General features: G+C 40.1%; 4 protein-coding genes and 1 pseudogene across 8 annotated transcripts in view; 2 read left to right on the forward strand and 3 right to left on the reverse strand.

Moving 5' to 3' along the window:
* The first annotated feature begins 32915 nt into the window (after positions 1–32915).
* On the forward strand, positions 32916–35166 carry LOC130830071 (uncharacterized). The gene is made up of 2 exons (XM_057697017.1): positions 32916–33717; positions 34013–35166. Exons 1-2 carry the CDS (start codon positions 32916–32918, stop codon positions 34147–34149), a joined length of 939 nt encoding a protein of 312 aa, XP_057553000.1. The 3' UTR covers positions 34150–35166.
* Positions 35167–50027: 14861 nt separating this feature from the next.
* Positions 50028–66575, reverse strand: LOC130830124 (NADH-cytochrome b5 reductase 3-like; annotated as a pseudogene).
* Positions 65988–201203, forward strand: JAK1 (Janus kinase 1). The gene is made up of 25 exons (XM_057717374.1): positions 65988–66220; positions 143267–143350; positions 145758–145956; positions 155758–155881; positions 161639–161792; positions 165104–165267; positions 167131–167473; positions 168996–169181; positions 172629–172786; positions 174774–174897; positions 176854–177040; positions 184477–184583; positions 187476–187619; positions 188282–188369; positions 188846–188973; positions 189577–189712; positions 190809–190960; positions 193420–193570; positions 193691–193785; positions 194911–195103; positions 196275–196399; positions 196776–196948; positions 198566–198683; positions 198942–199052; positions 199796–201203. Exons 2-25 carry the CDS (start codon positions 143345–143347, stop codon positions 199889–199891), a joined length of 3462 nt encoding a protein of 1153 aa, XP_057573357.1. The 5' UTR covers positions 65988–66220; positions 143267–143344; the 3' UTR covers positions 199892–201203.
* An 18-nt stretch (positions 201204–201221) lies between these two features.
* On the reverse strand, positions 201222–319042 carry RAVER2 (ribonucleoprotein, PTB binding 2). Of its 4 annotated transcripts, none has more exons than XM_057717391.1 (12): positions 318794–319042; positions 301179–301245; positions 279215–279684; positions 276275–276466; positions 269652–269778; positions 256788–256873; positions 255003–255068; positions 254737–254848; positions 252378–252646; positions 242045–242156; positions 240416–240552; positions 201222–203459 (listed from the first exon to the last, which is right to left on the reverse strand). In XM_057717391.1, the coding sequence occupies exons 1-12, from the start codon at positions 319040–319042 to the stop codon at positions 203313–203315; spliced, it is 2034 nt and encodes a 677-aa protein (XP_057573374.1). In that variant the 3' UTR covers positions 201222–203312. The 4 variants fall into 4 exon arrangements, with proteins under 4 accessions (XP_057573374.1, XP_057573367.1, XP_057573390.1 ...); XM_057717384.1 differs by having other exon boundaries at positions 255003–255107; XM_057717407.1 differs by lacking the exons at positions 301179–301245; positions 318794–319042 and adding an exon at positions 281702–281856 and having other exon boundaries at positions 255003–255107; positions 256788–256870.
* Positions 319043–369124: 50082 nt separating this feature from the next.
* The window catches only part of CACHD1 (cache domain containing 1), a 222680-nt gene continuing 15088 nt past the window's right edge, over positions 369125–576716 (reverse strand). The window contains exons 2-27 of one of the 2 annotated variants that reach the window (XM_057717419.1): positions 508219–508281; positions 479868–480016; positions 455833–455939; positions 433887–434013; positions 430957–431101; positions 429832–430048; positions 423246–423395; positions 417489–417722; positions 413353–413502; positions 412591–412714; positions 411667–411784; positions 407826–407994; positions 402556–402698; positions 401702–401883; positions 400708–400818; positions 387910–388032; positions 386657–386756; positions 386448–386564; positions 384232–384392; positions 383824–383910; positions 383154–383270; positions 381893–382044; positions 380461–380622; positions 379196–379273; positions 378463–378564; positions 369125–371141 (exon numbers count right to left, since the gene is read on the reverse strand). In XM_057717419.1, coding sequence (XP_057573402.1) covers positions 370903–371141; positions 378463–378564; positions 379196–379273; positions 380461–380622; positions 381893–382044; positions 383154–383270; positions 383824–383910; positions 384232–384392; positions 386448–386564; positions 386657–386756; positions 387910–388032; positions 400708–400818; positions 401702–401883; positions 402556–402698; positions 407826–407994; positions 411667–411784; positions 412591–412714; positions 413353–413502; positions 417489–417722; positions 423246–423395; positions 429832–430048; positions 430957–431101; positions 433887–434013; positions 455833–455939; positions 479868–480016; positions 508219–508281 — 3627 coding nt within the window. In that variant the 3' untranslated portion in view covers positions 369125–370902. The other variant, XM_057717428.1, reaches the window with a different exon arrangement.

Consider the following 576716-nt stretch of genomic DNA (forward strand, 5'->3'; position numbering starts at 1 on the left):
GTCTTAATAATACCACTGAAATTGACTTGGATTGCTGATTAAAGTAGCATCTGCCAGATTTCTCCACTGTAAAGATACTGTTTTTCTTCTGTAACTAATAAGTGATTTGTACAAGGTTTTGGGGAACTATGTAAATATTCTGTTCTTTATCCAACATTCATTTACTAGTTTTAACATCCACTGATTTGCAAATTCCATCATTCCTTCTGTTTTTATTAGTTGTCATTTTACTGTGAGAACAGGTTTCTCTCCTAAGAGTTTGATGCTGTGTGGCTATATGTTTCTTTTTTTTTCCCTTTAAGCCATTTTCTTTCTTTTTTCTTCCATTTTTTATTGAGATATAATTAACATACAGCACTGTATACATTTAAGGTATATAGAATATTGATTTTACTTACACACATCATGAAATAATTACCACAGTAACTTTAGTGAACATCCGTCATCTCCTATAGATACGAAATTAAAGAAATAGAAATAAATTTTTTTCCTTTGTGATGAGAACTCTCAGGATTTACTCTCTTAACAGCTCTCATTTATAATGTATTGGGATGGCAAAAAGTTCATTCAGCGTTTTCTGGAAGATGTTATGGAAAACCTCAAACCAACTTTTTGGCCAACCCAATACAGCAGTGTTAATTATACTTATCATGTTGTACATTACATGCCTACTACTTATTTATAACTGGAAGTTTGTACTTTTTGACTACTTTCATCCAATTCCTCCTCCCCCACCCTCCCACCTTGTTAACTGCAAACCTGATCTCTGTTTCTGTGAGTTTTTGGTCTGTTTGTTTTTTGAAGTATAATCAACCTATACGCAACATAGTGATTCGATATTTCTATACATTTCAAAATGATCACCGTGACAAGTCTTGTTTTCATCTGTTAATACCTAATTGTTGACTATAACCCCCATGCTGTACATTTCATACCCCTGACTCATTTACTTTGTAACTGAAAATTTGTAGCGCTTAACCTCCCTCACCTATTTCTCTCTCCGCCCCCCGCCCCTCTGGCAGCCACGTGAGTGTTCTCTTCATCTGTGGATCTGTTTCTGTTGTGTTACGTTTGTTCATGTGTTTTGTTTTTTAGATTCTGCATGTAAGTGAAATCATACAGTGTTTGTCTTTCTCTCTCTGACTTACTTCACTTAGCATAATGCCCTCTAGGTCCATGCATGTCACAAATGGCAAGATTTCATTCTTTTTTATTGTTAAGTAATATTCCACTGCATATATGTGCCACATCTTCTTTATCCATTCCTCTGTTGATGGGCACTCAGGTTGTTTCCATACCTTAGCTATTGTAAATAATGCTGTAATGAACATAGGGGTGCATATAGCTTTTCAAATTAGTGTTTTCATTTTCTTTGCATAAATACCCAGGAGTGGAATTGCTAGATCACATGGTAGTTCTAGTGGCTGTATGTTTCTGAGACTTTGTCTTGGTCTACTGGGGATGCTATAACACGATATCATAGACTGGGTGTCTTAAGCAACAAAAATTTATTTCTCACAGTTCTGAAGGCTGAGAAGTCCAAGATCAAGGTGCCAGCCGGTTCAGTTACTGATGAGAGCTCGTTTCCTGCTTGCAGACAGCCACCTTCTTGCTATAGCCTCACGTGGTGGAGAGAGTGCACTGATGTCTCTCCCTCCTTTTATGAGGGCATTAATCCCATCATGGGGTCTCCACCCTCATGATTTCATCTAAAACTTATTACCTTCCAAAGGTCCCAACTCCTAATACCATCACATTGCAGGGTTAGTGTGTCAACAAATAAATTTAGAGGGGACACAAACATTCAGTCCATAACAGACTTTAAAAAGTAAAAAAATACCCACCATTGTCAGAAAGTGGTGTCTCCCTTGGGCTGGGTAACTTTGATAGTGAGCGTTGAAGCCCATTCGTAGTAAAAGGGATTCCTTACTCTATCCTCTATAATATAACCTTATAATTCTATTCTTATTTTTACTATCAAATGCTTCGGGAATTTGGCCACTCTCTTCTTGTTTAGCACTAAAGTCTGTTTCTTTTTTGTTGCTATCAGACAAATCTGGATTTAAATTCCATACTTCCAGTTGTGTCTGTGACATTGAGTACCTCCTTTAGACTTTTGTCTTTTTGCCTGTAAAATAGGGATGACAAGACCTATTTCATAAAGTGTTATTGGGAGTGGGAGGAGTAAATGAGATAATATATGTGAGAGCTTGTAACATGGTGTCTGATATAAGAAAGCAGTTACTAAATAAGTTTCCTGTCTTTAATTTAAAATTCCAATTTTTAGTGACCCAATTTTGCAAGTTTCTTCACTTGCAGGAGGTTAGATGCTTGACTTGCATAGAGAAGTTAGATGATCTTCTTAGATGTGAAGTCTGCATCAGAAAGAGAAAGGTTTAGTGGTATCTACCAACTTTTAGATGATACATGCGGTTCTGTCAGTTTTATTCCTTCCTTTTTTCGTATCTTCTTCTTTCTTTCCTTTCATTTGACACGTATTTCCTGGCATTTGCTACGTGCAGTCACTACTGTAAGCACTAGGGACAGAGCAGCAAACATTTCCTGACCTACATCAGTTATATTGTAATCAAAGAAGATGGAGGATATATATAGAAACAAACTTTTTCAATTATGCATGGTAAATGCTACGGAAGAAAATAAAGCCAGGAAGGGGAATAAGGATTGTGAGGGGGTTGCTATTTTATTAGATGATCAGAGAAGAACTCACTGATAAGGGGACACGTGAGCAGAGACATGAAGGAGATGAGGGAGCCAGTCATTAGAGTGACCGAGGCAGAAGCATTCCAGGCAGAGGAAATCTTTCAAAGAGAAGACAGCTAAGGTAGAGAATGACTTACTGAGAGTTCAGCCAAGGGAATCATGAAAGAAGCCAAGGCAGTTCCGTGGAGCACAGCAACACGCCAGCTCCCTTCTGTGCACGTGCGTCCAGGCAAGAGCAGAATGGCCAGATGGAGGTCAGGGCTTGTGGCAGCTGTAGAGGCTGCAACTCAGCCCTCTCTTCAGGGAAGAATGTGCTTCACGGAGCACAGAGAGCTGACAGCCTCCAGCTGTAGCACCTTCTGGATCTACCCCAGCATCCGAGGTGCAGCACGTTCTCCCAGCCAGTCTTCAGCCAGTGACTGAGCCTGGTAGAGATACCAGGGCATGACCATGGCTGTGCAGTGTGGGATTCCTTGAAGGGCAGTCCTGGTGCCAGAGCTCCCTGCTAGGCTGCCTGTGACATTTCCAGAGCTATGCCACAGCCGGAGTTGAGGCTCTGCCTACCAAGTCACCCTTCCTTCCCCTTCTCCTTTCACAAGGATCAGCCCAGCATCATGGTTTAAAGGCTTTGCCTGCTCACTCCTCCTCCCTCCGCCTTTTACCTTCCACGGGTATTACTCGTACGTCTAAGCCCATCCTCACGTCGCTATGCTTTCTAGACAACCCAGACTGACAGGGGGCAGAACAAAAATGCCCACGAGGAAATCTTGCTGTGCCTGGACTCCCTATGTAAGTCAGGAACAGAGTCATGGAAACGGGAAGAGGCAGTCTGCGGTGGTGTCAGGGGATAATCAAAGTTTCCATATAATCGCCATCTGTCTACCTTTGGCCCTACCCAAAGCCATCTCAAATTGTATACAATCCAAGTGAAACCCACTTAGTAAAATTCAAACAGTTTCAAAAACAGCTTCTCTAGGTACTCTTTTCAGCCAGACCGCTCTCCCTGGGCGTTTCTAACACGGAAATTCTGGGGCTACCCACACAGCAATTCCCAGCTCTTAACCAGGTCGGGAGGAATGAGGCTCCCACTGCTTCGTTACCGAACTAGAGTCCAAAGGGGCAGCGTGCGTTGAGAGAAGGGGGAGGTTGGCACTCGTCTCCGTTGCTGGAAGTGAAACCATGGGAATGTGAGCTTTCCTAGGCCTCCGGCTAAGAAGATCATCTCTGTCTGCCACCCCAGGCTGCATTCAAAGGCCACCCTTTGGGTCTGGCTCATCATGTTCCAATGACATTCCAACCAGAAACCATTCTCAGAGTTGAGTGAATCACATTCTAATCATGGAGCTGAGTTTGCAGTTTAGGGCTCAATAAGGCAATGGATCCAAAGATTTTTCTGGGGACATCTTTAAAATCCCTCAGGAAAGCAAACGCTGGCTAGGAAAGAAGTGACCCTGGGGGCTGGATGGGGGGGAGCACATGCAGGGCAGGTAGAGAAGGTTATGACCCAGGATTTCAGAGTAAGGACTCTTTATGATCCAGGCACTTTCAGGTGTTTATATACCTAGAGCCACCTTGTGATGCCGAATCATACTTGACGCTTAGAAACATGTGGTGTAGAAGGTTAAGTGGTTTTCCCAAGGTCATAGTGCTAGCAGATATCAAAGTTAGGATTTCAAACCAGGTCTTCTGACTCCAAATGTTGTGACTTTTTTCCAATGATTTTACTATTCACTAACTGTTCTCGTGCCTTTATAAATATGCCTGCTTTAATATTAATAAAAACAAGAATAACAAGAATAATAACAGGGATTTTCCTGGTGGTCCTCTGGTTAGGACTCCATGCTTCCACTACAGGGGGCACAGGTTTGATCCCTGCTCAGGAAACTAAGATCCTGCAAGCTGCAAGGAGCGGCCTAATAATAATAATAGTGATGATGATGATAAGGCTGGTAATATGTTTATCCTGTAGCCACACCGCTTGGCTTAGTTGCATTGATCAAATCACGTCAACTTTCAGTCAGACCATGGTTGGGAAGCATTTGCTGGTTTTCGACATCTCAGCATCCATTTTCTGCTGATTTTGGTAAACATACTCTCATTTCTCTCTGGCGAACTTCCCCTCCCTCACTTGCAGTCCATGAGCTTTGGGTGGGCTCTAACTCTGGCTTCAGGAATGAGACGATGACTCCTCTTAAAACTGTGAGTGTGCCCGTTCCCCTGGCCACTGCAGCTGGGATTCGTCTGCAGTCAGTCAGGACCCACTAGTCTTTTGCCAGAGCTGCTGGGAGAAAAGCAAGTGCTCGTTCCCAGTTCATCAGAACCTGGGGGAATGTAGCCTGAAGCTGCTGGAGCTATATTGCTGCTATCATTGAAGAGTCTGTCCAAGGGCTGTTCTTACACAGCAAAAGCAGAACCAGGAGATGAATAGGGAGAAATGGGGTCCTGTTGTCATTTTTTTCCCCCACTGGATCAGGACATTCTTAAAGCCAAAACTATCCCCAAGAACTTTCAGTTCTGTGATACAACAAATTCCATTTATACTTAAGCTGGTGTAGGCTGTATTTTCTGTTAGTTTCAATTGAAAGAGGTTTCCTTGATACAACAGACTTCCTCATTTCAATTCAACCACTGTTAAAAGTCAATTAAGACAATAAAAATACAAATAGCCCAATTAAAAATGGGCAAAAAAAATTGAATAGATGCTACAGACTAAATATTTGTGTCCCTTTAAAATTCATATATTGAAAGCTACTCCCCCAATGTGGTGGTATTAGGAGGTGGGGTCTTTGGCAGGTGATTAGGTCATAAAAGAGCAGAGCCCTCATGCCTGGGATTAGTACCCTTGTAGAAAAGACCCCAGAGGGCTCCCTTGCCCTTTCTGTCAGGTAAGAACACGTGAAAAGACTGCCTTCTCTGAACCAGGAAGCATACTCTCATCAGACACCGAGTCTGCCAGTGCCTTGATCTTGAATTCCCCAATTTCCTGAATTATGAGAAATAAATTTCTCTTGTTTATAAACTCCTCAGTCTGTGGTGTTCTGTTGTAGCAGTCTGAACAGACTAAATCAATAGATATTTCTCCAAAGTAGATATACAAATAGTCAATAAGCTCTTAAAAAGATGTTCAACATCATTAGTCATTAGGGAAATGCAAACCGAAGTTACAACTTCATATCTCCTAGGATGGCTTCAATAAAATGAGTTACAACTTCATATCTCCTAGGATGGCTTCAATAAAAACTACAGACATGGACTCCTCTGGTGGTCCAGTGGTTAAGACTCCATGCTCCCAAATCCAGGGGGCCCAGGTTCAATCCCTGATCAGGGAACTAGATCCTGCATGCTGCAACTAAAGATCCCACATGCCACAACTAATGATCCCACATGCTGCAACTAAGACCCGGCACAACCAAATAAATAAATAAATATTTTTTAAAAAATACAGATGATAACGAGTTTTGACAAAGATATGGAGAAGTTGAAACCTGTGTATATTGCCAGTGGGAATATAAAATGATGCAGCTGCTTTGGAAAACAGTCTGGCAGTTTCTCAGATAATTAAACAAAGTTACCATGTGACCAGCAATTAGGCTCTTCAGTATATACCCCAGAGAAATGAAAGATATGTCTATAAAAAGCCTTCTATGAGAATGTTCACAGCAGTTGTGTTCATAATAGCTTAAAAAATGGAAAACAGCTCAAATATCCATCAACAGGAAATGGATAAACACATTGTGATATAATCATACAAAGTAATACTACTGAGCAATAAAAGGAATGAGCTACTGATACATGCAAGAACATGAATGAATCTAGAAACACATTGAGTGAAAGAAACCAGACCTAAAATAATATAGTACATGGTATGGACTCCATTTATATGAAATCCAAGAACAGGCAAAACTAATCTCTGGTGAAAGAAATCAGAAAGTGAGAAAGAAAGGTACTTAATTAGGAAGGAACAAAAGGGTATGGAAACTTTCCAGAACTTCAGGTGCTAGTTACATGGGTGTGTACGATTGTAAAACTTTTGGAACTGAACCTTCAGATCTGTGCACTTCACTTTTAAAAAATGAATACCATTTTTTAAAACGTTGTCTGCTTTTTCATTTCTGATGAAGAAAAAAAGCATCCACCAAACTTACGTGATCTGATACGTGTGAAAAACTCTCCTATCCAAAAACATCTTTCCCCACCAACTTAAGAATGGACTGCATCCCGCCCCACCCCCACATTAATCTCTCCTTTGATATAGAGCACTGGAGTGCTAAGTTAAATATTATATTAAATTTTACCCAATGAGTGTTTTAGCACAGGATTAATTCACAAGATTGGTTTTCCTTCCTCTTAGAAAGGCATCTCAACCCACTATTAACTAAGTGACCAAGTTACTCAAGGCCTCATCCCTCACCTTAGAATGGAGAACATTTATAAAACATTAATTTCCAACTTCCACTCCTTTTTTACGAAGTTTTGTGACAAAGTTCAAGAGAACAGGTGATTTCTATCTAAAAATTCAGAAATTAAAAAGATAATGAAAGAAATAAAATAGTGATTACCATCTTTAAATCACTAAGGTAAAGAGCCACCAACCCTTACAAACTAAGTTTCCATTTTGGGTAATTCATTCTCACGTTTTCATTTTTTTCTTTACATCATCCCACCTTCCAGCCTTATGCCTCATCACTTACTACCTACTGATCAGTTTAATAAACCCCAGAAAAATGATGGAAATCCTAAATTCCATAGTCATTTACAGTCTTCCCCATAGGGATTCCTGAAATCCCTGTGGGTTCACTGAAATATCCTATTTTTGATGGTGCTTTATGGATTAGAAAGAGTCCTATTGCTCCATTAGTATGGACTCTGTGGCTTAAAAAAAAGAAAAAGCAATGTGAATTCCTTTGGGGGAATGGAGAGGAGACAGTACAAAAGAAAAATAGTATTATTTTTCAATGCCAAGGAAATTCATTAGCAAACACATTAAAATGCACTTGGGTAGTCATCACACTGACCTGTTTTGGAAAAGGCCCTGCTTTGGAAAAACACAGGGCAAAAACATCTTCAATGCTGGAGCTTGGCACAATGAGACAGCAGGTTGACAAATGTCTTATTATTCCCTATGGTGCCTTAATACTTAGAGGACATCTGCTACTATGTGTTTCTCCCTCCCATGAATCACCTTTATTACAGTCTAACATTATGTTACTGCTATTTCCCATGTCCACCTGTTACAGTGATAAGACACAGATGTACTCTTGCAGTGTGTGGGAAACAAATTAATCTTAAGTCAGGAGGCTGAGCTTTTAGCCTCAGCTCTTGTACTAACTATGCAGTCTTGGGTAAATATCTCAAACTCTCTTGGCTTCAGTGTCTTCATATGAAAGATAGTAAGTAAAGAGGCATGGTTCCAGTGACATGGAAGCTGTCTTCCCCCTGATCATTAGGAGTTCCTCAGACCATAGAGCCAATATGTAGAGAAGGGCTGATGCAGCCTTATTAGCAGTAATTGGCTTGTTGCTACATGGTGGGGATGGCAGAGGGAAGGCTCTTTTTAAATTTATTTATTTATTTATTGGCTGTGCCATGTGGCATGTGGGATCTTAGTTCCCCGACCAGGGGTAGAACCCGTGCTCCCTGCATTGGGAGCGTGGAGTCTTAACCACTGAACCGCCAGGGAAGTCCCAGGGAAGGCTCTTTTTAGAACTCAGGGATGCAATGCATTCCTGGACATATATCCAGACAAAACTATAATTCAAAAAGATGCATGCACAAACTAATATTAAATATTTTTAAAAAGAATATGTGTATATGTATATAATATATATATGTATAGCCGAGTCACTTTGCTGTATAGCAGAGATTGGCACAACATTGTAAATCAACTATACTTCAAGAAAAAAGAAAAGTAAAAAGAAAAGTGAAATCTTTTTTTTTTTTTTTGAAAAGTGAAATCTTAACACAATATTTTATTTAACCTGATATACCCCAGATATTATCCTTTTGACATGTAATCAACATTAAAAAGTGTTAATGAGATATTCTACATTTCTTTTTTCATACTAAATGTTCAGAGTCCCGAGTATATTTTCATTTACAGCCCAGCTCATTTTGGACCAGCCACATATCATGTGCTCAGTAGCCACAAGCAAGTAGTGGACACCGGACAAGGTGGCTAAGAGTGCAGACCTTAAAAGTGCTCATCGCGAGAAAAGAAAAAAAAGTAACTGTGTGAGGTGATGATGGATGATATCTAGACTTATTGTAGTAATCCTTTCACAATATATACATACATCAAATCATTATGTTGTATACCTAAAACGAATACAATGTTACATGTCAATTATATCTCAGTTCAAAAAACAATTAAAAATAGAAAAAACAAAGATACATGCACCCCTATGTTCATAGCAGCACTATTCACAGTAGCCAAGACACAGGAACAACCTAAGTGTCCATCAGCAGATGAATGGATAAAGATGTGGTACACACATACAAGGGAATATTACTCAGCCATAAAAAGGATGAAATAATACCATTTGCAGCAACGTGGATGTAGTTAGAGATTATCATACTAACAGAAGTAAGTCAGAAAGAGAAAGACAAATACCATATGATATCACTTATATGTGGAATCTAAAATATGACACAAATGAACCTATCTATGAAACAGAAACAGAATCATGGACATAGAGAACAGACTGGTGGTTGCCAAGGGGGAGGGGGTTGGGGGAGGGATGGAGTAGAAGGTTGAGGTTAGGAGATGTAAGCTTTTATATATAGAATGGATAAACAACAGGGTCCTACTGTATAGCACAGGGAACTATATTCAATATGAGAAACTATAATGGAAAAGAATATTTAAAAAAAGAATGTACTGTTTATAGATGTATAACTGTATCACTTTGCTGTACTGCAGAAATTAACACAACATTGTAAATCAACTATACTTCAATTAAAAAATGATAAAAAAAAGAATTCAGGGATGCAGTGGACAACCTCTTAGCATTCTTTGGCTCAGGGCCAAGTCACTAGAAAAATGCATTCACCTAATGAAGAAAAGATTACAATGCCTCACATCCCATATGTATGAATTTTAGGTCTCTCCAAACCTGTTTTAGAAAAGCAGGTAAAAGCATCTTTATTCCTGCAGCTTGCAACAAGGAGATGGGTAAAAAACAGAACAAAACAATAACATTCAGCCAAAGTACTGATTGAAAATAACTAGAATATAAATGGGAGGGAAATTCCCTGGTGGTCCCATGGTTAGGACTCCATGCTCTCACTGCCCGGGCCTGGGTTTGATCTCTGGTCGGAGAACTAAGATCCCACAAGCCTGGCAGCGCAGCCAAAAAATAAAAATAATAGAAATGGGACATAGAAGGTAACCTTGAGTACCAGCTTAGGCCCTGTGACCTGCTGCAGAAGCAGGGATTGTACAAGCTCTGTTTTATGTCGCTTAGTCATGTTTCCCTTTCCCCCAGACCCCGTGCTTTAAAAGAAAAATAATGGAGATGGCTGACATTTTAGGTTCAGATGGACATGTGACCACCTCATTCTAGATCTACTCTCTACCCTTCTTCTTCCTGCTCCATTCCCTGGGAGGTTGACCTAAATGCACTGCATCTCTTCCTTCTGGTTTCTAGTCCGATTCAATGGCAAGGGAGCACAGAGAGAGGATCAGAGGAAGGAAGGGAAAAGAGTACTTCAGTGTATTTATGCTCTTTCTATAGTTACTGTACTGTGAGCAGGCTGCATCCTTCCACTAGAGGTCCTAGCTTCTGTCAAGCAGCTCTCTTCACACAGCTGTTTTCTGGTCCTTATACTGGCTTTCTCTCCTCTTTCAAGCCTATGTGTGGTAATAATACTACTAAGTTACTAATACCAGCGTATTTTATTGTCACTTTTGGGTTCCTTAAGCCCTGCCCGTGCTTTATTAAACTCTCCTCAAATTACCAAATTTGCACAAATAAATGATTTATTCTCTGGTGGGGCCCTGACTGACATAGACAGGTTTTTCACAGGAACCGCAAGGGATAATTGAAAGATCAAATGGCATTTTTTAAAATGTGTGTGAAAGTTCTTTGAAGAATATAATGACTTTGTAGAACTTTAAATGAAGCATATACGTAATCCCATTACTGGGCGTATACCCAGAGAAAACCATAATTCAAAAAGACACACACCCCAATGTTCACTGCAGCACTATTTACAATAGCCAGGACATGGAAGCAACCTAAATGCCCATCAACAGATGAGTGGATAAAGAAGATGTGGTACATATGTACAATAGAATATTACTCAGCCATAAAAAGGAACGAAATTGCGTCATTTGTAGAGACATGAATGGACCTAGAGACTGTCATACAGAGTGAAGTGAGTCAGAAAGAGAAAAACAAATATTGTATATTAATGCATATTTGTGGAATCTAGAAAAAAGGTACAGATGAACTGGTTTGCAAGACAGAAATAGAGACACAGCTGTAGTGAACAAAGGTATGGACACCAAGTGGGGAAAGGGGTGGTGGTGGGATGAACTGGGAGATTGGGATTAACATATACACGCTAAGCGATAAATAGATAGATAATGAGATAAATAATTAAATAGAATAAAATAGATAAATAATCAGAACCTGCTGTATAGCACAGGGAACTCCACTTTGCTGTACAGTAGAACTAACCCAGCATTGTAAAACAACTATACCCCAATAAAAAAAAAAATTAAAAACAATTTTATTAAATTTCAAGTACATTGTACATTAAGTACATTTTTTCTGATGAGATCTGTGGTGATATTAACAAATGTGAGATTTTTAATATTATATAAGGAAATATGTACTCACATTTGGAAAATCTGCATAACTCAGTTACTAATATTTTCCAAATGACCGATGTATGATGTTTAAAAACCTTGATTTATGTTAAAATTTACACTCAAAGTAAAAAGGGAGAGCAATGGATTTAATGTAACAGAATACATAGTGCACCGATGTGGTTTCAGATTCTACACTGCAGTTAACCTTTAAGAAACTACCAGTGTAATGTCAAACAGAAGAGATAAGAGTAGGCATCTTTCCATTTTTCCTCCTTTCAAAGAGAAAGCTTCCAGTGTTTCACTATTTAGTGTGATGTTTGCTGTAGATTTTCTGTATTAATTGACTTTAAGTTCGCTTTTATTTCAAGTTCGCTGAATTTTTTAAAACATTTTCTTCTTTTTTGATGTGGACCATTTTTAAAGTCTTTATGGAATTTGTTACAATATTTCTTCTGTTTTACATTCTGGTGTTTTGGCCCAGGGATAGAACCCGCACCCTCTGCAGTGGGAGGCAAAGTCTCAACCACTGGGCTGCCAGGGAAGTCCAAGTTTGCTGAATTTTAAAATTAAGAACCTATATTGATTTTTTAAAAACGATTTGCTTCTTCTAAATATATAGAGGTGGTCATATGGTTTTTCACCTTTAATCTATTATGGACAAATTACATTGATTCATTTTTAATGTTAAACCAACTTTATATTTCTAGGATAAATCCAACTTGGTTATATATATTAGCCTTTTGTATTGCTGGATTCAGTTTATTACTGTTTTGTATCAGATTTTTTAATTAATGTCCATAGATCAAATTAATCTATAATTATATTTTGTCATGTTGTCCATGATAACTTTTAGTATCTTATTATGAGTTTGGGAGTTGTTTCCTTTTTTATTTTATATTTACATGATATTAGAATACTTTGTTTCTTAAAAAAATTGATAGAACTCACATTAAAGTTTTCTTTGTGGATTTCCTATGAATGATTCAATTTATTTAATGGTTATAGGAATTTTCGAGTTTTTTATATTATTATGGGCTTTGCTAATTTTTCCTCTAGTTAGTTAGTCCGTACAGACTACATTTAGTTATCCTCTTGAGTAACATGCCCCTTTGCATTCCTAATAGTTGTGTGTGTGTGTGTTTCTCTCTCTTCCTCTCTTTCTCTCACCAGATATTTGACACTCTAATTAGTGTTCTCAAAGAACCAGCTATTGGCTTTATGGTTTCTCTCTACTATGTATTTTTTCTATTTCATGTATTTTTGTTCTTATTTATAATATCTTTTTTACTACTTTTTTCTATTTTACTAGAGGTAGATGACTGGCGTATTAATTGTTAGCCTTTTAAATTTTCTAATATAACATTTAAGGCTATAAATGAACCCTCTAGTACTTTTTAGCTGTATCCTACATGTTTTTGATAGGTAGGGTTCCTTTTTTAATCATTCAATTGAAAAAAAATTTTGTTTCCATTATGAGTAATTTTCCAAATATATGGGGATGTTCTGTTTACCTTTTCATTATTGATGTAGAGTTTGATCACATTGTGGTCAGAAAACCTTTTCTATGTTACCTTTAAAATTTATTGAGGTTTGCTTAAATGATCTAGTATGAGTCCATTTTTGAAATGTTCTGTGTGGACTTCAGAGTATTCTGCAGTTTTTGAATGTCATATATCTATAATCTCAATTAGGTCAACTTTATTAAACATCATTGTTTGAATTATCTACTAGTGATTTTTTTTTTGGTCTTATTCTATTATTAACAGGTGTATTTTTAAACTTTCCATATAATTGTGGATTTGTCTGTTTCTCCTTATAGTTCTGGTTTTCTCTTATAGAATTTGAGGCTATGTTATTAGGTGCATATAAATTTTATATTTTCCTGGTGAATTGAAATTGTATTGTTAAGAAGCAGTTACCAGGAGGACTTCCCTGGTGGTCCAGTGGTTAAGACTCCAAGCTCCTAATGCAGAGGGGAACTAGGATACCGCATGCCTCACAGTGGGCCCCCCCCAAAAAAAGAGGTCAGGGAATTCCCTTGCAGTCCAGTGGTTAGGACTCAGCACTTTTCACTGCCAGGCTCAAGGTCCATCCCTGGTTAGGGAACTAAGATCCCATATTTTGTGCAGCGCAGCCAAAAAAAAAAAAAAGCAATTATTTCTATCTTAGTCAATTTTTTATTTTGGTAAAATATATATAACAAAATTTTCCATTTTAATCATTTTTAAGTGTACAACTCAATGGCATTAATTAGCTTCACAATATTGTGCAACCATCACCACTATATAGTTCCAAAACATCTGCATTACCCAAAACAGAAACTCTGTAAACATTAAGCAAAAATTCCCCATGCTCCCTTCCTCCCAGTGCCTGATAAATCTATTTTCCATCTCTATGAATTTGCCTATTCTAGAAAATTCATATAAGTGAAATCATACAATATTTGTCATTTTGAGTCTGGCTTATTTCACTCATCGTATGTTTTCAAGATTCATCATGTTGTGGCATATATCAGAATTTCAATCCCTTTTATGGCTGAATAATACTCTATTGTATGTTTATGTTTTAGCATTTGTTTTTCCATTCATTGGTTGAATACTTGGGTTTTCTTTCTACCTTTTGGCTATCGGGAATAATGCTGCAATGAACATGACATACAACTCTCTGTTTTAGACTTTGCTTTCAGTTTTGGGGGGTATATACCTAGGAGAAGATTTGCTGGGTCATATAGTAATTCTGTGTTTAGCTTTTTGAGTAACTGCCAAGCTATTTTCAATAGTGCTTTTTGCCTTAAAATCTATGTAGAGTACTATTAATATAAGAAGTTTTTTTTTTAAGCTCTTTATTAGAATATAATTGCTTTACACTCTTGTACCAGCTTTTGAGGTACACCAAAGTGAATCAGCTGTATTTATACATATATCCCCATATCCGCTCCCTCCCGTGACTCCCTCCCACCCTCCCTGTCCTGGGCCTCTAAGGCATCACCCATCATCGAGTTGATCTCCCTTTGTTATACAGCAACTTCCCACTAGCTATCTATTTTACAGTTGGTAGTGTATATATGTCTGTGCTACTCTCTCACTTCGTCCCAGCTTCCCCTTTGCCCCCCCACCCCCACAACCCCATGTCCTCCAGTCTATTCTCTGCATCTGCATCCTTATTCTTGCCCTGTCACTGGGTTCATCAGTACCTTTTTTTTTTTTTTTTTGATTCCGTATGTGTGAGTTAGCATACAGTATTTGTTTTTCTCTTTCTGGCTTACTTCACTCTGCATGACAGACTCTAGGTCTATCTGCTTCATTATGTATAGCTCCATTTCATTCCTTTTTATGGCTGAGTAATATCTGAGTAATATCCCATGGTATATATGTGCCACATCTTCTTTATCCATTCATCTATTGATGGGCATTGAGGTTGCTTCCATGTTCTGGCTATTGTAAATAGTGTTACAATGAACATTATGGTACATGTTTCTTTTTGGATGATGGTTTTCTCTGGGTATATGCCCAGTAGTGGGATTACTGGATCATATGGTAGTACTATTTTAGTCTTTTAAGGAACTTCCAAACTGTTTTCCATCGTGGCTGTACCAACTTACATTCCCACCAACAGTGCAGGAGAGTTCCCTTTTCTCCACACCCTCTCCAACATTTATTATTTCTAGATTTTTTGATGATGGCCATTCTGACTGGTGTGAGGTGATATACCTCATTGTGGCTTTGACTTGCATTTCTCTAATGATTAGTGATGTTTAGCATCTTTTCATGTGTTTGTTGGCCATCTGCATGTCCTCTTTGGAGAAATGTCTATTTAGGTCTTCTGCCCATTTGTGGATTGGGTTATTTGCTTTTTTTGTATTAAGCTGCATGAGCTGTTTGTATATTTTGGAGATTAATCCTTTGTCCGTTGCTTCATTGGCAAGTATTTTCTCCCATTCTGAGGGTTGTTGTCTTGTTTATGGTTTCTTTCACTGTCAAAAGCTTTTAAGTTTCATTAGGTGCCATTTGTTTATTCTAGATTTTATTTCCATTATTGTAGCAGGTGGGTCAAAAAGGATCTTGCTTTGATGTACATCATAGAGTGTTCTGCCTGTGTTTTCCTCTGGGAGTTTTATAGTGTCTGGCCTTACATTTAAAATTTTAATCCATTTTGAGTTTATTTTTGTGTATGGTGTTAGGCAGTGTTCTAATTTCATTCTTTTACATGTAGCTGTCCAATTTTCCCAGCACCACTTATTGAAGAGGCTGTCTTTTTTCCATTGTATATTCGTGCATCCTTTGTCAAAGATAAGGTGCCCATATGTGCTTGGGTTTACCTCTGGGTTCTCTATTGTGTTCCATTGATCTTCCTTTCTGTTTTTGTGCCAGTACCATACTGTCTTGATCACTGTGGCCTTGTAGTATAGTTTGAAGTCAGGAAGCCTAATTCCACCAACTACATCTTTGCTTCTCAAGATTGCTTTGGCTTTTCGGGGTCTTTTGCATTTCCATACAAATCGTAAGATTTCTTGTTCTAGTTCTGTGAAAAATGCCGTTGGTAATTTGATAGGGATTGCATTGAATCTATAAATTGCTTTGGGTAGAATAGTCATTTTCACAATGTTGATTCTTCCAATCCAAGAACATGGTATGTCTCTCCATCTGTTTATATCGTCTTTGACTTCTTTCATCAGTGTCATAGTTTTCTGCATACAGGTCTTTTGCCTCCTTAGGCAGGTTTATTCCTAGGTATTTTATTCTTTTTGTTGCAATGGTAAATGGGAGATTTTCCTTAATTTCTCTTTCTGCTTTTTCGTTGTTAATGTATAGGAATGAAAGAGATTTCTGCACATTAATTTTGTATCCTGCTGCTTTACTAAATTCATCAATTAGTGCTAGCAGTTTTCTGGTAGAATCTTTAGGGTTGTCTATGTATAATATTATGTCATTTGCAACGAGTGACAATTTTACTTCTTCTTTTCCAACTTGGATTCCTTTTATTTCATTTTCTTCTCTGATTGCTGTAGCTAAAACTTCCAAAATGATGTTGAATAATAATGGTGAGAGTGGGCATCCTTGTCTTGTTCCTGTTCTTAGAGGGAATTCTTTCAGTTTTTCCCCATTTAGAACGATGTTGGCTTTTGGTTTCTCATGCATGGCTTTAATTATGTTGAGGTAATTTCCTTCTATGCCCATTTTCTGGAGAGTTTTTATCATAAATGGATGTTGAATTTTGCCAAAAGCTTTTTCTGCATCTATTGAGATGATCATATGGTTTTTATCCTTCAGTTTGTTAATATGATGTATCACATTAATTGATTTGCGTATATTGAAGAATCCTTGCATCCCAGGGATAAACCCCACTTGGTCATGGTGTATGATCTTTTTAATGTGCTGTTGGATTCTGTTGGCTAGTATTTTGTTGAGGATTTTTGCATCTATACTCATCAGTGATATTGGCCTGTAATTTTCTTTTTTTGTGACATCTTTGCCTGGTTTTGGTATCAGGGTGATGGCCTCGTAGAAAGTTTGGGAGTGTTCCTCCTTCTGCTGTATTTTGGAAGAGTGTGAGAAGGACAGGTGTCAGCTCTTCTCGAAATGTTTGATAGAATCCGCCTGTGAACCCATCTGGTCCTGGGCTTTTGTCTGTTGGGAGATTTTTAATCACAGTTTCAATTTCATTCCTTGTGATTGGTCTGTTCATAGTTTCTATTTCTTCCTGGTTCAGTCTTGGAAGATTGTACTTTTCTAAGAACGTATCCATTTCTTCCAGGTTATCCAATTGATTGGCATATAGTTGCTTGTAGTAGTCTCTCATGATGTTTTGTATTTCTGAGGTGTCCGTTGTTACTTCTCCTTTTTCATTTCTAATTCTGTTGATTTGCATCTTCTCCCTTTTTCTCCTGAGTCTGGCTAATGGTTTATCAATTTTGTTTATCCTCTCAAAGAACCAGCTTTTAGTTTCATTGATCTTTGCTATCTTTTTTGTTTGTTTGTTTGTTTATATTTGCAGGGTAAATATATTTCCATTTTTAAATGTCAATGTGTTTGAATATTTATATTATCCAGTCTGAAAAACCTTTGACTTTTAACTGATGCATTTAATCCATTGATATTGTATTTAATTAATATTAATAATGTGTTTTTAATCCATCACATGTGACATTATTTATCTTTGCCACTTCATTTTTCACCCTCTACTGATTTATCGGCTACGTTCTCTGTGTCTATTCTTTTAGAGGTTAGATAAAATTTATATATATATATATGCACACACATATATAATCTATCAAGTCAAAAGTTAGTCAGTAATGTTATTTCTGTGCTGGATACTACAAAGGCTTTAAACACTAAATTCATTTACTCTCTTCCTAACTTGAATGCTTTTACTTTTGTGTATTTAACTTATTCTGGAATTGCTAAGACATTATTAGTGTTGTATAATGCAGAATGCATTGATTAGATTTATTTTTTAATTTATTTATTGAGCACTTTCTTTGCTCTTCAGTTTTTTCTTGCATCTCGGAGCTTCACTAAGATTACATTCTTTCTTCTAGAATGACATCCTTCGGGATTCCCTTTTTCAAGGGTCTGGATAGTAGCAAATTCTGTGTTTCTATTTGTTTTCTTAATATCTATATTGTGCACTCAGTGTTGAAAGATATCTTCACTAGGAACAGAATAATAGGTGAACAGTTATTTTCTTTCACCTCATAAGGGATATCACTGTACTGTTGTCTTATCTACATTGCTGTAGAAGTCAGTTGTCAGTCTAAGTCTTGTTCCTTTGACAATGATATCCACCCACAACTACCCAATGATCTTTCTTTCCCTTCCTTTCTTCCTTTCTTTCTTTCTTTCTTTCTTTCTTTCTTCCTTCCTTCCTTCCTTCCTTCCTTCCTTCCTTCCTTCCTTTCTCTCTCTCTCTCTCTCTCTCTCTCTTTCTTTCTTTCTTTCTTTCTTTCTTTCTTTCTTTCTTTCTTTCTTTCTTTCTTTCTTTCCTTCCTTCTTTCTTTCTTTCTCTCTCTCTCTCTCTCTTTCTTTTTTTCTTTCGTGTTCATTAGTTTTATGATGAATCTGGTGTGAGGTTCGCTCATTAGTTAATTCTTCCCTCCCTTTCTCCCTTCTTTCTTGCTTTCTTGGTTTCTCTTTTCCTGTTTAGGATTTGTTAGGCTTTTTGAGTGTGTGAATTGATATCATTCATTGATTCTGCAAAAGTAGAGGCCATTATTTCTTCAAATATTATCTCTGTCATATCACGTCTCTCCTCTCTTTCTGGAACTGTAACTAAATGTTTGTTAGGCTTTCTCACTGTCTCTTCCATGAATCTTAATCTCTCTTTCATATAGTCATTTGAATCTCTGTGCTGTTTTCTGCAAAATCTTGTGACATAAACTTCCTGTTCTCTAATTCTCTTTTCGCTTATGTCTAATATGCTGTTAAACCACTAGTTTTTGTTTTGTTCTTAATATCAGTAAGTGTGATTTTCATTTCTAGAAGCTTTATTTGATTCTTCTTAAAAATTTCTTGATCACTTTTATAATTTCCAGTATCCTGAGAATGTTTTCAAGCTTCTCTGTGCTTTGTTGTCTTTTACTGTGTGCTGCTCATTGACCTTGAAAAATTATTTATGTAAATATACTGAGGCACAGGACAAAGATGACTTTTCAAAATGGACTTGTATTTGTCACTTTCAATCTCTAAGGGCTTTGCCAGTATGGTATCAATTTAAATTAAGTTTATGGCTTGAATGATTTTGGACCACCAAGTGTTTAGAACTTCAATAACACCAGCAAGTTGAATACAAATTTTCAAGGATGAAATTGTTTTCCCATTGTTGTTCAGTAGTTGTTCAGTAGTCTCCTGTGGGTGGAGATTTGGGGAAAATGTAGCCTTTGAATTCTCAATATCTATTGGTAGATTTCCATTAGTACTTTACTCTTTAAGAAGATAAAGGCTCAAATTGGCTGGATTAATAAATGCCCTCAGGGTAAAAGTGGCTTCATTACTCAGTAAATCTTAGATTTTATCCATCTCCTTAGTGTTTTGATACTTTAGTTTTATTTTTTTTTCCACATTAAAAAACACTTTATTGGTGTGTGATTAATATACAACTAGCTGTGCATATTTACTTAAGTATGCAATTTGATGAGTGTGGAGGTAAGTATACACCTGTGAAACCATCCCTACAATCAATGCCATAAACACACCTGTCACCTCCAAAAGTTTCTTCCCACCCTCTTTGTTCTTTCTCTGTATTTTTTTGTAGAATACAGTCTTTAATGATCTAATAAAGATGTATTTTTTTTAGATAACCCAACTATTATTCCTATTCTGAATGGTGACTGAGAAAGATCTTATGCTGTTCAGTTGCAGCAGAAAGTCTGTATAAGTGACCTTTGACCTCTGTCTTTCCTTCTCATAACATTCCATAGTAATGGGATGTAGGAAAATAGAGGTTTAAAAAATTTTATTTATTTATTTATTTATTTATTTATTTATGGCTGTGTTGGGTCTTTGTTGCTGTGCGTGAGGTTTCTGTAATTGTGGTGAGTGGGGGCTACTCTTCACTGTGGTGCTCGGGCTCCTCAGTGGAGCATAGGCTCTAGGCACGTGGGCTTCAGTAGTTGTGGCATTTAAGCTCAATAGTTGTGGCTCGTGGGCTCTAGAGCGCAGGCTCAGTAGCTGTGGCGCATGGGCCTAGTTGCTCCACGGCATGTGGAATCTTCCCGGACCAGGGCTTGAACCCATGCCCCCTGCATTGGCAGGCAGATTCCTAACCACTGCACCACCAGGGAAGTCCAGAAGATAGAGTTTTACGTACGTAAAATGAGACTAAGAATGAATCCTTTTATGGGAGCTGTGAGACGTCACTCTGTTATAGTAGGAATTATAACCCTTGCTGACTTTAGTGTTGTGCTTTTTTTTTTTTTCCATTTTTTAAAAAAATTATTTTGGGGGGGGTACACCAAGTTCAATCATCTGTTTTTATACACATATCCCCGTATTCCCTCCCTCCCTTGACTCCCCCCCACTCTCCCTCGAGTCCCCCCCCACCCTCCCCGTCCCAGTCCTCTAAGGCATCTTCCATCCTCGAGTTGAACTCCCTTTGTTATACAACAACTTCCCACTGGCTATCTACTTTACAGTTGGTAGTATATATATGTCTGTGCTACTCTCTCGCTTCGTCTCAGCTTCCCCTTCACCCCCGCCCCCTCCCAAACCTCGAGTTCTCCAGTCCATTCTCTGCACCTGCGTCCTTGTTCTTGTCACTGAGTTCATCAGTACCATTTTTAGATTCCGTATATGTGAGTTAGGATACAGTATTTGTCTTTCTCTTTCTGACTTACTTCACTTTGTATGACAGACTGTAGGTCTATCCACCTCATTACATATAGCTCCATCTCATCCCTTTTTATAGCTGAGTAATATTCCATTGTATATATATGCCACATCTTCTTTATCCATTCGTTTGTTGATGGGCATTTAGGTTGCTTCCATGTCCTAGCTATACTTTTAATGTTTGATACTTTTTATATTCAATCTAGCATTCTTAGTTGTCATTTTCTGTAGATAAGTGACTGGGGTGAGCTGCTCCGTGGACTGGCTCCTGGACTGGTGTCCACTGAGGTCTGGCAGGTGTTCTCTCTGATTTGCTGCTCTTATATGTTGCTCGTCTATAGCTGGCATATTTCATGGGATGGTCCTTGTTCAGGACTTGGTGGTATGCCTCGGCTGACACAGGCCCACCATCAATCTCCTCAGCTCTCCAGATTTCTTTGAATTGGCCCCACACTCTCTGTTCAGTGTCCTCATCTTTCCACTTTTGCTGTGGGGTTACTTTGTTCTCCTTATGGCAGGACTACTCTGTCTCAGCTGAGCCATGTTCTTTGTCCTCTACAGGAGATATGGGAAGATCTGAGTCCCTTCTTCACCACATAGGAGCTAATGGAAGCCGAGATTGGGCCCTCTTTTGCCTTCTATTCTACTCTGCTCTCTTCCCTCCTCTCTGCCTACTCCATTGTGCTGCTGGCTCACCTTACACACTGATTTCCTTCTGGAATCCCAAATGGGAAGTAGAGGAGAATCCCTCTGGCCTTAGCCTTTCCCTTGACCCTTCTAACACACCTTCCCTCTCTGAGACTTATTCCTGGGATCAAGAAAACTTCTCACTGACTGGCTTTCCTAAATCCAACTCCAACGTCTCCCCACAATCCCCTGGAACAGGAAGAAGGCTCAAACGTTCCACTGCTTCAACACTGTGTCCTTGCTGTATCCTGGGACAGAAGCTCAGTGGCCTGGTCATTGTAGGTGGATAAAGTTGTTTTCCTATACTATAAAAGAAACTCCATTATCTAGGCTACCAGGTTTAACCCTTGATACGTCAATGGTAGTAAAAGGAAAGTGGAAAAATGTCTTCTCTCTTGCCTTTTATTTTTTCTGCTTTCTAAATAACTATTTTGATCAAAAATCTTATTTTGGATGTCAAAAGCTGATTTTTAACCCTTTTAAAAATTAATTCCTGCTTTAACAGTCCTATCCCACCCTCACACACCATCCTTAGGCAAATGGATGCTTCAGGCCAACCAAAGCATAGGTCATATTCATGAAAATGCAAAAGAGAAAAGCATATTAAAATGTTCCATAAATATCCAAGTTACAGATATATACATGTAGTGTATATTATTTTTTAATCAAAAGCATTTGTATTAATTATCTGTTGCTGTGTAATAAATTACACCGATATTTAGTGGTTCAAAACAATGAATACTTACTATTTCACAGGTTCTATAGGTCATAAATTTTGGAAGCAGCTTAGCTTGGTGATTCTGGCTCAGGGCCTCTCAGAAGATTACAGACCAGATGAGAGCTGCAGTCATCTGACGGCTTGTCTGAGGCAGAGATCAACTTCCAAGTTCACTGACGTAGCTATTAGCAGGAGGCTCCTGTTGCTTGCTGGCTTTTGGCTGGAGGCCTCTGTTTCTCACTGCCTGGGCCTCTTCTCATGACAGGGCAACGGGCTTCCCTCAGAGCAAGTAATCAGAGAGAGAAAGAGAGCAAGAAGTCATCATGCCTGTTATGTCTTAGTCTCTGCTCACACACTGCCACTGTTGCTTTTTTCTATTCATTGGAAAAGAGTTGGTATGTCCAGCTCATACCCAAGGAAAGAGGAATTAGGCTTCTCTTAAAAGCAGTGACAAAGAATGTGTGGACATTGTAAAGCACCAAAGCATTAAAATCATTTATTGCACACTTTATGTACAGAGTGCAAAAATCAACAGCAAAACAAAGATATTTTTCATATATAATAGAGCTGAAAGTCTAGTGGGGACATGATCCTGAAAACAGGCAATTACCGTACACTGAGCTATGGGTCCAAGTTTTCTCCCATGTGACGTGGGGGTCAATAGGTGGTTGGGGGCGCATGAGTCAATACATGTGAAAATGCTTTTGCATAAGTGTAGTTCAGCAAAAGTGATCAGAGCTGAGATTCAAGAACCAGAAGGGCTACATTCAAATCCCAACTCTGCCACTTACTGGCCAGGTGACCGTGGGCCAGTAACTCATGTTCTCTGTGCCTCAGTTTCCCCATCAGTAAGATGGGAGAGTAGCAGTACTCAATTCATAGGATCTTTGTGAGGATTAAATGGGTTAACATTTGGAAAAGACTTAAAAGGTGCCTGGAACATAGCAAGATTTAGTTACCATGGTTGTAAGCTGCAGGTTGCTTCAGAAATGAAAGGGATTATTATTCTAATTTCTGAGATAGGTATATATCCTTATGCCTAACTGAAAATGAAATTAACTTTTAAAAAAGATTTAATTTATGATGATATATTTCTACTTTTTCTTTCACTTAAGCATACGATATATAGTAAAATGTGAATGTCACTCTTCACCTCCACCCTCACCCACGCATCAATCCCACTTCCTTCCCCAGAGGAAACCACTTTAACAGTTTCATGAATGTTCTTTCAGAAATTTTCTATTTAAAAGCTGTGTATTTTAAAAATAGTTTAATATAAGTGGAATCATACGTATGGGGTACTTTACTTGCTTTTCTCTGTTAATTTTACTGTTAATAATTTAATAGAACTTTTTATGTTTGTGACTGTAGCTTTATATCATTCATTAAAATGACTATATTAAAGTTTATAGGATAGATATACCATCAGTTCTTTAACCATTCCTCTATTAATGGGCATCCATGTCATTTCCAACTTTTTACTATTATAAACAATTGTACCATAAGCATACATTTTTTTTTCTCCCAGTTTTATTGAGATATAATTGACCTACAGCGCTGTATAAGTTTAAGGTGCACAGCATGATGACTTGACTTGCATATGGGATGAAATGGCTATAAGCATACATTTTAAATGGTCTTTCTAACCTGTTACGCTTATTGAACCTGTACAGCTTTGGTTGGCCAGTGGGTGGTCTGTCCATTGCATAGAGGTGGCTTCCTGGTTTCTTACCCTGATCACAATTGTTTGAACTGGGAATTGGCACCAGCCCCAGGTTGTGTCAATCCCAGTCTCTCCTGTGGGAACTTAGAATTGGGACTAAAGGCTAGGGTGACTCTCTCCAGGCAGCCAGATTTGGGTCACTATGGAGCTATGGGATGGTTATCTGATCTATGAGGGCCAGAAATGCAGCCAGAGTTGGCTGGCAGAGACAAAAGAATGAGACAGACCTACAGAGAGGAGACAAGAGAGAGTCCAGGTATTTAGCCAAGATAACACCTGGATCTTCTTCCTTTCTGGGACCCAGTTACACTCCTGCCTTGGATTCTGTCAGATACTGGGCTTGCTAAAGCTGATTTTTCCTATTTACATTCATGAAAGTGGGTCCCGGGACTTCCCTGGTGGAGCAGTGATTAGGAATCCGCCTGCCAATGCAGGGGACATGGGTTCAAGCCCTGGGCCGGGGGATCCCACATGCCGTGGAGCAGCTAAGCCTGTGCGCCACAACTACTGAAGCCCGCACACCTAGAGCCTGTGCTCATCAACAAGAGAAGCCACCGCACTGAGAAGCTCACACACCACAACAAAGAGCAGCCCCCACTCTCTGCAACTAGAGAAAGTCTGCATGCAGAAATGAAGACCCAACACAGCCAAAAATAAATAAATTTAACAAAAAAGTGAGAACCACTGTATCTTCCTTCAGTGTTAAGCCCTTCTGATACTTTGATATCAGAGCACTTCCTTGACCACCCCAGCCCTGGCCTGAACCTGTAGGCATTGGCACTTAGGTCCACTCCCTTGGAAATGATACCATTTATTTTGGCCACTTTGTTTCAAAGTCATGATTATGTAACATTACTGTGCAAAGACAAATTCTAGGTAAGGATGATAAACATCAATATTTTTCCTTTTTTAAACTTTTAATCATCTTAGATAATCTTTTTAAGGCAGATGACAAAAACTACCTAGCTTATTAAGTTGAGTGCATTACTGTTTCATCATTTCTGGATGATTGGAAGTAAACATTGTAAAGATCAAACATTTTATACACAGGTGTAATTCAGTGAGTCTGCGTGTTCAACTAACATAAAGAGGACCTGCTACTAAAACAGAATAAAAGAAGCCCCCTCTTTTAAAAGGAAAATATGATATCAGATGTGAGTCTCTCTTTTAAAATGGAAACTATTTTGATTAAAGAAAAGCTATAAAGCAAACCACCTAGGCCTAAAGATATTTTCAAATTCAGATGCTGTGCTGTAAAATATCTCAGTCTGTGTCAGTGAGAAAGCTAAGTTTATAACTCAGTGAACCATTCACAGAGCCTTCATGGTTTATCCGTTACGTTACCAAGTAAGATTTAGTTTTACCAAGCTCAACTCTCCATGGCAAGAAATAGATTTTTCTCAGTTGCTTCCTTACTCCTGTTTGAAGAGATTGTCTCTCTTGCTAGAAAGCCCATACTTACTGTTTACCTCTGCGTTAGTATGCACTTCAAGGTCGGTGAAACATTTAGTTGTGGGGTGTCCTAAAATGCGTATAGCTGGTGTCCAATCGAGAGAGTTTGTAAATAATATTTACTGTTAAATTTATGATGATCTTATTTTGTTTGTTTTGGTTTAGAGCTAAGCGCTTTGTTTCCACCTACAAAACCTCCAATGTGATATTTTTATTTGTTTTATTTTTAATTGAATAGTTTAAAAAAATTAATCATATGAGAACATATTCTACATTCTGAAGAATAAAAGTAAAGTGAACATTCTGTCTGACCTCCCCCAGGTTAAGAAAAGAGCTTTGACCTTGTGGAAGAAAACTCCCCTTATGGGCCTCTTCAGTTGCTCCTCCTTCCCTGCATCACCGGGGTAATCAAAGTCCTGATTTTAGGATAATCACCCCCTCGGTTTTCTTTAGTTTCCTTTGTGCGTCCCTAAATAAAATAGTATTTAGTTTTGTCTGTTTTGAACTTAGTATAAATAGAATCATATAGTATGTTTTCTTCTGGGGCTTGCTTCTTTCGACATTGTGTTTGTGTTATCAGTGTCCATGTGTGTAGCTGTTAGCTCATTGTTTTCATTGCTGTATGGTAGTTCCTTTTATGAATATACAATCATAATTTTATATTCTACCCTGCTGGATATTTGAATGGCTTCCAGTTTTTTATCATTATGAACAATGCTGCTATAAACACACATGTGCATGTCGCCTAGCACCGGAGTTTCTAGACTAGGGTAAATAACTGGGAGCAGAATTGCAGCATCATAGGATTGTACATGTTCAGTCTTATGAGGTAATGCCAAACTCTTTTTCAAAGTGCTTGTACAAATTTATGCTCTTATCTGCAGTGAATAAGAGTTCCCATTGTTCCACAGCGTTTCATTTGGAATGGTCAGACTTACTTTTTGTATCTAATCTGGTGGGTATGTAAAAATATTTCAGTGTGGTTTTACTTTGCATTTTCCTCCTTACTTATCAGGTTGAGCATCTTTTCATATGTTTTGTGGCTATTTGAGTTTCCCTGTTCATGAAGTATCTGTTTTAGTCTTTTGCCCATTCTCCTACTTTGTGTTTGTCTGTTGGTTACTAATTCATAAGTGTACTTTGTATGTTTTTTATGCTACTCTTTTTTTTCCTTTTTTTAAATGAAGTATAGTAGATTTACAATGTTATGTTAATTTCTGCTGTACAGCAAAGTGATTCAGTTATACATACATACCTTCTTTTTCATATCCTTTTCCGTTATGGTTTATCACAGGATATTGAATATAGTTCCCTGTGCTATACAGTAGGACTGTATTGTTTATTCATTCTATATATAATAGTTTGCATGTGCTAAACCCAAACTCCCACTCCATCCCTCCTCCAACCCGTTCCCCATTGGTAACCACAAGTCTGTTCTCTATGTCTGTGTGTCTGTTTATGTCTTGTAGATAAGTTCATTTGTGTCATATTTTAGATTCCATATATAAGTGATATCATATGGCATTTGTCTTCCTCTTTCTGATTTACTTCACTTAGTATGATAATCTCTAATTGCATCCATGTTGCTGCAAGTGGCATTATTTTGTTCTTTTTTATAGCTAAGTAGTATTGCATCATATATATGTATCATATCTTCTTTATCCATTCAGCTGTCGATGGACATTTAGGTTGTTTCCATGTCTTTGTTATAGTGAATAGTGCCACTAGGAACCTCGGAGTGCATATATCTTTTTGAATTATAGTTTTGTTGGGATATATGCCCAGGAGTGGGATTGCTGGATCATATGGCAACTCTATTTTTAGTTTTTTGAGGAACCTCCATATTGTATTCCATAGTGGCTGTACCAACTTACATTCTGACCAACAGTATAGGAGAGTTCCCTTTTCTCCACACCCTTTCCAGCATTTGTTATTTGTAGACTTTTTAATAATGGCCATTCTGACTGGTGTGATACTACTCTTTTATCACTTAAATGTGTTGCAAATGTGTTTCTCCTCCCAGTTGATGGTAGATATTTTATGAATTCTTTTGATGGATAAATGTTTGCAATTTTAATGCAGTCCAATTTACCAGTCTTTTCTTATATGGTTTGTACATTTTATGTCTTAAGAAAACTTTCCCTACCACAGGGCCATGAATATTTTCTCCTATATTATTTTTTAAATGTTTATAGTTTTGCCTTTTACAGTAGATTTTTAATTCACCTACAAATTATTTTTTTGTATGATATGAAGTGTCCAATTTCATTTTTGTAATAAATACCCAAACATTCCAGCACCATTTACCGAAAGGTCTATCATTTCTCCTTTATTCTACAGTGCCTCTTTGTCCATATGGATCCAGGTCTGGGCTCTCTCTACAAATTCATTGATGTATTCTTCTATCCTTCTATTTGTCTATTTTAATTATTATGACTTTATAAATTTTAATATCTGGATAGCAAGTCCTCTATCTTATTCTTCTTTGAGTGTCTTGGCTATTTTTGGCTTTTTGCACTTCCATGTAAATTTTTTTTTTTTAATAAATTTATCTATTTATTTAATTTATTGGCAGTGTTGGACCTTTGTTGCTGCACTCAGGCTTTCTCTAGTTGTGCAAACAGGGCCTACTCTTCGTTGTGGTGCAAGGGCTTCTCATTGTAGTGGCTTCTCTTGCTGTGGAGCCTGGGCTCTAGGCATTCAGGCTTCAGTAGATACAGCACGTGGGCTCAGTAGTTGTGGCTTGTGGGCTCTAGAGCCCAGGCTCAGTAGTTGTGGCTCATGGGCTCTAGAGCACAGGCTGGGTAGTTGTGGTACATGGGCTTAGTTGCTCCGCGGCATGTGGGATCTTCTTGGACCAGGGATTGAACCCGTGTCCCCTGCATTGGTAGGTGGATTCCAAACCACTGCACCACCAAAGAAGTGCCCCATATAAATTTTAGAAGTAAGTTGTCAAGTTCCGCTGACAAAAAGTCTGTTGGGATTTTGATTGGAATTGCAATTGAATCTATAAATCAATTTGGGAAGAATTCACATCTTTAAATGTTAAGGCTTCCAATTCGTGAACATAGTATATCTCCATTTATTTAGGTCCTCTTTAACAACATCAATAAAGTTTTACAATTTTCTTGCATATATTTTGTTAGATTTATTCCTGGATTTTTAAAATAAATTTGGATGCTACCACAAATGTCATAGATATTATCTTCTTAATTTTCATTTATGAGCTAGTATTTAGAAATCAATTGTTTTATAATTGTATTATTTTCTAAGGCTCCTGTAAAAAATTTCCACAAACTTAGTGGTGTAAAACAACAGAGGTTTATTATTTTACATTTTTGCAGTTCAGAAGACAGACATGGATCTCACAGGGCTAAAATCAAGGTGTTGGAAAGACTGTATTCCTTGCCGGAGGCTCTGGGGGGGATCTATCCCTTGCCCCGTCCAGTTTTTAGAGCTGCTCACATGCCTTGGCTTGTGGCCCCTTTCTCCATCTTCAAAGCCAGCAACAGCAGGTCAAGTTCTTCTCACAGTGCGTTACCCTGACTTTTCTGATGCCCTCTTTCACTTTTAAGGACACTTGTGATTACATTCTTATAATCCAGGATAATCTGCTCATCTCAAATCCCTAATTTAGTCATATCTGCAAAGTCACTTTTGCCATGTAAGGCAGCATATTCACAAATTTCAGGGATTAATATCTCGACATCTTTGTAGGGGGAGGGGGCATCATTCTGTCTACTACAGTATTATTGATTTTGAATCTTGCAATCTTACTAACATCTCTTATGAATTCTTTTAATTGATCTACAGGTTCTTTTAGATTTTCTACATATACAATCAAATCATTTGTAAATAGTGACAGTTTTGTTTTGTCCTTTCCAATGACTCTGTGTGTGTGTGTATTTTTCCCCCTAACTTTAAGGCCAAGGTACAACAAAAAGAACGGCTGGGGAAAAAAAAAAACTGACCAGGACCTCCAGTATAATTATCAATAGAATGGGTTATATCAGGCAATCCTATATGGTTTTTGCTCTCAGATGGAATACTTTCAGCATTTCACCATTATGCATAATATTTGCTGTAGACCTTTTTTCTTCTGAAATTGAGATGATCATGTGATTTTCTCCTTTAATCTCTTCACATCATTAATTACATTAATGATTTTCTAATGTTAAACCAACCTCCATTTCTGAGAAAAACCAAAGTTGGTTGTGCATATTAGTAGTTATGCTAATGAGGGATATGGGCCTCTTATTTTCCTTTTTTTGTATGTGTTGTCCTTATTAGGTTATAACACCTAGGTTACAACAGCCTCATAAAGTTAGTCACTGCTTTTTCTATTCTCTCAAATAGTTTGTGTAAGATTAGAACTATTTGTCAATGCAGTGGTTTTAATAAAATTGCTGAATTTTCTAAACCTAAAATGCATTCTGAAGTTTGTACATTCTTCAACTTCTGTGCCAAGTGTATTATCATCTTACTTAACATATTTAATTATCCAATCTAGGGAGATTGCAGGTATTACCTCTTTTTTTTCTGATAGGGAAAATGAAGCTAAACAACTTACGGATAAATCTAAAGATTATATAGCTACTAAATGGCAGACCAGAACTTGAGTCAAGACTTCCTGACTCCAAATCCATTGTATAGCACCACATTTTCATTGATGTTCTTAAGAAGTATTAATAATTGGCTGTGGTGGTTTTAAATTCTTTCAAAAAAAATTTATGTTGTTTCTGTGTCTTCTTTTGATGTTATTTCTTGCTATCACTTTTTTCCTTTCTTTCTCCTTGCCCCACTATTTATGTTATTTCTAATATGTTGTGCTCTCAGAGACAAAAATAGATTATTATTTTGTACCAGTAAATATGCTCTAAGTGTCTGAGGGACATTCCTAGAAGTAACTAGCATCAGTTTTATACCATCCATTTTCCATGCTAAGAAGCTTTTATTGTTGTTTCTCTGTGTTACAAAAATTTCAGGTTACTAGACTGTTAATTATCTTTCTATTTATATGTCCTACACCTTGCTACTCAAAGTGTGGCCTGTGAACCAGCAGAATTGGCATCTCCTTGGGGCATGTTAGTGGCAAAACTGAATCTCAGGCCCCATCCCAGGACCAATGAATCATAATCTGCATTTTAGAAAGATCTCTATATAATTCCTATGGATATTAAAGTTTGAGAAGAATTGGCCTACATCACCAATTAGATTATAAAAAATCTTTGAGAGCTTCTTATACTTTTTCATATCCCCAGTTCTAAGCACCATGCCTTACACATGGTATAAACCACACACTTATGAAATGAAGGCTATGGTGATGATTTTGTAAAACACAAGGCAAATCAGAATCCTCAGTTCTGTTTTTGACTGTGTCAGGAACCCCATATGTTGCTTAATTTCAATAGCCTTCGGTTTCTCATCTGTAAAAAGGAAGAATATAATTGCATTTTCTCTAATGACCAAACCAATTCCAAAATGCGGTACCATAACTGATAAATATCATCTTATAGTTAAACTAATTAATGTTAATAACAATTGAAATTGTTCTGAGATATTTTTTGTAAAAAAAATTCAACACCAGTTATGTAATAGGGTTGAATGAAATATGTAACATATTAAAAAGTATCATTTGCATCCAAATAAGTTGTTACTGGTAAGATCTAAGTTGGAAAAGATGTGGTTTTTGTTTGGTCAGATATCTTTTCTCAAGCAGCAGAACAGGGCAATAATAGGGGCCAAAAATTTGTGTTTCTAGAGTTCAGGTTTCATAGCCTGATAAAATTGCAAATTAGAAATTGCTGTGTGGGAAAAATATAAGACATGATTTTTTTTAAGGTTCAACATTTTTATTACTGAAGAATAGAATGGCTTATTAGAAGTTAGGAGATAATGCTTTGATTTCATGAACACTGTGTAGGATTATCAAACTGGAATTAATATATTCTGCCTAGCAGTCTAGAATTTCACATTTTTCTAGCAATTTGTATTTGTTACTATCTTCAAGATATCAGAGGTAGAGAAGGATAGATAAGACAGCAGAGTTAGAGAAGAGATTGCCCCATTTCAGAGTGTATCTGGCTGACCTTAAAAAATGAGGCATTTCACAATTTGATCTGCTGTTGTGTCCATCACTGGAAAACCCAGCATTTTCTTGGGTAAGAATTTGCACTCAAATTGTATTACTATAACAACATCATAATCATCATTGTGGAAACCATTTTTGACAACCCACAAAAGCATCAAGTTTTACTCACGATCATCCCTTATAGTTTTGAGTCATTTTATCTTCACCTCTACTTGTTTGCCAATTCTGGTCCCTAAATTAGACATTTGGTATACTCGGTCAGCCTTGAAACTTCAAAGACAACAAGCTGTCCAGCCATCTGCAGGACTGTCATTGAAGTCCCTTGCATTCTCACAGATTGCAGCTTGCCTGTTCTGAAAGATGAGCAACAAATCTATTCCAAGCCTGAGTAAACCAACTGACCAGTCTCAGAGCAACAATGATGGTCACTTATTGGTCTAGCAGTTCCCATTCCAAACACCAAAACACTGTACTTAGAAAAGTAAGGTTAGTGGAAGCCTGGCATCTTCCATAATACCATCTTGGAGAAGCACCGTTTTGTTTGTTTGTTGGCTATTTTGTGTGATTAAGAAGTGCTATTAGCTTATGGGAATAAGACAGAAATGCCTCTCAAATATCTTGCTCCAGCATTGTCACCTTTAGCCTTTTGCATGTATGTATTAGATTTGGGGATTGTTGTTTAGTTTTGCTTGTTTTAGTTGGGTAGTAAGAGGGCCTGAAGAAAGACTTCGCAGATATTATGGCAGAAGACATTGTATTTTCATAAAGAAGGAAAAATACAACCATCTCATAATTACAGGCATTGGAGTTGACATATTGAGACAGTTTCTATTCCTGCCTCCCACCACGAATTAGGTAGATGACCTTAGGTAAATCACTTAACCTCTAGAGTTCCTTATCTGCAAAACGAAAGCACTGGTTTACAGACAACCATTTAAACCCCTGCTCCAAATATTCATTCATTCTCAAATTTATTCAGGACCTACTGTGCACCATCAGCGCTAATTAACACTGTGATTCTTGGAAAGCTCAAATTGTCTCTAACTCCTTTAAGCATCACTCCCCGTCCTGCTTTAAAAGCAGCTCCCGAATTCTCCCCTAAAGAGATCGAAACACGTTTCCTGTCTGAAAATACACAGGCGGAAGTATCCATTGCATTCACCCGGCGCCAACCAAGAGCGGGTACGCCAGCTGGTTAGTGAGTTTTTCTTCCTTTGTAAAGGGCACTGTAAAGGGCAAGCCAATCTCTCGAAAAAACGCAATTGAAAGGGCGCCCGGGGTTAGAGCGGGACACCCAACCGCTCCTCTTTCGGCCGGGGAAACCTGGGAAACATTTTTTGGGCTCTGTCGGAGTCACGCGGCCATTCCACGGCAGGAGTTGTGCAATGGGGCGAGCCGGGCGGGCGTCCGGGGGTGGAAAGAGGTGGGGAGGGCTCCCACGGTGCCAGCGAAGCCCCACGAGGGACCCGCGAGGCACGACCGTGCGGCCAGGACAGCTGGGCTCCGGGTGGCCCCCCACGCGGGCCGAGGACGGAGAAGCGCGCGGGCGCCGTGCCCTCGCTCGGGCAGGGTCCGCCACCGCGCGCGTCCCGGGCCTCCGCGAGGGGCGGCGACGCGGGGGCACGCGGCCTCGCTGCCTCGATCGCGGCTGGGAACTCCGGGCTCGCACTTTCCGTAAGAGCGCCGGGGCTTCCAGCGGCGCCTCGCCCCCGCCCCCGCCGGCCCGGCTGCCCTTTCGGGTGGTGACGCAGCCGGCGGGGTACGCAGAAGTCTGCGCGGAAACCCGGAACCTCCCCGGCCGCCGGCGCCGCCTCCCCGCCCCCGCGCAGCCCCGGCCGCGCCGAGCTCCGCGGAGCCCCGCGCCGGCTGCCCGGCGACGCGCGACGACTGGGGACGCGCTGCGACAGTTGAACTTCCGAGCGGTCCTTGGGTGCGGGCTCGGTGATGAACGTTTGGTCACCTTCATTACTCATGCCACTGTCTTTGTGATGGGCATACTCTTATTAGCTTCACTTCGAGGTGGGGAAACAGGCTCAAAAAAATCAAGTTACTTTCTTGAAGTCGAGCAAGGCAGAGCTGCGACTCACATCCAGGGCTGGCCTGACACGGATATAGCATACTTCTCTTGGAGCAGCCGCTTCAAGGCTTTCATTCCAGTGAGCAGCGGACAGGTGACAGGTGGGACAGGTAAACTGAGAACCGGAGCCCCTCTTCCTGGGGTGACGGGGACAATTTGCTTCTGGTTGGTGCTCACACATTCGCCCAACTGTGCTGTAAAATAAATAAATAACAAATAAAAACTGTTTCCGGTGTATACCATGAAGTGGAAAAGGTTGGAAAGCGTTTCTCAGCCCTTGAGCCTCTATTTTCAAACTGTATATTGGGATCAGGGACACCTACCATATGGGATTGCTGGAGGATTAAATAAAACTGTATTTTACATGTTAATTCAGCACATGTTAATTCTCTCTTCCTTTTACAGCGCTCCCGGGGACGTCGGGACACTCACCCTCCTCAACACTGAAGAGGGGACGCAGTCATTCTAGGTCAATCCCTTTTCTGACAGATGAGAGATGTAATCCAGGCAAAGGAAGATCACTTAACCCCATCGCCATTTAATTAGCGACAGACACCAAGCTAGGGTCTCTGTCTCTTGGCCCCTACAAAGGCTCTTTCCACTTCACTTCACCCCCCCCCCCCCCCCCCCCCCGCCGCCAAGCTTTTCCTCTAGAAGCTTCAGAGCAGCTCTGAGGCCAGAACGTGACTTCCTCGGTGACCCGATGGCAGTGAAATGGGCGGAGACCTCCGGGAAGGCTAGAGGAGGAAGTAGAGTCATGGGGCCCATAGCCTGCCTGTCCCCCTGGAGAGCCCCCCACCCCGGCTTGGGGGGTGGGCCCTTTTTGGTAACTCGGGGAGTAGCTGTAGCCGGGTAAAAGAAGTGTGAGTGTGAGTGTGTGTGTGTGTGTGTGTGTGTGTGTGTGAGAGAGAGAGATAGAGAGAGAGAAAGAGAGTGTGTGTTTCCAGCTGTGGAATGTCCAAGCAAACGCAGATCAAAGTAGAAAGGAATATGCTAGCTTTAGGGTTCTATCCTGGATGGGGTAGAGTCCTTACATGGCAAATCATTTCAAGATCAGCACAGAATTTTCAGGGGAGTTTATCTTGAAAAGTGAAACAGGCTAATGGAAGTTTTCTAAAATCGTAAAATCTTGGGAATTGTCCATTCTGTTTGCTTGGGTTTTAAAATCACTACTCACTGGAGCAGCTGCTTTTCCCTTCCAAGCCTTCATTTTCTGAAATGAGGCTAAAATATCTGGACAGCCCTTTCCCTTGGGTACCCTGGAATGTTGGGAATATGAATGGCCTCTTAGTAGAGTTGGAGCTCCAAAGGGAAGTAGTAGGACCATGAAAGGTCCTTTAAAAACAAAACTCTCCTTTTAAAAAAGCATAAAAATAATTAGTACTCATTGTGGAAAAGTTAGATTTTTTTTTCAGAATCAGAAAGACGAAAAACAATTGGAATCCCACACTCAGAAAAGTGTTGACAATTTGATGTATAGCATTCTGTGTATCAGACTGAACACATTGCTTTTTTCCTTGAACAACCTTTTTTTCTTTCCTTGAATAAAACATCATGACATGCCACTAAATATTTTCCATACTTGTTTTAAAATAACTATTTAGTATTTCATTATGCATTCATTTAGCCAAAACCCAATTGAAGGACTTAAAATTGTGCCCAGGATTTTGCTATTGAAACAGCAGTGAAGTATGAGCCTTGTAGCTAGGTCTTTCAGTACCTTCTCAATTATTTACATAGGGAAATTTCCTACAAGTGATATTTCTGAGGCCAGGGATAAAGGTTGCCCTACAGTGACCTTTCAAGCTTGACTGCCTGCTCCCCCCCCCCCCCGCCCCCACAGTGTTTTCCTTGACTTTCTTTACCACCAGGAAAATATTCAGCACCCATCACATGCCAGACATCCCTGGATACAGAGAGGAACACTGAAGCACAAGGTGCCGTGGATGTTGTCAGAGAAAGCTTGGGTAGCTAGATGCCCAGTTTGAAGAGGGTCATGAAAGATCAGTAGACTTTCCTGAGACCAACAAATTTTCGGTGAGAGGAGCTTAGTGGAGATCCCTGAAAAAGGATGGGATGCACAATGAGAAGGTCATGGGGGAATTTCCTATACAAAAGCATGGTAGCCTAAAAGGCTGGTATGTTTTCATATATTTGGGGAAATTGTGAGTTGTGTGTGTATATTAGGAGTCGATCTGGGAAGGAGAGCAGGACAGAAGACAAAGAAATAGCCTCTTGTGTCATGCTAAGAAGTTTGGACCTTATTCTCAAACCAAACAGAGAAAGGGATTTATGGAGCCTCTAAGGTCATGATAAAATTGGATCCCAGCACTTAACCAACTCATTGACGGGCACTGTCTTCCGTGGATCCCCCAAATCATTCCTGGGGAGGGAAAACAAAAGATAGAAAAATTTACTAAGTAAATATCCCAAAAGAATGTTGGAATGAAAACTGCAGAGGATCAACCAAACTCGTTGATAGTATGTCCATCACACTTAAGGGCAGGCTGTAGTTATCATCAGTAAGTTGGATCATGACAAAATTTCTCTTCTCTACCTTAAGGAGAGTAGCTTTAATACTGGTGCACGCCCAGACATTACTTCAGTTTCCTGTCAGGAAAACAAATCCAAGACTTTCAGTAAGTCTAAAATCATGTTGTGTAGATGGTGTTTAAGAAAAACTTTTACTTATAGACAAAAACTCAAGTGCCTGCTGTGACCATGACTTTCACCAATTCAGGGTAGTTCTCAGCTATTATTTCTTTGAATAATAGCTTTGCCGCGTTTTTGCTATCTCCTTAGAGAATCTGATTACATGTGTATCAGACCTTATTTATTTATTGCCTGTGCCACACAGCTTGTGGGATCTTAGTTCACTGACCAGGGATCGAACCTGAGCAGTGAAAGCAAAGAGTCCTAACCACTGGACTGCCAGGAAATGCCCCTAGGCCTTCTAATTCTATTGTCCAAGTCTGGCAATCTCTCTTTCATATTTTGTATCTGCATTTGGATAATTTTTAAGAATCTGATTTCCAGCTTGCTAATTTTTCAGCTGTGTCAAATCTCCTTTTGAATTTGAGTTTTAAATTTCTATCATTTTTTCATTCCTAGAAGTTTCATTGGACATTTCTATATAGTGTCTTGCTCATTTCTGTTGTCTTTATTTTCTCAAAACAAAGTCAGTCTCTCCGCCTGACTTCTTTACCTCCATCAGCAGGAAGCAAGAGGGATGCGTAGAGTAACCTGTGCTTCAGAAAAGGACATTTCTTCCCTAACCCTCACATAAGCATTGTCAGGGGTGAAGAGAGAGGCCTAGAAGTCTGTGTGCTTTTGTGAAGAGTCTGCTCCCTCCACAGCAACCATACTCACAGTGGGGTTGCTCACCACTGTCTGCCTTGAGACCATCATAATTCCATTATGCCTCTGTCCCCTGTTTTATGTCAGTCACACAGGAAGCCCGAGACTCTCAAGTCATCTCTCACACTCAGAGCTAATCCCCATGCAGGCTCTAAGGACAATGAGGTAGCCTCTACTGCAGCACACCATATCTCTCCTAGGTTTTTTTCTTTTTCACCACCTGCCATGCTACATATTTTATTAAGTTGTTTGTCTTCCTTTCCTAAAATGTAACTGCCTTGAGAACCAGGGTATTTATTTTGTTAGCTGCTTTGTCCTTACAGCTTAGAACATTACACGGAAAATAGAAGGTATTCAAAAATATTTGTTGAGTGAGTTGCTATTAAACATCCTTATTGATATCCTGTGTCTCGACATTTCTGTAGCTGAGGATTTTTCAGGTCTGATTTGTGTTATCTGTTGCTGCTGCCTGTTACTCTCTGTACCTCATTTACTTCTGTGTTTTATGGATTTTGACTCTGAACTCATATTCTTTGAATTTTGTCTGTAGGAATTCTTCAAAATATAGATTGAAGTTGTATTCATTCAGAGAGCATTTGTGTTTACTTGCCTGGGGTGGGGTAACTACTTACCCAGGATCAAGTTAATATCTCCACTTGTTTTTAACTACAAAAGTAGGGTCAGCTGGGCTACAGACATATGCATTGGATTATTGGCTTGTGGATGTAAATTATCAGAAGATACACATGTGAAAATATATGTATGTATATTTATCTTTTGTTAATTTATAACCACATTCTCCTTGATACTTGGCTAATATATTTTCTCCCAAGTGCCAGGGTCCAGACAGCCAAGTTTCCTTGTTGTCCCTTTCTGTGAAGCAGGTTTTATCCTGTTTATCCTTACTCTGGAAGGGTAGTCCCCCTTTGGGTTTTCCAGCTTTATTAGGCGTCCCCATCTTGGGTGGACTTTAGCTTGAGCTGATTTCTAAAAACCCAGTCTTCTCAGATCTTCAGATTTCTCAAGCATGGCTTGATTTTTTATGTGAAGTCAGCAATTTTAAAGTGTTGGCAATCAATTCAAGTTTTTTTTTTTTAAGTACTGGACGAAAAAATTACCATGGGTCATAATTGAGCTTTGGTCTGCCGGTTTACAGTCTATGTTTTAAACAGATTGACCCATGTGTACTGTATGTATATGACGCAGAATGCATTTTGTTAGAATGCATTGATTAGATACAATAGCCACAGATTTGGAGAGAAAGGTCCAATTTTAGATTTATGCTTCTTTTTCTCTATAAATATTCTTGCCAGATCATGTGTTTTTAGCCTTTTCTGTTCAGGAAATGTGATCACTAAATCTACAATATAAGGAAATATAAGGCATAGTCCCTGCCCTCAAAGTTTTACATTCTATGCAAAGTGGAATGTGCAAGTTGGATTGAAGTATCATGAGTTTTCTTTTTTTAATTTATTTTATTTTATTTATTGGCTGCGTTGGGTCTTCGTTGCTGCGCTCGGGCTTTCTCTAGTTGCTGAGAGTGGGGGCTACTCTTCATTGTGGTGCATAGGTTCCTCATTGTAGTGGCTTCCTCTTGTTGTGGAGCACGGGCCCTAGGCGTGTGGGCTTCAATAGTTGCAGCACATGGGCTCAGTAGTTGTGGCTCACGGGCTCTAGAGCACAGGCTCAATAGTTGTGGTGCACAGGCTTAGTTGCTCCGTGGCATGTGGAATCTTCCCAGGGCAGGGCTCGAACCGTGTCCCCTGCAATGGCAGGCGGATTCTTTACCACTGCGCCACCTAGGAAGTCCAAGTATCATGAGTTTTAAAGAAGGAAGACTATCCAGGAAAGCACTGCCTCAGTCTGGGCCTGAATTAAAAGAGCCAGAGCGAGGGCATGATGGTACTAGATGGAAAGGAGCAGATGCCAGATATTTAAAGGAAGATGTGATAGGAGTTGATAACTGAATAAATGTGGGGTAAGAATAGGAAAGAAATTATATTTGTGCTTATGTCTTCAGTAAAATTCTAAAATTTCTTTCTGTTTGCTCATTTCTCATAAACCAAAGACAATATGAAAGATTTTATAATTTATAAAAGGCTCAACAAATGTAATCAGTTTTATATAATCAGAAGAAAAGGAAAAATCCAAGTATTGGGGAAAATATTTTGGCTGATGTATTTACTTATTTATTTATTAAGTTCTTTATTGGAATATAATTGCCTTACACTGTTGTGCCAGTTTTTTCCATACACCAAAGAGAATCAGCTGTATTTATACATATATCCTCATATGCCCTCCCTTCTGCAGCTCCCTCCCACCCTCCCTATCCCAGTCCTCTAAGTCATCACCCATCATCGAGTTGCTCTCCTTATATTATGTGGCAACTTCCCACTAGCTATCTATTTTACATTTGGTAGTGTATATATATATGTCAATGCTACTCTCTCACTTCGTCCCAGCTTCCCCTTCACCCCCCTGCCCATCCCGTGTCCTCATGTCTGTTCTCTACATCTCCATCTTTATTCTTGCCCTGTCACTGGATTCATCAAAACCATTTTTTTTAGATTCCATATATATATGAGTTAGCACATGGTATTTGTTTTTCTCTTTCTGGCTTTCTTCACTTTGTATGACAGTCTCTAGGTCCATCCACCTCACTACAAATAACTCAGTTTCATTCCTTCTTATGGCTGAGTAATATTCCATTGTATATATGTACCACATCTTCTTTATCCATTCATCTGTTGATGGGCATTTAGGTTGCTTCCATGTTCTAGCTATTGTAAATAGTGTTGCAGTGAACATTGTGGTACATGCTTGTTTTTGGATTATGGTTTTCTCTGGGTACATGCCCAGTAGTGGGATTGCTGGATCATATGGTAGTTTCATTTTTTAAGGAACCTCCATACTGTTTTCCATAGTGGCTGTACCAATTTACATTCCCACCAACAGTAAAGGAAGGTTCCCTTTTCTCCGGCTGATGTATTTATATATATTATCCCCTTCTAGTACCTTCTCAACATTAAAGGATTGTCTTTCTCCTTTAATAAACAAAAATAAATGTGCACAGGCACATTGAGATTTCAAACTATCTATAGGCTTCTCAGGTTGGCAAGCTTCATTGAAATAGACTGTCAATATTCTCCTAAATCAATGCTATTAGTTCCACTTATGGTGTTTCACTGGCGTCTGATTGTTTGAAGGGGCTATAGGGAAACTGATGACATTAAGTAAGATAGATTATGGATCACATTCAACTCTCAGTGGGCCTGGCAGGCATAACTCCCATTATTGCTAATGGGAGTTTTGAGTATAAGCCTTTGTGTACTTAAGAGTTTACCATTAAAAATCTGTCCATCTCCTCATCCTTTCAGTAGGTTGCAAATAGCTTTAACTTTAGGTATAATTGATTAATTGGTTGGGACAATGGCCTGATTGTAAATGATTAACACCCAGCAGATCCTCCCCCCACCCCTTTTTAGTTCCGCCCTGGAATAAAGAAAACAATTTAGAAATTACCAAGCACTTTCACATGCATGGTGTCACATTTGAATCTCTGTAATTCTGTCCTGAAAGTAGGTTAGTGTCTTAGTTCATGTGGCTATAACTAAGTACCAAAGACTGAGTGGCTTATAAACAATAGAAATTTATTTCTCACAGTTCTGGAGATGTCTGAGGTCAGGGTGTCAGCATGGTCAGGTTCTGGTGAGAACCTTCTTCCTGGTTGTGGACTACTGTCTTTTCATTGTCTCCTCCAATGGTAGAATGAGGATGAGAGGGCTCTCTGGAGTCTTTTACAAGGGCACTAAACCCATTCCCGAGGGCTCCACCCTCAAAACTAAAGTCTCCACCTCCTAATACCATCATATTTAAGATTAGGATTTCAGTGTATGAATTTGGGGAGACACAGACATTCAGTCCACTGCATCTGGGCTTACCTACTATATCAATTTGGAAACTGATTATTAGGTTGCCTTGAAGTTTCTTCTTCAGTGTCACAAAGCTCACACAGGTGAAAACAGGATTAGAACTGAACTCTCATGGCAACAAGTCCATTGCTTTCTCAGGGCCCCAAATTGGTTCTCGGCCATTCAGTTTAACAAGTGTTAAATTACATGTGTGGCTTCATCGGGTTTTCAGGGTGGCAAGAGTGCACAGGATTGCCACTACTCCCCAAGGACTTAGAGTTTATTTGATCAAAATTTGTGTACATATAAAATGGCTACAGCATGAATTGTGTTTTCATGACGTATTTTAGGAATGTAGTGAAATGAGAAATCATGGGCTGTTCACTGGGGAAACTTTCATGGAGGAGGCCTGTGGGTGTTCATGGCTGCTCGGTAATAGATTAGGTACTAAATTAGGTACAAAATTAGGTAACTCATCAAGAGGATGAATACCTACTCTGTGTGGGGCACTGTGCTGGGTGCTCTTTTACCTTCTCTTATTGAAGCCTACTCTCCACGTTACAGATGAGAACATCAGTGCTGGGAGAGGTGGAAGGCACACTTGTCCAAGGCACACAATAGGGGCAGAGCCAACGTGGAACATAGGACACCAAGCCCCCAACTCTTAACAACTGGTGTACATGATTTTATATTAAGTACATTTTAAAATCTGACCTTTAAAAATGTACACAAAATTGTGTCGTCCCCCAAAGCAAACAAAGTTCCCCTTTCCCTCAATGTGTGGGCAGACCTATGGGATAGAAGGCGGGGGGGGGGGGGGGGGAGGATCTACTGTGTTCATGGTATCACTTTTTAAAAAAAAAATCCTGGCCCACAAAAAAATACCCTTCAGCTCTGAGATAATTGTAAAAAAGGCCAAGTTATCCATCAAACATTTTGCCAAACTTAGGAAAACAAAACTGGAGAGAATATAAGTACAGAGGACATTAAAGGAGCAGCATCTTTTAAAGAGACCCATTCTTTGTGGCCTCATACTTGGGGGACCGTCCGCTTCAGGAGGTCAAGATGCTTTGTTCCCTGAACCATTAAGGAAGCTGATCTCTAAGAAAGCTCATCTCCCTGGACGAGTTTCTAAACCTATCAAATATGGTTTACGTATGCTTTCTAGAACTTTTATTCAGTGCACTTTTTGTACATACATATTTACAGTACCTACATATTTTTGTATTCATATTATTTAAAAGTTTTTTTGCTAATGCCCTGTGTTCCGTGACAACAGTTTTGTCAGCACTGTCATGCTTGGCCAGCATTGGTGCTGGTTGGTGCCATCTCCACAGCTGTTGCCAAGTGTACAACCTGTTCCCAAGGTGCCAAGTTTACAACACAGAGGAGAAAGGCTTCAAGCATTGGAAGAGAAGTGGGCAGCATCAAACATTAGGTCACAGGGCTCAAAGGAGGAGGAAAAGAAGATGCTGGAAAATTAGGTGAAGAGTTGACAACAGTTCAATTAGGGTATTTTTTTTATTGTGGTGAAATAAACGTAACACATAATATGCTATTTTAACCATTTTAAGTGCACAATTTAGTGGTATTAATTATTCACAGTGTTTGTGCTACTACTATCTATTTCCAAAACGTTTCCATTACCCCAAACAGAAACTCTGTACCCATCAAGCAAATAACTTCCCATTACTCCTCCCTGCAGCCCCTGATAAACACTAATCTACTTTCCGTCTCTATGTATTTCCTACAATGTTTGTCCTTTGTGTCTGGCTTATTTCAAGGTTCATCCATGTTGTAATATGTATCAGAACTTAATTCCTTTTAATGGCCAGATATTACTCTATTCTATGTATACGCCATGTTTTGTTCATTCATCTGTTGATGGACACTTGGATTGTGTCCACGTTTTGGCTGTTGTGAATAGTGCTGCAGTGAACACTGGAAAACATACCTCTTTGAGTCCCTCTTTTCAATTCTTTTAATTATATACTAGGAGTGGAATTGCTGGTAATTCTATGTTGAGCTTCTTGAGGGATTGCCAATCTGTTTTCCACAGGAACTGCACCATTTTACATTCCTACCAACAGTGTATGAGGGTTCCAATTTCTTCACACCCTTGCCACCACTTGTTATTTCCATTTTTGTTTTTTGTTTATTTGTTTAATAGCCATCTCCATAGATATGAAGTGGTATCCCATTGTGATTCTGAGTTACATTTTCCAATAACTAATGACGTTGAACATTAAAAAAAATTGGGTTGTCTTTTATTGAGTTGTAGGAATTCTTATATATTTTGTATATTAAACCCTTATCAGATATATGATTTGCAGATATTTTCTCCCATTCTGTGGGTTCTCTTTTCACTCACTTTTTTTTTTTAGTATTAGCAAAGTTTTACTTCAATTTTTTTCCTGCTTGTAAATAACTCTGAGAAAGTTTATATGCACAAGGCTAACATAGCTGTTACTTAAAGGCAATGTGGGGGTGGGGAGAAGAATCAAGATGGCAGAGTAGGAGGACGTGCTCTCACTCCCTCTTGCAAGAGCACTGGAATTACAACTAACTGCTGAACAACCATCGACAGAAAGACATTGGAACTCACCAAAAAAAACCACCCCACATCTAGAGACAAAGGAGAAGCCACAATGAGATGGTAGGAGGGGCGCAATCGCATTAAAATCAAATCCCATAAATGCTGGGTGGGTGACTCACAAGCTGGAGAACAGTTATACCACAGAAGTCGTGAGGGTTCTGAGCCACATGCCAGGCTTCCTAACCTGGGGGTCCAGCAACGGGAGGAGGAATCCCCAGAGAATCAGACTTTGAAAGCCAGCGGGATTTGATTGCAGGACCTCCACAGGACTGGGGGAAACCGAGACTCCACTCTTGGAGGGCACACAAAAAAGTGTGCTCACCAGAACCCAGGGAGAAGGAGCAGTGACCTCATAGGAGACTGAACCAGACCTACCTGCTAGTGTTGGAGGGTTGCCTGCAGAGGTGGGGGACAGCTGTGGCTCACCGAGGAGACAGGGGCACTAGCAGCAGGGGTTCTGAGAAGTGCTCATTGGCGTGAGCCCCCCCAGAGTCCACCATTAGCTCCACCAAAGAGCCTGTAAGCTCCAGTGCTGGGTTGCCTCAGGCCAAAGGACCACTAGGGTGGGAACACAGCCCCACCCATTGGAAGATAAGCAGATTAAAGTGTCACTGAGCTCCACTCACTCAGCCCAAGCCACCATCAGTCCCTCTCATCAGGAAGCACCCACGAGCCTCCTAGACAGCTTCCTCCACAAGAGGACAGACAGCAGAATCAAGCAGTATCAGCAGTATTTCAACTTGTGGAACTGAAAATCACAGCCACAGAAAGACAGAGAAAATGAAAAGGCAAAAGACTTTGTACCAGATGAAGGGACAAGATAAAACACCAGAAAAACAACTAAATGAAGAGGAGATAGGCACTCTTCTGGAAAAAGAATTCAGAATAATGATGGTGAAGATGATCCAGGACTTTGAAAAAAGATTGGATGCAAAGATCGAAAAGTTGCAAGAAAAGTTTACCAAAGACCTAGAAGAATTAAAGAACAAACAAAGATATGCAACACAATAAGTGAAATGAAAAATACACTAGAAGGAACCAAGAGCAGATTAACGGAGGCAGAAGGATGAATAAGTGACCTGGAAGACAGAATGGTGATCATCACTGATGCAGTAAAGAATAAAGAAAAAGAATGAAAAGAACTGAAGACAGCCTAAGAGACCTCTGGGGCAACATTAAACACACCAACATTCACATTATAGGGGTCCCAAAAGGAGAAGAGAGAGAGAAAGGACCTGAGAAAATACTGGAAGAGATTATAGTTGAAAACTTCCCTAACATGGGAAAGGAAATAGCTACCCAAGTGCAGGAAGCACAGAGAGTCCCAGGCAGGATAAACCCAAGGAGAAACATGCCAAGACATACAGTAGTCAAATTGATAAAAATTAAAGACAGAGAAAACTTATTAAAAGCAACAAGGGAAAAACGACAAATAACATACAAGGGAACTCCCATAAGGGTAACAGCTGATTTCTCAGCAGAAACTCTACAAGCCAGAAGGAATGGCACCATATATTTAAAGTGATGACAGGGAAGAACCTACAACCAAGAATACTCTACCCAGCAAGGATCTCATTCAGATTTGACGGAGAAATCAAAAGCTTTACAGACAAGCAACAGCTAAGAGAATTCAGCACCACCAAACCGGCCTTACAACAAATGCTAAAGGAACTCTCTAAGCGGGAAACATGAGAGAAGAAAAGGACCTACAGAATCAACAACAAAACAATTAAGAAAATGGTAATAGGAACATACATATCGATAATTACCTGGAATGTAAATGGACTAAATGCACCAACCAAAAGACACAGACTGGCTGAATGGATACAAAAACAAGGCCCATATATATGCTGTCTACAAGAGGCCCACTTCAGACCTAGGGACACATACAGACTGAAAGTGAGGGGATGGAAAAAGATTTTCCATGCAAATGGAAATCAAAAGAAAGCTGGAGTAGCAATACTCATATCAGATAAAATAGACTTTAAAATAAAAAATGTTACACGAGACAAGAAAGGACACTACTTAAAGACTGAGGGATCAATCCAAGAAGAAGACATAACAATTACAAATATATATGCACCCAATATAGGAGCACCTCAATACATAAGGCAAATGCTAACAACTATGAAAGAGGAAATCGACAGTAACACAATCATAGTGGGGGACTTTAACACCCCACTTACACCAATGGACAGATCATCCACACAGAAAATTAATAAGGAAACACAAGCTTTAAATGACACAGTAAATCAGCTTGATTTAATAGATATCTGTAGGACATTACATCCAAAAACAACAGATTACACATTCTTCTCAAGTGCACATGGAACATTCTCCAGGATAGATCACATTTTGGGTGATAAATCAAGCCTTGGTAAATTCAAGAAAATTGAAATCATATCATGCATCTTTTCTGACCACAACGCTATGAGATTAGAAATCAATTACAGGAAAAAAACTGTAAAAAACACAAACACATGGAGGCTAAACAAGATGCTACTAAATAACCAAGAGATCACTGAAGAAATCAAAGAGAAAATCAAAACATACCTAGAGACAAATGACAATAAAAACACAACGATCCAAAACCTATGGGATGCAGCAAAGGCAGTTCTAAGAGGGAAGTTTACAGCAATACAATCCTACCTCAAGAAACAAGAGAAATTCCAAATCAACAATCTAACCTTACACCTAAAGAAACGAGAGAAAGAAGAGCAAACAAAACCCAAAGTGAGTAGACGGAGAGAAATCGTAAAGATCAGAGCAGAAATAAATGAAATAGAGACAAAGAAAACAATAGCGAAGATCAATAAAACTAAAAGCTGGTTCTTTGAGAAGATAAATAAAATTGATAAACCTCTAGCAAGACTCATCAAGAAAAAGAGGGAGAGGACTCAAACCAATAAAATTAGAAACGAAACAGGAGAAGTTACAATGGACACCGCAGAAATAAAAAGCACCATAAGAGACTACTACAATCAACTATATGCCAATAAAATGGACATCCTGGATGAAATGGACAGATTCCTAGAAAGGTATAAGCTTCCAAGACTGAATCAGGAAGACATAGAAAATATGAACAGACCAATCACAAGGAATGAAATTGAAACTGTGATTAAAAATCTCCCAACAAACAAAAGTCCAGGACCAGATGGATTCACAGGTGAATTTTATCAAACATTTAGAGAAGAGCTAACACCCATCCTTCTCAAACTCTTCCAAAACATTGCAGAGGAAGGAACACTCCCAAACTCATTTTATGAAGCCACCATCACCCTGATACCAAAACCGGACAAAGGTACTACAAAAAAAGAAAACTACAGACCAATATCACAGATGAATTTAGATGCAAAAATCCTCAACCAAATACTAGCCAACAGAATCCAACAACACATTAAAAAGATCATCCACCATGATCAAGTGGAGTTTATCCCTGGAATGCAAGGATTCTTCAATATACGCAAATCAATCAATGTGATACACCATATTAACAAATGGAAGGATAAAAACCACATGATCATCTCAATAGATGCAGAAAAAGCTTTTGACAAAATTCAACATCGATTTATGATCAAAACTCTCCAGAAGGTGGGCATAGAGGGAACCTACCTCAACATAATAAAGGCCATGTATGACAAACCCACAGCAAACATCATTCTCAATGATGAAAAACTGGAAGCATTCCCTCTAAGATCAGGAATAAGACAAGGATGTCCACTCTCACCACTACTATTCAACATAGTTTTGGAAGTCCTTGCCACAGCAATCAGAGAAGAAAAAGAAATAAAAGGAATCCAAACTGGAAAAGAAGTCAAACTGTCACTGTTTGCAGATGACATGACACTATCCATAGAAAATCCTACAGATGCCACCAGAAAACTACTGGTGCTAATCCATGAATTTGGTAAAGTTGCACAATACAAAATGAACACACAGAAATCTCTTGCATTTCTATACACCAACAATGAAAGATCAGAAAGAGAAATGAAGGAAACAATCCCATTCACCATTGCAATGAAAAGAATAAAATACCTAGAAATAAACCTACCCAAGGAGGTAAAAGACCTGTACTCAGAAAACTGTAAGACACTAATGAAAGAAATCAAGGAAGACACAAACAGATGGAGGGACATACCATGTTCCTGGATTGGAAGAATCAACATTGTGAAAATGACTATGCAACACAAAGCAATTTATAGATTCAATGCAATCCTGATCAAATTACCAATGACATTTTTCACAGAATTAGAACAAGAAATTTTACCATTAGTATGGAAACGCAAAAGACCCCGAATTGCCAAAGCAATCTTGAGAAGGAAAGATGGAGTTGGTGGAATCAGGCTTCCTGACTTCAGGCTATACTACAAGGCTACAGTGATCAAGACAGTATGGTACTGGCACAAAAACAGAAATATAGATCAATGGAACAGGACAGAAAGTCCAGAGATAAACTACAGTCAAGTAATCTATGACAAAGGAGGCAAGGATACACAATGGAGAATAGACAGCCTCTTCAATAAGTGGTGCTGGGTAAACTGGACAGCTACATGTAAAAGAATGAAATTAGAACACTTCCTAACACCATACACAAAAATAAACTCCAAATGGATAAAAGACCTAAATGTAAGGCCAGACACTATAAAACTCCTAGAGGAAAACATAGGAAGAACACTCTGACGTAAATAACAGCAAGCTCTTTTCTGATCCACCCCGTAGAATAATGGAAATAAAAACAAAAATAAATAAGTGGGACCTAATGAAATTTGCAAACGAATCAACAAAGGACTAATCTCCAAAATATATAAACAGTTTATCCAGCTCAATATCAAAAAAACAAACAACCCAATCAAAAAATGGGCAGAAGACCTAAATAGGCATTTGTCCAAAGAAGACATACGGATGGCCAAGAGGCACATGAAAAGCTGCTCCACATCACTAATTATTAGAGACATGCAAATCAAAACTACAATGAGGTATCACCTCAGACCGGTTAGAATGGGCATCATCAGAAAATCTACAAACAGTAAATGCTGGAGAGGGTGTGGAGAAAAGGGAATGCTCTTGCACTGTTGGTGGGAATGTAAATTGATACAGCCACTATGGAGAACAGTATGGAGGTTCCTTGCAAAACTAAAAATACAGTTACCATATGACCCAGCAATCCTACTCCTGGGCATATACCCAGAGAACACCATAATTCAAAAAGACACATGCACTCCAATGTTCATTGCAGCACTATTCATAATAGCCAGCACATGGAAGCAACCTAAATGTCCATCAACAGATGAATGGATAAAGAAGCTGTGGTACATACATACAGAGGAATATTACTCAGCTGTAAAAAGCAATGAAACTGGGACATTTTTAGAGACATGGATGGACCTCGAGACTGTCATACAGAGTGAAGTGAGTCAGAAAGAGAAAAACAAATATTGTATATTAACACATATGTGTGGACTATAGAAAAATGGTACAAATCAACCGGTTTGCAAGGCAGAAATAGAGACCCAGATGTAGAGAACAAACATATGGACACCAAGTGGGGAAAGCGGGGCGGTTTGGGGGGGGGGGAATGAATTGGGATATTGGGATACCAAATTGTACACTCTAAATACATGCAGTTTATTGTAAAAATAAAAAAATAAAAAGTTAAATAAATAAAGGCAATGTGGGGGCCACTGAAAATGTCTCTCAGACAAGAAACACTGCTCAAAATATTCACCACGCTGGGGGTGAAGGCAAGAGGAGGGGGTACATCTCTGCCTTCAATCCCCTGCCTCAGTTCCCCTCCCTGGGGTGAATCAGACTCTGCTACGTTGACAGCTTGGAGCTCCTAAGGTTACCTGAATACTTGGGTGTGTCAGGGGAAAATTCCAGGGTTTCAAGATGGCCCACGTGCCAGCCTGATGGGCCCTCAGCCAGCAGCTTCTTCCCACTGCAGCCACAAAAAGAGCCATCCTGCTGGCTGGCTGGAGCCTGCTGAGACCCTAGGGTGGGAGGTAGCCTTTCACCCTCAGCACCCCTCCCCACTCCCTGCCTGGAATTTTCGGTGTCAGTCATCTCACATGGTGTCAGGTACTGCTGAGGCCTAGTCGCGGCTCTGAGGCAGACAGTAAGGAGGGGCAGGCCACGGTCCAGGGACCGTGGCTGGGGAAGTCCCGACACCTGCAGCTGTGGGCTGTCTCTACTTCTATGTTTATTTCCAGACTGTGGTCCCTTGCAAAGAGGGTTGGGTGGGGCATGGTGATGGCAGCCTCATCCCTGTGGTGGGAGAAGAGGGCAAGGAGGGAGAAACAAGGAGTCATGAGGACAGGGACAGGGCTGAGTGAGAACCAGACAGGAACTTGTCCTGAAGTTTGCCAGCTGTGGCCCACCTGAAACAGCTCTGCTTTTAAGGGGAACCCTCAGGTCAGCCCAGTTGGGTGACCACCCAGGGCATAGGCAGGCCAGGTTGAACCTGGGGACACAGCATTAAATAACATTGGCAGAGGAGGACTGGGTAAGAACAGGGCATGGTGAGTGTTCAGGGTGTGATGCTGCTAGTGCCCAGCCATCAGAAGGGGAAGCAGGGCTCCTTAGAGTGACCCACATGGTCCAGGTTGGGCAGGCAGGCATATTGGCTCAGTGCAGAAGTACCAGAGGCTGCTCCTCCAGGATGGTATGTGGTCCTGGATCATCTCCTTGTTCACAAAGCCCTAACTGGAGTCCCAGGCTTCAGGGGCTTTGTCTACTATGTACCAGAGTTTGAAGCAAGTGGAATGTTACTCAGTTTCTCCAGCTCTGGCTGCAGCAAAATCTCTTTCTTGGCCTGATTGGCAAAGAGCAATTGGCACATGGTGTGGTCATCGAAGTCCCTCATGATGGCACAGATCACCTGTAGCATCCAAGTGATACTTGTTCCTCCTGTGATCATGTGAACAGACTTCACTTCTTGATGATGTGGTTGGATTTCTTGTCTGGACAGATGGCATACTTTCCTCTGCGTCAGTAGACTAACAGCCATCTTGGACCCTGGCACTCAATGATGTTTCTAATCTTCATGTTTTCCAGGTATGGGGACATCTTTACTTCTAGTGGGAAACTTGGGTTGGGTGTCTTTGAAGTAAACCTTGATGACCTGGTCCACCAAGCCCTTTCATCATAGCTGGTGTAGGGCCAAATGATAAGGTTTTGGTGGACTTGAGCTGCAAAGTAGATGTGGTGGCTTATGAGGAAGGCCAAGATGTGATGGGGCCATAGTAGGTTGAAGTAGAACCACTGGTTGTTATGGCTGATGATCTCCTCGTCAGTAAACCACCGTGAGTACTTGGTGTCCAGGTTTTCAAAGGTAATGGCTGGGGATGGGTGCTGGATAGCGGGGCTATAGAGGAACCAGACTGGGGAGAGTACCGCATGGCCCAATGTGCTCAGCTGGGCCTTGTGGTGGTGGCTGCTGCCCCAGTCAAGAAAGTTGGGCTGCCTCTTTTCACTTTCTTAATAATAGCCTTTGATGCAAAAAAGTTTTCAATTTTGATGGCATGCAGTTTACCTTTTTTTTTTTTAAATTGCTCATGCTTTGATGTCATATCTAAGAATCCATTGCTAAACTAAAAGTCACCAAGATTTACCCCTATGCTTTCTTCCAAGAGTTTTATGGTTCCATTTTGAGTTAATTTTTGTATATGATGCAAGATAGGGCTCCAACTTCAATCTTTTGCCTGTGGAAATGCAATTGTGCCAGAACCATTTGTTGAAGAGACTAATCTTTCCCCATTGAACGAAAGTAGTACCCTTGTGGAAAATCAGTTGGCCATAGATGTATGGGTTTATTTCTGGATTCTCAATTCTGTTCCGTTGGTCTATATGTCTACCCTTATGCCAGTATCACACTGTTTAGATTACTGTAGCTTTGTAGTAAGTTTTGAAAGCAGGAGCTGTGAGTCCTCCAACTTTGATCTTCCTTTTTAAGATTGTTTTGGCTATTTTTGGGCCTCTTGCAATCCTATATCAATTTAAGGATAGGTTTTTTTCATTTCTGAACAAAAAAAAAAAGCTGTTAGAATGTTGATAGAGATTGTGTTGAATCTGTAAATCACTTTGGGTAGTATTGCCATCTTAATTATTTGAAGTCTTCCAATCCATTAATATGGATATTGTTCCATTTGGTTAGGTCTTCCTTAATTTCTTTTGAAGATGTTTTAGAGTTTTCAGTGTGCAATATTCCACCTTCGGTTAAATTTATTCTTAGGTATTTTATACTTTTTGATGCTATTTTAATATTAGTGGAATTGCTTTCTTTAATTCCTTTTTGAATTGTTCATTGCTGTTGTATTGATTTTTGTGTGCTGATCTTGTGACCTGCAACCCTGCTGAATTTTTTTTATTAGCTCTAGTAGCTTTCTTGTGGATTCTTTGGAATTGTCAATGTATAGAATCATGACATCTGTGAATAGAGATAGTTTTACTTCTTTCTCTCCAATTTCTTTCCCCTTTATTTATTTTTCTTATCTACTTCCTCTAGCTAGAACTTCTGGTGTTGAATAGCAGTGATGCAAGTAGGCATCCTTGTTTTGTTCCTGCTCTTAGGGGGAAATCTTTCAGCCTTTTAATATTATGATGTTAGCTATGGGTTTTTCATAAATGCCCTTTATCATGTTGGAGAAATTCCCTTTTAGTCCTAGTTTACTGAATCTTTGTATCATGAAAGCTTGTTGGATATTGTCAAATGCCTTTTCTGTGACAACTGAGGTGATAATTTTTTTCCATTTGTTCTATTAATGTGGCTTATTATATTGATTAATTTCCTTATGTTGAACCACTCTTGCATTCCTGACATAAATCCCACGGATCATGGTGTATAATCCTTTTAATATGCTGTTGGATTTGGTTTGCTAGTATTTTGTTTAGGATTTTTGCATCTAGAAAGGATATTGGCCTGTAATTTTCTTTTCTTGCGATGTCTTTATCTGCCTTTGATATCAGTGTAATGCTAGCCTTACAGAATGAGTTGGGAAGTGTACCTTCCATCATGGTTAACTGCATCCACTTTGGAGGCAGATGGTGTCAGTTTTAAGCCTGCCTTTGCCACCAAAAAGTTTGTACTAAGTTTTTCATTATTTAACCTCTCAAATTCAGTTTCCATCTGTAAAACAGGTGTGTTGGGAGGATGAATTGCGATCATTCATTGTAAAGCCAGTGGTGTGCTGGTAAAGGTTTAAGAATCAGCTCTTAGGAGACTTCCCTGGCAGTCCAGTGGTTAAGATTCCGGGCTCCCAATGCAGGGAGTATAGGTTCCATCCCTGGTCAGGGGAACTAAGATCTCACATGCTATGCAGCATGGCCAAAAAAAGAATCAGCTCTTAGAGGAAGTGGGAGTGGGAAACCCCAATTTGTAGAGCTTGCCTGTTTCTACTGTGTGAATTCTCCTGCCATGGCTGATTTTAAGATGCCATTGTGAAGTCATCTAAAGTGGAGATGAGAAGAAATGCACACAGTATGCTGTCATGAGACAATGGGAGCCGACTCCAGCATGTTACTTTTTAAAAAAAGTACGAAGTACATGGTAAATGATCAGTCATTAAATACTATCACTTCAGTTGCCTTTAACAAAAAGAATAAAATAAAATGAAAATAGAATGATTCCGGAAAAGTCAAGATATGAATCTCCCTTTCTATTGCCTTATGTTCTAAAATATATTATATCCTAGGTACTTGGAAATGGTATCTTCAGATGGTCTGTCCTCTGTGGGAATTACATTGCTTATCCCTTTACTCTCTCTAAATCTTGTATCATTGTTTACAGTGAACATAATCACAGGGATGGATGGTCTGTGTACACAAGTCTGTCTGCCCTGCTGGCAATTGACCACACCTCAAAAAACTTGTTAGTCCTAATTGCTTAACCTGTTAACCTTGAAGGCTGCTGGAAAACTTAGAGACATCATCCTGCCTTGGCTCCCTGGTTGCAGAGGTGTTCTGCATGATATTGGCCCTGATAGCAGTCACCACCCGCTCATGCTTTCCCTAGAAGGCACACATGGATTGCCCAACCACCTCATCAGGCAAACAATTCTGGAAATGTCATGTCCTCTAGACTTCTGCTCAGACCCAGACTTAGGAACATTTAGGAAGCAAAGACTGTCTTGCCCTGTCCCCTGGGTACCTAGTCCCAGTTCTTTTACCAAGTCACTGTTGTCCCATGTTCCTTATCCACCCATCTATTCACCCATCATCCATCTGACCAAGACTTACAGAGTGCCTAATGACTGCAGATGCAGAAATGGTATATGGTTTCCACTGTCCATAAACTCACAGCCTGGGATAGGGTAGAGTAGAGTGGAGATAGAAATGCAAACAAATAGTGAGAGTATATTACGATAAGGGAAAGTATAAACATATATGCAAGGTACTCTGGGAAACTAAAGGAGGAATTCTACTTGCCTCAGGGAGTTAAGGAGGTTTTTGCAGAGTGTGTGCAGGTAACCATAGTGTAAAGAAGAGGTTTGGGGCCAGATATGGTAGACTGTATGCTCAACTATGGCATTCAACTTGATCCTCCAGCAACAGGGAATCTTTCTTTTCTTTCCTTTTTTTTTTTTTTTATTGCCCTGCATCTTAGAACTTCAAGGCCATGGTCCTTGTTAATAATAAAAAAAATAACCAACTTTTTAAGGGCTTATAATGTGCCAGATATTGTACTAAGTGCTTTAAATTCATTATTTAACTTAATCTCATCCCATCTCCTCACACCAGCCCCCCCAAAACTTCCTCCCATTTTACAATGCTCATACATTAAACCCTCTTACCTCCTACCTGGGCCTATAGCAGTGATCTGAAAGCACCTGTTTAGGAGGCAGCAGTAGTTAATGTGAAGAAGGACTTTGAAGGGTGTTGACAGCAGTGGAAATTTACCTCCAAGAACTCTGGTTGCTGTCGGGTGGCATTGAGTTAATGATTAATATGCTCTTGTGTGATTCAGCTAATGCCCCTCCCAAATAATGTGTTAACCCAATTAAAAAAACACACATACAATTAAGCTGAATGTCAGACCTGTGTGTCAACTCCCATTTTACATTCTGTAAAAGGAAAAGCAGCCCCACTTAACACTGCTTACGAGGTATTTTATATATGTAATTAATTATATCATTAAGTATATATAATTAATTTTATAGCTATGTAAATTAATTTAGTGTTGACATAACTCTGTGAGATTGTGTGTGTGCAGTGAAGTAACCTGAAGCTCAGAAAGGTGAAACCACTTGCTCAAGTTCATAGAGTCAACACTATTACTCCAGGACCCTAACTATTGGGGTGGTCTTGTTTAGTTTGTATCATAGTGAATAACCTCTCTTCTTTTTAATACAGAAGCATTATTTATTTTTAGAGATGTCGGTAAAGAGGCGTTATTATTTTAGAGATGGGGGTAGTAGAAAGAATGTGCACTTTGAATCCAGATACTCCTGGGTTAAAATTCTAGTTCCTGTTCTGTAGTGTGTGACCTTCGGCAAATTCCCTAATCTCACCTCAAAAGATGATTGTGAGAATTGAAGCAGGTGGCTGGTCCCTAGGGGTGCTTCAGTCCCCGTTAGTCCTTTTCCGCTGCTGATTGGTGTAATGTGAATGGGCTCTCTCCAGACATCGCAAGCAAGTTGGTTAAATACTCAGTATATTCCTAGGGATAGTTTATTTTAATTAAAAAAAAAAAAAAACCCTCCTATCAGGTGGCCTTTTGGGGGGGAGTTTAGGGACGGTATTGTCAAACGAGGCAAATCATACAGCTCCCGCAGGCTGAGACTCCACAGACCCACTAGTGAGGCCCATTACACCCAGGAGAGTCCTGGGGAGGAATGGGAAAGGCTGCTGTGCGGCAGCTGCAAACATTCTGGTCCGGGAGACAAAACACACGGACAGATGGAAAGAGAAATAACCATAGAAGGCAGCAGAGCATGAGAGTCCAAGGAGTGATGCAAGCAGTCCATATTGTGTGAATGTGGAAGAGAGAGAGAGCGCTTCGAAGGGGCCAGGAAACCCTTCCCGACCTGTCTCCAGCACTCCCTCCTCCTTCTGTCCCTCCGCAGCTCTTCAGGTTTCTCTCAGAGTCACGCGTGCACTTTGCTCTTCGTAACAAGGTGGAGAAACTATCCCTCTCTCTTAATAGCTGGCGCCAGAATTCCTCTTGGGGATAGAAGCATCTAGGTTTGGAAAATTCAGTGTAAGGGAATAGGTGGGAGAGTGCTGGAGGCAGAAAGTTGAGACCCAAGGACCCGGATGTTGGAGGAGGGGCACCTTACTGTGTTAAGACAGGGAGAATGTGAGATTCTTGGGAGCCATCTGGGATGCAGTGAGTGAGCAAAAGAGGAGGGAGGGCAGAGGGAGAAGAAGAGAGCAACTAGCAGCGCAGCAGAGCTGTGATTCCTCCCCCAAATTATCTACATCTCCGGCCGTTGCTACTACAGCCAGGCAGCTTTGTGCGAGTGCCTTTGATGGGAAAACCAGGAAGAGGCCGAGTTTCATTTCAATATTGTGCAGGGCAGATTAGATGTGAAGGTGTGGAAGTTACCCAGCTCTTGAAAGGGCTCTATACTTCCACAGGCCAGGTAGAGGCTGGGGGTTCAAACCAAGTTTATCCAGATCTTTGAGAGGCAGACTTCTGAGTTCTCTCTCCAATTCCTTTCCCTTTTCTTGACTTTTTCTCCCCTCCAAACTTATAGTACCTGAGATATAGTTAGGCACTCCATAAATAACTGTTGTGCTTAATCAAATATAAATATGATACATGGTTTCTGCTGTCATGGTACCTAAAACTGAGTGAAGACAACACAAATGCATTTCACACATAAAAGTAAATCTAATTTTGGGATTTCCCTGGTGGCACAGTGGTTAACAATCTGCCTGCCAATGCAGGGAATACAGGTTCGATCCCTGGTCCAGGAAGATTCCACATGCTGTGGAGCAACTAAGCCCTTGTGCCACAAATACTGAGCCTGCACTCCAGAGTCCACGCAGCACAACTACTGAGCCCGAGTGCTGCAACTATTGAAACCCGCGTGCCTAGAGCCTGCGCTCTGCAACAAGAGAAGCCACCACAATGAGAAGTCTGTGCACCCCAACGAAGATTAGTCCCTGCTTGCCACAGCTAGAGAAAGCCCACGTGCAGCAATGAAGACCCAATGCAGCCAAAAATAAATTAAAAAAAAAAAATCTAATCTTAACAATTCTGAGAAGGCTACAGATGTGCACTAACAGAGAGTTAGATATATAGATATGCCTAACACTTCTCTCTCTCTCTGTTTTTCAATATCCTGCAAGATTTTGCTCGAATTTCATCCTCCAGGAAGTCTACCTGGATTTTCAGTGATGTGTCCTGTCTCTGAAATCTTATGACAGCAAATTTGACACTTGATCACTTATTTTTCAATGAATGTCTTGCCTTTTTCACTACATACAGTAGTCCCTGAGGGCAGGAAGCATGGCCACCCTTGCTAAGGACTGAGTACGTAATAGTGCCTTATACACATAGCTGTTCACTGATTGTTACTGATTATATGTGTCCTGCATCATATTCTCAGAAACTTGAGAACTTAGTATGTGGTTGGCAAATATTAGTGCTGAATAACTATTTGCTGAATTGAGTTGAATTGTAGCATAGACCTCTGAGAATATAAGATTCCTAGATATCATTCTTGTACCAGAAAAAAACAGAAAATTAGAAATTAGGAAGGAATCAAATCTAATTTTTGTTAAGCTATAATTTTTCTTCCTATTACTTTTGGGCATGTAATTTAGGCTTTCCACTTCAAATGCAAATCTGATTTCTTGGCCAATAAATTTTATGTGGATACTTTGAGGTTAAGAAATAAAGATGCATAGCATTTTGAAGCTGGCAGGCATCATTAGATCATGTGATCTAACCCAGGCAAAATGTGAGTTCAGAGAGGTTAAAGAGACTGCCTTATGCTTCTATAGTTTGTTGCAGAGCTTACTTAGCTTTCAGGTTTTCTGCTTTCTGGCCCAGTGGTCTTTCCAAGGCACTAAGCTTGGTTGTCAGAATAGCATTTCTTCAAAGTGTATTCCTTATTAATGCAGTATACTAAGTCCCTGGGGTAGAATAAGCCTCATTATTATAGCTAGTAAGTCAGTTTAAGGCAATCTGATATTCCTATAAAACTGAATAAATTTTGTAGTAAAGTATCCTTGGGCTCACTGCCTTCTGAGATGGCCATCATCTCATTTGTCCTATATTAAAAAAAAAAATCCACAAATGAGCCCTTCTGTGTGAACATTCATTATAACTTAGTTTTATTGATTCTGTTTTAGTGCTGTTAATTACAGGAACCACAAAAGCCTTCAATTAGGTTAAAGCCATAATAAATAAGTAATACTTATTCTACTCTGGATGTTGAGTGTTTTTATGATAAGCTGATGCTTATCTTTTCAGACATTACTACATTAACATCTTGTAAAGTAATTATATCAGATATTTTAATTTTTTTTAGGCAAAAACATTTGAGTATCTTCTAATCACTAATGATATTAACTATCATTATTAATCCTCATGACAGCCCTATGAAGTGGACATTATGATTATCTTCACTTACAGATGAAGAAATCAAAGTTTATAGAAATTCAGTATCTTTCCCAAGATCCCAAGATACTGGGGGAAACCAGGGGGAAACCAAGGGGAAACCAAGATTAAATGGGATGATATATATGCACCTAGCACATTGCTGAGCAGATAGTGTAGTGGAAAAATGCAAGTGAAAGAGTCAATGTGAAGTGAAAATAAGTGAAAGAAAAGATGAAGCTTTTGTGAGGAGAGCAGATAAAGCATGTTATAAGTTCCTTTATATAATATACCCACGATTAAAATTTGATGCTGAGCTTCCGAGCAATCAAAGGGAGAAATATAATCAGTTACATAAGTGATAAGTAAGCTTGCTTAAGAGAAGTATATACTCAGCCATAAAAAGGAACAAAGTTGTGTCATTTGCAGAGACATGGATGGACCTAGAGACTGTCATACAGAGTGAAGTAAGTCAGAAAGAGAAAAACAAATATTGTATATTAATGGATATATGTGGAATCTAGAAAAATGGTATAGATGATCTTATTTGCAAAGCAGAAATACAGACAGAGACATAGAGAACAAACGTTTGGATACCAAGGAGGGGGGCGGTTCGGATGAATTGGGAGATTGGGATTGACATACATACGCTACTATGTAGAAAACAGATAACTAACGAGAACCTGCTGTATAGCAGGGGGAACTCTATTTGGTGCTCTGTGGTGATCTAAATGGGAAAGAAACCCAAAAAAGAGGGGATATATGTATATGTGTAGCTGATTCACTTTGCTGTACAGCAGAAATTGACATGGCAGTGTAAAACAACTATACTCCAATTAAAAAAAAGAGAGAGAAGTATATATATTTTTGGAACTCAGACCTAAGGGCCCTTTTTCAAGACAAAAGATTTAATTTATCAGGGACTTTAGAGGTTGAGACAAAGTCAATATGGGATGCTGTTAAAAGCCTGGAGAAAGTGATGGCCAAACGTGAAGTGAAGAAGCCTGAGTTGTCCTGGCACAAGGCAGAGGAAGGATTAAGAAGTTGGAGAAAGGGGCATGCTAGAAGGGAAATATGGAAGACCCACCGGAGGATTATATTCCATGGGAGGCCTGAAGGACACAACATTCACTTAAACCATTAAGAATGGCTGAGTAATATTTCATTCATTCATCTTCTTTATTCATTCATCTGTTGATGGACACTTTCTTTTTTTAAAGAGAACTTTATTATTATTATTATTATTATTTTGGCTATGTTGGGTCTTTATTGCTGTGTGTGGGCTTTCTCTCTACTTGCAGTGAGCAGGGGCTACTCTTCGTTGCGGTGCTCGAACTTCTCATTGAGGTGGCTTCTCTTGTTGCAGGGCATGGGCTCTAGGCACATGGGCTTCAGTAGTTGTGGCACTCAGGTTCAGTAGTTGTAGCTCACGGGCTTAGTTGCTCCAAGGCATGTGGGATCTTTCTGGACCAAGGATCAAACCTTTGTCCCCTGCATTGGCAGGCACATTCTTAACCACTGAGCCACCAGGGAAGACTCTGTCTTACTTATTTCTTGATGGATCTATACCAATATATGCTTCCCAGCTAGTAACTAGCTAATTAAGTGCCATCCATGCCCTGTAATGTAGCTGGAATAGTGAGTTTGTATAGACCTTCTTACCTAATCTTCATAATCATTTATTGAGGTAAATGAGCTGGGTAGTATTATTCCAATTTTACACGTGAAGAAACTAAGGATTATTTTACGAACTTGCCTGAGGCACACAGCTAAGAAGCGGCAGAGCCAAGCTGAAGTTCAGACTTAGGTCCACATTTACTCCAAAGTCAAATTTATTACTAGGCCATGGGAGAGTCGGGCTGAGTGCAGAGTTAATGTCTTATGAGAGTCGAAGTATCTGAGGAAGAAGGATCTCATGTCTTACGGGAGTGAGCTGAGAGGTTGAAATCATATCAAAGTTCTTCTCAAGTAATAATTCGAGGGCAGAACCAATACTGTATTAAATATGTGTTACCTCGGAGGCATCAAAGTTTTATTCTGGGCAGCATCCCCTCAGTAATTTTAGTCTGAAAAGGTTTTAAAGTCTGCAGTCATAAGCATACATATATGATTCTTTTTTCTTTTATTGAATTATACTTTTAGCAAATATGTATTTGCTTTTACTACGTCATGCACAGTTCCTTCTAAAAAAATTATATACTTTCCTTTTCCTTCTTGTTACATTTAATCAGACTCTTTTTCTCCCTTTCAATCTGTCCTTGTGAGTAAGTATTTTCAATGATCTGCTGTATTCATGGTACTAAGCAGTGGGAAAGGATCTCATTCTTGTGAGTATAATCATTTTCCCATCATAGATGGAGCCTAATTCAGTGCAGCAGAAATCATATAGAAAAAGACCTATCCAGTTACCATTTAAGTTTAGTTTCGAGGTAAAAGATTTAACATTTAATTTACTTTTCCTTTTTTTTGGAGGGTGGGATGAAGGAGAGGGATTGTTAAATGAAGGGCAAACATTTACTGAATACTACATTTTCAACATAAATGACAGTCTTGATTGTAAAAAAAATAGCACTTTAGACACTTCAGAGAATCCACTGAATTTTAGATGGTTTAAATATTGGATATTTAAAGTATTTAGCTATATAAAAGCTAGGGGAATATGGAATGAACACATTCCATTTTCCCTCACTTTCTATCCTTTAAATCTCTTTTTTTTCTTAACATGTATCACTACTGACATTATTTTAATTATTCATTCATTTGCTTGTTTTCAACTATCCTCCTCAACTAGGAAACTTTTCTGTCTCATTTCACTGCTGTCTTTGTAGGACAGAATAGTGCCTGGTACACAGTGGTACTTACCAAATGTTTATCATATTCATTTATTTAACCTGAAAAGAGGGGATGATTTCGTAAAGAATCACAGATGAAATCACAATGCAAACAAGCAGACAGCAAACCAAAAACCCACAACAATTCAACATACTTAACTGCAAGAAAATGGAAAACTTACAAGCATAGTTTTTTAAAGAGCGAATAGTATGCTGGAAAAATACATCTCAAAAGCCTGACAGAAACCTATTGCTATTTTAATTGACGATTTTATTATTACAAATTGATAGAGGATACTAGGACCCCAGTAGACGGTGGACAAAAAACAAAAACAGACTGTATTTCCCCTACCCACCCCTGGCACACACGTTGGTAAATTAAAAGAAACACGAGAAAAGAAACTAGTGAGAAAGCATAGGGAAAGTTATTAGTCTCTTTAACAATCATGGAAATTCAAAATTAAAGCAACAAGGTATATTTTTAAAACAAAGTTATAAACCACTTAAAAAGTTAAAATGTCCATTGTTACAAACTCTAACATCATGTACATTTTTTAGGGCAGTGTAAATTTGTGGAAATTTCTTGGAAAGTGACTTGCCGATATGAATCTATGAATCAAGAATCTAAATCTGTGCAGTCCCATTTGACTCAGTGATTACATTTATGTGAATCTCTCCTAAGGTATAATCTAAATATTATATATTTAATTATTATTTAGGTTATTTGTGTGAAGAAATTCATTAGTTATGAAACTTCTGTAGTAAGCATAAGTAAAATGCTTATAAATTAAGTTTAAGGAAACACTTATGAAATTACATATACGCCACGATTATGCTTGTATTAAAAAATATCCCTAGTGATAAAATAATCAAGAAAATTACAGGGGATTTTGCCTCTTTTCTAGTTTCTAACTTTTTGGAATTGAATTTTATGATTTGTACAATGGTTTAGTTTTGTTTTAGTTTAGTTTTGTTCAGTATAAACTTTTAAAGGTAAACCTCACTGTTTGAATCTATTTTCTACTGTAATCTAGGTCACAGCTTTTGCAGAGAAAGACTGGTAAGCAAATGCTCTTTTGATGAAAATTTATATGTGAAATCTATGTATGTACAATTGCTGATTTTTTTTAAAAGAGAATTTCCTCATAAGAGGCTTCTACTTCATTACATTTGGTTTGGTTCAATTTGGATGAATATTTGTAGCAGGTTATAGGTTTCCTGTTACATATTACATGTCAGAAGGAAATAGGGTGAGTAAAAAATTACCTGCACTCTGGTTGTAGAATTTATTCTAATTAACTTTTAGAAAAGACAAATACATGATTTTTGGACATAATCTCCTTGCTTTTCAATACACTTTGTCCATCTGTCAAGAAGATTTTGCATTCCCTCATTAAAAAATGTTTTAGGCTGAGCTGTGAGCCACGAATACACTGCTGTCTTCATGTCTTCATCAGAAGTGAATCTTCGCTCTCATAGGTCTGCTTTCAGAGGACCAAACAGGTGAAAGTCTGATGGAGCAAGATTAGGACTATAGGGGGGATGCTTTAATACCTCAAAATGAAGTTTCTGCAGAGTGTGGACAGTGTGGGCAGAGGTGTGAGGATGTGCATTATCATGCAAGATCACAGTGCCCTTTGATAGCTGTCCTCTGAGTTTAATCTGAAGTTTAGGCTTCAGCAGAAACTTTTCGAAACCTGTCTGTCGTGGATTATTTCCTAGGCAGAGCCATGGCTGATTTGCAAATGATTTGCCATGTAATCCACTGTCACTCATCTATTCCACAGAATCACTTCTCGTGTACACTCAATGTTGTCATTAGCTGTGGATGTGGACTGGCGTCCAGCTCCTTGATGGCTAACACTTATGTGACCTACCTTGAACTTCTCTATCCATTCATACACACTTCTTTGGGACAAAACACTTTCTCCACACTGCACACAAAGTCTTCGATAAACAACGGCACCAGGTACACCCTCAGATCACAAAAAAATAAATAAGTGCACGCTGCTCTTCTTTCATGCAAATCACAAGTGGGGCATCCATTTTTGCTCACACCACAGTTACAAATGAACAGATGTAACGTATTCACACCTGCACAGCAGTGACTGGGGAGACAGTAGCCTTGAATGGAAAGCGCTGATAAGGCAGTGCGGCCAACAGAAGTTTTAATATAATCAGAGTGCGGATAATTTTTGACTCACCCTTGTATGTTTATTCCTCCTTTTACTCTGTTCTCTCTCTCCCTCTCCTGTATATTCCCTATAGAGTAACTTTTAAAAGCTTTTCTGTTGTCAAACATAAAATTGAATTCCTCACCCAATTTGGTTTGTGGCATCCTTGGTTGACTAGTCGACTAATTTAGAGAATTTGGGAATCAAGTGAGATTCCTTCCTCTGCCTCAGCACCCAGATCTAATCAGTGGCATCTAGTGGGTAGACGACAGAGATATTGCTAAACATCCTGCACTGCACAGGAAACACCCGCCCCCCCCCCCCCCCCCAAAGAATTTTCTGGCCCAAAATACCAGTAGTGCTGAGGTTGAGACACACTGCCCTGGAATGATTCTTCTCAAACAAAAATTGCTTACATGCCTCTAAAGCACTATTTTGGGCAAAAGTTTTTGCATAAGGCTCACCTTTTATTCCCCAGTCACACAGCATATACTTATAACTGCCAGAATGTGCCACTTTCTCCCTGGCTCCTGTGACGTATCTGCTACTTGTAGCTTCTTTTCTTTTTGATTTCTTCAAGCTGGGTTTCATGGTTCTGCTCTTGACCACTTTTAGAAGAGCATGAATCATACCTATTGTTACTTATCTATCTCCTGTTATACTGTGAGCATCCAGAGGTCAGGGAAACCATACCCCATAGGGTTAACAGAAACTGGTAACCAGCAAATTCTTGAGCTTGTCTTACAGCTTGTTAGAAAGCCCCTCTGCTTGTAGCCTGCCTTCACTGAGCAAGCCTTAATTATTTTCTTGCAAATTGCATACCTTCCAAGCTTCCCATAGCCTAAACTGAAAGAGCTTTGCCCAAGTTGTTTTCCAGGAACTTGGAGTCAGCTGGGTTTGGTTTGAGCTCCAGCGGCTAAGACTGGTTGGGACCACTGACCCTAAAACTGGGTCTGTGCAAGTGTCCTATAAATCACCTTTTGTCAGGGGGCCAACAACTCTACCCGCAGATCATGCCAAGGGCCTCCATTTTTGAACATGCGTTCCATGAAGAAGCATGTAATTCAGATTCTCCTGTGCAGAACCTGATTACCTCACCTTTTCCGGCCTCTAGTCACCTTTCTCCAAGCCTAAGACCACAGTGCTGCTTTACCCCTGATATATCTCAAGCTCCTCCCTTTCGGGGAGGCAGATTTGAGATTTGTTCAGCCATCTTCTTGCTTGGCTGCCTTGTGAGTAAACTCTCTGCTGTGAGTAAACTCTTTCACTCCTTGGTGCCTCAGCATTTGGCTTACTGAGCTTCCAACGAATGAACCTGGTTCAGTGGCATCAGGAACCGGGTCTTTTTTTTGGAATCCTCAGCTCCCAGTGCAATGCCTGGTATAGTGGAATGAAGCTGAACTCAATCAAGGTCCTCTCCTTATTCCGTTTCATGAGCCCCGCAGAGCAACCAGATTTGTTCTTGAGCTTTTGTGACTTTCCTTTTTCTGTACCCTTTGCCTTACCTGAAATACTGTTCTTTCATGTTTCTGGCTCCACTCATATCACTCCCACCTGTTCTTTATGGCCCAGCTTGATAAAAAAAAAATCAAGATTTACTAAGCCCATCACATGTGTCAGGCCTGGCGTTATCTTAGTTCACTCTCAGCATAATCTTTATGAGGAAGGTATTATCCCAGTTTAACAGGTGAAGAAAATGATGCAAACAGCCTCGAGTGGCAGGTGAGGCAAGACATTCACTCAAACACCAACAAGGGAGACAGCTGGCCTGACCTTCCCCACTTGATTCTCTTGTCTTATTTGCTATCTCTGCTATCTCCTGCCAGAAGGCATCCTGGAGATCGTTTCATCTGCCTCTCAACTCTCAGGAGTAAACTGTGAATTGTTTAGGATAACATGGGTGGTTAATGGCCGGAGCGCCTTAAAACCCTGAACTCCAGATTCAAATGCTCTTTTCACACACCACACCCAGCACTTGCTCAGTATGGAGTAAGCTGCAGTAACTCCTCAAGTCTCCAGGAATCCTCCAGCAGGGTTAGCGGAGTCAGGGCACATGGGGAAGCCTCAGTGAGCAGTGAACTGAGCTGCAGAAGTCTGATCGTGCATAGCTTGGGCAGATTCTCATCCCAGGATTTCTGGGGAGAAGGCGTTGGAGTTTATTAAGCATGGTAGTGAGTGGCACACATTTGAATTTTTAAAAGCTCACTGTGTAGAATTAATTGGAGACTGGATTGAATACAGAGTGACAACTTAAGAGATGCTTGTAGTCCTTCAGATGAGAGATGGTGGCAGCTAGGGTCATGTTGTTGGAACACTTGGAGAAACAAATGGATGGAGACATATTTAGGAAGTAAAATCACCATGATTTTGCCGTAGACTGTCTATGGGGTATGCATCCTGGCTATAGTGTGACCCTAAGATAATTAAGCTTTGATTTGTTTCCTAGTGTTTAAAAGGAAGATAAAAGCTACTCTGAGGGATTATTAGTAAAAAATGAAAATCGCTGGACACGCATTAGCTACCCGTCAACGTTGGAAGATTTATTTCTTAAATTCCTGTTAGTCTCATGCTTCACAAGCTCACCTCTTGCTTGGTGGGAACAAGGCGCAGAGGACTGTGAGAAATGCATCGCAGTGCACAAAGATGTGGTGAACGGCACTCCAAATTCGAGAGCGCTAAACCTATGGCCAAATCCTGACAACTTCACTTTCTGCACTCAGACCTCTCATTCCTGCATGGCTGTTTCTATAATACGTGAAAACAAGAAGCGAGCGACGCGCGGGGGCGTGAGCGAAGCCGGATGGGGGCGGGGCGGGAAGGCTGCAGGCGCTGGGTCCTGCGCGGTGGCTGTGCCGCCGCCTCCGCCTCCACCGCGGTCCCCGCCCCGCTTTCCGGGGCTGCCGCGCGTGACGTCACGAGAAGGCGGGACCGGCCGCGGGATGGTAGGCGGGGCCGTCCACGGGGCGGGGCGGGAGGCGGGAGCGTCGCCCAGCGCAGGCCGCGGCGGCCGCGGAGTAGCTAGCAGCCGCAGACGGCCCCGGCCAGCGCCCAGGACTTGGTAGCCCACCCCGCGCCCCCTCCTCAGCCCCCGGCGCTTGTACGCCGGGGCCCTGGGGGGCTGGCCGCTTAGGGAGCGGGCAGCCAGACCCTGACCCTCGCGGTGACCCGGAGCCCCACGGCCCAGGCGCACACGGAAGTGGTGAGTGTCACGGAGTGGAGGTGGAGAAGCCTGCGGCGGCCGCGGGCGTCAAGACGAGGGGCGCGGAGCCTGGCGCTGGCGGGGGACGCGGCCGCCGCTCTGGGGCCTCGCGCGCCGCGCGCCCCGGGCCGCTCCGCGAGCGCGGCGCTGGACCTGGGGGCCGGGCCGGGGCGGGGTGGGGGCCGGCGGGGGCGGGCGGGGAAGGCGGGGGATTTCCATCCGAGCGGAGCCGGTCGGCTGCCGGGAGGTCGGGGGCCGGCGGCCCCAGGCTCGAAGGGGAAAGGTGAAGGCTCGCTGCCCCCTCCCCCAGAGCGCACACCAAGTTTTCATAAACAAGCCTGGAGCGCGCTGACATCCTGTTTATACCACCCTGAGATACAGGCGCGGGCTTGAGGTTTGACGTTCCTCGCTGCTGCACCGAGAACTTGACCGCCAGCCCTCTGGCAGAATTGCCAGGGAGCGGATGGAGGATTTTTCAGGCCTCAGGACGGATGCCGAGGGTCTTAGCCATTTGACTTCTTTGCCATCTCAGCGAGGGAAAGTTTCTGGGATTTGGGGCCCTGTTTGGGAGCAGGTGGGCGTCTGGGGACTCAGGAGACGCCCCCTTCTCTTTTAGGTTCTATTGGGACCCTGGTCCCAGGCAGCCGGCGAAAAGTGTGAAAGACGCACCTCTGTGCGAGTGGGCCAGGGAAGAGGAACAGTGCGAGAGAGCCTCTCGGGGAATTGTGAATTCTGCTGTAACGGGACTGATTAACCGAAACTGGGGCTGGTCTCTGGCTCCTTGTCTAACTCCTCAGACAGACCGCATCTGCGTGCGGTCGCCGAGCATCAAAGGGAGACGTCGGTTTAGCAGGACTAGTAAACACCCCTCTCAAGTCACTCCCCAAGGTTCCAGGGATGTGGGTGCCTTGGTTGTGTGTTTACCGAGGAAATTCTCTAGGGGACTAGATAAAGGGTATGATTATTACCAGGTGTTTGTGCACATTTTTGGGGGAGGGGGGATTGTATATGCCTTGTGAATTCCTGTGTCCGTGGGAAAGAGGACCCCGTCCTCCGTCTCACTTCTCTTAATACGTGGCTGTGAGCTGTTTTCTCCCCGGTTGGATACATGCTTTTAACATTTTTTTTTTTTTAAAGAGTCCAGGGCTTTTCTCTCAGTGGCAGGAGTTTACAGCTGTGTAAAACTGTCATTACTTTTTTGGGGGGAGGAAAGCTTTAAGAACGGGACGTAGTTAAGTGATGAGTATAACGCAGAAACAGATATGATCATGGAGTGTTTGTTGGCCAGTTTTTTTTTTTTTATAAAAAGATTTGAGTTATGGGTAGACAATGGAAAAAAATTTAAGTTGAACATTTTATAGTAATTAAATCTTTGTTTCTCTCTTTCCAAAACCCCATTTTGTGTTGTTTCTGGCTTTTGCTTTGGGTGACTGATGTTTTTCAAGACCAGGCAGTCGTTTTTATTGAAGGATCAGTGTGTTCTTTTGTACTTTGTGGTGAAGGTTAATGGAGGCTACAAGGGTACCAGACACTTTGGGTACAATATGCATTGTAATAGGAAGAAAATGTCTCCTGTGTATAGATGCAGATCACATTTAAAGATGCAAGTACATCATACCTGCGTTATTGTGGACATTATGAATAGGAGTAATCACAAGCTCTTAACTCTGCATATCATATTAACTTAGCATTTATACAATATCTTAGCTTCTCTAAATAGCTACAAAAATGTATTTTTTTAATACTAGGATTGCAGTGTGACATTCCATGTTGAATAAAGCCAGTTTAGTTTCCCCATTCCATACTAATTGCTTATTATTATTGGGAAATGATAGAGGGTAAATAAATTATACATACATAGATAAAATAATTCAGACATTTTCCAAAATATAACTATTTTTCAATTCTTTGTAATTTAGTCAGTCTTAATATCAGTTTGGCTAACGCTCTACATGTACTTGTAATTATTTGAACAATTGGTCACTACCCTTCACAGATTTAAGGTGTTAAGGGGAATTAGCTTGCAAGATGTTTTCAATTCAGGCATTTGCTAAAAAGCAGGTGAAAGTAAGGAATTCTGAGGGCGGAGTTGCTTTTGCAGGAAGAGAGACTCAGGTTAAATGGCATGAAGAAATTTAAGCTGAGTGCTTCTAAATGGGATAGTGAGGTCTGCCAGTTTAGATTATGGGTTCACAAACATTAGTGGTTTCAACTGCAGACCACAAATTCTAATAATGTTTTGAAATTATCACTCAGTTTCTTCTGAGTAGCTTAAGGTAACACATATATTTGGACAGAAACCCAGCTGAAGCAAGAGAATGTGTAGGTTTATACCCATTTTAATAGAGGGGACACTAAGGTATAACTGCATTAATAAGGTTTATTAACAAAGACCAAGGTCTGTTTTCTGACTCCTCGTTAAGTGTTCTTCCCCACACACACATTATTTTATATATCTTTACTATGTGTATACTTATTATGTTCTAATGAGCTAATATGCATTTAGAAGATTTATCATCTGAGATGTATTTTTACTAGGAAAATTTTCTTATTTCCACATTAAAAAAATTGTCTTAAGTGGATAGGGAATTGATTAATTAACTGAATCTTGCTGAGGAAGCAGCATCTGATGGTCTGTGATTTATCATGGCCCAGTGTTGTGTGGAGGCTTATCATAGGATAAAGATGCCAGAAAGAACCTTGCAGATTCTTTTAGACCAGTGTTCCTCAGCTGGGTGTGATTGTGCACCCAAGGAGATAATTTGTTTGGTTGTGAGAACTGGTGGGGTGGGGTGAGAAGAGGCAGTGTTATTGGCATCCAGTGGGTAGAGGCCAAGGATGCTTTGGAGCATCCTACAATGCATGGTGCAGCCCCTGCAGCAGAGGATTATTTGGCTCAAAATGTCAATAGTGCTGGGCTTGAGAAGTCCTGTTTTGGAATGCCATGTGGTAACATGAAGGTCCTGGCTTCTGTCTTGGCAGGCTTCTTCGCTTCAGGCTCCTATTTTCTTCATCTGTAAGATGGAAGTAAAAATATCCATCTTGGCCATTTCACAGAGCTGTTTGGAAAAATTAGGTAAATGATGGATGGGAACTGAAGTGCTATGCAAATTACAACTATTGTGAAGATGTGATTTTTTTATTGAAGTATAGTTGATTTATGGTATTGTGCTAATCTCTGCTGTTCAGCAAAGTGACTCAGTTATACACATATAGACATTCTTTTTTATATTTTTTTCCATTATGGTTTATCACAGGATATTGAATATAGTTCCCTATGCTATACAGTAGAACCTTGTTGTTTATCCATTCTGTATATAATAGTTTGCATCTGCTAATCCACGCTCCCAGTCCTTCCCTCCCCCATCCCCCTCGGCAACCACAAGTCAGTTCTCTATAAGACATGATTTTTTAAAATAGATGAATTGTTAGATATACTGGTTGTTGAGGAGGAACGGGGTTAAGGCAGTATGTTGAGTGCCAGGATTGGATCGTTTAGTGTTATTGAGTTTATTTATTTATTGGCTGTGTTGGGTCTTCGTTGCTGCATATGGGCTTTGTCTAGTTGTGGGGGCTACTCTTCATTGTGGTGCGCGGGCTCCTCATTTCAGTGGCTTCTCGTTGCGGAGCATGGGCTCTAGGCACGTGGGCTTCAGTAGTTGCAGCACACGGGCTCAATAGTTGTGGCGCATGGGCTTAGTTGCTCCTCGGCATGTGGGGTCTTCTTGGAGCAGGGATTGAACCTGTGTCCCCTGCATTGGCAGGTGGATTCTTAACCACTGCGCCACCAAAGAAGTCCCCTGAGTTATTTGTTATTCATTTTTCTGGGTAGAGGATTTATTTAATGTAGTTTTATTATTATTAGAACATAAATTTTTTAGCTCTATTATTTCTTTAAGCATAAAGATTATTTTCTCATTACAGTGGGGAAACTCGTAAAAAAAATAGAATGTAGAGGAATGTAAAAAGTAGAGGAGAAAAGTCATTCATGGTCTACTCCCTTTCCTATTTAAGGACAATCAAGTTGTTAGCAATTTCTTTTCTATTAGGGTCATTATTGGAAGAAGAGTTAACGATGAAAACAGCAGCTAGTGACCAAGGAGGGTGCTGTTTGTTTCTATGCCCTTCATTTTCTCTTTTCTAATAAATATGATGTACAGGCAGTTACGCTATGGGAGACATTAGAGGAATTGGTTCACTGTTTTTATGCTTTGCGGGCTAACCTCCAAACTGTGTTCTTGTTTGGCATGTCGTTTCCTCTCTGCTTCTTGCTCTCCCCTGAACTCAGCTAGGTGTGCCACTATTGCTTCCTGTCTCGAAAACCCTATGGTAACATGGGGTTTTAAGCAGCTGCCATGTTGAAATGACCAGGTTTAGGGGCAGGAAACTACTTCCTATGAGTATTCTTTCCTCTGAGTGCACCAGCTTTTTTGGCAGTTTGAGGCAACAAAAAAGCATAAAACTTTAAGTTCATTTCCGTGGTATATTTACTTCTGAGGTTTTATGATCTGTGATTCTTAACAGCTGGCAGTGGGCACACATTTTTTCCTTGGTGCTCTGTGAGTAAACTTCTGAGTCCCGAGGCAAGACCTGCTTCAGAAGCAAAACGAAAACTTTAAGTCTACTCTAGGCAGAAGACAGAGCTGGTCTTTGTTGGGATATTTTTAATCTGTGGTAACTGAATTTACCTACCAGTAATTTTCACACACCACTTTGTTCACTCATTTATTCATTTGGTAAATACTTGTTGAGCTCCTGCTGTGAGTTTCAGGGAGTGAATGAACAGAACAAAACAGGCAAAAATCTTGCTTTTATAGAGTTTACAGTCTAGTGCAAGACCCTTGAGCCTGTTCAGAGTTTCTTAGTTGCAGGTTATACACGTACAAATAAGTAAGTCCTACTTTGTGATTATAGAATATTTCCTAGAAACTGTCCTGGCACTCCTTTAAAGTCTGAGCACCAAGAAGTAGCTTCCGTCTTGTTCCCCCTTATTTATATTACAAATTCATTAACTGGTTCTTTGTATATACAAACATCTCTTTAGTACCTGCTAAGTTCCTGGCAGATGGATAAGACAGTTCATGTGGAAAGCCTGCTGTATGTAGCTATAACACAGTGTGGCTGATGTTATAGTAGAGGTCAGAATTAAGAGCACTTTGACCCCTGAAGAGAGCTAGACCCTGCTTGGAGCCCTTGTCCAGTATTTTTTTTTTTGGCTTGTGCCACGCGGTGTGCGGAATCTCAGTTCCCTGACTAGGGATCAAACCTGCATCCCCTGTAGTGGAAGAGCAGAGTCTTAACCACTGGATTGCCAGTGAAATCCCTCCAGTGCTTTTTTTTTTTTTTTTTAAATATTTATTTGTTTATTTGGCTGCATTGGGTCTTTGGTGTAGCGCGCAGGCTCTTTGTTGTGTTGCGTGGGCTTCTTTCTAGTTGTGGCACGTGAGCTCTCTAGTTGCAGCATGTGGGTGGGCTCTAGAGTGCACAGGCTTAGTTGCCCCATGGCACGTGGGATCTTAGTTCCCTGACGAGGGATTGAACCCGCGTCCCCTGTGTTGGAAGGCGGACAACCAGGGAAGCCCCCCTCCAGTGCTTTTTTGAAGAGGTTTCATTTGAGTTGGGCCTTGAGGAGTGAGTAGGAGTTCTTTTGCTTAAGGGTGGATGGAAATTTAGGCAGAGATGGAGCATGAGCAAAGGCACAAAAGTGGGCCTATTCATGATGTGGGTGACCAATTTGGAGGCGGCCACTGTGACTAGAGCAGTGAGAGGCAGCAGAAGGAGGTAGGGCTGGACATGCAGGATGGGGCCAGGCTGTGAAGACTGCACAAGTCTGTGAGCAGTGTGAGGTCAGGGACTGTGTCCTGTGTTGAATGAATGAACAGGGAAGATGGGAAGCCATTCATAGTTTTTGAGCTCAAGAATAACATCAATATAAAATGCAACAGCTGTGAAGCACTGACAGTTCTGTAAAGGGGCAGCTTCGTTTGAGCATTGTGCAACTCTTCATCCTCCCCATCACAGACATTATTCCTTTCTTATCCACCTCTTACCAACTGTTCAGAAGACTGCTAGGAAATAGAAAATGCTTAGAGCCAAAATAGATGGCATGAAGTCCATATATACTTTCCTTATAGTAGAGTAAAACTTATTTTTGGTTTGCTTTTAATTTATAAAGTATTTGTAGACAATCTACCTAACTGGTTTTCAAGTCAATAGGCGATTAAATACAACAATTTCAAGAGATGGGGATTGTTAAGAGCATGAATACGGGAAGGCACATTCTCTGAGGCAGGCAGTGTTGATTTCTATATTGGAAGTGAGTGAGGAGAGGTTTATGAAAAGCAGAGCCGTAACTCAAAAAGTGAAGCAACCTGGGTGAGGCCGTTTAATGGAGGGGGCAAATGCCATTGCGAATACCCTAGCATATTGAAGGTGTCACTCTCTCAACACAGTACAGTCATTGGTGTTGATAATGACCAAGCCATTAAGAAGAGAAGAGGTCACGTTGTGGAGCATAATGGAAATGAGGCCAGATAGTTCTGGTCACTAGCAGAAGGGCAGCTTTAGGGGTTGGGAGATATGCAAGTGGCGGGCAGGGGTGGGGGTGGAGTAAGAAGCTGCTGTCAGGATTGCAACAGGACAGGCTTGAAGAAGAGGTTTTCTTCAGTGTGAAAACCCAGTGAGGGTTTTCCTTTGCTCCACAGAAGGAACTTTCACTCTTCAGGGAAAGTGATTTGAGTGATGTGCAAGATGAGGCCGCTCTGCAAAACCTAAAAAGGGGATCTCTGGCTGTCTGTGGAGAAGGCGATGATACCAGCTGGAACCTACCAGCTGGGCAGGGGGACTAAATCAGGTCAACTCACTTGCAGCTCTAGATAGTAAACAGACCGATTTACTGTATTTTAGTCTTGTTTTTCATAATCTGTGTTTTTTGGAGGCTCTGGAGCTGGATTGTTTGTTTTGATCCTAGCTGTAAGAAGCTGGGCAAGTTATGCCTGTTTTCTTACCCATGAAATGAAGATAAGATAGTCCCTACCTCTAAGATTATTTTGAGGATTGAGTGACTACCCCTAAAGGTATTGGAGTGGTGCCAGGTACATGTTATGAGCTAGACATTTGTTAGAGCGTGCTCTTTTTTCTCCTTCTGATTGGTGAATATGCTTTGTGTTAAAAACAAAGAGCTCAGATCATATTCAGAATGCTTTAAGATGGTAGGGAAGTGTGATGCACTAAATGCAAAACAGAGTAGCTGATACATTCTATATTAGAAAGGCTTCAGTTAGAAATGGATAAATCAGAAATGCTTAGGCACCTAAAGAAGGCAGTTTCTCAAATCTAGAAGAGTTTAGTATGTAGACAGTACCAAGGTGGTAAAGAAATTAAGTTTTGCTCTATTTTTAAGAAAAATGGGAAACAAAGGTGCTTTTAATTTAACTTTAAATGCCATCCAAGGTATATAATTTGGTAGGACTGTATTAGACTTTCTGGGAAAGTCAGTATAAACATACTGTGTTGCTCTCGATGATTCAGTTTACTTAGTAAGAGGTGAGCTGTTGACAGAGAGGCACAGGCATACCTGTTTGTAAAATGGTGTCTTTAGAGTCGTGTGGATATTTGAAATCTTATAAATGAGATAATGTGCTAGGGAGTTTTGCTGTTTAAGGAATTATAAAAGTGTGAGAGAACTCTTAAATATATGTTGTTTCCCTTGAATGCTGTTTTATCAGTTTCTTTTTCCATGTATATGTTGCATTTTCCTAAAGCAAGATTTACTCAAAACATAAAATTGTACAAAAAGTTGGCCCTTTCTCCTAATCATATTTTGAATATACCTGTAGTTCTTTCTCAGTACTGCTTACGTTGCATTTATTCATATTCTCAAGAACAGTAGCTGTCATGTAGTTGGAAAGGAGCTCTTGATGATGGTCTCATCCCATGTGCTTTGATAGCAGAGACGTTAGCGCTCTCTTTTCCTTGTCTTCCTATCTGAGAAGGAAAATGACAGTAAAACTCCTTAATTTTTATTGGGGGGGGGGGGGGGGCGTGCAGTAGGTAGGAAGGTCCAGCTCAAATGGTGAACAGGGTGACCTGTAGATATTTAAAAAAATTTAGGTCTGTTAATTTCAGGTACATTGAGTAATTCAAACAAGTTCGAATGTATAAAGTAGAAGTAGATAAGAACAATTTGTAATTAATGCAACTCTTGTTTTTAATGTTGTTTTAAAGGGCTTAAGGGTATTAGAACTGACAACAGTTCATTCAGTTAAACACAATTATATCTGCAGGCTTATTTGCGCAGTTGATTTGCTCAGACTGTAACAAGGCTGTAATGTTTAGCAATTTTTTTTCAGTTAGTAGAATTTAAAGTAACATTTTATGTTATGGTGAGAGAAAAGACAGAAGAAAAAAATCAGGGAGAAAACAATCTGCCAAATGTGTATTTTCCCAGTGAAAAATCTAAACTAGTTTAATGGGTCCCACACAGGCAGACAGATGTGATTCATATCATTCAGAGGTGCACTGTATATTTAGCCAGATACACCTGTAAACCCATTTTAGGCTAATTCACAAAGTACAGACTTAAAAAAGGTAGGTGTTTAATGCCTAAAGTTAATATTCTGAATGATTTTGTTCAGTTAAAGCCATCTGTAAAACTTTAGGCAGGTCTGTTAATCACTGTACATCAGTCATCTAATTGGGAAAATCATTTGATCTATGGTGGTATATCCAAAACACCCCATCTTTTTACTTGTTTAGAATGACTTTCACTCAGTTGGTCTGAAGTAGGAAGGGGAGGTCAGAGGAAGGCAGACTGGCCTGAACATAAATTGTAAGCCTACTTGATGTGGATTTGGGAGGTAGGCCACGTGTGATGCACAAACTGGCTGAGATAAAAATGCTCTCAGGTTTTCATGTTCATTCCATTGTTTAACAATTATCTGTAAATTGTGTATTATGTGAGAATAAGAGCTGATTCCTGCCCTCAGAAGCTTCCTTGCTAGTGGAAGATGCAGTAATGCAACATCTGTTTGTTACAGTTATGCTGAGTACCTAGGGAAATGTCTTAGTTTGTGGTATAAAGCAGAGGTGGGTGAGCAGTGAGAAGAGAGCTCTTTGTGATACTTTTTTTTTTTTTTTTTTTTTTTTTACACTGGAATCTGAAGGGTGAAAGAGCGAGGCTAAGAGGGTGAGGAGGTTTTCCAGCCAGAGGAAACAGCATGTGCAAAGGATCTGAGGTGGAACCAACACTGCTGCTGGAGCAGAGAGCACAGAGAGGCAGGCTAGTGAGGTCAGCAGCCACCTGATCAAGCAGGGCCTTATAACACAGCAGGGGGAATTGAAGGCTTTAAGATGCAGCAGCGACAGGATGGGACTTGAGTTATTGTATGAAGAACAGAACGATCCCCCCAACCCTGGGAGCACCTCTGCCCACTCTGCTGCCAAATGCCTTGAAAGCCTTACTTCCTCCCGCTCACTCATTCTTTAACCCTTTGCAACCCGACTGCTACCTCCACACTCTTGAGACTTACTCTTTGAGGTCACCAGTGACCTTTTTGCTGTCACACTTAGGTCTGCGCTTATTATCTAAAACATGTGATGCTGTTAAACAGCCGCTTCCTGAAAGGTGTCCCACACCCCACTGCTGTCTGGTTTCTGAGACACAATACTTTCTCTCCGTGTCATTGCTCTCTTCTCTTTGGTGTCTTCTCTTCCTCTCCTCTCTCCCCTGCCCCCAACGAAGACTTTCCTAAAGGTTCTGAGAATGGCGTATCTTATTTGTTCCTAGAACTGTGCACATGACTTGCTTTCACCTACGCTCCTGTTGTCCCTTCTATTCATATTTCTTCTCCACTCCCTACCTCCCCAGATACTGGCTGAGCAGCTTTAGGCCCTGGTCAGGGCACTGGGGAAACAGTGGGGAACAAGAGGCAGGGCCCTGTTCTTAAGGAGCCAACATTCAAAGATGTTAAACACGGCGATAAATGAGATAATTTCGGGTGCTGAGAAGTGTAATGAAGAAAGTTAGTATGGTAATGGTAGAGAATGCTTAGGTGTGTGGGGGAGAGGCTGCCTCTGAAGAAATGACCTTTGGGTTCAGATCTGAATGTGGATGATGAGCAGGAGCTGGGCCATGCCATGACCTGGAGGAGGAGTACCCGACAGGGACCAGCAGGTGCCTAGGCCCCACTGTGGGATGATTTTTCCATTTCATCCTGGGCTCCCTTACCTGCTCCAGAATTGATATCATCTCTTTTTCTGACCCAGCCGACCAGTGAATGATTTCTCTATTCCTCTTAGTGCTGCCTCTGCTCACCACCCTCAAAACCAGCGGTCAGAAGACTTTTCCTGTAGAGGGGAAGGCGGTAAATATTTCCAGCTTTGAGGATCATGCCACGCTGTGGCGACTCTGCAGTTCTGCCTCTGCAGAAGTAGAGCAGACACAGACGACATGTAAACCAATGAGTGTGGTACTCCGGGAGAACTTTGTGTACGGACACAGACGTTTGAGTTCCCACTTGTCACAATGTATTGCTTTTTTTCCAAACCATTTAAAAATGTAAAAGCTTGTACAGCTTCTTGGCTGTACAAAACAGGTAGGAGGCCAGACTCAGCCCGTGGGCGCAAGTTTGCTGACGCCGCCGTAGCTCATCTTGGTTTCTCGCCCTGCCTCATTCCCCTCCATCCAGCTATCTGCCAGGCCCTCTCAGTGCTCCCTCCCAGTGTGTGGCTCCTTTGTCTTCTCGCCATTCTCTGCCTCTGCCCTAGCTTTCCTTCATCTGGGTGATCACAGTAACCTCCAACCTGGTCTCCCTGCTTCCAGCCTTTCCCTCTGGTCTGTCCTCCGCACAGAGGTTGGATAATCTTGCTGCAGCTTGACTCAGGTCATAGAATTTCTCTGACCACAGCCTTTGGAAGCCCCACATTGCCTGCAGAAAACAGTCGGAATTCCACCTTAGTGTAGTATTCAAGGCTCCTTGTCATAAGATCTCAGCTTTTCAGCATATTCTCCCATTTCTCTCCTCCTGTGCCAAAATAGATTAACTATTTTGCATTTGTGCCTCAAACATTTCTCATATTTTTCTGCCTCCTCCTCCTCCATGGACGTTGCCCATGCCTCATGCTCTCCATCTGTCACAATTCTGTAACTTTCAAGGCCCCTTCAAATGTCCCTGTTCTCTCCGCCCCAACTCCCAACAAGAGGCATGCATATGCTTCATACTGCAGTCCTCTTTTTTAGGGCATTGTGTTCTGCCTTGTGCTTCAGTTCCTTTGTAGACTTCTCTCTACCCTGCAGTCCCAAGGTTCTTGAGGATAGGGACTTATTCATTGTAACATCCTCTTTCATAGAAGGTCCATGGGTTATTATTGAGTAAATGCTAAATCCTGTGTAGACAATTTGTAGAGGTTCAAAGTGGGAACATTTTTTCTAGAAGGAGTTTGGCCAAATTAAATCCTTGATTTTTATATAAAGTAGTACAGTTTTGTGAAAGATCACCAAGTATTTTGAAAGACTATGGTGGTATTCTTGGTCCTGTCACTGGCTTAAATAAATAAGTTTAGTCAAATTTTTGATGTTCCTCTTCAGGAATTCATATGTTTTCTTTTATAAAAAAGAAAATGAGAGAGACTGTTCTGTAAATCATAATGTTTCCTTGTCCGAAAACTCAAGGCCAAGTTATTTGCTTATTTTAGGTTGCCATTCATTTTTCTTATAATAATCTCCCTGCCTCAGTCTCCCACCCGATCACTTGTCACATGTATTAAGTCCTCTTTTCAATGAATGGTTGTGTCGTGTAAGGCTTATATATTTATATGAGCAGCCCCAACTTTTATTTTGGTGAGAAATAGAAATTTAAATAACTACCGAGGCCCTTGGTTTATCCAACCTGAGGTGATACCAAACTGCTGGATATCTTGGAAGAAGCAGGCAAAAAGGCTCTGGGGCAATTTGGGAATCATGATGTGGGTTTGGTGGAAATGAGAAAAGCACTCTCTAAGTGTCTTGTGCTTGGGGCAGCTCATGTCACCCAGGTTTGTGGGGTGTGTCTCACATCTTCTCAGATGGGAAGGAGAGGGAGCAAGAGGATGAGACCCAAGATTAGTCAGCTTTTACTGCGTGTCAGCTGTTTATGTGCTTTGCATGTGATATTTAATTTAATCTTTTAATAGCCAGAGTTGGATCTGAATGGCATCATCTTCCAGATGAACAAACAAAGCTAATAAATGGCAGAGCTGGAATTCAGATTTGCAGCGCTCTCATTAAAAAAACAAACACCAAAAACCTTCCTACTCTTCCACTGCACCCCCCCCCCGCCCCCGCCATTGGGAAACCCTTCAACTCTGAAAAAAGCCTTCTTTCTATTGTCTTGTCACTTGTCTCCCCCCCACCCCCAACTTTTATTTCTGACATTGGCATTTAAATGAGAACCCATGGAAAGTGTTCTTATCCTGTTTTCCAACCTAATGCTTCTGAAGCAGTTTTAGGCTTTTGGAGAAGTGCCTCTAGCCACCTATGTTGTATTTGGTATTGTTAGATGCTAAATAATAAAGAGAATCTGAAAGGATTAAAAAAAATAAGTTTATTTATTTATTGGCTGTGTTGGGTCTTTGCTACTGCACACGGGCTTTCTCTAGTTGTGGAGAGCGAGGGCTACTCTTTGTTGTGGTGTGCGGGCTTCTCAGTGCAGTGGCTTCTCTTGTTGCAGAGCACGGACTCTAGGCTTGCAGGCTTCAGTAGTTGCTGCACATGGGCTCAATAGTTGTGGTGCATGGGCCTTGTTGCTCCGTGGCATGTGGGATTTTTCTGGAGCAGGGGTTGAACCCTTGTCCCCTGCATTGGCAGGTGAATTCTTAACCACTGCACCACCTAGGAAGTCCCTGAAAGGATTTTTTTTCCCCCAAGGACAAGGGGGTGGGAGGTGAGCGGGCACTTGGCTTAATTTAGCTGTCCTAAAGATAATTTATTATTTTCCTATGAAAATTTTTGACATTTTAAAATCAAACTTGATTTACTGTTACTTTATATTACCTGGTTATTACATAACATGTCCCATGATTACCTGTGTGGATCTGAGTATACTAGATGTGTTAGCAGAAGCACTCTGGACTTAGAACCAGGAGGAGCCGGCCTTAGGCTTTCCTCTGACGTTTCCTAGCTCTATGACTTTGGGCTTATAATTGATCCTCAATTTTTCTCAACTGTAAAGTGAATTTAGTGGAACCTGTCACCAGGGTGGTTTTGTGAAGGTTAAATGAGGTAGAACACTGCTTCAGACAGTGCCTGGGATTCAGTAGCATTTAATCAATGTTGAGTACCCACTCCCACCCCAAATACTGAACAGAGCCAGAAGGTCTGTAGATGATTGTATAACATTTGTGTGTTTATAAGTGGGATATTTATAGATACATATTATTCAAGGTATGAACTTATGATGCAGGAAATCCCCTTATTCAAATAGCTGGGTTCCCACTACAAAAAGGAACCCGTTTTTAAACACTATCCGTTTAAGATAGTGATTCAGACTCCCAAATCTGGAACCAGCGTCTATAGGTTTGAATCCTGCTTTATTTTACAAGCTGAGTTTAATTTACCAGCAAGTTATTCAATCTCAGTTTTCTCAACTGCAAAATGAGGATAATACCACCTACCTTATAGGGTTGTAAGAATTAAATGAGCAAGTGTGTTTATTTGTATATCAACATCCTATAAGGGTTTGCCCCTGTTATTATTTATTACCCTGTCTTCTCATTGTATAGACAGCCCGTAAGTCATCTGGAAAGTCCCTGAGATTCCATCTCATATCTTCTCTGATCAGGAGAATCCTCTATACATCATATACCTATCTTTTCCCCTCTCTTCAGTCGCTTCCTGGTTACTTCATTTTAGTTCATGCTACCCTTTTCTCTTTCATCAATCCCCTTCCTTGTACATTTCTTGCCTAGACACTTAAAAAAAATCTGTTTTATGTGAAATCCCGAACATTTTGTAATAATGACTGATAATCCCAGCTATGTGTTCAGGATACTTTTATTCCAAGGAAGGTGAAGGTGGTATAATCTCAAGCAAATGAAAAAAATCTATATAAAACATTGTTTATGGAATGCTTATTCTGTGCCAGTCATTCAGATTAGTAAACTGAGGCTCAGAATGGTTGAATAACATGTTTAAAGGCGACCAGCTTTTAAATGGGGAAACTTGGATTTGAGTCAGGCTAGGCCTGCCTGGGTCTTGGTCTCAAAATCGCTGAGCTTTTTTGCCCTAAAACTATAGGCACCTCCTGCCACTCCATCTACACCACTCCATCTACACTCTGCTTTCCCTCAAATTCCAGCTTTCAGGTGAGAAGATCATTCATGGTTCTCTTTGGCTGCAATAATGTTTTCTGCTCATTCGGTAGGGCAGCTGTATAGTGTTTCAGATACTCTGTGTTAAATTGGCCTTTTGTGTGTTGGCTTAGAAACCTAACCACATTTATAGCAGTGTGTATTAGAGGAAAATGTGCTCCAAATTTCAAACAACTAACTGGGAATGAATTTTTAAAAAGGCCCAGCTGTTTATAGATTTGAGACTACCAGTGTACTTGTTGGTGTGTGTTACCTGCATTGATATACTTTAAAGGCTTATGTGTCGTGCTTGAACCAGACACATTCTGGAATGACATACACATTATTGCACTAATTTCATTAGTTGTCTTCATCTGTGGCTGACCTTCGTATCACCAACAGCTACCACTGTGTTTGCCACGTAGTAGGGACCCAGTGAGGAGACCTATTTAGTCCTCTTTAAAAAAATCAATGGTTTTTTATATTTTTCGGTAGCTAGATAAATTTCAGTAAAAAAAAAAATCAATGGAATGTCAGGCAACATTGAAAGAGGACTATTGCCATGCAGTTGCCAATCAGATGAAAATACTGCTTATGCTAGGCTGAACTGAGACATTTAAAGGTATTTGGGAGCCACTTATGAGAATATTGCTTTGATTATTGGGAGGCAAGGACAGTAGTCACGAGTTCCTTCCTGGCTTGTTTACTTTTCTCAGATTAGAACTGACAGCTCTAATGGTTTTAAGAGATCATGGAGACCGGTGTGCTATGAAATGCCAGCATATTTAGTTCTAAGTTTTAGACATTTTCTGGTAAGTGCTGTTTAAGGGTTTGTAGCTACACAATGACAATAACATAATTTAAGAGTTTGAAGAAAGCAAAGCCACCCAGGACACTTCCTTCCCCAGTTTTACAACAGAAAAAACTAAGAATTAGAGCGCTTAGTGACTCACCCAAGTCACTGTGGGCCAAGACCTCTGTGGGCCACCACTTTAGCCATCATACTCGATTTGTGATTGAATCATAAATGATACAGAAGGTAGTCAGATGTAGAACTTAGGTAACTATGTACTCATTTGTTCATATAGTTCTGAGAAGTCTAAGATGTATTTGTGGGTAGGAGATTTGGAGATTATCTGAGAGAAATTAGGATTATGTAGGGTCCAGTCATTACCTTGCATATTATGAAGGGCAGTATCTTGTGGGAGAAGGGATATCAAACTGTTGTTTTTGGCCCTTGCCGCACTGGAATTTGCAGAGGTTAGGGACCAAGTCCCTCTTAATTATCCTTCTAGTCCTAGTCAGCCTCGTGCCTGCTAGTAAACAGCTGGTCAGTAATAGAGTATTATTGATCACATGAATACCGCTCATAGAAGCTAACTATGGGTTTGTCCTGAGGAAGGCCTGTTTGATTGTTTGACTGGCATTTCTTTTTTGTGTTGTTCCTTTTGTCAAGAGAAAAGCCACTTTACAAAGTACCCCTAATCTAATTAGACCTTAATGGAGGTAACAGTTATATTAAGAACAGCAAAAATAAAGTGTTGGACTTCCCTGGTTGCACAGTGGTTAAGAATCCGCCTGCCAATGCAGGGGACACAGGTTCGATCCCTGGTCTGGGAAGATCCCACATGCTGTGGAGCAGTTAAGCCCGTGCGCCACAACTACTGAAGCCCGCTTGCCTAGAGCCCATGCTCTGCAACAAGAGAAGCCACTGCACTGAGAAGCCTGCGCACCACAACGAAGAGTAGCTCCCACCCTCCGCAACTAGAGAAAGCCCGTGCACAGCAACAAAGACCAAAAGCAGCCAAATAAAAACAGACAAACAGAAAACCAAAGTGTTGAGAAGTCATTACAGATAAAAAGGGTGCTCTCTTGTATAACGTTGAGACTAAGGCAGCTGAGATTCAGAGAGTGAAATGATTTTGAGTTAGCCCCAAGCCCTGCACTTGCCCACTGTGCCCCGTGGCTGCACTGATTTTGACCGGTTTTGGGGAAAAGCACAGCCTGTAAATGCCTCGCCTCTGAGTCTGCTTAAGTCCAGCTGCTCAAGGGTGCCTCTGCTGCCGCCTGGTTCCACAGAGCCTCCCGGAGGCCTGGTCTCCAGGCCTGCTGCTTCTGGTCACCGTCAAGGCCCTGCCCTCATACCAGAGTGAGAACTACCTGTCTTTGTCTTGTTCTTGCATCTTGTTCTTGCAGCGGAACCTGCTCTCAGCACATTCTCACTGTGGGAATGAAGCCTGGGAAGTAATTCATTCAAGGTATTTATGACTGAAACAGGGTGCCTCAAAGCAGACAGTCTGCTAACCCTGGCTCAAGCCTCTGAGGAGAGAAAAGTTTTTATTCTGTTCTTTTTACCTTTTTCTTCAGTTTTTAAAAAGGTTCAGGCTGTGAATTAAAACTAATTGTAACTTTTAAATTTTATACAAGAAAGATACGTATTTTATGGGATCTCCACTGATGTGTATTATGCTTCCTTTCTAGAGACGTTAGGTCCTTGCATTTTCAGTTGCTTCTCTGAAGAGTTATTTTTGAATTAATTTTAGATAATTTATCCAATCTATGTTCAAAAAGTAGTTACAGTTTCATATAGAATACTGTTAGCCACGCATTTACGTTTAGAGAAATCAGGATGTAAGCCTGATATTGGCCCTACCTTGGCAGTCATTAGAAATTTGCTATAGCTAATGCTGAATTCTTTAAAAAGTTATTTAGCATTTTAAAGAAATTAAATAACGTATTTGCATTTTATAAAAACTAAAAGTAAATAGTTCTAAGATGTCACTCATAAACATTTTTGTTAATATTTTAGTGTTTATTGTTTCAGACTTTGTTTCATGCATATATGGACCTATAGGTTAAAAAAAATTTCCAAGGAGATCATAGAACATAGTGCTGTAATCTGTTTTTTTCCACCAAGTGACTTCTCACAATTTTACCCCTGTGAGGTAATAATTTTTGATTAGGGTGACAGCTTTTTATGGTACATGGTATGGATGAACGAAAGCTTATCTACCTAACCCTTTAATATGTTGCATATATATTATATGTTTTTTGTACTGTAAATAATCCTGTTATAGACATCTTTGTGCCTCCATTTTTTTTTTTCTTTTTTTTTGCTTTCAGTTTTCTGATTTTTTCCATTAGGAGACTGTAAATGGTATTGTTGTCTGAAAGTTATGCACATTTTAAGATTTTGGGTATTATTTATGCCATGATTTAAAAAGCACATACTGTAACAGAAATGTCATAAATCTGCCCAGTTGGTTTTCTAAGACAGTAAGTTCTGTAGGTTTCTTGACAAATAAATGGTCCTGGGGACTGCGGGATGCCGAGCAGTGTTTCCAATGGTTAGATCTTCCCCCAGAGCACTGTAAACATTCTGGGTTGCCACATTCCAAGATATGCTCTGGAGGTGTGAGATGGAAGCCACCTTAAGTAGCTGGAAGAGAGTCCTGTGGGAGAGACAAACTTTCGTCATTTTTTGTGTTTACCAGGTGTGCTGCATTGAACCTTTAAAACCCTTCATAGTAAGATAGGGTCGTCTTTTTTTTTCCCCTTAGGATTGAAATGCTGGCTGCTAATCTTTCATGATAAAGAGAGCTCAAGGTAGTTTCGGAAGATGGATCATTTCCTGACTAGTGGTTATAAAGATTTCACATGGATAGTATTCCCAGTGTTGTGAAGTTATTTTATTGGTCAGGTCAAGCTTCAGTGAAATCAACATGGCTAGCTTATCTTTGCAAAGACTTGTGACAACAAGTTCATAACTACACTCTCTGGAGAGAGCAGTTTACTTTTAAGATCTTGCTTCAGGCATCTCTCTGCAGCCTTATGCTGTGAGCCTTTCAGATTTCAGGTATGAAACTGGTTTGACATTAATTCCCAGCATGACAGTTTTTTAGATATCCTCTTTGCCTGAGTCAGACCAAGTCTGCAGAGCTAGCACCATTCCTTCTTCCTTTATTTGTTCCTTTCTCCATGTCTCCTGGTTCACACAAGAAAGTCATTATACCTAGGCAGTCATAAAATTATTGATTCAATTTGTATTTATTAAAATTAAACCTCATCAATTATTAGTGAAAACCAAACCAAGGGAACCTATAGTTACGGAGCATTGAGTTGAACAACTTGGAAGGAATGAAGTTCTTTAAATAAGGCACAGATAAAAGATCTTATCTGTCTGTTCTTTGACTTAAGTATTAGAATGTTCCTCCAAAGCCTCAGTTTTCAGGGTGATGCTTAGGTGTTCTCTTTTATGTTATAGTTCAGGTAATTTAGGAACATTTATATTTCTAAATCTATTTCTATTTTGTGCATTTTATATTTCTCCCTCTCTATATAGTGTAAATTTAGACTGATAATTTTTTTAATTATTATTTTTTCTTCAGAAATGTAAAGGTATTCTGGCCTAACATGATGATGTATTTACCAACTGGAAAGATTGTGTTAAATTTGGAATTGTACTTACTAAATTATGAAATTGTGTACTATTGTTCTAGTATGTGATATTGCATATAAAATTTCTATAAGTTGCTATGGAGAGAAAATTCTTGTTCAGGGTTGTATTGCTCAGCAAAATTGCTTTTCTTTTGGATGTCCCTATTCTCTTTTGGTGTCTGAGGTGGGGCGGGGGAGGTTTGCACAGGAAAGGTGTTGGTATTTCTTGGCTCATGTAACTGGAGCCTCTTAAGGTGAGGGGAGGAGAATCCATGAGCTCCAGTGATGCCAGGGCTGATCTCTACGTTGAGTCCTACTGGTTTCTGCTTTTCTTTCATTGGTTTCATTTCTTGCCACAGTGAGCTTTTCTCCAAATGGCTCAAAAGAGAACAACTGGCTGCCCCAAGGTGGTAATCTTCTAGCTTCCATATGTCACATCTCTTCGAAGGACTGTTTCTTGGGTCACCCCTTGGTTGTGTAGGTGGACAGTGATTGGTTAGACCTGGGTCATTGGTAGGGGTCAGGGCAATATACTGTGATGTGTAGTTCCTAGCAGAACCACATGGGATGAGAGTTTTCTACACAGGTAAAGACAACAAATGTCTAACATAACGTCTTGAATTGGCAGTTAAATTTTTTTTTAATTGTGGTAAACTACACAACATAAAATTTACCATCTTGACCATTTTTAAGTTACAGTTCAGTAGTGTTAAGTATATTCACATCATTGTGCAATCTATGGCCAGAACACTTTTCATCTTGCAAAACTGCAACTCTCTACCATTAAACAACACCCCTCCACCCCATCCTACCCTCCCCCCAGCCCCTGGCAACCACCATTCTAACTTTCTGTCTCTATGAATTTGACTACTCTAGGTACCTCATTTAAGTGGAATCATATAGTATTTATCCTTTTGTGATTGACTTATTTCACCTAGTGTAATGTTTTCAAGGTTCATTCACATTGTAGTATATGTCAGAATTTCCTTCCTTCCTTTATTTATTTATTGGCTGCGTTGGGTCTTCATTGCTGCATACGGGCTTTCTCTAGTTGCGGCGAACGGGGGCTGCTCCTCATTGTGCTGGCTTCTCTTGTGGAGCACAGGCTCTAGGCATGCAGGCTTCAGTAGTTGTGGCACACGGGCTTAGTTGCTCTGTGGCATGTGGTATCTTCCTGGGGCAGGGATCGAACCCGTGTCCCCTTCATTGGCAGGCGGATTCTTAACCACTGCGCCACCTTCCTTCCTTTTTAAAAACTGAGTAATATTCTCTTCAATGTATATACCGCATTTTGTTTTATCTGTTCATCCATTGATGGACACTAGGGTTGCTTCCACCTTTTGGCTATTGTGAATAATGCTGCTGTGAACACAGATGTACAGATATCCCTTTGACACTGTGGTTTCAATTGTTTTGTGAATTGGCAATTTTTTACACGACTCTTAAACAAGTCTAGAACTAAGTTCATCTTTTTTCTATAAAAAGCTACTACCCTTTATCTTAACCTCCCTCTCATATCACCTTCACTGGTCACCTGAGCCATATCCTGGGGCTTATTTTGACTTATCTCTCCTGGACTGTTAGTCACCAAATTTGATAGATTTTTAACTCTTGAGTGTCCTTTTAGTCCAGTAGCTTCCCTGAGTATGGTTTGTTTTCAAGGTGCTCTGTGAGTAAGAATTTCATGGTCAGATAAGTTTGGGAATCGCTTGATGTTGCTTGGTTTATCCTTTTCTTGAAGAACCAAGATAAACTATTGAATGTTACTGTCTCCTGTTTTCCAGATATATGACCATGCAGCTACCTTTTCACTTAACACCTGCACATGAAGCTGAGAAAGAAACAGTTCTCACTGCTCCTTGCCTTTTCACCCCCACTCCTTACTGCCTTTCTGTAGGTTTCATCTCTGACTTGGACTGTAGCCCAAATCTCTGAAATCAGGGGGTTTAAATCTTTTTTGTCTTATCGATCCATTTGGCAGTCAGTTGAAGCCTCCTTTTCTTGGAATAAAAGAATTTACACAATTAAATACGTAAGATTACAAATCATTCACGGATTTTTTTAGAGAAGAGCTGCCCTCTGGTTCATCCTCAGTTGCTGCAGACTGGGAATATTGTATGGTGGGGAGTAGTGTGGGCAGTGGAGTTTGGACAGTCTGTGTGGACAAGTTAACTTTCTCTGTCTCAGTTTACTAATCTGTAAAACGAATATAATGATAGTTCCTACCTCACAGGGTGTTATGAGAATTAGGTGAGCCTGTATATTCAAAGCACTTAGAACAGTGACTGGTATATATAAGTGCCCAATAAATGTTAGTTGCTATTTCTTTCCTCCCTCCCTCCTTCCCTCTGTGGTAACATCATTTTTTATCATCTTATTGCAAAAGATGATTTATGGTTCCTGTCAAGTTTATTATTCAGAGATTTTGCATGCATTTCCATAGTTAACCTTCAACAAAGGAAAAAATAATGTTCCCCATAATTAAGTTTTTGGAGCTCGTTAATTGGAAAATATAGATCATTCTTTTATTGGTGTAGGGTGTTTGCTTTATTTAACAAACATTTATTCTCAAAACTTAGAAAACAGAGTTTTAGAGGATACACTGCACAAGGAAGTGTGGTTATGAGTGAGTGACTGATTTAGAGGATTTTTATTTTTACTGAGACTTAAACATTTTTTCTTTGAGAGTTTCAGCAGGTAAGAGCATGAGTTCCAGTCGTCGCCCTGTGCCTTTGGACACGTGACCTAATGCCTTGCCATTTACTGTGTACCACCATTTAGAGACTTATTTGAGAAATGAGGCTGGTTATACCTACTAGGATTAATTCAAATATTAATGAGGTAACATGTGCAGAAAACTTTCCTGTGGTGGGTGATCTGTAAATGGTTTCACCTCTTCTCTCTCCTTCCAGCGGAAGCAGAAGACAATCCTTGTGTAATCTGTTGCTCAGCTCTGATGCTTCTCACTCTGTGGTGGCAAATTTGCCTCTTACCAAGGCTTTATTGGCAAGCATTTTAAACTTTTCATTTTTATTATTGTTATTGGTGTGTTGATATTTTGTGTGACATGGGTATTATATTCACATGCTTTAGAAAGTAAACCAGTATAACTTAGTACAAATTGAAAAGGCTTGCTCCCATTTTTTTTGTCACTGTCCGCCTCCTCGCCCCCTTAAATAACCTTTTATTCATATTTTGTGTCCAGATACAATTAAACACAAGTATATATTCCTCTCTTTTTATGCAAAAGGTAGCATACTCTATATACTATTCTGCACTTTGCTTTTTTCATTTTACAGTATAGCCTCCTCTCTTTCTGTGTTAGGACATAGAATATTTCCTTACTTGTGTGTGTATGTGTATGTATGTACATATTTATTAGAGCTCCATTGTGTTCTGTACCATGCTTTACTTAACCAGTCTCTATATTCATGGATATATTTGTTTCCATGCTTTTAATACTACAAACAGTGCTTCTTTGAATGATCTTATATGTACAAAGTTGGATAAATTCCTGAGGTTGTTGGCTTAAAAGATAAGTGCATTTATAACTTCTTAAAAATAATTTTTATCAGAATTGTAAATTGCTCTCCGTTGGGTTGATACCATTTTGCGTACATTGGCGTGTAGGTTTTTGCATTGCAGACAACTCTCATCCCACCCTCCATACCTTTTTTGAGCTGCTGTCTTGTCAATGTTGCGAGAGTCATACAGGTGAAGGAGATTCTATCTCATGTTTCCTAAGTTGTAGTGGGCTGTTCAAGTCTAGAGTTTTTCCAGCCTGAGAAGTAGGACACAGAGTTACACTGTGGTGTGAGCGTAGGCATTCTGCCCATCCTTATCTACTCTTGTTCCTGTCTTGGATCTGAGGATAGAATGGCTGGTTGCACTGTATGCCTGATTCACCACATAGGTCTGGGGTTTAGTCAGTTGCTCTGTACATAAAGTATTATTGGCTGCTGTCTCCCTTTTTTGGAAGTTATTTTTTTTAAGAAGTTATGTTCACTGTTTTTTGCAAAAGTTATTCCTATTTATTGAACGTTTAAAATCCAGAGAAAAGAATAAAAACCACTTGGAATCCCATAACCATAATCAGTATTTTGATGACTGTCTTATGTGCACATGCCCAACATAAACTGTGTTTGTACACTGCAGGATGTTTTATAACCTTTCCTTCATTTATTTAGCGAATTGTAAATGTTCCATCTTCCAATAATTACACATGTAATACATATGTGTATATATACATAATTACGTATATATGTGTATATATATATATGATTTTCTTTTTCAGTGTAGAATTCTATTAGATGGCTTCACCATGATTCTGTGTTTCTGGACGAATATTTAAGATTGTTTATTAGTCATTTTAAACAACTTTGTGATGAAGATCCTTGTAGCTAAATCTTGTATATCATTGTTTGCTTAGAATAAATTGCTAGAAGTAGAACTTCTGGGTCAAAGGGCATTTACAAATTGCTCTTCAGAACTCATATGCTGTTTATATTTCTAAATGAGAGTATTTGCTTTGTCACATTTAATCAATATGTGGATATTATAATTTTAAAAAATTTGCAAATCTCAGTAAAAAAATGGTAAACCTCTATTTTACGTAGATATTTGGTTATTAGTGTATTTAAACTTTTTTTTTTTCCATTTTGAGAACTCATGCTTTCTTTGTGGATTGGCTTGTCAGGCCCTTTGTCCATTTTGTTTGTCCATGTGTTTGTGTTTTTCTTTTTGATTTTTTTAAAGCTATTTAGAATATTTTTTTGTGGTACATGGTGCATATGTTTTTCTTCAGATTGTTCGCTTATATATTTAGGGTCTTTTGATAAAGAAGTTTTATATTTTCATGCACTCAAGTCTGTCAAACATTTTATAAGATTTCTACTTTTGACATCATGTTGGAGAGACCTTTTGACTTCCTTACTTATAAATATTTATCTCTATTTAGACTTAGTACTTGGTATATTTGATGTTTTTAAGTGATGGAACATTTATTTTAGTATGTGGTGTAAGATGAATGCTAGCTTTCTTAATATTTTTTCTAACTGGCTATCCAGTTGTCCCATCATGAAAAAAGTGATCATTCTTCCCGCTGACTTGAAATCCACATCTTTAAAAATTGTTCTGTTTTCTTAAACATACTTGAAGATTTATACTAAAATTCTATAGAAGGGACATTAGAGCTCTGGATTGTTTCGAAGCTGTTGGTGCCAGGCAGGGTGATATTAAGGAGGTAGCTTAACCTTCTCTTTGACTTGATTTCTTCTGTGAAGTCACATCTGACCTTCAACTAGAGTTGTTAATGAGAAGATAATGGATATAAATGATGAAGTTCTATATAGAGAATGTGTTTATAATGCTACTAATTAGGATGGGGCCAGGTATTCCTGAGGCTCTATAGCCACACTTAAGCTAGCAAGGACAAAATAAATGGTTACATTTTATGTTTTGGGGGTATTAGAAAAACCAACAAAAGAGCTTCTCTGGCTTTTGAGTAATTTCCCATTAGTCAAATAGAACTCAATCACAGAAATAAAAAAAAATTTTATCTTGATAGGGATTAAATACAGTAGTTAATTTCCCTAATGATTAAACATAGAAAGCAAATGTAATGCTATACTTTTCACATTAAGATATTCTTCATTTGGTCTTTTTCTTTTTTTTTTAGTTAAGGCAACTACTTTACTTTGAACAAGGAAGTGATATAGCAACTATATAGGCTACATGATATATTCTTCTCCCATTCTGCTCCAACCTCAAGATAAAATTTTGGGAGAAAAAATGTATTATATTTGGTTAATTATGTTGTCTACTGTTACTTGTTCTAAGGCAGGCATGGCATTGACTGATATCTGGCTTAACGTCTAAGAATCATATTGACGTAGAGCATGCTAAATAGTTGTATTTTGGGAACTGAAACTTCCATTTGGGTTACTGTTGAATGTGTGTGCAAATGAAGAGTTACTGAACCACTATTCTTGATTAATTAAATAAGATGAATGTGATTTGTGTACATTTTCACAGTTCCTTCCATGTAAACATCAGTTTTGTTGTTCCTTTCACTGAAAAATATTCTGATGAAATAATCTTGCAAAGGAAAGATAGTCTAGCTTTGAGTGTACAATAAAAATGCATAAAGTAAACAATAGTCAATAATTAAATTTTCTGCTCAGTTATGTTTAGGACCTTTACAAGTAGTGTATTAGTCTCTAGAGAGTACCACTGTGCTGCCTGTGCCAAAAATTTCATGTACTCTCCTTGAGCATCAAAACAGTCCATCCTGGTTCTCCAGCAGACAGCTGGAAGAAAAGAACATAGTTCTTTTCATCCATTGTGAAGCGGTGATAAATTCCTGCAGGAAGTGTTAGCATGTCTTCTTTTCCCATGAAAGCCTGGGTCCACTGTCTTCTATCTCCCATACCCAAATATCTGCTTCCATCTAAGATATATCAGATTTTGTTATTCACATGTTCTTCATAAAACATCTTAATCTTTTCTTCTCATTTGGTAGTTTATTTGCATATAGTTATTCTGTTCATCCAGGAGTAAATTCTTTCTTTTTGGATTTTATCTAATTCTGGATCATTCTCATATTTGTTAACAACCTGTTTCCAGTAAAAGACACTAAGCTGATGCAGTGTCTCTAGGCTGACTAGACTTCAGTTGATTGAGTTTCCGCCGGTCCACATACCACACCTCCTCCATCTTCCCTGCCTCGACTGGAGAATTGCCGGCAGATCATGGGGTGGGGATATGTGCAGAGGCAGGCACTGATGGGACACGGCTCTTCATTTGGTCTTTAGATTCAGATATCTCCACTAAACTTACAGAGTCGGTACCTGGATTTATATTGAGGATTTGATAGTCACTGACTTTGAGACCATAGGTTTAAGTCATTTCATGCCTCCAAGCTTTGGTTTCTTCATCTGTAAAATGAAGCTCCTTTGTAGGAGTTTGAATGTAATATCACAGGTCTGAGGCCCTCTTTCCAGCATCAGTTTCTTAGAAAGGAGGCCAGTCTTTTTGCATTCCAATCAAGGGAAATTTGAAATCACTGCTGACACTTTTTTTGTCCCTAAAATACAAGCCAAATGATCTTCATTTTACTTTTCATGTCTGATTATTAAATCAGACATGAGAGTAATAAGCAGATAAGCCTCAATGAAAGCCCCAAATGAAAGACTTTCCAGTATTGTCATTGCATTCTATATTTAAAAATGTTTCCATAGATTTAAGGAATGTTTTTTTTTTTTTTTCTCAAATATGGATACAAGTTAGAGTAAATTCTTGACTCTTGAACCCTGAGGGGTGAATCCTTTTGGGATAACCAGGTTTTCTAGATGAGTGAGAATTTGTTATAATCACCATATTTCATTTTATTTAAAAAAATATTTATTTGGCTGTGCTGGGTCTTAGTTGTGGCACATGGCATCTTTAGTTGTGGCTTGCAGGCTCTTAGTTGTAGCATGTGGAATCTAGTTCCCTGACCAGGGATCGAACCAGGGCCTCCTGCACTGGGAGCACAGTCTTAACCACTGGACCACCAAGGAAGTCCCTATAATCACCATATTTTAAAAACTTTAACTACTTTGATGAAAAAGTTTGAAAATATATTTGCTGTATGCCTTTGCACTGAGGTAACTGAATACAATTTATTTTTCTTTATTAGGTTCAGTTATGAACATAAGTTATGCTGAGCACTGTGCTCACAGCATGTTTTGAAGTAGAAAGACCGGGGTTTAAATTTAATTATCAATTATTGACTCTGTTGCCTTGAAACAGTAAATCCCTCTTAACCTCACTTTCCTAATTTTTTTAAGAAATTGAGATTGAAAAGCTTTATATAAGATAGATCTTCCCTAAATTATGGCTCCTGTGATTATTGTGATAGGGATGTCTTCCAGGGTCTATTGAGTTGTGTAAATATACAACACACAGGGTGTATTTGTTTCATACTAACTAGCTTTGGGCTAGAATTCTTGTTGTGCTTTCTATAGTTTTTCTGTCACCTTCCCTGTTTTCACTTCTCAGAGCCATCAGTGTGCCTCTGGGGCCTCTTCTCTTGGGATTTACAGACTTCTTGGTATCTAGTCATTCTTTCTGTATACACAGCTCTAAGTGAAAAGGCCTGGCAGCATGCAATGTTCATGACTATTTGTGAAATTTCTGCAGCATTTCTTTTTGTTGAACTCATATTTTATGTGTGTTCCAAAACAATGCAGCTTAGCACATTAAAGCATAAAGAGTATACTTGCATACTGGTCTTTATTTAGAAAGGAATAGTATGGAACTACCCAGTAGTGAGACACCTAGCCTGAGTTGTTTTTCTTTTATTTCCTGTCTCCCTTTTACTGACTTGTGTGGCACGCATACACTAGTGGTATAACATGTCTGAGTTTCAGAGTACAGACTGAAACCATGTGGTTTTCTGTGAGGTGTTTTTTTGTTTTTGTTTTGTTTAAGCCTTATATGGGGATTATATCTGTGACCTTGACCTCATAGATCACACATCTACTATGTGCCCAATGCTGTGCCTCGGATGGAATTATTCCCAAAGACTAGGAAACAAAGATTTGGAAAAATTAAGTACCTTTTTCATTTTATATATGAGTAACTCTTGTCTGACTGCAAAGCTCATGCTTTTACCCTAAACCATGCTGTATGTTAGCTCTGAACTGGTGACTCCAAACTTCTGCAAACTGTGAGGCTCTTGTGAACTTGGGGTTAAATTGGGGTGGGGTAGATGGGATCCGGTGGATGTTCGTACTTGTTCCCTTTTCTTGTGTAATGAGCAGTAAGCTGCCATTTGCTGTGCCCAGCTGCATGGTCAGTCTTGGAGGTGTGTGTGATGCTCATATGTATACGTTCATGCAGAGAGCTGTTGCTCACAGGATCATCTGGCATCCTCCTTCCTCTGGAAAAGAGCATCTGTGGCAGCCAGAGCAGTGGGCCATGGAACAAGGATATCTTTAGGGCACAATATGTTACCACCTTTCAGGTAGTGTTCTAAACATATGAGCCAACAGGGTCCCTATGAAAAGAATGCTACCTGGATCTTCAGCTTAGTTCAGTTAATTATTATTATTTTGTTCTTTTTGTTTAAGAACTTTTATTGAGATACAATTGACATACAATAAATGGCATATATTTAAACTGCAAAATTTGATATTTTTTTTCTTATTAGTAACGTATATATGGCAATCCCAATCTCCCAATTCATCCCACCCCAACCACCCCCCCTTGCTTTCCCCCCTTGGTGTCCATATGTTTGTTCTCTACATCTGTGTCTCTATTTCTGCCTTGCAAACCGGTTGATCTGTACCATTTTTCTATACTCCACATATGTGCATTAATATACGATATTTGTTTTTCTCTTTCTGACTTCACTCTCTGTGGCAGTCTCTAGGTCCATCCATGTCTCTACAAATGACCCAGTTTTGTTCCTTTTTATGGCTAATATTCCACTGTATATATGTACCACGTCTTCTTTATCCATTCATCTGTTGATGGACTGGCTCAGTTAATTATTAAATATTCAGTTCATTATAACATTAAATAAGAATGCCAGGGGAGGGCAAATGCCCATGATTCTGTTCTAGGTGCTAGGAAGGATGTCTTGAGATAGTATGGTCCTGCCATCTACTTCTGCTGCATCACATCCTTGTGTAGATGCAAAATGTTTTGAAGAAAGACTCCCTCAGGAAGCGTTAGTTTTTCAGTTTCTTTTGCAATGAACTCTTCATTTTAGCTGAGAAAGTATATGGTTTGGGCTGAGAAAGAGTTTACTTATTAGTTTCATTTAGAGCTAATACTGTTTTGGGCTTTATAAATGCTTCTGGTCGTAAGAGAAGTGGAGAAGGTAAATAGTTCTGGTGTTGAGGGAAGTAGAGCAATAAAATCAGGCTGGAACATGGCCATTAAGCCCAAACTAATCAGAACATCTGTGTGCCTTCATATAAGGCTGATTGATGATCTTGGTCCAAGCCTTCACTTAGTTCATGTAATAACATGGAATCAAGGATTTAAATAAGTACAAGTGCTTCTGGATAAGTTTTTCTAACTAGTCTTGGTTGATAGGCCAGAGAAAGTGTGTGCTGCTATCCTATTATTAGTGACTGGCCAGTAGTTGAAAAGAGCCTTTCTGCTATTAATGGAAAAACAGACATAAAATCATACAGTGCATCTAAAAATTTTGATTTAAGTCGTTCTTTACTAAAGGGCCATTTCTGTGTCTTTGTATAATTGAACTGAATTTTTTAAAAATTTTGAAATAATTATAGATTGACAGGAAGTTGCAAATTTAGTACAAAGAGAGCCTGTGTTCAGTTGAACTTTAAGATAAGTGATGCGCTTTTCTCTTTAATTTTTAAAGGTTTTAAACTAATGGAAAAACTTTCTAAGATGAAAGATGCTCAGTGTTGAGTCTGAAACTTTTGAACTAGTTTTCTGAATAACTTCAGGTACAGCGAGAATAATGGCTGCAATCCAGATGGCGATGGTTGTGACTGTGTTTGTGTCAGAAACATGAAGTGGTTCTCTGGAAGCCAGAAGCACCATTAGAAGGAGAAAAATGCTGTGGAGTTCTCTAGTCACTCCAACTTGAGCCTCTTGAGTCTTTGAGCTTCCTGTATGTGCTTGGGGTTTTGCAAATAGTACTAGTAATCGTGGAGCTACAGTTGTCAAAGTAACAGGTGATGGCTGGGAGCCAGTTTGGTAGCCAGTCAGCTCTCCAAATAGCCAAGGTTGCTCAACCTTCACAAGGTCCTGCAGATCAGACTGGGTGGGGAGGATCAGCCCCACACAGGTATTTGATTACCCCCTCTCCCCTGCCTTTTTTAAAAAACAGTCATTTGAAGGATTTTCTGTAAAAGGCTTGAGCTTCTTCAGGCACTCAGGATGAGTTATAAATGCAAGGCTTTATGTTCTTATTCATATCTATTTGATTTAACCGTATGAAATTGCCATTCTTGTCGGTTAAAAAAAAAGGTCAAATGTTGGAGGTTTTATACAGTTCAAACTAATGTTTTGTGCTATCACACTGAAAATTTTTTTTTGAAATTAATTTACTGGCTGCATTGGGTCTTCGTTGCTATGTGCAGGCTTTCTCTAGTTGCAGCGAGCAGGGGCTAATCATGTTGTAGTGCACGGACTTCTCATTGTGGTGGCTTCTCTTGTTGCAGAGCACGGGCTCTAGCCTCTGAGCTTCAGTGGTTGTGGCATGCGGGCTTAATAGTTGTGGCTCGTGGGCTCTTGAGTGCAGGCTCAGTAGTTGTGGCGTATGGGCTTGATTGCTCTGTGGCATGTGGGATCTTCTGGGACCAGGCATTGAACCCATGTTCCCTGCATTGGCAGGCGAATTCTTAACCACTACACCACCAGGGAAGTCCCTGAAAATTCTTATGGTGGTAGAATAACATGTTTTCAGGGAAACATTGTCTCTACCTCCATGTTTATGGAGGAAGTATAGCATTTACTGTTTGTGAGGAGGTTAACTAACTTGATCCTATTAACAATCATGAGGTAGGTCCTAGTATTTTCCCCCTTTGTAAGATCACTGGTAGTGAGTAGTGGAGCTGGTAGTCATAAAACTGTACTGCTTCTCAGCACTTCTATTCGGCCCCACCTCCCCAGACACACTTGTGAAAGTCCTGGGTGTCAGGCAGCTGATGGGCAGGTACATGGGTGCCTCTGTTTGACTTGATGGGAAAAAAGAACTAAATTTTCCTCTAAAAATGAGTTAAGTCTTATACAATACAAGAGTTTTCTAGACTTAACAAGGATACTCTTGCAGTCTTTAGGCCTCTGGAGTTGAGGGTGTGGGTAGAGACTTGTTGGCCCTAATAGTGAAAGTATAGATGGTTATTGTCTTGGGAGAGGAGGGCAAATGTTTGTTTAGTAGCATCCATTCCAGGCTTGAAACCCTGTGGTTCTCTAACAAACCCCTGCCTCTCATCTGTGTTGCTTAACGTTTTTGATCTTAGACATGGAAGGAAAAGAAGTGACTCAGCCCGCGGGGGAGTTTAATTTGGAATTGCTCATTGGCTTCTTGCTTGCCGTGTCCCATACTGAGACTGGTGGAGTAAGGCTGGGGGCTAGGAGATGAGGCCCCACGGGAGCTGTGTGAAGTGGGGAGGGAGGGGTGTGTCCTTGGACCATCTTCTTCTGGGATGGCTGTCCTAGGTGTTGAGACATACACCTATTCTATTAGATCTGTTCTAGGATGGTCCTACTGGATCCTGTGAAGTCACGCTCCAGCCTTTCCTGATTTATTCGTACACCAGTTATGGCTCTGACATCTATCGAATAAAATTGTGAAGGCTCATACAGTGGTTTTCCAGGGACTTTCCCTCTTCTCCTTTAGCATTAGAGATGAGCCGTCATGGCTGTAGGCCATTCTGTCACAGCAGGAAAGGCTGAACGAACAGCGAGTGACTGCCAGGGACCCAGATGACTTCCCATTCAGGCTGAGTAGGAGGGAGAGACCTGTTGTGGGAGGCTTGATTTAAAATGGATTATGATCAGTCTTCCTTGTTCCATCTCTGGTGAACAGAGGAAGGAAAAGGTTAGAAATCTATTTTGTAAGTATTTTTAAAGTATTTTTCAGCACCTTCCAAGTTTGGTGTTTTAGTTTGGTCACAGTGGTTATGAGACTGAAAACTAGCTTACGTCGTTTGGTGGTGTCCTCCCCCACGATGTCAGCTGCATGTGCGTTCTCATTCCCATTTCTAGAGCGCGGTCAAGGGAGAAGCTCCCTCAGTCCTGTTTCAGAGGGAGTATGGAAGGAAGAGGTGCACATCCCCATGGCTAGGATCTGATTGGTCTTCAAGTTGGTTTTCATAAGTTGATCATGACTCTTCCTGCAAACTGCTGTGGCCTTGGGGACTTTGGATGAATGCTTGTGACATTCATTCGTCTTTTGAGTGCCTACTATGTTCTAAGCACTGACTGTGAGAAATAAGAATGAATAAACAAAGCCTCAGACCCTAGTATAGCGTGGTGGGTAATATTTCATGCAGAAAGCAAGCTAAGCTTGTAATTGACATGTTTCACAAAATACTGTGAGAGCGCAGAGAAGAGAGTGACTCTGGAGGACTTCACAAGGAAGAGGGGGCATTTGAGCTGGACTTTTAGAGAAAGAACCAGAATTCTTCAGGTCCAGTTGATGGGAAAGCTTTCAGAAAAATCTCAGGAGGACAGAGCCTTAGGAACAGTCAGGGTTGAGGGGGCACTTAAGGGGGTCCGTACCCCTCTTGTTTTGTAACTGGAGTGCCAAGCTCTCCCTTTACTGTTTTTTCTTCTTTGTTCTATGAACTCATCTTGAGTCACTGCAGCTTCTATGTGCAGTGACTCCAGGTACTGCCAACGAGAAAACCCAGCTCTTTCCTGCCTCGTTCTCCTGCTTGTGGCGGCCCCCACCCTTTGCTCTGCCCTTCTCAAAGCGGCATCGTATGTTGTGCCTTTGTACCATTTACTGAGCAAGGACCAGACTGCCAGGCATTTGAGCAGTGCCTCTTCAGATCCCACTGAAACCCCTCCTCCCTGATCTCAGCCAGTGACCGGGAACAGAGGCTGCTCTTGCTCTTTTCCCATTTCTCCGTGTATTTTCTGGCTTCCTAAGATACTCTGTCCTTCCTGGGTTTTGGTCAGGAATTTCCTCCTGTTTAGGATTCCTAATAGTGTCTGGGTCACTTTCTGCCAGTTCCCCAGTTTCAGAGGTGGACCTGAGTTAGGCCCTTGGCTGTGTTTTGTGAGTGTGTGTGTGTTACTGAAGAGTATCCATATTTATATAGTAATTGTACAATCTGTACTGCCTGAGAATCCTAAAGATCAGATTTGAATGATTCAAAGTTAGGCACTTCAGTATGAAACAATGTGAGTCTAAATGCAAACCAAGGATTCTTTGAAAGCAAAAACTTTAATTTAGAGCAGCATATTTGGTGAAGCAAATAGTTTGGCTTTGTGGTGCCAGAAATACACTATTCTTTTTTTATACTCTCTATGCTCCCAGGTTGTCAGAGACATGAGGATACTTTGAAGTGAATTCTGGCACCATAATTTTGTGGAGAGTCGCTGTGATAGAGCAGCATGAGAAGGAGGGGTGTCCAGTGCGTCCTTGAATTTCTGTTGAAGGGTGAGCATTAGTCAGCATGCTGCCCGCCTGGATCGTGAGGGAGGGTGCAGGTGGGAGGTGGCTGATGACTCAGGTCGTTGTGAAAACACATGGGAAGGCCTTCTGGGATCCTGCTTGTAGGTGGTGGTGTGCAAGTCCCTCAGACGTTTCTTTACTTCCCCTGGAAACATGTGTAAGAGAGGGATACCTCACTCTTTTAGAAAGATTACTCAGGGGCTGACAAATGTTGCACTTGCCAGTAGGTTTGCTGAGCTGGCGATTGGTTAGATTTGATGCTGGATGGGGGCCATTGGTATTAAAGGCAGCTTCTTGAGTCCAAGAATCTAGGAATTTAGATGTTCAAAGCAGAGGGTGGGAGCCCTACGTTCTCCCTCTTCCCAGGCAAGGGAAGTGTTTTTACTGGCTGTGGAAGTCTCAGTGACACTGAACTTCTTCGTACCTGGGTTTACTCATCTGCAAAATGGGGAAAATAATGTTACCCACCTTATGGGATGGTTCCGGATTTTAGATGAGTTCCTATAGGTGAAAGGCTTGGCATGGTTCTTGTATATATAGTTGACACTGATGTTGTGTTTGCTTATATTTATTTATTTTCCTCATTAATATTCGTTCTTATCTGAGATTTCCTTGAGGTTTTGTACTCATTTAGAAAACAGCTCTGTGTGTTTGGGCTCCATCAGCAGTGTCTTAAGAGTTCTTACTGGGAGGAAAAAACTTTTGTTAGGGTCGTTTTTTTCTTAATCCCCTTCCCTTGTCCTTCGCGAGTGGTGCAGGGGAGAGAGCAGTGCTGAGTCAGAAGTCAGAAGAGATGTGTAGGCAGAGGCACCAGCCGGAGCTACTTACTGCCTGGCACGTGGTTGTGCCCTTGGGATTATTCGATGACAGAATCAACGATTGTTCCATTTTACCAGTTTAAAAAATGCCATAATGTTACCATTAGGAGAAGTTGAACAAAGGTATATGAGAAATCTCTGTACTGTCTTGAAGGTCTTCTGTAAATCTAAAATTATTTCAAAATAAAAGTTTTTAAAAATTGGGGAAATAGGGAGTTATTCAATGGTTATAGAGTCTCAGTCATGGGAGATGAAAACAATGTACATTTAGTTAAGAGTAATGTACACTATAATTGTTAAGAGGGTAAATTTGTGTTTTTACTACAATAAAAAGAAAAAGAAGCCGAAAAGTTTTTTTAACAAGTTTAAAAAAAAGTACCAGCAACAAAACTGGCACGTAGCACCCTGCCTGGCACACAATAGATGCTTAATACATGCTTGTTGGATGCAAGAGTGATAGTATTGATAGTCTCTTGTTTGTGTATCCCTTTTTTTGTTTTTAACCATTATTATTATTATTTGGTACATTAAGGTTGCTTTCAATTTTTTGCTTTTATAAAAAACATCTTGATTTAGCCTTATAGCTAAATTTCTGTGTGCATACATTATGTTTTCTTCGTATATATTTCTGGGAGTCACATAGTTCCTATTTTGTAGGTCTTGCTATTCCATTATCAGATTGCCTCCAGATGGTTTGTAACAATCTGCCATTCCCCACAGCAGTACAGAGAACAGATTTTTGATTGGCAGAAATGGGAGATTGGGGTGTCAGGGGAGTAGCCTCTACACAAAAGAAATGCCCTTCTCACACTAATGTTAAAGTTTGAGGGCCCCCTCTGCATGCTGGCCTGAGCTCCCAGAGTGTGATTCCCCAGGGCACAAGCAGTCAGCCTTGGGCCAAATAGCTAGTGCCCCACTGCCATGGGTAGGGTGTGCTGGATTGCTTTTACCCTGTTGTTGGGGACGGAAACTCAGATGACTGGCAGCCAAGGTGGACAGCTGCCCCAGGTGTATAGAACCTTATTGTTGACCGGGGAACAGAAGAGGAGTACTTTTGCTTAGGCCCTACTTCCCGTGAGAGCTGCAGTCTGCTGGGGTGGGGGAGAACAGGGCGGGCAGGTAGTACAGACCTAATGAAAAATTGCCTTCCTCCATAGATATTCGAGCTTGGCAGAGACTTTGGGGGTGTAGGGTACGATGGGTTTTGACTCCTTGGAAGTCAAGGAACCCTGTTTCAAATCCAATCCCACATGGAACCTCAGTGTACTAAGGAGATTAATTTTATAAATTCAGACTTATAAGTGTCATAACATTAACTTATAAAGGCAAGAGAGGAGTGAGGCTGATTTCATGAGCATTGAATTTTGAGTTGGGTTCAAATGATGGCAGTCTCCATCATCTGCCAGTTTTATTACCCTGTTTACTTCTGATTTTAGTTTTAGTTTTGGTTGCAGTATGTAAAAATTTGATTTGTGTGGTTAAATAATTGCAAGTAGTTTACTAATAACTTAAGAGAGTAGTTTCAGGATGCGCTTCAATTAAATTGACCCAGAAGCCTGAGAGAAGAGTTGAGGGAACTGTTTTTAAAAAATTAATTAATTAATTAATTAATTTATTTTATTGGCTGTGTTGGGTCTTTTTTGCTGTGCGCGGGCTTTCTTTTTTAGTTGTGGTGAGTGGGGGCTACTCTTTGTTGTGGTACGCGGCCTCCTCATTGCCGTGGCTTCTCTTGTTGCGGAGCATGGGCTCTAGGCGCGTGGGCTTCAGTAGTTGCAGCACGTGGGCTTCAGTAGTTGCAGCGCGTGGGCTTCAGTAGTTGCAGCACATGGGCTCAATAGTTGTGGCTCACGGGCTCTAAAGCGCAGGCTCAGCAGTTGTGGCACACGGGCTTAGTTGCTCCGTGGCATGTGGGATCTTCCTGGAGCAGGGATCGAACCCTTGTCCCCTGCGTTAGCAGGCAGATTCTCAACCACTGCGCTACCTAGGAAGCCCAGGGAACTTTTATCACAAGGTAGAATCACAGTATTTTACAAATGGTTTCATTCTCTATGACGCAGAGCAGGACAGTTGATAAGGTGTGCTCACTCTTTTTATTCCTGTGCAGCCTGTTAGGGATTTGTTTGTTACTGCGTAACTGACTACTCCCTTGTGATAAGAGTGTGGTCCCAGAAGAGGTACCTGAGACTTGCCTGGCAGTTAGTTAAGCATGCTGCAAGTGTGCTTGCTTGAGGGCAGGCAAGTATAAGCCTGAATTTAAAAAATAGAGTTCGCGCTTCCTTAAGGATCAGTGACATAGGTTATAAAATGCTCAAATATAAGCTCAAAATTGGTGAGGAAAACTTTATCCTGAGGTCTGCAGAGAGAGAATGTGAATTCATTAGTAATCTTCAGTGGGTTAAAATTTGCTAAAAAATTTGAATTTGTGAAGGTTTGTTATAATTTCAAAAATTGTTCAAAATATATCTTAAAAATGAAATTTGAATACATTTTTTTCCCTCAGTAATATACAGCACTCAGAACCTTTTGGTTCCTTAGAACATAACTTGAGAATCCTTATCTGTTACATATTAGAGTTTCACTCATTTCACAAATGATGAAATTGAGTCCTTCCTGGAGAGAGGAAGTGCCTCTCCAGAGGTCACTCTGCAAGTTACTGGGAGCGCTGAGAAGAGGACTCCTTGGGTCTCTTTATACTTCTTTCTCGATCCTGTTTTCTCTGCTGAACAGTTAATTAGGACTCCCCGAGGGGTCAGAAGCAGGGAAACGAAGGTGGCCGCCTCCTCCAGTTTTGTGTGTGCATATATGTAGGCACGTGAGTGCACTCCTGTGCACTGACTCACACCAGATTGCCTGAGAGGTGGTAGCTTCAGGTAAGAGGGTGAAGTGTATAAAGTCTGGGGTCTGCAGACTGAGCTTGCCTTTCCTGGCCATAGTCCTTCTTCTGACGTGTTCTCCCCACCTTTTGCTGCGTGAGAACGGAATCTTTTCAGGACTCAACTTTCACACCCCTCTGCTCTGACAAGTGGTAGTCGCTAATCTGATAAACTAGTCTGAATGAAAGGTGGGAGTGAGCTGACTGGCTTCCCCTCCCTGTTTTTGTGATTATCATCAGCATCTCATGGAATAGAATGCTTTCACCCCAAGTGGCTGCTTCGGCGGCACAGGAGGGTGAGCAGGTGTTCTTGATAGTCAGTGTCTTTCATGACCTTAAAATCTCATGATATAGAGATCCAGCCTTGAGAAATAAGACTGACCATCCTCTGGGCTGCTACTCATCTATATGTTGCCTTTGTGAGAATGAGAAAACAGTGCCTTGTCTGGGAGGGACAGTCCTGCACTGGGGCATGTGGCCTGGCTAGTAGAAGGCAGGCGGGATTTCAGCCATCACTCCCTCACCTCAGCTGGGCACTCTTGGCAGTACACAGCCTGTCCAGCCATACAGGATCTAATCCTGATTCTGCCTGTTATCTTCCAGCCAAATACAGTAACTTCATTGTTTTGCATTGTACAGAGAACATACAGATTTGCTCACTGTAGGTGCTTAATAGATGTTTGGTTGACTGATAAATCAGAGTTGACCAAATACAGAAAACGGTACTTAGCAGGATGATACCTGTTCTCATAGCAGCAATGACCATCCACGCATTAACTTAAGAATTCTATAGTTCACTCATTTATTAATTCACCAGATATATTCACCATTTACTGTGTAGAAGAAGGCAGGGTTACAACAAATGTTTATTTAGCATTGATTATATGCCGGGCACTGGGCTGCATGAACAATATACAGTGATGAGAAAGAAGTGGTTCTTTCTCTCATCTCTAGTGAAGGAGATGGACCCCAAACAAATACACAGACCAGTGAGTAACGGAATTCTAGTTTGTGATAAGTACCGTAAGGGAAATAAACAAGGGTGTGGTAAGGTGCAAACAGGAGTTGTGAACAGAGGGAGAGAGCGCTCAAGACCAGGCCGGGTTGACAAGGATGTTCTTGATTAGGGTTGTCAGGGAATGTCCTTCTGAGACAAGCAACACAATCAGACCCAAAGAATGGTAAAGAGCTGGTGGCAGAGAGCAGTCAAGGCAGCTTGGACAGAGGTGGGAAATACTTTGATGTATTTGAAGACCTCAGAGTGTGGACTTTGAGCATGGTGTGAGATAAGGCTGGAGGCACCACTGACAGTAACAGTAGCAAACACTTCTTTAGTCCATACTATGTGCCGGGCACTGTGCCGCATGCCTTCCCACATGTTAGCTCTGTTAATGGCTCGTAACAGTCCTATGAAGTGTGTATTATTATCCTCATTTTACAGATGAGGAAACTGAGACACAGAAGGGTAAATAACTTACCTAGGATTTCACAGCTGGTAAATGGTAGAGCAGGGATTCAAACATGGGCAGTCTGGTTCTAGACTGTGCTCAGATTCATGATGTTATTGTGTCGATGGAGGCTGGATGATGTCAGGCCTCAGTTTCTTCATCAGTGAAATAGAACTGATATGTGGGTTAAATGAGGTCATGTGTATAGAGTGGCATATCAGGAGGCATTCATTAAGTGGACCTTATATCTAGTGGTGGTGGTGGTGGTGGTGGTGTGGTGATAGTGGTAGTTAGTATTGTGAGAGGATACAAGAGTAAATAAGGGACTAAAGCTCTAGGAAAGGGACATGAACACTGATTACTGTGATGCAAGGAGGAGTGGGGTAAGAGCCCTGAAGAAAGTGCTGTGAAGGCTCTGAAGTGGGGTCAGTCCCTTCCAGCTAGAGAATGAGGAGAGGATTGGGGATGGGGGAAGAAGACCTTACTGTAGACCTTGAAAGATGGTCAGGACTCAAATATACAGAGCAGGTAGGAGGGACATTTCCTCTAAGCCATTGGATGAGCAGAGATCTAGTATTTGCTCAGAGGCTGAAAGGTAGGATGTGGGGGCAACAGCGCTGGCCATTCCGAGGAGAGAAGCTAGAACCAGGTATAGGCGGAGTCATGGTAGGTTGGAGCCAGCTGTCAGCTGAGCTTGATGCCATCCTGAAGTTCTGGGTCTTTATGCATCAGGGAATGTGGAGGCCTGGTGACCAAAGCTTGCTCAACATCACTAATCATCAGAGAAGTGCAAACCAAGCCACATGAGGTATCACCTCACACTGGTCAGAATGGCCATCATCAAAATATCTGGAAACAATAAATGCTGGAGAGGGTGCAGAGAAAAGGGAACCCTCTTGCACTGTTGGTGGGAATGTAAGTTGGTATAGCCACTACAGAAAACAGTATGGAGATTCCTTAAAAAACTAAAAATAGAGTTACCATATGACCCAGCAATCCCACTACTGGGCATATACCCAGAGAACACCATAATCCAAAAGGAAACATGTACCACAGTGTTCATTGCAGCACTATTTACAATAGTCAGGACATGAAAGCAACCTAAATGCCCATTAACAGATGAATGGATAAAGAAGATGTGGCATGTATATACCGTGGAATATTACTCAGCCATAAAAAGGAATGAAATTGAGTTATTTGTAGTGACGTGGATGGACCTAGAATCTGTCATATGGAGCAAAGTAAGCCAGAAAGAGAAAAACAAATACTGTATGCTAACTCACATATATGGCATCTAAAAAAATGGTACCGATGAACCCAGTGACAGGGCAAGAATAAAGATGCAGATGCAGAGAACAGACTTGAGGACATGGGGTGGGGGGTAAAGGGGAAGCTGGAATGAAGTGAGAGAGTAGCATTGACATATATATACTACTAAATGTAAAACAGATAGCTAGTGGGAAGCTGCTGCATAACACAGGGAGATCAGCTTGATCATGGGTGATGACTTAGAGGGCTGGGATAGGGAGGGAGGGAAGGAGTCGCGGGAGGGAGGGGATATGGGGATATATGTATAAATACAGCTGATTCACTTTGTTGTACAGCAGAAACTGGCACAAGAGTGTAAAGCAATTATATTCCAATAAAGAGCTTAAAAAAAAGACTGGGGGGCGGGGGAAAGAAACAGACCATGGAAAACAAAACAAAACCAAAACCTTAATTTTATTTAAAAAAAAAAAATCTAATTTGGGACTACTCCCAAGTCTCAGATTGGCTTCTGGCTGAGTCACTGAGAGAGGAAATGTTTGTTTTGGCTTTTATTTAGCATGCTGTCTGGCTCTCCACCTAGAGATGGACCTCCTGGGTCCACACAGATAAGTACCGCTCTGGTAGGAAGCTTTATTACTTGACTCTTCCAGACAGGTTGTTTTATAGGTGGTTGCAGACAAATAACTAGCACAGACTTTGGACCTAGATAGCCGGACGGGAACTCAGGTTCTGTTACTAGATATTGACCTTGGGTCTTGTGTTTGGGCCGTGTTTATCTTGCTGTGAAGTAGAGATTTATAGCACCTCATATGGTTGTGTGGAGGTCAAGTAAGCATTTAGTACTATGTTCCTGAAGCACGTAGTAAAGTGTGCAGATGATCATAGTGGAAGTTACTAGATTACTTGATGTGGAAGGCTCTCAATGCCCACAGAAAGTCTATTGGAGCCTACAAATTGCCTTATCCCATATTTCTGAGGTTAGGAAGCCTAAACAGTTGGCAGGACTCATTGGAGCCATGTTGAGATGGATTTTAAAGCCATTCCCAGGCTCAGTGAGACATCATGCCATTACGTGTATTTGCTGTCCTAGTCTTAGACTGTCATTATGAGGCAGGAACAATAGCATCCTTTAAAACATTTCTGATTATGAGTGAAATGTCAGCAGTTTACATTCTAGTCCAGTAGATGCCATCTTCCTATTGATTGAAAATATTGATTACTTTTCTGCTGTCTAAGAAGGAATAGAGGAGAAGTTTTAGAAGAACTACCACTCAGTTGCTCAGACTTAGGACCCACTTAGGAGCTAAGCATAGTTCTACGGTCAGTACATGAAACACAAAGACAGTAATACTCCACTTGGCCTCACAGTAGCACACGGGGCTCAGTGATTTCCGTGGAGCTTTGCAGGTTGATGGTGGAGTGGGCACCTTTGGCACTTAAAGGGCATGGCCAGGAATACTAAGAATCCTATCATGTGCATAGGGACAATACTGTACAAAAAAGAATTTTTCTGTAGCCTACATGACTTTCAAACTTCTATCCAGATAGTCATGAAGGGGAAAAAACCTATTTATAACTTTATGAACCTAGAACCTAATTTCATTTTAGGAAATTCCTAGTTGCATTTTCTAGGAATGCAACTACGATGTAAGTTGATATGCTACACTATATAAATCGTATACTATTTTATTTTGTTTGGAACTTCAGCAGCAGCTACTCACCATTTAAAAAGATCACGTTACCAGTGTTGGTGTGCTTGTGTGCGTGTCGCCAAGAAGAGCACTCCAGTATCTGCCTGCATTTGTGGTTATTAGATTCTACTCCTCAAGTGTTAGACTGCTTCCGTATACCTGCTAGTGTGCTTGTGACAGAGCAAGTACATATCGAAGTACAGATTCTTATAAATTTCTTTACATTCCCCTTTATGTATAATTTGTTATATTGATTACTTTGAAATTTTGCATATAAATAGTTTATATATATATTTTGATTTTCATTTCAGAGTAGTAAAGGGAACAATATAAAATATATATGTTTAAAAAATGGGGAGGAGAATGTTGAGTATCATTAGTCTAGTGCATTGGTTTCATATCAGTTAGACCTGGCGAAGTGCAGAGTAAGTTTGTAGGGAGAGTTAAAATTCTGCTTTAAATTGTGTTTGTAGCCTTGATTCTTCTTCTTCTTCTCCTCCTCCTTCTCCCTCCCCCCTCCCTCCTTCCCTCCTCCCTCCTTCCTCTACCTTCCTTCTTCTTCTTCCTTCTTTTTTCCCCCTGTGCTGTGTGTCTTGTGGGATCTCAGTTCCCTGACCAGGGATTGAACTCTGGCCACAGCAGTGAAAGTCCAGAATCCTAACCACTAGGCCACCAGGGAACTCCTGTGTAGCCTTGATTCTATAAACTCATTTGAATAAAGAGTTGTTTTTAGCTGATGGTTTGAAGTTCTAGAAAATGGGTGTATCTGAATGGACGTAAAGTGGTTATAGTGGTTTAGTCCACAGCACCCTGTGCCTGAGAATCTTAGCTCAAGGGACTCTAATTCTTGTCATGTTTACCACAGCCAACCAGTGGGAGCCAACCAACCACAGTCCCCATGTGATCTGAACCAAAGCGGTTTCAGAGCAGAGTGTCAGAATGTTCTTTTAAAATGTTAAAGTTATCTGTTACTGTTCAAGAGTGAGTTTTGCGTTTTCAGTCTTCTGCAATTCTAATTAAATGGTGTTGTGTAATCGCTTGTGGTCTCAGTGTAGTTTATAATCAGCCAGGGTAATGAAGGGATAAGGAGACTGGAAGTTAGAGAAGCAGAACTCTTCCCCTAAGGCCTTAAATGGATAGGTGTTAGGACCAACTGAGTAGTGACCCTGGAAAGATAATAAAATGTTTAATAAAGTGCTAATTATATTATGTCAGTCATCGTGGGCTGGAGTTGATGGAGATAGGTGGTGGAGGAGGAGGTTAGATTGGGGTGGACCTCAAAGGGAGAAGAGTAGAATATAAAAAAGCTGTAACTATTTCTTATCCTGAAATTCCATGCTGCTGTTACCCACGCAGTCACCTTGGCTTGTAGTTTGAATTTACATTCATAGTAATTAATAGATACCTTTTATTTACTATCTTATGTATGATTTCCTCTGTGCTTGGTCCTTGGTAACAGTTAGATGAAAGGGAATTGGTACCACAGATGCAGAAACTTAAGTTCGGAAACTCAAGTGCCCAGGGCCACACAGCTCGTAAGTGGCAGGGCCAGGCTTTGAGAGATGCGAAAACCACTCCTTAATGCCTTTCCATATCTTCATTCTGGAGACAGCGGTCATGATTAAATTGTTTACTCACACTTTTTCTACCCAGATTGTAAGACAGATCTCCGTTGGTCCGAAAGTTGGAGATTTGTTTTAAGTTTTTGACATGTAATCTGTGATTGTATTTAAGTGAGGTATGGTTAGAAGGTTCCAGCCCTGTTAGTAATTTAGCAACTTAAAGCATTTGACAAGCATGGTTAACCAAAAACCTAAATCATACTAAATGTTTGAAGTGGTGAAGGGTAGGGGAGATTTTTTATATTGTTACTAGTCTGCTTTAAAAAATATGTTTGTAAACTAAGAAGCCTAGGTGAGTGTATTTTTACTACTGATGTTAGCCTGGCTTTGGAAATTCCCTCATGGTGACTTCTTGTAAGCTTGGCTGAATAAACTGACAGGGGATTCCAGCCCTTATTGTATCATTAAAGGTGAGGATAAAAAGTGAATTTGCGTGCCCATGACTATTGTGAAGTTGGTTGTAGCTGCCAATGAAACTGTCAGGTCAATGAAAAAATCTTGCTTTTAAAATGGGGTGTTCCGGCTTGCTCTTCTCAAGTAGCTAACTGGGGAGGACATTTAATAGTACTTCTTTTTTCTTCTTAAAAATAATCAAATAAGGAACTCAGCAACACCTTTGGATGCTGAGGGAATTTTTGTCACTGAAGGGACTACTGAAATCTCTATCCTCAGGAAGGCTTACCAGATGTCCAAACATTTATGTGTAGGGAAAGGATTGTAGGTCCCAGGCTGCACCATGTTATCTGTGCAGCTCTGTGATTTGAGGCCAGTTTCTTAGTCTCTCTTTGCCTCCACTGACTCCAGCCATGTGGTAGCTAGCAGTTTCTCTTCTGAGGGCACGCGTCAACAGTTGTCTCCTTTAGTTGGGAATGGAAGAGGGAGCACATCCGGTCAAGCCCAAACATGTAGGCTGTCTCAGTTCCCATCCTGGTGACCCTTCTCCCCACCCCTGGGATTTCTGTCCTGCCCTTCTCTTCCCCTGCCCTTCTACTGCCTGTCCAGGCTTCCGAGGTTATCCTGACTCACTTTGTGAGGGACAAGAAGGAAAGGTGAGGGGAGCAGACTGGATTGGATTTAGCCATAGAACTGTCACTGGGCCTGATTCTAATTTTGGCTCCATCACCTCTTTTTGGGAATAGAAGGATCCGCTCATTAGTGATGTTGGGGATAGGACAAGTGACAGGTAGCAGCTTGTATTATATACTGGCTTTCTTTAGCTGACAGTTTCATAGGCGGAAGTGATAACTCCAGCAGTCCACAATACAAAGGGCATAGATAAGAAAGGGAGAGGTAAGTTTAAGGATCATTTTTCTCATCTACAGTGTTTACAAAAGATTGAACTACTCCTGTAAGTAAAATCACAAGAGTTTTCAAAAGATTTTATTTCATTCCCTTGTTTTCTTACCCCCAGATCACACAGTAGTTTGGTGAGAAGAGCCCAGGTTTGCAAGCCCTAGCTTTACCACTTGCTAGCTGGATACCCTTGAGCAAGTCACTTAAATTCTCTGACCCCTTGTTTCTTCATCTGTGAAATGGGTACTGTGATGTCTGCCCTAAGCACTCTAGTGGATCATTTGGAATCAGCTAAGTTAGCTGATGTGAAAGTGCTTTGTAAACTTTAAAGGACTATATAAGCCAGAAGAATAATTGGTGTTATGGTTTCAGGTATCAAAAGTCTAGGTGACTGTACGTGGACAGGAGTCATATTTTGGGCACCTGACTAGATGGTCTGTATTCCAAAGCCCAGAAATTGTCACTGGGTTTTTCCCTAGTGCTCCAGTTCTGGGTTTTGGAGTGTGGCCAGCAACACATGCTACACTTAGAAACGGCTTTGGCACTCTGTAATGTGGGATTACCGGCACCGGAAGGTGAAATGATAAAGGAACATCTCATTATATTCAGATGTGTGTCATGCACATTTATGAATTACTTTAAAAAATGGAATCATTATAGAAATGGGCATGGATTCAACTTATTTTTCTCAGCTTTAGCAGTTTTCAGGTTAAAAGTCACTGCATTTAACTGTCTTAAATAAAGCATAGCATTTATAAAAGGCTTTTAGAACTTAAACCCTGTATGAGAGCACCTGAATTTGAAACTCTTAATTTTCCTACCAGTAGGATATTAGAGGCAGTTTTGCATTGGATGTGTCCCCGAGTACTGCTCTGACTCTTCTTCAGTGAATCAGAAAGCAGGAACATATGCCTACAACTCTGTTGACCTTCAGGGAGCCTCCTGGTCATTTATTCTGCCCACTTGTTTTACAGTGGGGAAAACTGATGTCAAAAGCTGGATTATGGCAGAGTTAGGATTAGAACTCACTCAGTCTATGTCACAGTGCCAACAGGGAGATAGACTCTACCAAGATTTAGTCACTACCTTGGGTAAGAGGGCCCTCTCCACCACCACCAATTCATTCCATTTAAAATTGCAGTTCATTTAGTTTAAGCCACTGTCCTCTGGTTTAGTCCTTTTCAGACTTGGAAATAATTTTCAAGGATTATCCTCAATACCATACCACCTCTTTATGCTTAAAAATTGTACTTGATTTTATTTAACCAGGTATGATCACAATGAGTTCTACCTTTCTATATGGGGCTGCTTTCTCATTAATCAGTTTAATCAAATTTGTCACTCTTCTTAGAACTTATGTCTTTTGATTTAGTTTACTGTTTATCAACAAACATTTGGGTTCTTAATCTGTGTAGGCCCTGTGCTAGGTAGGTGCTGGGAATGGGAAGGCACTCAGTGTTGGAAGAACCTTGTATAAGAACTTGACCTTCTCTTGAGAGAATCTGGTGTGCCACTCAGGCCCCACCCCACCCCTGTTTGTGTTTTATGGTAGATAATGGGCGGCCAAAAGAAGGAAATAATCATTAGCAAAAATAATGATTTTTTGAAAAAAAATTTCTGTTCTCAATCTAGCTAAGGAGACATAATTACCAGTAAACGGTGACACAAATTGGCAAATAAAAGTCAAGGGGATTTTTGTGTGGTCAAGGCTTCAGAACGTTGCTACCATTTGAGGTGATCTTTAGAGAAGCACAGGATTCCAATAACTGGAGAGGATAAGGTAATTGATAATTAATGACTATCTAATGAGAACTTATTGTATTAGAGGCTTTAAATATATTAGCTCATTTAATCTTTTTGGGAGGGAACTTTTTAAATTGAAAAATGTATCAAACATGTGGAAGAGTGCATAAAATGTGTGTAGTTAGAGAAAAATACCCATGTAGTCACCATTCAGGTTAAGAGATAGAGCATCACCAGTATTGTAGAAGTTGCCTGGTGCCCCTCCCCACTGCGCTTCCCTCAGAGGTAACAAGCATCCTGACTTTTGTGTTAATCATCTGCTTCCTTCCAATGCAGATGTCCCTAAAGCAAGCGCAAGCCTAGGTATATAAGGAAAGGGCAGTGTTGCCATCTTTCTTCTCAGGAGAAAGGGCTTCATGGTCCTGGTTTGCAATTCAGTACTCCTGGATCTGAACAGAATCTCTAGGTCAAGTCTGGATTTGGAGTGGAGAGGCTGTAGGACCCTTTTGGGAAAGTCAGTGGAAAAGGTCATGAGAAAGTTGTGGGAAATGGGGCTCCTTGCAGGTGGGGTGTTGAAGACTGCAGTGGGTCCAGCTGTTGGGGAGCCTGAAATAGTATAATCGAGGGGAGAGGTTGCTCTGTATTTTATTTTTGCTTCTCAGCTTACTCTGGCTTATGTTTAGCCCTCAGGTGTAGGCCAAAGCAGAATGTGAACTTCGTGGGGTAAAATGGTCTTTAACTGCTTCAGGCCTCAGGATATGGGGTGAAGAACAAGAAGGAATTTTATCAGTGTATGATTAAGAAAAGCCAAATTCAGTTAGGAATCTGGCATTCTGCCCCTTGATGCAGTCTGTGGGGATCTCGTGGACGACAGCCCTAGACTTACTCTCTGTTTGAGTCTTACAGCCCCAGTGTGAACTGTTTATCTCCTAAGACTGGCCGCTGCTCTCATCCTGACATCTCACTGTTCTGTCCCCTAGGAATTCCCTTTGCCTCATCTATGTTTAATCTTTATTTCTTGTGTTGGAGCTCTCCTCTCCTAGTTTCTTGAGGGTACACAGCAGGTAAATTTTTTAAGATCTTGAATGTCTAAATATGCCTTATTCCTTCTTCATACTTTATTCATATTTGGCTGGTTATAGACACCTAGGTTAGAAATTGGTTCCCTTTGGAATTTTGAAGGCATTGGTTGATTATCTCCTTGCCTCGTGCAACTGTTAGAAAGCCTCTCAGTTTTGGAAGAAAGCCAGCCAGCCTGAAACATTATCAGTTCTTGATCTTTTGACGGTGGCTTCTTTTATCCTCTTTTGAAAGTTTTACAGATGCTTCTGTTATTTCCAGAGGTCCCAGTAATACCCAGAGCGGGTCTTTTTATCCCTTCTATTTTTGGGCCTTTCCAATCTGGCAACTGGTGGCCTTCAGTTCTGGAAAATCTTTCTTAAACAATTTTGCTGATGATTTTTTTCTCTTCATCTTCTCTTTTTTCTATAGGAATGCCTTTTACTCAGGTATGTGACTTTCGGATCTTAATTTTCTTATGTTTTCTCTCTTATTTCCAAACTGTTCTTTGCTGAGCAATTTCCCCAACTTTATCCTCAAACCCTTCTACTGAAAAATTTAAAATAAAGGCATAATTTGCATACAGTAATAATCCTCTTTATTTTCGCTTAGTTTTGACAATTGCTTACACTCATGCAACCACCACCCAAAGCAAAATATAGGACATTTCTGTCAACCTAGAAAGTTCTGTAGGGGCCTTCTTCAGTCCTGTGTTTTATTTCTGCTATCATCTTTTTAATATTCAAGAGCTCCTTCTTCTCTGACATGTTACTTTAAAAATGTCTTAGTCTTGCTTCATAGTTAAGATATATTCCTTTATCTCTCTGAAGACAAAGTTTTTTTCTCTGTGTGTAAATTAGCTTTGTTTATTCTGAGTTGTCTCTGTGTTAGAGGCTCTCAGACATTTGTTTATCTTGGCCGTAAATGATGAGATACGAGGGGAAGGCGGAGCATGTGCATGGGGCTTTTGAACTTTGAACTTCACTGAAGGGTGACTTGAATGGGCCATGAATTGGGGAACCCCCAATGTCAGCATCGTTAGGTTTGTTCTCATTCCTCACAAAAGAATATTTCAGTCTCTTGCCTGGAGGGTCAAGAGACTGGCTGCCGGCATTTCTGGAGCCATGTGGGGAAGAGGGTGGAGATTGCAGCAACCAAACCCTCAGCATTCTGTGTGCGTGTGTGTGTGTGTGTGTGCGCGCGCGTGCGTGCGTGCGTGTGTGCGTGCGCGCACGCGCAGACACAGTTGCCCTGTGTGCTGTAATGTCTCCATTGCCTGGCATCTCTAGTCCCAGGATCCCATGTCTTATCCTTGCCAGAAAATAAGCCTCTAGGCCTGTACTTCCCTAGAATGCAATAGCTACTAGCTGCATGTAGTCATTTAAATTAATAAACATTAAATAAAATTAAGACATCAACTCCTCATTTGCCCTAGTCATGTTTTAAACTCTCAGTAGCCACATGTAACTAGTGCCTACAATACCAGGCAGAGCAGATAGAGAAAAATTCCATTATTGTGGAAAATTTTACTTGGACGCTACTAGTCTAGACTTTTGCTGGGGTGGAGGAGTGGGCAAAGGAATTCTGTTCCTCAAACAGCTCTCCCCAGTCTTCCTCTTTTATACCAGTTTCGGGTGCTTTCAGCTCCTGTAATATTTGAGCCTTCTGGGGTATATTTATTTGGTTCTCGGCTTTTGCCACTGTCAGCTTGGGATTCAGCTCTCAAATCATTGGGTCATCAAAGTCATTTTTCTATACATCTATGTAATTGCCAGTTTCCAAAAGTTAGTTGCAGTTTTCTTCTCTCCTGTTCCCCTCCCATTTTGTAGTTTCAGCCTTAAAACAAAAATGTCTTACTATATTTATTCTATACACATACACACACGTATTTTTGTGGGGTTTCAAGAGGGAATGAAATTGGACACCAGTGTTCAGTCTGCTGTTTTAACCAGGTCCAGATTCATTTACTCTTCACAGTTCTAGGAGGTATAAGGTATAAGTGTGGTTATTTCCCTTTTAGAATGAAGAGAGGCAGGTAAAATAATTGGCTTAAGGTCATGTAGCCAGTAAGTGGGATCTGAATTTGGGTCAACCTTAAAAATCTGATGTCTTTTTCATTGACTAGTATTGTGCTTCACCTTGTACCCAGGAGAAACTCCTCCACACATACCTCAAATTGCAATACTTTAATTATAGTTATATTTTAAATTTATCAACCCAGATATTTCTCAGTTATCCTTAAACACACTTAAGAGAGGTCAGCCTTGAATAGTTGTCTCAGAAAGGTTTTTTTTCTTCCCAGCTGTTCATTTCTACTTTGTTCTAGGACTTCATGACTTCTGAACTTTGTGTTAGCATTCCCTTCAGCAGTTCTTGAAGGTTGTAGAGTCAAAACATTCTGTTGTTCCAGCCCTTTATTCAAACTATCTGTGGTCATTCTCTCATGTGGAAATTGTCCCTGTATCTTTCTCTTCGGTTGGACCCCACTTTCTATAAGGCAGCGTGTAATCCTGTTTATCCTTGAACCCCCAGTGCCCAGCCCCTTGTCTGGGGCAGAGATTCATAGATGTTTTGTCTCGCTTTGCTTAGATGTCATTTCTTCTTTGGTCCATTGCATTGCTTCGTAGCTGCTGGTTTCTCTGCCTTCTGTCTCTTGCTTGCCCAAGATGACTGATACAAGTTGGTCCTTCTCAAGTGCAACCTTCATTGGCTTCCTCTAAATAACCTTCACTCTAAACTCCTGGCTCCTCAGCCTGGCCACCCACTGCCTCATGTACTGCACTACTCTGCATTTTATGGAAGGGTCTCTGTATGCTCTTGAATCTGTGCCCTTTACACATACTTTTATTTCTGTGTAAAATATGCTGTCTTCACTCTCACATGTTTCTTCCATTTAATATCTATTTTTCACAAATCTCAGTGCCAGGATACTCTTCGCTGTGAAACCTTACCTGACCCACCCTTATATAGAGTTAGAGGATTCTGCTTTCTGCTCCCACAGCATTGTATTTCAGTATTCTTCATCCATCCATCCATCCATCCATCCATCCATCCATCCATCCATCCAAGTGGGATCCTACCATACATGTTATTCTGCAGTTGGCTTTTTCAGCTCATTGACTCCATGGCAATTGGTTTTTCCTTTATTGTCTTTGAGCTCTGTCATTGATAGTATAACCATAAATTCCACTTATTTCTATTTTCCCAACATAATTATGAAAGGCACCTCACTTTTACTTTTTAAACTCTCCCAGTTTGGACAGTAAACTATATGGCCACCCACCAATCAAACATATTTAGGTGCAGGCCCATTTTTCTTTATCACCTAAAGAGGAAAAAATACTTGGGGTATGAGATTGCATTTGAAATATTGAATCCTGTTTGTCTCCAACCACCCAGAGAGGAAAGTCCCAAATTGCACATTTGTAAGAGTCAGTCACCTTTGATGCACCTTCAAAGTCTGAAAGTTTCATTTTCTAGAAGGACTGCTGATTTTTTCCAGAAGTACTTTTATAAGGAGCAGTTTATATTTTAGAAATGCATTTTTGCTTCCCTTTCCTGATGCTAACATTTAGATTTCAGTTTCAGACTAATAGAAAATCCAAGAGCTCCTTGGATTCTTTTTCCATCGAGCCTCCGTTGGGGTCCTGGGCTGTGGTGTGCAGCTGGAAGGCAAAGGGGACTCAGAATAGCTTCAGGTTGGTTGGTAGGTATATTGAGAAGAGCTTACCTCTTCCGTAATGTGAAATGGAGATGAGACTAGTTCCCTCTTCAGGGTTAATGTGGAAATTGAGGTCCTGCATGCAAAGTGATTAGCACAGCTAGAGAAAGATGTTTATAGGGTGTTGGGGGAAGAGTGAATAGGATCTGCCACACGGCTTTCTGATTGCAGTGTGCAGGTCCTCAGCTGCCCGTCATCACTGCAGTGTACAGAGTGGAGGAAAGGAAAATTAATAGAAAAAACTCGTATGGGTTGTAGAGGAGAGAGTAGAATGATGTTACTGTGGCTGATGGCAGGTCTAGTGTTACTTGCATTTACCTTGGAAGTCTTGGGTTGGCCAAATTTGGATTGAGACTAGAAGGGCTGGGTCTCAGAATCACCTGAAGAATTTAAAAAATATTCTCTGAGCTCCTGATTCAGTAGGTCCAGGGTATATAATATGGAACAGTATAGTTTTTTAAAGCTCCTGGGTGATTCTGATGTACAGCTGGGTTTGGGAATTACTGGAGTAAGTGGCTATTACCCAGTAATTCTAAAAAACATTTTCTAATAATTTGCTGCTTATTGTAGGGCAGGTGATGGCATAGTAATACTTATCTTAGGGTCAGAAAACAGAGACAGTATTGTTAATGCATTAAAATGGAGAGCCTGAATTTAACTGAGTTAAACTGAAGTAAATTTTATGAGAGTTTTGAATTTAAGCTTGTCATGCATCTGTGTTGTTTTTATCCAGGATCCTTGCTTATATTTGGGTTATTGGAAATGAAGTAACAAAGAAAACTGTGTAATCAGAAACAATAAAAAATACGGTTTTAAATGTAAAATACTCAACACATAATAAACTGAGGTTTGTATTTAAAACGTAAAGGAAGATGTTTTCTCCCTATATTTGAAAATATCTTCAACTTTTATCACTGTTATTGGACAAGGGAAGAACTTAGGTCCACATCAGTAATATTTGTCTGATTTGGGTCATGACTTCAGTTATTTAGTGGAGGGGTATTGGGTTAGGAGTTGATAGACCTGGGTGGAGTCTCTGCTCTGATATTTCTCTTTGCAGACTTAAGTTACTTAACTAATCTCTTTGGCCTGTGCTTTCTTTATCTGTCAAATGGGGCAATATTATTGGCCTTCTCAATGCTACATGATGTTGTTGGGGATATAATGAAATAGTATATTTGATAGGAATGTAAAATCATAATGAGCTCACAGAGTGACCATATGTTCCTGTCTAACTGGGAGGGTCCTGGTCTATACCTGTTGTTGGGTGTAATTATTAGTAGCATTCTCTTTAACTCTCAGGTGTCCCAGTTAGGTCACCCTGTGTTCATAACACCCATCCATTGTTTACTTTTAATCTGTTGTGGTAGGAAGGTTTTCTGGCCTTATTCTTGCAGCCCCAAATCCCTCCAAATCCCAAATAATTTAGCATTTCTTAGATGCTTTCTAGTAATTTTCTTCAATTTTTGTCAGTCTCATCTCTCTAACTAGATTGATCAGTGGTTAATAATGTTTTTTTTTGTTTCTTCTCCACTCCTGAATAATTTTCTAGACTTGTCATGGTTTTAGCATTTTATACACTTTAATTGCCCATTTTGACTGTTGTGTCCTAAGGAAGTACATTCTGAGTGCCAAGATGAAGACAGGAATCATAAAAGGGGAAGAAGCTTTGTGGAAAAATACTACTAAAAAAGAGAGAGAGAGAGAAATTCAGTTTTTAGGCTGGTGGCCTGACTTGATTTTTGGAATATAAATGCCCTATGTTGATATTCCCAAGTGCAGCATAAATCTCTAAGTAATAGGGAGAACTACAGAAGCTTCAGGAGATCAAATTTCAAATGTTCCTTCCCACCTCAGGAGAAATTTGTTTTAGAAATAAAGCCAGAAAAAAATTCCTTTTTTTAAAGAACTGGTGCATTTTCTTTGTTCCTTTTGACAGTGAAAGTAATGTATTTGGTCATATTTCCCTTTTCTTTTTGACACATAGGAAACTCAGAGTTTTGTGGCTCATCTGTTTGGAAAGCTGTAGCTTGCAAATAATTTTCCCCTTGTCTTAACTTTTAGTCCTTGTTACAGTTTCCTTGGTCCTGGATTCTTGTTTTTATTTTTCAATATATTTCTGTTTTAGTAAATATATTCTTATAAACTGCCATAGAATCTTGTGGGTTAAGTCAGAGAGTAAATAACAAATGTGAAGATAGCATTATAGTTTTGGCATTTTCATGGAACTGTTTGGAGTTTAAAAGGCAAAAGCTTTTGTGGCAAAGAGATCTTTATTACCTAAGAATGTTAATGACTATGCATTGATGTACCATCCCATTGAAGAAATCACCTCCCCATAAGAATAAGGGCTAAATAAAACAAATTAGCTCACCACATTGCCTGTTAAAGCTCTTGAACAAAGAATCAATAAAACTGTTATGTCCAAGCAGTATCATGAAGATAAGGACTGAAACTTCAAAAATTCTACCTGGATTAGAACATCCGTTTTCTTTTCTCTAAATGCTTCTCATGATCCTGTCTCTCCATCATATCTTTTTCTTTCTCTCAGTTTTTTCAAGTTCACTCTTCCTGTCTACCTTTTCTTCCTGGTCTTCTCCTTTCCTTCCAGCCTAAAACCTTCATATTTCGTTACGAGCCCGTTTCCCTTTCATTTCATCTTCTCCCCTCAAGCACCATTTCACCCCCATCTGATTTCAGCCAGTTCTGCGCCTAACCCTAACCCTCTCTTGCTGATCACCTCAGTCCGTTTGCCAGCTTGCTTGTCAGCAGCTCCTGTGTGAAGCAACCTGTGCTAACCATCTACCCTCAAACCAGGAAAAGAAATACATCATTAAATACCAAGTTGTGGGCTTCCCTGATGGCGCGGTGGTTAAGAACCCGCTTGCCAATGCAGGGGACATGAGTGTGAGCCCTGGGCCGGGAAGATCCCACATGCTGCAGAGCAACTAAGCCTGTGCACCACAACCACTGAGCCTGTGCTCCACAACGAGAGAAGCCACCGCAATGAGAAGCCCGTGCACCAAAATGAAGAGTAGCCCCTGCTCACCACAACGAGAGAAAGCCCGTGGGCAGCAACGAAGACCCAATGCAGCCAATCAACCAATCAGTTAATTAATTAAAAAAATACCAAGTTGTAATTTGGAAAAAGAAACACCAAAAAACAGAACACATCAGATTTGATTGGAATGCCTTATATTGCATTCTAGTAGGTTAATGGTAGGAATGAGAAGTAAAAACATGGCAGTAGCTAGCATGTTAGCAGTAACAGTAGAAGTTAAGTTCTCGTGTCCTTTGTTCATTCATTCATTCGTTCACTCAGCAGCCACTTATTCTATGTTGGTTATATTGCCACTAATGCTTCACTGGTCTGGGCTTTTGATGAATAGAGCTTGGTGAAGCCTATTACCTTGTCTGGGAATTTAATACTTGCTTGATTTTTGAGCTGGAGAAAGACCACCTCTAACGACACGACTTAACCTGTGCATGGAGGTTTGTCTTATTCCATTTGGACTGCTATAACAAAATACCAGAGACTGGGTAGCTTATAAACAACAGAAATTTTTTTATTTCTCACAGATCTGAAGGCAGGAAATCCATGGTTGGATAACAGCTTTCTTCTGGGTCACAGACTTCTGGTTGTAACCTCACATTGTAGAAGGGGCTGGAGAGCTCTGGGGGGTCTCTTACAAGAGCACTGATACCATTCATGAGGGCTACACCCTCTTGGCCTAATCACCTCCCAAAGGCTCTACCTTCTGACACCATCACATTGGGTATTAGGATTCTAGCATGTGAATTTTAGGGAGACACAAAAATTCAGACCTAGAAAGGTTATATTTACAAACACAGTGTAAACTGAAGGTGTGTGTATATGTATGCCATGAACATACAATATATTATTTTCTACAGACTGAGCATATGTTTCCATTTTAGCAAGCTTGGAATGAAATGCAGCAATTTGAACATCTCATTAGGATTATTAAAATGGCATTTTGCTAGTAAAAGGAGTAAAAACATGAAGACTGGTTCTGCTCTGGGGTCTTTGGGACCTTTTCCCAAATGCACTAATGTAAGCAAAACATAATTAATTTTAAAACTGCATAGTGGAATTTTTTACTTATTGGAACAAATGGGAAATAAGACTTGCCTGAAAGCTTGAACAGTGGAATACATAAAAAGCAATAAAGAGTACCTGGAAACGGTAGCTCAAGAGGAAGACCTCTATCATGTTAAAATTAATAAGGATACAGCTCAATATGTATGTCATTTTGAAAGAATCACCATCATGAGAATAAGGACCCAAAAGCTAGCCTTATATGGCCTTTTATATAGCTTAATATGGTTTTAGGTTTTATGGTAACAATTATTTGTGATTACAGTGCATAATATTTTAACCTGAGCAGTGCTGACTTGACTTCACTTTACATCACCAATTCTATTTAGAGATAAATGGACATTTTAAAAGTGTCTGAAATGTTCTGTTAAGGAGATCAATAGTATGCTTTACTTTGTCGTTATTCTTTTTCTTAATAGTTTCATTTTGGACAGCTGGTACAATGCTAAACACTTTTGAATGTCTCAGGCTCCAAACTGGGAAAATCTGAGTTAGAAGGATTCAGGCTAATGGAAACAGCAGAGTAAAGGTCTTAATTATATTCCAATCAGCAGGTGTTTTGGTGTGAGCTGAGTCTTCCTAGCTTTTTTGTAGTCTTCACTCCCTGGTAGCAAAGGAACACGTGTGTTTCACTAGTTTGTTTTATTGCATTCAGAGGTAGCGCCTGTATCTTTTCAGGAGCCAAGTTCCTTAAAATTAGGGGAATCCTGGCATGTCAGGGCTGAGCACACACTTCTAACACATCTTATTTGTATGCTTTCTTTGCACCTAGGAACTTGAGGCCCAGAAAGGTGGAGATTTATTGTGGCAGACTCTGTAATGGGCCTGGCACACTTTTTAAATTCCACCTTGCTGCAGGTCTGAGAAAGGCCTGCAGGTCTGAGAGAAGCTTATTATGCTAGAAAAGTGTTATTCTTTCCTTCAGAACCCAGCCTTTTCATTTTCTAGTAGCTATTCTTTAAGGACACCAGTAGGTATGTATTGGGTTGGCCAAAAAGTTCATTTGGGTTTTTCTGTAAGATGTTACGGTAGAGCCTGAATGAACTTTTTGGCCAACCCAATGTAAGTGCACTTAGATAAAATGTATGCATATATTGTTTTACTTCATAGAAGCACCCCCACGCCCAACCCTGTGTCCTGATATTTTGAGTTCACAATTGGCATTAGGCTGTGGAAGCAGCTGAACTGGTCCCCTCCCCCATCATCCTTATTAACCTTTAAAACATTTTATAGTGTTTTACCAAAACAGACCGAAGGTATTACTGAAAAGTTGACTGTACGTTGGATCCATGAACATTTCTCTCCTTTGCATGCAATTCCTCACTGCTTAGAGTAGAAGTTTATTGGAAAAGAAGTTTTGAGTCTGTACATTTGAGGGAGAAGGGTAAGAGGAAAAACAAGTACAAGGATGAAAGGTAGTAGTACTTAGCCTCCTTTTTCCTTTTCCTTTAAAGCTTCAGAAGGTAATATGGAATAGTGGGAGCAAACCTTCCCCGTGTATGTGGAGGTCTGGGTTCCGGACCTGGCTTTGGTCATTATCTTACTCTGGGGGTCCTTACTCTCTGAGCCAATATTCACTTATTTGCTCCCTATTTACTGAGCATTTATTGTGTGTCAGACATTGCAGATGTAATAGGGAATAAAACTGATACAGCCCTGCCCTGTGGGTGCGTATGTTAAGAAAATGGTAACTGAGAATGGGGTGGTGAGAAACTGTTGGATGTGTGACTTTTTGAAGCTAAGCTGATAGAATTGGTGATGGTTTGGATGTGAGAAAAAGATGTCAAGAATGACCTCTTAATTTTTTGTTCAGACAGCGTGGTGACATTTACTGAGATGTTGAACTCAGAGGGAGGTGGTGTGTGGTGGTGCTGCAGGAATCAAGTGTTGTTTTTTATATTGGCTTTAGACGCTTATTAACTCCCAAGTGGAGATGTTGAAGAAGCAGTTGGGTATTTGAGATGGGAGTTCTGAGATATGTTTGGAAATTGTCAGCGTGTAAGTGCCGTTTCAATCATGCAGCTGGTTGTGATTGCTTTGGTAGTGAGTGTGGATAGAGGAAAGGTGAAGATCCAGGCCTGAGTCCCAGGGCTCATCAATATTTGGAGATTGAGAAGTGGAGGAGACTCTAACCTCTGAAAATGAGGATGCTAGAACCTGATCCCTCCCCAGTTGTTATAGGGGTTGTGTAAGATATTACACATGAACACACACTGAAAATTACTAAGTGCTTGACTGCGTGAATAAATATAGAAGTAGGGGAAGTTATTTAGGGAAATTCATTTTCCCACTTGATTTTTCTTCTGAAAATCTGTTTGTGTGGGATTGGATGAGGTGTGTGTGAATTTGGTATGTGGCAGAGGTTCCCACTGTGTAGGTTCTATAACTGGTGGGGAGAGGGGATGGGAATGGGGAGGATGTTTGGGAAGTTTTACAAGAGGCCTACCACATGATGTATGCTTTAAATATACTTTTATTTCTGTTTTTTTTTTTAATCAGTCCAAGAAAATATACAGCAGAGAGATCATGAGCTATTAACAGGGTTCTCATATTTAAAAAATTTCACTCTGATATTTGACATACATAGAGGTGTATATATGCATAAAAAATATGTAAACTAAGTATGAATTGGATGCAGTTGACATCTGAACAGGTATCTGCTTGAGTTCCCCAATCTTAGTGAGCTGTTTGAACTTGCCATCTCTCAATCTCTGCCCCCTCTCTTCTCTATCATCTTGCTTTAACTGGGAACGAGGGAGGGTTTCCTGAAAAGTGGGCTGTCTTCTGGGAAGACTCTGGCCAGCTGCCAGTGTGTCATATAACTTATCCAATCACATGGTGAAAAGAAAAGACTTGCAAAAAGATCAGGGATGAAAACAGGAAACTCAAGTGGGTTGAAGGGGAAAGAAGCAAGATGGGCTGGGGCAAATGAAGGCAGGGAGTCATTTGCGGTGGAATTGGGGAAAGGTGCCTCCACTCTGTACCAGGTGACTGCTCGCCTCTCTCTCTTGGGTTTTTCTTTGAGCCTAGCTGCTGTTCTCAGAATTGCAAAGACTTTCTCCAGGTGTTTGGGTTATTAGGTAATAGGGAAATGTAACTTTTCCCATACATTACCTTCCAGAACACCTGCTTGAGGTGACATTACAAGAATCCCCCGTTCTCCCCCTCTTTTATGAGTACCTTTTTAGTTTAATCTGATTAGACTGATTTTAGATTTTTTTTCTGTATGCTTGTGACTGTCTGATTTGAGGACATGTGTGTGGGTGTGAGGGGGAGAGGGTATATGAATATAAGTGATTGAATGAATGAGTGGATGAATAATGAATGAGTACCTTTTCTGAAGAATCTAATATATTAAACTATCTGCCCAGGAATGAAGGCTTTCTGAGGTTGTTACTGTTAGGTAAATATATAGAATTTGAGAAGTGAAAGAGAACATAGAGATCATGACTCAGACTTTTCTAAATATGTATTTCATTAAAAAAGATGTCCCCACAGTGATTAAGAATCTGCCTGCCAGTGCAGGGGACACGGGTTCGATGCCTGGTCCAGAAAGATCCCACATGCTGCGGAGCAACTAAGCCCGTGCGCCACAACTACTGAAGCCCATGCACCTAGAGCCACTGCAATGAGAAACCTGCACAACACAACGAAGAGTAGCCCCAGCTGGCTGCAGCTAGAGAAAGCCTGGGTGCAGCAATGAAGACCAACACAGCCAAAAATAAATAAATAAATAAATAAATAAATAAATAAATAAATGCAGTGAAGACCAACACAGCCAAAAATAATTAATTAATTAAAAGTCCCAAGGTCAAATAATTTTGTGAAAGTTGAACACTCACTACGCTTATTACCAAATTAAAGGCTGAGCATTCTTCAAACTAGTGGTTACCATTGGGGAGAGGGAAGCGGGGAGAAGCAATATGGGGTTAGGAATTAAGAGGTATATAAACTATTAGGTATAAAATAAGCTACAAGGATATATTGAGCAACATGGAGAATATAGCTAATATTTTATAGTAACTGTAAATGTAATATAACCTTTAAAAATTGTGAAATCACTATATTGTATGCCTGCAACTTATGTGATACTGTACAGCAAGTACAATAAAAATTTTTTAAGAAGGCTGAGCATTCTTGTTTAAAATACTGTTTAACTAGTGTTTCCCCAATTTATTTCACCATGGACCTCCTTTTTCCTTCTCTTTTTCTGAGCTATATGTATACGAAACAATTATCATTGTACAGAAATACAAGGTTCCAGAAAACATGATTTGGGAATGCTGATTTAATCTAATGCTTACATTTATTTTGGGCTTGCCACTTAACTTCTCTTGGTCTTTTTTTTTTTTTTAATTGCAGTCTAGGTGCTTCACAATGTTGTGTTTATACTGTACAGCAAAGTGAATCAGCTATATGTATATGTATATCCCCTCTTTTTTGGATTTCCTTCTCATTTAGGTTGCCACAGAGCATTGAGTAGAGTTCCTTGTACTTATACAGTAGGTTCTCATTAGTTATCTGTTTTATACATTGTATCAATAGTGTATATATGTCAATCCCAATCTCCCAGTTCATCCCACCCATCCTTCCCCCTTGGTGTCCATACATTTGTTCTCTACGTCTGTGTCTCTATTTCTGCTTTGTAAATAAGATCGTCTATACCATTTTTTTCAGATTCCACATATATGCATTCATATATCATATTTGTTTTTCTCTGACTTGGTCTTTGTCCACATTTATAATGAGTAGTTTGAATTAATCACTAATGTCACTCCTGGCTATGACGTTTTCTGGTTCAGATTCATTAACCCAGCCAACATTTAAAAAGTTATATCTGTTTCCATATTAAAGAATCTTGTCTTTCTTGTTTCTCATTATGACCATTAGCCCCTAGTAAAGTGCCTGGCACATAGTAGCATCTGAGTGTCATTGAACAAATATATACCTATTAATTTCAGAGCACTGTGCCAACTATACCTTGAGGTGGTAGAGAAGAAAAGATCATGTTCTTGCCCTCTGGGAACTTAGAGTCAAGTTGGTGACTTTCCCAAGCGCATGGGATGTGCCAGGGAGAGAACCCAAGTTAGATTTTGATTGTGATAATCTGTAGGATGGTAATGTATTGGACATGATTTCTGACCCTGAATCAGATGTGTGGACTAGAACACGGGTTGTGTCACCATAACTTTCATGAGAAAAGGTGTCATTCAGAGTTATGCTCAAGATAGCAACCACGTAGTTCTTTTATCCCTGGCAAGGACTTTATATTACCAGCAGCTGGTATTAGTCAAATTTTTTTTTTAATTCTTTCAAACTTTTATTCTTTTTTTTACATTTAAAAAACAATTTCTAAGATGTTTACTTAAGACTTTCTAGTTTCAGTCAAGTCAGTATAGATTCATTCATTTAGATATGATTGGTACATAACATTATTAGTTTTAGGTGTACAACATAATTTGGTATATGTTTATACTGTGAAATGATTACCACAGTTAATTTAATATCCATCAGTTTTTTTTTCTTACAACGAGTACTTTTGAGATTTACTCTTTTAGTAACTTACAAATATACAGTATCGTATTGTTAACTATAGTCACTGTGCTGTACATTACATCCTCAGGACTTATTTATCTTGTAACAGAAAGTTTGTACCTTTTGACCCCCTTCACCTTCACCCGTTTCACCCACCCTTCTACCCTCCACCTCTGGCAACCACCAGTCTGTTCTTGGTATCTGTGAGTTTTGTTTTTGTTTTGTTTTTTAAATTTAAGATTCCACGTGTGAGTGAGATCACTCAGTGTGTCTTGCTCTGACTTATTTCACTTAGCATAGTGCCTTCAGGGTCCATCCGTGTTGTCAGAAATGGCAGAATTTCCTTCTTTTTTGTGGCTGAATAATATTCCACTGTGTGTGTATATATTAATTTTCTTTATCAGTCATTCCTTGATAGACACTTAAGTTGTTTGTGTCTTGGCTATTGTAAATAATGCTGCAATTAAACATAGGGGGTGCAGATATCTTTTCTAGTTAGTGTTTTCATTTCCTTCAGATAAATTATCTGAATCATATGGTAGTTTTATTTTAATATTTTGAGGAACCTCCATACTCTATTTCATTTTGGCTGTACCAATTTACATTCTCACCAGCAGTGCACAAGAGTTCTCTTTTCTCCACATCCTTGCCCACACTTGTAATTCTTTGTTTTTTTTTTTGTTATTGTTGTTGTTTGTTTTGTTTTGATAATAGCCATTCTAACAGATGTGAGGTGATATCTCATTGTGGTTTTGGTTTGCATTTTTCTGATGATTAGTGATGTTGAGTGCTTTTTAATGTACCTGTTGGCCATGTGTATGTCTTCTTTGGAAAAATGTCTGTTCAAATCCTCAGACTGAGGATTTTTTAATTGGATTGTTTGTGGAATTTTGTTTTGTTTTTGCAAAATACTCAATATTCATTGAGTTATGACTTCCTTATGTATTTTGGATATTGACCTCTTATCAGATATATGATTTGAAGATATTTTCTCCTATTCAGTAGGTTGCCTTTTCATTCTGTTGATAGTTTCCTTTGCTGTGCAGAAGCATTTTAGTTTAATGTAGCCCCCATGTTTATTTTTGTTTTGTTGCCTTTGCTTTTGGTGTCAAATTGAAAATCATCACCAAAACTGAAATCAAGATATCAAGTAACTTACTGCGTATGTTTTCTCCTAGGAGCTTTATGGTTTCAGGTCTAATGTTTAAGTGTATAATCCATTTTGAGTTGATTTTTGTGTATGGTGTAAGATAGTGGTCCAGTTTCATTCTTTTGCATCTGGCTGTTCAGTTTTCCCAACACCATTTATTGAAGCCCATTTTATAAAGGAATTGAAGCTCAGAGGTTTAGGAACATGGATGAACTTTGAAAAAATTATTATGTTAGGTGCAATAAGCCGGACACAAAAGATCACATAATGTTTATATGGAATGTCCAGAATAGGCAAATAAATTAACGATTGTCAGGGGATGTAGTAGGGGAGAATGGAGAGTGACTACTGATAGGCATGAACGTGAAATGTTCTAGAGTTAGATACTGGTAATGGTTGTACAACTTTATGAATGTACTAAAAGTCGCTGAATCATATACTTTAAAAATAAATTTTAAAAACTTTAAATGCCTTGCAATATAACTCTTAAGTAAGAGAATATTTTAAAACTGTACCTGTGAATTTGGTTCATAGTTTAGCATTGATTCTTCTGTAACAGAAATCAACATTTTGTCCATACTTATTATGAACTTTAGTTTTTTCACTTGCTGGCCCAACTGAATAGATTTGATGTACTGTATTATATTTTCTTTATCATTTCACCTAGGCAACTCCCAACACATTGCGAAATCTCACGTGGGGGAAGATACAAAAAAATACAGAGTTAAACAGTTTTGCACAAGTCAGTAAGCCCTATAACTACACATTTACTGTTATAAAACAGTTTCATAAATGCAAACCGGTATATAATATTGACGTGGATTAGGAGAGTACTTCTAGAGGGAAGTGTGGGGATGGTCAGGGAAGGCGTCCTGGAAGAGGAAATATTTAAGCATCTGTTCCTTCCACAAGCATTTATTGAATATCTGCTGTACCCTAGGCACAGTTGTTGGGTGCTGTGTATAACCAGATAATAGCTACAGTCCCTGCCCTCATGGGGCTCAAAGACAGGGGAGAAGACGCAATTCTACAGAGAGTCACAGAGCAGGATTATAAATGCTGCTGTAAAAGTAATCACAGGTTACTCTGGATGCCTCAGCTTGGCAGGTGGGTCAAGTCAGGGAAGCCTGCATAATGGGTATGATTTCTGACCTGTGAACTGAAGAATGAATGGGGGTGACAAAGGCTTGAAGGACAAGGGTGTACTGGATTCCAGGAACTGCAAATAGTATATTGGAGTTTTGGGTACAAATGGTGATAAGCCATGGGAGGTTAGATCACAAGTAGCTTTGAAGGCTTTCTTAAGAGAGTAGAAAATAAAGGAGTTTAAGAGAAAGCATAAGATTTTCAGATTTGCAGTTTAGAAATAGGCTGCATTGTGGAGACTGGAATAGAGGCAGATAAGGAAAGCAGGAACTTTTTAGGAGACTTGCCCTAATTGGAGAGAGAAATCATGGAATGATGGAGACAAATGATCGGGGCTTATTCACCAGTTGGATATGTAAGCAGTCTGTGACTCCCAGGCCCTCTCTCCACTCCTCCATCATCTTTTCCATCTTATTTCCTGCTTCTCTTCATTAATATTTGTAAGTCTGCTTACTGTCCACCAGATAGGCTTGCTGATTTTCTTTCTGCTGCCTTTGATCACAGCTTTATCTTCACCTGGAATGGAACACGTCTTTTTTTTTACCTTTCTAAATCTGACTTAAGAAGCCTTTGGAATCGTTCTGTGCACCAATGATCTCTTTCTCCTCTGAAGTCATAGCACTTCATACCTCTATCACTTTATTAACAAATAATTACATTTTGCCTTGTCACATCTCTTAATTGCTTTGGGTTGATAGTAACTGTTGAACTGTTTTAAAATTACAGCAGGCAGAGTGGGATCTGTTGATAGGATGGCTTAAATAGTAGACTAGGAATCATCTCTCCTGAACCCCCCGACCCCAGCCCTAGCTCCTTGTGTAACTTGGGTGAATTACTTTTCCTGCTTGATTAGAATAACACATAGTTGTGGTAGAATACTTGAAAAATCTTAAAAAGTGTGCAAAATAATCTCTACCCAAAGACACCCAAGATAATCACTGTTAAATTGGTAGTTTCTCCTGCAGTGTTCTTCCCATCTTCCATCTTTCTCTCTCTCTAGGATTATTTGTGTGTGTCCATGCAACATAGCCAGGCTCACCCTCTGCATGCTGTTTTGTAACCTGCCTTTTTCATTAACGTATTGTGGGGTTACTGAATCAAAATGTGAGGGTTTTTAAGTCCAAATTGATATGAGGCCAAATTGTCCTCAAGAAAGGTTGGACCAAAAAACTGAATAGTGATTATCTCTGGGAAGTAGGGAAAGGAATTTTTGCTTTTCAGTTGTATGTTCCTATATTATTGAATGTATATTTTTATTATCATGAGTCTAAATAACTTTTATAGTTTGAAGATGACAGTAATTTATACTTCTAATTTATCCAGGATTGTATATATGGTTAAAAACAACTACACCGCCTTTAGATAGATTAAAAAATAGCATCCTGTCATTTAAATTTGACAGTTAGTGAAATTTGACCTTTTCACCATGATCATTTGTCATTTTTTCTTTAGTTGTTTCCATTTCCTTTGCCTCCTGATGACTTGGATTTGAGTCCCCGTTAATAAATACATATGACTTTTTACAAGTCACTTGGTGTCTCTAGGCCTTAGTTTGCTTATGATTAAAATAGGTGAATGATACTTAAAGTTATTGTGAGAATTAATGGAGATCATGTATTGAAAGTGCTTTGTAAGCTATAAAAAGTATATAATTGTATTTGTTGACTTCGTGTTTATTGATTTTGTATTGATTTTGATTAGTTAATGGTTATGTATAGTTATGCCAACTTTGCTTTTTTTCATTTGGAGACAGGCTAAAAAGACAGAGGTTCCTTCATTAATATTTATTTTGGTGCATTGTGGGATCCATGAGCTGTGGCATCTGAGGACCTGGTTTGTGCTGCATTTCTGCTGTTTATTAGCTGTGTGTACAGGTGTGATGCACTGGACAAGCACAGTTCTTTTGGCCAAGACAGAAATGTTCAGGGAACACCTGCCTGGTCACACTCAGAGAGCTCCATGGGTTGATAAAATGTTCATGTAAACTCATAGAGACTGTTTATTTTATTTTTTTTAAATTAATTTTTATTGGAGTATAGTTGATTTACAATGTTGTGTTAGTTTCTGCTGTACAGCAAAGTGAATAACTGTACATATATCCACTCTCTTTTTAGATTCTTTTCCCATATAGGTCATTACAGTAGGTTCTTATTGGCTATTTTATATTTAGTAGTGTGTGTGTCAGTCCCAATCTCCCAATTTATCCCCCCCGCCCCGCCCCATGCTGACTTTTCTCCTTGGTAACCATAAGTTTGTTTTCTATAGCTGTGACTCTATTTCTGTTTTGTAAATAAGTTCATTTGTGCCATTTTTTTAGATTCCACATATAAGCAATACGATATTTATCTTTATCTGACTTATTTTAGTCAGTATGTCAGTCTGTAGGTCCATCCTTATCTCTGCGACATCCTTATCTCTGTGAATGGCATTGTTTCATTCTTTTTCTTATGGCCATGGAGATTGTTTACATGAATGATAGTACAAGGGAACTTGTTCATGCAAATTCCACAAACTGGATTCCCCCCTGCCCCCCATTCCATCCCTTACAGTTCTGTGAAATGAAAAGTGGTCAAAATCATGATTCTAAGGCCTGAGAAGGTCTGATACGGTCTTCTGAATCATCAAAGGCAGAGAAATTTCCATTGAACATGATTTTTGTGAATTCTGCCATATTTAGATCCCTGGAAACGTGGGTACCTTATGTCTATCTATTATCTAGAACATTGACTCTGGATAAGAGGGAAATAAGGCTGTGTCAACAACTCTACTAAGTAATAAGTGACCTCCTGACCTCCTGTTTCTGCCTCTGTGTTCCCTTTTATCCAAGGACAAGATGTTACAAAAATAATCCCGAGTGACTCCCAAGGGTAGCCCCACGAGCTCCTCCCGTGAGGCCGCACCGCAGAGGCTGACGAATCAACAGCCGCAGAGTGTTCGTTCCGCCTCACTGTTAGTAAATGTCCCAGCCAGGCTGACGCTTCAGCCGTGAGGGCAGAAGCTTTGGGAAAGTTTTTTCTGACTCATTCACAGTGTAATTTGCAGAAGAAAACCTCTAGCTTCTCATTTTATTATTATTTTTTAAGAAGTTGTTGTTTGAGGGAGTTATGTGTGTTTAGTAAGGTGGGGTTCGAGTATGGGTCCCCCATGTGTGAATATTCAGATTAGCTCCTACCAGGGGCAATATTTGGGGCTGTTTGCTCAGTTAATTTTTGTTGTCCTGGGCTGTTCACACTGGGGGAGGACGGAGGTGGGGAATCTTAGTGTACAGTGCCTTTATGTCCATCAGGGACTGGTTGATTCATTTACAATGTTTAAAAAGAAGGATATTGTTTTCTGCAGATGAATGTGAAGTGTCCCCACGCTTTTCCCCGTCATCTCCTTGTATCTCAGTCCCCCCCACCCCCACAGAGCACACATTCACCTTCTTGTTTCTGAAGAATTCATGTGAGTTTGGGGATTTGCGTTCTCCTCTGGGGTTATCTCCTCAAAGGAACGTCTATACTCCTGACTTGGACATTTATGGTCTGCTGTAAGCTGGTCTCAGCTTTCTCCCTTTCCTCATTTCTTTATGTTCTACACAGACCTTCTGTTCAGTCTCTAAAGGGTTTTACACTGCCCCTTTCCTTCCTTCTTTTGCTGTTTCTTCATGTTTCCGTTGTTTGGAACGTTCCCCGCAGTCAGCTGCCGTTCTCTTCTTATTTGTATCCCCCCCATTCCGAAAGGCCCAGTTCAAGTCCCCCCTGCTCCGTAATGGTCATACTATTATATGCCTACGATGGGCCAGGTGTCCTACTAGACCTATATTTTTTTTTCTCTCTCGGAGTTTAAAACAATCCTGTAAAAGAATTACTGTTATCCTTATTTGCAGATGAGAAAACAATCACAGAAAGTTAAAAAGTAACCTGATCCCAGTGACTAAGGGGCAGGGCCGGTGTTCTAGCTCAGGTCTTCTTGGACCATAATGTTTAACTCCACCGTACCGGTGTTTCCTGAATTCTTCTGGATTGGATTAACTACCTCAGCCCCCCAACTTACACCTTCTCTGAACATGCTCTTTTGCCTTGATTGGATGTGTCTTGTGTTTGGTGACCAGTCATGTATCAGTATTATTACTTTGTCACATTCTTGGCTTGCTAACTCTTCTTTGATGATATGTCTCTTCTTGCGGTTCTTTTATTCCCACCAAGCTGTGCTTCACAGACTTTTCATGATGAGCTTTTTATTTTACTCAACGAAGATGTTCAGGAGCAAGGGAGTTATTTCTTCCAGTTGTTATTATGTTTATGTTTTTCTTTTTAGTCTAATTTGTCATTTAACCCTGCCATAATATTTACCTCCACAAGTGCTCTTAGCAAATCATTCTCCCCTTCTCTCTTTCTACATTTTTACTTCCTTGAAAGGAGAGGCCAAAGAAGCTCCATGGCGGGAGTCTCTACTGTTCCCCTCCTTCCCCCCCACCCCAAAATTAAACAGGAAAATTAAATGGAATGAATGAAGACCAGACATTGCCACTGAATATTTTGGTGCAACGAGATAGATGCCTGTTGTCCGTTAGACAGGGGTTCTTTGATAAAAGAATTATGGATGTAGTCATGCTCTGGACCTGCTTGGGACCTCGCTTTAAGGGTACACAAAAGTGTCTCATTGCAGTTCTGCCTTCTTATGAGCAGAGTATAAAGTAAACATTTATCTTGAGAAAGAACAGCTGTATTTGCTCACTTTTTTCAGTTCATTGGTAGAAAAACATAAAGTTGCTGCAGAAGACTCCTAGCCAAATTCATCATAATATGCCATCTACTATTTAAACCTTCAAGACTTGGGAAGCTTCTCCCTCCCTAGAAATACCCGTTGATGACCATACACTGAATTCTTCTCTCCATTTACAATGGTTATTTGCATAAAATACGTTGAAAAATTTGCACAAATGTGAAGTAAACAGAATGGATTTTGAATTTTTTAGTTTCCTGCAAAGCAGCACCAGGAGTTGTGATTCTGAGGTTAGAAACTGGGAACTGTGGGAATAAATTGTAGGTAATGGCAGCTGAATCTTCCAAGCTTTGCAGGTATGTTTCCTTGATCTCTGGCAGCATTATATGGATTTAGGAGGTAACCCGCTGAAGAGCTTTCTGGGAGAAGAGACTGCGTTGTGAAAGGAAGACTGTGAGTGTGGCAGCGTACGGTGGGTCCCAGGGCAGCTGTTTGTGTGGAAATGTAGGCTGCACGGTATGGGAAAAGACGAATGCTCGTCTGATAGTGAACGGTGTTTCCTCGGGAGTTCCTTTGACTATTTTATGTTTAGCTGACTGTAAATAGTGATTATAAAGTAAATTCTGTCTTGGTGATCTTGTTCAGTCCTTTAAAACAGTGTTTCTCAAGCCGTGGTTTATTATGCATTAGTGGACTGTGAAATCGATTTTGTGGGTCTTATTTAGCGTTTAAAATCTATTATTAAAGAAACGAAAATAGTATAGAACAGAAAATATCAGAGTGAATTACATGTAGTAAGGATATTTTTCTGTGAAATTTATTTTTTGTCTCACACACACATGCTGTAATATACATTTCTTGCTGTAGATCATGGTGAAAAAGGGTTTGAAAAGCTGTGGTAAAGCATGGTTCCTAGGACATCAAGTAGTGGTGTGTAACCGTTACTGAACTCGTGGCTGGTGCCAGAGGCAACTGGGACAGATAGGGAGGAGAGAGGGGGTGCTCCATGCCCTGGAGGAGTGGTGTTGACCCGGTGATCAAGCCTGCTGCCTTGGTGAAGACCGAGTGGATTACTCACTGTGCAAATACGGTTCACAGAAGAGCTCTGCTGCAGTGCAGCATTGGAGACTGTTGGCAGGCTATTTCAAATCTAAACATAAAAACTGATTACAGTTTCTTGGTTGAGGAGAGGTGCAGGGGACCATGTAGGGAAACACCCTTCTTGAGATTTCCTTTTATTTTTCTCCCCAGCATCACTTTATATTTTGAGGCAATAGCTGAGCTCCTTTGAGGTATAGACCGGAGTGGACACTGCCATTTGATAGCAGTTAACATGCATTGACATTGTCCAGCATCCAAACCCCCTTCATTTCTGGAGTGATCGTCTGTTGTTGCTGTGGAAGCTGAAGGAGGTACAAACACATGACTGGGGGTGAACCAAGTGCAGTCTCGTGGATTCCTCTGTCCCAAGACTTTGCCTCTAGAGGGAATGGTACAGATACATAGGGGTGGCTTGAGATCATTGGTGGGGGCAGCAGAGTCAGGAGTCCAGTAGTGGTGACGGCTGGTAACCGGGGTGGCCGTGCTAGAATGATGTCCTTATCAGACTGTTCCTGTGTTCTTTTATCTTTCCATTAATTTATTTTCATCCTAGGGTAAATAGAGCTGGTTTTTGTTGTTTGCATCCAGGAACCCTAAGTGGTTAAAGAAGTACAGGGAACATGTGAGATGGATTTTTGCCCCCAAAGAGCTTAGTATGTAACAGAGAGAGGGAGGAGGTGAATATCAGTAGACACACAAATGAATTAGTAAAGGTTGGCAAGGGGTGGAGGGGATTCAGGATGGCTTCCTATGTATTCCTTTAAATCATAGTTACCTTCAAGTATCGCCAAATGGCATATCTGCAAGAGGTTCTGTGTCTTGCATCATGACACTTTGGAAATACAAGTTAATGAAGAATTAGTTGTGTTAGGGTACAGCATAATATGATTTCAAGCATTTGTAAGATACGGTTTGTTTGCTTTTTTTTTTTAATCTAAACATTTTTAAAAGCCTTGAGTATACTCACAGAAAACTGATGAATGAACTGTGAACTTTTTGAGTGTGAGCCAGTAAAAACTTACTTAGAGGAAGAGATTTAGAGAAATCTTGAATCTTCACTACAGCCCTGTAGGCGCTTTATTAATCCCAGAGGAAACAGAAACTTGTAGAGGTTGAAAAACACGGCTAAGGTCACACAGACGTTAGAGCTAGGATATAAACCCAGGTTAGGCCTAGGCTTCTAACTGCTTCTATTCTGTAAAGAACTGCAGAAGTCATCTAACACTTTCCTTATCACACAGGATTTGAGCTCAGAGAGCTATAGAGGCTTTTTCAATACCAAGCGGTTTCTCTTATTGCTTACAGGTGGAAGCTGGTGCCCGCCTGCACGTACACACACACACACACACTCTCTCTCTCTCTCACACACACGCACACTCTCTCTCTTTCTCTCCCTGTCCCTCCCTACCCCTTCCCCCCCCAAGTCTGTGTACACACACACACTCTCTCTCTCTCTCCCTGTCCCTCCCTCCCCCCCAAGTCTGTGTACACACACACACACTCTCTCTTTCTCTCACACACACACACACTCTCTCTCTCTCCCTGTCCCTCCCTCCCCCTCCCCCCCCAAGTCTGTGTACACACACACACACTCTCTCTCTCCCCCTGTCCCTCCCTACCCCTCTCCCCCCAAGTCTGTGTACACACACACACACTCTCTCTCTCCCCCTGTCCCTCCCTCCCCCTCCCCCCCCAAGTCTGTGTACACACACACACTCTCTCTCTCTCTCCCCCCGTCCCTCCCTACCCCTCCCCCCATCTGTGTACACACACACACTCTCTCTCTCTCCCCCTGTCCCTCCCTACCCCTCTCCCCCCAAGTCTGTGTACACACGCACACTCTTGCTCTCTCTCCCTGTCCCTCCCTACCCCTCTCCCCCCAAGTCTGTGTACACACACACACTCTCTCTCTCTCTCCCTGTCCCTCCCTCCCCCCCAAGTCTGTGTACACACACACTCTCTCTCTCCCCCTGTCCCTCCCTACCCCTCCCCCCCCAAGTCTGTGTACACACACACACTCTCTCTCTCCCCCCCCGTCCCTCCCTACCCCTCTCCCCCTAAGTCTGTGTACACACACACACTCTCTCTCTCCCCCTGTCCCTCCCTACCCCTCCCCCCCCAAGTCTCTGTACACACACACACACACACACACACTCTCTCTCTCTCTCTCCTTAGTCTGACCTGACTCTGCCTCACCTTTTCACTCTGCTTCTTTCCTGGCTGATCTCTCTTGGTCTTTGTAGTCCTTCCTGCAGCTCTACCCTCTTGATTTTCCTGCCTCTGGCCCTTTTCTAGAACAGCTGCACCTTTCCTTTCTTTGTAGGTTGTCTCTATTCTGCAAGTCTGGGAAGAGCGTCCACTCTCCCTGGCCACTTCACAGCCCTCTCTTACTGGCTTCTGTAGGTCTCCATGCTTGTCTCTCAGCATCCCCTCCACATCTGATTTCTTTAGGTTCCCTGTGTATATGTTTATCTTGGCAGCCGTTAACAGACGGGAGGGTTTCGGTGGGCCTCGATTTTAAGTGTGGCACTTCTTTAGATTCCCCCAAAGCCCACACCTTGCCCAGGGAAGTGTGGCAAACTGAAAGCGCAGTTAGTGAAGCTGGAGGCCGAGAAACATGTCTGAGCCCAGTCTCGCCCTTCACTGGCCGCTTGACCGTGGGGATACCTGAAACCGAGTCTTCTCATCTGTGAAAGGAACTGTGGGACTTGAATATGGTTGGAGATGTGAAAGCCCTTTTTAAGCTATAAAGTACCGTATAAATGCAAGGGTTTATTGTGATGGTACAAGTGCTTAAGAAGTATTTTAATGATGAACAATTGGAAAGCACAGAAGGTAAAGACAGGCCATTTGCTCCACCTTCCGTGTTTGGAGTGTCCGCTTTTGTCACCGTATTTTGAACACTATATTCTGTGCTCTTTAATAACATTATAGATGTAATAGTGGTAAAAGAATAAAAGGGGGGAACCTAGCAAAGCATCTTGTTACAGTGTGGCTTCTAGGAAAACATGTATTGACTTTAACAACATATTACTTTGATCAGAAGCAGGCTCTCTGGGAGCAGAGCAGAGAGCCCCCGCCCATCGAGTTGGCATTGATTGTTTGATCATCCCTAGAAGTTTATTGTAAATGAAGCAGCACTTACGGTTCTGGGGTATTCCTGGAATTGCTGCTATAGTTAGAAGTGAGTTATTCTGTGTGGCCGGAGTGGCGTATAGAAAAGCCATAATTCTGACTTGCTGACAGGAAAAAAATAGTATATTTTGTATTTATGTCATCTTTTTGGCTGGAATACATCAGCTTTGCATAGCATCTTGTGATGCCTTTATCAGAACAGTTATCTAGGACTTGGCAAAGCAGGGGGCACCAAGAGCAACAGACAGTCATTGCCAAAGCTCCAGTGGGTGCGAAGCCCCCGGTTAGGAGATTGAGAGGGAAGAAAGATGCTTTCCCTGGGGGGGGGGGGGGGGGTGTGGGTGTCTCCGTCCTTTAGGAAGTTCTGTGCCTACCAGAGTGGGCCTGTGCCTACCCTCGTGGTGCCAGAGCCATGTGATAGTTGTGAGCTGGACCGCAGACAGGGCCTGGGACACTTTACTGATTTTTTTTAAAAGAACTTTTATTGAGATATAATTCACATACAATAAACTGCATATATACTTTAATGATTTTTTTGAACGACAGTTCTTTCAGGCTCTGGAGGGAAGGGCCTGGAATGAGACCAGTCTCCTAGGTGGATGTTAGACTATGCGAAGTACTAAGAAGCCAGAGAAGACAGTGGTATTGGTCACGGGGGGCACTTTAAAGCAGTTTTTAATGCCCCTGTGGAAAAAGCCAGGTCCTTGGAATCAGTCACATGTTTGACATCTGGCGCACCCCCAGTGATTGGCCTAAACTTCTGCTTTTTATGAGAATTAAATGCAAAAGCCTAGCTCCGTGCATGAGATGTTGCAGATGCTCAGTGTATACTGGAGTTCCCTCTGCTTGACTGGAACTGTATTCCATTAGGCTGTAACCAGTTTAACAGAAATGGCAACCAAAATAGGAATGCTTACTGCCTGCTGCCCTCTGTGTTAGGTACTTTCTATATGCATAAACTAATTTAACTCTTAACAGCTTTAGGAGATAAATGCTATGTTTTATCCCCCCACTTACAGCTGAGAACATTTAGGAGGTTTAGAGATGGAAAGTAACTTGCCTAAGAACACAATAGCTCGTCAGTGGGGCAGGCAGGATTCATACCCAGGTCTTTATGACTCCAGCTCAGGCCTTAACTGCTCTGCTGTGTCATCTGAGACTTATGAAATGGGACTTTGACTTATGACCAGGGTTTTGCTCAGAATCCCTATTTTTCCTTTGTTCTTCTAAGCAAGTTGGCAGCCCACTTCAGTCCTCTGCCATAAAGCCTACATTATATTGCTTTAGCACTAGCATCTTTCACATCTACAGCCTCATTTGAAAAAGACATTGTAGGAGAGCAAGGAAGACTTTTTGAAAGGTTTTTTTGATCTGTTGAGCAAGATGCTTCCTCTCAGGTTCGTGGATGGGCTTAGATTAAAATGACTTGCTCAAGGTCCGCTTGCTAGTTATGTATAGAGGCAATAAAATCACACACCCTGGATTATGGTGATATTTCCACTGGGTGGTGTTGCTTGCTTGGTTACCTTCATCTTTTAACCATTTAGCTACTTACTGATCATCTAATACAGTAAAGCATGGGACAAAAGGGACAGAAGTCCCTGCCCTCTGGGAGCTTGTATTGTTGCATTAGGCTTCCTCATCAACCTTAAGGTTGGTGCCTGCTGAGATAGTTTTTAGGGTTTAATATCTTCAGTCTTAACGTTTCTTAAGGTATTAAGCAGCTGACTTCAGGACATTTTCTAAATTACATATTTTTCTTTTCAATTTTTCTGGGTTCATACCTTAATTCATCAACATTTTATTTGCATTTCCTTACTTTAAGGCATCCATAAAGTAAGTCACTGTAGGTGTGGTGGTTTCTCTAGTAAAAATCAGATGTCCAAAGTATTTTGAGTCTTGTCACTGATTTGAAATTTTTTTATTTTACTTTCATTTATTCCCTCTTTAATGATAGTCCTTTTAAATTTTTTTTTATTTTATATTGGAGTATAGTTGATTAACAGTGTGATAGTTTCAGGTGTACAGCAAAGTGATTCAGTTATACATATACATTTGTCCTTGATTTTAACCATCATCCAGTCTATTTTTATCATATAAATCTGACCGTGGCCTTTGGCCCAAAGCAGTCATATTCTGATCATCGTATGTGTGAATATTAATATGATCTATCTTTATGTCTGTGGTTTCTACTATTCAAAATTTAATTTTATGTTCTTCCCTTAGTAGATACCTGTATTGCAAAAGATATCCTTGAAAATTTAGCAGGCTTTCCGTGTCTTCAGACACTGATTTCTGGAATTTTGCATCTTAGAAAATAGTTGTGCTCTTCCATCTATTGCAGTCAGTCCTGTTGCTTTTTCCTCATTCACAGAGTATTAGATATTCATCTCTTGCATAAGACTTTTATAAACTAAAAAAAAAAAAAAATTGAGAAGTTGAAAAATTTCCCTGATTTTTTTTTTTTTTCATGTAAAATAGCATCTGCAAGATTGAGCCTTTATCACCGGAAGAAAGGCATTTTAAGTCCTTGAAAATATGTAAGTAGATTAGGGTGGAAGAAGTCACTGTATCATCATAAAGCTTTTGATTACTCACTTTTATCCTCCCTGATTTCTGAGCTTCTTTGTATTCATTTGAGTTGGGAATGGAACCCAGTGACTCATGTTATTTTTAAAGGGTATTGACACAAGGTTGAGAGCTGAGTGATTGCTATGTACAATCTCTCATTTCTTCCCAACAAATTAAGCCCCCACAACCTGCTTCTTACCATTCAGTCTGTGCTTCTGTTGCCTTCTGATGGGTAATTTTTAGCTTTCCCCTGGCATTCAGCCTAGAGTTATCTGTGAGTATGCTGGTACATCTGTTTGTGTTCGAAATTTATTTTGTAGCTTCTTGAATATTAGTGACAGTACCTTTGAGTTGAAGTTTTATCATCAAAAACAATAAATGTTTAATGAAAAAAAAAAGGGTATTGAATGGGTTCCTACTGGTCAGTTTTTCTAACATTGAAGATTTTTGTATCTTGCAGTAAGAAACTTGAATTGATTTCTTGGAATTATCTGAAGTATTTTTAAGCTGATCTTGCTCTTTTCCTACTTGTTCTAAAAATAAGTAGCTAGAACATATTATTTAGTTTATTTGGAAAGAAATGTTATTTGAATGAAGCTGTAGCACCAAAAAACACTTGTCATCCTGAATGAGTCGTCATTTCATATAAAGTGGGTCACCAGTCTTGGGTGTAAGTGTTTGGCATGCCTTTTAAGTGCTATATGGGTGTGTTAAAGTATTTATCATTAGAACATCAATTTTCTGAGAGCAGGGATTTTTGTTGTTAATGAATTAGCCTATAAAAACATCATAGTAAATGCGTATGTCAAGAAATTCTGTTGCTGATCTTGAATTCTCAGAGTTTAATTTCTAGGCTAAGCATCACAAATTGATACCATTTTATTATCCTGTCCAGTAATACTGAAGGTCAGTTTGAAAGTTATTAGGTACAATGTGATATCAATGTAGTGTTGCTTATAGTAGAGAAAGAATAATGGAAAAACCAAACTCTTCTTGATTACGGGTTTTGATAGAATCCTGGTGACTTTAGTGTGATCCTCAATCTTATATGAGGCCCAGAGCAACCCCATGACTCCTGTGTTCTAGTAACATGTGATCTGATGGTGTATATTAACATGCTTTGTGAGTTTTAAAAAGATTTGCACAGTAGCCCTTCTTAAAGAGCCTGGGCCTGGTGGAACTTCAGGTCTCTTCCTGCTTTAAAATGTTCTGAGTGTGTGTCCCTTTTCTGGTTTGGGGCAAGCTTCTTACTGCGCTAAAGCATGGAGCCCATCTGGTTGACTTCCATTCATCCTGGGCAGTGTGCTGCGGGAAACCTGGGGTAGCACGGCCCCAGACATGCTGTTAGCTAAGTGCTGTTTTTCACCCATGCATAAAAAGGCATATTGGAGGAATTTCCCCGTTTATGTAGCTGGAGAGACCACACTGGCTCCTTCCCTCCACAGGACCTTTGCACATGCTGATCCTTTACCCAAACTGCTTTCTCCCTACCTCCTATGATAGCTGTTCCATGTCAGCTCAGTGTTACTTCCCTCTTGAGGCCCATGCTGGATCATATGCCTCATTAATTGCTCTCCTTTTCCTTCATGGCATTTTAAGTTCTTTATTTCTGTGCATCTTTATTTGATTCTGTTAGTCCTGCAGACTGTAAGCTCCACATGAGCAGTGACCGTATTGCTCTTGTTCTTCATGGTGGTCCCCTGATAGAGCTCAGCTTCTGACATGAAGAACTGCTCAAAAATAATTGTTGAATGGGTAACCTAAATGTGGGATTTGAACCCCTGCTTCTGAGCCAAAGCAGGGTATTAAATGTAGCTAATTTCAGATTGCTGTGTTGCTGCAGGGCAGGGTAGCTATTTATGTAATTAAAACAATTGGTTATATTAAATTTTTAAATCTGAAAGTACAGTGATTTGTTCCTTTAAAAATTGTCCATGATAAAATAGCCAAGTCAGTGTTGTCATATCAGAATTCATACTTGTGTCCCCTGACTGGCCTCCTATCATTAGTTTTGCCTTATCCCCTGCAGAAAACCTTCGCAGACCAGCTCTCTCCAGTGCCAGTCACCGGAGTTAGCAAGGGGCATAAAGATGACATCATGCCACACCCACTCTACTGATTTTTAGATTGCTTCTGTGTTTTCATTTGTGCCATCTCGTGCTTTGACTGTAAGGTCCTGTGGGAATGCTGGCCTTGTAGCCTCAGACGTAACTCATCTCCCTCTCCCCAGGCACTCCTCCACTTCTGTCACATGATGCATGGGACTGTGCTCTTCCTAAAGCTGGATCCTGATAAAATGTGTGGAGTGACCAGCAGAAAACTGAGACAATAATCTGTATCAATTTGGCAACCATTTTCAAATCACTAAGAGTGGTTGCTCCTTATTTGCAAACATAGTTTGATTTTACTCTTAAAAAAAGTGTTTTTGAGAAACACCAAGGAACGTCGTTAAAACAATACAGAGCTGTGTATGTGGTGGTGGTGGTAAGAGTGGGACCAGGTACTTTAATTTTACAGAACCACGCTGGTGTTCTTGTTTAGTATGAATAAGGCTTTCAGGTGAGGTTGGGAAGTTGGGAGGGCCTTTATTTGCTGCCTAAGTTTTCAGATAAGAATGACTCAAAAAATATTTGGTGAACTGAAAGCATCATTGGTCAGATTTGTTACTAAGCCCTCCTCCTTTCACCATGCCATCTGCTGTTGCACCATTAAAATGCAGCCAAGGGTAGACTGGATTGGGAGGAGGGTAATTCTGAAGGAAGTGGAAATGGGAAATAAAAGTACACATCTTTGGGGATCCTAAACTATTGTTCACAGCCTCAGGAGAGAGAGAGAGCTTGTTGATGGAAAAGGCACATGGTCCTCAGTTACACTGGTCAGGGCACTCTATGCCAAGAAGCAGAAGTCCTTTCTTGAAGCAGTGAAAATAATATTTTCTTTAATGTTTATACCCTAAGATGACTTTCTGTCCCCTCAGTGTCCTCATCAATGTCCCCACCCCCGCCTTCTTCCTCCCAAATGCTTTTTCCTGCCTGGTTATGGTTTGGCCTGCTTCCTTTAATGAAAGTGTCCTCTTATTTTCTGATGCAGTTACCTCTGCAGCTGATTTATTTATTTATCTTTGTCTTTAGCTCAGCTCTGAATGGGTTTTGGAAAGTAGAGAAGAAAATCCAGTCTGCTTTCTTGGGGGACATTGGACAGCCGAATAAATGCAGGTATGTACATTTGCATATTTAAAAGAAAGACAGAAAGGTAAAATGGTTCTATGAAGAATAATGAAACTGATCTTAAACTTATAGGACTGCCTGTACTATATCCATGTATTTTTCAATATTGTTATTTTAATTTTTGTTCATTCCAAATGTGTATGCTGCTTCGGTGACTTTTTTTTTAAACCACGCAGGTGTGGGAAGTACAAAGTCAAATCTCCCTTGTAACCCCCCCCTAGATAGTCACCACTGTTAACAGTTTGTTGTCGGGTTTTCCACATTGTGTATATGCATAACTAGAAGGATCATAATATACGTGTTTTGCTTTTTTCATTTTGCAGTGTGTCATATACATCTTTTCGTGTTGGGTCAGGTAGCTTTATGTCACCTTAACAGCTGCATAGTATTCCTTTGTGTGGATATTCTTAATTTTGTTTACTGAGTGCTCTCCTGTTGGACATTGTATTTTTGTTTTCTGTTTCAAATGGTGCCACGTCTTGTACATATATAATTATGTATACTTGCCTGATGATTTTTTTTAGAGTGAAAGGGTATAAACAGCATCTTTGAATTCTTCCCCTGCCACGTCTGTTTAGACTCTTAAGGACAAAGGTTTTCCTTATGTTACGAAGTAGACTTTAGCTACCTTGTTTTCCATCTCTATTTTTCATTGTGGGGTAGAGTTGGAGGCTCACTGTTGGGTTTTAAAACTTTCTTGCTTGATAGTTGATCTGAACCTTAAGGTAAGTTGTGACCTAATCTTTCAGCCTGGTCTCTGGAAATTTTTGATCTTCAGATTTATTTTGGAGATTAAACAAGTAAAACCAAATGCCTCTTAGTTTGTGGCACTGAGGCATATCTGGTTGTCCTTCCTCTAAGTATCTCACCTCACCAGAACAGCTATTGGACCAAGCACATGAATTTGGTGAAGAGAACTGTGACTGTGGCCCTCCCTCTATGACTTGTTTTGGGTCATTCTGCAAGCTCAGTGCTAGGCACTGGTAATACAGAGATGAACAACACAGCTCCTGTCCTTAGGAACTCACAACACATGGGAGTGAGAGAGGGACAGACACGTGAATAAGAGGGTTGTAATTCAGTGTGTTTACCGCAGTGTGGTGAGCTTGAGAGAGGGCATCTGATTCAGGAGGTGGGATGGAGGTTCAGAGGTGGCTTCCTGGAGGAGGTAATGTCTGAGCTGAGTTCTAAAGACGACTGAAGTTTGCCCTGAGAGCGATGAGGTGGGAAGTAGAGGAATCAGCATGACCAAAGGCAGGAAAATGGCACTGGTGGGGGGGTGGGGGTTGGTTAATAAGAAGATGGCAGCTTTGTGGGTTTCAGGCCTGCAGTAAGAGGCTGAGAGGTGATATAAGATGAGATGGGGCTAGTGAGGCTAGCTGGCCAGGTGCTGGAGGGCCTCTGTCAGGAGTTTAGGATTGCTCTCTAGATTAACGGGGAGCCGTTAGAGAATCTGATGTGCGCTAGGGGAACATTACTTTGGGGGCTAAGTGAAGGTTGGCTTGGTAGGCAGGAGGAGAGTAGGAACCTGGGGTCAGGGAACTTAGTCTGAGGATATTGGTGTTGGGGTGAGGGGGAGAAGGAGCACGTGGGACTTGCCTTAGTTCCCCTCTCCTTTCTGACCATGCCCAGAGCTAGGCTGCTGAGGTTGGCGCTTTGATCCTAGGTGCTTTCCCCATTGAGGGGGCTCAGGTGAGTAACCTATTTGCAAGCTTCTCATCACTGGGTTCTGACCTTTTGAAAGCAAGGCTTCTCGCTCACATTCTGGTGCCACAAAGTGCTGCCCGTCGTCCTGCCCGTCCGTGGGGTGAAGGGACCTGGCTCCACTCACTGATTCTCGTGACCCGTCCGTGTGGCTTACGAACGTGAATCTGTCATCCTTCCGTGTGTGCTCTCTCAGAGCCAGCCCTGGGCATGAAGATAGGTCAGGATGGTTAATGCCCTCACTGAGCTTGCCGTTTACTGGGAGAGAGACATAAAATTAAAACACAATGTAATTTGTGCCAGTAGGTCTGTTAAAAAGTTAAATGATTCCAGTAGAGGCAGTGGGAGTATTAGTAATGTTCAGTAACATCAGTGGTTCCAGAATGCGGCACATTTTTCAACTACAGCTTGTGTGCACATAGAGGAAATAAATTCAGGTCATGTCTAAAATTACTGATTTTTGAGAATATGGTCTTACCATAATTAATCATGAGTGTATAATTGATTACTTTCCATGGTTGCACCTGCTGTGAGCTCCGATGCATTTGATTTTCAGGGAGGGAAGGGGCAGGGGGAGGTACTTACCCAATACCATATCTTTCTGCTTGCTTACCTTCAAAACACTCTTTCACCACTAGTAAACTTTTAGCACATAGAATGACCACATAGTCTCATTTTCCTTCTACTACAGTATCTAAATATAAAAGAGGACTGCAATGCCATGGCTTTCTGTGCTAAAATGAGGAGCTCCAAGAAGACCGAGGTGGATCTGGAGGCCCCTGAGCCAGGGGTGGAAGTGCTCTTCTATCTGTCGGATAGGGAGCCCCTCCGGTTGGGTAGCGGAGAGTACACGGCGGAGGAGCTGTGCATCAGGGCCGCGCAGGAATGCTGTGAGTACCGGCAGTTGCCCAGGGCCCCGCAGGTCCCGGTGTCTCTGCCCCTGCCAACTCCACTGAGTGGAAAGAGGTGTGGGCTCTGGGAGTCAGCCATTCTGCCCTGCCTCTGCCACGGACTTGCATTTGACCTTAGGCCAGTGAATTTAATTCTGAGAGTTTCACTTTTCACTGTCTTCACTGCAGAGTGCCTTATTCCTGCTCTGTCACTAATGAGGTACGGGATACCAGGAAATGATGCTCAGTTTGCTGATTTCCCCTCTATCTATGAAATTGAAATAATATCAGCACTAAACGAGTAAAGCACTTGGCACAAAGTTTATAAGCTCAGTAAATGCCATCTCTCAATATATGAATTGTGTAAAACTTCCGAAAAGTGTGATCTATCCGTATGCTGCCACGACCTGCCTCCTTATTGCCTGGCACCCCCTCCCTGCCCCTCACCTCTGCAACTTGATGCTAAATTGAAGTGAGAAGTTAAGTGTCACTTTGTGGCTTGGTCAGATTGCCAAGTTGTGAAAAGGAAGGACAGTGAGGCTGTGAACAACACAATCTTTTTTTCTTTTTCTTTCTTTTTTTTTTAAAGTGAGGCTGGTCTGACTAAAGTTAGCCTGTTGCCCTTAGAAGGTGGGAAACCAAACTGACTAACAAAATATAGCCTTCTCATTATCCTTTAAACTTGGGGTCATTGGCAGTTTTTGCCTGCCTGCTTTTAAATGACAGGTAAAGTTAATTCATAGAAACTGAAAGATCTAATCGACTTAGATCATGGTGATGGTTATACAACTCTGTAAATATACTAAAACTCACTGAATTGTACACTTAAAATGGGTGAACTTTATGGTAAGTAAATTATATCTCAATAAAGCTGTTTTTAAAAAATCAACTCATTTTGTAATAAATTAACTAGCTATGATGGCAGATAGTCTAATCCATGCTTTACTTATATCTTCTTTATTTCTCAGAACAACTCTGTCGGGAGACTATGGTTGTTTCAAGAATCAGCTACCTTGTTTGTAATACAGCTTTGTCTAGAAAACCCATTTTCTTCCTGATGTGTATTTCTTCTTAAAATGCTTTAAATATACCAGAGTTCCAACAAAAGGGGAACTAGCTAAACATAACACTAAATAAAGTTGGCTGAGTTACAGATTATTAGGGGAAAATGCATTAATATTTTAGAGGTATTTTGACTAGATAGCAGAGTATGTAAGGAACTAGCTTTGGACAACAGCTTTAAAAGTATCTGTAATTAGCAAAGCAACTAGATATAAATTGGTGTTTCTAAGGCATTTTTAAGGCATTTTTTCCCCTTTCCCTTGAAAGTTGGTTTATGGTGTTTATTCTCTTAGCCAAGCTTCTTGCTATATATATACATATATATAATCATAGCAGGTATAAACCTTAGTTTGTTAGCAAGGATCATTTGTATAGAATTGTTGAGCTGCAGTTAGTGAGAAATCGAGGAATTGCTGCTAAAGGAGGTAAGAGGGGAGAGCCTATAAATCTGAAGACAGACGCAGTCCCTGTATCCTTTTACTCTGGGCTCCGGGGCAATTTGGGACATCAGTTTTTTATGTTTTTTTTTTTTTTTTTAACTTTTTACTTTTTTATTTTTTACAATAAACTGCATACATTTAGAGTGTACAATTTGGTATCCCATTCTCCCAATTCATTCCCCCCCCCAACCCTCCCCACTTTCCCCACTTGGTGTCCATATGTTTGTTTTCTACGTCTGTGTCTCTATTTCTGCCTTGCAAACCGGTTGATCTGTGCCATTTTTCTATAGTCCACATATATGTGTTAATATACAATATTTGTTTTTCTCTTTCTGACTCACTTCGCTCTATATGACAGTCTCGAGGTCCACCCATGTCTCTACAAATGTCCCAGTTTTATTGCTTTTTACAGCTGAGTAATATTCCATTGTATGTATGTACCACAGCTTCTTTATCCATTCATCTGTTGATGGACATTTAGGTTGCTTCCATGTGCTGGCTATTGTGAATAGTGCTGCAATGAACACTGGAGTGCATGTGTCTTTTTGAATTATGGTGTTCTCTGGGTATATGCCCAGGAGTGGGATTGCTGCGTCATATGGTAACTCTATTTTTAGTTTTGCAAGGAACCTCCATACTCTTCTCCATAGTGGCTGTATCAGTTTACATTCCCACCAGCAATGCAAGAGCGTTCCTTTTTCTCCACGCCCTCTCCAGCATTTGCTGTTTGTAGATTTTTTGATGATGCTCATTCTAACTGGTGTGAGGTGATACCTCATTGTAGTTTTGATTTGCATGTCTCTAATAATTAGTGATGTGGAGCAGCTTTTCATGTGCCTCTTGGCCATCCGTATGTCTTCTTTGGAGAAATGCCTATTTAGGTCTTCTGCCCATTTTTTGATTGGGATGTTTGTTTTTTGATATTGAGCTGGATAAACTGTTTATATATTTTGGAGATTAATCCTTTGTTGATTCGTTTGCAAATATTTTCTCCCATTCTGAGGGTTGTCTTTTTGTCTTGCTTATAGTTTCCTTTGCTGTGCAGAAGCTTTGAGGTTTCATTAGGTCCCACTTATTTATTTTTGTTTTCATTTCCATTATTCTAGGGGATGGATCAGAAAAGATCTTGCTGTGATTTACATCAAAGAGTGTTCTTCCTATGTTTTCCCCTAGGAGTTTTATAGTGTCTGGCCTTACATTTAGGTCTTTAATCCATTTGGAGTTTATTTTTGTGTATGGTGTTAGGAAGTGTTCTAATTTCATTCTTTTACATGTAGCTGTCCAGTTTACCCAGCACCACTTATTGAAGAGGCTGTCTTTTCTCCATTGTGTATCCTTGCCTCCTTTGTCATAGATTAGTTGACCGTAGTTTATCTCTGGACTTTTTGTCCTGTTCCATCGATCTGTATTTCTGTTTTTGTGCCAGTACCATACGTCTTGATTGCTGTAGCCTTGTAGTATAGCCTGAAGTTGGGAAGCCTGATTCCACCAACTCCGTCTTTCCTTCTCAAGATTGCTTTGGTGATTCGGGGTCTTGCGTTTCCATACAAATCGTAAAATTTCTTGTTCTAATTCTGTGAAAAATGCCATTGGTAATTTGATGGGATTGCATTGAATCTGTAAATTGCTTTCACTAATATAGTCATTTTCACAATGTTGATTCTTCCAATCCAAGAACATGGTATGTGCCTCCATCTGTTTGTGTCTTCTTTGATTTCTTTCATGAGTGTCTTACAGTTTTCTGAGTACAGGTCTTTTACCTCCTTGGGTAGGTTTATTCCTAGGTATTTTATTCTTTTTGTTGCAATGGTGAATGGGATTGTTTCCTTAATTTCTCTTTCTGATCTTTCATTGTTGGTGTATAGAAATGCAAGAGATTTCTGTGTGTTCATTTTGTATCGTGCAACTTTACCAAATTCATTGGTTAGCTCCAGTAGTTTTCTGGTGGCATCATTAGGATTTTCTATGTATAGTATCATGTCATCTGCAAACAGTGACAGTTTGACTTCTTCTTTTCCAGTTTGGATTCCTTTTATTTCTTTTTTCTTCTCTGATTGCTGTGGCAAGGACTTCCAAAACTATGTTGAATAGTAGTGGTGAGAGTGGACATCCTTGTCTTGTTCCTGATCTTAGAGGGAATGGTTTCAGTTTTTCTCCATTGAGAATGATGTTTGCTGTGGGTTTGTCCTATATGGCCTTTATTATGTTGAGGTAGGTTCCCTCTGTGCGCACCTTCTGGAGAGTTTTGATCATAAATTGATGTTGAATTTTGTCAAAAGCTTTTTCTGCATCTATTGAGATGCTCATGTGGTTTTTATCCTTCCATTTGTTAATATGGTGTATCACATTGATTGATTTGCATGTGTTAAAGAATCATGGCATTCCAGGGATAAACCCCACTTGATCATGGTGTATGGTCCTTTTAATGTGTTGTTGGATTCTGTTGGCTAGTATTTGGTTGAGAATTTTTGCATCTAAATTCATCCGTGATATTGGTCTGTAGTTTTCTTTTTTTGTAGTATCCTTGTCTGGTTTTGGTATCAGGGTGATGGTGGCTTTGTAAAATGAGTTTGGGAGTGTTCCTTCCTCTGCAATGTTTTGGAAGAGTTTGAGGAGGATGGGTGTTAGCTCTTCTCTAAATATTTGATAAAATTCACCTGTGAATCCATCTGGTCCTGGACTTTTGTTTGTTGGGAGATTTTTAATCACAGTTTCAATTTCATTCCTTGTGATTGGTCTGTTCATATTTTCTGTGTCTTCCTAATTCAGTCTTGGAAGCTTATACCTTTCTAAGAATCCATCCATTTCATCCAGGTTGTCCATTTTATTGGCATATAGCTGCTTGTAGTAGTCTCCTATGGTGCTTTTTATTTCTGCAATGTCCTTTGTAACTTCTCCTGTTTCATTTCTAATTTTATTGATTTGAGTCCTCTCTCTCTTTTTTCTTGATGAGTCTTGCTAGAGGTTTATCAATTTTATTTATCTTCTCAAAGAACCAGCTTTTAGTTTTATTGATCTTCGCTGTTGTTTTGTCTCTATTTCATTTATTTCTGCTCTGATCTTTATGATTTCTCTCCTTCTACTCACTTTGGATTTTGTTTGCTCTTCTTTCTCTCGTTTCTTTAGGTGTAAGGTTAGATTGTTGATTTGGAATTTTTCTTGTTTCTTGAGGTAGGATTGTATTGCTGTAAACTTCCCTCTTAGAACTGCCTTTGCTGCATCCCATAGGTTTTGGATCGTTGTGTTTCATTGTCATTTGTCTCTAGGTATGTTTTGATTTCCTCTTTGATTTCTTCAGTGATCTCTTGGTTATTTAGTAGCGTACTGTTTAGCCTCCATGTGTTTGTGTTTTTTTACAGTTTTTTTCCTGTAATTGATTTCTAATCTCATAGCGTTGTGGTCAGAAAAGATGCTTGATATGATTTCAATTTTCTTGAATTTACCAAGGCTTGATTTATGACCCAAAATGTGATCTATCCTGGAGAATGTTCCATGTGCACTTGAGAAGAATGTGTAATCTGTTGTTTTTGGATGTAATGTCCTACAGATATCTATTAAATCAAGCTGATTTACTGTGTCATTTAAAGCTTGTGTTTCCTTATAAATTTTCTGTGTGGATGATCTGTCCATTGGTGTAAGTGGGGTGTTAAAGTCCCCCACTATGATTGTGTTACTGTCGATTTCCTCTTTCATAGTTGTTAGCATTTGCCTTATGTATTGAGGTGTTCCTATATTGGGTGCATATATATTTGTAATTGTTATGTCTTCTTCTTGGATTGATCCCTCAATCTTTATGTAGTGTCCTTTCTTGTCTCTTGTAACATTTTTTATTTGAAAGTCTATTTTATCTGATATGAGTATTGCTACTCCAGCTTTCTTTTGATTTCCATTTGCATGGAAAATCTTTTTCCATCCCCTCACTTTCAGTCTGTATGTGTCCCTAGGTCTGAAGTGAATCTCTTGGAGACAGAATATATATGGGCCTTGTTTTTGTATCCATTCATCCAGTCTGTGTCTTTTGGTTGGTGCATTTAGTCCATTTACATTCCAGGTAATTATTGATATGTATGTTCTTATTACCATTTTCTTAATTGTGTTGTTTTTGTTTCTGTATGTCCTTTCCTTCTCTTATGTTTCCTGCTTAGAGAAGTTCCTTTAGCATTTGTTGTAGGGCTGGTTTGGTGGTGCTGAATTCTCTCAGCTGTTGCTTGTCTGTAAATCTTTTGAGTTCTCCCTCGAATCTGAATGAGATCCTTGCTGGGTAGAGTATTCTTGGTTGTAGGTTCTTCCCTTTCATCACTTTAAATATATGGTGCCATTCCTTCTGGCTTGCAGAGTTTCTGCTGAGAAATCAGCTGTTACCCTTATGGGAGTTCCCTTGTATGTTATTTGTCGTTTTTCCCTTGTTGCTTTTAATAAGTTTTCTCTGTCTTTGATTTTTGTCAGTTTGACTGCTGTATGTCTTGGTGTGTTTCTCCTTGGGTTTATCCTGCCTGGGATTCTCTGTGCTTCCTGCACTTGGGTAGCTATTTCCTTTCCCATGTTAGGGAAGTTCTCAACTATTATCTCTTCCAGTATTTTCTCAGGTCCTTTCTCTCTCTCTTCTTCTGGAACCCTTATAATGCGAATGTTGGTGTGTTTAACATTGTCCCAGAGATCTCTTAGGCTGTCTTCAGTTCTTTTCATTCTTTTTTCTTTATTCTTTTCTGCATCAGTGATGATCACCCTTCTGTCTTCCAGGTCACTTATTTGTCCTTCTGCCTCAGTTAATCTGCTATTGGTTCCTTCTAGTGTATTTTTCACTTCACTTATTGTGTTGCATATCTCTGTTTGTTTGTTCTTTAATTCTTCTAGGTCTTTGGTAAACTTTTCTTGCAACTTTTCGATCTTTGCATCCAATCTTTTTTCAAAGTCCTGGATCATCTTCACCATCATTATTCTGAATTCTTTTTCCGGAAGAGTGCCTATCTCCTCTTCATTTAGTTGTTTTTCTGGTGTTTTATCTTGTCTCTTCAACTGGTACAAAGTCTTTTGCCTTTTCGTTTTCTCTATCTGTGGCTGTGATTTTCAGTGTCACAAGTTGAAATACTGCTAATACTGCTTGATTCTACTATCTGCCCTCTTGTGGAGGAAGCTATCTAGGAGGCTCCTGCGTGCTTCTTGATGGGAGGGACTGATGCTGGGTGGGAGGAGTTCAGTAGAACTTTAATCTGATTTGGTGGGTGGAGCTCAGTGACACTTTAATCTGCTTATCTTCCAATGGGTGGGGCTGTGTTCCCACCCTGGTGCGTGGTCGTTTGGCCTAAGGCCACCCAGCACTGGAGCTTACAGGCTCTTTGGTGGAGCTAATGGTGGACTCTGGAAGGGCTCACGCCAATGAGCACTTCTCAGAACCCCTGCTGCTAGTGCCCGTGTCTCCTTGGTGAGCCACAGCTGCCCCCCAGCTCTGCAGGCAACCCTCCAACACCAGCAGGTAAGCCTGGTTCAGTCTCCTGTGGGGTCACAGCTCCTTCCCCCTGGGTTCTGGTGAGCACACTTTTTTGTGTGCCCTCCAAGAGTGGAGCCTCAGTTTCCCCCAGTCCTGTGGAGGTCCTGCACTCAAATCCTGCTGGCTTTCAAAGTCTGATTCTCTGGGGATTTCTCCTCCTGTTGCTGGACCCCCAGGTTAGGAAGCCTGACGTGTGGCTCAGAACCCTCAGGACCTCTGTGGTATAACTGTTCTCCAGCTTGTGAGTCACCCACCCAGCATTTATGGGATTTGATTTTAACTCGATTGCACCCCTCCTACCATCCCACTGTAGCTTCTCCTTTGTCTCTGGATGTGGTGTGGTTATTTTTGGTGAATTCCAGTGTGTTTCTGTTGGTGGTTGTTCAGCAGTTAGTTGTAATTCCGGTGCTCTTGCAAGAGGGAGTGAGCACCTGTCCTCCTACTCCGCCATCTTGATTCTTCCAACCGGGACATCAGTTTTTAAGCCCAGTCTGTAGAGAATGAGTATTATCTTTTGTAACCAGCTCGGGATTGTTGCAAAAATTAATAAATTTTTTAAGCTCTTTATTGGAATATAATTGCTTTACACTCTTGTACCAGCTTTTGAGGTACACCAAAGTGAATCAGCTGTATTTATACACATATCACCATATCCCCTCCCTCCCGCAACTCCCTCCCGCTCTCCCTGTCCTGGCCCTCTAAGGCATCACCCATCCTAGAGTTGATCTTCCTTTGTTATACAGCAAGTTCCCGCTAGCTATCTATTTTACAGTTGATAGTGTGTATATGTCTATGCTACTCTCTCACTTCGTCCCAGCTTCCCCTTCACCCCCCACCCCCCAACCCCATGTCCTCCAGTCCATTCTCTGCATCTGCATCCTTATTCTTGCCCTGTCACTGGGTTCATCAGTACCTTTTTTTTTTAAGATTCCATATATATGAGTTAGCATACAGTAAAAAATTTAATAAATTTAAAAAATACATGAATACAGAATACCACAGATTCTTCTCACCATTATTATTATAGTATGTGATGTTTTCGGGTCAGTATTCTTTCTCATTTTCCACCAATATATGGTAAATTTTTGTTCTTTTAGCTCTCCTTAGTTTACCCCCTCAGTACCTCTATCTAGGTTTGAATGCCAGCCCTGGATTTTACTAGTTGAGTAACCCTGAATCGGACTAAATCTCAGAGTTTATCTCTGTAACATGGCAAAAATGATACTTAACCACATAAGATGTTAGGAGAATTTAAAGGTAATAGATGTGTGTCAGCCTAATGCCTGATACTCAGCCCTCAATAAATGTTAGTATTGTTATTCAGTACTTTTATGTAAAAAGTGTCTTTCATCTTCCTATTTTTAAGCAGTAATATTTGTTTGAATCAGACCTGTGGTAGAATTATAGACCTAACCATGATTACAGATAAATTATGCTTCAAATATGTATGTTTCACATTCAAATATGGGTATGTATAAAGAAAAGCTAGGTTTCCAAACCAGTCCACAGAAGCCAATTTATGAATGAAACCTATTGTTTACCTGAAACATAGTCCTACTAATACTGGGTCCAAAAGCCATTTACTATTGTTACCAAGGGAAAATGCTCTTTGAAGTTTAGCTCCATCTTCTCTGTTACATGGAGGAGTGTAACTCTGAAGGGGTAACTCCCAAATGTCTTGAGATGCAGGAGTTGAGGTATTCAGCAGAAGCATGAAGATGCCAAGAAACCTGTAAGTTCTTAACTTAGTGAGTGCATTGGATAGAGTCCCTGCCTAGGTGGGCAGGAGGTCCTTAGTCAGTGTCAGTCTCACTTCAGATGTCTGAGTTGGGAAACAAGTGCCAGCTACCCCATGTTCTCCCATGGGTTTTTTTTTTTTTTTTTGTTCATTTTTTGGGTTTTTTTTTTTTTTTTGCCATTTAAGTTCAGTGTATCTTAGTTTGAAGCCTGTCCTCATGTGAAAATATCAGCAATACTTAGTTACTTGCAGTCATTCTCTTATCTTCCCCCACACCCCTCACACTTTTAGATTACAGGTCTGTGTAATTTTAATCATGGGCTCAGAAGTGAGTGGAAAGGTACTTTCCTGGCTTTATCATCTCCCTTATCTTTTTGAACATTCTTGTATCAAAGGAGGCAGTTAGTCAGGTAGGGAGGCAAGGAACCACTGTTGAACCACCTTTTGTAAGCGTATATGTTCTTGCTAGTTGGCTACCAATAAAAAATACTTTTTGATAACTATACAGAGTACTTAAGTGTTTTGTTATTAATGGTAATAGATTTTAATCACTGATAAAAATCAGTTTGGTTATTTATTCTAACACACATTTCATGTGCTACTGCCAGGAGATTATTTGCGTGTTTAATGTGTAATCACAGTGTGTTAGAAGTGTTTAAACATTTTCTGTAGGAGACAGATTAGGCATTTCTGTAACTCTAAGAATGTTTCTCACTGTGATTAACAAGGTGCACATCAGGTGGTGTCTGGGAACCTCTCAGATGGCCTTTTTTTCTTTAAAGCAGGATTTGGTAAGACTCTGTTATAGACACCGTAATGAGAAATATTATTAGACTTTCATTTTTAAATGGCTTTAACCTGGTTTGCCAGGAGCTATAATATATATTCCTGGGGAGCCATAGTTTTTGATTAATTTCTTTAAAACTGCCTGATTGAACATGGTTGGAAGTTGTATTTGGCCCTAGGAAGATGTGAATGTGACCTTGATTCTTTTTGGAAGAACTGTGCTTTGGAAGCAGATGGCCAGATTAATCTACCTTTAATTTTCTGATATGTTCTTTGCTTTTCCCCAGATATCTCTCCCCTGTGTCACAACCTCTTTGCCCTGTATGATGAGAACACCAAGCTCTGGTATGCTCCGAATCGCACCATCACCGTCGACGACAAGACGTCACTCCGGCTCCACTACCGGATGAGGTATGGGTGCCTGCCGGGCTCCCTCCTGCAGGGACAGACGATGGTTAGCTTGGAGCCCTGAGTCACTTACCAAGAAGTATTGAAGTCATTTTTGTAGTTTGTAAGTTTTATATTTGCTTAGTATGAGAAAGGACTTCTTCAGTGTTTGGAAAACCATGCGAGATGAGTTTGACCACCTTCCTCTGCCACATTTTAGAAAAGAAGTCATTATGATGCAGAGGGTATTTTGAATAGAATTAGTATCCTGCAGCAGAGTTTTCCATTCAGTGAATCATGGTTATGCGTTTAATCTAGTGAGTTATGACCAGAAATCTTTTGAAAAGAGAGAGAGAGAGAGGAGAAGAGATAGTATCGGCATATATACAGACCCTAAGAATATTGTTTTTTAGAACTTCAGTTTGAGATATATAATCTTTATGTATGTACTAGGTCGTGATATAATATAATATGTTTCTAACTAAAAGTTGCAGCTAGAGAGCTTAAGAAACACTGCCTGAGGTGGAAACCTAGAAATCCTAGCTTAGTCTTGTTCTAAAGAGGTGAATGTTTTGATCAACTGCCTGAGGATTTTTGTCTAGTGGGGCTGTAATTTTTCTTCTGATGGGTACTTACTTGCCTTTTCTCTCATATTGTAGACTTTGTTAAATGTCACATAGCCTCCCAAGGTAGCACAGTCAGTACATCATCGCTGTAGTCTGTTGAGTTTATAAGCCTGTTTGTTCTGTACCTAGAATTGAAACTATGTTTGTTAGATGCTGGTTAAGCATATGTTCACACGTATCTTTAGCAGAGGAGCTTATAAGTAGGGTGAATCCTTTCTGAAAAGGATCGTAAGGTACATAGATGTGATTAAGTCAGTGGGTTAGCTCAGATGCTAATGGAATGCCCGGTCATGCTGGAGAAGCCCTGGAGGCTCTCAGAGGCCCTCCACAGTGTCTTAGTTGCTATTTCCTCTGGGGAGTCAGTAGAGTCGTTACCATTCCACAATGGCCTGGGTGTTTTTCTCAGCGGAAGCTGAACCAGATCTGTGCTCTTTGATAATCATCCCGGGGCTGACTTTTCTCTTCTCTCTGTACTCACCCATGGTCTCACCTTAAGAGGAGAGGTGTGTGTCATGTGAGTTTTCACGCCCCAGATTTAGGGAAACGTTCACCCCACCCAGCTGAACCTTCTGACTATATTTGGATTTGTTTTTCAGAGTGTAATCTTGCTTTCTGTGGCCTGGGGGTTGGCTATGTCACCCAGCATTGAAACATGTATTTGTAGCTTGAAGTCTAGGAAGGAGGGCATGTCATTGAGTTCTAGTTCTTTCCCTCTAGGTTCTTCCATTTGGCTCAGAATCTAGAATGGTAGAATTTGGGACTTGGAAGAGACCTGCGTTTACCTGATTCAATTCTTCCAGTTTTTTAGGGAGAAACTGATGTCCAAAAAAAGAGAAGTGAGTTACTTAGTTACACACACAGTGAATCGTTTTGTTAGCACTAGAATCCTCTCTGAGGCCTTCATCTTTGGTCATGTGACTGCCTCACGATTAAAAGCTGTCTTTGCCAGCTCCCTGTTTCTGTTAGCTGCCAGGAAGTGCATGGCTGCCTCATTTTTGGCACCTTGACTTTGTACCTGACATTGGGCTTCAACAGGATATTGCTTTGTTACCACAAGCTCTTTGAACTTGGAAAAAAAGATCCCACCCTAAGCTAAAAGATTTGCATTACAACAAACTTCATAATTTTGAAACCTTATCATCTCACCACTTAAAGAAGGTGTAACATGAAAATAAATGTTGGTAACTATTTCGGTGGAATCCCAGCTCTATTTTGGGAAATGTTCTTGTAATTTAATTATAGTTTTCTGCCTTTAGATAATTTTGATAGCTATTGTTTTGTAATGTGTCTTTTTTAAAAAATTTTTATTTTATTTATTGGCTGTGTTGGGTCTTTGTTGCTGCACATGGACTTTCTCTAGTTGCAGAGAGTGGGGGCTACTCTTCATTGCAGTGAGCAGGCTTCTTATTGCAGTGGCTTCTCTTGTTGCGGAGCATGGACTCTAGGTTTCAGTAGTTGCGGTGCATGGACTCTTTAGTTGTGGCTTGTGGGCTCTAGAGCACAGGCTCAGTAGTTGTGGCGCACAGGCTTAGTTGTTTCGAGGCATGTAGAATCTTCCTGGACCAGGGCTCGAACCTATGTCCCCTGCATTGGCAGGCAGATTCTTAACCACTGAGCCACCAGGGAAGCCCCCCTGTGATGTCTTAATATAAGACAAGCATATGCTTCCTTTTTAAGAAAAAAAAAATATTTTCTTGCTTTTTCATCTAAATGAGTTTTACTGTCCGTTAGTAAAGTTCTTTGGAAACCTAAAGAGAATTCGTTGTATATAATATCTGTATATAAACTTAGAATATGTAATCATCTGTAATATAATTTTCTCGAAAACTTGCAAGGAAGGCATATCCCTTATTGGTGGATCTGTCTGATAATCTCTCCCTCCTTGCTTCCTACCTTCCTTCCTGCAATATTCTTCTACATCATTCTGCCAAGGAATATCAGCAGCTGTCATACTACATTTATTTAGATCATTCTTAATTTTTTTCTATTAACATGTTATATCAGGAATTGGCCCAAGTTTAATAATTAATTTTGGGAGGAGTGTACAATTTCTGTCTGCAGTGTATGTGCTAGTTTTGTCTTACTAGTGATTAAGAAGATGCTGATTTTTTTTCCCTTGAAACAGTTCCCGTTGTAACTTATTTTTCTTAAAGTGTAGTGGATTTACAACCTTAGTTTCGTATGTACAACATAGTGATTCAGTATTTTTATAGGTTATACTCCATTTAAAATTATTACAAAATAATGGCTATGTTTCCCTGTGCTGTATAATAATATATCCTTGTTGCTTATGGAAGATGTTGATTTTGGTAGTCACTGATCTAAAGGTTTTTTTCTTTTTATTGTCTTATTAAATAGAGAGCTGACAGCCTTTGACTGCAGGCAGTTTCCAGAGACCCAGCCTTGTTTTAGGCTCCCTTCAGCCTTTCTGTAGTGGAGAAGCTGCACATTGCCTCGTCTTGTCTAAACATCTTACCAGAAGGCTTCCAAGGCACGGCTGGTCTCAGACAGCCGCCTTAGAAGATGTCCTTGTTCAGCCCCAGGGGGGTCTGCTGGGCCCTTGGCTCTTTATCATAGAGACTCAGCAGGGTGTGGGGGAGCCATGGCTTCTGCTGGCTCCGGGAAAATCTGTCTTCAGCGCTGCTCTTTTAGGCAACTTCCTCCGTCCTTAGCATCCTGTGTGCCCTTATCCCAGATAAGCTTCCCGTGCACAGTTCCCATTCTCTCATTACCACCTTCCTCTGCTCTCAAACAGGATTTACCTGTGCTGTGTGCTCCTCTGTCAGAGCCCCACGGTGAACCTTTGTATGTGGAGTGCGTGACACATGAGCCGCCCTCAGAAGCCCTTAGCTACTCTCTTCATCATCCCGTCCAGACCCCTCACCTGCCTCCTCCCGGGCAGACCCCCTGGTGAACGTGTAGTAGATCACTAGATTATCGTATGAATGACGAGAACTCTCCATTCTGGGTTTCCCTCCGCAGTCAGAGGCGTTGGCTGTGGCCTTGTCCATCTTTTTCTGCCCCAGTGTCAGATTTCCTGTATCTGCTCAGCCGGTGGAGCCGGTTCACCTCCTACTTTCTGCCCGCCCAAGGCGGCCGATCCTGGAGTCCTCCTAGCCTTGTGCGCTCTTCTGCCCCGAAGAGCAGGCTCCTCAGCCTGGGGGCAGCAGCAGTGCCGGCCTCTTGGTCCGCGGAGAGCCTCAGGCTTCCACGTTCACGTGGGAGGGTGCGGGGACCGTCCTGCAGCTGTGATTTATGCTGCGTGTGGACTCTGTCTGAGAGAGAGACGTCGAAAGCTGCCGTCAGATTATCCGTCACTTCTGTGAGTTATGTGGAAGGTGGGCTGTGTAGAATCCCTTGAAAGTTGTAAAATGTTGATTTTTACCTTTCAAGGATCTTCTTATCTATCCTCTCCCTTTTAATGGGTACTTCTTGAGTTCATTGGCTCTTTATGCATCCAGCAAGCATTATGAAGCACCTGCCATGTGCCAGGCGCGGAGGATTTAGCGATGAGCAGGACAGCCGAGGCCTGTGCCCCCACAAGGCTCTCGGCATGGCCCAGGCTGTCGCCGTAGGCACCTGCTTGTCTCTTGGCCTCTCTCATTTCAGTCCGTCTTCTGTGGGGCTTTCTTCCAGGGGGATCCTGCCTCACATCAGTGTGTCTCACAGTCTTTCCCCTGCCTTCTGTGTGTGGTCCAGACTCCACAGCCTGGCATTTATTTATTCTAGTCCCAACTCCCTTCACTAATCCTTTACCCTTCCCTGCCCCCTCCGCTGGCAGTGGCGGCTACTTCTCCCTCCTTGGTACTCCCTTGGCCCCTTACCTGAGACTCTCATGGTCAAGAAAAACTTACCTATGAGGCAAAATGCCTAGGGTTCACGATGTGATTACGGGCCCGCAAAAGTGTTTTAATTTTATTAAACAGGAAAAAATAATCCAGCCTGGATTATATTGATCTCTATACCAACGTATTTGTGAAATGTAACTTTAATATTTTTTTTTATGGAGGAAAGGAAAACTGTGTGGGGTCCGTGAAAGTCACAGTGTCGTCCTGTTGATGAGATGTGCCCCCTTGTCTGTTACCTTATTGTTATTGTTGGGTTTACCTGATTGCCTGTAGACAGGGAGTTCACAGCAGGCAGGGACTGTGCCCGAGAACCCTTTGCGTTCCAGAGCCTGGCACAGGACCTGGCATGCCCTAGGCTCCGCGCATATAGCTCACTGACAGATGTCTGAGGTTAATGGCAGCTCTTTTTTGGAAGAAGGTTTTATATGTTCCTTCACCATGCCATGGTGGTTTTTCATCAGCACATGGACATGTCAAGGGAGGGAGACCCAGGTGTCATCTGAGTCTGTAGCCTAGAGCTGTCCTGGATCACCTTGGCTCAGTCAGTTTCACACGTTCTGGAACTCATTGTGTTTCTCTTACAGGTGGCAGAGGAAAGTAGTAATGGAGAAAAATAGGCTCGTGGTCTTAGGTCACTTAGCCTCTTGGAACCTCAGTTTTCCTCATCTATAAAATAGAAACAAACGTGCTTTGTCCAATTGCTGTAAGCATTAAATAGCGTAATGCATATAAAGTGTTCACTAGTTCAGGGCACTATAGGTGATGCTTATATAGTGTTCCTGTATTTCTTCTTTTTTAAAACTTTGTTCATTGTAAGGTAAAGTATCAATGACAGCAATCTGAGAATGAGGAAACTGCCATGTTGTCTGTATGTCTTGACTATACGATGAAACTAGATTTCAGAAATGTTAAACTGTGAATAAAACAGGTCTTGGATTCAAGGCAGGCTGGCATTACTAAAGGTAGAGGGAGTTGCTGAGCTTGCATCTAGTTCTAGTCAGCAGTGTTTTCCTATTTAGGAGGATGCAGTGGAAAGTCAGAGGTGCTGTCTTTGTGATCTTAAGGAAGTCACTTTATCTCCCTGAGTCACAGACGAGCTTCTGGCAGGACGCTCTTCACAGAGTGCTTGTAAGAATGAAAAGAAAAGGACCTTATAAACAGCGAAGTGCTGCACAGATGAATGGTCTGTCTACTTCTCAGGGAAGTTTAGCCTCTGGCATTGCTCACTCGGGGTAGAACCAGGATGCCTCTCCACACGTGCCAAGCGCCCCTTTCCCACAGTTAACATTCATCTTCCTGCCTTACAGGTTCTATTTCACCAACTGGCATGGGACCAATGATAACGAGCAGTCGGTATGGCGACATTCCCCAAAGAAGCAGAAGAATGGCTACGAGAAAAGAAAAGTTCCAGATGCAACCCCTCTCCTTGACGCCAGCTCATTGGAGTATCTGTTTGCTCAGGTAAGATGTTGGGCCCCAGGAGAGCCTGCTGTTTGTGGGGTGCGTAGGACATGATAGGGGTCAGATTCCCTGGCGCAGCTGACCATGGGGGCAGCTGAGATGCTTTATGGCCTGTTCCATGGGTAGTTCTCTCCAACCCTGGACTTGCCCCACGTGAGGAGGGGGAAGGCAGTTCAGCATCCAGCGGGCTGGCTATCCCTTTAGTGGGCTTTTAAGGCTTTGCTGTGTCCCCTTCCTTTTCCCCCTTTCCTACCATTTCGCTTCTTGTCTGCGGGGCCTCCTGTGCAGAGAACAGAGGGGAGCTATGAGTGAGGGAAGGTGTAGTTCAGCAGGGCTACGCAGGAAGGCACTTGGCAGCAGTCACAGAGAGGAAGGAGGTGGCCACTCCGCGTCACAGGGGTGGCAGGGAAGAATGATTAGACACTCGAAGAGATCCAGAAAGAGAAGTCAAAGTCACCTAACTTATATTACCTGAGATAACTAACATTTTTATGTGCTTCCTGATTTTATCATGCAAATATGTGTTATACACTGGGTCGTTTTTGAAAATATTGTTCTGAGTGTCTGTGTCCTTTTTGCTAAGGCACTGCAGATGCTGTGGTGAATAAGACAGGCATGGTCTCTGCAAACACCAGACATATGATCGAGTTGCACAAACAAAACAAGCAGATAAAATGATACATAGTTAATACACAGGAAATTGTGAAAAGTGCTATGAAGGAAAAAGCTTTTGTCTTAAAGAATGTGGGGAGGGAGATTTAAATGGGGAGACCTAATTTAAATAGTGTGATCAGAGAAGATCTCTCTAAAGAGGTGATATTTATACTCAACCTTGAAGAATAAAAAAGTATCTGTATTCTAAAGGAGGAGTGGAGAAAGTATTTCTTCAGAGTAGAGCAAAGTTTTTCAAAAGCACTACTGAAATTTTGGGCTGGATAATTCTTTGTTGTGAGGGACTGTGCATTGTGCAGTGTTTGTCCACACCCCTGGCCTCTGCTCCTCAGATGCCAGTAGCACTAGTGTGGTGGCAGTAGAGTTGGAGAAAAATGGATGGATCTGTGGTTAATTTTGGAGATAGACTTGATATGATTTGCTGATGAGTTGGATGTGGAAGGTGAGGGTATTTGAAGAATCGAAGATGACTTTGAGATTTCTGTTTTGGGCAGCGTTTGATAGATAATGGAGTGATTCCCTACGTAGGGAGGACTGGGCGCAGCAGGTTGGAGAAGGGGTGGCAATTAGGAGCTCTCTTTCAGAGATACCTGTGAGATACACAAGTGGAGATTTTGGGTAGGAAGTCAAGTATGAGACTGGAATCCACAGGAAAAGTCAACCTTTATTTAACTAATCCTTGTTTCTGAACATTTTTTTCCCATTATGCTATTCACTGTTAAAAAACAGTCTCATACATACATCTAAATATGTGTTCTGTTTATTATTTCCTTAGGATATACTTTTACACATGTGGGTTTTGTGTCACAGTTGTATTCTGTTGTACAACTTCAGTTATTGGTTACACACTGTCAACGTTGCATAACATACCTAAGAACTGGACTCAGCAACAGTAGAGAAATGAGACGGCACAGACCGCGGCAGATACTGTGTGGAAAAAATAAAGTGAACTGGCCATTTTCATATTGGTCTGTTTTAATTTAGCCTCCCAGTTTTACATATATTCATATCTGAGATTGATTCTTTTACTTTTTTGGGAGAGAAGGTGTAAAGAAAGAGTGCACCATACCTCAAGAGTAAGTATTACATTAGAACCTGACTTTTCAGAGCTTCAGGAATGAGTTACTTGAGGTAGTTGTACAGTGATATTTACAGAAAGTCACAGCCAGTCAAAATAGCTTCAGATTTTCTTCTCGTATTCATACATTGCTGATGGAGATGATTGTTGTTGGTCCTTGGTAGTTTTTAGAAGTGGTCAGTGTCCTTTTCTTACTGAGAGAAACAAGAAACCCTGTTTTGGAAAAAGAGGAACTATAGCAGTGAGAACCCTCCATCCAAAACCCACTAAACTAAAGTTGCTTCAGGGAAAGTGAGTGTCTTCCTTATGTAGGGACGCCACCCCCAGACTTCATGTCTGCCTCTTTTCGAGCTGGAGAAAGGTCAACGAGGGCCCCATCCTAAGAGCTCTGTACACTTCCAGTCGGTGAGTAAAGACTGAGTGAGACTGTAGCACAGTGTCGCAGAGCCATAGCCCTGCAGTCACATATGGTCTGACCCTGCACCCCACCACTCACTGGGTCCCCGGCTCCCCCAGTGCTCTGTCTTTCTACTTGACTTTGGTTTTGGTAACTATTTGAGGTTATAGATTTCTATTTGTTTGTTGTTTTTTCTTTCCTGGAGTCTCCGTGAGGTCAGGGATGTGGTTTGGTTTATTGCTGTGTCCCTAGCACCTAGAATAACATCTGGCCTGTAATTGGTTCATGTTAATCAATAATTACCAAGTGAGTGAATGAAGTTATTTAACCTTTTGGGGCCTTAGGTTCCTCATCTGTTAGGCAGAGATGGTGATGTTAGCATCCCCCTCTCAGGGTTGTTGTAAAGATTAAATGAAAGTAAATGAAAGGAACCTTGCACAGTGCCTAGCACTCAGGTTAGGGCTTAACAAAGGGGACCTGTCATTGACAGTGTCATCATTATTCTGTACAAGGCAGGTATTGGCTACTGTTTTTACTTTTAATTTTTGTCTTTGAGGCCCGCATTGGTTCTTGGAATGTGGTGCGCCTCCATGAGTGAGGGGTGTATTTTGGTGATAAATTTCACTACTGGAAACTTGAACAGCAGATGTTGAAAAAACTTACGTGTGGTAACGATGCAGGCTAGAATCTGGGTTCGTTCTCCTTTCTGTAAATCTACATCAGAATGGTGTGTGGTGCCCTGTCATTTGTACACCGGTTCATTGTGGAGTTAACAAATGATCAAAGCCCAGCCAGCTGTCGCCTCCCGTGCCCTGGTGCGACCCAAGCCTAGCACGTGTTGCTTGTTCGTTGTCGCTCACACGGGAAGCCATGCAGAGAGGCTTCGTGTGTTCATGCTGTTCACCAGCACCCAGCATAGTGCTTAGTGAATGTTTATTAAACAAACGGATTAACCTGGGGAGAGCATTTCCCAAGCCCCTTCATGCCCCACTGTTGAGAAGGAGCTTTGGTGCCACAGAAACTCTAAATCTCTGTAGTCTCGTTGCTGTACTGCTTTTTGGGTAGCATCTCCCTGTGTGGGAAACCTCCCTCTCAAGATCAGAAACACGGGTGGACTCTTGAAACTTAAGTGGTGGTTCTTTTCTTCTCACCTCTGTTCCAAAGGGACAGTATGATTTGGTCAAATGCCTGGCTCCCATTCGAGACCCCAAGACGGAGCAGGATGGGCACGATATTGAGAACGAGTGTCTGGGGATGGCCGTCCTGGCCATCTCCCACTATGCCATGATGAAGAAGATGCAATTGCCAGAACTTCCCAAGGACATCAGGTAAACCTTCCTGCTGGTTAAAGAATCGATCGTGGGGATGGTGTTATTTTTGTATGTTCTCATACATCTCGGTTTAACCACTGCCAGCTTTTGGCTGACTGCTGCTCTGTGCAGAGCCTCTTTTAGAATATTTATAAAAGGTAGCACAACTATAACTGTGTCCTGAGTTTAAATGTTGGCTGATGACCTCAGAAATTTGTACTAGGGTGAAAGTTCTGGGCTGGGGTGCCAGTCAAATTAGTGGCCCACGTGCCCTCGCCCTTCCTCCCTGCCCACGCTGGGCGTTGCCATCTGTCACTGCACTTTTTCCTTTTGCGCTGGGTCTGTCTTAACATCCTTCTCAATATAGCTGTATAGGCAGCTGCTGTCTTTCCCAGCCTGAACTAGTTCACTAGAGAGCTGTTAATTCTGATGTGAAGCACGATCAACTCTTACCTTTAGAAAACTGTATTTACTTAAAATTATCATTTGCAATCAAGTCTTTGTGAAGGAATATTCAATCTGCCTAACTTCAACCCATCTATGAAATATAATTTTTGGCCGTGCCACGTGGCATGCAGGATCTTAGTTCCCTGACCAGGGATTGAACCCATGCCCCCTGCAGTGGAAGTGCAGACTCTTAACCACTGGACCACCAGAGAAGTCTGGAAATATAATTTGTAAATCAATAGGCTATTGTGATTGTCGTAAGACAGTCTCATTTTGAAGAGAGCATTATTTATAGCTGTGTTACTTGTGATAGGTGGCATGTATCTTCTCATAAGATTACTTCGTATATCTCCTTGCCCTTGACCAGAGTCTGGAGCAGATCACCAGAGTCTGGAGCAGATCACGAGTTGCTCCTCAGAAATGCAGGGACTGATTAGATACATGCTGTACTGCTACTTTCTCCTTTTTCTGTGGCTTTGGCTCTGGGCACCTCCTCTTTATTTTTTCATGGGGCTAAAGTAAAAAATAACTTTCCCTCTCTGTTACATTAATCTAAAAAAAGTACAATATTTGTTGAGGGTAAATTTCAAACTTCCACTGGTTTTCCACTGTTGTGAAACCATCTGTGCAGCAGGGATTTCCCTGTGCCAGGTGCTTTTTCAGGCCTGGGAGTAACAGGCCGACGGGTCTCCCCACTTGTTTGATCCCCAGTGGACTTGTTCTCTTTTTCTTTAGTGTTCATAGTCTTCTCAAAGCTGGTTGCTCTTCTAGCAGTGTATCTGTTTGCTGAGATTCTGTTAGTTATAAATACTCTCTCATTAGCATCTAGATGGGTAACTGATCTTTCAGGTTACTTGTTGATTCATTTAATATACGTGGGACATTTGAACATGGCAAACACTAAGTCTTTTGTATTTAATTAGCTTTTATGTGTTTTCCCATTTCTTATAAAAACAATATGTGATCTTTACAGAAAAACTGTAAAATAAGATATGCAAGTAGAACATACAGAACATCTTTTGTCACTCTTGACATCTTCCAGGTGGCTTTCTGACTGATGCTGAATCTTAATAACAGTGTGTTTATGTGAGCACCAGTGTGCACAGGAACAGTGACACTAGCAGACAAAAACATAGATAAGTCCATTTTGCTGCATGCCTCTGTGACCCGGAAAATCTGATGACTCCTGTAGGCATTCCGATTTCAGTAAAGTCGGTGGAACATGTACTTTTCTCTTTTCTTTCAGCCCCTCTTCACCTCCACCTCCTAATGGTTATCATCCTCAGAGTTTTACTCCATCTAAGACCCTCTGGGAGCAGAACCTTCTTTCTCATTTGGCAACACAGGGAAGGAAGGCTTATAGACTTAGGTTCGTTTCTGAACTATTCTGCTAACCTATACATGAAAGAGAGATTTTTTTTTACTTTCTTTTAGCTACAAGCGATATATTCCAGAAACATTGAATAAGTCCATCAGACAGAGGAACCTTCTCACCAGGATGCGGATAAATAACGTTTTCAAGGATTTCCTAAAGGAGTTTAACAACAAGACCATTTGTGACAGCAGCGTGTCCACGCATGACCTGAAGGTGAAATACCTGGCTACCTTGGAAACTTTGACAAAACATTATGGTGCTGAACTATTTGAGACTTCCATGCTACTGATTTCATCAGAAAATGAGATGAATCGGTTCCATCCGAATGATAGTGGAAACGTTCTCTGCTTTGAAGTGATGGTAACTGGAAATCTTGGAATCCAGTGGAGGCAGAAACCAAATGTAAGTGCTGATAGGTGGCTGATCAGAACGTCCTGTGTCACATGGTTTGTTCCGTGTACCCTGTTGGGGTTATCCCTTTGCATGTTCATCACCCCTGTCGGCTGAGTTTATTTCATGAGCTTGAGACCATGTATCATTCATCTTTTATTGCGTCCGTGTAGCAGTAGATCTAAAATAAATGTTTATTGAATTCTGTAGGGAAATAGAGAAATATGATACCAACATATACAATATGTAATACTATAGTAAATAATGGCATTCACCAAGTGCTAACCATGTACCAGGTACCTTACTACGCATTTTACATGTGTTAACTCATTCATTCCTTAAAACAAATCTATGAGAGATACTGCCATTTTCCCTGTTTCATAGATGAACACAAAGAGGCACAGACACGTTAACAAACTTGCCCAAGGTTATAACTAACTCATAAGCTATTGTGCCAAGAATTGAATTTAGGCCTCTGGCTAATTTTTCTTGCAATTTGGATCTGCTTCTTGAAGTGTTTGTTGGATGAGGCAATAGAGCAGACTGGTTTAAAAGCATGGGTTTTCAGTCTAAATAGATGCGGTTCAGATGCTAGCTCCACTGTGTATACTTGCGTGGCCTTGGGAGGGTTACTGCGTGTATATCAGCCACATATCATTCATCTATAAAATGGCAGTACTTCCTGTGTTACCTCATAGTGTTGTTGAGAGAACTGAATGTCATCTAGCACAGAGCTTAGCGTATGATAAATGTTCAATAAATTATTATAGCTGCCATCAGCATCATCATTATAAATAATAATACTGAAGTAAAGGTGAGATTTATTTTCTACTTCTGTTTTATTCTCATGCTAAAATAGCAGTGCCAAACACTCACCCAAGTGTTTTCTGTGTAGTGTGGGTACTGTGTTAACAAGAACTTAGCTGCAGCTCAAAGAACCTTGCGAAGATGTAAGATCTCTGTTTTATGGGTGGGGAAATGGGGGCTCAAAGAAGTGACCTAATTAAGTAACTGGCAGAGGCAGGCTCTCATCCCAGATCTCTAGTGTCCAGGACTTCTGCTGCACAAAATATGTAAGCTTGTGCAGACATGTATGCCTCCCTAGGTTATCCAAGCATGGGAGTCATACCTTCTCTTGAAAACTCTGACTTGAATATGACTATAAAGTCAAGACAATCAGTGATAGATTTTAAAAGGAGAAAGCCAGTGTTCAAATGGGGGGACCTGATTGTAGATGCATGTCTAGTGGGCAGGTATTTCCGTTCCTGAGTTTGCTTGCACGTTATAGATTATGTAAGGAGCTTGGTCAGTGTGTTCATTAAGGTCTATTCCAGGTGTAGGATCCCAAGAATCCCTGATGGGACCTGAATAAGCCCATGGGTGCCGACTCTCCCAGTTCCTCTGTCAGTCCAGGCATGCTGGCTTTCTCCTCCTTGGCCACAGGCCCTATGTTGGTTTGCCAGGAGAAAAGGAGAAATACCAATAGAAGATGAGAAAGCTGACTCCACTCTGTCACTTTTATGCATCTTATCAGGCTGTTCCTGTTGAAAAGGAAAAAAATAAACTGAAACGGAAAAAACTGGACAATAAACACAAGAAGGATGAAGAGAAAAACAAAATCCGGGAAGAGTGGAACAATTTTTCTTACTTCCCTGAGATCACTCACATTGTAATCAAAGAGTCTGTGGTCAGCATTAATAAGCAGGACAACAAAAAGATGGTAAGTTTGCTCCAGACGTGATTCAGCTTGGGTCTGGTGTTGGGAGGGAGACGTTGGTGCGGACGGGGATGCAGCACGTGCTCTTCAGGGTTTCTGTCCCAAAGAGAAAATCTTACGATCATCTTATTTAAGCCAAAAAGTCCCTGTTGCTGGCCTTGACATTATCAGTGTCTGTTTTTAAGTTACATGGGTGCATTCCAGTGCCTTTCTTTGGTCTTCAAATGTGTATCTGCTTTAGGATTTGCTGTCTTCCCAGAGATATTTCAGTGTCAATATTTAGTTCACAGAAGTTAGTGGATTTGAAGGAAAACATTGGTGAGTGAGTGTCAGCATTTTATCCCAAGGGCTGCTGCACGGCCTCTCTGCTGAGTTGGGTGGGTCATCTGGGATGAGGTTGGTGGGAAGCCCCACGTTGCACTTGAGTAGACTGTCTGCCAGTGCCTATGGCCACAGTCATAGTGCCTGTCATGGTGTCAGGCACACCCAAGTGACTCTCGGACAGAGGAAGGGGTGTTCAACTCACTTCCTCTTTTTTTGGTATCACTTGAGGACGTGATCTAGACAGGCAGGCCAGCTTGACAGGGGAAGTGGAAGTCCTGCCAAAATAAACATGTTTGTGTTGGGAAAGTCATGGCTGACCGCACATGGAGAGGACGGACAGGTGAGACATGGTGCACCATGCGATGAAGGCAGTCATCTAGGGAAATACCATGTTTTGCCTAAAAACTGGCAAATTCTATGTCACAATCATAACACTCAGTGCTGGGAAAGAATCTGGTGGTACGGTTTAGGAGAGGTGGCATCCTTTTACATCTAGAGTAACTCATCTTTTTGATATACCTTTTGGGAAAGCAATTTGGTAAACATGTATTAAAAGCCTTAAAAATATCTGTATATCCCTCCATACAGGAAATGAGGATCTGTCTTCTAGAAACAGTGAGAGATGCAGGCATTGGTCTATGAATGACGGTGTTTAACCCAATGGTATTTACAGTGTCAAAATACTGAAACTAACCTGCATATATGATAATAGGAAAATGGGAGACTAAAACACAACTCATCTGAGCAGTAGAATATTATGTAAACAAATGTCTGAATTAAAAAAAAAATCTGGAAAAATGCTTTGTAAATGGAAAAAAGCAGAATATAAAACTATTGATAGAATGGAACCAATTTTGTTAAAAAAATTATGCATATATACACACATGTTCTTAGAAAAATAATCAAATATTAACTGTTTGTTTATGATGGGATTATGAGTGGTTTAGTTTTTAATTCTCCCCATCCTCCCCATGTTTTAAACAATAAAGATACATTAATTTCATTAGAAAACTATAGTAAAAACGTGAAGGAAGTAGTAGAAGAGCCCAGATAGATATTAGTGGAGAGATGAAAGTGGTGGGAGGGAGAAAATAAAAATAAATGGTATTTATTCAACATATTAAGTCATGTTATATGATGTGTCTGCAGTATCTTACTTAGTCCTTACACAGACCTTATGATGTCAGGCTCCACTTCCAGTGGGGAATCTGAGACATAGGGAGAGGTGTAGACACTTGCACAGGGGCAGCCCCAGCCTGCACTGCTTTGGTTTCCAAGGTGTGCTCTTCCCCAGGGACTGTGTAGTGAGGGAGAGCTTGGCACACGTGTGGTCTGGCCATGCTACGTGACCACACCCTGGAGACACATGGCAGAGGAGGAGGAGCAGCAGCGCTGATGCAGACTTTGTGAGCCCGCCCTGTTCTGTCCTGACTGACACAGTCAAGTCCGGGGCCCAGGTGGTGCACCTGACGTCTAAGTCAGGGCTCACCCTGGTCACGGGCTGGCGGCTCTGTGCCAAACTGCAGTGCTGTGCAGAGAGCAGGGGGAAGGCAAGAAGAAGTGGATACCTCATCTCCTCGTTACTTTGTTTTCCTTTACAAAAACTAGCCTGCTGTGTGCCAGGTATTTCATGTCTTAAAGGCTTTACAAATACCAACTCTTCATTTTCATGTTGACCCTATAAGGTGGGTATATTGTTATCCCCATTTTACAGAGAAGGAAACTGAGGCACAAAGAAGTAACTTGTCCAAGGTCATACAGCTATTACATTAAATCATTTGAAATTGCCAATATTTGACAGTTTTGGACAAATAAAAATGACGATTACATATGTTTAAATGTAATAGCAAGTAGAGATACTGCGACTTGAACCCAGAGGAGCTGGCTCCCGAATCTGGGTTAACACTGTGCGCTGTCTTTTCTTATTGATATCACTCCCCCATCCCTTCCTAGCCGTGCGAGTTCCAGGCAGTACTTTGGTTGCTGGTCTTTCAGGAAAGCCTGCTGCTACCATGTTATCATATCATATCTTGATTTATCTCTTCTCTCTTCATGTTCTTGACATCTCCCCTTTCTGTTCAGGCTTCCGCTTTCAGAGAACTTAAGTGCTTACGTAGTTTCGTTTGTATGTGACTGGGTGAAGAGCTGCCCAAGCCAAACTGTCTCGAATTTGCTCTTTGGGGCCCTGCGAGGAGATGCCTGGTCACACCTGAAAGAAAGCACACTTAGCACAGAGCCTCCTTCCTGAGTCGCCATCCCTGTGGTAGCCCTGCCCTCTCCTGGCCTCCTTGGCTCACAACCCCAACACACCCTTCCTTTGGCATCATAGCTGACTCTCTGTCTGGTTGCTCTGAATCGTGGCTTTACATACCTTCCTTCGTCAGATGTTCCTGGTTGACCCCACAGTTCCTCTCAAATGGTAATCTCTGCTCAGGGTTATAAGATCGAGACAGAAACCCCACCTGTCTTCACCTCCAAGCATTTTTCTTCCTTCTGTGGAAACTCGCTCCTCCTCCTCTTCTCTTTTGCCTTTGCTGCTCCCACTTTGAGTAGGTCTCTGCCTCCTCCAGACCCGCAGAGGTCCTGGGATTTCATCTAGCAACCTCGTCATTGTGTCAGGGACCATCCCTGGACTAAAATCCAGGAGTTTCCCCTTCCAGACCAACTCTGAATGAGATGAAGCACCTGTGCCTCTGTTTCTTTTTCTGTAAATAGGAATCAGGCATAGTACCAGGACCAGAGTAACACCTGCACACTCTCGGCTCCTCCCACCTCTGCTTTTATACGTCTGCCACCTGGATTCAGGCCTCCTCTTGTGTCTGGACCCAGGTGGCAGCTTCTGCACAGACTCCTGCCTGCCCCAGCTGCCTGTCCTGGCGCCCCCCCCTCCCCCCACTGTTCCTCATCTGATAAAGTTTTGAGGTAAGAGATGAAAGAGTGTGGTGAACAGTCAGAGATATATATAAATGCAAGGGGTGCAGTTACTGCTCACAAAAAGAGCTTCCCTTTAGGGTCACGCATTCTCCGTCGTGTTAAATGTCTTCTCACTTTGTAGCTCGCCAGGGAGTCAGCTGCTTACGATGGCAGGCATGCGATGTAAGCGGGGCACTTCTGCTCTCTCGCCAGGAACTGAAGCTGTCTTCCCGCGAGGAGGCCTTGTCCTTCGTGTCCCTGGTGGATGGCTACTTCCGGCTCACGGCAGATGCCCACCACTACCTCTGCACCGACGTGGCCCCCCCACTGATCGTCCACAACATACAGAATGGCTGTCACGGTCCCATCTGGTTGGTTCGAAAACATTTTCAGTGGCCTCTGGTGTGTGGAAAGAAGCCACATGTTAGCAATGGGGAGCGTGGCCTCCTAGGGCCTGGGTGTCATCAGGCCTCTGGGCTTAGTACTTCCTTGGTGCCCTTTTCCGTCCCTGCTGTCCGGGTCCAGCCTTCCTGTCATTTCTTACCTTGGTGCCTGCAGCAGCCCCTCACCTCTTCTCCCTTACTTGGGTGTCCTCCTAGTTGAACCCCTCACCTCTCCACAGCTGACCGAGAAGTGCTACACTTCCTAACCCCTTGCTGTGTCAAACACTCTGGGTAATTCAAGAGAGATAGGACCTCGACCGCAGACGGTGTAGTAAGTAACAGAATCCTGAGTCAGCTTGTCCTCCAGTGCCGGAAGGCACAGTGAGGGTGACCAAGCCTTAGCGCTGGAAAGGGCTTTGCTGGGTATCTCGTCCCACCTGCATCCCAAACACCTGCGGTGATGGAGTACTTAGTACTTCACGAGGCAGCGAGTAGCTTATATCTCTGAAGGTTGCAGACATGTGCACCTTTCTGATAGGAAGTTGAAGTCTGCCTCCCTGTAACTTCTGTCTGCTCATCTGAGTTCCACCACTTTAAGCAGCAGGTGTTCAGTTTACTTCCTCTTACACATGACCATCCTTCAGGCAAAGGAAAACAGCTGCTGTGTTTCTTCTGAGTCTCTTCCAGACCAACATATATCTGCGGAAGCCTCTCCTCAACCACCTTTCACACAAAGCGGTTCCCACCTCTTTCCTGATCTCAGTTGCCAGATTGCCTTGTGGACCGGCAGCTGATCAGTGATATAGTCACTGGCCTGGAGAGGCTCACACACTCACAGGGAAACACACACACACACCCCAAGAATTGCAGAGCAGGGGTTGAGATTTATAATAAAGGCAGTCCTGCAAATATCCCAGCTCTAGTTAGGCTTCAGGGCCGTGGCACTTGCTTTTCCCCTTGGTCTGGAAAGCCCTCCCTCCAGAATCTCCACGGTCACCACTGCCTTCAGGTGTCCCTCAGATATCACCTAACTGGTGACGTCTTCCCCGACCACCTTATGTGAAACAACACCACCTCTTCCCCCTCTGCTCCCCACACTCCCCGGGTCCTCCACTCTGCTTTGTCTTCAGTGGCATTTGTTACCTCCTGGCGTATTAAGTTTATGTGCGTGTCTGTTTGTTTCTTGTCTGCCTACCCTCGCCACCCAGCAACCGTGGAGCCGTTGGTCTCTGCCTTGCTAACATATATTGGCCACACAGCCCTCTTTACCAGCACCCAGGGAGCAGAACTCCCTGGGTGTAGTCACCGCACATGTAGATTTGTTTAGCAGCTGTTTGTTCGCCGCCCTTGGTGTGTGGGACGCATCAGTTCTGGGGACTCCGGGGTGTAGGAGAGGCATGCTCTCTCCTCACAGCTTTCTCATCCTCACTGATTTCTTTATTCAGTGTTCATTCCTCCATGATTCACTTATTTATTGAGAGCCACAAGCCAAGCATGCTCCAGCTGTGGGGGATGCAGCAGTAGAGCGAACACGTCCGTGCTCTGCTGAGGCTCCTGTCCTTGTTGTGCTGCCTTGGGTCGGGCTGGGGGCCCTACCGCTGCATCAGCTCTGCATCCTCAGCTGCGGGGGCTCTCGCGGCTCGAGTGGAGACTGCACGTGTAGGGAAGTTGGGGAGCTGCGGGGCTCTCACGGCTCGAGTGGAGACTGCACGTGTAGGGAAGTTGGGGGTGAGTGGGCTCAACGCCTGGCACAGCAGGCTGAGCCCCCTTCGGGACCTTGGAGACCTCATCTGTTTTGAGGCTCCGCGGCATCTCTGCCTGCCTCGTGTCTCACGTCAGAGAGGACTTTAGGACCCAGGGACAGGTACTGTGAGGGGACGTCAGACTGGAGGCAGCTCAGGGAAGTGGACGTCCGATGGGGTTTAGAGTGCTTATGTTAGGGGTGAGCTTTCTCTCTTTGCCTCTCTCCCTCTAGCACAGAATATGCCATCAATAAGTTGCGGCAAGAAGGAAGCGAGGAGGGGATGTATGTGCTGCGGTGGAGCTGCACCGACTTCGACAATATCCTCATGACCGTCACCTGCTTTGAAAAGTCTGAGGTCAGTCAAGACACTGGCTGGGGCCAAGCCATGTGGCCACAGGGTGTCCGCGCAACCCCATCCAGGAGAACCACCCTTCGGGGGTGGGGGTAAAGCCTGGGGCTCTGAGAAGATCCGTGGCAGTTCCGACAGGGGCAGCCTGTGCCCCAGAAGGAACCCTTTCCCAGGCAGCCAGACCCCATACCCTTCCGTCCTCATGGCCCTTTCTTTCTTCTCTCAAGGGACCCATGACAGAGCTGTGCTCTGGAAGGTGGAACACGACCAGAAAACCATCTCACACAAAACACTCAGTGGTTTAGAGTGGTTTCTTTTACACCTGGTGCCAGGACCATCACAGACCCAGAGCTGTTTCTGTCTGTGGCATTCAGCTGGTATGAACGAGCACCAGTAAGGCCTATTGGCAACCTGGCCCAACATAGTTTTCCCCAGATGGTAGCTGCAGGCACTTTAACAGACACATTACTGTCCTGTGTTTTGACAAGATGTCTGTTAGTGACTCAGGTGTGGTTGGAAGCTGAGAATGATGTGAGAGAAGTTCTGAGGCCACATTGCTGACTTGACCTTGCTAGACCACAGTGCTTTGTTATTCATGTAATTTTTTAAAATACAAGAAATGGACTATTTTAAAAGACAGAGTTTTACAGAATTAGTCCAAATAAATACACTAGTGTTGAGTGGGTTCCCCATGACCTGGGAGAGCTGGGGCAGGGGAGGGGCCTGCAAGATGAGAGTCAGCTCATTAGCATATTGCAGACCTCAGACACTGGAAGGAAAAGTACTAGAGAATCCCTGGGGTTGGACTCAGTCAGGAGTGGAAGAGGAAATGACAGAAGGAACCCAGTGCTGCCAAGATTCCTGGGTGAAGTCTCTAGGGGTCGCTGCTCACCTGGAGTGCTTCCGTATAGCTCGGCCTCGAGGCCGATACGGTGCAGTGGCTCAGCCCTTGGCAGGCCTGTTGCTTTGGCAGGATCCCTTTCTTCTGCATTCAGTCAGTCTTTGGAGGAGGTTTAGTATTTTTATCACAGATGAGAGCATGAGACAGTGCAACCACCTTTTGAGGTGGAATTGACCTGTGCTCTACCAAGAATGTCCGTGATTCAGTAACAGTCTACCTGGTGTCAGCTTACCTGGGGAAAACAGGAATCATAGATAGGATCACTCCTGCTGTTTATTCTAGCTCACCAGACACTGTGCCAAGCACCTTATCTTTATATTCTCATTTAAGCCTTACACTAGTCCCAGGAGGTAAGGTTGTATTATCCCCATTGAACAGCTGAAGAAACTGAGGCATCAAGGTTTTAAATATCTTGCCCTAGTTTACACCATAAGTAGATCTTTCTGGCCCTCATTCGTAACTGCTAAAATAGTTTCCTTCGTACAGAAGTTCTCATGATGGAAAACTTCTGCTTATACTTCCTCTGTGGGGAACCATACAAGCTGCAAACCAGACCAGACAGCTGTCTGCCACCTCCCAGGAGGTTCTTGGAAGAGCTCAGTTTACTGGAGTTCCTGGATAAATTTTGCTCTAGTACTTATTACTTCGTGCATGATATTTGCTAACCTTTATAAAGTGCATACTAACTTTTTACACACACCCTGCCATATAATCATAGCAAGAATCTTATGAGGTTGGTGCTTTTATGAAGTTCATCTTAAGTGCCAAAATGAAGTGTCGCTCTTGTAGAAATCAGTGCTGTTAGGTTGTCTCCCTGGCGTTAACTCTCTTTTATCAGTGCCTTCTCCTGGATCTCCTTTATTAGTTATTATTTAATGTACTTATAATAAGCTTTTTATTACTAAGTAATTTTAGATTTATAGAAACGTTACCGAGATAGTACAGGGTTTGTGTGGCCTCCACCCAGCTTCTCCTGTTGTTAACATCATACATACCCGTGAGAGATTTGCCTGATCCCTTTTTAAAAACAAATCCTTTCTGATTATTTTCCTGAATGGCAGGTGCTAGGTGTCCAGAAACAGTTCAAGAACTTTCAGATCGAGGTGCAGAAGGGCCGCTACAGCCTGCATGGCTCCGATCGCAGCTTCCCCAGCCTCGGAGACCTCATGAGCCACCTAAAGAAGCAGATCCTGCGCACAGACAACATCAGCTTTGTCCTGAAGCGCTGCTGCCAGCCCAAGCCCCGAGGTTAGTCTTGTTGAGCCAGAGCCAGGCTGTATCCCCTTGTGGATGCTCTGAGACCCAGATCAAACAAAAACGCTGGGTGCTTTGAAGAACGTGGTCTTTCCCCCCACAGTTTCTAGGTGTTTTTCATTGAGTTTTGTTACGAGTCTGTCCCTGACGCAAATCCCATTCCTCAGGTGTCAGCCGTTTCTGTAGAAAAGACATCTTTTCTCAGTATCTTAATTAAGCTCAGAAAGAGGCACGTTTAGGATTAGTAAGCAGAACTTTACTTCTTTCCTCCTTTTGATAAAATGTCTTAAGTTGGCCTGTCAGTGGTTTACCTATCTGAGAGATGATCCTGGCACATCTTCTGTGGGCCAAGAACTATATTAGATGCATAGAGTCAGAAATGTATAAGATTCAGTCCCTGCACCCCAAGGGTTTCCAGCCTAATACAGAAAATGTTATGGGTAAATGAGGCCACTGCGGCGTGCGATGGGTGTTTTAATCAACACACACACACACACACACACACACACATATTTTAGACCCTGGGGTTGCAGAGAAGAAGATGGTCAAGATCCCTGAGTCACTTGGTATGGAAGGCTACACACAGGAGGTGGATCTTGAGCCAAGCATTGGACCGCGAGCAGGAGGTTGCCAGTTAGATAGAGGCATTCCCAGCGTGCGTGTGCAGGGCAAAGCCGCAGGCCAAAGCAGGGCTGCAGAGAGGTCCTGGAGGGCTCATGTGTTCAGTGAAGTTAGAAAGAAGGGAGAGGCGAGACGGAAAGGGCAGAGATTTGGGATCATGGGATGCCTTGAATGTTACGCCAGGGAGCGGGGACTTTATCCTGCAAGCAGTGGGGAGCCATGGGTGGATCGTGGGATAAATGGATAGGAGAGGTGAGGAACTTGGCTGCTCTGTTTTCTTTTGTTTTAATTGAAATATAGTTGATTTACAATGTTGTGTTAGTTTCTGGTGTATAGCAAAGTGATTCTCTCATATATATATGCACGCACACACACATATATATATTTTCAGATTCTTTTCCATTATAGTGTATTATAAGATATTGAGTATAGTTCCCTGTGCTATACAGTAGGACCTTGTTGTTTATTTTATAGATAGTAGTTTGTATCTGCTAATCTCAAGCTTCTAACTTTTCCCTCCTCGCACTCCCTTTCCTTTTTGGTAACCTTAAGTTTGTTTTCTACATCTGTGAGTGTGTTTCTGTCCATTTGTATCATTTTTTTAGATTCTGTATATAAGTGATATCATATGATTTTTCTCTTTCTCTGTCTTACTTCACTTAGTATAATAATCTCTCAGTCCATCCAAAATTGCTGCAAATGGCATTATTTCATTCTTTTTTAATGGCTGAGTAATATTCCATTGTGTATGTATTGTGTGTGTGTGTGTACATATATATCACATCTTCTTTATCTATTTCTCTGTTGATGGACATTTAGGTTGCTACTGTAAATAGTGCTGCTGTGAACATTGGGGTGCATGTATCTTTTCGAATTAGAGTTTTCTCTGGATATGTACCCAGGAGTGGAATTGTTGGATTGTATGATAACTCTGTTTTTATATTTTTAAGGAATCTTCATACTGTTTTCCATAGTGGCTGCAACATTTATATTCCCACCAACAGTGTAGGAGAGTTTCCTTTTTTCCACACCTTCTCCAGCGTGTATTATTTGTAGACTTTTTGATGATGGCCATTCAGACTGGTGTGAGGTGATACCTCATTGTAGTTTGATTTGCATTTCTTTAATAATTAGCAATGTTGAGCATCTCTTAATGTGCCTGTTGGCCATCTGTATGTCTTCTTTGGAGAAATACCTGCTTAGGTCTTCTGCCTATTTTTTGATTGGGGTTTTTTGTTTGTTTGTTTGTTTTGTTACTGAGTAGTATGAGTTGTTTATATATTTTGGAAATTAAGTCCTTCTTTGTTACATCATTTGCAAATATTTTCTCCCAGTCTGTAGGTTGTCTGTTCATTTTATTCATGATTTCCTTTGCTGTACAAAAATTTATAAGTTTGATTAGGTCCCATTTGTTTATTTTCGTTTTTATTTCTGTTGCCTTGGTTGACTGACCTAAGAAAACATTGGTACGATTTATGTCAGACAGTGTTTTATCTGTGTTCTCTTCTAGGAGTTTTATGGTATCAGCTCTTATATTTTAAGTCTTTAAGCCATTTTGAGGTTTTTTTTGGTGTGTATGGTGTGAGGGTGTGTCCTAACTTCATTGATTCACATGCTTTCCCAGCACCACTTGCTGAAGAGACTTGTCTCTTCTCCATTGTATATTCTTGCCTCCTTTGACAAAGGTTAGTTGTCCGTAGGTATTTGGGTTTATATCTGGGTTCTTTGTTCTGTTCCATTGATCCGTATGTCTGTTTTTGTGCCAGTGCTGTGTTATTTTGATTACTGTAGCTTTGTAGTATTGTCAGATGTCTGGGAGGATTATGCCTTCAGCTTTGTTCTTTTTCCTCAGGATTGCTTTGGCAGTTCTGGGTCTTTTGTGATTCATATAAACTTTAGGATTGTTTATTCTCCTTCTGTGAAAAAATGTCATGATAGGGATCTCATTAAGTCTATAGATTGCTTTGGGTGGTGTGGCCTTTTAAACAATATTAATTCTTCCAATCCAAGAGCATGGGATATCTTTCCATTTCATTGAATCATCTACAGTTTCCTTTATCAGTGTTTTATAGTTCTCAGTGTGTAAGTCTTTTACCTCCTTGGTCAGGTTTATTCCTAAGTATTTTTTTTTATTGTGATTTTAAAAGGGATTGTTTTTTAGCTTTCTGATATTTCATTGTTAGTGTAAAGAAATGCAACCGATTTCTGTGTGTTTATCTTGTATCCTGCTACCTTGCTGAATTTGTTTATCAGTTCTAGTAGTTTTTGTGTGGAGTCCTTTGGGTTTTCTGCATACGACAATTTTACCTCTTCCCTTCCAAGTTGGATACCTTTTATTTTTCTTGTCTGGTTGCTGTGGTTAGGACTTCCACTACTGTTTTGAATAGAAGTGGTGAGAGTGGGCATCCTTGTCTTGTTCCAGATTTTAGCAGGAAGGCTTTTAGTTTTCACTGTTGAGTATTATATTGGCTGTGGGTTTGTCATAAGTAGCTTTTATTTGCTGAGATATGTTCCCTCTACACCCATTTTGGTAAGAGGTTTTATCATGAATGGATATTGAATTTTATCAAATTTTTTTCTGCATCTGTTGAGATGATAATGTGGTTTTTGTCTTTTCTGTTGTTGATATGGTGTATCACATGAATTGATTTGTGTTTATTGAACCATTCTTGTCACCCTGGGATGAATCCAACTTGATCATGGGGTATGATCCTTTTTATGTGTTGTTGGATTATGTTTGCTGATATTTTGTTGAGGATTTTTGCATCTATATTCATCAAAGATAATGGCATATAATTTTCTTTTTTGGTAGTGTCTTTGTCTGGTTTTGGTATCAGGATGATGGTGGCTTCATAGAATGACTTTGGGAGTGTTTCCTTCTCTTGAGTCTTTCGGAAGAGCTTGAGAAGGATTGGTGTAAGTTCTTTTTATGTTTGGTAGAATTCCCCAGTGATTGGCTGCTCTTTTTTAAGCCCCACCAACAGTGATGTCCTGCAGGTGGATTCATCACCTCTTAGAATGTGAGAACTGGAAGGACATGTAGGGTCACCTGATCAAGTGTACCATATTATAGAAGAGAAAACTGAGGCCTGGAAAAGTGAAGTGGGTCTCATTGAAGGCCAAGGTTGAAGGGGTTTGCGTGCCAGGTTTTCCCCCAATGCCAGATCCCTTGAGTACTGGTTTTTTAACGTTTCTCTGCCACAAGGTACTGCCGTCCATATGTCAGATCCTTTCCTTAGGAGTCAGGCCTCAAGGAAAGGGGAGCACAGTTGTTCCAGAGGCCCTAGCAAGTGTGGTTGAAGATACTCTGAGGAGTCTTTTTTTAACGGAGCGCGTCTGTGAGTATTTATGACAGGAGTGGGCAGAGGAAGCAACACCAGCACACAAAGAGGCCTGGGTTTTGATGTTTGAGTCACTTTTTGGTCTCCCAGTGAGGCACTGTCACTGAACTTGGTGAAAGAGGAAGGACTTGTGTTCTCGTTGATCAGATAGGGTTTCCTGCCAGCCTTGGGGAGTAACTGCAGCCTTTGTTTTTGTGCTTGAAGATATTCTGCAAAGGTAAAAACACATCTGCTACTTGGCTGGGAGACCTCCAAGCGAACTATAACCTTAGAGCCCAGCAACCCTATTTATTCACATAAATCTCTCCTTCCAGATACTAGAGGTGGTTTTCACGTTCCTAGGGATGAGTGGGCTCTGGGTGAGGCTGAGGAAGTGGAGACTAGCAGCCACAGGAAGCGAGGAGGTGGCAGCCGATTGGAGACTGGGATGTGATTTCTTTGCTGGGATTAGCTGGGGAGGTTTCTGGTGTAGATACCACCCCTTGCGCCCCAGCAATGGGAGCCAGTGGCTGTGGTGGGGGAAGCACAGCAACAGAACTGAACTCTTCTCACAGCTTCTGTTGAGGCTCCTGGAACTCTGCACTGAGTGTGTTCAGTGTTCGTCTCTCCACTTGAGTATAAACTCTTAAGACAGGATCTGAGTCTCACCACCATGATTCATGGGAAGCACAGTGCCCAGCACAGAATGGGCGCTCGCTGATGTCTATTGAGTGAATAATTACAGCAGTAGCAGTAGCTACTGCCTACTGGTCCCAAGCAGTTTATGTGCCTATTTTCATTTTAAAAAATCTGCATAATAGCTCTTTCTAGCTATTACAAAAACGAGGAAATCGAGGATCAGAGATGTTCAGTGACTTCCTCAAAACCACACAGCTGGTACTATCACTAGTAGTTACAATAAAAGTAGCTGTAAAAAAACAAAAAAAAACATAAAAAGAAAAAAAAGAGTGGCAGTAAATAATGATGATGATGATGGCTACTGTTATGTAATTCTTAAATGTGCCAGGCGCTTTTTGAGATTCTTTCATGTTTTAAGTTATTTAATCCTCGAAACAATCTATAGTATATTGTTATCCATTATACTTACCCAGGATCACTTAGGTAGTTAGGGGAAGCATGGGGATTTGAACTCACATCTTCTGACCCCAACTCCGGTGATCTCTCCTGTACATCACACTCTGAAAAGTTACAGGTGCCAAGTTACAGGTGCCGTCATCAGCTCAAGACTCTGGGGTGAAGGTCAGTTCTCTTGACCCTGGAGATGGGGGTGCTGTGGAGGGAGAGTTAAGACTAAGCCCTGTGTGTGCGGCTTTTTCATATAGGCCCTCATAGGCCCTCTGTCTTTCCTCTGTCACCTGCAAATTAGAGAACTGGCAATATCATGAAAACTAAAGAGGATGTCATTTGGGGTTTCTCAGTGCCTTGGCCCTTCTCAGCACAGGCTTCTCGATGGCCAGACCCCAAGCTAGGTTTCACACTTGCAAATGCAATTGAGAAACTCCTCATGGAGTAAATAAAAAGCAGGTGGCCACTCAGTGGATGTGACAGTCAAGAAAGTGCACATCTCTTGTGCGTGGCCCAGCCCCACTGCCACTCTCCAGGTCTGAGGGTGACCATGTTAAGAAGGAGATAGGGGCCCGCAGGACCTTCTCACCAGTCGTCCCTGATCCTCTCACGTCCTCGTACGTGGCGTCAAGCGTGGAGCTTGATTTCTGCGCCATTCAGCTCTGACACTGAGCACGTCTGCAGATTCTTGCCAAGGCTCCAGGAACCAGCTGGTACAAGGATGATGGTGCTGACAGATGTAACTGGTCATAGTCACAGTGGCTGCCGGTTACGGGGCAGTCACCTCACACCAGGCATCGAAGTAAGCCCTCATGTGCGTCCTCTCGTTTATCCCTCGCAGCAACCCAGCGAGGGCAATGACGGTGTCCCCCATTTTTCTGGTGAGGAAAGAGGTTCATGGAGGTTTAACAGCTTTCCCCGCTTACACAGTTGACCCTGGTGCCGTGTGCCCTGAGTGGCCATGCAAATGATCAGCCCAGGAGTGGCTCCTGTTCCCATCCTCTCTCTGATTTCCTCAGTGGCTCTACTGCCCAGACCCTTCCCTGGGGGCACCATTCAGGTGTCCTTTTCTTGGTGTCTTGTCTCCATCAGGGCAGTCCTGAGTTGCCTGTTTGAACCACATTTTACCCAGGTAACAGGGTGGTGTCAGGATAACAGAAGGGAGGAGAGGAGACTCTGAAAAAGGGAGTACCCAGGATATGATAACAAGGGAGTCTGTACTTGAACCGGCTTTTGGCACCCAGATTTGTACCCCTTACTAGGGCCAGCTGTGCTGTGGAGGTGAGAACTGGAGCCTGCCCTGAATGCAGTAGGAATCCTAAGCCTGACTGTGGGCGAATGGTTTCATGGCTCTGAGTCTGTCTTCTGATCTTTTAAAGTATACTACATATCTCATAGGGTTGTCATAGGGACAAAGGAGCGAGGGTGTGTAAGGCTCTTTAGGACAGTGGCTGCCATAGGGAAAGCGGTCAGGAAAGATGATCTGAAGAAAAACAAAAGAAAAAGCCTGCCCACTGCAGGAACTCAGTACTCGCAGCCAGGGCATGACTGCATAGAAGCCTGTGGTGGCTCCTAGAGTGCGCTCACTACTACCCGAACCTGGAAGGTGCTTTCTTCCCGCGTGATAACGGCGGAGCTTCTGATGGCTCCGTGGCGGGAGGGCGCGTCCGTGGATTATAAACTCCCCGTTACCCCCTGTGCGGACGCTGGCTCTGCAGATTTTGTAATGGGTTTGGTTTGCTGTTTGAATCAGTAGACTCTGGGGGATGGTCTGCTCAAAATCTGTACGTTCAGCCAGCATTTAGTGAGTGCCTCCTTGTTGCCAGGCGCTCCTGGGAGCCCAGAGAGGCTCAGGCACAGCCTTCTTTTGGGGTCACTCGCCCTGTTCTTCACAAAAGCTGTGTCCTTCACCCTTCAGTTTTGGTTCCTGTCACTCCCAGTGTGCTTCCTCCATCCTTAGCTCTCATCCTTCAACCCACAGCCTGGTTATTCACTCACACATTTAACAAGTATTTAATGTGTGCCTGCTGTGTACCAGGCTGTGGAGGTAGAGCAAGAAATAAGATAGACACAGGCCCTACATTCTTGGAGTTTCTGCTCTCAGCCTTTAACATTTCATTTCCCGCCTGACCTCTCTTACAGATCCTGCTGTGTCAACCCTTGAGTGCCTGTAAGAGTAGCTGCTCAAATTTTGATGGGTTGATTATTTGATTCGTATTGGCTCCGTTATTAGCCTGTGAGCCCCTGGAGGGTGGGAATCAAGTATTTAGTAAATATTTATTGTATGACGGAACCAGCAGATGCTCAAGTATGTATTCACAAGCCCGTGGCCCAGCAGATGTTGGCCGACTGGGACCTTAGACGTTTGCTATTCTGCTCAGACTGCTCCTTTCTCTTCCGTAGAAATCTCCAATCTGCTGGTGGCCACCAAGAAGGCCCAGGAGTGGCAGCCCGTCTACCCCATGAGCCAGCTGAGTTTCGATCGAATCCTCAAGAAAGATATTATGCAAGTGAGTCACTGCTGCAGTTCCTGGGTCCAGCCCTGGTCCTGCCTCCCCACAGCAGAAACGCCCAGGGAACGTGGGGAGAGTGATGTCGGGTCTGGGGAGATGCCCCTTTCATAGGTAAAGCTGGTCAGCCAGCTCCCTGCTGTCCAGCCCGCCCTTGCTGACGCGCCCTGGAGACGTTGTCCTGGAAGGAGCTGGGCGAGCCGCGTTTTGCGGGGTTATCTAGGGTTATAGGGACCTTCCGTTCCTGGTGCCCTGCAGGTAGAAGCAGTTGGAGAGCTTGGTGGGAGTGCTGACAGGTCTCCCCAGGAGAGTGTGGGCTGACGACCCTCGTTGTCCCAGAACATGCTGTGTGAAAAAGCACTTCTGAATTTCAGTCCTGGCCTTTCTGATGATGTTTCCAGAAGGAGCAAAGCTGGGGGCACGCAGAGCACCGTGAGAGAGCAGGAGATGCCCCCTGCAGGAGAGCTCTCTTGAGAACAGATTCCCTCGGACCAGTGTCCCAGCCTTGGGGGGCCTTCTGCCCAGAGTCTGCAGCCTTGGGCAGGCCCAGTTTCCCTCGTAGCTGCCCTTGGGCCTTGCTGGGGTGTGAGGCCCAGGGAAGCCCCACTCTCTCTCCTGCGCCCCCCTTCGCAGCCCCCTTACACGGCGCCACGCATCGTCGGTGGAGGCGGGGGCAGGGTGGGGGCAGGCGGCAGGCAGGCTAAGGAGACAGCGTGCCAGCAGCCTGGGGGGGACGGCGACGGCAGAGGCCGCCTCCTGCCCGGGAGAGGCGGCACACGGCCACCTTGGAGCTGTTGGAGGGCACATCGTGGGCTCGCTGTCACTGAGGAGCCTGGCAGAGGGTGGCACGTGTGGGGCTGAGCTGTTCATTTCCTTTTTGACGTCGGTCCCTGAAATTGTTGGGAGGTTTTGAGGGGTAGAAGTCCATGACTGCAGGTGCCTTGCTTCACTTACGTGAATGCTTCCCCGAGGGCCACGTCTTACTGCTCTGTCCCTCGGGTGGTATCAGAGCTGTGTCCAGAGATGAAAATCGCACATCAGCAGTACCTCAGCCTCTTTTCTGCCTGGAGCTTGACCGGTACCTGGGGTCTTCCTTTTGTCCTTGCCCTTCGGCCTCTGGGCAGACCACCGTCTTCTGAGCCTCTGGCGTTCGCGTAGCCAGCAGTGACGGAGCACGTGCCCGTGCCGGGCATGGCTGTCGCCCTGGGCAGGCGCACAGTCCGGTGGGGGAGGCAGGCTCTTGTCTGTCTTAAGTAGACAGTTACACCACCAGGAGACAAGGCCTAAGTAGAGAAGTGTGGCAGGATGTGGGACTGTCAGACAGTCATCCTGCCTAGTCTTGAGGGGACCGTGATGGCTTCTTGGGGGAAGCGGCATCAAAGCAGAGCCCCAGAGGATGAAAAGCGCTAGATGAAGGCAGAGGGAGCAGCGTGGAGAGAGGCTGGGGTGGGGCACGCAGGGGCCTCTGGGTTGCTGTGGAGTCCTGACAGCACAGTGCCATGACATGGCCCCCAGAATAAGCAGCCCTCCTGGGGAAGAGTAATTATTCTGAAAGCATATGGCTTTTGCGGGGTGTTCTGGGAACGCAGCTTCCCATAATCTTGATGAATTGCTTCATGACAGATGCAGCTTTAATGAATAGTCACAGGACCTACTGCCAGGATACAGCAGACAGGGCAGACGTATCACCATTCTATGACAGATGACAAATTGTGGCATTTGTGCAAATGAATATATACCCAGATAACGATTGTGTGCGTTCTTGAGGGAGACAGAAATCAGCGGAGGGAGTCAGCCACCGTGCAGTTTCTGCATGTATAGGAGGTCCTACGATAATAGAATAATAGAACTCCAAATTACAAGTTTTGTGGGGTTCATGTCAATAGCTTGATAATGCCTGAGTCTCGTGAATCACATTTTGATGTCTAAATAGTAAGAGTATTTAAATCATAATTATTAACTCTTAAGCTGGAAGGGCCTTAGAGACAGATCATTATATGTTCAGGGCCTTGAGCAGATGATCTCGTTTGGTTCTCACGCTGCTCATTTGGTTTTATTGTCCCTTTTCGTATGTGGGGAAACTGAGACCTGTCCCTCCAGTCTCTGCCTCTGTCTTCACATCACCTCCTCTGGGGAGCGCTGGGGCATATGCATGTGCAAACTGTGTCACTGATTCGAAAGCATGCACTCGTGTACCCATGCATCAGGTAGACGGGTAGAAAGTGAATAGTTTGGGTTTGAGAGGGTGATCAGACAAAACGCACTGGCCCAGCGGATTGGCTTCTGCCCACTGTGTGCCAGGAGCTTTTCTACCTAGTTCCTCATCTGATTCTTCCACCAGTCCTATGAGGCAGGTACGTTGTTAACCCATTTACAGAAAGTGGGTGAAGACTGAGCGTGGTGAAGGAAGGTGTCTGAGTTAAAAGACCAGCAAACAGTGGGGCCGGGACTCACAAGCCTGCCCTCTTTGTACCCCAGCCTGTGAGTGGAGGAGCCTCCTGTTGGGGGGGATGGGTTCTCTCTGAGTCTGCTCTGGAGGCCTATGGTGGGGCTTTTGTTGGTGGCTGTAGATGGCACTGCTGGAAGATTTGTGAAAGGTCAGGTTACGTTTTGCCCCCATGCTGTTCCTGGAGGTAGAGAGCGGGTTGCTGTTTAGAGAACATGAGGATTGTCTCGTGGGGCCCAGGGAGTGCCACAGCTGTGTTTGGCCAAGTAGTCTTTTGTTTCCTCTGGAGGCCTGACAGGCCCTGGAGAGGCTTGGCTGTTGGGGTCCCTTTGCTATTGCCCCAGCCCTGCTGGTGTTGTGTGTTCCCACTGAGGACTCAGTTCCAGACGCTGATGTCACTGCAGCCCCAGAAGAAGGTCACCCTAACCGCCTGCTTCCTCCTTCAGGGCGAGCACCTTGGGAGAGGCACGCGGACACACATCTATTCTGGGACCCTCACCGATTACAAGGATGACGAAGGAACTTCTGAAGAGAAGAGAATAAAAGTGATCCTCAAAGTCTTAGACCCCAGCCACAGGGACATCTCTCTGGCAAGTGTCTTCCTCATAACCCCACCCTCTCCCCTCCCCCATTTCTGGAGCCAGTAGAGCCCTGATTTGGGGCCTGACCCTCCCTGTCCATCCCACTCTCTCCCGTTTCTTTCCTGGAGGGCCATGTGGCAGTGCTTTGGAGCCCCAGACTCTAGCTGAATGGTCTCAAAGTCCCTGATGCAGTCCAGGCTGTCATTTCAGAGTCTGGAAAAGTAAAGCCCAGAGGAGTAAAATGACTTACCCAGGATCTCACAAACTATTAGCGACAGAGCCGAGTTGTGACAGACGTCTGCTCTGCTGCCACGGTTTCCCTTTCATTCTAATATAGTGCCAAATGTTGTTATTTCCCAACGTTTAAAGGAAGAGGGGAGTGGTGAGCATGAGTACCCAATGGGGAAATTGTCAGCCAGCCTACCCCACCAGCCTGGCTCTGTGTCCTATCAGGTTTCCTAAATAAGTCCTATGTCCCAGCCAGATGGCCCTCACAGTAGAGGCTTGGCAGTGCCTCTGGGCAGTTGAGGCCAGGGAGTCGTTTCAGGGCTTGTGATGAGGACAGCTGTGAGCTTTCCTGGGATCCACTGACTTTCCTCTCAGCTGAGCCCCTTTAGCGTCAGACCATTGGAGGCCGGCCCTTGACGTTTCTTTGTCCTGTTCTCCCACAGGCCTTCTTTGAGGCAGCCAGCATGATGAGACAGGTCTCCCATAAACACATCGTGTACCTCTATGGCGTCTGTGTCCGAGACGTGGAGAGTGAGTGCATTCTCTTTGGAAGGGGAGTTAGCCCTGGCGGGGGAGCGTGGCTGCTGTGAAGATGACTGGGGCTGATACCCTCCTCATGTTGCCCAGGCTTCTCGCCTTTCTTATTGCAACCAAGGAATGCCAAGTACTGAGCAGGTCGCTTGCTTAAGTTAATAGTGAACGTGGAACTAAATCCCATTTGTTTTTCACTCATTTCTTGAATGTTTACTTCTCGCCAGCTCTGGGCCCCACACTGCGCTAGACCAGGGAGGTGGGGCGTGAGTGAGCTTAGTTCATTGCCCAGAGAGTCAGAGTAGGAGGAGCTCCAGGCAGGGCTTGAACCCAGGCCTGTCTGACTCGGAAGCACTCTGCCGTTTGCACCCCAAGCTGCATACCAGCTGTTAAAGTGGGCTCTCGCACGGGGATGAGGGAGGGTGCTGTCCCAGATGAACAGAAGGTTGCAGGTGTGGCTGTTTTTGTGTTTGTAGATATTATGGTGGAAGAGTTTGTGGAGGGGGGGCCCCTGGACCTCTTCATGCACCGGAAAAGTGATGTCCTCACCACACCCTGGAAGTTCAAAGTTGCCAAACAGCTGGCCAGTGCCCTGAGTTACTTGGTAAGTATGTTCTTATATCTGTGGTGGTCCCCACCAGAAGTCAGAATGTGGAGAGGCAGGGAGGAGGTACTAGCCAGGCAGGCTGGAGAGCCCGGGCTCTGTGCCTAAACACAGGCGTGCCTGGTGCTTAGTGAAAGCTATCATCTTGGGCTCTTCTGCGTGCTTACATAAGGGAAACTTTGATCACTTCAGAGGACTGACTTCCATACTGCAGTGTATGATACAAGTAGAAATATTACAGTACTTGGTGAATGAGTGGAAGAAACTATTAGCATCAATAGTAGCTCACATTTATTGAGTGTGCTTACCATGGTTCAGCTATTCAGGTGTTTTTCAGGCTCTGATCACTCTAATTCTCACACGAGCCTTATGAGGCATGCTCCACTGTTACCCCTGTTTCACTGATGAGGAGACTGGAGCAGAGCAATGTTACCTGGTGCACCTGAGTCACACAGGTCATCGGTGGGAGAGCGAGGCTGCCTGGGGCTGGCTGGGGCTGGGGAATGTGGATTACGACCTGTGGGTTGGAAACAGGAGAGAGACCATGGGAAGGAGGGCAGCTCCATGAGCAACTTTGCTGAGCTCAGCCTTTTCACTCTGCAGGAGGATAAAGACCTGGTCCATGGAAACGTGTGCACTAAAAATCTCCTGCTGGCCCGCGAGGGCATTGACAGCGAGTGCGGCCCCTTCATCAAGCTCAGTGACCCTGGCATCCCCATCACTGTGCTGTCCAGGCAAGGTGTGTCCCCTCTCCCTCCTGCCTCCTGCCCCTCCCCTCCCCTGCACCCTGAGGCAGGGCCAGGCTAGCAGGGAAGGGGGCTGGGCTGGGGTTCTGTCTCCTTTTAGAAAGCGCACTTCTGCAAAAGGTGTCTGGTGCTCCTGCCCAGCCCCGAGGGTGGGGGAGATGTTGAGCATGTGGGGGTCGGTCCCGCCCTCAAGGAGCTGACTGCACAGTAGGAGGAACACAGCTCATCTGGATCCCGTCTTGTCCTTGGGATGAAGCAGCTGTGTTCAAGGTGCTGGGGCTGCACACTGTTCGAGGGGAGGCTGAGGGCCTGGGGTGGTCAGAGATGTGTCAGGAGGAGTGGGACCTGGGTCCTGCCTATGTTTCTTTTGAAATCCACTGTAAGCAACTATACTCCAATAAAAATTAAAACAAAAACAAAACAAGAAATCCAGTGTAGTTAGTGAGCGGTTTGGGGAGGTGCCTTAGCGATTCCTGTGCTCTTGTAGCTTCTCTTTGAATGAGGTCATCATGAGTTGAAGACTCCAAAGGCGAGGGCAGACCTGGGAGCTGAGACACTGTAAGCAGCGCAGCACAGGGTGTGCTCTGCCCCTGGGCTGTACGTGGGGTACCAGTGCCCCCCCCCCCCCCGGGCCCTTGCAGGGTGCTCATGCAGAGTGCGGGAGCTCAGCCCGTGCCGCTCTGCATGTGTTGGCCTCTTCTCCCTGGCCGCCTCTTTCTTAAGCCTCTGTCCACATGAGCTCCTGTTCTCCCTCCCTAGGGGCTGGCTTCCACCCTGGGGTGCTTTGCTGTTTCTGAGGCGAAAGCGTCAGAAAACTGACTCACGTGACCCTCCTGGGCAGTTTGTGTTAACCCACCACATCTGCAGGCCCTGACTCACACAGATGCACCGGAAGGGCCAGGGCTGAGGGGCCTAGAAAACTGCCCCTTTACCAAGCTCCCTGCAGGACCAGTGCAGCCATGGTCCATGTTTGGAAAACACTACTTGAAAGAGTTTCTTTGCTAACTCCCAGTTCTTGCTGCAGTGGCAGTGATAATCTCCCCAGATGATTCCAGGAGCTGACCTGTAAATGTTTCTTGTCCTTCCCAGAGTGCATAGAACGGATCCCGTGGATTGCTCCCGAGTGTGTGGACGACTCCAAGAACCTGAGTGTGGCCGCTGACAAATGGAGCTTTGGAACCACGCTCTGGGAAATCTGCTACAACGGCGAGATCCCCTTGAAAGACAAGACACTGATTGAGGTGAGCTGCTTTCCAGCATGTGAACTGAATGAGGACCCTTTGGACACTCATGAGTGTCTCAGGAGTTACCAGGAAGCCTCATGTTGCGGGACGAGATGGGCACGGGTTTGAGTGTCCCCCACAGGCTTACTGGCTGTGTGACCTTGCAAATGTGACTTAATTTTCTTGGGCCTTGGTTTCATCATCTGTAAAATGGGGATGAGTAATACCTACTTTGCAGGGTTGTTGTGAAGATTAAGTAAATAATCCATGTAGAACGTCAGGTACACAGTATGTGCTCAATAGATGACTATCGCATTGCAGAATTACCACCCAGGTATGTACTGAGTTCCTCCTGTGTACCAGGCATTGTACTGAGTGAAAGCTGGGGATTCGCAGTGAAACAGACACAGACCTTGCTTACCCTTGAGGACCTTAGGGTGTAGTAGGAGAGTTGGGCTAAAATAGCGAATAAGGATTCCGCACGTAATATCTGAAACCGTCACCCTAAGAGCCCTGCATGTTGCATAGGGCAGTGTCATTACCCTTGTTTTACAGATCAGGTAACTGAGACGCAGGTGGCCCAAGGCCCGGGTTCCTTAGCTAGAATGCAAAACTTCGAGGCCGACTCTTTCTCATGTTCACTTGCAGAAAGCTAGTGGAGGCTCTAACTCCAAAGGGATAAAGAGTGAAAGTTAGAGTGAGGGACCACTGATCCCGAGTCACTGATTTGATTATTGGGATGTGTTGTGTGTTTAGAGGGACAGGCATCACTTTTAGCTGGGAGGGAGTGATTAAAGTCCAGGGGAAGGTGGCATTTTAGTTGTCTACAGGAAGCAGTGAGTGGTTTCGTTTGCCTAGAGTGTGGAGAGGAATGACAGGTGAAAAGGTGGGAAGGGTCCTTTGAGGTCAGATTGTGTAGAAGCCCCGAATGCCAGGCTGCAGAATTTCACTGGGGTGATGTGGGACATTGACGGGTTCAGGTGGAGGGGCTAGGTGCTCAGAGGCCGACCTGGGCACAGTTCATCGGGATGGCGGTCCGATGGACAGGCTGGGGAGATGCCTCATGCCCTGAGGCTCTCAGTGGCCAGAGCCTGAACCAGGAAGTGGCAGAGGGGATCCAGAGTGGAGGGTGCATGCGGAGGAGATACTGAAGAGGCTAAAGAACCTTTAGCCAGTTAGCCTTTTGCCAGGTAAACATGGTGTAAGACTTGGGAAGGAGGAGTTAGCTAAAGCCAACAGAGAAACCATCACATCTGTAGATCTGCCATTTGGGATTTTCACTTGGGGCTTTCGGGAGTCATTTTATTTTTAACTTCCTTGGAAACAAAACAGCGTACCCTTTGCTGTCAGTATTTACTGAGCACCTTCTGTGTACCCAGGACTGAGCAGAGTACAGAGATGGTGTAAGAAAAGGTCTGTCCCTTTAATAAAGGAGGGTCCATCTCTCCTCCCAGGCACCCTTGGGTGTGTTGGGTGGCCTTTCTCCCTAGCGGTACTGGAGCCTGGAAGAGTGAGACGCACTCCAAGGCAGGGGCAGCTCTCAGCTCCTTATTTCGAGCCCCTCTTCCTCCTCTCCTCTGGGGCCTGCCTCCACCCCACCCCAGGACCCACAGGGACCAGAAGAGAAACTAGTACCTCGAGAGTCACTTATGGACCAGGGCCTGCAGTGTAGCAAATTCACTTCATTGTTTAACGTGGCGTCAGTTATTTCAGAATTGTAAAATACTAAGCAGTCGACGGGAGTTTGGAAAACAGGGAAGACTGTTTTTTAAAAAAGAAAATGTTAATCACTATATTCCTGTCACCCCTAACATTTAGCACTTTGGCATGTTGTCTTCCCGTCTGTTTATATCTCTTTTTTAAATAAACTCGGGACCATGCTAGATACAGTTATTTTTTTCATTTAATGTGTATTTTTTCATTTAAGGTTGAGTACTTTGCTATACAATTAAACATCTTACAGTTTTTACTAATTTGATGTAAGAGTTCATTGTTTCATTAAACTGATTTATGTAACTAATTTTATATTTGGCATTGAGGTTGTTTTCAAATTTGTAATGTTCTTTCTAATTCTGCAGGGAGTATCTTTAAACAAATCATAGTTTCTATCTGACTTATTTCTGAGTCATTCAATAATTGCAATTAATGAGTCAAAGAGTTTGAAGAATCTGAAGATTTCTGCACATGTTGCCAAATCATATTCCAGAAGGTTGCATGATTTTGCTGGAATACAGCTTATTTGGGACTGGCTGGGATATACTGCCTGTTTTCCTTGAATTTGGATTATTTTAGTATCAGGACAGACTTCCTACAACAGGGAGAACGCCAACAGTAGCACCCACGTTTATGAAGTCTACTTTTTAAGCAGAGCTGTTGGGAATTAAATTAGGGATTGTCAGGTAACTCCTTCTGAGCTGGGGCTAAAACGTTTGTGGGTGGTTGCTTTGGTTTCTTCCATGTGGTCCTCTTCTTTGCAGAAAGAGCGGTTCTACGAAAGCCGGTGCAGGCCAGTGACCCCGTCTTGTAAGGAGCTAGCTGACCTTATGACCCGCTGCATGAACTATGACCCCAACCAGAGACCCTTCTTCCGAGCCATCATGAGAGACATCAATAAGCTGGAGGAACAGAGTAAGACTCTGCCCTGAGCTATGTAACCAAGCCCAGCCAGTGCCTGGGGGAGGGGGATAACAGGGCGCCTGTGAGGGCCACTCACTCCTTTTTAACACGTTCTCTTTTCTCTTCTGCTAGATCCAGACATTGTATCAGAAAAGAAGCCGGCAACGGAGGTGGATCCCACACATTTTGAAAAGCGTTTCTTAAAAAGGATCCGCGACTTGGGAGAGGCAAGTTGCACTCCAGTCCCTGCTGACATTTCACCTCTCTGGATGTCTAAAGCTGCTCTCCATTCTCTCTCATTTCGGGTCAGAGTTTAAAAGAGAACGCATCTTACTGTGTTTTCTTTGGGATTGTATGTTTCTCCATTTGACACACGGTGGCAGCGTGCATATACCTGCCTGTCCGTGCACACACCTGCCTGTCCGTGCACACACCTGCCTGTCCGTGCACACGGGACATCGATCAGCTCCCTAAGGAGACTTGCTTTTTCTCGAAGTGACAGAGAGAATGAAAAGGGGGGTGGGGAACCCATCCATGGGGGATGGATATAGATATGGTGGAAATAGAAAAATCCCTATCTCTGACTTTTCTGGGAATATACATCCTGTGAGGCTGCTTAAATGAGGGATGGATTTACTTCACAGAACACCAAAATAGAATGCTAGCTTTTCCTCTGGACCTTGAATGGCAGTTTCCTAACAGTAAGTGTGACTAGAGAAGCTACTGGTATTTGCATCTTTATACAGATTTTCTATAGTTAATAAAGGCTTTGCCGCCTTGAGTACCTGCCATGTGCCAAGGCCAAGTGCCAGGCATTCCCGCTTCCTCCCAGCACCCCTGAGGGCTTGTGTACACTGAGCACCTCTGGAGCCAGCTGGGAAGATTGGGCAGCCGGGCTCGAATCACTGGCAGGTGGCTTAGCTGGAATCTAACCCATGTCTTCTAAAGACTCCTCATGCTTTGCTCTTTGTAGCCACGTTGCGGTGCCTCCTGTCGCGTGGACCCAGGGCCGCCAAAGAATCCACAGTTGTCCTGCATGTCCAGAAATAGCCTCCATTTTCTTTTGGGTTACACTTTCATGGAAATTAGGATTGGTGTGTTTGGTTCACTAGTCACTTGATCCCTTTCTTGTCTTAGCTCAGTGATAGAAGGGGTGGCATGTGAGCCAAGTGGGGGCAGGCTGTGGCGAGTGGGAAGAGGCCAGGTAAGAGCTTGCTACTTGCACGGGCAGGCAGCGCGTGCACCCTGGCGTTCAGGGCGGGCAGCAGCAGGAGAAAGCCTCGTCTTTGAAGTGTGTCCTGCTGGCCCAGGCTGGGGCTTCTCTGATCAAGCACGTGCATCTTTCCCTCCAGGGCCACTTTGGGAAGGTCGAGCTCTGCAGGTATGACCCTGAGGGGGACAATACAGGGGAGCAGGTGGCTGTCAAATCCCTGAAGCCTGAGAGCGGAGGGAACCACATAGCTGATCTGAAGAAAGAAATTGAAATCTTAAGAAACCTTTATCATGAGAACATTGTGAAGTATAAAGGCATCTGCACAGAAGACGGTATGTTGTGCAAAGTGGGGTGGGTTTAAAGACTGAGTGACTGTCTGGGGTCATAAAGGCCAGTGCTGAACAGGCAGTGCCCTTGGCCTCATCTGGACCACCTGAGTGCTAGCTGATGGCCCCTGTGTAGGACTTTAAAGCCGTACGTATGTCAGATCCCTCAGCAGCTGCAGAACTCCTGGGAGAGCTACCCAGCCTCCCTCCCAGGCAGGGGGCAATTCCAGCACTGTCTCTCTTGGCTCTTCCTACGCCCACACTGGGGGTTAGACTTCCCGTGTCCCGGTATTCGCACACTAGGGCTCATCTGCCAGGTGAAACTGATGCCCACTCCTCCCCTTTCCCTGTTCTTCTTCTTCTTTTTCTTTTTTTTTAAGTTTACGTGGTTACCTATTTAATTTAATCTTAATTTTATTTTAACTTTAGCTGCGTTGGGTCTTCATTGCTGTGTGCGGGCTTTCTCTAGTTGCGACTAGAGGGGGCTACTCTTCATTGTGGTGCTCAGGCTTCTCATTGCAGTGGCTTCTCTTGTTACGGAGTTCGGGCTCTAGGCGTGTGGGCTTCAGTGGTTGTGGCACATGGGCTCAGTAGCTGTGGCACACGGGCTTAGTTGCTCCGAGGCATGTGGGATCCTCCCGGACCAGGGCTCAAACCCGTGTCCTCTGCATTGGCAGGCAGACTCAATCACTGTGCCACCAGGGAAGCCCTCCCTGTTCTTCTGATCCAACACTAGACAGGGAACTTCATTTCTAGTTGTCTAAATCAAGGTGGCAAGTAGTATTTATTAATAAGTGTATCTTTTTTACAAGAATTCATGTATTATATCTTAATACATGTATTAAGGTTCATGGATTATACAATATTCATGTGTTATGTTTTTAAATTGGTAGTAAAATGGTGTGGCTCATAATTTTTAAAAATCATCATTTGCCTAGTGGTCTGCAGAACAGTTTGTCTCATTAGTGCTGATGACCCTGGGGAAGGTGCCCTGTTCACTGCTGAGCATCCTGAGATTCTGGAACCTACGAGGTTCAGCAACCTGCCTGTGATTCAGAGGCGTTGCCAAAATCAGTTCAGGTCCTCTGTCTCCAGGCCCTGTGTCCTTTCCTCTCCCACAGTTCCTTCATGTGGCAACCTTGTACTGATGGGCTGTTTGCCTGTTTTCTCTAAACAGGAGGAAACGGTATTAAGCTCATCATGGAGTTTCTGCCGTCGGGAAGCCTTAAGGAGTATCTTCCGAAGAATAAGAACAAAATTAACCTCAAACAGCAGTTAAAATACGCCGTTCAGATTTGTAAGGTAAAAAGGAACAAAAAAAGAGCCTGGTAAAAATTTAAAAATCAGGCACTCTGTCCTGGGTAATTGGTTTGTAATTAGGCTGCAAGTGGGAGACTTTCCAGTAATTGTACTGAGTTTATTTTGTTCTGCATGATTTGGATTGAAAATTAGCCTCTGCTAAGAAAGTGGACTGATTTGTTAATATGGTTTCTTTAATGTGTATTTCTTGGAATCAGGTTGGTCTAAATAACTTTCTGCAAAGAAATAAAAGCAAAAAAAAAAGTGATATGTGAATGAAATGACATTTATATATATTTTTTGTTTTGAAGTCGTAGATACAAAATCCAGTCTGAACAGACCTTCAGTAACGTGCTCTGCCTTTACTTCTCTCCCTCAGGGGATGGACTATTTGGGTTCTCGGCAGTACGTTCACCGGGACTTAGCAGCAAGAAACGTCCTTGTTGAGAGTGAACACCAAGTGAAAATTGGGGACTTCGGTCTAACCAAAGCCATTGAAACTGATAAGGAGTACTACACAGTCAAGGACGATCGGGACAGCCCTGTGTTTTGGTAACTGAATCAAACAGATTTCATCAATGCTTCATAGGGTTTCCACTGTTCTGATAGGTCCTTTCTAGCTAAGTTAATGTCTCTTATTAGTCCAGATTAGAAGAGACTCAGATCGTTTGGAATTGACTGATTTTTGCCTTCAAGAAACATCTTTTAAGCTGTTTCACTGAAAGCGACACAGAAATGCCTGAGCTTCATAGGACAGCATCTTCTAAGGAAGAAATCTGACAAAGCTCAGCATCTCCATCTTCCCTGGAGAAGTCATTCCTCTGATACAGTTCTTAAAACTGTTAGCAGCTGGAGTAGTCACATCCATGTAGAGTAAGCCTGGAGGGCAGGTAGGAGGAAGGGGCAGGAAGGTGACAGGAAGGCATTGGCAGATTCAGGTAGAGCCCAGACAGAACAGAGCAAAATCCATGGGAAGCTTGGCCATCCTCTCATGAATCACCAGAGTATCCTGGGTGGAACGCCACACCTTGACGTCAGCCCCTCTCAGCCTGGAACACTATCTGAGGGAAACTGCTGGAGTCCCCACTCTGCCCTGTCCTGTAGAACTGACCCACACCACAAGGTGCATCCTGCAGGGACACAGACATGGGTCTCTCCCACCCGAGGCCAGACCTCCATTTAGTCATTAAAGAAATGTGTATCAGGGCCCTGCTTTGTGCCAGGTACTAGAGACACAAGGGGGAACTAGCCAACCAAGTTTAGAATTTAATGGGTGAGGCGGCCAGTTTCTTGGTACCATAACCATGAAGGGTTCAGGCTTGGTTTTCTGAAAGTTCTGTTAAGATAAGGCCTTGAAAGATCCTTGGGGGTTTGTAAAGATGGTTAGAAGGCGGCATGTGTGACAGCAAGAGTGGCACAGAGCAGAGGCTGTCCCAGGAATGAGATCAGTTCCATGTGGCTGATTCATGAAGGGAGGTCTCGGCAGTTACTAAGGCAACACCATGGACGCTGAGTTACAGATGCCGACTCCATCCCAAGAGCTTTGGGATGCTGTTGGGGGGATTAAGGACAGGGACCTCTGTTTAAAAAGATCACTGTGGGAGGGAGAGGAGCAAGATTGAAGCCAAGGAGTCTGATTTGGCCAGAGCCGGTGATGGTGTGAACTGGGACAGTGAGTTTGGGCAATGACAGTGGGGTTTAGAAGTGAGTAGGTTTGAGAAGTATTTGAGACCGGATATGGGGATGCCTCAATTTCTGGCTCAGGCAGTTGGGTATCACTCACCAAAACAGCTGACATTGGAAGAAGACTGGGCACTAAGGTCACTGCTGACTTAAACTGAGGTTGCAGGCAAATAAAACCCGGGCGTCTTGTCATCACTTCCTCCCCCATTCCCTCTCCGTGGAGAGCCTGTGCTCTGTGAAATGAGGAGCACAGACTTGTCTGACTGATGTTTGGAGCAAATGTGTACCAAGAGCCCACAGGGGTATTGTTCACAGGTCAGACGCGCACCACAGCAGTGTATGTGTGACTGACATGTAGTACACACTCACATGTCTTAGGATACTGAATTCTAAGACAAACCAGAGAGCTGATTTTTCTGAGTTACTCTAATGTTTTTTGGAATATCCCTCGTGGGAAATGAAGTTTCGTGTTCTGCTTTCTTTCAGGTATGCTCCAGAATGTTTAATCCAGTGTAAGTTTTATATCGCCTCTGATGTCTGGTCTTTCGGAGTGACTCTGCACGAGCTGCTTACTTACTGTGATTCAGATTCCAGTCCCATGGCGGTAAGTCTTACTTGTCCTTGGTTTGAATCTAGCACCCAATTAAAATGTGTCCATCCTTCTGATTTGTAAGTTTCGTTCTTAAATGGAATCCAATCAGTGTGTTATAGTGGAAAGGAAAATTGTCTTGGACTTTCATTTTAAGGAGAAAAGCCTTTTTATTGTTTTAATTTCCAGTTCTAGAAATTTTACCTTAATCTATCTGGTGTATATATAAATATGTACAAAGTAAAATATTTTGTTTGGTTTTATTTTACATAGTTGTTCCTGAAAATGATAGGCCCAACTCATGGCCAGATGACAGTAACAAGACTTGTGAATACATTAAAAGAAGGAAAACGTTTGCCTTGTCCACCCAGCTGTCCAGAAGAGGTATTTATGGGCCATTTCACAGTAATAAAACTCAGTTTTTACTGTTTTCACTGCTTGAATTATCTAGCATGGGATTGGAGTGGGGGAGCAGGAAGGAGTAGAAATATCTTTTAAAACAGTTTTCTGAAGCTGAATTTCAGGTAAGATATCTGAGAAAATCATCTTTGGGGCAGATGACAGCCACAAGTTATGTTCAAAGAAAGGGATTCCCTTCAAAAGCAGGCTGACCTCCGTGGGCCCCTAAAGCAGCATATTTTGGTGCAGCCTTATTGTGACAAATACACATAATTGCATTTTTGTGTGTAAGCTTATCCCACTTAGCAGCAGCATTTGTGACGTTCAGTTTTCTGTGTTTCTAACTGAATTGAGCCTTTAAGACGCTTTAGACTACGTAAGATGTACTGAATAGTATGTTTGAGCCAAAGAATGAAGCAGCCAGTCAGGAAGTTTGGAGTCCAAAGTGAGGTATAACATCACCCTTACACTGGTTTATAGTAATTAATGACCTGGATTTTTTGCAAGGTCAGTTAAGCCGTGAGTTTCTCAAGTGTTAAAGTATTATTTATGAACTATAGATGTATCACATTTTCTATATTTTAAGTTATTCAGATACTCTTGCTTTCTAGTATTCCTTAAGGAAAATCATTCACATTTTCAAAATTATGTTCTCCCTCTTGATATTTCTATAATTAAAAAAAAAAAATCTCCGAAACATTTTTACTGTTATTTTTTTCTTTTTACAGGTTTATCAGCTTATGAGAAAATGCTGGGAATTCCAACCATCCAATCGGACAACCTTTCAGAACCTTATTGAGGGATTTGAAGCACTTCTAAAATAAGAAGCATAAATTCTACTGTGTATCAAGTCCTCCTACCCCTAACCAATACCCAAGCCATTTAAAAAAATGTGTTCTTACTGGAAAAAGTTTGTATTCTGTCTAAAAAGATACTGGGGTATGTATCCATGTATAAAGCACACTGTGGTGCTTAATATGTATAAGTACTTCCTCTTTAAATTTGGCACCAGTAACTTAGTGACAAATAACGACAACCAAAATATTAGAAAGCACTTAAGCACCCGTCCTTTTGGAAAGGTATGCCACTGTTTCGTCTGGTTAATTTTACACCACAATTGAGTACCAGAATGGGGTTTTTCAAAACAAGAGGAGCTGACCAAAGTCTCAAGATGATTGCTTTTTCGTAGCTGCCAGTTGATGTGAAATGTTTTTCTGGCACATAAATCAAAGATAAAGATTGATGGGCTTAGCTGATACTGTAATATGCCCTCCAGTTTCAGTATCTGTACAGTGATAGATGAAACATTCTTGAAATATTAGCTACCAGTTAGTATACTGTTGTTTCTATACAAAGATGAGTGTATTCCTGTCAACAGTAGGAGATAAACTTTACGTTGTTTCTGCAGTGGCTTAGCTCCTGTCCCCATGGGTGAGCGGTACCCATTTTTGAGAAAACTGGTCATATCCGGGGGGGCAGCGGTGGAATAGATACTTTGCTGCATGATGTTAATTCTTGAGAACTAAACTTGTACCAGTGCTTCCCTAAACAGTGTACCTTTAATCAGAATTGATTCCAACCTGGATGCTATTATACATGCTTTTCAGAAATGTCAGTGTATATGCTTTTAGAACTCTACCACTTGGGGGAAGGCTGTGCCAGCCATGGTTCTGGATGCTGAATGCATATATACCATGTACATTGCACTGTTCTTAGAGTGTTTCAGTACTTACCATCCATCTGCAAGAGTCGATCACTATTTTGGCCATCACCCTATGGTGCAAAACTTGAAAGACCCAGCTAGAAGCACGGTGGGAGTTCAGGATCCACGAGACAGTTTTCAGTTTGCTGGGAGGTAGCTGGGTAACCAAAAATGTCAAATCTCTGATTTAATGTGAACCAGAAGACCTTTTTGACCAAGAGTCTGAAAAACTTTTTGTTGACACTGTCTAGCATGTTTGATATTACTTTTCACCTTTGAGCCTGAAAAAGTTATATATTGATTCAATGGCAACAGTAAACTTGCCATTTAAATTTATCCAGTAACCCTCCATCACCAAGGTCTCTGTCAAACCTGTGGCCACTCTTTATGCACTTTGTTAACTCTTTATACAAATAAATATACTAGAGACTTCACATGCATACGCCTTTTAATAGTAAGAGTTCATTTTCAAAGCATTTCAAACAGTTTGCTTACATAGAAAAATAACAGTATAGGCTGGGGGTGGGGAGAGCGTTGGTGGTGGTCCTTATTGCTGACACCACTTGATCTGTGCTCATCTGTTCTGTCCCAGCGAGGGTGCGGCATAGGCCAGTACGGATGGCAGACCCACACGTTGTGAACCCCACATACCGTTCAGTTCTTTCAGCCTCTTCCTGCTTACGTTTTCAAAATTCACCATCTTCCCTTTTTTCTATTTGTACTGTCATAGAAGTGACAAAGCAATGAAGAGGCTTATGCAACAGGAAAATGGCAAGACGTGCAGAGCATGGAGAACCCATTATTCATCTACTGAGTCAGAATTGAGGGATGCCTATCCCGATCAGTTATTTATAGGTAGTATACTTATTAGAAATTATCTTAGTTTCACTTTCTAGCTGTCATTTGCCAATAGAAGTTAACACAGGCAATACATTAGACCAAGTCTTTACAAATCCTACAACATATGTACCAATTTTAAACTTCATAATTAAAACAGGAGAGATACCTTCTATCATAGTCAATAAGTTCCCCAAATACAAGATATTTAATGATTTCAAAAAGACCAGGATCACTGAGACCCATTAACTCCACATCAGTGTCTCATAACGAAGAACAAACTTAGAAATTTCTAGATAGCAAAAGGGTTTCTCATGCATTTAATACCAAGGTCTTCAGGAAATGGTGATTCAAAAGTTATATGCAATAAACACAATTCTTTCAAAAGTAAATTGGGTTAAGTAGCTGATAATTTTTCAGCCTAACACACTGCAGAAGAAGAAGAGACACAGCAGAGAGTGAGGCATAGCTTATTATCTCAAAATGGTTATAAATACTGTTGCGCCATAAGACTCCTTCAGAAAGGGCAGAATTGACTGTTTTACTATATTGCGGAAATACATCATTTGATAACCAAAATGTGCCCTGGTTCAGTAAATTAATCATCACTGTGCTATGAACTAAGACACAGAAACATACGTTCCTTGCCATCTACAAATCTATTGTAAAAGTTAAGGGTCTTTTTGTAGGTGTGACGTAAAAGGATTAGAGAATTAATAGTATTAGATCAGGAGTCTGTGAACTTTATAAAGGGCCAGATAGTAAATATTTTAGGCTTTGCAGCTACTCAGCTCTCAGTCACAGCTACTCAGCTCTGCCACTGTAGCACAAAAGTTAGCCATACATGATATGTAACTGAATGAGCATGGTTGTGTTCTGATAAAATTTTATGTATGGACACTGAAATTTGAATTTCAAGTCAAACATTTTTTTCCCTCCAAGCATTTAAAAATGTAAACATCATTCTTAGCTTGCAGGCAGTACAAAAACAGGTGGAGGACTGAATTTGACCACAGGGAGTAGTTTGCCAACCCCTGAAATTAGATCACCAAAGCTACTTAAAAAAAAAAAAAGAAAATCTTGTTTTTCACAAGAGGTATAAATGGTAAATAACACATTAAAAGTAAAGCATCTATAGTAGTGCATACCCTGCATGTCACTCTCACGCTATGTTTTTTATATTGCATGACTGGTGTGGGGGTAATAACTTTGCATGTAGAGCATTTTTATAACATTACCAATCACTGCATTTTGTACTCACATTCTTGTAATTTCTGGGAAAAATTTTAAACATCTGTGATTTCTAGGGAAAGTACTGATAAATTGAAATGCACGTTGGCTTATCAGAAATTTATGCTAAGGCTCAGGAAACAATGTTTCCCATTTATTGCTTCAAACTTTTATATATGGTGTCGAAATTATTCCCAGTCCTAAACAAGGAATAGCAGAACATATGTTAATTTCTCCAACAGACTGTACGTTAATATCACATTAAGATGCATCTAATTCTAGTGGAATATGTCCTCATTGATGTCTCTTCTTATTGCTACTTTTTTAATTTGGCAATTCTGCCTGCTGCACAGCACAGTTCCTTCTGGGAAGTTATAAACCCGTATTTAAAGGATATGGCTAGTCTGAATGTAGTTAAGGCAGCGATGAACAGCAGAGATACTGCAAAGAACCTTATGAATTGATAAGGAGAAAACTCAGTACACTCGCTTCTTTTTTAAGTAGGTTTCCATGTAATATGCTCCTGTGCCCTGAGAGTGCTGGTCAACAAACTCCACTGAACCACCTTCTGGGGCAGAGATGAGATAGGATGAGCCTCGCTTTTCATTTCTTAAAGATGACACCTGTTCGAAAAAGAAACCATAACTAATGCTAAAATCTAAATTAAAATTGGTTTGTTAAAGATATTTATAAGAAAACCATTTCTGCTCGTGATTTGGTGTAAAAACAGAATAGCAGGATAAATAACAGCTATCAAAAAAAACTACACAAGAAATTTCTATATCAAAATCACCTGTGGAACTTTTGGAAAATACAAACCAGCTTCTTAATGTCCTCTCTCCTCTGCTCCCCACATTTTTGGGAAAGAAAAAGCGACACTGTAGTTGCTTCTGCTGTTTGTATGTAGTTAAACCTCAATGAATCAGAATACCAATACCAGATATCAATATTCCTCTGAGGAAGGAGTGTGGCTAAGGAACTGAACTGCGTATCAAATTAGATGTTAAGTTCATCTAGTAATAAAAGACGTGGCAAGAGAATAAACTAGTAGGTGTGTACACTAGCAAAAGATGTCAACAAAATAGCATAATGAAAGCAATATGAACTCCAACTTTAGTCCACAGAATAATCAATTGGAAAGCTTGTTAAAATGCAGATTTCCGGGTTCCATCTCAGATATTCTAATCCAGAAGTGTTCATGAAAAGAAGGGCCAAAATGTTTCTCACAAGTAGTCACAGTAATCGATACATTGAATCAAATTATGTAGCACAAGGGAGGGAAAAGGGGGTATGTGTATAAAAACAGATGATTGAACTTGGTGTACCCCCCCCCCAAAAAAAAAATTATGTAGCACAACCCTATGACCACCTAACTCCTTTAGCTTTTATAAAATACTGTGTGTAACAAACTTATTGAAGAATTATATAACAATATACAAGAATGTAGAAATGACTCATAAGGAAAGCTTCTAGCAATACAAAAGAGCCTTCTCACATTACAATTAAAATTACAACAGTTTTTGAACCAACAAAGGCCTCAATTTTAAAAACCGGGTTCAACTTCAAAGGGGACAACTGATTAATCTGTCTGCCCTTGTATATAAAGCAGTTCTCAATCATCCATGCTAAGAGGGATAAGGCAGAGATGACCAGGGAGGCTCCAGAGCTCCCCTCCTCCCACAGATGCTCCAGGTGTACAGCTACACATGGAACACTTCCCTCTAAAAGAGATCCAGAGACTAGCTGAGCAGCTCCTACGTATTAAACAAATGAGAAAATACCCACACCAAATGGGCAGGAAGGGCTGAGCTACGGTACAGTCTCCCCATATACCTCAAGCCCGCAACAGCACTGTGCATCAGGAGAGAACTCCCAATTCTTAGCTTCTCCCTGAGGAGTGAAGCATCTGGACGTCACACCTAGCACTCCAACTTTTAAGACTCCTATTGGAGGTCTGGGTTCCCGAAATACCCAGCTCTGAAAGCCAACAGGGTTTGTGTTCGTGCGATCCAGAAGGCTATAGAGAATAAAGCATTCTTAATGGGCACACAGAGCTCACTGTGACGATCAGGGCCAGGTGCAGAGGGAGCAGGCCAGGTGCAGAGGGAGCAGGCAAAATTGCCCACCTCCCAGCCTTCCTCTGGAAGAGGCGTATCTGCATACTTTAAAAGCTGCTACCTAAGGCCAGGCTCCAACTCTAGCAGGGGCAAGGGGCAGCTGCCGTCTTCCCCCCAGACTGGGGAAGCTGAAGGACCCCTCTCCCACCTCCTCCTCTGGCCCACTCCAATCACGAGTATCTCCCTGGAAGGTGCTTGGACACGTCTGTACCCTAACTTTTATGTGTAACATTCAAGGAATACCTCCTGGGTCGTCTGGCTCTGATAGCTAATGGGGCTTGCATTCATGAATCCCACAGGACAGTAGCAAACAAAAACACAATTCTTAATGGATGCAGGGGCTCCCCTCCCACCATCCCCTAGTGACTGTGCACCTGTGCTCAGCACAAAGGGAACAGGAAAAAAAAATGCCCATTTCCTTTTCCCGTTGGATGGGGCTTAACTATCAATACGTACTTTCTCAGCTGCAGCCTCAGGGTCCAGGTTCTAACCCGTCTGCATCTAGGTGCTAACCGCAATCCTCCCCTTTGGATACACAGACAGGTCTTAGCATACCCCCTAAAGAAGCACTAAAAGCAAAGTAGGAGGCTCAGACAGTCACAAAAGGTTGAGAGACAACTAAGAGCTCAGGCTGGGCTGAATGACAAGGTCCATCTCCTACAAGAAACCATTCATTCAAGACTGGAAGAGGTGGCTGTTTCATGTAACGCCTAGACACCAGTGAAGGAAGAAACAAAGATAATGTTCCAAACAAAAGGCCATGATAAATATCCAGAACAGATCTTAATGAAACAAAGTGACTTACCTGAGAGAGTTCAAAATAATGGCTGTGGTGGGGAAAGGATGGCGGCGAAGTCGAGGGACGTGGAATACATCCCTCTCCACAGATGCATTGGGAACACACCAAAAGATGCAATAAATCCCACAGAGAACCAACTGAACACCAGCAGATGATCTAGGACACCAGAAAGGACCACAAAGATCCCGACATAACCGGTAGGGAGGCATTTACGACGGCTCAAAGAGGGTGAAGCAGCTGAGCTGTGGCAGGTGGGAGCAGTGAGAAACACACAGAGGGTCCACACCACAGCTCAGCGTTCCCAGACTGAGATGTCGATTCACAGCTGGACAGAGGGTCCGGGAGCGGGAGTGTGGGAACCGGAGAGCTGGTTCAGGGTGAGAAAAATTGTTGCCAGTAAGGTGACGGACCGAGAGGACAGGAGGGAAGAGGTCTGTGGCGAGGAGTGCCTGCCCCTGAGAGCTACCTGGCCATGATGGCGACTGGATGCTGCAGGCTCACGGGCGGGGGGGAGGAGCCACGGGCATAGCCTCTCTCTCTCTCTTTTGGAGCCTGCAGCAGGCAGTGGAGGAACCCCTGTGGGCCACCTAAGGCACTCAGGGATGACAGGGACCCTCAGGCCCTTGGGCGGGGCTAGCTATAAAACCCCTTGGAACGCTGGCAGCAGAGAGGCTGCCGAGAACAAAGAAGCTCGGAGAGAGGCCCCACTCTGAGACATTCTGTTTACACCTGAGCCACCAGCGCCCCTCTGCAACAGGCACATCCAAGCCCAACTGAAACAACAGAGCGCCACTGCTCACTCACTCCCAGGGGAAGGAGCCACTATTGTACCCTCTCCCTTCCCACACACCAACGCTTACAGAGGAACAATAAAGGAAGCTCTGCTGGTCACAGAATAATACAAAAAACCCATGGCGAGTAGAAGGACACTTACAGCTGAGACTCTAAGGAAACAGAAATATTAGTATCAATTCTATTGAACTGGTCCATTCTGGGATCAGTTCCGGTTTTTTTTTTTATTAATTACGAACTTAGTCCTAAGGGATCTATAAGTTTTATGACATTTTTTAATTCTATTTTTTATTCTATTTTTATTTTTAGCCTTTTTATATACTTCTATTTCTAGCTAAGTTTTTGCTAGTATGGACTATATATCTCTCCTACCTTCCTTTCATCTCTATCCTTTATGCATTTCTATTCCCTTCTTTTTATTTACATGTTTCCAGGCACACTATGATCTTCCGTTCCCATCTTCTATCCATTTTTAGTTTATTTTATCTTAACATAGAAGCAACACTATTGATCTGCTCAGACTCCTTGCTCTATTCTCCAGATGACACACTGCCTTGGTATTTAATATTAGGTTTTTGTCTTTATTTTAGTTCTTAGTACAATTGTCTAATTTCATTCTGAGAATCTCCATTCTGTCTGGTGGTACTCTAGCTCCTTTTTATATTTGATCCTAGCTTTCAATATCTCCCTGGATTTGTGTTTGTAAGTGTAAGGTGTTATTTGTTTGTTTTTGCTTTTGTTTCTGTTTCATTCTGTTTTGGTTTTCAATTTCTGTTGGGTTTCTCTTTGAATATCTGATAGCATACTGGGGTTCTGTCAGGTCTTTCCAGAGCCTTATGTCCTAATGGATTCAGTAATTGTGTGTCTTATATATGTATGTGTTTCCTAGACTTAGTATTTGTTTAACCCAACACTCAGACATTAGTCTGGGGCTTGGACAGTCTTCTATAAACCCCTTTATCACCGGGACAAGCAACCCCAGAAGTTTGGACTACCATGAGGAAACAGAGAAACATCATGCAGGCAAAGGAGCAGGAAAAAATCCCACAAGACCAAATAAATGAAGAGGAAACAGGAAAATGCCTGAAAAAGAATTCAGAGTAATGATAGTAAAAATGATACAAAATCTCGATAACAAAATAGAGGAAGTACAAGAAACAGTTCATGAGAACTCAGAAGAACTAAAGAACAAACAAACAGCAATGGATAACAAAATAACTGAAATTAAAAATACTCTAGATAGTATAACCAGCAGAATGACTGAGGCAGAAGAACGAATAAGTGAGTTGGAAGATAGAATGGGAGAAATAACTGCCACAGAGCAAGAAAAAGAAAAAAGAATAAAAAGAATGGAAGACAGTCTCAGAGACCTCAGTGATAACATTAAGCATACCAACATTCGAATCATAGGCATCCCAGAAGAGGAAGAAAAAAAGAAAGGGTCTGAGAAAATATTTGAAGAGGTTATAGTGGAAAACTTCCCCAACATGGGAAAGGAAATAATTAACCAAGTCCAAGAAGCACAGAGAGTCCCACACAGAATAAGCCCAAGGAGAAATACTCCAAGGCAAATATTAATCAAACTAATGACAATTAAACAAACAAAAAATATTAAAAGCAGCAAGGGAAAAGCAACAAACAACATATAAGGGAAAACCCATAAGGATAACAGCTGACCTTTCTACAGAAACTCTGCAGGCCAGAAGGGAATGGCAGGATATACTGAAAGTCCTGAAAGAGAAAAACCTACAGCCAAGGATACTCTACCCAGCAAGAATCTCATTCAGATTTGAGGGAGAACTCAAAAGCTTTCCAGACAAGCAAACGTTAAGACAATTCAGCACCACCAAACCAGCCTTACAACAATTGCTAAAGGAACTTCTCTAAGTAGGAAACACAAGAAAAGGAAAACACCTACAAATACAAACCCAAAACAATTAAGAAAATGGTAATCGGAACACACATGTCAATAATCACCTTAAATGTAAATGGATTAAATGCTCCAACCAAAAGACACAGACTGGCTGAATGGATACAAAAACAAGACCCTTACATATGCTGCCTACAAGAAACCCACTTCAGACCAAGGGATACATATAGACTGAAAGGAAAGGGATGGTAAAAGATATTCCATGCAAATGGAAGTCAAAAGAAAGCTGGAGTAGCAATACTCATATCAGACACATTAGACTTTAAAGTAAAGCTTATTACAAGAGACAAGGAAGGACACTACATAATGATCAAGGGATCCATTCAAGAAGAACATATCACAATGGTAAATATCTATGCTCCCAACATAGGAGCACTTCAATACATAAGGCAAATGCTAAGAGCCATAAAAGGGGAAATCGACAATAACACAATAATAGTGGGAGACTTGAACACCCCACTTACATCAGTGGACAGATCATCCAAACAGAAAATAAAGACACACAAGCTTTAAATGACACATTAGACCATCTCGACTTAATTGATATTTATAGGACATTCCATCCAAAAACTACAGAATACACTTTCTTCTCAAGTGCACATGGAACATTTTCCAGGATCACATCTTGGGTCATAAATTAAACCTCGGCAAATTCAAGAAAACTGAAATCATATCAAGCATCTTCTCAGACCACAATGCCATGAGACTAGATATCAATTACAAGAAAAAAACTGCAAAAAATACAATCCCATGGAGGCTAAACAATTCACTCTTAAACAACCAAGAAATCACTAAAGAAATCAAAGAGGAAATCAAAAAATATCTAGAGATAAATGACAATGAAGACACAACAACCCAAAACCTATGGGATGCAGCAAAAGCAGTTCTAAGAGGGAAGTTTACAGCAATACAGTCCTACCTGAAGAAACAAGAAAAATATCGAATAAACAACCTAACCTTACACCTAAAACAATTAGAGCAAGAAGAACAAAGAAACCCCAAAGTGAGCAGAAGGAAAGAAATCATAAAGATCAGAGCAGAAATAAATGAAAAAGAAAGGAAGCAACAGCAACAATTAATAAAACTAAAAGCTGGTTCTTTGAGAAGATTAACAAAATTGATAAACCATTAGCCAGACTCATCAAGAAAAAAAGGGAGAAGATGCAAATCAACAGAATTAGAAATGAAAAAGGAGAAGTCACAACGGACACCACAGAAATACAAAAGATCATGAGCGACTACTACAAGCAACTATCTGCCAATAAACTGGAAAACCTGGAAGAAATGGATACATTCTTAGAAAAATACAATCTTCCAAGACTGAACCAGGAAGAAATAGAAAATATGAACAGAATAATCACAAGTACATAAATTGAGGCAGTGATTAAAAATCTCCCAACAAACAAAAGCCCAGGGCCAGATGGATTCTCAGGCGAATTCTATCAAACATTTAGAGAAGAGCTAACACCTATCCTTCTCAAACTCTTCCAAAATACAGCAGAAGGAGGAACACTCCCAAACTCATTCTATGAGGCCACCATCACCCTGATACCAAAACCAGGCAAAGATGTCACCAAAAAAAGAAAATTACAGACCAACATCACTGATGAATATAGATGCAAAAATCCTCAACAAAATACTAGCTAACAGAATCCAACAGCACATTAAAAAAATCATACACCATGATCAAGTGGGGTTTCTCCCTGGGATGCAAGGATTCTTCAATATATGCAAATCAATCAATGTGATACACCATATCAACAAATTGAAGGATAAAAACCATATGATAATCTCAATAGATGCAGAAAAAGCTTTCGACAAAATTCAACATCCATTTATGATAAAAGCTCTCCAGAAAATGGGCACAGAAGGAAATTACCTCAACATAATAAAAGCCACATATGAGAAACCAAAAGCCAACATTGTTCTAAATGGGGAACAACTGAAAGAATTCCCTCTTAAAACAGGAACAAGACAAGGGTGTCTACTCTCACCATTATTATTCAACATAGTTTTGGAAGTTTTAGCCACAGCAATCAGAGAAGAAAAAGAAATAAAAGGAATCCAAATTGGAAAAGAAAAGTAAAATTGTCACTCTTTGCAGATTACATGATATTATACATAGAAAACCCTAAAGATTCTACCAGAAAACTGCTAGCACTAATTGATGAGTTTAGTAAAGTAGCAGGATACAAAATTAATGCACAGAAATCTCTTGCATTCCTATACACTAACAACGGAAGAGCAGCAAGAGAAATTAAGGAAACTCTCCCATTCACCATTGCAACAAAAAGAATCAAATACCTAGGAATAAACCTGCCTAAGGAGGCAAAAGATCTGTATGCAGAAAACTTTAAGACATTGATGAAAGAAATCAAAGACGACACTAACAGATGGAGAGACATACCATGTTCTTGGATTGGAAGAATCAACATCGTGAAAATGACTGTACTACCCAAAGCAATTTACAGGTTCAGTGCAATCCCGATCAAATTACCAATGGCATTTTTCACAGAACTAGAGCAAGAAATCTTACGATTTGTATGGAAACGCAAAAGACCCTGAATAGCCAAAGCAATCTTGAGGAGGAAAAATGGAGTTGGTGGAATCAGGCTTCCTGACTTCAAACTATACTACAAGGCCATAGTGATCAAGACAGTATGGTACTGGCACAAAAACAGAAAGGAAGATCAATGGAAGAGAACAGAGAACTCAGAGGTAAGCCCAAACACATGTGGGCACCTGATCTTTGACAAAGGAGGCATGAATATACAATGGAAAAAGACAGCCTCTTCAATAAGTGGTGCTGGGAAAATTGGACAGCTACATGTAAAAGAATGAAATTAGAACAATTCCTAACACCATACACAAAAATAAACTCCAAATGGATTAAAGACCTACATGTAAGGCCAGACACTATAAAACTCCTAGAGGAAAACATAGGCAGAGCACTGTATGACATACATCAAGACAAGATTCTTTTTGACCCACCTCCTAGAATCATGGAAATAAAATCAAGAATAAACAAATGGGACCTCATGAAACTTAGCTTTTGCACAGCAAAAGAAACCATAAACAAGACAAGAAGGCAACCCTCAGAATGGGAAAAAATAGTTGCCTATGAAACAACGGACAAAGGATTAACCTCCAAAATATACAAGCAGCTCATGCAGCTTCATACCAAAAAAGCAAATAACCCAATCCACAAATGGGTGGAAGACCTAAATAGACATTTCTCCAAAGAAGACATACAGATGGCCAACAAACACATGAAAAGATGTTCAGCGTCACTAATTATCAGAGAAATGCAAGTCAAAGTCACAATGAGGTATCACCTCCCACCGATCAGAATGGCCATCATCACAAAATCTGGAAACAACAAATGTTGGAGAGGGTATGGAGAAAATGGAACTCCCCTGCACTGTTGGTGGGAATGTAAGTTGGTACAGCCACTATGGAAAACAGTTTGCAGGTTCCTTAAAAAACTAAAAATAGAACTACCATATGATCCAGTAATCCCACTCCTGGGCATATACCCAGAGAAAACCGCAATCCAAAAAGAAACATGTACCTTAATGTTTATTGCAGCACTATTTACAATAGCCAGGGCATGGAAGCAACCTAAATGCCCATCAACAAATGAATGGATAAAGAAGATGTGGAATATATATACAATGGAATATTACTCAGCTATAAAAAGGAATGAGATGGAGCTATATGTAATGAGGTGGATAGACCTAGAGTCTGTCATACAGAGTGAAGTAAGTCAGAAAGAGAAAGACAAATACTGTATGCTAACTCATATATACGGAATCTAAAAATGGTACTGATGAACTCAGTGACAAGACAAGAATAAGGACACAGATGCAGAGAATGGACTGGAGACCTGGAGGTTTGGGGAGGCGGGGGGTGAAGGGGAAGCTGAGATGAAGTGAGAGAGTAGCATAGACATATATACACTACCAACTGTAAAATAGATAGCCAGTGGGAAGTTGCTGTGTAACAAAGGGAGTTCAGCTCGATGATGGATGATGTCTTGGAGGACTGGGACAGGGAGGGTGGGGGGGAGTCAAGGGAGGGAGGGGATACGGGGATATGTGTATAAATACAGATGACTGACCTTGGTGTACCTCAAAAACTGGTACAAGAGTGTAAAGCAATTATATTCCAATAAAAAAAAAAGTAAATCCAAAAAAAAATAATAATGATTGTAAAAATGCTCACCAAGGTCAAGAGAGCAATGCATGAACAAAGAATTTCAACCGAGATGCAAAATATTAAAAATTACCGAACAGAAGTCACAGAATTGATGACTATAACTGAACTGAAAAGTTCAATAGAGGGATTCAACATCAGACTAGATCAATCACGAGAAAGGATCAGCAAATCTGAAGACAGGTTAGTGGAATTCATCCCATCAGAGTTGAAAAAAGTAAAAATAATTATAAAGAGTTAAGATAGCTTAAGGGACACCATTAAATGGACCAATATTTGCATTATAGAGCTCCCAGAAAGAAAAGAGATAAAGGGGCATAAAACTTTTTCACAGAATTAATGGCTGAAAACTTCCCTAATCTGAGGGAAGAAATAGACATCCAGATCCAGAAAGCCTAGAGCATACCAAACAAGATGGCTCCAAAGAGACCCACAATGGGACACATAAGTTATATTCAAAGTGCTGAAAGAAGAAAACTTCCAACCAAGAATACCTGGCTAAGCTGTCCTTCAGAATTGGAAAAAAAGTTTTCCAGACAAGTGAAAGCTGAAGGAGTTCATCATCACTAGACCAGCCTTACGTGAAATGTTAAAGGGAATTCTTCAAGCTGACATGGAATGATGCTTAGTTTTCCTTAGTAACAGGAAAACAAAGTGTAAAAAACTACTGGTAAAGATAAATATATACTTAAATTCACAAAACTAATGATGCTGAGTAAATCAATGATAACTCTAGTATGAAGGTTAAAAGACAAAAAAATAAAAACTATACAAACATCTGTCAATGGATACACAATGTAAAAAGATAAAGACTGTGACATCAAATAAATGTGGGGGTGGGAGAGCTATATGCATTTGAAGTTATCAGCTTAAAATAGACCATTATATATGTTTTATGTAAGCCTCATGGTAACCACAGAGCAAAAGCCTATAGTAGGGATATAAAAGAGAAAATAATCAAAGCCTACAATTATCAAATCACAGAGACAGCAAGGGAGGAAGAAAGGAACAGAGGAATCATGAAACAGCCAGAAAACAATTAACAAAATGGCAATAGTAAATCCACAACTACATTACTTTAACCCACACACCTATAGGCAACTAATCTACAACAAGGGAGGCAAGAATACACAATGAAGATAGTCTCTTCAACAAGTGTTGCTGGGAAAACTGGACAGCCACGTGTAAATCAATGAGATTAGAACATTCTCTCATACCATATACAAAAATAAAATCAAAATTGATTAAAGATCTAAACATAAGAATGGAAACCATAAAATTTCTAAAAGAAAACATAGGCAGAACACTCTGAAAAAAATCAGAATAGTATTTTCTTTAATCAGCCTCCAAAGGCCAATAAAAATTAAAATAAACAAATGGGACCTAATTAAACTTAAAAGCTTTTGCACAGCAAAAGAAACCACTGACAAATGAAAAGACAATGTACAGAAGGGGAGGAAAAATTTGTGAATGATGCAACTGACAAAGGGTTAATATCCAAAATATACAAACAGCTCATACAACTCAATAGCAAAAAAACAACTGAATCAAAAAAACGGGCAGAAGACCAGCATAGACATTTTTCTGAAGAAGGCATACAGATGGCTAACGGGCACATGAAAAGATGCTCAACGTTGCTAATTATTAGAGAAATGCAAAATGAAAACGAGATATCATATCACACTTGTCAGAATGGTTATCATCAAAAAGCCCACAAATAACATGTCAGAGAGGATGTAGAAAAAAGGGAACCCTTGTACACTGTTGGTAGGAATGCAAGTTGGTGCAGCCACCATAGGAAACAGTATGGGGCTCCTCAAAAAACTAAAAAAGAATTACCATATGATCCAGCAATTCCACTCCCTTGGTATATATTGGGAAAAAACAAAAACACCAATTCAAAAAGTTACACACACCCCAATGTTCATAGCAGCGATAATTACAAGAGCCAAGACATGGAAGCAACACAAGTGCCCATCAACAGATGATTAGATTAAGAAGATATATATATATGTGTGTGTGTGTGTGTGTGTGTGTGTGTGTATACTATACACCTGAAACTAACATAATATTGTAAATCAACTATACTTCAATAAAAAGTTTTTAAAAAAATTTAAACATAAATGGATTAAATTCTCTAATCAAAAGACAGAGTGGCTGAATGGATAAAAATCAAAATCAAACTATATGTTGACTAAAAGAATCTCACCTAGCTTAAAGGACACACATAGACTGAAGGTGAAGGGATGCAAAAAGATATTCTTTGCAAATAAAAACCAAAAGAAAGCAAAAGCAGCTGTACTTAGACAAAATAAATTTCAAGCTAAACAATGTAACAAGAGACAAAGAAGGTCATTATAAAAGATAGGTCAATTAATCAAAAGGATGTTAGCAATTACAAATATGAGCCCAAAACAGGAGCACCTAAATATATATAAAGCAAATATTAATTGTGAAGGGAGAAAACACAGCAATACAATACCAGGGGACTTGAACACTCCACTTCCAACAATGGATCATTTGGCCAGAAAAATCAGCAAGGAAACATTGGACTTAAACTACATGTTAGACAAAATGAACCTAAAAGATATAACACAACATTCCATCCAACAGCAATTGAATATACATTCTTCTCAGGTGCACATGGAATATTCTTCAGGATAGATGATATGTTAGGCCGTAAGTCTTAATAAATTTAAAAAGATTGAAATCCTATCTAGCATCTTTTCCAACCACAATTGTATGAAACTAGAAGTCAATTACAAGAAGAAAACTGGAAAGTTCACAAATATGTGAAGATTAAACCACATGATCCTGAACAACCAATGGATCAAAGAAGATATTAAAAAAAACACTTTGAGACCAATGAAAATGGAAACAAAACATAGCAAAACTTATGAGATGCAGTGAAAACAGTTCTAAAAGGGAAGTTTATAGTGACAAACAACTACATGAAGAAAAAAAGATCTTGAACAACTATCTTTATACCTTGAGGAACTAGAAAGAGAAAAACTAAGCTCCAAGCTAGCAAAAATGAGGGAAGTAACAAAGATAAGAGTGGAAATAAATGAAATAGAGACCAAAAAGACAATAGAAAAGATTAATGAAACTAACAGCTGGTTTTTTGAAAAGATAAACTAGACAAACTTTTAACTAGACTTATCAAGTGAAAAAGAGAACTAACATAAAGGTATAAATGAAAAAGGAGATATTACAACTGATACCACAAAAATACAGAAGATCATAAAGATCACTATGAATACTTTTATGCCAATAAGTTGGATAACTTAGAAGAAATGGACTAATTCCTAGAAACAACCTACCAAGACTGAATCATGAGTAAATAGAAAATCTTAACAAAATTACTAGTAAGGAGACTGAACCAGTAATCAAAAACCTTCAAACAAAAAAGTTAGGGACAGATGGCTTCACTGGTGAATTTCACAAAACATTTAAAGACAAATTAATACCAATCCATCTCAATATCTTCCAAAACACAAAAAAGGAAAGAACAGTTCCAAATTCATTTACAAGGCCAGCTTTACCCTGATACCAAAGCCAGACAAAGACATTACAAGAAAAAGAACTATAAGCCTATATCCCTGATGAAAATAGATGTGAAAATCCTCACAAAGTATTAGTAAACTGAATTCAACAACAGATTAACAGGATCATACACCATGATCAAATTGGATTTATTCCAGTGGTACATGGATGGTTCAACATCCACAAATCAATAAATGTGATATATACCACATTAGCAAAGAATAAAAATCATATCATCATCTCAATAGATACAGAAAGAGCATTTGACAAAATTCAACATCCATTCATGATAAAAACTCTCAACAAACTGGGTATTGAAGGACTGTACCTAAACATAATAAAAGCCATATATGTCAAACCCACAGATGACAACATACTCAATGGTGAAATGCTGAAAGCTTTTCCCCTAAGATCAAGAACAAGACAAGGATACCTATTGTCACCACTTTTATTCAACATAGTACTGGAAGTCCTACCCAGAGCAGTTAGGTAAGAAAAAGAAATAAAAGGCATCCAAATTTGAAAGGGAGAAGTAAAACTGTCACTGTTAGCAGATGACATATTATATTTAGAAAACCCTAAAGAATCCACCAAAAAACTGTTAGAAATAATAAACAATTTCAATAAAGTTGCAGGACACAAAATCAAAATACAAAAATCAGTTGCTTCTCTATACACTAACAATGAGCTATCCAAAAAAAGAAATGAGGAATACTTAGGAATAAACTTTACCAAGGTGAGAAATTGTACACTGAAAACTGTAAGAAAGATGACACAAATAAATGAAAAGATAATCTGTATGCATGGATTGTAGGAATTAATACTATTGAAATGTGCGTACTACCCAAAGCAATCTACAGATGCAATGCAATCCCTATAAAAATTCCAATGGCATTTTTCATAGAAATAGAATAAATAATCCTAAAATTTGGAACCTGAAAAAACCTGAAGTAGCCAAAGCAATCTTGAGAAAGAAGAACAAAGCTAGAAGCAACACTCTTCCTGATTTCAAACTATATTGCAAAGCTATAGTAATCAAAACAGTATGATACAGTCAAAAAAACAGACATACGTCATTGGAACAGAACAGAGACCCCGGAAATAAACTCATGCTATATGGTCAATTAATTTATGACAGAGGCCAAGAATATAAAATGGGGAAAGGATACCTCTTCCAAAGGTGTTTGGAAAATTGGATAGCCACATGAAAAAGAATGAAACAGGACCACTATTTACAAACACTTAAAAGTCAACTCAAAATGGATTAAAAACTTGAATGTAAGACCTGAAAACATAAAACTCCTATAAGAAAACATAGCGGATAATAACCTACTTGACATTGGTCTAGCAATGACTTTTTGGATTTAACAGCTAAAGTAAAGGCAACAAAAGCAAAAATAAACAAGTTTAATTACATCAAACTAAAAAAATTCTGCACAGCAAAAGAAGCCTTCAACAAAATGAAAATTCAGCCTGTGGAATAGGAGAATATATTTGCAAACCACATCTCTAAGGGATTAATATCCAAAATATTCTTGGAACATACACAACTCAATAGCTAAAAAAGCCCCAATTTAAAAATGGGCAAAAAACCTAAATAGACATTATTCCAAAAACAAATACAAATGGCCAACAGATAGATAAAAAGTACTCAGTCTCACTAATCACCAGGGAGATGCAAATCAAAACCACCTCACACCTGTCAGGAAGTCTACTATAAAAAAGACAAATGATAACAAATGCTGACAAGTATGTGGAGAAAAGGCAATCCCTGTGCACTGTTTGTTGGAATGTAAACTTGTACAGCCACTATGGAAAACAGTATGGAGATTAAAAACTGAACTGCCATATGATCCAGCAACCCCACTTCTGAGCATATTCTGATTTCCTTTAGAAACAAAATCATTAACTTGGAGAGATACGTGTACTCTCACATTCACAGCACCATTATTCACAGCAGCCAAGGTATAGAGAAAACCCAAGTGTTGACAGATGGATGGATGAAGAAAATAAAGAAAATGTGGTGTGTATAGTAATTTGCATTTCCTTGTGTATACATACATGCATGCATGCATGCGATGGAATATTATTTAGCCTTAAAGAAGGAAATCTTGTTATTTGCAACAACATGGATAAACCTGGAGGGCATTATGCTAAATGAAATTTTTTTAAAAAGATAATAAAAAAAAGAGAAAGTCAACCTCATGGAAACAGTAGAAAAGTGGTTGCCAGTGGCTAGAGGATGGGGGAAGTAGGACAAGGTTAGTAAAACAGCACAAACTTTCAGTCATAAGAAGAATAAGGGGTGAAAATCTGATTTATAACATGGTGACTATAGCTGATAACACTGTGTTGTACAATTGAAACTTGCTGAGACAGGAAAACTTACATGTTTTCATAAATAAATAGTGAGGCAATGGATGCATTAATTTTAGTCAATTAATGTATATCAAATTATCATATTACTGTATACTTTCAATAACTTAAAATTTTATTTGTCAATTATACCTCAACAAAGCTGGAGAAAATAACGAAATTAAAAAAAAAAAAAGGATGACAGAAGACTGGAAATCACAAATCCATCTATCTTGGTACTTTATTTTGATGTGGTCTACTATTGTGACAGCCCAGTAAGATCCTTCTTCACATAAACATTTAAAGGAATATTTCACAAAGTGAAACAAATTAGCAAAGAATTCGGTTTTAACTCCTGTGTCAAAATTTTTCCTGGTAATAAAGTATACACATATATCTGATGTTCACTCTGAAATAATGAGAAAGGGCATAGGTGGGAGTGAAGATGAAAGAAGCCTGGCTGTGATGTAATAAATCATTAAAACTGGATTGATGGGTACAAGAAACTCCACCCAGTTCCAGTTCTAGATGGTGATGCAGGAGGATCCTGAACTCATCTCCACCCAAGCACACACCGAATCTACAGCTACAAATGGAGCAATTTCCTCTGAAAGAAACCCAAAAACAAACGAGATAAGCGACTCCTATACAGTGAGCAAATGAGGAAAAAAGCCGCATCACAATGGTAGGAGAGGCTGAGATGCTATCTCACCAGAAGCCCCACCCTCAGAGCAGCAATCCACAACTGGGAGGGAATTCACAGCCCAGAGCATCTCCCTGAGAAGTGAAAAGCCTGAACCCCAATCTGGCACTTCAACTTTTTTTTTAAATTTATTTTATTGGAGTGTAGTTGATTTACAGTATTGTGTTAGTTTCTGGTGTACAGCAAAGTGATACAGTTATTATATATTATAATATATATGTGTATATATATATTCTTTTTCATATTCTTTTCCATTATGATTTATTACAGTGTATTGAATATAGTTCCCTGTGCTATATACTAGGACCTTGTTGCTTATCCATTCTATATATAATAATTTGCATCTGCTACTCCCAAACTCCCAATCCATCCCTCCCCCACCCCTCTTCCCCCTTGGCAACCACAAGCCTGTTCTGTAGGTCTGTGAGTCTCTGTTTCATAGATTGATTCGTTTGTGTCATATTTTAGATGCCACATATAAGTGATATCATATGGTATATGTCTTTAAGTTACTTCACTTAGTATGACAATCTCTAGGTCCATTCATGTTGATGCAAATGGCATTATTTCATTCTCTTTTATGGCTGAGTAGTATTCCATTGTATATATGTACCACATCTTCTTTATCCATTCATCTGTGGATGGACATTTAGGTTGCTTCCTTGCCTTGGCTATTGTAAATAGTGCTGCTATGAACACTGGGTAGTACTTCAACTTATAAGACCTGTGCCTGAGAGACAAGCCCCCAAAATATCTAGCCTGGAAATCCAACGGGGCCTGTATCCACAAGATCCAGAAGGCTTTATTAATCGGAGAAACAGTCCTTAAAGGATTTCACAGACTCACCCACCCCAGGGCCCAGTGCAGAGGCAGTCAACTGAAAAGCGTCCAGTATTTCTGTGAAAGATACCTATTTCCTTATCTTAAGCTTTAACTTGAGGAGCAGACATCTAATTTAACACACATTTCGGGGCCTCCTGAAATACTCTCCAAAGTGGAGGCTGTCAGGTGCCATGTTCATATTCTCCTCTGCCTCCCTTGAGGTCACCAGTGTCTCTGAGATAGGGCACACGTCTGCTGCCCTGGGTTTTGTGGCTGCTGCCCAGGGGATACCCCTTGGTTGCCTGGCTCTGGTGGCCAGCAGGGCTTATGTTCCTAGGTTCAGTGGGATGGTAGCAAACAAAGAAACAGTTCTTTACTGGCTATGACCACAGGGCTCCCTGCAGAAGGAGCAGACAAATGCCCATTTCCTAGTCTTCCCCTAAAATAGGTTGTATTTGCATATTTTAAAAACTGCTGCCTGAAGGTCTGCCTTCCAATCAGCCTGAATCTAAGTGCTAAGATCCCCCCTTGGGGACACTGACAGGTCTTGGCACACCCTCAGCTTCTGGGAGCCGCTAAGAATAAAGTAGGCCGCTTAGACAATGACAGGTTCAAAAGACAACCAAGAGCTAGGGCAGGATTGAATGATAAAGCTCATCTCCTACACGAGCTTGCTCCTTCAAGGCTGGGAGAGGAGCATATCTTATCTAATGCATAGAAACCAACACAAAGAATCAATGAAAATGAAGAAACAGAGAAATATGTTCCAAATGAAAGAACAAGATAAAACCTCAGAAAAAGACCTTCATGAAACAGATAAGTGATTTACTCTATAAAGAGTTCAAAATAATGGTTGTAAAGATGCTCACCAAACTCAGGAGAACACTGGATGAGCAAAGTGAGAATTTCAACAGAGAAAATATTAAAAAGTACGTACCAACCAGAAACCACAGACCTGAAGAATACAGGAACTAAACTGGAAAATACAACAGAAGGGCTCAACATCTGACTATGTGAAGCAGAAGAAAGGATAAGTGAACTCAATCAGGGCAGTGGAACTCATCCAAGCAGAGCAGCAAAAAGAAAAATGAATGAAGAAAGTGAAGATAGCTTAAAGGGACTTATAGGACACCAACAAGGGCCCCAAAAGGAGAAGAGAGAGAAAGAGGCAGAAAAGTTACTTAAAGAAATGATGGCTGAAAATTTCCCTAACCTGGGGAAGGAAACAAACACCCAGATCCGGGAATCCCAGAGAGTTCTAAATAAGATAAAACCAGAGACCCACACCAAGACACATGATAATTAGAAAGTCAAATGTTAAAGACAAGAAGAGGATCTTAATAGCAGCAACAACAAAACAAAAAACATACAAGGGAGCCCCCATAAGACTATCAGCAGATTTTTCAGCAGAATCTTTTCATACCAGAACAGAGTGTCATGATATATTCAAAGTGCTGAAAGAAAAAAACCCCACAGACCAAGAATATTCTACCTGGCAAAGTTGTCCGTCAGTATTGAAGGAGAGGTGAAGAGTTTTCTGGACAAGCAAAAACTGAAGGACTTCATCACCATGAAACCAGCCTTACAAAAAATGTTAAAGGGGCTTCTTTAAGATGAAATGAAATGGTACCATTTAGTAACAGGAAAACATACGAAAGTATAAATCTCATTGGTAATGGTGAATATATGGTAAAATTCAGAATAATCTAATATAAAGATAGTGAAGCAGTCACTTACAAAGCTAGCATGAAGGGTGAAAAACAAAAGCTGTAAAAATAACTACAATGATTTGTGATGGACACACAAGATAAAGAAATGTAAACTGTGAAATCAAAAACAAAACATGAGTGGCATCAGCATCCTGCTGGAGTGAGACATTCTCTTTTTCTTTCCCCTTCAATCTATAATCTGTAAAACATACACAACTCAACAAAGGTGCCTCTGCCCAATACACCAGGATGCTGGAGAATTCCACCCATCTGTGCCTCTAAACGTGGGTGGCCTGGAACACAAAGAGGAGGTGAAACCAGGAGAACAGCAGAGGCAGTCCCTGCCACCCTGCCTCTCCCCAGCCACGCAGCTGCCCAGAGAACCCAATAGCAGCAGGGAAGGCATCATATGAGACTCCAACTTCCCAGACGCAGTGGCGTTCACAGCCTCAGGTAACCTGGCAGCAGTGGCAGTGGGGGCTGTGTCCTGTCCCTTCAGCCACAGAGGTACCCACGACTCCAGCCCCCAGTCCCCCACCCCCAGTGGTGGCACCCTAGAAACCCAGTAAACCCCGATATGGTAGAGGTGCCTGTGGCCCCAGCTTTCCACTCACCTCCTCTGCAACTCAGGTCCGGGACATGGCAGAAGTGTCGACCATCCCAGTGCCTTAGGAGGTGACACCAGCAGCAGCAAAGCACCAAGACCCTAGAGGCACAAGTAGTGACAAGGAGGGCACTGGGCAGGTGACACCTCTGACAGGTAAAGTGCTGACTCTCACACATAACCAACCAGAAACAGGTCAGGTAAGGAAAAGAAAAACTTGTGCTATAGTGCCACCTACTGGAAAACAAAGGAGAGCCCTCTAATTTCTAAACTTTTGAACCATTAAAATCAAGCAAGAAAAAAAAATGTTTTACCTAAAGAAGAAAGGTGTTCACTACTTCAGTTGCTCTAGCAGAGGAACAACTCATCAAAGCACCATAAAAACTCACAGTGACACTGTATTCAAAATAGAAAATGACAATTCTCTATAAACCAAAGTTATGGAATACTCTGATCTGATAAAGAATTCAAAATAGCTCTCATGAAGAAATTCAAGAAAGTCCAATGAGCTCAGGAATAAAATTAAGGAATAGAAGGGATACTTTACTAAAGAGACAAATTCTAAAAAAGAATCAAACAAATTCTGGAGCTGAAGAACTCAATAAACAAGATGAAAAATGCACTAGAAAGCACTGGAAATCGAGCAAACCTTATGGAAGAGAAAATCAGCAAACGTGAAGACAGAAATCTAGAAATGATACAGGTAGAAGAAAAAAGAGAAGTAAGATTTAGAGGAAAATGAGGAAATCTATGAGGCTATCCAACTCTTTTAGAATAATGGGTATCCTAGAAGAAGAGAGGGAGAAGGCAGCAGAGAGTTTATTTAAAGAAATAATAGCTGAAAACTTCCCAAACCTGGGGAAGGAACTGACTATACAAGTTATGTAGCTTAAAGAACACCTGATTCCTCAACACAAAAAAAGACCTTCCCTAAGACACATTATATTAAAACTGTCAAAGTCACTGACAAATAATTTGAAAGGCAGCCAGGGAAAATAGGATGGTAACCCACAAAGGAACCCCCATTAGACTATCAGCAGATTTCTCGGCAGAAACTCTACAGGCCAGGAGGAAAGCATGTTCTCAAAATACTAAAAGATAAAAACTGTCAGCTGAGAATACTCTATCCAGCAAAGTTATCATTCAGATAAGAAGGAGAAGTAAAGGCTTTCCCAGATAAACAAAAGCTGAGGGAGTTCATCAACAATGGACCTGCCTTACAAAAAACGTTGAAAGGAGCTCTTCTACCAGAAGCAAAAGGAAAAAGTACACAAAACTTTGAGTAAGGTGATAGACAGAATTGGAAAACTGCAACTCTATATGAGAATGGGTTTTTAAACATTTTATGATAGCATAAAGATTAAAGGGGGGAAAACAGTAAAAAAAAAAAAACAAAACTACAATTTGTTAAACTCACACAAAAACATAAAAGGGGAAGAGAAAAAGGATGAAACCTATATAGGCAAGAGAAAATAAGATGCTATCAACAGAAGATCAGACTGTTTTTCCTATGAGACGATTTATACAAACCTTATGGTAACCACAAAACAAATCTAGAGCAGAGACAAGAAACATAAAACCGATGAAACTGAGAAAAACATAGAAAACCACTAAAAACACAAGGAAAAAGAAATAATGGAAACATATAGCCACCAGAAAATAATAAATAAAATGGCAGTACTAAGTACTCATTTATCAGTAATCAACCTAAATGTAAATGAATTTAATTAATCAAAAGACAAAGAGTGGCTGAATGGATTAAAAAACAAGACCCAACTATATGCTGACTCCAGGAGACTCTGAATAGGCTAATCATTAGTAAAAAGTCCAGGACTAGATGGTTTCACAGGTGAATTCTGCCAACCATGCAAAGAAGATTTAATTCTTATCCCTCTCAAACTCTTCCAAAATGTTGAAGAGGAGGGAATGCTTATTTTACAAGGCCACCATTACCCTGTTACCAAAACCAGACAAGGACAACACAAAGAAAGAAAATTAAAGGCCATTATCTCTGATGAACACAGATGTAAAAATCATTAATAAGGTATTAGCACACCAAATACAGCAATACATTAAAAGGATCATACACCATGATCAAGTGAATTTATTTCAAGGATGCAAGGATGGTTTGACATCCACAAATCAATCACTGTGATACAGTACATTAGCAAAATGAAGGATAAAAACCATAGGATATAAGTATAAATACAGCTGATTCGCTTCGTTGTACAGCAGAAACTGACACAACAGCATAAAGCAATTATACTCCAATAAAGACCTTAAAATAAAACAAAACAAAAACCATAGGATCATCTCAATAAGTGAGAAAAGCATCTGACAAGATTTAACACCCATTTATGATAAAAACTCTCAAGAAAATATGTACAGAAATAACGTACCTCAGCATAATACTGGTCGTAGGTGAAAAAAATCACAGCTAACCTATCCTTCAGGAATAAGACAAGGATGCCCACCCTTTCCACTTTTATTTCAAAATACTATTGGAAGTCCTAGCGTAAGCATTTAGGCAAGAAAAATAAAGACATCCAAATTAGAAAGGGAGAAGTAACACTGTCATTATTTGCAGATGATATGACTTTATATGTAGAAAACCCTAAAGACTCTGCAAAAAAATCCTATTAGAAATAATAAATGAATACAGTAAAATTGCAAGGTACAAAGTCAACATACAAAAATCTGTTGTGTTTCTATATGCTAACAATGAGCTAGCAGAAAGGAAAATCAAGAAAACAATCTCATTTATAATCACAATAAAAGGAATAAAATACCATCGAGGCGAAAGACTTCTACATTGAAAACTGTAAGATGTTGAAAGAAACTGAAGAAGACAAAAAATGGAAAGATATCCCATGCTCATGGATTAGAAGAGTTAACATTGTTAAAATATTCATATTACCTAAAGCAATCTATAGATTCAATGCAATCCCTATCGAAATTCCAGGGACACTTTTCAGAGAAACAGAAGAAAAAATTATAAGATTTGTATGGAACCACACAGAAGATTCTGTATAGCCAAAGCAATTCTGAGAAATAAGGAAAAAGCTGGAGGTATCACATGCCCTCATTTCAAGCTATATTACAAAGTTATAGTAATTTAAAAAAACCCAATGTGGTATTGGCAAACAAACAAACAAACAAACAAACAAACCCCAACACCTGGATCAATGGAACAGAATAGAGACCTCAGAAATAAACCTACACATATATGGACAATTAGTTTATAACTAAGGAACAAAGAACATAGAATGGAGAAAAGATAGTCTCTTCAATAAATGATGTGAAAACTGGACAGCCACAAGCAAACAAAAATGAAACTAGATCACTCTCTCATACCATACACAAAAAAATCATCCCAAAATGGGTTAAAGATTTCAATGTAAGACCTGACACCATAAAACTCCTAGAAGGAAACAGAGGCAGTATGCTCTTCCAATATCTTTCTGGATGTGTCTCCTCAGGCAAGGGAAATAAAAGCAAAAATAAACAAATGGGACTACAGCAAACTAAGAAGCTTCTGTGCAACAAAGGAAACCATTAACAAAATGAAAGACAGCCTACTGAATGGGAGAAGAGAAGATACTTGCAAATCATACATCTCATAAGAGGTTAATATCCAAAATATATAAAGAACTCATACAACTCAGTATCAAAAAAATAATCATTAAAAAATGGGCAGGGGAGCTAAATAGACACTTTTCCAAAGAAGACACACAGATGGCCATCAGGCGCATGAAAAGACGTTCAACATCACTAATTACCAGGGAAATGAAAATCAAGATCATGACATATCACCTCACTCCTGTTAGAATGACTATTATCAAAAAGGCAAGAAATAACAAGTGTTGGCAAGGATATGGGTAACAGGGAACCCTCATACACTGCTGGTGGGAATGTAAATTGGTGTAGCCACTATGGGCAACACTATGGAGATTCCTCAAAAAATTAGAAGTAGAACTACCTTTTGATCCAGTGATACCCACTTCTGGGTATTTATCCAAAGGAAACAAAAAAACTGACTTGAAAAGATACCTGTGTTCATTGCAGCATCATTTACTATAACCAAGACATGGAAATAACCTAAATGTTCATCGGTGGATGAATGAATGGATAAAGAAAATGTGGAATATACATCACCCCCCACAGGAATATTATTCAGCCATAGAAAAGGAAATCTTGCCATCTGTGACAACGTATGGACCTTGAGGGCATTATGCTAAGTGAAATAAGTCACTTAGAGAAAGACAAATAGTATATGCCCTCACTTATATGTGAAATCTAAAAACCAAACAAACAAAACAACAAAACAGAGCAAACCTAATTCATGGATACAGAGGACAGATCCATGGTTGCCAGAGGCAGGGGGTGGGGTGGGGATTGGCAAAATGGGTGACAGTGGTCAAAAGGTACAAACTTCCAGTTACAAAATAAATAAGACCTGGGAATGCACTGTATAGCACAGTGACTGTAATTGATAATACTCTATTGTACATTTGAAAGTTGCTAAGAGACAAAATCTTAAAAATTCTCATCACAAGAGAAAAGAATTGTAACTGTGTGCAGTGATGGATGTTACCTAGACTTACTGTGGTGGTTCTTTCACAAAATACACACATGTCAAGTCATTATGTTGTCACATGAAATTAACACATTATATGTCAATCACAGCTCAACAAAAAAAGAAATTCCACCCTAGATAAGGGCTGCCTGCAACAAAAGTGCATGCTTACCTACGCAGCTGCAGCCTCTCCCCTCTGAGTCCTCTCTCCCCGCTATCATGCCGCTTCATTCTTCTCTTCAGCTGCCTTTCCCCGTTTAGAGCCTTTGTTGGCCTGGTGATCTTACTGCGTTTTGGACCACAGCCCCTTAGCTTCAGGTATAATGAACTCTTTTCTCTCATTAGCTTTCTCCCTCTAATAAATCATGAGTCCATGAAGCTCATTTAATTTAATTCTGAAAAGCTACCTGCTTTATAACCCAATTCATTTTTTCAAAGAGAAGAGGAAACAACAAATACCTGATTCTAAGATCTGAAAATCTCACACTCTCAACTCCCTTCCCTGATTCTCCCTGCTATGTAGTAATCCATGTTTCATATCTTAGTATAAAGCAAAACAACCACCTGAGTTTTCCTCTCTTTCCATACTATCTTTATTCTCAGCAGCCAGTTAGGAAATTTATTAGATACTTTCATTCAAAGGACTTCCTAACTGCTATACCAGTCACAGAAAGAACCAACTGGGATGCAGGAGGTCAGCAAAACACTTCACCAAGCGCACAGGAAACTGTAGGTAAGAAAAGGAAAGGAAAATGAATGTCACTGTAGCCCAGATGATACTGGGAGAAAGGCAATTCTTCTAATACACTCTATCAAAGATATCTAACTTCTAGTGCAAGGACTGTTGGATTAAATGGGAAATAATGACAGTTAAGATTTTTGTTGTCAAGATTTTTTGAAACATAGCTCAGTGTTCTGGGAGAAATAAATTGATATCAAAGAAACATCAAAAAAGAAGAAAATAAAACCACAAAAGTGGGAAATGTATAAAGCAAGCAAGTACTTCTTCTATTTCATATTTGCAGGATATAAACATCCATTCCTTCGCAGACTCACTCTTGAGGGCACTGGGCTCTGCTATGGGGTTACCTAGGTGAATGAAACTTGGATGGTCCCCTCCAAGAGCTCATATCCTAGGAGGGAAAGTAAGAAAAGCACAAAATAGAATTCTAAAAGGAGAATGCCACCATACAAAAGAGAAATAGAGAAGTGCTAAAATTTTTTCAGAGAAGGGAAAATGGGAGTGGAGGGTTTGAGAGATACAAGAAAAGTTTTCATGGATGAGATGGCATCTGAGTTAAGATTTGGAGGTGAGGTCAGATATGAACAGGAGGAGACAGGGAACGATCCTTTTAGGAGAAAGGAAATGCATGACAAAGGCAGATGGCATGAAATCCTAGGCCTGTGATGAGACACACTGGTTGGTCCATGGAAGAACATGGTGGCAAATGAGGTTGGAAAGGCAAGCTGACTTCAACCACGGAGGGGCTGGAATAGGCTAATGCCTGATTAATTATAAACAGGGAATGATATGTTTGATCTCAGAATTTGCAGATTAGTAAGCAGCTTCATAAAAAATGTGGCAGTGAGGAGACAGGCATTAGAAGGTCTCTCCAGGAGGCCACTGAACTGGTCCATGCTGTTAGATATACGCATGTGGACAAACACAGAGATTATATGTGATACAAAATTTTAGTTAAAATTTACAAGGAATTTACAGATGAGAAGGAACAGAGTGGTATATTTTGAAAATCTGAAAAATACAACTTTTTTAACAGGCATTTACGCTTTGAAGAGAATAAAGAAAGGAAGGACACTGAGAGAAGCTGTAATACTCTAGTTTTGCATGTCTAGTATTCAGGTAGAAATCAGATCAACAAAATAGCTAAACCATAGTACATCTGGAGAGGTAAGAACTGATAACATGTAATTTGATGATGTCCTACACTGTATCATTGATCTGCACAGTAGGCAGGGAAGGAATTATTATCTCCATTGAAGAGATGAAAACACAAAAGCTCAGAAAACCTATGTGACGGCTAAAAATCACAGGCTATGCAGTATTAGGGCTCTGAATTCAACCCAATTTTTCTAACTTTAATATTCTTGTCATTATTCTAATATGCCTTATTTTTAAAAATCCAAAATTTGCACACATTTATAATGAAACTCATTCTGTAACTATGCACTTGTTATTTCATTTTTGGATTAAAAAAGAAATCCCATTTTCTTCCTCTTATTAAAGCAAATCTTTTCATCTTTATGTAAATATAGACTAACTTTCTTTTATTTCCATGTGATTGCCAAGTTTAAAATTAAGCTCAATTTTTAAGCACACTTCAGTAATTTATGTTAAAAGTGCTCGTAAGAATTTGAGAAAATGGAATCTTGAATATTGTTCAGGGAGATTCCTTTGGGATATGCTAATGCTGAGTGTGAATATGATTAGGCTCATCTACTACCAGTCCTACTTAAAGATATTCCTTTACCATTAATGCTCTTCTTAAAGAAATGTAACCACGTAGCATGTAACCTCCTAAATACAAAATCAAATTGGTTTTCAGAAAATTCTACCTCTATAGAGGACTCCTCAGTGTCACCTTCACCTTTAGCGCCACTTTATCTTTTCTAAGTCTTGTCTCTTGAGTGGACTTAGATAGGATGGAAAACCTGAAATGATCAATTGCACTAGTTCATCTAAAACCTGAATCAGACCCCTAATATCCCTTATAGTTTCAAATCTAACTTTTAGATTTCAGAAAGAAATAAGAATTAATTTGACTATCTTTTCTGCACTAAACAGTTCATTTCTAAAATTTTACTTAAAGAATACAATTTTTCTTTTTTCCCCAGTTGTTAAAAAATGTTTAAAACCAACATGCTTCATTTTGTGACATTAATTATATATATGCATAGATGTTTTCAATTTTCATGTTAATTTTTGCCTCTCAGCTACTTGCCTTTCTTCATTTGAGTAATGTTCAAGTCTTAACTTTGAATTTAAAGACTCCAAAAGGTATTGTACTACATTTATTTTTTTATTTTTTTATTTTTTTGGGGGTACACCAAGTTCAATCATCTGTTTTTATACACATATCCCCGTATTCCCTCCCTTCCTTGACTCCCCCCCACCTCGAGTCCCCCCCACCCTCCCCGTCCCAGTCCTCTAAGGCATCTTCCATCCTCGAGTTGGACTCCTTTTGTTATACAACAACTTCCCACTGACTATTTTACAGTTGGTAGTATATATATGTCTGTGCTACTCTCTCGCTTCATCTCAGCTTCCCCTTCACCCCCCACCCCCTCCCAAACCTCGAGTTCTCCAGTCCATTCTCTGTATCTGTGTCCTTGTTCTTGTCACTGAGTTCATCAGTACCATTTTTAGATTCCGTATATGTGAGTTAGCATACAATATTTGTCTTTCTCTTTCTGACTTATTTCACTCTGTATGACAGACTATAGTTCTATCCACCTCATTACATATAGCTCCATCTCATCCCTTTTTATAGCTGAGTAATATTCCATTGTATATATATGCCACATCTTCTGTATCCATTCATTTGTTGATGGGCATTTAGGTTGCTTCCATGTCCTGGCTATTGTAAATAGTGCTGCAATAAACATTATGGTACAAGTTTCTTTTGGGATTATGGTTTTCTTTGGGTATATGCCCAGTAGTGGGATGACTGGATCATATGGTAGTTCTATTTGTAGTTTTTTAAGGAACCTGCAAACTGTTTTCCATAGTGGCTGTACCAACTTACATTCCCACCAACAGTGCAGGAGGGTTCCCTTTTCTCCACACCCTCTCCAACATTTGTGGTTTCCAGATTTTGTGATGATGGCCATTCTGATTGGTGGGAGGTGATACCTCATTGTGGCTTTGACTTGCATTTCTCTGATGATTAGTGATGTTGAGCATCTTTTCATGTGTTTGTTGGCCATCTGGATGTCTTCTTTGGAGAAATGTCTATTTAGGTCTTCTGTCCATTTGTGGATTGGGTTATTTGCTTTTTTGGTATGAAGCTGCATGAGCTGCTTGTATATTTTGGAGGTTAATCCTTTGTCCGTTGTTTCATAGGCAATTATTTTTTCCCATTCTGAGGGTTGCCTTTTAGTCTTGTTTGTGGTTTCTTTCGCTGTGCAAAAGCTTTTAAGTTTCATGAGGTCCCATTTGTTTATTCTTGATTTTATTTCCATGATTCTAGGAGGTGGGTCAAAAAGGACCCACTTGCTTTGATGGATGTCATAGAGTGTTCTGCCTATGTTTTCCTCTAGGAGTTTTATAGTGTCTGGCCTTACATGTAGGTCTTTAATCCATTTGGAGTTTATTTTTGTGTATGGTGTTAGGAAGTGTTCTAATTTCATTCTTTTACATGTTGCTGTCCAATTTTCCCAGCACCGCTTATTGAAGAGGCTGTCTTTTTTCCATTGTATATTCTTGCCTCCTTTGTCAAAGATAAGGTGCCCATATGTGTTTGGGCTTACTTCTGAGTTCTCTATTCTCTTCCATTGACCTTCCTTTCTGTTTTTGTGCCAGTACCATCCTGTCTTGATCACTATGGCCTTGTAGTATAGTTTGCAGCCAGGAAGCCTGATTCCACCAACTCCATTTTTCCTTCTCAAGATTGCTTTGGCTATTCAGGGTCTTTTGCGTTTCCATACAAATTGTAAGATTTCTTGCTCTAGTTCTGTGAAAAATGCCATTGGTAATTTGATCGGGATTGCATTGAATCTGTAAATTGCTTTGGGTAGTACAGTCATTTTCACGATGTTGATTCTTCCAATCCAGGAACATGGTATGTCCCTCCATCTGTTTGTGTCGTCTTTGATTTCTTTCATCAGTGTCTTAAAGTTTTCTGCATACAGATCTTTTGCCTCCTTAGGCAAGTTTATTCCTAGGTATTTTATTCTTTTTGTTGCAATGGTGAATGGGAGAGTTTCCTTAATTTCTCTTTCTGCTCTTCCGTTGTTAGTGTATAGAAATGCAAGAGATTTCTCCAAAAGGTATTGTACTCCAAAAGGTATTGTACTACATTTTAAAAAAGTAAAATTTGATCAACACCTAACCAGTTTCAGTATATCATGTTGTACAAATTATATATCTTAGATTTAAGTATGTTTAATAAGCATTTAAGAAAATCAGAACACTTTAAAATCTCCTGAAAATTTAGACTAACATGTCAGAATAGCAATTCAAAACTCTCTTCAGATTTATCCACACTGTATACTATTCTTTTGCAGACTTTTTAAAACACTTAAAAGACTGATTTGGTTTATAAACAAAGATTTTAAAGTAATGATGGTAACTTTAAATAAATTTCAACAACTTGCTTTCCTTAATTCCAGTTTTTAGCAAAAATCATTTTTTAACATACTTTCCAAGTTACTGTCTAGGGCTAATATAATCTGTGGTTCCATAGTTACTGGTTAAAGTAGTTGAGGTTTCAAAAAAAATATTTCATATAGTTAGTGTTTGTCACAAGATTCTGATCTCTCACAGACCACACAAAAACTCTTTGGCAAGTCTCTGCATTATTTGCCCATTAGGTGGCAGCATTAGGCATTATATGAAAGGACTAAGCATCGCCAGATCTTTTTGTTCATTTTTTTGGTTTTGTTTCCTCTTCCCTCATCACACCATCTTATCACACATTCTGTGGCTGATTTCCCTGGAATAGGTAGTCAGTTTCCTGGCAGGAAAAACCCCTGTAACCAAGGGCAACAGAGGAGTACAACACGCAAGTAGACGACAGACAGCCTAACGCAGGGCATCCCAGCTACCCATTAATGGCAAGTGTCAAGTGAAAACGCAAAACCACAACTTAAAAAGATATGAAATAGCTGAAATAGTTCTCACATTATTCTTTATGTTATTAGAATTAATGTCTGTGTCAAACAAAAGTTGCTTAAGAGAAATTTTACCTATTTTACCTACATTACAAATAGGGAGGAAAGTCTTGTTTTTCATAGATTATAATGTTAGATTTATGTGTTTAATACATATTTAATAAATTGGCTTAAAGGTTTCTCCTTTAAGGTGGGCTTCTGCCAACCATCTGACACAGATGTACCTATTTATCCCTACCTCAGAACCTGACTTTTCAAACTCTGCTTGTAATTTCAAACTAACAGGATTATAGATGACTATAATGCTATTATCACTGTCAGAATGTGCACAACACAATTTTAAAAAACTACATCTATTTCTGACAACTTTTTTCAATAACAGTTCAAATATTTAAGAAATGCAGTTGTTGAGAAAATAAATAGCTGCAGCTCAATGACAATTCTCATTAACTACTATAACCAACTAGAGAAACGGGAGGGGTAGGCCATTATAAACTGGTTTCTAATTAGAACTAGATCTGGGGAATTCCCTGGAGGTCCAGTGGTTAGGGATCTGCGCGTCCACTGCAGGGGGCACAGGTTCAATCCCTGGTCAGGGAACTAAGATCTCACAAGCTGGGCAGCGCAGCTAATAAAAAATTAAAAAAAAAACAAAACTAGATCTGGAATAATTGATTTAACTCATTTGTTTATCATTAGATAATTTTAAGATGTCTAAAACGATGAAAGGAAATGCTACCCTCTATTTAGTACAGTTAAGGCTTGTGTTTTAAAATTACAGTCCAACTTTCCTGGTGGCACAGTGGTTAAGAATCCACCTGCAAATGCAGGGGACATGGGTTGGATCCTTGGTCCACGAGTCTGCACGCTAGAGCCTGCGAGCCACAACTACTGAGCCTGTGTGCTGCAGCTACTGAACCCTGTGCACCTAGAGCCCATGCTCTGCAACAAGAGAAGCCATCACAATGAGAAGCCCACACACCGCAATGAAGAGTAGCCCCGGCTCACAACTAGAGAAAGCTCACGCAGCAACAAAGACCCAATGCAGCCAAAAAAAAAAACTAGAGTCCGATATTTGTTGATATTCAAAAGGTTGTGCAAGCATCACCACAATCTAATTCCAGAGTATTTTCATCACTTCAAAAAGACATCCCACAACTTCTACTTCTTCTGGCCCCCCAGTAACAGATATCTGTTTACTTTCTCTAAGGATTTACCTATTCTGGATATTTCATATAAATGGCATCATATAATATGTGACCTTCTGTATCTGGCTTATTTCATGTAGCATAATGCTTTCAAGGCTCACCCATGTTGTGACAAGGATTAGTACTCTATTCCCTTTATGGGTGAATAATATTCCATTGTATGGATATACCACACTTTGTTTATTCATTCACCAACTGATAGACATTTGGATTGTTTCTCTTTTTCGCTATTATAAATAATGCTATTATGAAAATTCATGTACAGTACTAGTTTATATGTAGACAATTTTTCAATTCTCTTAGGTTTATACCCTCAGTCTGTGTTTAACATTTTGAGGAATTGCCAAACTGTTTTCCAAAGCAGCTGCACCACTTTACACTCCCCTCACCCCTGGCAATGTATGAGGGTACTAATTTCTCTCCACCCTCCTCAGCACATGTTATGGTTCACTTTTCTTCATTCTTTCTATTCTTCAGACTGGATAATCTCAGTTGACCTATCTTCCAAACCTGTTGGCTACTTCTGCCTATTCAAATCTGCTACTCTGCCCTAATGATTTTTTCATTTCAATTATTATACTTTTCAAACTTCCCTGGTGGTGCAGTGGTTATGAATCCTCCTGCCAATGTAGGGGACATGGATTCGAGCCCTGATCTAGGAAGATCCCACATGCTGCAGAGCAACTAGGCCCATGCGCCACAACTACTGAGCCTGCACTCTACAGCCCATGAGCCAAACTACTGAGCCCACATGCCACAAATACTGAAGCCTGTGCACCTAGAGCCTGTGCTCCGCAACAAGAGAAGCTACTGCAATGGGAAGCCTGTGCCCCACATCGTAGAGTAGCCCCTGCTCATAGCAACTAGAGAAAGCCTGTGCACAGCAACAAAGACCCAATGCAGCCAATCAATCAATCAATCAATCAATTTATTTAAAAATTATTATACTTTTCAAATCCAGAATTTCTATTTGGCCCTTTTTTTAAAGTTCTGTTGCCATGTTGATATTTTCTATTTGGTGACACACTGTTCTCACTTTCTTGTAGTTCTTTAGATGTGGTTTTCTTCCATTCTTTGAACATATTTACAATAGGGGATTTAATTCTTTGTCTAGTAAGTCCAATGTCTGGCTTCCTTAGAGACAGTTTCTATTAGTTGCTTTTCCCCCTGTTTATGGGTTATACTTTATTTCTTTGCATGTCTCATGATTTTTTGTTGAAAAAGGATATATTATGGCAACTCTGGAAATCAGTTTGTACTCCCTCTTCAAAATGTGTTATTGCTGTTTGTTTAGTGACTTTTCTGAAGTAATTATGTAACGTGTGCATCCTTTGTTGTGAGTGGTAACTGAAGACTACTCCATTAGCTTAGTGGTCCCTAATGATTCACTTAACACCTGGAACCCTGAGGATCTGTTTATTGGTTTCCAACGTCTTTCTCTCTATTCTTCAGACGGAATTATTTCTTTTGATTTGTCTTTATATTAATTGAACCTTGTTTTCCTGCTTTCTCCAAACTTCTGCTAAGCCCATCCAGTGTATTTTTTTGGTGGATATGGTGCTTTTTAGGTCTAGAGTTTCTATTCTTTTTAAAGTTTATATTTCTTCCTGAAATTCCCCATCTGTTCACTTTCACCTTATTTCCTTTAAGTCCTGTTTATAATAGTTGTTTTAAGTAATAGTTGTTTTAAGTGAGTCTTTGTCTACTAACACCAACATCTGGTTCATCTTGGGGTCAGTTTCTATTACCTGCTTATCCCCTTAATTGTGGGTCACATTTTCCTGTTTTTTCAACTTTCTAATTATTTTTATTTACTGAACACTGTGGATGATATATTCATAGGTACTATGGATTGTATAACCTTCCTCTGAAGGTTGTTGACTTTTGTTGAGAAGGAGTCAACTTTTATGAACTCAAACTCCAAAGCATCTCTGTGCTGGAAAGGAGTTGAATCTCTTCTCAGTTCTTTAGCCTTCCATCTGTTGTTTGCCACCAGGTCCCCTGGAATCTCCCTCGCACAAAGTTCAAGAGTCATCAAGTTTATCTGGGCTGAGTTGACACAGATATTTTTCTGAGATTTCCCCTTACTTTCCAGCCTTGCTAACAGTCCTGAACTCTGTCCTCTGACTCCATCAGCTGCATCTTTCTGCTTAGATTGGTGGTGGGGTGGGGTGGTGTTGGGCAAAAAGTCACATAAATCTCATCCAATACAGTTTCCCTCCTTCAAGGACTGGCTCCCCTTCAGTTTCTGCCTGCTTTTGGTCATTCTTGAGGGCCTTTAGATGTTTTTCTTTCATATTTGATACAATTTTAATAACAGTTATCTGCAGGAGGGATAATCTAATACAAGTGACTTCCCCAGTACTGGAGTGCCAATTAGGACTATAAAATGTGATAGTTTTATTGGAAATAAAGATTATTATATCCACCTATATCTTGACATAGCCATCTCTCCTCATCGTTATGCGCAGTTGCTCATACAAAGCAAACAACCAGTTTCTATAAGACACTACTTCCATGCCTGAAGAATTTCTCCATGTTATAATGAAAATAATGTGGGTTTTGGAACCTAAGAAATCCTCTACTAACTGCATAAACTTGAAAGATTATTTACCCCTTCATGCTTTTCCACTTATATTGTGGAAGTGGTCACTTAAATATCACAAGATTGTTGAAAAGAGCAAATGTTTATATTACAAAGCATATAGTAAATGTTAAAAAAAAAAAAACCTTGGTTTCTTTCCCTTGGACCTTTTCCTCCATTCTAACAGTGGAAATAGAAGGAATTCCTAAAACATGACCACCTTTTACTAGTCATTCAATTAGAAGTAACATTTAATTACGTTTAGATTACAAGGACGAAAGAACACAAGGAAAGAGAACAAATCTCACTTGATGAACAAGCATGAGGAAACAGCAGGGGCTGTCCAAGGAGACACTGAATCCAGGGAGGATCCACACCTCCACAGTTTCTCTCACTAAGCAACTGCAGAGGCAGCAGGAAGGCTGGCGATGCAAAGGCATCTTTGTCACAGAATTTCTCCATGAGTAAATGGGAAGGTCTCTCTATGGACATAAGTATGCAACAAACCACAATAATCTCACAAGCAAAACTGCTAGTGAGAAAAGCAACACAAATTTCAAAACTGAAATAAATAAAAAGGTAAGTATAAAAAATAATTTTTAAAGCTTAAATCACACATTTAACTAAGTTTTTAAAAATTTATTGTGCTTCCTCTTATTTATGAAAGTAAATTTTCTTCCTTGTAAAAGAAACAAAAAATTAAGAGTTGTGCAGGACTATATTTTATAAATTTTTAAGATTAACAATAGACTATGAAAATTTACCATGTGTTCACACATTGTTTTACATGAGTTTTAATATTTGCATTATATTTCCTGATATAAATATGACATAATTTGTTTATTCAGTTTTGTGGATTCTTGGAAATTTAGGTTGTTTCTAATTTTCACAACTATAAATTATTCACAAATGATTTTACATATCTCTGATAATTTCTTTCCTTTTATCACTTGTAAATATATAATCAGCAAACAATTAATGTTCCTAAGTCATTACTTATAATGCTAACAAATAAGGGGACAAAGATGGAATCTTATGAAACACAGAAGAGAATGCCTTCCACTACAGTGATCGAGACAGTACGGTCCTGGCACAAAAACAGAAAGGAAGATCAATGGAACAGGATAGAGAGCCCAGAGGTAAACCCACGCACATATGGGCACCTTATCTTTGACAAAGGAGGCAAGAATATACAATAGAAAAAAGACAGCCTCTTCAATAAGCGGTGCTGGGAAAATTGGACAGCAACATGTAAAAGAATGAAATTAGAACACTGCCTAACACCATACACAAAAATAAACTCAAAATGGATTAAAGACCTAAATGTAAGGCCAGACACTATAAAACTCTTAGAGGAAAACAGAGGCAGAACACTCTATGACATCCATCAAGGCAAGATTCTTTTTGACCCACCTCCTAGAATCATGGAAATAATATCAAGAATAAACAAATGGGACCTCATGAAACTTAAAAGCTTTTGCACAGCAAAAGAAACTATAAACAAGACAAGAGGACAACCCTCAGAATGGGAGAAAATATTTGCAAATGAAGCAATGGACAAAGGATTAATCTCCAAAATATACAAGCAGCTCATGCAGCTTAATACAAAAAAAGCAAATAACCCAATCCACAAATGGACAGAAGACCTAAATGGACATTTCTCCAAAGAAGACATACAGATGGCCAACAAACATGAAAAGATGCTCAACATCACTAAGCATTAGAGAAATGCAAGTCAAAGCCACAATGAGGTATCACCTCACACCGGTCAGAATGGCCATCATCAAAACATCTAGAAACAATAAATGTTGGAGAGGGTGTGGAGAAAAGGGAACCGCCCTGCACTGCTGACGGGAATAGAAGTTGGTACAGCCACTATGGAAAACAGTTTGGAGGTTCCTTCAAAAACTAAGAACAGAACTACCATATGACCCAGTCATCCCACTACTGGGCATATACCCAGAGAAAACCATCATCCAAAAAGAAACAAGTATCATAATGTTCACTGCAGCGCTATTTACAATAGCCAGGACATGGAAGCAACCTAAATGCCCATCAACAGATGAATGGATAAAGAAGATGTTACATATATACAATGCAATATTACTCAGCCATAAAAAAGGAATGAAACTGAGCTATTTGTAATGAGGTGGATAGACCTAGAGACTGTCATACAGAGCGAAGTAAGCTAGAAAGAGAAAAACAAATACCATATGTTAACTCATAAATATGGAATCTAAAAAAAAAAAAATGGTACTGATGAACCCAGTGACAGGGCAAGAATAAAGATGCAGATGTAGAGAACAGACTTGAGGACACAGGGTTGGGGGGTGGGTGGCGAAGGGGAAGCTGGGACAAAGTGAGAGAGTAGCATAGACATATATACACTACCAAATGTAAAATAGATAGCTAGTGGGAAGTTGCTGTATAACAAAGGGAGATCAAGTCGATGATGGGTGATGAGTTAAGAGGATCAGGATAGGAAGGGTGGGAGGGAGTTGCAGGAGGGAGGGGATATGGGAATATATGTATAAATACAGCTGATTCACTTTGGTGTACCTCAAAAACTGATACAAGAGTGTAAAACAATTATATTCCAATAAAGAGCTTAAAAAAATAATGTAAATTAAAAAAAAAAAAGAAGAGAATGCCTTCCAGATTGTATCAATTCATGATTACTGTTCCTTAAAGACAGGTATGTTGCCATCTAGTTGCATCATCTTCCAATTCATATTTCTCCATCTTTTCCACAAGTATATAAGAGACTTTATTATATCTATCTTTACCATTACTACAGAATCCATTTGACCTGTGTTTCTAGTACCCTATCAGAAGAGCATAATCAGGCATCAATTGCTCTAAGTGAACTTGCATAGGTTTTCTTTTCTAAGTTTACTAGACACAAGTGAAGGCAACACAGTTGCTCTAAGAAAAGCAAAGTGGAGGTACTGCTCCCACAGACAGGAGAGAGCTAAGAAGATGACTGCTCCGAGAAATAAGAAAGAATCAAAATTGTTAATTATAAGACTCATGGTTACATAATCATACACTACTACCATGATATACACTCTTAGCTTAAGCAACTAAGAATAAGCTGAAGGAGAAGAGGCCAAAGCAAAATGGACATGTTTAAGTAATGACACAGTGTGTCTTTTGAATGTAATACTTTTAATGTTATTGATTGACTGACTGTTTTAAGAGTTAGCATAATATTGCTAGTTTTGATCATGTCTCTCCATCCACAAGCAATAGGGAAGACCAGAGGCATTTCTTTAGATTTCTTAGTCAGGTCCACCCTAGTGTATACCAGAGGTCAGCAGAGTTTTTCTGTAAAGAGCCAGAAAGTAATTATCTAATCTTGTGGACCATATAGTATCTGTTGTAACTACTCAACTCTGCCATTATAGCACAACAGCACCATAGATGACATGCAAATAAATGGATGTGGCTGTATCCCCATAAAACTTTATTTACAAGACAGGTTATGGGCTGGATTTGGTCCCCATAAAACTTTATTTACAAGACAGATTATGGGTAGTTTGCTCACCACTAGTGTAAACAATGCAAAGTAAATATCTAGGGCAAAATCATACTTAGTAATCTCCTGAACATGTCCTAAAATTCCAAAGAGCAAGCAAGAAATATTGTATAGATCAGTTCAATTTTACTGCCTTATGATATTACAAGAATCAGTTTCATATCCAGTGAACTTAGTATATACAGCCGAAGCAATTTTTCTATATATCATCAAAACCTGAGAATCAAGTACCTGTGCATAATCACCAAAAGGCTGAGAAAAGGCAATGCACTTCTCCAACGTGTGCTGTGATCCACTTCCCTGAGAGATTGCATCCAGAATGTTGTCTGCAATTCCAGTCTTCTGTAGAGTCGTTTTACTTGCAGGGGCTTAAGGCAAAATCAATACATATATTTCAGTTAGGTTGTTTTATTATAAATTACAGAGTACAAAACCCGTTAATTCAGCATATTCTCAAATAGAACACAAATTTTAGTTTGCCAGTAAATATCTATATTTACTATCCGTAGGGGAAAATTATATAGTATGTGATATCGTCACGTTTGTTTAAAACAACTGAAAATGGAAGCCTGCCCTATGGGTAAATAAACCTTGATGGAAACATTTAAAAAGTATATGTCTAATCTCTAAAACAAGGTATACAAAATGTAAATTAACCATTCTAATGCAATAATTGTAACCATCAATTTTTAGACCAGATAAAAATATAGTAGGCATACCAGAAGCACATTTAGTTTTTTTCTGGCTTTAAAAAAATTACAAGTTAATGTTTAGGTTCAAGAGGATACTTCACAAAATACAAAGAATATATGTTAAATTTATCTTTCATCTCTTTTCATTCAATTCTATTCTTTTTCCAAAAGGTAACAGTTTAGAATTTATCTTCTCAGATTTACTTTATGGCATATACACATTCAAATACATGCACATAAGAATACATAGCTTTAAATAAACACAAATGGAATCTTTCTATGCACACATCTGCTTCTTCCATTTAACAATTTGCTTTAGAGATCATTTCATATTGGTACATGTGGCACTCCCTCAATTACGTATTCCACTTTATGACAAACTATTTAACCACTCCCCTATTAATGACCATTGAGGCACTTTCCAATTTTTCACTATTGAAAACCAATGTTGTACTGAATATCTTAGTGCCTAGAGCACACCACATTTGTGATTTTGTCTTAAAACTATGTCTGAATTAAGTTTTAATTTACTAATTGAAGGCCTGAGAAGGTCGTCTAAAAGAGTAAATGATAATTCCACTTCTGCCGATTATTAGTAGCTAATATATTGGGGGTATTTATGAAATACTCTGGATATATGAGACTACATAGAGGTTTAAACTTCATATTTTAGAAATATGATTCTATATGCATTGTAAAGAATTACAGTATTGCCAAATAATTCCTTTATCCAATTATTTTCAATCATGATTCCATAATAGTTCAATAAATTGATTATATGCTTAATAAAATATTATAAAAGATGTTTTCCTTAAATAAAATAGAATGCATTTTAAATGTTTTAATTTAGTTATTCTTTCAATTTAAGGATAGGGTTATAACTTAGGCTTTAATTGGTTAATAGGCATTATTTGCTTCTATCAAGTTAAAAATTAAAGTAGAACTCATTATGAAAAACCATATGACAAAGGCAAAGATTATCTATAGTATTAAAAATAATACCAAATAAAATAAATGGATTTAATAAAATCCAATTCAATATTTAGATGATAACCTTAGAAATCCATTTTTATTGAAAATATATGATAGTATATTTTTATATAACTAGGTGTAATGGTTCTGGTATTTCAATAAAACTCCAAATTATTAATACTGAGCTCTCACTTACGTGATAAGCACACACTGGGCAACACGCTTGCTAAGTTTAAGTATGGATTTTTACTGAGCCGGATTTCTTTCGGTGGTTCTCCCAAGAGTGAAGTCTGATTCTTAGAGGCAGCCTATTATCAAAAACAAGATAGGAGGTGCTTAATAAAAGGTACAAGAAAATAAAAATGCAGAAAGAGTAGAGAAAGACTTATTCTTCAATAAATCTGGTCTAGTGTGATAAAAATTTGTGAAAACTAATGTTGGAAGCTATGAATTTATGAAATATTTTTGAATACTGATTAAAATTATCACATTTCACCTGCTACTATTCTTCCAATTAGTTTTTAAAAAACTATTCTAGAACCATAAAACTTTAGAACTGAAAGAGAACTAAAGGCCATCTTGTACAACCTTCTCATTTGAAAGGAGAGAATTCATGTTCACAAGAAGAAACAAACCCCATACCTTATTTTCAGAAATACTATCATCGACATTTTCTTATTAAGATATTTGCTTAATATTGTATGGCCACAGCCCATATGACAAAGGCGAAGCTTATTTATGTTTGGTATTAAAAATAATACCAAATAAAATAAATGGATTTAATAAAATCCAATTCAAATTTAGATGATAACCCTAGAAATTCATATTTATTAAAAATATATATCAGTTTATTTTTATATAACTAGGTTAAGGGTTTTAGTTATTCTTTAACAGAAAAATGAGACAAAATCATGGGCTGATTCTTCAGAATATTTTATATTCTTCTGCCAGAATGTTTAATTTTCACTTTAGGATGGTAAAGATTTTAAAATAAGACACAGTTCAGGTTGGTCAAGACTAGTAGCTGTTTTCTTTTAAATTAATATTTATCTTGTTCTTTGAACAGAATGAAGAAAACATAATCTCAAGTACCTATTTCTATATTTGAGAGCCAGAGCTCCTTACATGTGTTCCTTATCTGGCCAATATTATTGTATTTGGACAGAGAAAGCTGTCTTGTACATCTTCTTAAGTCCCCCCAGAGTCCATATTTGCTTGTGATATGTATATCACAGATGTAGATGTATTCATTCATTCATATGTGTATACTGAATACTTACTATGCTCTAGGCACTGTGGTAAGCATTAGTAATACTAAAATGAGTAAGACATGGATAATATCCTTAAGAAATTCAGTCTAGTAGATAAGATAGTTCAAGAGAAGTCTAATATGGAACCATAAGGTTACAAATGGGAGCTAAAACCATTAGATATATGCCAAAGGAAAGCATATAGCATGAAAAGGGACAGACCCCTAGAAAAAATCCAATGATTGAGTAAGGGAAAGGTAGACAGCAAAGAAGTTTTAGATTTTGTTTCTAACGTACTCAAATTGCTAAAGTAATCAAGTTATAACCATAGAAGGGATTCTCAACTCTAGCTATGCACGAGAATCACTTTAAAAACTCAATCAATCAATCCAGTCTCTCAACAAAGAAAATCCATGGACCAAATGGCTTCACTGGAGAATTCTACCAAGTTCTACAAGGAATTAACATCAATCCTTCTTAAACTCTTCCACAAAATTAAAGAAGAGAGAATGCTTCCTAACTCATTCTATGAGACCAGTGTTACACTGGTACCAAAGCCAGAAAGACACTACAAGAAAACTACAAAACAATATCCCTTATGAATACTGATGCAAAAATCATCAACAAAATACTAGCAAACCAAATTTGGCACATTATAAAAAGGATTATACACCATAACCAAGTGGGATTTCTTCCTAGAATGCAAGGATGACTCAACATACAAAAATCATTCTATGTAATATACCACATTAAGAGATTGAAGGAAGAAAAGAAATGCATGATCATCTCAATGCAAAATAAAAAAAGCATTTGACAAAATTCAACACACTTTCATGATTAAAATTAAACACTTTCAACAAACAAATAATAAAAGGAAACTACCTTAACATAACAAAAGTCATATACAAAAAGCCAAATTATACTCAATGGTGAAAACGGAAACTTCTTCTAAGATCAAGAAAAAGACAAATATACCCGCTTTCATAACTTCTGTTCAATCTAGTAGTTGGAAGTTCTAGCCAGAACAATTAGGCAGGAAAAAGAAAAATAAAAAACTTTCAAACTGAAAAGCAAGGATTCCCTGGTGGTGTAGTAGTTAAGACTCTGTGCTCTCAATGCAGGGGGCCCAGGTTCTATCTCTGGTTAGGGAACTAGATCCCACATGCATGCCACAACTAAGAAGCCCATCTGCTGCAACTAAGGAACCCACATGCCACAAGTAAGGAGCCCGGCAGCTGCAACTAAGCTCCAGCACAGCCAAATAAAGATAAATAAATCAATAAATATTTTTAAAAATGATGAGGAAATAAAATTGGCTCTCTTTGCAAATGACATGGAAATCCTAAAGATTACATACACACACACACACACACACAATGTTAGAACAAAAGAATTTAGCAAAGTTGCAGGATATAAAATCAACATGCAAAATTCAGTTGTGTTTCTAAACACTAATAATGAACAATCCATAAGGAAAATTTAAAAAAATTTCCACTTACAGTAGCATCAAGAAGAATAAAATAATTAGGAATTAACTGAACCAAAGGAAGAGAAATACATGTACACTTAAAACTACAAAACATTGCTGAAAGAAACTAAAAACATAAATAAATGAAAAGACATCCCATGTTCATGTATTGGAAGACTTAATATTGTTAAAATGGCAATACTAATCAAAGTGAGGACTTTGCTGTTAGTGCAGTGATTAAGAATCTGCCTGCTAATGGAGGGGACAGGGGTTCAATACTTGGTCCGGGAAGGTCTCACATGCCACAAACAACTAAGCCTGTGAGCCACAACTACAGAGCCTGTGCTCTAGAGCCCGGGAGCCACAACTGCTGAGCCTGGGAGCCACAATTGTTGAGCCTATGCAACACAACTACTGAAGCATGCACGCCTCGAGCCCGTGCTCCGCAACAAGAGAAGCCACCACAATGAGAAGCCTGCGCACCACAACAAAGAGCAGCCCCTGCTCTCTGCAACTACAGAAAGCCTGCATGCAGTAATGTAGGCCCAACACAGCCTAAATAAATAAATAAATAAATAAAATTTAAAAATTCAAAAAAAATTTAAAAAACCTATTAACAAGTACTAACCAAAGTGATCTACAAATTCAATACACTCTCTATCAAAATTCTAACTTTTGGGGGCAGAAATAGAAAACTCCATCCTAAAACTGATATGAAATGAAATTGTTTTGACCCAAACAGTCAAAACAATATTGAAAAAATGAAAAAGATGAACAAGAATGGAGGGCTCACACTTTTCTAATTTTATTACTACACAGCTACAGTAATCTCAACAGTATGATACAGGCATAAAGACAAAACATATACACCAACAGAATAGGACAGAGAGCCCAGAAACAAATTATTATATATATGGTTAAATGATTTTCAATGAGTGTCAAAACTATACAATGGAGATAGGGAGTCTTTTCAAAAAAAATGATGGGAAAACTGGATATCCAAGTAAAAGAATGAAGTGGATCCTTACCTAACACCACATACAAAAATTAACTCAAAATGGATCAAAGACTTAATTGTAAGAGCTAAAATAAAAGTCTTAAAAAAAAAAGCTTAGGTGAAAAGCTTCAAAATATTGGATTTGGCAATCATTTCTTAGATATGACATCAAAAACAGAAGCAAAAAAAAAAAAAAAATCATATGTTGGGCCACAAAACAAGTCTTAAATTTAAGAGTATTGAAATCATATCAAGGATTGTCCTGACTATTATGGTATGAAACCAGGAGTCAATACTAAGAGGAAAATTGGAAAATTCACAGATATGTAGACATTAAATAACACACTTTTGAACAACAAATAAGTCAAAGAAGAAATCAGAAGAGACATCAAAAAGTATCTCGAGACAAATGAAAAAGGAAATACAACATACCAAAACTTATGGGATGCAGAAAAAGTAGCTTAAAAGGGAAGTTTATAGCAGTAAACGTCTACATGAAGAAAAAATAAAGATCTCAAAGAAACAATCTAACTTTACACCTCAAGTTACTAGAGGAACAAACTAGGCCCAAAATTAGCAGAAGAAAGGAAATAATAAAGATCAAAGCAGAATAAACAAAATAACATTATAAAGACAGATCAATGCAATTAAATGTAGGTGTTTTGAAAAGATAAACAAAATAGCCAAATTTAGATACACTAACCAAGAGAAAAAGAGAGTACTCAAGGAAATACAACTGACCCCTGACCTGAACATCAAGAGTTTGAACTGTGCAGGTGCACTCATATGTAGATTTTTAAAAAATCAACATAGTACCTATATTTTCATTTTACACATCTTTGAATTAACTAAGTGTGGGGAAAACTTTGTATTCAATTAGAGATCACAATAGTGTAATCAAAAAGGGTCCTGATTCTGTCCAAACTGTTTCAGCTTCCTGCCCTTGAGTGAGTCATTCATCAATGCCTTTGCTTTTAGGCAGAGCTATCAGTATATGGATTCTTGACTGTCAGTGCCCCAACCCCTTTGTTGTTTAAGGGTCAACTACAGTTATAAGTGGAAGAGGAGACATTACAACTACAGATACCACAGAAATACAAAGGATCATAAGAGATTATTATAAATAAATATATGCCAACAAATTGCATTACCTAGGAACAATGGATAAACTGCTAGAAACATACAACCTACCAAGACTGAATCTAGAAGAAATAGAAAATATGAACAAACCAATAATGAGTAAGGAGTAATCAAACACCTGACAACAATGAAAAGCCCAGAACCAGGTGGTTTCACTGGTGAATTCTACCAAACGTTTAAAGAAGAATTAACACCAAATCTTCTGAAACTCTTGCCAAAAATTGAAGAGGAAGGAATAACTCCTAACCTATTTTATGAGGCCAGCACTGGCCTCATACCAAAGCCAGACAAAAACATTACAAGAAAATACAGGCCAATATCCCTGATGAACATAGATTCAAAAATCCTCGACATATTACTAGCAACCCTAAATGAAATACTAGCTACCTGAATTTGACAACACATTAAAAGGACTGTACACCATGATCAAGTGGGATTTATCCCTGGGATGCAAGGATGGTTCAAGACAGGCAAATCAATAAATGTGATACACCACATTAACAGAATAAAGGATAAAAACCATATGATTGTCTCATAGATGCAAAAAACACATTGGATAAAACTCAACATCATTTCAAGATCAAAACTCTCAACAAACTGGGCATAGAGAAAATCTATATACCTCAACATAATAAAAGCCATATATAAAGGACATGCCCACAGCTAACATCATAGCTTTTCCTCTAAGATCAGGAACAAGACAGAGATGCCCACTCTCACCACTCTTACTCAACATAGTATTGGAAGTCCTAGCCAGAGCAATTTGGCAAGAAAAAAGAAATAAAAGGCACCTAAATAAAAAAGGAAGACATTAAACCATCTCCATTTGCATTTCTACATACTAACAATGAATTATTCAAAAAGTAATTAAGAAAACAATCCCAGTTATAATACCACCAAAAAGAGTAAAATAATTAGGAAGAAATTTAGCCAAGGAGGTGACAGATCTGTATACTGAAAACTATATGACATTGATGAAAGAAACTGAAAATTATACAATTAACTGGAAAGATATCCTGGGTTTGTGGGTTGGAAGAATTAATATTATTAAAATGTCTACACTGCCCAAAGTGATCTACAAATTCATTGCAATCCCTGTCAAGATTTCAATGGCACTTTCCACAGAAATAGAACAAACAATCCTAAAATTTATGTGGAACCACAAAAGATCCTGAACAGACAAAGCAATCTTGAGAAAAAGTTCAAAGCTGGAGGCATCACACTTCCTGGTTTCAGACACACTTCCTATATTACAAAGGTATAGTCATCAAAACAGTATGGTACTTGCATAAAAACAGACACATTGACCTATGAAAAGAATAGAGTCCAGAAACAAAGCCATATATATGTGGTCAACTAATATTTGAAAAGGGTGCCAAGAATACACAATGGGTAAAGGACACTCTCTTTAATAAATGGTGTTGGGAAAATTGTATGTCCATATGGAAAAAAATGAGACTGGATCCCGATCTTACACCATACATATTTACTCAAATTGGATTAAAGACTTAAATATAAGACCTGAAATCATAAAACTAGAAGAGAATATAGGGGGAAAGCTACTTGACATTGGTCTTAGCAATCATTTTTTGGATATGACACCAAAAACAGACAATAAAAGCAAAAAATAAGCAAGTGCTAAAAAGCTAAATTAAAGAGCTTCTCTACAGCAAAGGAGACAATCAAAAAAATTAAAAGGCAATCTATGGAATGGCAGAACATATTTGCAAACCATATATGCAAGAAGGGGTTAATATCCAAACTATATTTAGGAACTCATGACTCAATAGCAAAGAAAACAACCCAATTGAAAAATGGCAAAGAATCTGAACAGACATTTTTGCAAAGAAGATAAACACGTGATCAATAGGCATATGAAGAGGTGCTTAACATCACTAATCACTGGGGAAATGCAAATCCATAAAAACCACAATGAGATACGATGTTGGTAAGGATGTGGAGAAATTGAAACCCTCATGCTTTGCTGGTAGAAATGTAAAATGATAGAGCTATTGTGGAAAACAGAACAGCAGTTCCTAAAAAAATAAAATATAGATGTACCATATAATTCAGCTATTCCACTTCTGGGCAAATATCCCAAAGAACTGAAAACAGGGACTCAAAAAGATATTTGTATATAGCAGCATTATTCACAAGAGCCCAAAGATGGAAACAACCCAAATGTCTGACAGATGAATGGATAAAAAAATGTAGTCTATAAATACAATAGATTATTCAGCCTTTTAAAAAAGGAAATTCCAACACATGCTACAACATGGATGACCCTTGAAGACATTATGGTGATGGAAATAAGTCAGACACTAAGTACAAAAACTGTATCATTCCAATTATATTGGGTACCTAGAATAGTCAAATTCTGAGCCAGAGAGTAAACAATGTTTACTGGGGTCTGGGGAGAAGGGAAAATGGAGAGTTGCTTAATGGGTACAGAGCTGCAGTATGGAATGATGAAAAAGTTCTGGAGATGGATAGTAGTGAGATGCAAAACAATGTGAATGTACTTAATGCTACTGAGTTGTACACTTAAAATTCATATCTCACCCCTATCTCTCTAAATCAAATTCTCAGGGCTGAAGAAGTTGAAGTCCAACCTTCTCCATCTTTTTTCTTTCTTTAAACTCCAGTGGTGATTCTGACAAAAAGACAGAATCAAGAATCATTGGTCACTCTGTATGACAGTCTCTAGGTCCATCCAAATGACTCAATTCTGTCATACAGAGTGAAGTAAGTCAGAAAGAGAAAAACAAATATTGTATATTAATGCATATATGTGGAATCTAGAAAAATGGTACAGATGAACCAGTTTGCAAGGCATAAACAGACACAAAGATGTACTGAACAAATGTATGGACACTACAGGGGGGAAGGGGGGAGTAGGATGAATTGGGAGATTGGGGGATTGACATATATACACTAGTATGTATAAAGCTGATAACAAATGAGAACCTGCTATATAGCACAGGGAACTCTACTTCACTTTGTTGTACAGCAGAAACTAACACAACATTGTAAAACAACTATACCCTATTTAAAAAAAAAAGACAAGGTATAACAAATGTTGGCGAAGATTTGGAGAAAAAGGGAATCCTGGTGCACTGTTGGTAGGAATGTAAATTGGTGAAGCCACTATGGAAAACAGCATGGAGAGTTTTCAAAAATTTAAGAATATGAAGACCATATGATCCAGCTATTCAACTCTAGGTATAATCAAAGAATCCAAAACCACTAATTTGAAAACATATGGACCTCTATGTTCACTGCAGCATTATTTACAATAGCCGAGGTATGGAAATAACCTAAGTGCTCAAAATGGATCAATGGATAAAGAAAATGCAGTGTGTATATACGACGGAATACTATTAAGCCATAAAAAACATGACATCTTGCCATTTGTGACAACATGGATGGAGCTTGAAGATACCATGCTAAGTGAAATAAACCAAATGGAGAAAGATAAATACCATATGATTTCGCTCATATGTGAAATAAATAAATAAACAAACAAATGAACAAACCAAACCAAACAAAAACAGATAGATACAGAGAAAACAGTAGTGGTTACCAGAGCAGAAGGGGGCTGAAAGAGGGTAAAAAGGATAAAGGGGGTCAACTGTAGGTTGATGGATGGAAACTAAACTTTTGGTGGTGCACATGCTGTACTGTATACTGTAGTTGAAGTATAATGTCATACTCATGAAATTTCTATAGTGTTATAAATCAATGACAGCCTAACTTTTTAAAAATTAATAAAATTTTAAAAATAAAATTTTAAAAATTAATAAAAATTTAACATTTTGAGCTTAAAAAAAAAGAATCACTGGTCAACAAAATATTAAAGGTGCAGGTCTAAAAATCTACAGCCGAGTTTAACGAACTGTTTAACAAAGTCCAAAATCTTGCTACATAACTTGGAAAACATACTTTGAGGTTACCTGGTCCGAGCCCCTACTGTCAGGAACGAAGAATCACTTCTACAACAATCTGTACAGATGTTCACCTGCGGTCTGCATAATTGTTTTCAGTGATAGGACATTAACATCTCTGTGAAAGTGTCAAACTTTTTCTTTGTTTGAAAACTTCAACTGTTGTTTGTTATATTAAGCCTAAATCTGCTTTATTGTATGTCATAACTTATTGGACTAATTTTGCCCACTAGAGAAACAGAAAATACCGTGTGACTAGACTAGTTTGTGAATTTTTTTTTTAATGCCAAATTAAATGTCAGCTGGTTAACCCTTGCCAAGTTCCATATATCTATTTCCTTCGAGTCTTCTTCACGGGACTTGTTTTCCAGGCACTGCCCCACTTCAGCTCTCTTCTTCCAGATACACTCTCATTTGCCCATTATGTGAATCACCTCAAGTCCAGTTTTCCTTAAGACCCTAGTGCTTCCAATGAATTAAAAAGTCTGTGCAAAAGATACAGACTATTCATACACTTAAGCAATTAATCCTGCAGATATATTTTTAAAATTCATTCTATGAAGAACCACCCCAGCTTTCTCAATGTACTATTATAGGCATCTATCCATACCTCCTGCCATGACTAGGTGACATCAAAACCTCTTACAAAGTCAATATTATTATTTTGACATTTGAATGAGCCAACTACAAGAATTTTTCCCTCATGTGCCACTGCTAAACCAAAGGGTATTTTAGGGTACAGGTAAAAAAAATTAAATGTACTTTATTCTACCTACTAATTATAACATATACAAAATATCAGTGGTATATAAACCAATAAAATTTAGGGTAAAAATCTCCAGAATTAAAACCGAGATTAGGTTCTTTTTAACAGACCAGAGATAAATAACTGGCTTTGAAATTTTTCAGATAAAATAGAATTTATTCTACCTTTACATATTAAAATAATACTTAATTAGCTACAGAATATACATTTTTAGAAAAAATTAATATATTTTAAAGAACAGCATTTTTACTAAGAAATCCTTATAAATAATATTATTATATAATTAGATAAGTATTAATGGTACTCCTGTTTTTCCAGACTACAAAATTTTGAACTTATATTACTTTATATTTGAAATCTGTGCATACCTCACAGTTTTTAGAAAAGCAAATGTTTATAGGAATATAGAATTCATATTTAAATATTTTATAATAACATTTTTTAAATGTTTTATACAAATTATTTTATTTACAGACAAACTGGCAAGTAGTTAAACAGAATCCCAAACATTTGGCATAACTTATCAAAGGATGGATTTTTGTTTGTTTATAATAACAGGTTTTATTTTTGAGTCCAATACATTCTTCTCTTGAGACATAAACGTACACTAGGAAAAAGTCTTCATGTCACTGACATAGGAATTATCTAGTTTGTAATCCATATTTACATACTTCAAGTATATTATCAACTTCCTTTGAAATTCACAAATAGTTAAGATTGCTTGCTACTTCATGAATTATACCACCTGTAAAATAACCAAAAATTATATTCCTCTAGAATTAGAATAATTTCATTTAAGATACAGTTTAAAAGGAATATATATATATATTCCTTTGCAGTATATACATACATGAGTATACACATATATACTTCATGTATATAAATGTATGCCTTTATATGTATGTGTATGCATGCATACACACACACACATACACACAAACACACACACACAGAGTTTTCTTACCCCTGAATTTATCTCCAGGCCTTTCGGCTGACTTTGTTGTTGCTTATGATGTCCCGTAAGCAAGCCTCCAGCAGTAAGGTTTGGAAAGCTCTGAAGATATGCCTGTGACCCTGAGAAATTTCCTTCTGTCATCCCCACCAAGGCTGGCTGTTTCTCCTGAGTGTTCCCATGCCCTGGCCCAGGTTGGCCAGCAATGTGCTGATTTGGAAGGAATGGTAATATGCCCATGCCAGCTGTTATAGTTGTTTGAGTTGGAATCAAACTAGATGCTGTAGTGAACCACAAATGCAAAAAGTTTTTGGTTAGATGAGGCTTATTCACAATACTCCTTTTGATTTTGTCAAGCTATGGGCAAAGATGCAGAAACCTATTTTTTACCTATGAGAGAATAGATAAATTTAAAAGGTGAGGTTAAAGGTTAAATTAGCAGTCTCCTGTATGGAAAAACAAAAACCTCTAATAGTAATCATGATTTTCCTATTTTAAACAACTTTCAGGATAATCTCAAGGATGTTACATTTTTTAGTTCCAAGTTTTAATTGTAAATTTCAGAAGTTGAGAGCAAAATTTATGTACTTCTTGGCATTTAAGTTATATCAGCACCTTTTTCTTTTTTGATGCCCCATCATTGTAGTTTGCCTGCTTCCATATTTGAAAGGAATAATTAAATAAACCTTCAGTTTAAAAAATGTCTCTGACACTCAAAAATTAATAAAGTTACATTAAACCCAACAATACATTTAGTCAGATGGCTTGTACCAGCTCAAAAGAGTCAATTGTACTATTTCTTCTCAGCTCTTGATTTCAACGTCTTTGCATAGCTAACCTGAAATCAGCCATGGCTGGACTGTTTACACATAGAAATCCACAAATGCTACAAATTAAGACTTTTTTTTTTAACCCAGAGAGCTGGTTTTTAAACATCAGCACACCACTGGTTTAAAAAACATCAATATCTGTGAATAGCTAAGCACCAAATGAAAGTTTAACACATGAAAGTTTTACATTTTTATTTACAGGGAATAGCAAGAAATTCTGGAAGAAATAAAAGTTTCAATAGGAAAATTCTGAACCATTCCATTTTTTAAAAATCTATAGGTCAAAACTAAATGAAAAGAGCTAGTTTTGACAACTATTTTAATTAAATCAAAGCTATGTTTTACAAATACACTAAAAAATTTCTTACATTATTTTTAGCACTAAATATTTAGAGACAGAGTCTTAGTTCCATCTTTTAGCAATATATTTACTTGGACACTTTAAATTTCAGTGTTCTTAAAGCAGCAATGCTAAAGCAAATGGCTGATTATTTAATCCAACACAAATAACAAATACCTGTATAAGCTTTTAGGCACATAAAATTTAATTTTTAGGACAGACACCATCACACCATAAAAATTTCTATACCTGTCTGTATACTGGTTTAACTTTTGCCCAGTAAGTTCCAACAGTCTGAATTGACTATTTGATCATTTGACTTGGTTTTATGTATAAGAGGCTAAATATGCTACCCATATTTAATTGACTTTTTTTCTCTTTTTTATCACTGGTGGCTTTCTCTAACTCTCTCTTTTTTAAAATATTTATTTATTTATTTATTTGGCTGCACCAGGTCTTAGTTGCAGCAGGCTCCTCAGTTGCGGCTTGCCAGCTCCTTAGTTGTGGCAAGCATGTGGGATCTAGTTCCCTGACCAGAGATGGAACCTGGGCCCCTGGCACCAGAAGCACGGAGTCCTATCCACTGTGCCACCAGGGAAATCCCATCTAACTGAAAGTGCCTTTCAAAAGCACATTCAAGTAAGAAAACTTGGTATACAACCATGCTGTTATTCTAAAAAGAAAAATAATTGTTCTATTTAAATTTGTTATATCTTAGAATCACACAGTATATTTTTTTTTTACTACTCATTTGGAGCTCACATTTAAAAAATGATACAAATAAATAATTGAACTTTAAATTTACAATTACCAGATACTTCTTAATAAAAGCTAAGGGCTTCTTGTCCAGGCAAAAGTTAAATGGATCCCTGTGCAACGTGCTGTCAGCCCAGTGGGCAGCATGTCAGTCTCAAATGGATCTATGTCTTTGCCTCATGCTGCTGTGAACCTTCATCAAATATTAAAGCATATCCAACAGAGAAAGTCTTATCTTGGCATGGAAGCGAGTCCATCAATAAGTAACTTATCAATAGTATTCTAGTATTAAAAATAGAGAAGCCAGGAGGGCTCTTGAAATTTTAAATGACTGAATAAAACTCAAATCTGACCTTCCTGTAAATAAAAGTACAATACAGGTACACTATTTTTACATCTCAAATCTGACTGTTTACTGACGTCTCAGCAAATACACATCATTTACTTTTATGTGCTTCTCCAAGATGGCCCAATTCTGTTTTCAACGGAAGCGGTGAGCCTATCCCTACTGCAGCTTGAAGTACCATAGCTGGGGGTTCGCCAAGTAAGCCCGGTTTCTGCAAAAGAAGAAAAGACTTTTTGCTCATGGCAGCAAGATATAACCTAATAAGAAAGCTACACATGTGAAAATTCATAAACAATATGACCAACAGCCTGATTACAGAAAAGGAATGAACTCACTTCAAAAGAAAAAAATAATTCCATACTTACATTATTAGTATGAATATTCTCAAACTTCATTAATTGTTGCTGTGCCAGTGGTACATGAGAAAGATTCTGAAGAAATAAATTAGAAGTATTACCCATAAGTGAGCTCTGCGAAAATGATAAAACATTAAGTTAGTTTAATTTTGAAGAGCTACTTGCTGTGTAACCCAATTTATTTCAAAGTTCAATTCCCCAGTTGATCTGAGCAAAAGCAACAGCTTCTTAATATCCTACTTTCCAATTACAGGCAACACTAATTAATTCTTTCAATAATACACAAGATGTGACCATACAGTCATGAAACTAATTCCACATCCCTTCCTTCTTTTCTTCTATGCTTCCTCCCCTCCCCTCACCCCTTTCTGGCTTTGATGTCAGTATCACTCAGTCATTTATTTATTCATTTAGTCATTTAACAAAGACTTATTGAGCACCTCTATGTGGCAGGCACTGTGCAACATAGTGAGAAAACAACATGATCTGCCCTCATGGATCTTATACTCCCCTGAGGAAGAGGGACATTAATTATAAAAACATACAATTAAAAATGGTGATGAGTGTATGAAGGAAAAATGCAAGGAGCTACGAGAACAAATAGTGGTGGAACTTGATTTAGATTGGTAAATTCAAGGACGGTTTCCCTGAGGAACTAACTCTTGCACAGAGATCTGAAGGCTGCAGAGAAATAACTAGGTGAAATCTGGGGTAACGAGGTGGTGTTGGGGTGGGAAGCACTCTAGGCAGAAGGAACAGCAGGAGCAAAGACCTAAGGAGAAAAGAAGAAAGTCCTTCAAGGACCAAAAGCAGTTCACCAGAGCTGGGAAAGGGACACCTAAGGCACCTGAGAGGCAGCAGAGGCCAGCTTGGACAAGCCCTCAAGGCAAAATTAAGCAGTTTGGTCTTTATTTTAAAGTAAAGGGAATATTGTCAAGACTCTGGACTCCTCTCCCATATCACTTAACTCTTACAGCAATTAACTGTTTAATGTTTATTTTCTGTATTTGTTGAAATAAGAACAAGGACTGAGAATATTTTGTTCAATGCTATAGCCTCAATGACTAGCAGAGTGTCTAGTACATGTTAGATTTTCAATAAAATATGTTGAGTAAATGAATGAACAACATACAAGGTCCTACATTAGATTTTGAAAATGAAAAATAAATAAACAATAGGCCTTTTCCTTAAAAAGCCAGGTTTAGGAACAGACATTTATTCATTCAACCTACAAAACCATCTATCATGTATTAGGTTTGATTTGTAATTAGGCTTCTCTATAGATATAGCCTTAAACAGTATCTGAAATTAGTAGGTAATGTTTATCTCCAATATTACAGATTTTTATGTACACAAACATATTTTAAAGTGCTTATTTGAAAAAGGTAAGAAAAATATTTTTTACTCTCATAAATAATTTTTACAAACATTGATTAAATTTCAAGAATTGAGTTATTGTTCATTTATTTTTCTTTCTGTAAATACTTTTTTAAGACCACATAAGACTTGTTTTGAACTACTGATTTATTTCTAGAAAAATATGCCATAAAATATACCTCTTCCCTTCTTAATGCCCTACAAATAGGAATCAATAAATATATACAACTATTTCTTTGATTACCTTAATTTGATCTGATTTCCTTATTAAGTTCTGTTTTTATGTAGGTACATTACTAAGAATTTTATTTAAAAACAAAATACTCATTCAACTCCTTAAGAACTTTAAGTGTTAAGAACAAACATAATATTTACTCCAAACTTTTGATGCTTTAATACTCAATGTTATTTAGATACCTGATGAGCTTTATTCAAATGTAAAAATGCAGAGGAGATGGATGGATTCATCAGATGTGGCAAGCTGTGAGGTGTTCCAAGAACTGCTTTAAGAAAATAAAAGTAAAAATTTAACTTTATGATATATATGGAATTTAAAAATAAACTCCAAAAAGGGTAAATGAATAGTTCTTCAAACTTTTAATATATTCACTGGAAGTTCAATGATATACTGACCTTGTCATTGTACAAAAAGTGACAGGCTCCTTTCCTTGTGATTTAAAATTCCAACACCTTCTGTCTTAATGGTAAAACACCAAACCTAGCCTTTCTCTTCTTTACCACTTAGTACAAGAAAACTAATTCCATCTTTTAGTAAGTATAATACTAATTGAACCCACGTTATCTGCTGAGTATTTCTGTTAGTTTTTTTGGGTATTTTGGCAGAGGGTCAGAATGGGGGGGGAAGGACAATATACAATCCTTGTCATTAAAGCTTATAATCCAATTGAGAAGAGAATATATGTACATTTAAAAAATATTTCATAACAAAAACTAAAGAAACAGCAATACTGTACATAGCTGATAAAAGGAATAAATGATAACCATACTCTTCATAGTCTAAGAGTATAAATAACAGAGTACATATCAGAAGAGATATTTAAAGAACAGACAATACATAGACAAAAAGAGCTATGAGACAGAAAATATATGAAGCAATTTCATCTAATTATTAGATGTAAGTAGTCATAATATACAGCTAATTAGAATCTTAGAAGGTCAGGCTTAGAAAGTACTTCAAAAAGCACATAATCCAATGATCAAACATATCAGAAATTTATACATAACATCGCTACAAGTTCATTCCATGCTTTAAAAACTTTGTTCCAATTTCTCTTATTTGCTGAGGCAGTCCATTACATCTTTGGCATCTTTGGAAAACTGACCATTAGAAAGTACTTTCCTTAGAATGAACCAGTTTTACAATAGCTGATGGGAAGAGTAGAACATTAGGATAGGTTGCTTATAAAGGAAAACACTGTTTATTAGCAAAGAGGGGTAAAGATGGTCATTTTATAATGATAAAGGGGTCAATTCATCAAGAGGATGCAATAATCAAATGTCTGTGCACCAAATAACAAAGCTTCAAAATATATAAAGCAAAAATTTCTAGAACTGAAAGGAAAAGTAGCCAAATCCACAATTATGGTTAGAGATTTCAACACCACCTCCTCTCATTTTTCAGACACTCACTGTATTTTGTTATAAAACATTAAAATTTTTCACAGCTTTTAGTGTAAATAGTATGTCCCAGTTTAAAACAACAATAACCAGAAATAAAACACTCTGAAGAATGTCCACAGTCTCACATCTAACTGCCCTTACCCTTAGATCTTGGCTAGGTCTCCCATTGAACCTCTTTCCCCCCTCAATAATTGATATAGCAAAGTTGACTGAAAACCAGTAAGGATATAGGAGACTTGAGCAACACTATCAACCAACAATATATACAAAGGATTATGATACATCATAACCAAGTGTGGCTTACCACAGGAGTGAAAGATTGGTTTAACATTCAAAAAATCAATCAATATAATTCATCATGATAACAGACCAAAAATAAAAAAGCCACATTGATGATATCAATAAATGGAGAAAAGCATTAAATAAATTTCAGCAATCATCATGATAAAATTTCTCAGCAATATAAAAATAGAAGGAAAAGTTCCCAGCTTGAAAAAGGAAATCTGTGAATAAAAAACTACAGCTAACATAATGATTAATAATAAAAGAATGAATGATTTCTCTGTAAGATCAGGAACAAGGCAAGGATGTCCACTCTCACCAGTTCAATGCACAAATTTTGCTGGGATTTCTATCAACTACAATAAAGCTTGGAAAAAAAGGTATACATATTGTAAAGGAAGAACTTTACCAAAAAACTGTGTTTATTTGTAGATGACATGATTGTCTATACAGAAAATCCTAAGGGCGAAACCTACTATTGATAGAAATAAAAAGCAAGACTGCAAGATACAAGATAAATATACAAAATCAATTGTACTTGTACATGTACACTAGCAACAAGCAATAGGCAACTGAAATTTAAATAGTAATGCATAAAGAACTCAATAACAAAAAGCCATATACAACCCTGTTTAAAAATGGACAAAGAACTTGATTAAACATTTCTCCAAAGAAGACAAAAAAATAGACAACAAGCATAAGAAAAGATGCTCAACATGATTAGTCACTAGGGAAATTCAAATCAAAACCATGATGAGTTGCCAGTTTATTCCTATTTGGATGGCTAAAATAATAATTTAAAAAACCCAGAAAGTAACAAAAGTCTATGAAGATATGAAGAAATTGGAACCCTCATACATTGCTTTGGGAATATAAAATGGTGCAGTCACTGTGGAAAACAGCTTGGAAGTTCCTCAACAAGTTAAGCACAGAATAACCATATGAACCACCAATTCTAGTTCTAGGTATATAACCCCAAAAGAACTGAAAACAAATATTCAAATGCTTCTACATGAATATTCATAGCGGCACTCTTCACAACAGTCAGAAGGTGAAAACATCTCAAATGTCCATCAGTGATGAATGAATAAACAAACTGTGGTATATGCATACAATGGAATATTAGCCACAAAAAGGAATGAAGTACTGATACATTCTACAGTACTCAAAAACATCATGCTAAGGGAAAGAAGCCAGACACCAGAAGTCACATAGTGACTTTTATTTATATGAAACATCCAAAATAAGCAAAAGTGTAAACACAGAAAGCAGATTGGTTGTTGCCAGGTCCTGGGCAGAGGTGGAAATGGGGAGCAACTGTTTTGTGGGCACGGAATTTATTTTATTTATTTATTTATTAATTTAATTGGCTGTGTTGGGCCTTTTTTTTCTTTGCTGTGCGTAGGCTTTCTTTTAGTTGTGGTGAGTGGGGGCTACTCTTTGTTGTGGTGCGCGGACTCCTCATTGCCATGGCTTCTCTTCTTGCGGAGCACGGGCTCTAGGCGCGCGGGCTTTAGTAGTTTAGTTGCAGCACATGGGCTCAATAGTTTTGGCTCACGGGACCTAAAGCGCAGGCTCAATAGTTGTGGCACATGGGCACGGGCTTAGTTGCTCTGCGGCATGTGGGATCTTCCTGGAGCAGGGATCGAACCCGTGTCCCCTGCATTGGCAGGCAGATTCTTAACTACTGCGCCACCTAGGAAGCCCCACGGATTTTATTTTAAGGTAATGAAAATGTTTTGAAAGTAGGCAGAGCTGGTGATTACACAACACTGTGAATGTACAAAATGCCATTGAATTATTGATTCTGATTTCTGCCTCAAAAAATTACTGCAATAAAAGATAGTATAAAGAAATATAAATGCTATGGGTAAATCTGAAAAAATATGTGTAAGATTTATATCCCGAAAACTATAAAATGTTGCTGAGAGAAATTAAAGAAGATCTAAATAAATGGAGAGATATACACCATATTTATGGCAAATTGTTGTCAATTCTGCACAAATTAGCATACACATACAACACAATTCCAATCAAATTAACAGCTGATACTTTTCATAGAAACTGACAGCTGATTCTAAAACTTATATGCAAATACAAAGGATATAGGATAGGCAAAACAAACAGAAAAAACAGAATTGGAGGACTTACAATAACTGATTCTGTGAAGGTTGTGAAGTACAACCTTCCAAGACTGAATTACGAACAAATAGAAAATACGAACAGACCAATCACAAGAAATGAAATTGACACTGTGATTAAAAATCTTCCAACAAAGAAAAGTCCAAGACCAGATGGCTTCACAGGTGAATTCTATCAAACATTTAGAGAAGAGCTAACATCTATCCTTCTCAAACTCTTCCAAAAAATTACAGAGGGAGGAACACTCCCAAACTCATTCTACGAGGCCACCATAACTCTGATACCAAAACCAGACAAAGATACCACAAAAAAAGAAAATTATAGGCTGATATCACTGATGAATATAGATGCAAAAATCCTCAACAAAGTACTAGCAAAATGAATCCAACAATGCATTAAAAAGATCATACACCATGATCAAGTGGGATTTATCCCAGGGATGCAAGGATTCTTCAATATGTGCAAATCAACCAATATGACACACCATATTAACAAACTGAAGAAAAACCATACGATCATTTCAATAGATGCAGAAAAAGCTTTTGACAAAATTCAATACCCATTTATGATTAAAGAAAGCTCTCCAGAATGTGGACACAGAGGGAAACTACCTCAACGTAATAAAGGCTAAACAGCAAACATTATTCTCAATGGTGAAAAACTGAAAGCATTTCGTCTAAAATTAGGAACAAGACAAGGGTGCCCACTCTTGCCATTATTACTCAACATATGTTTTGAAGTCCTAGCTACAACAATCAGAGAAGAAATAAAAAGAATTCAAACTGGGAAAGAAGTAAAACTGTTACTGTTTGCCGGTGACATGATACTATACATAGAAAACCCTAAAGATGCCACCAGAAAACTATTAGAGTTAATGAACAAATTTAGTAAAGTTACAGGATATAAAATTAATACACATGGGCTTCCCTGGTGGCACAGTGGTTAAGAATCCACCTGCCAATGCAAGGGACACGATTCAAGCCCTGGGCGGGAAGATCCCACATGCTGCGGAGCAACTAAGCCCATGAGCCACAACTACTGAGCCTGTTCTCTAGAGCCCGTGAGCCACAATTATTGAGCCCATGTGCCACAACTACTGAAGCCCGCATACCTAGAGCCCGTGCTCCACAAAAAGAGAAGCCACCACAATGAGAAGCCCACACACCACAACAAACAGTAGCCCCTGCTCACCACAACTAGAGAAAGGCCACGTGCAGCAATGAAGACCCAATGCTGCCAATAAATAAATAAACTTATAAAATAAATAAATAAAATTAATACACAGAAGTCTCTTGCATTCCTATACACTAACAACAAAAGATCCAAAAGCAAAATTAAGAAAACAATCCCATTTACCATTGCAACAAAAAGAATGAAATACCTAGGAATAAACCTACCTAAGGAGGCAAAAGACCTGTATGCAGAAAACTATAAGATACTGATGAAAGAAATCAAAGAAGACACAAACAGATGGAGAGATATACCATGTTCTTGGATTGGAAGAATCAATATTGTGAAAAGGACTATACTATCGAAAGCAATGTACAGATTCAATGCAATCCCTATCAAATTACCGATGGCATTTTTCACAGAACTAAAACAGAAAATTTTACAATTTGTATGAAAACACTAAAGACCTTGAATAGCAAAAGCAATCTTGAGAAACAAAAAAGGAGCTGGAGGAATCAGGCTCCCTGACTTCAGGCTATACTACAAGGCTACAGTGATCAAGACAGTATGGTACTGGCACAGAAACAGAAATATAGATCAATGGAACAAGATAGAAAGCCCAGAAATAAACTCATGCACCTATAGTCACCTAATCTATGACAAAGGAAGCCAGAATATACAATGAAGCAAAGACAGCCTTTTCAATAAGTGGTGCGGGGAAAACTGGACAGCTACATGTAAAAGAATGAAATTAGAATACTCCCTAACACCATACACAAAAATAAAACTCAAAATGGATTAAAGACCTCAATGTAAGGCCAGACACTATAAAACTCCTAGAGGAAATCATAGGAAGAACACTCTTTGACATAAATCACAGCGAGATCTTTTCTGACCCACCCCTGAGAGTAATGAGAATAAAAACAAAAATAAACAAATGGGACCTAACAAAACTTAAAAGCTTTTGCACAGCAAAGGAAATCATAAACAAGATGAAAAGACAACACTCAGAATGGGAGAAAATATTTGCAAACGAAGCAATGGACAAAGGATTAATCTCCAAAATATACAAGCAGCTCATGCAGCTCATTATCAAAAAAACAAAAAACTCTATCTAAAAATGGGCAGAAGATCTAAATATACGTTTCTCCAAAGAAGACATACAGATAGCCAACACACATGAAAAGATGTTCAATGTCACTAATTATTAGAGAAATGCAAATCAAGACCACAATGAGGTATCACCTCACACCAGTCAGAATGGCCATCATCAAAAAATCTACAATCAATAAATGCTGGAGAGGGTGTGGAGAAAAGGGAACCCTCCTGCACTGTTGGTGGGAATGTAAATTGATACAGCCATTATGGAAAACAGTACGGAGTTTCGTTAAAAAAACTAAAAATGGAACTACCATATGATCCAGCAATCCCACTTCTGGGCACATACCCTCAGAAAACCATAATTCAAAAAGTCACATGCACCCCAATGTTCACTGCAACATTATTTACAATAGCCAGCACATGGAAGCAAGCTAAATGTCCATCATCAGAGGAATGGATAAAGAATATCCATCTCTATGGGGATATGTGTATAAAAACAGATGACTGAACTTGGTGTACCCCCCAAAAAATAATAAATAAATAAAATTAAAGAAAAAAAAAGAATATCCATCCATAAAGAATATCCATCCATAAAGAATATCCATCCATAAAGAATATCCACCCATAAAGAATACAGCATATATGTATTCATATATACAACAGAATATCATTCAGCCATAAAAAGGAACAAAATTGGGTCATTTGTAGAGACAAAGATGGACCTAGAGACCATTATACAGAGTGAAGTAATTCAGAAAAAAAAATATTGTATATTAACGCATAAATGTGGCGTTTGAAAAAACGGGTATAGACGATCTTATTTACAAAGCAGAAATAGAGACACATATGTAGAGAACAAATGTATAGATACCAAAGGGGGACGGGGGGGTGGGTAGGATTTTGGGATTGACATATATACACTACTGATACTATGTATAAAATAGATAAATAATTGGAACCACTGTATAGCACAGGGAACTCTACTCAATGCTCTGTGGTGAACCTAAATGAAAAGGAAATCCAAAAAAGAGGGGATATATGTATGTGTATAGCTGATTCACTCTGCTGTACAGCATAAACTAACACAATATTGTATAGCAACTATACTCCAATTAAAAAAAAAAGTTGGCAGAGTGTCTTATAACTTAAACATACATCTACCATATGACCCAGCCCCCCCAAACACGAAATAACCCAATGTTCAACCAATCAATGAAAATGCAAATTGTAGAATGGAATCCTACTCAGCATTAAAAAGGAAAAAAGTATTGATACATGCAGCAATGTGGATGAATCTCAAAATAATTAGCTGAGGGAAAGAAGACATACAGTACATACTGTGTGACTCCATTTATATAAATTTCTAGAAAATACAAACTATAGTGACAGAAAGCAAATCAGTAGTTCCCTGGGGATGGGGGAGGGATGGATTACAAAGAGGCAACAGGAAAGTTTTGAGAGTAATGAATATGTTCATTATTTTGATTATGGTGATAGTTTCATGAGTTATATCAAAATTTACCAATTTGTACAATTTAAATATGTGCAGATGAATGCCTCAATTATACCTCAGTAAAGCTGTTAAAAATACAATTTAGACTATAAGTAATTATATACTAATTGAAATTTAAAATAGACACACACACAGAGAAAGAAATGTATAATATTTACATTATACTGTATTTTTTTTAAGGTAGTTAAAAGGTCTGAATTGAAGAGAAAAGATCAGTATGGTTCAAGTAACATAAAGTGGGTGTGGGAGGAAAATCAACCTGATGGTCACGCAGATTAGACAGAAAAGAAGGCAGACAAGAAAAGTAGTTAAAAATTTACAGACTAGATCATACATAACAAGGTATGTCTAAGTTGTGCAGCAGAGAGGTAAAGGAAGGAGTTTAACCAGTAAATAATTTTTAAGTACATTTCACTATAAATAGCAGTTCTGTTCTAGGGGCCAAAGATGAACAAAACAAATAAATCTTTGCTATTATGGAGCCTCCTCTAGTCTAGCAGAAGAGAAGGTAATAACAAGTAAATATGTGTCAGTTACTTGAAAAAATGATATGAGAAGGAAGTTGGGCAAGGGTTTAAATACAAATATATCCTACAGGCATACTCCAGAGACATTGTAGGTTTGGTTCCAGGCCACTCCAATACAGTAATTATTGCAATAAAGCAAGTCACACAATTTTTTTGGTTTCCTGGTGTATATAAAAGTTATGTTTATGCTATACTCTAGTTTATTAAGTGTACAATAGCATTATGTCTAAAAAACAATGTATATGCCTCAATTTTAAACAGCTAACAAAGGGGATTTCCCTGCGGTGCAGTGGTTAAGAATCCGCCTGCCCTGGCCCCCCATGGAGTAAAGCCTGATCCAGGAAGGCGACATGGGTTAGAGCCTGATCCAGGAAGATCCCACATGCCACGGAGCAACTAAGCCCATGCACCACAACTACTGCGTATGTGCTCTAGAGCCTGCGAGCCACAACTACTGAGCCTGTGTGCCACAACGACTGAAGACTGTGTGCCTAGAAGCCTATGTTCCACAACAAGAGAAGCCACCACAATGAGAAGCCCGCACACTGCAATGAAGAGTAGCCTCCACTTGCCGCAATTAGAGAGAAAGCTCTCACAGCAACGAAGACCCAACAAAGTCAAAAATTAATTAATTAAAAAAAATTAAACTGCTAAAAATGCTAACCATTATCTGACAAAGCAGTGTTGCCACAAACCTTCAATTTGTAAAAAACACAGCGTTTGTGAAGCACAATAAAATGAGACACGCTTGTGTATATATGTATCACATAATATAAACTTAATTACAGAGAATGATGATTCTTTGTAATTATTTAATATTCTCAGAGGCCTCTGTGAAGAGTTCAAGATATAGTAGGGAATACAGTTATGATACAGTAAAAAACACACACACACACACAGTAAAGGAAAAACAAATGAAATTTATCGATTAACAAGATAGTTTATCTTTCCTGAACACCAAGAAGCTTTCCATACATTCTCAAGCTTTGCATGTGGTCAAGCAAGGTATTTAACCCTCTTCCCTTGCCATTCCAAAGAAAGAAAAAGCTATCCGTGTCATACTGAAACATCTTTCTTAAAATTGTAAAAGTAGCACTAAAATAAAAAAGCATAATCTCATATGGTAATACACCAACCTGAGTAGAAAAGCAGAGTGGAGAATACATATCTTAGATGAAGAGACAAAAATAATTTCGGAGAGAAGTTACTAAAGATAGCCCAGGTGTGAACTATACTTTCTAAAAGACCCATGAGTGTAATATACTTCTTTAAACACTGATGCAATCTTGGATTGCATTAATAGAAATCTAACGATCACAGGAAGGAAATGCCACTGCATTCTGTGCTGATTAGAACCCATCTATAGGATAAATTCACGTCTGTGTACACCATATTTCAGGGTAACCCAGACAACCTAGGTATACCTACAAGTGGACAACTACTGGGGGCTCTAGAGAGCATATCCTATGACATGTTATGGAAAGTCAAATACGGAACTATAGTTCATGAAGAGGTGTATAAAGTGAATTATACTCAATATTTTGTAATAACACATAAGGGGAAAGAATCTGAAAAAGAATATATTTACATACACACATAATCACTTTGCTGTATACTTGAAACTAACACAACATTGTAAATCAATTACACTTTGATAAAAAATAAAATTAAATAAATAAAATTGTTCTAAAAAAAGAGAACCATTATTTGTATTTACTTTCATCTTAAAATATAAAAATATTTAGCTTTATCCATTCTTTTTTTAAAATTTAATTATTTTTGGCTGTGTGGGGTCTTCATTGCTGTGTGGGCTTCTCATTGAGGTGGTGGCTTCTCTTGTTGTGGAGCACAGGCTCTAGGTGGGCTGGCTTCAGTAATTGTGGCTCTCGGGCTCTAGAGCGCAGGCTCCGTAGTGGCAGCACATGGTCTTAGTTGCTTTGCGGCATGTGGGATCTTCCTGGACCAGGGCTCGAACCCGTGTCCCCAGCACTGGCAGGCAGATTCTTAACCACTGCACCACCAGGGAGTCCCTATCAATTCTTAATATACGGGTTGACAAAGGTGCGTTCACGTAATTGACACATAAGTGATACATATACTGTATATATTGGAGCTCTACTAAAAATATACTTTACTGATAGAGTTACACAGACAAAAAATAAATAAGTAAAAGGAGACCACTGGTCTGGAGAACAGAAGTCAAAGAAAATCAAAGATGACTAAGGTTTCATGATAGCTGTCTTCAGACATTAGAAGGCTTTTCTTATGGAAGAAGGAATAGATTTATTCTGTGTTTCTTCATAGGAAGAACTAGAATAAGTGGCTAAAAGTTATAAAAATTACCATCTAATATAAGGAAAAACCAAGTAATTAAATTTGTCTGACTAGGGAATCGCTGCCTTGGAAAATAATGAGCTGCTTATGCTTTGAGTAGTCAAGACATACAAAGGATATCTCTATACCATTAAAATTGTAGAAGGGATATCTGACTGCATAATAGGCTGAGCCGGACACCTCTAAAGCTACTTCTTACACAGAAATGATTGATGATTATATGAAGTACTTAATATGGGCACTGTTGGTATAATAAAGAATTTCATTGCTCTTTGGTTCCTGGAAGGAAAACTCTAAATCCTTGGAACTTCCCCAGTGATAGGAGCATCTTTGTTATGCTAATGAGGCGACTCAGGGTGGGCCCCTAGATGGCTTCAGGATGGGGGCTGGTCATACCAGAAAGACCTACCACATGATTAGAGGACTGGGGCTTTGAGCCATGTGATATCAGCCTAACCTCCTGACCTCCAGGGAGAGGAGGGGGAATGGAGATGGAGTCCAATAATATGGCCAGTCACGCCTACATAGCAAAACCCCAATAAAAACTCTAGACACGGAAGTTAGTTCAGTAGAGATTTCTGGTTAATTAATACACTAGTGTGCTGGGAGGCGGATGTGCTCTGATTCCCTGGGGAAAGAGCATAAAAGCTCTGCAGTCAGGACCTTCCGGTTGGAAGCCCTAAGTCTCTTGATTAGGCTGTTTCTGAGTTACATCCTTTATAACAAAACTCTATAATTATATGTACAGTAAGCTCCCTACATATGAACCTTCAAGTTGCAAACTTTCAAAGATGGGAACATGCGTTTCCATGTCCAGCCATGTAAGTTAGGTCATGTGTCTGGCATATATTATCACGTGTGCATCCTCTACAAGTGGTTGTGCTTTTGTGTACTTTACTGTACAATACTGTATAGTACAGTATCTTTATTTCAAGCCCAGGATGTCCAGAAGCAAGTGTAAAAGCAGTGGTGATGTAGCTGGTACTACTAAGGAGCCCCAAGCGCCAAGAAAGGATGAAGAAGGACAAGAGGAAGAAGAAGAATGGAAGAGATTCATGACACAGGAAATGGCAAGGGGATTTTCTTGATTTGAGCAGGCACTGTTAGTTTTTGAGGCACAGAACCCAAACATAGAACGGTACAGGAAGGTTGTAGCAGCCGTTCATTTCAGAACACAATCCAGTGCTACCACGTCACCTATGATGAGAGAAAAAGAGCTACTACCCAGACATCACTGGATCATTTTTTCAAGAGGGTAGACAGAATTGAATCCAGCAAGGAACAAGAACCTGTGCCATCAGCGTCAGGCATGACTGAAACGGCAGCTTGCCTTCATCTCCTATTGCTGACGATCCTTCAGCTCTACCATCTCCCACCTCCTCTCCCTCCTGCAGCCAGTAACTCTTCTTGCCTGTGCACTGGATGTCAGCCCTAGACGCCAGCTGTTGTACTGTAAGATTAAAAATGTTTTCTCTATTTGTGTTTGTTTTTTATGTATTATTTGTGTGAAAAGTATTATAAACCTATTACAGTACAGTACTATATAGCTGATTGTGTTAGTTGGGTACCTGGGCTAACTTTATTGGGCTTAACAAATTGGACCTATGAATGTGCTCTCGGAACGGAACACGTCCGCATGTAGGGGATTTACTGTACAATGCTTTCCTAAGTTCTGTGAGTCTAACAAATTACTGGACCTGAGGGGGTCACAGGAACCCCCAAATCTGAAGCCAGTCAGTCAGAAGTGTAGGTGACCAGGGACCTCTGAAGTTGTGGCAGACCTGTTGGGGACTAAGACCTCACTTGTAGGATCTGTGCTAACTCTAGGTAGTTGGTGCTAGAACTGAATTGTAGTAGAGTAGCTGCTATTAGACCAGTTGGAGCTGAAACAGAATAAATATATTTAATCTAAACATTTGTAATCTAAAGCTTAGTGTTGAATATAGGCATTCATTTCCTCATGATGATAAAATACACATTTTGTGTATGTACAGTTGTGCATTTCAAAAGGTAAATAAACTCTTCTCAAAGAATACTAAATAGACAAATATTTAATGTACGCCAATATTATAAAAATTTCCATAATACTTAGAAAATAATGATGTCTTTGTCATTTTCTACAAAGTGAAACAATTTCACAATGAAAAAGAAAGGTAAGATCAGAGAGGAAAGACCTTTAGCACTTTCCAACAAAGTAATTTTACCAAAAATACTACATAGAAAAGCATCATATCCTTTGTTAATAAAGGCTGTAATGATGTATATTAAATATTACCTTATTAAGCCATGTGTAACCTAGTTTACAAATTCATGTCAATCAGTAAGTAAACTGAAGATTTAATATTTAATACTTATTATTAGTAAAAAAAAAAAAAAAAAATCAGGAATCCCACAAGCAGTTTGTACCTACCAAAAACAGTCAAAACATATTTTCACCTCAGATCATTAAAATTGATAAATTCTAAAAAAATAAATAAATATTTTTGGACCAATTTAAGTGTTTTTCATGTAAAACAGCACAATTAACTTCATGCCAACATTCTACATTTAATCAGTACACATGAAGTTTACCTGGTTTAACAGTTCGCCCGCAGAGCTGGGGTTGTAGAAGGACTTGTAACATTGCAGGATTGTTTAAACTTTTCATAATTTGCACTGGATTTGGCTCTGGAAGTAAGCCCTTTTGATTACTGTGCATCTTCAATGAATACAGAAATAAGAAACATTAGAACAAGCATAAGCACAAAGATGAAACTGTAAAGGCTTTTTTCCAGAAATTCTCACTCATCTGGTAAGATCTATTTTATAACCACAATTTGCTTTATATTATATACCTGTTGTATACATTCTACCACTATTCCTAATTATAATAAGATATTCTACCATACAACATACACTGAAATCCTCAGAAATGTTTCAGTTAAATAGAAATCGGTTTTAAGAGGACTAACGATTTAGTCAGATAAATCTCTTCATACAAGTAGAAAGTTATCAAGGGAATCTGAATTTATCAACAGGGAGGTAACTTGTTGACACAGTATGAATATTTTGATACTATAGAAGAAACTTACTACAGTATTGATCTAAAGTTTAATAATGTGGGATGCTTTACAAAGCAACATTTTCTTATAATAATGGTCTTTATTTCATTAACTTAATCCTCTAATATGAGACAACGATGAACTGGCCTTACATACATGTTATTGAGTAGCTTCCTAAAATATGAAATTGTTTTGAAAACTCAGTTTTTAAAAACCAGCCTGACAGATGAGAATATTAATATAATGATATAAAAGGGAAACTATAACCTTCTAGCCAGGAGAAAATGGAGAACCAACAAGGACAAGTGGATTCCCTCTCTCAGTCCAGGCTGTGACATTAGGAGGGAGAGGGTGATGGATTGAGAACCTGACACTAAACCTGTGAGAAATCCCTGGACAGACACAAGGTAGTGCCTCAAGAGTGTGAGAGAGCCTGGATCCACAGACAGGATAGCTTGGGTAAAGGCCTTTTAGCTGTGTAACTGTTTCTTCCTCCACATCGCCCCCTTGGGATCACGGCTTTCCTGACCAGCACAACAAAGCAGGAAAACAGCAGCGTCAGTCTAGTGACTGCCTAGCACCAGTGAATTAACAGCAGGGTGGCATGCAAACTCAGAGACAGTGGGGGACCATGTAACACTCGGTAAAGGAACCAAAAACTTCCTTCCCACATCCTCCAACCTTCTCTACTTCCTTCCTCCCACTGTGCAGGAACAGTTATAACTGAGGAAGACAGAACTTGCAAAAGAGCAGGGTTGGGAGAGGAGATTAAGAGAGGCTCTAAGGGGCAGGGTTGCTTGGTTGTGGCGAGAAAGGGCTGTGGTCAAGGACAGATGGTCAAGGCAGAGGTTCTCAGCCCCAGGTCCCTGCCTGCCTTCCCTAAACCCTAGCTGAGACCAGGCTTCAGCTTTCCTCCTCCATCCTCCAGCCCCTCAACCTCTAAACACTCACATACAAAGAAGCCAACTGCCATACCCCCTTACCAAAGGATATATGCATCCACAGAACAAAATGACTAGACATCTGGAGAATGTAGCCACAAAAACTAAAGGCAACAAACTGAAGCGCCTATGAGAGACAAAGCAGAATTAAAGGATAGGAAATAATAAGAATGTTAACGAAACATAACAGACATCCTAAAAAAGATAATATATATTTATTGGTAACATGAAACAAAGACAAGCAGTTATAAAGAACAACCAATTAGAAATACGAAGTATGAAAAACATAACTGCTGGAGAAAAATAATAGCAGCCATATACTTGGCATTGTTCTAAGTGTGTTCCACGGACTAGATTATGTACTGCCCCAAAACAACTCTACAGGGTTGGTATTATTACCCCCATTCTATGGAGAAACTCATAAAGCATTATTCTTAACCTCTACTCTGGGCTGTAACAGATAAGTTAAATAGTAGAATATATGCGACTGAAAAACAAAATTGTGATCTGAAAGATCAGGTCATATAAAATCCCCAGGATACACGAGCAAAGGATAAAGAGGGAAATGCAAACAAAATAAAATATGGTAATGAAAAATGCAAACAAACCAAAGAGAAAACCAAGGCAATGAAGAGACTAGAAGTCTTAACATCTATATACTAGGAGTCCCTGAAGAATTAGAAAAAAGGGAATCTTTGAAGGAATAATGGCTGAGAATTTCCCAGTATTAAATAAAAACTATAGACCACAAAATGAAAGGGTTCCAAATATGATATAGAAAAAAACACACCTGGTCATATTTTTTTGGTGTGAAATTTAAGAACATCATCCCCGCCCACCCCACCCCCCTCCCCCGCCCCAGTACTAAAAACTTTCAAGGAGGAAGAACATATCTCAAAGAAAAAGAAAAAAAAAAAAGAAGCAAATTAATATCATCTTCACTCTCACAGCATCAACCCTGGATTTCAAAAGGCAACAAATTAATATTTTCAGAGTGCTTCAGGAAAAAATAAACTTTGAATCTAGATTTTTATATTCAGCTAAGCTATTACTTAAATATGGAAAAAAAAATTCCCAGTCACACACAGTCTAAAAAGTTTTTACTACATGAATACCCTTTCTGAAAATAAGAAATGAGAATAAATGTGTGATGATATTACATGATATGTGGAAATGAAGGTATGTAATACCAGAGTTAATTTTAATCTTGTATACAAAAGCCAGGACCATAAAAACAAACAAAAGCATTAAGGTTGGGAATTCCCTGGCGGTCCAGTGGTTAGGACTTGGTGCTTTCACTGCCATGGTCCAGGTTCAATCCCTGGTCGGGGAACTAAGATCCCACATAAGACAATCCTAAAGTAAAATTGTACTTTATGTACTCCCAACATGGTGGTAGGTGGGGCAGAAAGAAGCAGCAGGACGGAGTTTAGAATGAACTACATGGGAAGAAAGAGATAGGAGAGTTAATAACTTAGGAACAATCACCAGTAGGAGAAAAGAGAACACATCACTCTCAAAGCAGAAGAAAATTTTAAATTATCCAATAGTAGAAAGGAAATGAAAATAAAGGGAAAAAGTATAGTTAAAAGAAAACACGACAAGTGTTGGCAAACAGTACAGAGGTTCCTCAAAAAATTAAAAACAGAACTACCATATGACCCAGCAATTCAACTTCTGGGTATCTAGCCAAAGAAAACAAAAACACTACCTCAAAAAGATATATGGGCCCCCATGTTCACTGCAGCATTATTTACAATAGCCAAGATATGAAAACAATCTGTTTCCAAAAATGGATGTATATATAAAGAAAACATGGTGTGCATATGTATACAGACAATGGAATATTACTCGGCCATAAAAAAGAATGAAAATTTGCCATTTGTAGTCACATGGTTGGACGTTGAAGGCATTATGCTAAGTGAAATAAGTCAGGCAGAGAAAGGCAGATACTGTATGATCTCACTTACATGTGGAATCTAAAAAACAAAAACAAAACCAAGACCATAGATACAGAGAACAGACTGATGTTTGCCAGAGGGAGGCGGTGGAGGGTGAGTAAAATGGTAAAGCAGGACAAAAAGTACAAGCTTCCAATTGTAAGATAAATGAGTCCTGGGAATGCAACGTATGACACAGTGACTATGACTACAGTTCATAATACACTATTGCATATGTGAAGGTTGCCAAGAGAGTAGATCTTAAAAGTTCTCATCACAAGAAAAAAATTTTGTAATTATGTGTGGTGACAAATGTTAACTAGACTTACTGTGGTGATCATTTCACAATATATACAAATATTGAATCATTAGTTGTACACCTGAAATCTAATATAATGTTGTATGTCAATTACATCTCAATTAAAAGAAATCTATATCAGAAGAAAAGCTTTTAAAAATTCTTAGGGGGCTATAAACTGGGGGAAAAAACTATTAATTAAGCTAAAAGGAAATCACAACAAAAATTTGAAACACTCATAATATAAAATCAATGACACAAAGGTATGGCATTAATTATAGAAGTAAGCTTACTTTTAACCATGCTCATCAGAAAATAATCTAGGTTGGAGACAAAGGAGCTAACCACTGATATCAATAATGATGGTGGGAGGGGAGTAAACCCAAAGAAGAAAGAAGCAAGGAAATTATAGTCCAAAGAAGAAAGAAGCAAGGCAATTATAATCCAAAGAAAAAGTATATGTACTAAGAACCAACAGGAAAAAAAATCAATGCAGTACATTAAAGACTGAGAAAAATTTAAGATTTCTCACTGTTACTAACATCTAATCATGAAGGGCCCTGAATGCCATGGTAAGGAATTGAACCTATGCACCCATTAAAGAACACTCAGCAAGAGAATGACATAATCTGATTTGAGGATAAGAAAGTTCACTCTTGTGGCACTGCAGAAGATGGATTAGAATAGGGACGATGAATGACATGGCAACCACAGGGCAGGTTATTTGAACCATCAAGGTGAGAAAAATGAGATCCTGAGTAAAGCAACAAAGCTGCTAACAAGTCTCAAGGATTTAATAGATATCAGGAGGTGGAACTGAAAGGATTTGCTAATATTCTTGACATCCTGATCTGGGGAGTAGGTGAAGAAGACCAATCACGTCTAACTGAATTTTCAGTTTAGACAGTTTTAGTTTGAATGAACTGATGCCATATATAGATATTACAGAACATAGAAAAGGAAGTCCCAGAGAAAAACAGGTTTCTTTTGGGAAATGTTGAAAGTGAACTATTTCTGTAACATAAAAATGGGATGTATAATAATCATTTGGAAATACAGATTTAGTGCTTAGAGCAATTGGGTCCAAAAATATATGCTTGGAAATCATTACTGATAGGCAATAACTGAAGCCACTGGAGTGCTGAAGAGGAAGAAAGTGAGGAGGCCAAATACAGAAGTCTACTGCTGGCAGCCCTTCAGGAAAAAGAAGAAAGGGATGGAACAGTTAGACAGGTAGGGGAAAAAAATGGTAGGCAGAATTCAAGGTAGTAGGCGGTTGGTTTTAAATGTTGCAAAGAAAGACTGAAAAGTACCTCTGAAAAGTACCTATTTGATTTGAATATTAAGAAACTCCTGTTGGCTTCCCTGGTGGCACAGTGGTTAAGAATTCGCCTGCCAATGCAGGGGACACGGGTTCAATCCTGGCCCAGGAAGATCCCACGTGCGGAGCAACTAAGCCCGTGTGCCGCAACTGCTGAGCCTGTGCTCTAGAGCCCGTGAGCCACAACTATTGAGCCCACGTACTACAACTACTGAAGCCCAAGCGCCTAGAGCCAGTGCTGTGCAATGAGAAGCCGCCGCAACGAGAAGCCCACGCCTCGCACCAAGAGCAGCCCCCGCTCACCGCAACCAGAGAAAGCCTGTGCGCAACAATGAAGCCCCAACACAGCCAATAAATAAATAAATAACTTTATTAAAAAAGAAAGAAAGAAACTCCTGCTAATCTTAAAGAGAGCAGATTCACTTGAATAGTGTTGGCAGAAACTACATTACATTGGGCTGAGAGAGAAATGGGAAGTGAAGAAAAGGTGATTAGTGGCACCTAAATTGTTCAAGAAGCTCCAGGTGTGAGGGAAAAGTGTTACAAAGGCCTGTATTTAGAGAGGATTTTTAAAGGAGAAGATTTGAGCCTATTTATAAGCAGATGGGGTGGAGCCAGTGAACAGCAAGGGAAAATAAGCAGAAGGGTGAGAATCAAGAGCCTTGAGGACGGGGCTTCCTAGGTGGCGCAGTGGTTAAGAATCCGCCTGCCAATGCAGAGGTCTATGGGTTCGATCCCAGCTCCAGGAAGATCCCATATGCCACGGAGCAACGAAGCCCGTGTGCCAAAAAAAAAAGATCCCTGAGGACAGGGACACAGGCATGAGCGGGAGCACAGCCCTCCCCCTGAGAACAGGGATCTCTGTCGTGGTCACTGACGAATCCTGCACACCTCTGACACACCGAGCATGCAGTGGACACCCCAAAAGTGTTCATGGGATGAATGCTACTTAAGAGAAACAGATGGGGCAGTGCTGCTGGGAGAGTGTGAGAGATGCTCAGTGAATGAGTCCAGCACGTGCGCTCTATGTTTCTATAAAGCAGGAGCCATGATCAGCTGACAGAAAGCAGGACGAAGACAGGAAAAGAGTGAAGATTTGAGAGAGTCGCTGTAGAAAATGTGTCTGATGAACGACAGCCAGTTTTGCTGGGGGATCCGCCATAAAGCAAATGGCAGACTTTCGCAGGGGCACCAAGCCACCTAGTGGTTTCTCCAAGAGGACGGAGTGGGCTGCCTGCAGAAGTGGGTGACTGGATGGGTTCAGAGGTGGAAACTCAGCAACTGTGCCATGTGTGCGAAAATGAGGCACACAGCTTCCACCACTTCTACTGTGGATACTTACGAGCACTTTTTGAAAAAGGGGGCAGGCTGTACTCAAAACTTACAGAACAGGAACTCAAACATTTACAGAATAAATGAAATTTCCTCAGAATTTTGTCTTGAGATGAATACACTTTATGAAACACAATTTCTTCTTTTGTATTGACGCCTGGCTTGATTTGGCAGAGATACCACTTAGCCAATTAAAAACAAAAAGAAGAATGTCTTTATGTAATAAAAATATGATGAAGGTCCAATCGATGATCAATGAGTTTGGAAAGATTAAAATACTACTTGGATTTTCTTTATACCCTAAAAAAAGAACAAACTTACCACACGCTGAGCTGCTATCAATGCTGCTAACGTACTTCGCCCTGGTGCTCCCGGGGCACAGAAGGAAACTTGAACTTTGCTTCCCTTGATGGTCATACCATCAGCTGCTTGTTGAACCTCTTCGGCATGCTCTGCAGTGCTATACTCAACCACCGCAAAGCCACCAACATAACTACCTTCATCCTGTGCAAGCTGATGTGATACATTTATTACAAAGGGAATTCTAATATTTAGTTAGAAATATTTACTTACAAATAGATCATCTACAAATTCAAGGACAAATGTCTCAGAGCATGATACTGGTGAAAATAATGTATTCTTCCTTTCTGAAAATAAAAGTTTACTACTTGGGTAGATGCAGTCCTTCTAGAAGATGGGAAGATAAGATTCTGTCATGTTTCTTTTCACTTCTTTGAATCTGATTTATTTTATAAGTCAATGTTCAAATGATAATAGTCCCTAGATATTAAGATATATATATATAACTGATAATTTATAGATAAATATGGGGACACAATAATTAAAACTTTCTTTAAAATGAATTCACCAGATACACAGATGATGAAACATGCTGAACGATTATTTGATCATATATCTATGTAAAAATAACATTTGCATTATCAAGAGAAGAAAGATAGAAGGAACCATATTCAACTTTTACTTCAATATTTTAGACAGATCCCAGGAATTTGGTCAAGTGTACCAAAGCAAACCTTATTTAGGAAACTTGTGCCCCAGGTTGGTTTAAAATACCATATGCAGGACACAACCTTTTCTCTGAATGTGCCCTAAATAAACTCCTGCAATGCAGAACTCAATTTATTTCCAGTCACCCATCTGTAAGAGTATAAAAGAAGATACTAAAGTCCTGGATCTGTAAAGACTGGTACAAAGAGCAAAAGTAAGAACAAAATAAAACACTGAAAAGTTTCTAAGGGCTGAACATGTCAATCATCTTAAACACACTCATGCTATAAAGTGATACATGTGATAAAATCCAGCTTGGTATATCTTTGAGAAGACACATCTACAACACTTCTATTTGAATTTGGCATTTCATAAATTGATATTACAATTAAATCATTTTTTAGTCCCTTTTAGTTTCCTTTCTCTTATTTTTGAAGCTTTTTTGTGTAGTAGACTGAATTTCTACTTTTTTCTTCACATTCTTCCTTCCTTTTAAAACTGTCCTCAAATGCTTTTTCCTCCATAAAACTTCTTCCATTCACATGGGAGAAAGGAAAAATATCTTCTTCTTCTAAATATTCCTCTTACAATCTCATTCCTTTTATCCAAACCAAATCTTAAAATCAGATTTCTAAAAGCCATTAGTCCCTCTGGTCCCTTCTGACCACAGGGTAAGAAGACTGTGCCTTGCATATAGTCTGTGTCAACCTACCAAGCGAGAGAGCCTGAGTTTAACAGATCTACTGATAAAGGCACTGTAAAATGGCTTTACTAATCTTTTGAAAACAACTAAAATAGTTTTATTATTCCTGGCTCATTATAACCTTCACACCAAATAAATTATACTGTCATTTTAAGTCTTTCAAAGGACAAAATCATTTTAATTCCACAGCATCAGTAGTTTTAAAGAGGAATATTTCCATTCAATATGCGAGCCATTCAAATATGTAATGGCCTGACTTGTGATCTAGTTAATTTTCTATGATTTTGAAATATTTTCACAGAAGCTAAATGATCACTCACAATTATTGTAATTTCTTTTTTTTTCTTACCAAATGTAAAGCTAGACTAGATAACCTCTCAGGTCCCTTCCAACTCTGAGATTCATAGTTCAAATCCAATTTGTGACAGTGTTTCCCCTCACATTTGCTTCGAAGACCTCAACTAAAGCTACAAAGAATTATTCTTGGCCACAGGATATCATTATATAATTCTTAGTATTCAAGAACAACATATCAGTCAGACAATCAAATTTCAATAACTTGGCAAAGATCTGATAAAAGATTTGTAACAAAATACTCTTTTTTGAAGCTCCTTGTATGGTTTCTTTGATGCTTATTATATTGGGATTGGTGGGGTGGAAATATAAGAAAAAGTAAGATAGTAGCATTAATTTTAAGTAGATAAAAATAAACTATTCAAATTTCAAAATTTCTACTGCAGTAGTAGAGATTCAACACATATGATTACAGAAAAATAAGGGCAGAGGGAAGGAAAGACAGAAGGTAAGAAGAGAAGGAGCATAGGAGGAGAGAAGAAAGAGAAAGAAGAAATGAAGGGAAGCAAAAGAGAAAGAGTTTATCAGGTGCTATAAAAAAAATCTGTAAAGGAAGGAGCTATATACAGTATGTATTTTTGTCTATTTAGTAGAATATATTTAATTTTGCTCCGATAAAGTGCTTGAAAATTCTTACCAGTGTTGTCAGCTTGCAGGATCTTCTCTAAATGTCTCACTTACCATGATCCCCATTAAGATAGAATAATGAATTCTTTTTATACTTCATAATACTTTTCTATTTTCCACTGTATCACTCTTCATACAGGATTTACAATTATTTGCTTACTTCTCAAGTCTCTTCTACAAAATTGTGAGGTATTGAGAGCATCTTTCTATTCTCTATATTTCTGACGTTTAGCAATATAGTGTCTGGCACTGAGAGGGTGATAAATAAAATGTGGGTGGATGAAGGGATCAATGCATGAATGGTTCAAGAAAGGATGGAATGAGAAGGTGGATGCGTAAGTGATGGGTTTGCTAAGACATACTTAATTATATAAAGACAATACAGTTTGGCCCATCAACAAAAGGAAATGATTTAAAATTTACTGTCATATTCAAGTGTTCATTACAGACTAGAGTAGAATTAGATGATCCGTTTTGATATTTACACAGGTATAATAAATAAGCAAGTGCATGCAGATATGTACACAGATATTTTTAAATATTTCAAATGATGCCTTAAAAATACATACCTGGCAAAACACAGGTTTATGGATATTGGAAAAAAATTGCAACAGCTCCTCTGAATCCTTGTAGTCACTAGGGAGTTTATCTATACAAAGGCACTTAGAATGAATGAGCTCTGCAGCCAATAGATTAACATCCATCCACTGTGCAAAGAGAGCTGATGATCCCAACTGTTTACCCAATAGCTCCAATCTAGCCTTTGCAGCAAAGTCCTTTTTCATGTATTCCACAAATCCATAGCCTTTGGAATGGCCAGTAACTTCACTGTAGACTAGAAAACATCTCTCGACGTTTCCATAAGAACGAACAAGTTCTTCAAACTCTTCTAACGTAAAAGAAGTGGGCAAGTTGGTAATACATAGCAAAGCATCTGTTGGCTGCAGCTGGACTATTAAGTCTTTTCCTCGAAAAGAATATTGATGAAACATCTGAATTGCATTCTGGGCTTGCTCTCCATTCAATAAGGTAACAAACGCTGGAAGAAGATAAAATGAGAGTTTTCTAAGCCAGTGTTTTCAAGCTTTTCTGATCATGACCCACAGTAAAGAAGTACATTTTATACCTATGCCTCAGTACACAGGTACATATATATATTTCTGAAACAAAAGGATCAGGAGGTAATGCTTCTGTCACGTGCAATGTGCTCTGAATTCATTCATTCATTCATTCATTCATTCACTTTGGCTGCGCAGGGTCTTAGCTGTAGCATGTGGGCTCTTAGTTGTGCATTTCCCAACCAGGGATCGAATCCCGGCCCCCTGCATTGGCAGTTCGGAGTCTTACCCACTGGACTACCAGGGAAGTCCCTGATTGTTTTTAAATGCTGACACCCCCTTCTTAACTAATTTCACAACCACTAACTCAAATAAAAATTATACAAAGTATATTAGGAGCTCCACTATAAGATACCACAATATTCTGTGGGGCGGTAATCTTTTCAAACAACATACAGATTGATATTTTTCCTCAATAACGTGATGCAAAATTTTATGAACTTTTCTTTCTTCTCAGAGAGTTCTAAAAGACCTTATTTGATAATAAGAACCTAAAAAAACAAAGTCATAGCAAAAAAGACACCAAAATGCCCAGAGGAAGCCAATTCTTTCTCCAATTCATGTATATGTTTCCTTAAAATAAAATTAATAACATTGAAGCAACACACATACACACAATTTGGTATGTTTTTTGGATGAACAATATGGTATGAAAAGATCTCAGGAATATGATAGTGACAAGTAGCCTAACTTCAAATCTTTGTAAAATAAACCAAAAAAAAAAAAAAAAAAAAAAAAACCAATCTGTCCTGTCTACCTAATGAAGCCGTTCCAGCATTAAGCACCAAATACACGACAATTTGTAAAATCTAAAACACAAGACAGGGTTTCCTTGGTGGCGCAGTGTTTAAGAATCCACCTGCCAATGCAGGGGACATGGGTTCGAGCCCTGGTCCGGGAAGATCCCACATGCCGCAAAGCAACTAAGCCTGTGTGCCACAACTACTGAGCCTGTGCTATAGAGCCCGCGACCCACAACTATTGAGCCCAAGTGCTGCAACTACTGAAGCCCGCACACCTAGAGCCCGTGTTCCACAACAAGAGAAGCCATCGCAATGAGAAGCCTGCGCACCACAACAAAGAGTAGCCCCTGCTCACTGCAACTAGTGAAAGCTCTCGTGCAGCAACGAAGACTCAATACAGCCAATAAATAAATAGATAAATTAATTTTAAAAAATTAAAAAAATAAAAGATAAAACGATACAAAGTTCTAAATGAATGAAACACCACAGACATGCGTATCTGATCAGATTTTTGAGCAATATTATAAGAAAAGCTTAAAACCCCAAGTAGAAGAAACAACACAGGGCAAACCACAAACACTCTGCTCTCTCAACCTTCCCTCCGCTCCATGTGAGCATCTAACTTACCCCAATTCAATGATAACAACATGGCAAATACGTACATAGCAAGAGAGAGAGAAGAATTTAAACAGCGTGGACAATCCTGCCTGTCATTTCACTCAGTCTGCTCTTCCCTCAGCTGGTCTTACTGCCCATGCGGCTCTCAGACTGTGAGCATCTCACCACACTGAGTGTGACGCCAACACTTAAAGAAACACATTTTTTCATTTAACATAATCTGCACATACAAGGACACTACTTACAAAGGAACAGCTAACTCTTCCAATACTAGGGGGAAAATGGCTTTGCTGCACTTGAGAGAATCTCTCTTCATTTCCAAGAAACTCTTTGAAAGTACTCAAGTTATTTTGATTCTATGCCTTTCTTCCCTTATGCTGACATAGAATACCATTTAGTGATATTTTACTAAAACAAGCAAACAAGCCAGCAACAATTTGTAAACACTGGTTATGTTCCTATTTCAGCTCATAAGCTCATCAGTTCACATTTGACTTGAAATCTCCAGGTATTTGAAACTGTTAACCATTCCCTTCCTTAACTTCCTTGATAAAGTCTTTCCTGATTTTCTTTATACCTGTTCAAGCACTCCTTCCATCTCCTTTGCAAGACTTCTCTCCACTCACACCTGTAAGGTGGTCATCTTTAAGGTTCCTTCCTGGCAGAGGTGCACACAGTGACAGCCGTGTGACTGTATCCAGCAGCCCTGAGCCATGACTCTCTCCTATGCCCTCTTCCCCTGGGCACTCATGTCCATGCCCATTTATTCAGCCTCATGTGTCAGGTACTGTGCTGGGCACTGGAAAGGAGCTGGTGAACAAAGCAAATAAGAGCCTTTTCAACAAAGACCTCACAATCCAATAGCAGATGATAGAGATCTGACAGAGAGTTACAAGTATGGTGTTATCAAAGACGAAGTATCAGGGGTTATGGAAGCAATTAAACAGAGCAAAATGGCTAGTCTGGGGGCTCACAGAAAGCCTCCTATACCCTGTTAATCCTCAAATCTACATTTCTAGTCCTCAGTTCCATGTATACCCACATGCTGATTTGCACATGACCAAAAATAACTCACGATCTTCATCCTCTCCCTGCCATCCCCCTAAAATCCCAACATTGCTCAGCTTCCTTTATTCTCTGTTTTAGTTGCTGGCATCACACTCACAAATCAGAAACCTGGGAGTTACCCTAGACCCAATCTCCTTTACCTCCCGCACAAAAGGAATCCACAAATTCTACCCTCCAAATAGGTCTTGAATCCATCCTTTTTTCTTCATTCTTCTAGCTTTTCTTCTTTTTAATTTTTTCCACAATGACAATAAAGTGCTCTCTCAATAACAAACGTTTGTGTCTGTTTACTGCCTAAAATGCAGTGGTTTGGTATCACCAGTGAAGCCAGCCTCAGCCCAGTTATCATGCCCTGCCAGGCCCTTTTGATTCGCCGCCAGCCTCATTAACTGCCAGACTTCCCTTCCCCACCACACTTCTCTATTCTCCAACGACACAGTTGTCTGTAGCTCCCTAGATAGCAAGCTGTTTCAAGCATCTATGTGTCACACATGTAATTCCCCTGCCTACAAGATCTCTCCCCGTATCTTCAGCCACTCAAACCACTTTAGCTGGCTTTCAAATCCAGCCCAGGGGTTTACACATCAGGTTCTCCAGGAAGCATTCCCTGACGCTATCTTCCAGTTAGTAAACCATTTCTTGTTTTATTATACCTCTGTATTTTGAACACTGACTAGATTATTGCACATATCATATTGCATTATAATCTATTTGTTTAGACGCCTGCTACCCTATCAACTGTGAGCTCCCTAAATTGCTAATGGCTGTATCTCCATCAGCTACCACAGTGTCAGGCACACAGTAGAGGCTTTGTAAGTGTCACTGGAATGGATGAAGTATACAAGCAAAGATTAACTTGTAAATTTTAAAACTGACAACTTATTTTCTTTCCCTTAGGTATTTGCATTTGCTCAACCCAAATATTTTATGGTAGAATTTAGACAACATAATGAAGCAAATGGAAAAGTCCAGGCAGTAGGGACAAGAGATTATTGATTCTCTTCCATAGCTTCTTCCATTTCTTTTCAAGGCCACAAATTCTCTATTTAAGAAAGTCCATTTTCGGTTTCACACTGACTCTGTGGAAGTGGAAGATGTCACTCTACAGAGAAAAGGCTATAAGGGATTTGGAGAGTAGTTCTGTTTCTATGTTCCTATCAAAATTTTAAAACTTGATAACTGGTCCCAATACTTCCACGAGTAATAATTTTATTTATCCTTTTGCCATTGCTTGCTCTACTAGTTAATTCGTTATTGAACAAATTTGATGGCAAGCATGTGAAAATTTTCTTCCTTAATGTATCCTGTTTTAATACAATTATTTCTTCTTATCTATAACAGAAAGCTCTGGTTTCGAGGCCGTAGTTTATAACCATAACCCTCTTCTATCAATCTGTTTATTATTATGTTTCTTCAAGCACCACCATAGCTACTGAAATTTAAGGCGATGTCATTTAATACAATTACTAAGTTTCTTTGTTGTATTATTCTAATGGGTGATTCAGGCTTTGTAGTTTACATCTTTAACTTATCAGTTACCATCAAGTGATACTGATCTCTTTGTGACTAGTCTAAAGCCTTTACAACAGTATACTTTCATTCCTCCCCTCCCAACCTTTGTATTGTTGTCATGCATTTTATTTCTACATGTGGTATAACCTCCACAGTGTAGTGTTATTATTTTCACTTTAAACAACTGTCTTTCAAAGAGCTCTGAATGTTAATAAATATTAATATTATTAATATTAATATCTGAATATTAATAAAAGTTTTCACACACAGAAAGACAACATCCGATATTCTTCATTTTTTTGTGTAGATCCAGATCTCCATCTAGTATCATTTTCTCCCTGCTTAAAGGACTTCCTTATATACATCTTTTTTTGTTTGTTTTCGTTTTTGTTTTTTTAAAGAACTTTTATTGAGATATAATTGACATACAATAAACCGCATACGTTTAAAGTGTACAGTCTATTTTTTTCTTATTAGTAATGTATATATGGCAATCCCAATCTCCCAGCTCATCCCACCCCAACCACCCCCTCCTCCTGCTGTCCCCCCTTGGTGTCCATATGTTTGTTCTCTACATCTGTGTCTCTATTTCTGCCTTGCAAACCAGTTAATCTGTACCATTTTTCTATATTCCCCATATATGCGTTAATATACAATATTTGTTTTTCTCTTTCTGACTTACTTCACTCTGTATGACAGTCTCTAGGTCCATCCACGTCTCTACAAATAACCCAATTTTGTTCCTTTTTACAGATGAGTAATATTCCATTGTATATATGTACCACATCTTCTTTATCCATTCATCTGTTGATGGACATTTAGGTTGCTTCTATGACCTGGCTATTGTAAACAGTGCTGCACTGAACATTGGGGTGCATGTGTCTCTTTGAATTATGGGTTTTCTCTAGGTATAGGCCCAGTAGTGGGATTGCTGGGTCATTATATACTGCTTATAATGGAGGTCAGATAGCAATTAATTCTTTCAGCTTTTATATGATTGAAAAACCTCTTTCTTCACCCTCATCTTTATTTACCCTCATGGGTACATAATTCTGTGGCATTTTTTTGAGCTATAAATGACACAACATATTAGTTTCAGGTATACAATTAATAACTCAGTATTTATATATAGTGTGAAATAATCACCACAATAAGTCTAGTTAACATCCATTCCATACAGAGTTACAAAAATTTAGGGGGGAGAAATGGGAACTTTTAAGATTTACTGTCTTAACTTTCAAACATGTACTATAGTATTATTAACTATAGTAACCATGCTACACATTACATCCCCATGAGTTAATTATTTTATATGGAAAATTTGTACCTTATGACTCCCTTCACCCATTTCCCCAACCCCTATCCCTAGCCTCTGGCAGCCACCAATCTGTTCCCTGTATCTATGAGCTCATGTTTTTTGTTTTTTTTAGATTTCACCCATAGGTGAGGTCATACGGTATTTGTCTTTCTCTGTCTGACTTATTTCACTTAGCATAATGCTCTCAAGGCCCATTCATCTTGTCACAAGTGGCAAGATTTCACTCTTTTTTTAAGGCTAAATAATATTCCATTGTCCATATACACCACATCTTCCTTATCCATTCACCTACCAGTAATCTCTTAGGTAGTTTCCATGTCTTGACTACAGTAAATAAAACTGCAGTGAGCATGGGGGTGCATATACCTTTTTGAGTTAGTGTTTTCATTTTCTTCAGATCAATAGCCCAAAGTGGAACTGCTAGACAAATGGTAGTTCCATTTTTAATTTTTTGAGGGACCTCCATACATAGTGGTTGCACCAATTTCCATCTCCACCAACGATGCACAAGGGTTTCCTCTTCTCCACATCCTCTCCAACACTAAGTTCTTGTTGTTTTGATAACAGCTATTCTAACAGGTGTGAGGGGATATATCACTGTGGTTTTGACTTGTATTTCCCTGATGATTAGCGATACTGAACACCTCTCCATGTATCTGTTGGCCATCTGTATCCCTAATTTGGAAAAATGTCTATTCAGATCCTCTGCCATGTCTTTAACCAGATTGCTTGTTCTTTTGCTATTGAGTTGTATGAGTTCTTTATATACTACAAATATTAGCCTCTGATCAGATATGATTCGCAAATATTTTCTATTAAGTAGGTTGCCTTTTTATTTTAATAGTTTTCTTTGCTGTGCAGAAGCTTTTTAGTTTGATGTAGTCCCACTTGTACGTTTTTACTCTTGTGCCTCTGCTTTAGTGTCAAATCCAAAAAATCATCACCAAGACTGACATGAAGAAGCTTACTGCCTATATTTTCTTCTAGGAGTTTTATGATTTCAGGCCTTATATTCTAGTCTTTAATCCATTCTGGGTTAATTCTTGTATATGGTGTAAGACAGTGGTCCAATTTCATTCCTTCGCCTGTGACGGTCCAGTTTTCCCAGTACCATTTATTGAAGAGACTGTTCTTTCCCCACTGTACATTCTTGGCTCCTTTGTCCTAAATTAATTGACCATATATATGGAGGTTTATTTCTGGGCTCTCTATTCTGTCCCATTGATCGATGTGTCTGTTTTTATGCCAATATCATACTGATTTCTATAGCTTTGTAATATAGTCTGAAATCAGGGAGTGGGATACCCCTAGCTTCGTTCTTCTTTCTCAGGACTGCTTGGGTTATTCAGAGTATTTTGTGGTTTAAGACAAATTTAAGGATTATTCTATTTCTGTGGGGAAAAAATGCCAATGGAATGTTTGATAAGGATTGCACTGAATCTATAGATTGCTTTCAGTAATGTGGGCATTTTAACAATATTAATTCTTCCAACCCATGACCATGGAATACCTTCCGTTTATTTGTGTCTTTTTTTTTTTTGCTGTGTTGGGTCTTCATTGCTGCACACGGGCTCTCTCTAGCTGTGGTGAGCAGGGGCTGCTCTTTGTTGTGGTGCACAGGCTCCTCATTCCCATGGCTTCTCTTGTTGTAGAGCACGGGCTCTAGGCACATGGGCTTCAGTAGTTGCAGCACACAGGCTCAACAGTTGTGGCTCATTTTTTTTTTTTCTTTTTAAGATTTTCTTTTTATCACTAGTCGCAAGCAGTTTGATTACAAATGTACCTTACTATAGTTTTCTTCTTTTTTCATGTTTTTGTACTTGAGGTTGGTTAAGCTTTGGGGATCTCTGGGCTTAGAGTTTTCATCAAATTTGGAAAAATTTCAGCTATTAATTCTTTAAATGTTTTTTCTGTACTACTTGCTCTCTCTTACAGAGACTCCATTACTCCAACATTAAGACTCCTGAAGTTGGCCCAGAGTTCACTGACACTCTGTTCATATTTTATAGTCTTTTTTTTCCTATTTCATTTTGGTTGTTTCTATGTATTCACCTTCACTGTTCCTCTGTAATGTCTACTCTGCTGTTAATCCCATCCACCCATCCCATTTTTCATCCCAGACATTGCAGTTTTCACCTCTGAAAGTGTGAATTAAGTATATTTTAATATCTTCCATCCTCTACTTAATATGTTCAATTATTACTATAAATTCTTGTACATATGAAACACAGTTGTAAAAACTGTTTTAATGTCCATTTTCATTAATTCACCTGCTTTAATTCCAGGTCAGTTTTGATTGATTTTTCTCCTCATTTTGGGTTGTATTTTCCTGATTCTTTGCCATATCTGATAATTTTTAACTGGATACCAGACACTGTAAATTTTTACCCTGCTGGGTACTGGATGCTTTTGTATTCATATAAATATTCTTGAGTATTCTTCTAGGTTGTGGTTAAGTTAACAGGAATGAGCTTGATCTTTTCTGGTCTCGCTTTAAAATTTTTAGCATCGTTAGCCTACAGTTAATTTTCTCCACTCTTGAGTCAAAACACTCCTCAATACTCCTTCTGATCAACCATGAATTACGATGTCTACCATCCTAGCTAATAGGAATAGCACCATTCCTGGCTGTAAAGCCTTTGTCAATATTTATAACATTTAAGTTGTACATAACCTACAAACCCAGGAATTCACTTGTGGAGAAACAGTTGCAACGTATATTAGAAGACAAGTAAAAGCATATTCATTGCATCATTATTTGAAGTGCTGGAAAAATTAGAGCTTCCTAAATACCCATCAGTAATGAATAGATTTATCAATGGTAATAAATTCATAGGACAGAATAATAGGTAGTAGTTTAAATCAATGAACTAGAGCTATATGTATCAATGTGGAAAGATCCAAAAAAAACAAAGTAGAGGTTAAAAAAAAAAGCAAGATGTTAAATGAAAAATACAGTAGAATACCATTTACGTTAACTTTCTTTTCTTGTGATGAAAGTCACATTTTATTTTTTAATTATTTTACCTTATTTTTTAAAATTTTTTATTTTATATTGCAGTATAGTTGATTAACAATGTTGTGTTAGTTACAGGGGTACAGCAAAGTGATTCAGTTATACATATACATGTATCTACTTTTTTTCAAATTATTTTCCCATTTAGGTTATTAAAGAATATTGAACAGAGTTCTCTGTGTTTATAGTAGGTCCTTGTTTGTTATCTATTTTAAATATAGCAGTGTGTATATGTCAATCCCAAACTCCCAATCTATCCCCCTCCTCCCACCTTTCCCCCGGTAACCATAAGTTCATTCTCTAAGTCTGTGACTCTTATTCTCTTTTGTAAATAAGTTCATTTCTATCATTTTTTTTAAGATTCTGCATATAAGCAATATCATATGATATTTGACTTTCTCTTAGTTCACTTAGTTTGATAATCTCCAGGTTTATCCATATTGCTGCAAATGGAATTATTTCATTCTCTTTAATGTTCTGAGTAATATTCCATTGTACATGTGTGGCACAGATGTATGTTAAGTTTTTAAGAACACCAAGTCCAACACTGTTAACTTTACATACAATAAAATTTCAGGCATGAGCTGGGATGCTTTGGCAGGAAACAGCTTCACAATTTCAATGGCTTAACAAAACAAAAGGGTTTTTTCCTTGTTGTTCTTCATGCTGCATATCACACACTGAAAGGAAGGAAGGAAGGAGGCTTTGCTCACTATAGTCAAACTGGAACTATGTTTAAAGAGGTTCTCCAACCTTCCTCAATCACTTTAGCAAGTGGAGAGGTGAGAAGTAAATCACATGCTAGCTCTGAAATCCTCCCCCTGGAGGGGATACATGTCATTTCCACTGCACTTCATTCACTGAAAAGCAAATCACATGTCCATCGGTAACTTCAAAGAGGGACAGCGAAGCACTATCTTACCTCATGACCAGAAGAAAAAGAAAAAGAATCTGTGAACAGCTCTAATGACTACCAAAATATAATGGCACAGATTGGAAAGTGTGCACCAAATTCATAAGTGCTTGCCCTTGGGTAAGGAGGGAGGGAATGGAATCAAAGAGGGGTAGGAACTTGATTTCACCTTTAACTGTAATGATTTTTAAAATTTTTTTATAAGTCAGAAAAAATAAATGCAGAATTCCTGACCATACTGTCAGAGGAATTCATTCAATAGTACTACGTTAGGGCTCTAGCATCTATATAATATTTTTAAAGATAAAAAATACTTTTAAAAAAGTTCTTAAAATGAAGTATAATCAACATATAACATTATATTAGTTTCAAGTGTACAACAGTGATTTGATATTTGTATATATTGTGAAATAATCGCCACAATAATTCTAGTTAACATCTGCTACCATACATACTTAAAACATTTTCTTGGATGACAACTGTTAAGATCTACTCTCTCAGCAAGTTTCAAATATGCAACACAGTATTATTAACTATAGGCATCATGCTTATACATTACATCCCCAGTACTTATTTATTTTATAACTGCAAGTTTGTACCTTTTGACCCCCTTCACCCACTTCATTTACCCCTTACAAAAAACATTTTAAAAACATAAAATATTTCAATAAAACATTTGCTAATTTGGGAGTCCGTATATATATAGTGGTTATATCATCCTCCATACATTTCTTATTTTTTATCATATAAAAAGAGATGTTTTTAAACATTTACATATCATATGGACACAAAGAAAATAATCTAGTTTAGGCTTTTAATCTCACAGATATAAAACTAATGTGCAGAAAAATCAAATGATTTTCCCAATTTGTATAACTAAAGGTCAAATCACATAATCTGTTCACTAAGTCCAGTAATATATTATTAAAACTGAAGGATACTAAGCATATAAAAAACACTCATTAAAATTTTATAACATATAACATTAGCACATTCATTATAAAAATTCACAAAGCTCTAGTAATATTATATTTACTGATTTTTTAAAAAACCAATGCAAATTCAATTTTTTGCCTAATTTTTTACTGAGGTATAGTTGATTTACAATATTATATTACTTTCAGGTGTACATCATGGTGATTCAAATGTTTATAGATGATACTCCGTTTCAACTATTATAAAATATTGGCTACCTTCCCTGCACTGTACAATAAATCCTTGCAGCTTATTTGTTTTTTATTTTAAAATGTTTATTTCATACTACAGTATAGCTGATGAATAATATTGTGTTAGTTTAGGATGTACAGCAAAGTGATTTAGTTATACATATATTGATAGATGTATCTACTCTTTTTCAAATTCCTCTCCCATTTAGGTTATTACAGAATATTGAGCAGAGTTCCCTGTGCTATACAGTAGGTCCTTGTTGGTTATCTGTTTTAAATATAGCAGTGTGTACATGTCAATCCCAAACTCCTGATCTATCCTTCCCTCCCATTCTTATCCCCTGGTAACCATAACTTGTCCTCTAAGTCTGTGAGTCTGTTTCTGTTTTGTAAATAAGTTCATTTGTATCATTTTTTTTAGATTGCGAAGCGATATCATATGATACTTGCCTTTCTCTGTCTGACTTACTTTACTTAGTATGATAATCTCCAGGCCCGTCCATGTTGCTGCAAATGGCATTATTTCATTCTTTACAGTGGCTGAGTAATATTCCATTGTATGTATGTATGTATGTATGTGTATACACACACACCCCCCACACCTTCTTTATCCATTCATCTGTTGACGGACATTTAGGTTGCTTCCATGTCTTGGCTATTGTAAACAGCACTGCAATGAACACTGGGGTGGACGAATCCTTTCAAACTATGTTTTTCTCTGGATATATGCCCAGGAATGGGATTCCTCTTAATCCCCTGCCCTTATTTTGCCCTTCCCTGTTTCCCCTCTCCACTAGTAACCACTAGTTGGTTCTCTTCGTCTGTGAGTTTGTTTCTGTTTTGTTATATTCATTTATTTGTTTACTTTTTCAGATTCCACATGTGATAACATACAGTATTTATCTTTCTCTGTCTGACATTTCACTAAGCATAATACACTTCAGATCTATAGATGTTGTTTCAAAAGGCAAAATTTCATTTTTTTTTATATGAGTGGTATTCTGTTGTATATCTATCTATCCATCCACTCATCCCACCTCTTCTTTAGCCATTCATCTGTTGATGGACATTTAGTTTGCTTCCATGTCTTGACTACTGTACACAATGCTGCTATGAACACTGGGGTGCATATATCTTTTTGAATTCGTGTTTTTCACTTTATTTACCCAGGAATGGAGTTGCTGATCATATGGTAGTTCTATTTTTAGTTTTATGAGGAACCCCCATACTGTTTTCCATAGTGGCTACATCAATTTACATTCTCATCAATAGCGTACAAGAGTCCCTTTCTCCACATTCTTGAAAACATTTGTTATTTGTGATGTTTTTGATAATAGTCATAATGACAAGCGTGAGCTGATATTTCATTGTGGTTTTAATTTGTAGTTCTCTGATAATTAGTGATGTGAGCATCTTTTCACATGCCTGTTGACCATCTGTTTGTCTTCCTAGGAAAAATGTCTATTCAGGTCTTCTTATTTTTAATCAGGTTGTTTGGTTTTTTGATATTGAGTTGTAAGAGCTGTTAATATATTTTGGATATTAACCACTTATTGGTCATATCATTTGCAAATATTTTCTCCGATTCAGTACGTTGTCTTTTCATTTTGTCAGTGGTTTCCTCCACTGTGCAAAAGCTTTTAAGCTTAATTACATCCCATTTGTTTATTTTTGCTTTTGTTTCCTTTGCTTTAGGAGGGATAGCCAAAAAAATATTGCTACGATTTATGTCAAAGAGTGTTCTGTCTATGTTTTCTTCTAGGATTTTTATGGTTTCCAGTCTTTCATTTAGGTCTTTAATCCATTTTGAGTTTAATTTTCTATATGCTATGAGAAAATGTTCCAATTTCATTCTTTTATAAGAGCTGTCCAGTTTTCTCAGCATCATTTCTTAAAGCGACTGTCTTTTCCACATTGAATATTCTTGCCTCCTTGTCTTAGATTAATTGACCATAAATGTCTGGATTTATTTCTGGGCTTTCTATTCTGTTCCATTGATCTGTGTGTCTGTTTTTGTGCCAATACCATACTGTTTTGATTACTGTAGCTTTGTGGTACAGTCTGAAGTAGGGGGCATGATACCTCCAGATCTGTTCTCCTTTCTCAAGACTGCCTTGGCTATTTGGGGTCTTTTGAGTTTCCATTCAAATTTTAGAATTATTTATTCTATTTCTATGACTAATGTTATTGGTATTTTGATACAGATGGCACTGAATATGTAGATTGCCTTGGGAGGCACGGTCATTTTAGAAATATTACTTCTTCCAATGTACGAACAGCATATCTTTCCATCTGTTTGTGTCATCTTCAGTTTCTTTCATCAGTGTCTTATAGTTTTCCAAGTACAAAATAAATCTCAGATTTATTCCTAGGTTTGGTTTTTTTTCTTTTCTTTTCTTTTCTTTTTTTTTTTTTTGATTTTATGGTAAGTTGGGTTGCTTTTTTAATTTCTGATAGTTCACTGTTAGTGTATAGAAATGCAGCAGATTTCTGCATATCAATGTTGTATCCTGCAACTGTACAGAATTCATTATGAATTTTTGGTGGCATCTTTAGAGTTTTCTATATACAGTGTTGTGTCATCTGCAAACAGTAAAAGTTTTTCTTCTCCCTTTCCAATCCGGATTTCGTTGATATCTTTTTGTTGTCTGACTGTTGTGGCTAGGACTTCCAATACTATGCTGGATAAAACTGGCGAGACTGGGCATCCTTGTCTTGGTCCTGATCTTAGAGGAAATGCTTTCAGCTTTGCACCACTGAGTATGATATTAGCTATGGGCTTACATGGCCTTTATTATTTTGAGGTTTGTTCTCTCTATACCCACTTTGTTGAGAGTTTTAATCATAAGTGGGTGTTGAATTTTGTCAAAAGTTTTTTCTGCATCTATTGAGACAGTTATGATTTTTATTCTGCAGTTTGTTAATGTGGTTTATCATATTTATTGATTTACAGATATTGAACTATCCTTGCATCCCCAGGATAAACCCTGCTTGATTATGCTGTATGATTCTTTCAACGTACTGTTGATTTTAGCTTACTGATATTTTGTTGAGAATTTTTGCATCTATGTTTATCAGTGATATTGTCCTGTAGTTTTCCTCTTTTGCAGAGTCTTGCTTTTGGTATTAGGGTGATGTTGGCCTTGTAGAATGAGTTCAGAAGTATTCCTTCCTCTGCAGGTTTTTCAAATAGTTTGAGAAGAACTGATGTTAATTCTTCTCTAAATGTTTACTAGAATTCACCTGTGAACCCATCTGGTGCTGGACTTTTGTTTGTTGGGAGTTTTTTGTTACTGACTCAATTTCTTCTTTTTTTAAGAACTTTTATTGAGTTACAGTTAACAGATAATAAACAGCACATATTTAGAGTGTACAATTTTGTATCCCAATCTTCCAATTCAATCCCACCCAACCCTCCCCACTTCCCCCCCCCAACCCTCCCCACTTTCCCCACTTGGTGTCCATGTGTTTGTTCTCTACATCTGTGTCTCTATTTCTGCCTTACATTTCCTCTTTCATAGTTGTTAGCATTTGCCTTATGTATGGAGGTGCTCCTATATTGGGTGCATATATATTTATAATTGTTATCTCCTCTTCTTGGATGGATCCCTTGATCTTTATGTGATGTCCTTTCTTGTCTCTTGTCACATTTTTTATTTTAAAGTCTATTTTATCTGATATGAGTATTGCTACTCCAGCTTTCTTTTGATTTCCATTTACATGGAATATCTTTTTCCATCCCCTCACTTTCAGTCTGTATGTGTCCCTAGGTCTGAAGTGGATCTCTTGGAGACAGCATATATATGGGTCTTGTTTTTGTATCCATTCAGCCAGTCTGTGTCTTTTGGTTGGTGCATTTAGTCCATTTACATTCAAGGTAATTATCGATGTGTATGTTCCTATTACCATTTTCTTAACTGTTTTGTTTGTGTTTTTGTAGGTCCTTTTCTTCTCTTATGTTTCCCGCTTAGAGAAGTTCCTTTAGCATTTGTTGTAGGGCTGGGTTGGTGGTGCTGAATTCTCTTAGCTGTTGCTTGTCTGTAAAGCTTTTGATTTCTCTGTTGAATCTGAATGAGATCCTTGCTGGGTAGAGTATTCTTGGTTGTAGGTTCTTCCCTGTCATCACTTGAAATATATCATGCCACTCCCTTCTGGCTTGCAGAGTTTCAGCTGAGAAATCAACTGTTAACCTGATGGGAGTTCCCTGGTATGTTATTTGTCATTTTTCCCTTGTTGCTTTTAATAACATTTCTCTGTCTTTAATTTTTGTCAATTTGACTACTATATGTCTTGGCATGTTTCTCCTTGGGTTTATCCTGCCTGGGACTCTCTGAGCCTCCTGCACTTGGGTAGCTATTTCCTTTCCCATGTTAGGGAAGTTTTCAACTATAATCTCTTCCAGTATTTTCTAGGGCCCTTTCTCTCTCTTCTCCTTCTGGGACCCCTATAATGTGAATATTGGTGCGTTTAATGTTGTCCCAGAGGTCTCTTAGGCTGTCTTCAGTTCTTTTCATTCTTTTTTCTTTATTCTTTTCCACATCAGTGATTTTCACCATTCTGTCTTCCAGGTCACTTATTCGCCCTTCTGCCTCAGTTAATCTACTATTGGTTCCTTCCAGTGTATTTTTCATTTCCGTTATTGTGTTGCATCTCTGTTTGTTTGCTCTTTAATTCTTCTAGGTCTTTGGTAAACTTTTCGATCTTTGCATCCAGTCTTTTTTCAAAGTCCTGGATCATCTTCACCATCATTATTCTGAATTCTTTTTCTGGAAGGGTGCCTATCTCCTCTTCATTTAGTTGTTTTTCTGGGGTTATATCTTGTCCCTTCATCTGGTACAAAGTCCTCTGCTTTTTCATTTCTCTATCTTTCTGTGGCTGTGGTTTTCAGTTCCACAAGACGAAATACTGCTGATACTGCTTGATACTGCTGTCTGCCCTCTTGTGGAGGAAGCTATCTAGGAGGCTCGTGGGTGCTTCCTGATGGGAGGAACGGATGGTGGGTAGGGCTGGGTGGGTGGAGCTCAGTAAGACTTTAATCTGCTTGTCTGCTAATGGGTGGGGCTGTGTTCACACCTTGTTGGTTGTTTGGCCTGAGGCTACTTAGCACTGGAGCTTACAGGCTCTTTGGTGGGGCTAATGGAGGACTCTGGGAGGGTTCATGCCAATGAGCACTTCCCAGAACCCCTGCTGCCAGTGCCCCCGTCTCCTCGGTGAGCCACAGCTGCCCCCCATCTCTGCAGGCAACCCCCCAACACCAGCAGGTAGGTCTGGTTCAGTCTCCGATGGGGTCACTGCTCCTTCGCCCTGGGTCCTGGTGAGCACACTGTTTTGTGTGACCTCCAAGAATGGAGTCTCTGTTTCCCCCAGTCCTGTGGAGGTCCTGCAATCAAATCCCACTGGCTTTCAAAGTCTGATTCTCTGGGGATTCCTCTTCCCCACTGCTGGACCCCCAGGTTGGGAAGCCTGACGTGGGGCTCAGAACCCTCACTTTAGTGGGTGGACTTCTGCAGTATAACTGTTCTCCATTTTGTAAGTCACCCATCCAGCATTTATGGGATTTGATTTTAATGTGATTGCGCCCCTCCTACCACCTCATTGTGGCTTCTCCTTTGTCTCTGGATGTGGGCTGTCTTTTTTGGTGAGTTCCAGTGTCTTTCTGTCGATGATTGTTCAGCATTTAGTTGTAATTCCGGTGCTCTTGCAAGAGGGATTCTACTGACTCAATTTCAATGCTCTGGTAACTAGTCTGTTCACATTTTCTATTTCTTCCTGGTTCAGACTTGAGAGACTGTACATTTCTAGAAATTTATTCTTTTCTTCTAGGTTGTCCTTTTTATTGGCACATAGTTGTTCTTCGTAATCTCTTATGATTCTTTTGTTATTTCTGTGGTGTTAGTTGTAACTTCTCCTCTGCCATTTCTGATTTTATTGATTTGGGCCTTCTTTTTTTTTCTAGATGAATCCTGCTAAAGTTTTATTGATTTTGTTTATCTTTTCAAAGAAATAGCTCTTAGTTTCATTGATCATTTCTATTGTGTTTCTGGTCTCTACTGTATTTATTTATGATCTTTATGATTTCTTTACTTGTGCTAATTCCAGGTTTTCTTTGTTCTTCTTTCCCTAGTTCATTTAGGTGTAAGGTTAGATTGTTCAAGATTTTTCTTGTTCCCTGAGGTAGGCTTGCATCTCAGCAAACTTTCCTCTTAGAATTGCTTTTGCTGCATCCCATAGACTTGGGATCATCATGTTTTCGTTTTCATTTGTCTTCAGGTATTTTTTGATATCTTCTTTGATTTCTTCAGTGATCCACTGGTTGTTTAATAGCATATCATTTAGCCTCCACGTGTTTGTGTTTTTTGCAATTTTTTTTCTTATACTTGATTTCTATTCTAATGATGTTGTGGCTGGAAAAGATGCTTGATATGATTTCAGTTTTCTTAAATTTACTGAGACTTGTTTTTGGCCTAGCACATGCTCTATCCTGCAGTATGTTCCATATGTATGTGAAAAGCATGTGTATTTTGCTGCTTTTGGATGGAATGTTCTATATATATCAAGTCCATATTGTCTAATGTGTCATTTAAGGCCAGTGCTTCCTTACTGATTTTCTGTCTGGATTATCCGTCCATTTATGTGCGTGAGGTGTTAAATCCCCTAGTACTATTGTGTTACTGTCAATTTCTTCCTTTATGTCTGTTAATATTTGCTTGATCAGTGTTATATTTTCTTCTTGAATTGATCTCTTGATCATTATGTAATGTCCTTCTTTGTGTTGTGTACCAGTCTTTGATTTAAAGTCTATTTTGTCTGATATAAGTATTGCTACTCTGGGCTTTCTTTTACTTCCCATTTACATGGAATACTTTTTTCCATCCTCTCACTTTGTCTGTATGTGTCTTTAGATATGTGGTGAGTCTCTTGTAAGCAGCATATATATGGGTCTTGTTTTTGTATCCACTGAGACATTCTCTGTCTTTCAATTGGAACATATAGTCCATTTAAAGTAATTAATGATAGGTTTGTACTTATTGCCATTTTGTTAATTGTTTGGGGTTGTTTTTGTAGTTATTTTTTGTTCCTTTCTTCTTTTGTTCTCTTCCCTTGTGATTTGATGACTATCTTTAGTATTATGTTTAGGTTCCTTTCTCTTTCTTCTGTGTAAATCTATTACAGAATTTTGATTTGTTGTTACTATGAGGTTTTTATATAAAAATCAATCTATCATTTTAATTTGCTGTTTTCTTAATTTCAAATGCATTTTTAAAATCCTGTATTTTACTTACCTCCCCCTAATTACTGTCTTTGCCATCATATTCTACATCTTTTTGTTTTGTGTATCCCTTAACTACACATTTCAGATATAAATGATTTTACTACTTTTGTCTTTTAACCTTCCTATTAGCTTTGTACATGGTTGATTTATTATGTTTACTGTATATTTGCCTTTACCAATGAGCTTTTCCCTTTTGTAATTTTCATGTTTCTAGTTGTACCTTCTTTTTTGCTTAAAGAAGTCCCATCAACATTTCTTATAAAACTGATTCAGTGCTGCAGAGTTCTTTTAGCTTCTGCTTGTGCATAAAGCTTTCAATTTCTCCATGAAATCTGAATGATAGCCTTGCTAGGTAAAGTATTCTCAGTTGAAGGTTATTCTCTTTTATCACTTAAATATATTCATGCCACTCCTTTCTGGACTGCAGAATTTCTGCTGAAAAGTCAGCTGATAACCTTATTGGAGTTCCCTTGTATGTAACTTTTTGCTTTTTTCCCTTGCTGCTTTTTATATTCTCTTTATTTTTAATTTTTGGCATTTTAATTACAAAGTGCCTTCGCGTGGTCCTCTTTGGGTTAATCCTGTTTGGGACTCTCTGTGCTTTCTGTACCTGAATGTTTGTTTCCTTCCCCAGGTTGGGGAAGTTTTCAGCTTTTATGTCTTCAAATATGCTCTCTGCCCCTTTCCCTCTCTCTCGGATCTTTCTGGGACCGCTATAATGTGCATGTTAGTATGTCAGATGTTGTCTCTGAGGTCTTTTAAACTGTCCTTTCTTTTTATTCTTTTTTCTATTCAGCTGCAGCAGTTTTTCCTACTCTTCCAGCTCACTGATTCATTCCTCTGTATCATTTAATCTACTTTTGATTCCTTCTGGTGTATTTTTCATTTCAGTTATTGTATTCTTCATTTCTGTCTGGTTCTTCTTTATATTTTCTAATTCTTTGTTAAAAACATCTAACTTCTCACTCTGTTTATCCTTTCTTCCCCCGAGTTCTTCTGACCATCTTTACAATCACTATCTTGACTATTTCTCAGGTAGATTGCCTAGCTCCACTTCACTGGAGTTTTATTTTGTTCCTTCATTTGGAACATGCTCTTTTGTCACCTCATTTTGCCTAATTTACTATTCCTTTTTCTAAGTTTCTGGTAGGTTGGTTATACTTCCTGACCTTGGAGAAGTGACTTTTTGTAGGAGATGTCCTATGCATGCCAACAGCACACTCCTTTCTGGTCATAGAGCTATATGCTCTAGGGATGCCCCCTATGTGGGCTGCACAGGTCCTTCCATTGGGTTGCCTACTGTGGAAAGTCCGCTAGGTGTGGCTACCTGGTCTAGTTTGTTGCCAGACCCTGCCTTGTGAGCAGGCTGCTGACGGTTGGTTGGTGGAACCATATCACACGCTGAGGAGCCAGTGCTGGCTTTCTTGCGGGCAGAGATGAGTTCTGGGCGGGGGATGGCTGCAGGACCAGGGTTCCTGATCTAGTTTTAGTCTGCTGGTAGATGAGGCTGCTTCTTGACATGGCTGGCTGTGAGTTATGGGTTTCCCAAAGCTGGTGCTATCCCACTGGGTGGATTCTGAGCTGACTGGCTAAGAAGTCCAAGGTATCTTGGAGATGGTGTTGGCCTGCTAGTGGGCAAGGCTGGGGTGCAGGGTGTCCCAGGGCTAGTGCCAGCTCACTGGTAGGTAAGGCTTAGCCCCAGATTTTCCAGCTGCAGGGCCCTGAGGGTCCCAAAGCTGGTGTCAGCCCACTGGTGGGTGGTGCTAGGTCCTGGGTGCTGAGGGACCCAAGGTGTCGCAGACTTGGTGTTGGCCTGCTGGTGTGCAGGGCCAGGCCTGAAGGGGCCTGGGGCTGGTATCATCCTGCTTTTGTGTTGCTTAGATTCTGACAGGGAGGCTGCAGTGCTGTGGTGGTCCTGAGGCTGGTTTCTGCCCACTGGTGGGCAGGTTTGGGCCCAGGGTTTGGGCCCAGTGGGTAAAGCTGGGTTCTGGGGCTTGTGCTGGCCAACTGGAAGGCAGAGTTGTGTCCTGGGGTCTCTAGCTGCAGGGTCTAGTGGTCCCAGAGTGGGCATCAGACTGCTGGTGGGTGGGGCTGAGGCCCAGGGGGTCCCAGAGCTAGTGAAGGCTCACTGGTGGGTAGAGCCAGCTCCCAGGATCTTTGTCTGGAGGGCTCTGGGTGTCCTTGAGCTGGTTTTAGCCCACTGGTATGCAGGGCCAGTTTCTGACACAGTTGGCTGTGGAGTTCTGGGTATCCTAAAGCTTGTGTTGGCTTCCTGGTAGGTGGGGCTAGATCCTAGGGAAGCTGGCTGAGCAGCCCAAGATGTCTCAGAGCTGGTGTCAGCCTGCTGGTGAGTGGGCTGGGTCCTGCCATGGCAGGCTGTGGAGCTGTGATGGTCTTGGGGTTTGTGTTTGCCCACTGGTGCATACGGCTGGGTCAAGGACGTCCCAGCATTGGTGCCTGCCTACTGGGGTGTGAGGCTGGTTGAGAGGTTAGAGCCAGCTCACTGGTGGGCAGGGCCAGAGCCAGGAGGCTCTTGGGGCTGGTACCTGCCCACTGGTGGCTGGAGCTGGGTCCTGCAGTCTCTGGCTGCAGGGCCCTGGGGGTGTTGGGGCTAGTGCCTGTGCACCGGTATGTGGAACTGGGTCCTGGCCCCTCTGGTGGACAGGGCCAGGTGCCTGGGTGGCTATGGCCTCAGGGGTCTTAAGGCGGCCTGGCCGCTGCTGAGTGGTGCTGTGTCCCCACCCTGTTAGTTGCTTGGCCTGATGCATCCCAGCACTGAGCCGGCAGGGCCAAGTCAGGCCCTAATAACCTAGAGGGAGGATTCCAAAACAGTGCTTCCCAGCACCAGTGTCCATATGGCAGAATGAGCTCCCCAAAATGGCTGCCACCAATATTATATTAATTTATGTGATTAAAATTTAGAATAATAATATTACTTTCAGAAAATAAATTATGCAATGTGCATATGATTTAATGCTTAAGGATTTCAGAGATTAGCTTAAGAATAAAAAGACACAGACTTGGGACTTCCTAGGTGGCACAATGGTTGGGAGTCCTCCTGCCAATGTAGAGGACACAGGTTCAGTCCCTGCTCCAGGGGATCCCATAGGCTGCAGAGCAACTAAGCCCATGTGCCACAACTATTAAGCCTGTGTGCTGCAACTACTGAAGCCTGCACGCCTAAAGCCCATGCTCCGCAACAAGAGAAGCCACCGCAATGAGGAGCCCACACTACACAATGAGGAGTGGCCCCCGCTCACAGCAATTGGAGGGAGCCCATGTGCACCACTGAAGACACAATGCAGCCAATAAATAAACAAATAAACAAATAAATATTAAATAAAAATTAAAAAAAAAAGACACAGACTTCCCTAGTGGCTCAGTGGTTGAGAATCCGTCTGCCAATGCAGGGGACGCAGGTTCAATTCCTGGTCTGAGAAGATCCCACATGCAACTAAAGCCTGTGTGCCACAACTACTGAGCCTGAGCTCTAGAGCCCACGAGCCACAACTACTGAATCCGTGTGCCACAACTACTGAAGCCTGCACACCTAGAACCCATACTCTGAAACAAGAGAAGCCACCACAATGAGAAGCCCGCACACTGCAATGAAGGATAGCCCCTGCTCGCCACAACTAGAGAAAAGCCTGGGGGCAGCAACGAAGAGCCAACGCAGTCAAAAAAAAGTAAAATTTATTAAAAAAATAAAAAGACACTTAGCTTTTTTGCTCTATAATGACAACATGCAGAATTAAAATAAAATCAGATGCTTAGAATAGAAATCTTACCTGTTCGTTTATTTCTGTCCACATAACAATACTTTAATTCATAGTCTTGTAATAAATCATGAACATCCTGAAAGAGATAAAACATGAACTCAATAATTAACACACGAATGCAAGTTAGTGGATAATCTAGCTGTATTAGCCTACTACCACTACCATCACCATCCCCTATGCAAAAAAGTCTTCCATGGATCTCCATCACTCATTTAAATTAAAGGCATTCCGGCCCACCAGATACAGCACCAACCTACCTCTGCAAATACATCTCCCAATACACCCCTGCACATGCCCATTTTCCTGCTCAGATGAACACTTATGCTCTCATGAGCATACCATGCAAGATCCTCATCCTGAATTTACGCTGATACCTTGACCTAACACAGGGCAAACATACCACTACCGCTCCCAGACTTCATCTGGAATCACATGCATCCTTTGAAATTCCAACTCAAATGTTCTTCCGTGAAGCTTTTTTCAATTCTTTTCCACAGAATGCCACCTCTCCCACCTCTATGCTAACAATGGTGATACTTTATGCTCTCTTACAAAAATATTAAACATGTCTACCTGTGTGCTATAATACATACTGAGTTTTTTTTTTCTTCAGATCTTTATTGGAGTAGAATTGCTTTACAATGTTGTGCCAGTTTCCACTGTACACCAAAGTGAATCAGCTGTATTTATACATATATCCCCACATCTCCTCCCTCTTGAGCCTCCCTCCAGCCCTTCCTACATACTGAGTTTTTAACAAGTATTACATCTGTAGATCGTAATACCAGCACGTAGAAGAAATAAATATACATTAAAACCTAATTTAGAGATCCTTGGGTATGAAAACAAGTAAGAAGCACCAAGGTATGGTATGTAGTCCAATTTACTTCCCCTTGGCTCCCCAAGATGTGTAAACTGGCTTTCTTTTTTGTTTAGCTATTACTAATCCAGTCTGAACTTTCAAATTCTGATATCATAACTTTCATCCACCTGGGAAAATACAGTATATTTCCTGTGTATTTCTCTAATCCTTTCCATTAAACTGATAATACTTGACTATAAGAACTCTATTTTAGATACCTATATTTTACCTATATTGCTTTGAGTATACTAGGCACTTACATAAACATTAAAGTGAATATAATTTATTTTGTCATTGACTTGATATTAGGCCTTGAAAATTTTACTCATAATATATAACAGATGTGGTTCTTATTTTTTAAAGGAATCACATAAGTGGACATTTGGACCCCAGATTAGACAGTGGTACAGCCAACCTGTTCTACATTACAAACGAATACACTAAACAGATATAAGTGCTAGGATGTTATGTTTGCAACCTAATTAATTCAATAATTTAATAATAATTCTTATTATTGCTATTTTTATAGTTAACATTTAGTTTTTAATAGATACCAGAACACTGAACTCACCCCTTTTATTAAAAAATCACGAAACCAGAGCAGAGCAAATTCAAGTGACGTGCCAAAGTCTTACCCTCAGTAATTTGCTGAGTGTAGATTCACCAATTGGTTTGGTTCCAGGGACCACACTCTTAACCTCTATGCTATGCTCCCTTATTCCTTCCAGGATTAACTAAAAATAGTACACTACCACAGACAGTTATAAAACCAACACCACCAGTGTCCTAATAAGTGATCATATGGAAATGGAAAATAAATAAGGGGACAGTTACAAGTTGAGAAACATTTTCTCTTTCAACCCAATGCAAGGGGGTGGGGGAGACGGATACAACAGGCAAAGTATAAAAATAGTGCTGGGTGAGAAAAAGACAATCATCTTTGATACAAGAAAGATAAGAAAGGTAAACTTGACAGTTTAGTATTCTTTATAAGTAAGTCGATATTGGAAATATTTTAAAATATATATATATATACACTTATCAATTGTGTAAAATATTGTTTGATGAATTACAAAGTAATATGATCAATATGCAGATTAATTTATATATGACTACTATGGTAATTGTTTATCTTCTAAGCTTTGATATTTTCTTGAACTTAACAGGGTATTCTCATTAAGTAAACATACCTTTCTCAAGAGCATACCATATACATTTTGCCGATCAGCTAATTTAATATTATACTTTATATACAAGGTGACATAGTTTTGTTTGAAGGGATCCAGTGTGTGCTTTTACTTGCACAAACTTTAATCTCTCATTTCACTAGTTAACAGCTGTCAAACGCCAGATAAAGAAAACATGATACTGCTCTTCACTTGATCAAGTCTCTGTAAACAATTGACATGTTATGTTACTAGTTTCGCTGGCAGAACCACCTAAGAAAGATCTTAAGTTTTCAAAGATGCACTTTGCAAGTTAGAAGCTGTATTTTTAAAATACCCGTATTTCTAATCATAGCTTTCCTATGTATCAGATGTGAAATACAGATTTTGCCAACTGGGAAACTTTACAAAGCTTCCTACAAAGAAAAAAACAATTATTTTTTCTTCATGCCCTGGTTGCTTTGACCCAGGCAAAAGTGGGTCAGCCCTCAATTTGAGCCTCAGCAAGTTGGCCAAATTAAAAACTTAAAACCTGAAAGACAGTCCTAACAACCATTCGCCAAAATTCTACTATGTTCCACACCACACAAAATTGAAAGGACTAAAATTATGTCTCCTTGTTCTAATCTAGTTTTATGACTTCTATTAACTTACAAGCCAACGTTAAGGAATGAAGTTGCACCCTTCATGAAAATATTCTGTCATCTGACTAGCAATATCAGTTACACATTTCTTACAGTAAGATAAGTTTATCAAAATTGGTAATTATTAGACAGCTTTAGTAACCTATTTCCAGACCCGATTCACCATACTCCCTGGAATTAAATGAAAAGTTTTCCACATGTGAAATGTTCTCTGGGGAGAGGTTTAATAGCTCTCAACTCAATGCAATCAGTCAAAAAAACCCCCCAAAAGTTAAACAACCATTGTTCTAGCTGGTCTGGACTTCTTCCTGAATGAAACCCAGCCTTAGCTTTAAACTTGAATCACATTGTCTTCTAAGCCCTATGTGGACTTATGTTCTAAAAAGGGCTTTCATAGATTAAAGCACTCTTCTTTTAAATTCCACTTTTTTGGAATGAAAAAAATATTTATATTCTTTTAAAATTTTAAGTGATTTGACAATACAAAAGGATTATCTTTAACATATGAGGCATAATAATGAAATAAGCACCCAGGAGCTCAACACCAAACTTAAAGACTGGAAAACTGGCAACACTGCTCCATCCAACTATGCCTTCCTTCACCAGCCCATCCCCCACAGCTAGAGTCCTCAAGTAGGTTTGTATCCCCCTTTATAAAAATAGCATTATGCTATTTTTCATCTTCTGTGCCTTGCTTTTTATACTCAATATTATGTTTCTAAACTTCACTCATGATCCACAGGGCCACTGTTCATTTATTCACTACCGTTTAATATTCTATTCTGTGATTTTAGTATGATTTACATATCTATTTTTGTGTCGATATGTCATCTATTTTTCTATCAATGCGTATGTGATTTGTTTCCAGGTTGTTGCTATTTTGCTATCTATCTATCTATCTATCTATCTATCTATCTATCTATCATCTATCTATCTATTTAAAACTACTATCACCTTCTCGTAAATTTTACATATCTCCTGGTGTTCACGTTCAAAAGCTCTTGAGAGTGAAATTCCTGGGCCATACACATACAAATGATCACCTTTTAAGAAAGTGCCAACTTCTCTACCAGAATGATTGTTACAGTTTACATTCCCATTGACAGTATATGAGAGCCCTTACAATGCTTGGTCTTACCAGATACTTAAATTTTGTCTATGTAGTGGTTATAAAATCATACCTCCTTATGCTCTTGATCTGCATTCCCTTGATTAATAAGGCAGAGCACTGCGACAGTTTTGTGTCTAAACTCGGCTACAAAATCCAGTTATTAAACACTAATCTAGGTGTTACTGTAAAGATATTTTAAAATATCTGCAATCAGTTTACTCTAAGTGGAGAAGATCACCTTGGATAATGCTTGTGGCCCCATTTAATCAGTTAAGACCTTAAGAGAAAAACTGAGTTATTCTGGAGAAGAAATCCTGCCTTAGGACTGTAGCATCAACACCTGCCTGAGTTTCTAGCCTGCTGCCATGCCTCACAGATTTTAGACTAGCTAGCCTCCACAATCAGTCAATCAATTTCTCTATGTATGTATATAATATAAACACATAGTAATATAAATATTAAAATCTGTTTCTCAGAAGAACTCTGATAGAGCTATCTTTTCATATTTCTTTACCATTTGTTTATTTCCTCTTCTGATAAACATTTACTTTATTGCCCATTTTTCTACTGTGTTTATATTTTCTTTTATTGACATGTGTACTTTTTTTTTTAATATTCTAGATACTAATCCTTTGTTGGGAAGCATATTATAAATGTATTCCCCTAGTAAGTAGTCTGTCATTTTGTTTATTTGTGGGTATTTTTGGTAAAAAGTTTTTCATTTAATGAAGCCAAATGTATCAGTTTTTTCCTTTATGATTTGTGTTTTCTGTGCCTTAAGAAATCCTTTCCTGCCCAAGGTATAAAGATATTTTGTCTTCCAAAAGTTCTTAAATTTTTTCTTTCACACGTCAGTTTTTAGTCAGCTGGAATTAGCCATATTATTCTAGCCATAATTTCCAGTACAATCTTGAATAGAAGTGATTCTGGTATTGCTCCTAATCTCAAGGGGAAATTTTTCAATATTTCACCATTGAATATGATTGCCTTTCGTTTTTCTAGATGATCTTTAAGTCTGAGGAACTTCTATTCCTGTCTGCTATGAGTTTTTATTATGAATGGATGTTAAACGTTATCAATGCTTTTTCTGCATCTCCTGTGATGACTTTAGTCTCATCTTCATGTCAGTGATCTCCAAATTTTTCTCTTCACCTTAATTTTCTCTCCTAGACTCCACATCTATATAAGCTATGCTTGCTGAGAACTGCCTTTGAATGTTACACACCAGATAATGCTGGTTTTGGCCCAACACAAGGCCCATCATATAACACATTTTGTGGTACTGGCTGAGTAAATGTGGTGTCAATTTTAACTTGGCTAAATGTTTAACAGCTTTCAATGCAGCTGTTTTGCTGGAAAGTTCATTTGAATACCAACTTTTTGCCAGTGGAACATTTTGACTTGGTCTTAAAAAAAAAAAAAAAAAACTAGTAAACTCAGCTTTTTTATTAGCAGTATAATAACAATTCATTGAATGTTTACTTTATCCCAGGCCCTTTAGTGAAATAATCTTGTTTAACCCTAACAAATCCACGATCTAGATTTTAAAGTTGGACGTTATCATTGATTTTAAAGCCAAGGATATTGAGGCCTAGAGAAGAGACTAGTGTAGACAGTATGTAATGAATCTGGGATTCAAACCCAGGTTGACAGACTTTAGAGGAAACAAAATGAACTACTATACTATATCTTAAGTATCACCAATACAAAAATAAAATCTATGAACTATTCATTTCCATCACATTCCTAATGCTTACTGCATCACTGACCTCCTAACCTTAGGACATTGATCAGGATAAGAACAAATTTGGGAGATGAAAACAAAAACAACAACATAACTTTACTGTTTGACAGCTAGAAATCTGAATGCATCACTCCCTTATTTAAAGATTTCAATGGATCCTCATTTCCCTTAAAATAAAATCCAAACTCCCTTAAATGGCTTACAATCATCTGGTCCTGCTTAATGTGCTAGCTTATATTGAATTACTACCCCTCTCAAACTCTACGCGTCAGCCCCAATGCACTGATTCTTGGCCGTGCTTTTTCTTTCCTTTAGGACCTGGTATATTCTGTTATTACCGCTATGAATATTCCTCATCCCTCTGTTTCTCTCCCTTCCTCTAATTTCTCTCTCCCTGGGTTTCAGCTTAAATGAGTTTCTCTAAGAAGCCTTTCTGAATTTCTCAAATGTGGAGTAGATATCTTTCTTTTGTGCTCCCACAGCATTTTTTTACTTTTTCCATCACAACACTTACAGCACCCATCATCCACATTTTCACTGCTTATATACCTGTATCTTCATTAGACTGTAGGCTTCGTAATAGCAAATACCATGTGTCTGCCTTGTTCGTAAAAAGGTCTCCAACATCTAGCAGAAAGCAGACTTTGAACATTTGTTAAATGCATGAGGGGCTTCCCTGGTGGCACAGTGGTCGGGAATCTGCCTGCCAATGCAGGGGACACGGGTTCGATCCCTGGTCAGGAAAGATCCCACGTTCTGCGGAGCGGCTGGGCCCGTGTGCCACAACTACTGAGCATGAACACTAGAGCCCACAAGCCGCAGCTGTTGAGCCCACGTGCCATAACTACTAAAGCCCGCACACCTAGAGCCTGTGCTCTGCAACAGGAGAAGCCACCACAACGAGAAGCCCATGCACTGTAACTGAAAAGTGGCCCCTGCTCCCAGCAACTAGAGAAAGCCTGTGTGCAGCAACAAAGACCCAACACAGCCAATAAATTAATCAATTAATTTAAAAAACCCACAAGTGATTCGACAGCTATTAAAAAATGCATGAATATTTGTTTCTACATGTTACCTTTATCAACTCTAACACAGCATTCTTTTCTGAGATTATTTTACAATCTGAACATAAACCAATACACTTAAAGTGCTCAAAAATAAAAAAAAAAATTATTCTCTTTACATTAACCTAATACATAACTCACTTTTTCTTTAAAAGAAAATATTTACATACCTGAAATTAATGAATACTATATATCTAGCAATAAGAGGTTATCCTTGAGCAGTTCTTACTCACAGATATCCCCAGGAGACAGATTTAGATAACCATCTCTCCCAAAGAATAACTGTACAGAAATCACAACCTCCTCTTTTCTGACACAAATGTTTTTTTCTTTCAAATATCACCTGGATGTACCACTATATTCATTTTCCATTGCTGTGCAAAAATTATCACAAATTAAATTGCTTAAAATAACCCCCAGGGCTTCCCTGGTGGCCCAGTGGTTAAGAATCCGCCTGCCAATTCTGGGGATGTGGGTTCTATCCCTGGTCCGGGAAGATCCCACATGCCACAGAGCAACTAAGCCCCCCAGCCACAACTACTGAGCCTGCGTGCCATAACCACTGAAGCCTGCATGTCTAGAGCCCATGCTCCACAACAGGAGAAGCCACCACCATGAGAAGTTTGTTCACCGAAATGAAGAGTAGCCCCCACTCTCTGCAACTAGAGAAAGCCCACACGCAGCAACAAAGACCCAACGCAGCCAATAAAAATAAATAAATAAATATTTTTTAAAAATAACCCCCCAGGGGCTTCCCTGGTGGCGCAGTGGTTAAGAATCTGCCTGCCAATGCAGGGGACACGGGCTCGAGCCCTGGTCCGGGAAGATCCCACATGCCACAAAGCTACTAAGCCTGTGTGCCACAACTGCTGAACCTGCGCTCCAGAGCCCACCAGCCACAACTACTGAAGCCCACGTGCCTAGAGCCTGTGCTCTGCAACAAGAGAAGCCACTGCAATGAGAACCCCACACACTGTATCGAAGAGTAGCCCCCGCTCTCCACAACTAGAGAAAGCCCGCGCTCAGCAACGAAGACCTAATGCAGCCAATAAGTTAATTAATTAAAAAAATTAATAATAACCCCCATTTATTATCTCTCAGTTCTATAGGTCAAAAGTTCTGGCAGGCTCAAATGAATTCTCTGCTTAGGGTCTCTCAAGGCCAAACTCAATAGCAGGCTGGGCTATTATCTGCAGACTCTAAGGAAGAATGCACTTCCACTCACTAAGGCAGTTAGCAGAATTCAGTTTCTTGCAGTTGTAGAACTGAAGTCCCCATTTTCTCGCTGGCTGTCAGCTGGGGACCACACTCAGCATCTAGAGACTGCTCTCAAATCCTTGTATGTGGCCCCCTCTATCTTCAGACGCAGCAACAGAGCATCGAAACCTTCTTGTGCTTCAGATCATCTGACTTCTCCCTCTGCTACTAGCTGGAGAAAATTCTCCGCTTTTAAAGGGCTAGTATGGTTAGATACGGCTCACCTGGATAATCTTCCTTTTGTAACCTTAAGTCAACTGAGTAATAACCTTAATTAGATCTGCAAAAATACTATAAAGTAACTGGCCTGTAATCTTCAAACGGGTCAAGGTTGTAAAAGACAAGTTATTCCAGACTGAAGACTAAAAAGACACAACCAAGTGCGATATGTGATTCTGAACTGGATCCTTCCACTATAAAAGATATTAATGGGAAAACTGGCAAAACTTAGGCGCGATCTGAAGATTAGATGGCAGTATTTGGAGTTTGATGGTAGTGATGTGTTTATGTTGGAGAAAGTCCGTAGCTGTATAAAATACACAATAAAGTACTTGGCTGATAGAGAGTAAGTCAGTACTCACTTGAACAGTTCAGGAAAAAAAAGTTCTTTGTCCTGTACTTACGACCTTTCTGTAAGTTTGTGATTACTTCAAAATTTTAAACTTCGCAGATTCACATATTCTTGTTTATTGCCATTACTTCTACTCTAGATCAGGACGCAAAAGGCTAACAAGATATAAAGTCAGAGAGATGGACACTAATCTGAAATCAAAAGCAAGCAGCTGAGGTTAACAGAAGATCCAAAGTTCAGGAAATAACCAAGCTGGGAACTAGAAGCAGATAAGCTCTGTAGTGGTTAAGGAAAGATATAAACGCTTCCTAGCTGGGGCAAAGGGGGTAGGATGGGGTGGGGTGGGGCTGGGTGAAAGGGGATGGCAGGAAAAGAGGCAAAGAATATGCGCGCAAATACAGGCTCAAACAAATGCAATGAATTCTAATGCTATTTTGGCATGCAGGTGCTAACAAAAGTTTACCAGAAAGCTTCAGACTCACGAAGAAGATGTACAGGCATAAGGATGAAGGAAAGCTAAAGATAAAGATAGTAAATAAACACAAAATTAAGCATCAAATGCCTAGAAAACAAGTTCAGGAACTCACAATCAGTTAGAGACTCAGAAATCTAACAAAAAAAGAAACTTTTCATAGCAATAAATACTTATTGTGAATAGTCGATGTGCTTTAAAGAGACATTCTTTATATAAACCTTGTATCAACACACGTTAAGTGGCAAATATTACACTGTAATATCCTGGGCTCTAAGAAAAAAAATTCTGAACACCCACTCTGTGTCAGGCACAATATGTAAAGTGTTAGTAATACTGGGTGACCAGAGAACAATCAGCTTGTACATCAAACATAAAGTGACACAGGTGACTTTCTTAGAAAGAAAATGGAGAAGCCTGATTTATTTTCTTGCTCAGATAGAAGATCATCCCACCTATGCCCACAGAAGCTACTGCTGAAAACTCTTCTCAAGCAGCAGCTTTAGACCTGTTCAAGTGGGCCATACTCAGCTGAAGTCCCAAACACATGATCAAAATTACACTGGCGTGAAAAGATGCTCCTCAATCTAGGTCTAAAATCTCCCAGAGTGAGATCAGGGGTAAATTACAAGAGATCCACAAACCCTCGAAATTGCATGCAAATTTTTGTGTGCCTATGAACATTATAGAACTTTTCTAGAGACAGGGTTTATAGCTTTCAACTTACAAGCCATAAACAGTTGACTGATAGAATAATTATATGTGAATGGAGGTCACTGTCAAAAAGCTAACACAGTCCCACAATGCAAAATTTGTTCATCTTACAAACTAATCCTGGAAGCTTGCCATGTGTCAGGCACATTAACAGAAGCAGAGCATTTTAGAACAAATAGGTGGGTAGTCTCCTTCTGTTTTAAATTTCCCTTGGAACAACGTGTCAGGTTAACCATTGGTGACACAAAGGTAAATATTACATAATCCCTGTCCTTTGAAACACTTACAATGTACAGTGTATACAGGGGAATTACAATCATAATACAATGTGGGATAAGAATATGAACTTTGGAATCAAAAAGACATTAGCTTTTCTCCACTCTACCACTAATAAGCTGAATGTCTTTGGGCAAATTGCTTGACATTTATTTTGCATTTCTGTTTCCCTATCAATAAAATGAGAATAAAAAAGTCTGATATTACAGCCTTGAAAAAACTGATTAAATATAATGTAAATGAAGCACAGTGTCCGGCAACAGCAGGCACCCAACACACAAAGTTATTATTGCTATTATAGAAATCCAGAGAGAAGAGAATTTACTCCAGCTGAGTGATTACAAGGAGATCTCAACTAGACGACCATACTCAATTCTTGGGTGCCAAGAGATGCAATGACAAAATGATGGTGGGGTGCGTTCAGAGAAAAATAAACAAGATGGTGAGGAAACTCAGACTCGTGTCCTAAATCTAGTGGTTTGAAGGAAGTGAAGTTATAAGTTAAAAAAGAGAATACTACAATTTCTCTATACTACTAGAGGGAAGAAGCTGGATCAAGAGATTAAAATTTCATGAAAATAAATTTTATATATTAAAGCTGTCTGAGGATGGAGTAGGATACCTTACAAAGCAGTGATTTCCTTGAAACTAAAGGTGTTAAACATGTGCTAGAATCCATGTGTTTAGGTCTCTGTAAATAGTATTCATGTATTAAACAAAAGGGTTGGATAAAATGTCTTCTACCATCCTTTCCAATACTAAGATTTCATGTTTTTTTAATTAAAATTCTGTATTATTTAGGATACTACCGGTTGGTAATAACATAAGACCCAACTTGAAATAAATGAAAAATAAAGTCAGGGTCCTGCATAACTAAGAAATCCAAAGGCAGGTCAAACTTCAGATACAGTTTGATCAGGGCTCCAGCTCAGCCTCTCTACCTTTTTTCTTTTTCTCTTTCTTTCCTTTCATGTCAATCCTCATTTGGATGTCTGCTCTGTCCTCAGAATGTCAGCTACAATCAGAGCAATGTGTCTCTGCCTTCATATCCTGTGGGAAGAAAGAATTACTTACCTTAACAAAGTCCTAAGCTTCTTTATTATACTAGGCTGAAATAACCACGATGACCAAGGGACTACCATGTGCTGACTGGCTTAGGTCCAGGTTACTGCCCATTCTTTAACCAATTTCAATGGCAAAAGGGAAGAATTCTGTTTGTTGGTTTATGTCACTTCTATAGATGAGGAGAGAGCATACCCAGACAAATCATGTAGTTACTAAATAATGGAGAGGTAGGTCCTCAAAGGAAAATTTGGGTGCTATTATCAAAGACAAGAGGAAGAACGGAGACTGAGGAGGCAACAGCATCAGGGTCTCAGCAAGAAACAGATGGCACTCTCAAAACCTTAGTAACTGGAGAGAATTTTTTAAAGAGACTACCTACAAAAGTTTACAGAAAGCCCATGGTTAGCAACAGTGAGTCCCCTACAACCCCTAGGCCTAGTAAGGCAAGAGGAAGGATTACAACAACACTGAGAGCTTTGCTGCATGGAGGGATCCATTGGAAAGAAACTATGACCTTTGAAAGGGGAAACAGCCAAGCCACAGTAACCTGGTAGAGGGAGCTGGGTGAATAAATGCCCCAATCTCTCTCTCCCCTGCCCTTTGATCTCCCACCAGTGGCTCTGGCCAAATGCAATCAGAAACCAGAGAATAAGAGAGCCCTGTTCACAGAACAGTCAGCCTCCGAGGACACAAAGCAGGCGAGAAGGGTGGAGAAAGGTCTGGAGGAACAAATGGAAGATATTCAGTACAGCAACCAAAGATGATCCTCTGCAGATAATCATGAGCCAAAACAGATAATACAGACAAGTGTCCTAGGTGGTCTGATGTTCCCACTTCTCACTCAATACCCCAGGGCACACTATCCCCTCAGAGTAAGGTAACTGCCTCTTAGGCAAAGTAAAAACAGAGCCAGGGTTTCTAATAGGCAGTTATAGATCTTTAAATTTATAGATGATTTTGTTTTCTTTATTTTTTGTTATTAATTATTTTTTAATTTTTTTTCAGATCTTTATTGAAGTATTTTATTTGTTTTAACATTCTTTCATTCGCCTCTTTCAGCTGGGCTCAGCAGAGCTAAGCATAAAGCTTTCTACCCACAGATGAGAGATGAGCTGTGGAGACTCGTAAGGGCCACTGGCTGTAATGTAGGGAAGATAAGTGCAAACAGAAGAATCAAGCGACAAAACTCAGGGGGTTAGTAATGGGACCCTTTCTGCAGCAACACCCTTTTGATCTGAGTTGATCTCATTTAATGCTTCCCTGATCTTCTGAATCTTGTTTATTTAAAGAGCAATTCCCTTCAATACAGCTCCTTGAGCATCCGCCATAAGACACAGGTGCACCCAGCAATGACTTGAAGCTGGAAGTCTCTGCTCCTACACAAAGCTAATCAGATGTTATTGTACTATTTAGAGTAACTGTGCCCTTTAGGAGCATCATAGCTTAAATAAATGTTAAAATACTAACTGGCAAAACTAAATACCATCTCCCATATTCTCTTCATGGAAAAACACGTTGCAAGTCCAAAAGCAGTTTATAAGCATAACCCATTCATTCATTAAGAAATGGGCTATAAATCACCTGAGACATCTTTGGACTGCTTGTTAACACTCAGCATTGTGATGCTAACCACAAAGTACTCCTCTTCTCAAATGTGTTTTCAGAGCAAGAACAAGCATTCTGAAACACTCTTTAAGAATTTCTGCCAAGACTAGAAATTCACTGAGCCAGTGGTGTCCCAGAAATGTAGAAATATATTCCTTTAGCAGCTTTCAGTGTCCTTGTTACACTGGGAATCGGATAACAAGATACCCAGAAAAGACGTGGAACCCATAAGTCAATTCTGATCAACCACTCTAAAAAAGAAAACATAATACATAACTTTTAAGTAGTAGAAACTACTACACTAAGAAAAGTAACTTTTGGAAGTAAGCAAAATGACATTCTCAAGAAAAATAATGATTTCATAATGCGAAATCATCCCCATACTGTCAGGAAAAACCGGTGCATAATAGCCCCAGTTTGAAAAGAGGCAATAATTACTGAATATATTGTTAGAGAAAACAAATAATGTATATTTTTAAATCCCACAGTTAAAGAACACAAAGCACGTGAGAGAATTCTACTGGTTTTTGACTAACATGAAGGAAAAATGGCAATAAATAGCTTTTAAAGAGAAAATCAACCAGAGTTTCCTATATTTGGTGGTTTGTTATTCTAAAAAGTGCTGTGCTTTCAAACGGGTCTCTATGAATTAACCATCAAGCTTCTCAGCTAACTACCATAACAGAGTACTTTAAAATGACACTTAATAATACCCAAAGTGAGACAATAGAATGTTTTTTCTGTTCACCAATCCTGGCTGTTAGCTCTAAGCACTTCACATTTTCTTCTAATTACACAATAAAATCTCTTTCAGATTTTAAAATAAACACAACAAAAATAAAATACAGGTAACATACATACTATATGTAAGAAAAAAAACTGACTGAACTCAAACAATATAGCAAATAAATACCACTGTTTCTCCATTTTGAAACTCCAGCAACAGAATCAGGTTAACCATAAAATATAAACAATTTATAGAAATACAATTAAAAACCACATATTAGGACATTACCTTAACTAATCAAAATTCTAAAGTCATAATTGCAAAAGAGTATTCACACACATAGACACACACATATACTCAATGGAGTGTTCACAGCATCGTTAGTACTCACTATAAATGATTATAATAATTATAAATATTATTCATAAATTAATCACTATAATTATATTCCAAAACACTAACATTCAAAGACGTAACTAAAAATACCAAATTACAGTGGCACAAAGTACTCAGGGGTCGAGGTAGCTTTAAAAAATTAGAGTAGAATCCAATGTAGGACCAATAAAAAATGAGATTAGAAATGTAGGCAGGGGTCAAGTCACAAAAGCCTAGAGTCTTAGATTTCTATCCTAGTATGTCATGCTTCTCAAGTGAGGTCTGAGTACTCCATGGTAATACAGGAGTATGCAAAATCATAGGATAAATATGGTGCATCTTCCATAAGTGTCAGATTTATGAAAAAATTTTGGAGGGAAGTTAAATGAGTTTGTCGTTTTTATATTAAATCCAATTTTACTAGAACATAAAATTAATGTGAATTTTTCAGAGAGAACATGAAACGTCAAATCAATTTCACTCTTGCAGTAGGCTAATTCAGCTTCACTATTCCTTACAATTTGAGGAAAAGACACAAATGAGGGCGAATTTGAGGGAAAGTTTGAGAAGCAGTGCTGGGAATGTGGAGCCAAAGATTGTTGTTGTTCTTGTGTCTTGTTTTGAATAGGAGAGTGATATGATCAGATTTGTGCTTTGGGAAGCTCTCTCAGAGAAGCAGTAAGCAGGATGAGTTAAAACAGAAGAGACAGCACAATAATGAGGGTAGGTGACAAACAGAAAAGTTATAATTGTGCAAGAGATGAAAAGGATAGGAACCAGAGTTGAAGCTATGAGAACACAGAGGGCTGGGAGGATTCCGGAAAGCAAATGACGATCACCAGACAGTGCCTGACTGACGGCACAGTAACTGTTCTTTTGAGAACTTATTAGTATAAAGGAGTTCATTTTTTTAGAGCTAGTATTTCTACTACTGTAAAGTATTTGATATTTGTACCTTTAAAAGCTCCCACTTAAAAACAGTACCTTCAGTGTGCCTTCTAATCATAGGAAGTATAAAGTTGTGGGATGCTACTGTAGATCTGTTATACCAAAAATTAAACAAAATATGAGTAAGACTTATGAAAACTATGTTTAATAAAGAAAATACCCACATTTTCAAAATGTTAAGAAAAAAATTATCGGGCTCCTACTTATCAATCACCAACATAGCTTTTCTAGAAACAACTATACAGTTTGAGAACGAGAGTTAGGAATGGTTTCATCCTTAATGTGATATCCCAGAAGAAATGAATGAATAAACACAGACTCCTCAAGAAAAGCACAAGAATTTGGGTGTTTAAAATATCTGATTGCTTAGAAACTGAACAAAAAGTAGTAACTATTTTTTTTTTACCATGTTAGTCATTTCATAAGGAGTGAACAGGAGTTTATCCAGGTGATACTGGCTAAAAGATACAAAATAAAATTAAACTTAATCCTTCACTAGTAAGTTGACAGTAAAATGCAGCCATTAGGTAAAAACAGAATTAAAATTGTTATGGGAAACAAAAGATAAAACAAACAAAATCCTTTGAGAACATATGCATGAAAATATTACAACTTGAGACGTAGATCAAGTAAATGTTAATTTTATTGGACTAATAAAAACAGCAATTCTTAGTTTAAATAATCTAAAGAAAAAAGTGCCTTCTAATTGCTTTTAGAAATTAGCATACTTTGGTCTATTTCACTTCTCTGTGTAGCACAGACCACTGATAGTTATGCATGTGATCAGAAAACTTAGGAAAGGTACAAATACTGAAGACAGTGGAAAAAACAAACAACAAAAAAACACCACTACTCAAACAAATGTTATCTGTGATCAAACACTGCTCTGTTTAAATTTTAAAACTACACTATCAGAAATATTTAAAATAATATTTTATTATGGAAATCATGGTAGAAAAAAATAGAGGCTAGGACAAGCCTGGAAACTAGTCTCTAGGTCCTAATAACTTTTTTTTTTTTTGCTTATAGATGAAACTCTTCAGCTCTCAAAAACCATGGCATAAAAATTTAACTTAATGTAAAAATTTAAGATACTTTACTTAGCAGTAAAAGACTCGCCTAGACATACAGATCTTATACTAATTTTTTTGATAGTTTATGCTTGCTACCTTACAGAAAAATCCTAAAATTGAGGTTAAACAAAAACCCATAACAGAGAAAGAATATCTCAAAAATACAAATCAGTGTAATTCTCATAAATACCTCTCTCCACTAACAATAGGTAATTAAGTGTTCCTTTTATTAGGCTCTTTGATATATTTTTCCAAGTCTCTTGAGGAGGGAGATGAGAAAGACACCAAATGCCAAGGAAGAATAAACAGAATTGTCTAAAATTTTTGGTCCAAGGATTTTTAGAATGCAAAGAAATGTGATAACAAAAATAGCTGACATTCTACAAAGGAAATCAAGACACTTCTTCATCTCTCTTTTTGATTACCTACACACAGAGATGCTATTTCTTCAATTTTTTTTTAATGCCATCCGTCTCTTCCAAGCCTCCCTCTTTCTGATCTCACTTGCTGTCCTATATTTGTGTGGGCACAGGAAAGTTGCTTCTATGAAATCAGTCCATTGCAGGTGTCCTTATAACATTACAAAACATTACCTGCCTGAGGGGAAGTGGATAGCCATGGAAAGAGCTGAAAAAGGAATGAGATGTACAAATACTGGGATTTTTTTACATTGCTTTTTGAAACAAAATGACCCTGCATGTATATGGGTTATAAGGTTACATGCTCACATTGTGAGTGGCCATGTAAGGTGTAATTATATAATAATAAGGCACTGGTCTCATTATTTAACTCATCTAATGGAAGAACCGCTGCAATTATAAATAGGCAGACCCCCTGCAATTCCATGCATCCCAATACAGGAGGAACTACACGAAATCTACAACCACCAGGACAGACCACCCTCTCATCCCCACAAAATATAGAAATTCCAGTTAAATGTGACATATACGTGAACATCTAGACAGTTGAGAAACCCTGAAGAGTCAAATAAGTTTGCTTATTATTTTTTTTGTAAAACAAACAAAAAAGAACACATACGGACAGGAAAAGAAAGATAATATCCCACGTTACCAACGGTTATCTTTAAGTATCAAAAATACAGGTGATTTCTATTCCCCCTTTGCGCGTCTTTGTATTTTCTAGCTTTCCTACAATGAGCAGGTAACTTTGGCAATCGGGGGGGAAAAAACAGTCAAATCAACGCACAGCTTAAAGCAACAGTTAATCTGGATCAAAGACACAGAGTAGCCTATCTTTAAGCCTTCTCGGAGTCACTGAGTAACAAATCCTCCAGTACTTGGCAGGGAGAAGACGGATGCAAGGCTCCCCAAAGCGCAGCGATAACCTCTCTATTCCAGGGTCTTCGCAAACTGAGGGGACGGAGTTGTTTCATACAAACTTGGTCAAGTGCTCCTGCAACAGCAAAACTCACGCCCAGCTCTCCCGTGACCCCGCCCCCCATGGCACACCCAAGTCCCGAGGACCCCGGCGGGACCCTGCGCCAGTCTCAAGGTGCTCCCGAAGACTTGCCCCCGCCAAGCTGTGCTCCGCAGCTCACCTCCACTCTCCTTCACTTGCTTCCCCGACTACTGCCCCGACCCCTTCTCTCAATACACGACCCTGGGCCACCAGGGGAAGGAAGGAACCAGCCGGACTTGGAGACAGCGCCCCTGATTCCCGTGACCTTGGCCAAGCCCGGTCGCCTCTCCAAGACTCCGTTTCCTAATGTGCGTCTTTTGCGGGGTGACCGCGGGCTCAGAAACTCGGGGGGGCCGGGGGGGGGGCTCTGGAAACGCCACGGACCGTTCTCCTAACTCTGCACGACACCCTCTTCCCCCGGACTGCTCCCAGGCGCCGGGCACCAGCCTGGACACCTGGGGGGGCAGCGTCTCTCTAAAGCTCCTGCCCGGTAGCCCCCAGGACGCGTCGCCTGGCAGCCCGTCCCCTTACCTGGCAGTTGCAGTCCTGGGGCAGGTTTTTCACCAAGATTTTCCTGCGGTTGCTCAGCTCCCGGCGCATCCGCTGCAGCCGCGCGGCGACCTCCTCCGGGTGCAGCGCGGCTGGTGCAGGGCCCCGGGCGGCGTCGCGCGCCTCGGCGGAGGGTCCCGGCCCGCGCGGCCCCGGCCCCGGCCCGGGCCCCGCCAAGCCGCCCAGGCCCGCGCCCCCCTCGCCGCCGCCGTCTCCCGCCGCCGCCGCCATCTTTCCGGGCGCCCCGCGGCTGCGGGCTCCTCGGAGGCTCGAGGGGAAGGGAGAGAGCGAGCGGGAGGAGGCCCGGGCGGGGGCGAGGCGGGCCGAGGCCGCGGAGCGCGCCCAGCGCGGGGAGGGAGGGAGCGGGCGGAGGGAGGCGGCGCCGCAGCCAGCAGCCGGCGGGCGGGAAGAGGAAACCTGAGCGCCGAGGAGGAGCCCACAACCACCTCGCGGGAACCTCCCCCTCGGGCCCCCGGCCTCGGCGCACCGGCGCGCCCGCCCCTCCCGCCCGCCTGCGGGGGCCCCGGCGCCTCCACCCGGACACCTGTGCAGGCGCGGGCGGGCTCCCCTCCCTGCGGGGCTCTCGTGAGCGCCCAGGTGTGGGCTCTGGGGCTGCGGCCCTTTGGCACCCGCGCCCCCGGGGGCGCTTGGACCCCCGGCGTCGGGCCCCGCGCGGCCTCCCCACGTGACGCCGCAGCTGTCCCGGAGCTCGCCTCGAAACTCCCGCGCCGGGGCGGCTCCGGGACTGCAGACGCGAATTCAGCCTCCCCACACCCGGGGAGGCCCCTGCCCGCTCCGCACGGTGACCCTTCTGCTGTGCTCAAGATGTGCAGGTCTGGCAAAGAAGTTTGAGTTTGCCATGAAAAATATAATTTGAGGTTTTCTAGGGAGTACAAAGAGATATTCTGGAGACAATTTTTATATATTTGGAAAAACCTGATCGCAAAGTATTTTCCTAGCTGTGTCTACGAGACAGCCTGTGCCCTCGACCCGTCCCTCCGTTTCTTTTGTGCGTTTCCTAAAATGTAACACCCCGATGGTTGCATATGCAACATATAGAGGGGTGCTGAAACAAAGACTGAAATGGAAGAAGAGCTGTGGCAGAGAGCTGGAGAAAACGTTACTTGGCACATTATTTTAACTGAACCTTCAAGAGTTACATTGTACAACTAAGTCAAAGAGATGTTATCAGATCAAACGGTTGGGCAGCCTTTGATGGCACCAGCCCAAATGACTATGAGCAAAGAGAAACATGCATAGTAAGTGTGTAGCGTGCAAATACACTCAAAAAAAAAAAAAAAAAAAGGAAGCATGTTTAACATTAATGTTATTCCGTTGGGGGGGGGGATATTTTCAGTAAATGTCACCAAAAAGTAAAAACAAAAAAAAATTTTTTAGAGAACATACTATGTATTCAGTATTTATCTTGTGCCCCCACGTACTTCTAAGTACTTTACAAATGTTTCATTTACTCTTCACAATAAATCGATTAGGTAGGTTTTATTTTCCTCACTCTATGGGTGAAGAAATAGGTTGCTTAATTCTAAAGCCCAACGCTCTTCATAACGTAAAAAGACTCATCTGTCATCTCTCCATCAGAAAATAATGACTGCTAATATTCCTGCATTTATTCTCTGCCAACAGATTCTTGCATGATTAAAATAATTCTGCACTACACCCATGTTCATAGCAGCACTATTGCCAATAGCCAAAGGGTAGAAACCACCTAAAAGGTTCGTCTACCAATGAATAGATAAACTAGATAAACTACAGTACATGCATACAATGGAATATTAATCAGCTATACAAAAAAAAAAAAAATCAAGTATTGCTATAAGGTGGATAAACCTCCAAAACATTATGCTAAGTGAAAGAAACCAGACACAAAAGGTCACAGGTTATATGATCCAATTTACATGATATGTTCAGAATAAGTAAATCCACAGATACAGAACATAGGCTGGTAGTTACCAGAGGTTGGGGACAGGGGAGTGCGAAGCAACAGCTTAGTGGATACAGGTTTGCTTTGGGGTGATGAAATGTTTAGAATTGGACAGAGGTGGCAGTTGCCCAATACTGTGAAGGTACTAAGTAGACACTGAATAGTTCACTGTAAAATGGTTAATTATGTCATATGAGTTCATCTCATTAAAAAAATGTAAATTATATTCTACAGTTTACAGCTTTATTACCTGCTTTTTAGTGTATTTTCAGAGCCTTTCTATGCCAAGATAATTGAACATCATTATGTTTCATGGCTGCATATTAGTCTATTGTGATAATTATAATTTACATCACTAATTGCCTAGTATTAGACATCTTTAATTACTGTACACCACACTAAGAATAATATCCTTGTGCCCACATTTGCAGATTAGTAATTTTTCTAAAAAATTTATTTTTGGCTGCATTGGGTCTTCATTGCTGCAAGCGAGCTTTCTCTAGTTGCAGAGAGCAGGGGCTACTCTTCGTTGCGGTGCTCGGGCTTCTCAGTGCAGTGGCTTCTCTTGTTGCAGAGCATGGGCTCTAGACGCATGGGCTTTAGTAGTTGCAGCATGTGGGCTCAGTGGTTGTGGCTCATGGGCTCTGGAGCACAGGCTCAGTAGTTGTGGCACATGGGCTTAGTTGCTCCATGGCATGTGGGATCTTCCTGGCTCAGGGATCGAACCCATGTCCCCTGCACTGGCAGGCAGATTCTTAACCACTGCACCACCAGGGAAGTCCTGCAGATTTGTAATTTATCCATAGAATAATGAACTAGATGCAGAATGTCTTCATCAAAAAAAAAAGTATATATGAAGATTTTTGATATGTATTTCCAAACTACCTTCCTCAGTTTTTCCCATCACAAACATTGTATGAGAGTGCTCGTTTCCTTACTTGCTTCTGTGGTCATTTGATACCAAAATAATATCTTGTTTTGGTTTTAAACTTTATTCTTTGTGGGATCTTAGTTCCCCGACCAGGGATCATTGAACCCAGGACCTCATCAGAGTCCTAACCACTGGATCACCAGGAAATTCCTAAATTTTATTCCTTTGATTAAAAGCTACGTGTTGTAAGCTCCAATCAAGAGCTGTTCTGTAGAGCTGAGGGAGTTTGAGAAGTATATTCTTTAAAGTGGGCAAGAAGCATGAATAGGCTTAGCATACGCTCTGACCTTGAGTCAGTCATTAAGTTTGAGAACATATATTTATCTAAATGAGTACCGGTTTCTTGACAAACATTTTAAAATGCCTCTTCTGTGCTAGACAATCTAAATAAAGGCACTAAGAATACAGAAATAATAAAATAAAGTTTCTATACGTTAGGGGCCAGTCTTGTTGGGAAAAAAATTATACAAGAATTATAATTAAATATGATAAATACGCAAACAGAAGCATCAGGAGCAGCCCTGGAAAACAGTGATCTGGGCATCATTTTAGTGATTTTGCTTTTGCTGAAAATACCTTTCAAATTGCTTATTTGGTGTTGACTTCAGAATTTATGACAAATTCTTCCGCATAGTTTCTGTGGTAGTGAGTGTTCATCTCTTAGAGATGGATTTGATTTTTTTGAACCAATTAGATGTTATTTGAAGCCAAGTCTGGTGAATGAATCAGGTGTTGATTATTCTCTTGGGATGGTAATTATGTAATTGGGTGTTCTTGTTTTTGGTCCCAAATGGGACATGATTTCAATGTTATCAAGTTATTAAACCAATTTTATTAAGTGGCTACTTGGAATTGATCCCACTTCTTGAACGACATTGCTGTGTCTTATAGGGTGGTGGCTTTAAAACTTTTTTTGACCCAAAGCAGTAGGCAATATATACCATAGTAGGAAATATATTTTACATTGCAAGCTAGTAAATACGCATACATACAATTGAAACAGAATTCAGAGAACAATATACCCTTCCATGATGCAGCATATGCTAGTATTTTTTTTAATTGCATTCTTCCTTTTTTCACAGATTGCTGGGGTTGACACACTAAACAGATTTCATGTGCCACTAATGAGTCCTAACTGATATTTTGAAAAACACTGCTCCAAGTTTCAAATCAACTATCTTTCCTCATTACTTTGGCTCAACTGTTTTCCAGGAATTCAGGGAAATAATAGAATCTGTTGATTTTAAAGTATTTAACTGAACTGATTATTATTGCCACATAAAAGAAATGGATGGAAACTGCAAAGACTTGGAAGTGCTGCTATAACTCCAAAGAGTTCCTCTCATTGTAGGTTTTAGCCTGACTCTTTAAATAGCAACTTCTGTGGAAAACTTAAGGAACATTCTAACCTGAACCTGCAGTGGAGTACAATTATCAAGCTGAAAGGTATTTACCCATGCCCACAGGTAATTATCATGAGCTATATAATTACCTTGTTCTTAAAACAGGAGCCGTGTGCTCACTTTTGCCTTTGTTTTAAAAATTATTGGTGGTTATCTTTGTCTATTTTTAAAGCTCTGCAATTGAAAAAAATGTTGGAGAGGTTTTGTCTCAGTTAATAATAATAATAATATAGCCTCTTGTATCCAAACAAAATTTTGTGGTTATATGACAATGCGATGAAAACAAGTATGTGGAAATGCTTTGTAAAGCTGTAAGAATGATACACTTTTAGTGATCATTTATTCATTCAATGATATATACTGAGGGCCTACAGGGTGCCAGATACCGTACAACACACCAAATTTGATTGGCTTTCATTCAGAAATGGATTTTCCCCTGGGGAAAGTCATTGCAATTTAGTAATTGCAAATTCGACATGAATATGATACTCTTAAAACACAGAGGGATTATTGATTCTGACACAGGGGACAGTATCTTGAAGGGTTTTGAAGGACTTGTAAGAGTCTTCTAGATGATAAGGGGCAAGTTCTGAAACAGGGAGCAGAAAGAGGCCAAAAAGCATCAAAGGGACTAGGATGTCCATGGAACAGTAAGTCCAGGGTTAGTGAAGGATGTGTAAATTTGGGGAGAGTAGTAGGAAATAAATGAGAAAGGTGACAGATGTCATTACACTTTAAGAAGCTGATTTCAAGTCACTGCTTTAGTGTGACATAAAAGGCAATTCATATAGAAAAGGAATGTCAGAGGCTCTTAAGCAAGGAAATTACATGATTGGATCAGACTTAGCTTTCTAAAAAATAATTCTGACAACAATGGAGAGAATGAATTTAGCAGGTCTTATGTCAGGGAGACCAACTGGAAATCTTCTGAGACAAAGTGAAAACATTTGAGGACTTATATTGGAGAAGAATAATAACAATAACAAGTGGATTAAGCTTTCCATAGTTTACCTAAGTGTATAGTGCTTTACGTGGGTTCCCTAAGCTTTTATTCTTTCCTTTGTATTATTTAATTTTAAACCCTATAATCAACTTGTGATGCAGCTAGTACATACCTATTAACCAATGAAGAATGAAAGGCAGAGAGGGTAACGTGTCCAAAGTCACACAGCAGGCAGGGGCCCCAGGATTCCAATGCAAATTCAACTGCTTTGGAGCCCAGGTACATAAACTAACGTAACTGTAGCTGGAGGAGGGGCTGGATTTATAAAACTTTTCTGAGAGAAACACAGTGGAGCAAAGCAGAAGCAGAATCCAGTGACAGAAAGCAGGGTCTGGAGTTAAAATACGTAGATCCAATTCTGTGTAACTGGAGTGAGCTATTTAAAGCATGAGAGAGTAATTCAAATATGCCAAGCCTCAGACTCTTCATCTCTGAAACAGAGATAATAACAGCCCCTCATAAGACTACTATTAAAGGCCATTATGAGGATTAGATGAGGTAATATATACACAGGGCTTAGGAGAGTGCTTAGCTCAAGGGCTAGGTAAAAACGTAGCCATAATAATAATAAATACTTAATTAATTTTTAAAATCTTGGTGTCCCACTGGCTATTGGCAAAGAGACAGAAGTTAAGAATAGCATGCTTTCTAATATGAGAAATTAGATGGGGTGGGAGTGATACTGCAGCTGAAAGAGGGAGCAGCTTCGGAAGTAAAGATAAGCTCAATTTAGACATCTGAGTTTCAAATACTGTGGGACATATAGATAAAAATGCTCAGTCTACAGACTCAAACTTGTAAGAGAACTAGGTAGTTTAAAATTGAGGCTGGATGAGATCACTCGGGCTGAGTGTGTAGATTGAAAGAGAATTCCAAGAAATAGGACCTTAGGGAACAATATTCAAAGGCCAGAAGGAACAAAAGTAGAAGGTTCTTGGCAGTCCTGTTAGACTCTGCTTATACTACTTATGTGCCCAGTCCAAGAAAAGAGAGCCAGGGAAAAAATGAAAAAGGTACCAGGCAACAATAGTTGGATTACATTAGGTATAGCTCCTTATATTCCTTTCTCCAGTTACCTTAGACCCTTCTCTAGCTCCTGAATCATTCTCTAGCATCAGCTCTTCCTTGTAGCTTCTGCCACACCCCCTCCTTGGGTCCTGTGTCTTGACAGTATTGACCTTGGTTGTTTTTTGACTTCCTTCTTGGATCACAAGCTGAACCTGCTCACCACTCACTGCTTTCTGCTACTGACCTTGCATTCCATGACACACCAGCCATAAAAGAAACCCCAAATCAGAAAGAAGAAACAGAATACATTGAAAATGAACTGGAAAGAGAAGCTTCAGAGAAGCTGAGAAATCAAAACGTTTCAAAAAGGAGAATGGTCAACATGTCAGTGCAGCAGAGAGGAACAAATAGAATGAGGAAGGAAAAGGAGGTAATTGGATTTGGCATTTGGGAAGTTCCTGGTGTCTCTGAATAAAAGCAAGAAAGTGGTAGGAACAAGAGACAAATCTAGGAAAAGAGTTGGTGAGATAAACTTTATACCCTTTAATTTTCCCCATGAAGCACAAAGATCATCTTCTGATAGTGAGGAGATTTTAGGGGAAAATTAAAATTTGTAGTCTACATAGTTGATTTACATATATTTAATTCTCACAACCACCATTTAGAGTGGGTATTACTATCCTTGTGTCATATCGAGACATCAGGCAACTTACATAATACATTTAAATCATACAGCTGTGAGGCAAATGTAGAACTCACCCCAGGTCTGTCTCCAAATGCTATGCTTCTCTTACTGCCCTCAGATTTAGAGTAGCCCCCGAAGGGAATGTGGAAGTGTTGGGATAGTAACAATAGCGGCAGTATCATGCATGCTATTACTCATATGTAAGTACGCAGCAGCAGTGATAATGAGGAAAATGGATCAGATGACGGTAGTGCTATGATAACAGAGCTTAATGCTTCTACTCCAAATTTAACGGCACGTAATAGCCGCGCATCTAGATTTATGCCATAAAACACAGTGCCTATGAGTACCTACCTACAGTTAAATATTACTTAATACAAATTACTTTTCTCAGTTTTTATATAGCCACGAAATCATTTATACACTTTCCTTTTGTTGTGTCTCAACATATCTTTAAAATATTTACAAACTCTTACTATAATTTAGGTTTATTTTTATTTCTAAAGCTATGAAAGATATTTTGACAGTTGTTAGTATGTAAACTACAAACATTTCCCTTGAACTTTGAATTGTATTAAATAATACAAAAAGAATTGTACTCTTTGCCACTGAAGTTAAGATTCTTTTGGCACCCTGCTTACTGAATTACGGAAGCCTAAGGAAGTAGTATACTTTCTATCAAAAATGTAATTTTAAAAAATGGTTGCTATACAATTATAGAAAAAGCCATGGAACAGGCAACATGAATATTTGAAAGATAATAAAGTATAACCCAGCTATCTGGCAGGGAAATAAATCTTTTAAAATTATTAAGTTTTTGTGTAGAATGGAGGAACTGAAGCATTGAAGTGAGTGACATTTAAAAATCATTTTGTTGAAAATCTTATTAAAGTGCACGTATTAAGGAGTATGTATTTACTTCATAAAACAGATGATACTCAACATGAATTATGCTTTTTGTGATGATTTCAATAGTAGCGTTACTGCCCTCTAGGTATATTGAAGATTATAGGATGATTCCCTCCTATATTAAATGGTCCCATAAAGCTACGCGTTCTTAATTCTTGTGTCTGCTTTTCACAGATTCTCTTTTGTCCCCTTCCTTGTCAATGCTCATTTCTCATGGCAGCCTGTACACTTGCATGGACTCAGGCATGCCTATGGTAACATCAATCAGCCCACCAAACCCATATACATGTAAACAAAGGTAAATTACCCAAGCCCGTGCTTATTCTCCACAAAGCTCCTTGGTAGGCTCCTATTCTAATTTGCATGTGGCCTCTTGGCCTTGGCTTCTTTTCTTCCTGCTCCAGCCAGTTAGACTTGATTGTGGAGGTGTGCCATTCAGATCTCCCTTCAACTAGCGTGTGAACTGTAGTTGGCTGACAACCCGCAGTTAGCCACTATACCTCCAGGTCTGCAGCATTCATGCTGAGCCCATTTTCCTCCCCAGGAGGCTCCCAGACAATGACTAAACACAGTGGGGTACTGGAGCTGGGCCATTTCTGCCTCCCACAAGAGTCCTCTAGCGGGCAGTCTTTGCCCAGGACCCCTCAATCACCTGGCCAAGACTTTCTCAGAGTTGTACAGCGGCAGCCTGGGGCTCTTCTTACCCAAGCGTCTCTCCTTCCTCCTCTCCGTTCACAAGTGTCTGACCTGCTTTGTGGTTTAAAGTCTCTCCCCACCTACTCTTGTTCCCCTCCTCTTTATGCTTCACAGATGTTTCCTCAGTACATCTTTTGCACATCTAATTTTGGCTTTGTGTCTACTATGAAGGAAACCTGACACAATCAGTAAAACATGGCCCAAGAAAGCAGGCAGCAAAATTAGGTTTGAGGACTATTTACTGCTGTTTGGCTGGCAAGTGGGACCTCATCCTGAGTGCAGTACGGGGAATGGGTAGTCTTTGGCAAAAGGTAGCCCCACACTTGCTGAAGATATCACTGGTGATGACCTGGGAATGTGTCCTGGGAGAGGGGAACAGCTTTGCTAGTTTGAAGATGTAGGCATTTGAAAGCTATGGGGAGAATAATGCTTACAAGAGTAGTGGTGTTGGCTGGTTATTTCAAAGTTCTATTGATGCCCTATGGAGCGATAATGAAAAGCTGCGAAGTAATGACACAGTAACAGGCACAGGGTGAGAGACAGAGAGCCTGTTTGACTTGGAACATTTTCTTGGAAAATGGGATTTAACACCATCACAAGGACCTTCTCCCACCCAAAGGATGGGGCAAACTCACTGTGGGGAAGTCTGGCCCTTAGAAGCCCAGAAAAGGTGATGGCCATGCTGCCATGGAAATGCCTGCGTTGCCACGGCAGATGGTAGAGGAAGGATTACAAAGGCTGTGGGAATGGGTGAGTCGTGATGGATTCATAGTGTGAGACCAGAAGACCCATCAGAAGATTATGTTTCCACAGCAGGGTCCAGGGAACACGTCATTCTCCAAGGCCATCAGGAATGCACTGGTGAGAGAGTCACCAGCATCATTAAAAGTCCAGTGGAGGCTCTCCTTACAGGCCAGGGATGAAGCGGTCACAAATTTGAGCTTGTTAATAGCAACGGGGATGATTGCACTCCAACATAATAGAAGCCACGTAACCAAGCAAATAGGAACCAGGGGGCCACCATTACCATAACTACCAGCAAGACTGGAATAGCTGGAGGTTAAGGGAGCCTGACCAACAGGAAGGTATGGACATGGCTAATAGAATCTGGTGTCCCTAAGGGCAAAATAGAAGGGCAACCAATGAGAGCTCCATTTAACATCTGTAATCAGAAACAGGCAAGAACAGAGAAATAGGAGGATAAGGGTAGTTGCCCCAATAAAAATTCACGATTCATTGCTCAGTTCCTGGACCTGAGACGATTTTCAGACCCGGAATGCAGTGACTGAGAGATGGTTGTGTCTCAAGGAGGAAGAAGTCTGCAAGACCAAGACAAATATTAACTACAGTGATTTCCCCAGTCCTGCCCCAAAGGGACCTAAAGCCATATACTTAGATGACTACACTCCAGAAAAAGGAAAACCTCACATATTGAGGACTTTAGGCATATTGTCAAAGCTGACATTGATACCTGAAAACCTAAAATGTCCTCAGGATCCCCTGTTTGAGTTGGAACCCAGTAACAAAAGCAGTTTGGCTGAAGTCCAGCTTACAGTGGGTCCACCGGGACCATGAACTCAGTTGATGATCATTTCACCCGCCTTGGTGAAAAATTAGGATTAACATTCATGGCAGTTTGACTCACTTAGGTAAGAACCATCCTATTGGGGAAGACCAAAAGGAAGCCTCTGAAACGACCACTTTCCCAAGCCAAGACAGTGAATCAAAAATAATACTGCATCCCGAAATAGAGACACAGATGTAGAGAACAAACATATGGACACCAAGTGGGGAAAGCTGAGGGGGATGGGGTGGGATGAATTGGGAGATTGGGATTGCCATATATACATTACTAATAAGAAAAAAAAATCAAATTGTACACTTTAAATATATGCAGTTTATTGTATGTCAATTGTATCTCAATGAAAGTTCTTAAAGAAAAAAATTTAAAAATTAATTAAAAAACAAATAAAAAACAAACAAAAAGAAAATAATACTGCATCCCAGAAATGGAGGCAGAGATTAGTACCACTGTGATGGTTAGCTTTATGTGTCACCTTGGCTGGGCTGTGGTGCCTGGATATTTCTGTGAGGGTATTTTTGGATGAGATTTTGCTTTACATCAGAAGACTTAAGTAAAGTAGGTTGTTCTCCACAATGTGGATGGGCTTCACCCAATCAGTTGAAAACTGATAGAACAAGAAGCTGATCTCCCCTGAGCAAGAGGGAATTATGCCGGTAGACTGCCTTTGGACTTCATCTGTGACATCTACTGTTCCTGGTTTGTCAGGTGACTGCCTTTGGACTAGAACTCAGTCCTGAGTCTTCAGCTTGCTGATCTCCTCCACCAGATTTTGGATTTCCAAGCCTCCACCATCACATGAGCCAAAGAAATGTCTTTTAAATTTTTAAAAAATTAATTTAAAATGTATTTATTAAAATATATTTATTAAAATAGCACAGACATATATATACTGCCAACTGTAAAATAGATAGTCAGTGGGAAGTTGTTGTATAACAAAGGGAGTCCAACTCGAGGATGGAAGATGCCTTAGAGGACTGGGGCGGGGAGGGTGGGAGGGACTCGGGGGGGGGGAGTTAAGGAAGGGAGGGAATACGGGGATATGTGTATAAAAACAGATGATTGAACTTGGTGTACCCCCAAAAAAATAAAATAAAATAAAATAAAACAAACAACAAAAAATTAATTTAAAATGTATTTATTAAAATATATTTATTAAAATAAGTCCATGTATGTATGTATGTATGTATGTATGTATGTATGTATCTATCTATCTATCTATCTATCTATCTATCAATCTGTCTACCTACCTACCTATTGATATTCTCTTGGTTCTGTTACTCTGGAGAACCCTGCCTAATACAATCCTCATTAAAGATTTAAAGGATGCATGGCGGTAATCTATATCCTATCTCCATTTAATTCACCAGTCTGACACCTACAGAAACCACATGGATCTTGGAGAATGACTACAGACTTTCCCAAGCTCCACCAAGTAGTAGTTCCATTGCAGTTGCTGTGCCAGACTTGATGGTAAAGCAGACCAGGAAGTCCTCAATTGTGTCATATGTAGTCACTGATCTGATAACTGCATTCTTTTTTATACCAAATAAGAAAAAAAGGATCAGAAATAGTTCACTCTGACATGGAATGGCCAAGATTCACTTACAGTTTTGCTTCAGGGCTGTGTTGACTCTCCAGACTCTGGCATCACATAGTTCAAAGCGTCTGTATCATCACATTGATCCAAAGCATTAGTGGTATGATGCTTATCTGGCAGGACAAGCAAGTAGGTTTGTATGCTGGAGGCCTTGGTTAGAGGCAAATGAGCATCAGAAGGTAGGAGATAAAAACTCATGTAGCTTCAGGGACCTGCCACTTCAGGAAAGTTTTTGAGTTCCCTGACCAGGGGCAAGCCAGGACATCTCCTCTAAAGTAAAAGACAAATGCTGCATCTTATATCTCCTGGGACAAACAAAGAAGCACAACACCTGGTGGATTTCTTTGTGTTCAGAAAGCAATTTGATCTACACCTAATACTGGAACTGTATTAATTATATTCCAGCCTGTAGACCTTGTGACATGGAAGTCTGCCAGCTTTAAGGAGGAAGTGGAGCATAAAAGAGATTTGCAGCAAGTGTAGCCTGTGGCTCAAACATTCCCACTCCTGGAATTTGAGAGATGAGGAAGTCTGCAGTAGAAACATGTGGATGGACATATGGGAATGGACATGAAGCGTGAAGATTTTTATTACATTACCCAGCAGAGAGCATCTACCTTGGAAAAGGCACTGAAGAACCAATTAGTTAAAATGACTTGACTAGTCAATGTTAGCCAGCATTTATCATTGGCCATCCCAGAACTGACACAATGGGCACGTGAATAAAATTGCTGCAGTGTCAAAGATGGTGTCTATGTAGGGGCCCACACAGCATGAATATCTACTTACTAAGGTCAATCTGACTACTGCTGCCTCAGAATAGCCAACCTACCAGCAACAGAGGCCAACACTGAACCCTGATTGGCACTAGTCCTCAAGGAGACCAACAGCCAGTTGGTATCATTGAGCTCTTCAGTCCAGGAAGTACCAGCAGTCCATCCTCACAGCAATAGATACCTATTCTAGGTCTGGGATTATCTTTTCTGCCCGAGGAGCCTCAGTTAGCATCACCATCCAAGAGTGTATACAATGCTTGACTCATGGGCATGAATTTCCACATTGTGTAACATCTGACCAGGGAACCCACTTCACAGTGAAGGAGCTGCGAGAGTGGGCCCTTGACCATGGAATCCAGTGATCCTTCATCATCATTAAGTAGCCAGCCTGATGGAATGTTGCAACAGCTGACTAAAGCACAGTTGAAATACCCTCTCAAAGGCAATAGTCTGCAAGGATAGTGACATCATTCAGGATACAGAATACACATTAAATCAGAGAGACCCCTATGTGCCACTGGGTCTCCAAACGAAAAAATATACAGGCACAGGAATCCAAGGGTAGAAGCAGTTGTAGTCCACTTATCATTACTCTCTGTGACACTGGAAGACATTTTGGCTTCCTGTCTCTACAACTCTGAGCTCAGAGCGGGTGAGGTTCTCTTTCCCCAAAGGAGCATACTCTTACCAGGAGGACAGCCATGGTTCCATTTAATTACGAGCTATGGCTGCTGCCTCAGCATTTGGACTCCTGTATCCAGTAACCATCAGGCAAGAAGAGAAGTCACCATCTTCCCCAGGGTAGTAGACTCAGAACAGCTGGAGGAAGTAGGGCTGCATTTCAACAAGGTGATCCATTTAAATGCCTCTTGGTAAATTCTTGACCATTAAGAACCGTGAATGAACATGTGTAGCCATGTTGGCCTGAGAAGGTATGATTTCCACAGCATCAGCTCCCTCAGGAATGAAGGTTTGGGTCATACCATCAGATCAGCCACCAGGAACAACCGAGGTGAGCTGAAGGAGAGGGGAGTTCAGAGGAGACAGTGGAAGAGGGAGACAGTGAGTACCAGTTACAGCCGAAACCAGCTACAGCATCTTGGGGTGTAGTTTATCCCCCTAACCTCTCTCTTGAAAGTTTCCTTGCAGGAGGAGAGGCTCGCAGGAGTTGTGGAAGAGCTGTTCCTCATTCGTGTGTGGAGAAGCATAGCTGTGAGGCACAGGGGAGGGTCAGAGCAGCCACACAGGTCTGCCACTCAGATCTCCCTTCAAACAACCTGCTGTGAGCAGTGTGGCTGGCTGACCATCCCGGCTGCAGCATCTCGTGAATTGGCACAGAATTCACGCTGAAGTCAGGCTCCGCCCAAGGCTGCCCCGGGCTAACACCTGAGCATAGGGGCACTTCTAGAGCTGGGCCCTTTCTCCCCAGCATGTGACTGCCCCGTTGGGCAACCTCGGCTAGGGCCCTCACCATCAGCCACGCTGCACTGCAGTTTGGGGTTCTTTCTACACGACCCTCCTTCCTTTCCTCTCTCCTTTCACAGGGAGCCCACCCCAGCTACTCCTGCTCCCTTCCTCCTTCACAAGCATTTCCCTCAATACATTTCCTTCCCATTTCATTCTATTTTGGGATCTTGCTTCTTGGAGGACCCAAACGGAGACAAATTGTTCAATTTTGATATATTTAGAACTCCCTACAAACTTTGATATATGTGCATCCTTCTGTTTTATTCTTCTGCCATCTTGTTTGATTCACTTCCATTTTATTCCTTTAGTCTTCCACCCCTGGCACATTTCCATGCTAGGTTTGTCAATCTATACTGGAATCTGGCATTCAAACACACTTTTAAGGCCATATCTAATTAGCTCAGTTCTGACAACAGCCTTATCGCTGATTAGAAATGGATTACAGTCCTTGGACAATTACTGCTTTTGAAGCCAAGCTAACAAGTGCTTTACACTGTCAGTGCATAAATTATCTGGTCTCATTTAGCAGACAGCTTTAAAAAAAAAAAAAAACATATTAAACTTCCCTTCACAGATTCTACATTTCCACCTCCCCTCTGAGCCAAGTGAGGTGGGGTTTCAAGTTAATTCTCCCATACCTTCTCAAATATATTGCTGGATCTAAATACCTAGTTTTCTCTAGTCAAAGCCTGGATTTTTAACAGAATCATTAGCATTTGAACTACCCACTCAAAGGAGTGTTTCTACAACTGCCTCTGCTTTCAGCTAATTTTATATCCCTCCATTTTGCTATATTCCAGTTCTCTTGCCAGCTCTTCCATTTCTTTTTTGGTTGTAATATTCCATTACCCCTTCTGCTTTTGCACTCAATTGTCCATTTACGGGCAGCATTTTGCTTTTCTTTATCCAGTAAGAGAAACCCAACCTTTGAAGTTGTACGATTCTAGAATAGTTTTCACATGAGCACAGATCTTTTTCCTAATATACTTTTCAGCTGGCGAACTCATTTCTTACACAGAAAAAGATTCTAAGACAAGGCATGACAAAGAAAACCTCAGTAAAGTAGGTTAGTGCTAATTCTATACATACTGTTGGCGAGTTTCCCAGGTGCTCATAATTACAGGCACCTACATCTTTGATGCAAATGCATACTTAATGCAACTGTAAATATTTCACTTACAGAATGTCCATTCACAAAGCTCACCCAAGTTCCCACTGAACTGAGCCTAACACAGCACAAGCATATCTATATCTGCCTCATGATAACCACCGTAGAGAGCCATACGCCTCAAGGAGTTTTAGGAAATCAGCTGTGCCGTATTCTCCTGCATTCAGGCAGAATTGTACATAAACACCCAGACAGGAAAAAACTTCCTAAGAAAGAGTCAACAACCTCACTCCAGCATTTAACAACGAGCACAGCCAGGAATTTCTTCTTTGAGTGTACAAATCCCTCTGTTTTAGCTTAAATCTAGTTTTTATTATAAGTCTGATACAGAGATTAAAAATTCTGTGTAAACATATTCTCCAAGTTGCAACTGTTTATTTTCATGTTAATGACCACTTTCTATTTTAATCAAAATATGACTCGTTCATTCATTCATTCATTCATTCATTCATTCAATATTCTTTTAATCTCAAACCATCATTTTAGCAGATTTTTTTTCACTTCTGCCTCTTGAAAATTACCATGGACTCATGGCTCCTTTGACAGACTCAATATCTTCCAATTATTGTGATCATTTTTTTATCCAAATTTATCACTTTTTGCCCAGTGACTAATCTCTCCTGTCTGTACTGTTGTTAACATTTATTGAGGCATTCACAAAAAAAGTTCTTCAGTTTTTGTCAACAACAAGACATACTTGGTTCTTCTCGCCCTTTTCTCCTCTGAGACCTGGTATCAGAACCTTCAAAGGAGCCCTAATTCCCTTACCTAAAAATTTGTAAGGAGAAAAACTATGGTTAATGTGAACTACAGTTCACATTATCTTTTTTGCCCCATGACTAAAGAAAGTAGTTTACACTAAGACCTATAAGATAAATAGGAGTTGGCCAGGTGATGTTGAGGGCAAGTGTGTTTTTGGAGGGGGATGGGTGGGGACAAGATTAAGAAAGCAAGATGGCAATTAAGCAAGAAGTAAATTAATGTGTACAGTTGCCCCCCTTATCCATGGGGGATACATTCTGACACCCCCCCGTGGATGCTGAAACTGCAGATAGTACTGAACCCTACATATATTGTTTTTTCCTGTAAATACATACCTATGATAAAGTTTAATTTATAAATTGGCACAGTAAGAGATTAACAACTAATAATAAAATAGAACAATTATAATCTACTACAGTAGAAGTTATTGAATGTGGTCTCTCTTTCTTTTAAAACATCTTATTGTACAAATTTAATGCCTTTTCCATCTTAACTAAGCACTGATCATGCACTGTGGCCCCAAATTCTGCAGTTTGAGGTACAACAGCAAAACTAGCATGAATTTCTTTTTCCGTCTCCACAATTTCATGGATAGAAGATTTGCTCTTGCCATAGATCTTAGCAACCTCAGCAAACGCTTTTTTCCTTTCCTCAGTAAGTCGAGAATTTTCACCTTTTCACTTAAAGGAAGCATTTTATGACTACTCTTTAGTACATCCAAATGACCAGCCATACTACTCTTGTGCTTTGGCGCCATGATTAAGTAAAATAAGTGTTACTTGAACACAACCGCTGAGATCCCGCAAACTGTTGATCTGATGCCTGAGGTGGCTACTAAAAGACTAACAGGCATGATCCGCTAGATGCAGGGATGACGCACCTGCTGGGTGGGACGGGGCAGGCCAGCTGGAGATCTCATCCACACAATGCAGAATGGCACACAGTTTAAAACTTACAGATTATTTCTGGAATCCTCCATTTAATATTTTCAGGCCACAGGTAAATGAAACTGTGGTTAACGGGGGACTACTGTTGATATGTCAGAGGGTGTAAAAGTATTATGGAAACACATCCAAGCAACATCTTAACTGGAAACCAACAAATGTTGGTAAGAAAAGGCTTTCTGATCAAGGTGACTATGGGCTTAGGTAGAAGTTTCCCCTAATGCTTGCCAAAATCCTGTACTGCTTTCCTACCTGAGCATAGGAAAGGCTTTGCTTCCTGGATCCCCTTTAAATAATCTAGGCCGTACAGCTAGTAGAAGCTACTGAAGTGTGTTCAAGGGGGCCGACAATATTCTAGATGGTAGAACTTCCAACCATTTGGGTCTTGATTGACTATGTAAAACAGAGCATGTTTTTATCTGCTTTACAACAGGCTTAGGGTGAATAATAAATATTCTTGTAGGTGTTAAGCCACGAAAATTTGGAGGTTGTTGGTTGCTGTAGCAAACATAGTCTATTATGGTATCTTCCTTACTCCCCCTGGGGAAGCTTGACACTTCTTGGCTTGGCACCAGCCTGGAGGGCAATGAGGCATCAAGATATCAACTTGCAACCCAAGCTTATTCATCAAAGCCATCAGGATGGTAAGCTTTTCTGTCTTCAAATCCAAGGTTCCTTCTAGGAAGCGATGCTGCCAGGCAGACAGTAGTTTAAAAAAGACCTAGTCTGTTTGCACTAGTTATGATCAAATCTGTGGGAGATATAACTGGTCTTCAATCCCTAGAAAGTTCTGGAGATAACTCCACCCTAATTATAGTTTATTTCACTTGCATGTGGTTCTTCTCATTATGCTATCATTAATTAATACGGGGGGAGGGGAGGGGACATGAGGCCTGTAGCAGAGGCAACTGGGAATGGTCCCTGTGCAACTGAGCCTGAGCGGGACCTCCTGCTTCGTGTTGTCAAATTCCTACTCTGAGTTTATCTCAATTATGTGATTGCAAAAACATAAACTACTTATAGTCTGTTTCTCTTGTATCTTTTCTTATTGGCTCAACACGTTCTCCTAAACCCACTAAATTAATATGTTGTGTTTCTCTTAATATAATATGCACATAGTATGCAGAAAAGTTCCAAGTGTACTGAAGCACATAATTACGGCTTTCAAAATCCTTTGTTGAAGACATAGATAATTGTGTTTAATATTACCTTCTTCCCATTAGAATGTAAACTCCATGAGGACAGGGGCTCTGTCTGTTTTGTGCTCTGCTCCCATCCCCAGCACTTAGCAAAGGTCCTGGCTCACAACAGGCAAGCAATACATATTTGTTGGGTGAATAATTCATTTTACAAGGATCACTTGTAGTTGCAATGAAAATTATAGATTGGAATTCAGCGAGACTAGAAGCAGAGAGTCCAGATGGAGACCACTGCAGTTCTTCATATGAGAGATGAAGATGACTCAGACCAACGCAGTCACAGGGGTGATGGAGAGAAGTGAACAGATTTGAGAGATATGTAGAAGGCAGAGCAGAAAGGACTTGGTGATTGATTGGATATTAGGAGATTTGCAGGGGCAAAAATTAAGAGTTCCACCTTGGGCACTGAAATCAAAAAGGGATCACTGAGGAGAAGTGGTTTGAGAGGGCACGAGGTGGATGTTAAGGAGTCCAGTTGGTATGCATTCCCAAGACCTATCCAAGTGTCAGCGCCCAGTAAGCAATTGTGTCTGTCAATTCTGTAACTCAGGAGAGTGGTCTGTGTCTGAAAAGCAGGTTTGGGGAAAAGCACAGCCATAGAAAATTTCAGCCACGTAAATAGATGAAAAGCAGTCTGTAAGAAGAGGGCCTAAGATAAAACCCTGAAGATTATCCACATTTAAGATTTTTTCTGAGGAATTAGAGCTTGTTTATTGAATTGGTTGGACTTGGTAGGATATACTCAGAAAATAGTTTCATTCTTCTTCCATCAATGCCTTCAAACCATTTCACCCTGGACAATATCTTGAGCACATTCTATTAGCTTTTTTCAATTTCTCTGTACTCAAATAGTCCTATTTTCATATACTAAATGTCCAGACCAATTTAAATTAAAACTCATCTAAAAGCTTCCAGGGACTTCCCTGGTGGTCCAGTGGTTAAGAATCCGCCTTCCAATGCAGGGGATGTGAGTTTGATCCCTGGTCAGGGAACTAAGATCCCACATGCCGTAGGGCAACTAAGCCTGCATGCCACAACTACTGAGCTCTCGCGCCTCAACCAGAGAGCCTGCGTGCTGCAAACTACAGAGCCCATGCACTCTGGAACCTACGCACCACAACTAGAGAGACACCCACGTGCCACAATGAAAGATCCTGCTTACCTCAACGAAGATCCCACGTGCCACAACTAAGACCTGACGCAGCCAAAAATAAATAAATTAAAAATAATAAAATAGGGCTTCCCAGGTGGCACAGTGGTTAGGAGCCTGCCTGTCAATGTAGGGGACACGGGTGCGACCCCTGGGCCAGGAAGATCCCACATGCCGCGGAGCAACTAAGCCCCTGTGCCACAATGACTGAGCCTGCTCTCTAGAGCCTGCAAGCCACAACTATTGAGCCCACACACCTAGAGCCTGTGCTGCACAACAAGAGAAGCTACTGCAGTGAGAAGCCCGTACACTGCAATGAAGAGTAGCCCCCGCTCGCCACAACTGGAGGGAGCCCGAAGTGCAGCAATGAAGAGTGCAGCAATGAAGACCCAATGCAGCCAAAGGTAAGTAAGTAAGTAAGTAAATAAATAAATAAATAAACAAACAAACAAACAATAAAATAAAAATAAATAAATAAAAGCTTCCATACTGAGGAACCCTCTGGCTGTCCAGTGGTTAGGACTGGGTGCTTTCACTGTCATGGTCCGGGTTTGATCTCTGGTCAGGGAACTAAGATCTCACAAGCCACATGGTGTGGCCAAAAAAAAAAAAAAGAAAAAAGAAAAAAAAATCTCCCATCCAATCAGGAGTTTGGGATTAACATATACACACTACTATACATAAAATAGATAACCAACAAGGACTAACCGTATAGCATAGGGAACTATGCTCAATACCTTGTAATAACTTATAATGGAAAAGAATCTGAAAAAAGAATATATATATATATATCTGAATCATTTTGCTGTACACCTGAACCTAACACAACTGTAAATCAACTACACTTCAATTAGCACCTCCTCCCCCGCAAAAGATAAAAGCCTCATCCAATCCAGGCTTTCTTCTTCCTCTAGCTCCAGCCTGACACATTTTCGTAGTCATGGAGTAGAGAAAGGATGTGGACTGCTCTTTCACTCTTTTTGCACCATACTTCCCCCATCCCCTCTCTGGCTCTTAATTCCTTCCAGGTTAATGTAGGAAGGTGGGATAAAAGAAAACATAACAAAAGTATTTCTTTTGTAGTTGTCTGTTAAATGCCCTTTCCCATGACAGATGTTAAAATGGTCTTCCTCCTGGGGGTACTTTGTGAGCTCTCTAAAGACACTTATCTCTCATCTTCCTCCAAACACCTGGGGATATCTACAGTGTATTCTTCCTTGACTCAGAAAATCCATTATCCAACTGACCTCTTGCAATTCCCCTCAATCACCATCTTTTTTTCTGCTGGGTAACCAAGTCCCACACAGCCCCCTTCCTGAGTTGGATTCTTGCAAGTTTGTGCTGCTTTCCTGTATTAATCAAGATAGGCTACAACAGTTCCTAAATCAGTAGCAATGTACTCTCACTCATCTACGTGTCCATTGTGGGTTAGCAGGGGGCTCTATTTATTGTAGTCATTCAGGAACCCAGGCTGATAGAGACTCCCTCTTGGCTCATACTTCTATGATCACCATGTCAGGTGGAAAAAAAAAAAAACACAGCAAACCCTTCAAGCTGACTCTTCAAGCTTCTACCCAGAAGCGACATGTATCTTTTGCCCACATATCATGGGCTAAAGCTAGGCATCTATCCAACTCTAACTTGAAGGATAGTGAGGAAGTATAATCCACATGCCCTGATAAAGAGAAGAATTGGAAAATTTTTAAACAGCCTTAATGACTGGCACATCCCCATATGGTCCAGTTGGCCTGGAGGAAATACTCCAAACCCTGGTAACATGGGCTGCCCCCACTTTCTCTCTCCATCCTCCCCACTCCCTCTGCTGACAGAACCTTTCCAGGCAGTTTCTGTCTTTATCACATAAACTTCCAAACTCTTTGAAGCCCATGTCAGGCTCTCCATAAACCTGGGCTTAGCTTTAGTATAAGCCTGGAAGTAACACAAGAAGTTTTTGCATTTCAGCTGGAGTTAGAGGCCAGTGTTCATTTCTGGGAAGCACTCAGCCAAAATTTCTCTGAGTATTCACATAGTGACTCTCTCAGTTGGCTTGAGATGAGGTAGCCTGCCCTTTACCCCTCTTGGAGGAGAGAAAAATGCTGCAGCATTCCCAAGTTGGCCAGCCATTCTCTTCTAGGAAATCCTTTTCCTCTAGTGATTCCCTAGATGAGCTGAGCACAAGACAAGATTTGCCCACTCTTAGCAAGTCATAATACTTCTCTTTTGAATATAGAGATATATGTCGTTTGCTTCCAGCTTTGGATTTCAGCTTAAATTTGAGACATCAGGGAAAGTCCCATTTAGCATTTTATTCCATCTGTAAGTGGACTGGACAAACTACCAAAGAGGTAGGAAGAAAACCAGGAGAATACATGGCCTTAAGAGCCAAGGAGTGCTTCAAAAAGAAAGAAGACTGTGGAATCAAAAAAAAAAAAAAAAAAAAAAAGATACAAATGAACTTATTTACAAAACAGAAACACACTCACAGACTTCGATTATTTTCATTTATCAAAGGCAAAAAGTGAAGGGGAGTGATAAATTAGGAGTTTGGGATTAACAGATATGTACTACTATATATAAAATAGATAACCAACAAGGACTTACTGCATAGCATAGGGAACTCTACTCAATATTCTGTAATAACCCATATAGGAAAATAATCTGAAAAAGAGTAGATATATGCATGTGTATAAATGAATCACTTTGCTATACACCTGAAACTAACACAACATTGTAAATCAACTATACTCCAATATAAAATAAAAATTAAATTAAAAAAAGAAGAAGCGTTCAACTGCTTTTGAATCTGTTGACAGACCAAGAAAAATAAGGGCAAAAAAGTGTTCATTGGATTTGGGGAAAGTATGATGAACTCACCAAGGATGGTTTGAGCAGAAGGGTGGGGAAGAAGTCACGGAACAGTGCTGAGAGTGAGAGGGAGGTGAGGAGGTGAGGACAGTCATCACAGCAAGCACACATCAGAACTGTGGCTGTGCAGGGCAGAGAGGGGAAAGGTGGTGCTCAAGGGAAAACTGGGGGGTAAGAAGAAGAATTATTTTTTTTTAGATGAGAGACTTGATCATGTTTAAGTGCTATTAAGAAAGGAACTCATTGAGAATGAGAGATTAAATGGATGATGAAATGGTTTTCTATCCGTAACTTTTCATTTCTGAAGGAAAACAAACCCACATAGGTGTTTAATTCCCTGAAGAGAGACTGGTAGGGAGTGGGATGCTCTTCACTGTATTGGTGGTGGTGGTGGTGGTGGAGAACTAAAGGAAGACTTGGAACATTGTCTCTGATGAATAATAATGGTGCTTGGACAGCTGTGGTTTTTCACTCAACAGAACAGATAGGTTCCTAGGGCTCTAAAAATTTATAAACCCCTTTAAATCCTCAAGTATGTATTTTTATTCTCTTGGTGGTAAACGAGTCTTAACTTGCTCTCCTGGTACTGTTTGCCCAGCTCATTAAAGTAACTTTTAAAATTGATTTCATTGCTTATAATAGGAAAAGCCCTAAAGGTACTGGTTGTCATTTATAAGGAACTAATCTGCTACATGTGTTTTTTTGTCCTCCAACTCCCACTCAAGTACTTTGGAGCAGCAACAACCATCTCTTGCTTCCAGATGTGTGAACTTTCTGATTTCTACACATTTTAAATTATTTAACTTGGGATGATTTTTTAAAAGTAACTTCCTGTGGTATGTGCAAAAAAGACGTGTTTCCACAGCTCCATTTCAAACTTGTTTCCAAATTTAGTTGTGTGGGTTGCTAAGTTTGATCTCAAGATGTTCATAGATCATAATTAAAAACCAGGCCATTGTTTTCATCTCATCCCCTGACATGCTCTCCAAACTTCCCTCCACCACAACCATCTAATACTGTGCCTACAAACAGAAGGAGGAAAGTATGAAGGAATAAATTAGTATTGTATATGCAGCAGATAATAGAGAATATCTCACTCAACTCCATTCTAACCCCCTGTCAAGTGCTTTATTGAGCAATTGAGGCTGGAAAGCTCAAAGCTACAGGTTTCAGACTTCCTTACAGCTCATTTTCCATATATGACCTCACTGTCACCAAGTGGATATGTCTAAGTAAAAACTGGAAGATGGAAGTGATCATTGTGAGATGGAAAGCATGCATCTGCTAATTCTCTCTGGAAGCTTTTGACTTTTCTGCAGCAGTGGCAGCTGAGGTTCTAGTATCTGGTCCTTAACTCTGAAGGTGTTTGGAGGTTAATGATGTGCCTTGAAAGTCTAGCAGAGTGTTTAAAAAACAGAGTGGCTAAGGCAGTGATCCTAGAACCAGGTGTCATGGCTATGGCTTCCCAGTCATGTCAGAGGCTGCAGCACTCTTGATTGGTCAGTTCTGCAGCATTGTCCTGAGAGTCATTTGTGGAAGCTGAAATTGGAGCCCCCTCCTCCAGTCCTCCCAATGGCTGGATAAGCAATTAGTGCTGTTTTCTGGGCAGCTGGTAGGATTGCTCTCCCCTGAACCCTTGGAGTTGGCTTTGGACATGTGACTTGCTAGAGCAAATGAAACAAGAACAAATGTCACCTTTCTCTTTCTACCATGGCTAATAGTAATATTCTGGAAAGTGGTTGCTCCAAATAGCTTGAAATAACAATGCCACAGAATGGAATCCCCAGTCAACCCATGATGATACTCCTGGATTTTGGCAATACCCAGGTCCAGCCAAGTGTTAGAGGCACAGCAGGAAATTGATCTTATTTGGTTTGTCTCATAAGGAGGAGGTTAGGAAGTAAACAAAATGAATAACTATAACATAATGTTTCACTAAATCATTACCTAAGTTAATATAGTCATATAGACAATAAGACCCTGAGAGGAAGGGCTGAATCCCTTTGAAACCATCAATATTTTTATTAAAATCTCAATATAATTCTGATTTTTTAGTGTGAGTTTTTAAATCTCCAATCTATCATCTAAGAGAAGACAGATGGTGTACTTGCTAGGATTAGGTCCAGCTATCTGTAGCAGAAAAATCCCAAATAACATTGACTTATACAAGACATAAGTTTTTTTTTTCTCTGTTACACAGAAGTCCAATAGGAGACAGTCCAGGGTAGAGCAGCCTCAGGAAGTTGTCAGGGACCCAGGCTTTTATCCTCAACATGTCATCATGTTATAGTCTGAAGTGGCTTCTCAATTCATCATGTCTAAATTCCAAGAAGCAAGAAGGAGAAAGAGGGAAGACAAGCAAGTTCCTTCCCTTTAAGGGTTCACACCACACTTCTAATTACATCTTATTGGCCAGAACTTAGTCATATGATCATACTCTTAGCTGTGAGGCTAGGAATGGAGTCTTAATTCTGGACAGCTCTGTATCTAAAAATTGAGTTTTATATTACTAAGAAAGGAAGAACAGATTTGGGGGATATTTAGCAATCTATAGCATAGATGTTTAGTGTAGTGGGTTGAATAACGTCCCTCCAAAATTTATGTCCACCCTGAACATCAGAATTATAATTGCAGATATAATTAGTTAAGGACCTCAGGATGAAATCATGACTGGTATTCTTACTGGAAAAGGAAAGGGCACAGAGGAAAAAGGCCATGTGAAGATGGAAGCCGAGATTGGAGTGATGCTGCCACAGGCCAAGAAACACCAGGAGCCACCAGAAGCTGGAAAAGGCAAGAAAGGATCCTTCCCTAGAACATTCAGAGGGTGGGTGGCTCTGCCAATATCTTAAATTCAGACTTCTGGCCTCCAGAACTGTGAAAGAATAAATTTCTGTTGTTTCAAGACACTGAGTTTGTGGAACTGGTTACAGCAGCCCTAGGAAATGAATACAATTAAAGTCTGTGAATAGCTATTACTGACATAGCATAGCTATAATAGTCATGTTAATATATCATTTTGATTATAATTCCTAGAGTAATCCAGTGGCAGGTTGGCTTTTGATTTGGTAGGGTATCCCTGGTTCAGAATCTATTCTCTCACTATTCTTATCATAGCATGATTTTCAGTTCCACACAAAAGAAAATGGAGATATAATATAGGTAATTTACATTTATTTAGCACCTTCTATGTAGCAAGCACTGAACATACATTTTCTCACCTAATCCTTACAACTGTCCTATGGTATTTAACAGATTAGGATACAGATTACAGAGGTTAAGCACATGGTATACTTGTCATCAAGGGCAGAATCAATGCTTATATGCAGGTCTGTCTGACTAGAATACAGGCGCCTTCCCGAAGGGGTGATTAGTCTGGGGAATAAATGACTCACCTACCTAATAGGACACTTTGTGCCAAATGCCAATTAACTTGCAAAGGCAACAAAGCTTTCCAGTGACTATGTGTTTGCTTTCAGGCACAACTTCCCATGTCAAAGCAATTCAACTCAAATAAACTCAACAAAGCTTTGTGTGCTGGGCACTGAAGGGGAGATAATTGTAGGTAAGACGATCCTTCTTCTCATCTTAGCAGTAGCTAAGGACTGGAGGTCTATAATGGGACTATATGAGTGTCTTTGAACACTGGCTCTTATTCATGGTTATACATTAGAGTCAGTTGGACATGCTTTTAGAAATCCAGACTCCTAGACTCCACCCTGGCCTATGGGGTCAGAATACTTGAGAGTGGGCCCCAGGACACTGCATTTTTAAAAAAACTCTCTGGGTGATTCTTATCTAGCCAGCTCAACTCCCATTTTAGGAATATTTTCCTTCTATCATACCTTAAATGTTAGTGATAAATTAAAACACTAGCTACATATGATGATATAATTTTTCTATTAATTGTGCATTACTTATATATCTGAGGAGCTCTAACACCAGAGCATATTTTAATAATTCCTAAATACATTTATAGTGTCTCTCTCAAGAAGAAACAGCGTTTATTATTCCTCGGAGAAATATGAAAATAGATTATGAAGAGGCCATGTAGTCTTATTTACATGCCACTGAAACCATCCAGCAATAGCTTAGCTCTGTGACATCTAGATATTTCACGTGGACCAAGTACTGAGGTAATGGAGTTTTTCACTCTCAAGCAGCTCACAGTGAATCCAGAATTTGGAGAGGCAGAAAGATAGTTACATCAACTGCTATCATAGCTGGATTCGCCACAGCTAAAGCCATTTGAATCACACTATAAATGTACTTAGGAAGTTATAACGAGACTTGAAATTCTTACCTATTACAATAATACCTATTTACAATGTATTTTAACTTTCACTTGAATCATGTGTAACCTCTTCATTCCCCAGGAAGTTAGTTTTCTTTAAAAATTCTTTCTACTTAGCAGTGAATGGAATGCTCTAAAGATGCACTCTATTTAATAGGTACAACAGCTGCCAGACAGGGCTGCTGGCAAACTTATTTAAATTTTTAATCATCATGGCAGATGAACAGAGAGGGAAAGAACTGTGTAAATTCTCCCACTAGTGTACCTATAAAAATATCCAATCAGTACTGGAAAGACCAGTTTCCATTTTGTGGAAATAAATTTCATTGGGTATACTGTACCACTTTTTTCTCATAGTGTCAAAAAATGGTTCTAAGGCATATATATTCAATTATATCACAGGATATATATTCAATTTAGTATTATTATTAACAAAAATACCAGTTTTTTCCTTTAAAATCACTTTCCTATTAACACAAAAAGTATTAAACAAGAGCAAGAATTTGATTTGGGAAAATTATTTGCTGAGTGAAATAAATGAATAACAGAGAAGTGCTGGGAAAAAATAGTTTTTTCCTCTACTAAGAAAAAAAGCAAAGAAGTGTTAAAATATTGAAGTAAATCTTTAGCAACTTGGTCTTTTAAAATTCCATGAATGAAAAAAATTCTGATTAATTTTTTAATATTTGGGAGATGATGCCAAGAGGATGTCATTTCCTTCAGCAAATATTGATCATGCTACATCCAGCATCTAGAATCATGTAGGGCTTTATTCGCTGAGTACATGTGCTTCTGAGGGGTGTAGAAAGTGGTCACAAAGACCACAGACTCTGGTTCTCAATTGTTTGGGTTTAAATGCTAACTCTGCCTCTCAGAGGCTATGTAACACTGGACATCATCCTTAAGCTCTCTCTGCCTCAGCTTCCTCCTCTGTAATGACAACAATGATAGCACCCACCCCATAGGTTTATTAAGAGAATTAAATGATCTACTACATGTGCTGCCCTTAGACCAGTGTCTGGCCCACAGTGAGCACTCAGTAAGTCTTAGCTGTTATTATTATCCTTACTTATTCGAGGGTTATTATCTCTTTCCTAGTGTAGTAGGAGCACAGGGGTCAGGAGGTAATTGATGGGCTGCTAAGGGGCCTGCATAAAATGCACCCTATAGCAATGGGGTAATTCAACCATAACTGTTTACTATAAGCTGGCACTGTCCCAGGTATACAGAATACATCAGTGACCAAAAATAAAAATCTCCGCCCTTTGTGGCGCTTACATTCTAGTAGGGGCAGATAGAAAATAAATAATAAGCATAAATAAATTGTATCACGTGTTAGAAAATAATTATTTGGTGAAGAAACAAAGCAGGATACAGGGAATTTAGAGTTAAGGTGGAGGGGACTGGTTGCACTAAGAAGGCGACATTTGAGCAAAGACATGAAAGGATAAGAGGAGTCGACATTGCTGGGGACCAGCAGTGCCAAGATCCTAAGACAGAGTATGGTGCATGCCTGGCATGTTCAAGCAACAGCAAGGCCCCGTGGCTGGAGTAGAGTGAGTAGATGGGGACATTGGCTGTGAATGGCATCAAAGACTTACCCGGGAGTAGGGTGGGAGTTTGCGTGCAGGGAAGCAGATTGCGTGGAACCACACAGACCACTGCAGACTCTGACTTTCACTGACTGTGATGGGAGCTACTGCAGGGTTTGAAGCTGAGAGGTGCCATCATCTGAGCTAAGTTTTACATACTCTGGCTGCTGTGTGGAAACAATAGGGGATAGAGGAGAAAACAGAAACAGGGAGGCGAGCTGGTAGTTCATTCAAGTAATCCGGAGAGGAAATGATGATGGCTTCGACCGGAGAACAGCAGAAGTGATGAGGAGTGATCAGATCTGGATATACTCTGAAAATAGACTCAAGAGACGTTCCTGATGGATTGGATAGAATGTGAGAGAAACAGGGAAATGAAGGGTAACTCCCAGATTTTTAGTCTGAAGAGCTAGAAGAATGGAGTGGTCATCAATGGACATGGGGAAAGACTTCACAGGGCCTAGGTTTCAGGTAGGAGATGATTAGAAGCTCTGCATAATCAGTTCATAGTTTTGCTGGGGCAAGATTTGATACCAATATTCCACTTTAAGAGAAAGAAATATGTTTCATGTTATCAAAAATCCACTATTGGGACTTCCCTGGTGGTCCAGTGGTAAAGAATCTGCCTTGCAATGTAGGGGACACCCATTCGATCCCTGATTAGGGAACTAAGATCCCACATGCTTCGGGGCAACTAAGCCCGCAAGCCACAACTAGAGAGCCTGTGTGCCACAAACTACAGAGCCTACATGCTCTGGAGCAAGCATGCCACAGCTAGAGAAAGAAAACCCACATGCCACAGCTAGAGAGAAGCCCGTGTGCCGCAACAAAAGATCCCACATGTCACAATGAAGATCCCACGTGCTGCAACTGAGACCCCACGCAGCCAAAGAATTAAAAAAAATCCACTATTATTAAAACATTGACAGGTTGTCCATAAACATACTAAATTAACCCATAGGTATTTTATTGAAAAAAATGGTTAAAGAAAAAATATGATTGTTATGGAAAAGTGACATTTTTATTACTTCTGAAAATGAAAAATGTTTTTTTTTAAAGTTCTCCCTTATTACAAATATTATGCGTATTCACTGGAAAAAATGTTGAAAATATAATAAAATAGAAAGTAGGGGGAAGTAACCTGTAATTTTACCACCCAGGGAAAAATGATGTTAACAATCTTGTGTTTTTCCTCTCTCTCTTCCTCATAAATTCATATATATACATGTCCATATATCCATATTTACACACATATCCATATCTACACACATAACAATGTGTCATATTTAGATATAATTTTGTATATTGTTTTGTTCCCATGGCAATAAATGTTTTTCTATATTCTGTAGGCTTTAAACATTTTTAATTTTCTTTCTATTTCTTCACATTCATAAGTATAATTTCCTTCTATTGATCACTTAACTTTCATCACAAATATTCTTATCCCAGAGCTGAGTCCTTCATCATTTCTTCTGCATCTCCAGTTACTCTCAACCAGACTCGTGACTGCAAGTATCTATATGCTGACAATTCCCCACTTTATATCACCCACATGACCTCACTCTCCTTTCCAGACTTGAAGCCCCAGTTGTCTCTTTATCACAATCTGTTTTATCTTGGTTGATGGCAACTCCATCCTTCTAGTTGCTCAGCCAAAACTTTGACATCACCCTTGACTCATCCCTTTCAAACTTCACATCCACTTTGCCAAGAAATTCTCTTGACTCGACCTTCAGAATACATCCAAACTTTGATCACTTCTCACCATTTTCACTGCTACCAGTGCAGTCTGAATGCCTAGTCATCTTATTACAGTACTTGTCCCAATGGGCTCTCTTCTTCCTCCCTGGCACTCTGTTGTATATTCTCAACATGGGGCCCAGAGTTATTCCTTAAAAACCTAAGATGACAAACACATGGAGGCTAAACAATATGCTATTAAACAACCAAGAAATCACTAAAGAAATCAAAAAGGAAACCAAAAAATATCTAGAAACAAATGACAATGAAAACACAACCCAAAACCTATGGGACACAGCAAAAGCAGTTCTAAGAGGAAAGTTTATAGCAATACAGTCCTACCTCAAGAAACAAGAAAAATATCAAATAAACAACCTAACCTTATACCTAAAACAATTAGAGAAAGAAGAACAGAAAAACCCCAAAGTGAGCAGAAGGAAAGAAATCGTAAAGATCAGAGCAGAAATAAATGAAAAAGAAATGAAGAAAACAATAGCAAAGATCAATGAAACTAAAAGCTGGTTCTTTGAGAAGATAAACAAAATTGATAAATGATTAGCCAGACTCATCAGGAAAAAAAATGAGAAGATGCAAATCAACAGAATTAGAAATGAAAAAGGAGAAGTAACAGTGGATACTGCAGAAATACAAAAGATCATGAGAGACTACTACAAGCAACTCTATGCCAATAAATTGGATAACCTGGAAGAAATGGATAAATTCTTAGAAAAGTGCAATCTTCCAAGACTGAACCAGGAAGAAATAGAAAATATGAACAGACCAATCACAAGTATGGAAATTGAGACTGTGATTAAAAATATCCGAACAAGCAAAAGCCCAGGGCCAGATGGATTCACAGGCGAATTCTATCAAACATTTAGAGAAGAGCTAACACCTGTCCTTCTCAAACTCTTCCAAAATATAGCAGAAGGAGGAACACTCCCAAACTCATTCTACGAGGCCACCATCACCCTGATACCAAAACCAGGCAAAGATGTCACAAAAAAAGAAAATGACAGGCCAATATCACTGATGAATATAGATGCAAAAATCCTCAACAAAATACTAGCTAACAGAATCCAACAGCACATTAAAAAGATCATACACCATGATCAAGTGGGGTTTATCCCTGGGATGCAAGGATTCTTCAATATATGCAAATCAATCAATGTGATACACCATATCAACAAATTGAAGGGTAAAAACCATATGATAATCTCAATAGATGCAGAAAAAACTTTTGACAGAATTCAACATCCATTTATGATAAAAACTTTCCAGAAAATGGCCATAGAAGGAAATCACCTCAACATAATAAAAGCCATATATGAGAAACCAAAAGCCAACATCGTTCTAAATGGTGAAAAATTGAAAGCATTCTCTCTGAGAACAGGAACAAGACAAGGGTGCCCACTCTCACCATTATTATTCAACATAGTTTTGGAAGTTTTAGCCACAGCCATCAGAGAAGAAAAAGAAATAAAAGGAATCCAAATTGGAAAAGAAGAAGTAAAACTGTCACTCTTTGCAGATGATATGATATTATACACAGAAAACCCTAAAGATCCTACCACAAAACTGCTAGCACTAATCAATGAATTCAGTAAAGCAGCAGGATACAAAATTAATGCACAGAAATCTCTTGCATTCCTATACACTAACAATGGAAGAGCAGAAAGAGAAATTAAGGAAAATCTCCCATTTACCATTGCAACAAAAAGAATAACATACCTAGGAATAAATCTGCCTAAGGAGGCAAAAGACCTGTATGCAGAAAACTATAAGACACTGATGAAAGAAATCAAAGACGATACAAACAGATGAAAGGACATACCATGTTCTTGGATTGGAAGAATCAACATTGTGAAAGTGACTATACTACCCAAAACAATTTACAGATTCAACGCAATCCTTATCAAATTATCAATGGCATTTTTCACAGAACTAGAACAAGAAATCTTACCATTTGTATGGAAATGCAAAAGACCCCGAATAGCCAAAGCAATCTTGAGAAGGAAAAATGGAGTTGGTGGAATCAGGCTTCCTGACTTCAAACTATACTACAAGGCCACAGTGATCAAGACAGTGCCAGTATGGTACTGGCACAAAAATAGAAAGGTGGATCGATGGAACAGAATAGAGAACACAGAGGTAAACCCAAGCACATATGGGCACCTTATCTTTGACAAAGGAGGCACGAATATACAATGGAAAAAAGACAGCCTCTTCAATAAGTGGTGCTGGGAAAATTCGACAGTAACATGTAAAAGAATGAAATTAGAACACTGCCTAACACCATACACAAAAATAAACTCCAAATGGATTAAAGACCTACATGTAAGGCCAGACACTATAAAACTCCTAGAGGAAAACATAGGCAGAACACTCTATGACATACCTCAAAGCAAGATCCTTTTTGACCCCCCTCCTAGAATAATGGAAGCAAAATCAAGAATAAACAAATGGGACCTCATGAAACTTAAAAGCTTTTGCACAGTGAAAGAAACCATAAACAAGACAAGAAGACAATCCTCAGAATGGGAGAAAATACTTGCCAATGAAGCAACTGACAGAGGATTAATCACCAAAATATACAAGCAGCTCATGCAGCTTCATACCAAAAAAAGCAAATAACCCAATCCACAAAGGGGCAGAAGACCTAAATAGACATTTCTCCAAAGAAGACATACAGATGGCCAACAAACACATGAAAAGATGCTTAACATCACTGATCATTAAAGAAATGCAAGTCAAAGCCACAATGAGCTATCACCTCACACCGGTCAGAATGGCCATCATCAAAACATCTAGAAACAATAAATGTTGGAGAGGGTGTGGAGAAAAGGGAACCCTCCTGCACTGTTGGTGGGACTGTAAGCTGGTACAGCCACTATAGAAAACAATTTGGAGGTTCCTTAAAAAACTAAAAATAGAACTACCATATGATCCAATAATCCCACTCCTGGGCATATACCCAGAGAAAACCATCATCCAAAAAGAAACATGTTCCATAATGTTCATTGCAGCACTATTTACAATAGCCAGGACATGGAAGCAACCTAAATGCCTATCAACAGATGAATGGATAAAGAAGACGTGGCACATATATATAATGGAATATTACTCAGCCATAAAAAGGAATGAAATGGAGCTATATGTAATGAGGTGGATAGACCTAGAGTCTGTCATACAGAGCGAAGTAAGCCAGAAAGAGAAAAACAAATACTTTATGCTAACTCATATATATGGAATCTAAAAAAAAAATGTTACTGATGAACCCAGTGACAGGGCAAGAATAAGAATGCAGGTGTAGAGAATGGACTGGAGGACACAGGGTTGGGGGGGCGAAGGGGAAGCTGGGACGAAGTGAGAGAGTAGCATAGACACATATACACTACAAATGGTAAAATAGATAGCTAGTGGGAAGTTGCTGCATAACAAAGGGAGATCAACTCAATGATGGGTGATGCCTTAGAGGGCCAGGACAGGGAGGGTGGGAGGGAATCGCAGGAGGGAGGGGATATGTGGATATATGTATAAATACAGCTGATTCACTTTGGTGTATCTCAAAAAAATAAAAAATCCATGCTATCTGGCTCTAAAAAAAAAACAAAAAAAAAAAAAACCAAGATGGAGTCACTCCCAACCCTCCGATGGCTCTTCATCTCACTCAGAGTAAAAGCCTAAGTCCTTAAAACGGGGCACAAGGCCTGATATGATCTGCCCTTCCTCCACCTCCTGCTTCTTGCCTTTCTATCTCTGTCACTTCTCTAACCTGGTCAATCTTCCCTCCTCATTCACTTTGTTCCACCCACACTCTTGTAGTCTTGCTGTTTCTTGAACAGCCACACCTGATCCCATCTTAGGGCCTTTCATTGACTGTACCCACAGATACCCGCATAAGCCTCATCTCCTTCAAGTCTCTGATTAAATCTCATCTCCTCAGTGAGGTCCATCCTGACCACCACATTCCTGAAAATTTTTTTTCACTTAGCACTCAACATGTTTTTATAAAGACCTATTTTATGGTCAAATTTTTCTTTCTCTCTTCTTCACTAGAGTACAAGGTCCACAGAACTGAGATCTTTGTTTTGTTCACTGTCGTACCAGGTACGTGGCACAGTACCTGGTATGTAGTATGCACAACAAGTATGCGCTGAATGAATGAATGCCAGTCTCTCTATTCTCTATGGCAGTTTTACTGAAGATATTTTCCAGTTTTTCATTCAAAATATTTTTAGTAGTGTATGTACTCATATTTCTTTTGTCAGTATTTATTCTGATAATTTTTTTCAGTTTTGGTTATTCTATGACAACATGTGAGTTAGGTACTGCTTTAAAATGTACCAGGGACTTTGTTTTTCTTTAGGTGTGACGAGGCCAGCAGGTCAAGAGATGGCTACCAATTTAGGGATAGTTTGAGGGCTGTTAACTAAACTCGTTGCGGTAATTGTTTCCCAATCTATGCATATATCAGAGCATCACGTTGTATACCCAAAGGTAACACAATGTCATATGTTAATTACATCTCAGTGAAACTGAGAAAAAAACAGTTTGCTACTTACAGTTCCCAAGAGATGGGGCATGCCACGCCATGCAAGGCCACTCGGGGAAACACCAGGGTTGGTCAGGAGGCAGAAGGAATGTAGGTGGAAGACACGATTGTGAGTCTTTATGGTGGTTTCTGTGGGAAAGGCAAGGCAAGGCAGGGTACACATACTTAAGATGGGCTAATTTAAATAATTTCAGTGGGCTCTGGGCTATAGAGGTGGTCCCTAGTTGTCTCTGAGTCTGGGATGATTTAGGGCAGGGGGACAGTATCCTGGACCACAGGAGCTTGATAAAACGAGGCAGGTGGAGGCAGGGTTGGGGGGGGGGAGGTCAGGGTTGGTTGGTTTGTATATCAAAGGCAAGTGTGCACTCTCTAGAAATTAGCTAACCCTGAGAGAGGCAGCCCCTCCCCTGGTCCCCAAGATGTCAAATCACCATAAAATACAGAAAGTAAAAAATATGATTAATACAGGTACATACATGTATTTAGAACTATAACTCAAGATGCTTTCTGTTTCACTCAGGCCCTCTAGTATGCTCTGTCCTTGCCTGGAACTCCTTCCCTTTCCTTGTTTGAGTGACTATTATTCACCCTTCAGATCCCAACTTGAAGGTCATTTATCAGGTTGGCCATGTGAGCACAGGGCTTGTCCTTTTCATTCATCAATTTATACCCAGTGCTCAACCTGCATCTTCATGATTCTAGAGAGGAATTTAACACAAGTATTAACCCTCAACTCATAAGGCTTTTCTTGAGTGAAAATTACAGGTCTATTTCTCAAAGAGTCAGAGCTGATGCATTTAAAATATTTGGGTGTCTGGGGTTCAATGTCTCCTTGTTCTTGCTATTGGCCCAACCAACATCTCCCTTCAGGATTATATAATTGTGTAAGCCATACATGTGCTAGAAGAGTTTTCGGTGAGCAGCTGAATCTATCAATTAACAGCCCAACATTGCCATTTGTACATTATACAATTTCCAGAGCCTTTTAAACCTCCTATTTAAATGTAGTAGGTCAGACAACTTCTTAAAGACTTCGCACTGTTAACAACATTTGGTAATGCTGTTAATGCCACTGGTTTCACAGCTTTGAAACGTATTTTTCTATTTCCAAAGTGCGATTTTGGAGTTATACGAAACTTTAGAAATTTGACCTGGTTTCGTCGTTTCAAAAAACCCAAACTTTTAGAAGTTACTGTATTTATATACCATGCATATTTTGTCCTATCACCTTGGAGAAAAGACTCCATTCAAATGATTCTGCACTTTCTCTAACTCACCATGATGTTTAAAATAGAGAATGACTTGGCAGCAAGTTACACACTGTGGCTGCTCTTGACTGTCTGACAGAGGAAGAATTAGTGGTAGAAAGTGCCTTCTGATTACATTCATATGTCAATTTGTATTCTTTTCCTTTGATAAGAAACTTTCTGTTTTCCAAATGAGGCTTTTTGCCCGTTAGGAATGAAAGAGGTTTTCAGCTATGCCTAACCTTTAATTGCAAGTGAATTTAAATGCTGATGAAATTATCGTGGAATTGAACAAAAGATGATGTTTCCCAGGCCACATATATTGAGCACTTTTCCTACAAGAAGAAGGAGAGGGGGCTTGGAAATGTCCTTTTCACTACCTCAATACACTCTTACTAATTATTAAATAGCAATATAGAGCAAGTAGGGTGAAGACAGAACAATACAAGACTCATTCTTGCAGGCTGTCACCCAATGAGCTTGTGTCAGGCACCAGCCTGTGCTAGATATTGGACAGGAGATGGCAACCCGAGTTGAGACATGCAGTCCTTGGCCTCACAGAGTAGCGGTGTCATTTTGAAGCTCTCTTAGTGAGCTTGGCTTCTATCCTTATGCTCCCAGAGATATTTATACTAAACCTATAGGTTTCCAGAAATAAAAGCCAGGTCAATTCAGATCAAGCGAAAAAGGGAAATTTCTTGTCAGGCATAGAGCTATCTCATGGAACTTAAGGACCTCTGGAGGGGGAGTATGGGGTCACATATGTCACAGGAACCTGGCCATACCTGTTTGCTCTCTCTCCCTTCCTTCACTCTGCACACTGGCAATGTTCTTTTCTCCTCTGGGGACTGCTTTTCTCAACTCCTGAGTTCACAAAGCAGAAAAAATGGTCACCTCCAGCTCTCAAATTTATATCTCTTCCATTCAAAAGGACACCTGATTTGGGAATCATTTTCATCTCCAAATTTTCAGGAAATGTAATCTGCTTGGCCTAGCTTGGGTCAGTTGCCCATCTGTGGACCAACTGACTGTAGCCAAGGAGACAGGGTTATTTTGTACACTCTTGGGTCTTAGGAGTCACCTTCATGACCTTGTGGATTTAGGGTGGAAGTTTGGGGACACTTCCCAGACAAGTTGTCAGGCTGGCTGAATAACCTAATATGCATCCAAAATAACATTGCAAACTAACTTTTTTTTTAAACCAAGAAAATAACAATCATTGTTGAAAGCTTGAAAAATAAAGAAATATAGAGGGAAAGATATAACTACCTGTAATTACAACATTAAAAAAATCCACTTCTAACGTTTTAGAATATTTATTTTAACTCTTTTGTTTATGCAAATTTATCTCTCCATATATACATTTTAACTCTGATATTAAACATACAATTTTGTATTCAAGACTTCGTATTACATCGTATGCATTTCCCCATGTAATTATTTATTCTTTAAAAACAATTTTAAATGACTGCAAGGTAGTTCATTGCATAATAATTTCTTGAATCAATTCTCTATGAGTTTCTCATTTCTGATTTTTTGCTAGTGAAAAAATGAAATAATGATAGTAAATATCCTTGCAAATAAATCTGGATGTACTTCTCTATTACTTTTAGTCATTAAAAAGGGAACAAAAACATAAAATTTTAGAGATATTTGTGTTCTCAGGGAAGCAGAGTAAAAGGTTAATTTAAACACTGTGCTTACCACCCCTCATGAGCAACATCCCTAATGCAGACAAGAGGAATGTCAGATTTTAGAGTAATAATCACCAGCTACCCAACTGCCTATTCTTTCTTACTCTCCATTTGCAGCCTGCCATTGGTAATCCATTCCTCAACTTTTCAGCTCTTCCACTTTTCCCCTGGGCCCCTCAAATACTCCCTACCTGTGCATTTCCTTTACACTTGCACTGGACACCATCTTTCCAATAACAGTAACAACATTGTGTTATAGTTGTTTATGGGAGCTTGTGAGTTCCTGGTGGGCAAATGCTGTATATTACCGTCCTTCGTATATCCAATATCCAGCACAGTGCCTGATATATAATATATGATTGATGAATTTGTGAATCAATAAATCAAGGAATAAGTAAATAAATGACTTCACTGGTCAATTTCCTAGCTTCTCTTTAAACACAAGAATCTTTTCTAAAGGCTTTTCTTGAATACCTCCAGTGACCTAGCCTGGGGAGGAAATGTGATGGAGTGAATTCGTGATGTACTTATTCACTTATCCAATAAATATCTATCCAGTGTCTATTACATGCTCCTGGGGACTCATATTTCTCTGGTGGTTCTCATACAGCACACCTGGATTTCTGGAGACACAGAGGTTTGAATAATGACTATGGCCTCCAAACAGATAGTGTTTAAGACATTTTACATACAAATCTAAATTTTTTGGCTTTTCTTTTGAAAATTGGCAATCTGTATGGCAATAATGTTACAGTTGGCTGCTCTTGTTTAGATGGGGTGATCTATTAACCCCTTCAGGTTGTCAGACATATTAATTCACTTATCCAAGAAATATCTATTGAATGTCTGACTTGTGCCTGTAGCCTCTGGTGGACATTTGGCATTATGATCTCTATGTTAGACTAATCAACATGGATAACTAGAAGTAGCTGAAGCAGAATAGAATGTATGGTAGAAACAGCTCTCTGGGGACTGAGCTCTTGATTAAGGATCAAGTATCCTGGATTTGAGTTCCGGCTCTGCCATCATCTAGTTTGTGGCCTTGAATAAAACCTTTATGAGTAAAAATTTCTTTATCTGTATAAATGAGGTGATTGGAGATAGCCTCCAAGGACCTGCAAGCTCTAGTATTCAATTCTGGAATTATCATTTTGCAAGTTAGGGGAGGTAAAATGTACCCCCATATTGGGATGATGAAAAGTTTTGGAAATAGCGGTGATGGTTGTATAACATTGCTGATGTACTTAATGCTACTGAATTGTACACTTAAGAATGGTTAAGATGGCAAATTTTGTTACATGTATTTTATCACAATAAAAATTTTTCTATTAAAAAAGAAAAGTATCCCATGCACCTCTATGTTCATAGAAGCACTATTTACAATTCAAGACATGGAAACAACCTAAATGTCCATAGGCAGATGAGTGGATAAAGAAGATGTGATACACACACACACACACACACACACACACACACAGGAAAATTAGCCATAAAAAAGAATGAAATAACACCATTTGCAGCTACATGAATGGACCTAGAGATTATTGTTCTAAGCGAAGTAAGTCAGAAAGGGAAAGACAAATATCATATGATACCGTTTATATGTGGAATCTAAAATATGACACAAATGAACTTATCTATGAAATAGAAAGACTCACAGACATAGAGAACAGCCTTGTGATTGCCAAGGGGGAAAGGGGGTGGGGGAGGGAGAAACTGGAAGTTTGGGACTTGCGGATGCAACTATTATATAGAGAATGGACAAACAACAAACTTCTATTGTATAGCACAGGGGACTATATTCAATATCCTGTAATAAATCATAATGGAAAAGAATATGAAAAAGCATATATATGTATAACTAAATCATTTTATTGTACACCAGAAGCTAACACAATATTGTAAATCAATTATACTTCAATTAAAAAGAAAAAAAGGAAAGTATCCACATACATCTGGACCCAGTCCTTTTACACCAGGGGTCAGCCAGCCAATCCATTAATGGATGAGAAAGTGAGGAGAGGGGAGAGGAGCCTACAACTTGGATGGTTCTGATGCAAAAGTGCTCTGGCCTCCATGCTTCCTTTAGCCTTCTTGCCTCGATGTTATTTCACTGTCCCCCTCATGTCAGGGACTGACTGGGTCTCCAGCCGGCCCACACCCTTCATCTCTAAACCGAAGGAGGAAACTACCATATCCCCTATCAATCTGGACCAAGTTGTAAAAATGTTCTCCCTTTTTGTCTTTTCTTCCAGCTAAGATAGTTTTAAAGACTAAAATTAGCTAAGAACTGTTTGAAAAAAGCAAAAATAGTCTGAATCTCAGTTTGCCTGGGCTGCTGCTATTACTTCTAGGTAATACGTATGACTGCCATTGAATGCTAGAAATTTTTCCTAATGCAAAGATTCATTTACCCTTCATAATATCTCCCAAATATTTTACATTTTAAATCTTATCATTAATTTGGTTGAAAGTTCACATCCTTTGTTAGGAATTCCAGTCATCAGCCTGTGAGGAGGGTATTTGCCTGGTCCGTATCCTTACCCCCACCCCCAGCATAGGTCCCTTCTTTACTGAAATTCCACATTTACATCCTTCTCTTATAAGATATGAAGAGAGGACTAATCTGAAAAGGCTGCGGCCCTTTGAAGGTCAACAGAGAACTGCTCTAAGGTGGCATCTTTTTCCCTCCAGAGCACACACCCATTTGCTTTGTATCTCTGCCCTTTCCAACTTTTCCATAATTAAAAGGCTGAACTGGTATCCTTTTCCTATTCATCTGTTCTGCTTCCCATCTCTGTAAACTGATTCCTGAACATGAAACACATACTGATTAGTTAGCACAGTAAACGACTCACAGTTCCTGTCCTGGGTCTCCTTCATGGCGCTGGCCATGTAACACACAACGCACATTCTCCACAAATAAAACACCTGCCCAGCACCTCCATTCAACACGTGGAACCCATTCCTCTCCTCCTCAAACCATCGCCCATGTGAGCACACAGGTGCCTGGTCATCCTCGTCTGGAGCCTGGGCTGAACTTGGGTGACCAGTAATCAATGAGAGGATGGCAGAGATGGGAAACGGGATGAGCATGTTTGAGGAGGGGCTGATCTAACTTGGGGAAAAATGAAAAAATTTAAACATTGTATCATGACAGACACAAAACTACCCATAGTTTTGTTAATTTAATTTTTTTTTTACACACACTGAAATGCACAGGTCACAACTGCCCAATTTTAACAAATTCACATGACCCCATCTTTCCATCCCTCTAGTACCCATCACTGGTCTCCCACACTCTCAGAAGAAACCATAGCTTTGACTTTCTTTTTTGGTATAGACTAGCTCTGCCTGTTCTGGAACTTCATCTCAACGGACTTGCTCAGAATGCACTCTTTGTGTCTGCCTTCTTAGCTAAGCTGACTTTGCTTCGCTACTACCTGTGGGATTCACCCATGATGTGTTGTATCAGTAGTTCATTTCTTGCATTGCTGTGTATTGTCTTGTTATGCATTTAATTTTAATAATACAAACAATATATGGTTTTTTTCTTGCAAACACTTGAAACGTTATAGGTAAGAAGTCTAAAATCCTTTGGCCATGGCTGCACCTTCTTCTTCCTGGAGATAATTACTGGGATCGTTGGAACAGGTCCTTTTAGTCTTTCCGCATCTAAGTATTCACATCCAAGTATACGTCTCAGTAGAAAACACGTAAGGTTGTTTATTGTGGTTTTCAAAACAGTAGGTACCGCATTACATGGGACTCTGCAACTTGCTTTTCTTACCCAACAAGATGTTTGTAGATATAATAGTTTTTGTGCAGAGGTCCACCTTACTTTAAAAACGGCTGCATAGTATTTCATAGTATTGATATTCCACATTTTATTTAGTCATTACTGAGATTGCTTTCAGTTCTTTCCATTCCAACAAATGCTTCAGTAAACATATTTGTCAAGTTTCCTTGTGCACTCAAGTTAGTGTTTCTGTCAAACAGACGTGGAGAAGTAGAATTTCTGAGTCAGAGTATACTTAAATTTCAGTATTTATCAGAGTATCTATATCAGTTTACGTACCTCACTAATATTTAGAGTGTTATACAACTTTGAAATTTTTGTCAATCTGTAAGTGAAAAAAATCTTATGTCATTTCAATTTGCATTTCATTAATTCTAGAAAGGTTGAACACGTCTTTATATGATTACTGGCTATTTCTGTTTTCTTTTCACTGAAGAGGAACTCCTGGCATGGTTTTTCCATTGGATAATTTCTTCTTTGCTTAACAGTTTTATTAGGTTATTATTACTAGTAGGTTAGTTTTCATATGTAATGTTATTCTCAGAGCCAAGCCTTTGTCTGCTCTATTTTTTGCAATTAAAATTCTTTTTTGTTACTTTTGTAGCATACAGATATTAAACTACACCAATCTTTGAGTTATGACTTCTGCTTTTTCAGGCCCTTCCTTTCACCAAGGTCAAAAGCACAGGGATTTAATTCTTTCTGATATTTTTATAGTTGACAGGTTGATATTGAAGTGCTTGTGAAACAGTCCGATAAGCCAATTCCAATCTCTTCCAATCTTTTAGCAAATAAACTTATTCGTATCACGTTAGATATCTTCCATTTTCAACTGTGTCTTTCACTCTATTTCCAGTTTGGGGGAGCAGTAAATAAAAAATAAGAAATGATCCCATTTAGTATCTTTTGTTCCTGTTTTAAACCACCTTAAATTCTGGTCAGAAAAAAAGTTTATTCACTCAACAAATATCTTTAGGTACCTACATGAGATGGGCACCAGGATGCAGCATGAAGAAAGAAAGATACTCGGGACTCCACAGAGCTCAGAATGGCGGGGAAGGCAGACATAAAACAAGTGTGATGAGTGTGAAGGAGACATCTAGCAGAGGATGCTGAGATACCCAGATGTCAGCTGAGGTCACACTGTGCTTGGAGACTTCAATAAAATTGGCTTGGAGCTTTTATCCCAGGTCCTGTTGAAAGTTCAAGGACTGTCCCAAGATTTCTGTGAATTCCTCAGGGATCTTGTTGCCTCTGGCTCTTAGTGTTTTGCTTTATTCAGTGGTTTTGCTTGTCTCTTACGCCCACAACTGTCCTCTTCTGTCTGCTCCATCCTGGCCTGTCGGAACTTGGTTCATTCTCATCAAGGCTTGTGTTTGTGAAACTTCGGTGAAGCTGTGGGGAGATGGGGGTGTATGTGTGACAGACAAATTGAAACCCAATACTCTTTTAGCCTCCTGGACACCCGGTGCCTAGTGCATCTTTCTCTGTGGGTCCCAGAGCCTTGCTGTTTGGTGTCCTCTTTCTGTGTCAAGACTCCCTATACATCTCCCACCTTCTTGTTTTCCAATTCCTTCAGAAGCTCCATTTACCCCAGTTTACCATGCAGATCAATTTCACAGAAGAGAGTCTCATCCCTTTGCAACACAGAAAAAGCTGGCAGAGGGTTCCGAGTTTCAGCCTCTTTTTTCCCCTCTGTAAGTGGAAGGGGCCAGTATAAAGATGGATTTTCCAAATAAATAAATATTAAAAAAAAAAAAAAGATGGATTTTCCCACTGATAAGGGTTATGCTACCCTCTCTGTTAGCAGGCAGAAGCAGTCATTGTCAGTTTTGGGTTTAAATCACCTTTTCCCTCTCAACAGAGGAATGTAACAGTGGAAGCTAATGCCAAATGGGTAGTCACTGAGAAAGTGGCATTGAGGCTGAGATCTGAAGGAGTGGCAGTGGTTATCCAGGTAAGGGATAGGTGGGCTTGGAGAGGAAGTGTTTCCGGCAGCACATGCAAAGGCCCTGAGGTAGACTAGAGCATGGATTATTCAAGAAATTAAGAGAAGACACGAGGAGAGGGAGAGGCTGGGAGAGGTGGGCTGGGAGAGGTGGGCTTGGAGAGGAAGTGTTTCTGGCAGCACATGCAAAAGCCCTGAGGTAGACTAGAGCAAGTCTTATTCAAGAAATTAAGAGACGACACGAGGAATAAAGGGGCTGGGGGCCAAATAGTGCTAGGGTGAATTTATCCTAAGGACAGAAAGGGAGTGGAGGCAAAGGCAAAACATAAAACATGTTAAGTATAGGTTTTAATTTTACATTTTAAAAAAGATTGTTCTCCCACAATGAGCTAGTACTTTGCATTCACTAGGATGGCTATAATGAAAAAGAAACAAGGAAAATAATGTTGGCAAGGAAGTAGAGAGATTGGAACTCTCGCACACTGCTGGTGGGCACGTAAAATGATGCCACTCTAGAAAACAGTCTGGCAGTTTCTCAGACTGTCAAACATAAAATTACCATATGACTAAGTGATTCAAGTCCTATGTATATACCTAAAGGAAGTGAAAACCAGTATTCAAACAAACACTTGTACACAAATGCTCAAAGCAGCACTAACTACAATTGTCAAAAGATGGAAACAACCCAAAGGTCCATAAAATGTGAATGGATAAACAAAATGTGGTATATCCATACAGTGGAATGGATGTTATTCAGTCACAAAAAGGAATCAAGTACTGATACATGCTACAATATGGGTGAACCTCAAAAACATCATGCTGAGTAAAAAAAAAGCCCAATACAAAAGGTCACCTTGTATTTAGATGAAAAGTTCAGACTAGGTAAATCCAGAGATAGAAAGGTTGGTGGTTTCTAGGGAACAGGGAAAAGGGGGAAATAAGAGTGACTGCTTGATGGGTGCAGAGTTTCCCTCTGGGGAGTGCAAAAATGTTTTGGGACTAGATGGAGGTGATGATTACGTGACATTTTGAATGTACTAAATGCCTCTGAATTGTATACTTTAAAATGGTTACTTTTATGGTACATGAAATTTAACTCGAATAAAAATAAGATTACTCAGACCTCCACGCAGAGAATGAATTGCGGGGGGTGGGGGCAAGAATGGAGATGAGAGAACAGTGGGGAAGCTGAGAGCAGTGGTCTAGATGAGAAAGGATAGCAACTCGGAGTAGGGACCATGGGATCTTTGGTGCTGGAATGGCCTGGGAAACATCCATGTGGTGCGTCACAGGCAAATGCACAGGGGATCAGGATTTCAGGAAGAGAGGGAGCACCGAGGGTGGGGGTGCAGGCTTGGGAAGAGGGTGCATCTATACCTTCTAGCTGAAGGCACAGCAAAGGATGAGCTCATTGGGGGAGGGGATGCAGCAAAGAGACAGCTTGGAGGCTGGGTTGAGGTCTTGAGTAAATACTACAATTCTGAGATACTGTCCAGACAGACAGAGGACCACCTAAGAGTAATCTGAAGGGAAAGCAAGGTTAAGGATGGTTCGTATTTGCGGGCTATGCAGCCCTTGACTGGGGAAGGGGAACTGAGGTTATACATATTTGATGCAGCTGGTTGAAGAGCATAAGGGTTGTCTCTGGGAAGGAGCAGAAACAGTCCTTCCTCTGAGAACGAGGAAAGAGAATGAGATCTGAAAGCCATTTGGATGTAAAGATATAAAAGTTGTAGGACTTATATTGAAACATGAGGGTAGAATGTACGGCAGCTGCAGAGTGGCTGTGGCAAGACAGGGTGCAGAGCGAGAGAACATGGAAACGTTTTGGAATGGATTTTTAGGAGACTGTACTGGAGGGTAAACTGGGCCTGGATAAAGGATTGCCAAGGAGCCCTGAAAGTCAAGAGCATACCTTTGTCCAGGAGCCAAGCTTCTGTTACATAATTTTTTTCCAACAGTACTAGGGCCGAAGTAAGAACTAAGGCAGTAATCCTGATGGGTATAGTGTTACATAAAACACTTTAATCAAGCAGCACCCAGAAATAGAATGGGAAGAGTGTGAAAGAAACACAAGAAGTCTTATGAGAAGGATTTGAAAACCTTCCATATGCAAGCTCTTTCTTAAAGAAATGTTATTTAAAACCATATTGCATATTAAATAAGTAACTATGCATATAAATTAGCCAACAGGAATTATTTTTGCTTTTAGATATGTACTGATGTCAAAAATTATAATATATAGGTAGCATTTTAAAGGCCTGTATACTGATGCTAAATGAAATGTCAGACAGAAAGACAGATACAGAATGGTATCACTTATACGTGGAATATTTTTTAAAAAGTCAAACTCATAGAAATAGACAGTGGAAAAATGGTTGCCATGGGCTGGGGGTGGGGGAAATAGGGCGAGGTTGGTAAAAGGATACAAATTTTCAGCTATAAGATGAATAATGTCTGAGGATCTAATGGATAACATAGTGACTATACTTGACCACAACTGAAATCTACTGAGAGTAGAGTTTAAATGTTCTCACTGTCACCCCTCACCTCCCCCATAAGACACATATGTGAGATGATGGATGTTAGCTAAGGGGCAATCCTTTCACAATGAATACATATATCAAATCAGCATGAGTTTCCTTTTAAATATCTTACAATTTTATATGTCAATTATACCTCAGTGAAGCTGAAAAAATAAAATAAAAACCACGTACACATGCACAAAGCATGATCAAAGACATATACTACATCAAGAAAGTCAAATGTTTGGCCAGTAGACCAGTTGGCTGGAACATAGCAGAGGTATGCAAGGGGTAAGCAGGATGAGCTTCTGAACTTAAGCAGGATATGAACTGTGGAACATGCCACTAAGAGGATTCGGTAGAGAGGTAAGGCTGAAAGCTCTTATATGGTGTTGACTGATCAGAGCTAAATCATATGAAATGAGTTAGCACACGAGGTTCCACCTTACCAGTGCCTGTCATGGAGCAAATGCTCCACATGAGTCAGTCATCAGTATTTATCAGGTGGGAGTGTGCAGGATGAACCTGACATCTCTAGCTACCTCACACCCGGCATATAGAACATCTCTTACTCCTTCCAAAACGGCTCCTGCTCCAGTCTCTCTAGCACAGAAAGTGATGCCACCCTTGGTGTGATTGCCCAAGTCAGGAAGCCCTGTCTTCATCATTCTCCATAACCAACCAAGGCCACCCCCCCACCCCCGTTTCTGCTTCATTTTCCACCACTTTGCTTTGCTTCATCTTTACTGCTATCATCTTGCACTTCTCACTTAGACTTCTGCAATGATTTCCTGTCCATGTCTCCATTTTTGGTACCTACCCCACAATAATTTTCAACTCAGAATGATCTTTCATGAATAGACTAGTTAGCCTCACCCTCTCCTTAAAAGATCCTATTGGCTTCCTACTTAGCTCCCTACTTTTCTTCCATGGCCTGTAGGACCCCATTTTCCTACCTCTTCATTCTCATCACATTCCACCTTCCCTTTGCTGGCCAAGGCTCTAGATGTGATCCTCTTTCTGGTCTTAAGCCCAGTGCATGTTCTATTCCCTCTGCTGGAAACATCAGCCTACCCACTGTCCCCCTGCCCTGCTGTCTGGCTCTTTCCCATTCTTCAGTAGCAGCTTCAACATCATCCTTATATTTTTTTATTTTTATTTTTTATATAAATTTATTTATTTATTGGCTGTGTTGGGTCTTTGTTGCTGCACATGGGCTTCCTCTAGCTCCAGTGAGTGGGGGCTACTCTTTTGTTGTGGTGCGTGGGCTCCTCATTGCCGTGGCTTCTCTTGTTGCAGAGCACAGGCTCTACGCACGTGGGCTTCAGTAGTTGTGGCACATGGGCTCAATAGTTGTGGCTCACGGGCTCTAAAGCACAGGCTCAATAGTTGTGGCACACGGGCTTAGTTGCTCCGCAGCATGAAGGATCTTCCTGGAGCAGGGATCGAACACTGTGTCCCCTGCATTGCCAGGCAGATTCTTAAACACTGCGCCACCTAGAAAGCCCCAATATCACCCTTTTAAAGGCTCTCCATGAACATCTAAAGTAGATTTTCTCCCTGCCTACACTCTCCCCCATGGGTTACTTTCTCCATCACACTTCCTTTGCCTTCACAGCAAATAGCCATATTTTAAATTATACTTATATTTTGTATTTGCTTGTTTAATGCTGATACTGGATGCTTTCAGGTGCAGGTATTAAAAAGTCAACTCAGATGGACTTAAACAAAGAATGACCCAGAGGGAGGGTGGGATTCAGGTTAGATCACCTCTTCCCTTATGCTGGTTGCCTCAAGTCTAAGCTTATGACTAAATAAGTAGAATGAGTTTACTATGATTAAAGTAGGATTAACAGGAAATCCAACCTTAGGATTTAGGTCAATTCTTGGAGTCACATTCACTGCTTTGTAATGGAGGTAGAGTGGGATAAACACCAGAGCCAGCCCCATTATCCACTGACATCTCCACATTCAGTGGGAGAAGGGATCGTTACATTTAATTCCTTCTTGTATACTTGCTCCTAGGGCAGTGCCAGACGTGTGGTATACTTGTTGAATGAATATTTGTTGTGAATACTTGTTGAATGAATGAAAAATTGCAGAAGAGAGTCTAGGAGCCAGTTTAGAGGCCACCGATTCAGCAGAGATATATAGATGGCTTACAAATGAGTCACAAAAAAGGAAAGGGATGGATGAAGGTGAGTGATAGTTTGCTCAAAGACTTTGGACTTGGCAATTGACCAGATGTGAAATGAGAAGGAGATGAGGAAGTCCAAGACAGTTCTGAGCCCCAGGCCCCCTTGCTTTCACTTTAATGCTCTACCTTCCCAAGCAAGTACTGGAAAGGGGGCTGAAGATAGAACTTTAAGGCACACATTCTCAAGTGCGGTAGACACTGCCCATGAAGGGGTGAAAACTGATTCCACTGGCTTGCAGCCCTCCAAAGCTATGACAAATCTTACCCTCTGGTATTTAATTTCTCTTGTTAGGGTGAATTTTAATTAAGTCAAAAATTTCTTTTTAGTAGGGGGGCAATAACGAGTTTTTTAAAAGTTAAGAAACACCGAATTAAGGGATGAAGAGGCCTTACTGAGCAGTTTAGGACTGAAGAGGGAGGTTGGAGAAAAACGAGAAAAATCTCAGACGTCTATATAGCTACATATTTTGATACACACATGCCTTGGCTATTAAACAAATCATCTTATACAGTTATAAGGAAGTCACAGAAATATGTCTTTCAACTTTTTTACTGAAAAATTCGAGAAAATTCTGAATATGGCATTGAATTTCAGCCAGGGAAATTACCACTTCTCTGGTCAGAGGACACAGATGACACTTGGATGCTCTGTTTGATTATTCCAGCAGATATACATTCTAAACAATGTAATCATTACAGCCGGCCATTGCCACAGAGACATGAGCGCAAGTGATCTTCCAAGACTTCTTTCCACATACCTGTCCGCATTGGTAAGCAAGGCTGGCTGCAGGTGGTAAGAGGCCTTAGTGAATGAAAGGCATTGATGGGACCCCCTCCAGGATGCGAGGAGACATTTGCTTAACAAGCAATATATCACAACCCACAGAATGGGAGAAAATATTTGCAAACAAAATGACCAACAAGGAACTAGTCATCAAAATATACAAATAGCTCATGCAGCTCAATATGAAAATAACAAACAACCCAATCAAAAAATGGGTGGAAGCTCTAAACAGACATTTCTCCAAAGTAAACATACAGATGGGGACTTCCCTGGTGGCCCAGTGGTTAAGACTCCACGTTCCCACTGCTGGGAGCACAGGTTTGATCCCTGGTTGGGGATCTAAGATCCCACATGCTGCACAGAGTGCCAATAAGTAAATAAGCAAGTAAGTAGGTAAATAAATAAATAATCTTAAAAAAAAAAAGACATACAGATGGCCAAGAGGCACATGAAAATATACTCAACACCACTAATAACTAGAGAAATGCAAATCAAAGCTACAATGAGATATCACCTCACGTTGGTCAGAATGGCCATCGTCAAAAAATCTACAATAAATGCTGGAAGGGTGTGGAGAAAAGGGAACCCTCCTACGCTGTTGGTGGGAATGTAAATTGGTACAGCCTCTATGGATAACAGCGTGGAGGTTCCTTAAAAAATTAAAAACAGACCTACCATATGATTCAGCAATCCCACTCCTGGGCATATATGCAGAGAAAAACTTGGTTCAAAAGTATACATGCATCCCAATGTTCACTGCAGCACTATTTACAATAGCTAAGACATGGAAGCAGCCTAAATGTCCATCAACAGATGAGTGGATAAAGAAGATGTGGTACATATACACAATGGAATATTACTCAGCCATAAAAAGAATGAAATAATGCCATTTGCAGCCACATAGATGGACCTAGAGATTGTCACACTGAGTGAAGTCAGACAGAGAAAGACAAATATATGATATCGCTTATGTGCGGAATCTAAAAAAAATGGTACAAAGGAACCAATTTACAAAACAGAAATGGAGTCACAGATGTAGAAAACAAACTTATGGTTACCAGGGGGGAACGGGAGAGGGATAAACTGGGAGATTGAGATTGACATATACACACTACTATATATAAAATAGATAACTAATAACAACCTACTGTATAGCACAGGGAACTCTACTCAGTACTCTGTAATGACCTATATGGGAACAGAATCTAAAAGAGTGGATATATGTATCACTGATTCACTTTGCTGCATAGCAGCAACTAACACAACATTGTAAATCAACCATACACCAATAAAAATTACTTAAAAAAACAAAGCAAACAAACAAACACAAGCAACGTAATCTGCAGGGCAAAAGGAGCCAATATTGGTTGCCATGGCGAAACACTTCCAAAACCGCATTTTTTCCTTTCAAATAACAACAAGAACACAAACAAGAAATGTTTAAACAACATTATACGCAATGCCTGGGGAAGAAGACAACAGGTGACTTAGACGGTCAAAACTTCAACCCACACTGCACAAGCCTGTAAGTCATATTCTCCAGGAAATGCAGAACTTGGCTGTGTTCTTATTCAGGTTTAAGCATTTAGTTACTTTCCCCGAAAGTTCAGGATGGGGAGAGATTCTTATCACAAAAGACAAAATAGATTGCTCTGGCTGTCTTTGAGTAGGCTGTCCATATTTTATTTTTTAAGCTCTTGAGTTTTGTGATTCTTTTCTTGAAAACAACCACTAAGAGGCTAGTGTCATAACACAAAGGTTCTCAACTTGAGAAATGACCCCAGTGTTCCATGGAGAGGTTTAATATCCTGGGAAGATAGGAAAGTCATTCATTCCCTCCAGCAGTTAGAAAATAGCCATTTATTTATTATTTATGACACGAATTTAGATAATCAGAAAGGGGGAGCTACGTTCCACACATTTTATTTGCTTTTAATTTTATCCCATTAGATTCTTAAATTTCTTTGCATATTCAAGATGGTCAGGAAGCCCCTGAAGTTGACTGTGGCATTGAAAGGAGGCCTACTTTCAGTTTGGCAACTGATCTGCTAGGTTACAAAGTGAATGTAATTTGCCTTGAGGCACAAGAAGAGGTCCATTAACAAATCACTATAGCCACTAAAACGTCCATTCATACAGTTTATTTCACTAGACTGCAATTTTATACACAGTTTGAAGAGGTTTCCTGATAGCACACATATAGTTTACTTTCTGTACTGCTGAAGAACAAATTTTTTTTTACATTATATTGTAATACCCTATCATTAAAACATTATTCAGTGAATTTTTTCCAACTACATATAAACGGAGATTTACCACACACACGGTGCAAGAATGTCTTTATAACATATTTGGATCACAAAATGTGAATCTAGAATACATCACTGTAATTAGAACACTACTTTAAAATTACAATGCCCCATGTTATATTAGCCAGATTCAATTAACCTCTGTATACATCACAAAGCAGTTTGGTGGGTATCTTCTTGGATAACTGGCAGCAGCTTTTAATTATGATTTCAAAAGAAATCTTTATTTAACAATCAAAATTTTGAATTTGAAAAACTTCTTCCTTTATGCACTCAATATTCTTGGAACCAAATGGGACATTTAAACATTTATAGTCTCTAAAACAAGGAGAATAAATCCAACCCTCCTTTAGATGAAAGGCTGGGGTTGTAATACTAGGTTTCGTAGAAACCTAAGGAAAGCACTGTATAGGAAGTGGAAATGAGTTAAAAAGAAACATAACATTTCTTTAAAAGCTTTTTGGATTCTTCTGCCCCTCCCCACCTGTCAAACACAGAAAAAGAATACTGCATTGCAAATCAAGATCTATTTCCATGAAATGATGTTCTAAAGAAAATGTATGTAAACAAGCCAGAGAGAAAGATTTCTTCATTTCCCCATTTTTGTGGAGTGAGGCAGTGGGATGGTATCAGTTAAATAAGAACTAGAACTCCTTAATCAAAGAACCACTTCATTACACTCAAAACAGCTAGGGATAATTGCTGAAAATTTCTCATGTGTTTCCTTTTCTCTTTCCCCCAAAGTTTGAGAATGTTTGAAAGTTCAATAAATAGTAGAAAAATAATCCTTTACTTAGAAATTTTGAGATGCATCATTTAGAGCTTAATATGAGTTCCATACAGCCACTGTGGTATCTCGGTACCGCTAAACAACCAGGTGAAATCTTCAAAGCACACATTTCTCTCTGCATGTGGCATGTTCCCAGTCTCTGGTGGAGCATGTTTTTCTCTCTTCCCGTTAAGGAGAACCGAGTGTTTCTGGCTCCTCGGGACATTCCTCTGGCTCAGCTTAACCAGGGTTCCCAATGTTTCATTTATAGGTTCCGTCTCCGTTTAGAGGTTTGCGTCTGTTCATTCCGTTGGTATTATGACAGGTTCATTAATCAGGCTTATTTCCTCTCCGTTTCACAACCAGCCCCGCATCTTCACAAAAGTGATTTTGCGGTTGTTTCTCGTTTTGAAACATGTTAACAGGCAGGGAAACGAGCTAAAGGACTCTGGGCACAGCACAGACACAAGTGGATTTGATGCTGGCTCTTCTTCCCTCCAGAACATCCCAGACGTCCTAGACCTCGTCTTCTGATGGAGGGGAGGGGGTTAGCATTCCGCGTCGACAGTGTGCACGGTCACGGCTGCCTGCAGGTGGTGGCTGTGATGCGGCGTGGGGCGGTGCAGGCGGTAGTGGTGGAACTTGTGACTTAGGAGGGCCGCAGTCTGAGGCGGGGTGTCCGACTCCAAGTCCTCATCCTGGTTTCCAACGCCCACCCCGGCCGACAAGGGGTCGTGGGCGCACGGAGGGTTCTCGCTGTCTTCCTGTGGGCTCATGGTACTGTAACCTAGAAAAGGAACACAACAAACAGGCAGCTGAAAGCTTCCAGGTGCAGGGGAGCGATGTCACAGCAGATCTCTGGGGCACGGGGAGGTGTTCCTCCCTTTGTGCTACGTAAGTGCGAAGGTTTGCGGGCTGTCAGCAGACCTTGAAGTGACTTATTTTTAAAGAGATCTTTCATTAGCTCTCGTCTTGAAGCAATTACATAATAAATACATAATCACTGTAGACAATATAAACAAGGACCCTTTGCCCAAATCCCCCAACAAGCAAAACAAAACCGAAATTCACCCCCATCCTTTCTGAGGCATAGATCACCGCAATTGACATTTGGGGACATAGCCGCCTACACTTTTCCCTGAGAACAGATTAAGGGTATTTTTTATTTTAGAGGGAAAAAAAGCAGCTTCACGAAAAAGGTCCCAACAGGACCCAGACCAGTTGGGGGCTGGTAGGGGAAGCTGAGCTTCAAAATGCCTGAATGTGCCGCCACTGTAAGAACCAACACCGCTGCCGCCATGGCAGCCCTGGCGTCACGTCATTCCTACACACCGACGAGGCACGCATTTTAACATCCATTGTACAGGCGAGGGAAATGATGATCAGAGACGTTAGTAAACTTGCCCGAATTCCAGTCCCTCAGAAAACACTAACTCCACATACCTCCACAGCAACCAGCAAAGGAATCAGCTATTCTCTGTGTAAGCTGGTTTGCTGTCTCTAAAGATTAATTTCTTTTGGTAGTCTAAGTAATACATGTTTCAAAAGAAAATGCCCTTGCTGATCAAAGGACTTCATTCCAAGAACCTTGGCATCTTTTTAAATATTGCAAAAAAAAAAAAAATCCCCTTTAAGAAGTTTGAGAAGTGACAGCTCATTCATATTTCCGCTGCATCTACAGTTAGCATCAATCAGCACTCACCCGTGGGTAGGGCTAGTCACATCCACGGCTACAAAACGGACGTGCTTGCATATAGCCAGGCAGGAATAGTTCACGGTTGAAAATGTTACGCTTTGTGCAAAAACGAGGAAGGCAATTCTCATTCCTCGATGAAATGCTGCTCAAAGCGCAGAATTCTTTCAGTCCAACCCCACAGACATTTATTGGGCTCCTACTATGTAGGAGACACTGTGCTAGGCACTGCAGGAGACCTGGAGATGAAAATCTGATCCCTGCACAAGGAGCTCATATGCTAGTGCCTGAGAAATAAAACACGTACAAGCATAGCTCAGTTCAATTATTCATTTATCGAAGCCCATCAGAGGCTGAAAGGAGAGACTATGAGACATGAATAAGAGATGCCTCTTTTCCTTAAGGATTTCACCACCGAGTAAGAGACACGTGTTTACAAAGTTAGGCCTACTCTAGTGCAGATAATGGTATGTGCTGTAACGGAGGTTTAATTGAAATCCAGCACAGGGAATAACTAATTCCGGCTGGGGGACTGGGAAAGCGTCGCAGAAGAGCTCATACTTCAGTTGGGCTTAAATGGATGAGTAGGAGTTTGGTGAAGTGGCTAGGAGCAAGGGAACAGACGAGCATGGTCAAGAGACATAGGAACATAAGGCCATTCCTATACCACGTAGCTAGGATGAGTGCTAGCAGGCAGCTGGAGGAGAGACTTTAACTTAAAATACAAGGTTTTGAGCAGACCAGAAAAATAGCACGATCATTTCTGTATCTTAAAAAGAGAGTTCTGGTGGCAGCTTGGAGGCTGAACAAAAAGGAGAGAGAGGGAGGCAGCTAGGAGGTTATTGCAACAGCCCAGATGAGAGGTGATGAATTAAAACTATGGGATTGGACAGACATCTCTGAAGCAGAAACAGTAGAAGGTCATCAGCAATTTGATGTGGGGGGGGTGGGGGGTGAGGGGTGGTTAAAGAGGACTGCAACTCATAGTCAGGATGAGAAGAGAGGGAGACCCCAAGATCGTGAGTCTCAGGGAAGGAAATGAATTTTGTTTTTGCACATTTTAATTTTGAGAGTCTGTGAATAACATATGCAGAGGTACCCAGCCAGAAAAACAGGCACGTTGGCCATAAATCAGGGCAGAAGAAGGAGAGTTCATTGCTGTGTGTCTATCATTACTGAGTGCCTTCTTGGTGCCAAATGCCAGGCTAGGGGCTAAACAGACAAAGGGGTAAGGTGAGGCCCCAGTTCCCGAGAAGCCCAGTCAAGAAGGGGAAACACAGGTGTGAAACCAGAGGCATACTAAAGGAATACCAAACCCGATGAACTTGGCTTAGGATCCTGGAGGAGGTGACACTCCAGGTGGCCCTCATGGGAGAGAGGGGTTCATTAGGTAAAGAAAGTGGGGGAAGGTACTGCAGGAGGATGAGCATGTGCAAAGATGCAGCAGACTGAAAGGCTCCGTGGATTTGAGGAATGGGGAAAGCTTCATGTGTGGGAGAAAGAGTGAGAGATGAGGCTGGACAGGCAGGCTGAGACCAGCCAGGAAGGCCGGCCAAAGGGTGGGGGGAAAGTAGATGGCAAAGACAAAACATGCCTTTAAGATGATCATCTTTAAGATGTGTGGCAGTGAGGAGGCTGGCCAGGAGGAAGGAGGGATCTGAGGCTCAGAGAACAGGGTACGGAGCATTGGCCTGAGGTGGCGGCAAGGCCCTGAAGTGGGACGTTAGCCGTGTTTTAAGTGGAGCAAGCAGCTGTTCAAGTGCAGGGAAGGGCTGGCTCTGGTGACCAAATGGGCTTCCTGGTGAAGATGCCAAGAGGGTTAACATCCTCGAGGTTTCTAGGTTCAGATGCTGGGGGAATAGTGATGCTCTTACCCAACACTAAGAGATCAGGAGCCAGAATGAGCTTCTCAGCTTCGGTAGTGCTAAGTCTAAAATGTAATAAAGGCTTTAAAACCTCAGTGACAAATGTTCTACACATAAGAGACTAAAGTACTAGAAAACACATTTTAGCAAAATCTCAGTGTCTGTGTCAACTTTTTTGGCCAACCTTTAGTGTTAGGCTGTCTTCATCTTGCCTCCAAATACCTCCTAGATGCCGTACTGTCTCTGCTCATTTATAAGCACCCGTCGTAAAGGAGAGTTGATTTTCACATCCACGGTGTAAAATTCCTAGTGGTCCTTTTGCCTGCCTCACTCTCCCACTTTCCCTCATCTTGCTATCGTGCTTCATGTTCCGTTTGAAGGTCTTTTCTGGGAAGCCTTCCCAACTAACACCCACCCTACCCAGTCATACCAGCCCACAGGGATTCTGGTGTCCCTTCTGTGAGTTTAAATGGTATTCTGTGCACATCCCTTATATTTTACCATATTACCAAAAATATAGGGCTGTCATGTTCATTAGCAAATTCTTTCTTAAAGTACAAAGACTTATGCCTTACACAAAGCAGGTGCTTAATTAAAAAAAAAATCCCGTTTTTTCAGTAATCTGTGGTTTTGTCTGGTGTGACATTTACCAGTCTCATCTAGTAATGGAGATATTCTAGGATTCACTGGGCCCTGCCTGGAGTTCTGACTTAAGAGGCCAGGGGTGCTCGGAACCTGGCTGGTCACAGGCCCAGGAGGTGGTGACGGTACAGCTGTTTCCCAGGGCAACTCGGGGGCGGCCCGGTTCTCCTGATGCTTTCTGATGAGAACCGCAGCAGAGGAACCCCTCACTCTGAGGGCAATTCTGTTTTATTCCCTCAGTGGGACACTATTGCTCAACCTCTCTGCAACTTACTCAGGTTTCCTCTTATCTCAATAATTAATGGAAATCTGGAGGGAGGAAGTAGCATATTGTGGAGAAGCAGGAGAAAGCCAAACACATGCTCTCACTTAGCAAATTAATTGAGTGTTTACTCAGCACCAGGCAGTTCTGTAGAGTGCTGGGAACAGTGATGCATGAGACAGATGCGGTCTCTGACTCACGGAGGCGACAGCACTATTCAAGACACAGAGGATATTTACAGATATCGATACTTTCAAAGAAAGACTTCTTTACTATCCAAAGGCGTATGCAGAGAAATTCCTGCAAAGACAATTTCAAGGGGAAACAGGCTTCAGGAAGGAGGCCAGGTGTCCACCAGGAATAGAAGAGTCAAATTAGGCTTTTGCTCTTTGGCATCCTGCCAAATTATTTATCTGATTGCTCTTAAGAAAGCTCTCTTGATGGCAAGGGATGTTAGGTCTCTTTGGGGATTCACTCACCACCTTGTGGTCACAGAGAGTAACTGCAGGAGAGTATCTGCACCTCTAGAAAATGGTTTTGTGGTGTGCTATGTAGTTTTGGACCAGATTTTCAAGGTTCAGCATTTGCTTTTTAAGTCTTTTGGAATTTACTTCACTAGGGGAAAAATCTCCTTTTACAAAGAAAAAAATGTTGCTTAATATACATTTGGGTAATTTTTTAATGAGATGGTAACTAAAACATAGATTCACAAGGAACAAACACATATGGGTGGTTTTTAACCTAAACATAAGCCAATTGATGATTAGTTAGAATATGATATTTTAAAGAGAAATAATGGGCAAAGCAGAGTGTAACAGTCATGTGCTGGAAAACAATCCTTCTAATTGCCGTTAGAATATTGATAAAATTGATGCTACTTTTCAAAAACCATTCTTATTTTGAGTAGCATTTTTTAAGATACAAGAATTAAAATAAGGTTCTTTTAAAATACAAAACTCTGTTGGCCACATGAAGATCTCTAGTTAAAAATGCAGCCTGGAGTCTCCAAGTTTAACTTGGTAACATTTAGTTTTAATCCTAGGAATATCACCACTCTGAACCATACCATGAAGGTCTGGTCTGTTCGATACTTATATATTTATATATTTTATTCTTTTGAGGTTTCCTTTTATGCATCAGACCCGAGGACTCATGTGGAAATATGCTCACTGGGTACCAAAGAACCATGGTGCTACCAGTTCAAGGGCTGGCACCAATGTGCCCCCTCCCCTAGGGTCTTACATGATTTACTTGCAGATAAACGTGAACTCTCCCCATCCTCTTCTTTGTTCCACTTCTTTAAGGAAGCTGTCCCATTCGGCCTTTTATCAGTCTTATGAATACATGCATACATTTACAGTTTCCTGCTGGGTTATCAATTCCTTGAGGGCAGAGTGCGTATGGAGGCGAGGTCAGCCTGGACTCACGCCTGCCATGTGTGATGGGACTTCATCCTCATGACAACCTTACCAGGGAGGAATTCCTAATCCCGTTTTAATTATTAGGGAACAGGTCCAAGTAGCTTCACGAAGGTCTCTACTTGGAAAGAAGCGGAGAGGTGGGATTCCGAGTGAGTTCTGCTTGACCTATCTTATAAGCTCTTCTACACCACACTGCCTGGCAGAAATAAGCTCCTTCCCCACCTCTCTAAGCCCGCCACCTCTCCCCAACTCCCTCCACTCTGCCAAGCAAACAGCATCTGCCCGCCTGATACTTCACCAAACAGGAGAACACGTGCACGATCAAGTCACGTGCCACAAACCAACCAGATCAGATTTCCATGTTTAATGTGTACCTACGGCTTATCCTCTAGGTACCACAGGGACGTCAGCTTGATGTCATCACTTTTAGTGACCCGCTGTACAGGTTCAGGGATAGGACAACACTCGGTTACATGCTGTTGACTTTGGGGGGCATTTGAAATTACGTGGAATGTCAATGCCTTCCACATCTTTTGGTGTTACATTTTGTCTTCACGAGAAACTATTCTTCATTCCTTGGGGATAACAGGGATCCAATTATTATGAAAAATGAAAGAAAGCAAGCCCTTAGCTAGATTCCTTGGCTTTCAGATACTGACACTGCACTATTTGTTTTATCTCAGCTGTTGCCTCATGTGCCATTTTACTAAGACAATGGGAGAGCTAATGGAACCCTGGGAATGTCACTCAGAATTCCAATTTTGTACTGAAGCTGCTTCTACCAGGGGAGAGAAGAGAGGGAGAAAGAAAGGGAGAGGGAGAGAGAGAGGGAGAGAGAGAGCAACTCAGTATTTCTGCTGAATAAGAAATTATTTCTGTTGAACTTTAGTAGCCTCAAACCTGTTTTATTATTCAAAGGAGAAGAAGCACAGAACTGCCTGGCAGAACAAATTTATGCAGTTCAAAGGTTTTTCTGGAAAAAAGGCAGAAAGTCAAAGAAACTGAGAAATTCAAGTTCTGCTTTGACTCTCCATAGAAACCTGAAGTTTCTATTTAGTTGGTGGGAACAATGTCATTCAGAGCCCAAATTAAAAGAGTCCCCAATTTATAAATGAGAGCTTTGGCTTCTCCTGTTTTCCACAGGGAGTCTGAAGACCTGGCTGTCGTGTAAAAGGTGACATTGGTTGCTCTGACGAATATCCACTCCTGCATTTTTTAGCACAGGTGTGGAAGCACACTGCTTGAAGACATTTTTTTTTCCAGGGTAGATGTGGAGAAAACAGAATTAAAAAAAAAAGCACAAATGCATTATTTATGCATTAAAAAATACCTGATTCTGGGAAGAAAAGAAAGATTTCTGGAAAATTAATCAGCTATATGAAGAACAAAAAGACCTGACAATTACAGGAAAGGATGACCACTTGTACTTTTGTGGAACGCTGGCAGGGATGCCTAGACAGTAGGACACATCCGCTGTTCTCTGTGACTACAAGCCATATGGACACTGGGAAGGTGAGAAGATACATGGTGGCCATGCCGGTTGGTACAGCCGTGAACTTGATAACTGGTAGCTCACTTAGCAGCCAGTGTCCCTTCACAACTCAGCCCCGACCCTTTCTGAGCATCTTAAAGGCACTTTAGGCACCTCCATGACTTTGTACACACTAGTTCCTTTGCCGCTAATATTCCTTGCCTCTCGCTTTTCTTTAATCATCCTTCAAAGCACAGGGTAAGTGTTGTCACTTTGGTAAAGCCTTCCCGGAGGCTCCAGGCCAGGCAGGAGGTCAGGGCAGGGGAACGCCAGATGACAGCGCAGCCTCCCATCAGGCGCTGAGAGTATCTGGCCAACAGAGCCTCGTCAATGCTGGTGTTTCCCAACCAACATCACTGGGCAGTAGGACCTGTGAGGAAGCCGATTCACTGAGAACCAAGTGGGGTGGTAAGTAGGTACCACTGAGACGATCAGAACCCTTATTCACGGAGAAAACCCAGGAGGCGATCTGTGTGCCCAGAGGTCATCTCACATATGCCTGGGAATGCTAAGCCGTAACCCAAACTCCCCTAGGCTCTTATAGAAGTGCCATGTTGGAATGTGTCTTTTTGGAAAATGATGTCAAAAGAATTTACTTGAGCATGGAGCTGGAAAGAGAAAGGGTGGGTGTGAGCACTAGCCCACGAGTGCACCAGCGTCCTCACGTCCTCAAGCGCAGGAAGCCAGACCTTACCATGATCACTTTCTGTTCCTGAGCGACCCCAGTAGCGACGCCTCCTTTCTGGACTGTGTGCGTGCCGTTCGATGACTGCAGCAATAAATCGAGTATTGCTGACTGTGGAAGGCAAGGATGGTTAGTCACACTTATGCCAGTATCTTTATTGTATCAAGTGCATTTGCTCTAAGCTGGCTCTTTCACATGATGGGGGGAGTTATTCCTTGTAGTGCTAGAATGAATAATTTTTTAAAATTCTGAGGATTAGGGGAGTTGGTTTTAGGACTGGGGCAGCAAGAGGTCCCTAATTACATATTTCCAACATGCATCAAGAAGATATACTTTATAGATTTGAAGGCCAAAGTATCTCAACACAAATGGAGCTCTCTTTTGATACAGAAATGTTCTTTTTTCTCCCCCCTGCGTTGTATACATCAGTTAAGGGATTTAAAAAAAATGCATACCTGATGACTCCCTTTCTAAAATGCTATACTGGAAAGTAATGAGGAGGAGAAAGAAAGGGAAGAGTAAGGTGTTTGAGGCCAAACTACTTAATGCAACAAAGAACACCCTGAAATCTTCTGAGATTTTCTAAAAGAAAGCAAAGATCTATGCTTATCCCTACTGAAAATGTGGGGGGAAAAGAACCCCATCATATCAAAGCATCTTAAATTTTAATACAAGAAAGCATCTTTATTCTGGATGAGCCTCCTGCTGCCATGATCTGCACGGAGGCAGCCGGGATACTCACTGATGCCTCTGTCTTCGTGGCTGTCGTCATCCCTTTCATCTCTGTCATTCTCCAGGTTGGACATACGCACTGACATTTCTACCCATCATTAAAAAGAGAGAAACATGACTATTTAATCAAACAAGATCACCCACTTTAATACCCTGTAGAGTGCTTGTTTGATGGCTGGGTGACAGCATTTCATCAAGAGTGAACTGATGCCCCATCTCATTTTTTTTTTTTTTTTAAGGAGGAGGGAGCAGGAATCAGAAGACGCAGGAACGAGAGGTGACTAATCCAGAGGGCACTTGAGATTGATTTCTGGAGACAGGGGAGAAGAGAAGTTGATTGAGGCTAACAGGTCTTTAATCCTCTCCTCAAGTACCTGAAATGGAAGGAAGGCATCTAAAACCATGGCTGACTGTGCTCATAAAACAGTGCTAGAGAATCCTATAAAAGGCCAGGCCTAAGGTAACACTGGATGGCAGTCATCCTCAGTCGAACCAAATCTTACCTAGAGGAAAGAGCTTTGTGGTCAGCTCAGTTACTAAATCAGACAACACGATCCCATGAATCCCCAACAGCATTGAGACCACAGTGAAATATTCCAACATCAACTAATCATGACTAGTGCCAGGCTCCTGACCAAGTCCAGGAAAAATGGTGAGTGAGCCTTATCTCCACAAAAGTCAGGGTAACACATCCTGAGGGGTTTTTAGGGAGGATGGTGATGGTCATTAAATGGTTCTGCCCCTTGCGAAACAGCAGAGATATCACATTTAACTCTTGGTATGGAAGCCATGATTACCAACTAAGAGAAGTGATCATTCTTTTGAGTGTGTATTCATTCACACTATAGAATAACAGCTTCAATAGAACAGATTCATGTTCTTGCCAATAGTGACCTGGGGCATCTTTGGTCTGCCTGCCTTTTTGAAACAGCAAAGGCAGCATATCTGAGCTTAGCGAAGTGCAAGATTTCCCAGTCAGCATCCCAGCTTCCCCGACTGGTTTATTCCAGAGGCAGGCCGTAGCGGACTAAAGCTGCATAAGGAGAGCGAAAATCTAGGGATTTTCTAGGCAATCAAATGTGGCTTGCAAGGGTTTAGGCCCTAAAGAACGAGCTGTGAGCTAAACAAGAGCAGCAGGCTCTGGGGACTTCCAAATCTACTCCACGGAAGCAGAAAATGTAGTGCTGTTCTTATCGTCACTTGAAGGCTTACAACTGCTCACTGTCCTTCTAGCCGTGCCTCCCGGAGGAGCGCTGAGATGCGTTTCGGGCTCACCTTGGGCAGCAAGAGGAGACATGTGCTGATGGCTGCGGCGGTGAATGTGATGGCGGTACGCGTACACAGCCAGGACCAGGACCATGATGCAGCCCATGACGCCTCCAGCCACCGGACCCACGGGGGCGCTTCTCATCATGTTCAACGCGACCACCTCATCACCTGCATCGAGAAAACCAGACAGACGTCTCGTAAAGACTCCCCAAGTGTGGTAGGAGGTGGCTATGGGGGTAAGATGGGGAGGAGTCCAGCGGGAAGGGGTTTAGTGACATGTGAGAACAGCTGCTTTAAGCTTTGAGTTCCTCAAAGAAGACCCACCAGGATGAGGGAATGGGGCTTCCTTTAATTTCTGGTTCTGAAATGGAATGTCGGTTGCTTGGCAGGGCAGGACTGATAAAATAAGCGAGCGGATGAGAGTCCCTTAGACACGCAGTGCCCCGTCGAAGGCGCCACCTTTGGGGTGTGGGCTACTCCAGCACAAAGGCGGCGGAGGGCAGTGTGGGCTTCTGAGCACGTATTCACTGTACCTGGTGCCATTTACTTCAGTGGATCAGCCACATCATCTCCAAAAAAGGATCCCATTTCAAAGCTTACGGGTTCCTTTTAAAACACCATTTACACTTTTCAGATAGGAAGCTGCAGGTGGGCATATAAAGTGGCTTTTCAGAGCAAGGTCACTTCAACCATGTCCTAACCTGCTCTGTTAGTCACGGGTGAGCTCAGAACCCTTCCTCACATAGGAAAAGCTTTTCTTCCACAGACAGGCTAATGTGGGGAGATGTCAAAACTCAGGGCATGAATTAAAGGTTTAAATATCTATTCACCTGACAATGAAGCCTGAGGAGCTTGTGATAATTCCAGAAAGACATCGAGAAAATCTCAGGGTGGGTATGCAGGTAGCATTTCTGAAGTCTCGGGGCCTGATCCCAGTGGTATTCCTCCCAACAGCGTCCCTGTCCCCCACCACAAGCTGCCCTGCTGCCCTGGGTAGCTCTGGCTTCTGTTGCCCTCAAGGCCCTAAACACTGACTTGTAGCCGTAGGACTTCTGCCTTCAAAAGCTGGGAGGGAAGGCAGCAGCAGAAAAGCGATGTGCACGGGTCACGCTGCCCATCACTCGCCCTGTGCTGGGATTCACGTTCACGCACACCCTGCAGCTCAGCCGCTCAAAAATCAGGCCCGAGAGTCCTCAGAACAGGCTTTATGGGAATGAATTCCAGGCGTGCAAAATTTGGCAGGAAAGATCGCTGCTCACTCTGCAGAGAAGAGCGAGCCTGTTTTGAAAGTAATTCTTTGCCTTGATTCTGCAACGAAACCTACCGGCAAAGGAATTAGGGAAGTAGGGTGGAGAATTATTTTAAGATCTTTGTCCTAGAATAGAGGCAAGAAAATGTTTTCAAGAATCGAATTATTCTGGGTTCCCCCCAAACATACCTATGGCTCCCATGTCATCAACATAGGGACTTTTGGCGCCAACAATCCCCCCAAAGCATTCTTTCTGGGGTGCACAGTAGGATTGGTCCAGGTGGGTCTTGCCATCGCTGTCCACCATGCACCATTCACAGTCCAGCACACCAAAGCAGTCCCTGCCAGAGAGACGACGCTGAATGTTCCAGAAAGTGGTGTCAGGCAGGGGAGAGCATAGGCACTTGGGCATCAGACCACTCTGAGGGCTTCCGTGGCTTGCTAGCGCTACAATTTCTTGAGCCCGAGGTTCCTTTCCTTATAAAAGGAGAAGGGCCAGTCTGCCAGGGGAAAGCCGTGTAATGCCTCTTAACAACGTGGAGAGGAGAGACATAAAACTCTCTCTGTGAATCTAACCATCGAGCAGTGCAGGATCACTCAAAACCATCTTAAAAGACCACATGGCCCCAAGGTTTGTTAGACTTCGGCCTAACCTCCCCCAGGTATGTGGTCATTAAAAAAAAAAAAACAGGAAGGAAGAAAAAATTGATCCAACAACTTTGGGAAATAGTGGATAAGTTAAACAGATTTCTCTGCTGCCAATTTCTTAGGACTATTAACATGTTGAGTGTATTATGACACTCTAAGACGATATATGCAGTGTTTCTCAAGCGTAATAGGTTTTGGGTTACTGCATAACACACCAAATTAATCTGAGGCCCTACCATTCCTTTGCTAAAATATATGCTGAAAGTAAAACTGGCTGCCCACTTTACCCACTAGTTTTGTTTAATCAAATGGCAACCTGCAGTTATCTAGTCCCAAACACCCTAGGGAGGCGGGGAGGGGGCAGGGAGCATGTAGTTTTTCGTTCTCAAAACCACCACGAAGCACATCTGCTTTCTAAGAAAGAAGGGTTGATAAGCATCCACGTATTACACATAGAACCGTGAGTTCCCACCCCCTTGCCCTTGCTTCTTCTGCCGTTTCCTCTCTTACGCCTCTTATTTCAAGAATAACGTTCCCATTCACAGATGAGGCTGCTAATATGTGGTACATGTGCCAAAGAGCTATAACAAGTGGAAGTCAAATACCATCAAACCTGGTGGATAAAAGGCTTATAAGAAGCAGTTTTAGATCTGAAAACCTGGTGCCTCTTTTTAACACATCAAGAACGGGGATGATAAATATCGCCTGGAAAAGCCCAGTGAGGCTGCCGGTCCCTCTTCTTTACCAGGTTCTGCTCCCGCAGCTACGATGTTGATGTGACATCCGCACCGGGCACTCTTACCCACTCTCCATCCTCTGACTGCACCTGCTGTTGACACACTGGTGAAGAGCATCCTGCAGGCCAGGGTCAATAGCTGTGTACGTCACTGGCTCCTGGTGTACCTCACAGCTTGGGTTCCTACGTAGGAGCAAGTCCGAAGGTTAGGACCAATGCCAACCACATTCCAAACTCACCATGCCCTTGGCCCCTGACGGTGCCAAACGGACCTGGGTTTGAGCCCTGGCTTTGCCACTTAGTTACATGAAACCTTGGGCCAATCTGGTCTTTAAATCTGTCACTGAGATAAATAATGCTATATTATGTGTGAGCATCCGTGTGTGTGAAAGGTTCCTACACATTTATCAAAAGGTTAATCTGAAAACTAAGCAACTTACGGGGCATACAGTATCTGACACATGTTAGGCACTTAGTTAATGCTTGTAACAGCCTCATATTTTTTGTAAGTAGCACATATACTCTTAAAAATTTTTTAGCATTTATATTCAAACCTGAAAGTGGACTTCATTTTAGGATACTATTGAATTTGAAAACTGGCTCACTGAACAGTTCCATCGTTAGAATGAATCACCTTCTTATACTTCCAACTTGAAACAAATCCATAAACAAGATTCCCAGTATAAATATGCACGTATGTACCCCAACCCCCACCCCCCGCCAATTTTTAATTTACCTGTTCTCTGCATTGGTGAGGTTGCCAGTGCACTCATTGACCTCTAGAGGGCACTCACAAGGACATTCACATTCATTTTGTTCCATTCTGTAAAGGAAAAAGAAAGTTACTACGCAGAGGGTTGATAAACTATACATTGTACATGCACCAAGGCAAGTGAAACAAAGACACCATGAGCTAGTTAAAAGGGACAGTAAAAGTTATCACCAAAGGTTTAAATACACAACTGACCTCAATCCATTGTTCTTTAGACAAGGATATTACAAACACAGCTCTAAATGCTTTTGTAACCAGGACTTTCCTTTCCTCTAGGACACACATGAGCACTTTATGTTTATTTTGCAGTTGGTGTCAGTTAAAATATTCAATAGTGTGGTAAACAGAGAACACGACCCGTCCCGTTTTTACCGGTGACAGTTGAGACAGAGCCGGTCCACCATGCTGCAAGCACAGAAGGCAAGAGAGTCGCACGTTTCGTTGACGATGCCAACAAACGCATTGGTCCCTGGGATCCTGGCCAGCCTGTATTTAGAGCAGTGACTGCCATGCACAAGGTTTGTCAAATCCCCCTACAGACAACAGAGGTGTCAGAGGTGACAGACAACAATGCAAAGATTCAGCTCTACCATCCTGAAAACAACCCTTCAACCAACTGCTGAAAATAGCTTATAATAAAACTTTATTTCTGATTGCAACAATTGTACACATGGTTAAAAATTTGGAAAATAGAAATTTTTCATAATTACCATCAGTCAGAGATAGTTCTCATTTAATAGTGTGTGTATGTTACTCTTTTATCTATGTTTATATAGATACATTTTTATAGCTGTTTCTATAATCTTTCTTTTTTTGAAACATAATATATTATAAAATGAAAATGACTGCAAGAAGCAATGAGAGACAACTTTCAGGTGAGGAATAGTTTAAACGTATTCAAAGGCTAATCTCATCAGCCAAAAACATGCACCCTCCTCCCCGTCTCCCCTTGGATAACAAACCTCTCTTCTTCTAGAATAATATAATTATTAAAAAAACCAAAGACTCCTTAAGAGGCCAGTTTTCTGCCTCGAGAATATTTAAACAATCCAACTAAAGCAAGCATCCTTTCTTCATGCTATAACAGGAAAATGTGATAGCTGGCTTCGTGAAATGTCTGCAGTATTTGAAAGCCAAAGATTCTAAAGCAGCATTGTAAAGTTGAGTGTGTTCGTTTTTTCTGCACGTGTCACATGTTGTAGGCCAATTACTTAATCCTATGCTTATTTCCATGCCAGTCACCCATTACGTGTGCACGGTAAGGATAAGCCTAACACTGAGCATCGTGGCACTGAATGGTTCCTTAGAGGTCTAGGAAAATTCTTCACTGCCTGGAAGATGCCCACCTTTACAATATAAGCAATAACATACACTTATCAGCCTGTTAGCTCCAATAGCCAGGAATATCCCAATTCCACTATGGAATAACTTGGGCCATTAAGAATTTATTCTAATTCATATTCCACTAAAATTTGCATTTCTTAAAAATTTCTACTGGAGTATTCTAGTATACTTCTGCTGAAGACTCAACAAATCATCATACAAATGACAGAAGACACCGAGTAAGGCAGACTCTCCTATGACAATCTTACCTGACAGCCTCCCTCTGATTACAATCATGTTTGTCAATGTCTCCTTTACAGAAAGTGCTTCTCTGAAGCACGGGGGCTGAACAGAGTAATAATGACTTCCCTTGCTTTGAACACACTGTCCTATTAATATATTCATTCTTAAAACTCTTCTATTCCCCTACACAATTGTTTTTGCAATCTCTTTTTCTGAGACTGTTTAGGATTTTCAACTTTTTTTTTAACTTCAAGCTAATTTTTAATAAATTTTTATTTACTTTTTACAATTTTTATTAGCGTATAGGTTGATTTACAATGTTGTGTTAGTTCCAGGTGTACTAACTCAATACATCTTTACGGTTATTTTTTATTGATATATGTAATGATCTGTGAATTCATTTACTTCTTGTGAATAACCTTTTGAATGTTGGTTCTGTCATGACCCATCTCTCTCAGCTAGGATTATTTACAAATTAATAAGTATATCTTTAATCTTTAAGATCTCTAACCATATTTGGGTAAAGTCTGTAGCATCTCAAATCATAAGAAAGTATTCTAAGCTAAAAAAAATAAATTATTTTTGGATGATCTACATGAGAGCTCTCATCTAACAGGGTGGATGACCAAAAACTAACCTAATTTGGCTTCAGGAATTTAGGGAGACTGAGTGATCTTTAGAAGAAAGGAAGAGAGGACCACATGGTGCCACATGTATTTATGTAAGACTGTGGGAACAGACTTCCGCAGACATTTCAAAGGGCTTAGATTGGGTGAGTCTTTAAACAAACAAAACCAAAGCAAAATACCAAGTGTGAGACCTTAAAACATTCACTTCTCCACTCTGGGCTTTATATCCCACAACCATCAAATTGGGGAGCTGGACTACAGTCTGTCGTGTCCTATCCCTCTAATTCCCAGGCGACGAAACAGCCGGGAGTGACTACCATTCAGACACAAACCATGACTCCACTGCAATCCCATAGCTGGGTGGGAGAGGAGAGCACTGAGGAATCCACTTACTACAAGGCTCGTGTTGAATTTATAAAACCTCTGGACCGTTCTGTCACTGAAGCTGTTGCACAGGTTCTTCTTTACAAAGTTGGGGTGGTTCAGGATGTCATTTGCTACCAGGGGCTCCTACCAAGGCCAAGCAGAACAGAAGACAGAAGCCACGTGATTAGTGAGCTGCAGCCCCTCGGAGAACTGGGCTCTAGCTTCACAACAGATACCTTGTGGGTGATGTGCTGCTGTTCCACGGGCGCATGTCCTTTGGGGTCAATGAGGGTGGGATGTGCCACCAGATAACCCCTGTCCTCCATTATGAAGCACCTGTGCCAAGACAGTGACATCCCTCATTCACATAAGCTGTTGTTCTGTGCTCTCGGAGAGCATTTATCCTGCTAGCCCTGACACACATTGCTTTTATCTCAGGTGCTCAATAAATACGCACGGACAGAATGAAGGCAGGCCGGCAGTCAGGCGACAGACACGTTATTCTCGAGGCACCGGATCACTCGGCATACAGTTTAAGGTGAGAGAGTTACACCTGACTTTTAGGTCACTTGCATACTTCATATAGAACATGAACACACAGACTAAGTAAAATGGGCTGAAAGACCTTTTGCAAGTATGTATACAGTGGGAAGTTTTTTCTTTTTTCTGGGGAGGGAGATTCTGAAAGACGTAGTAGGGAGATTCTCCGTATTTACAGGCACAAATTTTAAGTAAACCATAAAATTTCTTCTTTCAATGATAAACATACATAAACTACAACAGAGGACATACAAAAATATATTTGACGGAAGCACTAAATAAGTGAAGCTAGGACTGCTTTGATCAAGACTACATCCTGCTCTATTTTACTCTACATTCGTTGTAACAGCATGCTGTGAATCCTGCATTTCCCCAATAAGGGCTAATGTGAAATTTAGCAATGATATAAAGCATGGGCCATGAGACAGAAATAAGAAAGCTATTTTTAAAAGTGGCCTGTATTAAATCAAGGGAATGCCCTTGCTTTGATCAGACATGTTCTTTTGAAATTCAGGCGGCAAAGACTTTTGGTTCCATGAGCCTCTTTCTGGGGAAATGTACAAAGGAACAGTCTAAGAGTCTGAAAATCTCACAAAGACTTTGGTTTAATAACTAAGTTCACATCAAAAGTACTACCCAAGAGTACCCTCTGGTCTTTCTAGCACCCAAGATATGGGAAACCTCTAATTACTGACTCCTAGAGAAACAAAAGCTTTTGGAGAACTCTGTGCCACAGTTTCTCTCCTTGATAGAAGCCAAATCTGTTTGTCTAAGTCATAAACAGTATACATCTTCGAAAAATAAAAGAACAAAAACTTCCTTAATAGAACACCCAGGCAACGGACTCAGTTTCTAGTGCTGACTATGACAATGTGGTTGGCATTCAACTAGAGAAACCTGGCATCTTTTTCTTTGTATTTTGCCGCTATGGGGTTCCTGAAGGGCTTACCTTATTTTGTTGCCACCATCTTGATTACAAACTGGTAATAAGTCCATCAGAACCTTGTAGAAGTATCTAAGCGTGAAGTCAATGCCCATCACAGCCACAGTATGCCCCGAAGACAGCTGTGTACTTCATGTGAAAAAGATCAGTGAGAATAAGAGGCATGTGTTAACGGCAAAAGCTATATTCAATCATAAGGACATTGTATGATATCAGAAACACATGCCTGCTGTTCTCTGCACTTTCCACCCTTGTAGAAACAATTAACTAAATGACTAACTTAGTATAACATGGAGATTTGATAACAGAAAAGTTTAAGATGAAAGGTAGGACTTCCCAAATAAGACTAGCCCAACACATGGGCAGCTGTGGAATACCGCTAGTCCTAACTGTACATGTTCAGACAACCACAGGATTATTCTCTGTCAAGAATATGGGGGTGGGGAAGGATAGGCATCAGGTGGGAGGTTAAATGCGTGGCTATTAGGGTTCCTTCCAACAAGGAACCTTTTTTTTCCTTCAATTTTTTTTTTAATTGAAGTATAGTTGATTTAAAAATGTTGTGTTAATTTCTGCTGTACAGCAAAGTGATTCAGTTATAGATCTATATACATTCTTTTTTAAAATATTCTTTCCCATTTTGGCTTATCATAGGATATTGAATATAGTTCTCTGCACTATACAGTAGGACCTTGTTGTTTATCCGTTCGCTATATAAAAGCTTACATCTGCTAACCCCAACCTCCCAATCCATCCCTCCCACAACACCTCCCCCTTGGCAACCACCAGTCTCCAACAAGGAACCTTTAGACAAGGAGTCTGAGTGATGTCCTTAATTATTTTCTTCATTTTATAGTTAATGATAAATCTATTATTATAGATTTATTTATAGATAATGATAAATCTATTATAGATTAATAACTATTAATCTATACATCTCATTTTATAGAGCTCTCAAAGGTGAATTAGTTTTAGGTCATACAAAACAGTAAAAACAATGTTTCATTTTCTTTCTATAACACTAAAGTTGGCTCAACTCAAAACCCAGCTCATATTCTAGAACGAGACTCTCCTGGTTCATAGGCCAGTTCTATCTCTACTCTGCTATGCTACTCTCAAAAACAGGAGCACCAGCGAAGATAAAGCTTGACAGTACAACATGGTGCTTGCTAGCCTCTTAGCTCTGGAATCAAGCAGATCTGGGGTCAAACCATGGCCTTGTTGACGTCTATCTATGTGGCTCCTGGGATGCCACTTAACCTATCTAAGCCTCAGTCTTCTTATCTGAAAAAGGGGTTAATAATTGTATTTACACCAAAAGACTGTTACTGGTATTAAATGAGAGAGTATGTTTACAGCGCTTAGCAAGCTGCCTAACATACTGATAAACTACCCAACAAGGAAAAGGTACTCTAAAGAAAACTAAACAGGGCTTAAAGCTCAGGCCTGGACAGAGAGTAAACTTTTCATTCTTTCAGAGAAATTGCTATATATATCACAAGCATAAACTTCTCATTGGAACTGAGAAGTTTTTAGTTTATGTTCGTGGGTAATTGGAGGCGCTTGGGTTAACTTAACCAGTGAAATCCTATAATTTTCAGTCAATATGGGATGTTCCAAGCATCCAACAGTACCATTATTTACCTGCCTGATTTCTTTTCTTTTTTTTTGGACACTTGGTTTTTTTTTTTTTTTCCATATTCAATGTAATGTTTCGGCATGCTGCTTGGGATGCTAATTCTAAAAAAAATCATTGGCTGTTTTTCAGAATATCCTTTTGGTTTTGACCAGTCAGGAAAAACAAATGATGTAAAAATACATGAATAATTTTCTATTACAAAAATGAAAAACTGATTTGCATCTAAAAGTGCAAGAGGTGAAGTAATTTAACCCTTTCATCAGACAATATGGCAATATACAATATATTGCTTCAGCTGTTTGAGAAGGCTGTGATGCATTTTTATATTGACATAGGAAATTATAAATTACATTGAATTAGTATCCATAATCACTATAATATGTACACAAACCAGTTCTAAAAAAAAAAAAACACTGGTTACTGGTTTAGAATTTATGAGTGAAAACCTCACAAGGTACAGTAAAACAATTAACATGTTGAGGTGCCAGGTTTTGATTTCTAGTTTAATAACACTAGCCTGTAAAATGAACACCTCTAATTCCATTAGCAGCACGAGCATTTTCCCACTGACTTGCCTAGCATGGTCTAGGTCTGTTAAATACGCAGACTGCTCTGAAATGTTCACTGGTGATGCTTGTTAACAGGTAAATTTTGGTGAATGGGTTCTATCTGATTTCTTTACAAAGAAAATACCCAAAGAAAAATGGTGGCGTTATTGACAAACTCCTTAAAAACAGTAATTGGAAAGCTCAGAAGAAACTTTCCAAAGCAAAATCTTCTTTTGGAAAAATCAAAACTTGGGAGTGAAATTGGCTTTTCCATGTAGACAACTGGTTACCTGGTTACTGTTAACATTGGTACTAACATATTAACCCAACCCTCACCACTCACCCTGCCCCCCCAACCCTTTCAAAACAAACCAACAAAAAAAACCCCCCAAAACAAACAAAAAACCAGAAAAAGGGACCCTAACCCATAATGAAATTTCTATCAGAGCTTTGCTGTCAAAGCTGTTTTTGGCATGGGATGCGGGAAGCCCATGCTGTGGAATTGTCTTTGAGAAGCTATTATCTCAATAAGAGCCCCTATTATTACTTAAGTAACTTAAATGCTACCATGGAAGAAATCCAAGACTCAGTTACCTTATGGGATGATTGTAGAAAATAATATTTTGCTGAAGTATTAGTCAAAAGAAGTCTAAACTTCTCTTGCTTGTTTAGGAAAGCATGATGCGTTTAAACAATAGCCATCGTTAGGTTAATAGTAATGGCTTCCATTTACTGAATGTTCACAATTTATAGGCATTCTGGTAGGTATCTGAATACATCATGTCAATGATTTCTCACAAAAACCTTATGAGGCATTATTTCCAGAAAACTGAAGCTTGGGAGATTAAGTATTTGACTAAAGTCACACAGTGAATAACCAGTAGAAGCAGGAATTTAAACTCAGTGCCTTCGACTACAAAGCATGTATTTCTAACCAATAGGTTTTCTGCCTCCTTAGATATGCATGGTACTCAGGAGTTTCCAAGCAATTTTCAATCATCTACTAAATTTCCTGTGAAGACATCAGAAAGGAATTATAGTTCCTATTTTATAAACAAAAAATTAGGTTTAGAATGGTTAAAAGACTTAAAGAAGACTGATCACTTTTTATTTATGATTTAGAGACCAGTATGAAATCTGGTGCTTTCTATAATATTATAGCTGCCTCAGTGAAAAATACGATTCAGGTTTTTTTGGGACAAGTGGATTTTGTTTCTAAAATTCCCCTGTATGGGAGAAGAATCAAGATGGCGGAGTAGGAGGACGTGCACTCACTCCCTCTTGCAAGAGCACCAGAATTACAACTGCTGAAAAACCATCAACAGAAAGACACTGGAACTCACCAAAAAAAACCACCCCACATCCAGAGACAAAGGAGAAGCCACAATGAGATGGTAGGAGGGGCGCAATCACGTTAAAATCAAATCCCATAAATGCTGTGTGGGTGACTCACAAGCTGGAGAACAGCTATACCACAGAAGTCTGGAGGATTCTGAGCCCCATGTCAGGCTTCCTAACCTGGGGGTCCAGCAATGGGAGGAGGAATCCCCAGAGAATCTGACTTTGAAAGCCAGTGGGATTTTACTGCAGGACCTCCACAGGACTGGGGGAAATGGAGACTCCACTCTTGGAGGGCACACAAAACAGTGTGCTCACCAGGACCCAGGGGGAAGGAGCAGTGACCCCACAGGAGACTGAACCAGACCTACCTGCTGGTGTTGGAGGGTTGCCTGCAGAGGTGGGGGGCAGCTGTGGCTCACCAAGGAGACAGGGGCACTGGCAGCAGTGGTTCTGAGAAATGCTCATTGGCATGAGCCCTTCCAGAGTCCACCATTAGCTCCACCAAAGAGCCTGCAAGCTCCAGTGCTGGGTGGTCTTAGGCCAAACGACCACCCACCAGGGTGGGAACACAGCCCCACCATTTGGCAGACAAGCAGATTAAAGTGTCACTGAGCTCCACCCACCAAATCAGATTAAAGTTTTGCTGAGCTCCACCCACCCAGCCCAACCCACCATCAGTCCCTCCCATCAGGAAGCACCCAGGAGCCTCCTAGACAGCTTCCTCCACAAGAGGGCAGACAGCAGAATCAAGCAGTATCAGCAGTATTTCATCTTGTGGAACTGAAAATCACAGCCACAGAAAGAGAAAATGAAAAGGCAAAAGACTTTGTACCAGATGAAGGGACAAGATAAAACACCAGAAAAACAACTAAATGAAGGAGTTAGGCACCCTTCCAGAAAAAGAATTCAGAATAATGATGGTGAAGATGATCCAGGACTTTGAAAAAGATTGGATGCAAAGATCGAAAAGTTGCAAGAGAAGTTTACCAAAGACATGAAGAATTAAAAAGCAAACAAACAGAGATATACAACACAATAACTGAAATGAAAAATACACTAGAAGGAACCATTAGCAGATTAACTGAGGCAGAAGGACGAATAAGTGACCTGGAAGACAGAAGGGTGATCATCACTGATGCGGAAAAGAATAAAGAAAAAAGAATGAAAAGAACTGAAGACAGCCTAAGAGACCTCTGGGACAATGTTAAACACACCAACATTCACATTATAGGGGTCCCAGAAGGAGAAGAGAGAGAGAAAGGACCTGAGAAAATACTGGAAGAGATTATAGTTGAAAACTTCCCTAACATGGGAAAGGAAATGGCTACCCAAGTCCAGGAAGCGCAGAGTGTCCCAGGCAGGATCAACCCAAGGAGAAACACGCCAAGACATATAGTAGTCAAATCGACAAAAATTAAAGACAGAGAAAAGTTATTAAAAGCAACAAGGGAGAAACGACAAATAACATAGAAGGGAACTCCCATAAGATTAACAGCTGATTTCTCAGCAGAAACTCTACAAGCCAGAATGGAGTGGCATGATATATTTCAAGTGATGACAGGGAAGAACCTACAACCAAGAATACTCTACCCAGCAAGGATCTCATTCAGATTCAACAGAGAAATCAAAAGCTTTTCAGACAAGCAACAGCTAAGAGAATTCAGCACCACCAAACCAGCCTTACAACAAATGCTAAAGGAACTTCTCTAAGTGGGAAACATAAGAGAAGAAAAGGACCTACAGAAACAACAACAAAACAATTAAGAAAATGGTAATAGGAACATATATATCAATAATCACCTTGAATGTAAATGGACTAAATGCACCAACCAAAAGACACAGACTGGCTGAATGAATACAAAAACAAGACCCATATACATGCTGCCTACAAGAGGGCCACTTCAAATCTAGGGACACATACAGACTGAAAGTGAGGGGATGGAAAAAGATATTCCATGCAAATGGAAATCAAAAGAAAGCTGGAGTAGCGATACTCATATCAGATAAAATAGACTTTAAAATAAAAAATGTTACAAGAGACAAGAAAGGACACTACATAAAGATTGATGGATCAATCCAAGAAGAAGAGATAACAATTACAAATATATATGCACCCAGTATAGGATCACCTCAATACATAAGGCAAATGCTAATAACTATGAAAGAGGAAATCGACAGTAACACAATCATAGTGGGGGACTTTAACACCCCACTGACACCAATGGACAGATCATCCACACAGAAAATTTATAAGGAAACACAAGCTTTAAATGACACAACAAATCAGCTTGATTTAATAGATATCTATAGGACATTACATCCAAAAACAGCAGATTACACATTCTTCTCAAGTGCACATGGAACATTCTCCAGGATAGATCACATTTTGGGTCATAAATCAAGCCTTGGTAAATTCAAGAAAATTGAAATCATATCAAACATCTTTTCTGACCACAACACTATGAGATTAGAAATCAACTACAGGAAAAAAACTGTCAAAAAACACAAACACATGGAGGCTAAACAATACGCTACTAAATGACCAAGAGATCACTGAAGAAATCAAAGAGGAAATCAAAAATACCTAGAGACAAATGACAATGAAAACACAACGATCCAAAACCTATGGGATGCAGCAAAGGCAGTTCTAAGAGGGAAGTTTATAGTGATACAATCCTACCTCAAGAAACAAGAAACATCCCAAATAAACAATCTAACCTTACACCTAAAGAAACTAGAGAAAGAAGAGCAAACAAAACCCAAAGTGAGTAGACAGAGAGAAATCATAAAGATCAGAGCAGAAATAAATGAAATAGAGACAAAGAAACCAATAGCAAAAATCAATAAAACTAAAAGCTGGTTCTTTAAGAAGATAAATAAAATTGATGAACCTCTAGCAAGACTCATCAAGAAAAAGAGGGAGAGGATTCAAATCAATAAAATTAGAAATGAAACAAGAGAAGTTACAATGGACACCACAGAAATAAAAAGCACCATAAGAGATTACTACAAGCAGCTATATGGCAATAAAATGGACAACCTGGATGAAATGGACAGATTATTAGAAAGGTATAACCTTCCAAGACTGAATCAGGAAGACATGGAAAATATGAACAGACCAGTCACAAGGAATGAAATTGAAACTGTGATTAAAAATTTCCCAACAAACAAAAGTCCAGGACCAGATGGATTCACAGGTGAATTTTATCAAACATTTAGAGAAGAGCTAATACCCATCCTTCTCAAACTCTTCCAAAACATTGCAGAGGAAGAAACACTCCCAAACTCATTTTATGAAGCCACCATCACCCTGATACCAAAACCAGACAAAGATACTACACAAAAAGAAAACTACAGACCAATATCACGGATGAATTTAGATGCAAAAATCCTCAACAAACTACCAGCCAACAGAATCCAACAACACATTAAAAGGACCATATACCATGATCAAGTGGGGTTTATCCCTGGAATGCAAGGAGTCTTTAATATATGCAAATCAATCAACGTGATACACCATGTTAACAAACGGAAGGATAAAAACCACATGATCATCTCAACAGATGCAGAAAAAGCTTTTGACAAAATTCAACACCCACTTATGATCAAAACTCTCCAGAAGGTGGGCATAGAGGGAACCTATCTCAACATAATAAAGGCCATATATGACAAACCCACAGCAAACATCATTCTCAATGGAGGAAAAACTGGAAGCATTCCCTCTAAGACTAGGAACAAGACAAGGATGTCCACTCTCGCCACTACTATTCAACATAGTTTTGGAAGTCCTTGCCACAGCAATCAGAGAAGAAAAAGAAATAAAAGGAATCCAAATTGGAAAAGAAGTAAAACTGTCACTGTTTGCAGATGACATGATACTATACATAGAAAATCCTACAGATGCCACCAGAAAACTACTCAAGCTAATCCATGAATTTGGTAAAGTTGCAGGATACAAAATGAACACACAGAAATCTCTTGCATTTCTATACACCAACAATGAAAGATCAGAAAGGGAAATTAAGGAAACAATCCCATTCACCATTGCAACAAAAAGAATAAAATACCTAGGAATAAACTTAACCAAGGAGGTAAAAGCCCTGTACTCAGAAAACTATAAGACACTAATGAAAGAAATCAAAGAAGACACAAACAGATGGAGGGACATACCATGTTCTTGGATTGTAAGAATCAACATTGTGAAAATGACTATACTACCCAAAGCAATTTACAGATTCAATGTAATCCCATCAAATTACCAATGGCATTTTTCACAGAACTAGAACAAGAAATTTTACCATTTGTATGGAAACGCAAAAGACCCCGAATAGCCAAAGCAATCTTGAGAAGGAAAGATGGAGTTGGTGGAATCAGGCTTCCTGACTTCAGGCTATACTACAAGGCTACAGTGATCAAGACAGTATGGTACTGGCACAAAAAGAGAAATATAGATCAATGGAACAGGATTAAAATCCCAGAGATAAACTACAGTCAACTAATCTATGACAAAGGAGGCAAGGATACACAATGGAGAAAAGGCAGCCTCTTCAATAAGTGGTGCTGGGAAAACTGGACAGCTACGTGTAAAAGAATGAAATCAGAACACTTCCTAACACCATACACAAAAATAAACTCAAAATGGATAAAAGACCTGCATGTAAGGCCAGACACTATAAAACTCCTAGAGGAAAACATAGGAAGAACACTCTGACGTAAATAACAGCAAGCTCTTTTCTGATCCATCCCCTAGAATAATGGAAATACGAACAAAAATAAATAAGTGGGACCTGATGAAACTTCAAAGCTTCTGCACAGCAAAGCAAACTATAAGCAAGACGAAAAGACAACCCTCAGAATGGGAGAAAATATTTGCAAACGAATCAACAGACAAAGGATTAATCTCCAAAATATATAAACAGTTCATCCAGCTCAATATCAAAAAGCAAACAACCCAATCAAAAAATGGGCAGAAGACCTAAATAGACATTTCTCCAAAGAAGACATACGGATGGCCAAGAGGCACATGGAAAGCTGCTCAACATCACTAATTATTAGAGAAATGCAAATCAAAACGACAATGAGGTATCACCTCACACCGGTCAGAATGGGCATCATCAGAAAATCTACAAACAGTAAATGCTGGAGAGGGTGTGGAGAAAAAGGAACGCTCTTGCATTGCTGGTGGGAATGTAAACTGATACAGCCACTATGGAGAACAGTATGGAGGTTCCTTGTAAAACTAAAAATAGAACTACCATATGACCCAGCAATCCCACTCCTGGGCATATCCCCAGACAACACCACAATTCAAAAAGACACATGCACTCCAATGTTCATTGCAGCACTATTTACAATAGCCAGGACATGGCAGCAACCTAAATGTCCATCAACAGATGAATGGATAAAGAAGATGTGGTACATACATACAATAGAATATTACTCAGTTGTAAAAAGCAATGAAACTGGGATATTTTTAGAGACATGGATGGACCTAGAGACTGTCATACAGAGTGAAGTGAGTCAGAAAGAGAAAAACAAATATTGTATATTAACACATATATGTGGACTATAGAAAAATGGTACAAATCAACTGGTTTGCAAGGCAGAAATAGAGACACAGATGTAGAGAACAAACATATGGACACTAAGTGGGGAAAACAGGGAGGGTTGGGGGGAAATGAATTGGGAGATTGGGATACCAAATTGTACACTCTAAATATATGCATTTTATTGTAAAAAAATTAAAAAATAAAAAGTTAAAAATAAAAAATTCCCCTGTATGACTGCCATCTGCCCCCGTTTATGACAAACGTGCTGAAGTGAAAGCATATATATTGCCCATGGAAGTCTAGCATTCATATTTTCACCTGCATTTAAAAAAAAAAAAAGTACATGTTACCATAGCAACTTGTAAAGAATACCATAGAAAAATCAAAACAAGCCTGCATTTCTCAGTACAATGGTCCATGCTGTTTGCAGCGCTTTGGGGAGATTTTCACTGCCAAAGACTTGTCTGACCAGCTCCTTAATCATTGACTGTACTTCATCATCTCTTCTACATTATCATCCTCCTAAGAATGCACACCTAGATCCTCAGGCCACTAGTAATGCTGACAAAAGAATCACAGCACAGTTACTATAACTGTGTAACTGATCAGTGAGCACTGAAACACCTGTCCTCAAGCTCTCATCCCAACCGCTTCTGTAAACCAGCAGAGAATTAGAGTGCTTCATGACAAGTTGAACATTAGCTTAAGTCCTCTCTTCTGACCCATTAAAATGCCAGAAATTTAAAGCATGAATAGCATGATAATAAAAATAACTACCATTTACTGGGGACTTGACATTGGCAAGTACAGCGCTATGCCTTTTACACGCATTATCTCTAATTTTCATCGTATCAGTTCAACCTGGGCATTGTTACCTGTGTTTTACATATGAGGGTCAGAGTGATGGAAAATAATAATAAAAGTATTTAACATTTACTGAGCCCTTACCATGGGCCACACACTGTTCTAGGAGCCTCACATATGTTATTTAAAGTAATTTTTAAATAATCATTTGAGATAGGTCCTAATATCTCTCTTTCACAGGTGAGGAAACCAAGGCAAAAAGGAACCTATTAATAGTCATACAGACAGTAAATGACAAAACTGCTTTTTCAGAGTAGAATCACATCTTAGGAGGAGGGCAGGTTGTCAGCTTGGCACTCGAGGGCAGAAACACTGGTAATCATTTGAAAAAAGTACCTTTGCAGAACCCACCTATGAATATACCCATTAAAGCTAGAGTTGCTTTGGTTGAAAACCAGAAGCAGTAGTTGACTTGCATTCTAGACTATGGTGAATGAAACAGATGCCTTTTTCCCCCCATCTTTATTGGAGTATAATCGTTTTACAGCGTTGTGTTAGTTCCTACTGTGCCACAAAGTCAATCAGCTATATGTATACATATACCCCCATATCCCCTCCCTCTTGAGCCTCCTTCCCACCATCCCTCTCCCACCCCTCTCTAGGTCGTCACAAAGCATCAAGCTGATCTCCCTGTGCTCTGTAGCAACTTCCCACTAGCTGTCTATTTGATATTTGGTAGTGTATATATGTCAATGCTACTCTCTCACTTCGTCTAGATGGCTTTAAATAATAAAAACATGCTCAGCTAAGGGAAATGTTCAAATGATCAAGTCCACGGGACTAACTATTGATCCAAGGCAAGAGCTTATTCCTGGAATACACTCTCATTGAGTGATGGACAGGATCCAGGATTTAAAGGGCTGCTTAACTCTTGTTAAACTCAAAGAGCGAAACTTGTGTGGGCTAAATACACTACAAACAGTAACCGAATAAGGACATTGAACCCAGGTTTCTTCTAACTTGAAAGCCCATCATATTTCCATCATACTTCATTTGGGCTGACACCGTAAATGTTTATAAATAAACTAAATTAATATTCTTCCATCCATTCAAATTCTAACAAAAACATGTGTACGAGCATAAAAATCTGCCCCGCTCCATGACCCCCTCCCTCTCCCCCACAACAGAAAGCATACTGTATAGGAGGAAAAGTTAATGGCTCTTGATAACAAGTGGCAGGTGGGAGCAGTTGGATGGCCTGTCAAAGACTAAGGAAGACACACATGGGTAGGCATTCTCTCCCTGCTCCCCCAGCAACCTCTTTAAGATCCCAATTCCAGCCCACGTCCTTGTCATCAAAGACCAAGGTGACTGCTGTCCCCTCAAAGAAGCCACCTTTGTTTACTTTTTCTCAACTGATTAGACTACACGGAAGGAATGACAAGTGTTGCTATTCAGACAATAGAAGGTGTATGCCTTGTAGATGGTCTGTTAAAGTCTGTTCTAAAAGAATGTTTACTTGTTTATATGTGATGGAGCCGAACAGATAGCATGTCCTGAAAAGAAATCAATACTTGGCTGGCAGCAGGGCCCTGCCTGCCATGGAGACACAGGTCATGATATTGAAATTCCACACAGCACTGCTTCCCGATTCCTGTACCAATGAACTAGTGTTAGAAGAATTCTGCTAAATGTCAATCATTTGATATATAATGAGCACCAGTGAGAAGCATAAAGTTAAGCAAGAAAATCTGTCTCTCATAAATTTTAAGGCATCATTATAGATAGCAGCCAAGATATGGTTTTTACTGGTTGCTAGGGAAAAATAGCAATTTGTATAATGAAGGGATTAAAACAATGTGTTTGACTTGCCTCTCTACCCAACATTTCACTGACATTTGTAGCTTAAATACTGAAACCTCAAAAGCCTGAAATATACAGCACCCTAAATATATTTACAGTAATCCTGACATTTTATAGCACTCTTGGAAAATCAGTTTTCAGAATGCCTTTTCGGGCTTCCTAGGTGGCACAGTGGTTAAGAATCTGCCTGCCCATGCAGGGGACAGGGGTTCGATCCCTGCTCCAGGAAGATCCCCCATGCCGCGGAGCAACTAAGCCTGTGCGCCACAACTATTGAGCCTGTGCTTTAGAGCCCGTGAGCCACAACTATTGAGCCCATGTGCTACAACTACTGAAGCCCACACGCCTAGAGCCTGTGCTCTGCAACAAGAGAAGCCACGGCAATGAGAAGACCGTGCACCATGACGAAGAGTAGCCCCCACTCACCGCAACTAAAGAAAGCCCGCGCACAGCAAAAAAGACCCAACACAGCCAATAAAATAAATAAATAAATAAACAAAATGCCTTTTCATTTCTCAAGAGAGTGCTAGGATGAAGTAAAAACAGCAACAAAACCATAACAACAACAACAAACTTCTATATAATTCCAAATAGACCCAAATATAAGAGGTAAAAATCTCATGTCGATACTTTTTTTCCTCCACTAAAACTACTCCTTGCTTGGGAAAACAATCTCTGATAATAATAATCGTCAGGCTCTTGGTGCCATTTATTTGACTGGTTTAGGGTTGGCATTTCTAGGAACTGCTTTACTGAATCTAACAACTTTCTTTTTCTTCTTCATAAGCACCCCCATGGCCACAGACCAGCTAAGCACGTTTGATTGACTCAATCACAGGACGACATTGTGAGGTAAGTAATATTACCCACATTTTACAGACATCAGGAGGAAGCTCAAGAAATCCAAGATGACACAGGAGAAGATATTCAAACTCCAGGTTGCCCCACATCAAAGGTCATACTTTTGCCACTGATCGTTTGTGTCTCCTATTCTATTCAAATTTTCAAAATATCCTTGATGTGTTTAAAAAAATAAGTATAAAATTAGTTGAAATATTACCTGGATGAATGAATTGTATGACTGATGGTCACCACATAGCCAGCCCCTCCAACATCTAAGTAAGGGCCAGTCAAGGAAATCAAACCTGGATTAGCTACTGCATGGAGATACCTAATGGAGACCAGAGAAGATCATTAAGTTAGGGAATGAACAACAGCTTCGTACATTTCAAAGAAAAGTGAGCTTGTACCCCTAAAAATATAAACTGTGCTTATGTTACACTCAAATTCAAAAGGATTCCTGTTATGTCTGAGTGTAGCATCAACACGAGAGATCAAGAAAAATCTGAAATTTTCTTTAAAAAAAGACACTGAACTCAGGATATATGTGAACTTTTAATAAGATCTATAGTATAGATGCTTGAGGCTAAAACAAAAATTAGTAAATGAAGTAGAAACAAATGTAATTTGGCACATAAAAATGCGACCTGGATTGGTAAGGGCGGGGAAACAGGCATTAAAAATAGGCAACTTGTGAGTGATTCAGTTCCTAAGCAGTGCAAGACTCGAAATTCTGTTTTTATGCTCAGGTTGCCCCCTGGCTATACCACCTGACTAGCTTTTGCTTTTGAAAATCAGGGTGAAAATGAAGCCCAGAAGTAAAAATTGTTCTCTGGTTTACATGTGTTCATTTTTCACAGGTCACATATGAGCCGTCACTTGATGCCACCATCACACGCAGTGGCATGAAGCACACCCACTGCGGACACGCTGCATACAAGGTGGGAATCAAACCACTGGGAATTGAAATGGCCGAGTATAAAGCACTTCAGTCTCAAAAGTTCAATGACGAGGTAAAAGCATTGCAGACAGAGGAAGCCCACAAAGCTGTTCTTAATACTACATTTAAAAAACGATCCAGAAACATATCTTTACTGCCATGAAAAGTATCTTCTTTAGATACGACTGCCCGAAGTTGCTTTACTGGGTGCACTTATCATGTCTCTCCAGGACTGGGGGGGGACCCTTTGATAATGGAAGCCCCTAAAACTCACCATTGTCTCCTAGTGGGATCAAATGCTTTGTCCATGAGGGAACCAGGATACATTCTGAGGACGCCATTGGGTGTTGCTATGTAACGGCGGACAATGTAAGTGTTCAGGCTACTCATTTCCATTTGTGTCATCCATTCATCTGTGACGTGGCTGGTAGCCATTACTTCATTTCTGACAGAGAACTGGGAAACAAAGGAAGACATAGCGGGGATCCTTTAAGACTCACATGAAAAGAGAGTGGCCTGCTGGCAGAGCTTCCCAAAGCTCTCTTGCAGAGAAGCCAAGCCCAATTACTTCTTAAAAATCTTTCCACAGCAGATGGATACAGCCAAACTTGGTGAAAACAAAAGCTTCCTGAAATATAGCCAGTGGATGTGAGATTTACTCACTTGTTCATCCTCGCTAGGCTTTCTGCCTTTAAGAGGAGCGATCCTATCTTGCAGCATTAAATACACACACATACAAACACACACACACCCTCCCCTAAATCTCTGCTTCTTAAACTTCATCATATTTATCTCATCAGATAGTAGGGGCACTTTACTTCATCCCCCTGGGGAAAATGGGGCTGGGAAAGTTTCATTGGTCTCTAACTCACACCCCCCTACCTAGAAAGCCCCTAGTGTATCTAAGGCCTGAAAGAGATTCTTCATCTGGCCCACAGGGCTTCTTAATCCATCACAAGGGTCCTCGCCGGCCAGCCTCCCCTGGGCCACACACTCTGTCTTTCTGGCTCTCCAGCTGAGAGGCACAGATCCAGAGCTCGGCTTCCCACTTCAAAGGTTCGCTGCCAGAACCCCCTCCCGGGCCTGTGGAGGGGCGCAGCAGAAATGCAGCCCTGGGACAGCACTCACTTTGAGCCCTGGGTTAGCAATGAGGCGGGTGTTGTCGCTGAGATAGGCTGTGTAGTGCTCCACCATGCGCTTTGTCTCCGGCTGGCTGAGGTGCTCGTAGGGGGAGGAAAAGCTGCCAGCAGACAGCATGACGGTTGGACTTTCTGAAAGAGAAGCAAACAAAGCAGGCCTGAGAACAGAGCCTGCATCTCAGGCCCGAACAAAAGCATGGCTAAGGCTCTGCCCATCTGTCAGCTGTGGTGGCTCCAAGTCTTCCCTAAGGAAAGCAAAGAACTCCACACTGGAAGGAGCTGGGAAGGAAAAAAGTCAGATCCTCTCCCTGCAGGGAGCTTACAGTCCTGAGTCAACCTGAAGAGATACAAGGGCTGAGAATGGCAAAAGTTCAACATATCTCAGATCCACATGTAATACCTTACACTTATTAGGATCGGGGAGGCAGCATATGACATGGAGCCAGACTGGGCTGAACCTGGGCTCCACCATTCCCTGGCTATGTGATGCTGGGCAAGTTATACCACATGTGATACTTTTCTGACCTGCAGAATGGGGGAAAGAGCAGCGCCAACTTTATGGAGTTATGGTGAGAGTTACGTTAGTTAATATATGCAAAGCAGGTGAGTTAATAAATGTAACATTTAAAACAGTGCTTGTCCAAGTCAAGTGCTTCTGTGTTAACTTTTACTATTCATATTAGTTTATGATTATCAAGGGAAAAAGCAAAATGGAATCATGGAGTCAACACAAAAATCAACTAAAAACAATTATTCTCACAGATGGGGATAGCCAAACATGGTATAAACAAAATCTATGGGAATGGAGTAGTTAGTATACACGTATTTAATTGTTGGTCTTCTCTAAGAGGAAAAGCCCAGTTCTCTAAGACAAGAGATGTTTGCAATGAATTACATTATGAAACAAAAACACTACATTTTTGTCTTTTGAAATTTTACCCTTCAGTCATATATTTTTATTTTTTTTTAAATAATTTTAAAAATTTTATTTATCTATCTATCTATCCATCTATCTATCTATTCGCTGCATTGGGTCTTTGTTGCTGCACACGGGCTTTCTCTAGTTGTGGCTAGTGGGGCCTACTCTTCATTTCGGTGCACAGGCTCCTCACTGTGGTGGCTTCTTTGATTGCAGAGCACGGGCTCTAGGCTCTCAGGCTTCAGTAGTTGTGGCACGTGGGCTCAATAGTTGTGGCTCATGGGCTCTAGAGTGCAGCCTCAATAGTTGTGGCTCACAGGCTTAGTTGCTCCACAGCATGTGGGATCTTCCTGGAGCAGGGATCAAACCCATGTCCCCTGCATTGGCAGGAGGATTCTAACCACTGCACCACCTAGGGAGTCCCAAGACATATATTTTTAAAAGCTTTGGAAAGCACTATCATATGCCCTATCTCATTTAAATCTGTGGGTCCTTTTCTATTCCTTTGGTCTTGTTTCCTTGTGGCCTGGTTATTTCTTATTGGACACTGTACTTACAAACAAATTTGTAGGAAATGCTGAGGAATATCTTCCTCCAGAAAGGATTGTTGTGCCACACCCCAAGATGAGGCAGCATGGTAAGGTGGAAACTGTTCCCAGTGAGGAGGCAGGAAACTGGGCTAAGTGCTATACTGGGAGACTTTGGTATTCAACCAGACCACCATGAGTGAACACCTGAGGTTCCTTAGATGACTCAGACAACAGCAATCCCATGTTAAGGGCTGATTTAGTTCCAATTACCCCTTACGCTAAAGATGTAGTCCTTTGGGACCTCTGCTAAAAGCATGCATGTGTGTGTGTGTGGCGGGGTGGGGGGGTGGGTAGAAGGGAGCAGTTTTACTCATTAGTCTCCACCTTTTGGTGACTTTGGATGTGATTTTTGCCTCTCTCCCTAGCCCTAAGAAGCCACCTAAAGCACAATTTAACTTCACAGTTGTTTCTTCTGGATTGTTAAATGTGTGCACTGTAAAAGCAGCTTTAGGTGTTGGCTTTCTTCGCTGGTTTCTTATATTCTCCTGGACTTTGGTCCACTACCAATTAGGTTAGTTGTTTGATTGCTTTTTGAAAAGATTTTTAAAAGGTTCCATCCAGGATTTTTGGTTGAACCCAATAGGATGGGTCAGAATTACCTAGTCTTCCTTTGCCAGAGAAGACAATGCTTCCAGTAATGTGATGTCTCTTTTAGCTCTCATATTATCATGGTATGGCCTGGGAGATGATTATTATATTTTATCAAGGAAAAGAAAGTCAGAGGCTTAGAAAGGTTAGGCTGCCTAGCAGCGAACTCATGTCCACAGGCTCATGTGGCCCTCTGTGTAAGGATGTGCCAGAGAGAAAGGGCTGCCCCAGAACTCAAGGAGCTCAGGACCCAGCTGGAGAAACAAGAATAAAGAAAAAAAGAGGAAAACAATAATATTAGAACAACACAATAATATACGAAACATCTCAGGGACAAAAGAGTTGGGCCAGAGGAAGGGAAGAAGAGACAACTTGGGGAGTGGGCCTTTCTTGTAGCGACATGGATCGAAGGAGAGAAAAAACCAAGTTACAGGACCCAAAGCTTTATGGCTAGGAGCCAGACACATAGCTCTTATATACATAAGACACTGTACTTACCTACAGACTTGTGTACTTAACTGCACTGGATGATGTACTCTTTTAAAATTCCTCTTTGCCTCTTTGTGCACCAAGAAAGACAATGTCCCCTCCTTCAGCCTTCTTAAAGGGAGCTCTGACACATCCTTAACACCTTGCCCCAAAATCCCCATCATCAATGAAACTAGATGGAAACCACTTATTTGACATTGTTTCCCTTATTATCCATTTCCTTTAAAAAATATTTCAATTATCCTGCTTTACTTTCATTACCAACTGCTGCTAAACTACCCTCAGTGACCCCTCCACACTTTGCCCTGGGGGAGTTCTACAGCCGAAACAAAGCTCGTACAGTGGAAACAGCACCCAGTGCAAGTCAGACACTGGCATAAGGTCTGTGTGTGTGCCTTAGGATCAGCCCACCAGTCCTGTGTAAACTACGCGAGTTGATAAAGCTTTACATTTTCTGGGCATCTCTGTGAGGCAGCAATGTCCAAATGAAATACAATGCAATCCCCAATTGTAATACAAAAATTTCCAGTAGCTACGTGAATAAAAGCAAAACCAAAGAGGTTAACTTTATGGAATCCAATATACCCAAAACATTATCACTTTAACATGTAATCAATACAAAAAATTAAGTATATATTTCATACTCTCAGTAAATGTCAAGTTGGTCTAGCCACATTCTAAGTGCTCAATAGCCACAGGTGGCTAGTGGTTACCGTGTTGCACAGTGTAGCTATGAGTAATTATCTGAAAGAAAGAAAAAATCCAGGCTTGAGCTTTTTCCTCATCAAGAAAATCTGCTGCACTTCACTGTCTCAAATTTAAAGAGTGACCTTGTAAATCAGCTATACTTCAATAACATTAAAAAAAAAAAAGATGAAAAAAAAAATGATGACCTCATTTTTACCAGCAGTAGTGTAGTACTGTTTAGCTTGTTCCCAAAGAGGCTAAGAGAATTACACATATCTTAGCTTTTCTGTAAGCAGTTCTTAAAAATATAAATAAAAGGACATACATACTCTTTTGTATAGAAACAGAAGGCACCCCCTTGCACCCCCTCAAACCTAAATTACAACAAATGTAAAATCCAAGTTGACATTTCTGGCCCTCTCCAAGTTGTCCACACTGCTGGAGTGTGTCATCGATGAGGCTACTTAGGCTGGCCTGCTCTCTTGATCTCATATCCAGGCAGAAACTCTATAGGATGGAATTTAAAAGAGAAACCCGAACACATGTGCTCTCATTTGGAACCTAGAGACTCGTGACTTCTATCTTTGATCTTCTTCCCATCTGTGCCCCATCGACTCAGTTTTCCAGTTGTCTAATGATTCTTATTCACTTTTTAAACTCTATTTTCAACAGTGAAAAAGAGAATACCTGTTTTAAAGTACTGTAGTACACTGTGATGTACTGACAACATATACCACAGATGCCTAGTATGTGCCTGGCACATGGCGGCATGCAATGAAAGGGGCAAATCAGGCATGGGAGAAGCATGAACCACATCTCAGCCTTGCTACTTTCTGTGTTACCTTGGATAAGTTACGTATTTCGATAAATCCAAATGTCCTCATCTGTAATAGGTCAACTCAGATGATGAATGTAAATACTATGCACACAACAAATGTAAATTCCCGGACTTCCCTGGTGGCGCAGTGATTGAGAATCCGCCTGCCAATGCAGGGGACACGGGTTTGAGCCCTGGCTGGGGAAGATCCCACATACTGTGGAACAACTAAGCCCGTGTGCCACAACTACCGAGCCTGTGCTCTAGAGCCCATGTGCCACAACTACTGAGCCCATGCACCACAACTACTGACCCTGCGTGCTGTAGCTACTGAAGCCCGTGTGCCTAGAGGCCATTCTCTGCAACAAGAGAAGCTACCACAATGAGAAGTCTGTGCACCTCAACAAAGAGTAGCCCCCGCTCACCGCAACTAGAGGAAGCCTGCATGCAACGAAGACCCAACATAGCCAAAAATAAGAAAAAAAAAGAAAAAAAAAAAAACCCCACAAAAAAACAAACAAAAAACAAATATAAATTCCCTTTTGCTTCCTTTGAGTTATTTGCCTATTTTGTAAGCTCTTTTGAAGTTCACAACCTGTGATAGACACAGATATGCTATATAGATATTTAACTATGGTACCGTTGGATCCTTCACCATTTCTCCACCTTCTACCCTGTATCCCTGTATCCCCATATCTGTGTGCTTGCCTCTCGTGGGCCATACCTGCCACTCTCTCTGATGGATGTCCTTTGCCCACCACTAGCAGAAAGCTGAAAGTGACTGAGGAATACAAAAGTTCAGCTCCCTTTCTTGAGTCTGGGCAAACTCTGCAATGTAATTTACACTCCAAAGCCCCTCTAAAGGATTAGGTTGAGGCTGGAATGTCACCTAAAACCAAACTCTTGCTTGCTTTCTCCTTCCTTATCCTGTTTCCCTCACTTCCTCACTAGTTTCTTCTGAGAGTTTATCTTTAATAAACCACCAACCCACAAATCCTCATCTCAGTGTCTGATGGAGAACCTGATACCAGGCAAGGCCACAAATTGACTTTACATCTGTTTCCCCATACTGGCACGGCAGGCATTCAACATCTTAATTCAAACTGGTACTCATGGTGAGCTGCTAGGAGGAAGACCACAAAGGAAGCTGAGAAGCACCAGGGCTTTACCTAGAGTGGCCAGCTGTTTGAAGTGGAGGCAAGCACTAGGCTGGCCTAGGAGGTCCAGCCGATGGTACAGCAGCTTGCTGCTGGGAACAGTGTTGAGGTTCTTCAGTTGTTTGACAGGTATTTCCGGTTGTATCACCACAATACAGAGAATGAAGGAAGTGTCTTGTACCTGGAAAATCAAGAAAGAAATTCTAATACAGAAAATGAAGGTTCCTGGGGATAGTGACTTTGCCTACATTATTTTCTGCTCTCTCTGTCATAGAAAAAAATTTGATGAGTGAAGGAAAGACATGAAGATGAGGTAATAGAAAATGGCTCTAGCAAAAGATTATATTTTCTCTTTTCCTTTCTTTATTTTCCTTTCTGATCAAAGGAAATTAATGTAACAGAAAATCATGGAGCTGATGAAGGGATCAGAAAATGGTCCCTTTGAAACAGTAACCCTAGTCCTCTTCTGTTTATTTAAGCTAATGGATACAAGCTGGAACATGGCATAAGAACACAACATTTATTTCTGTTTGGGTTTTAAAATATATAGTTTCGCAATGAGTGTTCCGAGAATTGACTATTTTAAATGCCAATTATGAACCCATATAACACGGCTCACACAGAATGGGGTTTACTCGCTCTATTCCCAGCAAACTCTTTACTCTTGGTTGGAGGTGACTAGGATCTCAAACTCATGAAGAGTGCAAATCCTCCCTTGCAAAGCTGGCCTGACTTGTCCTTTCAGACCAGGAAAGGCAAGTGTGTTATAGCTTGGCCTAATTTAAGCTCCTATGTAGAGACAGGAGTATTTTCAAATTCACTTTCCTCCTAGAAATAGATGCTTGAATAAAATTTCATGGGAAAAATGTCCACTAATGAATCAAAAGCCAAGTCAAGCTACTTGGTTCTAGCTCCTTGACTTAAAAATACAAGAAAGCCATACTTCTGTATGTCCATTCTATTATGAGATGAACAGAATCTATTTAAAAGATGGTTTACAAATAAATGAAAAGGGTAGTAACCATCTAAGTCAGAACTAAAAGATGGTCAGAACCAAAGCAGCTCAAAGGATTTCCTTAACGAACAAGGAGAAATTTTTTAACTAGGCAAGTCAGAGTTAAGTATAATGTAGGGTTTATGAGGATGGTTGCAGAATCTTTTTAAACACAGGGGAAATGTGTATCTTCCTGGAATTGCTTTCAAGTATTGCTGCCAAGGATATTCAATTAGATTAGCAAATTTAATCCTCTTCCTCCACCCAACAAATTAGAAAGTGACAGAGTGTTCTGAAGTGGCATTTACTATCTCCCCTCTTCCCATCTCATACAGTCATCCCTTGAGTTTGTTTCCTGCATTGTATGTTCTAAGGAAGCAACAGACAAAAACTGTCAGAATGACCAGAATATAATTTTATAATTGGGTCAATTCTGTAAGAGAAAAAAAAAGTTACTCTAAGCATTTAAAAGCAGCAGTTTATAAATAGCTCTTAGCTGCAAAGGAAAACAGACTTCAGTGCAGGTCTTCCTATTGTGTTCTTAGCTGAAAAAATAGTATTTGCATTAAGGAACTAGGTATAACATAGCTAGAGGAGCTCTCCGGGATCAGGGAGTGGTTTTTTTCACTGACTGTCCGTGGGAGTCATGTTTTGAACTGAACCACGCCTGTGAAACACAGGAGTCTTGCAATCCCTTCTGACAGCCAATGTTTCCTTCTGTCACAGCATGGAGCCTCCTCAAATGTTCAGAGATGGACTTGGGTTACACAGAGACAGAAGAGTAATCTCTTAGTGCTGCTAACATAATCTCTCATGTTTTATTTAAATTAATTCAGTGAAATAATCCATCAGTATCTGCTATATCTACAGATGCTAAGCAGTTTAACCAATTATTATCAACATAAACTAAATACATTTAAATTATATTTAGTAGAAGAATCCATTTTATTCCTGAGGACAAGATGAATACCTATTTCTCCCTCCCCCCAAAGTAACTGATGAGAGCTTAAAAATATTTGTTCTTATTGCTAGGTAACCAGGCAAACCTTTTCAACTTCAATCTCATTATTTGTTACTTCTTTAATTTTTCACCTAATAGTGATATTCTTGACAAGTTCAGAACTCTAAGAAAGCTAACACTTCTACCTGAAGTAATTACATGATTATATCCACTTGGCTAAGTACAGTGGCCAGAATTTACCAGTATCACTGAAGAAAGACTGTCTTAAGAAGATAAAACTTTTTACCAACATGTTAATATTAGGTTTATTTACTGTACCAAGGTCTTAAAATGCCTCAATTTCCTTCTTTCTCTTTTAATGTCAACAAATGTTAATATAGATAATTCCCCAGGATGTCACTGAGTTGCTTGCAATCAGGATATACTGTAAGGTAAGCAATTAAGTAATCTCCAATTTCAAATATAAAAGTATTTTTCAGTTCAGAATTCTGGTGTCTGGCTCACTCTTTCTGATGTGAAAAATTAAGCAACTGGTCTTTATTTAAAAACTGTATAATTATAAAAATAAGGGCAGATGGTATAATCATTCTCAAAAAAATTCCTGAAAATGAGCTGACTCAGAGAGTTTCAAAACAGACTGGCTTTTTTCACATCCATATTATCAGGAAAATAGCAGTAGAATTAGACTTGTAAATGTTAAGTTTCTCAAACGGTTTTCTTTATTGTTCTGTTTACTTGTTTCTAAAGAAATTGCTGTTGCCACATGATGCTTTAAAAACCAAACAGAAATGTCAGAGGAGAGTCATGTCTAAAGGCATGCTGGCCACTCCTAATTCCTGTCATTCCTATGCAGACACTGTACAGAGTTGCTGAATTCTCTGCATCTACCACTAAGCTGGATGCTCTATGAGGGCAGAGACAGTATCATTCTTCTTTACCCTTCTCAGTTCACAGTCAACATTCAATAAGCAGTTCTTAAAGGGATCCACTTGGAGTCAACAACAGGTAAAACACCAGATATGGCCCTCCAAGGGAATCTCAAGTATGACTGCATTTTAAATTTAATGATTAATGTTTGGTGATAAAAAAATGAAAGTCCACTCTTCTTTTGGTCAATTACAGTATTTAGGGCCCCATAATAGCATTGCTATGCTATGCCTGGAAGAGGGAGTAAAGCACAAAAACATAAGTAAGACATACACAGTGTGTGTCAGATTCTGTTTCTCCATGATTCCTGGAGGAGGCCTAGTATCCGAATAAGGCTAGTGAAAGAAAGCTGGAGTGGCTGCCACAGGTACAGGCTACACTGTCCATCTGCCTGTGAGGCATGGGAGTAATCCACATTCTAATCTAAACTTTCCTTTTCCTTGGCATCCATAGAGGACATGTATGCTTTCATGTCTCCTTTTCAACTCCCAACTTCCACAATCTGAGTTGAAAATGATAAAAACAAACTGGACACAATCTAAATGTGTATTAACAGGGGACGGTTAAAAGAAATTTGGTCCATCTATGTAATGCAATATTACGGAGCCAATAAAGGTCTGTGCACACGCACATACACACACAGAGATACACGCCTGTGTGTGAATAATAATTTCCTGGAAATTGATCAAAGTAGTTACTTCTGGGAAACAGGAGGTCAAAGTCAGGAGGGGAAGGGGCATAGGTCACTTTCTATTTTTTTTATATGGTTTGATTTATTCATCATGAACAATGACTGGTTTTATAAACAAAAAAAGGGAAAAAAAATTAAATTTCTGTGTAATCTCTTCTTTTTCCAATCACTTTAAAACCGATTGGTAACATGATCAGACCGAAGTTCCCTAGAATTCCTGCACGAGGAAGAACACAGCATCCCGCAGCTCCTCAGGCAAAGGGGGCTGCCGCTCTCTCACCATCTTCCAGGCGTAGCTCACGTTGTAGGCCTCCTTCCCAGTCTCTCTCAGCTTGTTTATGTGCCAGGACAGGGATGAGTTCACAGGGACTGCGATTATCTGGCTGCCCAGAGGGAGGCTGCATGGGCAAACAGAATGCAATACTTCAGGCAAAAGATAAAAATGAAGTGCTTAATTAAAGGCAGGGAAGATGCTGCGAGTCAATGACCTCCTCCTGGTTTTGAAAAGCAATGAAGCTCATCACTTTTGAAAGAGATAATGTGAGATTTTCAATTTTGTAAAAGCATTCTGTCAGCTCTGTGCTAAAAACATTCCTTACTCTTTACCCCTGCCCCCCAATTCTAATTCTTTCCAGAGACCCACTTGTCTCAAATCACTCCGTCATTAATTTACAACCAATGAGTACAAAGACCCGTTTCTCCATAGGTTACCATCTGCCAAAATAATGTATCACGGTTGGAAAAAATCCAATCTGTTCCTTATTTCAAGAGAAAACTTTGTATATGATTGTGCTGTCAACTTGGAATGGACACTACTTTGCCAAGCTATTTTTTGGCAAGCTCTAGAGCTGGTCCTCAACTTAACCTCTTATTTTGCCATCAATTTTCAACTTGGTATAACTGGAGCATTTAAAAAAGTGAGATAAGATATATCTGACTTTACAACTAAATGCAATGTGAACATAAGAATTTGATTTACAAGACATTTTCCCCAAATAATAGTTCTAAGAGATCTTAACGTATTATACAAAGTAAGCAAAATTTTGGCTACTATTCTTATAGAAAAATTACAGAGTACACTTTTGATAACATTAAAATAATTTTCATGCTTGTTTTATATCCTATTATAAACACTAATAATCGACCTCAATGGATCCTATTCTCAGAGAAAAACAAAATACTACGACCCTCACCTTTTCCTTACCTTAGGATATTTTGCCGCACCAACTCAAATTTTGGGATGTTTTCATAATGAATGATGTCAGTATGAAGTGGGGGTTCTGATAGTAAATATGGCCTGGTAAGAGATGGGTGCATAAGGGTATACCCTGAAATGAGAAAACAAAAACACATGCTGTGGGAAACACGTTGTAGGAAGTACTGATTCTAATAAAAGTGCCCATCACAGGTTTGAAATGTGGGATACTCTGGGATGGCTGCCCGCCACTCAACTTCTCAGTCTGTAACTCACCAGTCCAATAAAAACTGAGCTTGCTTGATGTGTTCTTGCATAAAACTCTGGAAGTGTAGCAAGACACCTTAAATCACTGAATATCGGTCTCGTCAAGAATATCTTGGAGGTATTGGTCACTTGGTTTTTGTTTTACAAAATAGTCTCATCTATCACATAGACCTTAATGCCAGTAAATCTAAAGAAAACAATGTAGACCAAAAAAAGATCCAAAGGATCCCATTCTACCTGTCCTTCAGTCCTCAAGTCTAATTTCCTGATGTTACAAAATAACTTTTACCTACCCCTCAACACAACACAGAAACAAATGCATAATTTTTAGATTCATTCTGCCATTGTTGTGGTGCTCTACGACAAACGAGCAGTCCTAGTCACACTGTTTTTCCACAAGTACTATAATTCTCCTACTTTGTTAGTATCAGAATATCTACAGATGATTTTCTTCAGGATGCTAACAAAATCATTCTTTCCTATGATTAAATTTTAGCAGATTACCTTTGTCATCTATGAGGAAAGTATAGGAAGCCAAAGAGTCTTGGTAATATGTTACATCTTCAAGGATGTAAGCCAGGTTCACATCCACACCTACAATTCCCAGAAGGAGGTTTCCAAAATAACAGGGTTTACTCACAGTCATTATCAAACCTATGGGTTAAAAACAAAACAAAAAAAATTCAAAGGATGACAGAGAAGGCACTGAACAAAGACTGGCGCTATGCTCTAGTGAATTGTGAAGGCTAATACCAGCCATCTCAATTTGCACTGAAGAAGTTTCCTGTGTGATCCAGTAACCAAGCACTGCTTTTGCAGACAACATAAGGGAGTCACACTATTTTCCTGAGTGTGAGGAAAACACACTCTTTTGGGGGCTCAGATATCTTAGTTAACGTAAATGGAGGCAATTTCTACATTTTCCACTACTTTTTTTAACCTAAAAGGATACGACATTTCAGATCATTGCAAAACATCAGCAACGCAACACCTCATTCTACTTCCTGAAGTGAGGACGATTCAGCTGAATTTGAAAGACCACTGGACAAAGAATCTAAAATTCTGGGTTCTAGCCTAGCTGTACCCCTTATGTATCATACACATGACATGGGACATAACTTTGGGCCTTGGTCTTCATGTCCATTTAAAGGACACAGTAGTAACTGCCTTACTAGTCTCTCGGGGTTGTTAAATGAAAGAGATTACACATAAAGGAAAGTTGATAAGGTACAATATTTTATTAATGAACCCTATCAAAAAGCAGGAAGATGATGAGAAAAAAAAAACCTAGAAAGGTACAGAATCTTATTATATGACCACTTAGAACTCTTAGAGTAGCTAAAGGAGATGCTAAGGTTCTAAAGGAATGTATTTCTAGTCACTTGGGTCAGAGTTTGCACCCTTTTACGTAAAGGGTCAGAGAGCAGATATTTCAGGCTTTGTAAGCCATGTAGTCCCTGTTGCATATGCTTTTTTTGTTTCTATTTTTTCCAGCAAAGCTTTAAAAATATAAAAACCATTCTTAGCTCAAAGGCTATGCAGAAACAATAGGATAACTAGGGAAAGGGAAATGCCAAGGGGAGGAAGACATACAGAAGGAGAGGGTGTGAATAGTGGTCAGTGCACAGCCTGGAGCAGCAGGACAGCTGGGCTCTCCTTCCAGTTCTACTGAGCTGGGTAAGTTGCTCCACTTCTCTGAATGAGTCTCTTCATGTATCACATGGGGAGCTGAGACAAAGTGATTTCTAGGATCCTAACAATTCTACAATCACATGACTCTAAAAACAAACCTGAGAACAAAAAGATGGATACTTTCTGTCCATCTTGCTCTTGCATTTTCCTGGGCTAGATAACACATTCATGCATTTGCAGCACAGCAGAGAGCCATTCTTCTATCAACACCCAGGAAAGGGACTGGGATCATCTGGAAGACTTCTACAGAGAGAATTGTGTCTGATGTCCACTCAAAGTATTATTGACTTGTTCTGATTGCAGAGGCCAATTAAATGCATCACTTGGTATGAAGAAGTGGATACAACACTAAAAATACTTTGTGAAAAGTTACGTCAAATTGTAAGATAGTCCTGGGGGTGTAATATACAGCATGGGGGCTATAGTTTATAAAACAGTATTGCCTATTTGAAAACTGCTTAAAGAGTAGATCTTAGAAGTTCTCAACACAAGAAAAAAATTGTAATTATGTGAGGTGATTGATATTAACTAAGCTTATTGTGGTAATTATTTTGCAACATATACACATATCAAATCATTATGCTGTACACCTAAAACTAATGCTATCTTGTATGTCAATTATATCTCAATAGGACAAGAAAAAAATAAAGTTATGAAATGGGTGTCTTATAATTTCAAACGCATTCTTTAAGTAGTCAACATTTAGAATGCGATCTATTGGTTTAAAAACATTATAAAATAATAGGTATCTAAGAAGGTTTTAAAAATGCATTTTGAAGGAGGTTTTTGCTCAGGTATCCCTGGACAAAGGGGTTATAAAGTGATGGGAGCAGCGCTGTGAGGACCAGCAGGGAGACAGAGGTCACATTCTGCATGCCACATTCCCCTGGGCTTTGGTCTAATATTAAAGCCATTTTCATAGAGCAGTAAAGTACAACAGAAATACTCGGAGACCACATGCTCACTTCAAATTTCTATTCTCCTCTGGACATATCAAGAGCAAGCCTGATAAAAGAAATGCAGCCTTACTTTTCAATTATCAGTTTGGACAGAAGACTCTTTATCCCATTGTGGCAAACAAAGTATGCTAAGCTCTTGCTACACATAATGAAATCCCCCAAAGCCCTCCCTACTTTAATTTAAAGCACATAGACTTGCATTTTAAAAGAAATATGTCCTGAATTAGAGCCATGTAAATATGAGCTTCCCTAGACTCGGGGTCCCCTTGTCATGGAGTTAGAGGAGGTGTCACCCAATCATTTCAGGGACTGAAAATACAAAGATGAAAATGACACACTCTAGTAGAGGAATGCAGCAGATGAGTAAACCAATCATTGAAACCCACTGCATAGGAGTCATAAAACCGGCCCTAAGGACTAAACTTAAAGCATCACCTTTACACATAACTTAATTTAAAGCATTCATGGTAGCTCTTTGGATGGTAAATTTCAGAAAGGGTTCTACTCTACCTGATGCCACTAACCGTAACAGAATTTGACAGCATGATCCTCTGTGCCTGTACAGGACTCAGTTTCTACATCTGCCTCAGTTCCTTTCACACAGAATTATCATGATTCATTGATCTGTTTTCCTCTTATCAGATTAAAGTGCTTGTTGAGGGTGAGATATGTGCCTTGCTCATCACTGCCTGACACAATGCTTGTCTGGCACTCAGTCACATTGGTTAAATACATAAAAGCTCACTCACATTTAAGACTTGACAGTTCCCTATAAAACAAAATAACCTTATCTAAAGGTGGGAGTTTCTACTCCAGACACATCTGTTGGCCCTGCCAGAACTAGGAAGGATAAAAAAAAATGAGGTGCAGCAGTAGTTACTATATTTTTTCCTTATGGAAAGAACATGCCTACCTAATTTCTAGAAAACACAATCTTTGTAAGGCTTATTACTTTTTGTACATGAGTATTTTCTGAATATCTATTTGTGAACATTCCTAGTTAATAGAACATAAAAATTAGATCTCATATGGTGATGCTGTCTGCCTAGTAAATAGCTGCCTCTTCAATTTTCTCTATCAAGAAAGAAGAGAGAGAAGGATGTGGGGGAAAGGAAAGCAAGAATATGAGGAGGAGAGAAAAAAGTTGTATTTTTACTGAGCATATACTGTTGGCCTGGCATTGTTCTAGATGCTTTAAATATACTAGTGCATTTAATCTTCACAACTACTTTGATGGAAACGTTATTTTTCCTACTTTAAAGACCAAACATTTACTCATGTGAAGATTAAACACTTTACCCAACATCGTATTATGGCTAACTTGTGACATCACGATATTCATGACAATAATAGTAATAATAACAAAAGTAAAATCATAAATAAATAAATCAAGAGCAGTAATTATTATTGAGAGGTGTTCTGGGCATTAATAAATCTTATAAACCTAATAACCCAGACTTAATACATGAAAAACGTCATTATGGTTTGAACAGATAACCAGATGTGAATTAATGAGACTGAATACATTACCAAAGACAACAGCTAAGTGGTAGAGTGGGATATGAAATCCTCTCCATGTCAAGCCTGTACCTCGTGTTGCCTTGCCTTTGAGGCTGAATCCCAAACACTTCAGACTTTTATTTAACATCTGCTATGCAAAGTTACTCTTTAGTTCCAAATTCACTAACTTTTAGATATTGGGGAATCCTCACAAAGCTTTCCTAGTAGATGTGCCCAGTATGTGGACTGAAGCTAGGGCAAGGAGGAAGAGATAAGGCTGGGGATTTCTGCTCTAGAACACAGTGCTAACTGGACCAATGGCAGAAGGCTACACAATCCTCCGACCAGAGAAAGGGATGCCCACTCCCTTGCCTGCCCAGACCCCCTAATGCTCACATGGTAAGTACTGAACAACATTTAAAAGTTACTGTTTAACTCCTGTCCATTTCTTTCCCCCTTCCTTTAGTAGGAAGTTTTCCCCAAACTCACCATCTCCCATCTCATCAGAGAAGGGGAGGCTAAAGACAGCTTCATCAATCATCCGGTTGGGAAGGTTGGTATAGAACCTGCCAACTGTGGTCTCCAGGTTACTCAGCTGGTTCAGCACCATCATGCTGCCCTTAATCACAGGCAACGCTGTCCGGTCCAGCACGCCATACTTCCCTGAGTTCTGTTCAGCAAGGTCTCTCAGAAAAGCCAGCTCTTTCAAACCAGTCACCCCATCTGCAATAGAAAACCAAGGGAAGACAATGTAAAACAAAATGGTGGATATCCGTATAATAACCTTGCCATTTAGATCTAAAAGGGTCTGGATGAGGTGCTGCAATACCAAAGTGGGTCTTTGCAGAGACAATCTGGACTCAGGACACAGATATCAGATCCTGCTGAGGAACAAAGCTGGAGGCATGATCTTTCCTCAGATAGTCAAGAGGGCAAAGAAAGTCTTCAAAAGGCAATGATGTTGGGAGAAAAATACTTACCAACGAAGCAACGGACAAAGGATTAATCTCCAAAATATACAAGCAGCTCATGCAGCTTAATACCAAAAAAGCAAATAACCCAATCCACAAATGGGTGGAAGACCTAAATAGACATTTTTCCAAAGAAGACATACAGATGGCCAACAAACATGAAAAGATGCTCAACATCACTAATCATTAGAGAAATGCAAGTCAAAGCCACAATGAGGTATCACCTCACACCAGTCAGAATGTCCATCACCAAAACATCTAGAAACAACAAATATTGGAGAGGGTGTGGAGAGAAGGGAACCCTCCTGCACTGTTGGTGGGAATGTAAGTTGGTACAGCCACTATGGAAAAGACTTTGGAGGTTCCTTAAAAAACTAAACATAGAACTACCATATGATCCAGTCATCCCACTACTGGGCATATACCCTGAGAAAACCATCATCCAAAAAGAAACATGTACCTTAATGTTCATTGCAGCACTATTTACAATAGCCAGGACATGGAAGCAACCTAAATGCCCATCAACAGATGAATGGATAAAGAAGATGTGGCATATATATACAATGGAATATTACTCAGCCATAAAAAGGAATGAAATAGAGCTATATGTAATGAGGTGGATAGACCTAGAGACTGTCATACAGAGCAAAGTAAGCCAGAAAGAGAAAAACTAATACTGTATGCTAACTCATACATATGGAATCTAAAAAAAAAAAAAAAAAATGGTATTGATGAACCCAGTGATGGCAAGAATAAGGATGCAGGTGCAGAGAATGAACTGGAGGACAAGGGCTTGGGGGGGTGGGGGGTGAAGGGGAAGCTGGGACGAAGTGAGAGAGTAGCATAGACATATATACACTACTAACTGTAAAAGAGAGAACTAGTGGGAAGTTGCTGTATAAAAAAGGGAGATCAACTTGATGACAGGTGATGCCTTAGGGAGCCGGGACAGGGAGGGTGGGAGGGAGTCGTGAGAGGGAGGGGACATGGGGATATATGTATAAATACAGCTGATTCACTTCGGTGTACCTCAAAAGCTGGTACAAGCGTGTAAAGCAATTACATTCCAATAAAGAGCTTAAAAAAAAAAGCCAATGATGAAAAACACATGACTATATAAAGGAACCCCATTCAGCAGGGATGGATGTTCTTCCCTAAAAGTTTAATTATAAAATTTAAATTATTTTTCTGCACTTAATATTTGAAAGCAAAAGTAATGATTAACAAGTCTGCATTTAATTTAAATTAGTAGATGAAGCGGTAAGAGTTTTAAAGGATAGAGGTTTACTATTTCATTTCTTACCTCTTCATCTATTAAACACTTGCCAAAGTCTCATGCAACTAAATGAGAGAATTATGGATTGCATTTAGTGGTGTCTCCAAACCCTGTCTCTTTAAGCTCATTTTAATTACAAATGTTTTCATGCTTTATATTGTTAGGATAATACTGGATTTGATTTAATATATATATTTTTTACTTTTAGAGAGTTTTAAAATCTTTGTAAAAGATTCAGGCATACTGGGGTTATTGTTCTACAACATCTGTAATCTATAGCACAAAAATAAATTTAATAAACCTTTTTTAAAATTTTGGTTTGCTATTGTTGGAATACAGTCAAAAGGATTAGTAACTGATCCCATATGGATACCATTGTAAACAAATTCAAATGATTTCAGTCACTACTGAGATTCCACCAATGAGTTTTAAAGAGGTTTTTGCCTCATGTTCTTGAACTGTTTAGTCATTAAAAAAAATCTGAAGAGTTCATGGTTCGCCTACCTTAAGTGATTTTTCATTTCTGAATAGGAAGTGTGTATACTGCTAGCCTTGGAAGTCCATTTCTTAAGTCATGGCAGGATCTAATGGAGATAATTTCTTTCCTAACACATTGTATGTAAATAATAAGATTTTGCTCCACTCAGACGATGCTAAAGGAAAGCCAGAATCAGATTATTGTCGCCTTTGCTTGACACAGAATTGACATGGGAGGTGAGTGGTATATTCCAGAGTAAAACATGACACAAAAGATGTGATTGATCCCTGATCTTACACCCTTGAGAAGCTCACAGGGGTGAGTGATAAAAGGAGACAACTCAAGGCAATAAATACATTTCTTTTCTTTGTATGTACTGCGTGGTTCTTTCAAAATGTACAAGAAAAGTAACAAACAGGAACATCTACTAGACAAGCATAGTACAGGACATCAAAGATGGGGTTACTTTATGTTACTCCATTTTTCTATGTCACTCCATCATGAAATGTTTTTCAGGGGTGGCAGTAGAGCCAGTAGGGTGGCCAACTGAATTATTCTATCATCAATGTGGTCATGCTGGAAACTACATTTCCCAGAATCCCCTTTCTTCTATGCTTCCAGGTCAAAGGTGGTCAAAAGTGAAACACTGTAAGATTTGACAGGTGAAGAGAGAGATGCTAAGAGATAGACACAGAGGAACCAGAATTGTTCCAGTTCATTCCACTCTTCTGATTTGTGTTCAGTTCCCTTTCCCAACTGCTGGCTTACTCACCAAGGGCAACCCCCGGCCCACTCCAGATGCCTCACTGACAGGGGCAGCCAAGAAGAGCCAGCAACCTCTCATAGACGTCTACACCAGACCAGAACCTCTTCAACATTCCTAGCTTCCAGACATCGCTGCAAGCTCCAACTTGTTCACCCAGCCCAGAGCTGGTTAATAACTGTTGAGTTGTGAATTCCTCTTTTTACACCTTTATGCCTCCAGTTTTCCCCCATAATTGTGTATACTCATTATCATTATTATTTTTAATTTGAAGTATAGTTGACTTACAATATTGTGTTGGTTTCAGATGTATAGCAAAGTGATTCAGTTAAACACATATACATATTTTTTCAGATTAGTTTCCATTATAGGTTATTACAAGATATTGAATACAGTTCCCTGTGTTATATAGAAAATCCTTGTTGCTAATCTATTTTATGAATAGTAGTTTGTATCTGTTAATCTCATACTCCTAATTTATCCCTCCCACACACCTTTTCCCCTTTGGTGAGTCTGTTTCTATTTCATATATAGATTCACTTGTATTATTTCATATTTTTTTAAGATTCCACACATAAGTGATAGCATATTTGTCTTTGTCTGACTTACTTCACTTAGTATAATATTCTCTAGGTTTATTCATGTTGCTGCAAATGGCAATATTTCATTCTTTTTTTTTTTTTTTATGGCTAATATTCCGTTGTATACATACACCACTTCTTAAACCAATCATCTGTTGATGGGCACTTGGGTTGTTTCCATGTCTTGGCTATTATAAAAAGTGCTGCTATGAACATTGGGGTGCATGTGTCTTTTTGAATTAGAGTTTTTGTCTTTTCTGGATATAAACCTAGGAGTGGGATTGCCAGATCATATGGTAGCTGTATTTTTAGTTTTTTTTTAAGGAACTTCCATACTGTTTTCCATAGTGGCTATACCAATTTACATTCCCACCAACAGTATACACTCTTATTCTGATAAGAAGTTTGTTGTATCAAAATTTTCATAGTGGCTCTGCTTCCTTACTTGAATTGACAGAGTTAAAGGAATGTGTCAACCCTCATGAACAATGTTCAGAGATACCTTTCAGAGAGGTGGAACATTTGCAGTGAGGACGTGTGTCGGGCTAGATTAAGGGGAGAAAGAGAACAGATGAGAGTGGTTAGAGGGAAGTAACCACAAGTTTCAAAGAATGGAATTATCAGGGGTACAACAAGTGTACAAGATACTCCAGTGGGAAGGTCTATAGACCAGTAAAGAGATGGGTGACAGCAAGAAAATTTCTTTACTCAGTATCTGCCTGGGCAGACCGTCATATTGAATGGAAAAGACATGATCACTTCCTTGTATGTTTCCTTACTCCTGTACTATTACATTTAATTCATTTGCCTTGTCTGTCTTCCTCACTGGGTTAAGGGCTTCTCGAAGACACAGATGTTGTGTAACATAGCTCTAAGACCTCCGTGCACTATGTTGTATATGGTACGTGCCCAATAAGCACGTCTTGTATATTTATTATCACAGCAACCCTATGCTGATTTTATTCTTTTCACTTTACAGATAAAACTGAGGCCCTCAAGACATTAAGTAACATGCCATAAGCCACAAGGCTAGCAAATGGAGACTGAAACTGAGAACCTCTAGACACCAGTCCCTGTGTTCTTCCATGTGTATGCAGTCCAGAAAAATATATGGAAAACAATAATGCTGGCTAAAACACAGATTCCTGGACCCCATCTAAGAGGGTCGGTCTGAGCACAAATCTATAGACACTGCCTGGGAGTCTGCATTTAAAAAAATGAGTCTCCAAGTAATCCTTATGCCGTTAAAATATGAGAACCGGTGTTCCTAAAGCCACCTGGTTCTGCAGGGAAATCTGGAAGTGGATAGGGGACATAAAAGACCATAGGTGGGAAGGGCTGCTGGATCAAGACATGCTCTCTTAAAAACAAGAGAACGGGGCCACTCTGAACACCGAAGACAAGGGGTCCAAAGAAGAAGAGGATGAAGAGCTGTGAATTAATAAGTGGGGGGACATGACATAGCAGAGACGCTAGAAAATTGGGCTATTGTCAGACTGGAGGATGAATACTGAAGGAAAATTACTGAGTATTTCCTCAGATTTGTCAGTTTACTAAACCCTCTCACTACTGTCTGATTTAACAGCAACACAATCAACCTTAATAAGCACCTAGTAAGTGCCTGGCACCATCCTGGGCGCTTACTGTACGTCAGGGTTAGTCTTCACAATAACCCAGTCAAGTAGATAATTCTCATCTCCATGACACCACCTCCAAGGAAAGGGAGGTGGAGAAAGTGGCACAAGAGGCTTCAGGTAGTGATTCTGCTTAGAAATGTGATATTCCCAGTCCTGGTTATAAAAGAAGAATCTAGGTCAGTACTTTGGCTTCCTGCTCTTAAATCAATGAGATAAGTTAATAACCTCCATGCAGTATCAAAATTCATGAAACGAGAAGTGAAAAAAATGGAGCTGTACAGAATCCTGTGCAAGACCATATACCTGGAGAAAGTTTAGAAATGAGGAGCTGGCTGGAGACAGAGATGAAGAGACAGGGACATCCTAACACATGCCCTGAGTACCCACGTGAGGCAGAGGAAGACAGGCTTGGGAGGAATCTGCTTCTTATACCCTTCATCAAAGCACACCATGATGGTTCTTTCTTATTTTTTTTTGAAAGCAGCATGCACTTAGAGAGAACTTTCATCTGAAAGAAAAGAATCTCAAAACACTACCTACCGTTCATGAGGGCGTAGGTGAGAATCATTACGGAGTTGTTTAGAAAGCTATTTTCTTCATTGATGACATGGAGAGTCGCCTTTTTATCTTCTTCTGAAGAGTCCTTTGATGTAATGCCAGCGGACAGGTAAATGATGACCATGTCTGTATCTAAACAAACACATACAAACTGAACGTTACATCAGAGTCTGGCTAAAGGCAGCAACTCAGTTTCTCTTCCGTTGGGCCCTCCGGCCTCAAGGACCTGCCCGGCCCATGGTTCCTACTCCTGCCCGTCCGATGGTGGGCTTTCATCTCCCTGCCTCTGCTGCAATTCCATCCTGCCCGTGCTGGGCCACGAGGCCTCCTTTACCCAGTATAAGGTAAGGAGTTGCTTCTAATGAGTTTACCAGATCAAAGAAGGTGTGTTCCTTTGGGCATCCAAGGTTGTGGTCATTCAGCCATCCCAAACGGACATCTCTCCTGCCTTCTGAAATGGAGGATTCAGAACCTGACTTACCCTTTCCTTAGTGACTCAGGGTCTCCACCAGGAACACACATTTTTGGGGGGATTAGACATTTTTTAAAAAGATATTTACTTATTTATTTTTATTTACTTGGCTCTGACGGGTCTTAGTTGCAGCACACAGACTCTTTGTTGCTGCGTGTGGGATCCTTAGTTGCGGCATGCAGGATCTTTTAGTTGTGGCATGAGGGATCTAGTTCCCTGACCAGGGATGGGACCTGGGCCCCCTACATGGGGAGTGAGGAATCTTAACCATTGGACCACCAGGGAAGTCCTGGGACTAGGCTTTAAAATTGTGGTTCTTTGAGGGACTACTAAGACATAAAAGGTTATCTGTCTCTATGCTAAGTAGCTCCAAAAACATTTTTGTTTTAAAACTCATCAGTGTAGGAGAGCAGTAAAAACATGGACATAGGAACCAGGTTGCCTGTGTTCACATCCCAGCTGTGCCACTTTCAAGATGTGTCTGGGTAGTTTTAGGCAGATTTCCTAACCTTTTACACCTAAATTTCCTTATCTGCAACAAAATGGGGATAATGACAGTATTTGCCTCATAGGGTTGCTGTGAGGACTAACTGGTTAATTTAAGTGTGAAAGCCAAAGGGTGATGGTAAATAGAGGATAAAAGAGAAAAGAAAGAAACCTCAACACAAACAAAACCCTCCCACTGGCCTGAAATAGCATCCATGACACTAGAGTAAAATGACTCTCCAACCAAGGCTAATGATTGAGAAGTCATTTTAGCTCAGGGTGAAGACTTCTTTCAAGTGGACTTACTCAAAAATAAAAGTGGTGCATTCCCTACCAGTAACGATGCAGAGGCTGAATGACAGCTTGAATGGAAGAAGGGAAGTAAGCCAGCTGGATTTTTTTTTTCCCCTTACAGGGGAGAAAGTCCTTTATTTAGATGAATAAATTGAATACATGTAGAAATGGAAGGAAGGAATCCCAGACAGTGTCTAGAATGTGCAAAGGCACAAAGACACACAATTTAATCGCATGTCTGAGTGGAAATGTAAGCTTTTCTTTTAAAAAAAAGAACTTTTATTGAGATACAGTTAACAGACAATAAACTGCATATATTTAGAGTGTACAGTTTGGTATCCCAATCTCCCAGTTCATGCCCCCCAACCCTCCCCGCTTTCCCCACTTGGTGTCCATATGTTTGTTCTCTACATCTGGGTCTCTATTTCTGCCTTGCAAAAGGGTTGATTTGCACCATTTTTCTACAGTCCGCATATATGCGTTAATATACGATATTTGTTTTTCTCTTTCTGACTCTCTTCACTCTGTATGACAGTCTCTAGTTCCATCCATGTCTCTACAAATGTCCCAGTTTCATTGCTTTTTACAGCCAGCTGGATTTTTACAGCCAGCTGGATTTTTACATTGTCTTTTTAATCTGAGCTTCTCTGATTCAATATCCATTTTTAAGACATCCTACACATTTACCTTTTTATTGAGAAATAGTGCTTGATGTGTTATATGCTTATTTCTTCAGGTTCTATGGTTGTCATTTATCTGAGTTTGCTTTATAGTTAGCGGTGTAGACAACCTCCAGGTTAGGTCCCCAAAGATCTCACTTCCTGATATTCACATCCCTGGGTGGTCTCCCTTTGAATGTGGACTGGACTTAATGACCAGCTTCTTGTGAACAGAATGCAGTAGAGGTCACGGTGTGTCAAGAGATGGATTAGGTTACAGAAAGACAGTGGATTCCACCTGTGTGCTCTCTCTCTTGGGGAAGCCAGAGAGCATGTTGTGAGCTATCCCATGGAGAGGCAAGGAACTGAGGCCTTCAGAATCGAATCTGCCAGCAACCATATCAGTGAACTTAGAAGCAGATCTTTCTCAAGTTGAACTTTGAGATGACAGCAGCTCTGGTCAACAGTTTAACTGCAACCTCATGAGATACCTTTACCCAGAGGCACCCAACCATGCTGTGCCCAGATTCCTGACCTACAGACACTGAGATAATAAATGTTTATTGCCTTAAGTCAGTTAGTGTTGGGTAATTTATTACCCAGGAATAGATAATTTAAAAAATTATCCTAACAATGATGAGGATACAATGACTGAATTTTCTTCCATTTGTAAATTTCCATTTTTGACACTGAAACATCCTTTATTATGCAGAATTGAATAATTACCACTAAGACTTAATATATATGCAAGTCAGAGCTAATTTTGATGCTTGAACAATTCTCTAATAAACATTAACTGCAAATTTAAATTACATATTTATTCATCAGAAATTAGGATGTGAAAGCTGATGTAAAAAAATATCATAAGCTAGGGAATATCCCTTGTCTTAAACTAGATGTCAATCTTTTTCCAATGTTGTAAATACAGTCCTGTAAATTATTTTTTTTAGGATGCTAAATAGCTCACGTAAGCTTCAGACTGGAAAAAAAATACTGCTTGACCCTAGCAGGTAGAATACAGATATACTACAAAGCTGATCTAAAGTATGAGACAAATCCTCACCCTGTGGCTGAGGTACCATATGTGATAATTCCTGGACATCTGTAAGACTGACCTAAAATGAACCTGAGTTTTCTTACTTGGCTTTATGATTCCGGATAAAATAAGCTGTCACTGAGCGCTGGTTTGAGGCATAAGCCCACGATTAGAAAGCCAGAAGGCCTGTGGCCTGCAGCTCCTTTAGTTGCCAAGCGTATTTTCTTTCCATCCCAACAATAAAACGTACACTCTGCAAGCATCCTGACTGTCTGCCCAGCCCCTGACTCTACTCCTGCCCCATCCTTAGGCAAAACTGAGTTATTTTCCTATTTTTAGTTCTCAGACCTGTCAAATTTGGTCTGACTTATTGTTTTACTTCCTAGGATAAGTCCCTCTCTAGTCACTCATGGGAACATTAAGCCTTGTGATCAGTCATGTCAGGGATGAGTAATTACAGGGACTTGGGGCACAGCAGAGACACAGCATGTACCTGGAAGGAAGTGCAACCGTCTCCATTTGACAATGTCTAAGCCACCAGCGTTCCTTGGGGTCAGTATCAAAGGGAGAAGAACAACTCAAATTTGGGCTTTGCCCATGCCACTAGATTCCCGCTCCTAATCATCTTTCTCCTTCTGCTACAAAATGACCCCCCCACCCCGCCAAACAGTTACCCGCAAAACAAACCCAGAACAAACAATCCAAATGTGTTTATGGTATCAGTTACAGATCCACCATGGGACTAAAAAAGAGCCAGCACCGGATAAAAGTTTTAGATGTTCTGGTTAGTACAAAGCAAATTAGTACAAAGCCACCACGATTTAAGCCATGTGGCTTTTGTTCACATGGACACCAATGTGGGGCAGATACTTTACTTTCATGCACAGACTAATCCTTACAATAACCCTACAGGGCAGGTCTTACTCACTGGAATAATACTACCCCATGGCCTTCAAACAGTGTCAGGTACACAGTAGATGCTAAATAATTGCCTGTGGAGTGAACACAGGTAATGATATAGAGTACAAGCTCCTAAAAGGAGTACATAGACCCCTCACCATGCTGTAGCCAAGGCTACTAACGGTGCTTGACCGTCTTGGGGCTTGGGGTCAACTTAGGATGTCTAGGGTATCTGCTCTCCTTTAGCAGAGCTAGATGTCTTGAAGGAAACTGAATATCCTAATAATCCACAGCTAATATTTATTTAATATTTATAATGGATCTTGTTATCACCCCCAGTTTGCAGATGAGGAAACCATACCTGGAGAAATCAAATAATTTACACAAGTTTAGACAAATTTCAGAGTAGGAATTTGAGCACACATTGGTTGAAATTCAAACCCCACATATTTAACTACTACGCAACATTGCTTGAGAGCATCTCAAACCTCTCCTTAATAAACTGGATAATACTAATTCCTGACGTGTTTCTTTATGCAATCTAATTTGGGTTCTTTTTTGTTTGAACTGTCAGTAGAAGGTGTAAAGTGGAGGCCTGTGAGCTAAACTTTAGAAACATCTTACTTGGCCTAAAAAAGACTCCTCTGAACATTTAAAAAACAGAGCCATCAAAATGTGTCCCAATCTGTGATGGTTACTCTTCTTGCCATGTTTTTGCTTGCCAACATTAAGAAAATCCCCCAAAACCCAAAGGAGAAATGTTTCCCGTCAAAGCAGTCTTCTCCTAATGTGCAGTACAGGAAGGTTTGTAAGAAGAGATTTAATGAGGTCTCTATTCACAGTTTTAAAGCTGGAACAAATGACAACATTTGAAAATCAAGAGGTTTCACATAAAAATCCAGATTTCTGGCTTCTCTTAAAAGAGAAGATCTGGCAACACTGGACAGGCATTCCTGCAAGGCTGCACAGAAGGGCAGCTGCCTTCTTGATGAAGCACGCGCTCTCTAGCTTCCTGTGCACCCCCAAACAATCCTCACTACCTTAGCTCGAGCTCACTTGACACACTCGCTGCCTGGCTGCTGCCAGTCTAACATTTCTCTCCATTACTTAAACAGTGTCATCATCAAAACTGGATTTCATCCCTAAAGATGGTTAGATGACCGAAGAATCCAGTAGAAAGAGCACGTCTGGTGAGGAATGCGAACAGGCAGATGGCAGCTGGGAAGTGGCATCCACAGGTGAATGGTATTGACCAACTAGCTAATCTGTCTTGAATACTTGAGAGGTCAGCCTTCTTTTGGCCTTGTTGAACTATGGATGACTTTACACTCAGCCGTCCTGGAACAATGGTCTGTGGGTAGCTGGTGCTTGCCAAGGCTGGTAGGCAAAATTCTAAGATGATCCCAATGACCCCCAGCCTTGTACGACCCCCTCCTCTTGAGGGTGGGCATCCCCAGTAATTTGTTTCTGACCAACAGAATATGGCAAAGGTGATGGGATATCATTCCTGTGACTGTGCTACATATATGGCAAAGGTGGAGGGATTCTGCAGATGCAGTTAAGATCTTAATAAGTTAACCATGAGGGAGAGTAATCTGTTTAAAGCAAAAGGGAGAGTAAGCCTGGTTAGATCAGACCAACCCTTTAAAAGAGGGTCCAAGCCTTCCCCAAAGTCAGGGGCTTAAAGAAAAGATGCTCTCCTGCTGGCCTTAGAAAAACAAGTAGCCATGAGTTTTACAATTGCAAGGAAATGAATTCTGTCAACTGTTGAACTTGGAAGAGGACTCTGACCCTCAGATGAATCCACAGATCTGGTTGACACCTAGCATGCAGCCTCGTGCAATCCTGAACTAAGCAGCTAAGCAACACATGGACTCCTGACCCACGGAAACTGTGAGATAACAATACACACAAACATAAAACTGATATGCAATCTACCATCATTAATTGTAATAATTACCGTAGCTTCTATCTTTCAAGGGCCCACCATGTGCCAGGCACTAAGCTGTGCATTTACCAATGCTGTCTTAGTTTTGATGCACACACTCTGCAGAGCTTAAAAATACATTCTTTAAATTTATCTCAATAGGATACATTCATTTAAAAAAACAACCTACAAACAGATTTTTCAAATATAAAAGAGAAAACAACATAGATTCCTTTCAGTAGTTTCAAAGCATGTGTCATTTTTCAAATATCCTTTCCTTTACTTTAGAATGCATCCTAATTCCAGATTTTCTTTAATACATGAAAATTAAATTAGAGTGCCTTTGTACACTTGAAGGGCCGTGCTCATCTAAATGACAGCTGGTTAGAAGGAGGCAGGATCAAGGCAAGAATCCCGGCCGCCCCGTTTCTGCGCACGTGCGCACAAGCAGACAACCTCTCTAAGTTGCTTAGGAGGCCAGGCTGACAATTAGCATTAAAAAGGATGTGGATATTCTCCTGGGAAATAAACGGGGCTATGTTCCTAATAAAGGGGCAGGAAGAAGAGACTCAGGCAGTAAAGAATCATGCAGACTGAGTACCTTTGATTGGAAAAGATGAGAAAATCTAGTCAGATCCTAGTATCAGATGACCATTATGACAACACAAGAAATTTTTATCCCGTCAAATTAGAAAAAAATCCCTCTAGACGTAGCGGTGTGATCAATTTACAGTGTATTTCTATCACCATCTTTTGTCTATTAGTTTATGAGTCCTGTGAGCAAAGGCACTTACTTGCTTGGAATTTGGTGCTATTGTTTGTGCTTCGCATCAGCTGAAATGCCTTTTGAAATCCCACCGCGTGCTGGGTAGGGCTGTCCGAAGACTTGACACTGCTGACGAAGGTGGACATTTTCCTTTTTGTCTCACTGGTGGCTGGAGACAGGAACGTCTTATAGCACTGGTCCAGGGAGCAAGTCCTGGCAGTGTCTGCCACAGTCAGCACAGAGATCTGGAGGGGAAAACAAGCGCGCACGCGCGCGCGCGCGCACACACACACACACACACACACACACACACAGGAAGACGTGTTATTCTGCCAGGGAAAGGTTTTTACATTTCAGAAGAGCCCAAAAAGTGAGACAGCCTACAGGACAGTTTTGGAGAGTTTAAAAATAAATGCCTAGAGGCATCAATCTATCAAATTTGAAGACTAGCGAAGGACTGGTAAAGGACAGGGACCCTAGAGTTTGGTTTTCGTTCCAAGATGAAGTCAGCAGTATGGTGTTCATCTAGAACATTAAAAACTGTATTTCACACAGAAAAATCTTGGCAAGTACTAACCGTCTGGATTTTCCAACTGGAGGTGCGGGTGAGGGTTAAGGCATAGGATGTGTGTTTTAAACAACTAGATTAGTGAGTAAAACCTCAGGAGTTGGAAAAGTCAAAATGATGAAGCGGAAAATGTCTACAGGCAATAGATTATCATTAGCTATAAACACGCCTATCTCCGAGGTGTCCTGGAGATGACTCAACCTTGAGCAGCCTTCTTTTCTCCCTTCCCTCCCATCAATCTTGAGATAAAGTCCAGCCATCCACCAGTGTCCAAGCCCTCGCCCTGTTCCTCCTTAGTATAACTCCCAGGGTGAAAGTCACAGCGAATTGGAAATCTTAACAGGAGCCATTAAGGAAGTACAAGACAGTTTTTTGGGGGGAGAGGGAGATATCAAAAAGAGATTTGGAGTTAGCGTAGGCAGCTGCTTCCTCAAATATTAGAATAAAAACTAAACCACTCTCTTTTCTCAAAGTTGTTTTTAAACGTGGATTGAAAAATACACATCATAAAACATAAAGTACTTTAAAAAAGGTATTCAAGAAAAGCCTGATACCAATGGGGGTTGTCCCTGGGATTACTGTCACCTTATCATGTTCGTCGATGGCGCTGAGGATGACCTGGGCAGCATCCTTGGCGATCTGAAGCTGGGTGTCTGTGACGGAAGCCCCGTGGTCCAGGATCACTACTATGTGCTTTGACTGCGGCCGGACGGTAGAGACGTAGATAGGTCTAGAAGGGGGAGAAGCTCTCTGGGGTCAGTCCTGGTTTAAGGTAAAGGCCTCAACCTAACAGAGCTAGATGGGCAGCAGGTTGGTCTCCATGTGTTTCTGGGAGGACAGCACAAAGGTGGAGAGACCAGCATGGAACGAGAAACTATTCTGGTGCACTGAAAACAACATCTCAAGACAACCGCGTGTGTCTGCAGAATAGGGATTGGTGACTTCTGTCTTCCAAAGATTAAAGCAACTGGGAGAAGGTTTTAAGAAGCAAAGCCTTTGGAAGGCTGGCTTTTTCAGCACGTATGAAAGTCCACCCTCCCAGGAAATGGAACTGGTGGCCCAAAGGGCGGCAGAGACAGAAGAGCAGGGAGAAAAAAGCCCACTGGCCAGTGCTGGGTCCTCTGCAGATTTAGAGTGGGGCTTGGCTTAAAACCGAGGGAGCCTATCATCTGTGAGTGCACTGAGCAGCTTTGAATAGCAGGTTTGGTTTCTCTCTCCCCAGACAAAAGCCACTGCTAGGAGGGCCCTTTTCCTTTCTGTACTGAAGCAATTTACAGCAGTCAGCCACCAAAAGGTCCCTTATCTTACCATTTAAAACCATGCTATCAGATCTGTCCAAGCCTGTGATAGCCACCCTTCTTGCCAGGTTTTTGTTTGCCAACATTTAGAAAAGTGGGTAGGGGTGGGTAGGGGAACTCCAAAGGAGAAATGCCTCCCATCAAAGCTGCCTTCTGCTAGTGTGCAGTGCAGGCAGGTTTGTGAGAAGAGGTTTAATGAGGTTTCTATTCACAGTTTTAAAACTGGAACAAATTAGAGGGAGCTTAAGAGAGCAAATCAGCCTCAAGAGCATTCTCTCCTTTGCTGACACCCCAACACATTAGATTTTTTCTGTGAAATGTTAGATGCCAGTTGAGTCACAAAAGCCTGGGCGCAGATTAAGAAATATAAGCAAAGAATCAAAAAAACTCAAAATCGGGCCAAGCTTACACTAATTGTCCTCAAGACAGAAGTCCTACATTAATACTAACGTACTACTATATTTTCAATAGTCAATACCATTCAGCCAAGCAGGGAAATGGGATAAAAAGAATCCAAAAGAGGTGCCTGCAGAAACGAAAGAGGATACAGAAAATAAGGAAATCCAACTATCCAAACACTGACAACCATGTCAAATACCGAGCTCTTAGGTCCTCCAAGCCAGGTGAGTAGATTTTTTTAAAAAAATGACACACCTCCTCCTTTCCAATTCAATTCATTCATTTCATTCAGAAAATGTGTTCACACTGTCACAACAAATTGTTAAAAACTGCTTGAGTGGGATACATAAATAGCAGCATTATATGTACAATCTGGGAGGGGGTCCTCATAGTGTGATTGGTTCCTTTCTGGTATGCTCTGCAAACCCACCCCACACTTCAAAGGATGCGGAGAACTTGCAAAAGCTGCAGAGGCGAGAGGACAGGCAAAGAGATGGCAACAGCAATCTATGAGGCGAGGAACTCAGATTACTTAGCCAAGGGGACAGAGGCTTGAGGATTGATTTAATGCATATTTAGGGTAGAGATTCATGAAACCTTCCAAGGGTAGGTGAATGCTGATTTGTGACAAGGTGATGTCTTTCCTTTTTGACCATCCCTCACAGGTGACTCATTAAAAAGCAGAATGCCATCTAATCTATCTTCTTAGAAGTAAATGAGAATTAGATGGTTCATGGTGTCTTGGGCCTCTCCTGAGAGATGAGCCAGACAAGAACCCAAGGTCACAGATTCTGGTACAGTCTCCAAGATGCTCAGGTCTTCACTACCCTGTCTAGGGAGGGAGGGAATGGAAGAAACCATACAAATGATACAGATGTCCCTCTAGGAAAAGCACAGAAGTAGTATTTCCCTTGGGGAAAATTTTAGATACAATTTATTTATTTATTTTCTTCCAGTTGTATTGAGATGTAATTGACATACAGCACTGTGTAAGTTTAAGATGTATAGCATAATGATTTGACTTACATACATCATGAAATGATTATCACAATAAATTTAGTGAATAGATATAATTTAAAATAAAGATGGAAAGAAGGTTAATTTAGACTTAAAAAAAAGTGGCATGAAAAGCAGGCATCTTGCACTAGTTTCAGAAGTTCTGGCATCAAGCATCTAACACTGCAAAAGGGAAACTGTGGGGATTCAAAAGGCAAGTATCATTGCCTAAGGGGTTCTGTAAATTGATGAGTCTTGTCATACCAATTATCTCACCATTACCACCCTCTGGCTAAGTGGTAGCATCTCAAGTCATTTCCTGAAAAAAGCAGCATGTCAGCAATCCTCAATCCAGTGTTTTCTGGACAACCTTAAAACTTCTAGTAGCTGAGATTTGCATGTAAATTTCAAAAGCATGGCCAAGCGCATTATCACAGAGAGGAAAGTTTGAGAATCACAAACCCTATTCTGAGGTATGCTATAAAGTCTTCTAGCACTGAGCTTCAGAGAAGGTTTTTACCATTTGTCTCTCAACAAAGGTGTCTGAAGCTCAAAACAGTCTGGGTGCTTCAAAATTTTTTATTTCTTAGTAAATACCTTGTTTTACTTGGCTTGCTAGATAGTTCTGAAAAAGCTCCAGGCTTCATCATTTGCCTTCCCGAGCATTTCCACACCCACATATGTTAACTAGTGAAATCATTTCAGGACAAGTTTCTGAAACCACAGTTTGGAGGCAGAGCTGTGTGTATGAATGGGGAGTCTATATTTTAGACAGATTACTCTTAAGCAGTAATTAAAACTCTGGCAAGCAAGTCAACGTACCTACTGCGATGCTCATAGCTGCCCTTACACCGGAACTTGTGCGCTGGGAAAACAGTGAAAATTCCTTCTTCCGAACTGAAATACTGCCACTTAATTCCAGGGTTGGATTTCAGGTTGTCTGCAAGAACTGGAGGAGTGGGGAAAAAGAAATATAACCACCAAATCCACAGGTGCACGCAGGCATGGCGCCTCAGGCATCTGTTTTGCATAAATGGTTTGTAGTATGAAGAAATCCCACTAGATATAAGGCTGTAAATTTTCTACTAAACATTTTCTTTCTGTACCTTAAAAAAATATCCCATGAATGGAAAATGTAATGAATGTTTCATTCAAGTGAAGCAATTATTCTTAACATTGTATGGTGACACTATATGTCGTGGATTATTTTTCCAGCATGAATGATTTATTTGCATTAATCTCTCTCCTCACTGGGTTGGTCCCTGTTGAGCCGGTGTATACTTGTTGGCTTTGGGTATGTTCTCTAACTGTGGAAGACAATAATATTAATAGGCTAGTCTCCAGAGGGACTAGACCTAGGACCTTGACCTTGTTCACTTCACAATGAGGGAAACAGCATTGATGGTACTTGAAAAGCCAGAACTATAATCATTCAGGAATAGCTTACAGAATGACTCCAGTGTGCCGGCACTGGAACAGAGGCTTTCCCTCACGTTGTCTCATTTAATCCATAAAACAACCATAGGATGAAGCTGGTATTATTATTCTCTACTTGGGAGTTGAGAAAATATGCTTACAGAGCTTAAGCAATTTGTCTGAGGCCTCATCAAGAACTGGCTGAGCTGGGATTAAAGTCTGGGTGTCCTGGCTCCTGTGTTCTTCACATCCCGTGGTACTGCCTCTTTTCTGACGTGTACTGCATCCCTGCCACTGGTCTGTGGCTGGGATGGCAGCCACCTTACTGTGTGCAATCCTGTCCCCAAACCTCCATGAAGTCTTTCTCTCTTCTCTGATGCCCTTTCACTGTGCTCCACACCACCGCATTTATGCATTACACATTACTATGTGTAGGGTACTGCTTCACATGCGGCAAGATATACAAAGATGAGCAGAACACAAGCCCTCCTATAATTAGCTGTATATAAGAAGAATTATAGAGAGGGAAATGGAGCATAAGGTGTATTTGGCAAAACTATATATGCATCAATATAAAGCTCTGAATGCCACATAGCCATCCTTTTTTTGGGGAGTGGGGGCCTGCACCTCACAGCATGTGAGATATGAGTTCCCTGACCAGGGATGGAAACCACGCCCCCTGCAGTGGAAGCGTGGAGTCCTAACCACTGGACTGCCAGGGACGTCCCCAACACATAGCCATCCTTTAGTGTGGCTCAGGAGTCAGCAAACCTCTGTAAAGGACCAGGTGGTCAGTGATTCTGGCTTTGCAGACCACAGAGCCTCTATGCCAACTACCCAACACTGCCTTGGGGTGCGAAAGCAGCCACAGACCTCTGTAAAAGAATGTGTGGGTGTGTTCAATCAAAGCGCATTTGCAAACGATGGCAAACCCGATTTGGGAGGTGGTCCTCCAAGCACGCTGTGTAACATGTACGACGTGGAGGACTTCAAGCATGTTCAGCAGTTACCCCGCCCAACACACACCAAGGGGCTATAGCACATTGTAGCCTCACACAAATCCTGGGAGTAAACAGTTATCAACCCCAGTTACAGAGGTTTGCTGACTTGCTTGAGGTTTCACAGTGGGCCAGAGGGAGTCAGGCCAATGTATGACATTGACGCCTGTCCCATCTCTCCATCCTCCAGGCGACCTTATCAAGGTCATCACCTGGATTCAGGCGACCAACCCTCTCTCCGGAGACCAATGCTGACATGAGTGCATGTAAACATGGAAGAGGGTTTTTCTCTGCCTCATCTCCTGGGAGTCTGAGACTTAACCTTGATCTCATATTAGCACTCTTCTCCAGGCAGCCCTGCCAACCTGGCAATAAAAAGGCAAACACTGCCTTTGGAAGTAAAGAAAAGCTCGGTGACCTCATTTAAAAGTAACATCTGTAACAATAAACAGGCTACAGTGAGACTATTAAAAGGGGAGCCAATGAGAGCAAGAATGTTTTAAAAATAAATCAGAATTCACACAGTGTGTGATACATTTAGTCTCACCACAAAAGATCCTCCTGGTTCCATTCCAGCGCCAGGGCCTGAGTGTCAGGCAAGGTTCCTCAAACCCTCCTGCTGAGAACTCCTTTGGTATCTGATTAAATTTCCTCTGTTATTCAGCACTAGCAGAAGATGACGGCTATGAAGGTAATGAGGACCCCAGGGCCCAGAAGCAATCAATCTATCATTGAGGTGCGCACCCCAGGCAGGCCCCTCCTAACCTAGAGGTGGAGGTGGATGACAGCCTTTTCATCTATGCAGAGAACCCAGAGGGGGCTTCCCCCATTCACAGGAGTCAGTTAGGTGTTCTGACCACTGGATCACTTGGATCGGGGTCCTGTACACTCACTCTTTCCTCAGAAATGCTGGAAGCCATCCAGGAAGAAATGCTGGGCAGACGTCCAACATGTCAGTGCACGATGAACAGCGCTAGGCTTTAAGTTATCAGTGGGCAGGGTCTACATGTGTCTTACTGCTTTGCACACTGATCTCAGACAGACACATGTGAAGGAGGCAGTGAATGGTTTTTCCTGGACTGAAGCTTAACCCCAAGACACAAGTCATCACACCCCTTGACATCCTCCAGCATTTTACCTCTTCCCACCTTCTACTTAAAATTATTATCTTTACAGGTAACTTTTTGATCCTCCATCCCTAGACTCAAAGATCCTCAAGGGTGAGATCTATACTCGAGCCATTTTTGTACCCTTGAAGCAGAGATTCCCAGTTCTTTTCACATCAAGGTGCACACTCTGTGTGATATCTGTAACATTCAGTCTGGGAAGATCTTTGTGGAAGTACTATTTCTCGAATGTTTTGATACTTTTGTTTGATAAATTCTAAAATCTTACTTTCCTCTAATGCTAAATCCAATTAAACATAAATTAAATACTGTGACTAAATCAATACAGAGCAATGATAATTCTAAATATGTTTAAAAATGATAAACACTCCCTTCTCCCAACACCACTGCCAATACAGCCGGTTCAGAAATACGTAAGTGGAAAGAGAAAAAGCCTGCTCATCTGAGGATTTCAAGAGACTATATATGTTAAAACATATCAATTGTATATGCCAAACATGTGAAGTTTATTAGATGTCAATGATGCCTCAATAAAGCTGATTTGATAATAAAAGTGAAAATTTATTGAGTATCATACCAATTAGTTTTATACATAGTTTGATGTTTTATAGTGACTCTGTGAGTTTGCTCTTATACTATTTTACAGGTAAAGAACTAACTTGCTCAGAGCCATAAGGGCAGAGTCATGATTTGACCTCGGTGTCTGCCTCCCAAATCCTTGCTCCTACCAGAACACTACAGTGCTTCCACATGTCAACAGATAACTGCTGAATGAATTAGCAATCAACAGACAAAAGGCACACTGAGTACCTTTTGAGAGGCAGAATAAATACATAAACATATTGACGGTTTTCAATCAGAATAACCAATTGCATCAGTTTGTAAGTATACAGTTGTAAATGAATACAATTAAGGAGACACTTGACAAAAAACAGTGACTTCAAAATTGAAATAAGACATAAGGCTAACGTCAGCATTTAATCTTGTGAGAGAAAAAAACAAAGTGCTGAGCGGCTAAAACTGGCACACACCAGCTGGGAGTCCAATATCATGGGCTTCAACATCGACTCCACAGGCTGCTTTACCTGGAAAATGGCAGAGACACAAGCTACAGCTTAGAAGGTAGAGTCAACAGTAATTACAGCACTCAGGACCGTGCGTGACATCAAACAATAAGCAGCATATTTTAGATAATAAAGGGAGTTTTTATTTGACAGAGAAACTATAGAGCTGAGACCTCTTAATTATTTTCTAGGTGCTCAACAGGTTAGAGATGTGAGCCTGATGTGTCTTTTCCTTTCACCGTCAAATTGAGCAGACATGAGAAAGCCATTTGGACACAGGCTCAATGCTAGTTTGCACTTTCTACTTAACTCAGGTTGGCACTTTGGAACTAGAAGGGAGACCTTGATAAATCAGACAGACTGGGAGTAAGAAGCATGGGTTTAAGTCTCATCTCTGACCGGCAAGCTCCCTGACCTTCAATTTAACTCTCTATCCAGCATCCAAAGGCAGCTTTCTAAAATGGAAATCAAATCCCACCATTGATTTGCTTAAAACTGTGCAAAGGTTTCCCACTAAACTATGTCTAGTATTAAATCCAAACCCATCACGCCCTGCACCATCTGGCTCCTTCCTACTCCTCAGCCTCACCTTTCCCCTTTTCAACTCACTACATTGTATATCGAGAGCTATTTCCGTTAGTTTTGCAAATATGCCAGTCTTTTTTGCACAAGGTGATCCTTAGACTTGGAATAACTCTTAACCTTCTCAGAGAGACCTTCCCTGATCATCCTCCATTACTGTCCTCTCTCAGAGCACCCAGTATTTTCCTTCATAGCAAAAACTGGTAAGTTTGGTGTATTTATTTTTGCCGCTATTTGTTTCATGTCTCTCACAGAGAGGAGCTGTCAGTCCCAGGAGGGCAGGAGCCAAGTCATCAGGTTGCCAGAGCCTGGCACAAGCCCAGTTTTTAGGAAGCACTCGCTCAGTATTTGCTGAGTGAACTAGTGAATGATGATCTTGGCCAAGGCTCTTCACCTCTGTCCCCATGAGATTTCACAATCTCCTCATTTGTAAAGCAACAGATTGGGACAAGGTGTTTCCAAAGACCCTTGAGAAACCCACAGAAAAGTGGTAAGAGGGCAAAGAATGAAGGCTCTATCCCCTTCAACAATTGACTATTTCTCTCCAATATGTCCTGTGCTTACTCTAAGTGAAGGCCAAGAATTCTGCCATATCTATTGGCTTACCTTTCCTTTGACAAACTGTCATCAGATAAGCAGCTGAAAAACTGTGCCTTTCCTCCTTCCAGGCATTCTTTACTTCCCATCTATCGGGTCTCAAGATCCACCTGCATACAGTGTACTGAACTGTCTGTGGATAATTCTAACATATGGGCCCCAGATTCCATCATCCCCAAATACTTTCCTTCCAATTTTATTATCTACATCTGAGCAGTTCTTATGTCATTGGCCTCTCCAGTCAAAACAAAATCAACCATGTCCCCAAACTCCTTACCCTGCCTTCTTTAATGCTTAGCCCACCAAGCCAATGAGAAAGAGATGGATTAAAAATCACTTGTAGCTGGGCTGTGACTTTTGTTTTCTCAACAGTATTATTCAGCAGAGGTAGGGACAAAAGGGAAATGCTCCGTCATAGAAAGCTTATGCTCCCACTTTGAGGAGCTCAGGGCTTTCGGATGCCCAGCCCACTACCGCTCAGCAAAACACACAGAACTGTCCACCTCCCACAGCTTGCCAGATGTAAAACACAAGAATTGTCCTAAATACACAGAGTTGCAGACACACAGAAACACACATACTTCTCCAACAGACCAGAAACTACATAACATCTTTTAGTAATGCTCTGTGCAAAAGCAACCCTTTCGGAGGGGAATAAAACAAATTCACATCCTGAGGACTCCAAACAAAATTTCTGGCACTATACCCCATCATACCTTTCCAATTCCTACTCCTCACTCACGTCCTGACTATTGTTTTACCACATATTCTGGAGGGGCCACACTTCATGGACCCCCAGATACTGTTTATGCTGTTCCAGAAGGGGTAAGCTTATTGAGTGTTTGACCACGTACCAGGCACTTCGCTAAGTCTTTGAGCTATATTATCTCAGTTAATGCTTACAACAACTCTATGAGGTAGGTTTTATTTATTATTCAGGAAACCAAGGCATACAGAGGTTAATTTTCCCAAGTATATAATAACTAGCAAGAGCCAGGATGTGGAGGTTTACCAAAGAGATACTGTTATTCCCATCTTATAGCTAAGGATATTCTGGCTTAAAGTGAGGAGTTACTTAAGCTTTGGGCCTGGAATGGGATCCAGGCCACACAGGCCTCTGATTCTTCCACTATAGCCCACTGCCAAAGTTAGATTAATGGCAGCTGATCCAGCTATCTCATACTACTTACTTTAGTCTAATACTAAGGAGAGGACATCCACAAATCTCTGATTCTGTTCCAAGCTCACCGTTCATCATGTCCACTCTAAGCTAATTACATAATATAAAATAACCAGTCCATTCTGTCCCTGATTCAGTTGAGACAGGCTGTTCATGGACTCAGATAATCCAGAACAAATTTGTGCGGCAATCCAAAATCAGCACAGGGGCCACTGCTCCACCTTCTTCCTTTCTAGGAGACCATTCCCAGAGGACCCAAAGGTCAAGTTGGTCTCCAAACACTCATGGAAGGAATAAGAGAAAATGAACAGAGACGGAGTTCTCAAGCCTGGCTGACCATCACAATCAGGTTTTGAAGCCTACAGATTCTCAAGCTTAACCAAGCCAACATTCTGATTCACTGGGCCTGGGTTGGGGACCAAAGAACAGGCATTTTTGACAAAGCACTTCAGCTCACCCTGCTGATCAGCCAGATTTGGGACAACTCAACCAAGACGTTAAACTTCTCTGTCCTGTCCATTTCCTTAGCTTCACTTGCTTCCTAGACTCTCTCTCTGTCTTTAGCATATAAATATTTTCAAGTTGCTCTAACCTGAAAAACTATTATCTGCAGAACCCTGCCTATATCCTACCCCTTCCTAAGTTATAGGTGACTTTTCACCTTTTTTCTGCCAATCAACTTGGAAGAGTGGTCTCCATGGATTCTCTGCTTCTTGCCATCCCATTCACCCCTCATCTAAACATTTTGCTTAGGTCATGGCCCCTCTCCACAGCCCCTCCCACTTTTGGATGACCTAGTCTACTCCCAGTTTTCTCCTCTCCCAGGCTAACTACCCTTCCACCTGTTCTTCACAAAGCTCTCTTGCCTGCCCTGCTTAAAGTCTGTCAGCTGCTTGACTTCAAGCTAAGAAATCAAAATAAAAACCAAACCAAACCCAAACCAAACTCCTCAGACTGATATACAAGGCCTGTTAAAATCTGGCTTAGTGCTACCTTCATTTTCCATTACTTATTCCCTCTTACACAGTGATTTGTGCCAGCTGCACTTTTACAGATTCTGAAATGGGAAATGTGTTTGTCACGAGCATGTCACCTAATTCCTATTGTCTTTTAAGACAACTCAGGGACTTCCCTGGTGGCACAGTGGTTAAGAATCCACCTGCCAATGCAGGGGACATGGGTTTGATCCCTGGTCCGGGAAGATCCCACATGCCACAGAGAACTAAGCCCATGAGCCACAACTGCTGAGCCTGCCCTCTAGAGCCTGTGAGCCACAACTACTGAGCTCGTGTGCCGCAACTACTGAAGCCTGGGTGCCTAGAGCTCGTGCTCCGCAACAAGAGAAGCCACTGCACCGCAGGGAAGAGTAGCCCCTGCTCACCACAACTAGAGAAAGCCTGTGCACAGCAACTAAGACTCAATGCAGCCAAATAAATAAATAAACAAACCATTAAAAAGGGTTAAAAAAAACCAAACCAAAAAACAACTCTACTTCACAATCTGGGTCAAGCGCCCCAGGCTTACCTTTATCATGATGCATTTAGCACTGCATCATGACTATTATCTGTCTGTTGATTTTTCTCCCCATCCTTAGTGCCCTCAACACACACAGGACAAGGTTGTGAGCTCTCTGAAGGGAGAAATCCTATCTTAATTGCCCTGGTGTCTGCCACAGTAGCTACCATAAAGTTGTCACCTGAAAGAAGCTTGTTATGAGGGAGAGAGAAGGCATCAGGGGTGGTTCTAGTCTCGAGCTTTGGTAAAGAGGAAACTGAAGCGGCTGCTGACTGACACGTGGATCATGGGCCAAGGAGGAGGCTTGGGTGGGAAGAGAGAAGATTATAGGTTTGGTCAAAAGAGTTTGTCGTGATCGGAAAAGATGGCGGCGAAGCAGAGGGATGTGGAATGCATCCCTCTCCACAGATGCATTGGGAATGCACCAAAAGACGCAATAAATCCCACAGAGAACCAACTGAACACCAGCAGATGACTTCGGACACCAGAAAGGACCGCAAGGATCCCGACATAACCGATAGGGAGGCATCTACAATGGCTCAAAGAGGGTGAAGCTGTGGAGCTGTGGCAGACGGGAGGGAGTGAGAAACACACGGAGGGTCCGCACCGCAGCTCAGCGTTCCTGGACCGAGATGTTGACTCACAGCTGAACAGAGGGTCCCGGAACGGGGGCGTGGGAACTGGAGAGCTGGTTCAGGGTGAGAAAAATTGTTGTCAGTAAGGTGACGGATTGAGAGGACAGAAGGGAAGAGGTCCGCGGCTAGGAGAGCCCGCTCCTGAGAGCTGCCCAGCCATGATGGCGGCTGGAGGATGCAGGCTCACGGGCGGGTGGGAGGAGCCACGGGCATAGCCTCTCTCTCTCTCTTTCGGTGCCTCTGCAACAGGCAGTGGAGAGACGCCCTGGGGGCCACCTAAGGCGCTCAGGGATAACAAGCACCCTCAGGCCCTCGGGCGGGGCTAGATTAAAACCCCTTGGAACATAGGCAGCAGGGAGGCTGCTGAGAACAAAGAAGCCCCAAGAGAGGCCCAACTCTGAGACATTCTGTTTACACCTGACCCACCTGCGCCCCTCTGCAACAGGCACCTCCAAGCCCCACTGAAACAACAGAGCGCCACTGCTCACTCACTCCCAGGGGAAGGAGCCACTATTGTACCCTCTCCCTCCCCACACACCAACGCTTACAGACAAACAGAAAAGGAAGCACTGCTGGTCACAGAATAATACAAAAAACCCAAGGCGAGTAGAAGGACACTTACAGCTGAGACTCTAAGGAAACAGAAACATTAGTATCAATTCTATTGAACTGGTCCATTCTGCGATCAGTTCCAGTTTTTTTTTTTTTTTTTAATTACCAACTTAGTCCTAAGGGATCTACAAGTTTTATAACATATTTTTTTACTCTATTTTTTATTCCATTTTTATTTTTAGCCTTTTTATATACTTCTATTTCTAGCTAAGTTTTTGGTAGTACGGACTATATATCTCTCCTACCTTCCTTTCATCTCTATCCTTTATACGTTTCTATTCCCTTCTTTTTATTTACATATTTCCAGGCACATTACCATCTTCTGTTCCCCTGTCTTCCATCCATTTTTAGTTTATTTTATCTTAACATAGAAGCAACACTATTGATCTGCTCAGACTCCTTGCTCTATTCTCCAGATGACACACCACCTTGGTGTTTAATATTAGGTTCTTATCTTTATCTTAGTTCTTAGTACAATTGTCTAATTTCATTCTGAGAATCTCCATTCTGTCTGCTGGTACTCTAGCTCTTTTTTATATTTGATCCTAGCTTTCAATATCTCCCTGGATTTGTGTTTGTAAGTGTAAGGTGTTATTTGTTTTTGCTTTTGTTTCTGTTTCATTCTGTTTTGGTTTTCAATTTCTGTTGGGTTTCTCTTTGAATATCTGATAGCATACTGGGGTTCTTCTATCAGGTCTTTCAAGAGCCTTATGTCCTAATGGATTCAGTAATTGTGTGTCTTATACATGTATGTGTTTCCTAGACTTTGTATTTGTTTAACCCAACATTCAGACATTAGTCTGGGGCTTGGACAGTCTTCTATAAACCCCTTTATCACCGAGACAAGCAATCCCAGAAGTTTGGACTACCATGAGGAAACAAAGAAACACTATGCAGGCAAAGGAGCAGGAAAAAAACCCACAAGACCAAATAAATGAGGAGGAAAGAGGAAAAATGCCTGAAAAAGAATTCAGAGTAATGACAATAAAAATGATACAAAATCTCGATAACAAAATTGAGGAAGTACAAGAAACAGTTCATAAGAACTCAGAAGAACTAAAGAACAAACAAACAACAATGGATAACAAAATAACTGAAATTAAAAATACTCTAGATAGTATAACCAGCAGAATGACTGAGGCAGAAGGACGAATAAGTGAGTTGGAAGATAGAATGGGGGAAATAAATGCCACAGAGCAGGAAAAAGAAAAGAGAATAAAAAGATTAGAAGACAGTCTCAGAGACCTCAGTGATAACATTAAGCATACCAACATTCAAGTCATGGGCATCCCAGAAGAGGAAGAAAAAAAGAAGGGTCTGAGAAAATATTTGAAGAGGTTATAGTGGAAAACTTCCCCAACATGGGAAAGGAAATAATTCACCAAGTCCAAGAAGCACAGAGAGTCCCACACAGAATAAACCCAAGAAGAAATACTCCAAGGCACATATTAATCAAACTAATGACAATTAAACAAACAAAAATTATTAAAAGCAGCAAGAGAAGAGCAACAAATAACATATAAGGGAAAACCCATAAGGATAACAGCTGACCTTTCTACAGAAACTCTGCAGGCCAAAAGGGAATGGCAGGATATACTGAAAGTCCTGAAAGAGAAAAACCTACAGCCAAGAATACTCTACCCAGCAAGAATCTCATTCAGATTTGATGGAGAACTCAAAAGCTTTCCAGACAAGCAAAAGTTAAGAGAATTCAGCACCACCAAACCAGCCTTACAACAAGTGCTAAAGGAACTTCTCTAAGTAGGAAACACAAGAAAAGGAAAACACCTACAAATACAAACCCAAAACAATTAAGAAAATGGTAATTGGAACACACATGCCAATAATCACCTTAAATGTAAATGGATTAAATGCTCCAACCAAAAGACACAGACTGGCTGAATGGATACAAAAACAAGACCTTCCTATATGCTGCCTACAAGAAACCCACTTCAGACCAAGGGATACATATAGACTGAAAGGAAAGGGATGGAAAAAAGATATTCCATGCAAATGGAAGTCAAAAGAAAGCTGGAGTAGCAATACTCATATCAGACAAATTAGACTTTAAAGTAAAGCCTATTACAAGAGACAAGGAAGGACACTACATAATGATCAAGGGATCCATCCAAGAAGAACATATCACAATGGTAAATATCTATGCCCCCAACATAGGAGAACCTCAATACATAAGGCAAATGCTAAGAGCCATAAAAGGGGAAATCGACAGTAACACAATAATAGTGGGAGACTTGAACACCCCACTTACATCAATGGACAGATCATCCAAAGAGAAAATAAATAAAGACACACAAGCTTTAAATGACATGTTAGACCATCTCGACTTAATTGATATTTATAGGACATTCCATCCAAAAACTACAGATTACACTTTCTTCTCAAGTGCACATGGAACATTTTCCAGGATAGATCACATCTTGGGTCACAAATCAAGCCTTGGTAAATTCAAGAAAATGGAAATCATATCAAGCATCTTCTCAGACCACAATGCCATGAGACTAGATATCAATTACAGGAAAAAAACTGCAAAAAATACAATCCCATGGAGGCTAAACAATTCACTCTTAAACAACCAAGAAATCATTAAAGAAATCAAAGAGGAAATCAAAAAATATCTAGAAAGAAATGACAATGAAGACACAACAACCTAAAACCTATGGGACGCAGCAAAAGAAGTTCTAAGAGGGAAGTTTATAGCAATACAGTCCTATCTTAAGAAACAAGAAAAATATCGAATAAACAACCTAACCTTACACCTCAAACAATTAGAGAAAGAAGGACAAAGAAACCCCAAAGTGAGCAGAAGGAAAGAAATCATAAAGATCAGAGCAGACATAAATGAAAAAGAAAGGAAGGAAGCAATAGCAAAAATTAATAAAACTAAAAGCTGGTTCTTTGAGAAGATAAACAAAATTGAAAAACCATTAGCCAGACTCAACAAGAAAAAAAGGGAGAAGATGCAAATCAGAGTTAGAAATGAAAAAGGAGAAATAACAACGGACACCACAGAAATACAAAAGATAATGAAAGACTACTACAAGGAACTATATGTCAATAAATTGGATAACCTGGAAGAAATGGATAAATTCTTAGAAAAGTGCAATCTTCCAAGACTGAACCACCAAGAAATATGAACAGACCAATCACAAGTACAGAAATTGAGGCAGTGATTAAAAATCTCCCAACAAACAAAAGCCCAGGACCAGATGGATTCACAGGTGAATTCTATCAAACATTTAGAGAAGAGCTAACACCTGTCCTTCTCAAACTCTTCCAAAATATAGCAGAAGGAGGAAAAGAGGTCACCATCACCCTGATACCAAAACCAGGCAAAGAAGTCACAAAAAAAGAAAATGACAGGCCAATATCACTGATGAATATAGATGCAAAAATCCTCAACAAAATACTAGCTAACAGAATCCAACAGCACATTAAAAAGATCATACACCATGATCAAGTGGGGTTTATCCCTGGGATGCAAGGATTCTTCAATATATGCAAATCAATCAACGTGATACATCATATCAACAAATTGAAGGATAAAATCCATCTGATAATCTCAATAGATGCAGAAAAAGCTTTTGACAAAGTTCAACATCCATTTATGATAAAAACTTTCCAGAAAATGGGCATAGAAGGAAATTACCTCAACATAATAAAAGCCACATATGAGAAACCAAAAGCCAACATTGTTCTAAATGGGGAACAACTGAAAGAATTTCCTCTTAGAACAGGAACAAGACAAGGGTGCCCACTCTCGCCACTATTATTCAACACAGTTTTGGAAGTTTTAGCCACAGCCATCAGAGAAGAAAAAGAAATAAAAGGAATCCAAATTGGAAAAGAAGAAGTAAAATTGTCACACTTTGCAGATAACATGATATTATACACAGAAAACCCTAAAGATCCTACCACAAAACTGCTAGCACTAATCAATGAATTCAGTAAAGCAGCAGGATACAAAATTAATGCACAGAAATCTCTTGCATTCCTATACACTAACAATGGAAGAGCAGAAAGAGAAATTAAGGAAAATCTCCCATTTACCATGGCAACAAAAAGAATAAAATACCTAGGAATAAACCTGCCTAAGAAGGCAAAAGATCTGTATGCAGAAAACTTTAAGACACTGATGAAAGAAATCAAAGATGATACAAACAGATGGAGGGACATACCATGATCCTGGATTGGAAGAATCAACATCGTGAAAATGACTGTACTGCCCAAAGCAATTTACAGATTCAATGCAATCCCCATCAAATTACCAATGGCATTTTTCACAGAACTAGAACAAGAAATCTTACGATTTGTATGGAAACACAAAAGACCCTGAATAGCCAAAGCAATCTTGAGAAGGAAAAATGGAGTTGGTGGAATCAGGCTTCCTGACTTCAAACTATACTACAAGGCCACAGTGATCAAGACAGTATGGTACTGGCACAAAAATAGAAAGGAAGATCAATGGAATAGAATAGAGAACTCAGAGGTAAGCCCAAACACATATGGGCACCTTATCTTTGACAAAGGAGGCAAGAATATACAATGGAAAAAAGACAGCCTCTTCAATAAGTGGTGCTGGGAAAATTGGACAGCAACATGGAAAAGAATGAAATTAGAACAATTCCTAACATCATACACAAAAATAAACTCCAAATGGATTAAAGACCTACATGTAAGGCCAGACACTATAAAACTCCTAGAGGAAAACATAGGCAGAACACTCTATGACATCCATCAAAGCAAGATCCTTTTTGACCCACCTCCTAGAATCATGGAAATAGAATCAAGAATAAACAAATGGGACCTCATGAAACTTAAAAGCTTTTGCACAGCAAAAGAAACCATAAACAGGACAAGAAGGCAATCCTCAGAATGGGAAAAAATAGTTGCCAATGAAACAACGGACAAAGGATTAATCTCCAAAATATACAAGCAGCTCATGCAAGCTTAATACCAAAAAAGCAAATAACCCAATCCACAAATGGGCGGAAGACGTAAATAGACATTTCTCCAAAGAAGACATACAGATGGCCAACAAACACATGAAAAGATGTTCAACATCACTAATCATTAGAGAAATGCCAGTCAAAGCCACAATGAGGTATCACCTCACACCAATCAGAATGGCCATCATCACAAAATCTGGAAACAACAAATGTTGGAGAGGGTGTGGAGAAAAGGGAACTCTCCTGCACTGTTGGTGGGAATGTAAGTTGGTACAGCCACTATGGAAAACAGTCTGGAGGTTCCTTCAAAAACTACAAATAGAACTACCATATGATCCAGTAATCCCACTCCTGGGCATATACCCTGAGAAAATCATCATCCCAAAAGAAACATGTACCATAATATTTACTGCAGCACTATTTACAATAGCCAGGACATGGAAGCAACCTAAATGCCCATCAACAAATGAATGGATAAAGAAGATGTGGCATATATATATACAATGGAATATTACTCAGCTATAAAAAGGAATGAGATGGAGCTATATGTAATGAGGTGGATAGACCTAGAGTCTGTCATACAGAGTGAAGTAATTTGTCTCTCTCTTAGAAAGAGAAAGACAAATATTTTATGCTAACTCATATATATGGAATCTAAAAATGGTACTGATGAACTCAGTGACAGGACAAGAATAAGGATGCAGATGCAGAGAACGGACTGGAGTGGAGATCTCGAGGTCTGGGGGGGTGGGGGGTGAAGGGGAAGCTGAGATGAAGTGAGAGAGTAGCACAGACATATATATACTACCAACTGTAAAATAGATAGCCAGTGGGAAGTTGCTGTATAACAAAGGGAGTTCAGCTCAAGGATGGATGATGCCTTGGAGGACTGGGATGGGGAGGGTGGGGGGGAATCGAGGGAGGGAGGGGATACGGGGATATGTGTATAAATACAGATGACTGACCTTGGTGTACCTCAAAAACTGGTACAAGAGTGTAAAGCAATTATATTTCAATTTAAAAAAAAAGGTAAAAGAGTTTGACATGTCAGTAGGCAAAATACAGTAACAGGAAGACATCTCTTCCCATTGGACCTGGCGTCAGGACATGTACGTCATGTCAATACAACAATCTGTTGCTTGCCCTTAGGTAGTTCGGTTAGGAGATCCTATCTACTTTAGGCAGATGGGCCTGTTTCTCATCTGTAATACTGAAGGAACATTTTTCCTTGGTATCATGATAAGAATAAAACAAAAGTGTATAGTGACAGCTGATTCACTTTGTTGTACAGCAGAAACTGGCACAACAGTGTAAAGCAATATACTCTAATAAAGAGCTTAAAAAAAAAGTATACAGTGGTTTATGGGGTACCAAGGAGCAAAGAACTGATTTTGTTGCATGCACTGTGTGTTTGAGATTTTGAGATCACCATAGCTAGTTTATGCAAACAACACCATGCATCTGGATAGTCTGTCTCCATCCGCATATGCAGGTGAATAACACTCTCTCTACACCTGAGACATTTATACGTGCTGATATGCTGTTAAGCTAAGAAAACCTAGCTGACTTTCAGCAAATCACAACTACATTCTTTTCTTCACTAAGGACCTTTCAAAAGTCTTGGTTGTTCCATTACAAAGATGAAACAAAAAGGTACAAAGAAAATTCTAGTTCTGTTTATTCATGTATTCATTCAATAAGCATTGACTATGTACTTGCTATGGGAAAGGCACTGGATTGAGCACTTGGCATATAAAAATAAAAGGAGTAGAGTGTCAAACAAATTTTTAATAAAAAAATTAAAATTCTATAATAAGAATGCACCATAGTGTAAAGTAATAAAGAGTTGTAGCTGGGCCAACTCGACTCTGAAGGATCACCCCAGCCTCTAAGCTCCCCTGGGGTCTCTGAAGATGCCACTGAGGCTGTATCTCAGCCCATCTTCTCCTACTGCTCAATCCTGCTTCCTTCCCTTACCCCACAGACTGCCAACCTCCATCTCAGACTTGGCCCCCTGGTAAATCCAACCTGCTACAACAGACAAGGAATTCTTACCTAACAAGAGCAAAGTATGGAGGAATAAGAGAAACCGGAGACTTGAAGAAATGAAAGGGATTCCCTAAGGATATAGCTCAGAGGGCTTAAGGAAAAGAACAGGAGAAGAAGATGAAATTTAAAGGCTTCCACCTTTATCTTAGAGGTAAAAGGAAGCTATCAGAGGTTTCTGAGAAATGGAGTTGTAGAGCAGGTATTTTCAGAATACCTACAGTCTGCAGGATATATTGAAAATGAGAAAGAATAGTAGAAGGGAAATCTTTTGGGAGGTTTCTGCATTAATTCATCTTCTAGAAAGGCAATGAAGATTTAAGTTTATGGCACTGAAGTGGAGAAAATAAAGGGGATTCAAGACACACACCTTTGAACTACGGAATCTAAGCCAAGTTTCTTTTCAATGAAAAGGATAACGAGGCCTACCTTACCAGTGGATGTGATGAGCAGGAGGAGGGACACACAGGTAAACGCCTAGCCAGGTATCTTGTACATAGCAAATGCTTAGCAAATATTCATTCACTCGTGCTCATTTACTCAAAACTGTTAAAGCCTAAAGTATTGGGTAGAAAAAGGTGAGGAACGATTCCCAGGGTAACCAGGAGAAGGGTACCCAGATGGGGGAGTAAGTTTAGAGGAAAGTGTTCTTGTTTATTTGACTGTTTAATTTTTATGGTAGCTACAGGATAATCATAGAGATATGTTCCCTGAAGTTGGTTCCTCAATAAATAAACTCACAAACAGACCAGGAGTGGAGACAGAGACTTAGAACTGAGTAGCATATGGTAGGATTGAGGGTGTTGTGTAAATCGAGAACACTCAGGGGCATGACACTCAGTGAGGGCAGGAAGGTGGTGAAGAGAGGACGTGTGGGGACATCCACCGTAGGGAAAAGGAGCCCAAGAAGAAGGATGAAAAGGACTGGGCAGAGAAGTCCGGGGATAAATGGCACAGGGCAGTTTTATAGAATCTAAGAATGGCAGAAAAGCTTCAAAAAAGAAGTTTACACGCCAACTGCCACATAGCGGTCGAGCGAGACTGTGGAGGGGTCACTTGAGATCCTCCAGGGAGCAATGATATAGTGAAGGACTGGGACAATCTAAATGCTGAACTGGAGTAGATTGGTTGATTCAACAGTGTCACACAATCATACATTGCTACAATGATAGAGATGTATATTTATTCACATAGGCACAGAAGAATGTTCAGAAAACATATGCTAAGTAAAAAACAAAAACCAAGCTGTACCCATCATGAGCATAGGTATTATGCAAAGAGAGTGTGTGAGTGTGTGTGTGTGTGTGTGTGTGTGTGTATGAATGAGAATATATGTGGCTAATAAAAATCTTCTGAAATCAGTGTAATAGGGTTGTTGTAAGAAACTATAAGATGAGGCTTCAAAGCAGCTTGCAGTATAGGGATAGAGCTTGGGGGGAATCAAGCTGAAGAAAAGGGCCCTCTGTTTGTGTACTTAATTTTGTGTACATACATATGTACACCCATACACGTGAATGTAAATGAAACCATATAACCTCAAGAATCTAGATTTCTAAGTGACTGAATACTTTTTTAGATGTTATAAAAATAATTACATCTTTTATGATACTAATGCAATCATGAAGCTGGAGTGATTGGGCATCTAAAAAACTCTAGAAATTCCTAGTTTTGTTGATTTTTATTGTTTTATTTTAGGTAGAACATAGCCTTACACAGCATTGGTACTAGCATTTTTAATAGATAAATTTCAAGTTATGTTAAAGAAAAGTGAAAAACCTATAGCACAAAGCCAATCATTGTCATTTACAGAAGGAAGCAATGAAGCCAATGAAATTTGCAGCATGGTCCAGAGCTGCCAGTGCCCACCTGTACCTCCTGCAGCATTTCCTGTTGTAACGTGACTTATAAACACCTCTTTCACCCCATGAATCCTGTTTCTCAATGAAGACGGCAACATGACCAAGATCGAAGTCTGCAACTTCAAATGCTCTTTAAATCAAATACAATAAAGTCCAGACACCTTTCGTTTGGTGAGAAAGACTAACTCCCACTTCCACCCTCACCTCAATTGCGTAACTCAAGAGGGCAAGAGGCAACTTTCCTTGGACTCTTCAAATGAACTCTCTTTAGGGATCAGGCTACACAGAAGAAAATAGCTCAGCAGGAAATTTTAAAAGGAGAGAGAGACAGAGAGAAAGTGAGAAACTAGGGATAAAAGCAGGAAAGACCCTGAGCAAAACACCACCAGCACCATCATGTAACACATGCACTGTCAAACGTTAGTTATTTGAATGGCTTCAGGGACAAGGAGTCAATTTAGAAAGTGGGGATCTGGCAAGAGTGGTTTTAAGACAAAGAATACACACGTGTATTGGATGAATGCACACGTGACCTAGTTTTGGATAAATGAAGCTAAGAATGGTTTACAATTTATGCGAGTCTGTTTCCAGCTAGTCTGAGAGGCAATCTGAAACTGTGTTATCAATTAGGGACCCATTGATGGATTATATACAGTCTGAAAGAGCCTAAGGCCGGACATCTTACAGATGTAAATATCAGACATGCGACAGCCTACGAAGCACATTAATTCTGCTCTGAAAAGGGGCGTGAGCCTGAGAGGAGGGAAAGGGGGAGCTCTGAGTCACCCTCCACCATCTCCCACTCCTCTCATATTACAAATTACTGCTCAAGAATGTGGACTTTGGGATGCAGCCACTGACTTTGGAATGTTACAAAACTTCAAATACAAGCAAGTCAGTTCTCAAATACCTGAATACTGCCAAAAACGGCTTGTAAATCTAGCTGCGTCAACTGTTCCGAGAGCAACTCTTGGTAGGGAGGACATTATACTTGGGATGTGCTCTTGGAAACAGCAAACTTCAAGTTCTGATCTTTAACTACCTACCTCTTCCCTGACCGTCCTCTTCCTCCCCACCTCTCCATTGACAAATCAAGACTGTAAAAACATAGCATTTTCTCAGGATCCCTGATCATTTGTGCAGCTGAGTTCTACTCTAAAACCTCCGTCACAGAAGAAAATCTTCGCACAACTAATAGGTCTCAGTACCCTCCTCCCAGCCCGCTTCCTGGCCTCACTCTTAGCTGATGATCTTGCTTCCTACCTCTCTGAGAAAACACAATTGCTACAAAGGAGATGTCTCCAAGTTCCTGACACCACACTGGTCATTATGGGCATCTCCACACACTCACTCTTTCTTCCTTCCTCTCATTAAGAATGAATGCTCTGTGCTTCTACATCCTCTGCTTGGAATCCCACCATCTCTTGCCTCATCAAGGGAAAGACTCCAGCAAATGTCTCTCTTCACGCCTCACTTTTCTCTACTGGACCATTCCCTTTGGCACACGACCTTGCTGTAATTGTAATTTCTCTCAATTTAAAAATATTCTCTTGACTGCCTATGGCCCTCCAGCCTTCCTTTCAGCAAATTTGGAGTTCATGTACTTGTCTCCAACTCCTTTCCTTCATTCTTAAGAGCTTGAACCGATGAGCATTAGCCTTTCATTCTACTCTACTGTGCCACCAAACGACCCTCATTAAGTTCACCAATAAGCTCTATATTGCTAAATTCAATGGTCAGTTTTCTTCGCCTTCATCTTAATGGGCCAACTTAGCAAAGCTGATCCCTCCCTCCTTCTTTTTTTTTTTTTTTTTGAATTAATTAATTTGCTGCATTGGGTCTTCGTTGCTATGCACTGGCTTTCTCCAGTTGCTGAGAGTAGGGGCTACTCTTTGTTGTGGTGCTTGGGCTTCTCATTGTGGTGGCGTCTCTTGCTGTGGAGCACTGGCTCTAGGCTCACCGGCTTCAGTAGTTGTGGCACGTAGGCTCAATAGCTGTGGCTTGCGGGCTGTAGAGCGCAGGCTCAGTAGTTGTGGCACGTGGGCTCAATAGCTGTGGCTTGCGGGCTGTAGAGCGCAGGCTCAGTAGTTGTGGCACACGAGCTTAGTTGTTCCGTGGCATGTGGGATCTTCCCAGATCAGGGCTCGAACCCGTGTCCCCTGCGTTGGCAGGCGGATTCTTAACCACTCGCTACCAGGGAAGCCCCCCTCCCTCCTTCTTGAAACACTTCTGTCATTTGGCTTCAGGGAGATGGCTCTCCTGCCAGGCTGATGCCATCTCAGATTTTTTGATTGCTTCCTCCTCATTTCAGTGGCCTCCAAGTGGTCAAGTGTCCCAAGAATCAGTCCCTGGACCTCTTCTCTTTTTTTACCTACAGCCATGTGCCATATGACCTCATTGAGTTTAATCATTTAAGTATTACCTATACACAATGAATCTCAATTATAAATTTCCAGTCTGGTCCATTCCCCGGAATCCAGACTTGTATATCCCACTGTCTAAGAGACATTTTCACTTGGATAACTAACTTAACTTTTCTAGACCTGAAATGTTGATACCCTGCCTTCCACACACAAACCTGCTCTTCGTCCACTTCCCCATATCTGTCCTTCTCGTAGATAAGGTCAAATATCTTGGAAATCTTTCCTGACTCTCCTCTTATTCTCACACACCCTGTACTGGGCACAGCTGAGGGAAAGAGGGAAAGCACTGAATCTGGAAACCAAAAGACTCAAGTTCCAGCCCTGTGCCCTGTTCCAGCTTTGGAATCTCTCATAATTCATTTTCTCTGCCCATTCCAGGCCCTTCTCTACTCTCTTCCATTATTTTTTAAGAAAAGTATTTTCACTGAGCTTCCTTTCTAGTAGTAAACCCCACCTGCTCCAGAAGGCCTCCAGATTCTCCAACCAATTTTTTAAAAATGACTGAATTCATTATATATTGGTCTAGACGATAAGTGACTGGCAGATTTAGGTTGGGTCATTTAGATAGCGGCTGTAGTTTTATTATCCTTAAGCAATATAAAGCTCAGTTCTTTCTTTCCAGACCTAATAGATTACCTGGTTTGTGTATACAGTGCCCAAAGGCTACAATTCTTCCCCTGAACCAATACTGGCTGGGGCTCTAAAAGTAAATATTCTGGTCCTCTGGCTTTTCTCTTGGCTTTTGCATGTCTCCAGGAGACCTGGAATCTGAGAAATACAGTTCTTCATGTTTCAGGATTCAATTTTTTCTCTCTCTAGTAATGAGGGAAGTCTTAGGACCCTTCTGAGCCTCCGATTATTCCTTGGTGAAATCCTAGGATTGAGGCTGGTGAGTGATTTCTAAAGGCACTTGCAGTTTTTAAAAGGTGAAACCTTTAGGTTCTGAGGTCCATCGCTCAACAAGAGCATGTAGCAAGACAGAGAGAGTGAGAAATGGAGACTGGAACTCCAGGGCAAAAAAGCAACAACATGGTGTCACTGTGAAGGTCTATATAACTATGTGTACAGGTGCCCGAGAAGTTATTCCTATTGCAATGACTGAGTTCCAACACGACCAGGAAGAAAGTTCAACCTCAACATAGAGACAACATACAGTTGTTTGTATCCACGGATGGGAAACTCGCAGCTACTAAGCGCCAACTGTATTCATCATACATCACCATTTTATGTAAGGGACTTGAGCATCTGCAGATTTTGGTATCCATGGGGGCTCCTTGGAATCAAGTCTCTGTAGATATTGAGGGATGACTATATGGCATCATGGCACTGTTCAGTAGTAGAAAAACTCCCTCATCATTTTTCAACCCCTCCCCCCCCAAATTAAAAAATATCAATAGGGAATACAAATGAAATTCAGCACTTCCTAAATGCAGAGAAACCAAGCCTCTAAAGTAACCTTCAAAACAACAAATGTAAGACTGCTAACAAACTGAGATAATGGATTAAAGAATCTAGCAAATCACATGGCACTTCACACACACAGATGTGCAGTAAATGCTCAGTACATGTCCGCCTGGTATTCTTCTTCCTTTCCCTCTTTTGAGTGTTGACTTGCCAGAAAGAAATACCTAATTTTAAGCACACGTTTTTTCTTCAAAACGTAAAGAAAATTTCTAAAGCAATACATTTATTCAATTTGAATGTGGTGGAATATAGTTCACCTTTCTAAAGCCAAGCGATTACTGACCTGAATTTAAGTCTCGTCCTGGATTGAAGGCCCGGCTATTAACAGTAGTAGACAGTCGATCACAACTAATTGTTCTAGATACATTGGTATTAAAGTTCCCATCAAATCTGAAAAATAGAAGAGAATTAACAATATTTACCTGGTGGTTATTCAATCCAGAAAACTAACAAACAAAAGTAATAGTTCATACTGTGTACAAAAGAGGCCAGCTCATAAATGGTAAAATTGCAATTTAAATATTAAAAAACAATCATTTCAGAACAGTGCGGGAGAAACCAATGTCTGCATCTAGAAGGTTTTAGAAATCAAGATCAGTTCTAAGGAGATTAACAAAAAAATCCTTTAAGCAAACGTTCCCCCCAATGAATTTGAGTCAGGTACTATTGATAAAATCATAAAGAAAACAGAACTGACAAAATGCAGACTAGAATGACAAAAATTCAGACTTAAGCTCTGATGTAAAATGTGAAAAAATTCTTTATCTTATCCTGTCTGAAAACCAATGACCAAGAACAAAAATAGACAGTCGTGAAGGAGAAAGAATGCCTGTGGAGGAGGAAACATTTAGATTTGAATCCTTGCTCTGTCACTAATAAATGTGTGAACTTGCACAAATTGTGCAATTTGTCTAGCCCCAGGTTTCTTATCTGGAAAAAAAAAAAAAGAAATAATACAACATTTTTCAAAGCTGTGAGAAGGATTGTAAATAATGCACCACAGTTCCTCTCATGATCAATGAATCACAGGTTGCACCTTCCAGGTTGTAACGGAGATGAGGCCAAGGTCCTTGCTGATCTCCAGTGGGAGTGCAGTGCTGGTGCTAGAGCTACAGCAATGTTAGTTCTCTGGCTAGTAGCTGATCAAGAAACACTAGCGTAATCAGTGACTCATTTGCCAAAACAAACAATCTATAAGAAAATAATAGGAAAATGTACCGACCCATTTATATATAGTCACTAAGACTATTTTTAAGTGAATTTAATCCAGAAGGAACAAAAGAGAAAAATCTTGAACTTTTAAATAAGCTATTTGGGATTTCAGATACTGCGAAGATTCATGAAGTTTCTAACAGTTACCTGTAAATAAACTCAATCTGAAGTTAGATTTTTAAAAACTTGTGTTAAAATGTGTATCTTAGATGATAAATGTCATTAGGAAATTCCATTAACACTGGTAGAGCAGCTCTATAAGCCTGGAGAAACACTCCTAAAAATCAAGATCCACCTGATTATTCACATGAATTTTGATTTTATGGATCTTATATAAGAACTACTACATTGAACTGACAGCAAAAGCAAAGGGGCTAGGTTTTCAAAGGGTGTGCTGGGTTCCAAAGCAAAAGTTAAAGTTTTGTTTTGATACATTTCATCTCAAAGGAGGAGACTTTTTAAGAAATTTTAAGAGACTCTTTAGTACAGCCTCTCACCCAGTACAGAATTATATCAACATTGTCAACTGTGCCTCCAAGGACACAGTTGCTTCACCAGCATGGTCATTCTTCCTTGGACCTGCTCCAGCTTGTCTAGACGAGAAGATTGCTGCCTCAGAAGCCACAGATGGAGAGAAAAGAAGAGATTAATACATTAGCAGCTGCCGGTGTGCATGCTGGCAAAGCAACATAATCTCACTGTCCCTCTCTTGTCTGAGCATCTAACATCTGTGAAGCAAGAGGAGCGTTAGACAAGGAACTCACTTGCTCTCCATGTGCTAGATGACCACACTAAACCAATTTCCTCACATACTGTTTAATAAAAGACAGATAACATTTAGGCTTTTTGGGCTATCTCTGTCACAACTACTAAAATCTACCATTGTGGTGTGAAAGAAACCAAAGAGAATTTATAGAAGAATAAGCATGGCTATGTTCCAGTAAAACTCAATTGTCAAAAATAGGTGGTGTGCCAGACTTGTTTCACCATTCCTGATCTAGACCAGGGCAGACTTAGAGGATTCTCTGAGATGATGAAAATGTGCTATTTTTGCACTGTCCAATATGGCAGCCACATGTAGCTACTGAGCATCTGAAATGTGGCTAAGGTAACAGAGATCAAATTTTTAATTTTGCTTAATCTTAATTTAAATGTAAACAGTCACCGAATAGTGGCTACTATATTGGGCAATGCAAGTCTAGAAGGTTCTCCTGATTATCTCTCTAATTATGCTTCAGGTCTTTGTTCGCTTATCACTTTCCCAGAAAGGTCTATTCTGATTGTGGATGACTTCCTAGTCTATGTCAAGAGTCTACATCTTCTCTCAAAGCAAGTGCCATATTTTTCATTTACGGCTCCATTTGTATATATTTTTAGTGTGTGGATTTTTATGGATCAGGCTATATGAACAGACAAGAGCCCCTTGAGAGCAGACCCCATGTTTTGTTGGGTTTTTTCACCACTGTGTATGTATAACAACACTTAGTATTGTTCTTGTCAAAAGCAGGCACTCATTAACTGATCTTCCATGAACATCCATTGTGCCAGTGCTTAGCCCTAATCCGGGCAACCCTAGAGGGGTCCAGAGCTCCAAAAAGTGAGGACCATGACTCAGATAAATGGTTCCTCATTACTGAAAGTCTGGCTATATCAAAATCACAAGGAAGCATATTGAAATGCAGATTCCTGGGATCTACCCTGGAAGAGCCTGATTTAGGAAGTCTGGGGTGAGATCCTGGAATCTGACTTTGACACGCTCTCCAGGGATGAGAAGCCCTCCAACCCTGTCATGCAGATTCCTTTAGAAATAAAGCAGTAGAATGGCTTTCCATGTGAGCAAGGTACTTCTCTGTATGCCTCAAAGAGACCAAGGACAGAGCATCTTCCAATTTGAATCAAGAAAGAGTAATTTTTAGGTATGCCTGAAACTTACAACTGGACTTTACTGTACAAATTACAAACCCCTTTTAGACCTACCTATCTCACAGTTGAGGAAAGTGACACCAAGGAACTCACAACAAATCAGGGACCTAAGAGAGACTTGACCTTATCATCCAACTCCCTGTCCAAAGATGAGCCACACTCCACACTGCTTCACTTAAGTGACACATAGGGAAGAACTTGCTAAAGGGGACAGGCAACTCAAGAGGGTTACTGACAATTTCTCCCAGAAGAAGTGTAAGCCTGAAGAGGGCCCCTTTCTCCCTGAATAGAGTCTCCACAGCCAGGACCTGTGCCTTCAGCCCCATCTCTGGAGAAGCCTGAAGTCCAGCGCTAAGCACATACAGATTCCCTGGGCTGCTGTGAAATAAGAGTTCACTTCTGGGACCAGGGAGACCAGGGAACTATTTTTATATGTTGTTTTCCTTTCTGTACTGAAAAGATCATCTCTAAGAACATTAAAGAAAACATTTTTACAGAAAGTGGGTATAGAAGGAAGTTACCTCAACATCATAAAAGCCATATATGACAAACCAACAGCCAACATCATTCTAAATGGTAAAAAACTGAAAGCATTCCCTCTAAGAACAGGAACAAGACAAGGGTGTCCACTCTCACCACTGTTATTCAACACAGTTTTGGAAGTTTTAGCCACAGCAATCAGAGAAGAAAATGAAATAAAAGGAATCCAAATTGGAAAAGAAGAAGTAAAATTGTCACTCTTTGCAGATGACATGATATTATACATAGAAAACCCTGAAGACTCTACCAGAAAACTGCTAGCACTAATTGATGAATTTAGTAAAGTAGCAGGATACAAAATTAATGCACAGAAATCTCTTGAATTCCTATACACTAACAACGAAAGAGCAGAAAGAGAAATTAAGGAAACTCTCCCATTTACCATGGCAACAAAAAGAATAAAATACCTCGAATAAACCTGCCTAAGGAGGCAAAAGACCTGTATGCAGAAATATAAGACACAGATGAAAGAAATCAAAGATGATACAAACAGATGCAGGGACATACCATGTTCTTGGATTGAAAGAATCAACATTGTGAAAATGACTATACTATCCAAAACAATTTACAGATTCAACGCAATCCCTATCAAATTACCAACAGCATTTTTCACAGAACTAGAACAAGAAATCTTACGATTTGTATGGAAATGCAAAAGACCCCAAATAGCCAAAGCAATCTTGAGAAGTAAAGACGGAGTTGGTGGAATCAGTCTTCCTGACTTCAAACTATACTACAAGGCTATAGCGATCAAGACAGTATGATGCTGGCACAGAAACAGAAATATAGATCAATGGAACACAACAGAGAGCCCAGAGACGAACTCACACACATATGGGCACCTTATCTTTGATAAAGGAGGCAAGAACATACAATGGAAAAAAGCCTCTTCAGTAAGTGGTGTTGGGAAAATTGGACAGCAGTATGTAAAAGAATGAAATTAGAACAATTCCTAACATCATACACAAAAATAAACTCCAAATGGATTAAAGACCTACATGTAAGGCTAGACACTGTAAAACTCTTAGAGGAAAACACAGGCAGAACACTCTATGACATAAACCAAAGCAAGATCCTTTTTGACCCACCTCCTAGAATCATGGAAATAGAATCAAGAATAAACAAATGGGACCTAATGAAACTTAAAAGTTTTTATACAGTGAAAGAAACCATAAACAAGACAAGAAGACAACCCTCAGAACGGGAGAAAATACTTGCCAATGAAGCAACTGACAGAGGATTAATCACCAAAATATACAAGCAGCTCATGCAGCTTAATACCAAAAAAGCAAATAACCCAATCCACAAATGGGCGGAAGACCTAAATAGGCATTTCTCCAAAGAAGACATGCAGATGGCTAACAAACACATGAAAAGATGCTCAACATCACTAATCATCAGAGAAATGCAAATCAAAGCCACAGTGAGGTATATCACCTCACACCGGTCAGAATGGCCATCAACAAAAAAATCTAGAAACAATAAATGCTGGAGAGGGTGTAGAGAAAAGGGAACCCTCCTGCACTGTTGGTGGGAATGTAAGTTGGTACAGCCACTATGGAAAACAGTTTGGAGGTTCCTTAAGAAACTAAAAATGGAACTATCATATGACCCAGCAATCCCACTCCTGGGCATGTACCCAGAGAAAATCATCATCCAAAAAGACACATGTACCATAATGTTCACTGCAGCACTATTTACAATAGTCAGGACATGGAAGCAACCTAAGTGCCCATCAATGGATAAGATGATGTGGATAAAGAAGATGTGGCACATATATATAATGGAATATTACTCAGCCATAAAAAGGAATGAAATTGAGTTATGTGTGATGAGGTGGCTAGACCTAGAGTCTGTCATACAGAGCAAAGTAAGCCAGAAAGAGGAAAACAAATACTGTATGCTAACTCATATATATGGAATCTAAAAAAATGGTACTGATGAACCCAGTGACAAGACAAGAATAAAGATGCAGATGTACAGAACGGACTTGAGGACACGGCGGGCGGGGGCTGGGGTGGGGGGTGAAGGGGAAGCTGGGACGAAGTGAGAGAGAAGCATAGACATATATACACTACCAAATGTAAAACAGATAGCTAGTGGGAAGCTGCTGCATAACATAGGGACATCAACTCGATGATGGGTGATGCCTTAGAGGGCCGGGACAGGGAGGGTGAGAGGCAGTTGAGGGAGGGAGGGGATATATGTATAAATACAACTGATTCACTTTGGTGTACCTCAAAAGCTGGCACAACAGTGTAAAGCAATTATATTCCAATAAGGAACTTAAAAAAAAACATTTTTATAACAATAAAACTGAAAATGACACATTAACAAGAGTAGGTGCTCAGTAAACATTTGTTGATTACAAAAAGCTTTCACAACAGTGTAAAGCAATTATATTCCAATAAAGAAAAAAACAATTTTTATAACAATAAAACTGAAAATGACACATTAACAAGAGTAGGTGCTCAGTAAACATTTGTTGATTATAAAAAGCTTTCACAGTACAGTGCTTGTCATCAGTAACCTGCCCAACCTTCTCTTCCCACTATAGGTCTCCTAACTAATCAGACCATAGTTCTAATCAATACATGTTTTTCTGCTGGGTCTGAATTGTGATGCTCTCCAGTGTTCACAGTGCCCATTCTACGAAGCCCAGCTCTTCTCATTTTCCTCCCAGTAAGTCCTCTTGTCAGCCCCAGCCAAGGAGGAGCCCTTTCTCTTCTAAACTGCCTAGTGCTACCCCACATCTTAATTCATGTTTATGTCTCTTTTCCCTAATATTTTTTTTGGGTGACATTTTCAGTGACAGGTAGAAATTTCTGTACTATAACTGATATATTTTTTCTTTCTTTTTTCTTTTTCTTTTTTAAATTAATTTTTATTGGAATATAGTTGCTTTACAATGTTGCATTAGTTTCTGCTGTACAGCAAAATGAATCAGTTATACATATACATATATCCCCTCTTTTGGTACAGATGAACTTATTTGCAAAGCAGAAATAGAGACACAGAAGTAGAGAACAAACTTACAGATACCGAGGCGGGAAGGTGGGGGTGGGATGAATTAGGAGATTGAGATTGACATATCCCTAATTTTTTAAATAACTGTTTTGTAATCAGGCTTAGCATAACGTCAACATAGTTGATGTGTGATAGATAGATAGATAGATGTGTTTTAGATTCTGCTTATATCAACAAAATACTAATCAATGGGAGGGAAATCCAGAAGGGAGGGGATATATGTATACACACGGCAGATTCACTTCACTGTACAGGAGAAACTAGCACAACACTGTACAGCAACTCTACGCCAATTAAAAAAAATTCTAACATAAGACTTATTATAAATAATGAGCAAACTTATTTTGCTTTCCCCATATACTAAATAAAGGTATAGTGAGGGGAGATGCCAAGATATTTTGTTATGGAAGACTTATTGTTGAAACCCTACCATGTAGCATCTGGTACTTGGTACCAAGAACTAAGAAGTTTCAGTTCTGCCAATGGGATTGTAAGTTCCTTGAGGATTTATATTTCTCTCTCAGGTCTAGTGCATTCCTGGGAATGTATTGTTCTCTGTAAGTTTTCTTATTGGTGGCTGACTAACGTGGAAGGGCAGAGAACTCAGTCACTGGAAAGCTCTGTATATTTTATTCCATCATATTCATTGGACATCTCTGATGAACAAGGAACTGCTACCCTGGCAAAGCATGTCATGTCCTGGTCAGGAGCACGGCCTCAGAGGTACAAAGACCTGGAATGCAGCTTGGATTTAAACTGCTTATTGCTCTCTAGCTCTTGCACAGAACTTACATTTTCTAAGCCTCCATTTTGCTCATCTAGAAGATGGTGATAAAAATAGTACCTCTTTCATAACCAGAAAATGGCTCTTGAGAGCCTGGCACACAGCAAACTTTTAATAAATAATAATAACTAGTATTGGATGTATTAGTAATGATAACAGTTAACAGCTACCGTGTTGTGTGTGTGTGTATTATATCAAGAATACTCCAAGCGTTTCACATGGATCAACTCGTCTAATCGTCACAAACTCAAGGGAAATATTATTATCTCCTTTTGAAGACCAAGAAACTGAGGCACAGAACTGTTAAATTAAGAAGCCCAAGCTTCATAGCTGGCAAGTAACAGAAGCAAGATTTGAACATATATTCAAGCTCTCATTCATAATAAATACATGACACCATATCTCAATCAATCAATTGTCATGAACATTATCTACAACAGCTGAAGTAGAGTTCAGTCCTCTCAAAGGCAAGGATTACTCTGAAAGCTCGAGGGGCTTACAGGACATCTTTGCTTTTTACTTAATAGGAAATGGCAGTAGCTGAGCCTAAGGCCTCACAGTGGACAGCTACAGAGAAAGGACTCGGGACAAAGATGAGGATGCAGAGGACGAGGAAGGAGAGATTAAAGGCAGGTGTTCTCTATTAATTGTAGATAACTTAGATTTTTAAAATGTTCACCACTGGCATAGCTATGGAATTGGCCATCCTGGGGTTACTTTTTATTATTTCACCCCAGAAAAGCCTCAAGCTCCCTTCCCATTTGCCACTGAAATCTGAGAGGTTTCAGGGCAGCATGGAAACTAGAAGTTCCACATGAACAGAAGAGTGAGCACTGCATTCTGTGCCTGGAGAAGAGACACAGCAGACCTGGGGCCAGCTCATAGCAATCTTCTCCTTTTCCTGGTGCCAACTTTCTCTTCTGAGAGAAAGACCCTGGCATTCTGGTAATCTGACGACCTTAAACAAATGGCTTATGTGCAAGAAAGATAAGATAGAAATAAGAAAAGACCAAGAAAGAAGAAATTTCACCAAATTCTGAAAAATTCTCACATGGGACAACGAATTCCAGATGCTGAATACCATAACGGATAACAGCCACAACTTAAGTTTTACTGTAAATGTGAGCGAGGCATAAAACTGAAACACGGCTCAGGGAAGCCCCAGCTAATGTGGTACAAACACACAGCCTTCCAGAGATCAAACCGGATCCAAAAATAACACGTAAAATACCTGAAGACGTTCTTTTTCTGAAGGAATCCACAGAACAGCCCTGATGTTTGAGACTTAAATAACCACTTTGCAGGAGAACCTCAGCCAGAGGGCAATCTGACCTATTGTCTAGCTGGCTCACAGACCGCTGGATTCTGAAAGTTGCTGAGTAAAGGATGAAACTGACTGTTACCTCATCACAGAATTGGGTTTAATTCCTGCTCCCTGGGTAATCTGCACACAGTGAATACTGCTGGTTTTAAGTTAATGTATTCCTATCAAGCCCCCACACACTGCTATTGAAAGGATTCAGGGACATGACAATCATCCTCCTTCCTTCTGCTTCCTGCTCCATGGGATCCTTTAAGTGGCAATGGTCTCAATGGCTTGAGTTCCCCCACATGTGGGGAGCACCCATTCCCCAACTGACTTAACATGAAATGCCTAGAAATAAACCTCACTCTGCTTCCATGGCTGCTGAGGTGCAGGTAGATAAAGAAGCAGGGGTCAACAGGGGGCTTAAGAGATATAGGAGCACGGTGTGTCCTGAGCTGGTGAGTCAGCTGGTAGAAGTAATTACATGAGCAAACCCCCTGATTATCCCTCTGCCTTCTACTCACTCACACTCAGTAATGCTTGCTTCTATTCTGGACTCCAAACACAGAAGTAAAACTTGCTTAACCATCCTTATTACATGCGTTACCTCCAGACCCCAGAGGAATAGTTGCCTTGCCTAAGACAGGAACGCATTTTATGACATGTGCCTTTTAGAAAAATGATTTCTAAAAAGAAACGTGCTGTTTACCCTGATTTGGAGACTGTGAGAAATGTAAAGTTCATGCTTGTAATCCGTTATAAAAACATGTCAGTTACTCTTAAGCGTTACCTAAGAGATTTTTCATTGAGAAATATATTAGCTGCCAGTCATATTTATAAAATTTCAGGTTTATGGAAAGGTCAAGAACTGGTAAAATTATAGATTTTCATATAAAATAAGCAGGCAATTCAACTTACCTTTATATCTGTCCTTTAAAAAATGAATAAGAGAACAATCCTATATATATATCTCCTGGAGACTCTCACTCTAAAAAGGGGAGGTATTGGATTATGACTGCTTTCTGTATTTATTTTCTTAAGATAAAACCAGTGCCTGAAATTTAGTTTCAAGAGAAATAACTCCATCCTTCCTACCCCCTCAAGTTAAAAAAAGAAAAAACTTCCTTCTGGATTTACTTTCATGAACAACTGATCGAAACTGCATCCCGAGGGAGAAAACAGAACTGTGACTCCCACTTTGATCTCTTCCCCATGGAGAAATTCACTCCCTGCCTGGCTTGCAAGATGTTCATTTGATTGACGTTTGCTCTGATGTGCAAACTGCTTTGAACTTCAGACATTTAATTCCCATCAGGCTGCAGTCATTTTTATTCTCCTTCAACAGGATTTACAAGCAGGAGATCAGCAAATGTAGAAGATAAAATAAATTTGCAGAAGCTTTGAATCTTACATCAAAACAGTGTTCAAGTGAGTTCCAATTGGATTTCATTCAGCCTCGATTCACAGTATGAATCAACTTTTCAGTGGAGTCCCAGTTTAGAAAGAAAAAGATATAAAGGAGAGAGACACATACACCAGTTGGGATTTACTTCCTGAATCTCTTTCATGGTCTTTGTTTAAATTTCCTACGGAAGGTGATTTGCCAGGCAAATCACTTAAAACCCCGGGTTTTCCTCAACAATTTTAGCAAAGTCTGCTCAATTTATCAGGTAGCACACAAAAACCACACCCACAGTGTGGGTTCCAAGGGTGCTGGTGAAATGCGGTATTGTTCACGGGCACATTTCATAAGCAATAATTTAGAAAGCAAATCCCTGTGGATATCTCAGAAGAGCAAGGCTTACAGTGATAGTTACAGTGATAGTTGAATCCATAAATAAAGCCGATATGATGACAGCTAATGGAGTAGGGGATACTTTTTTACTTGTTTGCTGGTTTTTAATCGCTGCTAGAGACAGGTGCAAAAGGTTTAAAACAAAAAGCAAAAAAAAACCCCACACATATACACAGCATTTCTTATGGAAGCAAAATCTGGTATTAGATCAGAAGCTGGTGTGGAACAAATGTTGTAAGGCTTCTGGTGGAGCTCCCAGCACAAGGCATTCCCTTGCTGCTGGTGTCACTGAACTACCAAGTTCCATTTCGAGAGCAGCACACATTTTCCTGGAAAGCAAAGAAGGCAAAACCCCTTGACCAGTAGCTACAGGAGCCTTTAAAAGGAGATCTGGACACCAGAAAACATTCTAGTGAGGGCCCAACAGTGCCTTGTTTACTCAGATATGACAGGGAGACATTTCACTTCACCTCCATTTAACCAGGTTCCTGCTCATTCTTTCTGGGAAGTGTCTGCTCTCCAAATATTTGAGCAACACCAGTTGAAAAGAATTAAACAAGAACCCCCTTATCTTCCACTTAACCACCCATGAGAATAAAGTTAAACAAAGAAAGAGCTAAGATAAAAATCAAACATCTACACTGGCAAATATTTAAACTCTGTTTGAATGGTGGAGGAAGGGGTAAGAGTGGGATCACTTCAAAAAGGAACTATCACATTTATAAAGAAAATGATACTTGACTCCCCCCCAACTGAGTTTACTTATTCAAACACCTAAATTAATGGGCAAACTGAAAAGCTGTCAAATAACGTGTAATCATGTTCCGAGAAATGGTTTTTCCCTCCATCTCTGCAGAGATTGGAGAGATAAGTCACATTCTTTCTATTCTTATCAGTGATAAGGATTAAATCTTCAGGGTTCAGCAACCCAGTCAGAGTGGAAACAAGGCTGGTTTCAAATGCCCTTGGAAGGTAAGTCTTAAGAGCAATTAAGCGTCTCCCTCTCTGTGAGAGTCTGTCATACAAACCAGCCATCTTTCCTTTTCACCATTCTCCCCCTTCATCCTGTCCCCCAAGCAGATCACTGGGAGAAGGCCCTGCTGTAATCCGTGTTTTGCTTCTAGATTCCATTTAATCTGCTTTCTCACACAAGCTTGGAAAATTGCACAGGTGACATCTAGGGGAACTGGAAGTGCATCCACGACCACATTAAACATTTATCCTTTAACTTCCTCGTCACCAGGTTGGGACAGGGGTTATGAAGAAGAAGAAAGAAAGGTATCTGGAAAAATAAAAGAGAAAACAGGCAGGTGGACAGAGGTCTGGTGGGACCCACAGGCTCCCTCTGTGCCGTTCTGTAGCCCCCTGTCCATCTTGCCACTTGACCTCTAACAAGGACTTCACACGCTTTAGTTATTTATTTATATACTTTCTCCCTTGCTAGGAAGATACAAAGAGAGAGATCCTTCCCCTGTTTATCCCTAGAGCCTAGCCCAGAGTCTGCCTGTGAAGAGTACAATTTTAGTAAATGCTGAATGACGAAATGCAGAAAACTGAAGAGGCCGAGGCTTGCCAAGACTAGAGACCAGAGCTTGTAAATTCATGTGTTTTCTTCCTGCACATACACTGGGTACTGAGCAAATAGCAGACAACTGTGAGTGGTGTATCTATCAAAGAGAAGCACTAAGAACCTCAGTTAGCAGATGACCTTGGAGATGAATTGGTTCAATCTCTCAGGCATATGAGCAAAGGAGAGAGACAAGCTCTGTCCAAATCTCCCTGTTCCACAGAAGGAACGTGAAACATAAGATGTGGAATACTTATGGCTGATGTGTCTTCAAAAGGAATTACTGACCCAATATTCAAAAGTTAATAAAGCTACGAGCCTGAAGATAGCTGTGTCCATCATCACACCAGAGCAGTCGAGTCTCCAATAAAGATAACAGACACGGGATTTTAAAATCTTGATCTTCTTTGGAACACTTTGATATTTTTGCACAATAAAACACATGAAAACCAAAAGGGAAGTCCTCTGCTACAATAGGGTCTATTTCTTAAAGTGGGTGTAGCCTGCTAGGTAGTTTCTTTTAGAGGATAGATAGATAGATCGATAGATCGATAGATAGATAGGTAGATCGACAGATCGATAGATAGATAGATAGGAAGCAAGAAGGGAAACGGCAAGACCAATGCTCCCTAAAATCCATAAAAGGCCACTGGTGAAAGTCAGGATTCCAAGCAGTGTGGCAGGTCTCCTGTCCTTCCTTCAGTGAAGGTCACACAAGGAAAATACAGAAAGCAGGATTGTCAGCAGACCCAAACGCACATGTTTTCTGCTATGAGGGTGCTCATCAATAGGCCTAACGATATAGATATTTATATCTTTATAAATATCACACACACACGGAAATGACACAAACTACTGCAGTAACCTGGTTTTAAGACTGAGAAACAAACTAACCAGACTGTGGGAGCTTCATATTCAGCCAATTTAGAAACTTCAGAGGGTCATCCCATAGCCTCAAGTCAAATTCTGAGAAGGAACACATAGTTCAGCATTTCAACTGGCAGTTAAGCCATTCTAATTTTATGACTGGTCAAAATATTTTACCATTAAAAGAAGAAAATGATTTGGAATCAGGAAACCTAGCTTCCACACCCAGCTCCCCTGAGTCCTGACACAACCTCTCTGAGCCTACATCCTCATCTGCAGAATGGAAGAGGAGGAGGATGGTACCCCCACAGGGATAAAAGGATCATAGGAAGAACATAATATAAGTAAAATAACATTTACAGAAGAAAGTATTTTACTGAAGTATAAACATATGTAACTCTTTTACATAAATTAAATATTGTAACTGAGTAGGCCTTCTGAAATGTAAGGCATTCTACAAAATCTTTATTGAATTTTGAGCTCAACGCAAGTCCTTCTGGTACCAATATCTGTAAAGACTGTATCTGTAACATTTTGCCTGACTGCAGGTAACAATAATTTTTAAGTGGACTGGAGATGAAATTGTGAGATAAGGCAGGGAGAACACTTGAAAGACTGAGATTTACCATTTAGTACTTTGAGGGCAAAAACACAAAACACATCTTCCTGTGGAAGGAGCAGGACCTGTGATAAAATTAAACTCAGTGGTCAAGAACCATGCTTGTCACTTTATTTGACCTTGTGCTACCCAAAGAACAAAAGAATAAGAGTCTTTAGTACAAAAGCACCTGGCTAAATCACAGTGCCTTCTTTTTTTTTTTCCTCATAAGAGCAGTAATAATAAGAAATAAAATGTATATAGGCTTAAACATTTTTTATCACTTTTTTTTTTCATGTGCATCACCTTAAAATAGGGCTGGAAAAAATAGGATTTGCCCACATGTGGGTCAGGTGTTATGCCTAGAAACATCATTTTATACAAAACTCAACTGTGCATCAGCACAACATTAAAGCTATACCTTTTCACTCTCTCCTGAACTGCCACACATATAACCTAGTTGTGGGGGTGGAAACATCTGTGGAATGAAAATAAAGTGAGGCTACAGGTTAAACTCAACTGCTTGCCAAACACCTTCTAAGAATGATCCACGTGTGACTCAAATTCAAAACCAGCATGTTCATACTGCATTTATCTTCCTTTTAAATATCTTTTGCTCTTATTTTCATTGTTAATAGATTCCTCTCCTCTGAGATGTTCAATTTAAAATTTAGAATCATCTCAAAATCTTCTTCCCCACCCAAATCTCCAATACAATCTAGTTGGCAGAATCTATATTTTCTATATTATATTCCCTGTCTGTGGATAATATTTTATGTAACCCATCACCACCCGGGACATCTTTTGTTTTCCTACAATCCTTCCTTGAGGTGTCCGTACTTCTCTCCTAGAGTATCAGGGTGGCCCAGCTTGACAAACAACTTGTCTCACCACCACAATTTATCCTACACTTGCCAACAAATTAATTTGCCCAAATCTCAGACCTGACTACAGTCTTTCTTTGCTTTAAAACCTACTGTTTACAGAGGGAAATCTGTCCAGTTGACCAAGGATTTTGAGCCCACCACATATATCTCCTATCTGCTGTTCCAGCTCTACCTCACCCCTCACCACATTCAATGCTTTATGTTGCTTACTGTTTTCTGGTCTGAAGCATCCTTCCCCTAGATCTGTCTGCAGGAGTTCTACTCTTCAAGACCTCAACGACCACTCTTCTACCAAGCCTGAGTGCTCAGAGACCTCTGCTCATAATCACTTTTTCTTCTAAAAGAGTCTTTGGGTTTTTCATAACACTTGACATGGTCTGCTTAGTTTACTCTGCATCCTCTGAACTCCTAAACGTACAGACTGCTTCATCCATCTTTGTCTATCAGAGAGTGTCTAGCATAATGCCTTGCACTTAACTACCTTGAATGTGATACAGACAGGTTGAGCTGAAAGTGGTATATACATAGATATTCGGAAATTTTGTGCTTTTAAATTCACCCTGCATAATTATTAGTATTGTTATAATAATTATTCATATCTATTATTATTATTATTGATTAAATCTAGCTAACCACTGAGATAACTAAGTCAACATCAACAAATTTCCCATCAGAGCTTATCACAATGGAATAATACTCAAAGGAAAATGATGACTATTATGAATGGGCGTAAAAGTACTAGAATTTCTGCCTAGAGGTAAAGTAGCTCAATAATTCTGACACCATCATCACTACCTGTACTCAAACTATAGACCAAATCAGGTTTTCTACCATGCACGAACTCCTTCAGCAAATATATATTGAGTCAAGCAAGGTACTGAATACAAAGTTGACAGGGTCCCTGAACTCAAGTGTGACAAGAAGAAAGATGAAAGGGCACACAGAATAGAAATATGACTTAGAACCTGGTATCAACCACTCTCGCAGCTACCCAGAATCAAGCTCAGCCACCTTCAATTCCTCCCTCTTCCAATACCCAACAGTGGATGTCAACAGCCAAGTTCAGGCCCCCTCTTCTTCCTTGCCTACATAAATGAAATCAGATTAGCTCTTCTAGTTGTTACATGGTGGACAAGTAAAATCCCCTTAAAGGGGATCATTTCATTCCCTTTCTCAAAAAAATTTTAAAATTCTCTTATTCAAACAACCAGTATTTACTGAGCGTCTGCCATGCATCAAAGACACATGGAAGCTAGAGAAGAATTATCCTTCATTTTATTTACAGAGCTTAAAGTCTCTTGATTAAAATTCAGTTATTCAGTCTAGAATTTGGGGTTCTCTACCATCTAATGTTAATCCAACTTCTCAGCTGCCTCTTCCATCATTTCCCCCAGATACAATGTCCTCTTCAGTGTTCCTGGCCATTTACTCCCATGGGGGTTTCTTTAAATTGACCTTTCTCTCCTGGAAAGCTCTCCCTCCATACGCCTATATGTTCAAATCCTTTTCCTACTTCAAGACTCAGCTGAAATGCTTCTTCCATAAACCATTCCACAAATGCTTACTTTTTTAAACTAATGAATAAATGAGCAATCTAACATCTGTGGGTCTTGCTGCATAATATCATCTTTTTTTCTTTTTTCCAGGTAGCTCTCAAAAAGATGAATACAAATGCCCTAATGAATCTAGAATTCACAAATTTGGGCAGCAGGAAAAGTTGCCCATATGAATCTTGAGAGTTGGCTCCCTGGAGTATGGTTCAAACTGCTCAGTTTAAAGTTGAGGAAGCTATGGACTACAAAGGTTAAGTGAACTCTCCAAGATCACACAGGAAACCGGCAGAGCAGAGGCCCATCTGGTCTTAGTACCATATTCCTGTGATATAATCTGTATTATAACTGAACTTAAACTAAATAGGAAAACTGTCTTTATTGCTTAAGATGTTTCTTTTCTACCATGGTAGAGGCTGAATTGATTTAAAAATAAAATATTTAAAAGAGGCTTGCCTCCTTTTAAAAATGAAAGAAAGCTTGTATTTGAGTTCAGTTAAAAAAAAAAAAAAAAAACAATCACAAACCCTGACCTGATGCTCTTAAGTCCCTAAAGATTCCTAAGGAGCCTAGTACAGGAATCTGAACATTATGAGTCAGCATGTTAATCACCAAAATTAAAAACAACTCTCTGAGTAACTTATTTCTGGTTCCCATGATGTCAGTAATACTTAATTTAAAATGTGAACACAGAAATTTGCACAACATCTAAATCATACTACAAAATATACAACCAATTTACATGGATAAAGACTTAAATGCCTACACTCCTTTACAGGCAGCACATTAACATGGGCATTAACTTTTTTAAGAGAAGCAGTCTAGGAGAACACTAGAAAGTTCCAGGAATGAGAGTCTGGTATCCTCCAATCTCAATCTGAGGGTTAATAAAAATTCAACTTTAAAGGTAGATTTTGTAGACCAATTTTCTATCCTTTCTCTAAGAGGGTGTGATGGTTAATTTTATATGTCAATTTGGCTGGGCCAGGGTGTCCAGATATTTGGTCAGATACTATTCTGGATGTTTCTGCAAAGGCATTATTGGAATGAGATCAACATTTCAATCAGGGGACTTGTGGGTGGGTCTTATCTAGTTAGTTGAAGGCGCTAATAGAACAAAGACTGACCTCCCCAAGCAAGAAGGAATTTTGCCAGTAGACTGGCATTGCAACTCTTCCTGGGTCTCCAGCCCCTGCTGGGCTATGCTGCAGATTTGGGACTTGATCTCCACAATCACGTGAGTGAATTTTGTTTTCTTAATAAATTTATTTATTTATTTATTTATTTATTGGCTGCATTGGGTCTTTGTTGCTGTTTGTGGGCTTTCTCTAGTTGTGGCAAGTGGGGCTACTCTTCAATGCAGTGCTCAGGCTTCTCATTACGGTGGCTTCTCTTGTTGCAGAGCACAGGCTCTAGGCGCGCAGGCTTCAGTAGTTGTGGCACATGGGCTCCCTAATTGTGGCTTGCAGGCTCTAGAGCGCAGGCTCAGTGGTTGTAGTGCACGGCTTAGCTGCTCGGCAGCATGTGGGATCTTCCTAGACCAAGGCTCGAACCCATGTCCTCTGGATTGGCAGACGGACTCTCAACCACTGCGCCACCAGGGAAGCCCAATGTGAGCGAATTCTTTAAAATAAATCTCTTTTCCTCTCCTCTCACACACATCCTATTGGTTCTCTTTCTCTGGAGAACCCTGACTAATAGAGAGTTATACTATGGGCTGATTCATGAGAACTGTAATCAGGAACCTGCGTTCTTGCATCAGAACCGATGCTAGTTGCTTTGTCTGTAGCACAGTACCCTCAACAGGTTGAAGGATAAGACCTGATTCCTGAAATCATATTGTTCCAGTGGGTGCCAGCCAGGGATGCGTTAAATCTGGGTTCTCAGAAAGTGAGATGAGTCCTATGTGCCTCCCCTGGTGGCCATATCAATCTCAGTGGATGCACCAACCCAAAGAGCTCCTTGTAAAACAGCAAGAATCCAACTTGACAATGGTTTCCAGAGTTTCTTCACTGTTTGGAATCAATGAAGCTTTTTAAGTCTCCCCTGATGGGTATGAGAGAATTCTGTGTAAGTCTGAAGTCTCCTGGCTTCAGATGGCTGGCTTCGGAGAGCCTTGGAAACAAGTTGCTTCCCTACGCTAGCTCCATCAGAATATTATTTTGCTAATCTCACACCTGGCCTAGATGCCTTAATGCCAGTTCCCACCATCATTATCCAATTAACAAGCATCAATTAAGTGAGGATAATAGCACTGAATCCTACCTCGAGATACAAAAAAGAATAAAAATCTAAGTTCATCTTCCCAGTATTTCCCTCCTGGTTTAAGCTTTCCATTGTCTCTGTTTTCTTAAATAAAGATATCAAGAATAAAAAATAAGAATGCTACCAGGCAGAAGCACCTACAGAAGAAATTGGAGAAGGGAGGAGAGAAATGGATTAAGAGATGTGGAAGACAAAATTACTGACTGGTTTATGAAAAAGTCAAGGGTTAGCACGGTCTGCTGATAAAACAGTAGCTTCAAATGCACGCAGTATAACCTTATCTCTGTGACAAGCCAGGTATCAGGGATAGATGTTCTCAGTATTATGCATAAAGGAGCTATATTTAAATGACGGAATGAGCATGTATGTTTAAGATAGCATATCAGGGAATGCGGGTGGATAAGACATTTAAAAAATGTATTAACATTATGTCACACGCTAATGTGGGCCAAGCAGGTAATGAAAGTCAGAGGAATGGGTTGGGTGTAATGCGACAGGAGCTAGTGGGGACTGTGGTGGAGGGGAGAATGCAGGCCCTGCCTTCAAAGGGAGATGTTCTTCACAGAAGCTGCCTATCGCCCATTGGGCATGTGGACCCATCACTGTCAGATCTGATTTTAGAGAGGACAGAAATTTAGATTTTTAAAATGTGTAATTCCCCTAAAGTTTAAAGGTTGGCAACAGATTTTAAAACTTACACATTTAAAAACCTTTAAAACATCTTTTGGGGCCAAGATAAACACATTTGTAGGCCAGATACAGACCACGAGCGTTATTAGGTGTTCGTGCGCCTGTGCAGTCCTTGCGAGGGAGCCCAGGATCCTGTGGACCCTCATCACCTAACCCATTACAACACAGAGGGAGCTGTAAATTAAATTACATGGGTAAATAAACTCACTCTCAAAATTATGCTATTTAAAGTGATACCACTGAAAATGAGTTTGTCTTAGATTAAGCCGTAGCCTATTTCTTTCCACATGAGATAATATTAATTATTCACATCATTCCTTCAACAAATATTGATGGAATACCTAATCACTATGCAGGATCCTGTGCAAAACAATTAACTTCCGGGGCTCCTGAGTAAGAAGAGTTGACTGGTCTGAGAAGGAAAGTATCAAAATCATTTGAAACATTAATTTTCTGCTGCTTTGCAGGTTCTCTCTGTTATCATCATACTATAACCTTCAGGGTGTATTCTGCAGAATATTCTATAATAGAATGCTTTAAAGTCCCTCTCTTCAGAACTGGGCATTTTATTTTAAAAAAATATGCATTACCAAGCTTTAGTGACAAAAATCAAATATGGATTATAAATCTGTAAAAATAAAATTCTAGGCCTAAAAAATTAAAAATTAGCCATTGGTTAAAATCAGTCATAAAAATACTGCCTTAGTACTAACTGGTCTTTAATACAGCTGGAGAAGCAAGTTCAATGGGCTACATATACAAAGTTAGTAATAAGCAGCTCAAGTGCTATTGGGCCATTGTTGTGTTTTAAAAAATGTTTACAGGGCCCAGATATTTAAGAAGGGTCAAGATGCAGATCTAAGACTGGTGAGCCCTTATCTCAGGTCCAGTTGCTTATATTTATTATAATGGCAGTATTAATGCATATGTATGTGACCGGTTCATGGGCATAAAGAGTTTGCTTTATACGAATTTCCTGGAGGTCCAGTGGTTAGGACTCTGTGCTTTCATGGCTGAGTGGCTGGGTTCAATCCCTGGTTGGGGAACTAACATCCACAAGCCACACAGCACAGTCCACAGCAAACCCCCCCCCCCCAAAAAAAAAGAGTTTGCTTTATAGAACAGTAAAACCTTATAATTTGGAAGGACTTTTCTCAACAATCTTGAGTCCATTTTTCATTAACTTTGGTCATTACCATATCGATCATCTTCAAAACGCTGGTCACATTCACTTAATGTTTTCATTTTAATTAATGCACTTTTAAATTTAGGTATATTTATTTTAAGAAGAAACTTTGTTATTTCCACGAGAGAAAAAACAGTGTCTCTTGACATAGAGGATAATATAAACTGTTTTTAGTCATGTCCTTAAATTGCTTCCCAAGACTGGGAGTTCTTCCTTTCTGTGTTTAACCCCAACATGAACACCCTGAGACTCAAAATGTAGGCTTTTTCGGAGGGATTGAAATAAGAAAGAAAGAACTGAAAATGTCCTCAGTAGGATACCACGACAGTTAAAAAAAAAAAATGCAGATTAAAGCATTTTATGAGAAACTGGAAAAGGGCAGCTAAGGATTCCTACCCTGGTTCACAGCAATAACTATTAACGCTTCCCATCTTTCAATCTTCATTAAAAAGGTGAAAGAATCTCTTAATTTTATAAAGTGTTTGTGTTTAGTCAATGGCTAGAAAAGCACCAGCTCAGCGTTTACTCCGAAAACTCCTACACACGTTCTCTGCTAAGTGAGCTTCTTGTCAAGCCAAGAAGACTCAGTCTAAGGGAAGGTTAGCTGTCACTTGCCACCATCAGCTGCAGACGGTTGTCAGATCTCTCTTTACTACATTGCTAGAGGGAACCTGTTTTTTGTCATCTATACATCTTCTGAAGACTCAGCTTTATCAACAGAACTGTCCTGGTTTTACAAGATTCACCCCAAACGGCAGTTCTTGGCTCTGTCAGCTACTGCTAGAGAGGAGAGGAGATTGCACTGCAGCTCACAGAGTTTCCATTCTACATTCAACACAGAAGTCCAACCTCTAAAGGAGGAACAGCCTCTCCTACTAACTTGCTTACTCAGCATATGTCCTGCTAGGAGTAGCATTCAAGTCTCTTAGATGTTAAACTGAACTAAATGAGAAATTCCTCAAGGGCAGAAACTACATTTTATGTTTTATTATATTCACTTAACAGTAGAACCACTGGTTTTTGCCGAATGTCTGGATGGCTTGCATCTCAGGCCTCAGCCCTCATCTCAGCATATTCAAAATGGAAACCACTGTCTTTATTCCAAAACATTCTGATGTAAGTCTTCCCAAACTTTTGATGTGTACTTGTGTATGCATGTATGGCCATTTTCACAAGTCAGAAAATTCTCTCTTACAGCATGGCTACATCTTGTGTTGTCACCTTTATGAATATGATATAATTTCCTTAACTAATATCCTGTTATTAAACATTTAGGAATATTTACAATATTCTCTATTTTAAATGGCACTATAATGACTTTCTTTACAAATTTATCTTTATAAACATGTTATTATTTCCTTGTGATACTCTTCCAAATGACCAGATAAAATAAGAGGCACACTTAAAAAAAACTCAAGTTTCAAAAAAATTGAAACTATCACGGTATTGTGTTAGTTTCAGGTGTACAGCAAAATGATTCAGATATATATCTTTCTTCCTGATTCTTTTCCATTATAGGTAATTACAAGATATTGAATATAGTTCCCTGTGCTATACAGTAAATCCTTGTTGTTTAACTATTTTATATATGGTAGTATCTGTTAATCCCATACTCTTAATTTATCTCTCCCCCCCCCCTTTGGTAACCATAAATTTGTTTTTTATGTCTGTGACTCTGTTTCTGTTTTGTAAATAAATTCACTTGTACTGTATTTTAGATTCCACATATAAGTGATATCATATAATATTTGTCTTTTTCTGTCTGACTGCCTTCACTTGGTATGATAATCTCTAGATCCAGATGCACACTACTAAAGTTCATAGAATCTTTTGTGATGCCAGCTACCTGGTATACTACTTTGCTCTGAGGAACCACAACACCTCTCTGTTGTGTCACATTTTGCCCTAACTAGTCACTATATGTTCAGTATTTGGCCCCCACCTAATAATTTTTTAATTTCTTGAGAATATACATTCCCTTCCTCATCCCCATATCAAAATAGAATCATTCCAGATTCCAGCAAAGAGTAATCAAACACAACTGCAAGATAGTGGGGTGAAGATGGATGAGGTATAATCCCTGCCTAAAACAGCAGTGGAGGCAGACCTATCAACAACAACATGTGATACATTCAGTTCTACACTGTGATAGAGGTGGAGGAAACTTACTATAGGAACAAAGATGAGGGAGCAATGAACTCCTCCAGGGGCAAAGGTAAACAAGGAGAAGAAAGAGAAGAGGTAATAGGAAGCTATGAAGTGAGGCAAATTGCTGAGTTACTTCTTGAAACATTAATGGACATTCACAAGGTGGGAAAATAATGGGAAGGTGACATATGGGGTAGACTTACAAGAAGACGCCAGTCAATTCACACTTTTTGTTTCATCTAAAGCCATAGTTCCACCTAGGAATTTCATGAAGATCTCCCATCTTCTGAGGCAACTTCTGCACTACTGACATTTTGAGCCAGATAATCCTTTGTCTGGGAGGGCTATCTTGGGCACTATAGGATGTTTGCAGCATCCCTGGCCTCTCTTCACTAGACATCAGTAGCAACCGTCCCCTCCTTCCACCTGTGACAACTGAAAATGTTTCCAGACATTGCCAAATGTCCCTGAGATAAAGGGGAGTGGAAATCACCCTGGTTGAGAACCAGTGTTTTAAGTGTAATTTTAGCTCTAAGGACTTCTCCTTTATTATACCATCATTTCTCTCAGTAAGAAAATGATTTTTTCTTTGCTTCAAAGCCCAACTGGACCCTTATTTTATTTTTAGATTAGAGATAAACTGTCAAAAACATTAAGTTACTGATGCCCCAACTGTAAAAAAAATCTTCTTTGATTAAACTGAATAAACAAAAATGAAATGTTTACTATGATAGGAAAGTACATAAGTATTATGGCTAATATTTGTTCAGACATTACGGTTTGCAAAGTATTTTCATAATTGATTTCACTGAATACTCACAACATCCTGTGAAGTATCCATTATTCTTCCCATTCTAGGGATGAAGACAGGTTGGGTCAAAGACATCAAATATCTGAGACCACCTGAGTATTAAGTCCTGGAGCTAAGATGCATATTGGACAGTCTCATTCCAAATTGTATACACTTTTCATTTAGTTCAGTAAACAAATAATATGAGCTTCTCCAGGTTGCAGACAGGGTAAGCCAGAGAGAAAGGCTCATCTTAACATCACACAGACAGAGAACTAAAATGACTTGAGGATGCTCCGTTACCACATAGCCCACCAAGAAGCTATAATAAGTAAAAACTTCTATGTGGAAGCAAAGCATCATTTAACTACCAAAAAACTGTGTATCTCCATCCTCTGCATAGCTTCAAGAGCACTTATTACGCAAAAAGAAGAGTGATACATACTAAATATGGTAACATTTACACTCATAATTTTTAAAGCATTTAACTTATTTTAGTCATTCTATTGTAAATAGCCAATTCTAAATTGGTATAATAAAGATTATTATTCACTGATTAAAAAACTGCACATAAAAATAAGCATTAATAGCTAGATTATGGTCACACAGCTAATCAGAGACCAAATCAAAATTAAGTTCTTTGTACCTCTAGATAAGTGTTCTTTCCCCTATAAACAATATCCAGCATCACGTGACCCTACACCACTCCAGATAAATGCCAATAAACAAAAATATCCTCAACCATTCAGTTTCAATATTATCTGAAGCCACATCTACTCTGGTAGTTTTAAAGACACTATAAAGTATGAAGTGGGAATTTTTGCTATTCTTGTATCAAAGATAAAAAGCATTCCCTTAAATTAGGCAAATTAGCAGAATAAATAAGACTGCCTTATTCATGACCCATTAGTTAACACATGAAAAAGTGTTTGCAGTTTTCTAGAAGTCAATTCTATACTCAAACAATACTTGATACTTCTGAAACTGGATTCCAGCCTGACAAAAAGGCAAGCAGGGAAGGTCCATGAGTTCCCTGGATACAGTCACACTTCTTTAAGAATTACTTGTCTGTGTAAAGGGCTTATTTAAGATAGGAATACATTTTGCAATAAACAGGTATTTTAAAAATGAATGGAAAGCAATTCAATTCCTGGTTTAAACAACAACAAATTCCAAGTCTTACTCCATCATAGAAGGTGGGATAGTACAGCAGTCTTGAATCGCAGTTAGGGGAGAGGTCAGGTGAGCTGTGTAGGATGCTTCTACAACTTGCTTGTTCCGGTTGACCACATCCAAGTAACGGTTGAACTTCTCTCGGATTTTTTTGGCTAGCTATGGGACAAGAATAAGCAAAATAAATTGAAAGACCAGGATAATAACCCATTGTACTTTTTCCTATAAGCTCATTAAGTTGTGTCATAAGCTGCCTGTATTAAACTTCAGATAAAATAAACACACACCCAAGTCTTCTTTCATTGTGTAAATTGAAATAAAAACTGCAACATGCCCAGAAGTCACAGAAGGATACTTAAACAGCTGTAAAATAATAACTTCTACCTTACAATAGATGACGATTCATTAAGAACTACTCATGTGTTCAAATTCAAATAAAACAATACTGACCCATACATTGCCCTGCTGGAGAAAACAAAGTCTGTGGATATTACTGTCGGCATGGCAGTGGGTGTTAGGGGTTACAGGGCAACAATAGTGATTGGAAGAAAAAACGCCACTATTCATGGTTCTGGATTCACACAGATTTTTCAGGAGGAAAATACATGAAGGAAGGGAAATGATGTTCAGTATCTTCTGTGACGTGAATGGCAAATCCCTGAAGCTGTGCAATGCAGACATCCATACAAAACAAAATATATAGTTAGAAATAGACTTGTGTTTGGTCTGTTACACCTTTAACATGGACAAATGTCTTTCTTAACTGCTGAGAACAGAACACTTCATCATAATACACTTTCATGTGGGAATAGCAGAAGCAAATTGCTAAGCATAGTGCTTTTTCCTCCATTGTTCCCACCAAATATCACAGCTTAATTACAGATCTCCAAGGAAAAGTGTTGTTTTTCTTCCCCTTAAACAAAATGTTACCCAAATGAAATGACTGATAGAATTACAGCTAATTGGTTTTGGAGAGCTATTCATCATCCGCACACTAGAGGAGAACTGATCATCTCCTTCGGGTCACGCAGCTCACACAACCCAATGGCTCACAGGCTGAGAACATGAAGCCAGCTTAGAAGATCTTCATCTGTTATTTTCAAGCTGATTTTAAAATCTGATTTTGCACCGCTGATATGTGGGCTCTTTCAGAGTTTCAATTAAATAACTGAGGTCCTCAGCCTTACTAAATATTGCACAAACCATAAAGTTTAGAAAAATTTCCAGACACCAGAAAAGAGTATGAGTGTAATGTTTAATGTGATAATAGGTTGTCCAAATCCATTTTAGCATTTTCAAAGAAGGAACCGTGTGTATCAAAGCATGCAATTTGAGTCCCTGAGCTAGAGTTTTCACTATTTAAAAAAATGTACATTTTTCCTGTTGAGGTCTTTGCAATACATGTACACAGTTTAGTTTCCCAACTTAATTGAGACCGCTGGTGATTTTCAGGGGACACTGGGCAAAGTCTGGAGACAATTTTGGTTGTCACAACTTGGTGGAGAGTACTACTGGCAAGTAGTTGGTGGAGGCCAGGAGCCTCTGAAATGTCCTGCACTGCATAGAACAGCTCCTGACAACCAGGAAGTATATGCCCCCAGCAATCAATAGTACCCCTTTTGAGAAAACCTAATGTAGAGAAAAATCAAAGATAATTACCCCAATTTGTTATTCAGGCACTAGGTCCCAAACTATTCTCCCAGGTGACTTTTCTATCCATTCAAAATGATACCTTAAGGAGGAAAAAAATCTAACAAATTTCAACATTTACACATTTCTGTGTCATTCTTTGTTTTTCCTTTCCCAAAGTCACGTGAAAGAAACTGTCAAATATGGCTGTAGCTCTTCAAAATGTAGCCCAAATACAGAGATAGGACTGTTCACTATCAGCAGATGTAGTGGTATGTCTAACAGCACTAATCTAACAATCCTTTTTTTCTAGACTCACACATTTAATGGACCGCTGAGGATGAGAACAGAGTAAAAGGCTGAACTTAAAAACCTGACGTATCTTCTCATGGTGCTCTGCATTCCCCCTTCATGCTATCATCTGTCTAGCATCTGGTTACCCCACTAGACTGTATGCTCTGTAAGGGCAGGTACTACATATATTTTTGTTCATCTCTATCTTCATCACCCACTACACTGCCCAATGTTAATGGCAGACAAAAATATTTAATGAATTAATAAAGGTAAAAAAAAATTACCCCCGAGAGTCATCAACCTTATCTTTTGGTCTCAGGATTACAACGTCTTTAAAAACGTGGAATACTTATTTTAAAAATATATAACAATATGTATTTCTGGAACTCCATTAAGAACAAATTTTATCTTTTACGTTCTAAAATAAATATCACTAATTTCCCACTACAAGTGTAATTCTTCATGGCCCTTCGGAACAAATGTCCTGTAACAGGATAAAGATAAGGTATGCTTGAAACAACTGAAATTCCAAATAACATCTTCACAAATTCACTTCTAAAATGAAAAAGTAAATTGCAAACATTTCTGTCTTTCTCTCACACATATTCAAACATACAAACACTTGAGAAATATCCAAGTGTTTCTTCTACACATTTGGAGAATTCTAACTTCAGAAAAGATCTAGCTTGGACTTCCTAGGTTGCACAGTGGTTAAGTCCCCTGCCAAGGCAGGGGACATGGGTTCAATCCCTGCCCCAGGAAGATACCACATACTGCGGAGCAACTAAGCCTGCATGCCACAACTACTGGGGCTGCTCTTTAGAGCCCATGAGCCACAACTATTGAGCCCATGTGCCACAACTATTGAGCCCATGTGCCACAACTACTGAAGCCCACGTGCCTAGAGCCCGTGCTTCACAACAAGAGAGGCCACCACAATAAGGAACCCATGCACCACAACAAAGAGTAGCCTCTGCTCGCCGCAACTAGAGAAAGCCTGTGTGCAGCAATGAAGACCCAACACAGCCAATAAAATAAATAAGTAAATAAATAAATAAATAATAAATAAATAAATTTATTTATTTTAAAAAAAGATCTAGCTCATCATGATATTCTAATCTGGCTCACGGCCTATTTTTTAATGGGCTAAGAGAGATTCTTACATTTTTAAATGTAATTTTTAAAAGGTATTTTGTGATATTTAATAACTATAGGAGGGCTTAATAACTATAGGAAGACTTCACTGGTGGCACAATGGTTAAGGATCTGCCTGCCAATGCAGGGGACATGGGTTCCATCCCTGGGCTGGGAAGATCCCTCATGCTGTGGAGCAACTAAGCCTGTGCACCACAACTACTGAGCCTGTGCTCTAGAGCCCACAAGCCACAATTACTGAAGCCTACGCACCTAGAGCCCATGCTCCACAACAAGAGAAGCCACCTCAAAGAGAAGCCCACACACTGCAAAGAAGAGTAGCCCCCATTTGCCACAACTAGAGAAAGCCCACGCGCGCAGCAATGAAGACCCAACACAGCCAATAGGTAAATTAAAAACAAAACATTAAATACAATTTCTAGAAAAGAATAAAGGAAATTTGAATTTCAGTCTTCATAAATAAAGTTTTATTGAAACACAGTAATTTGTTTACATATTGTTTCTGGCTGCTTCCATCATGCAATTGCAGAATAAATAGTTGGAATAGAGATTTTATGGCTTGCTTTGCTAGAGGTAGAAGTCAGAAGCCCTAACATGTCCAAGATTGAGCCATAACTCCAGTAATTTTATAAAAAGTTGCTCCCCATTTAGAAGTGGGGGTCCCTCTACTCCCACTGCTTCAGTCTGGGTGGGCTTATGATGGCTTCTACCAGAGAGCACAGAGAAAGCGACGCTGTATAATGTGTAAGGCTAGGTCATAAAGGACCATGCAGTTTCCTCCTATCTCTCTTGGAATGCTCTCAACGACCATGCTGTAAGAAGTCCAAGACACACGGATAAGCCACAGTTAAGCGCTTGGTTGGCAGCTCTAGCTGAGCAAATCTTCAAGTCATCCCAGCCCCACGTCCAGATATGAGTCAAGAAGGTTTTGGACAATTCCAGCCCTAGCTTTTGCTGATGGAACCCCAGACATTATGGAAGAGAAATGTCATCCTTGCAATGCCTGAACCGTAGAATCCATAGGCATAAAAAAAAACAGTTGTTTATGTTACTAAGTTTGGGGTGATTTCTTATACAGCAACAAGTAACCGGAACAGTCAGGATAGATGGAATTCCATCCTAAGCTAAACATGCTGAAGCTAAGCTAAACAAAGCTGTTCGGAAAGAAGCACTGTACCTAAATCATCAGAATTAGCGAGACTGTAGCCTGTGAATTATAAACCTGTTGCAAAGAGATTTCGAGGTTCTTCAGAAAATTATAATAGCTGCCATACAGTGGTACTTACCACATAGTAGGCACAAGGATCCTACCATATAGGTACTGTCATTTTATATCAGTGAGCCACAAAATAAAAGAACCCATTCATTTATTCAAAACTCAGAACTGTCTTGTTTATAAAACCTGTGTGTTCACCTGCTCAGCGACAGTGCCCCAGACAAACCAAACTTAAGAGAAGCTGCAATAGTGGCTTGAAATTTAAAAATTTAAATTTTAAAATCACACAATCTGAGGAATGGAACTCCTATTACCATTATCAGCCAAAGCACAGAATGGGCTGGCCGTGGAAGTAAGTGCTCTTTGAGTGGGGGCGGGGGAAGGGGGTTACTGGCTCATGGGAGATGGTTGAGCCTGGGGTTGGGGAACAGGGGGTGGTATCTGCCTTTGGCCTTCTGATTAGGGTGGGTTTCAAGCTGCGTTCCTTCATTAGTGGAGGCAGTAACTTGTATGCAGAGTCCAGACACACATGACAATAAACAAAAGGTCTTAAAAGCAAGCTCCCTCCACTTGGATTCACACTTCTTGGTCAGAAATTCCTCAGTGTTTCATGTTGTGACATCCTATCTTGCTTTATGTTAAAAAAATAATTGTCAACATTTGTTGAGGGCTAACTATGTGTATCTATGCTCTAAACATCTCACAAGCATATATCAATCCTTCGAGGAACCCTATAAAGTACCCAGCTCCATCTTCCAGAAGTGGACACTGAAGATTAAATAACTTGCTCAAAGTCACAAAGCTAGTAAGTAGTAAAGCTGGGATCCAAAAACAGCAACATTCTGCTTCAGAACCAAAGCTTCAGGCTTTATGCAACACTGCTTCACTCTGTAAATGCAAAGACCAACAACCTCCCCCATTTCTTCTCAAACCCATTTGAACAAATGCTATGACAGTCTCGGCAGAATACCATAAACCACATGCAGCCTCATTACTTTATAAAAAGAATTAGATTTTTAATAATTTACATTTCATTTAAAATTCTTTATAATTCCTATGAAAATCAAACTTTGAAGAAGTTTAGAACTGCTAAATTCTATCACCAATTTGAAATAATGTATCCTCCAAAACAATGCTTCTCTGTCATTACCTGACTACTGTGGTATCAGTTCCATTGAACTAACTTAAATTGTGATTACTCCAGGGTGTTCCAGTTTGTTTGTAACCTGGAAGGAGAACAGAATGTATGTACCATTCCTATCCTTCAGGAAGTGAACTTCAGAATTCAATATTTTCTGCTGAGGTTTTATCTGAGTTAATTTATCTGTCATCATAAAGTAGTAAGATGAAATTGTAATTCCTATTTTATATGTGAAAAAACAGAGGCATATGGAGCTTGAGGGTCTCTGGACTCCCAGGAGGTGCCTGGCCTCCTCTGACCCCACTGCCTGAGATGATCCCCCTATGCCCTTCGGACAAGGACTGTGACAGTGACTCACAGTAAAAACCTCAGGCTCCACCGTGGGGTAGTTTTTCCCTTTCGAAAAAGCAATCTCTTTTAGCATGCCAACCAAATCCAGGATGTTCGGCAAGCATAACAGAATCTATTAGAGTAAAGATAGCCCACAGAGAGATTAAATCCTGAATGTATCCGTTAAACTCAAGAGGACCGGCTACCAAGGCGGACACTTCCAAGAGGCCAGACAGATTCTGGGTCTGTATCCTGCCATGATCCCTGCAGACAGGAGAAAACAAAGGACGTTCTCAACAAAAAGCTACAGGTGGACCCACAATCCTCCTCAGTGTAATTAAAAACATTTTTCTTTCCACAGCTCAGCTTTCATCTTTTATCCTTCTTTATCCTCGCCGCTTCATCCCCTAAGGCGTTCCTGAATGCTGATGAGACGACAGGACTAAAACCATCTTGTCATCTTTTGGGTCAATTCTTCGGCTAGCCAGCATCCAGCCATGGGTCAAATGATGAGTAGGTAGTGCATTGGTCCCCATGGGAACGGATTCTAATTTGTCATCATCTCCAGTGACAACGTTTCATCACAACATCAATGAATTTCTTTCTTGCTGAATTTCACTTCCCTTAATTTTCCCATAGACATTTCTGTCATTTGCATACTTCCCCAGAGGGCCCCCCCCCCATTTTTTTTAAAGCTCTTTTTACCTTAGCTTTATACTTCTGAGGACTGGAGGTGGGGTGGGCACACAGTTAGAACAAGGTAAAAGAAAACAGAAATGCAAAAGCATAGTACACATTTTATTTATGTCTCTTTCCTAAAAGGAAGGGCCGGAAGGAGTTTTGAATGTTAGGGAAAGCTTTATTTAAAATACATAATAGTGAAGCTGACAGGCACAGACAGGAAAGGTACCCTAGGGAACTGAAGATTCATAGCAAAATTCCTATTGAATGTAGAAGAGTTTAACATTTGACATTCAAAAACCTTTGTGCCGTGATAAGAATTTAATAGCTGATCCCCCTTTCCTTCGATTCCAGCCTTATTACTCAAGAAAATAAACCTTTTGTTTTCCAGCAAGTTTCAGGATTTAGATATTTAAATATCCATGACATAGACATAATTTTAAGTATACTCAAGCGCAAGGATTTAACATCTCTGAACATCACACCACTGCATTCCAAAGGTCAAGGAGGAAAGCTTCCCATTGTTTCATGTTGTACACTGTTTATAGGATATAAGAAACACCCTACCCTTGCTATTATTTTTATTAGTAACAGTTGTATTAGTCCAGACAACTCTCCCAATTATTAGCTGGGAATCTGGGCCAGTTCTTTGACTTCCCTTAGCCTCGATGTCCTGAGTAGAACAGGAATAATATAGTTTCAAGGGCTTCTTGTGATGTTCAAATGAAACAATGAACGTATAAAGCCCAGGATGAGTACCAGGGATTATTCTCATCATTATACCCCAGTCTCTGGATTAGGAAGAGCATGTGGTGGTGATAAGGAGATAATGTGGGGTTTAAATTTCCCAAGAATAGAGCCCTAAGTAGCAGGAGAGGGACCACCTGAACATTAACCATTGTATTCATTTAACTCATCTTTATGCTTAATCCTCCACAGGAAACCTGGCACAGGGTCTGCAGGGGAAGAAAGCATTTTTTTCCCCTTAAAAATTAACAGCAAAATGGCACAAAGAGCTGAAGCTTTGGAGTCAAAGAAATTTGAGTTAAATCAAGCTCTATCACGTAGTAAAAATGGAACCAAGCAAATTATTTCTCTAACCCTCAACTTAATTACCTCTAAACTGGAAACAACAATAGCTTCTTCATGATATTGTTTGAGAAGAGGGATAATGTTTATAAAGTATTTAGCAGAGTGTCTAACAGATTGTCTGTGCCAAATAAATGGTAGTGACTGTTGTCTTACTCTCGTTGTTGTTGCTATTTATTGCTATTGGCCTTGTTGTGATTATTTTGGGGACTTTATGTACCTACTCAGGTACTGTGAATGGAAAATCCCAAAGAGCATAGGAAAAGTCAGGATGGGTGTGTTAACACTGGGCTGTGAACTTACCGAGGCTGTCGGTGCCTCTTCCACAGCACTATGTCGTGTAGGTTATATAGTTACAGCCACAGGTAGTTTGGGACTCTTCTAGGATCTTCTTTTTCTAAGCTTAAGGATCTAGTAATGACTTTCCTCTTGTGTCACACTTTGCCATTTTCAAAGCATTTTTATGTGACTCGTCTCATGTGTGCCTTCCAACAACCCCGGGAGCTAGGCTGAGCAGATATTCCCTGCCCCTTCTCTACAATCAGGAAATCAAGGCTCAGTGGTGTGCCCAAGCTCATGCTGAGTAAGTGCAGAAAACAAAGAAACCATTGCTTCTAATCCCCAGCTCCATTCTCTTTCTGCTACAAGCTCCTCCAAATCGCAGAAAAATGTGGACTCTCCCAGATCAAATGATCTAAGTTCTACTCATTCTTCCAGTCCCAGCCCCACTTTTGCCTCTTTGAAGCCTTCTCAGGCCCTTCTTCCCCCAAATTACCTAGGACTCAGCATCTGTGCCACTCATTGTTGGTCTTTCCTCATTTAAAAATTCCATTTCCCCCAAGAAACCAATAACATAACAACAATCAGCATTTACCCATTGTTTACTATGTGTCAGACACTTTGAAAGTGCAACTTTATGTGATGCCTTTTTTTTTAAATGCTCACAGTAACTCTTGGTAATTACTATATCCTATTTTTATAGATAGTTCTGATAAGTTAACTTGCCCAAGGTCACTCAGCTAAGAAAAAGAATAACTAGATCAAATGCATGCTCTTGAACCACTGCACACTGCATTTTTCTTTCATGTATACCTAGCATGGAGAAGAGACTTAAAAGCATTCATTACTGTATTCATTTCCCCTCAATCTACCATTACTTGCCATATTGGAAAAGACCTGCTTCCAGTTCAAATAAGGGCAGATAACTTAGGAATATCACTCACATCTGGTTCAAGCCAATCAGAAACTCTGGGCCTGTCCAGCTCCCTATCTTCATCTGCCCGCCGGATAATATAAGCTGCTCTGGAGTAAGTTTTGCTGAGTAAAGAGCACCAGTTCAGAGAAGGTACCCTGATGGCAACTGGCCATAGCTGTGATGTGGCTGCTGACCTGCCCCGAGCTCAGGTCTCAGTATGGAAGAGCCTGGGCCTGGCAGGCAATGACACAGGACAAGATAGATGAAGACCCAGAGATGGGATAGGGCCCGTCTGAATTTCCAATGGCCCGCAGAGGCTTCAGGGTTGTCTGACGGACGTGTGGGAATAGCACATCCAGCGGAGAAGTGGGGCAGCTGCTGACAGACGAACTGCAGGTGGACCAGGAAGATTTATGTGCAAGGCTGTCTGGGCTCCAGGGTCACATACCCGATCCCAGGAGAGGTGGGGCCCCTGTGGCTGAGCTGGGGAGGCGTGCAATGGAAAAAACAGGAGGCAAGTGCTGACATGCCAGAGAGCCAAAGGAGGCTGAGCTCCGGGAAAAGGTTGAGAGCGGCAGCTTCTCTCTTTAAGCAAAACGCAGGTTTGCTTTAAAGGTTATGATGGGGTTGGGTTTGGGCAGCAGTTTGTGCTAGATATTCCAGGAGAGTCATGGAAACCCATAGCCGAGCCTCCTGAAAGCCAAGGTTATCAACTCAAGGGCTCAATGAGCTCTTGCCCTGTTTTTCACCCCACTCTACCCTTAACAACCAGATCATAACAAAAGAAACAAAAGGAAGGGCAGGCTTCAACCCACTTCTCCCCACTTCACTCTGTAATAGGAGCCCCTGGGCTGAGGTTCCTTTAAACCAAAATAAGTGCTCAGGCTTGAAAGTTTACAGCCTGTCCCTTCACAAGGAAAAAGAAGTTTAATCTAGTCTTAACCTTGGAAAGAATCAAGGGGCTGAGAATTGGGGGATGGGGGAGGAGCACTGGCCACAGCATACAGGAGACACTGACATTTTACATTACAGCTTGTGAGATAAGTTTTCCTAGTTTATGAATCAGGGAGGAAAGGAGTTAAAATACCTTGGGTTCATGAACTTGGGAATTCTCTGGTGGCCCATGAGGGATACAGAGAAAGGAAAGAAAACCCAGTCCCATTACTCTCTATCACGTAAAGCTCTCATTTAGAGTTGTATGAGTATCTGTGCATAACTTACAAACACCAAGTCTAACTTAGAAGCATTCCAAGTAACGGCGTGGGGTGGGATGCACTAGAGCAGCTGGGGTCGGCTGGGAGAGCCCTGGGAGCCCGCAGTTTCACTCTAGCCCAGACTACCTTCCCCACACCAAATGCAGACAACACCTCACGTCTACAACCAACCTCGCAACCTGGGCCGGAGCCTGGCACGCTGCAGGGACTGGAGAAACATTTTTTGTATACATGAAGGACAAAATCTGACCTAGCCTCTGGAAGGAGGCCAACTGACCAGAGCGTTTTAGGGTTCTTCATGGCTCCTCTGAGAGCACATGGGTCAAATACTTGCCAGCAAGTGTCAATTCGCTCAGGAGTAAAGTGGAAAGATGAGGCTGGCGAGGAAACAAAAATCAGCCACTAAACATTTACTTCCACATCTTCAACCTGGCCAAGAACTCATTAAATTCAATTCTTGGGAAGACAATCTTGAGACACAATGAAAAAAAAAAAAAAAAACAACTAGATGGTTCCATTTCCCCTTTCTTAATAAGTTAACCTGACTTACCTTTCCAATGGAATATAATATTGTGCCATTTTAGGACTTCATCGATACACAGTTCTAACAGCAGCAGGGCTCAATTACAGCAAGTCTAGGGTCTCCCGCTCCCCCTTTATAAAAATATAAGACAGTGCAAGACAGCCTAATGCACAGCATATCCCATCTTTTGAGCAACACAATTTCACAACATAGATTCCCTTTAAAACTAAAGAAAAATAATAGTACAAGAGAAAGTATCTTATAAACATTTGATTTCTTCAGTTGCTGAAGTCTGGCCTTGAACATCCATAATCACTGAGTCTTTAGTATGGCCTATCTTAGGAGGTAGGCGCACCCTCTCCCCTGGTCCTACGTTCACACAATGAAGCCAGCTTGTAATATGCTTATCTCAGTAGATAGAAAAGCCACTTCTTGGCTTTAGTTTCAAGATAAATTTTGAGTAGTGGCAAATCAGCCTCTGAGACCTGGGGGCTTTCATAATGCAGACCTAAAGCTGGAAGTACTAAGACAAGAGACACAAATGTTTCTTTTCTGCTTTTTTTTAGAAATAGCAAAAACAACAACACTCACACACACACACCACTTGGATGAGGTGCAAATGCTGGATGCTAGGCAGGACACGCAGTGCTATCAAGACTTGCTAGAAACAGCAACACAAAGTAATGTTTCCCCTGTGGGTTCCACACCAGTGGAATGAGGATACTTGCCTCAACCACAACAATTTTATTATATCCTTCTCTGAACTGTTCTGTGTGTTCCCTTGCCAAGCGGCGTCTGATATCATTCTCTAACTCACAGTTGGGTTCAGGAAGGTCTTCTCATCCCCTCTCTGATGACAGGGAGGACTGCAAACACAAGAACTAGGGTAATGTGTGCTCTCCACTGGCTGTTTGCTTCCAGGGGACTCACGCTCACACCTTCCCCTAGAGGGTGGTGCCTGACATGGGCGTCAGCGGATGTGACAGTGACACTTCTCCATGACTCTGCAGAAAAGCCAGCATGTTTTTTTGCAGCATATCAAAGGACTAAAGACCGCTTAAGTAACAACCAGTGAGAATGCCCATGAACAGCTATTTCAACACGATCCCTACCTGCCCAGAATCTTCTAATATTATAAATAAAGCTGTAGTTCTTGGTAAGCGTCCAATTTTACCGTACCACATGTCATTTCACGGAACCAGATTTTCAAAGCAGTTCGCCAATTGAGGGTTCGTGATATTAGCAGCAATTCATTCCTTTGCATCACTGCCACAAGTATTTCCTGCTGCACCAAGGGATGTACTAGGGATAAGGTGGTCCCTGCTTTTCAGTTGCTCACTAGGTTTTAGAATACACTCTGAGTTTCTGTTTATGCATTCTACCAGGGCAGATGATCTGAGCTCAATTTTTTTGTTTTTTGTTTTTTTAAGTAGAAGCAGCAGTTTCAGGGTGGAGGATGGAGTTAGGGGGCAGAGGGGAGGACTGAAAGAAATCTTGGCTGCCACATTCTCACCAGCATTTCTTGATACTATCCAATCTCAAGATATTAAAAATGTGTGTAAAATGGGCTTGTTTCCATTTTTAGTGGAATGTTTATTCCTCATGATGAAGTCTTCCTGGCTTTTAGAATGAGGACTTAGACACAACCTATTCCCTTATACTTAAATGTCGCTTTGAGTGTTCGAGTCAAAAGCCCAGACTCATGCTTTTTGAGGGTCTGCGTCACTGAAAGAAGGCTTTTGCACACATACGGATGGCAGAGTTACGTGAAGAGCTGAAGCTCCGGCTGGAGCAGGGAGAGAGGCACATCCTGGCGGGAGCTTGCATGTCTTCTCCCGCCCTGCCCCAAAGGGCTCGCCAGCCCCTCCTGGCTGCAGCCTCTTCTCTCCAGCTGTGCCTGCCTACCACAGCCCCTCCTCCCCTGCCTCTGCTGATGCAGAACCAGTACAGGCCCCTTCATGTGTTCCTTCACAAACAGTGGGAACACCAAGTGCGAGAATTAAGGGAACGAGGAAATGGACTCCTCTGGGTTGTTGTCAAAACACCATCACCACAAAAAACCGGTGGCTATCATTTTCAAGCCTTAAGTATTAGTGTGTGGTGGTGATGGGAGATGCAGAGAATTCCATTTTTCTATAATCGGTGGAGGTGTGTATATACAAATGTAAACGTGAACACTGCTGTAAATATATGCAGAGTACAATTCATATATGTAAACAGTAGACATGTAGTACATTATAATAAAGTGTGTGAGTATACAGGAGGGTGTGTGTGTGTGTGTGTGTGTGTGTGTGTATGAGAGAGGATTATCTCAGTTCAGCTCAACACCAGGCCGACACTGGCTAACGTACAGTGTGCACCTCTGCAGTCAGCTGGTCTCTATTTAGTACAAGAATTAAAGCTTTCGTGCACGCATACACACATATTTTAACTTCCAAATATATACAAGGATTCAGAGCATACGCTGTATATATATTTTCCTGAAAATGTAAACGAGATAGTTAAATGCTTCAAATTCCAAATCGCCCTTTCTTAAACAGGGAGGTGGTAGTTGTTGGGCTGCGTTCTCTCTCCTGGCCCACCTTGTTTTTTTTTCTAAGATGCTGACCGAGCATTTCCTCAAACATCCCTGATTACTGTTGAAGCTTCATATTGGAAGAGAACCTGGGAGTTCTGAGGTAGCTGAAGGTTTGTTACCTTCTCCATGTAAACTGCACTAACAAAAACTGTACCAACCACAATGCTATACTAAGAATTCCAAAGAATTATCAACTTCCACTCATGTACAGCACAAAGGAAGCGCACTATGTTATACATTCAAATGCTATGGACTAGCCCAACAGCTGTAGTTTTTTCACTCAATTAGCTAAAATTCCTCTATAGGGGTACTATTTACCCCCCCCCCCCCGAATCCCAACAAAATGAAAAAATTAACAGCCCCATAGAAGTTCCACAATGACACAAATTAGTACCAATTGCCGTAGGTTACATTAACAATGGAATAATGATGAATCGTGGAAAAGACAAAGGAGTCTGCTCATTAAATAAATCAAGGACTTCATTTATTTTTATATCTTGTTTATGTTCCTGCAGGATAATCCATTAGTAATAGCATGCTCTTCCTCATAAGACACAAGTTATATCCTTGTGATTTATCAGAGCTAAAAGGCAGAAGGCACCCCCACCATTGTTTGGCCCATGTCAACCGAGCATTTAAACTCCATCTTTTCCTCATTTAGCAGCTGAGTTTTCATCAGAGTACTTACAATGTTTAGACATATTATTTATCTTACTTGTGTTAACGTGTAATACTCTCAGGAGAGAATAAACCATGTTCCTCTTAAAAACTGAAAACATATAAAAGGATTGGCAATGGGAGAAGCATGAAAGCAACACAGCACAGTGATTAAGAATGTGGATTTTAAAGTTAAAATTCTGGTCCTATCACCTAATTCAAGGATGATTTGGGGTATCATTACTTAATAGCTTTGAGCCTCAATTTCCTCAACTCTAAAACAGGGAGAGGAATTGTATTGGTATCACAGGGTTGTGGTAAAATTTTAATTAGATAACTCAGGTGAAGCAGCATTTGTTAAATGAACATGAACCATCACACGAAATAAATCACCTTTTCCAAAATGCAACACAACCTAGGTACACACTAGTTCTTCTTATCAGAAGAACCCATCCCCACTTATTAGAATTCTAGAAAAGCACACATAATTTGAACACAACCAAAAATACTGCCACACTAGATGGGATCCATAGTCCATTTAGACCAACATTCTGCCTCTCATAAATGAGGGCATTTCGCTCCTTTAGGCTATCACCTGCAAGAGATTAGCAAGATATTATATGAAAACGTCTCCTGTGATTTAGCTATGTCCTTGGGATATGCTCTTTGTTTCTCTTCCTACACTGCCAAGTATATAGTAAGTCCTCAACAAATGTTTGCTGAATTCATCAACTATCTACCACTTACCAGAGGTATGCTCAGAATCTCCCCCTTAAGAGCTCATACTCTAGTTTATCCCTTCATTCCCCAATATCTATAAAGTATTACAGCAGGAGTTATTCTGACAAGGTCCCCACACTCAGGAGTTTGGGCTCCCTCATCTTTTATTTTTAAAGTGGTAACAAATACCACAAATTTTCTTTCTGCTGCAAAAACATTTACAGTATTTAATACTTTCCTATCTCTTCCAAAGTTTGAGCAGTATCCTCTAATCACAATATTTCTGCATTTCTTTTAAAACAAATTCAAATCCAGCCTTGCGTGTTTTTTTCTGGAAAGCAGTATGATGTAGTATAATGGTTTGTAAATCTTTCCTTTTTTAAAGTGATAGGCCACTAAAAAAACCCAAAAAACCTCAAACTAAACTTCAATATATCAAACAGTTAAGGTAAATTGCTGCAGGAGGGAATGGAGAGGAAAGACAGAACCTAGTCCCTTATGTTCTGTAACAGCCTCTGCAGAATCTCCCTCATACCTTTGGAAACAACATTTCGACAATGTATAGCAGAGCACTGAATCTAAATCCCTTGAACCCCAAATCGCGGTCTCTCAAACCTTTCAGTTGGGTGACCTTATACAAGGTATTTCTTTGGTATAACTTTCATTGTCAGTAAAACTTGTAGAGCTTTTTTTGAGGATTATGAATTCATGCAGCAAATAACTACTGAGTACTACCATCTACTACACTTGAGAGAATTTCTTATGGTAGTGAGGGCACATCAAGGCCTGAAATGGACAAAAATCTCTGTCTTCATGGAGCTTATATTCTATTAAAAGAGATACACAATTTTAAAAATGCATGTATAAGTCCTAGGTGATAAATTATAAGGAGATAAATAAAGCAAGGAAGAGGTAAGAAGTAGAGTACAATCAATAACATTTAATAAATGGGTAGTCAATGAGGTAACACTGAGCCAAAACTGAAAGGAGGTAAGAGAACAAGCCATGTGGCTCTATGAGAAAAGATTTAAGGACAGTGCTTGACTAATAATATATACTCAATAAATGATGATTATTATCATAGCCAAGATAATAAAAAGAAAACATAATTCAGATTAAAAATTCTGTCTCTGCCACTTTACTAGTTCTCTGAGGCCTTGAACCACTTACAATGACCTCTCTGAGACACAATTTTCTCATGGAAAATGGGATAACAATACCTGCACTTTTTACAATGTCATTAAACGGATAAAAATGAGAAAATATACTTGGGAACATTAAGGAAATAAAGAACCACATAAATATGACAACTATTGAATCCCCTCTCATCCTATCTTTCCAAAATTTCCATTCCATCTTATTAACAAGGCATCCAATGATTTGATAGGTAGCCCAGGAAGAGGATTTCTAAGATTAAAAAAATAAATTCTCTTTTGGAGATTCAGACCAAGAACAGGAAGAAATGAAAAAGACCTAGATTGATTTTCAATCAAGGAAACCTAAACACTAAAGAGCTAAACTTGCTGGGGCTCTGGTTCATCTATTTGCTCTGTTCCTTGGTTGCTTCACCATAAATTCCCCATCTGGGTGGCTTCAATACACCTCAACCTTTCTTTTGCCTTCTTAGAGATTTAGTGCCTTTGGTTCACTCATTCAATAAACATTTAATGAATACTTACAATAAACACAGAGCCAAGGATAGATTTGGGTGAGGGGGTGAACTAAACCAGGACTCAGCCTAAGCAAATAGCCTGCAGAAAGATGGGGGAAAGGTTGGGGGCAAAGAAAGAAAGGAATCCATACCACTTCCAGGATTCCTCTAATCTGAACAAGTCTGAACCTTGAACATATTTCAGTCAGTAATTGTAAACAAAACAAGAGCCTTCAGGGTACCACCACACTACATTACACTTGGCAGGGCAACCTCAAAACAAGTTTAGATTCTGGAAATATGAATACTGAGGTACAAGAGTAACTCCAGTCATTATTTTTCAGCAAATATTTTCTAAATGCCTACCTAGTACCAGGAACAGGGAGCCAGAATTCAAACGACAAGATTCCCAAGTGCTCAGCTCTTCCACACCCTCTCTTCTTGTCTAACCACTGGTGTTTTTCCTTCTGTGGTCCAGTGCACAGTTCAACAACATAACCAAACTTTTCGAGAGTTTCTGGGAGTAGGGATACAGGACTAACACAAATGCAAAGCCAATATAAATCCTATGTCCAGTCTCACATTTCTCAACCAGCATGGCTCTTATTGACAGTTCTCACTAGTCCCTTCCAGGGTCTTTCTGTCATCCTCTCTTGGAAATTCTCTTTCTAAAGTTTATAGAACTTTCCTTCTAGTTCTTACCTAAGAGGATTAAATAGCAGACTAAGAACAGCAATCTTCTCACTAGTGTACTCATATTCATACTCTATCATCCCTTTGTATTCAGAAAGCAGAACACAAATACTGAAAGCCTACTCTAAGCCAACCATATAATCTTTTAAACAATCTTGCAAGACAGACTATTATTCCCATTTTATAGATAAAATTGATGTAGACACCGAAAAGTTAAATATCATAGCAAAAATCAGACAAAACAGTAAATGACAGAGTCCTGCCTGGAACTCAAGTTTTTTAAATCAAAAGATGAAGTTCTTGCTCTCTATTCCAAGCTACAAGAGAGCTGTCAAAAAAAATAATAATAATGGAGAAAAGTTTTCTAACCTTTCTAATCTTGTACCCATGGTCTCTGAGGTCCCTTCCAGCTTTAAAATTCTATAACATCATGCTAGTTAGGACTGATTATTTATATTTTAGCACATAAAGTGCCATCTCTTTAAACTGATTCTCTATCCACAAACTCTTTGAAGAAAGAGCCCTTTTATGTTTTTAGGCCACATGTAAATTGTTCTGCTACTATCTTTCTTCTCCTATGAATAAAAGGATATAATTTTGTGCAAAATCTATTTCTTGCTTTTCAGGTGGATCCTACTTTCCTGCTTTGAACTGATCCAAATTCCTCATGACTGAGGCCTTGAGGTCATAGTCAGATAAAGAATAATTTAGAGTATCAGCATCTGTTCCATATCAATTTCTTATAAAACCAATATGCTTCTCCTTTACTATGTCCCAGTGGATATATTTGGTGGAATACATCATTAAACTTTAAATCTTTCAGGCAGAATTGTCAGTATCAAATAACAATTCATAAAAATAATTAAGAAAAAGTAGAGTTTTACTATAATGTATTTTATACACAACAGTGTTTTGATATATCTTGGGGGGCAGAAAAATTATTAGATTCTTGTACTATACATATATGGGGTAACTTATTTCTAAGGATAAACAACTGAGCCGAGATTTGAGCTGTTGACAAAGAGACAAATTAGCAGTTTGTGTCCAAGTTAATTGGTTGCTAAAACAAACAAAATCAAACAAACTCCTCACAAGAATATAATAGAATCCAGAGTTTTTCACAGTCTCCAGGACACAACCCCAATTTTTTTTTTGACACATAAAGAAAAAGCAAAGTGTGACCGATTCTCAAGAAAAAAGACAATCAGAGAGATTAACATCAAACATCGTAGATGTTAGAATCCACAGAAAGGGTTCTAAAACAGCTTTTATAGCTATGTTCAAGGATTCAAAGGAAAATATGCTTGCAATAACTGGAAAGAGAAAGAGAAAATTCTCAGTAGAGAAAAACAAAATCTATTAAAAAGAAACAAATAGAAATCCTAGAGCTTAAAAGTACATCTGAAAAATTTTAAATATATTTGGAGAGGTCAATAGCATAATGGAGATAATAGGAGTGAAGTTAAAAATCAACAAAAATGGGGACTTCCTAGGTGGCACAGTGGTTGAGAATCCACCTGCCAATGCAAGCGATACAGGTTCCATCCCTGCTCTGGGAAGATCCCACATGCCTTGGAGCAACTGGGCCTGTGTGCCACAACTATTGAGCCTAAGCTCTAGAGCCTGTGAGCCACAACTATTGACCCCGTGTGCCACAACTACTGAAGCCCATGTGCCTAGAGGCCATTCTCCACAACGAGAAGACACTGCAGTGAGGAGACTGTGCACCAAAATGAAGAGTAGCCCCCGCTCACCACAACTAGACAAAGCCCATGTGCGACAGCGAAGACAATGCAGCCAATAAATAGACACATTTATTAAAAAAATCAACAAAAATGATCTAATCTGAAAGTCAGAGAGGGAAAAATTAAAAGAATAGAAGGCAGTATCATCTTAGGAACTTATAGTAAAATATCAAAAGATTTGGTATACATATAATTGGAGTCCCAGAAGGAGAGCACAGAATGAAGCAGAAAAACAATGTGAAGAAATAATGGTCAAAAAGTCCCCAAATTTGATGAAAGATATAAACTTACAGATTTAGAAAACTCAGCAAACACCAAGCAGGATAAATATGAAGACTGCTATGTCTAGGCAGCCATAGTCAAATTGCTGAAAACTAAAGATACAGAGAAAAATCTTAAAAGAGGACATGGGGTGGAGGTGGGGGGATGACAATACACACAGAGTAATAACAACCTACACTGACTTCTTATCAGAAACTATGGACTCCAGTACACAGTGGAACATTACTAAACTGCTAAAATGCTAAAAACAAAAACAAAAAAACTTTCAATCTATAATTCAGTCTCAACCAAAAACATCTTTTAAGAGAAAAGAGAAAATAGAGACATTTTCTGAGTACAAAATATCATGAAACACTAATATAATTCATCACCAGGAAATCTTCACTATAAGTAAAAATTACAGGAACTCTTCAGGCTTAATATTAGTTGGTATCCTTAGAAAAAAAATGAAGAGCATTGAAAATGATAAATATATGAGATTTTTCTTTTATCTTCCTTTATTTACTAAATTCATATGACAGCTTAAATCCAAAGCAATAACACTCCCTTGTGCAGTTTGTAATATCTGTAGATGTAATAATATGATGACTCTAGTATAAAGGATAGTAATTGGAAAATGAACCTATAAGGTTGTGAGGGTTTTAAACTATACATGAGGTGATAGATTATTAACTTTAAATAAACTGTAATAAATTAAGGATGTATATTGTAATTTCTAGAGCATACACTTAAAATATGTAAAGAAATATAGCTAAAATATAAAATAAAATTAAAAAGATATTCAAAACTCAAAAATAAGTTAGGGAACTGAAAAACAAAAAACAGGGGAAAATGGGGAAACAATAACACAGTTGAGCTAAATCCAACAATCAAACTAAATATTAATTGACTAAATAGTCCCTATTAAGAGACAGAAATTGTCAGAATAGCTTAAAAAGAGAGAAAGAAAAAAATAAGAAAGAAAAACTCAACTATATTCTATTTAAAAGATACACACTTTCAGCAATAGAGACACTGAAAATAAATGCTTATGAAAGCACACACCATGCAAAAATAGGAAGCATGTAAAGGCTGGAATAACCATGTTAATATCAGGTAAAATAGACTTTAAGGAAAAAATATTATCACCAGATATAAAGAATGACATTTCAAAATGTCACAATTTATAGCTTATCAAAAAGACCTAACAATCTTAAATGTGTGCATGCCCAATAATGAAGTTTCAGAATACATAAGGTAAAAATGCACTGAATTAAAGGGAAAAATATACAATTCCACCATTACAGTTGAGGGTATTAACACTCTTTGCAAATGATAAAATTAGACAAAATAAAAATCAGCCCTAAAATAAATGATCTTAACTATCAACCAGCTTAACCTAATGAATATATAAAAAACTTAACAATGAACAACTGGAGAATACACATTCTTCTCAAGTTCACATGGTATATTCACCCAAGATAGATCCTGTATACTGAGTCATAAAACCAAAGTTTCAATAAATTAAGAAGGATTGAAATCATACAGAGTCTGTTCTCTGACCACAATGTAATTAAATTAGGAATCGATAAGAATAAGGTACCTAAGAAAACCCCAAGTATTTGGAAAGCGGACAACATACTTTAAGGTAATCCATGGCCCAAAGAAGAAATCACAAGGGAAATTAGGAAATATTTGAAAACCGAAAGATAATTAAAATATATAATGTCCAACTTTGTGCAGTGTAACTAAAGCTGTGCTTAGAGGAAAGTTTATAGCTTTAATTCTTCTATTTAACAAAAAAAAAAAAAAAGGTCTAAAAATCAATGAACTAATGTTCCAACTTAAGAAGTAGGAAAAAGAGCAAAATTAACCTAAAATATAAGGAAGGAAATAACAAAGAGCATAAATCCATGACATAGAAAACAGACAAAGAAAGCAAGCTGAGTGTGTTTTAAAAAGCTGCTCATCACTAATTTGCTTTCCCATTCATTCTCTCATTCTCTGTCGCCCAAGTTATCCATTTTATTGATATTTTTCAGAGAACCAGTATTTATTTTTATTGATTGTTCTTTATTGTTCTTCCAGCCTATAGATACTAAAAGGTAATAAAAATGTTATAAATACCTTTATGCCAACAAATATGACAACTTAGATGAAAAAGAAAATTTTCTTAGGAAAAAAATCAACTTACCAAAATTGACACAAAATGAGACAGAAAATCTGAAGTAAAAAAAAAAAAAAACCCAACCCCAGAAAACCTCCAAATCCATAGCTATTAAAGAAAGTGGATGATCAAAAACATGCCCTCAAAGAAAACTCCAGGTCCAGATGGTGCTCTGGTGAATTCTACCTAACATCAAAGGAAGGAGTAACACCAAACTTATATTCTTTCAAAAGTAAAGGAGGAGGAATTTCCAAACGAGTTTTATAAAGCCAGTACCCTAAAACCAAAAGTGATAAAGAAAAAAGAAAAAGTAAAAGAAAATCAGGAGTTTGGGGAGCAGTGTGGGCTGCAGTTATAAATATGGTGGTCACCTCTTGCAGAAGGTGACACTTGAGGAAAGACTTGAAGGAAGCGAGGGCCCATGGGGATACATGTTGCAACAGAACCAGTGCAAAGGCCCTAAGGCAGGAATGTGCCAAGAAACAGCAAGGAGGCAAGTGTGGTATCCTGTAGGCCCAAGTCAGGAAAGTTTATGAAGAAAGAAGGAAGGAATCAACTACTCAGTACTAATGTTAGTGAAATACAACAAGGACCCTAGACTTAGCAAAGCGGAGGTCACCAGTGACCTTGAAGAGAGTGGTGTTGTGAGACTGGTAGGGCCAGAGAAGGTTTTAGAGAGAATGGGAGAACTGGATCTAGTGAGTATAGACACCTGCTGTGATGGTCTGTGCCTCAAAGGGGGAGAAAGAAACGGGACAGTAGTGGAAGAGGGAGGTGGGGTCAAGGGAAGGGTTTTTTTGCTTGTGTGTTTAAGACAGAACAGCATATTTAATGTTAATGGATGTGATCCCGAAGAACTGATACCATAGAAGAGAGGGAGACTGTTAGAGGAATGCCCTTGGCCCAATGTCAGGTACATCTCCTCTGTAAGTATGCAGTTCTCCTACCAATTTGCCCATTTTAGAAGAATTCTGAAGTCTTCTAAAATCAGCTGCTGCCAACAATCAATAGTTTATGAAATGCTGCAATAATTATGAAAATATACTTGCCATATCATTGAATAAATTGTTAACATAAGTAATTACTCGAGCACTTGAGAAAAAGTTAGAGCAAACTCTTGAAACATGTCCAAAGTAGCTTTGATTTTTTTTTTTTAGTGATTCAATCAAGCGCCCCAGGAAGCTTTTCCTCCTTTTGTTTTTTCTTCACTGCTTTGTGTCTTATGCACCACATTTTGTTGTTATCTTCTAGGGCACTTAATCAAAAATTTATTTTTCTTGATGCAGGTTCAATTTCATACAACGTACTTATGTGCTCACACAACTTAATTTCTTAAAGTATTCAAAAATGGAGTCTATGGGAGGTGATCCACCCAAGGATGTATGTATGGGATTTTCATTTTCCCGAGGCTGTTGCCATAGTTTTTTGGCAGCAAAAACTTCATAATGAACTAATTAAAAATTTAAAACACATTGTTAGGCAATTTAAAACCACACTCTGAAGGTTAATTTAAAAGAAATAATGAGAAAAAGGAAGTCTATGTACCATAGGGAGTTTTGTGGTAAGATTCAAGAATCACAAACTGTTTTTTATTAATTTTAATGATTTCACTCCCCTAACCAGAAAGATATTAACACGTTAGATTTACTGCCAAATTACATAGTATGCACAAGTCAGGTCCAACTCTCAATAAGATCTGATAGGAAAGAGGAAGAGCAAGAAGCCATGCGGCTCTAGTTTTCATTATTCCAAAGGAGAAATGATGGATAAAAAATGCAAGTCAGTATTCCAGATACTCAAAACAGACAAAAACAAGCATAAAGAAGTGGTTCCTTTCCAACTAAAGACTGTGAGCTATAATTAAGAGGACATAGGTAAATAATCTACTTTGAATAACTAAACTGTTTTTGGCTTATCAAGCAAATCTTAGAAGTAGTTGTAATTATGCTTATAATTGTTAAGAGGTTAGTGCCCCGGATGAAAGTGGAAACCACCGTTAGAGGCACTAAGTCCTCAAACAAGGTGAGAGCCAGAAATCTCGGAAACAAGTCAGTGCCAGACCCTGATTTTACCCTGAGAATTGGGCATAATCTGGAGACCTTGAGCTTCGCCTTGGATGATAGCACAGTGTACCTTGGATAAGAGATAAATTTCAGGGCTTGGCCAAGAAGGGAAATCTGATAGGAGACACTGCATAAAACTATAACCCAAAGAGCTATGCTCTCAATACAATGGGGGAAAGAGAAGGCATGGCTAGAAAACTAGAAAGGCTCTACAGATACCTGGAAATTTTAGAACATAGTTTTAAATAACTAACAGATCAAAGAAGAAATGATAAAATTGGACTATATCTAAAGCAATAAAAATAATACATATCATAGGTGGCCACTATTACCATATACATACAATACTTTTCTGGAGGCCAGTGTAGCAGGACACAGAAAAGAAATAAAAAATATAAGAATTAGAAAGAAAGAATCAAATCTATCTTATTTGCATATATGATTATCTACATAGAAAATCCAAAGGAATATATTAGAACTAATGGGATAGCTTAAGAAGATAATTAGATATAAAATAAATATATAGAACTCAATAGTAGCAGTTAGAAAAATACAAATTTTTAAAGATATATTTATAACAAACAAAAAAATCCAGAAATAAATCCCACATGCCTGGATATTCAAACAAAATTATAAAACTATGCTAAAAGACATGGTAGACTTACTAAGTAAATGGAGAGATGTCATATTAGTAAAGATATTCTTTCCAAATTGATCTATAGATTTATCATAATGCCAATTAAAATCCCAATAGGGTTTTCATTCACAATTGGAGAAGCTGATTCTAAAATTCACATTTAAGAGCAAAGGGTCTAAAATACTTATATAATAAATAGCAAAGAGTCACAGAATCTCTCAAATAAAATATAAAGAAGGGGACAGTGTTACCCTTCTGGATATGTGGTACTGGCATAGATAAATACACCAGCAGAACCAAATCAAATTCACACATACGTGGAAACTCGACTAATGACTGGAAAAAAAAAAAAAGACAAATTGTTCAACAGATAGTATAAGAGCACTTATAAATACATATGGGGCAGGGGGAAAGGAAATTGAATACCTACTTCACATCCAACACCAAAATCAATTCCAGGTGGATAAAAGTCTTAAATGAGAAAGGCAAAAGTTTTACAAGACACTATAAGAGAACATCTCTATGTCTTTGAGGCAGAATTTAACAATACACAACAATCAGAGACCAAAAAGGAAAAAGGTTTTTTTGGTTGCTGTTTAACTTGTTAATAAAATTATTATAAAATATTTAGTTATAGATTAGAAAGCAAGAGCTTAACTCAGTTAAAACAAATGTTAAGATTATTCAATATCAGTAAATCTCTTTGCTTTATGAAACCTCTCTCTTCTACCCTGTCCCATAGAGAGGACTATTTTTAAAGGAAAAGATTGGTTTGAAAAAGCTATTTAAATTAAGACTCCAATTTTTTAAAAGATATAAAGTGAAAGGAAAAGCCATACATTGGGAGAACATTTATATTCACGAAACAAAAATTTGCAAGGAAATCTAATATGGTAACCACTGGCCATATGTGGCTATTTTACTAAAATTAAATTAAATTTAAAATTTAATTACTCGGTAGCTTTAGCCACATTTCAAGCACTCAGCAGCCACGTGTTGGCTATAGAGGCCGCTTGATTAGCGCCAATATGAAACATCTCCATCACCACAGAGGCCTCTTTTGGACAGAGATGATCTAGAATATGTGCGGAATATTTAAACTTCTCAGATAAACAGACAACCCAATTTTAAAAATGGACAAAAGACATTAGCAGACATTTGACACAACAACATCAGCAAACATGCAAAAAAGGATCATAAACATGTAAAAAGTCATTTCAACCTCATTAGTAATCAGAGTAAAGCAAGTTAAACTCATTAGATACAATTTCAGACACCCCCTAACGGCAAAAGATTAAAACTTGGTAATACCAAGTATTGAAGATGGTATAGAGCAGTACATTTCCAGTACACTGTCCATAGGAAGGTAACCCATGGCAATCACTGTGGAAGCAGTTTTGCATTATGCAGTCACGCTGAGCACTTTGGTACCCAGCAATCCTACTCTAGAGAAAGGATTTGCCACCTGAGCTAAACAGTTCCTCTCCCCACCTAGGGCACTTGGAAAATGTGTAGATAAACACACATTAGCATTTAATTGGCAGAGGTCTGTTCCTGCAATTCAAAGAATTATTCCACCCAAACTCTGCACCAGAAGATGTGAACAACAACAAAAATTACAACACTAGAAACAACCCAAACATCATCAACAGAAAAATGGATATGTAAACTGCGTTTAATGGAATACCACAGAATTGGAAACAAATGCACCTTAGTTACAGATATCAACATAGGTGATTTTAAGGAATATAATAGTAAAGTAGCAAGATACATGAATACAAACAATACACTTAAGATGTATATAAAGAACAAAAACAGTGAAATAATGAATTTGTGGAGATATATAGATATATAGATACACACACACACACACACACAAGCAAAGGAAAGGCTAATGAAAAATTAGTATAGAATTATCTCTGGGAGAGGGATGGAGATACTACCTGGGATGGTCACACAGGGGCTTTCTAAAGCACCGGTAATGCTTTATTTCTTTAGATGGATTGAGATATTCATTTTAATATAGTATTTCTTTATTCTACTCACATGTTTTATATACTCTTTACATGTTTGATATATTTCACAATTTTTAAAAAGCCAGCTCAATTACTTATTAGCTAGGGTCCCTAACCTTTCTGCACTTGGTTACTAATAACTCTACCTACCTTACAAAGTTATTCTGAAGTTTCAAAGAGATAACATGTATGAAAGTGTGAGCGACTGTGATGGCGGATGTTTTATAGACTAGGAAACATAAGAGGTAAGCATTTCCCTAAAGATGTCATCCTGGGTACTGTCCAGGATCACAGGGCCCAGAGTTCCTGGGCAGTTGTTAATCAATTCAAGAAGATGTCAGGAGTTCTCTGTTTTCTCACTTGAGAATGGGAATAACTCCTGTCAAATTCAAGCCACAAGAGTATCATAATATTGAAGTGAGAGCAAAATACTCAGTAAATATGTAAATATAAGCTTTAAGTATTGTTATTGTTAGTGTGACTAGAAGACTGAAAGGGCCTGGAAATCTTGTCATAGAAGAAATTATCTAGGACCTGGGTATTGTAAATTTTAGGCTAAATGATAATGACATGATAATTATCTCCAAATACTAGATGCAAAAGAGGCATAAAATCTATTTTGTCCAGGGTTCTTCTAAAGAGACTGGAGAAATTAGAGAAAAGTGGAAAGGTATGTTCCTGGTCAATATAAGAGAGAACTTTTTGACAATCGAAGAGAGGAGATGGAACTGACGATGTGGTGACTCTCCTTCATCTGACTTATTCAGTTGAGCAGAGACTTCTGTTTTGTATGAAAACATAGATTTAAAAAATAAACTCTGTTAAGATAAAAATACAGATAATTTAACTTAGTGTCAAACATTTTGAAAACGAGCTCTCTTACTTACTAGTCATGAGACTATAGCTAACTTATTCTATCTTTTGCAGCGTCACCTACCTCATCCGTGATAAGAATAGTGTCTTTCCTTCAAGGTTATATGGAAAAATCAATGTGATAATATATTGAAATCACCAGTGTTCTGTAAGTGCACTAAATCAGCTGCTAATAATTTTTTAAAATTATTATGGAAGGCTTCCAAACTTGTTTGCAGCTAGATTAAAATAAAATAAAATAAAATAAAATCAAGAACATCACTCCAAGAAAACAAAACAACTTTCATGTTTAAAAACAGCTGAAGGAAGAACTTGTATCTGTTACTTCAAGAAAAGCAGCAAAACTGATATCCCTGGATCAGTTTCTTTAAAATGTTATCAAATGGCCTTTGGTTTCCCAAAAAGTTTCCTCAAACATGCTTTGTGTAGAAATCTTATCCTATAAAAACCCTTTTAAATTTCATGACCCTAAAGCACTTTCCAGTTTGCTGGAATAAAAATAAGACAGGAATTATGAAGGTAAGATTTGATACAGCAAACCACGTTCACTACAATTTCAGGTCATTAGTTTTTAAAAACATCTAAAGCTAAGAAAAGGGGTACATGTTTAATGGCTTATGTCCTCTAAATTTAACCTGCAGAAACCAATAAAGATCTTTAATGTCTATAAACAGGAGATGATGAACTTCAAGATCAAACCAAGTCATTTATTATAAATAAATAACTATCCTATAAATAACTTCACTTTAATGATACTTGCAAAACTTTGTCCTCCTGCATAGCACTTCTGAAGTTCAGATCAAGTCAAGCTGTTTTCTATGAATAAGATAAAGGCCTCAGAGAGTTTAAATTATTACGTATTTTCCTAACAGTTATCTTTTTACTCTGTGGAAGCACTCTGCTATACTCTGGTTTTTAGCTTGGTCCTGTTTTTTCACTTAAGTTTCCAGCCTAGCTTCAAATTACCAGTTGGCGGTTACATGGTGTAATGAAGTTGGTGGATTAGCTGAAATTAAAACCCAGAATCCTCTTTACCACCCTTCTTTTCAAGCACAGATCAATAATTTATGACCAAGTTCACCAACACTATGTTTTAACTTAGGAAGCGGTCTATTTGAAGCCAGCTATAAATAAATAGAATCTGGCCTCAGAACTTTTTGACCCCACAGAGCATTGAGAAGATGGGAGAAAAGCAGCAATGGAAGAATACAAGAAGAGGAAAGAAAAATAACAAAAGAAACAAACAAAAAAAATAAAAAAAGAACAAAAGAACAAAAGAAGCCAACATCCACCGACCTGCTTCTATGTCAGATCTTCCACCTAAAGTATTTCACTTATTCTTAGTTAATGTGACATTACTTCATTTAATTCTCACAACCCCATCAGGCAGATATTATGTCCCCCTGATTTAAGATTGGGAAACTGTAGCTCAAAAGGCTAAATTGCTTCCTAGGAGTCATGAAGTAAGTAGGAAAACAAGAATTTGACCTGGGGTTTGTCTGGTTCCAAAGCCTGGGCACTTTTTCCTATAGCAGATGAAATAATTTCTAATATTTTAAAATTTGAGTATTTTAGGAATTTTCAAAACAATAACAATGAACTAAATAATATTTTCAAAGTATAACATGAATAGCAGAAAACCATCTATGTGACCATTATTTCAACTGCTTATAAGAACCTGAAGTGGGAGGTTGTCACCATTTTGCTTAAGATGTATATGAAATCACACATAGAGAACAACGGACAACCTCACACGGAGATTAGAAAGAGTGATGAAGCCACATCCAAAAGCAAGACAAAGACAGAGAACGTCAAGTGCTAAGTCACCTCTTACCTGCTGTACTTCACTTTCTCCATTTGAGATTTTCTCGGTGTAAACAAAGGAGTTGAATATCCGCTGCAAGGAAAAGAAAATGAACAAACATTAGACTTTCTAAATAAGAGGGCCGTTTTCTATATGAATGTGTGTGTGAATAATCTGTTTACGGCACAAATAGAATCAAGCAGAAAAATTTAATTAAAATAGTTATTTTATGCAGAGAAATCCAAATATCAGCCAAAGTCAATCACACTTATGTAAGCAATACCCAGGCACTTCTGTACTGAAATAAACCAGATGTTACGCTATATTTTTCATTTTCAAAAATACACTTAATTATAGATTTCCGGAGCCCATGCCATTTTATCCAACTGGTATAATCTGACAAAGTTGTGTTTCTCATTTAAATCCTGCACTCCCTTAATGCTGTAATTGTTTACAGACACTACGATCTAATGTAATAAAGCTCTTTTAAAAGGATTCTTTCCATATTCTCTCATGTCCCTGTCCAACCAGTACCTACCCAATAACACCTATCACCTTCATTACCCAAGCGCCCCCTCAAAAGAGTAAAATAATAGGGCTTGCCAAATATGTGTGGCCTTAAGAGAGAAGCCAGTCCTTACATGCCAGGAAACACGGCGGCTGTGCCAAGACAGTCCAAACTGTGGCATACAAGCACACACATTCTTCCACTGGTCTCTGCCTCGCTGGTACCCACTCCTGCACATATTGCTTGCATTTACAACATCTTGCAGACTTTCAACTTTACCAAAGCCCACCATTGCTGCCAATCACAAGAGGTTAACCTATAACAAACTTAAGAAAGAAAGAAAAAAAAAAAATGAGAACCCAAGAAATGTATTTGTTAGGGGCTCAGGAAAAAAAAAAAACAAAAAACATCATTTATCCTAAAACTTTATCCTTAAGTTTATCATTTATCCTAAAACTTTAAAGATACCTCTGGAACTCTCCAGATGAGTAAGGAGTCAGACCTGGAGTTGTCAGCCAAAATTTCCCTTTTTCCTTTATACCTGACTGCCAAGGGTTTGTCAGCATCTGGGACAGCTTCCCAGACAGCCTAGCACACCTGCATGGTTGTGGTGAGGAAGACGAGTGCCAAGTTCATCAAGTGCTGTGCAAATGAAGGAAGAGCAAGGCGCTGGGGCTGTGGGAGCAGCGGGATAGGGGGTGCTGCTGGGGGAAGGGAAGCAAACATACTTGGGAAGGAATAGGATGGAATTACAGTCTGGAAAATTCTAATTACAAATTATCATAATTTTTTCAATGTGCCATTCATTCATTCAACACATATTTATTGTCTTTTTCTTTCCTAAAAATGACTCTGCTGATAGGAAAGGTACAGATTTTTAGTAGCGGTGGTAACGATATTGGCTACTATTTATTAAATGCTTACTGTGGGGCTGACACTATTCTAAGCATGTTACAGCTGTATACTTATTTAAGTCTCATAAAACACCTCTGTGACAGGCACTATTATTATCTCCATTATATAGATGAGGAAACAGAAGCATATTTTACAGAGTGCCTAATGCAATTCACCTTGTACCGCAATTGCATATCTTATGTAATAAGAAAATTCCTGCAGCTTCAAAGATGAAAAACTAAGACCCTGGGAAATAAAATAATTTACCCAAAGTCGCTTGGCAAGGCTAGAATTTGAACCCAGGCAGTGTGACTCCAGTTATGGTGCTACCAACTTTATTGTTTCATGAGCATCTGCTACACGGTAGCTAGACTCATATGAAAAGCACTCCTGTTAGGAGCTAACACCCAAATATAATGCAGATCAACAATACCTTATGCGTAATTCTAAAATTCAAAAGGCTCTGAACAGCAAAAGTTTTACATAACACATTTGCTAGCAAAATATGACATGAACTGAACTTACTGGCAGTAAATCCTAACTTGAACTGATGTGTATTTATAGTCTTTATTGAACCACTTAGCATATTTATCCTTTTTGATGCAGATGTATTAATGCATCTGATTATAGGGGTCTGCTTTACATCTCAATGGGAGTGTTTCATCATCAAGATGCATCAGGATTCTGAGTCCTAAAACAGACATCGTTTTGGAGAAGGAATTATAAATCTGCAGACCTCCAGCCCCAGTTTTCTGGTAAACACCTTAGTTCACTAGACAACAATGCTTTCAGAGCTGTGTCAATGTACACTCCCAGACCATATTCTCTATTTTTATATAATTTGATTTTCACAACCTGCTCAGTACCAAGAGTGCACTTTTATTAAAAATTAACAATCTATGTAGTGTCTCCAGATCTTGATGAGTGTGGTCAATTTCTTATTTCATTTCTGGCAGTGATATTTCAATTTATATATTATCTTGTCCTATCCTGGAAGGTGTTCTCCCAAGAGGTAACTGATGGAGTAACCCATGTCCTGGGAAGCAAACCAGATCCACTTTGCTCAAACCAACACCACCCACCAAGGACCACACCTAATGAGGAACCTCAGATCCTCCCCTCTTCTTTGTTGTTAAAAGAAAGGTGAATTCCTCAGTAGTAATAAGGAATAGAAGCCAGAAGAGTTTGCCAGGCTGTGTGCAGTCCCTGTCTTATTCATTTTCTTAACAAGTATTATTAATAATGACTGCCAATACTTGTATGTAGAGCTTTTTATGGTTTGTGTTGCTATATTCTCGACACCTAATAAAAATGGATGGATAAAAGAAAATTTTAAAAGAAAGAGGTTATAGATATGAACAGTAGTGATCCTACAGGCTACTCATTTTATACAACCCTCTTATCACTCCAGAAGCGAAAGGTGGCCTGTTAGAATAATAGTTTGGAGCTATCGTCAAGCAAACAACTTTTTGCCCCAGCAGGGAAGGGTGTTAGTGAAAGACCAGAAGAACCTAGACAAGTAACTCACAACTAAACAGGTCAGCCAGCCACATCTGGTGCAAGGTTAAAAGTTCAGGCTTAGCTGTATGCACAAGATCTCAAGGTATAGAGTGAGTTTCCATTATGCTCTAGATTAATGGACAGTAATAATCTTTCTTAAAATGCAGGGCCTGCTAAGCCCAGCTCTCAAAGGCTTATTAGGCTTAGTACTTTCATAGTTTACAATTTCACGTAAATGATCTCATTGGATCCTCACAACAACTCTATGTGGTAGACAGTGTTCTAAAACCAATTTTACAGATTAAAAACTACAGCTCAGAAGTTAGCAAATGCATCACTGATAAAAAATTCAAGTGCTGAGGTCTAAACCTAGGTCTTGAGTTAAAAACAGGCATTGCTTCTAGCAAAGCTATTACATTTATTCACATCACCTTTTTGTTCAAGATAATCTAGAAATCCTCATACCAGCATGCAGAAAAAAAGTGAGGATTTGTTTTTTCTCCTATCCATTTTATTTTAAGCAAACTATAATGTGCTGGTATAACTTTATATATATATGACCAATGTCAGGAGTAATTAAGAGTCCCAGATATTCTTTTATCACTTTCAACTGCTACCTAAAACTGTGAAAGGAATAGAATACAGAGTTTTCTGGGGATTTTATTTTTAATTTGAGAGCCAGAAATTTCAAATGATATATCTAGCTGACATTTTGGTGACTGTAAGAGCTTCTCGGTTATGAGCGGACTTGAAAAGTGGAAATGGAAAAAAGTTTTCTTCAAACATGACTCGAAGAGCACTTTCCAAATATCAGAGTGTTCATCTTCTCTGACAATTTACTCACAGTCACAGGCTTAGGGTGTAGGTGGGTGGGGTGGGCATTCCACACTCGATGTCCAAGCTGTCACGCTCCCTTATTCCAATTCCCTAGAGGACCAAAGGAACTCCAGACATTTGAACTCTTACTCTGAGCACAACCTGGAGGGAGTTTGAAGCCCGTCTCCCTGGGGTACAAATTCCTGGAAGTAAAGGCAAAGATATCGCTCGTGCTAGCCCATGACTCTCTCTCGTTCCTGTCAAATGCCAGAAGTGAAAATCCCTTTGCTGTATTGTGAAGAGAGCATGAAAAGAGGTGAAGGGTTTCACAAGTTTTTTTTTTTTAAGAAGAAACAGTTCACTGACTCCTCTTTGTCAGTTATATTTATTTCCATAATCAAAAGACTACAACAACAGCAAGATGCCTTATTCTTACGCTCAGGGCAACCGAATACTCTGAGCCTTAGACAACACTGACCTTTCCCTCATTAAAACACATATCTTGGAAAACTGGCAGTATCTTCTAACGTTAAATATGCATATCCTATGACCCAGCAGTTCTTCCCATCCTGGTATGTACCTAGCAGAAACGTGTTCCTATTTATCAAAAGAAAAACTTAAGAATGTTCCTAGCAGCACGACTCTTAATAGCCCCGAATGCCTATCGGCAACAGAACAAATTGTGTAAATTCACACAGTCGAATATCTGGGCAAGATGGAAATGAACACACCCATGTATCGTGCACCAACATGAGGACTCTCACAAACGTAACACTGAGCGAATGAAGCCAGACACCAGGACACAAAGAATGTAATTCCATTTACATCAAGTTCAAAAACAGGCAAAAATGATCTAGCCTATTAGAGGCCAGGATAGGGGTTACCTTTTGTGGGAGAGTCAACCCAATAGGGCATGAGGGCTGCTTCTGGGATGCTGAAATGTTCTGTCTCTTGATCTAGGTGCTGGTAAAAGGGATGTGTTCACTTTTGTGAGAACTCTTCCAGCTCTACACTTATGACTGTGCTGTATGTATGCTATACTTCAATAACTCTACTTTAAACACATATTCTAGGCAGTCTCTTTAAAATACACCCTAATGCTGACGTAGAGAATGTCTGCTGGGACGTAGTGAGAGAGTAGCATTGACATATACACACTACCAAATGTCAAATACACAGCTAGTAGGAAGTTGCTATAGAGCACAGGGAGATCAGCTGGATGCTTTGTGAAGACCTAAAGGGGTGGGATAGGGAGAATGGGAGGGAGGCTCAGGAGGGAGGGGATATGGGGATATATATATACATATAGCTGATTCACTTTGTTGTACAGCAGAAATTAACACAGTATTGTACAGCAATTATACTCCAATAAAGATGAAAAATAAAATAAAATAAAATATACCCTAGACAAATTTTTGGTATCTTTTAAAAATTATTTATGCATTTGTAAAAAGGGCAATAATCTATTAACTGGGCTATTATAAATACCCCCTCCTCCAAAATCTACACCCCAATCTACACGCCAGATGAAATTGGGCCATACCAATACTGGAGAGCCACCTAGCAATTCACAGATAAGGTCTGAGCCTTCCCTGAGACTACATATTAATTCCTCCCTCATACTCTAAGTATACACTGTAACTTAGTTCTTCAGCTTCCCATCCAATGGGAATGTACTAACCTGAATTTCCAGCAAGAAAAAAGGGTGTCTGTCGAGACTCATCCAACCTCGATGCTCTAAACTTATATAACACAATTTAATCAAATCTCCTTTTTGCATATTCTATTCTTTTATTCCCTAAGCACTGCCTTCCCCTTCCTCCTCCAAAGAGGAAATTAGACAGCCATATTACACTTGAATACAGTTCCCCTACCTCTCCCACAAGAAAACAAGACATCCTGCTCTGTGGGGGGGTGGGGGTTGGGGGGTGAGGGGAACAGGGAAGGCGCTACCTCCCCCACCTCTCAAGGGCTGCACCTTAGTCCCTCCCTGTCCCCAAGTCTTCACTCCATTGACCCACCCTCCCTACCCACCATCTTTCCCTCCCAAATCTGTTTAATCGAGCTGCTTAACAGATGGCAAGCGAATCCCACTTAACTGGAACGGGAGAAATTACATGAGTGTTTAATAAGATGGTCAATCCAGACAGGTGGCCCCACCTTCACTCCTCCAACAGCTCTGCCAAATGTTAACTAGATGTTTAAATGAATGGTATAGCACAAAACCACAGCAGAGAAATAAATACCTGTACAAGCCTAATGAGATTCTGTTGGACTCCCTCCCCGATCTTCGTGAAGAAAATGCAGGACTGAATTTTTATTCAAAAGCTTATTCTCTTGATGTTTACAGGTCCCTGTTGCAAGCCAGTTTGGCTGACAGTTCACTAACAGCTTCATTTCTCTCTGGATCTCTTCCTACCATTCTAGGAATTGTGGCCAAAGGGGGTAAATATAGATCACCACTGTTATCTCAAGATGTTGACCAACATCTTCCGTTAAAAGAGAAAGTAAACAATGAAAAAAGAATATGTGTGAGAGAAGTAAAACACAAATAGCAAGGCAATAAATATAAATTCAGCCATATTTGTAATACCACTATTAAAAATATATAGCAACCAAAAAAAAAAAAAATATAGCAACCCAAGCAATGTACAGTATGGTGACTATAGTTAATAATATCGTACTGAGTATTTGAAAGTTGCTAAGAGAGATCTTAAAAGTTCTCATCACAAGGAAAAAATTTGTAACTTTGGGTGGTGATGGATGTTAAATGGACTTATTGGAGTGATCATTTAAAATATCTTTATGTTGTACAATTAATATAATGCTATATGTCGAGTATATCTCAGCTAATCTCATTGAATGTATTTTAAAGCCTGTACTTTGTTAAGTAAATTATACCTCAGTAATGTTGCCAATTTAAGCATCAGAGTATACTGAAAAATAAAAACGTCATTGCAAAAAAAAAGTGCTGTAATTAAAGCAAACTCCAACAATCACTGGATGGGGAATTAATGGCAACTTAGTTTAAGTGTTTCAGGGAAGAAAGCATATGCACAGCTCTGTTCTTCCCTAAGCACACCCCATGAATACGCTTTTTCTAGGTATTAAGGGATCACTTCTACAGAGAGTAGACATCGTCTGATTTTTATCAGCCTATTTAACCTCACACTGTTAAACATATGGAAGGTCCAGAAAAATGACATTCTCTAAGGAGGCTCGTCATCTGCATTCTGAGATCACAAATCTGGTGCCATAAATCTCCATCATTTAAAAAAATATCTCTAAGTTTTGTTCATCTGGATACAGGTACCTCAAGAAAATAGTTTACCAAGAGTATTGAAAAGGTTACCACTAAAAAAACAAAAAAAAAAAACAAAACAAACAAAAAAACAAAAAACAAAAACCCAGAAACAAAAAAACCCCCAAAACACCAGTCCACCCCCCAGAAAAAGAACACCCAAAGCAAAAAACCTAACTGTCCAACAATAGGGGACCAATTAACCACTCTTCATCTAATTAAAAATATATTGTGAGCTAATAAAAATGTTTACAATGATTTTTGTTATTGTTCATATTTTAAAACCAGTATTTAAATATACAAATATTATTCTACTTATATGTGTGTGGGGGGGATACATTATACATAACAGAGTTACTGTGTATATTAACAAGAGCACACTTATCTCACTTAATACAACCACCCTTCACAGTAGGTACTATGTCATCACTTTACAGGTGAGAAAACTGAGGTCTGAGAAGTTTAGTTTGCCCAAATGTAAGTGGCCAAGTCTGGGTACAAAATTTGCCTTACTCCAAAGCTTATGTATCATCCTCTATGTAAACATTATCTTCATAGAGAAAACTTAGGTAAAATCTAGAAACTGACCAAAATAGTACCAGGAATTGCCTGTAAATAATGAATCCAAAACATATATTCTAACCCATCCCCCGAATCTCAAAATGGAGTGTGAATTTCCTTTATGGTGGATAACAACAAACATGTTTCAAAGAGTTGACACACTCCCAAAAAAAGGACATACTTTCAGAGTTACAACTACACTCTACAAAGAACCATTTGTATTAGATCACCACCTTGAGAGCTTACAGAGGAAAAAAAATAAATGCAGGGGCTCATGCTTGATCCTCACTATAAAAATTTGATCTTGAATACCACAGTGATTTGCAAGAAACAGGGCTATTCCAGTTTCATGACAAAGGGAAATGCTTAGGTACTGAAAATCATGGTAGAGGAAGAGGCCTAGATTGGGAATTTAAAACAAAATGAATCAGTACACAATAGGTGACCTTGTGCAAATGGTACCCTGGGCACACATGTCCTGCCCCAACAGACTTCCTTATTTTGTTTTACAGTAGCTATAAATAAAAAATGATAATAGCTGATAATAGCTATTGCTTGTATAGTGCCTACTATCTGTCTAGCACCAGGTACTTCACATATCTTAAACTCAACCTCATAAATGTGAAGAGAAATTTATGTAGACTGCACTAAAAACACTATGAATGCATTTCACGTACCATTATATTTATTCAGTCTTGATAGTTATTCTATTATTATTCTATTCCATTATTGTTCATCTCTTAAGAATATTCTCTTCATGATAGTTATTCTATGATAGTTGGAGGCACGGGCAACCAAAAATACCTGTATAAATATTTACCAACTCAAGTCCCACCTCATTCTTTTTTTTTTTCCCCACCTCATTCTTAACAACCTCCCAAAATAACCTCTCCCTTCTCTGAACTTTTGCAGCAAAGGCAGTCTATGCTACAATTAAAATAATATGTTCACTGTAGAAAATGTGAAAATATGTAAAGGAAGAAGTGGGAAAAAAATCTGCTGTCTGATCACTCAGTAAGAACCAACTACTGTTCACAGTTTACTTTCGTTCCTCCCACTCTTTTGGAATTCTAGGTTCTAACTTTGTTGTAAATTCTTTGACAACTGGTCCATGCCATCATTCCTTAGCACAGCGCACTGTACACAGTAAGCATAAATGAGCATGTGTGTATCCATTAATCTAGGTATTAAATCATACAGACCATTAGTTTGGTTGATTACTCAAGCAGCTAGCAAAACAGGGAAGAACGTATCTTTTCTTTTTAAGATAAAAAACTTCCCTTTCTCTCAACAATCTATTAATAGAGTCTTCCCGCCTCACCTATACTTTTCCTTCCCTGTCCTCTTCAGGCTCTAAGTATGTACACACACAGGCCCTTGGTTACCTCAAGTTTGCAAAAGAACTCAAATTATGAATTCCTTAGTCTGACGGCATTTAACTTAACACCCTTCAAACCAACATGAGCTCTGAATAGCAAGAAAGCTGTGGGAGACTCACAAATTGGTGACAAGTGCCACCTTTACAAAGGGCTGCCAGTTTTGGTCCACTCTATCCCTCAAAAGAAATTACAGGGAAAAAGGAACAGCCTGCAGTCTGATTTAGCAGGGAAAATCTAAAGCAATAATCTCAGCAAGCGAAGTTTCTCGTCTTGATCACTTGATTTCCTGTTGTAGCATTTAAACCAGGAGAGCCAGTGGGTAAATATGAACCCAGAGAACAAAGACAGGTAAAACAAGACGGAAACACTTCCCTAAATACCATGAAGCTTCTGAGAGTTATTGAATTTTTGTTGTTGTTGTTGTTGTTTTGGCTTTCAAAGGGGGTAAGAGGGGAAGAGGCAAGAAAATCAGTTCCACATGTTGGAAAGACTCAGCCTGTAGCCAATGTAACTTGACTATAAGTAATATTCATGACAATGCACATGGCAACTGCTCAGAAAGGGAAAGCTGACTTGCCCAAACGCTTTGCACATGGTGCCAAATTTCCATTCCCCTACTTCTACTCTCCTAACTCTTAGTTTCCTCACTCCCTACACCCTAGATCTCCATTAAGGCTTTTTAAATTTCACCTTGAAGAGAAAAAAGGTGGGGTATTTAAATGGCTATGCATTTATTCTTGGAGTAAGGCAGTTCAAGTGTCTAAGCCTTCAATACTCAGCATTCTGTATGTGCACACACCTATGCAAATGCCCAGGTCCTTCGGAATCTATCCATTAAGAACAAAGGGAACTGGAAACCCTGAAATGCTTAACCTTCCAGACATAAACGACTATGTATAATTAATAACTCAGTGAATCAATCATGTCCTTTCTGATGGAATCATGTCCTTTCTATATTTTACCACGCAAAATATAGCTCCATATTCTTAAGGAGCTCACTCTCTAGTTGGGAGAAGAAATTAAAGATTAAAAAGTAAGGAGGAAGAGTCAACAGTGCAATGCAGGCTCTGTATGAACTCGGTTCGTTTGGCACAGGCCCAAGGCGCTGTCAGAGTTTGTGGGGGGTTGGAGAGGAGAACTCTAAAGAGATGGGACTTGGACTTGAATTTGAGGTCAGATTTAAACAGGAAAAAAGAAAAAGAGCTTGGGTGAGAGCACTTCAGAGCATTCACAGAGAGGGTTTGTCACATAGTACTAAACGCAAAGTATTAAGTATTCAACACTTTGGGCCAGGCACTGTTCTAGACACTAAGTATACAAAAATGAGCGTAACAAAATCCCTGCCCACATGGACCCTACATTCTAGATTCTTTGGCCTCAAGAAAACCCTTTAAAAAGGACTAAGTATTGGCCTGTATACTTGGAAATGGGGTGTTCAAAGATAAGGAGATTGCTTCTTTCGTAGCAAAGCTCACAATCTAGAGAGAGACCCTAAAATTAGTAATTGTGATATAAAGTCAGTTGCATAAGGGAAGCTTTTGGAAGTAAAACTGAACTCAATGGAATAGAAAAGATGGTGCTAGACTGTGGAGGTTTTTCAAGCCAGGAAGAGGAGTTGGATTTTACACATATGGTAGGCACTGAGTAAATATTTTTTGAATGAGTAAATGAATGTGTATTTGCCAAGAAATAAAGAGCTGTTAGAAGGATTTTTAGCTGAAGAGTGACATGATGAAATAGGTGCTTTAAGAATGTTTATATTCCAAATGCTCAGAACCATGCACCCACTTCCCTCAACGGTTCCTAACCCTTCTCACAAAGAAAAAAAAATCTAGTCTATTTAGAAATCAGTTACTATCCCAAGGATCTGTGACAACTTTAGGAACCAAATGAACTGGATCGTCTTTGATCCTTCAAATGACACTTGAAAGACCTTAAATGAAAGTTTGCCATGTGTCATATCTCTTTTGGAAAATTATAAAATCCTCCGAGGGACTGTTTTATTCAGTTTTACAACTCTGATAGCACTTGCATAGAGCAATATTAAGGAATGAGATGGAGACACACTTGTCCCCAAAAATAACATATAAAAATAACTTAATGAAAAACAACCATTCAGGTTTAAAGGACAGTTGCAATGTTGCATTCTCAGTTGAAGACTAGTTTTCTTTCTTTTTTTTTTTTTAATACTTATTTTTACTTGTTTATTTGACAGCACCAGGTCTTAGTTGTGGCATGTAGGATCTTTGTTGTGGCATGCAGGCTCTAGTTCCCTGACTAGGGATCGAACCCGGACCCCCCACATGGAGAGTACAGAATCTTAACCACCGGACCACCAGGAAAGTCCCAAAGACTGGTTTTTGACATTTCAAAATATGCTGCTATGAGGCTGTTTTAGATGGTTTTCAAATGAAATGTTCATTTATGCCATATCCAAACGGGGAGAATTTTTATAAATGCAATTCTGGTATATTCTTTTATTTAAAGAGATGCTTTTTTAGTACAATCATTAAGTACAGAAACTATAAATCAAAATGTATCACAAAAGCTAATAACTAATAATGTCAAATTGCAACTCTGTGTAGACTAACTCTGTAGAAATCAGCTGTATGCCTGATGAAGGCATTAAGCCTCCCTAGGTCTAGTTTCCCTTACCTATAAAGTGGAAAACTGGGTTAGGGTATATAAAACTTGGTGACCCTAAAATTCCCACTCTACTATTGTGCTAGGATCTTATTGAAATATCAGCCGCTAGACTTTTGAGAAGCTACCAATGCTAGGTCTTTCTGACACATGAAATGGATGCTTTAAGAAAATTACATTTGCTGGTGAAATTTGACTTAAATTGTTAAGAAAAATGTTATAAATATATTTCTAAAACTTGATGCAGGAGGAGAGGCCAAGTATTGAAGGGACGAATATTTTAAGATGAAAATTTAAATAGAGAAAACCAGTCTTGAGAGTGGTAAGTTTAAAGGTGGACATTAAGACATGAAGCCGAGCAGTTAGATTTTCTGGAAAAAATGTGATGCTAATATGATTACACGAATGCCTCCCAGGTCCTCCTCACGGTATCGTGTTTCAGGCGCTCAAAACCAGGATGGCTGTCACGCATATCCAATACCATGGTAACAACCCCGCCCGTAACGGCTCCAGCGCGACATGCCATGATTCTCAGCAATAATCAACTCACATCTCGATGAACAATGAATGGCTCTCTTGGCTCAGATTCACAATATAATTTTAATGAATAAATAAATGCTGGTTAAAATTTTTTCTTCAAGTTTTTAGGGTTCAAAAAAAAAAAAACAAAAACAGGAACGTGAAAAGGGAGTTAAAAAACAAACAAACCCAAATCCTCTATTCCAGCTGGGTGGCTGTGGAGAGGTTAGTTGTACACCATTTCCTAATTTGTAAAATAGAGGTGACAAGAATAGCTAGCTTATAGGGTTTTTGTGAGGTTCAGGGCTTGTATAGCACTTATTCCTTACATACAACAAAAACTCAGTAAATAGTAACTTTAAAAAATCCTTCAAAAAGAACTATTCCCAGAAATAAAAAGTCATTTGAGATTTCCCATGTCCTCATCCCAATGTCAGGAACTCTTCCAAATCAGCACTTCTGAAGCCTTCCACAGTGACAAGACTTATTAAAAACTCTATACTTTCAGGAAATGGCTTTCACATTAGCTCCCAGTGCCTTGACAAGCTTGGCTCCCCAGGCTCAATAAACTGCCTTCTTCAAGTTTCTTTAGAAACCCACATGCAAGCTGGGTCCTTGAGAAAGTGACTTTCCCTTTGATTACAGATGATACTCGGTGGGGAACACCTGGCTGAGCACACCCCAAATCTAGTTTACTAGAGTCTGCGGCTTTGTAAACATATGCCAAGGAGGCCAAAGGAGTAATTCAAGTCTGGAAATACCTCACAGAGGTGCTGGTCCCTCCCGGCCTAGCACTGCTCAACAGACAGGGTTCCTGCAGGGACCAGGGGACAGCAAAGTAGTCCTAAAAATCCAACCTGCAGGTGCTAAGCAAATAGGGGCTACAGGAGAGGGAGAAATGCAAAGAAATGCAATCATCAGCTATGCCTCCAACAGAACCCCGAGGCTCATCTGAGAGCCTCCCCAGACCTACCCAAAAAGAGGCCAAAAGCTTAAACCTCCTTTAGTGCCTTCGCTGAATTATTTACTTTCACATTGTGTTGCAAGAATTTGTTTGGAAACTTGAGTCGTTGTTACGGAGAGCAGCTAAATCGGACTCCATGTTAGATCTGTTTCTTTGACTTTAACCTTTGCTTTTTGTTGCTTCTGTTATTGTAATCATACATGATGGCCTGCCTCCGGGAACACTGCCCCTCTGCCTGAATGTTGAACTAAAGTGCCTCTGTTCAGCCCACCGGTGGACAATCTGCCCTGCCCACCTGTGTGAATGGCTGAAATTAACGTATCCCCTCACTGAAGCTGGTTATTCCCGGAGATCTTTTGTGAGACTGATGGCTTTTTAACATTACTTCCCCACAGCCCCTCCCTCTCTGGTTCTATAAAACAAACTAGCATCCAGACCCCAATAAGATGGTTTTTTGAGGAGACATTAGTCTGCCATCTTCTCAGTTTGCTGGCTTTCTGAATAAAGTCATATTCCTTGCCTCAGCACCTCGTCTCTGATGCATTGGCCTGTCGTGAGGCCAGCAGAACGAGCTTGGACTCGGTAACACAGTGACCTCACAAAAGGCAAAGAACAACTGCTCACCTGGGTAGGAGTGTGAGGACTCAGGTCCAGGCTTTGGAATCATCCAGACCTCAGCCATCTCAGCTCTGTGACCAGCACAAATGATTTAAACCTTCTGAGCCAAAGTTTCCTCATGGGGATTTAAGCAACATACTTCCAACCCCATAGGGACAGGACAGAGTGATCATCACTACCTGCTAGGCTTGCGGTTAGAACTAAATGGAATGACAAGCTGGGACAGTGTCTGGCATAGTGTTTTTGCCCAATTAGGCCAGCCAGTATTAAAAATTGTCATCATTTTCTCTGAATATCCAGCATCCAATGTAATCACTATTAAATATCCAATAAATGCTTAATGAATCGATAAAAGATTTGGTACAACTTCTTCATTTGACAGAAGAGGAAAGCAAGACTCAAAGAAGGTATGTGACAGGTCACAGTCAGGGACAGGACCAAATGCTGGTTTCTCCTAGCTTTCAGTCATGCTGATTTCTTATGTAATTGCTGCATAATGAACTAAAAACTAAAACCTATTTTTTAAAATTTATTTTATTGATTTACAATGTGTAGTTGATTTACACTGTGTAGTACAGTTGATTTACAATGTTGTGTTACTTTCTGCTGTAGAGTGAAGTGGTTCAGTCATACATATGTATACATTCCTTTCCATATTCTTTTCCATTATGCTTTATCACAGGATATTGAATATAGTTCCCTGTGCTCTACAGTAGAACCTTGTTGTTTACCCCTAAAACCTATTTATTTACCCTACAAAGCCAGAATGGGAAAGGAAAATATAGCATCTAAAACTACTGAACAAGAATAAAGCCAGGACCTCAAATTATTCTTCCCACCAAGCAAATATTTGTCTTGAGTTCCTGGAAGGGGGCATGGCACAGTGGAAAGAGCATGGGTTCTGGAAGCAAGGAAGTCGACCACGACCCTCACAGCTGGGGGTTGGAGGCATGCTGCTTAAATGTCCAAGGCCTCCATTTTCCCGCCTCTAAAAATGGGTGTAATAGTATCTACCCTTGGGCAGTGACTGCTAATGGGAATAAGGTTTCTTTGGGGGATGATGAAAATGTTTTAAAATTAGATTATGGTGAGGACTGCACAACTCTGGAAATGTACTAAAAGCCATTGACTCATGCCCTTTCAATGGGTGACCTTATGTAATGTAAACTATATCTCAATGCCTACCTATGGTCATAGCTGTGAGGACTTACGTTACTGTCTCTGTGACGAATCTGATGAAGAACACGTAGTAGGAGCTTAATAACAGTTATATAAAGTGGACTTCCATCACTAAGGTAGTAGTTATTGGACTTCAGAGGTACAAAACAAATCCTGTTTGCGTGTAATGAAATGCAGATTCCTGGGCCCCCACCTCCACAGATAATGGGTCCACAAGCACAGGGGAGGCCAGTATGTGCAAAAATCATCAAGGTAGCCCTGGGCCTTCCCTGGTGGTGCAGTGGATAGGACTCCGTGCTCCCAATGCAGGGGGCCTGGGTTCAATTTCTGGTCAGGGAACTAGATCCCACATGCATGTCACAACTAAGAGTTTTCATGCCACAACTAGGGAGCCTGTGTGCCCCAACTATAGAGCCAGCAGGCCTCAACTATGGAGCTGGCGAGCCGCAACTAAGACCCGGTGCAGCTAACTAACTAAATAAATATTTTTTTTTAGAAAAAGAATCATCAAGGTAGTCCTGATGGAGGTGGCCTCCTAATCACTTTGTGAAAAGCCCTACACTAATAAACCTTTCAAATCAAAACACTTCTACTGTGAGTCTCCTTGAAATATCCAGTAATAGTCTCCCTATGTTGAATTTCTATATAAATCCACATTTCCAAAGAGTATAAAGTAAAAGTACAGTCTGGTTAAAAGAAATTTCTCTAAACAAAAAAAAAAAAAGAAAAAAGAAGGAAAAAGAGGGAGGGAGAAGGAAAGAGAAATACCCACTATCACTGAACAGCTGGAAAAAAAGGAGCATATTCTAAATCTTCAGTCACTGACAGCTGCTCTCCACTTGCAGCCACCAAATTCAGAATTAGGGATGAACTAAGCTTTGGGTGGGGCTTCCTGGGAAGACAGGAGGAAGAAAAGAAGGGAGGAACACTTTGATTTGCAAAGTCTCTGCCTTACCACCACCCTGGGAGAATCCCTGTTTTACAAAATGAGGAACTAACTAATGATGAGGGAGCGTCCTCCAAAGCCACACATCCAATCCACGCAGGGTGGGGTTACTCTTCCCGCAACTCTAGGCTTCCCTGGAGGCCATGGCTCAAATCTGGGATCAAGATCTCTTGGTCCCTGAAACTGCTAGAGCCCCTGGTGAGCTTCCTTTGTTCAACCTTCTCTAGCTGAATGTTTGGGAAGGCTTCACCTTCCCAAAGTAGCCCAGCTCAGTTTTCTGTCACGGAGCACAGACTATGGGCTGGTTCTGGACGATGCGACACTAAGACAGCCCCAAACTTCAAGAGCTGACAGTGCAAAGGAGAAGAGGGAGGTGTAAGAAGAGGTGCAGAAGTTGTAGGTAGTGGCCAGCGTGAGGAAGGCACACCTGACCCAAACACAGCACAGTTACCTGGAGCCTTATTCTCAGCATTCAACACAGAATAGTAAGGCCTAACGTGCAGAGCAGGGGAGATAGCAGGAAGGTGGGCTGTTGGTTTTCTGGCCAGGGCTTCATATTCATCAAAAGCCCCAAACCTATACGTTTGATATTTTCTCCTAATGAGACTTCATACACAGTCACCGAGATAGAGTGACAGAATGAAAAGAAAAAGGTATTGATCATACAACTTTGAACGTGTATCCCAGTAACAGAACACAGCATTGCATACACAGTATCCTCTAAATTCATACTTTAAAAATAAATACCAAAATGAGCTCAGAAATGGCAGTCACACCGCATAAGAGTTAATTTGTTAAATAGAAATATTTAAAATACAACAGTGTTGGTAACTGTTTGGCATTTCTTCATTTATTAATATACTGCTTCAAAACTGGAGTCAAGTTGGACAGCTCTCGGGTTCTGGAAGGCCCGGCTGCTGTTAACACACATGGTTGATGCAAAGCTGTGGGGGTGTTTGCATTATTCCTCATCTACAGCAACCACGGCCCCGTGTCTACAAGGCTTCATTTGGGGGCTCTGTTCAGAATGTGACCTCTCATACTCAAATAACTGGACTCACGCGTCTCTCACTCACACCCTGCCTCTTAACATACTGATAAAGAGAAACAAGTTCTCTTACTGCTATCTACCTCTTCTACTATTAATACCACCACCACCACCACTCTACTCTCCTCCTCGCAGTCTTTCAAGGTAAGAGTAATAGGCCTCATTTTATAGATGAGGGATCAGACAAAGCTAGTGAAAGTGGCAGAGCGAGATCTGAACTCAGATGTGTCTGACTCTAAGGCCAAGGCTCTTGGCACTTCCAGGCCCTAACCCTCTAATAGCTTCCCAATCACTTTAGAGTAAAAGCTCAAGTCCTTTTCCTGGCTCCAAAGCCCCTACCTACATCCTGTGCACCCTCTGACTTCTCTCTCGCCTTTTCCCCACTCTCAGTCTGCTCCACACACACTGGCCTAAGTTGCTACCTTAGGGGAATTTTCTAGCCACGGGGCCTCTGCACTTCCTGTTTCCCCTTTCTGAAACACATCTGCTTTCTGATGGACTTGCTCCCTCCTGCCTCTAGGGCTCTGTTCAAACACTATTTTATACAAAGCAGCGACCCCAGTAGCTCTTGTCACATCTTACACGTCCTATATTCTCTTCTTTGCTGTCTGCCTTCCCCTGTCCGTATGTATGCTACATGAGCACAGGGATGTTGTTTTTTGCCCACTGTCCCCAGCGCCCAGAACCACTCAGTTAATGAATTCATGAGAGGGACACAAATTGTACACATGCCATGAGAGAAATACACCCCGCTGGGAATTTGTAACACAGGGAATCATTCAAAGGGGTCGCTACCCCCACCTAGAAGGCACTTTGCCACCAATTTTCTCAATAAATTCCTCATTAAGGCTCCCTCTATGGAAAGTCTTTCCTGATCTCTGTGCAATGGGAGGCATCCCACTATTCTAACACTTAAAACACAATGCAATTATTTGTTTACATAACTACGCCCCACCCCTGACATCTTGTGAGTTTCTAGAAGACAAGGACTGATTTTCATTCATCTTTCAATTCCCAGCATATACTAGGCATATCGTTTTGTTGTTGTTGACTATATGGTGTGATGCTACCTTCTAACATGCCCCACAAAATTTAGGTAATACTATGAGTCTGGCATTAAGCAAAAGTGTGACGGGGAAGCTTCTCTGGTCACAGAGAACAGTATCACCAACGAAACCCATCAGTGTATAAGCACGCTCAGCCTGTGTTGCTGTAGCAAACACTCTTCAATATTTGAACAGTAGACATCAGGGGTAATAAGAAAATTAACAAGCTGAGACTCATTCTAAACGCATCGCTACAAATATGAGTTCTGCAGGAGTTCATGTTCTTGTTGACCTTGCATACCTCCCCAGAATAAGTTCTTCAAGGTGGTCTTCTTTGTAATTGTTCCAGTTCTCTCTCTTCCTGTCTCTGTCTCTCTCACACCCATGTACTCACGCCTATGTGCATTTTTACAGCCTGTATATACATTCTCCTCCACCCAAGTCACCAAGAAAAGCAAAGGGACAGTGGAAGGCAGAGGTATTTTCTGGGCATCAAGGCATTTACTAGGATTCAGTTCCTGACATATTAGATGTTTGTCTGGACCCCTCCCTTCTCAATCACTCCAACCCTACTAAATACTCAGAAGGATCCACACATAGAATGCAGGCAGGTGAACATTTCGCTTATGGCAGAAGAGCTGCATTAGATTGCAAGGCACTGGATTCCCTGTAGCTGTCTGATTTTCAGACCTCTGCAGTGTTTCCTTTCCAATGGTCTGGGGCAGGCATCAAATAAGGGTGCTTTTCATTTTGTCCACAAAACATTAATTCCAAGTTTAAGGAATGAAGCCAGCGGAGAAACATTCCATGCAATGACCAGACTTGCTCTGCATTTAAAACTAGCTGAATGTGATATACAATTAGTTGCCAATAAGGTTTCCTAAAATTTCTTTTAAGAATGAGAAAAAGGGAAGAAGTAGGTTTCACTTCATTCTTCTTTCCTAAAAAAAGAAGATGAAATGAGCTTATCCATTTGATTAACTGTTCAAGAAAAGAGGTGACCCGTTAACAATGGTGGGAAAAAAAATCTGTACTGCTCTTTACTTTGACTAGGTAAGTAAGGCTAAAGGCCCATCTTACTTTATACTTGTATCTTCACTATTTTTAAACTTGGTCTTTCTCTAATTAACGTTTTCCCCTCATACGTATACAAAGGGATTTCTAAGATCTTGTCAATGACTTTGATTTTCATCTCAAATGTCATTTCTTAAAGCTAAGTTTTCACCTATCATTTAAAAGTTGCGTGTCTTAAACCTCTAGGAAGGAATGTTGAGATTCATTGTGAGGGCAAGATTGGGAAAAGTCAAATGGCCCCAGGGAATGCTAAATTGTGCCAGGAATCAGCACTGAAGCACCCAGTGTCCTTCCAATTAAACTACACAGGGCAAAACGCTGAACACAATTTTAAGTTTGCAAGGAAAAGTTCTGTGCTATCAGATCCTGACCACAAAGATACGGGACTCTTACTGCCAGGCACTATGCCACTTCAGGAGATACCAAATGACCCTAATTATAGAATCACATCAATGTTAGTCTGAAAGGCATCTTTTTTCCCTTTTGCTTTTATTCTAGCCAGTTAATCCTTATCAATTATAAACAATGACAAGGATGAGAAAGCAGATTTAGGCAAAATCACGGAGAACCTAAAAGCAAGGCTGTGAAGGCTTGGAAGTAAGAAGGAGCCCTTGAAGTAATGTTATAGGACAGGGGAATGAATTGCTCAGATCTGGACCTGAAGTAGAATAATTTGGCAATAATAGCACGGCCCATTATTAGCAAATTAGATCCTAATATAGTGTCGAACGTGCACACTAGGGTCAAAGGCTGTTGTGGATTCAAATTCCAACTCTGCCAATTACTGGCAGAGTGGCCCAGGGCCACATTACCTAACCCGAAAGTCTTCCCTCTGCGCCGCCCTCCCCCTTTCCTACTTCATAGGACTATTGTTATTCATTAGATTTTTATTCTTTGTATTAGTATATATTAATAAGATAATTCACCTCACTAACACAGTAGCCGGCACATGGTAAGTAGTCAATAAATGATAACTTTTGTTGATGCCATTGTAATACACCAGAAAGGGGCCAGGAGAGGAGAGAGGCAGAGAGAGATGGAGGGCTAGAGTTAGGTGATGGTTCTAGAACTGAAAGAAGGAAAATGGATACAAGGGGCATTTTTGAGCTCTTAGTTGCTGATTGGCTGTGGAATATTGAGAGATGCATTAAAAATGCCAAAGAAATTTGAAAGCTGGGTAATTACAGCACCAGCAATGCTAGGTTTCATTTTTAGTATATTAGGTTCACCTAGACAAAATGAAAAAAACGAGAGAGAGAGAAGCAATATTCTCTACAATTGCTGCAAAGGCAGAAAAAATTAAAAGCATAGTTCCTGAAGTTATCCCATCCTTTTCAAACAGGGTACAAACATTAGGCAATTTCTTTTAGAAAAGGGGTTTCTCAAGAAAAACTCATGGAACTTAATTAAAAACATTTTTTGGAAACACCACATATAACTTATACTCTTTTACATAAGTAAGCACCAAGACTATAGACTCATGAATTCAAATTCCCTTTTCCCCATGCATAATTGATACTTAGGACAGCATGCAACTAGAATAGAATATTGCCCAATGAAAGGCAGGAAAGTTTGGTGAGAAAATATAGGTATGTTTTTTTTAATGTCAGATGTCAGCATTGTAAAATAAATCCAAGAGGTCTATTTAATTCCCTTGCCATTAAATTAGGAGAATACCATCAACCATTAGAATGTTTTTTAAAAGGAAAAAGAATTATATGTGATTACAAATATGAGTGTCAAGAAAGTGATTCTTCATTACTAAGAATATTAATAATAATCACGCTTTTCAGAGATTCCAGAAAAATGTTTGTAATACATACTCTAAATCTCATGAGTCTACAAAAGTAAAGCACTAGTTTTAGCAGAGCAATAAACCTAGGGAAAAACATTTTTCGAACAAAGAAATTTTCCTCTGGTCATTTGACAACAAATAAAAAGGGGGTAGAGTGATTAACCTCCGGAGACAAAACTAATAATTTATTTCAAAGTAAACCTCTGCTGTGGTATTATTCAGAAGGATTCTATTTATATTACTTTTATGATTTAGGACATCCCCATGCTGATCAAATATATAATGTCATCTTCATTAAAAATAATTAAGATTCCCTAAGCAGATACTCACACTTGAAATGGGGGGGAGGGGCATCTCAATTTTTTATACCACTGCAAGGTTTTCTAAAACTCATTCATATTTAATTTTTAAGGATGCTTTGCAGCACATTAAATATTTAACAGTCAGAGGGATTTCAAACCAGAATGCTAAATGTCAACCTATTCCTCCAAAATACTTCTTATTTCATTTGCAGCAAATTAGCTGGACCTCCCTTCAAAAACGGGGGGGGGGGGGGGGGGGGGGGCAAAAAAGGTCTTCAAACTTAACTCACATTAGGACATTGAGATAAAAATACCTGTCTACTTCATTAGACCATGTAAGAGACTGGATTTCAAATACCTAGCTTATTAAGTATTGTAGAAATGTGGAGTGGTACAGCTCACATTATAAATGGAGATAATCTTTCAGACACGCGCCCCCTTCTCCTTTCCAGAATTCATTCTGCATCGTGCAACGTACATTAACATACAGAACAGATATGATAAGTCAGCACTAGCAGGAGCAGAGACACCAAGGTTCCACAGTACTGGGCCAATTAGCAATACAAGATGACCACTGAGAAACAGAGCTCACCGTCAGACCCTCATTCCTGAAGAAGGGGCCTTAGCAAACCTATTTTGCTTTCTATAAGGAGTCAGTAATTAGAAGGTCACAGATCATGGGGTCGTCAGTGCTTGCCAACCCCCACTACAAGAAATCAAATAGTCTCTTTATGCATTGATATACTAATATTACAAAGGGACAGTAAATTCTGCTTAACTTTTATTAAACAGAGAGAAAGGAAATTGGTTTTAAATGATGATGAAAAGAAGAATAAAGGTATAAAAGAAAAAAAAGGAAGAAGAGAAAATCTCCAAGACTCAGAGAATCTCTTAAACTGGACTGCATCAGGTCAAAATTCAGTTCCTCTAGATCTTAAAAACTTGGCAAATGCCACAGCACAAAATGATTTCACAACAGCACTGTGTGAAAATGTGTTCACACTGTTGCCACACAAAACACATGATTATGAGGCTTCCCCAAGAAAGGCAGGAAGGGGCACTGCAGATTTGCTGTCATGGCTCCAATCAAGAGGAATCTAGTGGCTTCACAATGTTTAGGTAATGAAAGGTAAACAGCACACTTTAGACATGCCAGCAAGAGTTACCACCCAGCTGATGAACTTGTTTTTGTGTTTTGCATTGAAATTAGAAAAGTGAGAAGTTGTACTGATTTCATATAACTTACCAATCTTTTCAGTTTCCCTGGAACTACACCCAATATATCCTTTTAATTAAGAACTTATTAAACGTTTTGGGGATCTCTTGCCAGAAAGGAAAAAAATGTCAGCAAGGAGTGCTGTCCAGATGTCACATGGGCTGCGCTCAAGGAGTCCAACTTTGGGGTATCCTTGATCTGCAGAGATGGGAAGGTAGACAGGGAAACAGCATCCCATTTGTTGAATGCAAGGAGATCTACATCTGTCCCCACCCTGCTCCACTGTCCTCTATTTACCCATTCTATGCCATTTAATAAGAATCAGGTTATTTTTTTTCACCAATTTTGCCAAAGATGTCCTTAAAAAACAAAGGACATCTCCCTATGTTGTTCCTTCCTTCTACCCAACAAGAATAATCAGGCAGGATCTCCACAACAAAGGTTTACCAAGTGCCTAGAAAAGTTCCCATGATTCTCTGGCTAAATGACACATGTGGCCATCCTTTCCCTGAAGGTTTTGTGGAAAAAATCGTGCTAATAAGTTGAGGCCTGTATTCTACCACCCAGCGATGTAAATGCAAACCAGAGGTTGAGAGGAAAGGAAGAGCGCATGAAGAAACAGTCTCCACAGGAGCTGGGGCTCCTACAGAGCGGGGCTCCAGACACTTAGAAGGAAAAGAACAGGTTTCTGACTTACATGGGGAAAAAATAAATAAATCTGGAGAGTTTTTGCATTGGCGGGAATGGGAAATTGCTTCCCTTCATCAATTTTGAAACTTTAACTTAATTGCTTCTTTCCCTAGTGCCCTCCTCCCACCCCGGTGGCTCTAAACTTTAGTGTCTAAAAGAAATCCTGTTACAGAACTGTCAGCCCTCTCAGGACTTTGCAAATTCCAAAACAAGTCAGAGCAGGCTGGAGCTTTTTCTTCCGGGAATAACACTGTTATTGTTATTAACTACTCTTGTTTGTCTCTTTCTCAAACCACTAAAAAAAAAAAGTCATGAGTCCTCATGGTCCCCATAGACATGGGTAGACATGAATCATTTCTTTCCATTTTTCACCACTGAAAGATGAGTGAAAAAGAAAGGGGCTGCTGAGAGGAGAAACTGCCTGTAACTTAGAATTCAACTTGCACCGTAAACAGGGCTCAAGAACCCATACCATGTAGAGCCTTAAAAATAAAAAGGCACGATAGTTTACACAGTCTCTGTGAGGGGTGGACACTGTTGCAGTAATGGCCATCTTATGGGTATACGCCTACACGTGTGGGTTCTGAGGAGCTGTGGCGCGCCTAAACTGAGTTCAATTCAAACTCAAATTCCCATCTTCTGACCCTAAATCCCAGGAAGCTTCACAGTGTATACATCGAATAAAGCAACGCTAAGGTAGGTTTTTATTTGGCCCTGTTAGTAGCACTAATGCAGATGCCATTCTTTCTAGTTCTTAGATCATCTCTTCATTCAAAAGCAGTAACAATTTTTAAAAGTAAGCACACACCCAGAACAAGAACAAAAACATTGTTGCTTACATTCCTAAGATTTTTATAATTACGTGAAAATTGAGTGGCTATAAAATAAAATTTAAAAATTATTTTAAAAGTATCATTAAGTGGGGGAATTTCCTGGTGGTCCAGTGATTAGGGCTCCACGCTCTTACTTCTGAGGGCCAGGGATGAATCCCTAGTTGGGGAACTAAGATCCCACAAGCCATGTGCTCCCCACCCCCAACACAGTCATAATGAAATTCAGAAACACAAACTGAAACAGTACAGAATGAAATGAAGATGAAATAAAAATTATTTTTAAAAAGTATCATTAAATGGTAATAAAATTAGTAGTGGTCAGTGGTCTGTCTACTTAGAGGGGCTCTCCCTCCTCTACTTCCCTTCTGCGTACAGGTCTTTCTGTGTAATCTCACACACAGGCTGATGAATGCAGTGTTGCCATTACCTAAAGAAAACCCAGAGTCCAGAGAGAGATCGAATCAGTTAAAGCGCACTGCAAATGTGGCATCAATTAGGTGCAGATGACCTTTATATTTATGAAAAATACCGAAATACCAGCCAGCCCCTTTAATGTCTGACCTACATCTGAAACTCAAGAACGGCAATAATTCTAAAGATTTAAGCAAGTCAGGCTACTGTATTTGGTCATCAGTAATACAGTGTGATAGAAAAGAGGCCAGGAGAGGAAAGGAAGTGAGCTGCATTGAGAACCAGTATGTCAAAACTAGACAAGACTTTTCAGAGCTTCTAATCTGAGGCACTTATCATAAAGGGAAGGAAAAGAGTATCTGGATAAGTTATTAGTTTTCCAATTGGGGGTAAATAGCTAGCTGACATTCTTTGACTGTGTATTAATCACTGAGAGATTTTTCACTATCTCTGTCATTTTAAACCCTAGGGGATCATACTTTACTCCCTCTATCCCTGGGCATGAATACTAATTCCTCCATGCCGTTCTTGACAAGAGACCTAATACCAAACTTTTCTTGCCTAGATTTACAGGAATTTTAGAAGAATTATGAAGCAGAATACAAAAGAATATTACAATTTTATAATATGACGATATTTGTTATCCACAAAGAGAAATGCGTCGGGAGACAGACGTTGGCTGAGACCGTGCACTGGTGTGGTGTTATGGATGTACCAGATATACCGCGTACAGCAACACAAGCTCTTCTTTGGAATAAAGTTCAAATCCTGCCTCTCCACTCACTAGTAACGCAACCTTGGGCTAGTTAGTTGGCCATTCTTGCTCAATGTCCTCATCTGAAAAGTAGGGGAAAAAAGTCTCTTATCCATGGGATTGCTGTATTAAAACAACAACAAAGACCAATACATGGAAAGCAATAAGTAGCCAGGAATATTATAAGCCTAATAAATAAAGCTGTAATGACCACCACCACCGCTACCACAATCAATGTCTTTGGTTCCAGAGTTTTTCCTGCACTGAATACGTTATTTTTGTAATTTAAATACATGATTAAAATATTTCAAGGATAATTTCTCCCCTAATTCTGCCATTCAATTATTCTTACAATACAGAAAATCATCTCTAGAACTTTTCTAGAACCTTTCTTTGGATTTTGGTAATGAACTACAAGCTATCATTTCTCTCATAAATTCAGTTAGGTAGGCAAACATAGTGTATTTAAAAGTACTTTTTACATAGTTAGGTGCTAAACAGTATATTATTCCTATGACTGTCCCATGAACTAGGAAACGGGCCAATAATATGAACAATGTCATGCAGTCCAGGGTTAAAAACCCAACACATGGTACCATATGATCTTCAACGTGGAGCCAAATATGACAAAACACTACAGTGAGCTCACTTCTAGGGAAACATGAAAATCTTCCTACACACAAATTATTCACACAGAGGTCAATATTTGTTACTATTATTATTATTCAAATAGTAAAATAATCTAGAGCTGTTCAAAGCTGCTTCTCCTTTCAGTTACAACAGCACAGATAGTTTCACTGAAAATATGTAAAAACAAAACAAAAAAAGTCAGCAAAAGCTTTACGAGCCTTTTCAGAGCCTGGCACAATTTACATCACAAAGTTCAACAATTAGGAGAAGTTGGAATGCTTGCTCGTGTTTCATTATACGAGCAAAAGCAAGAATAAAGCATGGAATAATTTCCAGATGGTGTCTTTTTTTTTTGTACAGATTTTTCAGTTCAACATTGTTCTGAAAGCTTTAGTCATCTGAACACGGAGCTATAACAATTCTATGCAAGAATCTCGTTCTTGGATAAAGACTCATACTGCATTACTGAGGTAACTAGTCATTAGAAAGACAGCAAGAAGGCATAAAGCATGCGAAAGTCTCTTCTACAAATGGCAAAATCAATGACTGCAAAGGAGTATAGTTCAACCCCCGCCATGGCCAAATTCTCTGTAGATTATTTCTGACTTTTTTAAACTATCAAATCTATATATACACAAATAAATGTATATTTTATATATAAACTTCCATTTTAAAAAGTGTACTGATTTACAGAATCATGGGTTTAAAAAGCTTTAAAAAAATAAACTTACATAACTATGCAACAAAGAGCACTGTAGATTAGCATCTATAACATACAGAGCAAAAAGGGCACTGTAAGCACCAGATGAATTCTATTAGGGCTCTAACAGACCTCAGATGGATCCAGAAAGCCTCTACATTTTGCATCTGAGAAGTGTGCATTCCAGTAATTGCTCCTAAGCGCTCCTCCACACCAGTCTAGGCAAGAGCGTGCAAACTCAGAAGACCCACTTCTACGTAAAGCAAATGCAGCTCCAAATGGACATGCCTCTCAAATGCTTCCACTGTTGTATTAAAAATGAACAAACCCACCCCAAACTATTTTTTATTATGGAAAACCTATATAAGACAAAATAGTATAACAAACCTCGACATACCCATTACTTAACTTCAACCAAAGTCACAGTCAGTCTTGGTCACCCATAAACCCACTTCCCCAACCTAACTTATTTCTGAAGCAAACTGAAGACACCCAGTAATGTCATCTGCAAATCTGCATTAAAATTCTAAAAGACTATTTAAAAAAAAAAATCACAATACTATTATTCCACTAATAATAATTCTTAAATACCATTAAATATCCAGTCAAGTTCAAATTCAACTGCTAAACTTTACAGACTGGGAAGCTCTACTGGGAAGAATGGGAGCAGCAATGAGGAGCAGGACAACACAGTAATTTATGCTTTTGTTTTAAAACTGTGCCAGCATTTAGGGCAGAGCATGGTCTAATTCCTTGGACTCAGATCATTCCAAACTCTACTAAGGGTCTTCTCTTTCTCTTGCAGCCAAGATGCAATGCTCTTTCACTTGGAAAAGAGGCCATGCCAGAATAAAATACAGGAAGCCATTTTCCTCACTGGTATTTTCATAATTAGGAGGAAACTACTAAATGAGCCCAAATCTCCTGAATTTTGCCTATGTCGCAAGAACATTTTTTAAAATGTTTTTTGTTGTACATCTGAAACTAATAGAGTACTCTATGTCAACTATACTTCAATTTAAAAAAAGCTTTCTTTTGAAAAAATTTCAGACTTACAAGTTACAAATATAGTATGATTCCCATATATTGTTCACCGACCTTCCCACTACAATAACATCTAACATGAGTTTTTAAGAACCTGCACCAATCCGTACATCTATGACCAACTGATTTTAGAAAAGGGTGCTAAGACCATTCAATGGTGAAAGAAGGGTCTTTTCCAGAAATGGTGCTGGGGCAATTAGACAGTCACATGTAAATGAATGAAGCTGAACCCTATCTCATACCCTATTCAAAAGCTAACCTTAAAAATGAATCAAAAGCTTAAATGTAAGAGCCAAAACTATAAAACTTCTAGAAGAAAACACAGAGGCAAATCTTCATGACCTTGGATTTAGCAAAAGATTCTTAGATATGACATTAAAAACACGAGGAACAAAAGAAAAATACAGATATACTGGACTTCATCAAATTAATCAAAGGACACCATCAGAAAGTGAAAGCCCACAGAATGGGTGAAAATATTGGCAAATCATGTAGGTGATAATGGACTTATATCTAGATTTTGTAAAGGATTCTTACAACTCAGTAAGAAAAATAATTATAAAATAGGAAAAGAATTTGAATAGACATTTCTCCGAGGAAGACAAATAATTGATAGGCACATGAAAAGATATTCAACATCATTAGTCATCAGAGAAATGCAAACCAAAAATCACGAGATACCACTTCATATCTACTAGGATGGCTAGACAAAAACTCATTAACAAGAAGTGTTGCAGCTTCCCTGGCAGCGCAGTGGTAAAGAGTCTGCCTGCCAAGGCAGGGGACATGGGTTTGAGCCCTGACCTGGGAAGATCCCATGTGCCACGGAGCAACTAAGCCTGTGTGCCACAACTACTGAGCCTATGCTCTAGAGCCTGCGAGCTACAACTACTGAGCCCACTCACCACAACTACTGAAGCCCATGCACCTACAGCCTGTGCTCTGCAACGAGAAGCCACCACGGTGAGAAGCCTGCCCACTGGAATGAAGAGTAGCCCCTGCTCACCAAAACTAGAGAAAGCCCGGGCGCAGCAACAAAGATCCAAAGCAGACAATAAATAAATAAATAAAGATTTTTTTTTAAAAGAGTCATTAACAAGAAGTGTTGATTAGGACGTGGAGAAAGCAGAACCTTTATACACTGCTGGCCAGAATGTAAAATGGTGCAGCTGCTATGGAAGAGAGTCTGGTAATTCTTCAAATGATTAAACAGAATTACCAAATGACCCAGCAATTCCACTCATAAGAATATACTCAAGAGAAATGAAACACAGCAGAACTTTTCACAATAGCCAAGACATAGAAACAACCTAAATGTCCATCGACAGATGAATGAATAAAGAAGATGTGGTATGTATATACAATGGAATATTACTCAGCCATAAAAAGGAATGAAATAATGCCATTTGCAGCAACATGGATGCAACTAGAGATTATCATAGTATGTGAAGTAAGTCAGAAAGACAAACACTGTATGATATCACTTATATGTATTGTAGAATCTAAAATATGACACAAATGAACCTATCTATGATACAGAATCACGGACACAGAGAACAGACAGGTGGTTGCCAAGGGAGAGGGGTTTGGGAGATGGATGAAGTGGGAGGCTGGGGTTAGCAGATGTAAGCTTTCATATATAGAATGGATAAACAACAAGGTCCTATTGTATAGCACAGAGAACTATATCCAATATCCTGTGATAAACCATGATAGAAAATAATACAAAAAAAGAATGTGTATATATGTATAACTGAATCACTTTCCTGTATAGTAGAAATTAACACATAAATTAACTATACTTTAATAAAATAATTGATTAAAAAAGGGAAATGAAACACATATCCACAGAAAAATTTGTACATAAATCCTTATAGCAATGTTATTCACAGTAGCTGTAAAAGTGGAAATAACCCAAATGCCCATCAAGTGAAGAATGGGTAAACAAAATGTGGTATATCTCTACAATGGCATATCATTCAGTAATAAAAAGGAATCAAGCACTGATACATGCTACAGCATGGATAAATCCTGAACATACTTATCTTAGGCAAGGTGAAAGAATCTAGTTACAAAGATCACATATAATTCTATTCACATGAAACATTCAGAACTGGGAACTCTATAGAAACGGTAAGTAGATTACTGGTTGCTTAGGGCTGGAAGAAAAGGACAGGAGGATAGGACTGTGACAGTTAAATGGTACAGAGTTTCTTTTTGTGGTGATGGAAAAGTTCTAAAATTGAGATGAGGGTTGCCAGCATTTGTGATGATACTAAAAACAGTTGAGTTGTGTACTTTAAATGTGTGAATTATATCTCAGTAAAGTTGTTAAAAATAAATAAAATGCAGAGACCTATTTTAAAAAGGAAAAAGATCCTACACTACTGGCTCCAGTCCTTAATTCTGCTCTTCTAACTAGCTTTTCCTGGCCATGGTCAAGCACACATCACTTTCCTACAGAAGAAGGACACAGGAAGTGCGGATGGCTCTTGGAGATATGAATGCTTTTTATGAGTTCTAAGGAGACAGCCAAAGGTCAAAATCAAAACTTTTCATTTACTACCTCTGAAAGAAAGAAGCATCTGGAGCATAAGACACTTTATTCCTTATATCCCATTCCACCAAATATAAGGAAACCATTTGCTCTGCAGGTGGGAAGTGACAAGGCTTTCCCCACTTGCATCAAAATCTCTATTAAGAGAGATGTATATCATGATATTCAGTAAATACTCAATATGTTTGATTTGACTCATTTGAGAACAAAAATGACTTGGGATATGAAAGCACCAATGGCTACTTCAGAATCTTGTGCAAGAAGGCATTCTTGAACCTAGTGCTGCCTTTAAAAGATGGTCTACTAGGAAGGCCTCTGGTCCAAGGGTACAGTATCTTCTGGAAGAAAGAGGATACAAGTTCTCCTGGCTGCGCAGTCACAAAATGTCCTTCCTCTCTGTCACCTTTTTCTCTTTCTGTGAATAGTGGTACATTTGAGAAAAGGAATTAATTAGCAAGGGGTGCAAGAGAGCTACCCAGGGCTTTGGAAACGTCCTGTCTGTTATTTTGACCTTGGTGGGTGGGTTACACAAGGATATACACGTGTAAAATTTCATCAAGCTGTACGTTTCAGATTTGTGCACTTGACAGTATCTCACATCTCGATTAAAAATGAAATCAGAAAAAATTGTTTCTGTGAAAGCACTTTGTATATTGTCAGGTGCTATTTAACTGAAAGGCATTATCATTTTAAGAGATTATTTCTTTTTTTAAGGTAGTAGGTTTCTAAGGTAGAACAGAGTGAATGAGGAAGTACATAGTCATACATTCTCCAACAATCCTCGATTCAGTGATGTTTAACATGCAAATACTGTGTTACAGGCCCTATGTGACCACTAGAGACACAAAGCTATCTTTCTTAAAGCAGTGATCATATCCAAGCCCGTACCTGTTCATCAGGTACTCACTCTGTGGAACAAAATAAAACCCATTTGATATAACTAGGAAATCAAGCCCCCTGCCCATCTAAGGCTCATTTGGATCTTGCCTAGACCATATTCCAAGGTCTGTTACTGTTTGTTGGTGTTAGGGGCCATGGTGAAGCCCAAGGAATTTATTACCTTGCGTCTCCATATCTAGGCACCTGCAACCTACCACCCCTTGTGATTAGGGACTCCCACTGTGGCACTCACCCTGGGTAGAGCTCCAGCTCCTCTTTTTCTTTCCCTCTCTCTTCCTTCTAGATCAAAGTTTCTGAGTAGAATTTTAAGATGGCCCCAAGGTTTCTGGCCCCCATTTATACATGCCCTGCATAATCTCTGGGATTGACATTTTACTCTGTCATTAGGCTATGCTATATGGTACAGCTGACTTTCAAAAAGGGAGATAAGCCAGTGGGCCTAACCTAATCACATGAACCCTTTAAAAGCCCAGAGTTCTCTGGCTAGTGCCAGAAGGGGAATCAGAGAGGCATGCTCCAGCTGGCTGAGAAGGAAACAACATCCGCAGCGCAAACTGCATATGGAAGCCACCTGGCAAGGTAGTGAGCCGCCTGTAAGAACTGAAAGTGGTTCCTGGCCAACAGCTGGAAGGAAAATCGGGACCCCGGTCCTGCAACCACAAAGAAATGAGTGAGCTCGGAAGATGACCCCCAAACCCAGGTGATAATTACACCCCCCTCAGCTGACATCTTTTTTTTTTTTTTAATTATTTATTTTTTTTGGGGGGGTACACCAGGTTCAATCATCTGTTTTTATACACATATCCCCATATTCCCTCCCTTCCTTGACTCCCCGCCCTCGAGTTCCCCCCACCCTCCCTGCCCCAGTCCTCTAAGGTATCTTCCATCCTCGAGTTGGACTCCCTTTGTTATACAACAACTTCCCACTGACTATTTTACAGTTGGTAGTATATATATGTCTGTGCTACTCTCTCGCTTCGTCTCAGTTTCCCCTTCACCCCCCGCCCCCTCCCATACCTTGAGTCCTCCAGTCCATTCTCTGTATCTGCGTCCTTGCTCTTGTCACTGAGTTCATCAGTACCATTTTTAGATTCTGTATATGTGAGTTAGCATACAATATTTGTCCTTCTCTTTCTGACTTACTTCACTCTGTATGACAGATTGTAGTTCTATCCACCTCATTACATATAGCTCCATCTCATCCCTTTTTATAGCTGAGTAATATTCCATTGTATATATATGCCACATCTTCTGTATCCATTCATTTGTTGATGGGTCAGCTGACATCTTGATTTCAGTCCACTGAGACCCTAAGCTGAGAATCCAGCCATACCATGCCTTGAATACTGCCCTAAAGAAATTACAATAAACCGGTGTTTTTGAGCTATAAAGTTTGGGGTAATTGTGATGTAGCAAAAAGAGACTAATGTAGGGATTATAGGACAGCCCAACCTACAGAGACAGACCTAGGTTTAGATAACGATTCCACTGCATCTCTTTCTTAGCCTCAGTTTTCTGTCTATGAAATGGAGCTGAGTCTCCACTTCACAGAGCAGATGAGAAGATAAGTAGAGACAATGTACATAAAAGTACTTGACACATTAAGTGCTCAATAAATGGTAACTAATATGATTTTCCACTCCCTGACAGGAGATGCTTCTGAGTATGTGGAAGTTAAGCAAGGCTTTTTGAACAAAGGAATCCTGACAGATCATTTCAAAGTCTAACTCCTACAGAGTGCCATTAACAACAGTGGTTTCCACCAATGGGGTTCTGAAGACAGTGTTAAGATGCCCACTTAGCAATAACTCAGTACAGGTAACATGATATCACGTGTGAGTTAATTAGGTTCAACTACATCTCAAATTCAACTTTCTGAATATAATAAGGCATTATATTCAAGAAGGCCCTCTCCAGGGGTAGGCAACTCATGTTCTCATCATGAAGCCTGGGGCTTCCCCAGTGGTGCACTAGTTAAGAATCCGCCTGCCAATGCAGGGGACACAGGTTCAATCCCTGGTCCGGGAAAATCCCACATGCTGCAGAGCTACTAACCCCGTGCGTCACAACTATTGAGCCTACATGCCACAACTACTGAAGACCACGTACCTAGAGCCTGTGCTCCGCAACAAGAGAAGCTACCACAGTGAGAAGCCCGTGCACCACAGTGAAGAGTAATGCCCGCTCACAGCAACTAGAGAAAGCCCGTGTGCAGCAATGAAGAACCAATGCAGCCAATAACAAAAAATTTTAAAAGTCATGAAGCCTATACTCCAAAACAAGGCACGCAAATGCTTCTGTTATCCATGTTAACCAGCACCAGTCCCTTTGCCAATCAGCAAAGCGAATGTCGGGGTGGACTGGGGTAGGAGGGGTGAGACGAGTGGCTTACGGACAGGCACTGTAAATGTTGGAAATGGACCCTCACTGGTGAAATGAAGGATATATTCAAGTTACAAGGACTGGCCAAAATGTTTTAGAGCAATCCCTACCCTTACATGACCAAGAATGCAGCCTTGATAGGCTTGTTCCCTAAATAGCCCCAAGTCCAGCCATGGTTGGAAGAGGGCCAGCTGCTTGGTGCTGATTATTAAGGATAAGAGATGCTCCTCTGGAATGCTGTCAGGTCTAGGAGTGCAGTTTTCATGCAAGGTGGTGACCAGAGCAGCTAAACGAACAGAGCTGGGACTTTATCAAGCATACAGAGAGATTTTGCAGGAACTATTTTGTCCCCACTGGCTGATGTCTGGCTGTTAACATCTGTATGTGCAGCAGAGTCGTGTCTCAGGGTTGCTCTAGTTACAGCCAGGTGGCAGGGCTGTGGGATAATAGCTAAACCTCACTCACCTCAAGTAGTTTGGCTGCTCTTAAAATCTACCCGCCAAAACCCTAGGAGCTGTGCATAACAAAACTGGCTTAGGTCAGTTTACAACAGGTGTCAGTGATTGAGAGCTGTTTGGCGGAAAAAAAAAAAAAAAGTCAAAATTTGTCTGTCCTAGACGAGGTAAAACGTTGAGTTTTTTGGTTTGTCCTGGAATTGTACCAACTTGGTATTATACTAACTCTGGTTAACTCAAGCTTTTCAAGGGATCTGACTGACAGTTAATGGGCAGTCACTGATAACTTTTTGGTGGAAGGAAAAACAAGTCAATTCAAACTTAAATAGTTTAAAAGTATTAGAAATAATAATGAGTTAGTTCCCTATTACCAACGTAGCCAGTCCTTTTATTTTAGAGATAAGGAAACTGAGGCCTGGAGCAGACGAATTATTTTTCTAAGGTGTTGCACGTTTCCATTTCTGAAATCTGATCTCCTGAGGGCATCTGATGTGACTCTCTTAGCAATTTTGGCTGTGCCTCAAACAAAAAGTTCCATTGCCTCAACCTGTTGGCCTCAGACTATTTAGCATCTGGAATTTTCCCACATTTCCATTGCTGAAGGCAAAAAGTTTATCAATCAGGCCAAGGAGCTACTTGAGTCTCTCAGACTTTTGAGCAAATTTTTCCATGGATAACAAGGGGTTAATAAGATTTTTAAAAGTTCCTGCTAATGAGTAACCCCTCAATTGTAAAGCTTTAACTCAATTAAGTGATGTCTGTCTCCAAAATTACCTCAACTAATTGCCATAATGGGTAAAAGATGGGGTATTGTGAGGGGTAAAATATTAGTAGGCCCACTAGACAGAGGACAGTCTTGTTAGGGTGTGTGTTGGAAGGTACAGGCTGATGGTCTAGGAAGGCCCTTATCTCTAGGGTTCTAGAGTGCAACAGGTTGTCAATAACCTGAAAGAAAGCCCAAAACTTCAACTCCAGGGAAGCAGTAGAGAAACACCCACACTTGACATGATACTCTCTACAAAAGGTGAAACAATAATCATCCCACCCTCTCAGTTCCCAAACAAGAACTTCACCCGAAAAGTGGTTCCCAACATTTGTAGTCACAATTCTAGTAACTTGGTGACGTGTATACCTCATTTTGTTCCCATTCTATGAGGTAGAAAAGGCACATGTGATTCAATCCGTTTTGGAGAGGAGGAACTTCAGACTCAGAGATATAACAGTTACTTAGCTACTTTGACAAAGCCAGGCGTGGAACCTAGCTCTTCTGACTCCAATCCCATGAGGTCCTGTGTTAAATTTTGCATCCCATCTACCATTCCCTAGTATCACCATATTCCCGCGCGTGCATTAAAAAAAACAGATTACATGTGAACTTGGTTGAGCCTAAGAAGACACAAATGAAACAGAGGGAGATGATCTCAGACGCTAAAAGCCAGGTTTAAGAGTCACTGATTCTCACTGGAGACATAGCACAGAAATGTTTTCCATCCCCGTGTGTGTTGAAACTATGTCTGCTGCTGTTATCTCGGACGAAAGAAGTTAAGCATGGGTCATGAGCTGACAAATTACCACACTTAAGCTCTTCCTCCTACCCCATAATGGATCCTCCTCACTGTAAGGAGATACAAACATTTAAAAAACACTAAACCAACCAACACCTCCCAGGATCCTCTACAAAGGTTTCCTGGTTCAGTAGGGGAAGCCTGGAAGACATCAAGTCACGTTCAAAGAGGATCACAAGCTGTGCTACCACAGGATTCTACTTTCCTTCCCTCTTAAGATCTAATCATTTCCTTTGTTTCCCAAGGAATACAACCATTACAGCCACAGGGCTGCCAAGTTCAATCAATGACACTGAGTAGGCAGGGCAGCCACCCTGGGGTGGTGGAACACGCTTCTTCCCCACACATTTAAAGTGTGAAACGTTGAGCTGATAGGAGGAAGAGGAGTAAGGAGCTACATGGCCCAGGCCCCTCCTCCGGACGAGAAGCAGCTTGGCGACGGTGACTGAGCGCGACGGTGACTGCTCAGGGGCCCCCAGCGGCTCCCCATTCCTCACAGTGGCCTCTGAAGCCCTAGTGAGCCCTCTTCCTATCTTCCTGCCACCGTAGCCTCCTTGCTGTTCACCCCCACCTTAAGCCCTCTGCCAGGTTCTTCCCAGAGATCCACGTGGCACACTCCCTCACATCCTTCACGTCATATGCTCAAGTGTCATTTTCTCAGTGAGGCCCATGGTGAATACGCTATTTCATGGCAACACCAAAGGCCACCCTAGGCCCCAACCAACTCTCTTAACCCTCCTTACCCCCCCCTTACTTCTTTTTTATTCAGTAGCATTAGCCACTCTCCAGCACAATATATAATTTACTCCTCAACATTCATTATGTCTATTGTCTAGCTCTCCTCTGCTAAACAACTGGAATGGAAATTCCATGCCAAAAGGGATTTTTGTTTTGGTAACTGATGAACTACTAGGACACAAGAGTGCCCGGTACACAGTATGCCAATATTTGCTGAATGAATAAAATGTACCTATAAACAACAGCAGGTAGCATTTGTTGAGAAATGTCTCAGACATACAGCAAGAGTTTTACCTGCATTATCTCCTGTGATTCCCACAGGCCTGTGAGAGACAGGTACTAATAGTATCCCCGATTTACATACGACAAAACTTGCCCAATGTGCTCCAAGGTCACATTGCTAGTAAGCAGAGAAGCTAGAATAAAAACCCAGGTCTTTCTGACTCCAGTTAACTCCGATGCTATATTTTCCTTTCCAGCTCTTGCTAGACAAGTATCTGAGGTTTTGGTTTCGGTGGAACTCCACCATTGTTTATTAGGGGAAGGGTTTGGAATACAAAAAAAAAATGCTCTAGTAAATTCTGAGAGAAAATTCTCTATAAAAAAGTTTCCCTAGGGACTTCCTGGGTGGTGCAGTGGTTAAGAATCCACGTGCCAATGCAGGGGACATGGGTTCGATCCCTGCTCCAGGAAGATCCCACATGCTGCAGAGCAACTAAGCCTGTGCGCCACAACTACTGAGCCTGCGCTCTAGAGCTGTGAGCCACAACTATTGAGCCTGTGAGCCACAACTACTGAAGCCCGTGCACCTAGAGCCTATGCTCTGCGGCAAGAGAAGCCACCGCAATGAGGAGCCCTCGCACCACAATGAAGAGTGGTCCCCACTCTCCACAACTAGAGAAAAGCCCGTGTGTAGCAATGAAGACCAAATGCAGCCAATAAATTAAAAGAAAAAAAAAAGTTTCCCTAGAAACATTTCTATATCAGAGAATATGCTCCTGTTATATAGCAGTAAGGACAGGCATCAAGAGGATGTGTCATTTAAGTGATACAACACAAATGAACTTACCTATGAAACAGAAACAGATGCACAGACATAGCGAACAGGCTTGTGGTTGCCAAGGGGGAGAGGGAGAGGGAAGGATTGGGAGTTTGAGGTTAGCAGATGCAAACCATTATATAGAGAATGGATAAGCAACAAGGTCCTACCATATAGTACAGGGAACTTTATTCCATATCCTGTGATAAACCATAATGGAAAAGAATATGAAAAAGAATGAATATATATGATACATGTATAACTGAATCACTTTGCTGTGCAGCAGAAAGTAACACAACATTGTAAATCAACTATACTTTAATCAAATTAAAACAAATAATAGTCAAGAGGATGAAAACCTGGGTTTAAACCCAGACTCTCTCTTCTAACCAGCTCTGAGATCAATCAGGGATAATAACAGATGAAACGGGGATAATGACACCTGTCGTGAAAGACTGGTTTAAGGATTAAATGAGATACTGTTCATGAAACTGCAAAAATAATAATAGTAATAATAACCTGGCTCAGAACCAGAATCTTTAGTTTGTTCATGAATGCACAAACATTTATTAAGCACCCAGTATGTGCCAGGCACCATGCTAGATGTTGTGGTTACAGACGCAATAAAATGTTATAGACGCAATAAAATGTTATGTAGTCAGGCTCCCAGTCTAGAGAGGAGGCAGATCAGCAAACCAGCTATTCTAGAACAACATGAGAAATGATGCCACAGAGTTATGTGGACATCACAGGACACTTAATGCAAAACAAACTGCTTTAGCTAAAATGGGAAGAGAGATAACTTATCATTGATTGCCAAATCAACAGGAAAAAAAAATATGAAAAGGACAGGTAAATGAAGAATTGGTACTATATTGCTAAACAAAGGACCCATGTTACATTATCCTTAACTTAGAATTAATCTGAAAATGTTCAGCATTAGTCTAGTTTCCATGCTACTTATCAACAAAAAGACTACTTGAATAAGTAAGATTTTTTTAGATATCTATAGTCTGTATGTGAGAATGCTTAACAAACTCTTTACACCACGTCCTCTATGAAGCACACCCCAAATTCCAAAAATTTAAGGATCTCAAAATCTCAGGGTTTATGCATGCTTTTAATGTAGGAAGTAGAGCCAGGCAAGGGAAGGGATGACATTTCAATGTCCTCCCAACTTTTAAATTAAAATCAGTGAATCCCAGAGCTGGAACCATGAATCCCAGCCACTTTTCCATAAACACAGAGAGATCAGCATGTTAGTTTAATTTCTGTACACCACTCCAGACCACCTGCATCCCCCAATAGTGTCAGAGAACAGGCCTTTCTTCATACATTAATTTTACATTACCCTCTCGCCCAGGCAGCCAGGGAACTAACAAGCAGTCCCTGCGGCTCAATCTGAACAGAATTGGCAGCCGTTCAGGCAACACAACTACAGCTGTTGCATAATAGCATTCTTCATGTGAGGAAGCCACACCACCACAAATACTAATAGTCAAAATGATTTAAGAAGGGGAAAGAATGCTTTGAGATATTGTGAACGTGCAAGGACAGAAACTCATTTTCGTTTTTAATTGCCTAAGCTTATATTCCAAAGGTCCTAGACAAATGTCAAACCAATCAGACTGAAAATGCATCTGGTTTGAGGAGACCTCTCAGGGTAATTTAAATTCAGTCTCTTGCACAAAGTGGTAGGATCTGTATTTTTTCCTCTCTGTTTTCATTATAACCTGAAAGTGAAACTTCCACAGCTCCCTGATTCTGTTTTCCAAAGAATACCCCAAAGAAATGATTTTTTTTAAGAGGTACACTGTTCAGTTAAGCTGAGTAGACATTGTAATAATGAGAGTTCAGGATTCATTATAAGAGCAAGGAAAGAAGTTTAAGAATTCATACCATTCAGATTAACGTAAAGCCCTAATTTTTACTCTTCTGTGTTGTGTGTGTGCTCCTCCTAAATCCAATACTGTAATGTGACAAAAATCACATGGATACCAACATGCCAACAAAGAGATCTGGAAAACCTGAACATGGGAAAATATCTCCGGTATGACCAAGGAAGGACATGTGAGCTCAACAGCCCATGGACTAGTCAACCTCATGCTCTTTCTCAGAATAATTATAAAATAGATTTAATTATAATTACTAAAGACAAATAAGCACTCTGTAAGAACAAATCATGCCAAATTATGCCATTCACTTTACAAGTAGAAATTGTGTGAACTAATATATACCTTGATTTTTTCAAGGCATTTGATGAAGTATTTTACACTTTGTCCTTGAGATCAAGGTGGCACGCTGAGCCAGGCTTTCAGACATGGAACTTGGACACCATCATAAAAGCTAAGCCATCTCTGGAGACTTAAAAGAATATAAATAGGGGTTATCACATAGCTTTGCTGCAAAGGTAAATATCAATAATCCTATGGTCAACTATGAACCTAGCTCTGTTGCCTACGGATACATTCCTTCCCCAGCTATAGTTCAGTTTTTCAAAACCTAGAGTAAAAGAAGAAATTCCTTCCTTACAATGTTGGAAGAGAGAGAGAGAAAGGAAGACAGAAAGACAGACAGAAAGACAGACAGACACAGACAGACACAGACAGACAGACAGAGAAAGAGAAAAAAAGAAAAAGAAAGAAAGGGAAAGAAGAAAGGAAGGGAAAAAAGGAAAGAAAGGAAGGAAGGAAGGAAAGGAAGGAAAAGAAAACTCACAGTCAAGCTGGCAAGAGTCCTTTTAAGCTAGATAGCCATATGGACACCTCTTGAAACAAGCCATATGGTTATACTTGTTATTTTTGGCCTCTTTACCCTTAACTTCTTTCTTGTATATAAAGGTCTCCAGTTATTACCACCAAGTGATAAATCACTTTGCATTTCCAAGGCTACAAAAGGCATTTACTGGCAACCGTTCCAGGTCTCACTTTTAGCTGCAGACCCTGGAGAATTCTTAAGTGAAGGATGCTCACATTTTCCAAAAAATGTTATTTTACTGAAGCTAGGTCAAAACTTTAGATCCAAACTTTATCTGGATAACTAAGGTTCAAATGGAGAAAGTAAAACACAGGTAGGGATGGACAGGATACAGTAAGAAGGAACTTGCCAGTTTAACCTTTCCTCCAACAGTTTTTTTGTTTTGTAAACAAAAAGCATGGGAGAAGGGCCCTCCTGAAAAGATTACCTGGAACAGAGGCTGCAAACTGGCAAGCCAACTTGACCTGCATTCCTCTTTTGTTTGACCAGCATGATGTTATGGGTGTTTTAATTTGAGCCAATGTTTAAAATTCAGGAAATCTTACATTTAACAAAAATCTGGGTTTTCCACATGTTTTGAAAAACTGGAAGATCTGGCAATACCAGACTAACCTTCTTGCTACAAACAACTGGCTTCCATTGACAAAAAACTGTCTCCTTTAGGTGGGTCATACAACTTTTGGTTTGCCGCAGGCATTTAAGGCCTACTTCACTCATGTCCATTTTCTGACTGGCAACCTATCAAAAGAAACAATGGTTTCTTCCTGGAGTCCTTTACATCTCTACCTTTAAGGTATAACTCAAATGCGAAATGCCACCTTGCCTTTGATATATTAACTGAACCTTACACATTTATGAAATTCTACCTTGTATCACCTCCGTCTACACAGTTGCTCAGACGTAGGGATGGTAACTCACACATGGTTACTGTAAGTCTCTTTTCTCCATAGCATTTAGCACAGTGTTTTACCTTGAGTAGATATTTAACAAAATGTCCAGTAGTTATCTCACAGCTCTTCAGCTTGCAACAGGCTTTTACATATAGTATTCTACCTTAGAACAGTGTTTCTCAACGAGGAGTCAATTTTGCCCCCTCCCAGGGAACATTTGACATTTTTGGTTATCACAACTGTGATGGGGGGTGGGAGGGAGGGGGAGCTGCTGACATCTAGTGGGTAGAGGCCAGAGATATTAAATATCTTAAAATGCACAGGGCACATCCTTTTCCACCACTCCCACGTAATGTCATTAGTGTCAAGGTTGAGAAAACCTACCTTAGAACAACGCTGGTAAGATCTATTACTATAAATTTGCAGACATAGTCTCAAGTGGCTTATTCAATGTAAATCAGCTTGCAGTAAAATCAAGGTTTGAAATCTAGTGACAGGCTCTCAGAATCTGGTAACATCAACTGATAACAGAAATACAGAACTTTAAAAAATAGAAATTTATGCCTCTGTTTGGCATGAGCTTGTGTAAGCATGTTCACAGGCCAGAGATGAACATTTAGCTAACAAAGTGTATCTGATCTTTTGTAAAATATATAGCGTGGCCTGATTATGATAGGGTTTGGGAAATACTTGGTGGAAAATAAAAAACTGTATCTCATGTCAAATTCACCACACACATATACTGAAAAACAAAGTTCTACTCCCCCAAAGAGACTATTATTAGCTATTCAAAACAAATACGTAGGGACTTTCCTGGTGGTGCAGTGGTTAAAAATCTACCTGCCAACGCTGGGGACACAGGTTTGAGCACTAGTCCAGGAAGATCCCACATGCCATGGAGCAACTAAGCCTGTGCGCCACAACTATTGAGCCTGTGCTCTAGAGCCCATGAGCCACAACTACTGAGCCCGAGTGCCACAACTATTGAAGCCCATGCACCTAGAGCCCTTGCTCCCCAACAAGAGACGCTACCACAATGAGAAGTCCATGCACCGAAATGAAGAGAAGCCCCCACTCACTGCAACTAGAGAAAGCCTGTGCATAGCAACAAAGACCCAAAGCAGCCAATAAATAAATAAATTTATTTGAAAAATTAAAAAAAATATATATGAAGTGATACCTCATACATGTGCTGATGAATACAGAATGCAAATAACTAAAATACCAGTTTCAAAAGGAAATTTTTCTTTAGGAGAAAAAAAGAGAGGAAGATGTAGCAATCTGAAGTGTGGACGTGTTGAATTTAGCCCAAGACTGTCAGATCTGCTGGGTGTAGGTTTTTTTTCTTTCTTTCTTTCTTCTGTCATTCCAGTTGGCCTGCGGTACCCTCTCTCTGTTCAGAGTCGGGGAGTGGTAAGAAGTGTTAAGAAGAGCAAAAGTTGAATCATTTGCCCTTGAACCTCAGGGTTTTCATTTGCTTTCTCCGTGACGCTCAGGAAGTTCCATCAGTTTCCAAGACCTGATAAATAGGAATCATTTCTACCTCAGAGAGTCATGGAAAGTAATAACAATCGGTAACCTTATAAACCCTAGCAAAAGCCTCACTTCATGCCACGGACTGTGCCAGATGCTTCACCTCATCTGATCCTCAAGACGAGAGTATGAGGTGGCCCCCATGTGTGGATGAGAGCTTAGAGAGGGTATGTGACTTTCCCAGGGCCTCGGTTAGTAAGCAGAGGAGCTGGGATTTAAACCAAAGCAATTTAATTCTAGATATCTAGCTCATAACCACTTCGCTGCGTAGTATTATCAATTCAAAGTGCTTACGACTGTTTGTAATCACTAAGTAGGCAGGTAAACTTGGAGCCAGAAGAAGTTCTGGAATTCATAGAGAATAACCTCCTGATGGCCAGAGCTGTCCACAGATGGAGCAGACCATCTAATGAAGTAAGATGCTCCCACCACTATTGCAGGAAGAGGCTGGGTGACCACTTTGATGGAGGAGTGATCAGCTAGAGGGGACCATGAGCTTTATTCCTTAAAAAAAAGCGACCATTCCAGTCTCACAATTTTATGATTCCTTATCCTTTATTATTTCTCAATAGTCTATCTCTGGAACTTAATGGTGGTTGATTTTCCTAGGTAACCGCTATTCTCAAGTCTTTCTTTATTCCATTTCCTTCTTTAATTTTCCATTTATCCTAGCCTGAAGGGCATGGAAAAAGGCTAGACTTTGAAATATAAAAGCCCTGAAAAATGAATGCTCAATCCCCCCCCTCCCCAAATTGCTAACTGATACTGGGCAAGTTACTAAGACTTCCTCTCAATGAGGATTTCCTCATCTATAAAATAAAGTAACATCAAATGACAAAAAAAAAAAAAAAAAACATTAACATATAGTGCCTGATTTATAGGAGCTCAGTAAACATTAATCTTCTTCATTTGCAATGTTCTCTCAACTCTCCCTACTACACTATCACACCCTCACTATCTGCTCTAGTGTCCTGGAGTGCCTGTAGAGATCTCAGGTACACTAAAAATAAGAACAGTTACAAGATACTTGTGCATTTTACCTACCACATAGCTAAAAGCAGCAGAAAAATGTCCTGCATTTACTGGCTCAACCGGGACTCCTGATGCAAGGACTAGAACCACATCCAAGCTCTGTACCTGTTCTTTGACATTCTAAATCCCAAACAGTACCCACAACCATATTCATCCCACAGATTTTCCCCTCATCAGAACCTCCAGGAAGAACAAGTTACAAATGCACTGAGCTCCCAGGGTCCCACAGCACTCCAATATGCAATATCTCATTTAAATTATACAACAATCTTGCAGAGAGACTTACAAGGGGACCTGACATCTGAATTTATCTGAATCTTAAACCCACTGGGCCAATCTCTCTGCCAATTTCTGTTTTTTATAGTTTAAAAACTGTACAATGCTGGATAATGACCACCACCACGGGAAAAAAAGAATCAAGATAGAAATTACCTTAATTGGGGAAAAGGAATTTGTCAGAAAGACATTAGAAACACAACAAGAGACAGGAACTCAGCAAGGTTAGATAGTTGAGAATATCCCCAAGGAGATCAAATCACTAAAACGGCTTCCCTAGAAGGCCACCATGACTATCGGGCTGTCCTGTCCCTGGAATCTCTCCTCCATCATCTTAAAACATTAACTGTCTGATACACCCTAGATGTTTATGGAGCAGGGAGAAAGAAGGAGCATCTGTCCTTCCTCAAAAAGGGTGTCTAAGATGAAGTGCAGCCAAAACAGCAACAAACGTTCAAAGATTCACTGAATCTTCATCCCAACCCCATGGGAGCGCTTCTACTATACCTCCCCATTCCTTTTTAGATAAGAGAAGGTACTGACTTGCTCAAGTTCAAGCAGCTGGTCAAGTGCCAGCATGAGAATCCATCTAAGACTCCTGGCTCTTGACGCCCAGTAAAAATGTGTTTAAAAAGCAGCTTTAAGAAGCACCCTAACTTGCACTAAATATAGTTTTTTTTTTAAATAAATGTTCTATCCTTCTTCACTGTTCTTTCATAAACATGACTTTATATGCATATGTGGCGCTTGTACCATCCAGATTGTCAGTTTTTCAGCAACCTTTTTAAAAAATGTATTTTTCTGAAACCTATCGTTTCTTCATAATCCTCAAGTTAAACATCTTGACAGTAGTTATGCAACACAAAATACACCCAAGAGTTTTTGAGAATCCTTGTCTCTACTATGCCTGAATCTTTCTTAGTACCAATTAAACTGAGAAAGGATTCAAATGTCACTAATACTACAGTGGGTATATAGATTTTTCAAAACAGATGTTTTCATAAAATTTACCTGATAGTTTTACCTTCACATTTATATATAATATAATATTGTTTTTCTTTTACCCTTGGAGATTTAACAAAACTTCTCTACTTCAAAAAGCACTCTAGGGCCAATTTCATGGTCAAAGAAAAATTAAGCCTTATAAAATAACTGAATAACTTCAGTGTTTTACCCTAAGACCCTTTCCCTTCCTACCCATTTTCTTAAGCCAAGGAAGATAAATGAACTAAAGCTGTTCGTCTTTAGTTGATTCAGATCTACCTTTTTAATAGTAAGTGGCTGATGCCAAAGAAAGGATTAAAAACGGTGTTCTTTCAACAATTCCTTATTACGATCTGGGATTTGCTATGCAATTAGTCTCTCCTGGACAGAGCTGAGGCCACATGAACTTGTTATTACCCAGTCTGAAGACCTCTAAAAAATGAAAACTCCACACTTGCAACAAGGGGCGGGTACCACAGGCATAAAAGGCCCCACAATGGAGAAAGTTATAAGGCCTTTGCTAATGACGGTTCAAAGAGGTGACGAGCCCCAACCCTCAAGAATAAAAGCAGGGAGCATTTTCCATCCACACATATAAGTTAGGAATGAGGTAACAGAGAGCATGAACATTAAATTTTGAGTCCTGTATAAGTCTCAGAGGAGTCTTTCTGTGATGCCCTGTTGCCTTCTCTCTTATAATTAGCAATAAAAGCCTTAAAAGCAAAAAGAAAAAGATCTTTTTCCTTTGTTCTTGTCTTCTGGGCAGCAAAGATGGGAGACACGGCGGCCAATCATGGCAGGAGAAGAACCCTAGAGGGGAGATGGCGGGAGACACCGAAGGAAAGGCAAGTAGCTGGGAGCTCGGTACCTTTTTCAAGGATAAAAAAGAAGAACCAGGGAGGTAACGAATCCAGGTTGGAGGAGTCTGTCTTGAGCCTCAGAGGTTTTTGTTTGCTTTTTTAAGTCTGCGGAGGTAACCCAGCATCAGACCTGGGAGCGTCAGGTCAGAACAGCAAGTATGACTCTCCCTGTGAGTCACGCCTCTCTTACCTCGCCCACTATTTGATCAGTGAGAGAAGCAACATCGGTGAACCTGGTAGGAATACAGCTAAGTGAGGGAGCAGAAAACATTTAATGGCGGTATCTGAAACAAGTTTTCTAGAACTGTCCCAATGCGAGTGTGTTCTTTGTCTGTCTGGCCCATTGCATGGAAGGCAGGCATTATCCTCATTTTAAAACGTGAGGAAATGGAGGCTTAGAGACTGATTTGCTAATCTGAGGTCACAAAAAAGACCACATGTTCTCAAGTTCTGAGTCTAAATGCACCTCTTTTCCTTCTGCAGGAAGTTCTCTCATGCATCTCCACACCAGTGTTTGTGTTGTGCTTCACACTTACTACAAAATGTTTCTATGCACATTCTTATATAATTCCTACAAAAATGTGCTGGAAAGACGATAGGATACACCATTTTTCCCACTGTAAAAAAATGGAGGCCCCAACCTTAAATGACTTGGCCAGGCATATACTAAGGCAAGAACTCAAGTTTTCTGACTCATAAAGATATGGTCTTTCCTTTTAACATCACGTTTTCAACATATCAAAAGGAAGTTATTTTCTCTCTGCTATTTCCCATGGAGCTCAAGTTCCATTCTCACGCTCAGCTCCTTGAAAGCTCATTCTTGTCTATTTCTGGCTCATCTTCCTAATTCAACCTGAGTTTCCACATTCTCCATCTCCTGGGCTGTCAGCAGGTTCCTACTCCAGTTCCCCCATTCTCTCGACCCACCTCTTCCCCCAGATGCCTTTGAGCCAATACTCTCCCCAAGTCCATGCAAGATGTTTCTTTTCTATCCCAGAGAGTAAAAGAATAGCAAAAAAGCTAAAAACATCACTTTTCATCTCAACATTAACCAGGTAGCCCATTAGTTTGATGCAATTGGCCTGTGCTGCACACAGTCTCAAACTCAGAAGCAAAGATGAGAAGGTAGTACTTGGCTCAAGGAGCATCTACTAGTTGGGCAGGCAAATGTGCACAGTAAGTGGTATAACAGAGACACAAAGAGTAGACTGAAAGGAACTCTTTCTGGATGGAGAAATTTAGAGAAGGTTTGACCCCCAAAGTCTGTTCCTCTCTGATCCTAGCACATCAGGAACAACCTCCAAAGCAGAATACATGAAATATATACTAATTTACAAGTAATGAGCGGCCAACACCTTTCTGCCTAGAATCTTAAACTAATAGATCTCACAAGAAGAGATGGTAGCTATTATTAACCCCATTTTATAGATGAGTAAGTTGAAACCCTTGGCTAAAAAATGGTCATAAAAAGAACTGCAAAGCAAATTTAGTTCCTATCTATCAATGGTTTTCAACCACTTTAGAACTATAACTTTCCTAATCACTCCAACAGAAAACATGCTGTTAGGGAATTCCCTGGAGGTCCAGTGGTTAGGATTCCAGACTTTCACTGCCAGGGTCCAGGGTTTCATCCCTGGTGGGAGAGCTAAGATCTCACAAGCTGCACAGCATGGCCAAACACACACACACACACACACACGTAAACACATGCTCTAATAATGGAAGCTACTCCCACAAAGAATGGGCAATTTGAAGTATTTAATCAGGAAAAGTCAAGCCAAAATACTAAACATTTATTTAGCTCTATCTCCATTTTAAAACATTTTCTGGGTACCCGTTGAGCTTCTATAAACAAGCACAGTGTGTACTGGCAGGAACACAACCATGATACACAAGATAAACTAGACACTCACAGCGTAAGGGTCACCTCCCCTCTGAATCTTTCTTGACACATCACCCTCCTCCAAGTAGGAAAAAACCACTTTCCCCCACTACACTCACTTACCACCTGCCTTTGACTTCTGGCTCTGCTGTCATTAGCAAATGCCCCTGAGTAAAGTTATTTCATCTTTGCCCCACCATGTCCTGTTCTGCATTAAAATAACAACAACAGCACTTACACCTCACTGGTGGTTGGGAAGGTTACACAAATTAATATATGTAAACTGTTTAGAACACTGCTTGACACATCAAAGGCACTCAGTACATTGCCCACTGTATCAGTCTTGTCTGGTGTAGTGGTTAAGAGTACCTGGGTTTAAATGCTGGCTCTTTCATTCATTAACTGCCATTAGAGAGTGCATCACAGTATCTACCTGGTAGCATCGTTGTGAGGATTCCATAAGCTATGCAGGTGAGAGTATTTATTAAGTGCTCGATGAATGATATTTACATTACCCGTCAGCATCCATGAAATACTTTGGCCTCTGCGTTGTTCGTTTTTTTAAAATTCCTAGAGCTCAGCACAGTACCAAGCACAGCGTTAAGTACTTATTAAATGCTAAATGAATGAGTGGCAGGCAGTAGTTTAGTTCAGACAGGTGAAGCTTATCAGTGGTTCCTTCTTGGCCTGTTTATCAGCCAGAGAATCACTGCCACCTGGCACTTCAATAAGCGCGAATGAAATAATGACACACCAGTGAAGGGCCGCAATTATCCGGCAGTGCAATTCACCGTCGTATTTTGTGTGGAAAGTCCTCTCCCATTTAAAAAAGCGCCTGTTTTTTTCGGTACTCCCTCAGTAACCTTGGTTTGAAAAAATAAAATGCAGCCCAAAGCGGGTAGGAGTGGCAGGGATTGCTGGAGGCAGAAGAGGAGGTGACGGCCCAGGTCGCCGCCACCCTGAGGAGCAGCCCAGGGGTGGGCTGGGCAAAGTTCGGCGAGATCCCCAGGAGCAGAAGGGTTCCGCGTGGATCACAAAGGGCGGAGCGTCGAGGGGAGAAAGGGGCTGGACGGCCAGGCGGAGTTGCTGCACAATGCCCCAGGGAGGGAACAAAGAGCCGCAACACTGGACTGGGATCACCGGGAAGCCGCGCCGGGGGGAGCGCGGGGAGGAGCGGAAGGCCGGGGTACTGGGGCGAGCGAGGCCGGGGAAGGGGCTGGACCCGGGTAAGGGAGACAGGGGCGGGACGCGGCCAGGGTGGGGAGCAATGGGGGCGGGACGGGGCGTGGGCGGAGCGCGGCCCAGAGGCGGGGCGGGGCCTGGGGGATGGGCAACAGGGCACAAGGCATGGTCTACGGGGTGGCGGGGGTGGGGCGCGGCGGGGGAGGGGAGACGAGGAAGGGGGGAGGGGGGCGGTCGATCTTGCAGGCCTCGATTTTCTGCACCTGGTGAGGCTTCTCAGCCAACCAAGAGCTTTGCCTGGCTCACAGCGGCCCAGGACACCGCACGGCTGGGGCAGCCACCAAGGTAGCTGAAGAATTCTCCAGTACCTTCCCCTCCAGACCCTGCGGACGTCACGGTTGCGAGATGAGCACTGATACGACAGTTTTTATATCTCGAGTTGGATTTTACCACCAGCCCACGGTAAAAGGGGGCAGCCTCCTGCTTTTGGGAAGACAGACCAGGAGACGTTTTCTGTGCGGTTTGGGACAGGGTGTCAGACTGTTGCTGCTGTGCCAGCTGTGATGCTTGTGGCAGTACCACCCCCACCCCACCCCCACCAAGTACCTGCCCTGGGGCTTATCATTGGCACTTGACTATCCAGTAATTTGTCCCTTCCACTTGCTCTAGGGAAGATGACCCTGAGAAGACAAAGGGCTATTCTCGCATGGACACCCAGAGCTTAAAATTGAGTGGTGTCATAAAAAGTGAGCTCTGGGTTCACAGCAAGTTAAGATGCAGGTCTAGAAGAAATCTGACCTACAGTCAGAATAGAACACTCTTCCGGATGAACAAACACATTTTTTTTAACCAGAAAAAAGTTAGCAGTCTTGGTGTCGAGAGTTGCTTTCTGAGACCAATGGCCTCATACAATATCAAGCCATGGAAATGAAACCATAAACCAGAACTACGTCCATTTACTAAACAGCTGTGTGCTCCTGGTATACCTCATATCTCACTTTGTCTTCACAATCCATCCAAATGTCTAATGGGTGTCTTCTGTGGGACAGGCACTGAGCTAGAGATTATAAAAGGGGGGAGGGAGGTGTTCATACTACCACACCCTGCCTCCTTACATACAGCAGGATTTCAGTGTTAAAATCTGTCTTCACCCTTCTGCTTAGGGAAAGCAAAATGAAACCAAGGAGAGGCACCTATATACAAAATGAAAGAATTAAGCCCAACAAGTAAATCCAAACGCTGCAAAACTGACAGATAGGATTACTAGAAACGTCATTAGCTCCAAGACCACATTCCTCAAGATGCAATTGTAAGAAAGCTGAGTTCTCATGGATACCATTAGTTTCCTCTGATAAGATGCAGAGTCTCTTAAGTAACATAAATGTCTTCTCCATCTTTTAATTTTAACCTTTTCATATGCATTTCTGTTACACTCATCACTGTTACCTCTTTTTTGAGAGTAGTCAAAGCTTGGCCTACACAGAATGACAGAGCTATAAGGACTACCTCCAAACTCTTCATTTACAAGAGAAAGGGAATATTACTCAGCTGTAAAAAGGAATGAAATTGGGACATTTGTAGAGACATGAATGGACCTAGAGACTGTCATACAGAGTGAAGTAAGTCAGAGAAAAACAAATATATTAATGCATATATGTGGGATATAGAAAAATGGTACAGATCAACCAGTTTGCAAGGCAGAAACAGAGACACAGATGTAGAGAACAAACATATGGACACCAAGTGGGGAAAGCAGGGTGGGATGAACTGGGAGACTGGGTTTGCCATGTATACATTACTAATAAGAAAAAAATATAAAATTGTACACTTTAAATATATGCAGTTTATTGTATGTCAAAAAAAGTATATAAAAAAAAAAAGAGAGAGAGAGAGGAAGAGAAGGAGTCCCAGAGAGGTTCAGGTCACTGGGGGGATGGTTGGAAAGGTCAGAAGTTAGTGCCTAAATCTCCCAACGAGTGATCTTCCCAATAGCACACAGAAAATTTTACCTATTAGTCCAACAAACCCCTGGATTATTCACATTTAATTTTCCAGAGATACTCTTCAGCTGCAAACTACCACTGAAGCCTAATTTTATGTGTGTAGGGGGGACTGGCCAATAAAAACATTTCTAACTCAATGTCTCAATGTGTTTAACATAAGTTGCAGATATTTTTGGTCCTCCCAACAAAACTCATCAGCTCTAACTACTACAAAAGTATATTTAGAAAATGTGGACTGAAAAAGTCATCCAGCAAGTAGTCTCTTTTTACACCTGCAAGAGTACAGAAGACAGCTTAAAACTATGAAATCATACTTTGCATTAACAAAGATGATTTCTAAAAGGCACCACTTAGTATCTCAGCTCTGTAAAATTTTTTTGTTGTTGTTTTATGCTTTTCCACACAAATATATTCTGTATTTCCTCTAAAGTAAACAAGTGCTTTGACAGATTTTAGATTTTTCCCCTTAACTAAAGGCACTATTCAATTTCAATGTCCTTGGAGTGTTTTATCTGGGGATTAGACAACTGTACCAAAACACAGCTGTTCCAGTTTTTTCTCCTTTATTTTTCATATTAAAAAACTCCCACTATCAGCCAGTCCAATTAGTTACTCACTATCAAAAGCCGGCTTTGGTCTTTCATCTTCTGGAAAACTGGATCCAAGTGACAGGGTGTCATGGAAACTGTATCTCGGGTCATTTCCTGTTTCAATTGTTTAGCCACAAAAAAAGTCCAGCTCTATCAGATGGAAATTAATGAATACTTGCTGTTGCCTTTTGAAGAGTATGCAGCTAAATAAAAAAGTAATTATCGTTTTTGACCAAGTTTTCCCACCAACACCAAGAAATAAGGGGAGATCAGTGCACCCAAAATGGGAAAGGAAAAGTACTTTGACAGATGCAATGAACCAAAGCCTTTTTCAGTTCAGTTTCCATAATTCAGTGGCCAGTTTTAAGGCTCTCATTTGGGTTTGGGAAAAGGAACTATAGGTTAAGTGGTTTTAATTGGAGTGAACTTTGTTCTTTCTCTTCAACTTCCAACAAATCTTCACCTCTCCTCACTTATTCTGCTTTGTCCCAATTTTGACATTCACTAGACAGAGCTGGCATTCTCCTCTTTAGCCTAAAATCCCCTCAACATAAGGGAATGTGTAATAGAAACAAAAATTGTAATATAATCTAAAAAGATTTCTTGCTGTATCTATTCTCTGCAAAAAAACACGCAGACGCACACACAAGAGGGAAAAGTAGAGCTTAAGGTCTACAAGCAATACCAGGCAAGCACATGTGTTTAGGAAATGAAGTCCTGGCTGGAATTCAGTAATAATGAGCCCCTTAGTGATCTAATGTACACCAGTGAACACTGTGGATGGAAATAGAGTGCCAGACAGGACAATGGGGAACTCAACCCGTGTTTAATATGTTTCAGCTCTGTCTAAATAACTGTTGGCAAAAAATGTGGAAGCAATACAACAAATCAATTTTAGGACTCAGGAGGATTTGCTCAACTAAGACAGCTACGAAGAGTACATTACAGGATAAGTTCACAGCTCCATTGTGGGAAAGGAGCCCACTTGCAATACTCTGTCCTGTTTAGGTTATTATACATCTTCTCTATTCCAAATGAGGAAGTAGTATTTGTGCTGCTGCTTTTTCTTAGATTGAAAAAAAGAAAAACAACTAGGGAAACATCCACAAACAAATTAACTTTAAATATTATTAAAGTAAGCTAAGCCTATGCTACTTACATTCAGCGTGCTATGTGGACAGTTTCCATAGAGAAGCAAAGACACCTGAGTTCTAGACCTTTGATTTTTCATTAAGTCACTGAGTTAATTTAATCAGTACCAGCAAAGAGGCATCTAGGCCAAGCTTGTCCACAATTTCTCTCCTAGTTGCTTCATATATGCTGTCCAGTTCCTCTTTCAAAATCTACATTTATGCCCCTAAGAGACTGGCTCTGTTTTATTACAAACAAGATGAAGCTGATAATTTCTAACTGGAAATCACTGCTATTTCTTTTTCATCAGCCTTTGAGGAAAGTAGAATATTCATCCTCTACAACTTTCAAGGAGAAAGTCCCTGATTTAAGAGAATAGTACTGATAGGCAACCTTTTAAAGTCTTTATTTGTATCATACTTACCATGCTTTGGTCTTTATGTGCCCCAAACACCACAAATAGAAATAATTTCACCAGAGGTAATTTTTGCCAGAATTAGAAGTAATTTTTAGAAGCCATTCAGATAGTATTTTCTTACAGAAAAAACTAGTCAAAATATAACATTAACTGCTGAAGGCATCAACACACAAAGGCATAAATCAGTTCAAAGAGGTAGTGAGCCTAGATTAAAATCCAAGAATACAGCTGCCAACCAGACTTAAAGGCCTCTGGTCATGCTGAGTGAAGCTGGTTTATCCCAAGAGAAACAATACATAAAATAAAGATGGAGCTGGTAGAAGAGGTTGTGAACTGTAAGAAAGGCAAGAAATACAGTCAATGTATCAAGACAGACCATTTTTATATTCTGGTCTTAACTTACTATTTTTCTTTTAATTTCTTCCCCCTAGAAAATGCAGTGGTAGTGGGCTCATTGCACTTTCTACCTTATTTATCATAATGGAGGGGGAGGAAATAGATCATCTTAATTTGTAAGCAGTAGCTCCATTATGGAAGTCTAACTATTTACATAGGAATAGGTTAATTCTTTGTAATTAGTATATCAACTTCAATCTTACATTCTATGAAATTTCAGCTCTGGGTTTTGTTGAGTTTGTTTGCATGTCCAATCAAGCACACTATTTAGAATGTAGATGTTTATTAGGCACCTTCAATGTTGAAGATACAATGTTGAACCCTGTTGGCCAATGAAAAGCATACCACTGAGAAACAGATGTATGCTGTTTACTGGACAGCCCAAGTGCTCTCCCACATACACAGCTCCTTTGCAGTTAAGTGGGGTCATGTGACCAACTGTGGCCAATGGGCTTTGATCAGAAGGGACTTGTGACAACAGGTGTACACCCGGAATTCAAGATGGCATCATTCATACCAGTGAAAGAGAAGAAACTCATGGATTTTGAAACTCAAGTCAAAACAGGGGAGCTACCAGGCCAGATACTGATGTGGGATTCCACCCCTTAAGGGTATTGTTGGAGCATTTCAAAGCTGTTACTACCAGTATTACAAGTATGTCAATATGAAGAAAGGGGGTATCTTGGGGGGTTTCAAAGGTGCTGGCAGCTTACATGTTTTAACAGCTGCCTTTCTTACAAGGAACTCAAATGTGAATGGTTATGCAAGTACCACCAGAGGGAAAAGGAGTAGATAGAACTACTCTGGTTTCCTGGCCATGACCTTCACTTCTTTGGCACCCTTCCTTGAGGAACAGGATCATTACTGAATTCTTTCATATCCTAATTGAGAATTAATGCCCCCAAAAGATAACCGGTATGTATTTTAAAAAGTGACCTGTGTCAACACCTAGCCAAACCTGCAAGAATGAAGGTGTGTTCTCCATGCCTGTCTTGCCCTGTTGAGGCGAACCTGGAAGTCACAAGTTTGAGATGCTAAGGTCTCAAAATAGAGGAAAGCCACATCAACCCCCAGAAGACGTTAACTAAATAAGAAATATGTATCACTGAGATGAAGGGATTTGTTCATTACTGAAGCCTATTCTAGGCCAGGGATTCTTAGGTTTTTTTGTGTGTCATGGAGCCCTGGGACAGTGCAGTGAACTGTGAACGTCCGCTCAGAATCATGTGTTTAAATGCATAAAGTAAAACCAAAGGATTATCAAGAACACCAACTCTAAAATGGTTTTTAAGTGATGATATAGCAATGTATGCTTCTATAAATAACACATTCACCAACAAGATCTAGCAGCTGTAATCTACCAACTACTGTAATTTCAAAGTAGTGAGGATCATGTTATTTCAAGTTATCTGTGCTATTTACAACAAGTTATGGAATATCTTTGATTTGTTGTGGTGACAAAGCCCCAGGTACTGCTAATATTATTAGGACTTGCTTATATCACAATGAAAAGAAATGCTAAATTTCTGTTAGAGATTTGTGTTATAATGTTCTCACCAAGTTCATGAACTCCCTAAACTCTGTGGAACCCAGAATATAACCTCCAAGTGTTAGCCTCTCCTGACCAAGAACCTCACTCTAAGCTCTCAGGTGGAGCGCGAACAGGCTCTCTCGAATCGTTTGTGCAGCGCCGTGCCCAGCATACTTCTCTGTGGCTTCACGTCTGCTCTTGAGTTCCTGTCATTTATATTGTGTTCACACCAACTGTTTTCATAAGATGCAACTGACTAAGGAAGAGTGTCATTCAGGTTGTTAAAATACAATTTTATGGAGGCTTAGGTGCCTTTTAGGCAATGCTCAACAAAATTGATAGGAATCAGCCCAAAACAAAGGACTGATTAAGTCTTTTGATGTCATCAACATCAGCCAGTCTGGGAAAAGTGACCAACAGTTGTGCAAAAGGCAGCTGGGAAAACACCCTGTCTGGAGACATGTAATGACTTCAAGAGACATAAAGACACCTGCAGATGGCCAATACAGGATGCTGGGGTCAGTGGATTATGATGCTGTCCAGTCCTGAGTTGGTCAGCGCTACTTCCAGGAGTATGTACCTCAAAGGGACTGGGGAGTCAGTTTTATCTGATAAGACTATGAAGGCTGGGTAAAACAAGACTGAAATAATTCGTGCTTTTTAATGTACTCCTCCATTCTAGAAATTGCAAAGAGAGAAGAATATTCAATGTACATTCACATAAACCATTATTTTTCTTTCTTAAGTCAGCCTAGCACGGTAGTTGACACTTTATTCAAGAATATATGGCACCGTAGATGACTGAGCTGTCGCTCCCAGTCCTGACGGTTGAGATAAGGGATCAGAGACTCAAGAAAATATTTGAAATCAAGTAATTAACTCTGCAGGCAAAACTGGAGACCTGAGAAGGTGAGGCCTGGAAATCCGTCTTGTTTCACATTTCACATACTAAGGAGTGGTATATTGTGGTTAAAGTGCCACAGGATCAAAAGTCAGGAGATCGGGCTTTTAATCTAGACCCCGTGACCAATTACCTGAGCAAATGTGGACAGGAAGCCACATTTCTCCAAGCTTCAGATTCCCCTGCTTTAAAAGGAGGAAATTAACTTCTAAGGCACCTTCCCACACAAAAGTCAAGATTTGGTAACTTTTGAAGTCTAAGAAGACAATGAAAAGAAATATAGAGTATTACTATAATATAATCAAATACATATTTAAACTGCATGTCTTATGAAACAAAGTGTTCCATTACAGAGCGTGAGAAAATAAACAGGAGAAATGAATAGTTCCCGTGTATGAGCCACAGGGTTATGCCAGGCACTGTATGTGGTCCTGTACTTACATCAGTTGAAAGCTTGCATTAATCAATGTCTAGATGCTACTGGGAGACCCTCCTGCTTTCTCTGGTAGCCCTCTCCATACTATACCTAACTGCTGGTCTAATTGTCTGTTAGATAGCTCCTTGAGCATGTCTTGTTTAGGGGTGTATTTCCCCAGGGTTAGAAGAATCAAGGAAGGCTTTCTATAGGAAATTAGAACGCCTGAAGGTCTGTCAAAGGTTTTGAATCTAGTCAACACTCACTCTTGGCCCCTGTAATTCCTCCGGCCCCTTTTTGCTGTCCCTGTACATCCTGTTGTTATTTTGATTATTTTCTCTCCAAGGGCTGACCCATTGACTAGTATGCTCTTCAGATAATTAGGAGAATAAATCAGGGTTTAATGTCTGCTGACTCCAGGCTCTTTTCCAGGTATTTTTCCCCCGAACTATATCATTTCGAATAGCCTCAGTTCTCGTAACCATCACGTTAATTTCACCAGCTTCCAAAGCCTCCTTGTTTTTCCTTCCCTGCCCTTCCCTATTGTCCTTGCCAATCACTGCTGGCTAGAATTATGGAAGTGAAAATTCACAAGTAGGAAGAACTCTTAGATTTTGCCCAGCCCACTAGCACCGTGAGCAGATGCAGGGCCTGTGTCCTTTTCTGTGTCTACCCCAGAGCCTCCCAAGGCACTATGAAGCACATAGTAGGGGCTAAAAACACGTTGGCCGCATAAATGAACCATCAAAGGACCACTGCTGGCCAAGGCCCTACAGCATTATAGCCAACAGAAAGAAAAAGGCTCAGCCTTCCTTGTGAGGATAAAGGCACTGTAAAATCAGATTATTTCTTTCTCTCTTTATGGCAAAGCTAATAACCAATCAGCTAATGGGCTGATTACTCCGAGACAATCAGCATTTTGGAAGAAAAAGTTTGCCCAAACACACACATGATTGGGGCGGGGGAGGGGGGGCGCAGGGAACCCAACTAAAAGTAAATTTTCACCCTGCTTTGAAACATAAATCTTAAGACCCCCTCAGGTTAAAAATGACAGCTAGCGTCCTTTAATCTTGAAAATGCTCTCTCCATGGAAACCTTAAGGACAGGAAACCACTTAGGCAAAGCTTTTTTTTTTTTTTCCTTTTGAGGCAACTTCTAAGGAAAATCTAGGTTTTGAGGAAATTGGGCTTCCATGCACAAGTATCCCATAGGAAGGTAGTCCATGTCATATGATTTCTTTGACCCGTAAACTGACCCATAAAAACTTTCCCGGTCTGGCTCAGCTGGAAGAGACTAACTCACTTCATCTCTCTGATAGACTCATTCTCAATTTCCAGTACACCACCTCCACGGTTAAGATCCTTGTTAAGGTAGGAACAAGGATTTATACTATGGTCCACTACATTTTCACCCAAAGTCAGGGAATTTTGCAAGCTGTAATTTTCAAGGACGACAAGCATCTAAATGTGATGCTTTGGCTACAAAAGGTTGGGAAATTTTGAGTTAGCACATAATCCTAGAAAATTAGACCTGGGAAAGTATCTACTAGGTTACAGGAAGAAACTATAGCACAAAGGGGTTAAGCAATTAGCTCAAGGCCCCGCCAGATGTAGAATATGGTTTCCTACCTCAAAGATTGCTAGATTTCCCTTGACTCCCTAGCACACGGCCTCTTAGCTATTCCAGGCTGGCTAAATGTAATAATAATGATGACGAGACTAATATAAGCTAAAATATCAACCAAAACACTTTCAATAAGAATAAGGTGAGGCAATTTTGCAAAATCCTGTCATCATTTACAGAATCTTGAGCCTATTAGCAGGAGTGAAATAGCCCACATATTTCAAAGGATAGGTCTAAAGTAGTTAACATTAAGTCACTTTCACAACCACCCAAGTTCTAGGATGTACTGTCTGGGACATCAGCCAGGTTGGCAAACAAATCATTATAAAATGCAAAGGTATTAAGTGCCTTCTTGCCTTTGGCAGTATACTCAAAGCTATTCAAATACATTATAGTAAAACTAAAATACAGCTACCAAGGTCTCAGCCAACAAAGAGGGAAAGAAGTCTATGCATGCTTTTTTTTCTTTTTCTAAAAATGTGTTTAGGTATTCCAAATTTTGTTCCATTTCCTTATGGAAGAAATGGAGATGGTGCAGACCCAGCCATAAGCTTATAGAAAAAAAAGGGAAAGAAAACTAAGCTGAGATGAAGAAATCTGGGGACATTCGTGTTCGGGGCCCTTTCAAATTTATGTAGCAACTTAGGTTCAAAATGGGTCCAAAAAAAAAAAAGCTAATTCTCTTACATCTGAGTCAAATAAAATGGAAACTATTGCCTCTTTCTGTCCAAGTGTATCTTTCCATCTCTCTCCCAATCAACAACTGAGGGACAAAGTCCTTCTACCAACCTCAGTCCAAGCCCTAGAGATCAAGTGCACAAGACACATCCTTTTGTATGGTAATCACTTGGAAGATGACAGAGAACTTAAGTCTTTCAAGTATGTGAAGAAACTATGTATAATGACAACAGAGAAGGCCAAGAAGAAATGTTTGAGATTACACAAGAAAAACTTTTCCTAACATATTAGGGAGGCATTCCAGAACAGAATCGATACTGTATACTCTGTCTGAGACTAGAATTTGGCATTATGTTCTCAAGTTCCCTTTCCTTTTCTCTTTCTCCTAATGATGATAACAATAAGACTTTACATTTGCATCCACTTCCAGTTTTCAAATGATTTCTATGCACATTCTATTCTCTCCAGCAATGGTGTGTTGGGGAGGTGGGGGGAGATGGGGGGTTCCCCGTACATGCCTACCTGCGACAGAGGAGTGAACTAAACAAATATGTCTTCAACCACTGGATCTGTTCAACATTTCCCACTGACTGAGCTACAGTAATGCCAGTTTCTCTGGTAACCCACTCCCATTTTCTCTAGAAACATGATTTATGCAGACAGAAAATATTAAAGCATTCATTAAATGCTGAATCAATGAACTGCAATTAACTTAAGTCTCAGGCAGAAGCTGAGATGGATTTGAATCTAACCTCTTCTACTTTGTGACTTTCAAAATTTGGACAAGTCAGTTTACTCTTTCTGAAGTAACTGTCTGCATTAGAAATAGAACTCTAACCCTTAGTATAATGCCTGGCACATAAAAAGTGCCCTTAAAATGTGCAGTGTTGTAAGTCATACTTACCAATAAAACGTCATCCTTAGGAGATATAGTTCCTTAAGTTGCTAGGAAGGAAAAAAATATCAGGCACAATCCCTGTGGTTTTACTGGTAGGTAACAAGGAGTGAATAAAAGCAGCTTCCACTTGGTTAAATTCTAGAGTTGAGCTTACAAAAGAAATTGAAAGAATAAAGAAAGTGTAAATCCTTTGTCTAACAAAGCTTTGGGATGTTGTTGTTTGGGAACTAGAGAATTGCTATCCTTTTTAAGCAAATCCTCTCTGTGACAATTGCTCATGATATGTCACTAATATAGCTTGACTTGTGCACAAATATGAATGTAAAAATGAAGAGAAAGCAGGGAAAGAAAGATAGTTGGAAAAGATGAGAAAATTTCATGTGTCTTCCTAGACAAAGCCAGAACTACAGCATTGCTTCACAAACCCCTACCTGGTCTAAAAGAAAAGTTATCTAAAGCATTAGCTAAGAGGATAAGAAACTACCATTGTAGCAGACTTAAAGTGATCCACTTTCACTAGAACTCAGGATACTGGGGCCCTCATTGAAAATGCAAAATCCCCAGCTGGGGGTAAGAAGAAGAGAAAATGTTAGATGCTCAGCTCCGGAGTGCCAACACCAAGGGTCTCTGCATTCCATCGCTCAGCCTCCTCCCTCCCCTGCTCCAATCCTCTCTCCTATTATTCTGGAGCAGAATCAGGGAGACTTGGGAAGTGCCCAAGGAACCGCTGAGAGATGGAGAAATACACAAAGGCTTGCTTCCACAAAGCGTTCTTTCACAGAGGCAGCTAGTCTATTAAATACGTCCTCTTAATGTGCATACACTTCTGTAAGGAGATTATTGAGGACCAGGAGCTCACGAAATTAGCCCGACAAAATGTGTTTAAACCCACTGCAGGGAAGAGAAAAGGTGTGTGTGGCAGGGAGAAGGGAAAACTTAAAATGAATGGCAGGGGGCCTCCCCATCCTTGGTAATTCCCAGGGGAAAAGAAGGTGTAGACAAAACCACCCAACAAGGCTGCTGTAATTCCAGAGTTGAGCTAGTTGGTATCCGCACAATTCCTTTCCTACACTTGCATTCTCATACTGTCCAGCTACAGGCCATAACACATTCAAAGTATTCCTATGTATAAGTCATAAGACAGGTATAACAATTCCAGTAATAAGTACTGTTCAAACTGCTCCTCAAATCTTTGGAAGTAGGAAGTATAAACGTAATAAGTAATGTTCCAATAAAACTTACGATACATTTTTTCAGAATACATAACATTGTAAGTGAGGTGTCCAGCTATATATTTAAGTTATCAAATCACTCATGGGCCATCATTGGCTTAATGAATGATTAAGTTTTTCACCTCATTATTTCTTCATAATTACTTCTTGGAGGAGAATGAAATTGTTACACAAAGAACAAGTCTACCCATAGTAAAAAATGGCATGTCCTTTTATTTACCTAGATATATTAAAAGATAAAACAAATCTTGCCCTCAAAAAGTATTTCTGAACTCTTATAATAAGATACATAAATTATTTAATAATTCACAAAGGGATTTTAGAGACAGCTCATTTGATATAACCGCTTTGTGAAGTATTATTTACTCCCGTGTTAGAGATGAAGAAACAGACCCAGAGAGATTAAGGTGGAGCCCTGGATCTTTATTTCCAAATTCATTCATTCATTCATTCAGCTTTTACTGAAGGCCTACTCTTATTCTGGACACTACGCAAGGTACTCAGGATTCGGGGAGAACACACTTAGTTTCTACACCATATGCAGCACACAAGGGCAAGTTCAGCTTGAAGGGGTCCCAACAGGGCAGTACTCAACCCAAATATAATTGTAAGAAAACAGACCACTTTCTAGAGAATGCAATGCCAGAACTGAGTCCCCAAGGATAAACCCCGTGTTCTCTTCACCCAGTGCCTTCCATGACTCACCAGCCCTGCACATGGCAAACAAAACATGCACCGAATGGCACTCGTTCCAGAAGACAACTGCACGGCACACCCGGAAAGTCCCAGCAGCAGTGCTGTCTTCTACACTCATGGTAACTCTAAAGAAAGAGTGAGTACTCCACAAAAGGAAGCCTACTGGACTTCCTAGGTGGCGCAGTGGTAAAGAATCCGCCTGCCGATGCAGGGGACACGGGTTCGAGCCCTGCCCGGGAAGATCCCACATGCCACGAAGCAACTAAGCCCGTGCGCCACAACTATTGAGCCTGTGCTCTAGAGCCCGTGAGCCACAACTACTGAGTCCATGTGCCGCAACTATTGAAGCCCACATGCCTAGAGCCCGTGCTCCACAAGAGAAACCACTACAATGAGGAGACTGCGTACCGCAATGAAGAATAGCCCCTGCTCTCAGCAACTAGAGAAAGCCCGTGTGCAGCAACGAAGACCCAACGCAGCCAATAAATAAATAAAATAAATAAATTAATTAAAAAAAAAACAAAAAGGAAGCCTACTATTCCTGTGTGAGAAAGGATTTCAGACAGGGGAAGTTACCTCCTGCCATTAGCAGGAAAACTCATTCCTGTGAGATGAGCTTGGAGGGACCCGGAGCCAGGATCCACTTGGTGTTGTCCAAAGGCCTTATATGGACCCACGGATAAAGGCTGGGAAAGGGGACATGGAGACCAGAGTCTCTGATCTAAAGCCTGTTCTAAGAAAATAATGGGAGAACCCAACTCCATGCTGTCAGAATAAAGGCTATCCTTCCCTATATGTTTCTCAAGTTATAAAAATGCCCTTACTCCTCAAGCAACAAAGATCTCCAGTGGCTTTCACTAAAGATAAAATATCCCGTCAGGGACTTCCCTGGTAGTCCAGTGGTTAAGACTCCATTCTTCCACTTCAGGGGGCATGGGTTCAATCCCTAGTCGGGAACCTAAGATCCTGCATGCTTCACAGCACAGCCCAAAAGTTTAAAAAAAAATTCCCCCCAATATAGCCTGTTTATACTACAGCTATAGAATATCTTCTTCAACCCTCCTCTTTCTCCCAAGTGAAAAATGCTACCCAGATGAAAAATTTTTTCATTTTTTTTATTCTGAATTTCTAAAAAAAGAGTCCCACTCTTTTTAAACTCATGGAGAAATATGAGTGTTCTGGAGTTTCAAACCATTTTCAATCAAGATGTTTCAGGAAACATCTTTTGAGGAAATCAAAGAGTATATGATTTCAGTACAACAAAGCTAGTGTTTCTCACCTTTCATTTTTAGTAATAATTTGATTTAAAAGAGGGGGCAGTCTTTGAAGAAAGGTACCGCACTTCCTGCTGCTTTAGGTTCTCTATAGAGGACTCTGACATTCATGGATTGCGCATGTATAGTCTGGACCCTTTGAAAGCAAGCCCTGCCCAAGCCCTAAAGCAGGGTAATGAATTTAAGGCATTATTCACACTATAGTCATATCACACTGGCCTCTGTGAACTATAAGATAGGTTTGATTGTTTACTTTTTTTAAGTTTTCTAAGCAAAGTTTTCTAGATTTCATCTTTTACTTTTACATGAGGACCTGAAAGTGTTGAAGGTTTACTGAAAATTAATGGTCAGGAGCTTTGGATCCTACATTTTAAAAGAAAAAATACTGGGGGGAGGGATAAATTGGGAATTTGGGATCAAGAGATACACACTATTATATATAAAACAACAAGGACCTACTCTATAGCACAGGGAAACATATTCAATATCTTGCAATAACCTACAATGGAAAAGAATCTGAAAAAGAATATATATGTGTGTGTGTGTGTGTGTATAACTGAATCACTTTGTTACATACCTAAGGCACTCTAAATCAATTATACTTCAACTTAAAAAATTCTTTAAATAAATAAAAGAAAAAATTACTCTGCAGCTAGATTCCCATTACCATTTGTAGACACCCCCTGAGAATAAGAGATGAAATCTGAAAAGCACAATACAAAATACTTCAGTGTGCATGCTTTTACTTACTCTTCACCACAGTCGTTGGAGGTAGCTAGTACTCTCCATTTTACAGACAAAGAAATTGAGGCTCAGGAGCCAAGTCACTCAGTCTTTGTATAACTACTTTGTAATTGTTCTTGAAAGAATATTTTTGAAACTCGCGGAATGGAGAACACGGTGTTAGCAAAGCACTGTACTTCCCACAAAGTGCACTGCCGCCCCTCAGGCGTCTGAAGGGCACACACACCTTCTGAGAGGATGGAAACTCATCAGCTTGAGGAGAGAATGCCAGGTGTAAAGTGAGGCTTGTTAGAGAGGGAGCTATCACAGATGATTAATTTAGCCTTCCCTCCTTGTGAGTGTTTGATGTAAATGGCAAGGGTTCGAAGGTCAAAGAGGAAGACGTATGTGCTTTAATTTCACCCCCTAGAGGTGCGTGAGTGTTTTCTATTAACAAAAACCCTGTAGCCAACAAATCCTGGGCTTGGATCAAACGGCCCTCCATCTTTTAAGTTATAACATCACAGGGAGACATTTCAAGAGGAAACCAGGCCCAGTCAGGCCTGCAGTACCAAAGAAGGCTGTTCTGCCCTTTGGGAATTTGAAAAGCATCTTCCTTTTTGCTGAAACAGCTTAGTGACAGACAAAAACGTCCCCAAATAGTTATTTTTGATCTACAGACAGGGGCTAAATGGAAAAAAGAAATATATATATATATATATATATATATATATAAATAAAAGTGGGCAGAGGCTGAGTAGAGCCATTTGGACCCGAAGAACCATCTGCTTTAGCTAAAGGTATTAGGAACAGACATTTGGGCTACAAATCTTGGTCCACTGGGCTATGTCTGAGTGAAATAATAATACCAACATTTAACCTGTGCTTGGCACAGTTCGTAGTACGTAGTAAACATTCTATAAATAGTAGCTAATCATATTCTAACACTTTCTTCTTCCCTGCCCTTACTAACACAGAGGATTCATCCTACTCATTTTCCATCTCCACACATACCCACCACCCTCACCACTGCTCAAAAAATCTAGAAGTGAGGGGTGGAGCATGAAATTCTGAAGACACAGCAACACCTTCCCTCATAAAGAAAAACTAAGACTTTGTGAGACCTCTGGCATCAGGCACTATGCCAGATATTCTCTTATAATCCCACAACAATTATGAACGTACCCCCCATTTTTACAGTGAGGAACTTGAGTCTCAGAAGTGCAATGACAAAGCTTGGATTAAAATCCCAGTTTTTCCAAACAGGCTTTTGTGAATTGGCCTGGGAACTGGGTCTGCTTTTATAACCCCTCTGGGTGAATGTTGTTCTAAACAACAGGCTTCAAAATGAGCTTTGGAAGCCAGACTGTTTGTAAACTGAGGATTGCTGGAACTATTTGTATTTCTTGCCACCTTTGGGGGTACCTCTGCTACTTAAAAATGGCTTTTAGTTTGAAGCACATCCACAAAGCCTACAAGAAGGTAAGCATTCCCTTCCCTGTCAAGACAGTGCTAGGAAATTGGAGAATGGGGTAAATCCCAAGCAGCTAAGTTGAAAAAAAAGAAATAAAAATCCAAGTGAAGGGTTTACAGGAACACACAGAGGAAAAGTAAAGCATAGTAATTGTTTACAGGCCACGTGTGAGTCTTTTAAAAATGCCATAAATAAGAAATGCAGCCTGGGGGAGACTAGCCTGAGAAGAGTTAATCCCTCAGACAATTCCTCCTGGCCACGTGACCTGTCCGCATCCACCAGGCAAAAGTCTTGACCATTGCATTCACGTAACTTCCCTGAACCGACCCTCGTCTCCCTGCTGTTCCCAGCCCGCTTACTCATCACCCCAGCAGAATGTCTGCTCTAGGAAAGCAGGAGTGTATTCTGTTGACTCCTCGTCTTCAGCATCTACAAGAATGCCTAACTAGTAGTAGAGATTAAATATAGCGAAATTAAAGATTACTTATTCTGTCATTTACTTAATTTTCCTGGTTAAATTGTTTAGCTGCAAGAACCATTTCTTAAGCTTAAAAGGTATTATGTAGTGATGTGAACGTTTTGAGGGAAAAAGCATTTATAGGATTCTAATCTGATGAGAAAACTAAGAAGAAATAGTTCAATGTCTATACAATTTTGATCTTAGTCTCATAACTAAGAGAACCAATGTATAAAAATGAAATTCTAATGAAATGGAAGGTACCTAAAATTACTGAATAAGCCATACTGCTTGGTAGATTGTATGCACATTTTAAGAGGATGAAAAGAATGGATGGAGGAACAATGGCGGTTACGTTAGCAGGCTTTCCATGTCTTGATTCAATGTCAGATATTTTGGGAATGGCACCACGAATCTTTACTTCAACAATTTATGAACATGCTAAATGAAAATTCAACAAGAAGTTCACTGTGTTACATTCAAGTCCTGTAACCCTTGAATCAGCTCAAATAGAAGACAAGTTTTTGGAGGGTAAACTAAAAAAAGATACTTTTCATACTTCACCTCCTTGACAATAGTTTACCATGTCATAATGAGATTCCCTAAACAATGGATTCTTGATAACTTGGTCCAAAATAGATGGTAACTGTTCTCATAAGTGTCTTAAAAATTATTTATTAAAATCCAACAAACTTTGTGTTTATATTCACTTGAAAATATATTAACTATTATTTCATTTCAATACCTAAATGAACTAAATGCAGGCTGTTTAATTACCACACCCTAAAGTAGCAATTATCTTCATGACTTTTCTAAACATCATCGTGGAACAGACACAGGCAAACAAAAAAAATTAGGGAAGAACAAATGGAGATTGGTCAAAACACTGAAATTGGCAAAACAAATTATAAAGTATCTGCCACTGGGCACTTAGAAACATGATCTTGTCTATAAAGCATAATAAGATGTATCGGCAGTCTTCATCAAATGTAAACTCCACTAGCATGGGTAGTTCCAAACCATAATCACCTCACATAAAGCTAAAATTATATTCTAGCATAGAAATGATTAGAATTGCCTTCTAAACTAATTGATTTGGATTCTTCTATTAACCAAATAGACTAAGCAGTCCCAGATTATTACACTGACATGATACCATACCTATTTTTCATGTAAGTGATCAGTAAATAATTTCTACGTGGGGGAGGATGGAGTCCAGCACAACTAAGACACCAGCCAAAATAATGAAAATCATTCCCATGTCCTACTGCCATTGGAATAACAACAGAGATAACTGTAGCAAACATTCGTGTTATCTCCCTGTTGTCCACAATCACTCAATTATGCAGCTGTCATGAGATCTGGGGGGAATCAATCCCACGTCCAGCTCTAGGAACAGGAACTGACTGGCACAAACGACTGTCATCCCATCCTCTTGCATTCCACTAACCACAGCAAGGTCTAATCAGAACGAAGCCAAGGCCTCCTACGAGACAGGAGAGGTGTCCTCTTCTGAAGAGTCTGATGCCCCCAGAGACACCTGGGATCACTGAACTCATTTTACTACAGGCAAAGCCAGCCTGAGGGTTAGCAAACTCCTAGAGGGTGACAGAGCCAGGGGGATATGGGGGTGGGGTGGAGAAATGGAACCTCAGCTCTAATCAAACTGTGACTGACGTTCACATTACAGGTACATCTTTCAGTTACTTAAGCCAACAAACTCTCTTTATCTTTTAAGGCAGTTTCATGAGTTGTTGGGATGGGTTGTTACTTGCAATTCAAAACATCCTAACAGAACCACAGACGACGATGATGTTGAGGGGTCTGTGACATACATACATGGCCACCCTTACAACAGCCCAGGGTTGAGGCAGGTATTATTTTTCTATTTATAAAGTGAGAAAACTGAGGCTAGGAAGAGGGAAAAAGGACTTATCAAAAGTTACATAGCTGGTAAGCTAAGATCTCAACCGCCTCTCATGATCAGTCACTTGGTAGAGTAACTGTACATAGGAAGGAGATTACCCTTGTTGTCTCATATATTCTATATTGAAAAGGCTTACTTTCTTGCATTGTTTTTCAATGGCAGCTGTCCTACTTTCTTTCAAATCACAGCCTTGGCCCCATTGGCTTTTGTTGATATAAAGCATTAAATAACACAATTTCAACATATTTAAATGAAATCACAAAGGTAAATGTGTCAATACTTGTCCATGAAGAGCAAATAACCTTCATTACTCTAATGTTCTCTCTGCCTCCATTTCTGCCTTTCCCCATCCCCACCATGTACAACCAAGGTACCCAATAGCCAGAGGGATATTTCTAAAGCAAAATTCAATTACAACCACGTCACTCTCTGCTAAAATCCTCCAATGGCTTTGCATTTCAGCCAGAATAAAATCCAAACTCTTTGGGTCCCACTGTAACTATCCTCTCTCCTCCTCCTCCTCCTCCTCCTCCTCCCCCTCCTCCTCCACTGCCTCCCTCTTTCAGTGCCTTCTTTCAGCCCCTCAAACACACCAACCCATTCTCCTCTCAGGCCCTGTGCTTCCTATTCCTTCCCCCAGCTCCTCCCAAGTCCTCCTCCCCAAGCCCATTTAAGTCTCACCTCCCCCAGGAGGCTTCTTTTAAAAGGCACAGTCCCCTAATTTAACTGCTTCACAGAACTGATCAGGGTCCAGTGTCACCTTAATTTAATTTTTACATAGTTAAATGTTTATCTCCCTCTCCCAGAAGGCAAGCCTCTCAAAGGCAGGGACTCAGTTCTGTTCAACACTGTACCCCACAGCTAGAGCAGTGCTGAGGTATACAGGAATACAGGAGGTCAATCAATAGTTACTAAGATTGACTGATTAAATCTAAGACTCTACACAGGCCACATTAACCAAAACGCTTATATGATGCTTTATTTCTTGCTGAAAACAAGAATTGCAAAATCCAGAACTCTCTTTTAAAGATTTTCTTATCTATCCTAGATTATACTTGATTGTTTCTAATCCTGGGCATCATTATTCTCTACGCTGTGAAAGCAAATTTCTTGTGAAAACCATGTCACTTAAAAAAAAAAAAAGCAAATTATATTAGAATATTTAGCACTCATAAAAAAAATTAAACGTATATCTGAATTTTTTTTTACAGTACCTCTCAAAACTCAAGAACAGGCACACTGGAACTTTTGGAAGTAATGAAAATGTTATAAAACTAGATGCTAATAATCGTTGTAAAAATCTACAAACAATTTTTAAAAACAGTAAATTTTTAAAAAAGTAACAAACAATAAGGAAATAACCCAATTTAACAGTGGACAAAGGTTTTGACATTGCACACACAAAAAAGATATACTAATGGCAAATAGGCACATGAAAAAATGCTCAGCACCATTACTCATTAGGGAAATGTTTTTTAAGACCACAATGAGATACCACTTCACACATTTTACAATGGCTAACATTAATATGACTGACCCAATCAAGTTCTGGTGAGTCTGTGGAGCTACCAGGACTTTTATCCATTGCTGGGTGAGAATACATAATGAGATAGTCCCTTTGGAACACAGACTGGTGGTTTCTAACAAAGTTTAACATACACTTAACATGGTAATCCCACCCCTAGAAATATGAAAAATTATGTTCAATCAAAAACTTGTATGAGAATGTTTACAGTAGGTATATTTAGATTTATGATC

The sequence above is a fragment of the Hippopotamus amphibius genome, chromosome 1 (assembly GCF_030028045.1).
Source record: "Hippopotamus amphibius kiboko isolate mHipAmp2 chromosome 1, mHipAmp2.hap2, whole genome shotgun sequence".
NCBI classification, from domain to species: Eukaryota; Metazoa; Chordata; class Mammalia; order Artiodactyla; family Hippopotamidae; genus Hippopotamus; species Hippopotamus amphibius.

Coding starts and splice junctions, on each gene's coding strand:
- LOC130830071 (XM_057697017.1), top strand. CDS start 32,916: ATGGGGCGAGCCGGGCGGGCGTCCGGGGGTGGAAAGAGGTGGGGAGGG. Junction 33,718..34,012: donor ACAGGTGACAGGTGGGACAG/GTAAACTGAGAA, acceptor TTCCTTTTACAG/CGCTCCCGGGGACGTCGGGA.
- RAVER2 (XM_057717384.1), bottom strand. CDS start 319,042: ATGGCGGCGGCGGCGGGAGACGGCGGCGGCGAGGGGGGCGCGGGCCTG. Junction 279,685..301,178: donor GGACAGAAATAAACGAACAG/GTAAGATTTCTA, acceptor ATCTTCTTCCAG/CGTTTGTTACCTTATTGAAT. Junction 252,647..254,736: donor TCTTGGAGAAGCACATAAAA/GTAAATGATGTG, acceptor GGTTCACTACAG/CATCTAGTTTGATTCCAACT.
- JAK1 (XM_057717374.1), top strand. Junction 145,957..155,757: donor CAGGGCCGCGCAGGAATGCT/GTGAGTACCGGC, acceptor GCTTTTCCCCAG/ATATCTCTCCCCTGTGTCAC. Junction 199,053..199,795: donor CACCCAGCTGTCCAGAAGAG/GTATTTATGGGC, acceptor TTCTTTTTACAG/GTTTATCAGCTTATGAGAAA.